At 45.5% G+C, this 495588-nt stretch overlaps 5 protein-coding genes and 2 long non-coding RNA genes across 14 annotated transcripts; 2 read left to right on the forward strand and 5 right to left on the reverse strand.

The window, feature by feature from the left end:
* Window positions 1–67098: 67098 nt before the first annotated feature.
* Window positions 67099–133166, reverse strand: GPR50 (G protein-coupled receptor 50). Of its 2 annotated transcripts, none has more exons than XM_089781808.1 (2): window positions 132210–133166; window positions 67099–69461 (listed from the first exon to the last, which is right to left on the reverse strand). In XM_089781808.1, exon 2 carries the CDS (start codon window positions 69325–69327, stop codon window positions 68596–68598), a length of 732 nt encoding a protein of 243 aa, XP_089637934.1. In that variant the 5' UTR covers window positions 69328–69461; window positions 132210–133166; the 3' UTR covers window positions 67099–68595. The 2 variants fall into 2 exon arrangements, with proteins under 2 accessions (XP_089637934.1, XP_075797217.2); XM_075941102.2 differs by lacking the exon at window positions 132210–133166 and adding an exon at window positions 131820–132145.
* A 50748-nt stretch (window positions 133167–183914) lies between these two features.
* On the reverse strand, window positions 183915–193582 carry HMGB3 (high mobility group box 3; the record flags this gene model as incomplete). The annotated part of the gene is given in 5 exon segments (NM_001286910.1): window positions 183915–184098; window positions 184695–184869; window positions 185435–185574; window positions 185988–186142; window positions 193572–193582. Coding segments are annotated over 4 exon segments (609 nt in total). The 5' UTR covers window positions 186138–186142; window positions 193572–193582.
* Window positions 187732–197892, forward strand: LOC102446267 (uncharacterized). The gene is made up of 3 exons (XR_016350610.1): window positions 187732–187870; window positions 189480–189706; window positions 197118–197892. It is a non-coding gene; the product is annotated as an uncharacterized LOC102446267 (long non-coding RNA).
* A 36513-nt stretch (window positions 197893–234405) lies between these two features.
* Window positions 234406–251658, reverse strand: LOC142831259 (uncharacterized). The gene is made up of 3 exons (XR_012906956.2): window positions 251593–251658; window positions 243660–243731; window positions 234406–236192 (listed from the first exon to the last, which is right to left on the reverse strand). It is a non-coding gene; the product is annotated as an uncharacterized LOC142831259 (long non-coding RNA).
* On the forward strand, window positions 251101–344925 carry CD99L2 (CD99 molecule like 2). 3 transcript variants are annotated; one of them, XM_075941099.2, is made up of 14 exons: window positions 251102–251254; window positions 303434–303499; window positions 307872–307910; window positions 313727–313792; window positions 315746–315784; window positions 320386–320478; window positions 321737–321820; window positions 323687–323779; window positions 325523–325564; window positions 328551–328616; window positions 331615–331647; window positions 331907–332026; window positions 339431–339496; window positions 340210–344925. In XM_075941099.2, exons 1-14 carry the CDS (start codon window positions 251191–251193, stop codon window positions 340278–340280), a joined length of 942 nt encoding a protein of 313 aa, XP_075797214.2. In that variant the 5' UTR covers window positions 251102–251190; the 3' UTR covers window positions 340281–344925. The 3 variants fall into 3 exon arrangements, with proteins under 3 accessions (XP_075797216.2, XP_075797215.2, XP_075797214.2); XM_075941101.2 differs by lacking the exon at window positions 325523–325564 and having other exon boundaries at window positions 251101–251254; XM_075941100.2 differs by lacking the exon at window positions 307872–307910 and having other exon boundaries at window positions 251101–251254.
* Window positions 343954–409789, reverse strand: MTMR1 (myotubularin related protein 1). Of its 4 annotated transcripts, XM_075941092.2 has the most exons (17): window positions 409529–409789; window positions 401470–401575; window positions 396280–396303; window positions 393985–394035; window positions 390339–390414; window positions 388723–388817; window positions 388374–388481; window positions 387862–387963; window positions 386304–386387; window positions 384758–384907; window positions 382527–382715; window positions 380824–381009; window positions 376723–376929; window positions 375605–375697; window positions 367130–367243; window positions 364382–364558; window positions 343954–349652 (listed from the first exon to the last, which is right to left on the reverse strand). In XM_075941092.2, the coding sequence occupies exons 1-17, from the start codon at window positions 409654–409656 to the stop codon at window positions 349488–349490; spliced, it is 2055 nt and encodes a 684-aa protein (XP_075797207.1). In that variant the 5' UTR covers window positions 409657–409789; the 3' UTR covers window positions 343954–349487. The 4 variants fall into 4 exon arrangements, with proteins under 4 accessions (XP_075797207.1, XP_075797208.1, XP_075797209.1 ...); XM_075941093.2 differs by lacking the exon at window positions 396280–396303; XM_075941094.2 differs by lacking the exon at window positions 393985–394035 and having other exon boundaries at window positions 409529–409787.
* A 4140-nt stretch (window positions 409790–413929) lies between these two features.
* MTM1 (myotubularin 1) lies at window positions 413930–486945 on the reverse strand. 2 transcript variants are annotated; one of them, XM_075941098.2, is made up of 15 exons: window positions 486796–486945; window positions 467368–467439; window positions 466258–466330; window positions 464206–464300; window positions 462825–462935; window positions 461131–461232; window positions 436248–436331; window positions 434446–434595; window positions 430421–430609; window positions 427606–427791; window positions 425456–425662; window positions 421372–421464; window positions 419959–420072; window positions 419466–419642; window positions 413930–415743 (listed from the first exon to the last, which is right to left on the reverse strand). In XM_075941098.2, exons 2-15 carry the CDS (start codon window positions 467428–467430, stop codon window positions 415576–415578), a joined length of 1812 nt encoding a protein of 603 aa, XP_075797213.1. In that variant the 5' UTR covers window positions 467431–467439; window positions 486796–486945; the 3' UTR covers window positions 413930–415575. The 2 variants fall into 2 exon arrangements, with proteins under 2 accessions (XP_075797213.1, XP_075797211.2); XM_075941096.2 differs by lacking the exon at window positions 486796–486945 and adding an exon at window positions 481023–485324.
* Window positions 486946–495588: the final 8643 nt, after the last annotated feature.

The following is a 495588-nucleotide window of genomic DNA, read 5'->3' on the forward strand; positions in this document are numbered from 1 at the left end:
ATACATTGCACTTTGCCTGAAATGTACAAACACTGAAACTGGTATGTAGGAGTTGGGCCGGCTTTCTTCACAGGGGGCCAATTTCACCCTAAGGAGAACCATAACTATGTAAGTACAGAGGAAAAAATGATTTTTTTTTGTGGTGGAAACAGCAGAACAGGAATCAGGGAAAATGTTCAGATTAGGGAATCCAAATCCCAAATCTCATTTCTCTGTCGGGAGAGGTCGAAGGGTGGAAGGATGGGGGACTCACATTTTCCCATTACAATTTCTCATCCATAAAAAAAAGAGAGAGAGAAAAACATACAATGACTGTGGAAAGTCAGATAGTGGTTTAGAACAAACATGTCACATTTGCACATCCCATAATGCAAGACCGTGCTTTTTTTGTGACGGTATGCCCCGGTAAGGCACACTGGCACCTATTTTCCCAGCATACCAGAAATGAACGGCATTCCCCTCTGGCGTACCAGCACTTATTATCCGAGGAGACTTCACCAGCATTTTCCTGGGTCAGGTTGGTTCCCGATGGAAGCCTGCACAGGACACGTGATTCTTAAAGGGGCTGCAACCGCATCTCGGTCCCCAACGGGCTTTTTTTTTTTTTAACTCAACAAGTTTTCCGTTTTGGTTTTTTTTGCTCAACAATTTTCCCCCAGAGTACTGGCACCTTTTTGCTTACAAAAAAAGCACTGATCCAAGATAAACTATTTCCCAAAAAACCATAGAAGTGTAATGCTTGAAAAGACCCTGCAGTGCAGTGGGACCAAGTATCTCTACACCATCTGTGACAGCTGTTTGTCTAATCTAGTCTTTAAAACCTCCGTCAATTGGGATTCCACCGCCTCCTTTGGAATCCTGCTTAACAATCTGCATAGATAGACATTTTTTCCTAGTATTTAACCAAAATCTCCTTTGTTGCAGATTAAGCCCGTGCATCTTGTGCTACAAGTGGATATAGAGAACAATTGATCACATCCTCTTGACAACAGCCTTACCATACTTGAAGATTGTTATCAGGTCTCCCACCCCACCAGTCTTCAAGATGAAACATGCCCCTTGTGAAAGCCTGATTTCTGAAGAATGGTTTTCTAAACTGGTTATTTTTGTTGGTCTCTTCTGGACTCTAATTCATCCACATCTTTCTTAGCATGTGGCACCCAAAACAGGGCACAATACTCCCGCTGAGAATTTACCAATCCAGAGTAGAGAGGGACAATTACCTTCCAGGGCTGCATGTCGTGAAGGGTGAATTGAGCAGTCACCATGGGAGCATTATCTTGGATGGACTCGCTGGCAGGTGGACTGTCCAAACAAAGCAAGAGGATGACTTCACTGCTAACAGGCAGTGGGGTAAGTGAACCCAGGCTCAACCAAATGGATGGGTTTTGAATGAGGGAATTTTTTTGAGAGGGAAAAAGAGCCTGGAGGACACACTGTCGGGAAGGCAAAGCGAGAGCTAGTGTAGTCCCAGAGCCCCTGGCAAGTGAGGCCGGTTCTGCTCCTGTAACTCGAGAGGGCGGGCCCATCTAACGGCGCTGGGAGTGAAGTGAGGATCAGAGACGACTAAACGTACATCTCGGTTGTTCTGACATTATTATTTCTAGCACTCTGTTCCCGTCTCTAGTGAGCCGATTGGTTTTTGGAAAGCTGTTGGTCACGTTATAGCACTGCTCACAAGGCATGGAGAGGGTGTGGCACCTACAGCCCACTCTGAGGAGATCTCTACCTGCAGCCAGGCGTGTGGGGCCCAGCTTGTGGAGACGTACTGGCACTCACTCGCCTCGAGTCAGCCGGCTAAGAACAGCGGAGTCACTGCAGTACACAGACCACGGCTCAGGCTAGCGGCCCACAGACATGCTCAAGGCCCAGATAGGTTTGTACTGGGAGCAGCCCTTCCTATGGCTGCCAGGGCTGTCCCCACTGGTGCAGGAGCCCTGTGCAGCCCAGCACCAGCACTTCCCCTTTCCCTCCCAGCAGCTGCTCCATATGGCGGGTGTGGGGGAGAGCTGAAGCTGTGAGGAAAGGGGTTGCCAATGCTCCTGGACCGAATGCTATTTACTCCAGTCCAGGAGAATTGGCAATGCAGGACCAGGAGCAGGCTGGAGGAGAAGCAAGTATCTGCACAGAAACGCCACTTCTCTCCAGCCACCCACTGTGCAACTCTGCCCTGCTCCGTGAGTCCTCTGGCCTTGCAAATGCTGCTTGGTGAGCTAGCCTGGGTGCTGAGCCTTGAGGGGGCAGCTGAGGGATGGGGCCGGAGGCTGCCAGAGCCCCTGAGGGAGTAGCTGGGGGCTGCTGGAGACCCAGCACTGAGCCTGTGAGGAGGGAGACTGGGGGCTGCCAGAGCCCAAGGCAGCACTCTGTTGCATAGGGCACCATGGAATTCAGGCAATTTCGTGTCTCAGATTTCATGTTGCCCTATACAGGTGCGTGTTTTGCACATGGGTAGAGACGGCTCTAACCATTGCCCATGCTACCACAGCTACACTACTAGTTTTATCCCACAGGGTAGCTCTACACAGTAGCATTATTTCAAAATAATGGACATTATTCCAAAATAACACAGCCTGGCTACGTCTACACTGGCATGATTTTCCGGAAATGCTTAAAACGGAACAGTTTTCCGTTATAAGTATTTCTGGAAAAAGTGCGTCTACATTGGCAGAATGCTTTTCCGGAAAAGCATTTTTTCCGGAAAAGCATCCCTGCCAATCTAGACGGGCTTTTCCACAAAAAAGCCCCGATCGCCATTTTCGCGATCGAGGCTTTTTTGCAGAAAACAAATCTCTGCTGTCTACACTGGACCTTTTGCGCAAAAGTTTTTTGGAAAAAGACTTTTGCCCGAACAGGAGCAGCATAGTTTTTCCAGAAAAGCACTGATGATTTTACAGTAGATCATCAGTGCTTTACTGGAAATTCAAGGGGTACGTCTAAACTACATGCCTCTGTCGGCAGAGGCATGTAGATTTGTTTTTTTGGCAAAGGCAAATGAAGCCGCGATTTAAATGATCGCGGCTTCATTTACATTTACATGGCTGCCGCGCTGAGCCGACAAACAGCTGATCAGCTGTTTGTCGGCTCGCGCGCTAGTCTGGACGTTCCCCCGTCGACATCAAAGCCCTTTGTCGGCAGCCCCGGTAAACCTCATTCCACGAGGAATAACGGGGCTGCCGACAAAGGGCTTTGATGTCGGCAGGGGAGCGTCCAGACTAGCGCGCGAGCCGACAAACAGCTGATCAGCTGTTTGTCGGCTCAGCGCGGCAGCCATGTAAATTTAAATGAAGCCGCGATCATTTAAATCGCGGCTTCATTTGCCTTTGCCTATGTGTCTAATCTACATGCCTCTGCCAACAGAGTCTAGACACAGCCTGAGAGACCAGAGAGGAGACAGGTGTAAGCAGCACCATAAACATGACAGCTCACATATTGTAAGGGGCAGGGGTAGGCAGGATGGCCTAGAAGTCATAGTGGGGCTGGTGCCCACAAGTCCAGGGCAGCCACAAGGCAGAAATAGTGAGCCGGGAATAGAGTAATCACTAGAGCTGGGATAAGAGTCAGAGACCAGAGGTAGCAAGAATCAGGCTGGGGTCAGAAACTGGCAGACAGTGGCGGGTGGTCTGCAATCACAGAAAGCCAACAGCCTGAACATGCTGCCCAATTTCCTGGTCCTTTCTCCAGGGTTAAATAGTGAGCACAGGCCAATCAGAAAGCTACAGGCTGCCGTTGTTCCAGTCCCTTTGGGCTGTACTTCCTTTGGCACCTGATATCCACAGGGATCCGTGGAGCTAGCGGGGGTCATGTAGGAACATCAGCTATTCCAGGTGCCAGAGACCCTGGTTCTAGTCTCATAGCTCCTTACACACTTTCCCTTTCCCCTCTGCTTAAAAGAGCTAGACCCTTAAGTCTGCATCGCTCCATTTGGCCCATTGTCTCAGAGATAAAGACAAGTGCCATAAATGGTGGACACATTTCAAAATACTATGATGCTGATTCCTGGATAGATACATGCAGTGACCTAGAAGATTCTTATAAGCTTTTTGAGACCTAGAAAATACGGTAAATAAACAAGATGGATGATTTTTAATGATCTGTAAGCAAATCACCATTTCTGGAGAAAAAAATATCATGACTACAAGGATTATAGATTCATGGAAACTACTAACAGATGCTGTGCAATTGTAATAATTTACAGACTTGATTGGGTGGGGGAGGGGAGCCAGCAGTGTAAAAGGGCACGGGACTCCAGGCCACGCCCACCACCACCACAGCAGGATGCTTTGAATCCCCACCAGAACCCTGTGCAGCACAGTCCGGGCAACACTGAGGGCTGGCTGCCCCTAGCCCCGCCCCTTCCAGCCAAGGACCCGCCCCCTCCACGGGGCCCTGCGGCAAGTCCCCTACACACATTGCCCAGGGTCCGGCGAAGTCGGTTGCTAGCCCCGTGTGGCTCTGAAGTTCTGATGTTTCTATACATCCTTTTAATACCCCTTTCGAACATCGCCTGCAGTCAGTGAAGAGCATAATTTTAACTGGATTTAACTCACCCCCAGGGTAAAGCCATGGTAGATAATACCATCAAATCAGCAGCATGTGTTGAAAGTTTATGCTAAACTCACTTCCTTTGAAAGGCACTTTGAGAGCGACTGATCAAAAGTACCATTCAAGAGGGAAGTATTACTGATATCACCAGGGCCGGAATAAGGTAGGGGGGGCTAGCCGGGCAGCTGCCTAGGGCGCCAATCTATGGGGGGCACCTGATTGAAGTGGTAAGGGGCACCGCGCACCCTGGCCGCACATGCGCCACGAGCCCACTTCCCAAGGCACAACTATGGCTCAGTCCGGCACTGGATATCACTTTCAGTAGACGTGATACAGAAAATTCAATCAGCCTGCTCGCCCATCGAATGTCACCGGCATGGGGCTAGCTAGGAGATGCACCACACAACCCATTCTTAGTTGGTGTCACTAGGATGAGCTGGAGCCAACAAAACACCCTTTCATTGAGTTATTTCTGTGGCAAATACAAGCAAATGCATCGATGGGAGAAAGTAAGGTGGGAATTTTGGGGGGACAAGGAGGAAATCCAACTAAATTATTTTTCTCATGACTTCTATTTCCATGACTCAGAGCAGGTGTGTTCGGATAGAGCCAGGGCTTGCTTTCCCTAACCCTGATTTTGCCTTTTTTAAGGAAATATCATGAGTCCTGCACTCAGACTTAAAAAATTAGGGGGCGGGAGGGTTGGACCTGAATCCCTTTGAGGAACATTTGGGAAGTCTGGTAACAGCTAAAGTAAAATTTATTCCCTTCACTTTTTCACGGAGTTCACATTCTTCCTTTCCTTCTCCTCTTTCTCCTGCCTCTTCTCCCCCACTGTAGTCTGGTGATGGGCGGCAGCATAAAACTCTATGGTAGGTAGTACGGCAGATAGGTGGTGGGGAACTGAGGGAAGCACTGTTTACTTTCGCCACAGAGAGGAAGGGGCACTTTTAGTAGAACTGGGGAAGCTGTGTATCTTCCACCCCCACCACAGTCTTCCTTACTGTGAAGTCAATGAGAGCTACACAACCTCAGTGCCTTGAAAAATCCAGCCTTTCATTCAGGTCTCTTTCAGCTGTTGAAAGCCCAGTTCTTCCCTCGGGTATACAGAACCATGTCTGAGTCTGAGCGCCAGACTGGACCTGTATGCCCAACCTAATCCACACTGAAAGTGAATTTAATCTCCCCAGGCATTTTAGGTCTCCAAGCACATTTGCATTTGGAGGAATGTTTTGCTCTCTCCCAGCCCAATTTTCTCCATCTACTCCATTCTGCACTAATAACGGTTACAGTTTATGACATGAGCGCCATCCCCCAGGAAAAGAGCCATATTAGCACCCCAAGGCTGAGGCATCACTGCTTACGAAGCAGTGGCTTTATCCAAACATAATAATAATGACAAACAATGAAGTGAACAGATAATTACCAGCAGCAAAATTGCTTTGTAGTTTTGGAAAGGTTCCATTAAAGTAATTGTTATCCAGTGTGACACTCGCATACATCTGGAACAGTATGTGAATTTTATTTTGATTTAAAAGGGTGCACAATGAAGTGCTAACTCATAGATTAAGTTATTAACAAGTATTAATCAGCAGTTGGATGGGACTATAATTTTTTCATAAATAATAATGATATACGTATGTACACATTAGATCCACACATATTAACAGGGCTGTTTTGTGGCTCAGGATCTGCTAATAAGAGTTACCTGCCCAAATTTTGCTCGTGAGTTTTACATCAGTGTAAAAAGAAAGAAGGACTCCAGTATTAGACCAGCACAAGTGAAATGCCAGCAGGGTGCAGTACTGATGAAGCATTCAGGTCCTGACTCATAAAAGGTGATTAAGCACATGCCTACTTTTAGCATATTTACTTGCTTAAAGTAAGGCAAGTAAGTAGCGTGCTGAACCAGAGCCTTCAGAGATCTTGGGTGAGGAGAAGACAGGCCCGTGCATTAATCATACATCAAGAGGTGTGTTATTAAAATCATTAATTTCCATGATAGCTGCTATTCAGAGATTCATCTGACTCCACATTTACTCCACATTGTTGAACCCAGAGATCAAAGTGGCGAGGCCCTTTGCCTCCACTGACTGTGGGAGCTGTTGGATGGTTAGTTTATTCCAGGGGCGTTTATAAAGACAATAGGCTAGCTCAGGAAGATGTAAGGAATCGTTTCTGAAGTGAGCTGACAGAGCAGGCTCCCCTGTCCAAGCAAATCATTCAGAAAACTTGGCAAATGCTTGCTCAGAGCCTGATCCTGCAAACGCTTCCACTTGCGAGTCGTGAGTCATTTCATTGAAGCCACATACAAATGACTCAATAGGAGCTGAGGCTGCAGAGTCCAGTGCAGGACATGGGGTGGGATGGCTCGCATGGGTCAAGTTATGGGCACAAATGACAGCAGAATGGGGTGGGGGGAGGGCCTAGCCTAACCTTTTCTGGTTTATCACTTAATGTCACAGCAAACTACAGGTTAAACCTCTAAAATTCAGGGGCTTGCGGGTGCAGCTGGCGGGATGTGCATCCCCACCCAGGTCAAAAGCAATGGGGACAGCACCTGGAAGCACAGACCCTCCCAGTTTGGACTGGCACCTCCATTGGTAAGGAGTGCAGCCTCAGCACAGCCAGGCTGGGCCAACAGCCAGAAAGGAACCCTTGATATCGCCTGGTCTAGCAGACTCTGTGGTTCAGGACCACTCAGGCCCCACATGTAGCAGAGAAGCACAAGCAGTTTTGGCCCAGGATAAATATCCTGGAGATATGCCTATCTTATAGAACTAGAAGGGACCTTGAGAGGTCATTGAGTCCAGTCCCCTACCTTCATAGCAGGACCAAGTACCATCCCTGACAGATTTGCACCAGATCCCTAAACGGCCCCCTCAAGGATTGAACTCACAACCCTGAGTTTAGCAGGCCAATGCTCAAACCACTGAGCTATCCCTCCCTGGGAGGGATTGTGCCTTAGCTATAAATGCAAAGCAACATCCTGGCCTCTGTCCCTGCTTGTGCTCCTTTGCAGCTAAACTGCCTGAGTGAAGGTTAATTCATTGCCCACAGAGCAGCCTTGGAGCCAGATTGTGGCTCCATTGGGATTAGTTCCCAGATTCCTCCTTTCCTCTAGCATGGGGGGAGAGCGGGAAGGGGAGGGTGGAATTCGGGTTCAACTTCACACCAATAGCAGATCATTTCTTCTACCACCCGGGTACAATTGTGCTGGCCAGCTCATCATAGAGAAGAGCAGACAGGATTGAGGTTCCACCAATTCCACCAACGCTGCCCCACCAAAATAGCCCCCTTTCTGTCGTGCATTGATCTTACCCGTGGGAAGCCACAGGGTCCACTGAGCTCTGTTAGTGCCCTGCGCGGATGCTCAGCAGGAGTCAACATCCGTGTCAATAACACTCAAACTATCAGATCATGTACAAAGCTGCTTTGTATCTGGGCGTGAGATTCTGCGTGACTGGTGCAACCAATCCCGCCTCCCCTTTATTTAGAGCAGAGAATCCTTGAATAAAAGTCCCTATCCAAGCATGGTTATTGCCATCACAAGTGATAACCCTGTAACAGGGATTGGCATTCACCCCACACAAGCGCCCCCCTTTGGCCAAGGGCAAGTTTGAGCTGTCCTTGGTCCTGCCAGCCAGCCAGCCCCCCACTAACCTTCTCTGTTCCAGGTCTGTGATGCAACTGAACTGCCTCTAGTCCTGCAGCTCCTTTTGTAGTTCCTCCTGGCTCCTGATTGGCTGCTTCCACCACAGCCACTCTAGCCTGCTGGGAGGACTTCTCTATGGCCCTTCTCTGGCCTCAGCACTTGGCCCACCCTATCACAAACCCTCTTGCTGAAATGTCTTCTCTTTTGTCACAGGGGAAGTTAGGAATGCCACCTTCCAGTTCCAGTTGCTTGACACCCAAATGTGGCCAAGATAACAGACTCTGAAAAACCTCCCTCAACTCCTGTGCGTCAAGCAGATTGCCCTCTTGCCATCCCCATAGAGTAATTGAGTTTGCTCCATCTTGGGGCTGAAAACAGGAACAGAGAGCCAAGAGTCTTGTATGCTCAATGATAGCCCCTAGGCATCATCAGGAAAAAGGAGGAAGCATGCTGACTTGAATGCAGAGGAGTAAGAAATGGTGGGGATTTTTTTTTTTTTACAGTAAAATCACTCCAAGAAATGAACAACCTGAAGCTTTAAGCTAAACACCCAAAACACTGGTATGCCATTTTATTTTTAATAAGAAGCATTACAAATGGCAACAAAGAACAGACGCTTGTTGGGTGAACACAGGGTTTTCAAGCCTGGTTGTGAGATGGAATTTGCTTTTGCAGAGAGAATGACAAACCAATATGACGTCTTTTGACAAAGACTATCCCTGCATTAAAGAAAACAAACCTGCATCAGCACCATGAATCTTGTCACCCTGAGTTCAAAGACTTGTATCGACCTGACAGCAATTTAAGAAAAACTAAGATACATTCCTTACTGGAAGGTTACTGTACTCAACAGGATATGTTCTGTTCACAAGTTAAAGACAGCGATGCCGTTAAAGAATCCTCCTTCAAAATGGGCTGGCACATAGTTAAATCAAAAAGACCTTTTACCGAAGGTGAATTGATGAAGCAGTGCTTCTTGGACTGCAGCGAATGGCTTTTTGCAGAATTTAAAAAACAGAGGATATAGTTAAACAAATATCAAAACTGCAAGTGTCTGGTTCAGCTGTAGTAAGATGAATTGAAAGCATTTCAGGCAATCTGTTTTCTAATTTGCTAAAAGACATTGAAAGCACTGAGTATTTCAGTCTGGCAATGGACAAATCTACTGATCATTCAGACATATTTCAGCTATAATCTGGGTGTGTTTTTTTAATGGCAAAAAGTATGTTGAAGAAATGCTTACTCTGCTACCTTTGACAGGTCAAACTAGGGGAGAGGATATTTATTCTGTGCAAATGGCATTTTTTGAAGGACCAGAAAAATGCATTGATTTGAAGAAGCTTACTTCGGTAACAGCTGCTGGCGCTCCTTCCATGATTGGAAAAGAGACAGAACTAATTTCTTTGCTGAAGAAAAATCCACAGTTTCCAGATTTCTTTTCATCCCGTTGCATTCTTCACCAAGAACAGTTATGCAGCAAACTGAAGAGAGGATTTCTCAAGAGCACAATGGATAGCGTCACAAAAATCGTCAACTTCATTGTTGCAAATGCCTTGAAACAAACAATTTTGAGCTTTCGTTGAGGAATATGAAACACAGTATGGTGACTTGGCAATGCTTGCAGAACTTAGATGGCTGAGTCGAGGCAGTGTTAAATCGGTTTACAGATTTACTGCCTGTTGTACGAGTGTTTTTGGAGACAAAGGATCGCCAGGATTTACTGTCATGTTTAGACGAAGAGACATTCATGCTAAACGTGGTTTTCTCACTGATATGACACGCCGCTTAAATGCACTCAATCTTCAACTTCAAGACAAAGAAAAAAAACCTGCCTTCTCTGATGTGCCTGCATTTGAAACAAAACTGGCCCTTTGTGCAGATCAGCTTTGTGAGAAGGACTTAACTCACTTTCTTATCCTCGACTCGCAAGTAACACAACTGAGTAAACATGCATCTTTTTTGCCGGATTTTTTTACAGAGTACATCTCAGAGCTGAAAACCAAACTTTCTTCTAATTTTCTAGAGGTCAAATCCATGAAGATAGTTCTTGAATTTACTGAACATCCATTTTCAATTGAGGTAAAGGCAGGCTCACCTTCAGCAGTGAGATATGGTATTGAGAGGGCCACATTAGAGATGATAGAACTGTAAAACAATAGCATTCTAAAAGCTAGACATAAGGAAGAGGACACTGAAACATTTTGGATGTCCTATGTAGTAGAAGACGTGTACCCTGCATTACTGAAATGTGCCAAAAAAGTGCTAACTTGCTTTGGGTATACATATGTCTATGAAAGTTCATTCTTCTCCATGGGAATCAAGTCAAAACTGTGCACTTCACATTGATTGTACTTATACTCCGGTAAATTCCAGTACTGTATTGGCAGGCTTTGTTTGATTTGTTAAAATTGTGACTCCAAAACAAAAAAGTAGTCAATATAATGGTCTTCTGTTGATAAGCATTTTAGTAGTTCCTGGACTGTCATTGCTCATTAAAAGTGCTGTCATATGGGTGGAAATCAGGCAAATATTGCATTTTATTAATATCAGAAGAATTGACTTAAATGGGGCCTGTGTGATGTGTAGTCTTGCCTTAATCTCTGTATTCATGCCTGTCAGTGTGAAAGAAGCTATTTGCATATATATGCAACCACACTTAAGTTGCGGCCCTCGGCATGTGCTGTGAATATCATTGTGGCCCCCGGGCTCCCAAAGTTGAGTAGCCCTGATCTAGATGGTGCTTGGTCCTGGACTGGCTCTGATGGCCTCTTGAGGTCCCTTCCAGTTCTGGTATTCTATGATTCTATGAAATTCATAATTTTTCTGTGCAGGGCATGGTGGACAGTGCGCAATGAATAAATCCTGGACACCACATTGAATGAGGATAATTAAGAAATACTGAAAAACTGATCACTCATTGAATGAAGCAGGAGACCTATGGAGCAAAAGTCGTTTTAAAGACTGCATCATAATAGATATGCATTAGCACACAAGCCAAATGAATTCTGGCATGTCCTCACTTTGGAGTGCTTGACTTTGCAAATTGTTTGCGTTAACCTTTTGATGTAACATATGGTAAGCTGGGTGGTATTATTCCCAACCACAGAAACACTGTAGCAAGAATCCTAGATAAGATACTTACATCGTGTCCTTCAACATAACGGGCATCCTCAAATCCCCTCCATTAGGCTTCCATTACTACATTATCAGTGCTAATTACATCCAGTCTGCCATTGCTTTAGTGAGCAGAATAATGACAATGATAATGGGGTAATAAAAATCTCTCTCTCATGCACCTCAATAATTACAGCTAATTCGTATGTTTTAGATGCATTAGTGTAGCTGCTCTCCAGAAACGACTAAAGATTCAAATCAGTACCCAAAGTAGATATGCAGAGAGTCTAGTCCTCAACTGTAAACATTAATTAAAATATCTAATGCTTCTAAATCAGTATCTCATAATAAAATTTCAAGAGCAATCTCTTTGATGAATGCTTGGAAAGCTGATGTGTCAGTAACAAAAACAACCCCCATGCATTTTTCTAGAAATATTCTGCATGATGCAATATTGAAGTCTGTATATATGTTAGCATTACAGGACAATCCTGTCCTCTTTCTGCCTCCTCTTCCTCTCACTAGCTTTTGGTTACACTGGTAGTGACAGCTTAAGACATTTACTAGGTTGCTATTCTTTGAAAATGGAGGCTCAGGAGCTTTCAGGTCAGAAGGCCTCCGTTTTGGTGGGTGTTGAACATGTTGCATGATCAGCCCTGCATTTGCTCTTATCACTAGATCTTCCTTATGCTGCTTTACAGTATGCCTGGTATCAACTGTAAAACTCAAAAGGACACATCTTTCATTATTTCCCACAAAGATTCTTCAAAAAGAATGCATTTAACACAGGTAAACTCATGCCCAGAGAATCAATGACTTCCTAAGAGCACATTTGATCTTTTACTCTAAGGATACCTTCCAGCCATTACCAGGAAGGTTAAGTATTTCTTTTGAGCAGTACAATTAATTTTGATTTAGCAAGGCAATACCTGGAAGCTAGATCAGATAGAGCAGGAACTGCCTTCAAACTTAACACAAAAAAAAGGTAGAAAAGCGATAGACCAGAAGAAGTGAGGGCCAATGGAGTGGAAGTTAAGGGATGGGTTCTGTTCATAGAGCTGTCCCTGGCCAGCTGCAAGAGCTTGGGCAAGTCCCCTCTCCCCAGCTATAACTGTTTCCCTGTCCCACCTCTTCACTATTTAAATTGTACCATCTTTGGGGCAGGGACTGTCTCTTTTGGGACTAGGTTTGTGCAGCATCTAGCACAACAAGGCCTCAATCTAAGGGTATGTCTAGACTACATGCCTCTGGCAACAGAGGCATGTAGATTAGACTACCCGGCATAGGAAAATGAAGCGGCGATTTAAATAATCGCCGCTTCATTTAAATTTAAATGCCTGCTGCGCTGAGCCAATCAGCTGTTTGTCAGCTCAGCGCGGTAGTCTGGACGCTCTGCGGTCGACATCAAAGGCATTTGTCGACCTCCCAGGGATACCTTTGATGTCGACTGCGGAGCATCCAGACTACCGCGCTGAGCCAACAAACAGCTGATCGGCTCAGCGCGGCAGCCATTTAAATTTAAATGAAGCAGCGATTATTTAAATCGCTGCTTCATTTTCCTATGCCGGGTAGTCTAATCTACATGCCTCTGTCGCCAGAGGCATGTAGTCTAGATGTACCCTAAGTTGGTATTCTCACAGCTACTAGGATACAAACAACAATCCATACTGAATTCCCCTCCTTGAACCTTGTTTCTTCTGCAAGTACATTTGCATACTGGCAAATACAGGTGTGTACCATTGGTAAATCTACTATATATTTGAGAGTTTGTCTGTCTGTCTGTTCAAAACTCCTAAACAATAAGAGCTAGGCCTACCAAATTCAATATACAGCTTCCTCTTACCACAACTTAAAGCAAGGTAAGAGTTTGGTTGTGCCAGGAAAATGGGATGTGCCCAGAATGGAATTGCTTCTCATAAAGCCACACAGAGGAGATAGAACCATCAGGCAGGTGAAAGAGGTTGGCTGGGGGTGCTCGCTACATCTGAGACTCCCTCAGCCCTGAGCCTTCCCCCCACTCACCCTTGGCAGGAGAGGGGGTCTGAAACTCCCCCCCCCCACACACACACACACAGGTTCATACAAGGACAGTTGCTGGCTGTTCTCCTTTGTCAGGGAGCCAAGGGAAAGTGCGCAGTTTGCTCCATTCCTCACTCTGGCTAAGGAGTGCAGGGAGAAGACCAAGCTGGATCTGCCCCAGCCAGGGGACATTTCTCCCCCTGCTCCCCAGCTGTACCCTTTGGAGTTGCAGCATCCAGGGAGAGGTGCATCTTACCTGGCTCCAAGCTGCTGTGGTGAGAGAGAACTGGGGTTGCCCTCACTTCCTAGGGCAGGCTACATCCTGAACGCCTTCTTCCCAGAGCAATGATTTATATGAAGAAAAATAATTGAGTTAAGAACCCAAGCAATGCTGGGTAAATCTCCTAGTAGAAATATATATTAGAGTAGCGTGATTGTCATTGGCATTTTGTCTGTACGGGCTACAGCATTAATGACATATTCCACCTATTATTATTACTGTTCTACTGCAACTTGCATTTTCAATTTCTGCCCACGAAATAAAGCCACCTGGAAATATACTACTCCTCTGCACTGATCTTCCCAGGATCTTACAGTTCTCTGCCAACATTAACAAATTTAGCTTTGTAGCTAAATGTGGAAGCGACATTAAGCATTTTGCTCATGCACAAGGAACATCTAGGGCAGTACCCAAGGATGAAATCTTGGCCTCACTGAAATCAATGGCCAATCCACTCTGACTTCAATGAGGATAGATTTTACCCCAAGGGTGTCTCCCCACTGGCTCAGGTAGATGTAAGCTTTCATCTGTGTTGACAGCAGCATGGCACTGCAGCAGAGGTGGCGGCACAGGCCAGACACTCATGTGCAGTCCACCCTTGCCACCAGGCTTACACTGCTATTTTAGTGCCTTATTGTCATAGAACACTAGGACTGGAAGGGACCTCAAGAGGTCATCAAGACCAGTCCCCTGCCCTCATGGCAGGACCCAAGGATCTTGATCAGAGCTAATGGACGGTCATCTCCCTAAGCTGGAGATTTAGGAAGGATGTTAAGAAGATAATTGATTAATCGTGTAGTCAATACAATATGCATCGACTACACGATTAGTCAATAAGGGGCCCCGCTGCAGCTTTGCAGTTTAAATGTAGTGGGAGCAGGACACACAGGCAGCCCGGCTCCGACTGTATTTAAACTGCAGAGCGGCAGCAGGAGTGGGTCTGGGGCCCAGGCTAAACCAGGACTGCTTGATCCTGGCTCAGGCCGGGTCCCGGACCGCTGCGCCGCTGCATTTTAAATGTAGTAAGAGCTGGCGACTTTTACTACATTTAAAATGCAGAGGCACAGTGGGGGTAGGTCCAGAACCCAGTGCAAGCCAGGACTGAGTAGTCCTGGCTCCCACTGGGTTCCAGACAGCTGCGCTTCTGCCTCCCCTTCTTTCCCCCCTCCCCGCACAGCAGAGACAGTGCTGGAGGGAAATAGCTTTTAAGCCGGCTCCCCCCAGCACCGGCTCCTGCTTTCTCCCCCCTTGCTGCCTCTGATACAGAGGCAGCTAGAGGGTTGGGGGAATTGAGTAGTCAAGTAGTGACTCGGGTAGGCTTACCTAGGCTTATCAGGTAGTCGACAACTTGACTAGTAGCTTACATCCCTAAGATGTACACCTCCAGTTACAGTGTAGAGCCGCCCCTGCCCCCGCCCCCATCCCACCCCACCAACCCTCTAAAGGAAGTTGCTGGAAGTTGAGCATATTTTCCTTGCTGGTTAAAAGCCACTCAGGTAAAACGATTCCATGTTTGTATATGAAACCATTCTGATATTGCATATGGACCCAATCCTGAAACAACTTCAACATGCTAGTCAGAGCCCTTGAAAGTCGCTCCCACTGACATTCAGGGGAGCCATGCGGGTGAGTAGGTGCTCGCAGGATTGGACCTTAGTTATTTCACCTTAGACAGAGTCCTTGCTGGTCCCAGGGTTTGGTAAGAGTTCGTTCAGCAGTCTCCCTACAGAAAGGCGAGAGGTTCTTTGCACCTCTGCTAGGCTGGGGAGCTCACATTAACCAGCCTTGGAGATGCTTCTTTTTTCGTCCTCTTCCTCACGCTGAGTGTGTGTAAGCTCTGGGTAGATGTGTGAACCGGTTGCTCGTGAGACACATAAAATGGGCTGAAAGCCAGACTTAGGGCAATTAGGCAGAGTGCACATATCACTCCCCTAGCTCATCAAATGTCTCCCCTAGCACTTAAGCCTGACCTGAAACGCTCTCTGCTATCCACGTTCTGGCTCTCTGAGCACAGAATGGCAATTTGGCTGAATTACAGGATGGTTTTGCGATGTGACTCCCTCGGCACCGCTGCAGGATAAACCAGCACACACATTTCTAGTGGCGATTTCGTCAGCATATGGACACGTGTCCAGAGAATAAAGGTCATCGTATTAACCCACTGTGCCACTCCGCTTGCCTCACTGCGTGGTTTAGCTTAACGAACAGCTTCTCTAGACCTCCAGAGCCAGTCCCAGGGTCAAATCAAGCAGCGGTTCCCCAGGCAAAACTCCCAGGGGAGTTAATTGTGGTTTGGAGGCTCACGGCCTGTCAACACCAACTTCTATAACGCGCATGCTTGCCAGACGGGGAAGCTGAATGAGGACTGCAGAATTCGGCCCCGATTCTACTGCCCTGACTCAGGCTGAGTAGCACTTATGCAGGCCTGCCGATGGGAGGGGGGAAATGACAAAGGAGGCCAGGGCACAGGAGCCTGGCATTTCAAAGGGGCCCGGGGCTCCTGGATGTCACTGCTGTCACCATAGCAACAGCAGTGGCTAGGACTTCTGGGCCCCTTTGTAACACTGCAGGAGCACTGCTCCACTGCTAGGCCCAGAATGGCCCAGAGAATTGGGCCAAAAGAAATCTGATGAGGTTCAACAAGGACAAGTGCAGAGTCCTGCACTTGGATAGGAAGGATCCTGCTACAGGCTGGGGACTGACTGGCTAAGCAGCAGTTTGGCAGAAAAGGACCTGGGGGTTACAGTGGATGAGAAGCTGGATAGGAGTCAACAGGGTGCCCTTGTAGCCAAGAAGGCTACTGGCATATTGGGGCACATTAGGAGGAGCATGTGGATGCATTGGAGAGGGTCCGGCGGTGGGCAACCAAAATGATTAGGGGGCTGGAACACATGACCTACAAGGAGAGGCTGAGGGATTTGGGCTTTTTCAGTCTGCAGAAGAGACGAGTGAGGGGGATTTGAGAGCAGCCTTCAACTTCCTGAAGGGAGGTTCCAAAGAGGATGGAGAGAGGCTGTTCTCAGTAGTGACAGATGGCAGAACAAGGAGCAATGGTCTCACATTGCAGTGAGGGAGGTCTAGGCTGACTTGTAAAGTAATGCACATTGGAAAAAATAACCCCAACTATACGTACAGTATGATGGGGGCTAATTTGGCTACGACAAATCAGGAAAGAGATCTTGGAGTTATCGTGGATAGTTCTCTGAAAACTTCTACACAGTGTGCAGCAGTGGTCAAAAAGGCAAATAGGATGCTAGGAATTATTAAGAAAGGGATAGAAAATAAGACAGAAAATATCTTACTGCCCCCGTATAAAACTATGGTCCTCCCACATCTTGAATACTGTGTACAGATGTGGTCTCCTCACCTCAAAAAAGATATTTTGGCCTTAGAAAGTGTTCAGAGAAGGGCAACTAAAATGATTAGGGGTTTGGAATGGGTCCCATATGAAGAGAGGTTAAAGCAACTGGGACTTTTCAGCTTAGAAAAGAGGAGACTATGGGGGGATATGATAGCAGTATGTAAAATCATGAGTGGTGTGAAGAGGGTGAATAAAGAAAAGTTATTTATTAGTTCCCTAAATAGAAGAACTAGAGGACACCAAATGAAATTAATGGGTAGCAGGTTTAAAACTAATAAAAGAAAGTTCTTCTTCACACAGCACGTAGTCAACCTGTGGAACTCCTTGCCAGAGGAGGCTGTGAAGGCTAGGACTATAACGGTATGTCTACACTACCCCGCTATTTCGAAATAGCGAGGTAATGTAGGCATACCGCAATTGCAAACGAAGCCCGGGATTTGAATTTCCCGGGCTTCATTTGCATAAGCAGGGTGCCGCCATTTTTAAATTCCCGCTGGTTCGAACCCCGTGCCACGCGGCACGAACTAGGTAGTTCGAACTAGGCTTCCTAGTTCGAACTACCAAGTTCGTGCCACGTGTAGCCGTGCGGCATGGGGTTCGAACCAGCGGGGATTTAAAAATGGCGGCGCCCCGCTTATGCAAATGAAGCCTGGGCTTCATTTGCAATTGCGGTATGCCTACATTACCCCGCTAGTTCGAACTAGCGGGGTAGTGTAGACATACCCTTATAGAGTTTAAAGAGAAGCTAGATAATTTCATGGAGGTTAGGTCCATAAAAGGCTATTAGCCAGGGGATAGAAATGGTGTCCCTGGCCTCCAGAGGCTGAAGAGGGATGGCAGGAGACAAATCGCTTGATCATTGTCTTCGGTCCACCCTCTCTGGGGCACCTGCTGCTGGCCACTGTCAGCAGACAGGATACTGGGCTAGATGGACCTTTGGTCTGACCCAGTACGGCCGTTCTTATGTTCTTATTAGGAAAAACAGTTTTACTAGGAGGGTGGGGAAGCACTGGGATGGGTTCCCTAGGGAGGTAGTAGAATCCCCACCCCTAGAGGTTTTTAAGTCTCAGCTTGACAAAGCCCTGGCTGGGATGATTGAGTTGGGGTTGGTCCTGCCTTGGGCAGGGGGCTGGACTCGGTGACTCCTGAGGTCTCTTCCAGCCCTGGGATTCTAGGATTCATTGCTCTGCAGGGCTCTGAGGGCTGGGGGCAAGAGCCCAGTGCTGTTCATTCATGGTTAAATTTGACACTTTATGTATGGGTTTAAACAAAGACTCTAATTATCTCACCCATTACAAAGATAGCTTCCCCTATTATCACCCCTAATGTCATTCCCTTACAGACACTAACCTTTCCCCCTCACTCCCACTCCGTTCTAAAATTTGATTTGTCTATTTCACATGCGTTCAGTTTTTTGATTGTATGCCTTTGGTATATATGGTTGTGCCGATTTTCTTGCACATATTGATCTGAGGAAGTGGGTCTGGCCCACAAAAGCTCATCACCTAATAAACCATCTTGTTAATCTTTAAAGCGCTACATAGTCCTGTTTTTTGTTTCAGCTAGACCAGACTAACACGGCTGCATCTCTATCACTGGTTCACCCTGGTGTAACTCCACCGAAGGCAGCAATACCCCATTCTCACCTACAGTATTCCTACCGCAATGCTCTTGACTCCTCTCAATGGACGCTATACTGGTCGGCATAGCCTGTTACCAGTCTCTGCTGAGTCCTAGCTAAGATCTAATCAACAGCAATGATTAAACAGTTCATTCAGACCCTCCACGCGTGATGAATTAAACTGTCATGAGAACAAAGGCAAAAGGGCGTGAAGCTACTATCAGAAATATCATGAAAAGCCCTAGAGAAAGTCACAATAAGCTGAGTTCAATTTCTCGCGGCATATTTATCAAGAGTGCATATTACACTTCCATCTGGCATTATAAGCTGTGGGAAGTGTAACTTTACTTGGCACTTCCAGCCTCAGGACCAATCTCCGTGCACAGAAGTTAGCATGTGTAAAGAAATCAGGATGAGGGCAAGAAGGGGTCATAGTTGTCTGTATAAAGACAAAACTCCTAATATTGGGATGTCTGGTCCGCCTCACTGACGCCAATCCAGGCCTTCGTTACTGTGAGAAATAACAGCACTAACTCAGAATATTCTCCAACTCCTCCACCCTGCCTTCTCTGAATGGGCAGGTTAAAGAATCAAGATGGCCCATTGTAAGTGTCTCCTAGCACCAGGGCTAAGAATCTACTATCTAGTTGTGGAACGGCGTAAAGAATATAATGGTCAATATGCAATGCCAAAAGTGGACAGTAGTGAAAATGACTGTGGCTCCAACACAGATTATATTATATGATAGAGTCAGCATATTATTTTTATTTCCAGATTACAACTTGCCCTCTGCTTTCAAAGCCACGTTAGCCATTGCTGACTGCCTGGCTAGTACACAGATGGTGTAACAGCCATGTGGTACCCACCCCTGCCTCACTGTAAAATATGAGTCTATGCCAAAGCCTACTGAAGTCAATGGGATGCTTTCTACAGAAAAAAAAGGCTGATCGATTGTTTAGCATACTAGCCACAGTTAGTCCCCTGGTCTGCCACCGATTTTCTATGCTCCCTTGGGCAAGTCATTTTGTCGCCGTGCCTCAGTTCCCTAGAATAATAGCACTCACTCGCTTCCCAGGAATGTTGGGAGGATAAATACATTAAACACTGTGAAGTGCTCATACTAATGGGAACCAAAATTACCTTAGCTTCCATTGATTCCAACGGGCTTTGTACAGGCCTGGTGTCTCTCGCTATTACGTTCAGTAGAGCATCTGTACTATACTTCGTGGAAGAAGAGTGTCTGTTTCCATCACTAGAGTTAACCAGATTGCACTGGAAGCAGAGGCAAATGAAGAGACCTTGAAGTACATTACACACAGATGGTGTAGCGCAGGCCATGGAAGCAGCAGAAATGGAACTTTACAGTCTAAGATGGAGGGGCAGCCTCTCCTCTGGATGCTGATGGAAACCAAGAAAGTGCCTGAAGAAGCAAATAAATTAGGAACAAATGGAATTTCCAAAAAAATCCAAGCCCAGATGGCTGTAAATCCAAGTATTCTATTTTTCATTTCAGGGGATTTGGGACTAATCTATTGGGTTGGAAAAACATGTCTCTCCGGCATTCTGAGAAGCTTCCTTTGGAAAAAATATTTGCGCAATATTGTTACACTCATTTTATTAAAAGAATTTTTCCGGGAACACTTGAAATCCAGTGGTAGCTGGGGCTCAGCCTAAAATAAAGAGAAAGAAATACATAGAGTGCTCTATATGAAAAAGAGAAGGTGTCTGTAGGCCATCTGTGCCATGGTAGAAAACCTCTCAGTGCCGTTTGGCAATCACGGTCCTCTATGAATTCCCTATTTGTTGTATATTATGGCCTGATCTATTCTAAAGGGGAAAGTCGACTTAAGACATGCAACTCCAGCTACATTAAACTCCAGCTACATTAATTATGTAGTTGGAGCTGAAATATCTTAAATCAGGTTTTCACGCCATCCACACAGCGGGAGGTCGATGGGAGCCCAATCTCCCGTCCACTTCCCTTACTCCTCATGAGGAGCAGGAGTACCGGCCCCGACCAGAGAGCCCTCTCCGTTTGAGTTAGCGGGTCTTTGCTAGATGCTGGAAGATTGACTGCAGCAACGTCAATCTTCTCTGTAGTATAGACAAGCCCTACGGTAATAACACAGTTTTTAGGGGGAAAGATCTCTGTCCTCCCCAATTGAAGCAATCATGTTTAATTTGAGTGTCACCGGATTTGGTGTTAGCAAATACTAACTATAATTGAACTATAGAATGGAAAAGGTTTTGTCATTTTATACATTCGCCATTCCAAAGACAGGCATTGGTATTAGCCACTTACTTACAGAAACATAAACGAGGTGCAATAGTAGCATTCTCTGTTTCCCCTATGCATATCCTGGGTGCCTTTTTAATCTTCGTTGCTACCGTACTGTAAAATTAACTACTCTTCACTTAACGGACATCCTGGCCCAAAAAAAAAAAAATGGACTTAGCCGACTAATGGTATTAAGCTGTGCCAAGAAATTAATTATAATGGGACTCATCCATTGTACACACATCTATTCCCAGTGCTACGAATCTGAGTGTGTTGTACGAAGTAATCCAATCCTGTCTGGGGAAAAGTCGTTATGAGGTAATTAATAAGCGCAATGACTGAGAGGACAGTTTTTTTTCTAAGTGGAGCAACATGGATATAATGATTTATTTCTCTGGAAAATAACGAATGCCTAAAAGTATCATTACATTAATTAAATGGTTATATTCACAGGATAGAGCAGCATCCTGCGAAGTGACTAGTTGAATATACACGCCATATCACTTCCCAACAAAACCATCCACAAAATAAGAAGGGACAACGCCAGGGTTATACTCATAGCCACTTCCTGGCCCAGTCAGACCTGGTATCCCTTCTTCAGCAGGGTGTCTTTTTGCCCTCCGATCACTCTGTTGCAAACTCCCAACCTGCTATATCAACCAGGGATTCAAATACAACATCCCAGTCTGCCCATGCTTCACTCAAAGGCTTGGTATCTAGATGGGTCTCTGACTTAAAGCTACAATGCTGGGAACCAGTTCAGGGGGTACTACTACAGAGCAGGGCCAACTCACCTCAAAACACATACATGCAGAAATGGAAACGCTTTGTTCAACTGGGCGTCGGAAAGAAAGATTACACCTCTGCCATCTATACTCAAATGCCTCCTACAATTGAGGCAATCTGGCCTGTCAATGAGTCCTGTCAAGGCTCACCTGGCAGCGATAACGACCTTCCACACCAACATTGATGACACTATCAAATTGACACACCAAATGACAAAGCAATTCCTCAAAGGATTGCAGGCCCTTCCCTGAGACATAACACCATCGGTTGAATCTTGGGACCTGCATCTAGAACTGAATGCCCTTATCAAACAGCCCTTTGAACCCTAGGCCACATGCTATCTGCTCCATCGATGAAGAGTGCCTTTTTGGTTACCATCACTTCAGCCCGGCGAGTAGGAGAGATGGCGGCCCTTATGACCTACCCCCCCCCCCCATATACCACCTTTTCTAAGGACAAAGCAACCCTTCATACCCACCCAAAACTCTTACCAAAAATTCGATCTTCATTTCATAGAAACCAAAAGACTCGCCTTCCTGTATTCTTCCCCAAGCCCCATGCCAATCAATCTGAGTCAACAACGCACACATTGGATGTTTGCAGGGCATTAGCCTTTTATACACACAGGACAAAATCTTTCCAATCCTCACCAAAGTTGTTTGTCTTCATAGCAGAACACAACAAGGGCAAAACCATTTCATCCCAGAGACTTTCCCACTGGATCTCGGATTGCACCCGATTATGCTCTGACTCTGCCCATCTACCTCAGTATGAGCTCACTCTACCACAGCAGGGGATGTTCTTCAGGACTCCTGGAACCCAACTGACTACAACTACACTCCCACCAGCAAAGGAAATGTGTAATTCTTTGCAGTGTAGCTGTTTGGCTCAGCCAGCATCTTGTGCCAGCATATTATGCTGGTTTACTCTTATGCTTTGCGTTTGATTCATTTTAGTGCTCACAACAGTAAAGTTTCTCAGCCTTGAATAAAGCCAGGCATAACATCAAAAAAGCTTGTACCTTCAACCATAAGGTGTTGGTCTATGACAAGTTATTATTCCCCTACTTAGTCTTTCCTACTTTCCATTTGGTGGATTTAAATATTGGGGCACCAGCATCATTTTTGGTTTTTTGGAGCAGATGCGGATGCTGTCAGGGATCAATTGATCCATCAGTCAGTGCATACACAGTCATTAATATATGCTCAACAGATGGATGATTCCATGGTCAAAGGTGTCTTGAAACAGATACCCAAGAACTAGCAGCACAAAATGCACAAAAACTACCTGCAGCCATGTGTGCGCTAGTCCCAGATGTGTCTCTTTCATAAAGAATTATTCTATTTCCCCAGCGCTGGCTGCTTGTTCAGAGCATCTCTGCATTTCCAAAGTGGTATTCCCTAGGGTAACCATACTGGTATTTGAAGCTGCTTAAGATCATGGTTCCTTGAGCTTGCAGTCTGCATGCTGAACTAGGAAGTTCATTAAGGGTTAAGTGAGGATAGCTTCAGTATAGTTAGAAGAGAGGCAGCAATACTTCTGTGTTTTCATAACTAAAGCACTTATCTGTGTGGAGGCAACACATGTGTCTGCGTGCATGAGGCTTTGGATGCACAGGCAAGCCAGTCCTGCCTGGGGACTTAATTATTTTGTGGCCACTTTGCTCAATGTTTATGTTGCTTCGATTCGGCAGTTTGCTTGGGGTGGGTAACTCACAACCTTGAATGAGTGAACAGCAGCTAGCTCCAAAGAGCAAACACAGAAAGGGAAAGTTCATAGAGTACCTGATTGGATTGAGGACCTCTGTGCTACTGGGATAGGCTCTGTACTGCTATTCATTCATATTATCTCACTTAGGAACATCTCAGACACACACCGACAGGCACAAATGAAAAATATTAACAAGGCTTACCCTGCCAACTCAACATCTCGCAGAGCTACACAGACATCAGTGAATTAAGCTTCACCACAGCCCTTTGCGCAAGGTGATAGCTGCTGTGGAGTAGGAATGTAAAGCAACGAGTTGAGTGACTACTCAACTACTCGCTCCTCCCCCGCCCCCGCTGCCTCTGTATCAGAGGCAGCAAGTGTGGGGGAAAGCAGGAGCTGGTGCTGGGGGGAGCTAGGTTAGTGCAGGGGGGAACAGGCTTTTGTCTCCTCAGTGCAGAATGGGGGTCAGGAGAGGCAGAGCTGCAACAGTCCTGGAGCTAGTGTGAACCTGTGAGATGCTGGGTTTTGGGTAAGAGCGGGGCAAACAGCCACACACCCTACATGCCTAGAGAGCTCTGGGGTGCTTTCTTCTTGAAGCACAACATCCCCGCGTGAATTGGGTCAGCATCACCCAGTGCGAAGCACCACACATCCCAGCTCTGAGTTGCATTGGGTCAAAGACAGGCCTCAGTAGCTCACTCAAGCTTCCAACGCGTGTCTGATGCAGAGGTGGGAATCAGCCCTAGATCTCTGGTCTCTTTGGATGCAAGACTACTGGCAGGTGGGACCACAACTCTCACCGGCAACACAAACCACTGGAAGACAATCCATTTGAGTTCACTGTAAGCACCCTGGCCCCCAACTCACATTTCACTAAGTCATATCTGACTCCATCCATGTGTCTCTGCCAAGAAGAGGCGTGGGAAACCCCATTTAGAGCCAAAGGCTGACAACTTTTACAGTTAGTCAGTCAGAGCTCAAATAGTACTTTGCCATTATCCAGTAAAGCAACTGATCGTGCGCTTCAGACACCCTCTGCACATCCAGCCCCTCGTGGTGAGAAGTGGCAGAAAATCAATTTGTCCAGAAAAAGTCTCAACAGAGTTTTAAACAAAGGCAAAACAAAACACCATTATGCTCATTAACCGGCCCCAGGGACATTCTTGCTAAATCACGACTGTAATTTTGTTTCTAGGGAAACAAGGGGCTCTCAATCAAATCTCAAAACAAAAGCCGTCTGAACATTTCAGAAAACCACCGCCAACGTATGGGACAAGAACAAACCCTCATACGTACCTTAGCTTAGACTGTGGTCGTAGGTCGGCGCTGTGGAATAATGCAAACAGGAATCACACTCTGACCTTTCTCGTAGGTGGAGACCTGACCCTGGTGATGGGACAAAGCATGTAGCCCGCAGGGGGTAAGACATCCTTTCTGGTCTGGCAGTCTTAATCAGTGCTCCCTGTAAGCTGTGTGCTTGGACTGCTCCCCGGGAGATATTCAAAGGCCGCCCAGCTGATTAGCAGAGCATCCACAGCTAGGTTTTGAGGAGTTTTTAACGGGTGGTGCAATTCACATACATCTCGGTGAACATAAAAACATATTCCGCAGGTGGATGGAAAAGATAAGAGGGAACATTGGTGGAGAGCCATAGCAGTAGCTGCCCCAGTCCACCCCTCTGAGACAGGCAGGCAAAACTTTCATCTGCATCAGGGCAGTGCACTTCTGTTTGAAACGGGGGAAAGCAGCATCCGTGTAAACCATGGCTTAGAGTAGGGCTACGCAACTTTGGAAGCCCTGGGGGGCCACAATGATACTCACAGCACATGCCGAGAGCTGCAACTTAAGTGTGGTTGCATAGCCATGCAAATATATGCAAATAGTTTCCTTCACACTGATGGGCATGAATACAAAGACTACGGCAAGACTACACAACATGCAGGCCCCATTTAAGTCAGTTCTGCTGATATTAATAAATTGCCGATATTTACCTGATTTCCACCCATCTGACAGCACTTTTAATGACAGTCCAGGAATTTAACTACTAAAACACATCTCAACAGAAGACCATGATATTGACTCACCGTTGTGGAGCATGTTCCCAGTGGAGGCCGTGTTCAAAGGGTCCATCTACGGGCCGTGTGTTGCGCACCCAACTGCGCAAACTGCACCGTGGGTGGCAAACGGGATGCGGGTCACACGCAGGCCGGGGGCCACATTTTGAGTAGCCCTGGCTTAGACTGTGTGTCCCAGACATTGCTGACAGCCCTGAGGAGACTCAGGAATCCTGAGTTCTATTTCACACGCTGAAGAGGAGCGTATTGAGTGGGCAGTCCATTCCCAAGCAGTGTTGCTTCTGTACTGCCACGTTCAACCTCTCTCTGTCCCTGTCCTCTTTCTGACTCTCCTTGTCTACTCAGTCCCATGATCCACTGCTCAGGCTTCTCACATCGGTCTCCGTTTCTAGTCCCACTCTCTAGGCTTGGTATCGGAATCCAATCCCCCCTCCCAGCTCCTAGTCAGAACAGCTGTTTCCTTCCCCTCCACCCCCCCCCCCACTGGTCACTACTCCTTGTCCACCCAGTCCCAAACTCACCTCCCACCCCAGGCTCCTCCTCCTTCCTTTACCAGCTTCCTGTCTCCCCTCTCCCCATGTCTCCAACTCACACTTTCCATTGCCACACGTGTAAAATAGGGATAATTAGCCTCACAACACCCATTTCATGGGTGTGTTCTGCAGTTAAGGCAATTAGCATTTGTGTAGATTCTTGGCTAAGGTATTCAAAGGGCACCTTCAAACTGAAACATGGTTCCCTCTACTCTTACTATTTACCTTTTTAAAAGTGTTATCACATAACTCGTGTATATCAGTGTCATTTGAACTTCCCTGTATTTAGTTTGTGCATGGACTGACTGGTTTCATGTGGAGCTGTGGGAAACACAATATTTCAGTTCCCACTGAAACAAGGACACCTGAAAGAGAATTTATTAAATGTGTAATGTAACACTGATGGCAAATTTTCAGCAATTTTGACCCAACAAAAAGTTTTGCAAAAAAACAAACTGTCAACAAGTTTCAAGTCTACATGAAAAAAAAACAACAACTAAAAACCAGATGTGTTATTTTTTGGTTGGCATAAGTATATTAACAAAACACCCACTTGTTTCCACTTACCCATTTTCTAATCATTTATGGTCCGAACCTTCCCTATTAGATCAACAGATTTGCTGCAGACTTCAACAGGAGCATGTTCAGCTTTTGGCATTGTTTAAGGTCAGGATGTGCCCATGAAGTAACTGCAGAGAGTGAGTACAGAGGATGGACACTCTGCATTACTGAATGAATGATGGGTTAAATGTAAGATAGTATCTCCTTCACAACGTTCTGGTTTATACTAATAATAACCATCAAAAATACCATGGAGACTCATTTCACTTTTCCCTGCCCTTGGCATAACTCTATTTTTTTATGGCCTTATCACTATTCACTGGCCCATTTCCTTCCTAAGAGTTGCAACAAAACTCACAGAGACTCAAACAAAACCTTGGTCCTGATCCAAAACACATTACACCTCAACTAAACTGGAGGTCAAGTTTTTTTGGAACAGTTGAAGATAAGGAGTAGCAGAACTGTATGACCAGGACAATAAACAGTGTGCTGAATAAGTTGGAGGGGGCAAATATTCTATTTTTTATACTTTGCACACAAAACATCTATCATGGCAGTAGGTGCGGCCAATGTTTTCAATAGCTGCCAAAAACAAATTGCAAAAGAGAGTTTGACCATTTAAAATAATGAACTGGAAATGGTTGGACAGAGCATCTTCAGAGAGGAGTAAAACCTAGGATCAAAATAAACCACTTCAAAATTTCAAGATGAACCTATTTTGGGTCTGGGATCGAGCAATTGAAAGCTTGTATTCTATTTCTGTGTTGGGTGTGATGCAAACCTCATTACAAAAATATATTAAAAGCCATCGCAAGGACTTGCCCATTCTTGCAAGATTTGAAGGAGATTTCAAATCCACCAAGGCTCCTTCTAAACCTACTCCAGAACCCAAGTAGAGTTCAAGCACCAGTGCTTCAGCAAGCCTCTGCTAATTTTCGACAATATGTATTATTACCACAGGAGGGCAAGAAGAAAACTTGCTCATTTTTCATTCATCATGTAGAAGACTAGTTCCAACTCCTTTATAATGAAAGCATAAAACACCTATCTGAAGGAGGAAACAAATCAAAGAGAGAAGGACTGGGGAGACGTTAGTATGAGTTAAATAATATTTGGAAAAGTAGGATCCATCTTATATCATAGGCACATCCCCATCCATCTCAGGAGTTCATCACTTAAACTGACTTGTTTTTAAACTTCCGTGATTGGTTATCAGAGGCTACGTGTGCCATTACCATCTTCACAATGATGATTCGCAACATTATAATTCTAGTACAGGCAGTCCCCGAGTTACACGGATCCGACCTATGTCGGATCCGCACTTACGAACTGGGCTTTTCTCGCCCTGGAGGATGCGGGCGGCGGGACCGCCCAGACGCGCCGAAGTCCCGCCGCCCTTGTCCTCCGGGGCGAGAAAAGCTGCTCCGCGTCTCCCTGGTCTGCTGGGGGGTGGGCAGCAGACCAGGGAGACGCGGAGCAAAGCCGCGGAGGACCCAGGCGGCGGGACCGCGGCACGTCTCGGTCCCGCCGCCTGCATTTCCATGGTCTGCTGGGGGGGGGGGGGCACAGCTAGTGTGCCCCCCCCCCCCCCCCAGCAGACCAAGCTTTTCTCGGGACTCCTGGGGCAGAGCAGCTGGGGCGCTGCCGGTTGGTCCCGCAAAGCCACTCCTTGGCGCTACTGGACCAACCCGGCAGCACCCCAGCTGCTCTGCCCCAGGAGTCCTGATTCAGCCGCTGCTGATCAGTTTCAGTAGCGGCTGAATCAGGACGCCTGGGGCAGAGCAGCTGGGGTGCTGCTGGGTTGGTCCAGTAGCGCCGAGGAGCGGCGCTACTGGACCAACTCAGCAGCACCCCAGCTGCTCTGCCCCAGGCGTCCCCAAGTCAGCTGCTGCTGAAACTGACCAGCGGCTGACTACAGGAAGCCTGAGGCAGAGTTGCTCTGCCCCGGGCTTCATGGAATCAGCCGCTGATCAGTTTCAGCAGCGGCTGAATCTGGACGCCAGTTCCGACTTAAGTACAAATTCGACTTAAGTACAAACCTACAGTCCCTATCTTGTACGTAACCCGGGGACTGCCTGTATTTCAGTAGTCTCTGTGGTCCCCAGAATGGATTTCAATTCAGAAAACCCTACAACAACATTTTACTTCTTACCTCAAAACTAGGCCCATTGTTTTTGCTTCACTGTCCTTAATAATTAAGACATGCTGTTAATTGCTTGTGTTGAGCAGCACTAAAATTGAACTGTGCATGTAGTACAAGAGGCAAGCATGTGTTTGGACAACTCAGTTTTGTCTCAGTGGACCCGCACAAACAGAATCTATTATTCTTTCCATCTGTTCAATGTTGGCAGCCTATAGGTCTTTATTTTGCCCAGACACAGGAAACAGACCTCCTGTGCTCCCCATTTGGTAGGTGGATTCACTGTGCTGCCAACACATGACTGTAGCAAAGGCTCAAAGAAAGGCTCTCAATCCATAGGAAGCAAAATTCAATTTGTTGAGCCAAAAAGCAGATAATAGCAGGTGTGCTTAGCATTTCTCAACTGGAAGCATCTCTCTGCAGACCTTCAAAAAATAACGAGTAGTCTTGTGGCACATTAGAGACTAACACAAATATATATAGCAGGAGCTTTCATGGGCAAGACTCGCTTCTTCAGATGAGCTGGATTTTGCCCACGAAAGCTCATGATGCTATATATATATAGATATATTTTTGTTAGTCTCTAACATGCCACAGGACCACTCATTTTTAAATTTACAGACTAACACCTCTGAGACGTCAATAAAACACGACAATAGATACTTTGGACTTCTATGGAACCTCCATCGATGCACTTCAGAAACATTCCTGCGAGATACTGTCAGCTCCCAAAACTAAACACTGTAATACAGATCAGGAAATAGCAACAAAAAAGAAAAAGGGCCTTGTCCTAAAGCTAATTTAGAGTGATAATGAAAGTCTCTTTGGGTATCGCCTGAGGGGAAAAAAGGGTGCACTTTTCAGTTGTGTTATCTTGAAAATCTCCATTAAGCTTCAGCTGTGCAAGGCTGTAGGCCAACACTTCCCCGGGGTTGAGATTATGGGCTGTGACTAGCAGTGCGTGCCCGAATGCTGCACTGTAACTTCCCCATGTGGAAACTGCAGGCATGAACTAGAAGGTTCCTAGTTGACATTCATTTAATCCTGTTTCAAAAGGATTAGCGTGCACACCCATTCACTGTGCCCTATATAGGAAGCACAGCCTGATCTAATTCGCTGTGTATCTTCACTGACATAACTGCCTCAGAAGGGTAGCCATGTTGGAATGTAGGTTAGATAGACATCTGTCAGGGATGGTGTAGGTGGAGCTTGGTCCTGCCTTGAGGGCGGGGGGCTGGACTCGATGGCCTCTTGAGGTCCCTTCCAGTCCTATTATTCTATGATTCTATGATTCTATGTAACTAAAAAAATTTAAAAAAAAACACTTTAAAAACAACAATGGTCCTATAGCACTTTGGAGACTAACAAAAGATCTATAAATAGTATCATGAGCTTTCATGGGCACAACCCACTTCTTCAGATGACAAATATGGAGTCAGAGGCACAGAGGGTGAATTATAAAGCAGAAAAAGAGGGGAGAGAGGGAGGAGAAAGAAAGGGAAAAAGCCCTGTCAATTGAAGTGTCCGTGCTAAGTGAGGCAATAGAGTAGGCTGTACATGCCTGATACTTAGCTTTTGATATCATTTGGGTGATGAATATAATGGCCCATCTAGTTTATGTTTTGTTCAGGCCATGTGAGCTAGCATTACATTTCCATATGAAAGGTAATGCCGCAGATTCTCTCTCTAGTTGATTCCTGAAATTGTTTTGTAAGAGAATAGCCACCTTTAGATCCATGAGTGAGTGCCAGGACAAGTTGAAATGTTCCCCAGAAGGTTTCTGTGTGTTACTATTTCGAATATCTGATTTGTGCCCATTCATCCTTTGTCGTAGAGACTGTCCAGTTTGGCCAATACACATGGGTGAGGGGCATTGCTGGCACATGACGACATAGATTTCATCTGTGGCTGTGTAGTTATATGAACCTCTGTTGTGGTTAGGTCCTGTGAGGATGTCGCTTGTGTAGATGTGTGGACAGAGTTGGCTCCGGAGTTTATGGCAGGGGTGGATTCCTGAGCGAGTATGTTTGAGGTGTGATTTGTGGTTGTTGGAAAGAATTTGTTTCAGGTTAGGAGGTTGTCTGTAGGCAAGGATTGGCCTGTCCCCCATGATATAACTTCGTTAGCCATGTACAAATACACTACTGCTGATCTTAAAAGCTCTGGAAGAAAATCCAGTGGAGAGATGTATGTGAATGGGGCAAATCAATACAGTTTTTACTGTGACATTCAAGGTGTATTTTATATCCATGTGGCTAGTTCCATGGCAAATTTAAAATTGTGGCCCCCTCCAATTTTTGGTGCGAGCTCTGTACTTAAACAAAAACAAACCTTCTGATCCTCTTCTACCACAGCCCACTCATCATACTGAATCATTGCCGGAGCGATTTGACATCAATAATTTTTGAAAAGCAGTTGGGTGAGGAAACCAAGCTTGGAAAATTTTAGTCCAAACAGCAAAAGCTAAGCAAAAATAATGAGCAGCTGAACTCGGAGGGACCGACTGGAAATGCTTATGCAGCCTTAACCATAGGAGTTGTCACAAGGATGCAGTACAAGAGAGATATTTTTGATATGTAGGCAGTTAATGTGCGCAGCACATTTGACAGTGAAATGAGCACATGTACTTTTTCATAAGTTAGCAGGTTCGATAAAGTTATTATGCATTACAAATGGCTTCATTTTTGCTCTTGTGCTGTGCAATATGATGCAGTCTTATTAAAGATGCTCTGACTTCAGTGCTGAGGAACTTACTCATCATTCAGGCAAAATTCTCAATGACTTTAATGAGAGTTTTGTCTGCAGGAAGCACTTCAAGGACTACATCCTGCGTGGGTGGGAAAGGGGGGGGGAAGTTGGCTAGAACAGGATTGGATTCATGTTCACACCCCCTCCATGTGCTTAGAGAGCCTGAGAAAGCCAGCTATAGTTCAGCTGCCAATCTGTGAGGGCGTGTCTACACAGCAGTGTTATTTCGGAATGACGGATGTGATTCCAAAACAACGTGAGCGTCTACACAGTAATTCCGGTATTTCAAAATAAATTTGCAAGAGCGGGCGGCTTATTCTGACTTCTGTAAGTCTCATTCTACAAGGAATAACGCCTATTCCAAAATAGCTATTTTTTGGAAATAGCTCAGGGCCATTCAGAGTAATTACTCCCCAGTACTTCCTGGGGCTCCAAATCAAGGTACAGCATCCACATTAGGGGAGCCTGCCTCGGGCTAATTTCCAGGGTTCCCTGTAGTGTAGATGTGCTATTTCCAAATAGGTTATTTTGGGGTATTTCTTCCAGAATAGCTGATTTCGAAATAAGCGTGCAGTGTAAACATACCCCGACCAAACACAAATCTAGCGCTAGAGCGAAGGCACCACGCAGGCAAACAAAAGCCCAGTTGGGAGACTGACTGATACAATCACCATCCCATTTCTGCTTAATCTCATTTTGCTACACCATCCGCCTGGTAACTTTCGCTCAGAATACAGTCGTTTCCACCTGCTTCTGTGCCAGGATTCAATAGCACTGTGCTGTAGTGCGCTCTTATTACCAGGGCTACCAAGTGTCCTATCTAGCATGACGCTTGTGCATTGAGCAGCCTTGTCTCACGCTCCTGAAGTTTCACTGAGGTATCATCCACGATGGGCTGCTACAATAGGCTGGAATTGCAGCCAGAGGACTCTGTGCAGCTTGCTTTGCCAGCCAACCAGGCAGCTTCTGTGTCATCCCTTTGACTGGATCAAGACGAAGGTGAGAAAGTTGAGGGAGGATTGTTGCTACGCTCCCCTAATGTTTTGTTCCACTCCTCAGCCAGTCGCCTCGCCTCCAGATTCACCACACACGCTGACCTCCCTCCTCTTGCGCTTTGCATCTCCTCTGGATTCTTAGAAGATCTGGAGGTTTTCCTGTGCTGGTGGCACTGGTTTGAGAGGGGCAACAAAGTTTCACTGCTCTTTGTTAACTCATTTGCCCTTCACTTTAGGGAAACATATTTATTTCCCTTCAACTCTACACGGAATAACGAGCGACCTTGAATCTTTCCATGCTTCCCTCTTTTGCTCTCCCTCTGCAAAGCTTCAATGCATTCTTTGCCTCCAGTAAAATACCATGTCCTCTGCTTTCAGCCCATCCCTTCCTTTGCCTTCTTATCTAATAGCTATGCTATTCCCTGTTGCACAGTGGGAAATAGCATTGGGGAGTATGCAGAGGAAATGTTTAGCATCTTCACAAAATAAAGCCCCTGCTCTCTGTTTCTTTACGTAGCAATTAACATATTTGCTGCCTGCAGTAGCAGAAAAGAGTGAAGTTGTTCTGAATCCCTAACATAAAGCCTAAGTCCTAAACATAAGCTTACAATAACCGAGCTTCTTTTTTAAAAAAATGCTGAAAAGTTTCAAAAAGAGAAGTGAAATGTTCTGTCCTTTTTAATGCTGGACAGAGACAGCTGCGGCCAAAACAAAAGAACAAAACTTCATCCAAAACCAAAAATGTTTTAAGAGAGTTTCATAAATTGATTTCTGATCCCAATTTTCTAGCCTGACACCAAAACAATAATTTATCCACAGCTGATTCATTTTTGTTTCATGTAATGATATTTGATAATAATCATTCAGATGCAAGATAAACTCCTATTTGTGCCTGAAGGCACTGGTGGAGTGGAATCTTAAATGACTCATGTCAGAACACAACTATTTAATAACAGGCCTGTGATCCATCATGACAATGTATCGACTGAACTCTTTAGGAATCTGGGAATTTTACAGGTTCCTCTCATCAGGTTCAGATGAAAGAGACCCTGGTTTGGTGATGTGGCTCTAGTTAACATAACTGCAACCCAGATCTCAGTAAGTAGGGAGTTTGCAGAACAGCGATGGGCCCAAAATGGAACTACAGATCCGAGCATAACTCTTAAGCAATAGACATTTTCAGAACTAAACACCCTCTCTCAGGCCTACAAGAGGTTGTGATGATTTAGTGTATCACTGTACATGTGAAAGCTGTTGTGATTGCAAACTGCTCTGTACCTTCACTGTGACCTTTTAATCTGTGTTGAAATGGGATCCCAGGAAATAGTAGCAGAGATTGTGTGATCCTAGCAGAGGTCAAAAAATGGGGAGTGAGTCACTACTATGGATGTTCTCCCATTCGAATGGATGCATTCTAGAACATGAGCTAGTTGTAGGCCAGAGGAAACGGTTCTCCAGTGTGGACTGTAAATAACAAATCATCTGACAAGAGACTTCAACTGTCTGCAGTGTCTTTGTAGCCATGTTGGTTCCAGAATAAGAGAGACACAATGGCTGTGTCTACACTGGCATGAATTTCCAGAAATGCTTAAAACAGAATAGTTTTCGTTATAAGTATTTCCAGAAAAGGAGCATCTACATTGGCAGGCTGCTTTTCCAGAAAAGCCCTTTTTCCGGAAAAGTATCTGTGGCCAATGTAGACGCGCTTTTCCGGAAAAGAGCCCCGAGCGTCATTTTCGCGATCGGGGCTTTTTTCTGGAAAAGACTACTGGGCTGTCTACACTGGCCCTTTTCCGGAACAGTGTTCCGGAATAAGGACTTATGCTCGAGCGGGAACAGAATAGTTTTTCCGGAATAGTGGCTGATTTTGTACAGTAGAGCATCGTTGCTTTTCTGGAAATTCAAAGGCCAGTGTAGACAGCTCGCAGCTTATTCTGGAAAAGCGGCTGATTTTCTGGAATAAGTGGCTCAGTGTAGACACAGCCAATGGTAATATCTTATTCTGACCTCTGTAAAGCTCAAAAGCCTGTCCCTTCCACCAACAGATGATGGTCCAATACAAAGGACCATCTCACCTCCCTTGCCTCTCTCTCTCTCTCTCTCTCTCTCTCGAGTCCCTCACAGGCATCACCTTACAGAGAAGGCAAACATGATAAAAACCGACTCTCTCCAGCAAGGCAGGAGAGACCAAAACAAAGAAACAGACTGGAGAGGAGATGAGGAGCATTCTGAGACCCTCGAAGGACTAACCAAAACTCAGGGGGCTCCTGGACCAGTGAGGACACTGGAGGAAGGGGTTTGCTTGCAGGTTTTGTTATTGTACATATAACACTTGTGCATTGACTCATATGTGACTGATGTGGAAGTTACATTGAAAACAGTCATCTGAGGAAGTGGGTTGTACCCACGAAAGCTCATGATACCAGCTATGTGTTTTGTTAGTCTTTAAGGTGCTGCTACACTATTCGTTATTGAAAACTCTGTATGTTATAAATCTAAAACCCCACCAAACATTCGGTTCGGTGCCCCACAAAACATTGGGTCCGGTCTTAGGGGTGTGCCATCACCGCATTTCGGCCTGACCTCCCAAATCCTCCCCCCAGGTTTCTCTGGTTACTCCCTAACCCTTTTTTTTTTTTTGGTCTGGTATTTTTTTTAAACTATCTGGCAACTCTACAGGCGAGCCGGGCAGTCACCTGGAGCCACCAATTGGATAGGACCGGCCCTGTCCGGTGCTAATATGTCATCATGTGTCTGGCTCTGATTCTTTTAAGTCTCATGTGTCTGACTTCAGTCCAACTATCCGCATGCCCCAGGGAATTCCTACTAGTCCCTTATCTACATTAGAAAATGAACAATTGTCACCAGCAAGCAACCCCAAGCCAGTGCCGAAAACATCTTAACTCCATAGTGTAGATGGGCCAAGAATATTTCCAAAGCCACTGAAAGAAGTATGTTTGAGCCTAGGGGTGACTGCTGTCCCATATGGCTTTTCCTATCAAAAGGGATCCCTTGTCAGAAAAGAGTCTACACACATGTATCACTACACACGTGGGCTGAAATAATATGACTTTAGGCCTTAGCAGGAATGGCACAGGGCAGTTTTCGGCGCCCATCACTGCGGAAAGCATTCTTGAAATGAGCCCCAGCGGGTGAGCCATTTTCAGCTCCAGTTCAAGGGGATCCATTGCTAGCAAGCGTTTCCAACAATGGGGGAGGGACTATTTGGGTGTATCCTTAGACAAGTGAATCAGAAAAGAGAACTGGGCAGAATTTTTTAGATGAAAACAGTTTGGTCAGAAAACACCAATTCATCCACATGTTCTCAGGGACAGGGCAGAATTTCTTGAGAAAAGTTAACGGATGCCCTCCTCTCCCCGTAGTCCATAGGCTAGCTGGCTGGGGGCACAGCTGGGATGTGAGAGACCAGCTATTCTTTGGCCCAGCCAAGGGTCTTAACCACAGGGACGGGTGTCTCTGCAGTGGCTCCTATTACAGCTGTTCCACTAAATGTTTATTGGGCCAGAAAGGGGCAGCTACTATGGGGGACTCAGCTAGGATGCAGGAGATCCCAGCAAAGTAGACCCATAAACTTAGGTTTCTCACTTCACGGCTGAAATCCCCCAATCACTGGGCAATTTGAGATGAGGGTGACTCTCCCATATACTATGAGGACAGGAAAACCCTTTCCTGAGCCTTTCTATTGGCAAGGATTTCCTGGAAATCCTAGTAAGGCTCTAAAAATATGATCTTCTAAGCAGCATCTCTGCTTCCTGACTTCTCTCACTCCAGGTTATCTCCTATCCCAAAACGCCAAGAAAAAAGTCACTCACACTCACACACACACACACACACACACACACACAAAATTTTGGGGCAATAATTCTGTGAACTCACCTCAGGAATGGGGCCGCTGAATTCACAAGAGACCTGCTGTCCAGGAGCCAGCTGATTCCTTAGACCAATCTCTCTGCTCGATGAGGTTTTCATTCTTTTCCCTTGAATGCTACATTCCAGGCAGCAAACTGATAAATGTGGGAATGTAGTCAAGGGTCACTTATGAGGGCTTAGTCGTGCTAGAAATCTCCAACTAAACACAGCCGGCAAATGACAGGCAAGTTTCTTTAACCTCAGAGTCCTGCTGTCAACTCCATCTACATCAGAGTGTGTCTGTCAGTTTGCTCAAGAACTCCTCCTAAACGGCAAGAGCGAGGGCCACCGAATTTGAAATGCAGCTTCCTCTTCTCCTCACTTAAAGCAAGATCATGGTTGGGTTGTGCCAGGACAACCAGAAGCCTCAAGATAAGGACTGTTTTCCATAACACGCCAAGGGAGGGGCTGCTGTTTGGAGGGATGTGACATGAGAGTGGCCACTGGGGCAGTGAGCCCTCAGGGGGAAAGCTACCCCGCAGTGTCCACTGGGGGCAGCCGTACTACCGAAGAAATGGCCAGCAGGACTGGGGCTCTGCCATCTTGCCTGCCAGAAAACCAGGTATCTAGCCCCCCCTGCCCCAAAACCTTTCCCCCCCATCCCAGCCCCTGGGGGGAGAGAACAGGCCCCTGGTGAGCTGGAGGGGGCCACAGAGGAAAGAACAGTTGCCTGGTTGGCTTGGGGGGCGGGCATGAGAACAGGCCCCTGACAGGCTGAAGGTGGCCTGAGGAGAGAGTAGGTCCCTAGTGGATTGGGGGGAGCCTAGGAGGGGAGAACATGCCCCTGGTGGGTGAGGGACCCCCCCGCCCTGAGCCCTTCCTCACTTCCCAACCCTCACTCTCACATGTACCATGCCCCCAGTTTCACCCCACATCCCCATGGCTCTGCCCTGAAGGACCCAGGCAACGCCGTGTAAGGGGCTAGTTAACTATATTTAAGATAACACTCAGTACCTCTCCCTTCACACGCCATCTCTTTCCCCATTTGTTTCCCTTCCCGAACAAAACGAGACCACTCCTTGCCTCTAAAGAGCCCTCCAAAATGCGGGCAAACACCCTGGTCTTTCCTGTAGGCCAACAGCTTCACACACCAACACTTCTCTACCAAAAGCTGTCCTAGGATCAAAGAGATTTCACTTTCCCCATTCGTCATACCCCATGTGACCCATCTCTGACTTTATTGAACCCTAGCTGGGGAGGCATCAAAATCTGGGGACAGCTGAGCACAATCAGAGGAAGCGTAAGGGGTATTGATGGGAATGGAGCAGGCTGAGTTGGGATTCCTACCACACACAACCTGGCTCAGAATCTACCAAGCTGCTCTCATCTCATGGCGTAACATCCCCCAAAAGCTACCCTAGCCCCTTAGAAATTAGTCCAGTCACAGACGGCATCCACCTGGAACTAATGCATCTTCCTGAGGGGTTAACGAGATCTCCATCTTCTGCTGCTATTTGCCAACTGTTCCTCCTTAGTTCTTTAATTCATCAAGTCTCATCTCCTATTGCTGCTGTAGCAAATTTTCCTGGCATGAGCAAGAGACCATGCGGAAGGTACTTATAAAGCCATTGATATGCTAATACTCATTCTAGAACAGAGAGCCATTTCCTGGCTCTTCCTGTTTCCCTAATGACTCGCACTGAAATCTCTTATCCCAAAGGGGGCTCAATTGTAGCATTACAGTGATGCTCTAGGAGACTTCTTATTAAGCCCCATCTTTTTCCATAAATAGCCATCGCTACACGTGGAGGGCTCAGTCAACTTCGCTGTCATTTCTTTTTAAACCATGGTGTGGATCTGCTTAGACAGGCGACATGGGCCAGTGTCCTGAATCCAGGACTTGGAGCCAGCAAGATTCACTCAGTAGCTATAAAACTTTCACATGTCACTTAACCTCTCTGGCCTTGCCTCTTGCAATACACGTTTCCCCGGCAATATCCCACTGTGGCTAGTACATTGGTGGGAGCCGTGTGCAGGAGTTGGTACTGAGAAACCAGAGGCAGCCTCCAGCATGTTGTTTATATCTGCTCTGAACATAGCAACTAAAACACCTGCAGCCGAATTACTCTGGTGCCCGAACCTTGATACCACTGGCAATGACATGAAATTAAGGGGAAGAACATAATGCAGATCCGATGAGTAAGGGGTGGTGGTCCAGGAGTTAGTGTGCTAACCATAGATTGTAGAGGTTTGGTAGCCATTCCTTGCTCTGCAACAGACTTCCTGCCTAACCTTTGGCAAGTCACTTAGTCTTTCCGTGCCTCAGTTCCCACATGCACAATGGGGATAATAGCACATCCTATTGCATAGGGAATAATCACATTAGAGACCATGAGGTGCTCATACAATACAAAAATGAGAGGCCATAGGATTGCCTTGGGGTAGCCCTAGCAACAGCCTCGGTTTCTTATTTCCATCTGCCCTATGAGGCTAATACCAATCTTCCTCTCAGGAGCATTGCGGAGCATCATTCATCGCTATTTTTATGTGGTAGATAAGCACTTCATGTTTAGCCAAATAGCATCATAAAACATATCATTTGGATTTGCTTTATAAGCACTGAAGAAATCTCTGTTTTGAGCCAGTTTTGCCTTATTTTTCCACATAAAACTAAAACTAAAGGCTGTAAAGCAACGGTGAACTTTTGCTAGCTGATTCTGTTCTAGACAATGCGTTAACCCCACTGTGGTCAATTGACTTAATGGTTTTTTTTTTTCCTGTAGCAGTCGCCATTTCCAGGCCCACTCTCTTCCCAGGCTAAAAGGAGCAGGGAGTCTAGTGAGATGAAACCTATGTCCTGTCCCCGGGAGAGAACGAGTATTCCATTACCCAAAGAGGCTCTGGCAAACATTGACGAGGACATATTGACGGGTCCCAAGAGGAAGAGTGGTGGCTAGAAGAGTGAGAGCAAAAGAGAGAGTTTGCGGGGGAATGGAAGAAGAGCCATTGCTAGGATGCAGTAAAGAAAGAATATAAAAACAGCATTGTGCTTAGCAATAACAGATGGTGAGGGTATCTGTACTGTATTCACCCCGTACCATGTCTTAAAAGTATATCTAGTGCAGGAGAGGGCAATAATTTTTGAAGGGGGGGGGCCAATCACACAAATTTTGGAAGTGGCCGCAGGCTGACCCGGAAGGGGCGGGACTTGGGGCAGAGTTAAGAACTACCCTACTGGGAGCTTTGCTTGGCCTGGGGGTCCCTGCCCCCTGACTTCTGGCCAATGGAAGGGACCTGGAGCAGAGGGGAGGGTGCTGGGGCTAGTCTCCTCCCAGAGCTGTCTGGGGTGGAGGCTTAGAATTCACAGAATACGGCTGGCAGCTCCTGGCCCCGCTGCTCACCCGTTGCCTGGCAGCCCCACCCTTTGAATAGAAGGAGTTGAAAAGGCTCCCATTTCCTGGGCAACGGGCCAGTGGGACCGAGAGCTGCGAGCCCTTCCAATGGCTTCTGTTTAAAGGGCTTGTAACACAGCTGCCCAGCAAGCATGAGCCCTTCCAGTAGAAGCAGTAAAAAGGGCTCATGCATCTCCAGCTCCCAGGCAATGTGCTGGGGGCGGGGCCTGGAACCACCTCACGGGCCAGATCAAAGCCATAGGTGTGCCAGATCCTAAGAGGCTTTTGCCCACCCTGATCTAGTGTACCTACAAGCTTGTCAATCCAGATGCACACTCACCGCATGCTTTGCACTACTCCAAGCTTGCCAAGGGAACTGCTTTGTCCTTCTACATTTTTTTTTTAAAATTAATGGAGATTGCCTATCTCCTAGAACTGGAAGGGACCTTGCATTGAGTCCAGTCCCCTGCCTTCACAGCAGGACCACATACCATCTCTGATGAATTTTTGCCCCAAATCACCTCCACAAGGATTGAACTCACAACCCTGGGTTTAGCAGGCCAATGCTCAAACCACTGAGCTATCCCTCCCCCCAAATGGTAAGCCCCCTCATTCCCAGGATATTGGAGAGTCATGCCAATCTAGACAATAAGCCTCGCACCCTTATTGCTCCCACTGCTGCAGATCCCCACCGCAATCCACCACTAGTCCAGCAGCTGAGTGCATTGGAAATGATGGGATTATTCTTCTGGTGCAGCTACATCAGTGGCCGACTGAAAAGAGATGCCTCAAACTTGCTGGAAATGTAACACTGTAAATGACTGGACAAAAAATGAACACCTGCATCTCTGCCTCTTAACATTAAAAAAAAAAATGCATACAGCTGAAACCTCTACTCTAGCCAGAGCTCACTGGAGACTTAGGTCTGCATTGATTCCTACAGGTTACTATTTCGCAAGCAATATTTGTTACTAGACATGCTTCACAAATGGGAACTGCAGTGAATGAATGCATGCCCTGAAAGATTGCCTGGTTTCCTCGTTTCTTCTTTGGTAGCGCCACGCCATGCTGAACTGCCATTTTGTAACTTCTCTAGGTTATACTCTTCAGCTATGTCTAGACTGCAGGCTTCTTGCGCAAGAAGCTTTTATCAGAACACATCTTCTGCAAAAGCTTCTTGCGCAAGAGCGCATCCACACTGCAAAAGTGTATCGAAAAAGCCATGCGCTTTTGCGAAAAAGAGCATCCAGACTGCATGGACGCACTCTTGAGAGTAAGCTCTGATTGCTATGCACAGAATGGCCACCAGGGCACCTGTGCTTTTTCCTCTTTTTGCACAAAAACCCCCTCTTCCCCATCCACGCACAACTTTTTGCGAAAGAGCTCTTTTGGGAAAAGGCTTCTTCCTCGTAGAATGAGGAATACCTACGCCGGAAAAATCCCTCTGTTCTTTCGATTTTTTTGTGCAAAAACGCACTTGAGGAATGGATATTCTGCCAGTTTTTCCGGAAAACGGCTGTTTTTTGGGGAAAAAAACTCTGAAGTGTAGACATAGCCTTCATGAGTAACACTGCCAAGCCTCTGCAACAATTGAAAGGCAAAAGTGGTGCTGTAGGAAATGCACCATTTTCCAAAAAATTGCATGCTATCTGCCATGGTCTACTCTCCTAGCAACAGACTCCAAGCATGGACAAATGGCTCCAAGCTAAATTCCTCAAACCCACAAGTCCTCACTCAGTTTTTATCCAGGCAAACAACGTTGGGGCGAGCTTTTCTGGAATAAACACTGCTAGGAGACCTCAACGTTATTGTTGATCCGCAGTGAGGGTTAACTCCTGCTCTCATTGAAGCCAATGAGATTGTTGCCTTTGGCTTAGTGAGAGCAGCCTTTAGTCTGAAATAATGGGAGAGCCTCATGGGGCTCAGTCATGCTTCCATGGAATTGATTAGCTACGTACCAGCTGGGTCCAATGTGGGCACGGAGCAGGCTAGCACTCACCTGTCAGAGGCTGGGTGTGTGTCTACTCCTCTCTCCGCCTGTGGTGGCCCTTGCTGATGTTCTCACATGGTTCTGGGGACTCAGACCTACAGGCAAGCGACATGCACAGTCTGTGGGCTTTCATCAGAACAAAGCCTCTTCCAACAATCAACAGTATTGTCTCAGTCTGCAGTCTTTTAATAGTCCCAGCCCTGGTATTGAGACTCTCTGGGCAATGGTTTTGTCCTCACTGGACCCTTCTAAGTGTATCAAACTCCAACACAGTCCAATCTTCAGGTCACTTCCACAGTAGCTAATAGAGAATGAGGACCCAAGACCACCCATTACTTAAGGTTCCCATCAGGGAAACTGTGAATAGAAGCCATGTACTTCTGCGCCTCTTTAACTCTTCATTATGCTACTACAATTCCCTGGACTCCTTCTTACTCGCCCAGACTGTTCTGTCTACAGCATTATAACTCCCTCAGCCAGCCAGCCAGCCAGCCAGCCAGCCACACCATCCATGCACCTCCTGCTGTAAGCAGCAACTACCTGACTCTGCCACTGCAGCTCCTTTTATATGGTCTGCAAACCTCTGATTGGTTGTGCCTTGCAGCCTTTCCCTGATTGGCTGCCTATTCCTATTGAACAGACACTCTAGGCTGCTTGGAGTTTTTAGTTCTATTGCTCCTTTCTAGGATGACAAGTAATGGACCCTGACTCCTCCAGAAAGGGTTCTGCAAGCGGGGTACACCCTCTCACATGGCAAAAGAGGGCTTTTGTGGTTTTTTCTTTCCTCTAATTGAAACTGACACCTGTTTGAATGGTAAACTGTAATTAATATTCACATTACTTTCTGCTCTGAGGCAGTTCTTTTATTTGACAAGGGGGAAAAATCTCATTCCTTAACTCAACCCTCAAAATGTAGCATGCCATCACCAAATGCAAAATTAATCTAAATAGCTTCATAAGAGATTATGAAGCTTCACACAGACATAGATGACATGATGTTTTAGACAGGCACTCAACGTTTGTTTGTTTTTTCTAACCACCTCCAAACAAGTTAGAGAATGCTTACAAAATGAAAACTGACCTTAATTTGTAGCATTAGAATAGCACTGAGGGGCCCCAGAAAATCTAGACAAATGGATGTAACCTTCTTGCAGATCAAGAATCAACCAAATCATTATGCTAAGCAGCCTTTGATAGCAGCCTTCAACTTCCTTGAAGGGAGGTTCCAAAGAGGATGGAGAGAGGCTGTTCTCAGTGGTGACAGGTGGCAGAACAAGATGCAATGGTCTCAAGTTACAGTGGGGGAGGTCTAGGTTGGATATTAAGAAAAACTATTTCCCTAGGAGGGTGGTGAAGCACTGGAATGGGTTATCTAGGGAGGTGGTGGAGTCTCCATCCCTGGAGGTTTTTAAGTCTCGGCTTGACAAAGCCCTGGCTGGGTTGATTTAGTTGGGATTGGTCCTGCCTAGAGCAGGGGGCTGGACTTGATGACCTCCTGAGGTCTCTTCCTATGATTCTATAAGCAGCATAAACATGCAGTGAAAATCCTTCTGGGCCAATCAAACTTAAAATGTTAGGAACAAGACAGAGTATTATTACTTACATTTTACAGATGGCAAGTTGAGGCACAGAGAGATGAAGGGCCAAATGTTTTTTAAAGTATTTAGGAGCCTAACTCAAATGAGCATTAGGCATTTAAGTATTCCCTTAAAAATCTGTCCCTCAGTGATTTGCCCAAGGTCACACACAAAGACTGTAGCAGAGGTGAGCTCAGATCTCCTCAGTGTTAGTTCAGTATTTAAAGCACACAAATATCGTCTCAATTGAAATATTAGTGTAACCTACACATCTAGTGTGGTTCACTGTCCCATGTAATGGCACTTAGTCCACTTACAGTGAGAGAAAAGAACAAGAGAGCTCTACAGCCTAAGCTAAGAGTCAGGTTGCTTTAGAGCTCCTGTTCTAAAGGTCTGAAGTTCAAATCCACCCAGTGTCAGTTACATTAGTTTCCCTTGATATCACACACTGAATTCCTCAGCACCAAAAAATTATCTGGTCTTAGAGATAAGAGAATGGCTTATAACAAGTATTTGCACAGCCCAAAAACAAAAATACGATACCCACCATACTTCTCAAACCCTCCAGTGCTTAGGAGCACTTACTTAGTCAAAATCTCCGCTTACAACAAATGACAAAGGCTCTATCTGCCCACTTTCCACCCTGAGCAAATTTTTTACAGACTAGTTAATAGACTCCCGGGAACAGAAGATTATAATGGAGATGCTGACAGCCTTTGATTACAGTGGTGTGAGCAACACAGCTGTAATAAATCACTGAAATCTGAGCTGAAACAGTGCCACAAATAAGAGATTTGGAAAGGGTTTCTGTTTTGTTTTAGTTTTGAAAGAGTCACTGCAGCCAGCACAGAAGATAAAATAGAGAGAATTTGTTACGGGTCTATTAAATAAAAGAGTATCAAGTAAAAGAAAGAGAGAGACTATGGGTACGTCTAGACTGCATTGCTATTTCAGGATACTAGAAGTATTCCGAAATAGCAACACCGCATCCAAGGAACATCCGAGGAAAAATTTCGAATTAACGGACATGCTCTTTTGCCATCCTTGTAAACCTCGTTCTACAAGGAATAAGGATGGCTCGAAAGAGCACTTTATTTTGAAATTTGGCACTGTGTAGATTGCCAAATTTCAAAATAGCCTCTTTTGAAATTAAATTTTAAAAAGATACACAATTTGCATCGAGCAAACTGCGTATCTTTTTTCAATTTTAGAGTGCAGTTTAGGCATAGCCTGTGTTATAGAACATAAAATGTAAGAACAACCATGCTGTGTCAAACCAATGGTCCCTCTAGCCCAGTATCCTGTATTCTGACAGCGGCCAATGCCAGGTGCCCCAGATGGAATGAACGGAACAGGGAATCATCAGGCGATTCATCCTCTGTTGCCCATTCCCAGCTTCTGACAAACAAAGCCTAGGAGCACCATTCGTGCTCATCCCAGAAAATAGTCATTGATGGACCTATCCTCCATGAATTTATTTAGTTTTTTTTTTTTAACCGTCTTAAAGTCCTGGTCTTCACAACATCCTCTGGCAAGGAGTTCCACCAGTCCACTGAGTACTGTGTAAAGAAATAATTCCTTTTGTTTGTTTAAAACTGCTTTCTATTAATTTCATTGGGTGACCCCCAGTTCTTGTGTTATGGGAACAAGTCAATAATTTTTCCTTATTTATTTTCTCCTCACCATGATCTTATAGACCTCTGGCATATCCCCCTTAGTCTCCTCTTTTCTAAACTGAAAGCTCTCGGTTTTATTAATCTCTCCTCATATGGCAGACATTCCATACCCGGTGATCATTTTTATGCCCATTTCTGAACTTTTTCCAGTGCAAAGATAACTTTTCTTGGGACAAGGCAACCACAGCTGCATGAAGTATTCAAGATGTGGGCACACCATAGATTTATATAAAGGGTCTTCCTAATTATATTTGTATACTTCATTTGACAAACTTTATGCTCCTTTCTATTTTCCTCCCTAGGATTTAACTTCCACTTTTTTAAAAAATGCCTTTTTATCTCTCACTGCTTCTTTTATTTGGTTTTCTTTTTTCTTTTCTCTTGGTGGTATGGCTGCCCCTAGTGGTCACTCTGCAGGATAGCTGTTCCCTGGTGCTCACTGCCCCCAGTGATGACTAAGTATTGTGTTCCTCCGCTCTCTGCCCCCTCCCTTTCCATATTATGGAAAACAATCAGATTCCAGGAACTTTCTATTTCCCTGGCACAACAAAAACCTGATCTTGTTTTAAGTTAGGATAAGAGACAGGTGCATACCAAATTTGGTGGTCCTAGCTCTTACCGTTTAGGAGGAATTCTTGAAATAAAATGCACTCCCAGACAGACGCACACAAATTTCTGACAGATACGTTTCTTTCAGTTTTTTGTTTAAACTCCTTTAACAATTGAATTTATGTCCCCTGCTCTCAGGAATAAGCTTGAGGAGAAAACAATTACACCGTAGCTTTCAGGGAAAAAATGAATAATAAATTCATAAATGTATTATTTGTATTACAGTAGTGCTCAATGAGAACTAGCACAAAATACATGTACATGAGCAAGGGAAATCACTCCCCTAGCTTGTAGTGTAGACATAATCTTAGATACCTGGAGCTAAACCACTCCAAAAAGCCTGAAATGGTACAAATTTAAACAACTCTTCTAAAAAAATCCAGCTCACATACAGGATACTTTAAAGGAATATTCATAGACTTTAAGATCAGAAGGGACTTGCCTGTTCACAGTACGACCTTCTGCACAACACAGTAATTCCTTCAAAAGCAGGTAACTGCTTCTAAATGCTGTCCCCACCTAAATTCATAACCGTATGCCAGCTGAATTAGTTATTTTATTCAGACCAATTTATTATTGCTGATCGAGTTAATAATATCTGTGCAGCAATTACCATTGCAATCAATTTAAGAAGAGTTATGTTATGTAATTATCTTTTGATCATTACATCACTTCCCCCTTCTCTTTTCTGTTGCTGTTAATACAACATGGAAGTCTGTAATAGTCAATTGCTCACCAATAAAACTGTATCAGTATTGGCCCCAAACCTCCTCTTACATCAGATTTATATTAGGGTACCCTTTGAGCGCCAGTGGAATTATCCTTTACGCTGCTGTGATCGAGAAGAGGGCCCCCATCAACTTTTTTTTTTATGTTCATGGTAGGATTTTAATCTAGAAATATGTATGCACGCTCACAGTTTCTTAAACACAATTACTTGCTGTCTGACAACAGGAATCCTATAACTGAACATTTAATTACTGCTTACATAAAACAAGACAGGCCTGATTCTAAATTAGGTGTAAATCGGAAGTAGCTCTCCTGAAGCAAGTGCAGTTGCATACATTAGTAGAGTGGTCTCCAACCTTTTAAAGCATGAGATCACTTTTTGAATTCAAGTGCATTTTGAGTTCTACCTCAAACCCAAATACCCTGGCCCCGCCTCCTTTGTGCCCCTTCTCTGAGGCTCCTCCCCCTGCTCACTCCATCCTCCTCCCCACCCCCATTCTCCCTCACTTTCACCAGGCAGGGCCAGCGGGTTGGGGGGCAGGCTCTGGTCTTGGATTAAGAACATAACATAAGAACATAAGAACATAAGAATTGCCGTACTGGGTCAGACCAAAGGTCCATCTAGCCCAGTGTCCTGTCTACCGACAGTGGCCAGCACCAGGTGCCCCAGAGAGGGTGGACCGAAGACAATGATCAAGCGATTTGTCTCCTGCCATCCCTCTCCAGCCTCTGACAAACAGAGGCCAAGGACACCATTTTATCCCCTGGCTAATAGCCTTTTATGGACCTAACCTCCATGAATTTATCCAGCTTCTCTTTAAACTCTATTATAGTCCTAGCCTTCACAGCCTCCTCTGGCAAGGAGTTCCACAGGTTGACTACACACTGTGTGAAGAAGAACTTTCTTTTATTAGTTTTAAACCTGCTACCCATTAATTTCATTTGGTGTCCTCTAGTTCTTCTATTATGGGAACTAATAAATAACTTTTCTTTATCAGCCCTCTCCACACCACTCATGATTTTATAGACCTCTATCATATCCCCCCTCAGTCTCCTCTTTTCTAAACTGAAAAGTCCCAGTCGCTTTAACCTCTCTTCATATGGGACCCGTTCCAAACCCCTAATCATTTTAGTTGCCCTTTTCTGAACCCTTTCCAAGGCCAAAATATCTTTTTTGAGGTGAGGAGACCACATCTGTACACAGTATTCAAGATGTGGGCGTACCATAGTTTTATACGGGGGCAGTAAGATATTCTGGGTCTTATTTTCTATCCCTTTCCTAATAATTCCTAGCATTAAGGGATTTGGAGTGTGAGAGTGGAGTTTAGAGCAGGCAGTTGGGATGCTGGAGGGGTCTAGGTTCAGGCTCTGGGAAGGCATTTGGATGCAGGGGTGCTCAAGGTTAGGGTCGGGGCTTGGCGTGCAGGAGGGAGTTCATGACTGGGGTAGGGTGTCAGGCTTTGGGCTCCAACCTGGCACTGCATACAACAAGCGGCTCTCGTGTGGGGGTGCAGTGGGGCTAAGGCAGGTTCTCCCCTGCCCTGGCCCTGCACCACTCCTTCCTAAGTCCTGTTGTGCCCCCACTCTGCTCTGTGGAAATAGTACAGAGAGGGCACTTGACATCAGCACTCCTCTTCTCCCTCCCCTATCCTGCACAGCAAGCAGGAGGCTCCCGGGGGTGAAGAGGAGGCAGCTCCAAGGCAGAGCAGCAGTTGCACAGCACTGGGAGGGAGTGGCAACTGAAGAGCCAGCACTAGATAGCCTCTTGGCCAAACCTCTCAAGATCACCTGTCAGAGGCTCCAAGATCTACCAATAGATCCTGATCTACTGCTAGGTGTGACCTCTGCATTAGTATAACGGCAGATTTAAGTCAGATCAGAACAAGGCCCAGTGAGTTCTCTGGAATTAATTCCAGCAAGTGTAATTGAGGGCATTTCTTAAGAGGTTTGACTGGACACCTTAACATTGATTACACAGGTAATGGTATGAAATTTGGAATAAAGCCTGCTAGACTCAAGCTGTCTCTTTCAAGCCACTTTTTCTTAAACAAGGTGCCTAAAAATGCTTTTAACAGCCAGAGGCAAAATATCACGCTCAGTCCTAGGGACTTAGCAGAACACAGGCGTCTGTTCAAGGAAGCTGAAATTTCCAGCCATGGGGTGTGTCTAGATTACGGGGGTTTTTTCTAAAAAAGTGGCCTTTTTTCAAAAAAAACTTCCCCTGCGTCTAGACTGCCGCTGCGTTCTTTCAAAATTAAATAGAAAGAATGTGGTGGTTTTTTCGACCACGGTAAACCTCATTTACTAGAAAGAATGCCTTTTTTTTTAAAGTGCTCTTTCAAAAAAAGGCGTTCTTGAATGCAAACAGGACTTTTTCGAAAGAGAGCATCCAGACTGCCTGGATGCTCTCTTTCGAAACAGCGGCTGGCTTTTTTCGAAAGAAGTGGTTGCCGTCTAGATGCTCTCTTTTGAAAGAGGCATGTAGTCTAAACGTACCCATGGGGTTTAACATTAAAATCGCCCTATTAAAATACCCTCTTCCTCATTATCTGTCAACATCAAAGAGCAAGTTATCCTGTATGAGACTCCAGAAATGATATCTAACCTCTGGGTGAAATACTGATATTGTACTACAGCTCCGGGGAGGCTGGCAGCCTTGCTCTGGGCTCCCAGAAGAGGTGGGGCCTCAGGCAGAAGGGGCGGGAGTAGTCGCTCCAGCAGCTATTTATAGGGCCTGGGGCTTCAGTCACAGAAGCCCCGGGGCCCTTTTAAATCACCGTGTCTTGGGGCAACTTCCCCCCTTTGGCTGTCCCTGTTGGCAGGCCTGAATGGAACACGCTTCCCTACACCAAGTAATGGGGAGTATTTGTGCACAAAGAGGTTCGAGTCAGAGAATGTTCCTTGAGCTAGTAAAATCAGTCTCTAAATTCAGCCTCCTTGTGCTTTGTTCTTTCGTTTCCATCCCTCCAGGTGTATTCCTAGCACTTTGGCCTTGAAATCCTTAGATTGAGGTGTAAGGGCAAGGTTCATTTTGCAGTGGTTGCACTTCTGTTCTGGGTTTTGCCCCCAAACTGAATCTACAAATGTCTGACACACTCATGTCACCCCGCTTAGTTCCCGTGTCAGAACTAAGCGGGGTAATGGTGGGGTTTATTGTGGAATCTAGTTCCAAGGTTGTGCTCAGGTGGGGCATAAGGGAGTAGGATTCACCTAACCTCAAAAGGCCACAACCGTAAGTGTAATTCCATTTAATCATTCCATGCCCTGTGATATCAGGAATCATCTTCCTCATTTTACAGATGGGGAAACTGAGGCATGGGCCTTAAATGGCTTGTTCAAAGCCACACATCAGATCCGTTGCAGAGCCAGCAAGAGAACCCAGTCTCTTAAATCAGCCTAATGTTCTAACCCCACGACCGTGTTTCTTTCCTTTTCAAGTTGCTATAAAAAGATACAATGTCAAAATCAATTGCAAGCACAGAGTAAAATGCAATACATATTGAAACTGGGAAAGTAAGGACTTTGCCATCAATCATCCCAGAAAAATGGAATTTAAACCAGTGTGCTTGATATGAATTAAGTTTGCTTGACAAATGGACTTGGTGTATCTTAAAGGTGCTATGCAGGATAACTTTGAAATGGCTAGAGGGACTCTAGGCTTCAGTTTTCAACACTATCTGAGCTTAGCTTTAATTTACTCTTCTTCGCTGAGCTATTTATCAACTTAATGTCCCTGTGAAGCCAAATGTAATTTCTACTAGGCCTCATTAAAATATTTAACAACGGTCAGACTAAGATAGTTAGACACACTAATATTAAAATATTCAGAAATGTTAATTGCTGAAATTCCTGTATAATTACTTGAGAATCTTAATGAAATTGGACAGTGATATGAAAATATGGACTGATTTGTAGGTTACATAGAAACAGTCCATTTAATTAACAGCTAAAATGTTTAACAGCTGATACTAATTTCACTGAAAAACCAGCTCTGATGTAACTCTAGTGAAGCTTATGGAATTACACTATAGATTAATTGAACCTCAAACAATGTTAAACCGTCAGTTCAAACACACAGAAGTCAAGGTATTCAAAGTTATATTTGCAAACCTGGACAGATGCTCTGCTCTGACAGAGCTATAGGAATTGCCATGCAAGAATAGCCTAGTTTCAACGCAGCCTATACCAGGTATGCAGCCCCAGACAATATTGGAATGCTGTCCTGTTGGGGAAATTTCCTCTCCAACTTGAGAGGCTAATTGCTGTTTCTCCTAGAGCATGAAGGCAGAAGTTCTTATGAAGGTCTACCATGGGATATCTGAATGTGCTACTCTTATTTAGATCAGTGTCTTTTTTTTAAGTCACTTGCTTGGAACGGTCTGCTCAAAATAACCAAATACTTTTGGGATGCATATGACCCTTGGTGAGCAGTGGCCATTAGATACCACTCATGCTTCCTCAGAAGCTAAGCATTTGGCAGACTGTGTATATAAACTCCAACTCACAGTAACCATTCTTCATCATCTGTCTGCATCCTCAGAAGTCCAAGGCTACGTCTACCCTGGCATGATTTTCCGAAAATGCTTTTAACGGAAAAGTTTTCCGTTAAAAGCTTTTTCCGAAAAATCGTGTCTAGATTGGCAGGATGCTTTTCCGCAAAAGCACTTTTTGTGGAAAAGCGTCCGTGGCCAATCTAGACACGGTTTTCCGCAAAAAAGCCCCGATCGCCATTTTCGCCATCGGGGCTTTTTTGCGGAAAACAGTACTGTGCTGTCTACACTGGCCCTTTTGCGCAAAAGTCTTTCGGAAAAAGACTTTTGCCCGAACGGGAGCAGCATAGTATTTCCGGAAAAGCACTGATGACTTTACATGAGATCGTCAGTGCTTTTCCGGAAATTCAAGCGGCCAGTGTAGACACCTGGCAAGTTTTTCCGCAAAATCACATGATTTTGCGGAAAAACTCGCCAGTCTAGACACAGCCTAAGAGTCTGAAGAAAAGAGAAGTAAGATGTGGAGTTTGGATTAGTGCAGGCCACAATCTAGAAAATCTAGACACAAGTAAATTCTCTTTTTTCTTCAGGTATTGCTTGGCACAGATCTCTACTTTTGCCTCTAAACTTCCCAGTGACTGAAGGGACCAGCAGCAAAGGGAGCTCATGAGAAAAGCTATTCTTGCATGACTTTCCAACCAGAAAGAACTAAGAAATGCTAAGAATTGTGTGAAAGCTGCTCCTGAGTGTTCTAGTTCACTCTCTTAATTAAAGAGGTCTTGATCTTCTTGAAGAAGCATCTACACATTCAGTACATCTCTAAGATATCCCCCTTAACTGCTCCATGAGTGCTGTTTAGATTACAGAGCAACACAAATCAGCAAGGTATCAGAAACAAAGCTAAGCAACGCTCTTCCTCCCCAATGGAAGCCTTAGCTTGCTAATTGTTTTTTGCATTTGCCTTTTGTTCTGAAGCACTTTGCTAAAAGTCGGAGCTTATGCATGGTCTTGTGCTATAATGGTATTGACTGGTATTGATGTTTTGTGGGGAAAATTCGTATACTAGCACAGTTACCCAGTATTGCTTGGGTCCTTAAGGAGAAGCTCTGAGCAGGGGATTGTGTCTGTGTTTGCATGTGTAGAAGGATAGTGGGGAGAGCAGGGAGCCAACGCCCTACCCCACCCCCTATGTTCCCCCCCTAAGATTCATGCCAGGGTTGTTTGCTCTCTCCCTTCCTATCCCTGTCAGGGAACAAGAGCAAAGTGCACAGCTCATCTGCTCCCTGCACTCCCCAACCAGAGTGAGGAATGCAGCAAACTGTGCACTTTCCCCTTACTCCCGACGAAGGGGAACAACCAGCAACTACCTCCCCCCCCCCCCCATGAATGGGGCGGGGCAGGGAAGCTTCAGCTACCCACCCTCCCTAAAGGGCGTCTGGGGGATGAGAGGCTAGTTAGCTGTTCCCCACCCCACCCTCCAATCAGGAGGCTGACAAAGTTATTAAAAAAACCACATTGTGCCTTGATTTGCCTTCAATTCTCAAGCTTGGGGAGGGGTCGCATTTTCAAATTTTCTCCTACAACCACTTGGCCTAAAATCTTACACTTTATTTTCAAGGAAAGCGGATCTGTTCAGGTAATAAAGGGACTGCGGGAATTAGGGCTTTAAGAAAAACAGTACTGTCAAACTGCTGTCTACTGCCCAGACACCCCGACTCCGGTTTCTGCAAGCAGGGAAGGCACCGGGTCATTACCTGAGCTAGCACCTACTCAGTCAGGGCTGTCGCCTACCTGCACCCAGTCGCTGCAGCTTCCAGCCCTGGTTTCACAGGTGCATCCTTCCCGGGGGGGAGGGAGAAGGAGGAAATTACCGTGACAGGAGGGAGGGGGAAAGAGGAGGGGGTGGGGGTAGGACCTTGGGGAGCTACATCTACACTGCACCGCTCTTGTGCAAAAGCCTATGCAAATGAAGCGTGGATTAGCATCTATTACCACACTTCATTTGCATAGTTACTTGGGGGCCATTTTTGCACAAGAGGCTTTTGCACAAAAAGGAGCGGTGTAGACTTCTTTTTGTGCAACAACCCCTTGCGCAAGAGCCGTTCTTACTGAAAAAAATTAGGATCTCAAAGTCACTGTGTGGTTTCAGGCCAATTCCACAAGCCACATACACAGGGAAGGGTTGGAACTTAACTTCAGTCACAAGTGTGATTCCTATCAGAGGGGAATGAGTACTGTAAAGATATCTGCTGGCTGGCACACTACCTTCCACATCCTAATTACTTAACCAAACAATGAGCATTTATAGAAGTGTCCTTATCAGCCTCTTGTAGTTGGAACGATCCAATTCATTTTTTTTCTTTTCTCCCCTCTTCCGTCTCCCCGGCCGCCTTCCCTTATTTATTCTTGGATCTGGACTTCTAATACTCCAGTCATCTGAAGAAGTGGGTAGTACCCATGAAAGTTCATGATACTATCTCCATGTTTTGTTAGTCTTTAAGGTGCTGCTAGACTATTTGGCTGTATCTATACTGGGCCACTTATTCCAGAAAATCAGCCGCTTTTCCGGAATAAGCTGCGAGCTGTCTACACTGGCCCCTTGAATTTCCGGAAAAGCACTGACGATCTACTATAAGAAATCAGCTGCTTTTCCGGAAAAACTATGCTGCTCCCGCTCGGGCATAAGTCCTTTTTCCGGAAAACTGTTCCAGAAAAGGGCCAGTGTAGACAGCACAGTAGTCTTTTCCGCAAAAAAGCCCCGATCGCGAAAATGGTGATCGGGGCTTTTTTCTGGAAAAGCGCATCTACATTGGCCACAGATGCTTTTCTGGAAAAAGGGCTTTTCCAGAAAAGCATCCTGCCAATGTAGACGCTCTTTTTCCGGAAATACTTATAACGGAAAACTGTTCCGTTTTAAGCATTTCCGGAAAATCATGCCAGTGGAGACGTAGCCTTTGGGTTTTTTTAGACCTGCTAAGTGAGGGCCATGAGTGGTACTTAAGAAACTTAATGGCCTGCTATTTGGATCAATGAGGTGGGAATAGTCTTGCCTCTCCTGGTTGGTCCTACAAAATATGTGACCAAGCTATCTGATGCTGGAAACGGTTTTTGACTCTGTACTTTTCCACTGAAGGTGAGAAAAGTTTGAACGGAACACAAAGGATTCCCACCTTGGGCAACATCTGTATCAAGGCATGACACTAATCAATAGGGGCTGCTTCCGGATGCCAGGAGATACCTGGTTACCACCTCCAACGACTACTGAAAACATCTAAGACTGAACAAGGGAAGGAACAAGATGGGAGGCTGCCTTGCTTGTGAGAAAAGGTGATTAGAACCACTGTTAGGGAAAGACATTAAATGTAAAAATTTTCTTAGCATATTTAGCTTATCTTAACAACTTGCTTTGCTCTGTCTTCTGTTACTTGTAACTACTTAAATCCTACTTTTTATATTTCATAAAATTGCTTTTGTTTATTAATAAACCCAGTGTAAATAGCTGTTACCAGGGAGGAGGGGGAGCAGAACAAGAAGGCTACGTCTACACTGGCATGATTTTCCGGAAATGCTTTTAACGGAAAAGTTTTCCGTTGTAAGCATTTTCGGAAAAAGCGCGTCTACATTGGCAGGATGCTTTTCCGGAAAAGCACTTTTTGCGGAAAAGTGTCTGTGGCCAATCTAGACGTGCTGTTCCGCAAAAAAGCCTCAATCGTCATTTTCGCGATCGGGGCTTTTTTGCAGAAAACACTACTGTGCTGTCTACACTGGCCCTTTTCTGGAACAGTTTTCCGGAAAAGGACTTTTGCCCGAACGGGAGCAGCATAGTTTTTCTAGAAAAGCACTGTGATGATCTAATGTAAAATCATGTGCTTTTCTGGAAATTCAAGGGGCCAGTGTAGACAGCTGGAAAGTTATTCCAGAAAAGCAGTTGATTTTCCAGAATAAGTGGCCAGTGTAGACACAGCCGAGCCGTGCATAGCTCTCTTTCATTGATAAAAGGACACACGTTTCGCTCTGTATAAACGTTATGCACAGTGAGGTAGATTTGTCTCAGGTTTTGGTCCCATTCGAGCTGTGCATCTGGGTGTTGTGTCAATCCCTTTGACTGAGCTGAGTGGAGCTCTGTGTCTGTGTTGCCCTGCTCTGGGCTGACCCCAACCCTGTGCCATCTCTGGAGGAGACCGGAGGGGCTGGTCCAGCAGGACAGAGAAGCGGGGTGCCCCAGCAGGTGGGTTTCGTGGTATTTCCAGCACATCAAGTGATCGTCTCTATGCGACCTCTGTGACTGAACCCGTCACAGCAGCATGGAAGGGTGACCTAGGGCAAAGGAGTCTCCCTGTTTACTCAGCTGCCTCCTGAAATAAGGATTTCCCTGTTGTCACTACAAATTCTCCATGTGGCTTTTCACAAGAGTAGACTCACTAACCTCCATGCGCTGGCCAGATCCTGTCTTGGACAATTCCATTCTCACTAAACTTTCCCCTCTCATTTCAGTTCAAGTCGGTCCCTTCCGATCCCTTTCTCAAAATGCAGAATGGTGGACAAACGCCACCTCCGGGGCAGCCGCAATGCAGAACACCATTCAGCTTCGCCAGCACCTGGGGCAGCTACATAAAGGCAGGGGACTCCCTCGTTATGATTTGGAAAACATTTTGCCGTCAGCTTCATTGCTATTTGAGATCGCTGCTGGGAAACGAAGCACCAGCGTGTCACACACGATGAAGGGCGTCCGTCTTCATTAAAAGATGAGTTATTAAATATAGCCGGTATACATACAAGAGCCTACTGCACAAAATCTGTCAGGTGGAAACCAACTACTGTGAGGAAAAGCCCAAAGAAAAGCTCTTGGCAAGGAGAACGCTATAGAGCAGCTGAAAGCAGCAGCTAATAATCGAGAAGACTGCAAGAGCAGTGTTTCTTAAACGGTGTTCCGTGGTACACCGGTGTGCCGTGAGGCAGTTAGAAGTGTGCTGTGGAGAACAACAGAGTTAAAAATGGCTTCCGTTAAAGAGGCAGGTGACCTTCTTTTTCCCCCTCAATAACTTTCCCCCAAACTCCTCCCCCCCCACCCCTTTTTTTTCTGGCTTAAAAAAAAACCTTGGTGTTCCTCTTAAAGAATATTGTTTAGTGTTCCTCGATCTTAAAAAGTTTAAGAAACACTACTGCAAGAGGCTCTTTTCTACCCTGTGCACCAACACTGGCATGAGAAGGATGCAATAAAGTAATACATTATTATGATATTATTAATACTAATACTAGACCTGGGACAGGTTTTCAATGCAAGGATTATAATGGCACTTGGTAGCTCCGCTTTATTTAAGAGGCAATTCTCAACAGCAGTGACTGCACAGCTATCATTACCCCTCTCAGACATTCACGTGTCCCAAACCCTCTAACGTTATTATTTGAATTTACAAGCTCAATTTCTGGAGGTCATGAAGAATTACATTTTGGCAACACTCCTCTTGGTTTGGATTTGAACAATTCAACAAATTGTCTGTCAGATATAGAATATGCTACTTAGAAAACATTAAAAAGAATGGCTATGATTAACGAGCATCACAAAAAGTAAGAATTATAGAAACAATATTATGGAGCTTTCATTCATAAATGTGTGATTCAAATGTTACAGATCTTACCAATTACTATTTGCATATCCCCTCTCACTGTTCTTATTAAAAAAACCCTCTCTACTACATTTATCTAGTGATAACACTGAAAAGAGCTTTCCATGATGAATATTTCATTAGGTACATTCATTAACATTTTTCCACTGAGAAACTGAATAACTCTGCAACTGCTGTTACCAGCCGGCTTCTTGTTGCAAGTTAATCCTGAGAGCGCCAGCAAATAGCAGTTTCTAACACAGTCACTGAACATGCAGTTTTGCCAGTGTTTCTGAGCTATAAGACCTGTGTCTTTTACAGTTATCGCTTTATCAGCCAGCAGCGAAACTCTGCAGCAAAAATAAAGACACTCTCTTTGTTAAAGACAATTCTATTCATTCATTTCCACTGAGCTGTAGTAACAGGCATGACGTTTCCCAGATTCTGAAGATCACCATTCTACCATATTTTAAGATAGACAGATCATATGAAAAATTGTTTTCAGCCTATTCCCAGGCATTGTTAAGTTTCAGGAAAGGCAACAGATCAAATCAAGTGCAATGCTCCATGGAGGAGGTTAGCAAAAAGACAGACCGATGGCAGTGGGTTAACCTTAACACACAGCTCTGCTCCAAAAAGCAACTGAACAAATGATACCTTCTCACTCAGATCGATTTCCCGTGAGATATTTGGCACTGTAGAACCTCAGTTACAAACATCGAGGCAATAGAGGGAACCCTGAACAAAATGTTATGGTTCTTTCAAAGGTTTGAAACTGAACAGTGACTTAATACAGCTTTGAAACTTTACTGTGTAGAAGAAAAAATGATTTTTTTAACCATCTTAATTTAAATGAAACACAGGAACAGTTTCCTTACTTGTCAAATTTTTGTAGACTTCCTCTTTTTTCTTTTTTTTAAAGTAGTTTACATTTAGCTCAGTACTGTATGGGATGTGGTTTTCTTTTTGTCTCTGCTGCAGCCTGATTGCATACTTCCAGATCCAAATGAAATGTGTACTTGACTGGTCCGTTTGTAACTCTGGTGATCACCACTCTGAAGTTTTACTATAATTTTAAATAACAAATGTTAGTTTTTGCAACCTCTTTACTCCCCTTAGCACTGCAGCAATAGCTTGTCAAAGGGAGAGCATCTGAGTCTGTGCTGGTTCCCAAAGTAGTTACCAAAGTTCCAACTGCAGGACCAAATTTGGCCTGGGTATAACTGAGGGAGAGTGACTGTCCTGATTTTAGAGAGACAGTCCCGATGTTCAGGGCTTTGACTTATAGGTGCCTATTACCTTGAGCCCCTCCTGATTTTTTACACTTGCTATCCGGTCACCCTAACCTGTGGTCAATATTCTAATACAATGGGAAAACTCAACTGTGGTGTAAGTCCACTGCAGTCAATGAAATTATGCCAGGGATTAATTTCTCCTCAGAGCGGTAGAGGTTAGCCTGCATAATGTTTATTACTGACAGTCATGCATTTACCAAAACTAGTCCATGTTGATTAAGGCTTGTATTTAAACAAAGTGGCTGTGTCTAGACTGGCAAGTTTTTCCGCAAAAGCACCTGCTTTTGCGGAAAAACTTGCCAGCTGTCTACACTGGCCGCTTGAATTTCCGCAAGAACACTGACAATCTCATGTAAGAAATCAGTGCTTCTTGCGGAAATACTATGCTGCTCCCATTCGGGCAAAAGTCCTTTTGCGCAAAAGGGCCAGTGTAGACAGCTCAGATTTGTTTTACGCAAAAAAGCCCCGATCACAAAAATGGCGATTGGGGCTTTTTTGTGCAAAAGCGCGTCTAGATTGGCACGGATGCTTTTCTGCAAAAAGTGCTTTTGCAGAAAAGCGTCCGTGCCAATCTAGACACTCTTTTCCGCAAATGCTTTTTAACGGAAAAGTTTTCCGTTAAAAGCTTTTGTGGAAAATCATGCCAGTCTAGACTTAGCCCAAAACTTCCATATACATTCAATGTAGAAACAACGAGTTTTCCTGTGGCACCTTAGAGATTAACAAAAAGATATAGTTTATACAGTCCAACTCATCTGATGACGTGGGTCTTACCCATGAAAGTTCACGATACGATACATTTTTCTTAGTCTCTAAGATTACTCCTTGTTTTAAAGTTACAGATGAACACAGCTATCCTTCTGAGACCATCGAATCTAGAGTCACTGACACCCAGTAAACATGGATTCCCAGACCCATAGCAAAACAAATAAGTTCTCTTCATTTTTTATTTACGCAGGTTGTCTGCTCAGGGAATAAAAACAAAGGCACCTGATCCATGGAACAAACCAGCTCAGCACAGACTGACATGGTGATCTACAGCATGATCTACTTGCAAGTGAGCTGCAAACCAAGAACCATCTGCTGAAGAAATTTATGAAGAACTTTCAGGAACAATTTGCAGACAGGAAAGAGTGAATTTTCTTGGATAAATTATTCATTGTGAATTATTTGCTCAGCGCTATCCAGAGTTCAGTTCTCAAAGTGCAGCTCTGCTCCATAGAAGGGACTCTAACACTTGCCTATCACATTTCACCTATTAACAACTTCCACTCACTAGCCAGAATAGTGATAGAAATGTAGCCGTGTTAGTCTGGGGTAGTTGAAGCAAAATGCAGGACAATGTAGCACTTTAAAGACTAACAAGATGGTTTATTAGATGATGAGCTTTCGTGGGCCAGACCCACTTCCTCAGATCAAATAGTGGAAGAAAGTAGTCACAACCATATATACCAAAGGATACAATTAAAAAAAATGAACAAATATGAAAAGGACAAATCACATTGCAGAACAGAAGGGGGATGCGGGGGGGTGGGAAGGGGGAGGAAGGAAGGTAAGTGTCTGTGAATTGCTGATATTAAAGGTAGGGAGAGTGGGATGTTTGTGAGTTAATGGTATTACAGGTGATAATTGGGGAAACTGTCTTGGTAATGGGTGAGAAAGTTCAAAGACTTGTTAAGTCCTTGTTGGTAAGTGTCGAATTTTAACATGAATGACAGTTCAGAGGATTCCCTTTCAAGTGCAGATGTAAAAGGTCTTTGTAGCAGAATGCAGGTGGCTAAGTCATTTAGAGAGTGTCCTTTCTGGTTAAAGTGACAAGAAACTGTTTTCTCTTTGTGATCTTGTCTGATATCTGTTTTGTGGGCATTAATCCTTTGGCGAAGTGTCTGAGATGTTTGTCCAATGTACATAGCAGACGGACACTTTCGGCACATGATAGCGTAGATTATATTTCTGGATGCGCAGGAATATGTGTTCTTGATCTTATAACTCACTTGGTTAGGTCCAATAATGGTATCAGCAGAATGAATATGTGGAGAGTCACTGTAACTTCACTTGCCTTATAACTCACATGCCACCTAGTGACTCAGCTGTGAGTTGCAACTTTATCTATTAAAATACTCTCCCGACACAACTTAATTGCGGGGCTTTCTAGGAACCAAAGACTCAGCTTAATCTGAGTGTGTGCACGGAAACTGATTTCCTCAAGGGACAACCTGAGGAAGTCCCAATACTGCTACATAAATCACAACAGCTAGACATCTGAGGCCAAATTTTCAAAGGGAAATGTAGTGGGGGTGCTTCTATACAAATGTAATGCCCCAACTACCAGACCCTCTCCTCCAATTTTAATGGCAAAGCCTTTTCTTAGACATAAAGGACTAGAGTTAAAACAGAATCTAGGTGCCTAGATCCCAGAATCAGCCCTCACTGGAAGTCTAAAAGGCCCCCTGAACACTGATTTTAGACACCTAAAAATCACTCTATGCACCTAAATGTTTACAGCAGCAATTCCTTAGGTGCCTAACCTTAGGTGCCTCTGAGCATGTGCACTGCAGCTCTGTGTCAGGTATCCAGACATCTGTCCCCCAGCATGTTCATGAACGGGGGGCAAGATAGGCATTCCTCCGGCTAACTCACCAGCCAGGCCCGATCTGGTAGGTGCGCTCAGATCTCACCTAGAAAAGCGCACACAAAATGATGGCAGTGGGGAAGACTTTTAGCTGAGTTCTCACCTGGGATGTGAGAGACTCCTCCCCCCCAACCTAACCCACCCCCCAAATCCTGTCTCCACTAGAAGGGATTTGAACTGGGAGCTGCACTCTCTCAATGAGACCACATCGTCACTATGCAGAAGAGCGACGCTGCCACAGTCGATCTTATGGAGTTCGATTTAGTCCGTTAAAACGAATTCAGAGGTCGGTGTCAGTACTCCGGGTCCTCGCAAGGAGTAAGAGAAGACAGAAGGAGCATTTGCTCCCATTGATTTCCTGCTGTGGAGACCTCTAAGGTGTCGACTCCAGCTACGTAATGAACATAGCTGATGTCACACATCTTAATCTGACCTTCTTCCATAGCGGAGACCTGGCCTGAATTGCTGAGCTATGGGATATACAAATGTCCCATAATCCTCTGTCCCTCCAGCTAAAGTTGTTCCACGCTGGCTATATAATTTAAAAAGTCATAGGAGCAGGGACACTGGATCCTGGGTTTCCCACCCAAGTGCTCTAAGGAACAGGCTACAGAGTCATTCTCCTCTCTCTGGCCCAATGAGTCTTTAAATTATTTCTCCACTGTTGAACAGCTTCAATAGGAAACACTGAGCACCCTACAGGAGCGGGTCCCAAGGCTTAGTAGTTAGAGCATGCACCTGAGTAGTGGCAGATCCTAATCCCTGGGCTAAAAGATATGAGGGAAGTCATTAGGGTTGCCAGGTGTCTGGTATTCACCCAGACCGTCTGGTATTCTCACCTCCTGTCCAGTAAAAATATTCAGAGAATACCGGATACCTAAAATGTCCGGTATTTTCTGATTTTTAACCTGGCCAGGAGGCAAAAATGCCGGGCACCTGGCAACCCTACAAACTCTCAGTGCCCAGCCTCCCCCCCCCCCACCTCCCAACACTCTCAGCCCCCTGACCCCAGCCCCCATGCTTACCTGGTTCCGCAAGGCTGCCGGCACAAAATGGCTGCCGACCAAGGGGAAGCAATGCTCAACCTCTCCCTATCCCTGCACTCACTCTTAAAGGGGACATGCTGTTTTAATGCTATTTGAATTTTTTTGTTTTGTTTTTGGCTTAATAAGTCTTGGAGTCTTATTGCTCAACAACTTTGGTCTCCCCCTCTCCCCCGCCCGCCTTTTTCTTTCCTTCAACAGAATTTTTTGCAGGTGGTTTTTTTTTTTTTTTTAGAGGGGGGTTGGTATTTTTGTTTCAACCATCTGGCAACTCTAGAAGTCATCTTCCTGCTCCTCTTTCACCCTCCCTCCTCTTCTTGTGAAAACAGCTTAGACACCTAACAGCAAGAGAGGGTTTGTAACTGAGAAGCCCAAGCAGAGCGATGCACCTCCCCTGCAGTCTGGATGTAGGTGCCTCTCTCTCTGAAAGAGGGGGAGGGGCTTAGCACATCCCCTCCCCCTTGGTTTGGCCTCTCCCCTTGGCTAGCTTAGGCAAGGAGTCATCCAGCATGCTGGGTTTTGTGAATCCTCTCTCATTTCATTCATTGTATAGGGGGCCTAAAAGCCAAATAGAGGCTTTGAGAATCCTGGTGATTTTCTAGGTGCCTAAAGGTTAGGTATGGTGAGGCTGAACATGGCCCGGCCCGAGTTTCTTTGTGAACCTAGCCCACACTTAGCCAAGTGGTATGCCCAAGGGTGAGCATGCATTTTCCCAAATAAACTACTGCGTTCAGATTTGAATGTCCGCCCCTTTTTATCACTCTCATGCCTTTCCACGTGTTTTTCAAAATCTAACTTCCCAAAGGTGCAGGTTAAAATGATAACCCCTCCCAATGCAAACACAGACACTGTCACTTGTCTCTTGCCATTCTTCTATGCGGTTTTAAGCAGTCTGTGCTTTCAGTCCATATTTCTTCCTTTTGCTTGACGAGAGATAGCTAATTCATTGGCCATCATAACCCATATCTGAGTAGTTTAACTGAGTGGTACATCAATAAGAGGCAAGTATTCCTTGATTTCATTTAGGCTTACGTGTGATTCCTTTCATGTATGTATTTTTAGGATGCACTGAAAGCTTGCCCTTTAGTTTTTATTTTACAGAAGAGAAAAACTTAGTTATCCTTAATGTTCTATTTTCAGTTTCAGAATAATGTCATTCACATTGTAGATTAAGCATCGAGAATCCATGTACACACAAAGCACAATAGCACAAACACTGAAGCTGCCACTCATAAAATCCGCCTAGTCCATACATTTCAAATGAATCAACACAGAATCATAAAAATATAGCATTGGAAGACACCTCAATAGGTCATCCAGTCCACTCCACCAAACGGAGGCAAGACTAAGGGTGTGTCTAGACTACAGAGTTGTGTCGACAAAAGTGGACTTTTGTCGACAAAACTATACCTGCGTCTACACTACCGCTGAGTTCTGTCAACATAACATCGACAGAACTCAGCAGTTTTGTCGACGCTGGTAAACCTCAGAACTGAATGTAGTCTAGACGCTCTTTGTCGACAGAAGCTTTGTCTACAGTATCTGTCGACAAAAGTTCTGTCAACAAAAGCCAGTAATCTAGACGTACCCTAAGTATTATCTAAACTATCCCTGAGAGGTGTTTAACCTGTTTTTTAAAACCTTCAATGACAAAGATTCCACAACACCCCTAAATAATTGTTCTGATGTTTATCTACCCTTACAGTTAGGAAGTTTTTCCTAATGTTTAAACTAAATCACCATTATTTCTTGTCCTGTCCTCAGTAGATAATGGGAGGTGGGGAGAATCACCTTTTATGTACTTGAAGGCCGTTATATTTCCTCCAACCCCTTCTCTTCTCCACACTAAACAAAACCCCTTTTCTGACTAACTTTTCCTTGTAGAACGTTTTCTAGACTTTTAATCATTTCTGCTGCGCTCCTCTGGACTTTCTCCAATGTGTCCACATCTTTCCCTGAAGGATGGTGCACAGAACTAGACACAGGACTCTAGCGGAGGCCTTATCAGCACTGAATAGAGTGGAAGAATTCTTTTCATGACTTGCCTACACATTCTCCTGCTTATACATTCCAGAATGATGCATAGAAAAACCATGAAATAATTTTTAATGCAACAAAAGAAACAGTATTATATTTTCAAGATTTTAAAGAACCACAGCACACTTTCAGACAGAAAGATGAGCTTACACTGATAGTTTAGTAATTTAGGCCATAATCCTGAAGTCCCTAACTATTCAGGACTCCTGTGTAAGACCTTACTGGTGATTTAATATCCTATGCTATGTCTACACAGCAGCATTATTTTGGAAAAACTGACATTATTCCAAAATAACAAAGAGCGTGGCTACACTGCAAGCCTTTATTTCAAAATAACGGCAAGCCGAAAGACTTCTTACTCCAATTCCTGTAACCCTCATTTTACAAGGAGTAAGGGAAGTCAAAGGAAGAGTGTTCTTTTGACTTCCTGTAGCGCAGAGAACGCCAAAAGCTGAGTTAAGCTATTTTGATTAAAGCTACGCAATTGACATAGCTCAAGTTGCATAGCTTAATTCAAATTTTGCCCTGCTGTGTAGACATACCCCTAGTGTAGGACTACCTGAGTTCACAAGCAAAAGGAACTTTACTGCATAGAGAACACAGTGGTCTAAATCCCAACTGTGGAAAAACCTGCAGGTAGCACAATTTATAATTTGCATCTGCTATTTTTAAAAGGGGTTCCTCTGCACCAGTGTAGCCATGTAATTGTATAGAGCATCTCTCAGGAGAGAACAAGAAATGGGTAATAAAAAGATGTGAATGGGCATCCCACAATTTGATGGCTAAGAGACAAACAAAGAGCCCTAGAGCCATTCCAATCATGACATTGGCAGCAGTTCCAAGCAAGAGGGTTCTTTTTCCAACTTATGAATGAAGAGTTTCACAATGACGCCTGTTCCCCACAATCCTCCTATATTGAACATGTATTTGGACCAAAACTGTGGCTCTGAAGACATCCCCAAATTATAGGGTGTTCCCATTTCAGATTCGAAATTCAAGTCAGGACCCATGAAGAATTCCCAGAAGAATTGAGTTCCTACTTTTAATCAGTCGTACCTGCTCATACCAATCAGAACCACAAACAAGGACTCACTTCAGATCTTTATTTCAAAAATCATATTTGCTAAAAAAAAAAACCCGAATAATGATCCAATGCTATATTACAGGTTTGATGGCTAACGAGAATAAATAGCTTTCTTAATGAATAGCAATAGATCAGCAATGAGAAGAATGCCTAGCCCAACGATGAAATGGAAACACTGGAAGGGAATATAGATTTGTATATAAATACCTTAGTTACATTCTTCTTAAATAAGATTAAACAACATTCATTGGCCTCTTTAAAACATACAACTTTGCGGCAAGGGATTCATCTCCTTTCACGGCAATCAATTCTCTCACTCGTGGCTATGGCAATTTTAAAATTATGGCCTCAATTCAGTATTCAGTGAATGCAGCGAAAATGGCTTGTCACTGGTGTAAGGAGATCCCAAGATTCCAAGGGTCAAGGCCACAGCGGATATAAATCACAGCTCCGTTTAAACTGCGGAATCTCCTTCCAAACCCTAGATTGGATTCCGATAGGGAAATATAGACTTTCCTCAGGATGCCCATCACCCTTTTTTTTTTTCTCCTATAAACAAATGTTAACAAAATAAGCTCCTGACACCCCATTAGCATCTCCTTTTAGGCTACCACAAACAGACATTAAAACAAGAAACTCCTTCGGGGGTCACTCGTAAAAGAATTTAATAGGCGAGTCAATCTATCCTTCCACGCACCCTCCGTATCACGCCACCTTGGTCTTCCGCCGAACGTGCGCTCTTCATTTTAACCTGCTTTTACGTAGCAGGTCCCAACTCCAGTGCAGGATTCCAAGCCCGGCTGCTCCCCTCACCCAGTCTATTTACGGGATGCTTTCACTTCCCCCGAGACATGCAAAGGGCTTCTGGAATGATTGTACGATAGCAACATTTACATTTTGTAGGATACAGTCAACTCAAAGGGACCCAATCCCGCTCTGGCAGGTCAGGATCAGGCCCTGTGTGCGTAAAGTGCTGCCCAGGCAGGTAAGAGACCTGCTCTTGCAGAGCAGTAGATGCTGAGCACTTCCCCCATATGGAACTCAGATCCTTCAGCTCTCCTTGGCCTCGCTATGGGCTGCAGGCACTAGGTAGCTGCAGCAAGAATCCCGCATTGCCACCAGATGTAGTTCACTTCAGCAGTAACCGGTCTGGAAGCTCAGGAGCGTGACTCTAATTTCTGCAGCACAGGCCTGAGGCACTGTTCCAGGGAGGCGGTTCGTGCTCTTGTTCCTAACGGGACTGGACCAGATCATCCCAAGAGATGGGTGCTTGGGAGGTCTTTGGTGCTACAAAGTTCTATTCAGACTTTGACTGGCGTATTTCCTATGTTTTGACTAAGAAGTAGTGCAAAATGCAAGCTTCAGGGGAAAAAGAACCACAACCTTCACTGTTAAAAAGAAAGAATCCATGAGATGAACGCTCTGTAGTGGGGAGGGAAAACATTTGGCACGTATTAAAAGATCCCATAAGATTGTCTTAGTAAACCAAATATGCTCCTTTTTAAGGATATGATTTGAAAATGTGATCCTAACAAACAACTCATCACAAACAAGTTGAAACTATAACCACGATGCAACGGATCTTGCTGCACAAGTACAGCTTGAACGACATGCCGGGCCGTTAAAAGTTCCTTCGTGCTTTTTGCAGCCAAGTTTGATTCAATGTGATTTTGTTTGCATGGAATGATATGAATTCATTCAGAGGGGTATTATTTTGGAGTGGAAAGGACCGATTCCCACATCATTTGAGAGGGGGTTTAGATACCCTTATTTGGCCATAGGCTGCACAAGCAAAGGCCAGTTTTTAAAAACATGCCTCAACTTAGCGCCTATTATGAGGTAATTGCGTCAAGCATTTCAAATACAATTATCATGTGAAGTGTCCGACATGTTTGAGTCTGAAAATTTGCAATAACAAATTTGTATTGCAACAAGCCAGGCTACATGGCAGATGTTTATACTGATTGCTTATTTAGGAGATGTGCCTTGCAAATTTGGGGGGCTTAGTCCTTGAACAGCTTCTCAATTCCTCCCCTCATCCGTCCCCCACCCACAGAATTCAATGGGAGGCACATCCAGCAACTCTCAGAAAGCACTGAGGGCCAGATTTACAATGGCAATTAGGCATCTACCTATGCAGACAGTCACCTAGTGGGATTTTCAGAAGGGCCTAAGCAAGTTAACATCAATGAGAATTAGGTGTCTAACCTGCTTAAGTGCTTTTGAAAATCCCTCTCAGCACCGATTTCCCTTAAATACCTAAATACCTTTGAAAATCTTGGGCTTGCACGTCTTGGAGAAGCTAAATCCTTTTCCTAATGACTGACATCAATGACCAAAAAAACCTACAGATTTCCCTAATGCCGAACTGAGGGTTAGTCTAGATTGTAGAGCTTTTTCAGGATACCAGCGGTATCCCAGAAAAGCTCTGCTTTGTCCAAGGAATGTGTCCACTTTTCCAAAAAAATTGTCGAAAAAGCAGAAACGTTTTGTCGGCATCCCTGTAAACCTCGTTTTATGAGGAAGAAGGGATGTTCCAAAAGAAGGTTTTTCCCCAAAATTCAGCCAAATTTCAGAAAAGCCTCTTTCAGAAGTAAATCAGAAAAAGATATGCAATTGTATCAATTCTATCTTTGACAAAACACAGGACCACACTCTGCCGTCTTTATTCATGTGACTAAATTCTGCCATAAGGAACAGACCCTGCACCCATCAATATCAAAAGTGTAGCTCCCATTGATTTCAACAGGAGCAGAGTCGTTGCTATTGTTAGACCCACGTAGAGTCAGCCTAATTGCACTGGCTTGAACTGAAGCTCATGAATATCACTAAGAGTTTTGACTATTGATTTAATGGGACTTCGAGAGCACGAGATGCCCACATTTTGTTCAGCTACCGGTTTTTTAAAAGACCCCTCAAGAGGGAACGCAATTTGGTCTAAGGGTAAAAAAAATTCCCATCTGCAAACACCCCCCGCCACCAACTGAAAAAGCCTTAACTCTGCCAACTGTGTATATATTTCGCCCATAATATGGACCTACATGATACTCCAATGCATTGACAGCAACCACAAAGGGACAGAGCTCAGGCTTTAACCAAGAATATCGTCGCTCTTTTATCAGGGAGTATAAATATTTTTACATATGCTCTCCTGTCTCATTTACATATTGCAACTCTGAGCAAGAGTAAAAAGGACAAAAACGATCCACCTCCTTTTTTCATTGCACTCATGTCATGGGCTTATGCGATGAGAGATGGTTAGGAAGAACGTTCTCTTTTCTGTCTGCCTTTGTCTGCAAGGGTAAATATTATTTTCACAGAATTCTCCTTTATATTTATTCATTAAAAGTCTGCATCTGAATTAAAAGGCTGGGATTCTGCAATGTGTCATTACATTCAAGCGATGGGGATGTTCTGAGAGATGTCTGGAAGGAATGCTGGACATTACGGGATATTGCCTAAAATTAGAACTTCTTTCTGCAGTTAGGTTAGGTCATTTGTTATATTTTTGTTCATGGCCTGGAAAAAAAAGTGCAAGTATGTTCAATATATAAAGTCAATTAAAAACAGTGCCTTTGCCTTGCCTTGCATCCAGTGCTGGCTAGTTACTAAACCTAAAGACACAGTGGAAGCCATCATGCCTATATATGTGACCAATGACTAATACTACTAACCTAAAAAGGTACAAAGTTACTCATGCAGTTTATAACTCAGATCTTGGTTAAGTATGAATTATTACTAAAAGGATGGTATTAGGGAAAAAAATGTAAAATAGAGGGCAATTTTGCCAGTTCTTAACTACAACTGTATCTATATGTGCTTTGAATACTTTGCTTCTCACAGATTGTTAATACCCATATCGCAAGGGTATTAAAGTCAACTAGGCACCTGGTGAAAAACGGCATAGGAAAAATGAAGTCAACAGGTTCCATCCTGCAAATCTTTACTCAGAGCCTCCGCTTCTTTGGGATTACTTCTGTGAGGAACATGCTAAGACGCCATGTGCAGAAAAACAGGGCACTCGGTTTTTGAATGAGTAAGGGCCAGGAGTATTGTGCCCCGTGATATTCGCTTTGAAATGTGCAGGTAGAAAAGCTTTTGCATACTATACACAACTGTATCCCAGACTAAGTAGCATGGCTCTGACTCATAAGTGTATTTCAGCTTGGTTGTTGTTCGTTACAACGGGGGAGGGCTTGCTTTTCAGTCCCTCTGTCACACCTTTCGACACGTCGACAAACAGCAGCCTCGGAGCCCATAGAGTCAGCAGTATTCGTTTGTACTCCTTCCGGAAATTCTGGTTGAGGAGCCCGTAAATCACAGCATTGAGGCAGCTGTTAAAATAAGCCATGAAGTAGCTCAAGACAAAAAGCCATTCAGGAATTTTGGGCGCCACTTCCGAGGGGTTAATGGAGACTGCAAGACCAATAAAGTTTAACGGCCCCCAGCACACAGCAAAGAGGACAAAAACCACAAACATTGTCAAAAAATTCCGAACATCAGCTGCTCTCAGCTTCTGCCTGGAGTCTTGTCGGACCCTGTGCTTGACTTGAATCACCAAAATCCAAATCCGTAGGTAACAGAATGACACTATCGAGAGGGGGACCAGAAAATGGACAACCACCACGGTTATGGTGTACGATGTACTTACAGTCTGGGCAAAGGTGCAGGAATAAATCCGGGGATCATATTTCAGGGACCCAACAAAAAAGTTTGGCACAATGGCCACCACGGTAAGGATCCAGGTCAGGCAAAGATAGCAGCAGGTGTTCTTCAGGTTGAAGAGTTTATCGTACCGGAGACTGTGGCAGATGTAGCAGTACCTGTTGATGGCTATGACTGTGATGTTAAAAATGGACCCAATGACACTTAAGCCCATGAGGAAGCCACTGACTTGGCAGTGAATGTTTCCCAGTGTCCAGCCATTATGGAAAATGGCGCTCAAGATGAGCGGATACGGGTACACCGCGACTACTAGGTCCGCTACAGACAGACTGACGACAAAGATGTTACCTACAAAAAAAGGGAGAAGAGAGATTGTGAGAAGTTAGAGTAGGTTTGTGTAGATCTACAGCCAAACTACAAACTCCAGGTAGTTTTCTGAATGCCGTTTTCATTATAAAATGGTTCTGAGCAATGTTGCCTCTAATTTTTTCCATCCTTGGCCAGACATTTTGTTCTGTGCACTGAGGCATGTGTGGATGTGCACCACCAATAGACACACATGCTGCCAGCTGGGAGTGCCCTGCTAATCAGCTGTGCAGCACCTGAATCTCTCCTGATAGGCCACCCACGCACACGGCTTACAGGAACAGTGGTTTGGAGCTTTGGCCCTGTGCCCTCCCCATCTTAAACTGAATAACTCAGGTGGCGTGAGCAGATGTTTCTGCAGTTGCTAATGTAACCCACACCCCTAGACTATGTCTACCCTGGCACGATCTTGTGCCAGAAATATGCAAATAAGGCTAAGCGTGGAATATCACCTCGCCTCATTTGCATATCTAATGAGCCACCATTTTGCAGAAGAGGCTCTTGCGCTAGAAGGATCAGTCTACACTGCCCCTTCTTGCGCAAGAAAAACCCTCTTGTGCAGTGCCGTTATTCCTGAAAATAATCAGTGTAGTGGCATTGCGCAAGAGGGTTTTTCTTCCGCAAGAAGGGGCAGTGTAAGCTCCTTCTGGCGCAGGAGCCTCTTCCGCAAAAATGGCGGTTCATTAGATATGCAAATGAGGCTCGGTGATATTCCATGCTTAGCCTCATTTGCATATCTCTGGCACAAGATCGCGCCAGTGTAGACATAGCCCTAGTGTGGTTACTGAGTAATCCAAGTGGTACCTAGACTATAGCAACAGTTAACACCAAGAGACCTCTACAGCATAGGCTGGAAGCCAGCTGGCTTTTAGCTCAGAGGGTAGAGGCTCCTATACTCTTCTTCAGAGGTCCCAAGTTCAAATCCACCTGGTGGTGGCTACACCAGCAGAGGGCTAACAAAACAAAGAGTCACTAACCTGGATGACCTTCCAATCAAACAGAAGTCCCGTAAGCACAGAAGCTAGCTACTTCCCAGAAAAACAGCTTTTCCCAGGTGGGCTTTTAACCCAGCAACAGATCACTTGATGTAGATAGGGGTGGTCCCCTGACGAAACAGTTTTCAGCATTACAAAAAGGAGTCACTCCAGCACAGAGTGGAGAGCACACTAGAGGTGTGTCTAGACTACCTAGTTTTGTCGACAAAAGTGGACTTTTGTCGACAAAACTATACCAGCGTCTACACTACCGCTGAGTTCTGTCGACATAACGTAGACAGAACTCAGCAGTTTTGTCGACGCTGGTATACCTCATTTTACGAGGCATAACACCTTCTGTCGACAGAACTCTGTCGACAGAAGGTGTTATTGCCTGTAACATTGCGTCCAGACTACGGAGTTCTGTCGACAAAGCAGCTTGCTTTGTCGACAGAACTCAATGTGTCTGGACGCTCTTTGTCGACGGAAGTTTTGTCGACAGTATCTGTCGACAAAACTTCCGTCGACAAAACGCGGTAGTCTAGACGTACCCTAGGATGGGAGGCAGACAAGGAGGAATTCTGGACCACATGCTAAAGAGTCCATGGATTAGTGAGGAAACAGACAGGGATTCGCAGGAAGGTTTTGGTGGGGGGCGGTTGGCTCTGTATATCCCTTTTGCGAAGTGGATATGGTTTGTGGGGTTTTGTTTGTTTTTAACAAATTCAGTCTGCGTCCCTGTTGCTTTCACTGCCACCCAGACCCAAAAGGGAGACACTGACCTCCAAAAGGGAGACAGAGGGTTCACAATTTAAGTGGAACTCTGGGAGAAATTCACCTTAGGGGAAATTGGGAGAACTGGAGTTTGTTTGTTTCATGGTACTTGGCAATGGGGTCGCCACGACCGAGAGGTAACAAAGGAGGTGACAGGCATGCAGTCTACATCCCAGAGCCAGAAACTAAACTCTGCCCAGCCCTAACAAACCAAAGAACCCAAGCTCTGGGGCCAAGTCATAGAATCATAGAATCATAGAATAATAGGACTGGAAGGGACCTCGAGAGGTCATCGAGTCCAGCCCCCCGCCCTCAAGGCAGGATCAAGCTCCATCTACACCATCCCTGACAGATGTCTATCTAACCTGTTCTTAAATATCTCCAGAGAGGGAGATTCCACCACCTCCCTTGGCAATTTATTCCAATATTTGACCACCCTGACAGTTAGGAATTTTTTCCTAATGTCCAATCTAAACCTCCCCTGCTGCACTTTAAGCCCATTACTCCTTGTCCTGTCCTCAGAAACCAAGAGGAACAAATTTTCGCCTTCCTCCTTGTGACACCCTTTTAGATATTTGAAAACCGCTATCATGTCCCCCCTTAATCTTCTTTTTTCCAAACTAAACAAGCCCAGTTCATGAAGCCTGGCTTCATAGGTCATGTTCTCTAAACCTTTAATCATTCTTGTCGCTCTTCTCTGTACCCTTTCCAATTTCTCCACATCTTTCTTGAAATGTGGTGCCCAGAACTGGACACAGTACTCCAGCTGAGGCCTAACTAGTGCAGAGTAGAGCGGCAGAATGACTTCACGAGTTTTGCTTACAACACACCTGTTGATACAACCTAGAATCATATTTGCTTTTTTTGCAACAGCATCACACTGTTGGCTCATATTCAACTTGTGGTCCACTATGACCCCTAGATCCCTTTCCGTCATGCTCCTTCCTAGACAGTCGCTTCCCATCTTGTATGTATGGAACTGATTGTTCCTTCCTAAGTGGAGCACTTTGCATTTCTCTTTATTAAACCTCATCCTGTTTACCTCTGACCATTTCTCTAACTTGCTAAGGTCATTTTGAATTATGTCCCTATCCTCCAAAGAAGTTGCAACCCCACCCAGTTTGGTATCATCTGCAAACTTAATAAGCGTACTCTCTATCCCAATATCTACATCGTTGATGAAGATATTGAACAGTACGGGTCCCAAAACAGACCCTTGAGGAACTCCACTTGTTATCCCTTTCCAGCAGGATTTAGAACCATTAACAACAACTCTCTGACTACGGTTATCCAGCCAATTATGCACCCACCTTATCGTGGCCCTATCGAAGTTATATTTGCCTAGTTTATCAATAAGAATATCATGCGAGACCGTATCAAATGCCTTACTAAAGTCTAGGTATATGACATCCACCGCTTCTCCCTTATCCACAAGGCTCGTTATCTTATCAAAGAAAGCTATCAGATTAGTTTGGCATGACTTGTTCTTCACAAACCCATGCTGGCTATTCCCTATCACTTTATTACCTTCCAAGTGTTTGCATATGATTTCCTTAATTACCTGCTCCGTTATCTTCCCTGGGACAGACGTTAAACTGACCGGTCTGTAGTTTCCTGGGTTGTTCTTATTCCCCTTTTTATAGATGGGCACAATATTTGCCCTTTTCCAGTCTTCTGGAATCTCCCCTGTCTGCCATGATTTTTCAAAGATCATAGCTAAAGGCTCAGATACCTCCTCTATCAGCTCCTTGAGTATCCTGGGATGCATTTCATCAGGACCTGGTGACTTGCTGACATCTAACTTTCCTAAGTGATTTTTAACTTGTTCTTTGTGTATCCTATCTTCTAAACTTACCCTCTCTCTGCTTGTATTCCCTGCGTTAGGCACACCTCCAGACTTCTCGGTGAAGTCACTAGTTTTGAAACAGTTCGCCCTAGAGAATTCTTTTGTCTTCAACAAAGGGGAGAGCAAGCACAATACAATTGTGTGCGTGTTGTGCATTCCCAAGCACCAGCTCCATTGCACACGGGGTATTTCACATCCCGCTTAATACCATCACTTAAGTATATACAGAAGTAACTGATACTAGACGCAAGGGAGAGAAAAGTCCCACTGCCAGTGATCCTGGTACAGTATTCACAGCTGATCCAGTTAATAGGCTGCCACAGCCGTTGGAATAGATATCCTCTGAGATGGCATGTCAGCAGGCTTGAGCCTGCACCCACCAGTCAACAGAAAGACTTCCACCAACACCAGCCGGCTTTGAATCAGGCACCCCGTCGTTTTGCAGCCCCCCGGGGAAATGGTGCGGCCAGGCTCTGCGTTTGGCTCATGTTTGCTCACAAAAGTGGAGGAAAGGGGCATCAAATTAGAGAGAGAATTAGATGAAGTTATGAAGTTCTCAGGAAGAGGGAGGGATGAGTCAGCTGATGGAGTTGCTTATTGGGATACACACGAATGTTGGTTATTCTGATAGCGATGTCTGTGCACCACAACACGCACCTGACTGGGGAGGAAAAGACACAGCTTTATTGAAAATAAGGTTTAAAATAAGAAAGAAATCCCGTTTATTTGTATTAAGCTCCCCAGCTTAAACCAGCCTCCCTCCTGCTTGCTTTGGCTCTCCGAAATCTCTGCTCTCATTCCTGCCAGAAAGCCCAATGCCCAGAGGATGGAGGTCAGAATCCTGAAAACAAGGTCCGGTATTTTAACCCGAGCACCAGTTCAGAAAAACAAACCCTGGATTTACTTTCAGTGGGAAACTGACTAGCTTCAATATTTCTCACTGGCCTTATGGAGGGTGTGAACCCGAAGTCCATTTCTATGGCAGCCAGTAGAAAAAGGTCTTGAAGCGTACTAAATAGCAAAGGCCATGCACTGGAAATGCCGGTAGCGCGACAGACTTTAGAATCAGACTCACATTGCCAGGGAGGTGAAGGAGTTAAAGAAAAGCAGGTTGACAGGTGCTTCACCGGGATTCTCTTTTCTGGCAATAAAAAGCCCCGGTGGAGAGCTAACGCAAGGGAGCCCTGCAGGCTGGCAGAGCAGCAGGAGACTGACGCACGGCAGCAGGGCTTCCCAGCAGAGCAGTGCACGCTAGTGGGGTTGCTCAGTCGGGGAGCAGAAGCCTGGTGCATGGATACGGTAGGGCTGCCAGGCTCTGCAGCAGAGGTTGACAGGGCAGCGGGGGCCAGTGAGGCGGGGAACTGGCCGGGAGATCAGTGATCATGCCAGAGGGGCCAGACATTCTGTCTGGGAAACAAATTAATTAGAAAATACTGGACATTTATATGTCCAGTATTTTCTAATTAAGTAAGCAAGTAAGTAAGTTTGATTATTATCAGTACGTAGTTGTGTACTGTGTGAGTGTGTCTATCAGCCAGACAGTACACAACTACACAGTAGAGAGGAGGGGGGTAGGGGCAGGGCTGGGGTGGAATGGAATCCCCAGTGTTGGATTCACCGGCGAACCCCATCAGGACCATGCACGGGACGGGCAGCACCCCAGAATCTGCATATGCCTGGGTCAACCCTGCCGGCCAGTCCCCTCCCCCCCACTTCTCTCCCCCCCCCCCACTTCTCTCCCCCCGGCCAGCCCCACTCCCCCAGATCCCCTCCCAGCCAGCCCCGCTCCCCCCAATCCCTTCCTGGCCAGGTCTGCTTCCTGCCAGCCATCCCCTCTTCCCCCCCTCAATCTCCTTCCCGGCCACCCCCCACCATCTGAGATCAAGTGTGTCTGGTATTTTTTTGAAATCATCTGGTCACCCTAGGACCAATTCATCTGCAGCACGTTAGCACATTTCAGAAATCACAGCCCCGCAGAGCGCATCACATCGTCATCTAGACGAGCCCTTATTTCGATTTAGCCTTCAAATGATTCCGCGCTGATTGTAGCCTAAGACTCTTCTAATCTAAAATAAGCGTTCCCACAGAGATTTACAACATCACAAAGAAGTGGGACTGTGCCACCAACAGGGGAAGCAGAGGGGCGATTGCCCCGGGCTCTGGAGATTCAGCGGCGTGAGCAGCTGGAGCCCCAAACTCTTTAAATCGCTGCCGGAGTGCCCTGCGACACGCTCCTGATGGCTGTGAGGTCTGCTTGTGGAGGGCCAGGGCATGACACACTCCCGGTGGTGCTAACTGCTAGCTGCCTCCAGTCCCACCCCTTTCGCCCCAGGCCCCGCCCCTTCCAGCAGCATGGCGCTGGGTCCCTTCCCACCTTGCTCAGGGGCACGATGAGGCTGTCTTCCCCTCGGAGTGTGAATTAAACCTGTTTTTTTTTCAGTGCAATTGTATTATACTGAACACCTCCTCACTCTCCCTCCACTCACATCCTTGATCATTAGACTCCCTAATTTCCTAAAGGCTTTGCGCATCAGGATTTTTTTCAGGGCTCAATCCTGCACCCCTTACTCAACCAACTTGTCCCAGCAAAGTTAAGCCTTCCACCCTCATTTCAAAAGGAGCCCTTATGGGAGTGTAATTTGGCACAACCAAAAGATTCCAGCTGGTAGAAAAAGCCATTAGCTTCATTTGTGTCAACACGGCCATGGGAGTTTGCACCACCTGAGGTAAAATGTTTACCACAAAGAGCCCTACAACACTTATGGAAGCAGTCCTATTGAGTCCAACCGGACGGCTTGCATGGATCAGAACTTCTCAGGCAAGAAAATGGGGCCTTAGCTGAAAATCCTAATTCACATGAGCAGTTTCCTTAACATCAAAGACACTGTTTGTGTGGTCAGGCACCCACTGAAGTTAATAGGCTGGATGTAAGGAAGACACTGACCCTAGAGTAAATTAGATCAGAATCTACCTCTATAGGAACTACTCAGGAAATTACAGGCTTGTAGGATGGTGCTGCCCATCTGTACAGACTTCTGGCTTATAAGGCTCCATTTAATATTAAAGGTAGCCTCGAGCTACCCATTGCTCCGTTTTCACTACAGAATCCTTGTACATTTCCCCCTTAAGCCCTTAAGAATGCTGCCAGCAAATACGTTTATACCTCCTTGGAGGAATGTCTTGTAAATCACCATGACTCGCTGTAAGTTAGCCTCAGATGTATCTTGTAAGAGCAAGTATGTCTATGCAAGTGCATGAGCAAATACAATGGCAACAGAAATGCAAGTTTTCGGGTATGCCAGGCATACCAGCAATACACAGCTAAATAATAACCCCATAATCTTTTGCAGAGTCACTGTTGTCCAGAATAGAACCCCTTATCCTGTAAGAATGACCTACATTCTTTGTGCTTTGATGCATACATTTAGCCATATTCAAAGGCGTATTATCTGCAGCTTGAAAGTTATGGTTGTGTTACCGACCAACAATTCTATTCTTTCCACACACAAACCTGGAAACAAACCTTGAAGCATCCTACTGAGCTTTTACCACGGAAGTAATACATTACTAGCAACTTGTCTGATCGAGATCGATTTCATTTGTTTATTTCATTTTTTATCATAACCAGAACTAAAGATTTCTCTCGGCCTGCATAAAAGTCTATGCCACTGAAAATGCACACTATGACACACAATGATAAAGCGACAGGTTGTAGGGAGTGATTGACTTGACAATCTGCTACTACTGTCACATAATCAAAAGCATTTGAAACAGTCAGCTTCCACACTCAGATTTTACAGAAAAATAGAAAACTGTTTGGAAGAAATATAAATCAGAATGAAAGCTAAAAGGCAAACAAACAGGTGAATCTCCGCAAACAATTTCACCAGCCATCACTGAGAAGGATCACAAGGAAACTTATTACAGCTGAAGGCATCGTTTTTAACTTACCAAAGCTTGTGTAAACTGCAAACAGGAAACAAATTACACACTTGCCCCCAAGCAAACTGTGAGGTCCTAAAAGCTTTGTCCAGCACATAACAATCTCTTCATTAGCTTTAATAATCTCCCTCCCCCTATGTTTTTAACGGCCACTTAATGCATGTTTACTTGTAAGTCACTTACCTCCATTCTACTGACAGAAGAGATCTGTTCTCTAAAGAAAAATTCATACAAATAGCTTCCAGAAAGCTACATTAGCACTCCTCTTTCATATTCTAGAGAGTACTTAGAGCACCAATACTCTGTGGTAGTAACTATCAGCTGCTATGTCTCGGGCTAGTAATGGTAGTATTATTTTGGGCCTCACCCTGCAAGGCCTTACTGTAGCGTGTAGGCCTTGCATCATTACCTCAGGCCCGGTCTACACTGAAAACGTATACTGTTATAGCTATATAGGTTGAGATGTGAAAAAAAAAAAAAAAAACCTCAACACACACATGCCCCTTCAGTGACAAAACTAAAACCACAACCTCCCCCAGAAGAGCATTTCTGTCAGCACAGACGACGTCGTTCAGGAAGATTGAGTTCCTACACTGGTAGAAAAACTAACAGCATATTGCATCTACCATAGGGGGCTCTGTCCACACACAGGGGAGCTGACAGCCGCTGCGGGCCCCTTGGGTAAGGTGGGGGAGGTGTCTCCAGGCTCCCAGAAGGAGCGGGGTTTTCGGTGGATGGGGCAGGACTGGAGCGTGCTGTGCCATGGCCCACCCCCTCCTGCAGGCAGCTCTCACTGCCTCCGGGAGCATGCCATAGCGGCGCACTGACAGCGATTTAAAGGGCCCGGGGCTTCAACCATTGCCACTGCCTTTGAATCGCCAAGCCCCAAAGCAATTGCCCCCATTTGCCCCTCCCTGTCAGCAGACCTGCCCACCTTGCTATGTCCACAGTCTCCATAGTGTAGCTAGGGCCTCACTGGGGGCTAATTATTCGTGTGACTCACAACTACATGCCTGAGTAAGGGGGTTTTAGGAACAGTCCTTCTGCCAAGGGACTATAATCAATTCCACTGTCACATGCAAAGAGAGCATTTCCAGGACACTGCTATAACATACAAGGCATGGGGACACTGAGCAAATGAAATAGAAGCAAGTGAAAATCAGGTCAATCAGGTTAATTCCCTATTCCACAAATGCTCATTCAGTTCTCTAGCTGCATATTTAAGAAGTCGGGGGGAAAAAAAAGATCAAGTCTCTGATTTACATCAGGATTTAGGTTAGGCTACAGCGTTGTTTCATGTGGTCTAACAGGCAATGTAAATGACGGGCCAAATGACCCAGAATTCTGACTGTGCCACATAAAATGATACAGAAGTAACAGACAGAAAAGAGGCGCTTTCTTAATGGTCTATGCGTCTGTGGGAGGTAAGGTTAAAGGAAGGGGAAATATCTTAATTCAAGGCCACAGTCAAGGTCCTTCCAAATACGAAAGCTTAATGCTGAGATTTGGTTAATTCAACTTTTTCCTTTCCTTCAGTGAAGGGCCTTTGAGATAGGTTGGAATTATTCAAAAGTGATTGAAGGGCTGGGGTCAGTAAAGGTTCTTCTATGGGTAGGCTTTCAGAGAGCTACTACTTCAGAGCTTTTTCCTCACTTTAATGACCATTCCTTAAGAGAACAATCAGTCCTCCTTCCTGCACTAAATGCATGTTGGCTTGGGCCCTTCTCTAACCGAGCATGCAATGTCTGGAATGAAGTCATCATACTCTGCCCTAAGAAAGCCTGCAATGCAAAGTCTGAATTTCCACCTGGGTTTTTGGGATGGTCATACATGGCATCATTTGTTGTCATTAACTATTCCCTCCAATATATCATTGGCTGCAAATTTGTTATATAATACTAAATGCAAGTGTAACCCACACACCTAGTGTGGTTACTGAGCAATGAAAGTGGTACCCAGACAACAGTTAAGATCAAGAGACCTCTCTACACCATGGGCTGGGAGTACCCAGACAACAGTTAAGATCAAGAGACCTCTCTACAGCATGGGCTGAGTATAGAGGCTCCTATACTCAGCTCCAGAGGCCCCAGATTCAAATTCGCCTGCTGGTGGTTACACAAGGATAAGGCAGATACATTTCTCATGAGCAATAAAAGCTCCCACAGTATACTTTGGAAATCTGTTAATTTCTACTAAGCACTTCTCCCTCATTAAAGTTCACCTCTTCTATCCTGTGTTCTACCCTGCCTAGCTGCTGAAGAAAACAATCTGTTACACTTCTAAATTTAGTTTCCTCTCTGATTTTAGACTTGTTGGCTGTGTCTAGACTGGCAAGTTTTTCCGCAAAATCAGAAAAACTTGCCAGCTGTCTACACTGGCCGCTTGAATTTCCGGAAAAGCACTGACGATCTCATGTAAAATCAGTGCTTTTCTGGAAAAACTATGCTGCTCCCGTTCGGGCAAAAGTCTTTTTCCGAAAGACTTTTGCGCAAAAGGGCCAGTGTAGACAGCACAGTACTGTTTTCCGCAAAAAAGCCCCGATCGTGAAAATGGCGATCGGGGCTTTTTTGCGGAAAACCACGTCTAGATTGGCCATGGACGCTTTTCCGCAAAAAGTGCTTTTGTGGAAAAGCATCCTGCCAATCTAGATGTTCTTTTCTGAAAATGCTTTTAACGGAAAACTTTTCCGTTAAAAACATTTCCGGAAAATCATGCCAGTGTAGACGTAGCCATTCTGTTAAATTCTGTCACTCTGAAACAAGATTTGGACCAGATCCTCAACTGCTATAATTCAGTATAACTCTAAAACAGAGCTGAGCATCTATTTGCAATGGGTATATTCAAAAGGTTTATTACTTTATTTTGGCTAACATGACCAAATTTAAAATGCATCTCCACATCCTATGCCTTCGAGTCTAAACTATTGGGCTAGGAAATACCGTAAGGACAAGTCTGTTCACAAAATTTCCAGTGTGTCGCATATTACATCCTATCAAGTTGGAAAGAAGTGTTTTTTTCCATGACTCTCCAATGTTTCCACTCAGTCTCAGATGCATTATGGAAATTCGGAGTCTTGCAAAAATGAAGATATATAGCTACGCTACCCAATCTTTAACTCCTCCAAAAAAGGCTCAGTTCATTCTTAATTCAAACACTGAGACAGTCTGGGTAATTTCTTATTTTCATAGGGTACGTCTACACTACAGCGCTAGTTCGAACTAACTTAGTTCGAATTAGTTAATTCGAACTAAGCTAGTTCGAACTAACGCGTCTAGAACTAAAAACTAGTTCGAACTAGCGTTTTGCTAGTTCGAACTAGCAAGTCCACATTGAGTGGACTCTGAACAGGGCTTAAGGATGGCCGGAAGCAGTGGCGGCAGGGCATAAAAGGAGGACTTAGAGCATGGAGATGCTGTCTCAGGCTAGCCGAGGGCTGCGCTTAAAGGGTCCCGACCCCCACCCCGGACACACAGTTCTAAGGGGTGCCCCGCTTGCAAAGAAGTTCTGGCTTGGAGTGCCCTGAGTGCCCACACTGGGCACATCACACCACTCGGCCATCAGCCCAGCTGCACTTGCCGTAGGCTGCCATCTGGGGAGAGGGAGTAATTGGGGGGCTGCAGGAGAACTTCCACCCCCAGAAGCCCGCAGAGCCAGCCCAGTCCTCCCCATCGGGGGCTCGTACCCCATTCCTCCCTCACCTCCTTCCACTTACCCTTCCTTAGCCCCCTTCTTATTGATGTACAAAATAAAGATAATGTTTCTTCCAACATTGACTCTGTCTTTATTGAACAAAAACTGGGGGAGACTGGGAAAAGGAGGTGGGAGAGGGGAAGAGAAAGGCTGGGAGAGGGGAGGGCAACTAACATGATCAGGGGTTGGGAACAGGTCCCAGATGAAGAGAGGCTACAGAGACTGGGACTGTTCAGCTTAGAAAAGAGGAGACGGAGGGGGGACAGGATAGAGGTCTCTAAAAGCAGGGGTTGGGTGGAGAGGGTGCATTCAGAAAAGTTCTTCCTGAGTTCCCATAAAGAAGGACTAGAGGACACCAAAGGAAAGGAATGGGTAGCAGGCTTCAAACTAGTAACAGAAAGTTGTTCTTCTTCCCAAAGCAAATAGTTAACCTGTGGAACTCCTTGCTGCAGGAGGCTGTGAAGGCTACAACTAGAACAGAGTTTAAAGGGAAGTGAGATCAAGTCATGGAGGTTGGGTCCATGGAGTCCTATTAGCCAGAGGGTAGGAGTGGTGTCCCTGCCCAAGGTTTGTGGAAGGCTGGAGAGGGATGGCACGAGACAAATGGCTTGGTCATTGTCTTCGGTCCATCCCCTCCAGGGTCCCTAGGGTTGGCCGCTGTTGGCAGACAGGCTACTGGGCTAGATGGACCTTTGGTCTGACCCAGTACGGCCATTGTAAGCTCAGGGCTCAGGGTCGGGGGTCTCAGTGGACCCCCTTGATTTTCATGCACACCTGGTCCTGGGTGGCCAGGCTGGCAGCTCTCCTGCCCTAGACGGCCACTTTCCTGTGCCTAGTGCGGAGATCGTGGACGAGGTCCACGATGTCCGCACTAGCCCAGGAAGGTGCCCGCCTCTTGCGGTCCAGGGCAAGCTCCCGGGAGCCGCCAGCCTGGTCCCGGCAAGAGAGGGTGGGCTGGGGGGCATCGGGTGGGTGGATCTGTGCCGTGCCAGGTGCAGGGTCTGCTAGCTGGGTGCTGGCAGGCTTGCACCTGGCACGGGCACCGTAGCCAGCCCGTGCCCCTTTAAGGGGTCCGGGGCCGGGAGGGGGGCATAGAGTTTCCCTGGTGTTGGCCAGAGTGGCCACCAGGGAAACCTGGGGAGGGCTAGCCTCCCACTAGTTCGAACTAAAGGGCTACACAGCCCTTAGTTCGAACTAGCTAGTTCGAACTAGGCGTTAGTCCTCGTAAAATGAGGTTTACCTAGTTCGAACTAAGCGCTCCGCTAGTTCGATTCAAATTCGAACTAGCGGAGCGCTAGTGTAGCACCTATTAAAGTTAGTTCGAACTAACGTCCGTTAGTTCGAACTAACTTTGTAGTGTAGACATACCCATAGATGTTAAGGCCAGAAGGAACCAATAGATCATGTAATCCGGCCTCCTGTATGAACGCAGAATTTCACCCAGCTATTCCTCCAGTACTGTGTCCAATGACTCATTCTGTGGTAAAGCATATCTCCCAGAAAGGCATCCCATTTAGGTCTGAAATCTCAAAAGATCAAAAATCCACCACTTTAGCTTAGAAGTTCACATTTTCATGTGAATTGGTTCATCTGTCACTAATAATTATCCTGTTTGCATATAAGGCTTTGATGTTTTTTTAATTAAAATCTGCTATTTTTCATTTCAGTTGGCCAATGTCATGGTTTTACCCTCTTTTCTCAAACTTGACTCTGACCAGTGAACTTTCCTTTCACTTGTTTTAGAATTTCTGGGCCTTAACCTCTGCCATTCCCTGCTATCCGAAAACATCCATTTAATATGCAGCAGCAATCAAAAAGCAAACAGAATTTTAAGAATCGTTTAAAAAAAGGATAGAGAATATCCAATTGCCTCTATAATAAATCCATGGTACGCCTACATCTTGAATATTGCATGAAAATTGGGTCACCTTACCTCAAAAAAAATCTTGGTATTGGAAAAGGTTCAGAAAAGGGCATTAAAAATGATTAGGGGTATGGAATGGCTGCCATATGAGGAGAGGGTAATAAAACTGGGAGTTTTCAGGTTGAAAAAGAGATGAATAAGGGGGGATATAATAGAGGTCTATAAAATCATGACTGTGTGGAGAAAGTAAACAAGGAGAAGTTACTCATTCCCATAACACAAGAACTAGGGGTCACCACATGATATTAATAGGTAGCAGGTTGAAAACAAACAAAAGGCAGTATTTCTCCATACAATGGTCAATTAAGCTGTGGAATTCCTTGCCACAAGATCTTGTGAAGACCAGGACTTCAACAAGGTTCAAAAAAGAACTACATAAATTTATGGAGGTTAAGTCCATCAATGGCTATTAGCCAGGATGGGTAGAAATGATATCCGTAGCCTCTGTTTGTCAGAGGCTGGAAATGGATGACAGGAAAGGGATCACTTGATAGTTCCTTGTTCTGTTCATGGTCTCCAGGGAACCCAGCATTGGCCACTATCGGAAGACAGGATACTGAGCTAGATGGACCATTGGTCTGACCCAGTATGACCGTTCTTATGCAATTTAACTCCATTCCTCTTACACTGCCATTTTCAAATGCCTGTGGAAAGGGGAGACAGATGTGCTTGGCAACATAACCTGAATCTGATGACCTTCAGGGCATTACAGAACCAGGATGAGAAAGAGCAAACATCTAAGCCAAGAAACCTGCATGGGGGCCCTCTAATTTGTACTTCGAGAGCTCCAAGAAGAGCAACTTTGCTGACCAACTGCAGAAGTTTGTAGTGTTTGAAAACTGAAAGGATCCACCACCCATACTGTGCCTGGGATTCCTAGCTATTATCTAGAGGAAAATATCATGGGGGATCTTAGGTCTTTATAAAAAGATCTTATGAATGTTCCTTATTTACTTTCTCTACGCTCGCCATGATTTTATAGACCTTTCATATCCCCCCTTCTCTCTTTTTCAAGCGGAGAAGTCCCATTCTTATTAATCTATAACACTTCATAGAAGCCCAGGTACCCAGCCCAGCCCTCCCCTCGGGTTTCAGCTGAATCGAGTGCTGAAAACTACTGCAGAAGAATAGGACTGTGTGCTTTTAAAACAGATATCACCTTCCACCCTAAGCCTTTCAGGGGGGAGTGAGGAAAGTGATCGTGCTTATATAGCTATATATAATCACACACAGTCAAATTGTACTTTCACGCACTCCCATGCAAATCCAAACACACTGATCTGTTTGGCTTGTAAAAGGCTTTGAAAGCCTTATCGATGAAAAGGCAGGTATATAACAACTTACACTGATACTTGGCGGCATTCATTTACAACTTGTGGAATGATGCACCACAATTTTTAAAAATCTATGCCCATTATTTTAAAACTAGCCAATTAGCCCATCATAAGACGGGATTTTCAGGTCTCTCCTCCACATCCGTCTCTCGCTCCGTCTCTCTCTCTCTCTCTCTCCTCCTCCTACTGCCTCCCCCTCTCTCTCAGCTCTCCTCCCCCTCCTGCCTCTCACTCGGGGGACCGCAGAGCCCAAATGGCTGTTTGGGCTCCACACTCCCCATGCTGCATGGGGGGTGTGGAGCCCAAACAGTCTCTTGCACCGCTTGGTCCCCCGCGGTGGCTCGGGTGAGCGGCGCAGAAGTCAGCTGAGCGCCACGGCGGGAGGCGAAGGGGGGGTAGGGCAGTGACGTTCACGGCTGGGGGCGGGGCCTGGAGCCGCTGTCAAGCCACATGTCACTGCCCCGCCCCCCTCCCCCTCCCGCCGTGGCACTCGGTTGACTTCTGTGCCGCTCTGCCAGGCCGCCGCGGGGGAGCAAGCGGCCGTTTGGGCCCCACAGTCCCCATGCACCATGGGCCGCCCAGAGGGAACAGCCAGCATTTCAGGCAACAGCGCTGCCCAGAGGGAACAGCCAGCATTTCAGCGTTACAGACTCTCAGACATTGGGCTACTATATGTATGATTCTGCATATTTCATTTGGCAAAATAACACCATAGAATCAGACCTGTTTAAATTATTTTGGTAATTTATTTCAAAATACCTGTCAGTGAGTATGTCTGTAGTAATACACACACACACACAAGTTCTCCCAGGAAGAGAGAGTTAAAGAAATCCCTATGACAACCCAATTCCTGTTTCTCTGCCCCCTACCCAGAGCCCAGCTACAGGACACTTCCCAGCCCAAACAACTCCACCCCTTGCCTCCATGAGCTCAAGGATCCAGAGGGAAAAACAGCTCGATTCTTGGGTCCAAGCTTCTGTAGTTTTCTGGACTTCATCTCCTTCCTTCAGGATATGAGAGGAACTGCAGCTTCTGGAAACCCTCCAGTTCCCTCCTCAACCCTGGCAGTGTCTATTTGGGAGCTGGGCTCTGCAAAGTCCAATAGCCTCCATGGTGGCCCGCAGCTCTGTAGCTCATTTTGGGAGAAAATTCTGCGCACACATTTTCTGTGTGTAGCTCAGTTTTAGCAATGTTCTTCCGCTATTGCTGCTGTTTGAAGTGCTTGTCTATTCATAAAAGTGGCTACGTGCTGGTGTCTGCTTCCTACTGGACAGCTCTGTCAATTCAGAGAGAGCTAAATTGGTAGCCAACTTTGGTGACAAAAATGCCTGATTTTTCACTAGCTTGCAATAAAATTGGGTTGGTATTTCCCTTCCTCTCCCCATCCAACTCTGAAAAAGAAAGCTGGCCTCTTCCCTTCTCCCCCTACAGACCCCTCAAAAAAGTCTAAAATGGTCCCAAAAAACTTTGGAGTAATTTTATGTTGACAAAACTGGAAAATAACAAAACAAAGCCTACTTTTTCATCATTTTTCCTTTTCTCCCACTCCATATATCCATGCTCTGTTCCACTTTCTCAATTGGGGAGAAACTTCCAAAAGAAGCCAGAAAATTTTTGCATTCTTTACTTATGAAATCATTGGGGAGGAGAAGACTTCAATGCTTTTTGTTAAAAAAATATTCTTCATTTTGGGACCAGCACTAACTGTAATCGTGCTTAGTCATTGACAACTGAGTAAACTAGATGCAACCCTACCATCCTAACAAACTTTTAAAGAAAAGTGACTTTAGCAGGAGAGAAGCAGCGGAAAATCAAGCCCATTAAACTAAGAGCCATAAATCATTAATTCAATTGTTATAGTAGATATTAATCTGGACCATTTGTATTGTCACTACAGCATAAAAACAAAACAAAAAAACACAGCTGAGAGAAAACAGCATAGAACAACTTGAAATAGGTCTTAAATTTTTTTACTGTTAATCAACCACAACAGAAATTTCATGATTAAAATGTTGTATAGATGATGGCTGAATTTATCATGCCAGATCCTTTCAGGGAAAGGGGAGATACAAATTAATAGGGGATATATTTAAATCCCTGGAACAAATAATTGTGAAAGTCTTTCACAACGCTAATATTTTATTAAAATTAATGAGTAAGTGTACCCTGGGTGCATAATATGCTTTATAAATGATTTCAAAGCCTGCTGCATCCATTGAAAGATCTTCTATATGCATCAACAGGCTGCCAAGGAAATGTAAATCAGAAGAAAAATGAAATACCAGATATATGACTATGTATGCTAAGAGTCATACTCCTGGGGCTTTAATTTGAAAGACATTCAAGTTAAGATTAAAAACAGCACTGTAGAGAAGAATTTAGCCTTTGAAGTAGTACCATAACCTTGTATCCCAATGTCCCCACCTCATCCCTCGGATGTTTGTAGCTGTTTCAAATCCAGAAACAATCTTTTGCTGCTGGAGTCTATACTAGTATAGACTCATTTTCTGCCGTCCACAACATTTGTTAGTCTGTCAAAGAAAGCTATTAGGTTGGTTTAACAATTTATTCTTGAAAAATTCATGTTGACTGTTACTTATCACCTTATAATCGTTAACGTTTTTGCAAGCTGATTGTTTAATTATTTGCTGCATGATCTTTCCAGGAAGTGACATTAGGCTGACTGGTCGGTAATTCCCTGGCTTGTCCTTATTGCTTTTTTTAATAGATGGACACCATATTTGCCCTTTCAGTCTTTTTGAATTCTCCCATCTCCCATGAGTTTTCAAAGATAATTGCTAGTGGCTAAGGTATCTCCTCAGTCAGCCCCTTGACTATTCTAGATTCTAGAATGTATTTCATCACATCCTGGTGACTTTAAAACATCTGATAAGTCTAAGTAATTTTTAACTTGTTCTTTTCCTATTTTAGAATCTGATCCTTTGTCATTTTCACTGGCATTCACTATGTTAGACAGCCAATCACTATTAAACTTTTCAGTGAAAATGAACAAAAAGGTCAATTAAAACTTCTGCCATTTCCACATTTTCCCTTATTGTTTTTTTCTCCCTCATTAAGTAACTATCGGTCTTCCTCTTGCTTCTAATGAGTTTGTGGAATGTTTTCTTGTTACCCTGTATGTCTCTAGCTAGTTTAATTTTGTTTTGTGCCTTGGGCCTTCTAATTTTGTCCCCACGTACTTGAGTTATTTACATTCATCCTTTGTAATTTGATCTAGTTTCCACTTTTTGTAGGTCTCTTTTTTGAGTTTCAGGGCACTGAAGATCTTAGTTAAGCCAGGTGGTCTCTTGCCATACTTACTATCTTTCCTGCACTGAGAATCGTTTGCTCTTGTACCCTTAATAAGGTCTCTGAAAAACTGCCAACTGTCTTCAGTTGTTTTTCCCTTAGACTTTCTTTCCCGGGGTCTTTCTTCCCAATTCCTCAAGTTTGCTAAAGTCTGCCTTATTGAAAGCTAACATCTTTACTGTGCTGTTTTCCCTTTCACTCTTTCCTAAAGTCACAAACTCGCACCATTTCATGATTCCTTTCATCTAAGACGCCTTCCACTTCCAAATTCTCAACCGGTTCCTCCCAATTTGTCACATCAGATCCAGAACTGTCTCCCCTTCCAATAGATGTTCTGATAGTTGAAATTAGGGGGCCGACAGAACTGCTGGGCTCATGGCAAGGTGGAGAGGAGCAGCTCTGCGCTCTCTCCCTGTCAGGAGGCCTGGTTGAAGTCCCCCATCACCACCACCAAGTCCCATGCTTTGGGATAGGAAAGGTCTATTAATCACATTTTATAGAGGGGAAGCAGAGACACAGAGGCTGAGTGGGTTTGCTCAAGATCACACGAAAGGACTGTGGCATGACACCCAAATACATGGGCAATAATGTTTGACTGGGGGCCACTGCCAAAATTTTGGACATTGGTTGAGGGCTGCACTCTTTCATGGTATTAATGGAAGAGGTGCAGGGTCTGGGATGGAAGTTGGGTTCAGAAGGGAGCTTGGGGTACGGGATTGGGGTGCAGGAGGGAGAATGGAGTCTGGGAAGGAGTTTGGGTGAAGGAGGTAGTGGTGATCTAGGGCAGGGAACTGGGGTGCAGGGTTTTGGGATGTGACCTAGAATAGGAGGGCATTGTGATCTCAGGCAGGAGATTGGGGTGTCAGACCTGGGAGAGGGTATGGGTGCATGTGGAGTAGTGGAGCAGGAGTGTGGGGCAGAGGGTTGGAGATGAGGTGCCAGAGGCAACTTCGCCAGGAGACTTACCAGCCTGCCTGCCTGCCTGCCGAGCTAAAGGCTTGCAAACCTTAAAATGTTTCTACCTGCTTGGCCATGTGCAGTGAGTGAGCAAGCAGGAGGGTTGTGTTTTGTGGCTGCCTATTATTCAAACAGGCCTCTCCCATTAGCCAGTGTTTGTCCAGAAACTGGCCAATGGGATTGTGCTGGAGGCGGGAGCAGCGTCTGAGTCTTCCCCCCTCTGGACTCAAAGAGAAAGCATCCCACAGCTGCATTTGAGCACTGTGCGGGGCTGTGGGGCAAGCAGGGGTGGGGCTCCCCACTGCCTCTGTGGGCTGGATCCGGTGGCTTGGTGGGCCGAATCTGGCTTACTGGCCACATTTTGCCCAGGTCTGTAGTAGGCTCATGACCTAAGCACTTGCCTCTCTCATGCTAAGAAAAAGAATGTTGAAAACTATACAGTAGCCCTATCTGGTAACTCCAGCCATAGTATTAACATAGGTACAGGTACTGCTGAAGAACCTAAAGAGGTAGAAGTAGCTAAGATACGATAGAGAGCTGTATCACACAACCGTGCTAATACTCACTCACAAAAAGTGCCTCGGAAAGGCGTTAACATCATAGCCGAAAATAAAAGCAATGACGTTTCAGTTCAAGAGCAAAATATAACCCTCCGACTTTCTAAAGCCTATGAAGACGGCATGCCACATTACAGAGCATGACATATTGCAAGAGCTTGCTCCCCGAGCGGGACATGAGACTATTCAAATACACACAACACAGTTCCAAAGGAGATACTGCTTAGTGGAAGCCACAATTAAATAGCGGACGCTTCTGGGAATAAGCCTTTATGTTGTCTGGTTGGAGCAACATCAAGGACCTTGAAGTGTTCTCTGACAGGAACAGACTGATTCTGCTTGTTCCCTCGGTGGGGCTCTTTATCAGCGCTTTCCAGACAATTCCTAGATTGTTTGGTCATTATGGGAGAGAAGGGCCTGCACGTTATTGCTATGGTAAATGCAAAGTGAGGCCCACACTAACAGCCTACAAGGCAGAAACATGGCCTGCATTGGCTCCTTCTGGCTGTTGGCAGCATTTTAAACCATGCTGAGCTCCAACAGGCCAATTCCTATAACGTCGCCCCCTGAGCCAGATCTCACATTGGCTTGATGCTGCAGCATCGAAGAACTATGGTGGAGCCCCCGTTTTCTGCACAGACAGGTCACAGGGCTACATTTTCAATGACTCTGTACCACTGAAATAGGTCGCTTGCAATTGCAAAGGCAGAGTCCAGGGGCTCAGATGTGGGGCACCTGCCACTGAGGGCATGGCCAAGAAAACAGGCCAACTAAAGAAATGCCAGGTGCACTGCTTTGGATAAAGCAGGATCTACAGCTCTACTGCGCCCAGTTGTGTCTTTACCAGGAGACCAGCCCACACCCGCTACCCTGCGCTGACCCAGAGCAGCCACGGACAGACGGCAACTTGTGTTTGCTTGGAATCATGTGCCCAGTGTACACTGGAAAAGCTGAAGCCTCAGGAGAAAAGGAGTGAGAGGAGGAGGAGCAGACGCACTGAGCTTGGTGATCCCAAAGAGCAAGCAGATGTCCACGTTCAGTTTTCCAGCCAGGACTGACTCTTACTCTAGTTGCCAGAGGTAAAGGTGAAATATCCTGAACCCCTGGGCTCGTCTAAGACTGCATGCCTCTCTCGAAAGAGGAATGCAAATGAAGCAGACTGAAAATTCAAATGAAACGCGGATTTACAAATCTCGCACTTCATTTGCGTAATCGCATCCGAGTGCTTTTTTGGAAAAGGGATTTTTGGAAAAAAAATGCAGTCTAGACAGGGTTGTTCTTAAAAAAAAAAGCCTTTTTCAAAAGAACCAGCACACCTCATTTTTTTCAGGAGTACGCATTCTTTCAAAAAAGGGTTTTGGTTTTTTTTGAAAGAACCCTGTCTAGACTGCAGGAGGAGGAAGGGGGGGCTGTCGAAAAATCAGACATGATATAGCCAAGGAGTCACAACTGGGGTGAGCAACCTGCCGCCCCTGAACCACATGCAGCCCATGCAGGTTCAAGACGTGGCCTGCAAGACATTTTGTTTACTGTTTGCCTGGGCACGAGGCAGCCAGATTCTCTCTTCCTACTGGTATTCAAGTGACACGTACAGCAAGGGTACATGAAGTGAGGTGCGGGCAGACTGCACACAACGTTGACTGCAGGCACACTTAAGAAAACTATTATATCCCAGGAGACTGTCTTGGTTACTACAACCTTGCGGCCCACTGAGACGAAGGCAGGGCACTCACGCGGCCCACTCACTAGCCTAGGTCGGCCATCAGTGAGTTACAAGGTCTCTGGAGAGGTAGAAACACAGGTTGTCTGCTGCACTCCTGCAGGTTTTAGTCCAGGCGAGCACAGTGACAAATGTGATTCTTCTAGCAGGGGTCGAACACATGGCTAAAGACTCTACCAGAATAAGAAGACTTCTTCAATGAAAGGACAGCTTTACCACTCTCCACTGTTGGAAGAGAAAACAGATGGGTCCAAATACAGCCCCATGGACTGAAAAGCAGAACAGGTGAAAACCTACCTAGTGATGACTGAAGGCCAGCTTTCATTCAAGGCATCCCCAAGTGTTCTGAGCCACCTAAAATAGACTGGGAAGCTAAGGGTAGCTCAGTTGGCAGGTGTCATAGTGCTCTGACGAGACCACAGCCACAGGGACAACACTGTGACTGGGCAGACCGGACTCAGGCCAGAAAAGGGCGTGGAGAAGTCCTCCAAAGAGGCTAGAGTGGCTGTGGAGGAACCAGCCAATCGGGAGTTAGCAAGGCCTATAAAAGGTGCTGCAAAGCACAGCAGCAGTCAGTTTCAGCCCAAATCTGAGGGAGGTAAGAGCAGGGGTGCCTGGCTGGCTGAGGGAGTGGCAGCACCAAGGAGAGCTCCATGGTGAAAGCTATTGTGAGACCATAAGGAGCTAAGGTAAAGCCCCTGAGCTAGAGGCAAGGAACTGTCTCTGGGAGGAACAGCCCTGAGGGTACCACTCTCCCCTCAGAGGGGAAACAAACCGAGACACAGAAGCAGAGGTACATTAACAGAGGGCACTGAAATGGGCCCTGATAGATATGTACCCCAGAAGGGATTTTGACTCTCATCAGGCTGAGAGACCAGGCTGGAGGGCTGCGAAGCCAAAAAAGGCAGAAGAACAGAGCGAGACACAAGCCCTTGGCCAAATGGAGGCGTTCTCAAGAGGTGAGTGCCACCCCATTACAGGGAAGGGGCAGAGCCTTGCATGGAAGGGGCGGGGCAGCAGACTTCTCTCTTAACCTACATGCTCTAGCTCAGTAGTCCCCAACGCGGTGCATTGATGTGCACCCTCCGAGTGACCAGGGCTGGCCCAAGCCATTCTTGCACACCGAGCCCCAGGTGCGTGGCACATGCGCAGCTCCCGCCCCCGGACGCCCGGCGCATGCGCGGCCAGGCCCCCAGAAGTCCCAAAAGTTTGAGGACCACTGTCCTAGCTGTAAGAAAGGAGGTTTTCTAAACCCTTGCATGTTAATTCTTCATTTAAAATAAAAGGCGGTGGGGGGAGGCAGGCAGAACAGGGAATCATCAAGTGACCCCTCTCCGGTCATCCATTTCCAGCCCCTGACAAACAGAGACTGGGGATGCCATTCCTACCCATCCTGGCTAGTAAGTATTGATAGACTTAAACTTCATGGATTTATCTAGTTCTTTTTGGAACCCTGCTAAAGTCCTGGTCTTTCCAACATCATAGAACAAAATGTGGAATCACAGAATCCTAGAACACTAGAACTGGAAGGGACCTCGCGAGGTCATCGAGTCCTGTCCCCTGCCCTCATGGCAGGACCTAGTACTGTCTAGACCATCCCTGATAGATGTCTATCTAACCTGCTCTTAAATATCTCCAGAGATGGAGATTCCCTAACCTCCCTGGGCAATTTATTCCAGTGTTTAACCACCCTGAAATATGAGAACAGCCAAGTTTCGTTGCCAAAAATATTAACCAAATAGCTCCATGTTGTTGGGAGCCACATTTTCCTACATTATTAGTAGTAGTAGTAGTAGTAGTGTTATAATATACAGTATGGTCACCAACTCACAGCCCTCACTAAGACAGCCCCATCTGCAGCAGGCCCCTTACGGGGCTGAAACAGCCCCCTGCTCACAGCAGGCAGGGAGATGCTCCAGCCCCTGATGGTTACCAGTTAACCAGAACCTGTAAGCTTCACAGACAAGCTGAGCATGGGCTACAAGCCTCACTGGAAAGAGCAATTTAAGAGGGTGGAAGAAGCCAGCCCATATTCGGAAGACAACCCAGTTAACAAGCGTAGTTGCAGATCTGATCTTAATTCCATGAAATGAACATTTCTTGGCCATTCCAAATGTCTGTACCAGAAAGCCTAAAAGATACAGAAAGTCTATGTCTACACTGCCGGGTTTTTTTCGGTAGAAGATATGCAAATTGCACTCTCATTTGCATATCTTCTGCCAATCCTTTTTGCGGAAGAGGTTTTGCCGCTAAAAAGACCTGTATAGATGGGGCCATTTGTCAGAAAAGAACCCTTTTTCGCAAGATCCTGTAAACCTCATTTTTTGAGGAATAAGGGATCTTGCGAAAAAGGGGTTTTTTCCAACAAATGGCCCTGCCTACACGGGCCCTTGTGAATGGAAGCAGCCTTTGCCTGCTGGTGATTTAGAGAGTGACGACTACTATTAGTTCCAGAACAGACTAAATTATAAGGCACTAACAAAGGGGATACGATCCTGGCTGCTACTGACTGGAACGGATGGATTTCTTCATGGCTTAACAGTTCCTTGCTTGTTTGGTATGCTCCTCTCATTCATGTAGTAGTGTATTGCTGGCTGGTGGCAAAAATAATCACTCTCATTGGAGACCAAAGCTCTCTGAAAGGTTTGCGTTCAGCACATGCCCAGGAATTATGCTAACCATATCCATCAGGGCTTATTGATTGCTTTCTAAACACTTAAGATAGAGGTAAGTGCATAGGCTGTTTGAAGAGGGTCCTTTTTTCACGCAAAGTGCTGCATTTAGAGGCTATCAGCGTGCCAGGCACTGTGACTTTAGGTGAACCTCTCAATGACATATCCAGCCACATCATTTTAAACTATAGTTATCGGTCCAAACCCTATTGGCCTTTCAGTTTTTACAGACATACTCCCTAATTCAGAGCTCAATTGTATCAGCATAAAATATCGCTAGAGCGAACGCAATTATTCCAGAGTAAGACCCTTGTAAGGGAGAACAGCATCAGGATCCAGGCCAGACCTACCAACAGTGGGTGGGGGGGCTGAAGAGGAAACTGCCCCGAGCCCTTTAAATCGCTGCCAAAGACCAAGGTGGCACACTCCACGTGGCGCTAAGAGCCAGCAGAGGGAAGAGAGGCACAGCATGCTCTGGATGCTGCGAAGGTCTGGCTGTCCCCAGCCACGCCCCTTCCTCCCAAGGCTCCACCCCTTCCAGGAGTGCAAGCCAGGCCCTCCACCTTGCTCAGGGGCCTGACAATTGTCAGCCCCACCAATCAGGGCCAATGTCCCTTCCCCTCCTCTGCCCAACACCTGAAAAAGGAGCTCCACATTGCCCCACTGCCTTTCGCATATTTCAACCCAACACTTGTCTCGTTTTCCCTGACCACAGAAAGTGAAATTCTCTCACTTAAGTTTACTGCAGAAGGAGTCTGAACTAGGCAAAGTGTGGTGGGAAGAGGTCTTTACAATGTTCCAGTGTACACCTCTGTCTAAAAGTGACTGCCTCCACTTTAACTACTGGCAACGCCAATCTGCAAAGAGAAACTGCTGAGCTACAGTTCATCTTCAAGTTTGACACAATCAACTCAGGATTAAACAAAGACTGTGAATGGCTTGCTAACTACAAAAGCAGCTTCTCCTCTTTTGGAATTCACACCTCCAGATCAGCTGCTAGAAGTGGGCCTCATCCTCCTTGATTGGATCCACCTCGTCATCTCCAGCCTGATTCTGGCCTGCATATTTATACCTGCCTCTGGAAATTTCCACTACATGCACCTGACTTTGCCCACGAAAGCTTATGCTCCTACACTTCAGTTAGTCTATAAGGTGCCACAGGACTCCTCGCCGCTTTTGCAGATTCAGACTAACACGGCTACCCCTCTGATACTTCAAGCCTATTTATGGTGCTCTTTCCTGGGGACTGAGGGAAAGAGACTTTTGTACCTATGTTGTTAGTGTATTTTACAGGGACCGTCCACGTTTGGTTTTTTGGATATGGAGTCATTTCTCAGAAAAAGCTCGTATTGATAATGTCTACATTGCTTCTCTCACCACATGCCTGTCAACCCACTGAAACCAGAGGATTAACATGCCTGTAAATGAGAGCAAATGTCCTCTCATGCAGGGTCCTATTCCACACACATCTGCAAGGCAACGGATTTGCATCTGAGCAAACTGCATGCGAAGTAATACCCTTCTCTGTGAGCTTTTTATTTTGTACAAGAGGAATCAGCAGCACCAGACAACTGAAAAACAGGCCAGTAGACTTAAAATAGAGATTTACGGTGTTGCATTACTTTCCCTGCCCAAGGAAATGTTCTAAACTATAATCTGGTTCAATAAATTAAATAAGTGCATAAATCCTCACGATGTGTGGACACATGCCTACAGACCGTGACAAAGTTACACTCCTAATTGTCAACACAACATGATTCACTAGCATTTGGATAGTGAAGTGTGCAAGAGACACTGAAATTCGACGTCCCCATGGACTGACACCACTCACATAAACCAGCCCATTGGCACCTTCCTGTCCCCCTGCCCAGATGACCCCCACCTGGCTGATAACTCTAACTTTTAAGGAAGCATTTGGTACAAATTATTGGGCATCCTCTAACAAAATAGGCTGTGTCTACACTGGCATGAATTTCCGGAACTGCTTAAAACGGAATACTATTCCGTTTTCAGTTTTTCCGGAAAAGGAGCATCTACATTGGCAGGCTGCTTTTCCGGAAAAGCCCTTTTTCTGGAAAAGCGTCTGTGGCCAATGTAGACGCGCTTTTCCGGAAAAGAGCCCCGATCGCCATTTTCGCTATCGGGGCTTTTTTCCGGAAAAGACTACTGGGCTGTCTACACTGGCCCTTTTCCGGAACAGTGTTCTGGAATAAGGACTTATGCCCGAGCGGGAGCAGAATAGTTTTTCCGGAATAGCGGCTGATTTTGTACAGTAGAGCATCGTTGCTTTTCCGGAAATTCAAGGGCCAGTGTAGACAGCTCACAGCTAATTCCGGAAAAGCGGCTGATTTTCCGCAATAAGTGGCCCAGTGTAGACACAGCCATAATGTTTAATGATGTTGCGACTTTTGGAAGGATTTTAAAGTTTCTGACTCACTTTTAAAAAAAAATCTATTGTGTTTATTGTGGCAGTGCTTGAGGGCCAACCAAGAATGGTGTCTGATTGTATTAAGTACTGTATTAGATACTGTACAAATGCATGAGACAGTTCCTATCCTGCAGAGCTTAGGACTAAAATAGACAGGATGGAAGACAGGGATAGAAGAACATACATTCTGCTTGCATCCCACCTTCCAGCCCTGTCCTGCTCACTTGTGCTTTCCAGCTCCAGTTCTGTCAAACACAATGCTGAGCCTGTCGCTGGACATGATAAGGGTGTCTACACTGCTCACTAAGCCCAGGGTCTGGCTGAGGTTTGAGCCCAAGTCCTGCTTCTGCCCATACACAAGTCAGTCTGACTTGGGTCAGCAAACCCTCAGGAGCCAGGTCCTAGCACTCCGCTGGGGGGAGGGAGGATCAAGGGGTAAATCAAGCCACAGAGTCGAGTCAGAAGGTCTTTGTAATGCAGTGGGGGTCATTAGCATAGCCGTGAGACCCAGATCCAGGGTTACAACGCAGCGTGGATGTTCAAGCATAGACGGTAAACACCAACCCCACCAGCCCAGGTTCCTCAGACCCAGGCGGAGAGAGCAGCACAGATATAACCCCAGGTATGACTTGGTTTTCTGGTCTCTCTTCACAAAGCTATCTGAGGCTATGTCTAGACTACAGAAACAAAAGACAGGACTACGTAGCACTTTAAAGACTAACAAGATGGTTTATTAGGTGATGAGCTTTCGTGGGCCAGACCCACTTCCTCAGATCAAATAGTGGAAGAAAATAGTCACAGGCCGTGTACTTTTAGCCCTAGATGTTATAGGGATGTGAAATCAGCTTAGGAGGGACCATATATACCATATATACCAAAGGATACAATCAAAAAAATGAACCCACATGAAAAGGACAAATCAAATTTCAGAACAGAAGGGGGATGGGGGGAGGTAAATGTCTGTGAGCTAATGATATTAGAGGTGATAATTAGGGAAGCTATCTTTGTAATGGGTAAGATAATTAATGTCTTTGTTTAGACCGAGGCATAAAGTGTCGAATTTAAGCATGAATGACAGTGCAGAGAATTCTCTTTCAAGTCTGGTGTGTTTGCTTGATTGTATCCTTTGGTACATATGGTCGTGCCAATTTTCTTCCACTATTTGATCTGAGGAAGTGGGTCTGGCCCACGAAAAAGCTCATCACCTAATAAACCATCTTGTCTTTAAAGTGCTACATAGTCCTATTTTTTGTTTCAGCTACACCAGACTAACACGGCTACATTTCTATCTCTAGACTACAGGGTTGTTGTTTTTTTTAAAAGTGGCCTTTTTTTCTAAAAAAAACTTCACCTGTGTCTAGACTGCCGCCGCGTGCTTTTGAAATTAAATAGAAAATGCAGTGGTTTTTTCAACAGCGGAAAACCTCATTTTACGAGGAAGAAAAAAGACATTCTTGAACGCATACAGAGCTTTTTCGAAAAAGAGCATCCAGACTGCCCGGGTGCTCTCTTTCGAAAAAGCGGATCCCGTTGTCAAAAAATGTTGTGGCTGTCTAGACGATCTCTTTCAAAAGACGCTTTTTCGAAAGATTTCGGAAAAGCGTCTTTTGAAAGACGTGTGTTGTCTAGACGTACCCTGAAGGGGCGTTCCAGAAAACACTGAAAGTCCATTTTTATCATTTACGTGGGGGATTTAACCAAAAAAAAAAGTACTTTCAATTTTATTGAAACCCTTTAAAGGGATTCTTGGGTGCAGTCACTGCTCACATACATGATGGATGAAGAAGATCATGTAAATCAGCTGCTGACGGGGGGGTAGAAAGGACAAAGGGGGCAGCTGCCCCAGGCCCCAGCAACTGAAAAGGGCCTAGGACTACGGTCACCATAACTACCTCAGCAACTACAGCGGCTAGAGCCCTAAAGCCTTTAAAATCACTACTGGATCCCCCTGGCAGTGCGCATTCTGAAGGCTGGGGGCAGGCTAACCCTCCAATACTGCCCCTTCTCCCTGATCCAGTCCCCCTCAAGGTCTGGTGATGCCTCTAAAGCCATAACATCCCACACCACTAACTCCGTTATTACAACAACAGTGTGGGCCACTTAAATGGATCCCTAAAGGTTTCTATAAAAAACTGAAAGGAGAAGACTAGGAGAGGAAGGAGTTTAAAGAGTGGATTTCACAGGCTGTTTAACCCTCACCATTGGCTTCACACTGCTCCCCAGGCTGGCGTTGGCTCGGTCCATACTCCCGAAAGAATGGCAGAGAACCTCTGATGGATTGGGAGGCTGGTGATGGAAGCCATCAATAAGAGGGTCTCTTACTAAATTGGTCTGCCACATAATCATGTCAAAGAGTTCCTCATCTAGGAGATGCCAGCCTGACCTCCAAGAGCGGCACATCAGCTTGAGAGGTATTAAAAGAAACATAGCCAGGCTTTGTAGGTAGAGGGTTAATCAACCAATCCTTATTTTATGACTGAAAGATTTAACAGACGAGATAATGGAAGCCAAAATTCACTCCCCTCATGCTTTGGGTGGGTGGCTGGGTAAGGAGTAAATGTTAGACTGAGAGCTAGAGATTCCTGTACAGTATTTCTAAAGGAGATGGATCCTTGTCGCATCACCCAGGCTTTTGGAAGAGTCACATGTCATTCCAAAACACCCACAAGTCCCTGTAGCCATCCTTCCCAACTGTAAAAGATAAGATGGGTTGTTAGAATGACCTTTTTTGGGGATATTTTATAATGGCCACTTAAGATGAGGGGGACAAACTCAGATTTGGTGTTAAATGGTGCAAGTCCAGGGATCTCAATTTCGTCCCCTCGCACCAGTACTGAATACAGCCTAAGGTGACCACCGAAACTGGTCCCTGGTAGAGTTTTGTTGTACTTTATATGGCTGCAATCCTGAGCCTGTTGAAATTGACAGAGTGATCCATAATGCACAAAAAAAGTCACTGGCTGCTACAAACTCTTCACACTTCAAATCAAGTAGCTGCCAGCAGAGCATGACAGAGTTTGGTGAGTACATGACCACATCTGCTAAGATAATTATTTTGCTTCCTAGAAGATGCACAATGAATATGTGGCACTAACCAGAAAATGATATAAATACTACATGTCAAGAGTTGCCTCTCTTTTTAAAAAAAAAAAAATTCTTCTCAGTGACATTCATAGTCAGTTTTGCTACATAATTACTCTGACAGAACCTGGATTTTCACTAGCAATATCAACAGCTATTTTAAAATTCATCTTAGCTGTGTACATTTTTGTTTTCTGTTTCTATACTTTTTGCGACTTAATATAGATCTATATTAATGACTGGATCAGCTGCCTGAAAATGGATCATTTACTATACAAGGATAGAACAGAGGACAGAAGAGCTTTTGAAACCAATGACTTTTATGTCTTTGTTAAGTATATTTTACAACACCTTTAAATCCTTTGCCAGGGATGTCTCACAGGTACTTTGAACTTCAGGATTGCTTCTAACATCTCAAATGCCCCCAACAGAGCCTGATAAGGATATTGTTAAATCAATGAAATAGTTAAAACATCACAGGCCTTAGGAAGACACCAAATAAATGTAGAGTCTAAAAGACTTGATCTAAAGGAATGAAATAGGCTCTTTCCAGGAAGATGCCTATTTTTGAAGTCAGAGGCTGTGTCTAGACTGGCAAGTTTTTCCACAAAAGCAGCTGCTTTTGCGGAAAAACTTGCCAGCTGTCTACACTGACCACTTGAATTTCCGCAAGAACACTGACTTCCTACTGTCTGAAATCAGTGCTTCTTGCGGAAATACTATGCTGCTCCCATTCGGGCAAAAGTCCTTTTGTGCAAAGCTTTTACGCAAAAGGGCCAGTGTAGACAGCTCAGATTTGTTTTGCGCAAAAAAGCCCCGATCGCGAAAATGGCGGAAAAAGTGCTTTTGCGGAAAAGTGTCCATGCCAATCTAGACGCTCTTTTCCGCAAATGCTTTTAACGGAAACCTTTTCCATTAAAGTATCAGAGGGGTAGCCGTGTTAGTCTGAATCTGCAAAAGCGACGAGGAGTCCTGTGGCACCTTATAGACTAACTGAAGTGTAGGAGCATAAGCTTTCGTGGGCAAAGACCCACTTCGTCAGATGCATGCATCTGACGAAGTGGGTCTTTGCCCACGAAAGCTTATGCTCCTACACTTCAGTTAGTCTATAAGGTGCCACAGGACTCCTCGTCGCTTTTCCATTAAAAGCATTTGCGGAAAATCATGCCAGTCTCGATGTAGCCAGAGAGTTCACATTTTGGCTGCCCTACCATATTTAGGTGACTCTTCTGTGTTTCAGAAGTGGCAAGTTGTTGAAGAGATGTCTGATGAATTGTAAATTACTTGGGGTTTCAAACAATGTAGGAAGAATCAAGAAAACCTATGGAATACAGCTAGACCTGCTAGAGGCAGGACAAACACAAAGAAAATAATAAGATTTGAAATGTAAGTTACAGAAACAGGGCTTGCCAGCCTATCCTCACCACGTATCCTGCCTCCCAAAGCACCCCCAAGTCAGAGTATTAAGACCCCTGTTATTAAAAGAGTTCTGCACTATCGCACATTTCTGACATATAGACACAACAGCAAACAAAGGCTGACCTTTCACTCCCTCTCTAAGGTATTAGGATCAGTCGGTCAGACTTTTTTTTTTATGATGGGCTATTATGTTTAAGTGAGTTCATTTCCTACGCATGCAAGATGCCAGCTGTGCAGTTCTGGAGAACAGAGTCCTGTTTATGCTACCCCTGCTCTGTGGATAATCAACAGCAGTGCAAATTTCTGTACGTTGCCCTGCAGCAATACACCTGTATTATCCATGAAGGCCGTAGCTAGAAACTCAGCCTATGCAGTCCCAGCAGAAGGGCAAAGGCCGACCACAGTCCCAGTCAATGTCCATTGTCAGGGTGTTTTCCTTTGGCTTCGACACCACAGACTGGAGCTAGGGGCAACACCTGTATTATTTGTCTGTAGATAAGGGGCTGGACAAGTTCTGGTCTCAGCTGTTGTTAACACTGAGGGTGTGTCTAGACTACATGCCTCCTTCGACGGAGGCATGTAGATTAGCCAGATCGGAAGAGGGAAATGAAGCCGCGATTAAAATAATCGCGGCTTCATTTAAATTTAAATGGCTGCCCCGATCTGCCGATCAGCTGTTTGTCGGCAGATCGGGGGAGTCTGGACGCGATGCCCCGACAAAGAAGCCTTTCTTCATCGACACAGGTAAGCCTCGTGAAACCAGGTTTACCTGTGTCGATGAAGAAAGGCTTCTTTGTCGGGGCATCGCGTCCAGACTCCCCCGATCTGCCGACAAACAGCTGATCGGCAGATCGGGGCAGCCATTTAAATTTAAATGAAGCCGCGATTATTTTAATCGCGGCTTCATTTCCCTCTTCCGATCTGGCTAATCTACATGCCTCCGTCGAAGGAGGCATGTAGTCTAGACACACCCTGAGAGAACACGGTCAACATCTCTCCTGTGCAGAGAGTCAACACAAGGCACAATATAGGCTAGACCCAAAAACATTCAGGCTACGTCTACGCTGCAGGCCTTTTCCAGCAGAGTATGCTAATGAAGCGCTCATTCGCATTTGTCGCACTGTCATTTGCATATTTTCTGATGCTTTTTGCGCAAGAGGTTTTTGCACAAAAACAAGCAGTGTAGGTGGGTCCGTTTGGCACAAAAAAACCCTTTTAAGATCCTTAAGCCTCTAAAAAGGAGGTATACGGGATCTTGTGCAAAAGAGGGGTTTTGCGCAAAATGGACCCATCTACGCTGCTTGTTTTTGCGCAAAAACCTCTTGTGCAAAAATCATCAGCAGAGAATATGCCAATGACAAGGCGACAAATGCTAATGAGCACTTCATTAGCATACTCTCTGCCGGCAAAAGCCTGCAGTGTAGATATAGCTTCATGGCTTAGATAGGAGACTAAGCAGCAGTGAAAACATGGTGCTAGTTAGGGCCGTCCTTAGGATGTACAGGGCCCTGCACGGTACCGGGGGAAGAGGGAGTGGGTGACGATGTTCTAGAGAAGTGAATTTATCATCTTCAGCAGCAAATCAATCAAACAGTTTGAAAGCAAATGGTAAACTCGGGTCCTGTTGACTAACACAGTGAATTCAGAAACGGAGAGGATAACGCTGGGGTTGGCAAGTGCCTGTGTAGTGGCTTCATTACCTCCCAGATGGCTCTCTCACAGGTGTAGGGTGCTGCTAACAAGTTGGGCAGGCTTTGTCACTTTACGTGAAGCAGATCCTCTCCAGAGGAAGCAGCGCCACAGAACAGGCATAGGAAGAGGCAGGTGGGTGGACATTAAGACCCTGAGGAGCCCCAGATTTTCCAGTGCCCTACACAGCTGCATATTCTGCATATGGGTAAAGGCAGCCCATACTCTTCATAACAGAAAGGCCACCACAAGGTCCATCAGTTTGGCATGCAGCACAGACACACCCCTGCAGGGGCAGAAGGAGATACAGATCTACCACGCTCACAACCCAAGCGGTCTTCAGCTTCCAGAAGAGCTGTGGGAAGCTCTCTGACTGACTTCTTCTCACCTTCTCCTGACAGAGACAAATCTCTGGGGTCCAGGCATGGTGGGGACCATACTGAAGAGGTGGAAAGCTCCCACTTTTGCTTATTCTCTCACTCCAAGCAAAAGTCACTTGCACCAAAGGGGAGAGACACACACCACCACCACCACTACCCCCGCCCTTCAAATTTGGCTTCTGGTCTTCAGAAATCACCGTAGCAAAACAAGTGGCCCTACCTGAACATCCTTAACATGCTACTGTAGACTCCATACCTCTTCTTTCAGTTGCACGGCTATTCCTCCCCCCCAACTACCCGTACCGTCATCACCATGCCGGTTATAAATTAATCATTACGGAACACAGGATGTAGTCACTCAGTAAAAGTCACAGGACAAGAATTAGTCACGTCCACAACGAGCCTTCTACCAATCATAAAGGTGAGATTGAATTTCTACTAGAGGTGTGCTCTGGCTGGAAGATGTATTCTTGACCCCATATTTCAAGATTATCCAAGCTCTCTCATCACTGGTGATGAAGGCATGGACACCACATAATTAGACTGAGCAATTTGGCTCTCCTCCCAAGATACCAGGCCCGGAAGTTTCAGAACAATGTCATCATCATTTATCATCAATTTTAGAATCACTTCTGTCCAACAACATTTCTTCTACTATTGTTACTTGCAACACTATCATTCAGAGGCAAAAACATCCATGTTTGGCACATAATTATTGTTACACTTTTTCTCCTGAACAGAAAGTTTCCAAATGGTCTTTCTATGGAGCCACAAAGGAGCAGAGAACATTAGGGTAGACAGCTATATACATTCAAAAGCACAACATTGTGGGAGACTTCAAGGCCTAAGTTTCAGGCCTGAATCTACTTTAAAAACATGTCATTTGATAGATTTCAGCTTCATGGTGTCCTGGTATTAACTCTGCAATGAATTTTCACTCCCATCTTTAACTTTTTTTTTTTTTTTGGCCACCTTAAGTACATCTCTGCAGATGTATTTGACTGCTGTAAAGTGGCTCATTTACCATCAGAGGATGGACAAAAAGCTCGAAATCAGAGATGCTTTGTGCTTCCTCCTTTCAAGACTAGCACAAGGCATCACTGAGTCATTAGAGCGGAGGCTCTCAAGTACGGTGAGATCTGAGGGCTATCTATGAGATAGGCAGTCATGCTGGCTCATTCTCTTCTCTGTTCCTTTCAGTTCTCATCACTCTCAAAGGGCCATAAGGACAGATCTCATGTGAGACACAAACCCATGCCTGCACAATACATAGCAGTCACACATTACACAGCCTTTTGATGGGCAAATGCCCATAAGAGAACGGCACCCTGTGGTCACTGGCGCCTGTATCTTCAGGCTGCTACAGTTTCCAAAGAGGAGAATGCTCAGCCGAATTCTTTGTCTTGCTCTTGTCGGTGGCATCTGATCGAGAGGGAGCAGCCCGGGGTGGCAGGGGGCTCCCCAGGAGTGGAGTTAGGAGCACACTGGCTGCCACCCCCGCCTACGGGGACTATCGAATAGTCATGTAACCGCGGTTCCAGGAGTGCTCAATTACATGCTAGCATCCCTACTTCATGCCATAAACATATTTTGATAAAGCATATGGAACGCCCCGTTACCGTATTCTTAACTGAAGTGCCCAAACAGCAATGGCGTAGTATAGATATGGCAGCATAAATTATAGTGCTGCCCTTCCGCCGGTCACTTTCCCCATGCAGATAAGCCCTTATTTGACAGTTGCAGCAGGCACCCCTCTCTGTTTACTGATCTGGCATAACAAGCTGCTCCCACAGTCCTTTACTTACTCAAGTCGCACCTTCTGTAAACCAAGGAACCCCAGCGAAGCAGATAGGACTGGTGCGTGAGTAAGTACTAATCAGATGAGGGAAGTTTCACAAGATCAGACTTAAAGACTACATCTACACCGGCAGCTTCTTGCACAAGAACTGTTTTGCGGAAGAGTTCTTGCGCAAAAAGTCTTCCACAAGAGCACGTCTACACTGGCATGTGCTTTTGTGCAAGAGCGTCTATGGCAGTGTGGATGCTCTCTTGCGCAAGAAAGCTCTGATGGCCATTTTAACCATTCAGGCTTCTTGCGCGAAAAATTCATGTTGCCTGTCTACACTGCCCTCTTGTGGAAGAGCTCTTGAGCCAGAGGGCTTATTCTTTGTGGGGAGAGGAATAACTCTTCTGGAAGAAGTTGGCTGTGTCTAGACTGGCAAGTTTTGCCAGCTGTCTACACTGGCCACTTGAATTTCCGCAAGAGCACTGATGATCTCATGTAAGAAATCAGTGCTTCTTGCGGAAATACTATGCTGCTCCCTTTTGGGCAAAAGTCCTTTTGCGCAAAAGGGCCAGTGTAGACAGCTCAGATTTGTTTTGTGCAAAAAAGCCCCGATCGCAAAAATGGCGATCAGGGCTTTTTTGCGGAAAAGCGCGTCTAGATTGGCACAGACCCTTTGCGGGAAAGCATCCCTGCCAATCTAGATGCTCTTTTCCGCAAACGCTTTTAACGGAAATCTTTTCCGTTAAAAGCATTTGCAGAAAATCATGCCAGTCTAGACGTAGCTGTCCTGTTTTACAACGCTATACTGTAAATTTACTTGTGCAAGAATGCTTGTGCAGAGTAGACAGCCGGCAAGTTTTTGCACAAGAACGACTGTTCTTGCACAAGAAGCTGCCAGGGTAGACACAGCCTAACAGAGTGGTTCTCATGCAGTCCACGGACTGGCCGCCTTCCAGGTGGTCCATGGCTCGAGCTCTGCCTCCTCCCTTCCACCCTCCTTCTCTCCCTTTGCTGGCACTCCAGCCTCACACTCCCAACCCCTGCGAGGTTGGAATGGCGGTGCTGGCTTCCCTCGGAGGACGGGGTGGGGGCTGCCCCAAACCTTCCCACCAGATCTGGCTCATGGGGAAGAAGCGGAGCCAGAAGCAGTTCCGTGCGCTGCTATTCCCCGCCCCCAGCTGGGGGAACAGCAGTGCACAGACACACTGCCTGGAGGCCTTCCCTTCTGCTCCCATTGGCCAGAGTTGTGGCCAATGGGAGCAGCGGGAGGCCATGCCTGGGACACGATGCCTGGAAGCAGCACAGGGTGCGAAAGAAAGTAAGTGACCTCTTCCCACCCCCCGCATGCATAGCCTGCTCCTGCACCACCTCCTGCTGAGACTTCACACCCCCAGCCCGCTCCTTCACCCTTCCCTTTGGTCAAACACCCTTCCCCACCCTGCTCCTGAACCCTCCCTTCTGACCACACAGTGCACCTTCCCTTCCTCTTCCCCTCCCCGAGCCAGACACCCTACTCCCAGCCTGCTCCTGCAACCCACCTCCCACCCAGACCTCGAACCCTCACCCACTCTTGCACCCACCTCCTGCCCAGATTCTACATTCCCATCCCACCACCAGCATTGTCCCACACACTGAACCCCTCATTTTTGTCCCCACCACAAAGCCGGGGGGTCCACAAAATCTGCTAACCCTGGAACCTCAGAAAAGTAAATTTGGCCCATGGGAAGCCCTGAACATCAGTCCTCCCTGTCCTTGCCCCTCGCCCCGTGGGACTGGAGCACCAGACGAGTGATGTGTCACAGTTGGGGGCCACATCAGTGGGGGCTGGGAGTTTTGGGGAGGAGTTTTTTGGTTCTCACTTGTGTGGTCAACTGATTTTTCTGTGGGTCAGTGGCCCTTCACCCTGAAAAAGTTCCCCACACCTGCCATAAATGAAGAAAACATGGGAACATTTGGACATAGTGTTTTACTTTATTTAAAATGATGTTTGACAAACTCACATGAGAAAGTTAAAGCACTTAATTTGTTTGATAATTTAACATTTCCTTTCTTACTGGTTAAATTAAACTGTTCTCCCTCACTGCAGCACTAGCAAATTGGCTCGGGTGTAATTATGTAATTAACAGCGATTTTCTATTAGTTTCCAGTTGGTGGTCCATGGAAAGGTTTGCACTGAGCCAGGTGGGCCATGGGCCAAAAAGTTTGAAAACCTTAATATATTCAATGCCATAGCAGGGTGGCTAGAAGGGCTAAGAGCCAAAGGGAGACCAGCCAGCCTTTTGATTGAAACATCATTCCAGAGCCTGGAGTTGGCTCTTGGACAGTTTTCAGGTGCCGATTCCAGACCTTGCTTATTCGGGCACTGTGACCTACAGGAAACCTTCTTTCCCCCTGCTGTACACGAGAGCAAAGCAATGGTCCTGCCACAGGCTTGTATCCCGACCGCCGGAACGAGAGCATCCGAATTACTTACCGTTTAACGTTCTGCCAATTCACATCATGCCCAATTACCTTAAAAACATTCAGCACGTGATTTAAACCATCCTTTGGGCAGGGCAGCCAAGAGGCCAGGAGTTGGAACACACTGATCCGAAGCCCATAAAACAAAAAAGGCAGCTTAGGGCTTCCAAATATAGAACATTGGGACTCTGCCAACTGTCTCCCCTCATTGGCACCTTTTCGTGGATCTGCCGAGTCAACTGCTGCTCAGCTGCATTGAGCAGCTTTGGAAATGGCATTCCCTGCCCCTTCTATCCTCCCTCGTTCCACTAACGAGTTTGTTAAGCCAATATTAATAGACAGCAAGGAAGGGCATGAAACACACGGCTTAGCAGGAACGACCTCACCTTTCTTCTCTGGGGAACAATGACAAAAACTGAGGCAACGTCCCGTCATTCATGGGAATGGAAGACAGTAACCCGCCAACAGACACGACCTAGGGATGTGAACGACTAGTCGACTATCCGATAAGCAAATGTTTGTCGGATAGCCAACACATTACTTGACTAATCACTTCCCACCCCCCGCACCTCCCACTTGCTGCCACTATCAGAAAGAGGCATCAAGGTGGGGGAGGAAAAAGAAGGAGGTGTTTCAAAGCGGCAACACCGCATGGATCCCGGGGACAGATCCTGGACTCCATACGGCGCTGCCACTTTGAAACACTGTGGGGAGCTCAGGGCTAGCGGGGGACTGCTTGAGTTCCCTGCTGGCCCCATGCTCCCCACAGCACTTTCGCCTCTGAAGTGCAACAACAGCCCTGGGGCTGTTGCTACACTTCAAAGGCAGAGGCGCCCTTATCGACTAATTGATGCAAATTGCATCGACTATTCAATTAGCCAGTTAATCTAAATTTAACATCCCTAAGATGATCCCTGCCATCAGGAAGGCTGGCTTCCACATTCTTGCAAAATGGAGTTCTTAGGTGTGCTTTCCCCACAAAGTTAACCCAAGTGCTGCACCAGTCCCTGTTCCCCTCCTATCTTCACAGAAAATGGTCTCACACCATTTTGAGGGTGCATGTCAGGTGGAGGAGCAAGAGCCCACATTATGCATCAGTGGCTAAGTAGGCAGGTTACACCCTGAGGGTGTATCTAGACTACATGTTTTTGTTGACAAAACTATACCGGCGTCTACACTACCGCCGAGTTCTGTCGACCTAACGTAGACAGAACTCGGCAGTTTTCTCGACGACAGTAAACCTCATTCTACGAGGAATAACGCCTTTTGTCGACAGAAGGTGTTATTGCATCTACACTGTCCTTTGCATCTACACTTTCATGTCAACAAAGCGGCTTGCTTTGTCAACAGAACTGAATGTAGTCTAGTCTGTTGACGCTCTTTGTCAACAGAAGCTTTGTCGACAATATCTGTAGACAAAGCCTCTGTCGACAAAAGCCTGTAGTCTAGACGCGCTTTGAGTGTAGACACAGGCTGTCGTCACTGAAGTGCTGCAAATCACTTCATCTGACCTTCTTTGTAAAATGCATAGAAATCTACTGATGGAAAATGCTACTTAAGAACTAGGTATTATTATTATTATAAGCATTATAGGAATAGCATGGGGGGAGCTGTCAAATCACCAACTAAGGGACTTCTGTTTGCTGCCCAGTTACATCAGTGCCTGGGACTTGAAGCTTTTTATGTAAAAGAAAAAAGTTGCATTTGGCCTTGATTATACAGCCGCTCCCCGAGTTACGAACAAGTTACGGGACCAACACTTGGTCCGTAACTCGAATCCCATAGAGTTACATGGCGACCACACTGTTCGTAAGCATGGATCACCATTCTTAACTCAGATCCGCATTTACGACCGCTTTGGTCGTAAGTGCGGATGGTCGTAAGTGGAGGTGGCCATAACTCGGGGAGCAGCTGTACCAACAAATTGGGCTTTCAAAGAGAAGCACTCTTGTGACCCAGTGCAAAGACACAGGTAGAATGATGTGGTGGTCGAAATGGCTACATAAGAGTCATTCATAAGATTAATGATCCACTTGAAGAATTTCATGTACTTGCAGGAGGGGAGGGGTTTCCTTGGTCTATCAAGCAACATAGAGATACAAAGAAGGAACGAGAGATTTGCTAAGCAGTAGTTCTGCAGAAAGGGAGTTAGGGATCACAGTAGATGAGAAACTGGATACGACTCAATGTTGGGATTGAAGGAGAAAAAAGAGGGGGGAGAGTTATTGGACACACGACGGTGTACAGAGTTGGACCCTCGCAAATGGGTTTGCCTCTCCCTGCCTGCCACCACAGAACCATGCAGTAGGAATACATCACTAGGCACATGTGCCTGGGATGAACTAGAAAATGTAACGTGTGTGGTATATAATGGCCAACGCGTATGTGATATACCCTGGGAAATAATATTTGGGAGGATGACAGCATTAGTCAGCCACCACTAGATGAGTCTAGATGCAATGCAAGCATCTTATACACTAAGAATCACACTTATTACCTTCCTAAGCTAGAGAAAACCCAGAGCACCGTGATTGTCCCCTTGGTCAACTTCTCCGTTTCTCTCAGTCTGGACTGGAGGGAATTAGCTGATCAATTGCTTTTAGAAGCAAAAGTTACACAGTTCTTACAAGGAACTCAGAAGAATGTGGGAAGGCGAGTTCTCCAAATAACATATGCAAATGGAAATATGATTAAAATTGCTGGTGCTGAAAAAGTACTTACTGCTTATCACTGGTATGATGTCTTTACAGGCTGCTCTCCCAAATCTAAAAGTATATTGTCATTTGTGTTTCACCCATTAATGATTGTATTGATACTGTCTTGCATTTGTCTAATTGGAATGATATTCATGTGTTGCTGGACAAAAAAAAAAGTTTGTTAAATTGAAACCACAAGCTCAGAGTGCCTCTTAATATATAGCCATGAAATAATTATATAAAATATGACCCACTCAAGAATTGTTCTTGAGCCTGATTGCCAAGAAAGGAGGGGACAATGCAGGTGAAGACAAACTGTAAAAGACAGACTGCGAAGATGTATATCGGCATCAGAGAAACCATCAGTGCGTACCCATGGTCAAGAAATAATCAGATTGGCAGATGGATGACTCTAAAGGTGAAGGCATCCCTAAAAACAACTGGATCCAGTTAACAATCCAGGACAGGATGACCCTTTTGGAGATGTTTTGGGACATCAACAAGATAACAGTAACCGGTCACAGACTGACACACAGTCCATAGAGAGGATTATAAAAGCAGGGTGCCTTGCTATGGAACTTTGGGTTCGTCTTGCCACCAACTCCAGGAGCATCAGATCAATCGACTGACAGAGCCCGGCTCCCCCTCTGTGATCAACAGGGGCAGATGACCGTTTTGCGGAGCCCCGGGCAGCATAATTCCATGGGGCCCCCCCTTTGCCACGGCGCATGCGCAGTTACGCCATGCGCATGCGCGGCGGCGCCATAGCGCATGCGCAGGGGTTTCTGAAGTGCGGGGCCCGGGGCGGCCGCCCCGTTCGCCCTGCCCTATATCCGCCCCTGGTGATCAATCTGACTGGGCACTAGATTGATCCAGACTCTGGACTGGTAACTATAACATCGTCTGGCGGGACTGTGTGTGTGTGTGTATGGTGTTTGCGTGTGAATGACTGAAAAGCATATGCAACGCTTGTATTCTCAATAAATGCAGCATACTGCCTTTTCCCCTAGAAAAGATCTAGTGTGCTTCATTTAAGCATAACATCAACAGTGTGTCATTGCTGCCAAGAAGGCTAACAGCATATTGGGCTGCATTAGGAGCATTGCCAACAGGTTGAGAGAAGTGATTCTTCCCTACCATTTGGCACTGGTGAGGCCACGTATGAAGTACTGCATCCAGTTTTGGACCCCCAATACAAAAAGGAGGTGGGCAAATTGGACAGGGGAAGGCAACAAAAATGATTAGGGGTTAGGGCACATGACTTACCAGGACGGGCTGAGGGAACTGGGCTTATTTAGTCTGCAGAGCGGAAGAGTGAGGGGGGATTTGATAGCCTTCAACTACCTGAAGGAGGGCTCCAGAGAGGATGGGGACAGTTATTCTTAGCGGTAGCAGAAGACAGAACAAGGAGCCACGGTCTCAAGTTGCAGTGGGGGAGGTCTAGCTTAGAAATTAGGAAAAAACTATTTCCCTAGGTGGTGGGGAAGCACTGGAATGGGTTGGCTAGAGAGGTGGTGGAATCTCCATCCCTAGAGGTTTTTAAGGCCCATCTTGACAATGCCCTGGCTGGATGATTAAGTTGGGGTTGGTCCTTATTTGAGCCGGGGGTTGGATTTGATGACTCTTCCAGCCATTATTTTCTATGCTTCTTTGACTGCTAGGGAAGTGAAGATATGCTCTGGGGGGATGTGGTACTTTGTAAAGGACTTGTTCATTGCTCACCCGTTCCGGCTGGCTTTATGTATCCGTTGCAAACATTTTAGAGACTATGTAAAATGACTGTATTAAGGGATGTTCTCCAGGATCTCCCCTGCATCCCTCTCTTTCACACCCCCATTAATCTCAAAGGCTTTGTCTAGCCTGGGACTTGCTCTGATCTAGGCAGCCCCATATAACATCCCACTTCCAACGAAGGCCCTGTCTCCATTAGGAAATACAAGATAGTTCACAGTTTGTAAAGTTCACAGTTTGTAAAATCCCAGTGTAGACAAGGCAAACGGGAGCTGACCACCATGTAGCTGATCAAGACGCATCTCAGCTCCTCTCTTGGCTTTTAACCCAGTTCAGCACAATCACTTTGCTTTGACTAGATTGTGACTGGGTGACCACGTCCGTCCTAGTTTAGACAGGCCCGGAGGACGCTTGTTCCCAGCAACCCTCCATCTGAGAGCACAACTCTCTCAGAAGCCTGGTAGGGCTGTTTCATCCACTGCCTTCAGAGAAGCGTATGGTGTTCTCCCCGCTTACTCTCACGCCCCCCCGGCACCTGGGGCGAGACGGCTGCTCTTTTCACTTGAGAACTGAGCAACTCTTGGCCCCTGGCAACCGATGAGGGAGGAGCTTAGAATCACACTCCCCTTAACTGGGAGCTGTGAGGATCTATGGTTGTGGAGCCTTTCACTAAACAAAGCGTAGTGGCCCATTAGCAGCCTTCCCACAGCAGGTCCATGGCCCACATGGAGAAACACTGCCCGAGAGGAGGAAGAGAGATCTGAATTACGAATGAAAACACACCCAAAATGTTAGTTCCCCTCACACACAACATCCCTCTTCATTTTCCCTCATGATGGTCACTCTGAGATCACACTGCTCATGTATTCAAGTTACGAGGTATTCCCTCTCTAAGGCTGGTGTTCAGTTGTTTTCAGCCAAACGATACTGGAGTCTGTTAACTCGAGTCTTATCTGCCCTCTAGCAAAAGGCAGAACAGTGTATGTGGCAGGGGAGGCCGACAGTCCAGACTTTCCAGCCCAGATGAAACAATACTGAATGTTTTCAGGTGATTAGGCCTCACCTTAGACCAGAACTACTCAACATGCAGCCCACGGCCTCATTGTTTGCGGCCCGCGGTGTGGTTGGGGTTTACGCAGAGCTCTCAACATATGCCCATAGGGGAGAGCCAAAACAAAAAAGTAGTCAATATAATGGTCTTCTGTTGTCATGCGTTTTAGTAGTTAAATTCCTGGACTGTCATTGCTCATTAAAAGTGCTGTCATACGGGTGGAAATCGGGAATATATTGCATTTTATTAATACCAGCAGAACTGACTTCAATGGATCCTGCATGTTATGTAGTCTTGCCTTAATCTTTGTATTCATGCCCATCAGTGTGAAAGAAGCTATTTGCATATATATTTGCATGCATATGCAACCACACTTCCACATTTATCGTGGAATGAGGAGTACAGCTAGTTCGGATTAGGAAGCCTAATCCGAACTAGCTACTCCGTGCCGCGTGTAGCCGCGCGGCACGGGGTTCGAACTGCTGGCATTTAAAAATGGCGCCGGCTAGCTTCATGCAAATGAAGCCCGGGAAATTCAAATCCCGGGCTTCATTTGCAAGTGCGGTATGCCTACATTACCTCCTAGTTCGAATTAGGAGGGTAGTGTAGACATACCCCCTCAGGGGTGAGGAACCTTTTTTGGCTTGAGGGCCACTTACCCACAGAAAAACCAGTCAAGGGCCTTGCACAAGAAAGAAGGGGAAAAAAACAACTGAAAGAAACCCCCCTCACTGACGTGGCCCTGACCGAGAAAGAGAAAGACACTCCCCACATTCCTCTCATGCACCAGAGCCTAGAGGGGCCCAGCCTACTAGATTTTGTGTGCTCCAGCCCCACATTGGATAGCAGGGGGCTGGAGTGCCAGTGCAGGCTCCCCAATGCTGGAGGGCCTTCCGCCTCAGGGGCGAGATCCAGACAAGCCGGGGGCCACATTTGGCCCCTGAGCTTGAGGTTCCCCACCCCCGATTTAGACATTAGCCACTTAGCCATTCAATTGGAAAATTGAAGATTGGATGACAGGACGCAGGGTCCTACCCACCCTCACCTACCTATATAGGCAGTGGTAGTAGGGGGCACACTGCCCTTTGGAGACTGAACCCCGGCTACTGTATGTTGGCTTCAGGGTATGTGCTTGGCTACCCCATCCAAAAATAGCTGGTGTTTTCATGGAACAACGGTGGGTTCTGAAAAAGTGGTATTTGGGGATTTGAATAATATTGTTGAAATCATACGCGTGTCTATTTTGAATGTTATCTAATCCATTTTCCTTTAAACCCGCCAAGATCAACACCAGACTTTACACAGAAAGTATTTCATCAACCAGGGGGAAGTGCCACTGCTCCGCAATCGGCCTCTCTCAACCCACAGGACCCGAGGTGCCCCCTTCCTCCTCATAAGGCCCTGCCATTGGAGCCTCCACCCCTATGTCTTCCATTGCTTTTCTCAAGAGGCTCCCTCGCCACCTTGGGAAATCTTCCTCACCAGCTCATAGTGGGCAGAGACTCCCCCACTTCTTGGCCTTCTGCCATTGGCTGGCCTTGCTGCATGGAACCACCCTTATCTCGAGGCTAGCGTCTCTCCATCCCAGGCCTCTGGTGCTAACGTATACTGCCATCTTCCCTGCTGCTTCCCAGCCTGAGACCCCACCAGAAGTGAAGGGCTGAGGGCCAGGTTGGGAGGATAAATCCTTGGAAGAGAAGTGGTGAGGGCAGAACTGGTTCAACAACTTGGGGGAAGGCTCAGCTCCTCGAGGCAAGGAGGGACTGGAAACTGCCCAGCAGAGCTGGTGGAAAAAACAGATGGGACGGTTCTCCCATCTGAAAGCGCAGCTTAGCAAAAACTGAAGCATTTTGCCAGAATATGTCAATTTTGATGACATTTAATGGAAACGTTCCAAAACAACTGGAGACGGCAAATTTCATTTTCCTTACTCATCTTACTCACAGACAGATATTTAAACTTTTAGAGCCGCATCAAAACAAAAACTGCTCAGAAGGGCCAGTTCAAAGCTTTCGGAAAAGAATCGATGGGATTCCCAACCCAGAACCTACAGCCTGTGCCTAAAGAGTATGTTCTACAGAGACTTTTAGATCTCAGGAATTACCATACTAGCTCAGACCTGAAGCCTAACCCAGTGACCAGGAGATGCTTCAGAAGAACATCCAAGAAGAGCACAGTGGCAGATGTGTTGTGATCGGATTTCCCCACCCTCCCATAACACAACCCAACTTTATCTCCAACAGCTAGAAATGGTCTTAAACCCTGAGACAGAAGCTTTACTGTTGTCCAATTTGCCTCCCTCTTCCCTTTCCCTATAGTTCCCCACCCTTTCTCCCAAAGTGCATCTCCCTCAGGCAGCAGCAAACACTCTTCAAAACACAAATTGTGCAGCTGCCTCAAGCAACATGTCCAAGTAGGGTGAATAATGTCAACAGTCAAGAGACTCTGCAACAAAGGCCCCTAACATTCAGGGGTTATTTTCGGTCTTGGAGGTTGTGCAGTAACCTCTTTGCGGTCAAGAGTTAAGTAACATTTCCAACAGCAAAGTGACTGCCATTATTTTCTCCCCCACTCTTAAGAAAAAAAATCAAGTAACAAAGAACTGAAAGTCAACATGGCAAGTTAAATATCTTCACTTTATGGTTTGTTTCCTCTCTGTTACAAGTACCTTAGCCCCAGATGACTCCACCTGGATCCGCTAGAGTTCATCGGACTGTGTGCAATGCAAACTAGATAACTGATAACTGTGAGGTCAGAATTTAGTCATCTACTCAATCCAGAGAAGCGTGTCTGCATGACGGGGTCCTAGCAAACTCACCGTCCATTATGGACAATTTCACAACCATAGGATTTGAAAATGGATACACTGCGGCTGTGTCTAGACTGGCAAGTTTTTCCACAAAATCATCTGCTTTTGTCTACACTGGCCGCTTGAATTTCCACAAAAGCACTGACGATCTCATGTAAGATTGTCAGTGCTTTTGCGGAAATACTATGCTGCTCCCATTCGGGCAAAAGTCTTTTTCCGAAAAACGTTTGCGCAAAAGGGCCGGTGTAGACAGCAGAGATTTGTTTTCCACAAAAAAGCCCCGATCGCGAAAATGGCGATCGGGGCTTTTTTGCGGAAAAGCGCATCTAGATTGGCCACGGACGCTTTTCCACAAAAAGTGCTTTTGCGGAAAAGCGTCCTGCCAATCTAGACACGCTTTTCCAAAAATGCTTTTAACAGAAAACTTTTCCGTTAAAAGCATTTCCGGAAAATCATGCCAGTGTAGACATAACCTGCATGTTTTCAGTTGTTTAAACCTGAAATTTCATGGTGCTGTAATCATGGGGCCCTGATCCAAAAGGAGATGGAGGGGGGGGGGCGTCAAACCTGTCGTAGGGGGTCAAGAGATTGCCACCCTCACTTCTGTGCTTCCTTGAGAGCTGGACTCTGAGGGTGGCAACTGCAAAGCTTCCTGCAACTGCAGGAGGTTCCAGAAAGTAGAAGTGGGTCTGATCTCTCCTGTGCTGCCGGTACATCCCAGCCGGGGCTCCTCGCTGCTAGTCCTGCCCAGGTTGGAAGGGACAATTCTTGCCCTCTCTCTGCACAGCTGCAGGAAGTCCTGCGCCACCCATCCCTCCCCCAGCTGCAGGATCTCAGGGTGCAGCCAGTCCCAGACAGCATCCCGCAGTGGGGGGAGGCACCTGGAGGTGGATCTGTCTGGTCTCTCTTCACCACCCCACCCCCACCCCGCACTGAGGAGATGGACAAGTCCTGCCCCTTTACTGCCCAGTCCGAGCTAGGAAGCCCTCTTTGATGGAGCGCTCCTCGGAACAAGGAAATAACAGATTTCACCAGGAAAGGCTTATTTCACAGTCTGTGATGCATTTTTCACAGACGTGAAATTGGTAACGCTCTATGCATGACAGAACTGAACATATATCAGTCAGTTAAGTGTAGGACACTGAGCAGATACTAGCCTATGTAACCCATTATACACGCTCCTGGCCTCTCTCAGAGCCATTTCATACAGCTTGCTGGAAACTCGATTTGTCTGATTATGTTGTATCCAAGAGCAGGTATTGGCCTGTTTTAGTAAACAAAACCATCACTCAAACAAGGATTTAGAGTGACCACTGTCCCAGTTTCCCCAAGTACTCTGCCCACTGTGTAAATACACACCAGTATCCCCACTGTTGATGCATATAATGTAACCCTGTAGCTAAGATTTTAACTTGTTCCATTAAGATTAAATTTGTCATTTTGATGACAATATCTGCAGAAATAAACTCCTCCACGAGGCCTCTGGGGACAAATACAGAGGCAGTGAGCCAGGGGATATAAATTATCCCCCAACGTGTCTCCTACGCAGATTATTAAGTCGAGACGGCACCTAGCACAAAGGTCTACAACTTAGAGTCACCAACTTTCACCATTGGATTGTGCGTTTCACAATGTGGCATTTTTCTTCTGGAATATTCACAAGATTCCCAGCTTCTATAACGTGAGTTTCTAGTCATCATAATTACAGAGAAAAACTTGAACACATGAACTCAATGGATTCTGAAACCAAAAAGCAGCTAAAACAGCCTCACTATGACATGTTTTTTTAGGCAGCCTCCTGATATTTGGAGTCAGAGATACGGATTCCATCAATGAGCTAGAAATGGAGTAGCCCCATCCTTCTTTGATATATCCATTCTTCCAGGTCGGTGTCGGAGCTACACTGCCATAAGAACCCTTCTAATCAACAGCTGTAATCAGGTCTAAAGAGAATAAGTTAAATTAAACTAACCCTAGTTCAGGATCGATTTACGCTGTATCATTGTACAGCTGCAAAATGGACACTCCACAGCTCAGACTGGGCGAAGCTGGAGGCTTTCCATGCAAAAAGTGCCAGAGTAGAATGACTTCACCTGTAATGCAGATGTTTATGGTTGCGCTGGTCTACAGACTCCTGGGGCCATTGTGCCTTATGCTTTTTTTTGGACACGTCGCAAGAATCATAGACTCCTAAGGTTGGAAGAGACCTCAGAAGGTCATTCCTCTGATAAAAGCAGAGCCAACCCCAACTAAAACAACCCAGCCAGGGCTTTGTCAAGCCGAGACTTAAAACCTCTAGGGATGGAGATGCCACTCCCTCCCTAGGTAACCCAACCCAGTGCTTCCCCATCCTCCTACTGAAATAGTTTTTGTTACTCTCCAACCTAGACCTCCTCCATCGCAACTCGAGACCATTGCTCCTCGTTCTGTCACAAGAATGCCACAAGACGTTCCAGCAAACATCATTCTCTGGGTGGCGTGCAACATCTGGGATAAAATTCCCCCAACTGAGAGGGGAGGTAGCCTGTTACATGGGTTTTCAATCTGTTCCCATGTTGGACTCCGGCAGCAGCGCAAGAACGGACCAAAATGGAACACAATCGCTACAGCTGGCTGTTCAGCTAAGCGCGGAAAAAGAGAAACTAACCATTACGCATCACCCCTAACCTCAAGCTCTCCTTTTCCACATGAAACTTCACAACTAAGCCACAACCGGCTAAGCAAAGAGCTTGTTTGCCAAAAAGGCTCTGCCTTGCGAGGGGACAGTAAATGAAGTTGACACAGCAGAGGTGTGGCTCTGGAATTCAGAAGGAAGTTCATTCAACCGACAAACAGGATTTCAGTTTGAAATGTGCAGGCCAGGCGGCCTGAGAAGGCAGTGCCCTGGTCGTTCAAATCAGAGTGTTTGTACAAGGTGAATGTACTTGCAGCCCTTGCGTTCACTTTGCACGCTCCACAGAGAAACACGCTCCTTGCGAACAAGCCGCTTAATGGAACAAAAGAGTTCATGGCTTTTCCGGGGCAGACACCAAGTACCGTAAAATCTCAAGTATAATGCGCACCGATGTATAATGCGCACCCTGACTTTTGAATCATAGCATAATGAAAAAACGGAACTCCTATATATAATGCGCACCCCATTGTACATCAAACTTACCTCAGACATTTTTCTTTAAAAAGGCCAGGAGCTGACCCACCAGCACCAAGTCCAGCCTCGCCCACTTCCCGGAGCTGGCCCCGGGCTGCAAGAGAGTGGGAGGGAAGGACGTGCTGCTCCCACCTGCAGGCTCGCCCGGAAAACGTGCGCGCAGCCCAGGGAGCCAGCAGCGGAGTTTGAGACCTGCCCCCCGCCCTCCCAGACAGCTGCCCACGCACCACGCAAAGCTTGTGCCTGCCACGGGAACCCCTAGGCGCAGCCTGAAGGAGCACAGGGCAGGCAGCGAGCCAGGGCGCTGCAGCCTGGTGGCACCACTGGCTCCTTGCCTTGTCCGGGAGCCTGGCGGGGCGGCAGCCCCCGCGCCACGCTGCAGCGGGAAAGTTTCTGTGCAGAGGGGACGGGGAGTTCCCCGGGCCGGGGCTACTTACAGGTTCGTCGGCCTTTGCCAAAATAAAACTTTAAAATATAGCTCCTGTGTATAATGCGCACCCTGACTTTGACACTAAATACCCCAGAAAAAAGTGCGCATTCTACTTGAGATTTTACGGTAATCCTTTCCTCTCCCACAGGTTTCAAGCATTTCCCAGCCCTCATTAGTAGCCCTTCATTGCCACGGGCCCTGGGAAGGGACGACCCAGCACTGACTGAATCCACAGAGAGACCAGACTGAAGAGGCTTTGCAGAACGAGGGCTCGAGTGAGACGCCCGTCAGAATCACTCCGTCTTCTCTTGACTACACTAAACAAGCCCAGTTCTACGCATCCCATCCAAACCAGCAATACCAGTACAAACGTGGAGTGTAGCCGGGCCTCGGAAGGGCAGGGCTCCAGCCACAACGCACAAGGGGAGTGGTCTTAGCGCTCCTGTTCAGACCTCGCGGAGCAAGGCAAAGAGGGCTGAGGAAAACAAGAACGAGGGTGGCCAACTTCCAACGAGGACACAGAATCCAACTCTGTGTCTGCCCCTGGTACCCCAGGAAGTTACAGGCGGCCTCGCTTAACACTGATCCACACCCAGTCAGGGAAAGGCTGAGAGAGGAGGCAATTTTTAAAGAAGCAGACGATGCAGAGGCATCGGGGACAATTTTTAAGATGGGGATGCTGAGCGGACCTTTACCCTTGTCCATGTCTCTCACCCCAGGTTGGGGATGCAGATGGGGGTGGCTGCAGAACCCTGGGACAGGACAGGCCACCAGGAACCCAGACAGCAGTGGTGGGGCCAACCAGAGCCTCTAAGTTCGGCTCCTGCAGCCAGGACCCCAGCACGGAACCACAACTACTACTTGCTGTGCCTATGAAAAATGGTAGCATAGAATCCTAGGACTGGAAGGGACCTCGAGAGGTCATCAAGTCCAGTCCCCGGCCCTCACGGCAGGAGCAAGTACTATCTAGACCATCCCTGATAGGTGTCTATCTAACCTGCTCTTAGATATCTCCAGAGATGGAGATTCCACAACCTCCCCAGGCAATTTATTCCAGTTTAACCACCCTGACAGTGAGGAAGTTTTTCCTAATGTCCAACCTAAACCTCCCTTGCTGCCGTTTAAGCCCATTGCTTCTTGCCCTATCCTTAGAGGCCAGGGAGAACAATTTTTCTCCCTCCTCCTTGTAACACCTTTTTAGATACTTGGAAACGGCTCTCATGTCCCTGTCAGTCTTCTCTTTTCTAAACTAAACAAGCCCAGTTCTTTCAGTCTTTTCTCACAGGTCATGTTTTCTAGACTTTTTATCATTTTTGTTGTTCTTCTCTGAACTGTCTCCAATTTTTCCAATCTTTCTCGAAATGTGGTCCATAATTATTGCCAATAAATATAGCTTTATGGAAAACAGGTCTTGTCAAACAAACGTGATTTTTTATGAGGTTACAAGATTGACTAATTAAGAGGAAACTGCACTGACAAATATATTTAGGCTTCTGTAAGGCATTTGACTTAATCTTGCATGACATTCTAGAATGAAAAACTAGCACTACGCCTAAGTCACCGAGGCCCGTATTAAATAGATTAACAACTGGTTGAGCTAGTTGCCTTTAAATGGAGTTACACCAATGATTATTTGACCCAGTGAGGCTTCACTGATACGGAGAGGCAGAGTCTTTTCACTGGGATGATGGCATATGAGCCAGAAAGAAGAGCTTCACTCTCAGGGTATGTCTACATTACAGTTTTGTCGGGAAAATGGCCGTATTTCCAACAAAACTTGATTTATGTCCATACTGCAATTGCATTCTTCCACAAGAAAATCGAAAGAACAAAGGGTTCTTCCAACATTAGTAATCCTCATTCTACGAAGAAGAAGCCTTTTTGTGAAAGAGCTCTTTCTCAAAAAGGCATGTGTGGACGGGGAAGAGGGAGTTCTTTCAGAAGAGGAGGAAAGAGGAAAAAGCACAGGTGCCCTCGTGGCCATTCTGTCCACAACAATCACAGCTTACATGCGAGAGTGCGTCCATTCAGTCTGGATGCTCTTTCAAAAAAGCAGAACACTTTTTTGATGCACTTTTGCAGTGTGGACACTCTCTTTTGGAAGAAGTTTTTTGGAAGATCTCTTCTGAAAAAAGCTTCTTCTGAAAAAAGCCTGTAGTCTAGATGTAGCCTCAGAGCACACGGAGTTAGAAAAAAAAACCCATCACCTTTTTTGCCACAAAGCTAAGGGTACATCTACACAGCAGGGCAAAAGTCAAATTAAGCTACACAACTTTCAGCTACATCAATTGCATAGCTTAAGTTGAAGTAGCTTAATTCAGCTTTTGGCACGGTCTATACAGCAGGAAGTCAAGGGAAGAACACTTGTCCTTTGACTTCCCTTGCTCCTCATGAAATGAGGGTTACAGGAGTCAGAGTCAGGAGTCAGAGTAAGAAGTCCTCCAGCTTGACATTATTCCGAAATATACACGTCTACTGTATAGACGTGATTTAGCCACACTGAGACACAACAGAATGGAATCTTGTTGCAACTGTGATAGTCCTTTTTCTGAGGAGATCTAGATGTTTCACACTTGTGCCATTTTTCACACTTTTATGGCTGCAGAGAGGAATGATTGTGCCGACATTACAAAGCGTACGTTCAAATACACCGTTAGCCAAACATTGTTCAGCGGTCAGTGGGAAGGCATGCACTTCTAGGGGGGTTGTTTAGGGCCAGGTACTGCATAAGCAAGGCATTCCGCTTCCCACAACACAAGGGGAAAATAAAGACGTGCAGAGAGATAGAAAACCGGGGTGAAATGGACCAGTGTGCTGTAAATCTCGACATTTCCTCTTAGACCTTCAATTCAAACAAACATTCTGTTGTGAATCACGAGGGATGCATATGAGAGGAAATCACATTTGCAGTTGACGACAGCAATAGGGAGAGCTACAAATATAAAAATCACAAGGCAAATGCACTCAGCGGGCACCTATAGCATTCTATGCACAGTCCAAAAAAGTTTCCGGGAATATTTAGGTCCCTTCTGAAAATTGGCAGGCTGTGGCAGCAGATGCAAAGGTGCAAGGAAGAATTGCTCAGGAACCATGAAATTAAGCAAGTTAAAATGCTGAATTAAAAAAACCTTCAGATTCATTGCTCTGTATCAGAGATGTTTTATAACTGTAAATACAGAAATGGGACAGGAAGAGTAAAATGTGAATTTGCCAGAATAGAGTCATAGGCTAAACTACGATAAAAGCTTTGTTACCCAGCATGAGGAGGGAGATGGATAGTGCTGGTTAATCAAATAGTCCTGTTAACCAGGAGTTACACTGACCAGTGGAATACCAATTTTCAAAGTGGTTGGTTTCTTGAAGCACTAGTTTTCTACACGGAACACTAAAACTACATTGAACAGAATTTAATCTTTCTTTGATCATTCAGAAGACACATCAGGATGTTGCACTGCCTCGGGGGCTTTAATATTAAGGGCAACGTGTGAGGGGGGACCCAGGAGCCACTGCTCATGTGACACCCCCCCCATGACTCGTGTGAGGCATGTGCAGTTGGTTCTCCCCTCACATGGCGCCGCGCTTTATTATAGGCTTTGCTCTAGTCTCGTGTACTGGAGATTTCAACCATGTATTTTGTTACCTATTAAAACCGTAACGATTAAAAGTTCACATGAGATGAAAAATGCCAATGTACATGCGTGTGTTTTGTGGAAGTAAAATGTTCCTTGTGACATATACAAATACGTTCGAAAGACGGTCGGCCATTTTACACCAAGCGCCATAACGAAGTCCGTAACGCACGCACTGCAGTGTAAAGAGAGAGAGGCTCGTGGCTTTGACCATGTCGAGTGTGTGAATGACATGACTGTGGTGGAACGTGGTTTTAGTTTTCTAGTGAACTGGGATTTGTCTTTTTTTTTCCTCCCGCGCCACCCAGTATATTTTAGGCCTCACTCCATATAGTCGCATTAGGCCTTGCAAATAACCATGCCAGCCCTGCCCCTCCCCGGCCTAGAGGAGGGCTAGGACAACTCCATTCACCCCACCCCGCTACACCTCGCCTCTTCCTTGCCCTCTGCCCCACCTCTTCTCCAACTGAGGCAGCCTGGGGGTAGGGTTGCCAGGTGTCTGGTATTGACCCGGACAATCCGGTATTTTCGCCTCCTGTCAGGTAAAAAAATTCAGAAAATACCGGACACGTGAAATTTCCCAGCCAGGAGGCGAAAATACCGGACACCTGGCAACCCTACAACACACTTGGCAACTGGGCCCAGCCCTCCCCCCACTCCCTTCCCCCTCTCCCCCCGCCTCAGGATCCCCTGCTTACCTGGTTCCGCAGGGAAGCTGCATTCTGGCTCCATCAAGAAAACAAAATGGTCACCGGCAAAAAGCCTAAAGAGCTGAAGCAAGGGGAAGCAATGCCTTCCCTGGGTCTTAGTGCTCAACCCCTCCCCTATCCTATCCTGACTGCATGCACTTAAAGCTGTTTTAATGCTGGGTTGTTTTTATTTTATTGTATTTATTTATTTATTTTTCTTAACTCGTGGGGTCCTTTTTTTTTGCTCAACAACTTTGGTCTCCCCCCTTTTTTTCCCCCTCAAAAGAATTTTTCCCCTGTGGGTTTTTTTTTGGGGGGGGGGGGAGTGGTGGTGTTTGGTATTTTTGGTTAAACCATCTGGCAACCCTACCTGGGGGATTAGCAGGGGGCTAGTGCTTCCCTTCCCCCTGCCCATTCACCAGCAGCAGTGGGGGAAAGCAGAACAAGACAATTCCAGCTCACTTTGCTTCCCTGGCCGTGTTGCGCCACTTCTCGCTGGGAAATGTGAGGAGGTCCCACCTCCTCCTTCCCCGCTTCCCCTATTGCTGCCGTTGAGTGGAGGGGGGAAAGACTCCTGCTACGGGTGCCAGGGCCCTCTTTCTGGCTGCCGGCCAGCCCCTCCTGCCTATGGCACTGAGGGGGGGCACACAATCCCTTGTTTCCCCCACACACATGCATTGCCCCAGATTATCATCAACTATCAGCGTAGGTGCAGAAGGGGTAGGAGATGGGGCTGAATGTGAAACGATCCAATGACACACCCTGGAAGCTGGTTTTCTTGAATAAATCCCTCGTCAGCTTGCTTACTTGTCTTGTGCCTCTTTCCAGAATGCGCCACTGCATAATCTCCCGGGCATCAGATTAAAGATGTCTTTTGGGAGACACCAATGCCAGCTACTAGAGCTTCCCTGTTGGCAAAGTGCCAGCGTACGCAGCTTCCACTGCATATTGCTCATTGAAATCGTGCGTGTCCCGGCGAGCAGGCACAGCGCTTGCGGTCAGCTCCTTGCGTTAGATCGCTTTCCAACACACTGGCCGAGGGCTCGACTGTCAGACCTTACTCCCCCGCATAGTGATTCAGGTCCCATTCACCGCACACATTGGGCAATCGCTGTTGGTACGAGAGCAGGAACTTCTTATCCACTGCATCCCCCTGTGAGCTAGTGATCAGGGTGGGAACAGAGGGGGCAAGCAAAGGGAAGAACCTTGGTTCTCCCTTGCCTCCCTTACTTGCTGTCCAGAACAGCTGGGCAGGGGCAGATCAGCAGGCCCCAATGGTATTCACCCAAGTGTTCTGAACCAACCCAGATACAAAGAACTATTAACTGGGCTATGTAACCTAGTGCTTAAATCAGTCACTGCATCAGATGACTGGTGGATACTTATAGTGAAGTCAATTGAAAAAAAAAAGGAGCCAGAGGTGATTATATTATACGCATGTAAATATAACTTCAGTATCAGGCACATTGGTGGAAACTACAGCAAAGAACAGAATTATCAGACACACCAATTAGCATCATCTTTTGGGGAAAAGTAAACACAACTTTTGTAAAGGGAAATCACGCCTCACTAACCTATTAGAATTCAGCAGATACATGGACAAGGGTGATCCAGTGGACATAGTGCACTTGGACTTTCAGAAAATTTTTGACAAGGTCTTTCACCAAAGGCACTTAAGCAAAGTAAGTAGTAATGGTCCCAGACAGAAAATTCCTTCATGGATCAGTCACTGGTTAAAAGCTAGAAAACAAAGGGTAGGAATAAACAGCCAGTTTTCACATGGGAGAGAGATACAGACGCCCCGAGGATCTGTACAGGGACCAGTGCTGTTCAACATATTCATAAATGTTCTGGAAAGAGGTGGCCAAAAGAGCCAATACAAAATTACCCAAGATAATTAAGTCCAGAGCAGACTGTGACAGGTTGGCTGTGTCTACACTGGGCCACTTATTCCGGAAAATCAGCCGCTTTTACGGAATAAGCTGCGAGCTGTCTACACTGGCCCTTGAATTTCCAGAAAAGCAACAACGCTCTACTGTACAAAATCAGCCGCTATTCCGGAAAAGCTACGCTGCTCCTGCTCGGGCATAAGTCCTTATTCCGGAACACTGTTCCGGAAAAGGGCCAGTGTAGACAGCCCAGTAGTCTTTTCCGGAAAAAAGCCCCGATCGCAAAAATGACGATCAGGGCTCTTTTCCGGAAAAGCGCGTCTACCTTGGCCACAGATGCTTTTCCAGAAAAAGGGCTTTTCCGGAAAAGCAGCCTGCCAATGTAGGCGCTCTTTTTCCGGAAATACTTATAACGAAAACTATTCTGTTTTAAGCATTTCCGGAAATTCATGCCAGTGTAGACACAGCCGTTATGAAAGAATCTTACAATACAAAGTCACTGGGCAACAAACTGGCAAGCGAAATTCATTGCTGGTAAATGCAAATGATGCATATTGCAAAAATCTCATCCCAACTCTACATACAAAATGATGAGGTCTAAATTAGCTCTTACGACTTGAGAAAGAGACCGAGGAGTCACCATGATATTTCCAACCCCTGCTCAATGTGCAGCCACAGTCAAAACAGCCAATCGAATATCAGGACCATTAGTTCCTAAGCTCGGATGTTACAAGGAGAAGGGAGAAAAATTGTTTTCCTTGGCCTCTGACAATAGGACAAGAAGCAATGGGCTTAAATGGGGTTGAACATTAGGAAAAACTTCCTAAATTGTCAGGGTAGTGAAACACTGGAATAAATTGCCTGGGGAGATTGTGGAATCTCCATCAATGGAGATATTTAAGAGCAGTTGAGACAGACACCTGTCAGGGATAATCTAGATGGTGGTTGGTCCTGATGAGCGGGCAGGGGACTAGACTTGATGACCTCTTGAGTTCTCGTATTCTATGATTCTATTATTAGGAAAGGGATAGATAATAAGATAGTAAATTTCTTGATGCCATCATACAGAGGACACCCACCCAGGAATACTGTGTATAATTCGGGTTGTCCTACCTCAAAGAGATGAATTAGAATTGAAAAAAAAGTATAGAGAAAGGCAACAAAAATTATTTGAAACCATGGACACAAGCCTGGGGTCACCCAATGAAATCAAGAAAAAGCAGGTTTAAAACAAACATGAGGAAACAGCTCCCACAACACAGTCAATTAGGACCATTAGTACCTAAGCAAGGGGATGTTGTGAAGGGCAAAAGGACTCCAGAAAGAACTGGGGAAGCTCATGGAAGATTGGCCCATCTATGGCTGTTAGGTAAGAGGGTCAGGGATGCAACCCCGTGCCAGGTGTCCCTAAATCTCTGACTGCGAGAAGCCGGGATTAGACGACATCTGATGAATCGCTCAATACGTTACCCTCGTCTATTTACTCCCTCCGAAGCATCTCAGCTAGAGCGACCATTGGTCTAAACCAACATGCTTGTGCTTACCAAATTCATAGTCCCAAATGCTAAAATTTACCAAATTTATAGTCCCATATGTTGCATTTACCAAACGCACTTGATAAACCTGCTACCCTGAAGCCTAGCTTCTTTGAAACCTACTCTTTCCTATACTTTAGGTATGTTCCACTTTGAACATCAATGACTATCTTTGAGGGGGAAGGCCTGATCTTCCAGCCCTTTTTTAGGGCCAGATCCTACAAAATCCCTACATAAATAGAGTTTAAATTTTTGCAGAACCAGGTTCTCAGTCCTTGCCAGGCAAAATGGCTCTTTAAATTGAGGGGAGGTTTTGAACGTAAGGAGTGAGTTAGGGCTACAGCAGGGGTCAGCAACCTTTTCAAACCAAAGAGCCAAACTACATCAAAATTCAGAACAAATGGTCAACAAAGGGCCCATATAAGAATGCCCGTTTGCATGACTGCAAATATACAATTTAGTATTATTTATAATTGACATAATGATCAATCATAGCATAAATGAAACATTGTACTCACAGACCTTATTCAATGGGACTTCTGTTGCTGCATCTTTTCACATATTTCTCTAAAGTTTACATCATAACTGGTCGAATTCAGGTTCATGCATGCATTCAAGCTACAGGAGTAATTATGCGTTTATAAACTTCTGAATTAATTTTTAATTGAATATAAACAGTTACAGTTCTTTTGTCATTCCCAAAATACGTGTATTTGGTCCCATTACTTCCCCATATTTGGCTCAAGAGCCACAGTTTGCAGACCTCTAGGCTACAGGATGGGGTAGCAAAGAAAATTGCCTATTGGCAATGAAATAGAAAAAGATACCCACTTAGAAACTAAAATGATGTGAATCTTGCATTCGTATAATTGTTGCCTTGCCAGGATCTTTAACAGGCTAACGTGAGTACAGATGTGGTCTCCTCACCACAAAAAAGATATTTTGGCATTAGAAAAGGTTCAGAAGAGAGCAATTAAAATGATTAGGGGTTTGGAACGGGTCCCATATGAGGAGAGGCTAAAGAGACTGGGACTTTTCAGTTTAGAAAAGAGGAGACTGAGGGGGGATATGATAGAGATATATAAAATCATGAGTGGTGTGGAGAGGGTGACTAAAGAAAAGTTATTTACGTGTTCCCATAATATAAGGGTGTGTCTAAACTACATGGCTCCATCGATGGAGCCATGTAGATTAGGCTGACTGGCAAAGGGAAATGAAGCCGCGATTTAAATAATCGCGGCTTCGTTTAAATTTAAATGGCTGCTGCGCTGAGCCGACAAACAGCTGATCATCTGTTTGTCAGCTCAGCGCACTAGTATGGACGCTCCCGCGCCGACCTGAAAGCCCTTTATCGACCTCCCCGTTATGCCTCGTAGGATGAGGTTTACCAGGGAGGTCGATAAAGGGCTTTCATGTCGGCAGGGGAGCGTCCAGACTGCCCCAATCTGCCGACAAACAGCTGATCGGCAGAGTGGGGCAGCCATTTAAATTTAAATGAAGCCGTGATTATTTAAATCGCGGCTTCATTTCCCTTTGCCGAACAAACAAATCTACATGGCTCCGTCGACGGAGCCATGTAGTTTAGACGTACCCTAAGAACTAGAGAACACCAAACAAAATTAATGGGTAGCAGGTTTAAAACTAATAAAAGAAAGTTCTTCTTCACACGGTCAACCTGTGGAACTCCTTGCCAGAGGAGGCTGTGAAGGCTAGGACTATAACAGAGTTTAAAAAAGAGCTAGATAAATTCATGGAGGTAGGTCCATAAAAGGCTATTAGCCAGGGGGTAAGGAATGGTGCCCCTGGCCTTTGTTTGTGAAAGGCTAGAGAAGGATGACAGGAGACAAATTGCTTGATCAATGTCTTCGGTCCACCCCCTTTGGGGCACCTGGCACTGGTCACTGTCAGCAGACAGGATACTGGGCTAGAAGGACCTTTGGTCTGACCCACTATGGCCATTCTTATGTTCTTAACCACATTTTTAAGTGTCTCTAGGAAATAAAACAAGAATAAAAGATCCATAGTGCCTAGCACAAATTCATACTTTGTTACAGGAGAGCCCAAACACTTTACACAAACCCTCAACCCACTTTTCGTCTCTCTCTCAGCATGTCACAGTACTAAAGTGGCACACATTACAGCCGGTCCCCGAGTTATGAATGCATCGATTTATGACCGTGTGTATTTACGACCAACCTTCTATACAGCCGGAACCCGAGTTATGCACGATATCTGCACTTACGAACAGCACGGCCGTAAGTAAGTGCATGTAATCCGACTTGCAAACAGATCGAGTTACAACCAAGTGGTTGGAACGTAACTCGTTCGTAAGTCGGAGACCAGCTGTATTATATTTCTTCCAGCTTCTCCTTGCTGATAAAAAATGACGGTTCAGTGATTTAGCCTTGGGCCTGATCCTGCATTCTTATACTTGCCAAACTCCTGAGGATGCCAGTGAAAGGTTTGGGTTTTCAAAGAACCCAGGATGAGTCTGTGCCCTATTATATTTCAGCACATTCAAGAGGCCTGGATAGAAGACGTGTTTTACAAGAACTTCGACTGCAAGAACATGCCCCTTGAGTGGAAGTTTCCATTCACATTCAGCTCGAGTGTTATTAAGCCCACAGACACTGCAATGAGAGAATTGTTTTACACAAACATATGCCCGGGGCTGTTGTAACCATTTGTGGTGAAGACCAGGACTTTAACAGGTTAAAAAAAGAGCTAGATAGATTCATGGAGGGTAGGCCCATCAACGGCTATTAGCCAGGATGGGCAGGGATGGTATTGCTAGACTCTTTGTCAGGGGCTGGGAATGAGTGACAGGAGAGGGATCACTTGATGGTTACTCATTTCTCTTCACTCCCTCTGGGGCATCTGGCATTGGCCGCTGTCTGCAGACAGGACACTGGGCTGGCTGTTCTGATGTCCACCATCAGAAGATGCTGCAAAACAGTAGGTGGAGAGGTCAGCCTAACGATGCTGACTCCTTCCCCGGGAATGTGACCCCGGAAGGCCTTAAAAGAGGCGAGCCTGGTCATTACAAGCCCTTTCTCCACACATCTGGCAAAGCAGCACCCAAATCCCTCCCCTTGAGGTGGCAAGTACCAGGTTTGGTTCGGACCTGCTGCGGGCACCATACTAGTCACTCCTTTGGGGACAGAATTTCTCTCTCACCGCCAGATTGGCCAAAGTGGAATGGAATTTTTTTTGGCTTAGTTAAATCCATATAAAATGTCTCCTGTTCTCCTTTCAGTACAGGCCAAGTAGGGACTGGGTTCTCCACTCACACTGTTTATATCTGTTTGACTTCCAAATTGCTCCTGATTTATACCATTCATTGTAAACAGGGGGAGGATCAGGCCCTCTGACTACAATGGTAATTGTATCCATGACAGAATTCAGAACTTGCCCCCCACAATCAGCTGTTGCTCCAAACTTACATCTGTTGATTCTATGCCTATAAAGTCAAATCGGAGCACAGCTGTTAACAAGGCGAATGAAGATTACGTTTTCATGGGGTTTCTTAACAGTTGATCCCTCTGACTTAGTTTTAAGGCAGACAATGAGCTACGGATAATCATCAAGGCTTTGGAAATAGCCCCCTTGTCACCTAGTGAAAAAAAATCTTTCTTTGTTCATATTTACAATTCTGTTTTCAGTTGTTTTTCCTGAAAAGCATCTCCTGAAAATCTGAAATGCAATCAAATGACTGAATTTCCCATCTCTATTATTCTAGTAGGCAGAATGTATAAGTCACTAGTTATCCAAGTTTTATAAAAAGCTGCTACCCATGAACACCCATCAGAAAACCTAATTTTCAGATTTTGAAGTCAAACCGATTAAGTCAACTTGAATATTTTCCCTAACTTCTGTACATTTAAACTCACATAAGCCTGGTGAAATGTTTTCATACAGAGTGCATTTCACGGGCCAGATTTTCTTTGCCACTAAATTATTTTAATTCCAGAGTAACTCAATTGCTCTCGGATGAGTTACTCCAGACGACACAGGGATAACAGAAGACAAAAGTGTCCCTGTGTTAGGAATGAATTTGTTAAATACATTGCGAGTAGCGGAGACTTGATACGCAAAACATTTTATTAGCTGTAGAGCTAGAGGTTGTTTTGCTCCCTCTGCAAAGACAGCACCATGGTTCAGCCTAATGTTCAACAAAGTTTCTCATTTTTGAAAGCCACAGCAAGGAATACCTAGAGTTACTGCAGAACAATTTCTAGCCAATTCTTTTCACCAAGCTAATGAAACCAAGGGAAAATAAATACCATGCTTTAAAATTACTAATAGGAGTGTAGATTCTGCTAGCTTTCTTGCCACTTAAAAAAAATCAAAAATTGTTTCAGCTACGTGGACGACACACGTCTGAGTTCAAAGGGAGAAATGTTTTAAATAAAGTGACTAACAGCTTTCACACTATACGTTGACTAGAAATTGGGAAAAAGAAACTTGACTCTGTGGTCATCCCCAAAAGCAACAAAGATCAAATATGCTAAAGACACATAAAACAGACTCCTACCAGCAAGTGTTTACCATTGTCATGGGAGCTCTTTGAAGAGGGGGGTTGTGCCCACGAAAGCTCAGGATACAATCTCGATATTTCGGTTAGTCGCTAAGGTGCACCAGGCCCACTCCTTGTTTTTTTAAATTACAGACTAACACGGCCGCCCCTCTGAGATTTTCTTTTTCACGATCCCTCTTGCTTTTTTGCAAGCTTTTAGATGCTCATGCTGTGGCCAGTCTTGCAGTGCTCTCATAGGCAAGACTCCCATCCAAACTGATGAGAGTTTTGCCCAAATGACAGCTGTGAGATTGGGGTCCTCTATCTGCAGCTAATCCCTGGGAGACAGAAGGTTAAGAACAGCTGAGGTTTGAAGACAAAAGGAACAGGGGGGGATAAGTTTGTCACTCCGGTGCAGCATGGTTTATTGAAAAGGGCACAGAAGAATGAGAGTCCCTGGATGTTATGTCCTCCCCCTACAAGCAGTAGGGTGGGTAATTATCTTCTCACTCTTGGAAAGGCGTTTTTCAGAGCCCCGATGAAAAAACCTAAAACCTGTGTCAAGTGTTAGTGAATATTTTAATCCCAGGTAGGATCCCATCCTGCTTCCCCTGGCTTTGCTAGAAGCAGGACCAGGTCCCTCATTTTAAAGAGAAGACACTTCCAGCTTCTCAGGCATTTGGCTGCCCCAACTTGGGACGTGCCCTGAAAGTTTGGGGCGCTTGGATCAGTGGGGCTGGAAGAGATGGCAGCGTAGGAATTGGAAGAGGGGCTCTGGACGAGTTTCCCTCCCCAATGAAAGCCCTAATCCGAGGAGGAAGTTGATCACAGCCTTCGCTGTCAAGAGTCAGGGCTGCGGTTCCACTAATTGCAGCTAATCACCCTGCGGCTGGATAACAACGGGACCCGCGGCCGCTTGGTTTGGCGCTGCGTTTTTATTTTTAAATCGCCGAGTGGCCCCCGCTGGGCGGTGCAGCAGCAACCACTGGGCGCCCCCCTCCCCATCGGCCAGGTCTGCTCCGGTTCGGGGACACGGGCAGCCCCATCGGCCTAGCGAGCCCCAAAGCGCGCACCCGGCGCGGCTGGACAGTTTGCGAAGTTGCAGGGCGCGTCTCCCCCCGCAGGCAGCTCCAGGCTCGGAGCCTCCCGGCCCCCCGCACACGGGCAGGGGAGCTCGCTCCGCGCCCTTGCAGCCTAGGCGGAGGGGTGGTGGCCGGTGGCCGGGGGGCCGCCCCGGGGCCCGGCTGGCCTAGCGCCCCCCGCCCCGGCACTCACCGGCGTTGCGGAGTTTCTTGTTCCTCAGCACGGAGAGGATCACCAGCGCGTTGCCCACCAGGTCGCCCACGATGGTGAGGATGAGCACCGCGGCCAGGGCGGCGGTGGCCCCGGCGGACGGGCGAGCCCCCGGGCTGCAGTCCGGGCAGCTCCCGTTCCCGGCCGGCTCCATGCGCCGCGCCCCCGGCCTCAGGCTGCTGCCCGGGGAGCGGCGCTGCCTCTGCCCCAGCTGCCGGAGCCGCTCTGGCCGGTCCCACCCCGCCAGCCCGCAGCCATCCCTGCCCGACCCTCCCCTGCCAGCCTCGCCGGGGGCCCCGCCGCCTCTCCAGGGCGCAGCGCCAGCCCCGCCTCGGGCACCTGCCGCGCTGCGCCGGGCGCTCGCACACCCACCTTCGCCCAGCCGAGCCCGGCTCCGGCCCGGCCCTGCCGCTCAGGGACCCTCCTGCGCCGCGTCCGCCTCGGCCGTGCCCGGAGCTGACACCTGCCCCGGTGCAGGGAGCGCTGGGCCCGGCCACTCCCCCGTGCGCCTCCTCGGGGGATGGTGCGCTCCCAGCGGTGCGCGCTGGCCACGGGCTCCCAGCCCCGCGTCCCTGCTTGGGAGTCCAGGGGAGTGACCCGGCTGGCCCCCTTCTCGCCCCACCCCCGCCTCCCGTTACCGACCCCAGCTCCGGGAGCGCGAGCGCTCGCAGGTCGGGAAAGGGTCCATCCACCTGGGAGCGAGCTCAGGGGCGCAGCGCGCAGGAGCCTCGCCAAGCGGGCAGAGCTCCCGCTGCCCGCCCGGACTCGTGGGGCGTTGTCTGTTTGAGGGAGGGGGCAGCTGGACTTCGCAACACCAGCAACCTCTGGGATCGGCCTGAGCGAGCCGCGCGGGACTCCCAGCCCCGGGGAGAAAAAAACCAGCCGCCAAACCAGAGAAGTGCCTGGAGCCGCTTGAGAGCGAGCTCTCCAAAGGGAGCCCCGCTCGCTGTTCCTGCTCCCTGCCCTGGCTTTGCTCCGGCTGCTAAGCTCACGAAAAGGCAGCGAAAAATGCGCAGCTAAGGCGAGGTTCCATAACCAGTGACCATGCTAGGGCGGGGCAGTCGGGAAGTTCTGGGCCCGCACCAGGAGGACAGATCTCGCCTTAGGTGCGTCTGGAGGGGAGCGGGTAGCCACGAGACTCGGCGTGCGCGGAAACTGGCGGTCGCGGGTGCATGACACGCGGCTGCGAGTCGGGGAAAGCTCCGGGACTCTGTGGGAACCTCCGCTAGGGGGGGGGGGGAAAGTTTGGCCAGGCGCAGGGCGTGGGAAAGCTGTCAGAGGGCGCCACCGTGCGGTCTCCTTTCGCAACTGCAGTTCCACTAGGGCGTCCTATGCAGGACTCCAGGCCAAGGGCTTTTTCAAGTTCTCGCTCAGCATTGTAAGGCTGGTTTCAGATCTGCCCTGCCTTGTGGAAGGGCCCAGTCCTGAGGGCAGCAGCGGCTCGTTGTAAGACTGGACCCTCCCGCGTGTTTACTCTGCCCTGCTCATACAGGGCCACGTTCGAGTTCACGGAATAAGCCAGAACCACCAATAAAATGACTTTCCGTTATTTCAAGAGGAAACGCTTCCTTCGTTGGGCGCTGTAACCCATCTTCCACGGAAACCTTTCCGGGGCGTTTCAGGCTCTTGGGCGTCTACAATCTTGTCCCACACACTGGCGCGTTCTCACGCCAAAACTCTTTTGCGGAAGAGTTCTTCTGCAAAAACTCTTCGGCTACGTCTACATTGGCGTGATCTTGCACAAATACTCTTTAACGCAAGAGGTTTTGCATTAGAGTATTTGCGCAAGAGAGCGTCTACACTGGCGTGTGCTTTTCCGCAAGAGCATCCATGCCAGTGTAGCTACTCTCTTGCGCAAGAAAGCTCTGATGGCCATTTTCTTGCTCAAGAAATTCATGTTACTCTGGCCTCTTGTGGAAGAGCTCTTGAGCAAGAGGGCTTATTCCTGAGCGGGAGCATCAGAGTTCTCGCGCAAGAAGCCCTAATTTTATACATTAGAACGTCAGTTTACTTGCTCAAGAACACACAGCAAGTGTAGACAGGCAGCAAGTTTTTGCTCAAGAGCGGCCGCTTTTGTATGAGATTGCGCCAGTGTAGACACAACCCAGGTGTTGGATTGACCCAGGTGGCAGAGATTCTATTGCACCCGTTCCACCTGGGGGGGAAGACACTTGACTGGGTTTGGGAGCTTTCTGGGAGGAGGGGATTTTAAAAGGGAAAAGGGCAATGAAGACTAGTTTTGCCCCAGCTGCTCTGTCCCAGGCGTCCAGATTCAGCTGCTGTTGAAACTGATCAGCAGCTGATTCCAGGAAGTCCGGGGCAGGGCAGAGCAGCTCTGCCTTGGGCTTCCTGTAGTCAGCCGCTGGTCAATTTCAACAGCGGCTGAATCTGAACGCCAGTTCCGACTTACATACAAATTCAACTTAAGAACAAACCTATAGTCCCTATCTTGTACGTAACCTGGGGACTGCCTGTAAAGAGAGGTTTGCCCTGGCATTACACAGGTGCAAAGTTATGGTCTGCTAAGTACAAAAGTTGCCATACAAAAATAAAGAAATTATGATAAAGTGTACTGGAAAGAGTTTGAAGAGTGTGTAGATTTGTTTGTGCAAAATAAAGTCATACTTCATGATTACCTACAGATACCAAATTTTGCATAAACAATCCAGCCACTTAAAGTAGCTGAATGTACTATTTTTTACACCGAAATATGCTGGATTTAAAGGTTTAAAGAATTATTTTTTGTTTTCATCAAAAAATTTATGACTATTATGATTAGAGTTCATAAAAATATTTGCTAACAAAATTAAAATCCAGTTACCTAGTCGACTGTCATTTTAGTGTAAAGAAAATTTTTACTGTTACAAATCACAAAATAATTCAAATTAGTTATGGAAAGAGTAATGGAAGCTTTACGTGATAGGAGTTACCTTTTTTGGCATTCATATTTGTTTTGTTATTTACATTTTAAGAATGTATTTGCATATTGCCAATTAATACAACAAATATAAAGAATCACAAAGGATTGCTTGATATCATTGTCGAAAGATTTTTATGCACCTGTGATTTATTTCAAATTTTTATTTTGATATTTATTCATTTTCTTCACTAATTAAGAGTTTCTGTTTCAAATTTATTGTGTAGGGTAATTATTCAATAAAATGGATAATGTTTGACATTGAAATCCTATACTTTTAAAACTCTTCTTTTACATCCCTTTTGCAAGCATGGTCATAAAAAATTCTATTACATGTATTTCAGGTCTTGAGCTTTCCTATAAATGCAATCTACACAAAATAACTTTGCCTGGTCAATGACAGGCTTCACCTGTTAGTTTTCTATAATTCAGACAGGTTTCTCCATTTCATCACTGGACCAGTTAAGACAGATCTACTAAAGCAGGAAACAAAGATGAAAAGAGAATTCAAGAGGGAGGTTTCGATCAAGCCATTTAACAACTTTAGGGTAGAGGGAGCGTCACTGTGGATTTGAATATATGTGATAGATTTTATCCCTTCTGGTTATGGGAAAAAAAGAAACAAAACCATGGGAATGTGTTCAAAGAATGTGTTGGTAGGCACGAGATGGAGAGCTTCCAAGAACTTGGGCATAGTGAGAGGCAGCTTCAGCCAGTCTTGGTCACCCGTGCTGATTGCTGACTGTTGGGAGGCCGGTCCAGAGCACCCTGTGGGTGCTGGAGTCAGTTGGATCTGGGGAGAAGAGGCTGGCGTAAAAGATACTGGCCTGTCTATGCATCTTCTCCAGATCCAGGAAGAGGTGCCATCCTCCACCAAAAAGCAAGTGATGTGCTTTTTCTCCTCCCTCCCCCCTTTTTTCCAGGGCATAGAAAAAGTGAGAGCCGCGATCTATCTCCTGAAGAAGAAGGAATTGAACAAGGCTTCCATAGCCCAGAGCTCCTCCCCCTTCTCCCGCTTCACACAGAGGGGTGGATCCTCAGGGCTGGGAGCCAGGTACTTCTCTAGCTCTAAGACTTCCCACTCCAGCTCCCCTATCAAGCTGTGCCAGGAGTCAGCATGGACTGCAATAGGCTTAAACCCCACATCGCTTCACGGAAATGTTTCACCTCCCTCCCTCACCATCCCAGAGTGAAGGCAGGGGCTGCTCTAAATTATGCTGGCTGGCAACAGTCTGCTCTTGGATTGCCCAATTACAATGCACTCCGGCCACCCCTTTGCCTGCCCTGGGCTGCCCCCTGCGCTGAGAGGGAATGCTAAGCAGGAGCGGCATAGGCTCTGGCATTTGGAGCTGCCCCAAAGCACCCGTAGGGAGGATGCTCCTAAATTAGCGCTTCCCTGAGACTCCTCTAATTTAGTCCTTTTGGACCCCAGAGCAGCCAGCAACCCCAGGGACACAAAGACAGCAGACAAGCCCCCTCCGTAGATGCTCCATATAATCCCACCAAAGCCAGAGGCACCTCGTACCAGCGCACCATTTGAAACTTGAGGCTCATGTGACTTAGCCAAAGACCACACGCAGGACCATGACGGCATCTAAGGTAGGATCGGATTTCGGGAGCTCCTGCGTCCTCAGACCATGCCTCTCAGAAGTATAATTTACAAGCCAACGTGGCTCCAAGAAGGGTAAATCCGACCTCTCTGAATGGCTACAATTCTCAGTAAGAATTAACCAAACAGTAGATCCCAGTGGCTACAATACATTTCAACAGCCAGGCCTTCGGAAGCGGCTGCTTAGGAAACGTAGGTGGAAAAAGGGTGAAAAGTTTATTGTTCAGAGAGCTGCTTCTTTTTAATCTGAGGGATAAATCCAAGCTTGGTGTCAAGTGCACATCTGGCACTAGGGACTTTATCGGGGCGACAGTCAGAAGGAAAGGTAAATACTAGGGACCAAACCCGTCATTGTTTGCTTTCTTTCTTATGTCATTGTTTACCCCAATGCCAAGGTGCACAGAATGGGTGCAAGATGCCTCTAACATGCTCAGTCTGGAGAGTTTTCCACGGTGCTACCATAACCAGGCAGATTTGAACCTGGGATCTCTGGAGCCGAGTATAGGAGCCTCTACCCTATCAGCTAAAAGCCAGCTGGCTCCCAGCCCCTCCTGTAGAGGTCTCTTGGGCTATGTCTACACTCAGGGCTTCTTGTGCAAGAACACCTTGCACAAGGGTTCTTGTGCAAGAAATCTTGCGCAAGAAAACGTCCACACTGCCACGTGTGAGCTGTGCTGTTGAGCAAGAGCGCCCATGGCAGTGTGGACGCCCTCTTGCGCAAGAAAGCACTGATGGCCATTTTAGCCTTAGGGCTTTCTTGTGCAAGAAATCCCTGCCGAGCATCCACACTGCCCTCTTGCACAAGAGCTCCTGTGCAAGAGGGCTTCTGCCTGTTAAAAAAGAGCATAGCTCTTGCACAAGAAGCCCTCTCTTACCACGCCGTACTGTAAATTTCCTTGCACAAGAGCAGGCAGGCAGTGTGGACACTCTGCGGATTCTTGTGCAAGAACGGCCGTACTTGTGCAAGAAGCCACGAGTGTAGACATGGCCTTGGTCTTAACTGTTGCTGTGGTCTAGGTGCCACTTGCATTGCTCAGTAACCACACTAGGGCTATGTCTACACTGGTGGGTTCTTGCACCAGAAATATGCAAATGAGGCTAAGAATGGAATATTGCCGCGTCTCATTTGCATATCTAATGAGCTGCCATTTTTTAGGATGAGGCTCTTGCGCCAGAAGGAGCTGTCTACACTGCCCCTTCTTGTGCAAGAAAAACCCTCTTGTGCAAGGCCGTTCTTCCTGAAAAGAATCAGCGTAGCGGCATTGCGCAAGAGGGTTTTTCTTGCCCAAGAAGGGGCGGGGTAGACAGCTCCTTCTGGCGCAAGAGCCTCTTCTGCAAAAATGGCGGCTCATTAGCTTTGCAAATGAGGCTCGGCGATATTCCACACTTAGCCTCATTTGCATACTTCTGGTGCAAGATCGCACCAGTGTAGACACAGCCTAGGTGTGTGGGTTACACTACCCCAAGAGCAAAGCGGAGGACAGCCAATCTCTACCTAGGTTGGATTTAAGGTCTGGGAAACTGCTGCTGGAACAGTTTGCACTGAAGTGAGTTCGCCCCTTCGCTGCTGCTGTGTCATGCACCTGCATCTCAGCAACAGCGTGGTACTAATTTCTCGGGGGGCTAGCTGGTTTGCTTGAAAGTTTCCCAGGTTCCCCTCCATAGCCAGCGTACCACTTAGCTCTGCAAGGGTTAAACCAGGTACATTGTAACAACTGAAATCCCTCATAATTGAAAAAAAATAGCCGAGGCATTAATCTGCCTTCTCGCTTCCCCGAGTCCTTCTTAAATGGATTATTTTGTCTTTAGAGACAGCTTTAATACTTCTTAATGAATCACTTATAATTGATGGGGAGGGGGTTTCTGTATGGAGACAGGCTGATTACATTGACTCAGTCGAGGTAGACAAGACAATTAATTTTTGTCAAGTAGACAAAGATAATGATTGCACACCACAAACACCACCATACTTAATTCATCATATTTAAAGCCAATTTATCTTTTCCCAGTAGCCAAGCCGGTTCTGTGAAAATGACAGATCTATTTCCTTTAGCCTAATCTGGGGAGCTAGTGGTGCTTGCCAAATTAATTAACGCTCGCTTAAAGGCAAGAGGAGCAGGTATTTCAGCACTTCATGATTGTGTCAGGTGGGAAATCACAGTCCAAATTGGAGTCTAGTAAAAACTTTGATTGGGATGATTGATTTCAGGGGCATGGCAGTCAGCCCATGAGACTATTCATAAACTGGAGCATCTGAGACCATTCATAAATTGGAACATCTGAGACCATTCATAAACTCGAGCACCAGGGAAGTGGGTGGGGAAACTCTCCCATCCCTTGGTCTAAAATAAGCTCTTTGATTACAGCCGAGGCCCTGTCCAGATCTCTCTGGCATTCTCATTTATATCCTAGAGGCCTGAACAAGAAACCTGTAGCTCCTTGTCAGCTCCCATTGAACTGCAGTCGGGACCCTGCTACATTATGATGCAATAAAAACTAGTCCTAGCCAATGTTCCCGCTAATCTTTTCCATTCGGGCATGTTTTTTTTTTCCATCATCCATGTGCAGAATAAATTGTATGTGCACCAAGGCATGAGTGAATACGCACCACCCACAGAAACAAAAAACTAGCTGTGGGTGCTCTGCTAATCAGCTTGGCAGCATTTGAATTTCTCCTAAGCAGCTGTACAAGGGTAGCCTTATAAGGAACACACTCCTATCCTGCAACCACATGCTCAGGTCCTCGAGCCTAACCACGGCTAAAGTCTGGGTCTCCACTGCTCACCAAAGCGGTCTCTCCAAGAAACGCCCAATCAAAACTTTGGCCATCTGCACACTACGTGGGTGTTCAAGCAAATAGAATTCCAGATCTCCCAACACAATGGGGTCGCTAGGTACCTCTATGGCAAACATCACTTTTGGTGAGCCCAGCAGGGAAATAAGTTGGAGACAGGAAGGAACTGGGGATGGACTTAGACCATAGGTAATTTCCTTCTAAAAAGGAGAAAGCAGTGGACAGAGAAACTGGGATAATAAATCATGGCAATCGACTTTATTTTACAGTGTGTACATCCTGAAGCCTACCATTTGAATGAATGACGAGGAGTCTTGTGGCACCATAAAGAGTAACAGATTTATGTGAGCCTCAGTTTTCATGGGTAAAAAACCATGTCGACAGATGCATGGAGCAGAACTCCCAGAAGTAGGGATAGGTATATGTACAAGTATATCAAAGGACAGGAGTTCCTTGTCAAGTGTAGGACTGGTGTTAATGAGGCCAGTTCAGTCCGGGTAGATGTGGCTCACTCCCAGCTGATGATGGGGAGGTGTGAAATCACCTGTGTAGTGAGAAAGCCAGTTTCAGTCCTTATTCAGTCCCAACTGGGTCATGTTACAGTTGCAGATTAATTGCAGCTGTATTTTCTCTTTGTCATCTGGTTTTGTTGGCTTTCTGTAGGAGGATGGCTACTTTTAAATCTGGCACTGAGTGTCCAGGGAGGTTTAAGTGTTCTCCTACTGCATGTGGTATGTACCTTTCTTGATGTCTGATTTGTGTCCATTCATCCTTTGGAGCACAGACTGTCTGGTTTGGCCAATATACACGACAGTGGGGCATTGCTGGCACATGATGGCATCTATCACATTAGTGGACATGCAGGTAGATGAGCCCCTAAGGGTGTGGCTGATGTGGGTAGGTCCTGTGATGGCATCTCTTGTATACATATGTGGACAGAGATGGCAATTGGCAGTGGGGTTTGTTGCAGGAATAGGTATTCAAATGCGCACCAGCAGCCACACATCACACTACAGAAACAATATCCCAGGAACCTATCTCTGCAACAAACCCCTCTGAGGCCACATCTTCACTAGATGGAAGATCGATGCTGCCATAATCGATCTTCCAGAGTTTGATTTAGCAGGTCTAGGAAAGACCCAGTAAATTGAACTCAGAGAGCACCTCCTGTCAGCGCTGGTATTCCTGTTCCTCGCAAGGAATAAGGGAATCCCACTATGGAGACAACATGGAAACTCGAATTAAAGTTCATCAATGCCAGCTACGTAATTAACATAGCCAGAGTTGTGCATCTTAATTTGACCTTCCTGCACAGTGAAGATATGGCCTGAGACATTCTGAATGGGGAGGGAAGGAGACTGCAAAAACAGCACCCATGTCTGGATCCCACTGGAATATTTAATAACCACATCTCTGGGGTCAGGTGGCCCCTAGGGAGTGTGGAACTCTTGCTGATGGGCCAAAATACTAGGGCCAACATACCTATATACTCAGCAATTCCTAGGCATCACAGCGTGACTTTGCTCCTGTTTTGTCTACATTTATTAGTGGTTTCCCCAATCAAACTGCAAGTGGATATGCTCCCCCCACATTAAACTCATCAGAGTAGCAAGTAACCCACTGTAATGTTATCTGACTAAAATCTGACCATCTAGATCACTGTTGCAACCCCTGTTATATATGTGCAACACATCTTGTACAAAGTATGCCATGTAAGGTGTCTATGAAAAGGTTGTAATTTACTGGTTGTGATTTTGCTATTTGTATGCATGCATTCTTTTTTTGTATTTAAAGTCATGGCTATTGGCTCTGTCCCTGATTTCAAATGTTTGCTCCTGGGATGACAAGGTATTTAGCAAGCCCATCTTGAAGGAGCTACTCCAGTCGAATGGCCCATCGAGAAATACTGAGATCCTAATGGACCATGGAAGACACCCCTCTGCACCTACTGGACTTTCCTGTGGACATTCAAACTAGAGTATGGGCAATGGCTTCTGCTGTGACAAAGCAAAATTGTGCATGTCCATCCATACACCATGTTTACCTGTAATTTTCCACTAGCTGTGCTGAGGGTTTTGTTTGAAACAATGGATTTCTTTCCCCTGGCAGAAGCTATTAAAGGCCCAGGAAGTACCACCATTTTACCTCTTCCCTTCTCCAGCCTCTGGACTATGGACTTACACTAACGGGAGCATTCTAACAAACAGACTGACGACCTTTTGATGATTGGGAAGCAGCCAGAAACTTAACTTAAGCCAGAAGTTTATTCCATCCCTGCTACAAGCCTGAACCAAGAACTTGGCAATTACTGTATGTATCTCATTCCTTTACCCACCTTTAACTCTCACCTTCCTTTAACCAGTTTTAACTCCCACCTGTGAGAGTGGGTCATGTGCTGTGAGAGTTATTATTCTCCAAAGAAGAAATTGGAGAGGGTCCAGAGAAGAGCAACAAGAATGATTAAAGGTCTAGAGAACATGATCTATGAGGGAAGGCTGAAAAAATTGGGTTTGTTTAGTTTAGAAAAGAGAAGAGTGAGGGGGGACATGAGAGCAGTTTTCAAGTATCTAAAAGGGTGTCATGAGGAGGAGGGAGAAAACTTGTTCATCTTGGCCTCTAAGGATAGAACAAGAAGCAATGGGATTAAACTGCAGCAAGGGAGGTTTAGGTTGGACATTAGGAAAAAGTTCCTAACTGTCAGGGTGGTCAAACACTGGAATAAATTGCCCAGGGAGGTTGTGGAATCCCCATCTCTGGAGATATTTAAGAGTAGGTTAGATAAATGTCTATCAGGGATGGTCTAGACAGTATTTGGTCCTGCCATGAGGGCAGGGGACTGGACTCAATGACCTCTCGAGGTCCCTTCCAGTCCTAGTATTCTATGATTCTATGATTCATTTTAAAATTAAACCTTTCAATTTTAGATACTATCAGACTGGAAACAGCATGATTTTTGGATAAGATCTGAGTTCTATACTGACCCCTGGGATCAGAAGAACCTTTTATTTGATGAGACTGGTTGTAGAGAACTGCTCGTCTCTGACTCTCGTGGTTTTGGTGGTGATATGAGACTGGAACGCACGCCTCAGGCAATTGCTTTCATGACTTCTTGTTAGCGAGTGTGGTGAGACGGACGTTGACTTTTGAGGCTGGTTTGATCCATCTCATGGGAGAATAATCAGCAGCATTTGGGGGTATATTTGCCCTATTTCTCAGCTGTTTGTCCTGAATTTGGTGTTCTCGGTTGTGACCCACAAAGGCACAGTTACACCCACATGAACCAAAAGACGAGATGTTTCACAAGGCCCCAGCAAACCAGGCCTGCTTGCTTTCACACAGCCCCACTGTTACGTCTCTGGCTTAGCGCCCCAACTGGCCAAACCCCAGTCTGCTGTAGTAGACCTAACATGGCTTTGTAATGAAGTTGCACTTGCCTCTCTTGAGTGTCCCCTGTCTACGTGCATGTGCCTACACACTTGGCTTCTCTGGGATGGGTCTGCTGTGACTCAGTCCTCCAGCCTCCAGACTCACAGAGTCTGTGTGTGAAATAAAAACCCCTTTGGGGGAAACAATCCAACAGTATTCCTTGGTTGGCCTTACTTTCCCCGTAGCCCTCCCTGGGCTCAGGCCTTTAATTAGACTGGCAGTCTTTAAAACAGCCTCGCCCGTGCTACCGAGTCATATCCAGACTACCCTCCTTGGAGGCAATAGCCTCACCTTCTCTAGGGTGTTCGGGCCCCGGCTTTTCTTCCAGGCCCTTCTGGGGGGCAGCAAGGTCCAGGCCACTTTCCCAGTAGCAGGCAGAAGGGACCCAGGCCTACCGTCTGCTCCAGGTCCCAGCACACATATCCTAAAGACAGCAGCCATCTGCTGTGCCCCTTTAACCAAATTGCCAGAGGTGACTAACCACCGGCCAGTTCATTCAACCCAACGTGCTAATGCAGAAATCTTTAAAAAAGAAACATCCCACCTTGTGTTTCTCAGACTTTGAATATTAAACGACTCTGTAAATATCGCCTAAGGAAGAAACATCAAGCCGCTTCCTTTGCTCAGATGCTCAGAGATGTGCATGACTTTAAAAGAACCACTTTGATGCCTCCAATCTTGGATTTTTTTCATCTCCAGCTTGGGCAAACAACAGGAATGAGATCTGAATTAACCCTATTACAAACAAACACACAGGATGACCTAGATTTAATTCACATCTTAAAAGGAAGTGACGGCAGCTCTCATACAAAGTTTACACACTGGCACTTGGGAATTTCAGCTCTGGCACATCTAGAGCAAAGTTGATTGGAATCAAATTTTTCTTTCCAAAAAAGCTTTTACTAATTGAAGGGCTTGGAGGAGGTGACTGAATTATGCATATTATTTCTATGGGCACAGCTAAAAAAATGACTTAACTCTTCATACATGGAGGGAGAGAGTCAAATTTCCTTGGGACTTAATGCCACTGACTTAATAGCCACTGTACTTGCCCCTCTCTGACAGCCCATATAGGCAAGAGAACAGTAAGCAAGTCACTCAGGGCATGTCTACACTGGGGAGTTATTTTGAAATAACTCCCCTTATTTCAAAATAACAAGGCGAGTTATTTCAAAATAATGGACTTGTTATTTGGAAATAATAACTCCTGCCTGGGAAGAGGAATAAGCTTGTTTCAAAACAGTTATTTCAGGAGTTATTATTGCGAAATAACTTATTTTGAAATAACCTAGAAGTGTAGACATAGCCACAGAATCAACCCTGCAAGCTATACACACAAATAGCATGATGAGCAGAGAAGCAATGTAATAAACAAACATTCAGACAGAATCTTAAACATCATGTAAAATCCTGATCCCAAAGAAGTCAAATGCAAAAATCATAGAATCGTAGGATTGGAAGCTGTGTCTACACAGCACCCTTACCTCAAAATAAGCGAGGCAATTTGCGCTACGCAAATTGTGTAGTTTAATTCGAGGTCATTTTGAAATAGCGTAGAAAGAGGTTTACCGCTGTCGGAAAAACCCCCTGCATTCGTTCAACTTTCTGCCGAAAGAACACAATTGCAGTGTGGACGTGAGTATAGTTTTTCTGGAAAAACAACTATTTTTCCGGAAAAACTCTGCAGCGTAGACATAACCTTTTCTTCCTGTTTCCCTGACTATCAGGGAGCGAGGGGAAAGTACTTGGATACTGTGCATGCCTCTCACTTCTGGCTGGTGAAGGGCGGGGGCAGAGGAGTAATTCACAAAATGTAAGTACTTTCCCCTCGCTCCTTGATAGTCAGGGGAATGGGAAGAAAAGCAAGCAGTGTCTCGTTATGTACAGTTGCTGCCTCCCTCCCTTCCCCCCCTCCCGTTCTCCCAAAATGGCGCTCTTGGCTATGAAGTTAAAATGCCGGCACCTTAACGCCAGGAAATATGGCATATGTATTTTTAATATGATCCTCTGATAGGATCTGTTGAGTAAACGATTTTAGAGATCTGGGTTTTGTGTGCTCACGTCAGAGCCCTAAACCCCTGTGAGGAGGGAGAAAGTGTGTGTGTGTGTGTGTGTGTGTGTGTGTGTGTGTGTGTGTGTGTGTGTAAATAAATCAGCACCATCAGTCATGTCCTGCATTGAGACAAGTGAAAACAAGTGAAACTATAAATCTCTTGCCACTGTCATGAAATACTTTTAAAACAGTCTGACCAGGAATCCCAAAGGAGAGACCCTCCCTAACCCCGTTAAAGCGCTGCACAATGGACTAGATGATTTCTTTTCCAGATTATCCATATAAAGAAGCCACGCTCACACTAAAGGAAAATGATACGAATCATCAAGCAGGTGGGCTGAGTTGCTGAGTGCCTGGAATTCCCTGCTCTGTCGGCGCTGCTCACTGAGGCAACCCTGCCATGTGACGCGGCCTTGGAAATAGCTCGCTTAGGCGTAAAAGACGAGGAAGAGGGGCAGGCCTGTTACCCGACTTCTGTACCCGCACGTGATGGCTGACAACCGAAGAAAGTGGCCGTGTTTGCAAGGAGGTTGTTCTGTCTGCTTTGAAAGGCTTGACTAGTCTGGTGACTAATACGAAGCCGGGAAAAGTTTGAAGCGGTTGAATTGTTTAGCAAAGAGGAACTTCCCGCCTCCCCCTTCCATTTCCTTACAATGGAAGAGTGACTTACGGCGCTGCTTGTTCAGCAGATGTTAGCTGCGCAATTCAGAGGCCTACCGAATAAAATAGCTGCTCACAAGACAGGCGGCCTCCTTAGGGAGGAAGGCCCTCTCTGGCTCCCAGCTCTGTTTTTAATTAGCGCAAAAGAGGAAACTTTCTCCGCTTCATCAAGCGACCTCACCAGAGACTGGGTTGGAAAGCGGAATGTGAATTAAAGGGGCTACTCACAAAGCATAAAAGCGTGAGGGCTGAGGGGACAGTCAAATGCCTGCCCCTTTAAGGCTGGACCTCCCCACGGCACAGATCTGCTACAAAAAGAAGAGCAGTTGGAGTTGTCTACACTTAAGATGCCACAGTGGCATAGGGTACACGGCTGTAGCCTATGCTAATGCATGGGATTCTCCCATTGGTGTGTAGCTAACCCACCTTCCCACACCAGCCTGTACATGGAGCATTAGTTCGGCTGCACTAGTTCACCCCAAGCCTTAATAACTTTTCCAGTGGGATTTCTAATGTAGCTCCATAGCCCTCAAAGAATACTTCCCCCTCTTCTTCAATTCTGCTGTTCACCTCACTCCTTCCACTCTGTTCCTGGTGCCTTTCCATAGATCGTCTGTGCGGGAAACCCTTTCCTGTCCCAGGGTCAGCACTCGCTCCATTTTCTAGAGCAGGGGTTCTCAAACTTTTCTTCCTCTCCCCTCCCCCCCACGGACGTCTTGAAAATCGCTTTGTATAAAAGCACGGTATTTTAAAAAAAACCTCAATAAGAAAGGCTCTCTTGTTCTCCAGATAAAAGCACACCCCTCGTATTTTAATATCTCCCCTCGACCACGGCAGCCACAGAGCGGAGACTAGGAAGGAGCCGTAGCTGGGGAAAGCCACCTCTTTCTCTGGCCACCCTGCATGTTCCAACTTCCACACACCTCCCCCTCTCACCTCCTATTTCGCCCATCTCACCCACTGCCTCCCGTTTCACGTGCATCTTCTCCAGTGTCCACACACCTGATTAATGGAACCATCCCTGCGGGTATGTCTACACTACCACCCTAGTTCGAACGAGAAGTACAGGTAGTTCAGAATAGGAAGCCTAATCCGAACTACCTAGTTCGTGCCGCGTGTAGCCGCGGGCACGGAGTCCGAACTAGTGGACATTTAAAAATGGTGGCGCCCGGCAACATGCAAATGAAGCCCGGGAAATTCAAATCCCGGGCTTCATTTGCAACTCCGGTTGCCTACATTAACCACCCTAGTTCGAACTAGGGTGGTAGTGTAGACATACCCTGCGAGTCACTGATGGACAGCCCTTCATTCTCGCCTGGGCGGTGGTCCAGGCATGTCCCACAGGGGGAACGATCCACGGGCCACCTGACTGGAGCTCGTGCATCACTGGTGGTCCACGGAGCACAGTGTGAGAACCTCTGCTCCCAGGGAAGGGGGGAGAGCGGAGGAGGCTTCGCGTGCTCCCCCGCCCCCAGGCCAATTAGGGTCTTGGGGTGGGGGAGCTGCATGAAGCTTCCTTTGCCCTGCCCCCACCCTGCGAGGAGCCTGCAGCACTTCACAGTGCCACGTGCTCCTCGTAGGGTGGGAGGAGGCTTCCCGCGCTCCTTTGCCCTCAGGCCCTGAGTAGCCTGGGGGTGGGGGAGCGTGCCAAGCCTCTTCCAGGGCATGGCTGCCTAGTGGAAAGGGGGGAAAAGAGGCTTCCCCACCCCCAGACAAATCATGGTCTGGGGTGGAGTAGCCCCACCCCCTTCCTGTTTAGGCCCTGCCCCTTCCTGGTTAGGCCCCGCCTCTTCTGGGGTGGCCCAGGGCTACTTTGAAAATTTTTGAAGTGGCCCTCAGGCAAAAATTATTGCCCACCCCGATCTAGATGGTTCTTGGTCCTGCTGTGAGGGCAGGGGACTGGACTTGATGTCCTCTCAAGGTCCCTTTCAGTTCTCGTGTTCTATGATTTCTCCTTTCTTCTCCTGTCCCCTCTCTTCCTTCCCTCACAGAACAAACACAAAACAACCAAAAAAAAAAAACCCCTTGCCTCTAGAACAACGGTTCTCAAACTTTTTGGCCTGCGGGCAACCCTGCTCAACACAAAACTTTCCGCAGGCCACAAGCAACCACCCCGATGACAATAAGCCTTTGCTTATTGTACTATGCATTCAGGACATCCAATAGTGGCAGAGCCTTAGGTGGGTTTTAACTCACTAGCACATTTTCTGACAGCTCAGCAGCTCCGGGGCTGATGTATGACTCTTTATTGCAAACTTTGAAAGCACTTGACAGCAAACATCTTGTTGCGAGCCCCCCCTTGGCTCAGACAATGCTGAAAGGACAGAGGGATTACACTCGTCTATTCAGAACATTGATCTCTTAATTACGTAGCCCCGGCCAAGCAACACCACTGCACTTGCATTAATGGAGTGCCACTAGCTAGATTACCTTTGATTTTGTTCTTATTATTGAAATAGCACGTGAGGGGCCAGTGACTACTGGAGATGTTTCGCTGTATAGAATTTATTGCTTTTGCCTGTCAATTACACTGGGAGAGCTTTACCGCCCTGAACAAATGGCTTTGTGGCAGAGTAATCAGTGTGCGGGAGAAGCGATTATGTTCCTAGTGGCAGACGTACTTAAAAACGGTGATGGAAACGGGGAGGTCAAGAGAGATAAATGGGGACAAGGGTGAGGAGGAGCATGAATAGCACAGTGCTTCTAAAACGCCGGGCAACGTGGAGTCCCTCCTGCGGTTCTGTAGCAACATTGCAAAGCTTGGTGTGGAATGGTTACAAAGAGGCTGCCACAAGTTTGCTCGTATGCTGGGGTTCTTTCCCTCCTTCTCCTCTGAACAATAGGACTGAAAGGCTGTGTGATATTGTTAACAGGCAGAAGCCCAGGAAATACTCACCCCCCTGTTGTAATGCTAACAGCACTTTCCTTTGGAAGCAACGTACGCTTAGAGGGGTCTGCTCTAGGGAGGCTAAACGGTGTTTAATCAGCTAATCGACTACTGGATGGAATCAACGAGTCGATGAGTTGATAAGGGGAAGACACTGCAGAGCCGCAGCAGGGTTAGCTCCTGGCCCTGCCAGGCTCTTAATACAGGCAGTCCCCGGGTTACGTACAAGATAGGGACTGTAGGTTTGTTCTTAAGTTGAAAATGTATGTAAGTCGGAACTGGTACATATTGTAGGGGAAACTCTAGCCAAACATTTCTCCAGAGCTTAGTTTTATTCTCCCACACCTCACTTCCCTCAGTCCTTTATTTTCAAGCTGAGGTGTCTGCTGAGAAAAGCCGCTCCGCGTCTCCCTGGTCTGCTGGGGGCGGGGGCCCAGTGGACCAGGGAGACGCGGAGCGGCTTTTCTCATCGCAGAGGACGCGGGCAGTGGGACCGCGGCGCGTCTCCCTGGTCTGCTGGGGGGAAGCAGCTAGTGAGGGGTTGCCTCACCCCGTTTGTAAGTAGGGATCCGATGTAAGTTGGATCCATGTAACCCAGGGACTGCCTGTACAGTTAAAAGGCTGAAGCGAAGTGGGGGGGACTGGGCACGAGCCGGGAATCAGCTCGCGCCTGGTCCCCCGCTGCGCCTCTGCCTCCCCTGCTCCCCCATGGAGATGGTGCTGGCTTTGAAGCCGGCTTCCCCTAGCACCGGCTCCTGCTCCCCTCCTTGCTGCCTCTCTCTGATAGAGACAGCAGGGCAGAGAGCGGCTAGTCGAGTCACTAGTCAACTAGGTGCTCACATCCTTAGTCTGCTTGCTGGCCAAGAACGCCTCGCCCCAATGTGGTGCTCCCTATGCCGGCTCTGAGAAGCGAAGTCCAAATCAAGGTCACTGCACAGACTCCCCTGCATTTATATTGGGCCCAGACTCTCTTTTTGTCGTGACGACAGCTTCACTCGGCTGGAAAGATCAAGCTGTCCAAAGCAAGGGGAAGATCTCATAGGAGACAGGACTTTCCATAGGCAGCAGAGCACATCTCTGGTCAGGTGAAATAAAAGTGACTTCAGTGCATTCATCAGCAACGCCCTCATTCAGCTAGGTCAGTGAGCATACGCCCAGCTTTGGCCATGGGAGGGTCAACTGATAATATTTTCCAAAATGCTTATGTGATTTGGGAGCATAAGTCCCAGTCTCAAAAGCTCCCTGAAAATCAAGGGGACGTAGGCTTCTTTATGACGCAGGGGCTTTTGAAAATGTTCCCCAACATGCTTAAAATGAGGCATCTGCTCAAAATAACCTCCTGATCCAGAGGCTAAATGCAAGCCCCACCTCTTCCGCGTAGCATGAGATGAATCTCTCAAACATACCGTCTTCCCAACACACACACGCTCGACTGTCACTTTAATCTTGTTCCTGATGTGAGGGCTGGAAAAGAAAATGTAGTTTTCCATGGAGGTTCTCAGACATAGTGATGGGTGACCTACTAAAAAAATCTAGATAGAGGATACAAATAATTCTTAGTTCAGGTTGAATTTCTCTAGTCCAGCACTCTCTGGTCTGGCAACATCCATGGTCCGGCGTGAGTTTAGTTAGCTAAATGTTCACTTAGCATGGGTGTGGCCAATTTTCCCACGGTCCCATAAAGTTTCCCACCAGTCCTGGCTCTCAATGTTCTGTGCAGTTCTTTAGCTCTAATTTGTCCCTCAATGTCTTCTAAGAGCCCAGTCTGCAGTGGAAGTGTCGGTAATGCTGCTGCAGAATATTGACCTCCCATGGTGCGGCAAATTCTCTGGTTTGGCACCGGTCAGGTCCCAAGAGTATCAGACTGGAAAGGTTCTACCTATAATGATACGAGTATTTAACATTAGTGTTACGAAGCTGCCTGTCAGGCTTCCGTCTGCACTGGGAGCTGTCCAAAACACAAGAGGAACCTGAGGCACTTAATGACTTTCCCAGTGGGATCCTGTGTAAGTTGCTAACAGGTCATCACTGGACCAGAAAAGCAAAACCCTGCGACGAGGCAAATGAAAGAAGCTCTTGAGTGCAGAAGTCTCTATTTCAGTTTACATTTTGTTGGGATCCCCTCTGTGCCCAACCCAGATTTCTCTGGATGTTGCCAGACCAGAGAGTGCCGGACTAGAGAAGTTCAACCTCTACTAATAATTATCTGTATCAGGTTTTATCAAGGATAATTTTCTGTCTCCAGAATTTCTGTCTCGCAGAAACTGAATCAGTGGCTCAAGCAGATTCATCAGAATCCCCATGGGAAGGTTTTTCTCCTCTATTTAGCAACATCTAGAAGAGCCTGGACAGAAGAGGAAATTTGTTATAGGAAGCAGACACCCAGAATTGGTGTTTCACATGCAGCAATTCTGGTATCTCAGCTCATTAGCCAAATGAGACAGAAAGTCAATGTCCGCTTTTCCAAATCTTCTGAGGACAATACAATCTTATGTCTCACGAAAGGTTAATTTTTACTTTACCAGAACCAAGGAAGGGATCTCAGGAACCATTACAAGATCGTCCTTTTCTCTCGTTGATTATTTTGTTATTGGAAAGATGAGCAGGTGAATTATTCAAACGTTTAGCATTTTTACACCATTGCTCCAACTTTAAGAAGGCCAGGACAATCAGAGTAGCTGAAGAGTTCTCACTTTACACTTTACATTGCGATAACTTGCATCTTTCAGGGGTGTGAAAAAGCCACTCTGCTGAAGGACACAAGTTATATTGACCTAAGCACGGTCCACACCAGTGCTAGGTAGGCAGGAGATACTCTCCCTAAAACAAGGGTGGGCAATAATTTTTAAAAGTGGGGCACTTCATAAATTTCTGAAGTAGCCCATGGCCACTTGGGGGGGGCCTACGGCGGAAGGGGTGGGGACAGGAGACTTCTTGTGCTCCCCCCACAGACCCTGATTTGCCTTGGGGGGGAGCGCATGAAGTCCCTCCGCCCCAGAGAGAATCGCCAGCTGGTTTAGAACAGCTGGCGGATCCCTTTAGGCACCACAACAGGAGATCTCGCACACTCCCCCTGCCCCCAGGCCAATCAGGGCCTGGAGGCAGGGAGAGCACACAAAGTCTTTTGCCTCTTCCCCCCTTCCCCCCCCCCCGCCAGAGGCATGTGGCAGCTAGAGAGAAACACCAAGGCTACGTCTAGACTGGCACGATTTTCCAGAAATGCTTTTAACAGAAAAGTTTTTCGTTAAAAGCATTTTCGGAACAGAGCGTCTAGATTGGCACGGATGCTTTTCCGCAAAAAAGCCCCGATCGCCATTTTTGCGATCGGGGCTTTTTTGTGGAACACAAATCTGAGCTGTCTACACTGGCCCTTTTGTGCAAAAGTTTTGCGCAAAAGGACTTTTGCCCGAACGGGAGCAGCATAGTATTTCCACAAGAACACTGACAATCTTACATGAGATTGTCAATGCTTTTGCAGAAATTCAAGCGGCCAGTGTAGACAGCTGGCAAGTTTTCCGGAAAAGTGGCTGATTTTCCGGAAAAACTGGCCAGTCTAGACACAGCCCAGCTGTTTTAAAACAGCCAACATTTCCCTCAGATGCCACCCGCCCCTGGTAGGGGGAGGAGACTTTGCACACTCTCCCGGCCCCCGGGCCAATCAGGATCTGGGGGCGGGGAGAGTGCATGAAGTCTCTAGCCGCCACATGCCTTGGCAAGGGGAGGAGACTTCACACACTCTCCTGTCCCCAGGTCTTGAGTGGCCTGGAGGTGGGAGAGCAGCAGGGTGGCCATGAGCTGGATCCACCAGCTTGATGGGTTGGATCCAGCCTGCGGAGGCCCCACCCTGCCCTAAAAGCTTTTCCTAAAACCAACTGAAGAAAACAAAAAGTGGAGCGTGTAGGCCAGTTGCTGTGTCAAGTAAATTGAAGGAAATGTTTAAAAGTGAACAGGTACGTTTTAAAACCACCATGCAGTTAAACATCCTTTTCTGATTATTACCAGGTTTCTCAGACAAACTCTACTCTGGAATGAGACGTGACATGTGACATTTCAGGGGGATCGTTCTGAAGGAGGAGAATAGCCAGGAAGTTAAAAATCAGGCTTACCATAGGAAGCAAGGTTCAAGTCTTAATTATGAAGCCATTCATTAATCCATACAGAGATAGCTGAAAGTTAAATGTAAATTCTACAGCTGTGGATCTCAACTTTTCAGTGGTCTTTTTCAGTGACTTTTTCAGTGGTCTACAGGAACATTGTCCAAAGTCACACGGCGTGGACAGGCACCAGAAATCTGTTAGTAAGAAATACATTTCAAACCAAAATGTTCGTTGTCTGCTCTTTGTTAGCATGTCTCAAAGAGGAGGTGGTCCACAAAAAATGTTTCATTGGCCTGGTGGTCCGTGGACTGAAACGAGTTGAGAACCACTGTTCTACAGTAAGAGAGTGGAAGAGTTGCTGACCATATCGAGGTACACATTTTACAGAAGTGCTAGCAATCTGTGCAGGATGTGGGCAAGCAAAGGTCACTACAAGAACCTTAACTTTGTGTTCCCTCGTTTTTTAACAAATATTAACTAGCGGACTGTAAGCTCTTTGGGGCAGGGGCGGTCTCGTTGGTATGTGTATGCGCTCTGCTTAGCACGGGGAACCTCTGAATGGTGCCTCCAGGAAGTACTGAAATAGAAAAAACTACGAATCTGGATCACATCACCATTGTTGTAGGCCTTGGATTCAATTTCCTTTTTAAAAAAACAGGGACAGAAGAAGAAACGGCCTGGGCATGTTTCGTTGACATTGGCACGTCACTGAGAGGAGTAAGGTTCTGGACAGTCGAGTTCAATGCCGGGAAATACCTGTGGTGAATGAGAAGTGAAGCCCACGGCCGGGTGAAGTGAGGCCGGGTTAACAATCCTACAGCCCATCAACAGACAGTGAGCAACAGCCACAGACAGAAGAGCCAGGCCTGACTGTCATCTCACCTTTGACAGGCGGAAATCATGGGAGACTCCACCAAAGTCCACGGCGTTGACACTGGAGTGCAGCCAGGAGGTGGGGTGGAAAGCAAGCCTGGCATTTTATTTTCATTTTCTGGAGGCTTTTGGTGCCTGTGTTGCAGTGAGGCCCTGCCCCAAGAGTCTTCCCTCCAACCAGACTGAACGTGAGAGGAAGCGTGCGTGATTATCCCCATTTTACAGGTGAGGAACTGAGGCATGAAGGGAACAGCGTTTCCCCAAGGTCACATAGGACCTCTGCCGCAGAGCTAGGACCTGAAGCTACATCCCCAGAGCCGCAAGTCCAGTGGTTTACCCACCCACCCATCCTTCCTCCAATAGCCGTAGAGCAGAGGTGGGCGGAACATGTTTCTCCAGAGCTGGCAGGGCGCCAGCACTTTGTTTATCTGCATTTCCACAGGGGCGCTGCGCGCAGTTCCTGCAGGCCACGGAGCACCACTCCTGGCCACTGGGAAATGCCACGGGCAGGGACCTCACTTCCTGTAGCTCCCATTAGCCAGTAATGGTGAACCGCAGCCAGCGGGCCCCGTGAGTGGCCGCCCTTGCGGACACACAGGTAAAAGCACCGGTGGCTCGCCAGCCCTGGCAAAACATATTCAGCCCGTGGGCCGCATATTGCCCATCCTTTTTGTAGTGTGTGACCGTGACAGGGGGTGGGTGGGACTCACAGCCGTGGCGCCTCCTGCTGGCCACTCGGGAATTAGCTCATTTCAGCCCTGGAGCAACCCTTCGGCCAGCGTTTTGCCTGCTGTTACCTTTTTTCCTCCACCATTTTGTGTTATCACCCACGTCCCTCCCAGACCACGGGGTCCTGCCCTCTGAGTACTGCCCTGCCACAGTGCCTCCACCATCTGGGGTCCTCCCCTCAGAGAACTCTCCCCACCGCTGCCATCCACCTATCCCCACCTTGCCTCAGTGACTGCCTCAGGGCCAGTCGTCATCCAGCCCCTTACCTCAGGGGCAAACTGCAGGTTGGAACGGCCACTCATCATAGGCGAGGGGATGCGGCCCTGCTGCCTCCCTGCAGCCCTGGTACCCTCAAGCCTTGCTTCAGGCTCCTGCAGCCTGGGAGCTTGCCTGGCCAGAGCTTCCCCAGCTCTGCCTGGCTTTCCCTGGCCATCCTCAGTCTCAGGAAGCCTCTAGCTTCCCTGTCAGCCAGGTCCTCCTGCTCCCCGGCTGGCAGGAAAGTGTTTTGGGACCAATTTTTGAACCCGGCTAAAAGTCCTGGCCTTCACAATATCCTCTGGCAAGGAGTTCCAGAGGTTAACTGTCCATTGTGTGAAGAATGGCTGGAGTATTCATGGGTGAGTCTCTGCCCGGCTAGGAGCCCTTATTTATACAGCCCCAGCTGGACCCTAATTGGCTGTATCTGCCTCAGCTGCTTACTTCACGCCCCAGCCCTCTCCCAGGGCTGGCTTTAACCCTTCTTTAGTCAGTGCAGGGTAGACTAACCCCATCAGAGCGACCTACTGCATAGAGTGCCGTCGCTCCGACCGACTACGGGTGTGAAACGCTCTGAGATCCGCGGAGCAGAAGTGCCATATTAGAGGGAAGTAACATTGCTCTTAGATTGGACGGGGAGCTGTTGTATCTGAAAGCACGAGTGTTCCAAAGAATACAGAGTTTAGAGAGGCCTCGGACCCAGCACTTTAATCAGCAGGACAAGGCCTTGGCCATGCTCGAGAAAGCGATGCGGCGATTAACACCCGCCGGCTCATACGCCAGAGAGCAAAGCCCCAAGAATGCAAAGGCAGCGGGAAACAAAGAGCCCTTTCTGGCTGCGGAGGAGGAGCGGAGCAGACGAGCGGGCTCAAAGCAAGGATCAATGAACACGCATTCAAACAAGGCATCTGAAACCAGCCCCTTTCCCTGTAATGGACTAGTCGGAGTTCAGCGTTCCATGTTTCCACTGCAACAGCGGGTGGCGTCACAAAGACAGAGGAAATCCCGGCAGAAAAAGTTCTGAAGTGAATAGAATCCATAGCGCAGGGGAACACACAGCTCCAGAAAGGAACATTTGAAAGACCAAGTCTCTCTCCGTTCTTAAGACGCTGTGTTCCTTGCAGCCCTGCCATTCGCTACGGCATATGCCTGCTATTACCTCTGCCTTGGAGACACAGGCTAAGGCCGGGGCTTTCAAATGATGGGTCACAGCACAGGACTGGGTGGTGGGATGTCGGGCGCTGTGTCTCGTGGCTGCAGGGGGATCCGGTGACCAGCAGGGGTTCTAAGGCAGCTCCCTGCCTGTCCTGGCACCAGCAGGCCCGGCTCCTATGGGGCTCTGTGCACTGCCTTTGCCGCAAGCATTAGCTCCGCACTCCCATTGGGTGGGAACCTGCTGCCGGCTGCTTCTGGGGCGCAGCCTGGTCTGCGGTGCCAGGAGAGGCAGAAAGCTGCCTTAGCCCCCCCGCTGCACCACTGCCCGAGAGCCGCTCAAAGTCAGCGCCTCCTGCCCCAGCCCTGACCTCCCCCAAAGCTGCCCCCTCCCGCACACCAAAGCTCCTCCTTAGCCCCACCCCGGAGCCCACAGTCCAATGATGTTGGGTCGCGGCATCAACTGTTTTCTTTCACTGGGTCATAAGAAAAAAAATTGAAAGCCGCTGGGCTAAGGGGGGTGCTCCATGGAGTGACAGACCCCAGGCGGGGGTGTTTGTGGTTTCAAGACAGACTACGACAACTCTGAGCGCCGTCCCCGACCTCGTGGGACCAATTTGTTTTCAGCGCCACCGCAGGACGGCACATTCCTAGCCTGTTCTTGAGTCCTCAAGAGAGCTGAGATGTGTCTACACAGTTGGTCCATGGCATCAGCGGGCATTTCATAAAGCTAGAGAGGGAATTTTTTCCCTTTTATTCCACCATTCACACGACACCCTTGACTTTAGACAAGGGCATCCGGTATGCTAGGCAAGGGGAGGCTTTGCCTTCCCAAACCGCCAGGCATGGCCCCGCCCGCACTCCATCCCAGAATGCCTGCTGTAGGCGTTGTGGGGGTGAAGTGTTGCTGCCCCCCGTGCCCACCCTCCCCATGCTCGGTGGACCCAGGGAAGCTGGAGCTGTGCCCCCACGCGCCCTCTCCCCTCCCCGGTGCTCCAGGGGCTGGGGAGACTGGTACATGCACACTCGCCTCCTCTCCTCTCTTCCCTTCCCCATGGAGGGGGTGGGGCCTCAGCAGAGGGGGCTGTAGGTGGGGCTGGGGGCCTGCACTGACCACTCATATGACATTAGATTTTATTTTTCATTTATTTTTTGCAAATGGATGACACTTATTACTCCAGCCTTCCCTTTGTTCATTTATGATCTCTGACCAGCAGTGGGTCTTCCTGGGCTAGTGGTTGGATGAGCAAGGTTACAGTGCCAGGGAGATAGCGCTTTTGAGCATCTCTTATGGCAGGTAAATTACTGTGCAAAGCTGGAGCTAAGTTAAGTAATATTCCCCTTCCTGGGCCATAGTGGAGGTGACTGTTTGGGGTCGTGGTGTATTTCTGAGTTCAAAAGGAAAAATGGGCCTTTTACCAATGGTCTAAATAACTGGATAGAGATTAGGCAGCTATCCCAAGTGTAAACTCCACACGAAAGCTCCGAGTTATGACTCAGTTGAGATATGAAATTGACAGACTGCACAGAGCACAAGCTGAGTTTGCTCTATTTTGACTTACACAATAGTTTGGAGAATCACGGGAGAAACCAGGTGAGTTATTGCCTTCTACGGCCTTAAACAAATGGAGACTTCAAACAAAATTGCATTGCTTAGAGATTCAGAGGGGAAAATATTTACCTCTCACAGAGAGATAAATGGTATATTTTAGGAGTCCTATAAAACCTTTTATGCTGAAAATCCCTCTCTGAATGATGAGGATGTTTTTTCCGTGTGATCTTGAGCTATCCAATTTATTTATGGGGCAATGTGATCCGTTAGTGCCCCATTTTCTAGAAAGGCCAGCGATGAAAAAATATCTTCAAATGGCCACAGCTTCGACGACTGATGGATGGATCCCGATGCGTGTTTGACCATGTGAGGAGTCCTCATCTTCATTACTCCTGAAAGCTTTCTAGAGCTAAACCACGGCTCTCAACTTTTGGAAGAGCCTACATGTCACTTATTCCAAAGCAAAGACAATATACAAATGGCTGTGGTAGCCATTTTTCCATGGCATTAATTAACAGGGGCTAGAAACTCCTTGCTGAGCTATTATCTAACTTTTTGGATGAGGTCTCTATCCTTCACCATGCTTTTTCACATCAAGATTATTTCGATGTGCAGCCCACAGGGTTCTAGTAATAGGCTGTCTTATGAGGTACCCCCCTCGATCATGGCAGGAAACAAATTTTTTGAACCCAGCTAAAGTCCTGGCCTTCACAATATCCTCTGGCAAGGAGTTCCAGAGATTAACTGTCCGTTGTGTGAAGAATGGCTGGGGTATTCATGGGTGTAGATGGCACATAATACTGATGCATAAATAGACAGGAGATACTCGTTTGGTTCTTCACAGAACATGAGAACGGACATATTGGGTCAGACTAAATGTCCACCTAGACCAGTACCCTGTCTGCCAACAGAGAGCAATGCTCTAAAGGAAATGAACAGAACAGGTAATCATCAAATGATCCATCCCCTGTCATCCATGCCCAGCACTGACAAAGAGAGGCAAGGGACACCATTCCTGCCCATCCTGGCTAATAGCCATTGATGGACCTAAGCGCCATGAATTTTCTAGCTCTTTTTTGAACCCCACTAAAGTCCTGGCCTTCACAACATCCCCTGGCAAGGAGTTCCAGAGATTAACTGTCCATTGTGTGAAGAATGGCTGTGGTATTCCTGGGTGTAGGTGGCACATAATACTGAAGCATCAGGAATGGTTTGCTCCCCAAAGCGTTTCCTTGAGAGCCTGATTCCACCACCCTTACCTGCACTGAGCAGTGCTCTCCAGCCCAAGGAATACTTAGCTCCGACACAGAGTTTTCCTTCCAGAGGTCTCAAAGCGATTTACCAAGGAGATCATTATCGTTGCCTTCTGTAGCTCTGGTCTGTAGATAAGACACTGGGCAGGGACTCAGGTGACTAGGAGTTCGTTTCCTCCATCTGCCACAGACTGCGTGTGGCCTTGGACAAGTGTCTCTCTCTGCTTCAGGCTCCTCGTCTGTAAAATGGGTCTACTGATGCTCTGCCTGTAGTGCGGATACAGGCACCGCTCTTCCTGAGGTATAGCGGTACCACTGGGATGGGCCCACAGGAGTACCTAGCTTGTGAGGCTCAGCTGTGTAAACAAAATGGTGCGCAAGTTTACACACCGTTCCAGCCTTTGGCAAAGAAGTTCTTGTGTCGGCCTCATTCCAGAGACAACAGCAGCAATTCTAGCCATTCCTTAAGGATTTGGTCAGGGAGAGGCTGCATTTGGAGCCAGTCATATCAACAGCACAGGATCGGAGTAACCCTGAAGGCTGAGAACTGCAACGAGTGCTAATGGAAGACGTCACCGGCTCCCTCGATGGAGGATTAAGCTGGGGAAGGACACACGATGGCAACCATGAATCATTTGGTTCTTAAGAAACGCACGGCTCCCTCCGATGATGCACACCCCTTGGCTGTGTCTACACTGGCATGAATTTCCGGAACTGCTTAAAACGGAATATTATTCCGTTTTAAGTTTTCCCGGAAAAGGAGCGTCTACATTGGCAGGCTGCTTTTCCGGAAAAGCCCTTTTTCCGGAAAAGCGTCCGTGGCCAATGTAGACACACTTTTCCGGAAAAGAGCCCCGAGCGTCATTTTCGCGATCGGGGCTTTTTTCCAGAAAAGACTACTGGGCTGTCTACACTGGCCCTTTTCCGGAACAGTGTTCCGGAATAAGGACTTATGCCCGAGCGGGAGCAGAATAGTTTTTCCAGAATAGCGGCTGATTTTGTACAGTAGAGCATCGTTGCTTTTCTGGAAATTCAAGGGCCAGTGTAGACAGCTCGCAGCTTATTCCGGAAAAGCGGCTGATTTTCCGGAATAAGTGGCCCAGTGTAGACACAGCCCTTGTGTTTATTTGTTTACCCAACAAATAATAGCATCTCCTTCATCTGCTTTTTTCCTGCCAAGGTCAGCTTGTATCTCTTTTCTCCACAGACTCTTCCTTTTGGGGCAGTGCCAATTGTAGAGTTGCCAGATGGTTTCAACAAAAATACCGGACACACTTGACATTATATTACAATCTACATTACATCTTATTTCAAAAATACCGGACATACTTGACATGACATCACAATCTACATCACATCTTATTTAGAAAATACCGGACATTTCTATTTTCTCAATTTGTTTCCCGAACAGAAAGCTCAACTACTGGACAGTCCGGTTCAAAACCGGACACCTGGCAACCCTAGCCAATTGTCTTCCAAGTGAGCAATGGCTACACAACTGAAAGCAGGCTATCCACACTCTGTCCAGAGTCCACTGCTGCAGCCCAGTAGAGTCACGAGTTTAAGGCCCAACAGGCATTGGACACACCATGAAATCCCTCCCGTCTATCACTCCCTCACCCACCCACTCACCCCAACAGCAGGAACAAGACCGAAGTCAATGAGACTCCCAGGAGACTATGATTATGGGCCCCTAGCGGGGAAAAGGCTCAAGTATACCAGTGCTCAAGACCCTACGAAGGCCCAGGGAGAAGTGAATGAGACAGCCCCTGGCGATGGGAGGGACCCCACCGTCCCTTCCTGCTAGACATAGAGGCTGTACCCCCCTCTCTTTCCCAGGATGACCAGGCTGTCGGGCCCCACCAGAGGAGCACTGAGCTTCACAACGTGGTTCCCTGCTGAAGCCCTTCAGGGGTAGCTCTGCCGGGCCTGGGCTCTGTGGTGAACGGGGTGAGGGCATGGAGACAGGATCGGATGGAGGCAGCAAGCAGCCACTTTCTGCAGCGGTGGCCCTCCAGACTCCCAGCAGCAGGAACTGCCCCTGGATCCCCTCGGCCATGGGCGGTGGGTAATGTAGGCAAAGGGAGGCAATTTCCTTCCCCAAACTGCCTATGCTCCCTGGCCGCCCTGTGTGGCAGCCCTGGGCCTCCAGCTGATCAGGAAGGATTGAGCTTCAGGGCTGGAGTTGGGAGGGGCTTGGCTCCATGGGGAGGTTGCCGAAGGGGTGTGGTCTTGGGCAGAAGGGCGTGGCTTGGGCGGAAGGGGCGGGGCTTGGGCGGAAGGGGCGGGGCTTGGGCGGAAGGGGCGGGGCTTGGGCAGAAGGGGCGGGGCTTGGACTTGCCTTCCCCAGCTAGCTTTTCTCGCCCCGCTCATGCCCTAGGCTGTGCACAGCAGAGATGGGAGGCAGACAACGGCTGCATGGCATGTAGGGTCTGAAGTCGAGCAAAACGGTGGGACATACCGCTCTGCCTCCTCTTCTAGCAGAGTTCCTCCTGCTCTTTGTGGCTTGGCGCTTGCCCTTAGCTCCCCCCTGCGCCCCGCCCTTCCTAGCTGGAACAGGGAGAGCTGCCCTCCTGTTGAAGTCAACTTTAACCACGGGGCACTGCCCTGCGGGGAGAAAAGCCTAGAGACACATGGGGCCTCCATGGGTGTCCAAAGAGCCACTAGCTGGGGGAGGGGATTAAAACCTCTGCCTATTCTGCAGGGGAGGGGCAGGGACCCTCCTCCTCACCCCCTCCCGAGCTGCAGTGAGGAGACGGGAACTCCCCAAGAACTGCTGCACCCATTTGAAATCACACGCTCAGCTACAGATGGGAATCCAGCCTGGGCAGGCCCAGGGTCCCAATTCATTTTAATGCATTTTTTAAGAGCCTCAATGTAAACTCCTTAAAAGGAAAAACCAATTGACCCTCAACTAGGGTATGTCTACACTACCCCGCTAGTTGGAACTAGGAGGGTAATGTAGGCATACCGCACTTGCAAATGAAGCCCGGGATTTGAATTTCCCGGGCTTCATTTGCATAAGCGGGGAGCCGCCATTTTTAAAACCCCGCTGGTTCGAACCCCGTGCCGCGCGGCTACACGGGGCTCGAACTAGGTAGTTCGAACTAGGCTTCCTAGTTCGAACTACCGTTACTCCTCGTGGAATGGCTTCATTTGCAAGTGCAGTATGCCTACATTACCCTCCTAGTTCGAACTAGGAGGGTAGTGTAGACATATCCCCTACTGGCTACAGCAGCTAGGATTGCCAGGTGTCTGGTATTTGCGGCTTCTGTCTGGTAAAAGAAAACAGAAAATACTGGATATGTAAGATGTCTGGTATTTTTTGTTTTTCTTGGACGGAAGGCCACTTGGGACATTCTTCCCCTGCTGCATCTGGGGTGGGGTGGGGAAGCATGGGGATTTAAAGGGGCCATAACTCTTTTTTTTTTCCCGCCATGTTTAGTATTTTTTGTGAAACGATCTGGCAACCCTGACAGCAGCACATCTCAGTGCTCTTCCAGCGGAGGCAGAGGAGGAGGCTGACAGCAACTAACCGAACCCCCCAACATTTCGTGTCTGCATGCCCCAGGGGAGAAGTTCAAACCCCAGTAGGCCTAATGTGTCATGCTCCACTGTGACAGAACAGATCCCTGACCCCCATGCCAGTTAATGAACCAGCGGTGACCTGCAGTACAGCCCAGCTACCTGAAGATGGCAAGAGAACACTGTGATTTATAATACATGCAAATTACGCCATCTGAAAAATAAGGTACTCCCTGCAAATAAGAGCAGGGCTATATTTCCTGAGCAGCCCGTGGAATGCCAGAGCAGAATTTAAATTGCCGTGTTTATGAACCAGGTCTGGGATTTTTTAGAACGCTGTCTGTCTCAAAGACTTTTTTTTTTGTCATATTACTGTACTGCAGCAGCCTTTGAACCCAAATGCAAAGACTGAGGAAGAAATTGCACTGCATCCAATGACACCAGGGAGCCGTAGAGCTAGCGTGTGCCTGTAATAATTTATCCTAAGCCTTCTAGTGGCATTTTATGTCTTTTTGCTGTAGAGCTATTACAGCTTTGATTACTCCATTTTTATGTTTGTCAGCACAGCATATGGGCAAGATAATTTGTATTCAAAGTATTAAACTGGTAATGTAAATTATTAAAGACCCAATTCATAAAAGCATTACACACCATATGCAGATCCCTCCCCTGAAACCCTCCCATTTTTTGCAGATGTGGCTTTATGCACTTTTTAGAGCAAACCCATCCTCCACTTTATTCTCTGTACCTACATGCATACTCCGTCACCTAGAGGTGCCAAAGAATGAAAGGGAGTTGTGTTAGATGGTGCTCTAATGTCGTCCCCCCAACTCACTCCGAATACCAGTGGTTTAACTACCATCTGTCCAAAACAGGTATCCAAACTACCAGTACACCTGTAATCTGTCAGCTCCGCTCCTGTTGAAGATTCTGTGCAGATCAAAAACGAACATTTTCCCAGTTTCCCTGCACATTTCTTGTTCATCTCCTTATCCTTCTCTGACGTCGAAATTTTTGACCGCAGCTGTAAAAGAAGGTGTTGGAACCAGAGCAGGAAGACGTCAGCAGGAGGAAGGCAAAGTGTATGGCCCTGTATTTATTGCAGCGTTTCTTTCTGGGCCTGTATTTTACTTTGCACTCACACAACGATGGCAGCTAGTTGTTAGTTTAGTGGTTATAGACGCATGGAAATTCAAGCTGGGTAAGAGCCTGGCCGAAGCCTCTACTGACAAAGGGCTGCGTGTATATTCTAATTGATAGCAACTCTGCAAAACGGAGTGTAGAGTCTGCCAATTACATAGGGAAATTTGGCTTTTCCGATATACCCCTTATAATAACGGTCAGATAATACCAGTGGGTGCTTACCAGACCATATACACTATTGTTGTGTGGAGCAGATGCTCTCTTCCGTTTTTCTCATTACCAAGATTTACTGTCTTCTAAGCTTATTATTGACTGAGGCTTTAGCCTTTCTGTAGGGGTGGAGGATAAGGAGAGCACGCAAGCTCTGCACAGCCTGTTTACAAAGGAAAGCCACATAAGGCCTTTGGAGTAATTAGATGCTCAGAGACGACACCTCCAAACTTGCATTTCATCCTCCGCAGGCGAAAGGCTTCTCAGCCCTCATCTTGAGCATGCGACACAACGCAGGGGGACGGGCAAATGGGGCTGGCGCAGGCCGGATGGGTCTTCCAGTGTCACCCGGAGCCGCCCCAGCGATGCTCCGGCTCAGGGGTGGCCAACCTGCAGCGCATCGGGGTTCTATGTGTGGCCCACGAGACATTTTGTTTCCTGTTGCCCATGCACAGGGTTGCCAGATTCCGCTGGTTTCCATTCGCGTGGGTTTTTTTCCCTGCCACTGTTACTAAAGTGACACGTAATGCAAAGCCACGCGAAGGGAGGTGCGTGCTGATTGCACCACTGACTGTAAGAGCCGCGCTCTCCTCTGCATCCGGCCAAAGCATGGCTATGGTATAATCGGCACACACACATACACACACGCGGCTCTGGCACAATCGGCACACACACACACACGGCTCTGGCACAATCGGCACACATATACACAGGCGGCTCTGGCACAATCGGCACACATATACACAGGCGGCTCTGGTACGATCGGCACACATACACACACGCGGCTCTGGCACGATCGGCGCACACACACACACGCGGCTCTGGTACAATCGGCACACATATACACACGCGGCTCTGGCACAATCGGCACACACACACACACGGCTATGGCACAATCGGCAGGCACACACACACGCACATTGTAGGTGCACAAGGGCAGTGAGCAAACCTACCCTATCCCAGGAGACCATCTTGGTTACAACACTCTTGCAGCCCACTAGGATGAAGGAGGAGCCTGTCATTGGCCTCAGTTCCCTGTCACTGCTTTAGCTTGTGCCCAAAGCCACAGCCAAGGATCATCAGTGTGTAGAGACCCTGGCAACTACACCTCTTTTCCTTCATCAGGCTTTTGTGCTGGCAGCTTGTGGGGCAGGAGGTAGTAAAGCTGGCTCTGTGCTGCTGAGTGCTTCTTAATGTTACCTCAGCCCTGAGGAAGAGCAGGGCCCTAATATTAAACGTGATTTAGTCTGCTGGACATTATTTACGTCCAGTAATCTGGACTCATTTCATGATGTCCCATAGCTGTGCTGGCTCCCTGGTTATTGAAAGTATTCTCCTGTCACACAAGGTGCATTGTAAATGGGGGCCGGCGGTTCTGCCGCGCGCCGTTCCTGCAGCCGGGGACTCTGCACAGGTCCATCCTGAAGGGGTTCATAGTGTGTTTTGAATGCTCTTCTGCTGCAGGGGGCAATTGGCTCAGGAGAGATGTGGGACGCCTTCCGAAGCCTTCCCCTTTCAGAGCCAGTGCTTGGCAGGCCCTTCTCTCTTGGCAGGCTTACGGGCGCTGGCTTGGCAAGAGCGCATCTCACACCGGGGAAGGGAAGACCTCAGCCGGTGTCCAGCCTACAGTAGGGACGCGGAGCAGCTGGTGGAGTCTTCCAGAGGCTGAGGCAGTTCACCTGAATGGACGGTAACGAACTAGAGACGTTGTGGTGGCAGAAAGGACCCGGTCTCCCAAAAGCCTCGCGCAACATACGCACCTGTGAACCTGGAGCCAGATCTGCCTTCCCCGTGCCCTCTCCAGGGATCTCTGACTCCTTCCCCGGGGCAGCATTGCTACCTACCTGGTTCCCCTTCTCCTGTTGACTTGCTAGAGGTCAGCTCCATCTCCTGGCCTTCCCAGAGATGGGGTGGGGGGAAGCTACCAGAGATCATGGTGCCTCACAAATATAAGGGAAGAGGTTGCCTTCTACTGCCACAGGGTAGCCGGGACGGGTGTCTTGGAGAAGCCAGAAGAGAAGTGGAAGAGAGTGGCAGGCAGGAAGGCGCTGGATAGTTACTGTGTTACTTTGCAAGGGAGCTCAGGAAACTAAGAGCAACACTTGCCTACATAAATCCTGATCCATTTAGAGCACTGGCTGTGGTCATCTTTGCAAAAGCTCATATATTTCACTTGCAGAGACAGCTCACCTCAGTGTTTGCTGGCAGTCATCAGACATGATGTCTTTGGGGTGCAGGACACACCTGCCTTGGTACATGCACTCACGGCACGAGCAATATAACAGCCAAAGCAGAGCAAAGGGCGCAAACCGGTACTGTTTCTGTCTTATTGTATTGTTGCCGCATGCCTTTCACACTGCATTTCTGGACAAAAAGGTCCTGGCCTTTAGCAGCGCAAGTCTGCCGTTAGAAGTACCAGTTTTGTAATGCTGGAAGATAGGCCGGGTTCTTCGCTATGCACAAGATTTCCCAAGTGGGATTTATTAACTGACTTACGTTCCAGTGCTTAAAATGTGTCCATCGTGATAGGCAAGCCCACGTACAGGCAATACGCTTATGTCTAGATTAACCCTAGCCTGACACCAAATCACCCTAAAAAATGCTTGAGTCACAATAGACACTCAACGCTACCCCCACTCCCCTTCCAGTGGTGAACAGATTCCGTGGCACCAATAAGAAAGCAAATGTCAGCATCCACTGAGAATGCCCCGTCTCCAGCCCCAAAGGGTAGGGACAGATGCTACGGGCATCCCAGCTGATCACAACTGCCAGGCAGGAGTGTGAAGAGAGGATAGTCAGACCCCAAACCATATGGGGCTTAGTAGATTAAAACCAGCACCTTGAATGCACTCTAGTGCAAGCGAAGGAACGCCAGTGTAATGCACTGTCTTTGAGAACAACCGGAAGGCAAGCACTCAGCCACAGCAGGTGATGAGCTGAAATTCTGAATGGCCTTCAAGTGCAGCCCCTCAGCCAAACATGTTGCAATAATCGGATCTGGCAGGGAGAGCTGGTAAGATTCACACCTGAGCAGAAAAAGTTCTCAAGCTTCTTGCCAAGAGAAGATTTAAACAAAAACTATAGCTGCTTCCAGGGCCTCCAAAAGTTGATAATGAGCCAATGGGAACCTGGGATTGTGCATGTTCTTAATGAAGGACTGTCAACAAAGCAGCAATCACCTTCTGTGTGGGTGACTTCAGACTTACTCCGGTTCTTTTCCTTTTAACACAAGGTGATTTTAATTTTCTCTTACGCTGACATCAGAACAGCTCCTGATTTCTTGACCTGATCAGCTGACAGCAGCAGTGTCAGGAAGCATGAAAACCACAATTGACTTTTGAAAAAAGGATGCAACTTTAAAAAAAAACACATTTGCCGAAACTTTGTTAAGAATCCAGTGTGATTTCTTACGCTCCTCCCGACTTTAATAACTTGAAGATCATATTTTCATGTAAAAAAAAAAACGTCGTAAAGGGAAACTGCACATCTCCAGCTGTATTATGGCAACTGCCCTGAGAAAATGAGCAGGACACTTTGAAAACAAATGACAACATAAAACACCACAACGGCAACTGCTATTGTTGAAGACAGGCTACTGGACTAGATGGACCTTTGCTGTGATCCAGGATGACCACATTAACATTTCTAATGATAACTAACGAGTAAAACACCAGCAACCAGGAATCTCTCCGGTGAAATCAGGGTAACAAGGGCATCTTAGAAAGATGTACTGACAGCATAAATATTAGGGATATAAAATCCCATTTGATTAGTTAACCAGTTAAACTTCATATTTGATTAGTTAACCGATTAAAGGGGGCCTGGGTGGGGATCCTGGGGGCTGGAGTGGCCCACCCCACTGCAGGCAGGAGCTGCTCCAGCCCGACTGGACTGGAGCACGACTGGAGCAGGCCTCTGACCACAGCAGTCGGGCAGCTGCTCCAGCCCCTACCGGTTAACGGTTAACCGGTAAGCAGCACCCAATCAGGGTGATGCTTACCGGATTAACCTTTCACATCCCTAATAATGAAGTCGCCCCAAAACAAACCAGGTGGAGTCAAAGGGTGATCAGCACCCTCTGAAGTTTAGGTCTCCAGAAACTGCAGCTTCCACTCCAATTACCTGTGGCTCTTCTAGCCTAGTTACGTGAATACCACCCTACCAGGAAAGCAAAGAAGCAAGACAACCTACATCAAGGAAGCCGAAGATAAAACTCAGCCACCCCCAAACAAAACGACTGAAGTTTGGTAACGATACTTATATTGCTACAGTGATAAAGGTGTGTGTGTGCTGCTTTGTGTTTGTGTGTGCCTGACTTTCTCTTCAGTCGGTGACACCCAGACAGGCTCAGAGCCAAATTAGTGATCAACATTCCCCAAAAAAGACACAGTCATGTGGATTCATTGCTTCATTTACTCTCTGGGTATGTTGTACACATTACATATATGATTCTCACAGCAAAACAACTGACTAAGTATTATTATTTTATCAGCTACTAATGCTTAACAACACAGTAAAAGCCTCCAGATTGGTTAATAATTAATAATGAAATCACACAGTGTTTTAATATTACTTGCAGTTCATGAGCCTCAGTCCAAGGATCACTGGTCTAAGTCACATTGGTAGAGAGCCCTGCCAGTCCATGAATATCTGCTATACATGTGGGTATCTGCAACCACAGAGATGGCTGTGGATATCCGCGGCTCAATTTTGCAGCTATGGATGCAAATTCTGTATCCGCACTACGGATGTAATCGTGTAATCGATTAACCGATATGCAAAAGCTTATAGGTTAATGCTATAGACGACACACATTTCCCTTCCCCCACTGCTTGCCAGTACATTTTTTAGCAGGCTGGCCAGCAGCCTGGCTCAGTCCTGGCTTGCGATAGGTTCAGGACTTACCCCCGCTGTGGCTCTGCATTTAAAGTGTATTAGGAATCTGGTGAACAGGCAAGCTGGCTCAGTCCTGGGTCACGCTGAGTCCAGGACTTACCCCTGCTACAGCTCTGCATTTAAAGTGTATTAGGAGTTAGGCAGGCAGGCAGCCCGGCTCAGTTCCAGCTTGCATCAGGTCCAGAAGTTCAGGCTGGACTGAGGCTGCTGCCACCCTTCGCTGCTGCCTCTTTATCAGAGACAACAGCAAAGGGCAACAGACAGCCGGTCCACGAGAGGAGATGGTTTTTAAACTGGGCCAGTCACCCTGCACTGCTGCCTCTGAACCAGAAGCATCAGCGTGGAGAGGCAGGGGGCTCCTCAGGAATGAAGCCGGAGCACACGAGCTGCCAGCCCCACCCCCGGGGACTATAGAATAGTCAAGTAGCCAATAAGAATTCATGAGGTTACTCGAATATTCAAGTAACCGATATTTAACATCCCTAGTCCACACACGGCTCTATGTACCAGAAATCATTGCACTCTGTATTGGAGCTGATTTTGGGGCAGCATCCATACAGACCTACATACCCCTGCATGGACTAGGCTGATTCAGAGACAGGAAACATATTCAGCCGTGCCATTATTTCTCAGTATTTCTTTACTCAGCCATACCTCCCAGAAACACAACTGGGAGTTGTGTGCACGCAGTGCCAGCCGGTAACAGTCGCCCGCACTGCTACTCACAACCATTGGAGGGTAGGGCGCTGACACCCAGATTTACAAGAGAACGCTGCTCTAGCAATTCCTGAGGAGGTGACCTCAGGGGGCGGCCCATTCATATAGGCGGACTAGGCGGTCGCCTCGGGAGCCAAGTTAAATGGGACGCCAAATGGTGGCGCAATATCACGGAGGGGTTTGGAGGTGGGGGCGCCGATTGCATGGTTCGCCTAGGGTGCCAGTTGCTGGCAGCTAGTCTAGGGCCGCTCCTGGGTGTCCCACCTGGTTCAACGGCGCAGTGGCCTTTTTTTGGCCCGCAGATTTCTATCGACTACCCTCCTCAGCCAGATTGAGTGTGTCGCGGCTTGGCACATCGCGCAGGGATCTCAGGAAGTTCTCACAGCAAGGGGGCGTCGCCCCGTGAGACACGGAAATCCGTAGCGCTCGGGGCTGTGATGGGAAGTTTGGCAGGAGAAGGAGCGAAGATCTGAACGGGCGGTGGACAGCGTGTCTCGTGTAACTGGCGTGGACGGGCCACAAGCAGTTGAGGAGAAAGCTGCAGTCTCCGGATCCAAACCTGAGGAGCAAAACGCTCTGCATTCCACTGACTCTCCCATCACCAATGGAAATAGAAACTGAGTTGTTGGGCACCTCATAGGCCCACTGAAGATGGGGCTGCTGGGGGAGGGAAGAGGAGAGTCACTTAACAACCCCACCACCATCACCACCACCCCTTTCCCACAGTAGCAGGAAGAACAGGGGAGCAGAGAACTCCCATCCAGCCCCGGGGCTCACTGGGAGAAATGGCTGGAGGCTGAGGGGTTGGGAAATGCCTCGACTCCACGGACCTCGTGACTAAACAGCCCATCCCTTGACCCACCAAGAGGCAAGCGAGGCAGAACATCAGACTGCAAGGGGCAACAGCAAGACAAAACGTTTTAGGAAGTGGAGTGAGGGGGTGAACCACGTGAGCAACGGCGCATAGAAATTATGGCAATGAAATCTGCCCACTTGAGCTCTGGTGTCTGATGTTAACGGCCCGCGAGCAGGCTCCACGTTACCCAGGCAGACAACGGAGCGATGGGGGTGGTGTAAAGGAGACAGCGAAGCCTGAGAAGGGTAGCTGATGCACGGAGCATAAATGGGGGGGGAGAGAAATCAAGTCAGGCAACAATGTTCATCCCTTACCTCGTTTTGCAGCAAAATAACCTCCCCCTCCAAAAAAAATTTTGTTTCTTTCTAAATTTTCTGGGCTTTCCAAGGGGGAAAAAAAGCAAAACCCCATTTTTGGTCTGTTTTTAAAAACTGGCAATAACTGCAAAACATCCATTTTTCTTTCTTAGACTTTCTTAATTAAAAAAAAGGAAACTTCTGTCAAGTCTTTCACAAAAATGCTGACTTTTTTGACTTACTTCCGATAGCTGGAGGTGGGGAGCTACTCAGTCTAGCAACCTTAAGTCAATGTTAACACAGGCTTTTGGGGTGGAAATTTCTCATATTTCCTACCTAATGTGTGACCAGGTGGGTGAGGTAATAACTTTTATTGGACCAACTTCTGTTAGTCCAAGCTTGCCAGCTGCACCAAGATCTTCTTCAGCACTGTGTGAATACCACAGCAGGGTCTCAAGTACAATATGTAGTATCCCCTTATGCTCCGGTTACCTCCTTTGACCCTACCCCCACTCCCATCCACACCTCTGCCCCTCCGCTAGAGCCCTCCACTGCCGCATTGCTTGGAGTATGAGTGCATCATGGGCTCCCTATTGCACACGGAAACAGCAGAACCAGGGGGAGCCGTCGATGCGTCTTGAAACACAGACTCCCCCCACCTCCACTCCAAGCCCCCTCGCCCCACCCAGTCACAGACGTCTCTTCTTTGGCTCCTCCGTGCAACAAGCCTCTTTCCCATCAGACTCTCTACAAACCCTATTCACCTCCTCCCTCTTTTCCTCTCCCCATCGTCCCACAGCTCCACTCAACTCCGCTGCAAAAATCACTTCATGTTTTACTAGAAAATGACGTCAAAAGCTCAGTTCTCCTCTGAAGAGCTGTTATGCCGCAGTCCTGCCTCTGCACAATGACGGTAATTGTACTAGCTTTCTCCCACTCTTTGTCCGCTGTATCTATTTAAACTGTACGTTACTCGAGGCCCGAATTGTCTATTATGTGTACACACAGCGCCTAGCGCAACAGGGCCCTACTGTTAGCTGAGGCATCTAGGCATCACTGGTATATAAAGAACTAACGATTGCAAAAGTATAACGAAGGGACTTCAAGCCTGCTCGCCGAGAAAATCACAACAAAACCTTAACGACTGTCACCACCCCATGCTATGGAGTATTTATCCTAGAATTAGGGTACAGTCAAAAGCACCTCAGGTACATCTACACAGCAACAAAGGCAGAGAATCCCAGAGCCTGGGGTAACAACCTGGGACTCATGCTACAGTCCTTAAACAGCTGTGTGTACGTTCTCCCTCAGGCTCTGAAACCTGGCAACAGGGGGGAATCTCAGAGCCCAGGCGGGAACATCTACACAGCTATTTTTAGCCTCACAGCGCGAGCTTGAGTCAATGGACCTAGGTTCAGACTCGCTGGCTTGGTTTCTCTCCACCCACTCCGCTCACAGGGTTTTTTTCAGTGCCTAGGGGTATGTCTACCCAGCAAGATTATTTCGAAAGAACTTAGTCCGCGTCTACACAGCCGGCAGTTATTTCGACATAACGTCAAAATACTGTCAAGCTGGAGGACTTCGTACTCTGACTCCTGTAGCCCTCATTGTACGAGGAGTGTGGGAAGTCGGAGGAAGAGTGCTCTAGTTCAAAATCAGTCCTGTGTAGACACTTCCAATTTGGAAATAAGCTATACAATTGACGCACCCTAAGTCCCATTTTCAAGAGACATAGGCACTTAGGAGCTTATGCATCAATGAAAGTCAGTGGCACTTAGATTCCTAACTGGCTAAGTTCAAGACACAGGACTTTGGCGGCTAAGTCACGGTAGGCACTCTTGAAAGTGTGATCCCCAGTTTACATGGGGAAATCAGTTGTAATAGGTTTGACTGTGATTAAAACATGTTTGTTAGCTTAAACAAAATCTTAATCACGCTGCAGCGGCTTGGGCCCTAACTTGTCTCTTGGTGGTATGAATAAATATGACCCAGGACTTTAACACATGAACATTTGTTCATTAGTAAGAGCCCGCTTACAAAGTGGCCTTATGTTTTATAACAGTGTTAGAGGATGGACATGTGGTAGCTGCATTCCACAACATTCTTGTTTGGTACCGTAGATGGGTCAGTGACTCATTAGCTAGCGATGGCCATTTTCAAAACAGTCGCATCTCCAGTTAACTCTCGCGTTGCTGAGTAACACTGCCATTCCTAACAAACGTGTATTCTACGGTCATGGGCAACAGAAACGGGCAACATACCAGCTGCTGCCTCCACAGGAAATGGGAGGGCGATGGGCAGATACAATAGTCAAGACGCTGGACAAGAAGCTAGTCCTGCAGCGTGACCAGTTACAGCGCACCGTCGCCCAGGAGAACATATCTCACAAATGGCTTTCACCTTGCACAGCCCCCATTCCCATCATTTCACAGATGGGCTCACTGGACCATATTCATACCTGGAGTAAGCAAGGGCAATTCCTTCCATGTCAGGCCTGTGTTCATTTACACCAGGTCTGAATTTGGCCCTCCATCTCCAGAGTCTATTCAGCAATCCAAATCCATCTCTCAGTGGCAAATATGCAAGCACAGCTCTATCCGGCCGGTATGCTGCCTCCAGGCCTAAATTAGAAAGAACTGGGGGCCTAAATAGGATATGTTGGTAGACCAAGAAGATAAAGTGCATTCATAATTTTTTTAAATTATGCTCCGTGGGACCGTGTTTTTAAACAGCAAATGAAGGTAAGATGCTGGAGGGAGGCACATAAGTAACTATCTAGGGTCCATCTGACCAGAAAAGCAGCACAGGTGAGGGACCATGAATTAATTGCATGCTTAAAATTATGAAAAATGACCATTCCTATTTGCATAACGCCCAGCATGAAGGTGTGTAACATTTTGCCATGAAGCCTCAAATCAAGGATTGCCGTCAGCAGCGCTCTGTGAAAACCTGCGTCGAAAAACCTGTATTTATAGGGTGGCCTTTTAACGTTTTGATTGTATTTTAATTGGGGTTTCATTGTAATACACTGAGCTTTGGCTAACAGGGTGAAAGAAGGGTACGTAATAAAAAAAACCATATTAATCGCCATTACATAAGACAGCCACCGAAAGCAATCCCATCCCAGTTGTACTGTAATTTTTGGTGAGCATAACCCATATAATGAATACAAACAACAACAAAACCCAACCGACGAGCTGACTAAACAGCAGGCTTCCAGATGTCCAGTCCGCTCTCCCATCTCAGACTCTTAATCCTCTACTTTGTCTGAGCTCTAGCTGATTTCTGATGCATTCAGATTATCCAGCTAGCATAACTGCTCACGAACATCTGAAAATGTTCACCCTCCCAGCTCACATTTCACCTTGAAGGAGCAGTACGCTGTTGGGCTCAGTGCCTTCTTTATCAAGCCAATTAGCTTAACACAAAAGCAGTGCACAGGGCTCATAGAATCATAAAGCTGGAAGAGATCTCAGGAGGTCATCAAGTCCAGCCCCCTGCCCAAGGCAGACCAATCCCAAACGCTCAACAGCCTGTAAAATCCCCAATATTTCAAAATGGTCTCAGGCCAAATACTGCTGTAAAAAAAGTAACCAGTGCTGCAAGGCAGTGTTTCTCAACCAGTGGTACGAGTACCCTTAGGGGTACTCGAGAGAAGTCTGGGGGGTTCATCAGCACAACTGAAATTTGAGGAAAACTGAATTTTTGTTTTAAGTTTTATAGTTTTTATTATTTTTGTACTTTTTACACCCAAAAATTTCATCGACCACTCGGCTACGATTAAGTTGTTTAAACAAATGTGTTGCAACGGCAGAAAAATATTTTGTGTTTGGAAACTGTCGGCCCTGGGGGTACTTACAATTTTTTTTTTTAGAGGGGGCATTTTTTTTTTTTTTAAAGGGATACTTTAAAAAAAAGGTTGAGAAACACTGCTGTAAGGAACCGAAGCATTTAGCCTTTCTGGCAGCATGTATAAACTGAATATACATACATTGGAGGGGCAGATCTGGCCACGTAACGTAAAGAAAAAGTCCATGAACAGATCACATATGATTTCTTTTCTTATATTTGAGGACCAAAGTTTGCAAGGAACAAAAGGAAATGATTAACAGGGGAAATATGCATGGTACAAAAGAGACTTTATAGTCCAAAAAGGGATGTCCATATTTAGAAACACTTGATTCCTGCCATCAGAGTTCTTTGCTTCTTCCTGAATGTGTCTCTCAGCTACGAGAGAAAGAGAAAGCCTGTGTGTGTCACACACACAAAACACAATTACCAACCACCAGTTGATTTGCATGTTGATTAAAAGCAAAATGTTAAGATTCTAGGAAATGAGCATGATGTTATTTTTTAAGAGCTCTGTTCTGCCTCACACTTCCCATCTACTCCACTACCGGGGTAGGGTGGGGAGAATCATGTTACAAAACATGAATTAGACGGTTTGAAAAAAATATGATGTAAAAGTTCTGCCTTTAGTGCGGACAAGCACAAATCACATTTAAAAACATGTTGGTTGTGGTTATATCGAGACAGGACCTGAGTATGATGACACGCAAACTAATACATTTGTAAGCACCACCTTTCCTTGTCTAGTTGCTAGTGCCTTGTCAGTTACTAACACAGGCGGTCAATCTAAATTACACAACTTCAGCTATGTAAATAATGTAGCTGAAGTTGGCATACTTAGTTCTGCTTACTGCAGTAACTTCACCGTGTTAAGGCGACCACTGATGCTCTCCCATCGATTCCACCTACTTTTTTCATTTTGGTGGAGTACCAGAGTCAAAGGGAGAGCACTCGGTAGCTGATTTATCATGTTTAAATCGGGTCGATAGCTGTGCATCGATACAGCCCATAGGGAAGATACGCCCTGGGTTCTATTTACAAGGGGCTTTTTAAGGCATTTTCTAACATAATGCCTTTTTCCCCCAGTCTAAGCCTGACCATGAAGAGAACTTGTAGGATAGGGTCCTTAGTTTGTAAGTACTGGATTTGGGATTTTTCTGGGTAAAGCAGATCTTTGCCTACTCCAAGACGTTTTTCCTAGAATTTCTCATCTTTGCTACTAACCGTTCAAGTTCACATAGTCTAGCACAGTGTTTCACAACCAGTGGTACAAGTACCCTTGAGGTACTCGAGAGAAGTCTGGGGGGAGGGGGAGTACGTCAACACAACTGAAATTTGGAGAAAACTGAATTTTTAAGTTTTACAGCGCTATTATTTTTGTACTTCCTACACCCAAAAATTCCATCGCCTGCCTGGCTACGATTAAGTTGTTTAAACAAATGTGTTGCAGTGGTAGAAAAAAAATGTGTGTCTGAAAACTGTAGGTTCTGGGAGTACTTGTAATTTTTTTAAAGGGGTATTTTATAAAAAAAAAAAAAAAAGGTTGAGAAACACTGGTCTAGCATATACAAGATGCTAGCATTTTAAGCAATTGACCCTCATCCCTGACCTTGCTCCAAGCCGTTAGACAGGATGACATGGTGTTTAAAAACCTTGTAACCACTTGTGACTCTGTCTACGCTACTGCTCTCACCATTGCTACTACCAGAGGAAACAACCATCGGAATTTTTAAAGGAAAAAAAAAGGGTAGCTCTCTCACACAGCTACTGTTCCAAAGTTTCATGTAATAAGCTTTTCTTCCATATTTTCTAAGCCAGTGATTTTCAACCTTTATTTCATTTGCAGAGGCCTAAAAAGTTTAAAGTGGAGGTGCAGAGCTCTTTGGAAATCTTAGTATGTGTAATCCCAGGGGTCTGCCAACCACAGGTTGAAAATTACTTGTTCTAAACCCATAATAAAAAATAATTTGCTCTAGGTTAAGACTGTCTTATACTAGGAACAGATTCTTAGCTGGTGTCAACTGTCGTCATCCAGCAATTTACGGTAGCTGAGGATCTGCCCCAAAGCTTTTGCCAAAGAGAAGGCAGCAACCAAAAATCACTGACATTGCCCATAATTTGAAAGAGCGTAAGTTCGTGGCTTCTGACAAGCCTTGCCCACCTAGAACCAGGACGAGTTCCGACAGGTGCCATACAATGCGAAACTAGTGGCAGCGCGAATTGCATCTCCTCTCCAAGCCACAGCCCCACCTGTTCCCTCAGCTTTGCAGAGGGTCGTTAGTACTCCTTAACAAAGTCTTGCAAAGAACTAAAGATTGAAGAGCAAAAGAACTGAGTGCAAAATGGAGGAGGAGGAGGAAAGGGAAAGTTTGGAGAACTGGATTTTAAAGTGACCTGCAACATAGGGAGGCACTGATTTATGCCCTTGTTTCTTTCTTTAAGGCATATAGAAGACTGAGCAATGTTGTTTAAGGGTTTGGGGGGGTTAACTCGCTTCCCCCAACACACACCTTCCATATATGAGAAATGTCAAGTTTCGTTTCCCCCCCGGAGAATTTCTTGGAGGTCTCCAGTGAGCACCAGGGCCGGCCTTACCATGAGGCGAACTGAAGCAACTGCCTCAGGTGCCAAATGGGGGGGTGAGGGCGGAGAAGGGAAGGGCGCCATTAGGATCCAGAGTGTAGAAAATTGTGTCTGCTGCTGGTGCATCTGTATTCTCTCTGCTCTAGATGCACAGAGATGGTGGCATGCCAGGAGAGTAGAACAGGAAGGAGGCAGAATTGAGACCTTTCAAAGTTTTGGCCCAAGAGAGGGGGCGTCATTTGAGCTCCCCGCCTCAGGTGCTAAAATGTTGTGGGCCGGTCCCGGTGAGCACTCACATTTAAATTGAAAGGGTGAGATGTTAACAAAAGTAATGGCCGCTGGCTGGCCTGCCTGAGGGTGGCACTACGGTCCAATGGAAAGAATACTTGCCCCGAGTTCTAACTTCAGCTCTGCCTGGCCTGGTGACCTTGGGCACATGATGTCTGAGAAGCAGGGATGATGATATACTGCCTGTCTTTTGCTTGAAGGCTATGAGATAGAAAGTGCTGGATATACATCAGGTAGGGCAGGTGGAGAGGTGTTAAAACTGGGCACTGGATTGGGAAGCTGCAGATATAGGTTCTAGTCCCTACTCTTCCAGAAATAAATCAAAAATCTCTCTCTCAGGAGACTCTCTGGTTCAGTCTCTCAGCCCTGGCCTACGCTAGGGGGTTATTTAAATAACCCCCCTTATTTCAAAATAACAGGCGAAGCGTCCACACTCCCAAGCCTGTTTTGAAATCTGTACTCCTGCTTTCCTCTGGGAATAACAGAGAATTTTGAGTATTTCAGTAGCGTGAATACTCCACTGCTGCTATTTCAAAATAACGACTCCCCCGAGTCATTCGAAGTAATTACTCCCCGGTGCTTCCTGAGGTTCTAAGTCGAGGTAGCACGTTCACAATAATGGAGCTGCCTCCGACTAATTCCAAGACTCCCCCATAGAGGAGACACACTATTTCAATATTATTATTGAAGGAGTTGTTTACTTATTTTGAAATCATTTCCTGGCGTAGACACACCCTCAGTTCTTACACGGGTGTATTTGCGCTATTTCTTCCGTCACTATGCATTCTCGCAGGGTAGAGAAGGCTTTTTTTTTTTTTTTTTTTTTTAAGTAAAAACAAAATTTTTTTTTTAAATTTATATAAAAAGGCCTTTACACATTCTAAAGCAGCAAGGAAACGCTCCAACGTTTCTGCAGGTCACCTCTAAGGTTTTTTAGATTAAAAATATTTGCTCTTGTTTATCGTCTTTTGCTAAGAGTATGGACTACCGAGGAGTTATCTAGGGGTGCGGCGTTACAATGGAGTAAGATATTTGAGTAATAGTGAGGAGCAAGGGATATTTAGCTAAAAATGCTTACTGCTGTTTTGTAGGGGTTTGGTAGTATACATTTTACACAAATTCCTGACAGACCTTTGAGAAAAAAAGCTTGTTCTATGGAAGATTTAAACATCTTTTGACTAAGAGCTAAGAAAGGTTCCAGCAGCCCTCAACACCCGTGAAGAACTCTATATTCCTAAGCTAAAAAGTAAATAAATGCACCCTGCACACCTTTTTCCTTTAAAACTTTCTAGCTTCCTTTGTATGTCACGAATCAAAAAAGGATGCAAATAATTTTCTCTTTCTTTGGCAAGGCAGTTTTTCCATGAATCTTTCTCAAGACATGTATACTAGGCAGGCAAACGCAATCAGATATCTTTCCTTTTATCAACTTTTACCACAAATGATCCCAAAGCATGTTACATCTCAATCTTTCATTTTTATTAATTTAGAAAATTAACAGGAAGTAAATATGACTTTACTTGCATAACATCAAAAGCACTTATAAATAGCACTCTGAAAACCTAAAGCCAAATCAAATTTGATTAAAAATAGAAGTGGGCTTACTATGATCTCATTTCAACTTATGCCAACAATATATTTGAGCTTCCCCTCCCCCCCCATCAATTGTTTGTGGGATTTTTGGTGGAGGGTCGGGGGGAACCCTGTATATTATACATGTACCTTTTTAGGCAGGATCTTGGAAATTCTTCAGTTACTGTGGGTTTGTACAGATGTACAGCACTATCATGGGAGTGCTTAAATCTATTTAAAGTCCACACCAGAATTCAGAAGTGAACATTGAAGCCTGAAATATAGTCAGAAAATGTTTCCACATAATAATGAGGTGCTAGTTCAAAGCAATGAAACTGCATGTGTTTAATATCCTAAAAAATGTCAGTGCCCGTAAAAAAAAAAAAGTCCCAGTCCCATTGCAAGGTTGAATTACTGTAGTTTTGACTGTTAGTGTTAGATTTGGTCAACCATGTGTAAAAGGCAACTCCCCACAAATGTGGTTAGAACACGTTCCACCTTGCAGTGGAGACAGGACAGGGTTTCTGGCTACTGGGCAGCAGCCTCCAAAGAGCTAAATATTGCTGTGGGACTGGGATTCTCAATCTCCTGAGTTCTTATCCTGTCCCAATGAACCCTGTGACCTTGGTCAAGTCACTTATCCTCTCCATTACACACAGACTATGCCTTCTCAGGAATGAGAAGACCAACAGGGTGGAAACAGGAGTGAAAGATACTTAACTAGCTGGAGGACTGGGAGATACAGCAAGCACCAGGGAGTTGCAAAATGACCCTGCTAGAGCTGCAACTACTTGGCTCCATCAAATATAAAGGACCAATCCCAGAAAGGTATGCTGTGAGAAAAAGTTCCTATAGGACAACCAGTTTCAAACAGTAGGAATAGGAAGCCTGCTTCGAGCCTAGCATCAGCATATTATGCACTTACAAGAATAGATGTTTGCAAAGCACTTTGATCATACCACTTAATCCTCACAGAGGGTATCATTAGCATGCAGAATGCCAATTTACAAACTCACTCGGGAAACAGGGACAAGAGTACTTCACTGGGCCTACAAACTTTCTACGGGGATGTTCATGATTTGGTTCCTTTTGCACCACATGTTGGAACGCAACGAAGGACTAACTATATCGGAACCAAGCCCCTGCTATGCTCTTACAGGACAGTTGCAATTTACAGAGTTTTTGGTGTGCCACTCTAATAGAAAGATGAACACGTGACTTGCTAACGAATGCCTGTTCAATTACTTCCATGGGGAGGTGGATTTGAGCGCTTGCTCTTATTATGTCTACACTCCATCCCATTCTGGTATACACTCAAGTGGCTTGCCCCTGCCCCCACCATGCTTCTATTTGCAGCACACTAGCTCAATTAGATCTAGCATAGGATGCCTACAAGTCAGAATTTCCACTTTCTAGCTCTAGTGCAGACATTACCCATGATTAATTAAAGTGCCAGAGGATAATTAAGAGGGGGCTTGACAGAAGTGGAACACACCAGCAGTCCCTCTCCACCCATGAGCCTGAGTCAGCAGACAAGAAAGGCTGACCTTCCATGCCCCCCGCAACAAGGTGTGTTTGGAGAGCCACAAAAATTCCTCCAGTAATAAACAGAACCTGTCACCAGGACGTGCCTAAATGAAGCCAATGCCCATTTTTAAATTTTAGATTGTTTTAAATACCATCAAGGAATTATTTGTTCAAATGCAGCAATTACAGAAAAAAGCAGCATATATTAGAGAAGCTGACATTACAACAGGATTCCCAAAGCAGGATCCCATTGTACCATGCAGATGAACCAGGGTCTGCCTGGTTTGCTCTGAATTGAGTCAATACAGATGCTGGTTATAATTGTTAAGCAGCTGAATTATGGACAATTCATGGAAGTAACTTCTCCATATGTGCATTAGTACAAATGCAATAGTGAGACTAATTTTTTTTTCTGTTGTAGGTTTATACGGAGACAGGCAAGTTAAAGAATCACATGGTCTAAATCAGCAGACTATGCTTCCACGTTTAATAGACTTTAAAAATAAGTTCATACAAAAGGAGTCATTAGGATTTTAATCAAACCTAACTAAGCCTCTGTGCTCAAGAACAGGGGGTTCATCAGTTTAAGATGCAGAATACAAGCCACATCAGCTTACCGCAGTAACTTCTCTGTGGTAGTGGGTGCTTAGCATTTTGAAAGTCAAGGCTATATTTATAGGATCCCTCCACCTCTGTGGGTCATGTTTGGATAGTTCATAGTACAACCTGAGCAGTAATGTGGTGGCGGTGGTGGTAGGGGAAATGGGGGGAGGGAGAAGGACATGTATTTTGCAGACCAGCTAGATTCAAATCTATTAAAACGCAAATAAAAATAGATTGTTAAACTACACTCACTAATAAAACCCCCCCACAAATACGTAACAGTCTTCTCTGTCAAGGAACTACTTGAGACTCTTTGCCTGAAGCATTTGAGTGGTCACATCCAAACCCTGGTCTGTAAGATCGTTCTCCATCTGTACCTTTAGACTGTAGGTCCTCTGAGAAAGGGAGCTGGTATGTCTGGTGCCAATCTTCCACTGCATAAACTATTCCCCTCTTGTTAAACATTGTGCTCCAAAGTCTGCCCTGCTGCAGTGGAATAGCATGGGTGTAAGTTAAATCAGAATTTAATTCTCTTTGATTTATAAAGTTATTTCGCCCTCTGCTCCTGCAGTGCACTTGACCTTGATTTAAGGCTTTAACCACAGGGCAGATTAGAGGGACACCAACTTGAAAGTCACAATTTTCTGTCTATTTTACAGTCACTATTATCTACGTCTAACACTCAACTTCTATAACAGAGGAGTTAATGGAAAATGCCCCCCCTCTTTCCCCCCACCTTGTTCAGTCTCGTTTTGAAGTCAATTTTAAAAGCTTCAAAGTTTTGAATGAAAAGCAACACTAGTAACTAGGAAAGCAAAAGCACCTGTTTTACTTTTAAAAAAACCAACCCTACACATTTCAAAGGGTTTTGAACATCCTAATTTTAAAAGTTAGGTACTTTTAAAAAAAATTCAGGGCAATAGCATCTAACCGTAACAAAAAGCCAAAGAGAAAACAAATGTTATGTTCCTTCACCTCATTTATCACTACAGATACATGTTGTGAGAAGTATGATTACTGTCAAAACACACCTGAAGTACAGGCATCTACTCAGCTGCAAAACTCTTATATAGGCAATTCAGTTATGTATGATCTCAAAGCAGGACATATCCTATGATTCTGTAGGATGGTACTATGGATTGGGAGTAGATATCCTACCCTGCGTACTGCAAGATTGTTACCAATGGTGGCAACGGAATAGATTTCCATGTCACTGAAGAAATGCTCAACTGTGCACTGAATTGAGACACTGCTTTTTCAAATGGCATTATTGATACTAACTCCAGGTTACTACACTAATTGGACAGCAAAGGTAGTATTATAGCTCCTAAGGGTACCACCAGCCAAATGTATGCGTGTCAGGTATAGGTTTCCATTATAAGACTTCCTTCCATCAGAAGGATGTTGGAATAGGAAGACGGGTGATGCATACATTTTCACACCAAACGAAGTTATTTGCCCAAGACAGAAGCCAAGTTAGCACCTCTTCCTCTGTACCAAGTGTCTGCATTTGAAATGCTGCATGGCACAGCTGCAGTGCTTGGCTGTAGATATTACAGTCCTACCACAGGGAGGTGCTCGTAGCAGGCTGTAAATTCCCCTTCCCCAAGAACTAGGAGTTACCTCAAAAGAATTCCATGAGCCTTGCCTAGTCTAAACTAGGGGTCAGATAAAACTAACCACAATGGGGGAGGGGAGGGGAGAAGAGGAGAGACTTCCACACCTTTGAGCAAACAAATTAGTATAGAGCAGGGTATTAGACAAGTGATCTACTGGGGGAAGAGGGGGGGAGAGAAAAAAAAGAGTGGTAAATGCTTATGAGACACCTGACCACTTCTTGTGTTTTATAAAGCATGAGAATATTTCAGTTAACAGCATTTTACTGGTAATCCTGAAGGATAATTTCCATTCACTGTTCAAATTGTAGATCTGCAATTTGGTTTGCTTTAGCAATGCAAACAGGCTGCAGCTGAGTATATTCTTGTAAACTGACCACCTATGCTGATTTTATAAGTTCCACCACAACTAGTGCAAAGATATTCTCCACTTACAACTGTGAAGTACACATTGACTCTGGTCTTTCGGGGAAGGAGAAAGGAAGGAATACAGATAACAGGTAATGAGGGTAAGCTTGTTTTATTCTTCTGAAAAAAAGTCATGCATTTGTAGTGCTCAGGGAAGAGAATGTTAGCACCACTTAAATTAAGTAACTGCTTTTCTTTTATAAAGGACATCAAAATAGCTCCACTATAGTATCATCAGTGGACACAAGGTCTCTAGGTATTCAGAGGGGTACTTAAACAACCTCAACCCACCTCTCCGGCTCCAAATCACATTTTTAACCTATCCATTTAAAGACAGACAAGCGTATTAGTTGCCTACGCCACCACTTCTAGGTCAGCAGAGAAATTAGGCGATTGTCTGGTATTTCTCTTGCCAACAATCAGAAATCTAGAAAAAACCACAAGTCTGAAACAGTTTAACACAGGACAAAAAAGGCACATTTTAATATGTACAGCAATGCATTTGGGCTATAAGTGTACCCAACACAACTGAAAAAAAAGTCCAGTTTAACGAACGCTTTTATACTTGTTCAATGGAGTCAGCCTCATTGCTAGCCACCTACCTTTCCGCATCTTTGAACGCTGCTATATACATACAGTTAGCCATGAATGTTCATTTAGGCTCCCCTGTTCAAGTAATAAAGTTCAAACTTGCATAGCATCTTATGCCACTCAGCCATAAACAGGTAAGATTGCATATTAGCTGGAGTAGCCATCTCTTTCAATTCAGCCAGTATTAGCTAGCCACCATTTTTATCTTTGAGACAGAATGTTTAAAGTTATCCCCCCTCAGGGATGCCACAAACTTCAAAAGTGAACTTTTTGCTGTCAAGGTACTTTTCAGCCAGAAATTTAGAATGGTGTCAAGAACAGTTTTAAAAATGTAATACTGTTTATTTTGCTTCAAAAAACATTTCAGCATTCTAAACATACAAAAAACCAACAGAACGTTGCAAATGTGTTTAAGTACAGAGTGTTTTTCCAACTTCAATTGCCGCACTTGCTCTTCACTTCGTTGACAATGAAGAGAGGTCTACAGTTTCAGTTTAAAAAAAACCTACCGCACTTAACTAAAAAAATCCATATACTTCTCATGCCAGCTGAACCCCCTTCCACAACTAAGAATGGCAGCAGAATGCTAATCTCACTATATACAGAAAGACAACTTTAAGCTAAATGGACGCCCACTGTAGTGTAAATAGATCTACCCTCACAGTGCATGCTTTGGGCCATGGCACCTATAGAAGGTACAGCCTTCCAAAGTAATCATCCCTCCCTAAGGCATCACAACTCTAAGCATGTACCACAAGAATTTGTCTAGTTTTTACAAACTATAGATATGTACAGTTTATAACCCAGGATTTTCTAGCCAATAACCATATAGTAACACCACCTTACAAATTAAAAAATGCTTGAAACATTTTTAAATGCTTTGTTACACCAACAGCAAAGTGCACAGAGTGAGGAGAACACTAGAGCGCCTTTTCATTTTAAAAATGTTTGGAAATATGTACAACTTTGATACAGTTTCAGGGTGCTCACTACACCCATGGCCACTTCATGTAAACCAGTTACAATTTCTAGAGCACTTTTAGAAACTACAATGCGATCAGAATCCGAATTTTGTAATTAAGCCTAATGAGGGCAACAGCACCATCTCAAGTCAGAGGTGCTTTGTTTATGGTGTTTCCCCTACTCTATGGTATTCACATCAGACAAATATTGTACAGTTTTATTCATCATCCTCATCTTCTTCATCCTCCTCTTCATCCTCCTCATCCTCTTCATCTTCTTCCTCTACCTTTTTCCGGGCAGCTTTGGCTGCTGCACCCTTTGCACCATCAAACTTTCCTTTAGACTTGTAGTCTGCAACATCCTGCAAAGTCAAGAGGATGTCTTAATTTGCTCTAAGCAATAAATGCATAGATCACTTGTACAGCAGTGGCAGGAATTTTAGAGAAGCCAGCTTTCAGCAGCCTTCTCCCAGAGGGAAAGGCTGCTGGAGCGACAGCCTACGGGCTTGTGGGTACCAAAGTATACCTGAGTATTCTAAACATTAGTTTGGCATCCTGAGTTCATGATTTAGGGTTTTTAAAGGCACATTCACTTTCAGAATGTAACAGATGTTTATGTAATTTGACTGTGCTAAAGTGATTCCTTCAGCAAAGTCAGCAGCCAAAGCTTCACTTCAGAAGGGGCTCCGAGGAGAGGGAACAAAACAAATCAAAATCTAGCAGCCAAATATCACAGGAGCGAGACACCCACATTTACCAATAAAGAGTTCAGCCATTACATGGAAGTGTATTATACAGTATAGATCCAGTATACTAGGTCTTGCTGATAACCAGTCCTTACATGTCACAGAAGCCTAAACAAAGACAGCCCCTATGTAATATGGATCTCTTCATTAAAATTAAGTGTTTATGCACACATGTTCTCATGTTACTAAGACAGGGTACAACCTAGCCTTACCTTTTCATATTTCTCCTTCAGTTTAGCTGCCTTATTATTGTAAGGCTGCTTTTCACCATCACTTAAGTTGTTCCACATTTCACCAAGTTTCTTTGCTACATCCCCAATAGATATGCCAGGATTTGTGGATTTGATCTTGGGACGGAATTCTGAACAGAACAGGAAGAAGCCAGACCTTGGAGAAAAGTTTCATATTAAAATAAGCATCTCAGAATCTGCAACTGAAGATTTGAACTGGGCAAGGCCTCCAGTTCTTTCAATCAACCCACCCAAATGATTCACAAGACTGAGGACTGTCAAAAGACAGACAGTAGAGGGAAGAGTGGTTTAAAAAAATAATTTTAAAAAGCCACACAGGATATTTGGGTTTATTTATAAACCAAGCTTGCAAGACATTAAACACCTGTTCACTATTTTAAAACTTTGCACATTTTTCCATTTGCATTGTTTGGGGCATCTAAAAATCACTGTCATTTCCTGCCTCATTACTTTAGAAAGTTAGTTTATAGAAAGTAAAAGTTTTGCATCTGTCCAGCTATTGGAGTCACATTTAGAGCTCCTTAACTTGAGAATTCAACTGTCAGAGAGTTTATAAACAGGTACTAATAAAGCTGTTCCTTGTTATCAAGATTTGATCTGATCCTGTGTTCAATTTGCATCTTCGAGAGAAAGACACATTGCAACAGCTAACTATGAACAGAACCATTCATGTGTACAGCCTTGCAAAGAAAGTTACTTACGGTGGTCGTTTTGGGGCATTAGGGTCCTTCTTCTTCTTGCCACCCTTAGCTGGTCCATAATCCTTCATTTCCCTATCATATCGTACCTTGTCGGCTTTTGCCATTTCATCAAATTTGGACTTCTCTTTGCCTGACATGGTCTGAAATAAAGAGACACAGACGAACACTCAGCGAGTTCCCCTTTTCTGTTGGAGTTATGTGCTAATGGTGTCTTCCTTGTCCTCCAAGATGGCCTTAGTCCAGTGATTCACAAACTCATTATCACAAGGGCCACCCTCAGCAAGGGCCGATAACTGAATTTGCTCAACCTCCTCCTTCTAGAGTTAAGCTATTAAAATAGCAGGTGGCCACCTCTTACTTGAGGTACATGGGGAAAAGAAAGGAAGTGTTTGGTGGTGTTTTCTCCACCCAAGTTTCCAATGCAATCTGGAAAGGGAGTATACATTTTCCTCACCCAAGGGGAAAAAGAAAAACCAAACTAAACAAAATTAAGGAAGGGGTATTGGTTGAAATGAGTCACTCCCTCATTTAAACAAGGGTCGCAAGAAGTTACCTTCCACCTTTCTGAGCACTTCTTGGAAAACTCTGCAAAGTTGACTGGAACTTCTGGGTTTTTCTTCTTATGTTCTTCACGGCACGTCTGCACAAAGAAGGCATAAGCAGACATCTTGCCCTTAGGCTTCTTCGGGTCACCTTTAGCCATCTTGACTCTGCAGGGAGGAGAAAAGATAAGTCACTGATTTAAACTATTAGATTAAGTAAACCCTCAGGTTGAGTTTGGGCAGAATTAAGTGGTTCTACTCCAAGAGCTGAGTCTTCCAAATACAAGTAGTATGGCCCCATAGCGAGATAAAAATGTATAATCATTTCTTAATGTGTAATTGTATTTTATAAATATAAATTACAAAATTTTATTTGAGTTTGGCTGCTGCATTAGAGCTTGAACAGAGTGCATAACACCAGTCTGAGTTATTCCTTCAGGACAGCTAGAGTTCACGTGTAAGTGCCTGTCACCCAAGAGAAAAGCTTCCACTGATTCTCCCCACCTTGAAAAAAAATGCAACACTGTTAAAAAAGGTGTACAAATAATGGCCAGTTTTAAACCATATTAACTGCCAGCCTCTGCATGACAAGAAGCATTTGCTTTTGCTCCATCAAGTGACATGATTCAGAGTGGACAGCACAAGGGTGTGATTAGCAAGTTACCAACAGCAAGACACTAACTTTTGGATGGTGGTTTTAAAATATATATTTTTTATTTTTCCAGCCTCCTGTAGTCGTATTTTCTATTCGAATCCTTTTAAGAGAGTTTGAAACAAAAATTATTGGACGAAGATAAATATTTAATTATGCACCCTAATCCAACATGTGCAGTAAAAGTGGGTTTCCAGAATCATTCCCACACCCCCATTCTGTAAATGGCTACAGATGTTTTCATCCCCTCACCCTGCCACACAAATATCTTTAAAAAAAATTTGGGGGGGAGGGGGAGAGAATTCCTGTTTCGGTCACATATTAAAAGGCAGCAAATCAGGTTTGCAAAGTTTCAGATTCAAGGGGCAGGATTTTGTATGTTTTTACAGCCCCCCTTTTGCTTCCCGCCATCTTCCACCACCCCCCCTTCCCAAGGTCACAGCAAAAATAGAGACAGGACCCTCTTTCTGCATATTGCCCATGGCCGGGGGCATTTGCTGCTCCAAGTGGGGCCAGTGCAGCCAGGATGTGCCCAGCTCAGCAGCGCTCCTTTGCCTGAGACTCCAGTAGAAGGAGGGGGGGAAAAAAAACGACAGGTCACCAAGACACCAATAATTCATCTTCCATTTTGTGAAATGCTTCTTCATGAAAGAAAGTGCCCCTGAAATGAGCCCCTTTGCTAGCCTGGGGGGTGGTCCCGGGCGGGGGGCACAGCCTGGCAGGGCTGGGGCAGAGTGGGGCTCTCGCCCGTGCCATAGGAGTATCTATAGCCTTGGTGCTAGGCAGGGATATAGAGAAGTGGTTGCTGTTCTCCTCGCCCATAGCCGGCTCCATTCGCTAAAATGGCTTCTCTAAGGCAGTGAGGCTGCTATGCCTAACAAAGCCGCACACCCCCTTCTGCTCAACTGACGCCTCCCCGCGGGGGCTCCCGGGCCCCCAGCCCCCCCAAAACCACCCCCTCCCCTAGAAAAACCTCCCCTCTGTCCTGCCAGCGGGGTCTGGGGGCCGTGGGGGCTGGGGCAGAGGCAGGAGAGGGAGTTAAAGCGCTCCCCCCCCCTCCCCTCCCATGTCCCTGCCTAGCGCAATACTCTGTATAACAAAGACTCCCGTGCAGCCATTACAGCCCAGGCTGCGCTCAGGCGCGCCGAGGGGGAAAAGTGCAAAAAGCCCCCCAACGACCCCCGGCCAGCCCGCCAAGCACAAGGGGAGATAGAGAAAAAGGAGCCGGGGCGAAAGCGAAAGGTTTGGCCGCTCTGCGGGGCTGGGGAGCGGAGATTTCCCCCGCCTCGTGCCCCCCTCCCGATCGCTGTGCTGCTTACACGTCTTTCTTCCTTAGCCGGGGCTCTCAAGCGCCAGCCATATTAATGCCCACAGCAGAGGGAGAGCGGCGCAAGGAAGAGGCAGCTCGGAGCTTCAGCCCGGGCACTGGGGCACGAAACCCACCTCGCCGGGCAGGGGAAGAGAGGCGGGGTGGGAAGCGAAGGGCTCGGGGGAGCGAGGCGGGCCGGGGGGCGAGGGAAAGAGACTGTGCGGCCGGGGCGCACGGGCGCAGCGCCCTGTCAGATGCTCGCGCGACAGCCATGTTAATGCAGAGTCGGCAGCGGGCAGAGCCCTGCGCACGGCCGGCGACTTGCACCGCGCCGGCAGCCCCGGAGGAGAGAGCCCCTGCCCGGGCGGGGGGGAGCCGGGGGAGCTGGCCCCGGGGCAGGCGCCGCACCAGCCCCAGCGCTGCGGGCAGCCAGGCGCGGCGCGCCCCGACGGGCGCTCCGGAGTCGGGGCACCCCTGCGGGAGATGGGGTGCAGCGCTCCGGAGAGGAGGGGACACGCGGGGGGCGGGGGGGCGCTGCGCCCCGCGCCCCGGCTTGCAGCGCCCGGCTGGAGCGGCGCCCCGCCTGCCTGTCCGCGGGAAGGGAAAAAGGGGCGAAAAAAGTTTTTTAATCCAGCCGGGGAGGGGGGAAGCCGCCGGAGGAGGGAGGGGGAGAGAAAAACCCGCGGGGGAGGAAGGGGAAAGGGGGGATCGGGCGCGGGGGGAGGGGCGAGGGCAGCCGCCCCCCGAAAAGTTGCCCGTCGGAGCGGCGGCGGAGCCGCACGTACCTGTATTGTTCGCGAGCCTGGGCAGTAGCTGGAGCGCAGGGCACGACGCTGGGCTCAGCACTGCTCGGCTCAGCCTCGCGTTGGCTGCCTCCGAGAGCGGCCTGATTGGCTGCCGGGCTCCGCCGTTTAAAACAACCTCCTCGCCCCGCCATTGGCCGGGGAGCTGATGAATATTCATCCCCGGCCGGGCGCCCATTGGCCGGCGCCGGCCCAGCTCATTCATTCAAAAAGAACGCCCGCCGGGGCCAGGCGCGAGCCGGGCCGGGGGAAAAGTTGTGCGGGGCGCGAGCCCGCGTGGCCCCGGCGCTTCCCACGGCCCCGGGCGCCGCTCCAAGCGTGCCCCGGCCCGCCAGGCCTCCCTGCTGGCCCCGCTCTCAGGGCTGGGCCAGGCAGCGCAGGACCCGGGGGATAATCCGACCCAGCGTCGAGTCCAATGCATGATCCTCCCATCGTGGGCGCAGGATCAAGGACTCCAAATCCCCCATTCTGTCAACTTCCCCCCCCCCTCACGACAGGCCCTTAAGGAGGCCTCTTCCCTCCCTGCCCACATTCAGAGATGCTAGGAGACTCAAGAGGAAGCAGATCTTTAAAAAAAAAATTGCAGAGGCAAAACTCCCTGCAAAAGGGAGAGAAAAAAAGGGACTTTTCGTTCTAGTCAGAACCCGCCACTTGGATGAGTGCAGTACAGCAACTGGTGGCTTTCACAGATGGCAGGAGCTCCTCCTTTATTTTGACACAACATACATTTAATTGACAGCCCCGGGAGCATGCATGTGAGCATCAGACTGCCCTGGAGAGAAAAGCAGAAAGGGACGAACTTAAGTGCTGAGAAAAATGAAGAACTCAAAGCAGGAGAAAGAGTCGAAAGGGAAGATGAGAGAAAAGGAAGTCGAGATGGGAGTGGACAAGGAAATACAAAAACACAATAGGGGAGAGCAGAAAAAGCGTTTCAAGGGACTGGATAGAAACAACCGGCCCAAGCAGGTAAAGGCCTGATTCTATGTCAATGAGTCTATTTGCAAAATAATTAAGTAGTTATTACCCACTGTAAATAATGGTAATAGAACTGGGTCTGAAATAAACTGATAAAAAAAAATTGTTGCTGTTTTGTTGAAATAATGTAATTCAGATAAAATTCAGAGTTCTTCTTCAGTTCCTTTCATTATTTATAATGAAAGGAACTGAAGAAGAACTCTGAATTTTATCTGAATTACATTATTTCAACAAAACAGCAACAATTTTTTTTTTAAGTCAAAATTCAACTTCCTGCTACTGCCAAACTACTGACCTGCTTCTGCAGTTTCTTCTGTATAAAATATTCTGGGATTTAGTGCTTACTATTTTATGAACTACACAAACCGCGAAGTCCAGCTATGCAATCAGCACAGCTCTCTGACTCAGCTGGGGAAAGTCCCTCCCTTTTGGCTCACCTGAAAAAGAGAGGTTTCCTGCAGAGCATCTGGCAAATGGTTAAACCGGTCCTCTGGCTTACCACAGTTAGTTGTCTGAGAAACAGATCTGTTATTTTAAGGCAGGAGTGGTGTGACTCAGAAACCACTATATAGAATGCACTCAGAGTGATTTTTTGTGAGTGACAAGGCAAAGATGGATAGATGCATGGTCTCTGGGAAGGGCCCTGTTTCCCCATGCTTCCTCCAACATGCAATAGAACCTCTGAATTATGAACCCCAGAGTTACAAACTGACAGGTTAAGCACCCTCCTCATTTGGAACTGGAAATGTGCTATAAGGCATAGGCAGAAACAAGTGGGAGGGGGGAGGAAACAAATCCAGTACTGTAATGTGTTAAACATCAAAACTATTTTTTTTTTAAAGAAAGTTTTTTAAAAGATTTGAGAATGTAAGGAAGCTGTACCTGTGTTTCATTTCAATTAAGATGGTTAAAAGCAGCATTTTTCTTCACATCCCACAACAGAAACACTAATCTAAAAACCAATCCCTGCAACAAACCCTGTTGCCAACTCTGTCTACGCATCTACCCTACTGACACCACCACAGGAACTACCCTCATCAAGCCATACCCCATTGAAGGCTTGTTCACCTGCACATCTACTAATCTGATATGTGCCTGCAATGTACCTCTGCATGTACATTGGACAAATCGGATTGTCTATATGCAAAAGAATAAATGGACACAAATCAGAAATCAAGAATGGTAACACAAAAAAAGAAAACCTGGGGGGAGAGCACTTTAACCTGCCCGGACACACAATTATTGACTTGCAAGTTGCCATTCTTAAGCGCAAAAACAAAAAACAACAAAAAAAAACCTTCAAAAACAGACTGCAACACAAAACTGCTAAGCTGAAATTTGTATGCAAATTTGACACCATCAAAAGTGGTCTAAATAGAGACAAGGAGTGGCTTTCTCATTACAAAAAGTAATTTCCCCTTCACATACTTTCATCTTCTCATCGCTGTTGGAGGTGAGCCACATCCACCCTGATTTATTTAGCACTCCCATTTCTGAATTCTTGTTTTTCCTCCTCTTCAAGCATCTGAGGAAGTGAGTTGTATCTCATATAAGCTTATGCTCTAATAAAGTGGCTAGTCATTAAGGTGCCACCACATCCCTTGTTTTTGCTAAAAAGAACTAACAAGGCTACACCTCTCTGAATGCTGTCCATATTCAGCTGCAGACTTTTGAACGGAAACTATAATGTTTTGTTCAGAGCTACAAACATTTCAGAGTTACAACCAATTTCCATTCTCTGCAGTTCTGCGGTAGTTTAACTGGTGTTATGAGCAACTTGGAGGAAGGATAATATAAATCAGAGAATTTTAGCAAAAACTACACCGAATTTCTCCCCAAACTGGCTAAACTCCATTGAAGATTTTAGCTAAAATTCTGCTTTGGTTTCTCATTCAATTTTTGACTTTAATTGATCCTTGCCCTATTTGTGTTTTAAAACCAAAGAGCATAAGACAAAGGAAAGGGAACCATTCATAAATGTGAATGAGACTACTATGGGGACCATATGTTGGAGAAACCTCACAATAAAAGGCAAACAGCATGACCACAGCAAAATCTCTTTCTAGTAGACAACATTCTGAGCAACTTTTACTTATTGTTAAGGATAGTTGTAGGTATCTCAAAACATGTTAATTGTTATGTCTTGATTATGACAACATGGAGCTGTGGGTTATGTTCTGGATTTTCATGCATCACTTTACTCCCTGTATTACTGTCAAGGAAGGCCAGTACCAGACTGGGAGCATATTGGAAGTGGGATGAGGAGGCCTTGCTTGGAGAGCATGACTAATGTCTCCCACATGACCTTTATAGCCAAGCAAGGAGCAGCACTCCAAAGAGCCTATCCCATGCCAAGGAAAGTCACCACCAGAAATCATAAAATCTTAGAACACTAGAACTGGAAAGGACCTCGAGAGGTCATCAAGTCCAGTCCCCTGCCCTCACAGCAGGACCCAGTACCGTCTAAATCATCCCTGATAGGTGTCTGTCTAACCTGCTCTTAAATATCTCCAATGATGGCGATTCTGCAACCTCCCCAGGTAATTTATTCCAGTGCTTAACCAGACACAAGAAAGTTTGTCCAAAAGACTCTCTGGGGAAACTTTGACAGCAGGTGTTGAGTGAGTTGGGGTTGCAGGGGAGAGACTTTGGCAACAGAGAGTGGTTGGACTTTAGGGCTTTGTTGTAGGGCTTGCATGAGAGTTTTGAAAATAGCAGGCTTGTCGTCAAGGATGGAAGGAGTAGGCAGAATTAGACATAAGAATGCTGAAACTGAGGGGTTGCAGCATCCTCTGGTTTGAAATGCTTTCCATTATATACAGTTGGGTTCAAGAACTTTCTGCACCCCCATTATAAAAATTGTTCCAGCACCCCTGGGATTAGAGGGGATACAGATCATTGGGGATGCAGATTACAGAAGGGTTGCTTGCTGATCCCCTGCCCTTCCTCTGCTGTTAGATATCCTGAGGCCTTTCTCAAACGAAAAGAAAAGGTAAGGGCCCAGTTGTCTGCCAGCCTCCTGAGCGAACAGGAGTCCGGGAACTGCCAGTTTCCAGCCTTTGCTAGCTAATGCAACACCAGGATTTGAGAGACCCAATTCCTCTGTCCCGTGATTAATTGGAGATGCCAGCAAGTGGTACATAGTAAAGTATGTAAAGAAAGAAGAGGGCATATGTTTCTACTGAAAATACAACAAACCCAGGACTTTTCTAATAAACAGAGGCATCTACTTGCCTTATGCAGGAGTGAGGAAATCCTGAGAGGGGAAAAATCTCACTTATCTGACAGACCATTAGTAGAGACGACTGTACTAAGAGTATTGACAACAGAAGAATTGGCATTTGGGGTATGTCTTTGCTGCACAGGTAACTAGGGGGACTGGTCTTAGCACTTGACATAGGATAACCCCGGTGAGACTGTTCTGCATCGGTCTCTGGGTGCGTATCCCATGGTTCTTTGGGGTTAAACTCTGGGGTTCTCTCTCAGCCAGTGATGTCAACTTCAGGAGAACTTGTCTGCCCTTTGGAGGGAATTGTGGGAAGGCCTTAGAGGACTATCCACATTATTATTTAGCCTTCATCCTCATCGCAAAGTGAAAAGATCCCCAAGTAAAAGCGTAGCTTGGCTCCAACCCATGCCCCTTGTGAGATAAACTAGTGTAGGTTTAACACACCTACAAACTCAAGTAAAAGGATTTTCTGTGGTGCTAGAAGGGTGGTAGGGAGGATTTGGGCTAAAACTCAATTTAACTGTGCAGTGAAAACATATATAATAGTAGGAGGTCCACAGACTCTCATCTTCTTGTGACTCTGGTCCTGTGGAGCAGAATTAGGCCAAAACTGAGCACTTTGGAAACTGCCATCTTGAACTGCTAACTTTCTGATTCCTGCGGAGTGATGCAGAAAGGTTTGAAAACAGCCTTGATAGCAGCAAATCAAGAGTTCATTAACCTTGTTCATCTCAGTAGCATGCTAACCAAGAAATTCAGTTATGGCAGCGTAGGGTGGGAATTTTCAAAAGCACTCCCCGCTGGCCTAACTGGGTTCCCATGGAAGTCAGTGACTCCTGAGTTAACATTCTAGTGTGAGCAATTGAGACAATTAACATATCTTTTGCAGCTGCTCTCTAAGGATGATTATAGGCAACTCTGTATAACTTCAGTAGGCTCGCTCTGCAACTTCAGTGCCTTAACCTTGGTTTTTAAACTAAATTCTGTAGAAAACAGAACTCCAAAGATCCATGTACAAGCCTTAATTCTTGCAATATGTGTAAATTCCACACACACACTGATTAGTTAGTGTCTGTGGTTTTGAAGCTGAATTCCAACCTATGTAACTCCAGTATCTCGGCCTGCAAGACTATTTCCATTTCAACCTACAAAACAAGAGGGCTGTGTCTACACTGGGCCACTTATTCCGGAAAATCAGCCGCTTTTCCGGAATAAGCTGCGAGCTGTCAACACTGGCCCTTGAATTTCCGGAAAAGCAACGATGCTCTACTGTACAAAATCAGCCGCTATTCCAGAAAAACTATTCTGCTCCCCCTCGGGCATAAGTCCTTATTCCGGAACACTGTTCCGGAAAAGGGCCAGTGTAGACAGCCCAGTAGTCTTTTCCGGAAAAAAGCCCCGATCGCGAAAATGGCGATCGGGGCTCTTTTCTGGAAAAGCGCGTCTACATTGGCCACAGACGCTTTTCCAGAAAAAGGGCTTTTCCGGAAAAGCAGCCTGCCAATGTAGACGCTCCTTTTCCGGAATAACTGAAAATGGAATAGTATTCCGTTTTAAGCATTTCCGGAAATTCATGCCAGTGTAGACACAGCCGAGGTATCAAATATATGCTGAAAACACTAAATGCAGTATGAAGAGGTATTTAAGAACCCTGCCTGTCCTGCATGTTAGAGAGCCAGAAGTTACTATGATCCTGATTTAGCTCAATGGGCAACTTAATGTGGCCCCAATTAAATATTAGTCCAACTAAACAGATGACCCTGAGTGCTTATTTGGATAGATTTAGCAGTGACTGCAGGCCCTAATATATATACACTTCTGCATTACCCCCATTTGTACTTCGAAGTAATTAGTGCCAAATGTATGTAACGGGGGAGGAAAATAATATAGATATATTTTTAAAATACTTAATCAACAGGCAGATTAGGCAACAGTTCAAACCTTTTCTCTAGCATAAATGTGGAGGGGAGGAAAACAAACAGAAGCTGACACTTATCTATATAGATAGGTTGTTTTCACCATCTGTTTTTCTCTGCCACTTTCTCCCTAGTCATGTCTGGTGTTTCTTTTGCTCTTTATTTAGCTCAGTTTCACACCCCCGGTTTGGATCTTTATCCATATACATTGTTCTACCCATGCCCTTCTCTCCCTCTTGGTTTGCCATCTCCCTCTTCCTCAAACAGGCCCTTCTGGGTACATCTAGACTGCGGGGTTTTGCTTTTTTTTTTTTTTTTTTTTTTTTGAGGAAGAGCAAACACGCTCTTTCAGAAGCCCTGTCTTCCTCATTCTAAGAGGAAGAAGGGATCTTCCGAAAGAGGGGGATTTTCCGAAATTTGGCCCAGTGTAGAGGGGCCAAATATCGGGAAAAGCTGCTTCTGAAAAAAAAAATTGAAAAAAGGTATGCAAAATGTGGAGCATATTTTGCGTTCCTTTTCCCGAAAACAAGGTGTAGTGTAGACCTAGCCTCTGCTGTGACTGTACTTCTTTTAGATTTCTCATCTGTCCCGCTAGCCAGTTCTGCCACTTCCAGCAGCTACTGGAAGCTTCTACTTCCAATATTCCCTTCCTTCTTTTCTTCTCTAAAACATTCTGGACCAAAATTTTATGCTGGTGGAATGGGACAAAACTCCATGCAAGTCAGCAGAGCAGTTCCCATTGACATCAGCAGAGAACTTATCTTTGTGTGCCATGTGCCAAACAATAGAGAAGAACCATGTAAGACAAATTACATAAAATTAAAAATTCACAGTTTTTACAGCCTTGATAAACATGTAGGCCCTTTAAAAATAGACGGATGTGACCAGCAGAAATAACCTTTGCAATTTCCCATAGATTTATATTATGCTAGGATCCAGTCCTAATAAAGAGAAAACTAAAATATCAAGGTTTACATACGTAATCCAGACCATATTCAATCCTAAGAACAGTCGTTATGATCCAGCTATTACATCAGAACAAGATTCATAGCTTCCCATATTGCCAGGAAATACACTGGTATCGTCTGTACCCTATCATATATTTCTTCTTTCTGTCAATTGGCTCAACAGCTCCTTTTTACTTGTGGCATAACTTGGGTGTACATCTTTTACACCATAGAGATGTACTATAATATACACAACCAGCAAGCAACAATGGGGTTATCTCAAAAGCTTTGTAGAGATTACCATGCAGAAATTCAGGAGTTCATAGGAAGTTTAGCCAGACATTTAAATTAACAGATGAAGGTTCTTATCAGAAGTGGGCCCAGAGAACAGATCCAAACCTAATGTAACTCTACTGGACATCCTATACAGCTACAACTGTCCAGCAGTCCAGATTCTGTGAGCAAATTGAAAACAATCCATAAGTTAACAGCAAATTGTAGTCTACACATAATCCACCAAACAATACTTCTCATCACTTCAGGGCCTGCCTACCCAGTAATTGATCACGATGGGAGTTGTGCAGACTGAGCTAAAGGTCAACTATCATAGATCAATGTCATTCAGCTAGAAGAAAATTCCCCAATGAAAATAAATGATAAAGGGACTTTAGCAATTAAAAAAAGAAAAGAAAGATGAGGATAAGATCAGGTTTTTCCAAGTTGTTGTATCAAACAATCCATAATATATAAAAACAACTGCGTCAATGACTCCGTGACAATAGAGTTGGTGACTCATTTGGTTACAAGACAGCTGTAGTTGGCAGTGTGGGCAGGTGTGCTCCCAAAACAGGCTAAGGTCTGGAGCATCTAGTTCTTCTTTGTCAATAACAGATCATCAATAAGCCTGTCATCGTAGCCTCCATGAATACTTCATAGGGTTTAACAACACTTCCCCCAAAGCATATGCTAATGCTCTGCAGCTTCAAGGGATCAGCCTTAAAGGCCAGAGAGGGAGAAACCAATCAGTAGGCTACATTACAGAAGATTGCCATTAGTGGAAAGCCTGGACAAACAGATAACTGGGTTCTAAGAGCTGGTTCCAATATATAGTGAAGTCAGTGGAGCTTCCCCATTGACTTCATTGAGTGTTGGATCGGTCTACCTAAATCTAACCAGGTTTAAGCATGTTTGAGAGAACTGCAAAAGAAAGGTACTGGCTACTAAGAATGGCCAGTCTGCATTGACTCTCTTGAGGTGGGCCTGACCAGCGGCAGCATGTAACTTCCACTGTCTTTGTTCTCTCTAACCAGGACATTTTGTTGGGACTTCTTCAGTAACTCACAAGAATGGACAAGAGAGTCCTTGAATGGGAGATCCCAATGGATGGTTTGGAACAATTGTTCTTCCCCCAACAATCTCTCCTTTAGGATCTGATATAATCACCTGGTCTCTCCAGCACTGATAGACAGTTAGGAGAGTTAGTGAGGAAACAGTGTGCAGTATGTTCCATATGCTAAGAATACTCCACTGCATCCGATCTGACTCATACAGAGGAACCAATAGCTCAGAATCAGAGTGTAGATGGTGCTAAGTTGGTTCCGGCTTAATTCAGATAAGACTGAAGCGGTTTCATTGAGGGAATGCACCTGCCAGTGACAGATCAAGCTCCAATTTCCGGAGTTTCAGATGATCAGACACCAGTTGTACCCAGAAAGGTTCTTTCCCCTCCTTGAACATCTGGCCAGAAGAATGTGGGCATTTTTCTTAGGTGTAGACCTGGTGAGGCTACTGTCATCCACGACTTTGGCACTTCAAGGCTGGACTGCGGCAATGCATTGCACATGGGGGATTGTGCATTAGGATCACATGGAGGTAAAAGCTAGTTCAGTGTCACAGATGTCTTATTCGATGAACTTTCTGATGTCCCTGGATGCTGCATTCTTGACTGGTTTCTGGATGGAGTTCAAGGACCTGTTCTTATCCCTGAATGGTTTACACCCCCATTAGCTGTGAGACTGCCTCTCTCGCGGGGCCATACTGACACCGTTGAGACCCCTGGGCTATGTCTACACTCGTGGCTTCTTGCATGAGAAATATGCAAATGAGGCTAAGTGTGGTATATCGCCGAACCTCATTTGCATACCTAATGAACCGCCATTTTTGCAGGAAGAGGCTCTTGCGCCAGAAGGAGCTGTCTATGCTGCCCCTTCTTGCACAAGAAAAACCCTCTTGCGCAATGCCACTATGCTGATTATTTTCAGGAATAACAGCAGTGTACAAAAGGGTTTTTCCTGCACAAGAAGGGGCAGTGTAGACAGCTCCTTCTGGCGCAAGATCCTTGTCTGCAAAAATGGCGGCTCATTAGGTATGCAAATGAGGCTCGGCAATATTCCATGCTTAGCCTCATTTGCATATTTCTCATGCAAGAAGCCGCGAGTGCAGACATAGCCTTGGAGGCCCGACAAGCTAGAGCAGATGTTCTTCATGAGGAGATTTGACCTTGGAATTCTGTCCTTTCCTGGGATTGTTACCTTTCTGACCACAAAGCTTATCTTTCCTAGCTGGTATTTTTGGGAGATTGCTTATCGATCAGTGAGGGGACTGGAGGATTATTTAGGTGGGACCTCATGATATGGTTGGGTACAGTAGCTCCAGCTATTGTGGAAGACTTCATTCGAAACTTTGTCAATGGAAAAACTAATTCATTGTCCGATTCTTGGTTTTTAATGGGGTCTTTTAAATATTGGGAGGGGCTTACAGTTTGGCATAGAAAATTGGACAAAATCAGCCTTAAATAATAAATTATACCAATAAACTTTGCATATTACTCATGGATAGCATGGGCATTAGTATATTTGCCAAGTGGGTCTGCTTCTGCCTACTTGGCCATGGGTAAGAGACAGCATTTTTGACTAAATGAGAAAATAAATTAGATCAAATCATTCATTTATTCTCCATGCTGTTACATGATGGATTTATAACACAAGTTAAATGGAGAGAGGACCCTTGTAAAACAGAGGCAGCACACTGCAGGGTAGGGAAGAGATTCAGCTGGGATGTGAAGGAAGAGGAGAAAAGGATCAAGAGGGAAAGGAAGTACTGAAAATAGAAGTCACCAGCTGTAGAGATCGGGAGTTAATCCAGATTAGAGTGTGGTGTGTAATCTAGAGGAAACAAGAGGATCTGGGATCGGGTTAGTGTCCTGGTCAACAGTTAGAATTCTATTTCTTTTCTGTAAAGGGTTTCACACATTCACCCCAGGCTACAATTATTCAGAATTTGAATAAAATTGTTGGTAGCTTTCCAAACCCTGTACATTCCACTGCAGGCCTGTGTATAGGAACAAGGTGGTGCATCCAAGTCTATCACATGCAAAAAAATCAGCAGGATGGTCAAGAAGAGATAGGGGGGCGGTGTCATAATCCAGATTGGGGCCTCAATATTTACTGATTTTTAAAAAATATATATTTCTATTATTTATTTTCATGCAAACATTAGATACAACTGATGAGAATGACAATGTACTTAACATGAAAGGCTGGCCCCAAATTCCTCCAATGTAGTTTTAGTTTTTTTATTTGGCTTTTAAAGGATGGGGTATTTAGAAGTTTGGTCATTTAGCATATAAAGAGGAAGGCTCCCCCGCCAGTGAGCCAAAATCATTAGCCAGGTTCTTTGAATACTAACCTGACCCTGAATAAGCAAAAAAGTTGCATACAGTGTAATATATTAAGATTTGCCTTATAAAAAATAGGTTTTAAAAAGCCCCTAGAGATCAACTTTCTTAAAGATGTTGCAACCTTCCCTTACTGTCTAGGTTTGCAAACCCATTTCAAGCTTGAAGGCAATTTTCCAAACCAACAACTGTTGTTTGTAGTCCCAATTCCATACTCTCAGCGTGCCCACTGAAATCAATACAGGTTTTCTTTTATCGATTCAAGATTTACATGTTGCAATGGAAGATATTTAAGAAAGTAACCCAAAACCTTTTATAGTTTGTGTCTCCACCTAAACATTGTTGCTTATCCATCAAACAACAAAACACTCAGAGGGAAGACAAAAGAAAGATAACAAAAGATAACAAATAACAACAACCCAAACAAATTTTGGCTTACTCAGCCCTTCCTCAGCCCACTAACTGCACCACACCTTCAGGTTATCTATCGACAGTAGTACGGTATATTTTTAAAAAATCCATACAACTCCCATATGTAGTGGGAAACGTTGGTGTGTTGTCCGGTATTAATACATCAGTGTCAAAATTCTGTTCACACAGCTGAGGAAACCCACCACAGACAAAGGGGTTACACAGGTGAAAATAAGAAAAGACTGACTTTATGTATTTTAGTATAATTAGCCTGTAGGATCTAGGGTTGTTGGCAGATTTTCCCACAGCTTATGCACAATGATCACAGATCAAAATTCAGCAAGGAGGAAGGGTTTTCAAAATGTTACCTCCCTGGATGGAAACGTGAAGTTATATAGAAATGACAAAATGATTTGGTCTCACTCTAAACACGGTAGGCTTGAGCCGTAGCTCATCTCCCCCTTTTCGTCTCCGCCAGCTCTTTTGTTTTCCAATGAGTTACATGCTCAACTGTCCCTGGTTGTCATATGCTGGATGTTATTGTTATGCCCTGGGATTTGCTCCCAGCCACAAAAATCAGCTGGCAAGGGGCTGAAGGAGGAAGAGACCCACTTGGAGGAACTCTCACAGTAGAACATCCACAGCTTCCCTTTCTGACTTTTGGCAGTGAAAGTGCATTTGAAAGGTGGTTTTTTACAGCGAGATAATGAAGGCACATTAGCACTGACCTTGTCAAAAGTCCTAGTGAAGACAAGGGCCTGTAGTTTTTACCACAATGTAGCTAAGCAAAGGTAAGCCGGGTTGGGACGTGTAGTGTTGACCTCCCCTCGCTACATCGCAGCAAAAACTGCCTACACCTTCCCCCCACTAGAATTTTACAGCGCGATAACTAGCACGCAGCGAAACCCATCTACCACCCCATTTTTGGCAAAGTGAAGATAGCCTCAGATTTTGTCTAGGCTAGGAAAAGTGCTCAAATTTTGGTCATCCATAGCTAGCTCGTGTAACATCTTCTAAATTCAACCTTCTTCCTTCTAAAGGCCTGTAGTGTTGTATCTTTTACAAATCCTTGGATGTCTCATTCCCAGCCTACAGGTGAGATGCAGCCCACCTACGAGGTCTTCCATCCCTAATGCCGAGCTAACACACGCTCCTCAGAAAGCAAGCTTTGCTGTTCAAGAAATTAAGCTTCCTGCTCCTCTTTTTGAGGGAGACAACGTGCCGTCTGTGGTCCTTTTCCGTGCTACCTTCCGGCTTCTTCAGCGCACCACCAGATTGCTTTTTAAAATGGTGAACTTCTTCAGTCAGCTCCATGGGTGAGAACTTGAAGCCCAAGGAGATGTACTAGTGCAGTAGACTCTGACTCAGAGCCTGTGTCAGGTCACTCTGGATGCTAAAACCCTGTGTAGGATCAGTGTAATTATTGCTCCAAATCCAATTAGCTCCCATCAAGATATTAGGAGGAAACTAGAAAGATAGAGCAGAAGAGATCCCTCAGGGGAAGCCTAAGAATGGTGACTTTTGGGGAAGCTGAGATTTATGTTGCATTATTATTTGAGTTAACAAGGGCTAATTCCTCACAGCGAGGGTAGGGGGGTGATTTTGGACAGCAGAATTTGTGTTCTCTGTGACTCAGCTCATTCACAGTGACAACACTGTAACTAAATAACTGCAGGGCCAGGCAAAAAATATAGCTCAGACTATTCCACAATCACACTTTCATTTGCTCCTGTTATATTCCTAGCTGGTGGATATCCCTTTCCATGTTTACTCTTAAAAACTACTGAGCAGTAGACCTGGGCAGAATACCCTGCAGTGTTGTATTTCTGCTTTGCTCTGTCTGTTAGAGCCAGAACTTTTTCTCATTGCCTTGCCATTGATTTCAATGGGAGCAGCAGCAGGCATCTAGTATGTTTCATATACATACTTTGTCACTCCGTTACTCATGCAGTTACCGAGCGTAAAAGCGCGCGCACACACATCTGACCTTCCAAAAGTCTGACTGGCTACAGCAATGCAGTGGCCTTTAATCTCTGGCGATGTTTTAACAACCCGTTCAAGGTCTGCGCACCTTGTGAAAACATAATTCACACAAGCCTCACCACATCTGACACAGTTGGCAGTCGTTGTTCAAACCAGTAACCATGCTAAGCACAGAATTCATCACTTAGACATAGATTTGTGCTGGAAAACAGAGGCCTAGTCAAACTCAGGATAAAGAAGATGCAGAGGCATTCACAGAGCAGACTGGAAGGCTACGTCTAGACTGGCATGATTTTCTGGAAATGCTTTTAACGGAAAAGTTTTCCATTAAAAGCATTTTCGGAAAAGCGCATCTAGATTGGCACGGACGCTTTTCCGCAAAAGCACTTTTTTTGCCATTTTCGCGATCGGGGCTTTTTTGCAGAAAACAAATCTGAGCTGTCTACACTGGCCCTTTTGCCCGAATGAGAGCAGCATAGTATTTCCGCAAAAAGCACTGATTTCTTTCAGTAGGAAGTCAGTGCTTTTGCGGAAATTCAAGCGGCCAGTGTAGACAGCTGGCAAGTTTTTCCAAAAAAGCGGCTGATTTTCCGGAAAAACTGGCCAGTCTAGACACAGCCGAAGTGAGTTTGCATGGTTTCTGCCTCAGCCTGCACTTGATCAGAGCCCTTTATTTACTCCAGCATTCTAAGACCCAGTCTCATTGAAGTAGGACTGTACCCCACTGGTACTGTGTATGTACCTAAGAATGGCGAGCTAAAATTTCATTTCTCCACAGCAGTGGTGGCCAATTTGCGGCCAGCAGGCCGCATGCAGCCCATCAGGGTTCTATGCGTGGCCCTGCCGTCGCTTATGGGCGGTGTTGCCAGATTCTGCTAGACTCCATTCACATAGTTTCTTTCCTCCTGCTATTACAAAAGTGACATGCACGTAAAGCAAGGGCACATGAAGTCAGGTGCGTGCTGACTGCACACGACTTGGGCTGTGAGAGCCGTGCGGTCCCTCTGCATCCAATCAACGTGCTGCTACGGTTGGGCACACCCCGCAAATTCTAGGTATGCAAGTGCAGTTACAGAACTATCCCATCCTATTCCGGGAGACCGTCTTGGTTACCACAATCCTGCGGCCCACTGAGATGAAGGAGGGCCACTCTCTAGCCTAGGTTGCTCCTCACTGCTCTACAGGGAGATGACAGGTTTGGGGACTACCATATATTTAAGAGCGTTTGTGTGTCTGTCTGTGTGTCTGTCCGTTCATCCGCAAGTCTGTTTGTTCAAGAACTTCTTCTAAACAGCAAGAGCTAGGACCACCAAATTTGGGATGCAGCTTCCTCTTATCATAACTTAAAGCAAAGTCAGGGTCTGGTTGTGCCAGGACAGTGGGATGTGCCTGGAATGTGATTGTTTCTCATATAATGGATAGTCTGGTAGAAGGGACAGTTATACTCCAGAATCACCACAGTGGGGCAGTAAGAGGCCAGAGATGGGGACCAGGACAGCTATAACCCCATTGGGGCAGCAGGGGGCAGGAGTGAAGAAAGGAACAGCTATCCGCTATATACTTCAGAGAGTTCATCTGTGTCTCCCTCTGTCCCCCGGCTGGTGACATGCATCCCTCCCCAGCTTTCCCAGCTGTAGCAGCCATGGATAGGCGCGTCTCACCTGGCCCCATGCTGCTGCAGTGACAGAGGGCGGGGGTTGTTCTCTCTCCCCAGGGCAGCCTGCATAGCGAACCCCTCATCTCCAGCCCCACGCCAGAGCAATGATTTAAATGAAGAAAAACTAAACTTATCTGAGATAAGGGCCTGAGCAACACTGGGTAAACCTTCCAGTTAACTATCACCATCTCACAGGAAGGCTGCAGGATATTTTTAGATAACCGTGTGGCACCAATCACTGTTCATTCCAGTGGCGAATAGGTAGGCACACAATCCCCTTTTATACAATATGGCTGTGTCTAGACTGGCAAGTTTTTCCGCAAAAGCAGCTGCTTTGCGGAAAAGCTTGCCAGCTGACTACACTGGCCGCTTGAATTTCCGCAAGAACACTGACGATCTCATGTAAGAAATCAGTGCTTCTTGCGGAAATACTATGCTGCTCCCATTCGGGCAAAAGTCCTGTCAGGGTAGACAGCTCAGATTTCTTTTGTGCAAAAAAGACCTGATCGGGAAATTTGCACAAAAGCATCCGTACCAATCTAGACACTCTTTTCCGCAAATGCTTTTCATGGAAAAGCTTTTCCGTTAAAAGCATTTGCGGAAAATCATGCCAGTCTAGATGTAGCCTAGTCTAGTGAGAAAGCCACTACCTGATGCCATTGGGGGATTCGTACAGTCTCACGCTGCACTTGCGGCTGCGAGCGCTATTCTAAAAGGGTGTGATGATTCTAAAAGGCCAAGTAGGGGTAAGCACCGCAGGCCAGCGGGACGACAGACATGCAACGCCCAGCAGTTTTGAGCAGGTGACACTGAGGGGGGTTACCTGCCAGCTAGGAAACGAGAAGGAGTGAATTAGAGTGAATGTGTCGACTAGCCTGTTCTGTATATTTTGCCTGGCTCCACAGGGATTTGGTTGCCAGTTTTGTCACGCTGAGCGAGTGTAAGTCTCTGACAGGGAACACAGACTCGTATTTCCAACTCACCACCCGTGTGGGGAAACAGCCCTTGTTGTTTCACTTACCACCACAGCATAAGCCTGAGCTGAACCCTCTTCCCCAAATGATCCCATTTTATCGTTCCTGGGTGGAAACGCTGGAGAAGGCGGATGTGGCCACTGGGTCTTCTGTGCCCCACCTCACGCCCAGCTCCAGCCCCTCACCTCGCTGGTCATAGCTCCCATGGCTCCAGCGACGCTCCCGCACAGCGGTCTCAGTGGAAGAGGAGGAGCCTACGAGCGCCTGTTCTCCAAGCTCCAGCTTCAATCCCGTGCCAGTCTCAGGCAGGGCAAGACTCGCCGAGGGAAGTACAGTTTAGTCCGCTGCTCTTCCGTGACTGCATTGTCCAGGCCAAAATGTCGGGGGCCCCCATGTGACCCTACAAGGCACCACAGGCTGGGTCGGTCAGTCTGGGAGCTAGAGAGCCAAGAGGACAACAAAGTGTTGGTTGGCTCCTACAGCCTCAGTAAATTATCACCTTCGTATTCAGCTTCGGAGTCCTGTCTCTGCCTTCCCAGAAGGAACGGGGGGAGAGGGGTGCATCAGTCCCCCTCTTCCTTTTATCCAGCCAGTAGTATCCACTCCTCGTTCCTCTCGAGGAGGGTCCAACCCCTCAGTGTCTCTTGTTTGCTTGCATGCTTTAAAAAAAAAAAAAAACTTTATTGCTGCCGCTTGTAGGCCCGGAGCTGTGGCCACTGAGAGGCACCACACAGCTTGCACATCCCACCCTGGCATTAGCTACGCTGCTGCATATTTGCTGAGGTTGTAGACAGGGAGCCGAGGTGTGGGCCACACACCGTTCATCTGAAAGGCCACCTGGCCCTGTCTGGCCTCAGGGCATCCTATGACCAACCAGTTGCTTGAAGAGTCCAAGACGTGAGGCATTCTCCTTCTGTTTGAAAAATCACACAAGGAAACCGCTCAGAAGTGCCTATTGCGGTGTATGGTCTAGGAGCCAATTCCTGCCGGAGCCTTGAAGGCAACGACAGGAAAGATCTGGCTATGCAGGCAAGTTGGGTAAGAGCGGAAGGACATTTTCAGGCACTAGTCACAGCAAACCGTATCTCCAGTGGCTGGTTACTGGCCAGGTTCGCACAGGGAAGGTGCTGAAGCAAGAGAGAGAGAAGATAAACTAATATATGCAGTCCTCGGAGACAGTCCTTAGGGACAAATTAGCGAAATGTAGTCCAGCTTGTACGGTGTGCTTTGAAATGAGAGAAGTCAGCCGAAACTGCATAGGAAGCTGATTTACAAACTTCTCTTTACCCTCACTTATTCTCAGTGTATCAATGCCTGTGGCTTGTTTCACTTGGATGGGATTTGCAAAAGCACCAAAGCGATACAGACGCCCCACAGAAAGTCAGTAGAATTTATGCTTGTAAATTACTCAGCCACTTTTTAAACTCCAACCTAGCTCCTGGATACTTCTAAATAAACTGCCACTTCTAATTGTCACACCCACCACCTCCCCTACTCCGCAGTCGTCTAGTGACAGTGCTACATGCCTCCTCCTGTTAAACAGACATCACTATTTGAACAGCCGCGGAAGAGCAAGTGTAGCACGCCACATGTAGCCTGTAATATTTCCCGTCCCCTGCAGGGCTTGTCTGCGCTGGGGATCTTTGTGCCAATGCAGTAGCAGAGATGCAAACCCCCAGTGCAGATGTGCTGCACAGATGTAACGCAGGGCCTGAAGTGAGGAGACTCGCTTTGCTAACAGACCAGAGGCTTCTCTCGTTTGCAGGGGAAACGTTCTCTTTGTGGATGATGTTTGTATTGTCCGGGTCTTTTCATTAATATAAGCACACATCAGAAGGCACGGTCGATCCAAAGTCACCTAATTCTGCTAACCCACAAGTAGCCCTGTGGCACCTTAGCCCTGGTCCACACTAGGGAGTTATTTCAAAATAACAAGCGGCACGTCCACACTACCAAGCCCATTATTTCGAAATAAGGAGCTGGTTAGTTCAAAATCTGTACTCCTTTCTTCGGAGAATGAGCTTACTTCAAAATAGTTATTTCAGGAGTTCTTATTTCAAATGTCATTATTCCGAAATAATTTCCTAGTGCAGACATGCCCTTAGAGACGAACAAAAATGTAGATAGTATCCTAAGCTTTCGTGGGCACAACCCACTTCCTCAGACGAGCTTGTGTTTTGCCCATGAAAGCTCCAGAGACAATATATACACACAGATATTTTTGTGAGTCTCTAAGGTGCTACAGGACTATGTATTGTTTTTAAAGTTACAGAGTAACCCGGCTGCCCCTCAAGACTAATTCTGCTGGTCATGGCTGTTGCTCCCAATTATCTTCCGCAGAGACCGTAGTACTGCTAGGATCACACGTGGGTCCCCTTTGCCCTTCACGAGAACCAGCTGCCTGCTCACTGGAGAAGAAGAATTAAATCAACGGAGGAGGGAAAAATAAACAGTTTTATTGGCATATTTAAGCCTAAGGCAGGGAAGGAGGCAGGGCAGAAGGACAGACCCCGACGCCGGTTTTCTCTCTTGCTTTTTCTTTCTTCTTTTCCGCGCTGACACTTCCCTGACACTCGTGCTCTTGTGTTCTTTGCTCCACTCTCTAGGAACGCTCCCCCTGCTTGTTCTCCAGCCCTCTTTTGTCCTGGGAGGCCTGCCACCGTCATCCTGCTCCCTGCCACTGCCCAATTCCAACTCCTCCAAATGCTCACGCATGCTTCCAGTTCCAAAATCTGCTCCTCCCCCCTCACCGGGAAGTCACCCCAAAGCCGTCAGCCTGAATTTCAGGGGCGCTTACTATGGCACATTGCAGCCATCAACACTGTGGGTGAAGGGCTTGATCCCCAAATTGTTATCCCCCCCAAAACTCCCCAGGACTGTGTTTGTTTTGCTAGCAGCCTCAGATGAACGGGAAGGATGCTGCCTACATTTAACCGTCTGGTAGGATGTTAGAAAAATCATCCTCTTCGAGGAAGGAAAGCGAAGTAGGATTTTCCATTGCCACAGCAAAGGAGTTGGACAATTGCTCCCTCTCCTTCAACCAAGGGAGTGACCCAAAAGCAATGCCAATGTTCTTTTTTTTTGGTCACTGCAAGAAGTTCCACCGTGCAGAATGATTTCCCTGGAATAGGTGGAGGACAAGAATTTAGCTAGTTTCAAAAAAGGAACGAAACATTTCTACAGAGAACGAGAAGACAGAATCATTCCGTTATAGATTAATGCCAACGAAAAATTAACCACAAGAATGGTCTTACATGGCCAGACCAATGGCCTACTGACCCCAGTATCCAGTCTTTCAACGGTGGCCAATGCCAGATGTTTCAGAGGGAATGAACAGAACCAGGCAATTATCAAGTGATCTTTAACCTGTGGTCTAGTCCCACTTTCTGGCAATCATAGTTTTGCGGCACCCAGGGCATGGGGTGACATTGCTGTCCATCTTAGCTAATTGCCGTTGATGGACCTGCCCTCCATTCTAGATGGGATATTAACCCCGATGCTGCAGTGTTCAGCAAGTCGCTGATCATTGGGAATTTTAAGATGTAAGGGACAGATAATCCCCCATTGGCCTACTACAGGGTTCACTTTCTGGTGCCACTCTCCAACCTGATATTGGACTAGAGGGACCGGAGATGTGATCCAGTCTGGCAACGTTTACAGCTGAGAAACCTTGTGAAAGCCTGAACCATACATCCAGCATCAAAGCAGGTGCTGCCATATCTGCGCTACATGATAGATGCTCCCGACATCCTACATTGAACAGGAGCATGCAGTGTGATTACACAGGGCTGTTGTATCAACCGCAGGCATCTGAGCAAACAGCACAGCTGATTATGAACTGTATAGAAGTTATGTAGGTGAAGTTTTATGGCCCTGCTTCATCAGGGTCACTGAATAATTGCTCCTTTCATATCAAACACTGTTTTCACAAGCTTTGATCGCATCACCAAATCAAGCATCAGAATGTAACAAGGAAGTCACAGAGGTTCTCTCTGCTATTAGAGATTATAACAAGGGCTGCCAATAGCAGATGCCACAGTTAAAAATGAAATGCCTTTTCTTTCCCCTTTTCCCACTGATCATAACTTTCTCAGATAATTTCCTTTTGGGCTGAAATGTTCCTTATTGGTCTCGGTGCAAAGGTGATTTATTTATATTGCCCTGCACAAAGTCTGAGCAGATTCAAAAGTTTGAGAAAAATATTTAAGGACAGTTGGTGTTTGAGTTTTGGGAGCATAAACAATCAGATATTTCCCCCTTACCTTCTCTGAGCTCCCATGTTCCAGGCAGAAATGTTACAATTCCACACTAGTAACTCATAAAGGGCAGCAATTAGAAGCTTCAAATGTTCTACTCAAGATGTATGAAACAAGCCCAGTTAAAAAAAACAAAAAAAAGAGATTGGTTCCGAATATTTAAAGATGAATTTTGTGAAAAGGATTTCAAACAACAGTGTCCTCCCATCACAATATGCCTTTTTGGGACACATTTTTAAAGACAGCTGAGATCAGATGGTGTATTTGTTTGCTTCAGAAGCTAAATAGGTCTGATGCCCAGAGATTAGGAGGAAGCACAGCTGGGCTGTAATTCAAGGAATTTTTGAGCTCTTCTAAACAAAATCAGAAGCCTGTAAGCTGAACAGCTCCATTTGGAGGCATTTTGGAACTGGCTGGTATGCACTGCAAATGGTATAGGTCTGAGCTTTATCCTTTCCCTCTTCTGTTACTTAAACTTAAATGCAAAAACTAATGTGAATGCAGTGAGGCGCCTGAGAAACACAGCACCCAGAAGTGGTCAAGAATGTTCTCTTCCACAAGGTTAACTCTGACAACTTGCAGATGCGCAGTGGTTTTTACTCCTGTTTTCCTTGTTAAATGCCCAGCTGGCCCTGCCGATCAGCTGCAAAACTGGAATCGCCAGTCACATTTTCTCAGAGTTCAGGGGTTCTATCTTCTGGACCTTTGGTTAGGTTCATGGTTATAGAGCAGATTGGATCCAAATCCAGACACACATATTCCTAGGCTTGGGACCATTCAGGGCACGTCTACACAGCAGGGCTAAACTCGAAATAAGCTATGCAACTTGAGCTATGCTAATTGCACACCTTAAGTCGAAATGGCTTATTTCAACTTTTGGCGCTGTCTATACAGCAGTTATTTTGAGACAGAGCCCTCTTCCCCGGATTTTCCTTACTCCTCGTACAAGGAGGGTTACAGGAGTCAGAGTAAGCAGTCCTCCAGCTCAGCATGATTCTGACATTATGCTGACATTATGCTGACACATATTCTGACATTGAAATAAGTGCTTGTGTGTAGACGCAGACTATGTTATTCCGAAATAATGTTGCTGTGGAGACAGCCTCAGATCCTGTATTTTTGTTTGGACCCTCTCTAGTAAGCCTAAATGTACTAGGTTTATACTGAATATTTGTTATAAAATACGTGGTCTGTACAACTTGGCTCAGCTAACATTGTGAATAAACATTGGACTTCTCAGATACTGGATGTTTAGTGTTAGTAAATATTACAGTTGAGAACTTCATGTTTACAATTCACTCATACATACAATATTAGGTCTGTTTCTGTTTACAGGTTATGGAGCTTCTACTGACAACTTATATATGTATTTCCAAACTTACCCTTTGACAGCTAGACACCACTAAACAAAAAATAACACAGCAGAACTGACACAAACCACCACCAGAAAAGTGTTCTAAATTAACAAGTACCAACAATTGCTTTGAATTGGGCATCCTTCAGTTAAAACCTTATTGCACCAGGAAGCTCTCACTTATGCGCTGCAAGGTTTGACATTGGGGAAGCAGGTTTGAGCCTTCAATTAAGAATGCTCTGCCCCAAAAGTAACCCAGAAGATCTCAACAGTCCCAATGGGACATAGTGGGAGACGACGTCTCTTAGATAATCAAGTCCTAGACCATTTGTGACTTGAATGATCATAACTATTACCTTGAATTACAGCCAGAAGCAAAGAGGTAGCAAATATAGAGCACTAATGTTATATACGACCACTTGCACCTTTTAGCAACACCAGTTACCCAACAGAGTAATTAGATTGACTTCCAAGGAGTTACTCAAGATGTGGAGCTGAGAGAGAGAGAATCAAGCCCTGTAACTTTACCTCATGAATTCCTGCTTTCGTCTTCCTCACAGTGCATCTGGCTTTGTCCCTGTTCAAGCTGACAGGGTTACATTGATTCTTCTTCCTAAAATGTTGGTCAATGCCTGGTTGTAATTCCCTTCATTTCCCCTAGTACCAATGGGATTTTCTCACTTTCACTAGAATGCCAACGTGTTACATGCCCTGCAGTGTTTGCAGTGGTATCAGGAGTGTTTGCTGATGGCGCCATTATTCAGTGGTATCTCAATTGTAGGAGAGATCCACAATAACTCCCCCTGCTCCAGAGAATATTGTTTTCTTTTCTCATTACTATAAAATGTTGATTTTTTTAAAATATGCAGTAAGAGAAGGGGATAAATGCAGTTGTTTCCCTAGCAACCAATTACCTTGCAAGCAATAGGATACTAGGAGAGTTAGGTGTTAGTTGTTCTCAGGGCTGTTTGTGATCATGGGTGGGAGGCAGAAGGGAGATGACGAGGAACACCTGGGTGATTAAAGACAAATGGTCCACAATAGCGAAGTGTGAAAGACAAGGCCAGAGGGAACCTCAAAGCCAGCACCCAAGGAGAAAACTAAGTGGACACACGTCCTTGGGCTTGCAAACATGCCTGTGTGGACTCTGACAAAGCTCAAAAATGCGTCTGACAGGTTTTATGAGGGACTTTTGGAATTCAGTGCCTCCAGCATCTTTAGAAGCTTTCTTACAACTTCACATTCCTTGCTTGGTTTCTCTGGGCCTCACACTTAGAGCTGGTGGCTGCCTACATGGTGTAGTTCCCCTTTGGCTGAAGTCCCACTGTACTGGCTTGAGTAGATCCTGTTGAAGACTCTTTCATTCAATGGGTGGGTCTAGAACATGGGTTCCCAAACTGGGGGGGCATGAAGAAATTCCGGGGGAGGGGGGAGCGCAAGACAACCCAGCCTCCCCCCCCATCAAGTTTTGCTGCCCTGTTCAGTTCCTTTTTTCCCCTTTTTCTTTTTTTTGCTCAAGTTTTGCTGCTATTTGGGGGGGGGGGCATGTGAGGGTTTTTCAAAAATCAAAAAGAGGGGCCTGATGCCAAAAAGTCTGGGAACAACTGGTCTAGAATGCCTGCCTTTTAGAGGTTGCCTCTACATCACTGTCCAAGTCTTCCTTCTCCAGAGGGGGGCTGGACCCCTAACAGAGGCCCTCGTGCCCATTTCTTTGACATTTACCCTCTCCCATACGTTTATGCCTTTAGGTATTAACATGTGTTACAAAACAGCCTTGTTGCCCTGCTTAGCTTCTGCAGCTTTTCAGATTATTTGCACAGCAGAGCACAAACGACTTACCCACTACTCTCCTCTCTGCATGTGGCTATTACATACAGCGCTGTCTGCTGAAAAATCTGTGCAATTAACCACCCTAAAAGGCAGCATGGATTCCACAAAGCAGCTATGTGCTGCTACCCAAACCCCAAAAGAGGCCCTAATCCTCTCCAAACTGCACTTTGGGGCCGGGAATGTGGAGCCTGAAAGCCCCGCTCCTGGAGGGCTCAAAGGAGGAAAATCGGGGATGGTTTTCTTCCATTCCTTTTTTTCTCCTTCTATTTTCCTCTACTAAAATGCTGTGTAAACAGCTGTATTCTAACAGCATTCACCATCTTCCATCAGAAAAAGCAACCCAGAAAAGTCCTGAAGGGAAGTTCCTTGTTTTCCCATTCCTTCCCCTGGTTTAAGTTTACCTGGTTCTGGTGGCTGACCGCATCTGTCAGGGTCTGCATGTGTCCAGAAAAAGGAAGCTGAACCTTGAAGCACAGTGTTCTTAAAGGGTAAGCCCCGCCCAGGGGTGGGATCATGTAAATTAGGGCTCTCTGGAGCAGCTGTAGCTCTTGGCGTCAGAGTCAGTTGCCTGAGAGGAGCTGGAGCGGCTCAGGCCATAAGCGCTGAACCTGTAGTTTCTAGACCAGGGGTGGTGCAGCCCCCGACTGATTTTTCTGTGGGTCAGTGACCCCAGACCCAAAACAGGTTCCCTGCCCTGTTCTAGACCATCAGTGGTTTGGAGAATTTTTCCTGGTGGTTTGTGGCATGAACACGTTTATGAAGCAAATATCAGGGAGGGGAAGTTATTAGGGAAGGGCAAAGCATCTTTTTCTTACAAGGTGGGCTGCAGCATGACCTTGCTGGACCCTCACTTATCTGGGCTCTTCCCCGGGGCTGTTTGAAGCCATTTACCTTTAGCTATCGTCTCCATTTCTGCATTTTTGCTGTTTCATTAGCTGGTCTATTTTTTTCCTTTGCTTTTCTTTAGTCCCACTCCATATTCGGACTTCTTCCTAAAACCATATAGCCCCAGATGTGGGGCTATAAAGCCCCGGGGGCAGTTTCATGGCACTCCGTGAAGCTGACAATCTTAATTTAAGCATTTGACTTGGCTGTTCTCCCTTCTTGCGCACAGCCATGGGCTGGTACTGGATTTCAGCCAGCGCCAAGGAATGGGGCCCTGAGGCCGAGTAGGAGCGCGGTCTGTGTCCTCTAGGGTATGTCAACACTACCCCGCTAGTTCGAACTAGCGGGGTAATGTATGCATACCGCACTTGCTAATGAAGCCCGGGATTTGAATTTCCCGGGCTTCATTAGCATAAGCGGGGAGCCGCCATTTTTAAATCCCCGCTGCTTCAAACCCCGTGCAGCGCGGCTACACGGGGCTCGAACTAGGTAGTTCGGACTAGGTTCCTATTCCGAACTACCGTTACTCCTCGTGAAATGACAGTGTACAGTGCTTAGCACAACAGGGCCCCAATCCAGATGGGTGCCTAAGATATAACTATTACAGATGAGATAATAAAATTGTAGGCTCTGCAGCGGTCACCAGGCATACAAACCACTATCAAAACTCCATACACATTGACCAGCCCATTGTCTTCCCTTACCACCTGCAGCATATAAGGAACCTATCAAGGCAAACCCCATTACATATGAGGATCGCTGAAGCTGCGTGGAAGAATGGGGCAGCAGCTAAAGCATGAATGTATGCAGGTTCTAATCCCTTGTCTGCCATGTCCTTCCTGCCGTGACCTTACCTGAATCCCTTGTCTGCACTCCCATTTGAAACACACACACACCCCACATCTCTGGGATGTCTTGAGGTTAAACTCTTTAAAGACCATGAGATGGCCCATTATGGTGTGGAAAAAGTGAATAAGGAAAAGTTATTTACTTGTTCCCATAACATAAGCACTAGGATCAGAGGGGTAGCCGTGTTAGTCTGAATCTGCATAAACAACGAGAAGTCCTGTGGCACCTTATAGACCAACAGGTTTATAGGAGCATAAGCTTTTGTGGGCAAAGACCCACTTCGTCAGATGCATCTGATGAAGTGGGTCTTTGCCCATGAAAGCTTATACTCTTATAAAGCTGTTGGCCTATAAGGTGTCACAAGACTTCTCACTGTTTATAAGAACTAGCGGTTACCAAATGAAATTAATAGGTAGCAAGTTTAAAACAAACAAAAGGAAGTTTTTACACACACACACACACACACACACACACACACACACACACACACACACAAAACTCCTTGCCAGAAGATGTGAAGACTAGGACTTTGCACGGTTCAAAAAGGAGCTATATAAGTTCATGGAGGTTAGGTCCATCAATGGCTATTAGCCAGGATGGGTAGGAATGGTGTCCCTAGCCTCTGTTTGTCTGGAGCTGGGTGTCCGGGGAGGGATCATGTGAGGATTACCTGTTGTGTTCCCTCCCTCTGGAGCATCTGGCACTGGCCACTGTTGGCAGACAGGATACTGGGCTGGATGGATCCTTGGTCTGACCCAGTATGGCCATTCCTATTACCATAGAATTTGAAGGGGGGGGGGTGTAAGACATGTAAGTAATCTACTTACATAAAGTCTTGTCTGCTTGGGGGCTAGATATAAGGGTTGTCCATGCATGCATGGTCTTGACCATTTGCTAAATCAAGAAACAGATCCTGACTCGGTTTAAACACAGGTTATTTATCCCAGTGTTGTTGTTTTTTAATCTGTTGGTCTCTGCAGAATCCAGATTGAGGACTATTAGACCCACAAAAGATCTGGCTTCAGCTCAGGAATATGTCTGAGTAAATCCATTTGCAGTGTCCAACTCTCATACATATTAAGCTACATAAATGAATACTAATGTAGTATACAGAATGGCTCCTAAAAACATGACTAAACTGCAATTAACCATGTGATTAGAAGGATAATGTACTTGTTTTTAGTTTGTGAAGTGATTGCTTTACTCCAAGTTAAACCTCTCTAGTCCAGCACCCTGGGGACGTGACCGGTGCTAAACCAGAGAATTTGCCGGACCACGGGAGGTCAATATTGTCTAGCAGCATAACCAACACTTCTGCTGTTTACTGGGCTCTTAGAAGACATTAAGGGGTAAATTAGAGCTAACCAACAGCACAGAACCCTGAGAGCTAGGACGGGTGGCTGTAAACAAACTTCATGGGATCACAGGAAACTTGGCCACATCCATGAAAACTGGACATCCAGCTAATTAACATCATGCCGGACCACAGATGTTGCCAGACTAGGGAAATTCAACCTGTACTTTTAATTAGTAAAAACCGAAAAGTAAACAAAAATTGTTTCCCAAGCATTTTAAAAGTTCAGTAAAGAATTATTTGGCTTGGTAAATAAATCAAATATAAATAAACGCTTCTTGAGAAGGAAAAGGGGACAGTTGCCCTATTCTAGGATCAAACGCCGCAGTCCTTACTCAGCAATGAGAGTCTTGCTTGAGCGATGACGAAGAAAGGTGGGATTTGGGCTCTTCATAAAATAATTGTGTGATTAAATAGAACTGGATGCCTTGTGCAAGTATTTGATCGATACAGAAAAGGAAAAAATAAAGGATTCCTTTCTTTGTGGTTTAGTGTTTGCTTGGATCATGCAGGGCCTCAATGACGCAATTCCAAGTGGTATATTTAAAAGGCCTCTTAGTTGCTGAGCAAAGCCCCAGAAGAGGGCTATTAACCGGCCAAATTAGGCTATTTATTTTTGTGAGCTTTGTAAGTCTGGAAAAAGAGAGAAGCTCATTTTTGCTTTGGAGGGTAGTATTTCAAATAGGTCACAGGAAGCTCTGGCAGGCTCAAAGCAAGGGAGAGAAGCAGTAGGAAAACATTAACCAAGAACATTTTGTAAGTGCAAGTCGACATTTAGGTTCCTAATAGCTTCTGAAGTCCACTTACACATCATTTGCAGTATATAAAATTGCGGTTTTGCATCAGAGGTGTGACTCTGTCCACACATAGGCTTGATCCTGCAAGGCCTCACATGGAGACCTCCAATGGGAATTTGGCCCAGATCCCCAAAGGCAGTTAGGCACTTAACTGCCACTGAAATCAGGAAGAGTTGAGTACCTAAGTGTCTGGAGGGCTCCATCTTGCAAACGTACAGCTAGTGGGAAACACTGGTAGGAGAGGGCCCTCGCTAGTAGCGTCAACTGGCTTGTTTTGGTTCCTTTGCTTGCATTATCCGCTAGCCAATGCTGAAAGTTCGATCCATTTTCCACAGCCCTGCATTTGGTGCTCTCAGTTTAGAGATTCACTGGGCCTGATTTTCCTGTTGCATAAGTGCATCCCGGAGTAAACCAGGAGTGATTCTACAGAAGTGCATGGGGTGTAATTAGGAGTGACTCCACTGATATGCATGGGGACACACCAGTGCACAGTAGGAGAATCAGGCCCAAACTTTTTTATACATGTATGGCTGCATCTAGACTGGCAAGTTTTTCCGCAAAAGCAGGTGCTTTTGCGCAAAAACTTGCCAGCTGTCTACACTGGCCACTTGATTTTGTGCAAAAGCACTGACATTCTACTGTCTGAAATCAGTACTTCTTGCGCAAATGCTTTGACGTTCCTGTTCGGGCAAAAGCCCTTTTCCGGAAATGTTTTTGCACAAGAGGGCCAGAGTAGACAGCTAAAAACTGTTTTGTGCACAGTTTTGATGGCAAACTGTTTTGATGGCAAAAATGGCAATCGGGGCTTTCTTGCGCAAAACCGCGTCTAGATTGGCACGGACGCTTTTGCGGAAAAGTGTCCGTGCCAATCTAGACGCTCTTTTCCAAAAATGCTTTTAACGGGAAAAACTTTTCCGCTAAAAGCATTTGCGGAAAATCATGCCAGTCTAGACGTAGCCATACGGTTGGCTTGAAAAGCGTCTCTTCTCTACACATGTTCAATAGAAATGACAATTTTTTTTTTACCTTTCCCTGTGAAAAGGAAAATAAAGATCTTCCCGATCCAGATGGGATGACTCCCCTGCGTGGGAGTGACTCAAGGGACACAACCAGGGCTGGTGACAGACTTCACCGGTAAGGCCGCCGTGTCGGGAGGGTGGTGGGGGGCAGCAGCCATGCGTACCAGGACACAGCATGCTTTTCTTCCCTCGTTCCCTTATTGCTGCCTCCTCTGCTCTCCCAAAATGGTGCCCTTCTTCACCAGGCCTTGGGCAAAGTGAAGAGGAGCTCAGCCCTGGGCCCCCTGAAGGGGCGTGGCCTTGGACAGAGGGGGTGGGACTAAAGTGCTAGCCTCCCCCACCCCGACCATGCCATGGGAGGTTCCAGCAGCAATTTAAAGAACCCGAGGCTGCTGCCGTGGTAACGGTGGTGGCAGCCCGAAGCCCTTTACAATCGCCAGGCTCCAGATCAACTATCCTTTTGCCCCCCACTGTCTGTGGCCCTGGACACGGCTCAGGGGGCTGAGCTAAGCTCTTCTGGGCAAGGATTATCATTTTGTTCTGTACTTGAACAGAGTCCAGCACCACAGAGCTCTAATCCATGACTGGGACTCCTGAGAGCTGCTGCAACACAAATAGATAAACAACAGTAAGCGTGGAAGTCAATGTAAATATGTGAGTAAGTCTGTAGTTTCCAATACAATCTTATCGATTTCAATTGCTAAATAATGAATTTGCCTCACTAAGTGCTTCCGCCTGTAAGACTATATATAGGCCCATACCAAAAATAAATAAAAATGCCAGATATATTATAGCAACGTTGGCCTCCTAAAATTGCTCTATACCAAACCCTTCAACTCTTAGGGCTACATTTTCTAGCATTCTAGGAGCTGGGATGTCCCAGAGTGTGATCCTATAAGTTCACTACTCTATGTCACACTAGTGCGTTGGATTAAGAATGATAAATCTCTGTCAAACAGCCTTTCAGAGACTGGCAGAGTGCTAGAGTTTGCATGAAGAAGGCCCATTAGCAAACAAGGACTCCTTCTGCTCCCAAGCTGGGTGGGAATTTGCACTGGTAATTGCTCTGTGCCTCACAATCACACAGAATTCCAAGTGAAAAAACAGACAAACAGGGTTTTGTTGGATCAGAACTGTACAGTATATACAAAGGGGTTGGCACTGAACTGAAAGAAGAACCGAGCACAAAGTCAAAGAGCCTGTCACTAAACAGACACGAGAGACAAGGTGATAATCCTTTTGATTGGGCCAACTTCTGGTGGTGAGAGAGACAAGCTTTCATGTTATACTAGGGATGTTAAAATGCGTGTCATTTATTAACCATGTAACCAATGTTGTCAGCAGTTACACAGGGTGGCTGCCAGCTCCTTGGGAGCTGATGCACACCCAGGAGCCGGTCCCCCACATGTACCAGCTCCCGCCCACCGCTCCACGCTGCTGCTTCTGTATCAGAGGCAGCAGCACAGCGTGTCAGGCGAGTCCCTGGGACCCGGACCGGGAGCCGTGCCTAGCCATGTAGCCGTTTGGGTAATCGATAAGCATTTATCGGTTACCCATTTAAAATGATGACACTCTTATATCCCTATGCTACAAAGAGCTCTTCTTCAAGGCCACATCTCTGGGTCATGTCTCCACCACCATCAGAAGCTGATCCAGTAAAAGATTATGTCACTTACTTGGTCTCTCAGATACACACCTACTTTGTCTCTCGATCCTTAACTCAAACTTTGTTTTTCTTCATTTAACTCATTGCTCTGGGGTGGGGAGGAAGGGTTCAGGATTCAGGCAACCCGAGGGAGAGAGGACAACTCCAGCCCTCTCACCCCACAGCAACTTGGGGTCAGGTGAGAAGTACCTCTTCATGGTCACTGTAGCAAGCACAGCCAGGCTAGGGGTACATGACCCCCAACTCAGGGACAGACACACAGCCGAACAGACACACAAACAAACTAACTATCTGAAATATATAGTAGATAGCTGTCCCTTTCTCCACCCCCATCGTCTGCTGGGGTTATATCTCTGGTCCCTTGCGGCCCCCCTATAGTCACTCTACACACATTAACTGTTCCTCCTATCAGACCCCTTCTTTTCCATTTTATGAGAAATAACCAAATTCCAGGCATATCCCATTGCCCTGGCACAACCAAATTCTGACTTTAAGTTATGGCAAGAAAAAACTGCCTCCCAAATGTGGTGGTCTTAGCTTGTTTAGGAGGAGCACAAATGGACTCACAGATGGATGGACGGACAGAGACAGATGCATCTTTTCTAAAATATATGGTAGGATATATAAGATGGGAACAAACAAAGCATATCATAAACCTTTCAAACTTTCTATTCAAACTTTGAGAATGAAGTAACTCCATGCAGCTCACACACATCAGTGGTTTCTGTAATATATACAACACTGTCAGTTAAAACAATTAAATATGGGCCTAATACTGCCAAAAAAAAATCTATTTAGCTTTAAAGACAAGTCTGCACAAGGTAATCTGTATTTTATGGCAGTCTGATTTTGTTGTTGTTGTTTTTTTAAGTCACTGTCTCCTTATGCGGTATTTGAACAAACACGGATTAGTAATTTCAAAGTGACTTTACTTCTTCTTTAAAATTAACAAGGTAATTTGGATTACAGAATGCTCCTGCAAGTGACATGGCATAGTCAGATCAATGAACGGATTGTCTGATATCAGGTAAATAGCCACTAAATGGCAACTTTGTTGTGTCCGAATGATTGTGTGTGCTTTTGAACTGGCTTATTACATAAATGTTGTTTAATCTCTCGGGTTGGTAACATATGATGCCCATATATTGACAAGTGACTTTTCCAAAAAGCCCTGTATGGGTTTTGTAACCATGGTCACTCTTTAAAAACGTGATGTAGCTAGAGAGATCAAATACACAGCAGAGTCTGCTTGCTGTGGACTATGAACTGTGTTCAGTGAGCCTGGGAAATCTTTCCACTCTTTGTAACGGGCTTTGGATCAAGATCTACAATGACATGGAATGTAAATCCTATAAATCCTGCAGCTCCTTCAGTGCAATGCAAAGGACGTTCATGGCCCTCTACCTACATGATATTTAAGTTTACTATAAGTGGGCTCCATTTTTAAGTATAATCAATACGTCAAGGTTATTAGTACCTAGCCCTGTAAAATAGCATAATTCATACTCAACACATCGATCAATCTCGTTGTTCTGCAAGACATCTGAAAGATATCTAGCCACAGAAGGTAAGATAATGTTCCAGCAGTCTAATTCTCTATCGGCGTGACTGTATTAGTCAAGCTCTTTGTTTGTCATATTCTATCAGCTGGAGTCTAGCCAGAACCAGCAAGATTCAAACACTACGTGTTCAGTGTCACCAAGTCAAATTGTTTCTTCTAAATGTATGAAAGACCAGCACGTGTTCTCCTTACAATCACAACATTGCATCTTTCTTTCCGCCTCAGCCAAGCAACAGGGTTCCAAAAGGAAGGATAGGTAGGTGGTTCCCCATTGTCTCCTGTGCCTTTGCAGGACTAAAGAGATCCTTGTCCGTTAGGCGCAGTTGAAGGAGGTTCCTTTTAGAGTCATCACAGCAGGTAAACTGGCCACTCCAGTTCTGTTTACGCAGAAGTTGTTTTGGGTTCCACCACCAAGTCACTTTCAGAAATAAAGAGTTCCATCACCTTCTTACCCTTAGCTTCTTTCGTTGCCCATCAGGTTTGTTCTGTATGAGGAAACCTATATACACTTTGTCTAGTGCAATGCCTCAGTAGTTAAGATAACCTGGCTCATATGTCACCGCATGCACATAGCAGGTACATTTAAAACTTTAACATGAAAATTTTATATTTCAAACTAAAATTCTGTGACTCACTGTTAATTCTGATTTTATACAATTAAACCTCAACTAAAGAAAGGCCCAAAACAACCCCTAAGAAATCAAAACAATTCTGAACTCTGGGGAATATCAAATTCATCGCCAGCCCACCACTCTTGTGTGTCCCTTGCTGTTGTGGGTCAGGTTCATGTCCCAAAGAGGGGAAGGTCACATAGGGTTGCCAGATGGTTTAACGAAAAATTCCGAATACTCCCTTCCTCTCTCCCCCCCTCTCCTCCAAAAGGGGAAAAATTCTGTTGAGGAAAAAAAAAAGGGGGAAGAGGAGACCAAAGTTGTTAAGAAAAAAAAGGGGGGTGCTGCACCTTTAAATGGCTCCGCACGCCTCACTCCTCCGCCAGATGTGACAGGGGAAAATTGTCCCCGCTGGGTTTCCCGTGCTCCTCACCAGGGGTGGATATAGGGCAGGGCAAGCGGGGCGGCCACCCCGGGCCCGCGCTTCAAAAAGCCCCGTGCATGTGCCGTGGCGCCACTGCACATGCGTCATGGCAAAGGGGGGCCCTGCAAAATTGTGCTGCTCTGGGCCCCGCAAAATGGTCATCTGCCCCTGCTCCTCACTCCCCCACCCCTGCCACACACAGCTAGGGAAAATTGTCCCCCCCAGGCTTCCATCCGAGGGAAACAGGAAATACCAGACATTTCACATATCCGGTATTTTCTGTTTTTTTACCGGACAGGGGACCCAAATACCGAACTGTCCAGGCGAAAACCAGACACCTGGCAATCCTAAGGTCACACAGCACAAGGGGATTAGGAAAAATACATTTGGTTTGGCAGGGTTGTTTTTTGCAGACAAATAGTTAAACGAGGCATAAAGTGCTATAAATGCAGCCGCACTCTTTAGCACTCTTGGATAAAGGCATTGCTTCGACTGGTGTGTCAGTCTCTCTTTTCTGTGTGCCATCTACTCCAGTAGTTCCGCAAAGCGTCTTTCATCACAAAGGCTTGGCAAAGTCCATAAGCATATGCCTAACAGCTGCAAAGTTAGATCTGTGCTTGAGTACCTTGGCAAATCACAGCCAAATGCTTGCTGACTAAGAGCCCATAAAGTGCTGAGTGCCCTCAATTCCTGCCGACTTCAATGGAAGCTGACAGCTCTTCGACTTCCAGCCCTGAGCCCACAGCGAGAGATTTTCAAAATAATTCAGGCCTGGGGTTTCTCTCTGGTCAGCTCAAGAGCTCGCGTAGGAGGTTGTAACAGGTTGTTTCCCCTAGGCACAACTTCAAGGGAGGCCCTTGATCAATTGGTATGCCAGATGGCTTCTGGTTTCCACCGGAGGATCATTCTGGCTTGCAAGCCACGCAGCAGTATGAATGAATGACTCTTGAACAGATCAGCTTTACTTTTGCAACATAAAAGCAAGCAGCAGCACACTGAAGGCGGCGCAGGGCATGTTTAACAGTGACACCGTATCTAAAGAACCTCCTCTTCTCTTTGGCCTGTTTTCTTTTTGTCTCTTCCCTTTCTTCTTTCAGAAGAAGCTTTTGCCACAACAGATGCTGGTTCCATTTCTATCTGGATGGCGAGAGTGCCAGACGTAACATGCCGTTTGTTGCCAAACTGGTAAAAATGATGACTTACCAGCTTGTTTGCCTGCCACTTGATTATATTTCTTTTGGAAGAGGAAGCGATTTTATTTAGAGATTGATAAGGAGGGGAATAAATACAGCAAGGTGCAAAAAGTAACACTCTGTAAGGGGAGGGAGAATCATATTCAGTAACATCTAAGAGAGCTCTGTGTTTACTTGGGGGAGGCTCTATGGCTTCTGATACTTCTCACTAGCAGCTGCCCTCTCCCGCATGCATCCCATCTACTATATATTTCAGAGAGTTTGTCTGTTCAAGAGCTTCTCCTAAATTGGTAAGAGCTTGGACCACCAAATTCGACATACAGCTTCCTCTTATCATAACTTCAAGCAAAGTAAAGGTGTGGTTGTGCCAGAAAAATGGGAAGTGCTTGGAATGGGATTGCTTCCCATAAAACCATACGGAAAAGAGAATCACCAGGCAAGTGAAAGGGGCTGGTGGAGGGCACATCCCTGCCCTCATCCAGGACTGTTCCAGCCCTGTACCTCCCACCTCCAAGGCACCCTTTAGGAAAGGATGAAGCTACCCTCTCCTCCCAGATTCCAACAGGGATGTTGTTGACTGTTCCCCTTCATCACTCTCAGGGTATGTCTACATTACAGCGTTATTCCGAAATAGCTTATTTCTAAATAACTTTTCTACATACAAAATGCATTTCGAAATAGCTTTTTGCTATTTCGAAATAGTGCATCCACACTGATTGGACGCTGAATCTCATTTAAGGCCAGCTGGAACTGGTTCCGGCAGGGCATCAGGTCAGAAGCTACCTCATGGCCAGGGCGGCCAGCAGGGCACCCTGGGAAGGGCTGGAGGCCCCCCATTTAAAAATAAGCGTCTACACAGCGCTTATTTAAAAATAGCAATTTTGAAATTGGCGCTATACCTCGTGGAATGAGGTTTACCCATTTCGAAATAAGCCCTCCGCTATTTCAAATTAATTTTGAAATAACGGAATGGCCGTGTAGACGCTAGCATAGTTATTTCGAAATAACGGCCGTTATTTCGAAATAACTTTGCTGTGTAAACATATCCTCAGAGAGCGTGGGGGAAGTCCAGTCTGCTACATTCCTGACTCTGGCTGGGGAGTAGATAAGAGTTTATAGGGAGGAAGAAAAAAAAAACTCCACACACATATTTGATGGAATTCCCATTTAAAAAAAAAACTACTAAAAAGAATGAAATGGAAATGCATTAATCTCTTTTTTTGAGAAAACCTACATAAAAATTAACTTCATAAAAAGAACACTGTATTTTTCAAAAATAATCATTTAAATAAAGCAGGTACATTTTCTCTTTATTTGAAAAAAAAAAAACCCCCCACAATAAACCTTGACTGAGTTCTGGACCTGAGCAATGCCAGGTAAATGTGCTAGTCCTTCATCAGAGTCATGATGCATTAATATGACTGGCATACTCAGCATGTGCCAGGCAGTGTCCCCTATAAACTGACACTTGGGCAGCTGCCAGAAAAAAAGATTCCAATGCCATCCAACTGATTAGCAGAGTACCCACAGCATGTGATTTTAGCGGTGGTGCACAAACACACATGCCTCGGTGCACGTAACACAATTTATTCCACACATGGATGGAAAAATTAGAGGGAGCACTGGTGTTAGGTGTCTTCCAAACCCAGAGGGAACCCAGACTCTGCCCCAGGACTGCATATTCTAAAGAGATAAGGACACATGATGGGTTAGGAAATGGGGTAGGGCATACTGAACAAGCAGACCAGTCGGGGTCTTTTGATGGACCCTTTTCTGCTCCTTTATTTTGTACTGCCCTGAATGCATTCATTCAGTATTTTTTTAAAATATCCATTAACAGTAGGCCCAATATGCAAAGATTACCTCAGCGTCTGATATAGATTTTGAAGCCACACATTTCATCTGAATTTTCATCTGGGGTTTTGGTTTAGCCCATTATACAGAGATATGAGGTGCAAAGGGCCCGATTCAGAGATGATGAATGAAGTGTTACAAGTTGGATCTCCGGGACACCCTTTAACCTTCTGCTTACCCCCGGATAAGGTGCAATGGGATTGTGACACACAAATGCTGCTAAGAGACTGATCTTTATCCCCTGGTCTCAGTTGCATGACATGGGCCAGGCTAGCAAAGGGTTAAACATCTGTCTGATGTCAGAGCTCACTAAACATCAGCTTGAATGACTCATGTCATATCAGAGAGTCAAGGTCGGTGAGGTAATAGCTTTTACTGGACCAGCTTCTGTTGTGTGAGAGACACGGGACTGACAGGGCATTAACAACACTGCATACCATAATGACCCACAGGGCAATTAGCATAAGTGATACACCAACAAACCAGCAGGAGGTATAAACTGAAGTCTGTCCACGTTAGCCATTTTCAGTGACTGGTCAATTTCCTAATGTAGATTAGGCTATTAAGACCCAAACTAGACGCAACAGCTACTTAAACTTGGTGCTAACAGTCAGGCCCACGGATGAGGTGGGAAGAAAAACGGGTAGTTGCCCCAGGTCTGGAAATTCAACTGTCCTTTAAATCACCACCAGAGCACTGTGCGGCACACTCCAGGCAGCTTTTAGGGCTACTGGGGAGGGAAGAGGGACACAGTGTGGCAGTGTGCTCTGAGCAGCTCTGAAGACCGTCTGCCTCGGCCCCACCCCTTCCCCCTGAGGCCCCGCCCCTTTAGGGAGCCCAGAGTCAGTACATCCCCCACACCTTGCAGAGAGGTCAAGTCTATTGGCCTCCCTGCTAGTAGTAATCTAGCATGCGTTGTGGACCAGGAGAGACAGGGAATATTTTTGCTTATTTTAATTATAAGCTCTTCAGCCAGGGATTATCTCTTTGTTGTTTCAGTATAGCACTTTCCACACCATTGGGCTGATTGGAGAACATAAGACCCTTATGCAATATTAACAACATATACTAATAAACAGCCAAATTAAGCTATAATCTACCCCATAGATAGTCCACAGTCTGGTTTTTAAACACAGCTCTCTACAGGCAGTAGTGCGAAAAAAATCCAGTGTCCATAATGATGAGAGGAATTGAGTTAGAATCCTCCTCCTAGCAAGCAAGGGTATGACCTATTACAGTCAGGGCCTACATGGGAAGGCAGATTTTGAAAGAGTTATCCAAGTGATTTTGAAGTTGTGATCCAAATAGCAGAATTATCAAGTCCTCAGATAAGGAAGAGGTCAAATAATTCAAAGCTATAAAGATAGTGGTAGGGACTTGTTAAGACAACTAAAGAATAATTATTGCTCCAGCATCTGGCAAGAAATGTCACTAGACTATATGGCTGTGTCTAGACTGGCAAGTTTTTCCGCAAAAGCAGCTGCTTTTGCGGAAAAACTTACCAGCTGTCTACACTGGCTGCTTGAATTTCCGCAAGAACACTGACGATCTCATGTGAGAAATCAGTGCTTCTTGTGGAAATACTATGCTGCTCCCATTCGGGCAAAAGTCCTTTTGCGCAAAAGCTTTTGTGCAAAAGGGCCAGTGTAGACAGCTCAGATTTGTTTTGCGCAAAAAAGTCCCGATCGCGAAAATGGCGATTGGGGCTTTTTTGCGCAAAAGCGCGTCTAGATTGGCATGGACGCTTTTCCGCAAAAAGTGCTTTTGCGGAAAAGCGTCCGTGCCTATCTAGACACTCTTTTCCGCAATTGCTTTTAATGGAAAACTTTTCCGTTAAAAGCATCTGCGGAAAATCATGCCAGTCTAGACGTAGCCTATGATTAGAGTAGAAGGCCTCATGAGTTCTGTCTCCTTGTTTAACAGAAAGTAACCTGTCCAAACCTATGAGGAGATCTCTTGCCAGGAGAGCTCGGTGGGAAGCTACCCTGCTTTACGCGTGGATGCTTGCTTGTACTAAGTTGCTACTGTGTAATGAAGGCTCCTGGAAAGTACAGATATTGGTGTTGGGAAACTCAATAGCAAGCAGAGTAAAGGAAATGAACCTGTTAGAGTTTGTTCACAATTGGAATGTAGGATTTTCAAGTATCAGAGGGGTGGCCATGTTAGTCTGAATCTGCATAAACAACGAGAAGTCCTGTGGCACCTTATGGACTAAAAGATTTATTGGCACATAAGCTTTTGTGCGCAAAGACCCACTTCGTCAGATGCACCTAATTTCCACAGAAAGTCAACTGGTGTTGGCTACCTAAGTGCTTTTGAAAATACAACCCATCATATCCATGTATTTGTATTCAGAAGCTGAATGCAGCCTCTTACACGAGGAAAGGGAAGAGGTGAGAGAGATCGTATGGTTTCTACTAAGGATATTAAGGACTAGTCAACTATCCAATAAGCATTTGGATAGTTAGTCAACTAGTTGATTCTCCCCCGCTTCCCCCCCCCCCCCCGCCATTGCTGCATCTATGAGATAGAGGCAGCAAAGAGGGGGGAAGGGGTACTTATTTAAATATTGCAAGCTATCTGTATTTTGTAGAAAAATTAAACCTATTGTGGGATAATTACTTTAACACACAGGAGTTCTTGCACCCTCCACAATCACATTTTCATTTACCTTGCCGGGGTGTGGAAGCTTTTTTGGGTGGGGGGCTGCTGGCCCACAGAAAAATCAGTCAGGGGCCTCACACAAGTGAGTAGCAAAAAAATAAAAATAAAAACAAAACTTTGTACCTTACACAGTGTTGCTGTTCTCTGTGGAAATTTTTCATTTTAAAAAGCAAGCCGTTAGGCACAGTTTTATTTTACTACGGTCAAAATACGCAATGCTTTTTTGGGGAAACCCCAATACAAATACTTGCCATACATTTCTTTTTCCTGGAGGTGCCTTATCCCAACTGTATCAGAGTGAATGAATCACTTGTGCAGGAGTACAGTTCATTGGACGTATGGTATTTTATCTTCATTGATTCTTGGCCAAATAAAGGCTGCAACAATTTTTTCCCCTCTGTGCTGGATTTGTTTCTTAATCTGCTTTAAGAATACAAGCTCCAAGTGTGAGAAAACATCACAGCTTGTGGCCTGATCTGCAAAGAGCTCTGTGTCAGCAGACTGGGGGGCCTGCCTTGAGCCCCAGTGCATTGGAACAGCTCATCACTGAACTCAGAGGGACTTTGTGAAAGTGCAAGAGCTCCATGGAGGATCAGGGCCCAGTTTTCAGAAGTGAGTTCATTGCTTGTGGATGGGATCAGACGGACAGCCCTGGAGGTGGAAGGGCTCCTTATCCACCAGCCAGGCACAGCATGGGAATCAGCATGCCAAATCCTGATCCCACAGGAATCACCTTGAGGAACAAAGGAGAATTCCATTCCCATCTTTGCTCAGACCAGGACTTCTCTCGCCATGCTTTCAAGAGAGGTACCAACTTAGTGCTAATGGTGAGGGTGGTGTGGCGAGATTTACTTCTGCCCTTATTTCATCTAAGCTGTTAAACAGTTGTCATATGACACAAGTTTTCACTCACTATCACTTACGGGCTCGATTTGAAGTGGCAAGTTAAGAGTTAAAAATTCCCAGCATTCATCGCCTGAGGGAATAGAGATAAGATAGAACATGAAGATTTGCATGTGTTGTGTCAGGGCTGGATGACTGGGTTCTTCTATAAGCCATCGCTCTAAACATTTTTTTTTATAATCTACCTCAGAAGACCCTTATATACAAGCATCTCTACACTGATTCAGAAAACTGATAGCTTCCGCATGGCAGATTTCCTCAGACCAATTTTTATCTCGGTTGCACTCTTTCATCGCTGAAAAGGACTTTAACATAACAACTCCTCAGTAGCCAAATACAACAGCAGAGGCAGGGTAGGTAGCTAGAAAGAGAACACACCCTTATTTTTAAGTTGACAAAATGCACTCAGAATTGTGTGGAACAGCTCAGCAAGTATTTACTCCACACAAGTCCTTTTGATCCAGATTGGTCCTCAGCATAGAATGCAACTAGATGGTCTCTTTGTTAACTCAGGACTTGTCTCTATGGGTGCATTTACACTACACCCTTAGCTCAAAATAATCCATGCAAATTATGTAGTTTGAGCGTAATTATGTAGTTTGACTACACAGAGCCAAATTTCAAAATAAATCGGTATTCCGAAATGTCCCATAATCCTCGTGGAACAAAATTTACAGGGACATCAGTATAGCATGCCCGCTATTTCAAAAGATATTTCGAGATAACAGGCGCGCTGTCAAGACGTGGAATAGCTATTTCAGGATACTGGAAGTAACCCAAAATGGCATCACAGTGTAGACATACCCTATGAGAGGTGACCCAATTCACCAGAAAGTTAAATGCTGGCTATCCACAAAAGACATGCCTAGACCAAGACACCGTGGAAAATAATAAAATGCCAAAAGACATGCACATTAACACAATGAAAACCTGTGTGCTGCCATCAACCCAGCTCTCTCATGCCTCTCTCCATAGTAGACTGTGATTACACTAAATCTTGTTCTCCCATGCTGCAAATATAATAGGAAAAACTTAAAAAACAACAAATAGTCTGGTAACACCTTAAAGACTAACAAAACATGTAGATAGTATCGTGCGCTTTCGTGGGCACAACCCACTTCTTCAGATGACCGGAGTGTTGGAAGTCCAGATCCAAGAAGGAGGGGGGGGGGGAAAGAGGGGTAAGAAGGGGAAAAAAAGAGACAGTGAGTAGATAAGCTTCAGAGGGATAGCCGAGTTAGTCTGTAACAGGAAAGACTTTAAAAACAACAAATAGTGAAGTGGGTTGGGCCCACGAAAGCTCATGATACCATCTACATGTTTCGTTAGTCTTTAAGGTGCTACTAGACTATTTTTTGCATAAGTTTTTACTGTTACAGACTAATTTGGCTACCCCTCTGAAGTAAATGTAACAGTCTAGCTGAATCTAACCCTAAATCTGAGACAAGACACGGTTTTGTAAGTCACAAATCAAGAGTTTAAAGATCAAATAATTTTGGTTGCAAAGTGTTCCCTACTACTCCCTCAGATCAGTGAATTTGGCCCATGAGTTTAAACAGCTCCTCAGTAGGGACCAACATGCTTTCTCTCTTGGTAGAGTGAACAGTCATTTACATTGACAAGCATCTTACATTATATCTGGGGCTGGTAGCACAATTTATAGTTAAGGCCATCTGATACTTTCTGTTGTAAGATCCAGTTTTCAGTTGTTTATAGCTTTGCCTGTCTTCATTTAGGCTGAAGTTGTCCATAGCAGGTGTCTGCTTTGGGCCAGTTTTTTGTCTAAGCAGAAGGGAAAGGGAGTTTCATCTCAAATGGTTCAACTGCTTCTGAGAATATGATGAGAGATAAACAAGTTTCTTGGTGCTTGTTTAAAAAAATAAGCCATTTTGTTGGGATGCTCCAACACCTCCATGCTATGGAAGAGGGACTTCACAGTTGACCCCTCGGTGGCAGGTCCCCGTGACATCAAAAGTATCCAAATATGGCCAGGTTACGTCTCTCTAACAAGTCTACTGAGCATTTGCAAACTGATTTAGTTTGGCAACTATTATCTGAAGAGTCAGTCCGTACTGCACGGGATCCAGTTCTTCTCAGCTCCTACATGTCCAAGAGACAGCGCATGCACCAGCCCTCGAGAGCCACTAAGTATGCTCCAGGGTTGCCAAAGTTTAACTGGATTTTCCTTCAGTTGCTCTTTCTGGCTACTAGGGCCTGCAGAGTTACTGGCAGGGTTGCCAGATGGTCTCCCAAAAAATACCAGACACCCGGTATTTTTTGGTCGAGAAAAAAAACAACGGGATAAGCGGTGATCACAACCTCGCCGCCGAGCTGGGATTCCCAGCTAGGAGGCGGGGCCGCAAATGCCGCTGGGAGCCTGTGATTGTACACAAGCCTGGCAGGGGCGGGGCTGCCCACGTGTCCGGTATTGTCTGATTTTTTTTCCAGGCAGAGGGCTCAAATACCGGACTGTCCAGTAGGATACCGGAAACCTGGCAACCCTAGGTACCGGTTAGAGGAATCGAGGAAGAAAACAGTTTCCACTGGGCTTTCAATGCCCCCTGCTGGAGCCAAACAGCCTGGGGTTGCCAACCCTCATGGTTTTGCTGGGAGCCCCCTGGAACGGGACTCCATCTTCCAAAAGCTACTGCAGCCATTCCAGGAAATTTTCAGTGGAACAGAGGAGCTAAGCCAGGCTCCCCTGCTTGCCCTGCCATGTGCCACTCCCAGGAGCAGCCAGCAGGTCCCTGAGACTCCTGGGGTGAGACAAGAGGGTCTCTGAATGTTGCCCCCACCCTGAGCAGCAACTCTGCAGCTCCCATTGGCCAGGAATGGGGAACTGTGGCCACTGGGATCTATGTACCTCCACCCAGGGCCACAGGGATGTGCCAGCTGCTTCCCGGAGTGCTGCACTACCAACGGGAGGCCGCCCACGGTAAGTGCTACCTGGCCAGAGCCCCCAGTCCTCACCCCCTCCTGCACCCGCCCTGAGCCCTCCCTGCACCCCAACTCCCTTCCCATATCTGTACTCCTCCTGCACGCCAACCCCTGCCATAGGCTTAGCCCTGAGACCCCTCCCACAACAAAACTCCATCCCAGAGCCTGCACCCTGCATGTTCTCCTGCATCCCAGCCCCAGGAGCCCTCTCCCACACTCCAAACCCCTGAGCCCGGAGGGTACACCACCTCCCATGCCCCAGCCCCAGCCCTGTCCAAGTGAGAGAGGGTAGGGAAAAGCACATGATGAAAGGAGGGGCCTTAGCGCAGGGTTTGTGATTAAATTAGACAGTTGGCAACCCTAAAGCAGCATGGGGGTGGGTAAGAAGCCTGACTTTAATGCAGCGCAGATAAGAGCTAGACCTAGTGTCTTCCAGGTAGAGGATATAAATGCAGCTGAGCAGTGAATGAGGCAACGAATTACCGAAGGAGATAAGAGGATCTCATGGTTGAGACAGCTGAATGTTGCCCTGGATAAATGGCTATTCCCTCAACTTCTGCCAAAACAGAGCGAGAGAGAGAGAAAGAGAGTGTTCCTACATGATGCTGGGCCAGTCACTCACACACTAATTTTGTGTTCCTCATTTTTTAGGTGCCTGACTTGTGCACTGCAAGACCCAGAGTCTCAGCACCCATTGAAGTCAAAGGGAGCTTTGAACAGGTGAAGTATAATGTGAAGTACTGTGAAAGGTCAGATGGTAGGCCTCTGAAATTTGACACCCTAAATCAGAGGACAATTTTGACTCAGTCTCTTGGTGCCTCCATTCCCCATGTATATAATGGGAAATACAGTGATCTCTCTTTTCATAGGGGTGTTGTGAAAAATAAATCAATCCATTTTAAGAGCAGGTTAGACAGACATCTATCAGGGATGGTCTAGATGGTTCTGGGTACTGCCGTGAGGGCAGGGGACTGGACTCGATGACTTCTCGAGGTTCCTTCCAGTTCTAGTGTACTATGATTGGTTCAGTACTGTACTCCAATACCATAGTGATAAGCACCATAGAAAAGCCCTCGAGGAAATTAACTCACTCTGTTTGGACCAGGGTTTGGATAAGGTACAGTAAATAAAACCTAGGGCCACACAGTGAACAAAGAACACTTTTAAAAAATGGAATAACTGTACATTCTGTGCCCTGAATGAGGCAGCGATCCTGTGGGATCACATATTTCAAGACTGTATCGTGATGTACATGCACAAGGCAGGGGACCTGAATTCTGGCATTTCGCAGCTTTTGAGGACTTGACTTGGAAATGTTAACATTCTTTCGGTGTGTTTTTTTGTGTGTAATTTTATTTAGAATGATAATGCTGAAAAAAAATCCCAATTGCCTAGAATATATGTAGGAATCCACCACCATCTTGCCAGAGAGAACAGCTTGGAACAAACTTCAGCTGAAGAATGAAGAGGTTTAAAACAAACAAAAACCAGAAGGCAATTTATTAAACGCATACTGATGCCAATGGGATTCAATAACAAAACAAAAAAAAAATTACTCCGTGCTTCTTAGGAGCTGGTTTAGAAAATTCTGACTGATCTAAAAGGACACCGAAACTAAAACACTTAAAGCCAGTTCTTACCCCCCATGTGAACACCTTTGTGAAAATGGCATACAAACACGTTAGCACTTCCATTAACGGAAGCATCATATTGTTTAAAAGGGGAAAAAAATCTTTCCTTACAAGTCCAGTTAAACTATATAAATCAACTGTATGTTGTATGGGTTTTATCTTTCAGACACTTACTACCAGGTGTAGTGCTGGCTTCTCTAGGTTAACTATTCACTGTACATGCTGCATCTGATGGGAAGGAGTTTGTAGAAACAAGGCCCATACACTCACAAGTCCTTCTAAGTCAAAATCGTTAATATGTATAAACACTCCATGCGTGGTAACACATGCTGTGGAGGGATCTGTATCAGCACAGGATTCCCGCCTGAAGTAACATAAGAGAAATCTAGATCTATGATCTCTTACTGCGCCTCCCTGTACAAAATGGGCCCGATCCTCTTCCATTGACTTGAGCGGCAGAGGATCAAGCTGCCTGATGCTAAACAGCCACACAGTCTGCAGGGCAGAGTGTAGGATCAAACCTACTCAGCCTTCCTGCATGTGAGCGACAGTTGGACTTCCACAGTGGAGAGGATGAATTCTTGAGGATTCTTTTTCCAGCAGCAATAAAAGGCAGGTCACATTGTGTCTTCTTCCCAACACATCCTCAACCACCTGGCCTATGCAAGCCAGCTCATGTACCTACCACAAGGCTGCCATTTTGCGAGCTAGTCAACTAGGGGTCACCAAATGAAATGAATAGGTAGCAGATTAAAAACACACACAATGAAGTATTTATTCACACAGTGCACAGTCAACCTGTGGAACTCCTTGCCAGAGGATGTTGTGAAGACCAGGACTTGAACAGGGTTAAAAAAACAACTAGATAAATTCATGAAGCTTAGGTCCATCAATGGCTATTAGCCAGGATGAGTAGGAATGGTGTCCCTAGCTTCTTATCTGTCAGAGGCTGGAAATGGATGACAGGAGAGGGATCACAATGAGGATTCCCTGTTCTGTTCACTCCCTCAGGGGCATCTGGCATTGGCCACTGTCAGAAGACAGGATACTGGGCTAGATGGACCTTTGGTCTGACCCAGTACGGCCATTCTTATGTCACTGCTCTCTCTGAACTCTCATCTGTGTAACAGGGATGATTGTACTTATAATTGCAAAGTGGTTTGGGACCTAGGGATGATAAGAACTATGTAAGAGCAGAGTACTATCACTATTCTGCAAGAAACACCACTGGGCCCAACCCTAGGGGACAAAGAGAGGGGGCGGGGGGCAGGGAAAGCAATCTAGAATAACGGGAATAAAAGTCTGAATACATGAAACTGAATTTACTCTGTAGAGCTGTGAGGGGAGTTTACCTTTACCGAAAAAAAAGCCTGTAGAATTGAATGGAAGAGGCTAAGTTTTCTAATCTCTTATGAACAAGACTGATTTTTATACTGAATTATTTTGGAATTCTATAGGATGGTTTAAAGAGCCTGTATATAGGAAAGCATTCGCTGTAGCAATCCATGGGCTTAAGCATGCTTGTGACAGAATAAATTATTATTTTTTTTTTTAAGATTAGCAGTAGTTTAAAGTGATACTGTTACCATTGAAGTCCACCTACTCCCACATCCCTCTGCCAATTTTTGTGGTTTTGCAGTCATATTTTCCTGTTTTCCAAAATGTTTTATTCACACAAACAGGCCTACACAAATGGCAGATGAATCAGATTAACTAAACAGACAGTGGTTTAGAGAGAGTGCCATCAAATGCACAAAGTAAATAAATTGAAGACAGAAATTTTCTGTCTCATTTTACAGTTATAACCACCATGGCTGTGTCTACACTGGGCCACTTATTCCGGAAAATCAGCCGCTTTTCCGGAATACGCTGCGAGCTGTCTACACTGGCCCTTGAATTTCCGGAAAAGCAATGATGCTCTACTGTACAAAATCAGCCACTATTCCGGAAAAACTATTCTGCTCCCAATCGGGCATAAGTCCTTTTTCCGGAACACTGTTCCGGAAAAGGGCCAGTGTAGACAGCCCAGTAGTCTTTTCCGGAAAAAAGCCCCGATCACAAAAATGGCAATCGGCTCTCTTTTCCGGAAAAGCGCGTCTACATTGGCCACAGACGCTTTTCCGGAAAAAGGGCTTTTCCGGAAAAGCAGCCTGCCAATGTAGACGCTCCTTTTCCGGAAAAACTGAAAACGGAATAGTATTCTGTTTTAAGCATTTCCGGAAATTCATGCCAGTGTAGACACAGCCCATAAGTGTTCCATGTAATAACAGCAGGTAAGAAAACAAGAGGACAGAGGTGTAACTTTGGCTATGTCTAGACTGCAGGCTTCTTTCGGAAGAAGCTGTTCCGGAAGAGATCTTCAGGAAAATCTTCTTTCAAAAGAGAGCGTCAACACAGCAAAAGCACAACGAAAAAGCGACGTGTTTTTTTCGAAAGATAGCGTCCAATGAATGTGGACGCTATCTTGCATTTAAGTTTGGATTGCTGTGCATGGAGTGGCTGCCAGGGCACCTGTGCTTTTTCCTGGAGGCCTCTTCTTTTGAAAAAAACCCTCTTCCCCACCCACACACGTCTTTTCCTAAAAGAGCTCTTTCAGAAAAAGGCTTCTTCCTCGTAGAGAGAGGTTTACCGCTGTCAGAAAAACCCCTGTGTTCTTTCGACTTTCTGTCTGCACTGTGGACGTAAATGTAGTTTTTCTGGAAAAACTACAATGCAGACATACCCTTTGTGTGTTAACGTAGATATTTCAAAATCTGACACCTTTACTCTTTTCTCAGGAAAAAAAAAATCTATAGACACAAATGGGAGTTTTGTCTAGGCAGAGACTTTAGTAGTAACACTATCACAGAATAGCAGCAATACAGTTGGATTGTAGATTCTTTAGGACAGGGACTGTCTCTCACTATGTGCATGTATAGTAACTAGTAAAGTGGAGCTCTGATCTTATTTGGAGCCTGTAGGTGCAAGCACATTGTAAATACAGTAATAAAAACTGAGGTCAAATCTCTGCAATCTCAAATAAATATCTGTGTGTGTGTATACCCACACACATGCAAGTATTCACCATCAGGGCCTATGTCAGGTTAGAGATTATGTTTCTTTTATTACCGTTTCTGTATAGTTTGTACACTGCAGCCAAATTATGGATTTTGAAGTGTGTCCTAGATTTCAGACTTATCTGTTTGGTACTGGCATATATTATTCAATTGTAGACCAGGACTGCATATGACTAGTTTGTTGAATTTAATTTCCACTCCATCTGATTTAGATTAAAATACAAACTAACGTTAGTGAGATCACTGGAACAACAGAGCAGTAAAATTAACAAAAAACAGCAAAAAATAAAGTCTGTGTAAAATTAAGTAAAAAAAAAGTAAAAACTAAAAATCACTTGAGGCACGCAGTAAAATGCCGTGTAACTGTGTCAAGTCTCTATCTATTACACAGTGTGAACATTTCCAAACACCCACAAATCTCTAGCTTTTGAGGAACACGCCAGCAGAGCTGGAGTTCCAGGCTACACAGTTCAATCCATGGGAACAATTGGATGTTTATCAGGTTGGGTAATGGTTATTTTGAACCCTGAAATATCTACTGGTATTGTTACTCCATCCCACCAGTAGGGGTCAGATTATATATTACACATTACAGAGTTACAGTCAGACTGACAGTAGAACACCCCAGAACCTTACCTTATGGACTCAATGATTAATAACAAGTGAAGCCCCCTAACGTTTAAATACAAAATTTAAACTCATATCTGTTCAGTTAGATATTTATAAATAGGCTCGACCAACCACCGAGGATATAGTTTAAGGAAAAGCTGGCCCAGGTGAACTTGTCCATCTCTAGCTTCTATTATTTCTTTTGACCTCTTTCGCCATCATGGACTAGTCCTACAAAATGGAATATAAAAATTATCACTTTTCTATTGGCCTTTTGAACCACTCTATAGAATTTAATATAACATTATATCCCTGTTGCAGGATTTCATGGCATGTTAAAAACATTAGAGAAAGATTTTCCCTATTTAACTGTACAGATAGTCCCCGAGTTACGCAGATCCGACTTACGTCGGGTCCGCAGTTACGAACGGGGATTTTCCTCACCCCGGAGGACTCGAGCGGCGGGACGCCTGGTCCTGCCGCCCGCCTCCTCCGGGGCGAGAAAAGCTGCTCCCCGTCTCCCTGGTCTGCTGCGGGAGCCAGCAGACCAGGGAGACGGGGAGCAAAGCAGCGGAGGACCCGGGGCCGGACCCACGGCCGCTTCCAGATCAGCTGGAAGCCCCGCGGGCCGGGTCCTGCGCGGCTTTGCTCAGCGTCTCCCTGGTCTGCAGACCAGGGAGACGCTGAGCAAAGCCGCGGAGGACCTGGGCCAGACCGCGGCGCTGATCTGGAAGCACCGCAGTCCGGCCCGGGTCCTCCGCTGCTTTGCTCACGTCTCCCTGGTCTGCTGGGGGGGGGGGGGGAACGCAGCTAGTGCCCCCCCCAGCAGACCAGGGAGATGTGGAGCAAAGTCCGGGGCCTGTGGTAGAGCAGGTGGGGTGCTGCCGGTTGGTCCCGCAGCACCGCTCCTTGGCGCTACTGGACCAACCCGGCAGCACCCCAGCTGCTCAGCCCCAGGAGTCCTGATTCAGCCGCTGCTGATCAGTTTCAGCAGTGGCTGAATCAGGACGCCTGGGGCAGAGCAGCTGGGGTGCTGCTGGGTTGGTCCAGTAGCGCCAAGGAGCGGCCGCGCTACTGGACCAACCCAGCAGCACCCGAGCTGCTCTACCCCAGGCGTCCCCAAGTTAGCCGCTGCTGAAACTGACCAGCGGCTGACTACAGGAAGTCCGAGGCAGAGTTGCTCTGCCCCAGGCTTCCTGGAATCAGCTGCTGATCAGTTTCAGCAGCAGCTGACTTGGGGATGCCTGGGGTTCTTAAGTTGAATCTGTATGTAAGTCAGAACTGGTGTCCAGATTCAGCGGCTGAATCTGGATGCCAGTTCCGACTTACATACAGATTCAACTTAAGAACAAACCTACAGTCCCTATCTTGTACGTAACCCGGGAACTGCCTGTATATGGTTCTTTTCAGTAAGCATCTCTACAATCATACTGGTTTAATTTCTATCTATTACATTTTACAGGACTTTGATTAATACATTGAAAAACTGGACATGAAAATTCAGAAAGGGTTAAGTTGTAAAATACAGGCCACATATTACCTAGGAGCCAATGAAATTTCTGAGGGCTGTATTTAGATCAAATTGTGGTTTCTGCAGTTTTGGCCTCAAAAGCTCCCATGAGGCATTCACAACTTAGCTGCTTTAGAACACAGATTCAAGAGCCAAAAAATTAAATTCAGCTCTGCTCTCCGGGGCTCAGAATCCAAGTTTTGGCATCTCCATCCCTGATTAGCATAGCGTATGAATCCTCAGCAGTCTTTGCCAGAGCTCACCCTCACATTGACCCAGCTAATGTTCAACAAGAACATTAACATAGGTGCATGGGGTGAGTTCAAGTCAAATATCAACAGGCCTTCAAAGAAAAACACACATGTCAACAGCTTGCCACTGCCCATTCTGCACTCTGATTTATACATGTCCCAATTCTGGATAAAGATGTTAAGGGCTGTGTGTGTTGGTACGGTGTGAAATCCCTGACATTGACAGCAAGAACCAAGATTTTTGCTTTTGAAAGCAAGCTTTGGAGGGATTTTTTTAAATTAGTAATTCTGACCTCTCCTCTAATCCCCAGTCAACCAAAAACCACACCAAGCCTTGTTTAAAAAAAGTTCTGTGGAGGCAAGTCTATTAACTGCAGGGACATACAGACCAGTTCCTTTCTAGCCATTCACTGAACCACTGATATTCACCATACATTTGTAGCCACTTACTGACGTTGTGAGTTTCTGGAGAGGGCTGAGTGGGAGAAGGAATAGCAACCCTATCAAAAGTGGGTTTCCTGGCTTTTTGGGCTCAGATCTCACGTTCTCAGTCAGCTATTTCCCTCCCTACTGACAAATGTAAGATGAAAAACACCGGTTTTTCTGCTTTTCAGGAATCTGCAGAGAGATACAAGTTCCCACTGTATTTGCAAATTGCACAAGTTTTCTCATGCAGCTCCATTGCCTTTGCTTGTTTCCACTGGAAATCACCGTTATTTTGAGAAGGGGAGATCCTGGCACCCTGAGACTATACCTTCTCCAGGTCTGTCGTGGGCGCAGCAGTCGGACAATACGTACAAAATGAACAACCCTTCCCCTGCCCCCTCAAAAAATTAAATGTTCAGATGCTGGAAAAAAAGAGAGAGAGAGAGAGAGGTCTCCCTTATCACTTCCTACGTTGATCTAATGGAACTGCAGTTCATTGACCTTCAAGACATATACTTCAAGACCTCTCTAGGTTCTTACTGAGGTCATGTTTTAAGGGAAGGTGGAAGCCAGTTTTGGGAAAAGATTGTCTAATCCTAGGGCCACGTCTACACTAGGAACCTATTTCTAAACTACTAAATTCGACTTAACTCCTGATTTAACACATTCGAACTAGCATGTCGACACTATGGGGAAGCCTTGAAATTAGTCCAAGACTCCGTTAACATGGACGTGCTACCTCAGACTTAGAGCCCCAGGAAGTGCTGGGGACTAATTATTTCAAAATAGTGGCACCAGAGGGTCCATACTACCATTATTTCAAAATAACTACTTCGGAATTAGCATTACTCCTGATGAAAAGCAGTAGAGACTTCAAATCCTGCGACCCGTTATTTTGAAATAACGGGCTTGATACTGTGGACGCTCCGCTTATAATTTCCACCTTGGGGGCTAATTTCAAAGTAAGGTCCTAATGTAGACCAAGGAATAGTGAGCATTATGGCTTGTGTATGCTGGGATTTTAGCCACTAGTCCATTCATCTCATTGGGGGTATGTCTACACTACCACCCTAGTTCGAACTAGGGTGGTAATGTAGGCAACCGGAGTTGCAAATGAAGCCCGGGATTTGAATTTCCCGGGTTTCATTTGCATCTCGCCGGGCGCCGCCATTTTTAAATGTCCGCTAGTGTGGACTCCGTGCCGCGTGTAGCCGTGCGGCACGGAGTCCGCACTAGCGGACATTTAAAAATGGCAGCGCCCGGCGAGATGCAAATGAAACCCGGGAAATTCAAATCCCGGGCTTCATTTGCAACTCCGGTTGCCTACATTACCACCCTAGTTCGAACTAGGGAGGTAGTGTAGACATACCCTTAGATAGTTGTGCTATTTACCCTGGTTTCGCATAGATGCCCATCCTGTCTGTGCAAGGGGGTAAAACAGATGTCTAAAATCCCAGGGCGACAAGGCCAGAGTCAGTTTGTTTCATTTTAATTTTAATTGCATGCAAATGCCTAGCAACCAACAGAGATATTTTAAAAGTTAAATCAAACATAGTTACTTCTGCTCTCTCTCATTCCTGTTGCCTTCTGCATGTGAATGCACTGCTTCTCTCATCCCCGTTTACATGCAAACAACTAACAAAGTCCCAGGCACACACCTGAATCCAGACTCAAATCTTCATTGACTTACAGCAAGAACAGGTAGTCTTGAAGTAATGCTTGCTAGATGCAGCCAGGATACTGACCCAATAAATACATAAATACACCCCTCCAGTTCATTTCCATCCAAGTACTGCTAACATTTCTCCTTTGCAAATACAGCTGAATCATATGAATAATGCAGAGTGCCAGAGATCTCTTTAAAAAAAAAAAAAAAAAAAAGAGAGAGAGAGAGAGAGAGAGTTTAGAGGATTTTGAAAGCTTGTCTCTCTCACCAACAGAATTTGGTCTACTAAAAGATATTACCACACAGGGCTTGTCTGTCTAATACACACCATGTGTCAGTTCAGAAATTGACTAGATTGGTGGCAGCTGGGAGATCTCCCAGGAATACTTTGATACTCCAGGAGGTAGACCTGGTGATTCAGCAGTAGAACTCTTCCCTCTGAGTCACTGCAGATGACAATGCCCAGCCTAGTGCAGAGGAACTCTGGGCTGCTGGAGAGCCCCTCACTAGATAAACCACAACACAAAGGCTCCGACTACCCACAGCATCTATTGAGTCTGTGCCCAGAGAAAGGGGGAAGGATTAAATCTGATGTCCTGGCCTAACTCCAGATGGATTAATATAACAAAAGTACTTCGCACGGCTGGGTTCCTTCCATCTGAATAGCAGAGAGTGCTTTGCAAACATTAAGACTATGTCTACTCTGCCCCCCGATTTGCACAAAAACTATGCAAATGAGGCAACGCGTAGAATATCGCTGCGCCTCATTTGCATAATTAATGAGGTTCCATTTTTGCGCAAGAGGGGCTTTTTGCACAAAAAGGAGCCATGTAGACAGCTCCTTTTTTGTGCAAAAATCCCCTCTTGCGCAAAAGCAGATCCTAATTAATTATGCAAATGGGGTGTGGCCATATTCCACATTTCAACTCATTTGCAGATTTTTTGTGCAAATCAGGGGTAGTGTAGACATAGCCTAAGCCTCATGCCCCGACCAGAGATCGTGTAATATTATTACCACTATTTTGCAGCTACAGAAGCTGAGGAACAGAGATGAACTGAACTGCCAACTGAACTGCAAATTTGCCATATTCGCCATGGAACGAATACAGACACATCTTGGATGGGCCGCTATATTCAACACTCAAATGGCATTAAAATCTAAGTATCAGGCACTTACATCCCACTCTGACTATGTCTACACTGCACAGTTATTTCAGAATAAGCTATTCTGGAATAGTTATTCCGAAATAGCTTATTTCTAAATAGCACGTCTATACTACAGGGAAGCCTCAAAATTAATCTGAGGCAGGCTTCCTTAATGTAGACATGCTATTTCGATTTAGAGCCCCAGGAGGAATAACTTAGAATGGCCGTGGTGAGGGGCTATTTCAAAATAGCAGAAGTGGAGCATCTACACATGTCTTATTTCAAAATAGCTATTTCGGAATAGGAGTTATTCTTTGTAGAATGAGCTTTACAGAAGTCGGAATAAGCCATCTGTTATTTTGAAATAATAGATTTGCTGTGTAGACGCTCGCATAGTTATTTCAGAATAACAGCCATTATTCCAAAATAACTTTGCTACACACCCTCTGTTAGCCTCTTTAGCACAGGCACTTTAATTGACAATTTTTGGTTTTCCTCCTCTCCCTACTATATATTTGTATCCCTGGACCCCTTGCTCCATATTTGTCATCTGAAAAAGTGGGTTGTGCCCACAAAAGCTCATGCATGATACATTTTTGGTTTCTTTGTTAGTCTCTACGGTGCTACAGGACCATTTGTTGTTTTTTTAAGGGTTTTTTTTTTTAGTTACAGACTAACACGGCTACCCCTCTGAGACTTTTGAATAGTCAAAGGTGCATTAGCAAGCTAGTAACAGAGCCAGCAGTAGAAACCAGAGTTCCTGAGGTTTAGTCTATGCTACAGACCATAGTTATCTGCTATGGCCAGATAACTACTTCACTCGGGTTGTGGATTTTCCATAGAGTGTTGAAAATCCACACCCCTCAGCAACACAGTTACACCACCAGAACCCCTACGTGCTTTGTCAACAAGAGGCCTCTCGGGAAGGTGGTGTACTTGTGTGGATGAGAGAAGCTCACCCGTCAGCATAGGTAGCATCTTTACAGTACTAAGTCAATCAATGCAGCTGTAGCCAAGTCTCCTTCCTTAGCACGAGCCACCGGTAGGGTTGCCAGGTAGACCCCGCTAAAAAACCAGACACGCTTCTCCGGGGGGAGGGGAGGGGCAGGAAGCAGAGCTGGAGGGGGAGGTCTGGGGGCCGCGGGGCTGGCCGACAGGAAGAGGGGGCGGGAAGCAGAGCTGGGGGGGGAAAAAATCGGGGGTCGTGGGGCTGGAGGGGAGGATGGGGGGCTGCAGCCACTGGCCACAGCCAGAGTCCTTCTGGCCACGCCCCCAGCAGGCACTCCCTTTACTTGTCCGCAGAAGCCGGGCGGGGGCGGGACTGGGAGCTGCTCCCCCCGCCCGGCTTCTGCTCTCAACCAGAGGCTCCCAGCTGGGAGGTGGGGCCGCGATTAGCGCTGGGAGTCTCTGGCCCCATGCAAAATTGTGGGCGGGGTGGGGGTGGAGGTGGCTGGGAGTCCCGGCCCCCACCCCACCCGGCTTTTGCGCGCAACCACAGGGCTCCCAAAGCCAATCATGGGCTCGCCTCCCAGTTGCTCCCCCGCCCCCGCCCCCGCCAGGCTTCCCTCGGGCGCCCAGCCGGAAATTCACAAAATACCAGACATTGCAGAAAATACCGGTATTTTCTGAATTTTTCTGCCAGAGAGACGGTGCAAATACTGGACTGTCCGGTAGAAAACTGGACACCTGGCAACCCTAGCCACTGAATGTGCCCCCACAGGAGAAGGTTGTGATCCGAGTTCTGCTTTAGCAATGACTCACTGCACAGTTGCATTGTGCCTGCTAGATGCTGCTGCCAGAGGACCCAGGGAAGTTTACTATTTTCTTTTTCCAGTGTCCCATGCTCCCAGGACAGGGAGAAAAGAACTGAGGCACATGACTCCAATGCAGGCCTTGGATGTGGCCTACGCTGATGGTTATCTACAGTGCTGCCGCAGCTCACAGTTTTAGCACAAGCCTGGCAAGAGAGAATGTTTTTCCCAAAGCCAAGCTGTTGCAGTGGTAACAGCCTAAGAATCTGTTTTTCCGGGGTGGGGGAACAATGGGTTACAATAGTTTATTATCCCTCACAGCTGTGGAGAAAAATCTTGAAAATGTGACACACCCCTCTTCAGGGTTCCAGAGGGGATGGATATATATATATATATATATATATATATATATATATATATATATATATATATATATATATATATATATATATATATTTGGTAAAGAACCAACCCTCCTCCCAAAAAACCTAGCCACGTTCAAATGTCATGAGTCAGACTCCAGAAATCATGGAATTTGGAACTTGGGGATACTGTGACTAGGGCAGGAAAAAAGTTTCTAGGGAGGAGGGGACTATCTAGTGATCCTAGGCTGTGGGTGATCCTGTCCTTTCCCATCTACTAAAAGCCATCCAGCGTTTTCTACAAATGTACTTCCCTTTCTGTTCTCAACAATGGCATAGTGAGGCTGCGCACTGTCACACAGCAGCCCATTCTCCTGCCTTCCCGTGGTAGCTGAAAGGATACATTCACACACACAGAGGTGACAGCGGGCCAGCACGGACTGGTGTGATGCACCAGTAAGCAGCAGCCGCTGGTCCTGGCAGGGCCTTCCCTACTAATGCTGGTGCCCTCACAGCCCAGTACTGGCACCCCACTCCCGACAGTGGCTGTTCCGTGGGGGGCAGAAGCTAAGGGTTGCCAACTCACCTGGACTGGACAGACTGGATGCAATTTGCTGCAATGGCGTTTGGTCCATCTGGTCTGGGAGAGCGGACAACCCTGAAGCAAGGCAGGGAGGAAGGGTCACTTGCAGCCTCAGGGAAGCAGGCTGGAGGTGTGGGGTGTGGGCAAGTGCTTTACTATCACTTCCACCTTTGCCCCCCAGCTCTGTCAGACCCTACAGCAGGGAGTAAAAGGGGGCAGCTGCCCCAGGGCCTGGTGATTTAAAAAGGCCTGAATGCCTGGCCACTGTGGCAGCCAGAAGCCTTAGCCCCTTCAAAGTACCGCTGGAACCCCGGGGCTGCCATCTGCCGCAACCTTGAGGCTTCTGGCCACTGCAGTAGTGGCTACTATGACTAGCTGGGAGAAGATGTTTGTCTGCCCCCAAATCCCACCATTTCACCGAGGCCCAGGAACTCAGAGAGTCACCCTCCAAAGATGCTGGGCCCAGTGCAGGCTGCACCAGTAAATCCCAGCATCTACATTCACCATTGTAATCACATATTCTAACCCAGGATTGTGCTGGGGTCTCAGGAACTAAAGATTAATATTTAATTAAAGATTATGCCGTGTGGTCAAAGCTCTAGGAATACCTTCAATCAAAATTGGCAGCCTTATTCATGTGACCATCACTGAACATGCTCTAGAATCCAGGATTGAAAGATTCTAAAAGTGCAACTGTTTTTATTATATTATTCTAGAAATCAGCCTCGGGAGAAAATGGAAATAGCCTGCTTGGTCTAATAGAGATGCCAAACATATCCTCAGAGATCAATATTTTCCTGATTATTTTCCAAGCAGCCAAAAATGTGATCCGCTCAGGAGTGCGGGGAGAAGAGGAAGATTCTCCAGGCACAAAGAGCATTTGGGCTCTTAACACCTCTTGAAAGTCAAATCTGTACCTTTGAAAATTTCCCCCTCATCACTGCTCAGCTCATTCCACTATTTAAAAAGTCTTATAATGTCTTTCTAGAGATACATAAAGAGAAAGTGCTGTCTTCACCTAACAGTTACTGGAAAATTGCAAAGAAATTAAAAAAAAAAAACACATAGTAGAAAAACTGAACGAGCACAGAGCCACTACACACAGGATTCATACTCGTGATGTGGGCACATCCTAAAATAGCTGCAGCCCTGAATCACTGAAAACATTTAGGCCTCAGCTTTGTGTGTCACAACTCCTCAGAGAGTGTGAGTATCCAATACTCATGCTAATTAAATCCTGTGTTACTGCTCTACTTTTCATGTCAATAAGACCTGATCCAAAGCTTACTCAATACTCCAAATCGACTTTGATGGGCTTTGGAGCAGGTGCTTACATTCCATCTTTCAGAGTTAGAACTTTCAGAGCACAACTGGAGGCTGAACTCTGTGAATTTATCCCTCACACACAACTATTTCAGATTTGGTGACAATATATATCTCCAGACCAGTGGCACTGCTATGGGCACCCGCATGGCCCCACAATACGCCAACATTTTTATGGCTGACCTGGAACAACACTTCCTCAGCTCTCGTCCACTTACGCCCCTTCTCTACCTACGCTACATCGATGACATCTTCATCATCTGGACCTATGGGAAGGAGACTCTGGAAGAATTTCATCACGATTTCAACAGCTTCCACCCTACCATCAACCTCAGCATGGACAAGTCTACACGGGAGGTCCATTTCCTGGACACCACGGTGCAAATAAGTGACGGTCTAATCAACACCACCCTATACCAAAAGCCTACCGACCGCTATGCTTACCTGCATGCCTCCAGCTTCCATCCTGGACACACCACACGATCCATTGTTTACAGCCAAGCACTGAGGTACAACCGCATATGCTCCAACCCCTCAGACAGAGACCTACACCTACAAGATCTTCAACAAGCATTCTGTAAATTACGATACGCACACGAGGAAGTGAGGAGACAGATTGACAGAGCCAGACGTGTACCCACAAGCCTCCTGCTATGGGACAAGCCAAAGAAAGAAACCAACAGAACACCACTGGCCATCACCTACAGTCCTCAGCTAAAACCTCTCCAACGCATCATTAGTGATCTACAACCCTTCCTGGACAATGATCCCTCGCTTTCACAGGCCTTGGGAGGCAGGCCAGTCCTTGCCCACAGACAACCCGCCAACCTGAAGCATATTCTCACCAGCAATTACACACCGCATCATAATAACTCTAACTCAGGAACCAATCCATGCAACAAATCTCGGTGCCAACTCTGCCCACATATATACACCAGCAACACCATCACAGGACCTAACCAGATCAGCCATACTGTCACTGGTTCATTCTCCTGCACATCTACTAACGTAATATATGCCATCATGTGCCAACAATGCCGCACTGCTATATACATCGGCCAAACTGGACAGTCCCTATGTAAAAGAATCAATGGACACAAATCAGATATTAGGAATGGCAATATACAAAAACCTGTAGGGGATCACTTCAATCTCCCTGGCAGATCTAAAGGTAGCCATCTTGCAGCAAAAATACTTCAGGACCAGACTTCAAAGAGAAACTGCTGAGCTACAGTTCATCTTCAAGTTTGACACAATCAACTCAGGATTAAACAAAGACTGAATAGCTTGCTAACTACAGAAGCAGCTTCTCCTCTCTTGGAATTCACACCTCCAGATCAGCTACTAGAAGTGGGCCTCATCCTCCCTGATTGAATCCACCTCATCATCTCTAGCCTGATTCTGGCCTGCATATTTATACCTGCCTCTGGAAATTTCCACTACATGCATCTGACGAAGTGGGTCTTTGCCCACGAAAGCTTATGCTCCTACACTTCAGTTAGTCTATAAGGTGCCACAGGACTCCTCACCACTTTTGCAGAGTTAGAACTGTGTCCACCAGAACACTACTTTTACAGTACATCTACACTGTGGAGCTATTTCGGGATACCGGAAGTATCCCAAAATAGCTATTCCACATCTACTGCAGCAGCCCATTATTTCGAAATAGATTTCAAAATAACAGGCAGCTTATTCCAACGTCCCAGTAACCCTCACTCCGCAAGAGTTAAGGGGCATTTCAGAATAGTAAGTAGGCAGTGAGTAGACAGCAAGTAGAGAGTGCCAAATTACGAAATAAGTTATTTTAAAATTCACTTGAAATAAGCTACGCAATTTGCATAGCACAAATTGCGTAGCTTATTTCGAGCTAAGGGTGCTGTGTAGTTGCACCCAAAATTCACAGTAATGACATTTTCCAGAGAGGAATATCTCTGATCCACAGAATACCGTCTTTGGGTCTGTACTAAACTGGTTATTCAAGCACTGTCCTGTCTGATTTCACAGCATTTTTTTACCTAGACCTAACACAGGTGGTTGCATTGCTTTGTTTCACTCTGGTCCCTCAATGCATCATGGCATTGCTTCTGTGCTCCCCATCAATTAAACTGCTAAATTTGTTTGTCATAATTATGAAGCAAATCATAAACAATGGTGCAAACCCCAGACTCATACAGAACTGCAAACAATATGCTGTCACGGCTCAGGTCAGCTGCTGTTGATGCTACTATTCTCTTCTCAGACTTGCAAAAGCTGATGTAACTCTAATATAATAGTCTTTTTACCCTCCACAACAATTACTGGAAGCTTGGAGGTCTATTGAAATGCAAATAGTATATAGAGAAGTTATTGGGGAACCAGACTGTGGCAATACAAATTTTGCTCTGTTAGTTTCAGTTTGTGTGAACTGAAGTGGGATTGTTGTCTTGGGAATTTTTTTTTCTTCCCATAAAAGAGAGAGATGAAAGAAAATGAGGCAGAGATTCAGGGCATAAGCCGCTCTGTGCAGCAGTTGAATTGCCTCTTCTTTACACTGGCTACTCTGTATTCTGTGGTTTCCTCCCCCCGGTTTCCTCCCCCTTTCCTTCTCGTTTATCACGTTAGCATCGCTGTGATTCTTACCAGCTCTGCTACAGCAGCAGTAGAGAAGAGTCCGCAACTGTAACAGCTGAAATGCATGTTTCACTATATTGCATTTAAAGAACAAAACATACACTTGGGTACTGCTGCTTGCGCAGCATTTCCTGTTAACGTTTTTTCCATATGAATTTAGCGCTCATAAAAAGGTGTCACTTGGACAGCCACACTGCTCAGAATCCTCTCTTCATTTCCAGGCTAAGGGCAGTAATAGAGCAAGATTCCCCATGCTGCTTCAGCAACTCCTTACCCCCAACTTGAAGAGACTGCTCTTACAGGGGGAGGAAAGCGCCTTTTCAGTGGCCTATTCCGTCCTTTGCTCTTCTACTAAAGCGCCTCATGAAGGCGATGTTTGTAATGATGAGGACACATGCACTAGGAACTTTACGAAGATCATCAACTTGATGTCATATATCACAGTACTTCCTATCAGATGGAAATAACTTTAAATGGCCATCCATCTGGGCTCCATCAGAAGAAATGAAAAGGGGAGGCAGTGGGATGTATACAACTGAAATCGCCCCTTTGTGGCTGCACTGTGCCACATGCTAAAAGTGCGCCAGAATTTTTATGTTTATAGGCATACTTCATTAGCATCCTTCTCAAATTCCAGCTGCAGCCATGTGACTGACCTTTAAAAGAGAGAGGATTCTGTGCCCAGAACAATTATTTAAATATGTTCTTGGGCTGCACATGCAAGCAAACCCCAAAGATGCAGAACATACAACAGACAGAATGCACTGACTGCAGTGCAAAGTACAGCACAGAATCATGACCAGGTTTCATTTCTGGTTTTCAGCTTTCAAATTGTGTTTATTTTGACGGTGCCAATACCTAGGACTGGTTTCACCATATATCACCAAAAATACGACATATGTGGAGAAAGTGGCAGTAATTACCCCTTGAAACAGTTGCAGAAGCCTGCAAGATAAGTATAGACATGCATGCATGTTCAAATCTTCCACTCCAGAGAAGCACCAGGAATAGGTCAGGAGCGGACTGCATGTAGCAGGCAGAGATGGGTCTGAAAGCACATGTAATCTACCCACCTTCTAGATATGGTGTTCTGTCCCATCTAGTGGCACTGAGACCACTTAGGCTATGTCTACACTGCAAGGTTTTTCTGGGATACCGGGGCATCCTGGAAAAACCCTACCACGTCCAGGGAATCCGTTTGCTCTTCTGCTTTTTTTTGCAGAAGAACAAATGCACTCTTTCAGGGAGCCCTGTGTACCTCATTCTACGGAGAATAAGGGCTCCTCTGAAAGAGGCGGCTTTTCCATCATTTGGCCCCATCTAGACGGGGCCAAATGCAGAAAAGCCCCTTCTGGAAAAGCAATAGGAAAAAGCTATGTGAATTGTGGAGTGCAATTTGCGTAGCTTAAAAAAAAAAAAAAAAAAAAAAAAAAAGCAGCAGTGTAGGAATAAGAAACCTTCCGGAAAAGGCTTTATTTTCCGGAGAATAACGTCTAGACTGGAGCTTTTCTCCGGCTTTTCCCCAAGCCAAAAAAAAGCGGCAGCCATGTTAATGCAAATGCCGTGGGGGATATTTAAATCCCCTGCGGATTTGCCTATTAAAACGTGCTACATTAGCATCCCTTTTCCGGAAGGGTTGCCAGTGTAGACGTAGCCCTTGTGTTGCAAAGGGACTAGATTTCATTCAGCTAGTTTTTGCATCACACTCCTACTGCTGGCTTTCGTTTTGATTTAAAATTAGCATGAAACCAAATTTACTGCTCTATCATTGCTATTGATATAAGCACAGCAGCCCATTCACCCATTACTTTTACTCTAACAGTGAAAGGAGAGAGAGTGCATTCTTTATTTTCTTTGGCCTGGTTATGGATCTGCTTTGATGAAGTTAGTAAAAAGTTGCATTGGACAGGAGAGTGGTGACTTCTGGATCTGTCCTTGCAGAACCTGGGCCTCAGCTAGTAGGATCATATTTTCGGATTAATGTCCAGTATATTTGGCATTTAATCTTCCACCTCCATGCAAACACCGAACCAAACAAAACTGGGTCCTATTTGTGTTTGGAGTAAAAAGCCAAATCTGGACATGTACCAGGAGAAAATGTGTGCATGTGTGTGCGTCTGCATGTGCGGGAAGTTGGACTGGGCAGGAATTTGTTCCTCATTTTCATTTCCTTGAAATGCTCTAATCCAAGGGGCTGCGTCTAGACTGGCAAGTTTTTCTGCAAAAGCAGGTGCTTTTGCGCAAAAACTTGCCAGCTGTCTACACTGGCCGCTTGATTTTGTGCAAAAGCACTGACATGCTACTGTCCAAAATCAGTGCTTCTTGCGCAAATGCTTTGACTTTCCTGTTCGGGCAAAAGCCCTTTTCCGGAAATGTTTTTGCGCAAGAGGGCCAGTGTAGACAGCTAAAAACTGTATTGAGCAAAAAAGCCCCAATGGCAAAAATGGCAAGCGGGGCTTTCTTGCGCAAAACAACGTCTAGATTGGCATAGATGCTTTTCTGCAAAAAGTGCTTTTGCGGAAAAGTGTCCGTGCCAATCTAGACACTCTTTTCCGCAAATGCTTTTAACGGAAAAACTTTTCCGTTAAAAGCATTTGCGGAATATCATGCCAGTCTAGACGTAGCCAGGGTGTGGAACCTCAGGCCTGGGGGCTGGATGGAGCCCCTCGCTTGCCTGGATCCTGCCCCCTAGCTCAGTGCTCCCCCCGCCCCAGCACTGGGGAGCCTGCATCAGTGCTCCAGCCCCTTTGCTGCCTCATTCCCGGCCTGGAGCACTAAAAAAAAAATCTACTAGGCTGGACCCCTCTAGGATCGGATGGGCAAGGGGAATGTGGGGAGTGTTTTTCTCTTCAGTTGGGGGCCATGTCAGTGAGGGGTTTTTTTTGCGTCTCACTTGTGTGTGTCCCCAACTGATTTTTCTGTGGGTCAGGGACCTCGACTCAAGAAACAAGTATCAGAGGGGGGTCGCCGTGTTAGTCTGGATCTGCAAACGCAACAAGGAGTCCTGTAGCACCTTATAGACTCACAGCTGTATTGGAGCAAAAAAGACTCCCCACCCCTGCTCTCATCTTTTCTGACTCCCCCCCCCCCCCCCCAGCCATGTGAGGAATGCATTTTGTTATGGGGATGTGCACCACCAGTAAAAACCCATCAGGGCTGTGGGTGCTCTGCTAATGGGCTGGGCAGCACTGGACTCCCTCCTGGGTGGCTACCCCGATGGGGACCACTGGGGGGGGGGGGAGCTGAGAGCTATTGAACCAAACTAAACCCTGGGTAGACTAGAAACCGCTTCCAGTCAGCGGCGCCCTGCAGCCCCCCCCCCCCCCGCTTCCAGCCCCTTGCATGTGGGGGAGGAGAGGGGGAAGCTTCTCCTGGACTCCCCAATCCGGATCCCGCCCTTTGGGACCCCCCCGCGGCTCGCCCCCCCCCCCCACTCCTGGACTCCCCTTTCTGCAGCCTGAGCCGGCCCCTCCCCCCGCATCGCGCGCCGCCGCCCCCTTGACGGCAGAGGCGGGCGGGCCAGAACCGCCTTGCAGCAGCCGCGGCAGCAGCTGCCTCGCGCGCCGGGGTCCCGCCGCCTCCCGCCCCCACCCACCCGGCCATGGCCGGCCGCGCGCCGCTGCTGCTGCTGCTGCTCGCCGCCCTCGCCGCCCTGCTCGGGAGAGGTAAGCGCGCGGCGCCCGGCCTGAGGGAGCCGCCTCAGGGCGCGCCCGGCCCGGCGCGCGGGCGGGGGGGGGGGGGGGAGCCGGTGGCGGAGCGCATGATGCAGCCCCCCCCACCCCCGTGCTGCAAACCGCGGGTCCTTCGTGGCGCCAGCTGGGGGCCACCCCGGGCCAGGCCCCCCCGCTCTTCCCGCCCCTGCTTCTGCCGGGGGGGGGGCTCTAGCCTAGCTCCAAGGGCAGCATCCCCCGCCCCGCTGCCAGATGCGCCCAGCCCCCCTTCTTTTGTTCGGAAATCTCTCTCCTCGCCCCCTCCCCCGGCCCGGCCTTTCCTTGGTGCTAACCTCCCGTCAAGCCGGTCTGGCCGCTGTGCCTTATACCCGCTTCTTGAGCGAGGGGAGAGGGACCAGCCCCGCCTCAGCCCAGCGCAGCGACCCGGCCCCCAGCGGCGCCTCTGCGTGCTCCAGCGCGAGTCACCGTTGGAAAGTCGGGTTTTTAAACCGTTACTACAACCCCCTCCCGCCTGGGAGGCTGGTGTAAACAGAGAGGTGATGCTACAGCGGGCTACGCTTCCTCGCAGCAACCGCCTCAGAGGGGTTCTCCTCTCCCCCTCCTCTTTGTTCTGAGACTGCTCTTCAACTTTTGTCCAGACCTTTACTGGGCTCTGGGGGACGGGCCTGTGTTTAGACTGAGGAACTTCTACAGACCTGACCCCCATTTCTTGAGACCATTGCATGAAAAAAGCTTTTTTTGGGTCGCTGCCGTTTCTGCTTGTCAGAATGGCCTGACCTGGGAGTCTGCTCCTAAGGAACAATGGCGGAGGTGGACTGGTGGGGGAAAAAAAAAGCTCCTCTTTAAGAGGAATCTAAGTCACCCTGTAAATTATGGCTATTTGCAACTTCAGTTGTCAAACTGAAATAGGACCATCTAGCTAGCAAACGTGTTTGTAAATGAACACAAGGAAAAAAAAAGTTAAAATGACCATTGTAATGGGGTAGTATGCACCTGCCAAGCTGAGAGAACTAATAGAATATTTAACATCACAATTCAGTGAACCAAGCTAAAAGAAGCCTTTCTTTTAATAGCACACAATGCTGTGGTGCAGGAGTCTGGGGTTTAATCTTCATTTGCCTTAGGTACCCAGCTGCCTGCTACAGCTGGCTTCAAATCATTGAAAGAGTGCAATGTGTTGTGTTAAGTTGCTGCTATTTCACTCTTTTCCATCTCTACTTTTTAAAGTGGGCAATTTTTATTTAATCTGGCAGACAGCTAACATATGTAAAGATCAAGGTTTTTGGAGAAATGACTAGTGAGGAGTACCATTTTAAAATGTCTGTTGTTTAGAACTTTGGGTTAGGGATGCTTCAGAGGCAGCAGTGGTGGGGAGGGAGCAGGAGCCAGTGTGGGTGCGGGGGAGGGAAGATGAGGGAGAGCCATCTTACAAATAGACTCCCTCCTCCCAGCACTGTCTCTGTGAGAAGTGGGGGGCAGGGGAGGCAGAGGCACAATGGTGGACCCAGCATGAGCTGGGACTCAGCAGTTCTGGCTTGCACCTGGTCCAGACCACTGCGGCTCTGCCTTTTAAATGTAGTAAGAGCCACCTGACTCTTACTACATTTAAAAGGCAGAACCACAGTAGTCCTGGAGCTGGTGCAAACTGGGACTGCTCAATCCCAGCTCATGCCGCCTGGGGATCTAAACCCACTGTGGCTCTGCAGATTAAATGTAGGAGTCAGGCACGCAGGCAGCCCGGCTCCTACTACATTTAAACTGCAGAGCTGCAACAGGGGTAGTAAGTGTCCTCCACCCCATTGACTAATCAAGTAGTCCATGAAAATTCAACTAGTTTAGTTCTTCAGTGGACTAAAATAGATGAATTGTATACTATTGGGTTATTTTCTGAGGACGGCTGAGATTAAAACCTGAGCTGCTTTCTGCTGTGCAGGGACACTGGCCCAGCAGGGGAAACCTATTCAATGTCATTGGGCAAAATTTCCTCTCTCTTCTGCTGTGCAGTTTGCCAGGTGTTTGGCTGCAGCTCTCTGCTATAGTGGCAGCTGCTTTTCAGTGGTGCTTCATATGTAAAGGATTACATTTTTCCGAAAAGTGACTTAGGAGCCTAAGACTCATGGAAAAGTCATTTGAATTAAGTGCTTTTGGGAGTTTTCCAACATTAGGTCAGAATGTTTTGGGATTCTCAAGGATGTGATACAGAAGCACAATGTACATTACTAATTATTTGTATTATTGTAGCACTCAGCAGCTCTAAGTCAGTGTTCTATTTACCTTTCTTCTGGAGGGCTACGTCTACACTGGCCCCTTTTCCGAAAGGGGCATGTTAATTTCAGAGATCGTAATAGGGAAATCCGCGGGGGATTTAAATAAAGATGTCCGCCGCTTTTTTCCGGCTTTTAGAAAAGCCGGAAAAGAGCGTCTACACTGGCCCCAATCCTCCGGAAAAAGCGCCCTTTTCCGGAGGATCTTATTCCTACTTCGAAGTAGGAATAAGATCCTCTGGAAAAGGGCGCTTTTTCCGGAGGATCGGGGCCAGTGTAGACGCTCTTTTCCGGCTTTTCTAAAAGCCGGAAAAAAGCGGCGGACATTTTTATTTAAATGCCGTGGGGGATATTTAAATCCCCCGCGGATTTCCCTGTTACGATCTCTGAAATTAACATGCCCCTTTCGGAAAAGGGGCCAATATAGATGAGCCCGAGTTGTCTAGCACCATCTTGGTTTTGAGCCTTCATTCAGAGTTTCACACAGTTCAGTAACCCAGCTACTTCCAACTTTACACTCAAAGTCATTGAGAAGAACACAAGAATGTAGGAAAACTCAAAATTAAATTGGGACTTGAAAAGTGACTTTACTTCAGCTACTTATATAGTTCTACAGCAGAAAGAACTGAGTGTTTTTGTAGGATTCCCCCAACAGTAAGTACTTTTCCTGCAAATAAATGCACAGGCATATACCTTTCTTTGAATAAGATGCGTTTGTTTATTTACTAGTGTACTCTGGCCTATGGATAATTGATATCTAACTTTATTCTGTCCTCAACTACTTAAACACTATGGCTATGTCTACACTGTTGGGTTCTTGCGCAAGAATTCACAGAGTGTCCACACTGCCCACCTGCTCTTGCACAAGATGATTTACAGTATGGTGTTGTAAGAGAGGGCTTCTTGCGCAAGAGCTATGCTCTTGAACAGGTGTAAGCCCTCTTGTGCAGGGGTTCTTGCGCAAGAGGGCAGTGTGGATGCTCAGCAGGGGCTTCTTGAGCAAGGAAGCTCTATGGCTAAAATGGCCATTGGAGCTTTCTTGCACAAGAGAGCATCCACACTGCCATTGATGCTCTTGCGCAAAAGCACAGCTCACACATGGCAGTGTGGACGCTTGCTTGCACAAGACTTCGTGCACAAGAATACTTGCGCGAGAAGCTGCCAGTGTAGACATAGCCTACCGGTTGAGCCTTTCTAGTCTGGCACCCTAGGGACCTGACTGGTGTCAAACCACAGAATTTTAGAGTAATTAGAGCTAAATAACAGCACAGAACACTTAAAGCCAGGATTGGTGGCTGTAAACAAACTTTATAGGACAATGGGAAACTTAGCCATACCCGTGGTAAGTGGACATCCAGCTAATTAAAATCATGCTGGACCATGGATGGTGCCAGATCAGAGAAGTTCAACCTGTAGAAGTAAAATGTCCTTCTTAAAGAGATGCTGTCAGGTTAATTCTTTTTTAAAAAAGTTTCATGCCTGGACTATTAAGGATATATTGCTATTCAAATGAGAAGAATTCTGACTGATTTACTTGACTTATTTTACCAGTACTCATGTAGTTTGTTTGCACTCTGCTTTCTCTCCTAAATGAGCAAATTAGACCAATTTCAGTTCTTGGCTCTCATGCCCTAACACAGTGCTGCAGTAGTTGGATTACAGTGTGGCATGAGACTATTTATATCATAACACCTTTCAGTTAGCAGTGGTTTTAACAACATTTAACTTAGGGTCTAATTCACCCAATGTCATCTTGAGTTGTCTTTAAGTAGCAAGTATATAAATTAAGTAATATTAAGAAGGCTTGGAAGTTTTCAGTTTAAGCAGATAATAAAGCTTATCTAATATCAGTTTATATTTATGGGAAATTATAAGGTGAGAAAACAACAAAGGAGGCCAGCGATTATTTAATGGAAGATGTTGATAAAATTAAAGCTCTATAACTTAATACAATCAACATTCCATGTTAAAAATCTATAAACTAAACATCCTTAAACCAAACTTAGTTTTCAAGCAGCTTTTTCTTATGTTTGCTTATCTGTTTATTTTGGTAATCATGAATGGAAGTGTTTTTTGGGGTGTGTGTGTGAGAAAGCAACATTTAACAATAAATCTGAGCCTTGCAAACCTAATTATTAAGCCTGATCTTGCACATATCTCCACACAAAGCCCAAATGACTTCAAACCCCTGCAGAGCTAGTTGCAGGGTCATGGTCAAGAGTTTTTCCCCATATAGTCTCATTCCTTTTGATGCATCACTCAAAATGTAAGACGTTTTGAAATCAGTAAAGAGACTCCTTGTGCAGTACAGCCTTTCAAGAGACTTGGTCTCTTTCCTAACACTTGAGAAAGCAGGGTGAGTGTGCATGGAGTAGGGGGGTATCATCTTTATCTATAGCTTGCAAGTATAGAGAGAGCCTTTGCAGGGTAAATTAGAGAGTATCTTCCCCAGCTAAGGCCAGACTCAGGATGAGAACCCTTCTCTCCCACTCATGGTTATATTACTTGTAAGTAATAAACACTAGCATGTTTAGGGAAGAGCTGTTTTGGGGAAAATCTGACCTATATAATACAGGCTGTAGAATAGATGATCACTATGGTCCCTTCTGGCCTTGGGAGTTTGTGGTTCTTTAAACACAAAACAAATGATAGATAATGCTTTAATGGGTCTCTCTCCATCCACTCACTCCTGTATCTAATTTTCCTTTCTCCTCACATTTCCCCCCCTTCTGCATCTCACTTTTTCCCCTTGGTCTGTCCTTCCTGGCTTCTCTCCCAGGCTTCTGCCCCACATTGCAGGGGTGCTGCTTAACCTTGCTTAAGACAGTGGCTTTGTAAAACTTCTAAATCCAGCATTAGAATCCATTCTTAAAAAAATAAGAGCAAGAGAAACTTCACCATGTGCACAGTTCAAGTTTGTGGGGGGCAGGAAGACAGGTTGTCAATGTATTAAATAAAATTTAAGCCACAATTCAAAGCATTGAGAGAAGTGCTTCATGGAGAAATGCTGTAGTCACTTAGGTCTGGTATATGCTTGCCATTGGAATATTCATCTGTATCTATAGGGTGCTTATTGGAGCATCCTAGTACAGTATTTTGATCTTTTAGATCCATTTCCTATGATACAGTGATAAACACAACACCTCAACTTCCCTAGGTTCACAGCACTATGGGAAAAAATCATATCCACCAATCTGAAGTTAGGCAACTCCGTGATGTAATTAGACATATTTTGTTTTTTTTTTTAAAAAGCAATAGTTTGTGAGGATGAGGTCTGAGCCTCCTCCTTGTCATAGGAAATTTCACCCTGTACAACACAGAATAGGAGAATAACAAAAACATAGCTTTATCATAGGGCTCACTCTTCGGAGTTATGTAACAGCTGCAGTCACTGGTATCTCAGTACAGTATTGGCAACCCCAGCTATTCAAAAAGCATGAATGTGACCCACCCTTCTGTCATGATTGACTAATTATTTTTAAAGGGGGAATCTTTATTTCCCTTAAGTCACATTGAGTTTTTCTGCAGCTATAAAAAGAGTAGAAACTTTTTTTTTTAAAGAAAGCGGTGAGTCTCAATCACATGACTCTAGAAGCTGGGGGCAGTGTAAAAATCAGCTCAGTGGTACAGGTATCTACCACCTCACATTGTAAAAATACACACTCCAGCCTACAGGATTGCAAGTGAAGCAGAATTCATAGTTTTGGACCCAAGGAAGCCACATTAATACCACTCCCACATATCCACAGGATTTAACTGCAGCCTTCACTGTGCATTACATAACTTTGTCCCAGGTCAGTTGTATTGGCTTGTTAGCACACCCATGATTGTAATTTGCTGTTTTTTAGATACTTGACATTTCATTCACCTGGGGCAAGCACAGAATTTGTCCTGGGTTTCTGGTTAATAAGGAATTCTGAATGTTCCCTCAGGTAGGGTCAGACATACCGTCCGTACTCTGACCCCTCCATTTAGTTCTATGTAGTTGTAAATGAACAGATGTGTGTTACACCCCACCCCCCTGTTGGATTATGTGAAGACCCAGCATTGAGTGTGTCTTAGTGAACTTTTAAAAATGGATCCCTGCTAGGCAAATGAAGTCTATGCTTTGGGTTTTATAGCAAGAGGTGTTTTTATTTTGTTAACTAACCTTAGTAAGAGCAGAAGCTGCTTAGTTGATTTTTTTTTTTTAAAAAGGGACCAGGAATTATTTAAAGCTTGCCCAAATTCAGCATCAACACCTTAGATTAGGTACACATAGGATAGCTTTCAGAGGGCAGAGCTGCCCCATAGCACCTCCAGCAGGTCAACTGTGGTGCTGCCAGCATCCCCTGCCTTAGTTCCCTTTCCCCAAGATGGATATCCACAGACTTCTCCGAGCTAGAGATGGGGCTTAGCCCTCTGCCCAAGTCAAACCAATTTAATGACTTCCAGGTTAGGGAAAAATACAGCTAGGATGTCCCACCTCACAGAGGTTCTTTGCTTTAAGGGCTTCTCTTTATTCCACCCTCTGGCCCTTGTTTCCAGTTACTTTCTGATCTACCTTGAAGAGTGTTCCTGGCCCTGGGATCAAGCATAGGACTGGTTTCCTCTGGAGTTTCAGCTTCTGCTAGGCTCCCCTCCTCACATTCTTCCCTGCTCCAGTATGCTCTTTACCTCTCTCAAGTTGCTGCATCTGGCATGCCTGGTCTCTTGTCTCAGGATCTTCTCCTTTCCTGTGGTTTTATTGTCAGTCTGAGTCCACTCAGCACTTTTATACGTCCATGAAGCTATCACCTGACCATCCTTAGTCAGATCCCCTCAGCCTGGGAAGGAGCTAATTAATTATGGTACAGGTGGGGCTAGACCCACCTCCCCTTAAAAGTGCCATTCAGTGTTCCCTGAAAGCTGTGTTGGGTGGCCATCCAGGAGAAATTCAAGTACCTGCCTGGTTGATTAGCAAAGCACCCACAGTTGCTAGCCTGGTTCTACAGGTGGTGCACATCCACATAGACCCATATTCCATGCATGGATGGAGGGAACACTGGTGCCATTCACCCTGTGATAGGGGCCTGTGCCTTACTGGATGATGTTTCCTGGACTGCCTCTCTTCCCAAGTATGAACATAATATCCCAGTAGCAATTACAATAATGCTACCATAGGAAAGTTATATTAGAGAGGTATCTAGCTAGTTATAACTTTTGCACCAATGGTTCCCATCACCCCTAGCAGCAACTCTTTATGCTCTCTTATACCGCATTGGCTTCTCAGGAAGCCCATAAAGAAGAGAGGAGGTAGCTAATTTCCAGATGTTTTTACATGTCTCCAAACTCTTTTTGCCCTGGACAGATGTAGATGCAGCTGCAAGCAAGGCTGGAGCTGGCACTACATGACCTGGCAGAGTCACATGGATTACCTTAATGATTCAGATTAGGATCACCTCAGCTGACCTTCCATAGAACTTTTCCCAAACTTATTCCTAGAGATGAGCTTCTACAAAAACTTAATCTTGCTTTCAAAATGGTCAGTGATGAAGAACCTACCACAACCCTTGAGAAGCTATTCCACTGAGTATTCACTGCAGGCTAATCTCTTGCCTCCGAACCAGGAAACAAAACAGACTAGAAGAGGAAAGCAAAACTATCGCTTTCGGTTTCATTGTCAGAGCTGAGTGAAATGCAACAATTAATTTTCACAATACAGTTTAATTAACATCTGATTAAAGTCTATCAGTTTTAATAAATGTTAATATTAAATTATTAACCATGTAATTGGTTAGTGTCATTAGTGATTAAAGATCTTTTAGATTTTTTTTACCTTGACAGTGGCTCTAATTCATATGAAAGGGGGAGTGGGAGAAACAAAAGCAAATTCTCTTTCAGCTGTCTTATCTCTGGATAAATGCACACTAGTCTGTACTGCAGCAAAATACTCATGAGAAGGTGAAAAGGACTGAAATTGACAATTATGAACAATCACTTCTTATGCTCCTCCAGCTGCTAATATTGACACTTAGAATGGCACTGAAACTGATTTTGTGGCAGACATGGTACTGAGGGTAGTTATTCTACATCTGTTGCAACAGATTTTGCCCCTGAAGCATGTTAAACAAAAACAAGCTATGATCTCCAATGCTGTCTAAAATAAAGTTTTAGCGTGACTAGGTTTAAAATAGAAATGTTTCTCCTTAGAAAATATGTCCTTAAGGTATGACTGAATAGAAATAATGGGTTTGATTATGTACTGCTTCTGAAGCCACTCTAATAACAAACTACATGTTTGATAAACTAGCTAATAACTTTGCAGGTTTTCCTTTGCCATTCATTTTGTCAACTGGTGTAACTCAAAAAACAGTGAAAAAGTTTGACTAGAACAAAGTTAGAGAAGATAAATGTTACATATCAAAAAGCAAACATGACAGGGCTTCTCTCCAAAGAGAATTTTGAAATTGGGGAGCCAGACATTTGGCTTCAATTGTGGTGCAAGAATGTGTATATGCTGAGTGCTTTTCTGCACTGCTCTTGGAAGCAAATGTGTTGACCAAAAGGTAGCCAAATTAATCTTTTATATGTCTGCACTGAAATCACTGGCATTACAGCAGGGTCAGATTTGATCCAGACCTCATGTCACTGTGCGGACTGTCCCTGCCTGTTGGATAAACCTTTCAGTAATGCTCTCTTGTATATGGTCACTTCCCCAAGAGACTTTGAAATGTGCAAAGGAAATTCATGGAAGTAAGTGGAAATAGATTGCCCAGTTTAGAGGCAGTGCTGCATGTTGCTGTGCAGGCCATCAAGTCTCATCTTGCTTCTTTACTTCCAGAACGGCAAGATCAAGTAGTTCAGTAAATGCAGTGTTTTCTTCCTTTGGGCAATAGGGAATTGCACCACCAAAGCTACTGCCTCATCTTACTCTGAGGGAGTCCTTGGTCTCTTCATAAAGACATGGAGTCTCATGGGTTTAGATGACAGGGAATAAAAGGAAGCTGTAAGGTACTGAAAAACTCAGAGGACCTAGAGAAGACGGAAAAATGGAGGCACTGTTGTCAAACCTCAGCACACAAGGTGGAGCATGCAGCTGGAACTGAGAATTGGCTTAGGGAATGTTTGTTGGCTAGTTTAAAAAAAATACTGCTCAGCATTTTTCAAGCTCTTTGAGCATAAGCAAAAAAACATTTCAAAGAAATCTGGATGCATGTGTCCAAGCTAGGAGCTCTTATTGGAAAACTGCTTCAAAAAGATACACGCTCAGTGACAACTGTTCAATGCTAATTGCAGCCCTGACTATGGGAAAGTGGGAGAACAAAAAAGTTACCAAGCTAAGCTATAGCTGGGTAAGAGGATACTAAGGCTTCTGGTATCGCTTTGTAAGTATCAGGCTTGACAGAATTGGATTTTTTTAAAGGGGTAATTTTGATGGATAATATCAGTGTTTCTTTAAGCTTTTTTTGGTTATTGATTTAAATCTTCACAGTTGCTCAGAATTATGGGGAAGGGTCAGGTAATTATTTAACGACAGGCATTAAGATTAAAAAATGAAAGCTCTATAATCATTAACACATTGTCAATATCACACAGCAGCATATAGAGTAAATACCTTTAGTCATCAATTTAAGTTTTGTTGGTATTTGCGTGTATAGTGAAATAGATGTTGATCTGACATTTACCGATACAGTTCTAATTCTTCCAAGCCTAATTATTGCTCTACTAGGGGCATGTAGGCTGGACAAAGCTAAGGACCAGATTCTGGAGTTCTCAGGATCAGCAGGGAGAGGGGGAGCTGTGGGTGTGTCTAAACTGAGCCTGGTAGTGAGTTTGTCCACTCAGGATGGAAAGTTCTAGTTGCAGGGGTGGCCAACCCATTTAACAAAGAGAGCTGAAACAGTGGCAGAAAAGATGCAAAGAGCCGCACCAGAATTGTCAAGGAAAAACAAGGAAAGCCCCCACAAAATTGGGGGGGAAGGAGGCTGCCCCTTTAAGAAACAAGCTTAGGCTTTTTGGCCATATCAGGCTCCTGTCAACAGCCGCCATTTTGAATCCCCCTTCCCCCGGTGAGTACAGGAGAACCGGGGTCTGTTTGGGGGAGGGGGCGCGCAGGAGTGGCTTCACGAGCTGCACTTTTGGGGGAGAAGAGCCACATGCAGCTTGCAAGCTGCGAGTTGGCCTCCCCTGTTCTAGTGTGTTTCAAGTGGCAGTGTGGATGTTGCGGCTCCACAAACACTGGGGCTGTCCAGCCCATCCCATCCCATCCCTGGAGCTTAGGTCAGGTGACTAGCCAGAGGCTCCACTGGAGCCATTAACATTGTATTAATACAATAGTCAACTCATAACCCATGGTAGCTACAAATTCTCTCCATTTTAGGGATCGAGAAGCTAAGGCAGAGACCAAGGACATTGTTTTAAAGTAGCCTCTAGCTATGGGTGGCCATCTTTAGCTCTTCCCAGAGCCTAAGGCAGTGTTTCCCGATTGGTGCTCCGGGGAACCCTGGGGATCCGCGAAGCGAAAGCAAGGGTTCCGCGAAGAGCCGGCACTCCCCCGCTCCCTGTTAGAGACAGAGCCATGGCAAGGGCTTTTTTTTTTTTTTGCTCATCAAAACGCGGCAGGGGCCTTTTATTTATTTTTTTAAGGCAACTCTAGGGGTTCCGTGGCCAAATAAAATTGGGAAACACTGGCCTAAGGTGTCTAATAGAGGAAAAATTGACACCATCATGGGGAGGATGGTTTACTTTAGTTCCATAACTCTCATCCCAGATCTTACATGCTGTGCAAGCACATAGCAAGAGACAGTCCCCACCGCAAGGTGTTTGCGATCTCAAACACTGATCCCAAAAAAGGAGGGGAAGTAGGGTGCATGAGACAAGCAAAGGGACCTCCATTTGCTGGCCAATTTCTTATAGGCATCCAGCCCTTTGTACTTGTGTTTGTATTTTAGCCACATGCCCCTGGGGTATGCCTGCTGAATGGCAAAGTGATGCTTTCCCAAAAATGCATCTTGGAAGATTTTAAGCATTTCTGATCCACCAGTTGCTGAATGAACAGGCTTGAACAAATAATCAGATTTGACACATTCTTAGTTAAAAAGATTCCTCCACCCCCCATCATTTACTTTTGATGAAGCCACAACAGCCACATGATTAACAATTGTCTCTGGAGAAGAAACTGCTTTGGTAGATAGCAGGGCTACTCAACTTTGGAAGCCCGGGAGGCCACAATGATACTCACAGCACATGCCAAAGGCCGCAACTTAAGTGTGGTTGTATATACATGGAAATATATGCAAATAGCTTCTTTCACACTGACGGGCATGAATACAAAGATTAAGGCAGGGACTACACAACACTCAGGCCCTATTGAAGTCAGTTCTCCTGATATTAATAAATAGGGCGTGACAAACAGCAGCGAAAGCCGCTCGCCAGCCCTGCACTGTGCATGCACAAGAGCTGTATTGTGCATGTACGCGCCGCTGGGAAACGGGGCACACGGCAGAAATCTACTCACCACAGGCGAGTAGATTCTATAGTTTGTCGAGCCCTGTTAATAAAATGCAGTATTTACCTTATTTCCACCCATATGACAGCACTTTGAATGAGCAATAACAGTCCAGGAATTAAAGTACTAAAACATATCAACAGAAGACCATTATATTAACTCGCCGTTGTGGAGCGTGTTTCCAGTGGAGGCCACGTTCAAAGGGTCCCACCTGCAAGCCACGTGTTGAGCCCTGCGTAACCCCAAACCACACCGCGGGCTGCAAGCAAATGGGCCGCTTGTTGAGTAGTCCTGGTATATAGTATGCTATCTATCAGAAGGGAGTTGCTGGGATACAAAGCATAGTCAGCACCATAGAGCTTCTTTGAAGAAGCTATTGGTTTTTACTGTACTAACCAATTTCTTGAAGTGCTTGGGTTGCTGAGATTTGATTTAACAGTTTCCTGTATTGTGCAGGCTGCTGAAGATCAGACTAGGTATGGGTTGTTCCTATTATGAGAGAATGATCAGATATCTGCCCCTTTCAGATGCAACTCCCAAGTAAAGCAGGTCTGCTCTTCTTACAGGAGCCGGGCTTTCACACCTCCCTAGCCCTGCATGTTTACAAGAAGGTCATTGCCAGTAGAAATCTCAGCTCAGGTGACTTTGGTTAAGTGTTGATCTCCATAATAACCAGCCATCTTCCCTCTCTGTTTAGATATCCCAGTTAGCTCTGAATTGACATCTTCTATTCGGACAATGCAAGTTGTTGTGAGGGACGCTACATCAGACCCAGTTTACCTTGTTGGGGATAGAAGAAACCCTTCTAGGGTCTCATTCTTTCATCAGTTACACACAGTGTTGATCATCGTGGTTTATACTGCCAAAGCACATTACGCACCTATGGGGCAGTGTATATGAAAACAGCACTTTGTCCTTCACAAAATGCAATGCATCTTGGAGGATTGGCAGTTTTGTAAGTGGAACATGCATTACACAAGGCAGGTGACATGGGCCAAAAGGGATGCATCTGGCTAACTAGAGACATTTACAGATAATCTCCCAAAAGGGTCAGGGGCGGGAGGGGAAAATCAAGGATGCTAGCTGACATCGCTTCCTATTTATAGCCTCACAGTCACTGCAGGCTAGATTGTTCATTCACACGGCCACCATTGTGTAGTCATAGTGATTAAAACACCACATTGTGTAGTGCCTATAGTTTGGCCCTATGTGTATATATAATAGATTTCCACAGCTTGGAGAATTATGTGCCAGGGTCATCTTGTTACTCAGTCTGACCTACACGGCAAGGTTAAAAAACTGGACAGGTTCAGCCTTAAGAAAAGAAAGCTGAAGGAGATCTTTTAAGTCTTTCAAATATATTAAGGGCTATTATGAAGAAGAATGATCAGTTGTTCTCAGTGTCCCCTAAACCTAGGGTAGAAAGTAACGGGCTTAGTCTGGAGCAAGGAAGGTTTAAGATAGATATTAGGACTCACTGAGGGCAGTTAAGCTCTGTACTAGGCTTCCAAGGGAATCCCCATCATTTGAGGTTTAAAAAAAACCAAACAAACAGGTTGGGCAAACATATAGCAGGAATGGTCTAAGTCAATGGTTTTTAAACTTTACCAACTCGAGAATCTCCATTTTTTTCATGGACCCCCAAGAGTCACCCACCACTTAGCCCCAGGACCACTGCAACTCCATCCCTTCTCCCAGAGCCCCAACCCATCCCAGTTCTTCCTGCCTCTGCTCCAGCCACCCCTTCCTCACCATTCCCACGTGCTGCTGAACAGCTGTTCATGGCATGCAGAAAGCACTGGAAGGGCAGAGGAAGAGTTGATCAGCAAGGCCAACAGACTTCCTGGATTCCTCTCACAGAGTCCCATTTGAAAAATGCTGGTTTAGGTCTAGATTTGTTTGGTCTTCCCACAGTACAGGGTGTGGACTTCATGACTTCATTGTGATGCCTCAGCCCTACTTTTCTATGATTCGTAGCCTGTATATCTATGCAGGATTATTTCGTATTTTAAGTGACAGGGTGAGTTTCAGACTAGAAACCTTCAGGGTGGTACGTGGTATACATAGTACTTCGGAAAACCAATGTTTGTGTAGCTTCACTTAATGTGGTCTGAGCTGGAAAACCAAGCAGGCTGTATAAGAAGGGGCCAAGTGGCGGAAAAGCCTCTTCCGGGGAAAAAAAACGGAAGAAGGTATGCAAATGCGAGCACTATTTGCATACCTCTTCTGAATCAGCCCCTTCCCCCCTGCCTGCTGTGTAGCTGTACCCTGGATGACATTCAGACTGCCAACTTAAAGCAATCAGACTGCCAACTTAAAGTAAGAGCCCACACCATGAAAACAAGCCTGTATCTAGTCTGGACTTTCTGGGCTGGTATAACCCTGTGTTAGGCTAATAGGCTAAACCCTGTTTTCCGAAGGATGAACAAATCTGTCTGACCCAAGTACTCAGGCCAAATTAACTCTTTCAAAGCTAGGGCAAGCTTTATACTCCCCACTAAACTCCGGCCAAGCGGCTTTTGTTCTCATGTAAGGAATATTCCACCTCACCCATTGTCAAGAGATCCCACATTTTTGTTCATCATTTGGATAATCATTTTTAATAAGCTTGACCAGGATTATCCCCCTGAAATATATGGGAAGGACAGACACAAACTTTGTATGTTTAATCTACCTTCACATTTAATCATTTATTTGGTCTTAGAAAAATGCACTTTGAAATTGGTTTAAACTGAACACATTTAAAGAGGCAAGAGCTCCTTTTTTGGAACATATGAAGTTAATTTAGAGAATAAATTGTGTCATTGCACAAGAGGAAAGCACACAGAGCAATGATTCATTATTTGTTGGAATTTTCATCTAGAGATTTTTGTGAGGTAGAGGGCAATTAGCTTTGTGCCTATTGCCTTCTGGCTGGCTCAGAAAGTAGATAAAGGACCTACTACTAATAGCAACTAATGGAGTTCCCCTTGAGTTCAAATGGTAGAGAGCTGTGTTCCATCATTCTACCCCTGTCTTTCTGCATGTGTCATTTGTGTATTGGGAATTCTGTTGGATGTCAGAAGAACATGAATTGGTAACATTTGTGCTGAACAGGTTTGTAAAGACAACTACTATATGAAAGTCAAGGAACACACTGCAGTGCTCTCTCAAATTGTGAGGCACTGTGGACTCCAGAGTTAACAACCATAGACAATAACACTGCCAGAAGTGTTTGACCCAAATGTGAAGAAATATTGTTTAAAAGCAAAATCTTGTCCTCGTATGCAAAATCTGCGACAGGAAAGTCAGCCAGAAGTGGGGTGGCTTTGAGGCTGTGGCGTTTCTCCTGAATCATGTTTGTTGGCAGAGAGGTGAGCCTGCCAAATCAGCAGATAGCCATGACCCGTGGAGAGGGCATGTATGTGGATTCTATCAGTGTCTCATATTCCAGAAGCTTGGTACAGTTGCACAGTAACTTGAACCTTATGCAGTTCCCACTGACTTCCTTGGAGCTGCTATGTGCCCAGCCCTTGTAAAAAATCAGCTCACTTATACCGGACCCTGAATCAAGATTTAGAAGCCTAACTGTAGGTTCTTATTTCTGAAAGTGTTAGCATTAAACTGGAGTATTGTTTATAAATAACTGGTTAAAAAAAATAGCCGCCGCAATCTGCATGCAGTGTGTTCTCAACCCACAGTACTATAAGTTGAAAATAAGATTTGATGTTGTACTTTGCATATACAAAATGTTGTATCAGTCAGGAGAAATAACAGCTCTAGCAGCAGCATTTCTTCTACATACAGCCTCTCTTCGAGTTACGAACGAGTTACGGACCAAACACTTGGTCGTAACTCGACCTGTTCATAACTCAGACCCCATTGAGTTACACGTGACCGCGCTGTTCGTAAGTGCGGGTCGCGTTCGTAACTCGGGGACCACCTTTACGACCGCTCCACAAGAGCTTTGGTAGTAAGTGCCAACGGTCATAATTCAACCATTGGCAACTCAGGGAGCGGCTGTAGTTTAAAATTAACTAGATAGGTTAAGAGATAAAATGCCCCACTTTTCAGAGATACCAGCCCCTCTCTTGGGCTAGGTCTACAGTATAGCTTTTTCTGATCGCTTTTCTGGAAGAGGATTTTCCACCATTTGGCCCAGTCTAATGGTGGAAAAGCCTCCTCTTTCGGCGGAGCCCTTATCCCTTGTAGAATGAGGTATACAGGGTTCCCCGAAAGAGCACGTTTGCTCTTCTGCATAAAAAAGCAGAAGAGCAAACACATTCCTTGGACACAGTGGAGTTTTTCCACAGTGGAGTTTTTCTGGTATCCCGAAAATCTCCCACAGTGTAGGCGTACCCTTAGCTCATTCGTTTCCCTGCCTAAGTCCCAACCAACAAAGTTTTTGCAGCGTGTCCTGGAGGCCAGCAGATCTGGGCTATTTCAGACCAATGAGGAGAGAAACCTAGAGTCACAAAGAAGTCCCATCAGCTGCTGCTTTCCCTCTAAATGGGAACATCCAACATCCTCCACAGCTTCAGCAGTATCACATGAGGAAAAGAAAGGCGCTGTCAGTTAGGTGTTTAGTGCTTTATATTTCAAAGCCAGTACTACAACCACCACTTGTAGCCAGCAGATCAGATCCTGGCATGTTAGTACAATGTACCTACAATAATGGGGTACTCTGTCCAGTGAGAGGATGCACGGAGGACTAGTTTCAGTAATCAGATAACTTTGGGGGTGGGAAGGGATAGCTCAGTGGTTTGAGCATTGGCCTGCTAAACCCAGGGTTGTGAGATCAATCCTTGCAGAGGCCATTTAGAGATTTGGGGCAACAACTTGTCAGGGATGGTACTTGGTCCTGCTGTGAAGGCAGGGGACTGGACTCAATGACTTTTCAAGGTCCCTTCCAGTTCTAGGAGATAGGCAATCTCCATTAATTAATTTATTAAGATACCACCTGCAGTTTCCATTGCACCAGTCTGTTCTTAATGGGGGGGGGATGGACAATGGCAGCAAAGTCTGACTTCAGATGAATTAGTCACAAACCTTGGCTAGGCACAGATGCACAGATGGGGGAGGAGGGAAGGAGAAAGCCATTCTGGGGACTGCATTCAACAGTTGCCAGGGAATCACAGCAGACGCTTGCATTGCAAACTTGAGGAACAGACCACTGATACCACTGATACATACCATCAACCATACAAGTAGATAAAACCCCTTCTGTGCCTTCTGAGATTCAACCCTCCCTCCCCAACTCCATCAACTTCATCTAGGGCCTTAACTGGATTGGATCTCAGTACTGGCTGATAGCCTGTCTGAAATCATGCAGGGAGATAGGAACCCTGCATTCCAAATGACAAACCAGCCTTTTCTCTGTGTGTCTAGCTCCCTTGATCTGCTAAGCTAAATCTCTTTGTTGGGAATCTGGTGATAATCATTTAAGCACAGGGTCCACTCACCACCAGAACATTTCCTCCTGGCTATTCAGGGATTAGCTTCTCCTCAGTCCAGTGCTCCCTTTGACACCCCTCGTGCTCTTTCTTCATGGTTTGACCCCCTGCAGTGAGATAACTGGGCCATTTCTCCTTCAGGGGTTATCAAATATCTCCATCCAGAGATGTCCGTCTTCTCCCCAGATGTTGACTGTGCTTTCCTACTGGCTGGGAGGGGGGAACCCAGGTCCATCCTTCAGGTTCTGGCTCAGGGACCCTCTAATCAGCAACCAAACTCTTAACATCACTGCCATTTCCTATACCTTCTCCATCTAGGCTTTCTTCCTGTACTCATGTCCAGAGAGTATCTCCCTGACCACAGCCTCTTTTCTCCTGTCGACTTCCTGGCTTTATACTAGCGCCACCTGTTCTTTCCCAGCTGGGCTCCATTTCCACCTAATTCTCCTCAGGGTGGCCTTTCCAGTTAATTGGCCCCTATTCAGCATCTGGGGAAGTGTGGGGTGGACACCCCATAGCACTCCTGGGCTGTATAGCACTTCAGGCTATTCTGAGCTAGCCGAAAGAAGTGTATTTGTGCCACAACTTGTCATCTGGCTTGTAAAGTATGTAACACCAACAGACCTCAGTCACCTGTGGGCAGAATCAAACCTGGGACCTCTGGAGCCTAGAGCATGAGCCTCTACCCCATGAGTTTAAAAGCCAGCTGGTTGTTAGCTAAGACTGTAGAGCAGTCTGGGTTAGAAGTGTTCTCACTGGTTGGAGTATGTGACTCACCAAACAATGCAGTGCAGACCTGATGGGGTGAGACTTTATAGGCTACTTGTAGCGCCCCCTGCTGACAACTGTCCTAGCTGTGCTATGGTCTGCCTTTTGCTATTCTACCTGGGTCACACATAATGCCACCTCTTTTGGGGTAGATCCAACAAATAGTCCATCAGCTTCCCAGTGGACACTCAGTCCGAATCTGAATTCGCTAGTCCTTACCCACAATATCAGGGATTTTCCACTACTTTTAACTTCTTGTTAAAGGTATTCCCCCACAGGCCTCAGTAGTCCTGGACCCTTTAAACTGCATGCTCTGGGCTGCACTAAGGGCTGGACGGGCCGTGGGGGAGGTGGTGTGCTTCTGGCATAGTGCTGGCTGCCCTGACCCCACCCCTTCTGCCAGAGGCCCCGCCCTTTCTGGGAGCACAGAGCCAGGCTCCCCACACACACCTGGCCTAGAGAGGCCTGTGGAGGGTGTGACACCTTTGTTAGGGATTCTTGACTAGACAGTCAGATCTGGTCTACAGGCACCTCCTTCTGGCTTCTTTGGCCACTCCCTACCTTTCCTGCATTGGGCCTTTGCTGCGCCGCCTTCCCAACCTCCTATCAGTGGGCTCCACTCTTTGTAAGCCTCTTCCATTGGATCCCAGCAGAACTTTTTAGCACTTTCTGGTATTCAACTGGTTCTGCTGCAGGAGAGTTCTCTCCATTCCCTGCTTGGACAGCCCCCACTCAACAGGAGTTTTCCTGTTCCCTGCAGGCCCCTCCACCAGCACACACACAACCCCTAGGTGGACTCACTTCCCACTTGCTTTCCTTCCCAGCTTCCTTGGGCTCTCAGGTGCATATGTACCTTCCATCAGACAACACAGTTTCCTAGCCCCAGCCAGGTCTCTCTGAGTGAGAACTGGCCATCTGCAGTCCTTCCTGCTCAGCTCTGCCTGACCCAAGGTCGGCCCTTTCATCTCCTCCCTCCAGACTTGATACCAAGGAGCAAGGCTGATTGCAACCATAGGCTCTCATTGATCCCTTCAGACCCAGTGAACCCCATCATATAGAGAACACCCCATGTTGGTACACCCCATCATATAGGGAAATTGAGTTGTTATTTATTGCACACCCTGTTCTGATTATGAGTCATTATATAAGCCTGGAAAGTGTGTGCAAAATATGCTCAAATGCCCACATTTTCAGTGTTGCCAATGGAGTCATGGCACAAATATCTATCTGCGCTTACTAGCACTCTCTATATCTCAAACTCTCTTCCCTGACATGCAAGTATTCCCATTTCCATTTTAAAGATGGGTAAATTACAGCTGCTAGTATTTGTGTGTTGCCAATAGTGCTTTACAAACAGATCCCTGCCTGAGTTTACAGTCTGTGGCTGTGCCAGAAATAAATCTAGATTTCCTGTTTCCTCATTCTCTGCTTTAACTAGCAGACTGTTTCCTAAAAGAAAAACCAGGGCCTTGTGAGACCATCAGAATTCTCTATTATCTAGAGGAAGCATGGTCTAGTGAGTAGGGCCAAGGCTGGGCACATTCACATGTCTTCAGTTGATTTGAGCAAGTTGCTTAACCTCCCTATACCTCTTGCTTTGATCTGTCAAAATGGGACTGATTTTAATTACCCACCTTTGCAGAGTGCTTTGAAAGCTATGGATGAAAAGTACATCAAATGCAACCTGTAATTATTTGTTTTCTCTTTAAAAAAAAAAAAAAAAGGGCAAGTAGCCCAAAATACAAGAATGCTTTCTTTTCCACCTGTGCCACGTTAGCATTGGTGGGAGTTTCTCCTTGTCAATCTCACAAGCCTTCAGAGTGGGTCTTCAGTCCCACATCCCTCTAAAGATGAGGAACCTTAAAAATGTGCTGAGAATGATCCTTCTCTCTTCCTGATCTAGTCACTTTAATTGGAAGCAGTTATCAGAGTAGATGAAATACTGGGGCAAAGATGTCTTTTTGACATTAATAAGATAATGGTTCTTTCAGATTTAAGTTGCTTAGAAATTTGTCACCCACTTTTAGTCTGGAGACATAAGAGTGTCTGAGAAATCCTGAAAGATTTGAATGTTGATACAGAAGAAAATCATTTTGACTGGGATTTTGTTTTATTTGAACATCACTGGGTAATTTTGTACAAGTGCAGACAGAGACATAAGGAGCCTGATTCTCCTGTTAGATCAGCGTGAATCAGAAACTTTACCAAGTGGAGTCAAGATGAGTGAAGAGAACCAGACCCCAGGGAGTTTATTTTCAGAGCACAGTGTGGGAAATCCTTGCACATCCTTGTTGTTTATTAATATTCCAGCTGATACATTCTGCCCCTTATATTTCCCAATAACAATTCTTTGCTTTCTGTCCTGAGCTTTTTGTGCAGCATTATTATGCACCATGGACAACAGTGCCATCTTCCACACCAGGCAGCTGCTTTTCAGTGGTGGGCAAAGCAAGTGCACCAATTTCTAACATTTGTCTAGAGTTTCTGATTATGACAATGCTAGCAGTTGTGAATTTGTTATAGATTCATAGATTCAAAATAAAAAGTTGTGAATTTGTTATGGATTCATAGATTCAAAATTAAAAAAAAGCCCTGCAGGGCTAATAATGATCCTCCAGTCTGATTTCCTGCATGACACAGGCTGCAGAATTTCACCCAGTACTTCCTGTATCAAGCTCGTACCTTCGGGTTAAGCTAGAATATACCCTTATGCATAGCATTCAGTTTCAGTGCATCCCTGATTCACCCCAGGGTCCTCCCACATATTCCAGACCAGTATTTGCATAGGTGGTCAACAGGGATTCTTGTAAGTCCCTAAATACCAGGGCTATCATACAACTTGCCTGCCTGCCTGCAGGGGGAAGCTATCTTTGCCAATCTCTGATGCATTAAGATGCTTCCGTTGCATCACTGCTGTTTGCTCATTGTTCTGTCACATCAAGTGGCCTAAGCCAACGTGAAGGGACATATGAATCTGGCTTCTCTCCCCTTCTACCTTATGAGTGGCATCGGGTTGGGTACCCACAAGAAACAGATGTTCTGTGCTTGCCCACGATCTCTAAGGATGTCACCTCTTGCGTTAGACTGTATTTATTAGAGGAGCACGTCACGGTATTTAAGAGCCACCTGGTATTTTTATTCTAAACTCTCTCACTTTTGAGGTATGCTGACATGTTGAAATCGACACTGGGAAGGATACAGACTCTGTCTAAATGCATCTTCCCCTTGAAGCAGAACACTTTGGTTCAGTGTAAGTTCTGAAGAGTAAAAATTGTTTACTGAGATTGGAACTGGTTTTAGCCAAGCTCTGGGTGGGGGAAAAAAGCATGCTGGCTTTAAAAAATATATGAATTGGACACATCATCTGTCACTAGAGTTATTAAAGCCATTCGCATAACTGCCTCATTGTACTACAGGCAGTCCCCGGGTTACGTACATGATAGGGACTATAGGTTTGTTCTTAAGTTGAATTTGTATGTAAGTCGGAACTGGTACATATTGTAGGGGAAACTCTAGCCAAACATTTCTCCAGAGCTCAGTTTTATTCTCCCACACCTCACTTCCCTCAGTCCTTTATTCTCAAGTTGAGGTGTCTGCTGAGAAAAGCCGCTCCGCGTCTCCCTGGTCTGCTGGGGGGGTGCTAGCTTCGCGTCTCCCTGGTCTGCTGGGGGAAAGCAGCTAGTGCGGGGTTGCCTCACCCCGTTTGTAAGTAGGGATCCGATGTAAGTCAGATCCATGTAACCCGGGGACTGCCTGTAGTTGTTTTCAAAGATAAAAACCTAGTGAATTGAATATCAGTTGTTTTCAAGAAGCAAATATTTTGCCTTTTTTCCATGTCTTAAAGCAGATAGAATAGAGATATATGAGAGAGGTGGTAGAGAAAGGAGAGCTCAACAAACCACGTCTGTTAGTTTCAATGTAGGCTTCTGTCTTAGGCCTTGACTACACTAGGGCTATGTCTACCCTCGCAGCTTCTTGCACAAGAACATCTTGCACAAGAAAACGTCCACACTGCCATGTGTGAGCTGTGCTTTTGCGCAAGAGCGCCCATGGCAGTGTGGATGCTTTCTTGTGCAAGAAAGCTCTGATGGCCATTTTAGCCATAGGGCTTTCTTGCGCAAGAAATCCCTGCTGAGCGTTCACACTGCCCTCTTGCGCAAGAGCTCTTGCACAAGAGGGCTTACACCTGTCAAAAAAGAGCATAGCTCTTGCGCAAGGAGCCCCCTCTTACCACACCGTACTGTAAATTTTTTCCATGTCTTAAAAAAAATGAGGTCTACAGGATCTTTTGAAAAAGGGTTTATTTTTTGACAGATCTGCATCTAGACTGCCGTTTTTTTTCCTGAAAAAGCTCAGTTTAAAAAAAGAAGAAGCAGCAGCCATGTTTATGCAAATGAAGCATGGGATATTTAAATCCCGGCTTCATTTGCACTTTCGATGTGCCTAATCTACATCTCTCTGTCGACAGAGAGGTGTAGTCTAGACACACCCTAGGAGACCTTTACCAGTGTAGGAATCTGAAAGCCTGCACTGGCAAAGTGCTCCTAATATGAATGCAGCTATACTGGCAAAGCTACGCTTGTATTGGTATAGTTTATTCCACCACCCACTAGTGAAACATGTTACACTGATAAAAGCCCAGTTTGGCTGAGTTTGGCTTTTGCCAGAGCTGTGGTGTCAATCAGGGATCACAACCTACCTCTTCATACCCCCTCCTGGCAGAAGTCTGCAGTGTTGATGTAGCTTTAAGCTAATCATTAGCAGTAAGTTGGCTCTTTCATTTTCCTAGTGGGTGTTATGATGTTGGGGTTTTCCTTTTCCTGCTGTCTGAGCAGGATTGCTTTGCTGGTTGTGAGGGTAGAATGGAACTGTAGTTAATTAGTCATTTAGTTTTGAGGTAGAGTGTAGGGAAGGACAGAGCAGTAACTGACCCAAATTCAGACTGTGGTCCAGAACGGTTTATCTTATTGTGTGCCCATGTGACAAGGCAAAGTTCAGGAGGGGAGTGCTGGCATCTCCACCATTCAGTTGAGCTTTTTATATTTTGCCATGTGAAGTCGTGCGAGTTTTGGTAAGACCTGTGGGCATCGTTGCAGACTGTTGGCTGCAGATGTGCTCAGTTCTGTACACAGAGAGATGGGAGCTTTTACCGTCAAGGAGCTTGGCACTTCTGTGAACAAGGCGTGCTGTGTGAGAGGGAAAAAGAAGGACAGTGAATTGTAAATGAAATTCCCCATGCTGCATTTGGGGGTTTATTAGAGGAGCCTGATTAGCCATTGACCTGCATATAGTTCCTGTCCTCCCTCTGTGGCTTCTGTTTCTGAGCAGGAAGAGGCCCTTGGGTCTGGATGTAGTTTAGGGCTTGGAAATGAGGCAAGTACATTTGATTTTTTTAGTTATCAACACCTGTGATATGATTGGGAGCATCACACCACCATGCCTTGGGTGAGAGAGGAGGAGCCGTTGGAATATTTCCATTTGGCAGGATGGGCTCATTCTGTGGACAGCTGTTTTGAGGGAATCTGAAAGGATCAGTAGCTGTTTCAGATTTCCCGGGAGGAAATGAAAATATTTTCAGGAGGGTGGAACAGTGACTTTGGTGGGAAACAGAGGACCACCTGCTGATGTCTCACAACATTAAAGACAGATACAGTATAGACTGGTATCTGGAAGGTCTCATCTGCCAGTTTGCTGGAGTATTTAAACACTTTCTGGGGAGAATTCCTATGGATAATTTGCCTCCATCTGTTCTCATTGGGTGACGGTTTATGTGGATAGTTTCCCATCAGTGCTCATGGGATCCTCTGAGGGAGAAACTCAAACTAACTGACAGGCAGGTTCATGTGCAGTATTGTCTGCCGACATATGGCTTTGCTGTACTGATTTTCCCCTTTTCAATGGGTCCTGAGCCATCGTCTCAAATCGTGCATTGTTCAGTCCATCAGTGTCATGTGCTGCCTTAGCTCAGTCTTTAAGCGAACTGCAACTTGGGACTAGATGTGACTCTCTATTACAAGGAGGTCCCACTCAGCAGCCTCCAGCCATAATATCAGGTGTATTTCTGAATCATGACTAGGGCTGAGCTAGTCTTCCAGGCTTCTGTCACAGAGCCATCCCTTGAGGCTCGTTGCAGGTTTGGGCTTTATAATACCCAAATATTTTGCTATTGGCTCTCCTCACAGCTTTACTGTTATTGCATTTGCTGTCTTGTTAACAGGGACAGAAAAGTCTGGCAGCCTCAATCCTGTTCCTGGCCAGAGTGCAGCATCCTCTCCCTGAAGTGATCTGACACTTCAGGGATCTGACAACCACTGACAGGCTGTGTGTCTGTCTGTCTCTCCCCGACCCTTCCCATATCTACAGGAGTTGGAAGGCAGCTGGTTGCCCTTTGCAGAGGCAGTGTGGGGAGAAGAAGACACTCTAGGCCAAGCCATTGCCAGATAAGCAGCCTATGAGCCCTTGTGCTGCACCTTATTGGATCTGCCCGTCATACTAGCTGAGGCTAGCAACAGGGAGGAAAGGCCCCGGTCTCAAAGTCTAATGGCTCCTTTAAGCTGCTTTGGTAGCAGAGTGACCATAAAGAAAGTGGATCTAAATAACCATTGCAACCAGGCTTGTATGGGGCTCCATCTACAATATGAGCTAGGGGGACAAGTCCCCCTCCTCATACCCTGAGTGTTTCCCCTCTCTTGCTGCCTACAGAACAGGTGATTTTGGCAAGAGGCATCTGGGCTCTCCAGGTCCCCCACCTCCCTCGCTGGGAAGATGGAGGAACAGCCAACTACCTCCTCAAAAACTCCCCGGTGTGGGGTCCCCACAATAATAAGCAAGGCAAGGTCAGGCCATCATCCACCCTTGTCCTAGGGGCAGCAAAGGTTAGGCTGCTCGTCCTTCCGGGGAAGTGAATGGAGTCAAACCTTAATGGGCCTGTGTCCATGTTCACATGCTTAGCTAGAACCTGCCTTTGCCCTGACTGGAGGCAGGATTCCAGCCAGATATTTTGCTGCCACCTAGCTCTGGCTTCCACCGCATAGAGCATTAGGTGGGTCTATAAGCAAAGGCCCTTAATGTAAATACTGTGCATCAAGCATTGTTGTAACAGCACAATGACCCGTCACGCTTATTAGGGATCGGGAAGAAGCTTCGTTTAAAAATGTACTCCTGGCAAGCATTGGATGGTATTGTAGTGGAGATCTCCTTTCAGTCCACTTACCCACATTCACAAAAGTCTACCAGGGCGTAGTGAATTAAACACAAAGGACATGTGTGCATGGTTATACAACAACACAGAAAAGGTCACTTGCATATGGGGGCTTGCCTGCTTGTACTTGCCAAAGGTTTTCTGTAGATGTGAGCAATAGTTTGGGTTAGTCTGTGTAATCATGTCTCCCTCTAGTGGCGAGCCCCAGCGAATGTAACAGCCTGCCAGATAGCTGAAGGAGCTCTTCCGTATCTCAGATGGGCGAGGTTTGTGATGCTGCAAAGCCTATAGTTCAGTCACTGCTGGTGATTGTCGCATGTGTATTTTCAGAGCCACGATTCATTAAACATGGCTTAGCAATTCAAAACCAGGCTGTGCTCTTTAGCTGGTAGACTGGAGGAGAATCCATAGGTCATGGGGACTGTCTAGGTCACTGCCTCTCGTCAGTTTGCTGAGTTTAGCACAGGCTTTTAAGCATTGCTGTTAATGGGCTTGAAACAGAACCACCATTAGCCTATCCAGGAAGAAAAAGTCTTCATTATGCAAATTTTGATCTTAAAGCTTTATTCATGTGTTTCCTGGCAGGCTTTTCCGTTAATCTCAAGAGCAAGATTGCTTGGAATTACCATACAGCCTCGTTAATTGCATAAAAAATTATAGCAAAGGTTGTTTTTGCCATAATCAAGAGTGATTTTGATTAATACTTCTGAAGTCAAATGTTCCTCTGGCAGTGGGAAGGAGTACAACTATGGCAGCCAGCCCCCCAAAAGGCCAGGAGTTGGATTAGCCTTCCCGGAGTGGGAAAGGAGGGGTGGCTGTCCAGGATCCAACTAGGATGCCCTGTCTACACACCTCCCCGCTTCACCACAGATCAAAGCTGCTGCTCAACTGCATTAATTTACACCACAGGTGCCAAATCCTTCTGTAACCTTATGCCAGCAGTGGATAGTGTGTAGAGGAGATTTAACTGCTGCATCATGTTTTCTCCGCAGCATGCCCCTTTCCCCTTCAAGAAACAGGAGGTGGGAAGCTTTGCAGTCTCCTCTATCTTTCCACCAAGAGAGGGGCATTTTCTGCTGTCCCGTTCTGGCCAGTCTCTCTGCTTCGTTTCACTTGAGCAGCACAGAGTAAATTCAGTGGTTTGGAATAGTTGGCCCTATCCATTCAGAGCCTCCTAAACCACATAAATTAATCTGACTTTAAAAAGTTTTTAAAATTAATCTCTTTCTGGAGAAGTATCAAATTCCCCTGGGAACTGCCTGAGCCAGAGTCTCCTTTCGCTTCCATAGGTGTAAATCTGGAGTTACTGTCTTGATTAGTCTGGGTTTACAGCAGTGTAGGTAAGAAGCATTGGGTCCTTGTGTTCTCCAGCATCCTAAGGGTTCTACCCCAAATAGTTTGAAGAGGAAGGAGCAAAGAGAGGGGTGTATAAGTTTTCATCGTTACATCCTCACAATATGACATGATTTGGGGGGCAGAGGGCGTGTCTTTTCTCACTAATGCCACCTTAAATTACTCATTTAACAGGCATAAACTCCTCACCATCCCCCTTCTTAAGTGACAACCTCAAAAGCATCATAAGGTTGCCAGTACAATTGTGCTTATCCTCCAGTTAAAGACCCAGCTACGTTGGACAATCAGATTTTGGGGTTTTTTTGGTTCCATGGAAGCATGGAAACTTGCTTTATCGTGACTGCTTGTTGTGGCATTTCTACTTATCCGAGTTTGCTGCGTGAATCTGAAACTTAGCTCACAGACGTTCTATCTAGCATGTAACATTCCATAGACAATGGGTTCCTCCTGCTCTCTATTTATGTCAATTGTTAAAACCTTCAGTGATTTTTATAGGGAGCAGAATCAGGGCCCGATCTACCTCATTGATGAATTGGTTGCATCCCTCTCCATCAGGTCAGTGTATTCATAAGGGGGAAAGGGCAAAAATTAATTCCTCTGCCAGCTATTGATTTATATTTGAATGGAAAATGCTGCCGACTCCAACACTGCATTGCTAGAAAAGGTTACAAGAGCTTGTAGTTTATAATGAAGGGGCTGCATTTCCTCGTCAGCCCTTTGAAATTAGGTTGTTCCATCAGAATTCAGACACAAAAGCAGATTGTTTATTTCTGGCTTTTAAAGTGGAGACACATTTCACATCTCCATTTTGAAAACTCAAGTGACGTGAAGACCATAAAAATGTTTTGAAAAGTTTGACTCCTTCGGTGCTTTTCTGCATAGCAGTGTCCATGCTGCACGCTGTCTGTGTTACTGTGTTGAAAGACAGTCCTTAATAATATAGAATGGCCATATTATTATAGGACTGAGTTCCCCGATGTGTAAAAGACTGTGCCCTAGCGTGTGGGAGAAGATTCCAAAGGCCAAGATAGAACCTGTTAAATGTTGCCAACCTGTGATGTGCTTCTCTGTGTCTGGCCCAGTATCAGCTTGTCAGTGCTGAGCTATACAGAGAAGATGGCTGGGACTACTATTTGCAGTAAATCTCAGAGGGGTAGCTGTGTTAGTCTGTATCTGCAAAAACAACAGGAGAGACTAGATTTATTAGGGCATAAGCTTTCATGGGTGGGTTTTATCCGCAAAATCTTATGCCATAATAAATCTGTTAGTCTCTAAAGCCATGTCTTCACTCATCAGAAGATCAATGCTGCTGCAATCAATCTTCCAGAGTTTTATTTATGGGGTCTAGTTAAGACTTGCTAAAGCAAACTCAGAGGGCACACCTGTTGATGGCTGGTACTCTTGCTTCTCTGAGGAGTATAGAAGTCGATGGGAGCATTTGCTTCCGTTGGCCTCCCTCTGTAGGGACAGCAAAGAAACTTGAATCAAGGTACGTTGACTCCAGTTATATAATTAACATAGCTAGAGTTGCGTATCTTGATTCAACCTTCCCCTTTGTAGAAATGGCCTAAAGTGCTACAGGACTCCTCATTGTATTTGCCATAAGGCTTTCTGGAATAATTATTCTCCTTTGTAGCGCACTAATTGTTGCAGGATGTAGAGATTTTTACTCTGTATGAGTCTCCCAGTGTCGACAAGCTCTCAACTTCACCACACCAATGCACTGCAAAGTGTGCTTTGTCCTACAATGTGATACATCCTCCCCTCCCAGTGGCCAGGAGGGAGTTAACAAATTGCCATGTCCCCCTCACAGTCCTCTGCAATAGGTGTCAGGCTTGAAGGGGGAGGTTAGAGGAGAGAGTGCAGCTCAGGTAAAGGTGGACTGGAAGGACAGCAGACCCACCTGCTCTATGCAAGGGATTTGGCTGAGACTAGGTGCTGCTTGAGAGACTGCTGCTAGTTAGCACCTATCTGAGGCAGGAACTATGTCTGCAGGCTTGAGAGCCTGCTGCCTGCAGGAGCCTCCCTGAAAGTAGGTGTGATGCAAGTAAGACCATTGTTTGCTACCTGTGCTTTGCTTGCTGCTCTGGGGTGGGGTAGGCAGTGTCCTCACTGGAAAGGGGTTAGTTAGGGTTGCTATCCTGCATAGAGATGACTTGCAAGGCAAGAGATTAGCTATCCCACCAGTAGTTTCTTCCACACGTTACCTTCTGCACAGAAGAGCCATGTGTTGAACTCCGTTGTAGTCTGTCATGTTACAGCCTCGCTCACAATCAGAGCTCAGACACAGCACAAGCTCACAGTTAGAAACGGTGTGGTAGGTTGTTACTCCACAGGCAACGTGGCTGTGTCGGCAGCGCTGTAATCAGATCTCTCTGGCCTGTGTGCTCACGCAGCGGCTCACGCAGAGGCCCATTGAAGTCACAGGGCTCTGTGCCGGTGCTGGGATTCATTTAAACACATCCGATTGCAGGACTGAGACCATGTGGGAACTCAGCTATGTTACAGGCTCTGTAAAACTAGATGGGCCTAGGGAATATGAAACACATTGCTTAGACGCGATGGAACAAAGAGATCCTGGGAAAGGAATGTCCCCCTCAATGTTCTCTCTAATCCAGTGGTGGGCAGCTTGCGGCCCAAGGGCCTCATGTTGCCCATCGGGGTTCTACATGCGGCCCGTGAGATGTTTTGTTTATTGTTGCCCATGTGCAGGGTTGCCAGATTCTGCTGCTTTTTGTTCGTGTTGTTCTCTTCCTACTAGTATTACTAAAGTGACTTGCACATAAAGCAAGGGCATTGGAAGGGAGGTGCGGGCTAATTGCACGCAGCATTGGTGGTGAGAGCTGCGTGCTCCCTCTGCATCTAACCCAAGCGCTGCGACGGTTCAGTTGGCACACCCTGCAAATTCTAGGTACACAAGCGAAGTTAGCAAAACTGTCCTACTCTAGAGACCATCTTGGTCACGACAATCTTACACCCCACTGAGACGAAGGAGGGCTACTCGTGTGGCCCACACACTAGTCTAATTTGCCCGTCACTGCTGTAATCTTTTCCATCCATGTGCGGATTTTTAAAACCTCACTGTCGGCACTCTTCTAATCAGCTGGGTGGCATTTGACTCTCTCCTGAGTGGTCGTCCGAGCACACAGCTTACAGGAAACACTGGTTTCCATAGGTCACAGGCCAAATAAAGAGACCCTCATCACATCAGAGTCAGTACAGAGCACAGGAATATAAAAATTAGCAAAAGTTATTTACCGGTGAAAGGAAGCAAACATACACGCACCTGAGTTACCATCTCCAGTTTCTAAAGGGGGCAGAGATGTAGTGATCTGTCCATTCAAAATGTCTTTCCGTGCGAACCCAGGCTGAACGTCTGTTTTTCTGCTTCAGTTTAGTGTCTCTGGCCTTGTGAGAGTTCAAACACCAAAAAATGAAAACAATGTTTTTCTGATCCTGGCAGCATTCTGTGATACTGGAACAATTCTTAGGGTGAGGATGCTGAGGAGCACCCACCCCTTACTGCTCTCTGTGCCCCACATCACCCCAGGCTGGAGCCGCAGTTGGCCAGGATTCTGGGCAGCTGCAGGGCTGGTGGCTGGGAGCAGAGCCACCCAGTGCAGGGCTGATACCCAGGACCCCAGGTGACAGCAAGGCACAGGTGGCAGCTAGGACCCCAGCTTGGGGCCAGCGGTGGAGATTCTGGGTGTAAAAACTTGGAGTGCTACAGCACCCCTGGGCCCTACTTCCCACTCCTGTGGTAGTATTTTCAGGATGTGATTAGTGAATGGCCTTGTCTTTTGTATAGCAATGGTCCTTAGTGGCCAGTTTGATCTTGGTAGGCTTTCTTAATGGGGTGTGGGGGACAATACCTGTGCCTGGGTTCACAGGTTCAGAGCAAGCATTTTCAGAAGTTATAAAAGAAAACTTATATATTTCCTTTTAATGTGGAATACAAGTGAGATTAGTGCAGGCAGCAGCTTACAAGCATTTCATAGAGTCTAAACAATGAATACCTTCTTAGAAGATTAATCCGTTTGAATAAAACTAACATACCGGTGAGCTGGTTTGGTTTCCATTTATGAGTTTGTCAGTTCTTAGCTAATGCCTATGGCCTTGGCTAGAGCTGGTGCTTGTTTTACCTGCATCACAGCAATATCTTAGTAAATGTTTTGAACCCCACTCTGGGAAAGGAATGATATTTTGGCAGAACCGTCCTGTCCATTGGAAGGTTCGGGGCAGCTGCCCCAGGCCCCATGCTTTGGGGGTCCTGTGGGGACGTGGGCAGTCTGTGGGACTAGCAAGAAACCTGATGCCGGAAGCAAAGGTTGGGCCTGCACTCTCCAGTGGTGGCAGGAGCCACAGAAAGTGGAGTCCCCCAGCTCCAGCCCGCTTAGCTCCCTCTGAGTGATACAGCTGGGAACCGGGGAAGCAGAGAAGCCTGGAGCAGGGTGGGCTCCCAGTCATCTCTCAGGTCACGTTGCTCGGGGAGAGGGTTTAGCGGAAGGGATGCAATGGGAGTGGGGCGGTAAGATGTAGGGTGGGGACGGGGCCTGGGGCAGAGGCAGGGATTGTCCTGCGCAGCTCTAGGATGGCGCTGTGTTTTGGTAATGGGTAGTCCCTTGCTAGGGAGGTTGGAGAACCTAGAGTAAGCCAGAGAGAAAGGCGGAGTTTAGTACCTTTCTGCTGTAAACGGTGGCTTGGCAGCTTCCTGTAACATTGGTAATACAATATAGAGTTGTAGACTCGTAGAGTTTCATGGTAAGATCGCCCGTTCAGAGCTGTACCAGGTCTGGAGGTTGTTACCTTCTCAGATGACTGTCTTATCACCAGGACTTTTCTCCCAAGCCCGATCGCTACTTGGAGAAACCACAACTGGCAATGGGGGCTACCAATGGGGTGAGGAACCACATAGTGTAAGCCCCCATTGTCAGTTGGCTCCCTCCCTGTCTGAGGATGTTACATTGCAGTTATCTGGCTCATCGTGTAGTTGATATTTATATCGACTACACGATTAATTGATAAGGGCCACTCTGCAGAGCCGCAGTCAGGGTAGCTCCTGAAGCCAGTTCAAGCCGGGCTCTGGGAGCCACTTGCGCTGTATTTTAAATGTAAGAGCAAGCTGGGCTCTTACTACATTTAAAATGCAGAAGCAAAGCATCTGGACCAGCGTGAGTTGGGACTGCTTCGTTCCGGCTCACGCCGAATCCAGCAGCCCGTTCACAGCGGCCAGGGTTGGCTGTGGCCAGGGGCTGCTGCTGGAGCAGCCTCTGCCTGCAGCCAGCCTGGGCAAACAGGAGCTGCTTGGCCTGCCGCGGGCAAAGGCTGCTTCGCAGTAGCCTTCCCCCTCCCCCTTCCCCCCGCCCTGTCTCTGATAGAGCAAGTGGAAGGGGAAGTGAGTACATGATTGCTTATGCTTATTGCTTAGTTGAGTAGTCGACTACTAGCTAACATCCTTAGTGGTGTCAGCAGAGACGCTAACCGTGCAGAAAAATATAGGCCATGGTGGAAACAGATGGGCCAGTTGGACTTCTGAATCTGTGCATCTGTACACTTATTACAGAGGTCTGTGCTGATGCATTTATTCGCAGGAGCAGCACCAAAGAGAGAACACTGAACTACTTTCATCCCATCCCTGAGAGGGCTGAGATGTGGGCAAGGCAAGGCAGCTTGTACTTACGCTGCTTTTTCTGTACCTGTTCAGCAGACACTTCAGTCTCCAGGGCCATCAATTTAGTACCTTCACAAGCATTACATTCCAAAGTCCTTGAAAAGAAGCTGTGTGTGTGTGTGTGTATATATATTGCATTCAGAAACACTAGGGTCTGGGCTGCTGCAGAATACAGTTCATGCCTAGTGGCATAGATGACCTAACAATATGCTAGATGTGAAATATGATGTTATAATTCAAACCTTGTCAAATAGTAGTGCTTAATTAGAATATATATAATTGTGGGGGGAAAAAGCTGACTAGTACAATTGGTTGTTTGAGGCCTCCTGCTACTGAAAATAATGAGGACAGAAAGCATTAAGCTACAAAATAGCTTCCACCTTTAAAGAGCATTGGAGTCTGATTAAAAATATCCTAGCAAAACAAGGGAGATCAAAGACCACACTGAAAGCCACAAGCAGTGGTTCTCAGCCTTTCTGTACTTTTAGGAGCCTGATTTGTCTTGCGTACCCCAAGTTTCATTTCATTAAAACACTTGCTTACAAAATCAGCAATAAAAGATGCAAGTGTCACAGTACACTGTTACTGAAAAATTGCTTACTTGTTCATTTTCCCATATAATTATTTAAGAAACTGATTAGAATGTAAATATTGTACTTACGTTTCAATATATAGTATATTGAGCATTATACACAAGTCATATGAAATTTTAGTTTGGACAGATTTCACTAGTGTGTTTCTTGCAGCCTATTGTAAAATTAGGCAAATATCTAGATGAGTTGATGTACCGCCTTGGAAAACTTCTGCGTACTCGCAGTGTACATAGCCCTCTGGTAGAGAACCATTGTTTGACAAATCAGCCTTAACTCACATCTTTTGTTTGTTTGTTTGTTTTTTAACTGTAAGATGCATCTCCAGGCTTGGCTTCAATTTGCTCCCTTAAATCTAAATGTCCTTTGCAATGTTGTGTTCCTCCCAAGTTTTTGCTGGACCAATTTCTGTTGGTAAAAGAGAGGCTTTCAAGCTACACAGTGCTCTGTGGTTCAGAAGTTTGCCTCTTTCTTCAACAGAAGTTGGTCCATTAAAAGATTCTACCTCACCCTCTTTCTTCTCTCTAGAGATGCATCTACACTGCACCATTATTTCGAGATAACTAGCATTATGTCAAAACTAGTCAATTAGCCCGTCATAAGACGGGATTTTCAGGTCTCTCCTCCACGTCGGTTTTCTCTCCTGAGCCTCCAGTCTCTCGCTCCATGTCTCTCTCTCCTCCTCCTCCTACTGCCTCCCCCCCCTCTCAGCTCTCCTCTGCCTCCTGCCTCTCTCTCTGTCTCTCTCTTTCTCTTCTCCTCCCTCTCCTGCCTCTCACTCGGGGGACCACAGAGCCCAAACGGCAGTTTGGGCTCCGTACTCCCCATGCTGCACGGGGAGCACGGGAGCCCAAATGGTCGCTTGCGCCACTTGTTCCCATGTGGCAGCCTGGCTGAGCGGCGCAGAAGTTATCCGAGCGCCACAGTGGGAGGTGAAGGGGGGCGGTGACGTTCACAGCCAGGGGGCAGGGCCTGGAGCCGCTGTCACGCCGCACGTTACCGCCCCGCCCCCCTTCGCCTCCCGCCATGGCGCTTGGCTGACTTCTGCGCTGCTCAGCCGGGCCACTGTGGGAGAGCAAGCGGCCATTTGGGTTTCCCCATGGCGGCCTGGCTGAGCGGCGCCGAAGTCAGCCGAGCACCATGGTGGGAGGCGAAGGGGGGTGGGGCGGTGACATACATGGCTAGGCTCCACGCCCAGAGGGAACAGCCAGCATTTCAGGCAACAGCGCTGCCCAGAGGGAACAGCCAGCATTTCAGCGTTATAGACTCTCAAACATTCGGCTACTATATATATGATAACAATGCGAGCGTCTACACAGCCATTCCATTCGTTCGAAATAATTTCAAAATAATGGACGGCTTATTCCGAAATCTGTAAACCTCATTCTATGAGGAATAACGCCTATTCTGAAATAGCTATTTCGAAATAAGACGTGTAGACGCTTCACTGCTGCTATTTTGAAATAGCCCTTCACCAGGGCCGTTCTAAGTTATTCTTCCCCAGTGCCTGCTGAGGCTCTAAATCGAGATAGCACATCTACATTAGGGAAGCCTCCCTCGGACTCATTTTGAGGCTTCCCTGCAATGTAGACGTGGTATTTCAAAATAAGCTATTTTGAAATAACCATTCCGGAATAGCTTATTTTGAAATAAGCGTGCAGTGCAGACATACCCTAAATGTCCTGGCATTTTTAGAGTTAATGTTGCAGTTCAGCATCTTTTGATTTAGTAATTGTTATAGCAGTGTACAAAATGCGTCTTTCATTTTGCCTATTTGTTGAACTGGAAGAAGTCATTACAAATTACTGGCGAAATGCCCGTTCACACTCTTCTTAAAATGCTTTTTATTCAGCCAGTCGGGTCACTCTGGAACAAGGGAGACACTAAAATGCAGACTCTCTTGGTCATGCGTCCTCAATGGCATAGTTCCCATTTAAGCCCTGCACACGGGCTAAGGGCTGCAGCAGGGAGAGCTGTCTCTCCCCAAGCCCAAAAGCTGACAGGGCTGATGGGGAGGAGCCAGTCCCTGCCAGCCCCATCAGGGAGCAGCTACATCTGGTGGAGGGAAGCCCCTCCCCACTGGACCCAGCAGGGAACAATTGCACGCTTGGGAAAGGAGCCCTTCCCCACTGGCCCTAGCACAGAGCTGGCCAGGTAAACCTGAGCCTCAACCCGCTGCCCCACCTTGAGCCTCACCAGGCCTGAGCATCCTCCTGCACACTGAAGCCCTCATCCCTGGCCCTACCCCAAAGCCCATGCTTTCAGGCCAGAGCCTGTACCCCAACCCTAAGCTCTTCCCCAGACCTGGAGCCTCCATCCTGTATTCCAAAGTCCTCATGCCCAGCCCCACCCCTGAGCTTGCACCCGTCCCCCCCCCGCCAGAGCCCTTGCATTCTGGCCCTCTGAGCCCCTCAACCCCACCCCACCTTAGAGCCCTCACACTTCTGCACCCCAGCCCTCTGCCCCAGCCCTGAGTCCCCTCCCACACGTAACCCCTTAGCCCCACTCCTGCCACAAGAATTTGTCATCAATGTGGAGGTGATGTGTCAGATATCGCCTGCACATTGGTGCACTTAAGAAAATTCATTCTGCTCAGGGGGTGGAAAAAATTAGAGGGAACACTGCTTAATGGTCCATTTCCGGGGGAGAATTTTTTTGATTCAGTATGGAATTTTAATTTGACTGACCACAGTGGCTTTAGAGCAGCTGTTCTGCTCTGTGGTGTTACTGCATGCACGCAGATGGATGAGTATCTAACAACTTCTGTGGCAGTCTGTCCTGTCAGCCTGCTTAGAGAGCACTGAGGTCAGAAGTTATTGAGCAGAAAAGTGGGAGGTGTCGACTCTGCTGCTGGTTTATTAGTAGTAGTATTATGGAAGTGCCTAGGAAGACCCAATCATGGACCTTATTATACTAAGTGCTGTACATTTATTAGGTGCATTATGATATCATGGCTTCCAAATAGCAGAACAAGCCATTCCATATAATGGCCACCAACACTTTAAGGTTCTGTTTGATGGGTCTCCTTGATGGAATAAGTTAGGGTATGTCTACACTACAGCACTAATTCGAACTAACTTAGTTCAAATTAGTTAATGCAAAGTGCTCCACTTAGGAAGGAACAATCAGTTCCATACATACAAGATGGGAAGCGACTGTCTAGGAAGGAGCATGGTGGAAAGGGATCTGGGGGTCATAGTGGACCACAAGTTGAATGAGTCAACAGTGTGACGCTGCTGCAAAAAAAGCAAATATGATTCTAGGTTGTATCAACAGGTGTGTTGTAAGCAAAACTCGTGAAGTCATTCTGCCGCTCTACTCTGCACTAGTTAGGCCTCAGCTGGAGTACTGTGTCCAGTTCTGGGCGCCACATATCAAGAAAGATGTGGAGAAATTGGAAAGGGTACAGAGAAGAGCGACAAGAATGATTAAAGGTCTAGAGAACATGACCTATGAAGCCAGGCTTCATGAACTGGGCTTGTTTAGTTTGGAAAAAAGAAGATTAAGGGGGGACATGATAGCGGTTTTCAAATATCTAAAAGGGTGTCACAAGGAGGAAGGAGAAAATTTGTTCCTCTTGGTTTCTGAGGACAGGACAAGGAGTAATGGGCTTAAAGTGCAGCAAGGGAGGTTTAGATTGGACATTAGGAAAAAATTCCTAACTGTCAGGGTGGTCAAATATTGGAATAAATTGCCAAGGGAGTTGGTGGAATCTTCCTCTCTGGAGATATTTAAGAACAGGTTAGATAGACATCTGTCAGGGATGGTGTAGACGGAGCTTGGTCCTGCCTTGAGGGTGGGGGGCTGGACTCGATGACCTCTCGAGGTCCCTTCCAGTCCTATGATTCTATGAACTAACGCATCCAGACTAAAAAACTAGTTTGAATTAGCGTTTTGCTAATTCGAACTAGCATGTCCACACAGAGTGGACCCTGAACTGAGGTTAAGGATGGCCGGAAGCAGTGCCGGCAGGGCATCAGATGAGGACTTAGAGCGTGGAGCTGCTGTCTCAGGCTAGCCGAGGGCTGTGCTTAAAGGGACCCAACCCCCACCCCGGACAGACAGTTCTCAGGGGTGCCCCGCTTGTAAAGCAGTCCTGGCTTTGATTGCCCGGAGTACCCACACTGGGCACATCACAGCACTCGGCCATCAGACCAGCTGCACTTGCCACAAGCTGCCATCTGGGAAGAGGGGGCAATCGGGGGGCTGCAGGAGAGGTTCCACCCCCAGAAGCCCGCAGAGCCAGCCCAGTCCTCCCCATCGGGGGCTTGTACCCCATTCCTCCCTCACCTCCTTCCACTTACCCCTCCCTAGCCACCCTTCCTGATGTACAAAGTAAAGGACAATTGTGTTCAAAAATAGAATCTCTCTTTATTGAACAAAACTGGGGGAGACTGGGAAAAAGAGGTGGGAGAGGGTGGGAGAGGGGAGGGCAACTACAATGATGAGGGGTTTGGAACAGGTCCCATATGAAGAGAGGCTAAAGAGACTGGGACTTTTCAGCTTAGAAAAGAGGAGACGGAGGGGGGATATGATAGAGGTCTATAAAAGCATGAGTGGTGTGGAGAGGGTGCATACAGAAAAGTTCTTCATTAGTTCCCATAATAGAAGGACTAGAGGACACCAAAGGAAAGGAATGGGTAGCAGGCTTCAAACTAATAAGTGAAAGTTCTTCTTCACAAAGCAAATAGTCAACCTGTGGAACTCCTTGCTGCAGGAGGCTGTGAAGGCTACAACTAGAACAGAGTTTAAAGAGAAGTGAGATCAATTCATGGAGGTTGGGTCCATGGAGTGGTATTAGCCAGGGGGTAGGAGTGTGGTGTCCCTGCCCGAAGTTTGTGGAAGGCTGGAGAGGGATGGCATGAGACAAATGGCTTGGTCACTGTCTTTGGTCCATCCCCTCCAGGGTCCCTAGGGTTGGCCGCTGTCGGCAGACAGGCTACTGGGCTAGATGGACCTTTGGTCTGACCCAGGACGGCCATTGTAAGCTCAGGGTCGGGGGTCTCAGTGGACCACCTTGATTTTCATGCAAACCTGCTCCTGGGTGGCCAGGCTGGCAGCTCTCCTGCCCTAGATGGCCGCTTTCCTGTGCCTAGTGCGGAGATCGTGGACGAGATCCACGATGTCTGCACTAGCCCAGGCGGGTGCCCGCCTTTTGCGGTCCTGGGCAAGCTCCCGGGAGCCGCCAGCCTGGTCCCGGGAAGAGGTGGAGGGCTGGGGGGCATCGGGTGGCTGGCTCGAGCCGTGCCAGGAGCAGGGTCTTCTGGCTGGGTGCTGGCAGGCTTGCACCTGGCCCGGGCACCGTAGCCAGCCCGTGCCCCTTTAAGGGGTCCGGGGCCGGGTGGGGAGCAATAGAGTTTCCCTGGTGTTGGCCAGAGTGGCCACCAGGGAAAGCTGGGGAGGGCTAGCCTCCCACTAGTTCGAATTAAGGGGTTACACACCCCTTAATTCGAACTAGTAAGTTCAAACTAGGCTTAGTCCTCGTAGAATGAGGTTTACCTAGTTCGAATTAAGCGCTCCGTTAGTTCGAATTAAGTTCGAACTAGCAGAGTGCTAGTGTAGCACCTATCAAAGTTAATTCGAACTAACAACTGTTAGTTCGAATTAACTTTGTAGTGTAGACATACCCTTAGTAACCAAGACACATACTAGAACTGGGACAGTGGAGGAAGGGAAGGGGGAGGACCCTTCCCCCCAAAAAAACCCAAAAAACAAACAGTGGAGACTAGGTTTTATAAAACTATTAAAAATTGTCCCCAAATCCTAATGGACTGTACCCTTTCTATCAGCCCTTGAACGAACATCAGTGGAGGAGATAGCTGTAACTGTTTTCTGTAACTGCTCTACCACTCTGCAAAACCGTGCCTGTTTGTCTTGTTCCGTGCCAGTACTTCAGGCCACAAAGTGTCTGTGAAAACTAACAAGCCCACTTTTCCCTCCCTTGACTTCAGTGTGAGTATTCCCGTTGATGCAGGGAGAGGACAGGATGAGGACCAGCAGCCAGCCTTCTTTTCCTGGCACGAGGCAAATGATAGAACTGTGCCCAAAGGGGCAAGGCATTGGGCATTACTTCAGTCTGCTGTGAGCAGGAACAAATTAGCAGTGAACATCATTCTAAGATCTGGATGTTTTGCTGGGTCTTCTGGCAGAACAACTGTCCGAATAATGAGCATCAGGAATCCTGCACAGAGCTCTGTTAATGGCCAGGAAGGAGCAAGAAAAGAAAACCATTTTTTAGACCAACAAAATTCAGGAAACCTGGGTATATTTAAAGGAAAAAAGCTTAAATATATTTATATTTCTGTGTTCAGCAGAAGCATTTCTAAGACTCGTGAATACTACAAATTAGGGATATTAAAATTAGATGAATCAACTAATCAAATAGTCAATGGAATTTCCATCGACTATTCGATTAGTCGATAAGAGCGCTTCCTCTTTGAAATGTAGCAAGAGCTGCCTGGCTGTTGCTACATTTCAAAAGCGGAAGTGCGGAGGCATTCCACCTTTGAAATGTACAAGAGCCCCAGCAGGCCAGGGCCAGTGCTGGCCCCAGATTCCATGCAGCCTTGCAGTCTTTGAAATGCAGGGGCTCTTGTACATTTCAAAGTTGGAGCACCACTGCTGCGTGCCTTCCATGGAGCTAGAGATGGGGGGAAACCGGCTTTTAAGCCAGCTCCTCCCAACATGCCCCCCCCCAATTCTGCCTCTTTCTGTTAGAGGCAGCAAGTGGGGGGAAGCAACTAGTTGACTAGTGTGTTGACTATATGATGATAGTCGATTAGTCGCTTACATCCCTACTACAAATCATAAGCTTTCTTGAAAAGTAGAAACAAACTGTAATATACTAATACTTTGTGTCCTCTACGCTTATGTTTAACAGAGGCTTGGAAGTGCTATTGCAGTTGAATGGGGAAACTGAGGCACACAGCAGTGACTGTGTTAGAGTCAGGAATAGAACAGATTCTTCTGAATACAAGTTCCCCACTATAAATACCAGGCAATGCTTCCTCTCATAAAAAGGTAAAAAATATTCCTATTGAGTTTGTTGGCTGGATTTTGAGCATCTGGCTGGAAAGTGCCAAATTGCTGTCTTATAACAGAATAAGAAGAATTTTTTTTTTTTTGTAATTTGTCCAGGTGAGCACACAAGTATGTGCATTGTATTGATAAGGTGCTTGAGTATTGATCCATAAAGCTTTACTATGTCTGTTATCCTTGTGTGAAACAAAGATGTTGTCGTCTTTAATTAACTGGAAGTGTATTATTAATCTTAGCCAACGCCCAGGGAATTCCTCTGCTTAAGTGGCCCTGGAAAGTGATCTTTGTTGACGTGCATTAGGTAACAGTAGGAAAGTATTATGAAATGGATGGTGCCAAATACAATAATTCATAGGTAAGAGCTCAGTGGATAAAGACATTCAGTATATCAGTTCTTCCCAAAGCCTTATGGAAACTTGGAGAAAAAATAGCTTGACCCAAAAAAGTGTTCTGATTTCATTTTCTTTATGGGTGAAAGTCACTTCAGTGCAAGGTCTGATGCTGGGTCCATGTACCACTTATGCCCATAACATAGCCCTCTTCCTGGGATGAATTTCACCCAACATGGAGAGACGCTCCTTTCACTAGACTCCAGAGCCATAAAATTGACAAGGCTGCCCAGCTCTGGGTGGGCTGGGGGGTAAAAGCCCCTGGTGGCTTCCTCGGCTTCTGGTAGGGAATGGGGAAGTGAGGGAGAGGACAGCCTGCCAGGAGCTTTTGAGGTAATTGGGCTCCTGGCAGGGAGCTGCCCACAGAGCTGAGAGACTGGGCACTTGGTGGAAGTCCTCCAGGTGAGGACATGTACTACAGACCCAAGAGGGGTAGTGTGAATATCAGCCAGTGTGGTAATTAATGCAGTAGGTGTGAGTTGGCCTAACTTATCCGTGTAGCGTAGACATCAGCCCTGGTTACCAGGTGCTTTGGAGACTGCAGCACTAGCCCCTAGCTTCCCTGCTGTCTTGTACAAACTCCCATATCTGATTAGATTAACCGCATGTTTAAAGGGCTAGAGAACCTTCCTGAATTGAAGCCTATTGGTGATGGTGGATGGGGGCAGAGCATTTTAGGAAAAGCTGTTTCTTCCGTGTCCAGGTCACCGTCTCTAGTTGTTGTATTTTATGCATCTGGGAGTTTAGGATTTGAGTTTTGTGAAGATGGGATTGCCTGTTACTACTGCATGGGACTAAGAAGTGGGGGCTATGTTGCTAATACAGTATTATTGCGTTAGGATAGCTGCCAAGAAGAATGCAGCAGCAGATCTATAGTTAAACTTGAGTAGGTGTATGAACATTATTCAACTGACAGCTTTTGTCAGTCAGAGTTTATATCCACAGTCCCACAGTCTGTCCTTTGATCTCCAGATAGATCAGTGGGGTTGGGGAAGCTGACCCCTCCCTTTTGAGGCAGCATGTTAAAAACTTTCACAGTCTTTTAAATGCTTGGCCTTGATTTCACTGACTTTATCGCTCCTTTCATTCCAGTACGCAATGACGAAAAACCTGGCAGTGGGAATGAAGTGTGTGGCGTGTGTCCAAACAGTCACAATAGCCAGAACATTTGGTCACTTTTAACAGGAAACTGATACTTGAGCAGAGAGGAGGCTAATAAAACTCTCATGGCTAGAACACATGGAACTGTGACTTGGCTGCAACCGACATTTAACGCTCCCTTAGGCCTCTTTGAAAATCCCTGATGAAATGAACAAGAGGACGAAGAAAATATAAAGGTGTTATTTTTTAAAAAGACATTATCCAGGTGCTTTGAGCAGGGTTGGGGGCTTTTACCCAGGCCCGGCTTGGGTTTAAACTCAGCAAACCATTTCCAGCTGTGGAAGAAGCTGAAAAAGCTTCCTAAAGAACCCTTCTCCCCCTCCCCCCATGACATTTCAGAGACAGGGAAATTCTTCATAGTTATGTGCAGTTTCCCTTGGCCCCTGCACCTCTGAACTTTGTGAATGGCTTTGTGAGGGAGTGCTCCATCCAGCCAGATGCTGAGACAGCCCCCAATGCTACCAGTACCCAGGAATGTGGATTGGTGTCTATCACAATCACTTTGCTACAACACAGGAATAAAATAAGGGCACACTCTGGTGCTGGAGTTTGTGCTTCTGGCCTTCGATTTAGCTTGTCTAGTTAAGACTTACAAATCGATTGCTGAGGGCAGTTCCGGATGGCACATGTACTCCTCAAAGTCGCCAGAAGTAAGGGAAGCAAATGTCGGCCTCCCTCTGTGAAGACAGCACCAACCTCGGCTTAAGGTAAGCCGGCCCCAGCTATGAATGTTACGTAGCTGGAGTTGCTTGCCTTAAGGAGAGCTGCCGGATTTAGTGTAGACCTGGCCTAAGGAGCGGTAAAGGAAGAGGCAGAGATTAATCTGCACTTGACTAAAATTTGGACATTTGAAAAACCAACATGTTTTGGCTGAGCTGAGACTGCAAGCCCTTCTGGCCCTCACCTAGGGATGTACGTTTCTGTTTATAAAGGTGGGGGCGGGAGGCCCCTGTCCACCATTGGCCCCATGTGGCGCTGGAGCAGCCGCCCTCCCCCGTTAATCAGTTAACCTTTCACATCCCTACCCTCAACCTGTTTTTGCAAAGGCCCCCAAAAATCATTTTAAAAGCATTTGCTAGCCCAGCTGCATCATGGATAAAAGAGGCACAAGATTTGCGGGGACATGTCACCTTTCTCTGCTAGGGAATTTCTCTTAGTCACAGACAAAGGCAGTTGTTAAAAAATTATGAGTCAGGCTCACCAGAAATTGAGAGAGGCTTTAAAATAATGAGATTCTGTAAAAATAATAGATTTTGTCTCCAGGGTGCTGCCTGTCTCTCCCCCCGCCCCGCCCCCGCCTCTATCAGAGGCAGCAGAGTGGGATAGGGGTCGCTGCTGCAAAGCAGACCCTGTCCACAGGGGTCCCAGCGGGGAGCTGGTCCCTCCTCCCCACGGACAGGGGCTGTTGCTGACAAGCAACCCCTGTTTGCGGTGGCCAGGGCTGGCCGTGGGGCAGAAGCTACTCAGGAAGTACACCACGAACAGCGGCTGCTGGACTCAGCATGAGCTGGGACCGAGCAATCCTAACTTGCACTGATTACTGTGCCTCTGCATTTTGGGTGGCTCCGAGGCATGGGTGGCTTCGGAGCCGACACGAGCCAGGACTGCTCAGTCCTGGCTCGAGTTGGCTCCTCAGGAGCCACTCCTGCTGTGGCTCTGCAGAGGTGCTTATCAACTAATCATATAGTCAATACAAAGTGTATTAACTGTACGATTAGCCAGATAATTGCATTTTAACATCTTAGAACAAGAGGCATTTTCATTGCCTTGCACAGGAGTGGAGATACACATTTTTCTTCTAGTTCTCAGCACCCAAAGGTGAATTGTACAAATTGAACGTCTCTAGTTTGGCACTCTCTAGCAACGTCTGTGGTCCAGCATGATTTTAGCTAGCTGGATGTCCACTTATTATGGGTGTGGCCAGGTTTCCCTTTGTTCTATAAAGTTTGTTTATAGCCGCCAGTCCTGTCTCTCAGTGCTGTTATTTAGCCCGGACTTCCCCTAAATGTTTTCTAAGAGCCCAGTAAGCCGTGGAATAGTTGTTAATGCTGCTAGACCATATTGACCTCCTGTGGTTCAACAAATTCTCTGGTTCGGCACCAGTTAGGTCCCAAGGGTGCCAGACTAGAGAGTTTCAACCGTTAGCTGTTTTTCTTCCGATTGAAGTTTGGCTACTCTCCTCATTCCTGGGGTAGCTGAGCATATTGCGTGGAAGGGGGCCCCCTTTATGTTCTGTAAAAGAAAAGGAAGCTGTAACTGAACACATCTGGCATTGAGTTTCCACATGTTTCTAACTGCTTGATAGAGGAGGTGCAGTCCGCCTCTGACGGCACATTTCACCAGCTGCATTATCATATGTAAAAAGCAAAAGATTCTTCTGGGACCTGTTAATTACCCAGCACTGATGTACAGAGAATCGGTGCCCCTAACATTTATTTAATCACTGAGAACAGAAAAAAGAAAAAAAGAGGGGGAGGGGAAGGAAAGGCTTTTGGAATACCAATGTGATTGTTAGTATTGCTACAATATTCCAGCCTTCATTTAGTTTTGTACCTACTACAAACTGCTGCATTAGAAGGGAATTCAAATTGTGACTATACATGGTGCAGTCCCATTGTGTGAGATTTGTAGCATTTCTGTCTTTTGTCCCTTGTCAGTCTGGAGATTTTTATGATTTCTCTTTCATCTTGGTTGTATGAGCACATAGAAAAAAAGGCTTACATAGCAACAATGGGAAGAAATGACCCTCTTCGGACTGAATGAAGGCTAGAGAAAAGAATACAACGTAGGGAAGGCAAGCTCATACAATACTAATAGATACAAAAGGACAAGGTGGCTATGGTCTCTGCTTTAAGCTACAGTGCTAGCTTTCTGGAGCAGGCATACTGTTCTTTGTACAGCATCTAGCACATCAGAGCTTCGATCAGCGTAGAGTAGTGGTGTAGTCGATTAACCGATAAGTAAAAGCTCATAGGTTAATGCTATAGACTACAGGCATTTCACACACACACCTTTGCCAGTACATTTTTTAGCAGCTGGCCAGCAGCCTCGGTCAGTCCTGGCTTGCACTGGGTCCTGGACCTACCCCCATTGCGGCTCTGCATTTAAAGTGTATTAGGAGCCAGGCAGGCAGGCAGTCCGGCTCAGTTCCAACTCACGCAGGTCTGGGGGCTCAGACCTGTACGGCCAGGGGCTCCGCAGTATCAGAGGCAGCAGCACAGGGTGATAGGCAGCCGGTCTGCGAGGGGAGCTGGTTTTTAAACTGGCTCCCTTCACGGACCAGCTCCTGCCTCGCACTCCTCGTGCTGCTGCCTCTGATACTGAGGTAGCAGCGCAGAGTGGCAGGGGGCTCCTTGGGAGCGGTGCCAGAGTGCACTGGCTGCCAGCTCCACCTCCAGGGACCATAGAATAGTCAAATAACCAGTAAGAATTCATGAAGTTAATAGACTATTCAAGTAATTGATATTTAACATCCTTAGATCAGGGCCCCTACAGGCTACTATATTAAAAATAAGGTGGATGCGGTAATATTTATTGGACCAACTTCTGTTAGTGAAATAGCCAAGCTTTCAGGCCACACAAAGCACTTATGGAGGTCCAGGAAAGATATGCAGAGTCACAGCTAAATGCAAGGTGGAATAGATTGCTTAGCATAAGTAGTTAGCACATATTCTAAGGAACCATTCACGGTGAAGTGGCTTCTTAACAACCCCGTGGTCATGGTGGGGGAAGTTGTAGATTAGTATCCAGCAAAGTTGTGAGCTCGCAGGCTCATCTTCTGAAGATACTGTGCAGGTTTCCTTTGAGGACGAGGTTGACAGGGCAGATACAGAGTGATCGTTTTATGAAAAGCATGCACTCATGGATGAAAACTTTGCTAGACGCTAAAAATCGCAGTCGTCTGAGTGCTTGTCTACACTAGAAACGTAGCTGCATCTGTGCTGCTGTAGCACTTCAGTCTAGGCATGACTTCGCCTATCAGCCCAGGTAATCCACCTCTTTGAGAAGAAGTCTTCTGACATGGTGCTGTCTACACCAGGGTTTAGGTTGGCTTAACTACATTGCTCAGAGATGTGGCTTTTTCACACCCCTGAGGAATGTGGCTGGGTTGATTTAACTTTTGAGTGTAGAAACCTGTGGCTGGCCTGTGCTAGCCAGCTCAGGTTCATGGGGCTCCAGCTAAGGGGCCATTTAATAGGGATGTAGATCGGGCTCGGGCAGCAGCCGGGCTCTGGAACACAATGTTCTCTCTATCCATGTTCTATCCATGTGCAGAGTGAATTTTATCTGCACCAATATGGAGCTGATGTGTGGTGGGGTTGGAACTTCGGAGTGTGGAAAGGGGGGCTCGGCGCTGGGGTAGTGGGTTGGGGCACGCGGGAGAGGGGATGAGGGTTCTAGCTGGGTATGCAGGCGCTGGGGTTTGGGATGTGAGAGGAGGCTGAGGGCTAGGGCAGGGGGTTGGGCTTGGGGTGCAGGCTCTGGTTCGGGGTGTGTCCTCTGGGGTGGAGTTGGGGATGAGGGGTTTGCCCTGGAGTTGGGGCCAGAGCATTCCTTCCAGCCCTCTCCCTACAGGCAACAGCCTCAAGTTTGGGGCTAGAAGACTGTTCCCCTCTCCCCGCCTGCAGCCACTCTGGGATCAAAGGAGAGGCCTACAGCAGCCCTGCACACCCCAACTTGCTCCTCTCCCTGCCTCTCCCCTCTCTAGGCTACTCTCCCTGGGTATGTCTACACTACAAAGTTAATTCGAACTAACCGACGTTAGTTCGAATTAACTTTGATAGGCGCTACACAAGCGCTCCGCTAGTTCGAACTTAATTCGAACTAGCGGAGCGCTTAGTTCGAACTAGGAAAACCTCATTCTACGAGGACTAAGCCTAATTCGAACTTACTAGTTCGAATTAAGGGCTGTGTTGCCCCTTAATTCGAACTAGTGGGAGGCTAGCCCTCCCCAGCTTTCCCTGGTGGCCACTCTGGCCAACACCAGGGAAACTCTACTGCCCCCTCCCGGCCCTGGACCCCTTAAAGGGGCACGGGCTGGCTACGGTGCCCGGGCCAGGTGCAAGCCTGCCAGCACCCAGCCAGAAGACCCTGCACCTGACACGGCTTGAGTCAGCCACCCGATGCCCCCCAGCCCTCCCCCTCTTCCCGGGACCAGGCTGGCGGCTCCCGGGAGCTTGCCCAGGACCGCAAGAGGCGGGCACCCGCCTGGTCTAGTGCGGACATCGTGGACCTCGTCCCCGACCTCTGCACTAGGCACAGGAAAGTTGCCGTCTAAGGCAGGAGAGCTGCCAGCCTGGCCACCCAGGAGCAGGTTTGCATGAAAATCAAGGTGGTCCACTGAGCCCCCCGACCCTGAGCCCTGAGCTTACAATGGCCGTACTGGGTCAGACCAAAGGTCCATCTAGCCCAGTGGCCTGTCTGCCGACAGCGGCCAACCCTAGGGACCCTGGAGGGGATGGATCGAAGACAGTGACCAAGCCATTTGTCTCGTGCCATCCCTCTCCAGCCTGCCACAAACTTTGGGCAGGGACACCACTCCTACCCCCTGGCTAATAGCACTCCATGGACCCAATCTCCATGAATTGATCTCACTTCTCTTTAAACTCTGTTCTAGTTGTAGCCTTCACAGCCTCCTGCAGCAAGGAGTTCCACAGGTTGACTATTTGCTTTGTGAAGAAGAACTTTTGCTTATTAGTTTGAAGCCTGCTATGCATTCATTTCATTTGGTGTCCTCTAGTCCTGCTATTATGGGAACTAAGGAAGAACTTTTCTTTATTCACCCTCTCCACACCGCTCATGCTTTTATAGACCTCTATCATATCCCCCCTCCGTCTCCTCTTTTCTAAGCTGAAAAGTCCCAGTCTCTTTAGCCTCTCTTCATATGCGACCTGTTCCAAACCCCTCATCATTGTAGTTGTCCTCCCCTCTCCCACCTCCTTTTCCCAGTCTCCCCCAGTTTTGTTCAATAAAGAGAGATTCTATTTTTGAACACAATTGTCCTTTATTTTGTACATCAGGAAGGGGGGCTAGGGAAGGGTAAGTGGAAGGAGGTGAGGGAGGAATGGGGTACGAGCCCCCGATGGGGAGAACTGGGCTGGCTCTGAGGGCTTCTGCGGGTGGAAGCTCTCCTGCAGCCCCCCAATTGCCCCCTCTTCCCAGATGGCAGCCTGCGGCAAGTGCAGCCGGTCTGATGGCCGAGTGCTGTGATGTGCCCATTGTGGGTACTCCGGGCAATCCAAGCCAGGACTGCTTTGCAAGCGAGGCACCCCTGAGAACTGTCTGTCCGGGGTGGGGGTCGGGTCCCTTTAAGCACAGCCCTCGGCTAGCCTGAGACAGCAGCTCCACTCTCTAAGTCCTCCTCTGATGCCCTGCCGGCACTGCTTCCGGCCATCCTTAACCCCGGTTCAGGGTCCACTTAATGTGGACATGCTAGTTCGAGTTAGCAAAACGCTAATTCGAACTAGTTTTTTAGTCTGGATCTGTTAGTTCGAATTAGCTTAGTTCGAATTAACTAATTCGAACTAAGTCAGTTCGAACTAGCGCTGTAGTGTAGACATACCCCCTGTGACTGTGTGCCTGAGCAGCTCTTCAGAGTTGCTGTGCGGCCTGGCCCACCTCTAGAGCTTGGGCGCCAGCCTGAGTATCTACACTGCAATTAAAACTGCCCCTTAGCATGGGCGTCTGGTAGCCTAGGCGGGGGAAGGATTTGCCTTCCCAAACCGCCAGGCATGGCCCCTCCCACACTCCGCCCCCAGAACGCCTGCTGTAGGGCTATAGGTGTTCTGGGGGTGGAATGTTGCTGCCCCCAGTGCCTGCCATCCCCACTGCTCCAAGGCAGGGAAGCTGGGGCTGAGTGCTACCCACCTCCCCCGGGGGCTGGGTAGACTCAGGCCGCATGGCCTCCTCCCTCCCCAGTGCTCTGGAGGCTGGGAGGCTTGGGCCGTGCTGCCTGCTTAGGGATGTGAAAGGTTAACCAGTAATCCTCTCTCTTAATGGGTGAGGCTTTACCAGTTCCGATTTACTGGTGGGGGCCGGAGCAGCACCTCTAGGGCCCACTGCCGATAGGGGCTGCTATGGCCACCCCACCAGGGGAAGAGGCTCCAGCCTGCCCACCACTCTTTAATTAGTTAACAGATTAAACTTAAAGTCTAACTGGTTAACCAATTGAATGAGATTTTACATCCCTGCTCCCTCTGAGGAGGCTGTGGCATGTGTGCTCGGCATGCTGCCCCACATTCTCCCCTCCCCATGGTGGGGCGGGGCATCAGTGGAGGGGGCAGGGCTGTAAATTGGGCTGGAAGCCTGCCTCCTCCCTGCACCAATCACCCATGTCTCTTAGCCTGAGCTCGAGTCAGATGGCACTAGCCAGCTGTGGGTTTTTAACTGCAGCGTAGACATACCCTGGGAATACCTCTCCCAGACCCGAGAGGGAGTTTTGTGGAGGCCAAAAGCTTGTCTCTTTCATCAAGTGAAGTTAGTGCAGTAAAATAAATAAAGAAATAAATAATAATAATTCGACCTCACCCATTCTCTCTGAAATCCTGGGAACAATGTGGCTACAAGACTGCTATCTGTCCTCATATTGTCAATAGTAACACAGTCTGTGTCCCATGATGGCAGGTCAGTTCTGAAGGCCGGTTATTCTGTCTGACATTCTGGAGTTAAAGGCCCTGTGCCCAAAGTTCTCCAGTTTGTGTCTGTTTTATACGCCACTCCTGGAACTTCAGTTGAGCTCCCTAGGGTTGTTGTCTTTCCTGATCAGACCCAATTCCTGTCTCTCACCGCAGGGACTTCACTGCTTATCGGACACAGGAGGCACAGATTTAGGTAGGAGTGGAGAGAAAAGCACATTAAGCAGGAGCACTATACGCTGATGATGCCAAGGGTGTGGGTTTTGAGTTTGAGTTGTATTCCATGCCTCCAGAGAGAAGTGAGCAAATACCAGTCCACGGGCTGGATCCTCTGGTGGGCTCCCACTGCTATATTTCCCTGCGCCTCCATAGCTGCAGGCAATCACAGATCCCATTGGCTGCGGTTCACCATTCCTGGCCAATAGAAGCTGCAGGAAGTGGTGTCCCAGTCCACGCTGCATCCTACCACTCCCATTGGCCAGGAAAGGTGATCCATGGCCAGTGGCAGTTGTGATCACCCGTATCTGTGGAGGCGCAGGTTAATATGGTGGCGGCGGCCCGCCAGGGGCTAAGCCTAACAAACCACTGCCATTTTATTGCCCACCCCCGCTGCAGAGAAATGGGCCCTGGTAACCAGTTTTCTAAACAAATTTTCTAAACAAATGTCGACAAAGCTTCTGTCGACAAAGAGCATCTAGACTACATCCAGTTCTGTCGACAAAGCAAGCCGCTTTGTCGACATGACAGTGTAGACGCAAAGGACAGTGTAGATGCAATAATGCCTTCTGTTGACAGAACTCTTATCGACAAAAGGCGTTATTCCTCGTAGAATGAGGTTTACAGCCATTGACAAAACTACTGAGTTCTGTCAACATTATGTCGACAGAACTCAGCGGCAGTGTGGACGCAGGTATAGTTTTGTCGACAAAAGTCCACTTTTGTCAACAATACCCTGTAGTCTAGACACATCCTGACTGTATGACACAGTTTGCTTTTCCACCATAGACATTTCTATTTTGATACAGTGAGGAATTAGGGATGTAATCATAAAGTCATTAACTGATAAGCAAAAGCTTATCGGTTAATGCTATAGACCAGTGGTCCCCAACGTGGTGCCCACGGGCGCCATGGCGCCTGCCGGGCCATTTCTGTGTGCCCACTGAGTGAGTGGGGCCAGCCCTGGGCGCGCGGCACATGGGTGGACTCGCCCCCAGGTGCGTGGTGCATGGGCTGTGCTGGCCCCGGGCACGCAACGTTTGGGCATCCCCGCCCCTGGGCACGCGGCACAGGAGTGGCACCGGCCCCAGGTGCGCGGCGTATGGGCATTCCCGCCCCTGGGCGCGCGGCACAGAAGAACTGGTTTTTAAACTGATACAGCAGCATGTAGTGGCAGAGGGCTCCTCAGGACTGAGGCTGGAGCACACTGGCTGACAGCCTCCTTCCCCCCTCCTCCCCGGGACTATAGGTTAGTTGACTAACCAATGAGATTTCTTGAGGTTGCTCAACTATTCAGTTAACCGATACTTAACATCCCCATGAGGAAGCACGTAAACCAGCGATGCTCAACTTAGGCTAGTGAGCAGGCTTCATGAGTGGCCCGTCTTCATCCCAGTGGGACACAAGATTGTCACAATCGATACTGTTTCCTAGGATATGGTAGATTTGATATCTGCACTTGTGTACCTAGAACGAGCGTGATGTGCTGACTGAATTGTAGCAGCACTTTGGGTGGATGCAGAAGGGGTGTATTGCTCTCTGTCAGTGTTAGGTGTAGTCAGCATGCATCTCACTTCATGAACGTGCCGTTTTAGTAATACCAGTAGGAAAAAAGTTATGCAGATAGAAATCAGGAGCATCTGGCAGCCTTGTGCATGGGTAACGGTAGTCAAAATGTCTCTCTGGCCACACATAGATCCCCGATGAGCCGCATGCAACTTGAATGCTGCCAGTTGCCCAATGCTGATGTAAACCATTCTAAGGACAAATTCCTCTGTGGACTGATGCAAGAACAAATAATTGTGCAAGCAGCAGAGTAATGCTCTTGCGTGCTTCCTTGTAAGACACAGAAATGCACAGAAACTTAAATAAAAGGTAGACCCTACATTTAACTTGTTCCCTTGTTTGCTAGTTTTACATGGTAAGTGAAACAAGATGGGATGTATGAGTAACTGAAGCCAGAGCTGAATGGGTTGTAATACTTAGTGACAGCAGGTGTAAAAGTTTTTCTCTGAAATTCTGATATCTGCTTTCTGATGGACTAGTGCCTTTTCATTGTTACTGTCCTTGTCACTAAAGCTTTAAATTTATTCATGAAACAAGCTGGAGCTCAGGTGGCAACAGCTAAATCCATTTAGCAGTAGGAATAAGAGGAAAGCCATTTTAATGTTCTCTTGCAGTGCTGTAGTACTTAGCAAACCCAAAGGATATTAATTACTCAGCATGCTCTGAGATGTAAAAGCATGAATTTATCAAGACAAATGCATTCAGAACTAGGCTAAGTCAACAGTAATTAATGTGATGCAAAAAGACAGAGAAAGGAAGGATTAGTGGACCTACCACATTAGAATAGCATATAGTTTAGGGACATCATTGGGATATTAAATTATAGGAGAGAGCTAAAATGTTGAGAGATCCTTAATAAATATACATTCTGTTTGTCAGGTACGCTCTTTGAATATGGGTATGTTCAGAATTTATATTGCCTGGTCAGAGTGAATATTAAGTTGTATGTTTAGCAGGCATGACAGCAAATTTTATCTTTAATATAAAAATCTGTGCTATTTGAATGTACCTTTGAAGCGGAGCGGAGCCAGTGAGTGAGTGTGTTTTGCACAAACGTTATCTAAGCCACTCCAGTATTTTTATGGTGTTTAGCAAATGTATAATCGTGAGTACATCCACAGATGAGTGGCAGCTACAGTGATGCATTGGTAGGCTCCACTTGACAAATGTAAGTGTAGCATGTGTATTTATACCAAATCCATTAGAGCAGACAAATGGAAAATCCAGAGATGACTGCTCTGCAATTTAACAGTCACAGAGTTCTGAGAAAGGCTGATGTCTTCTTCATTGTTCATAGTGGGTCAGATTTAAAAATCTCTAAAACTAAAGCAATTGAAGTGAACAAGTTCCAGCCATGCTGTATTCAAAGTTGTTTGCCAGTGAATAATGAGTAAAGCCAATGCCTATTCTTTTGTCTCTAGGATATGGTGATGGTTTTGACGACTTAAGTTTAGCGGATGCCTTGGATGACCATCCAACCAAGCGACGTAAGTACAGTTTATGGGAAAAAGCAAATAGTAATTGTGTGTGTGACTCCCTGTGTGGATTAGACCCAAATCAAAGATGAGGGGCGTACATGACCCAGTCATCTTTTCCTGGTCAGATCCAGTTTCCATAATTGTCAACCGCTAAAATAAATATGCGTCCTGTAACGTTTGTTTGTATCCTAGTGTTTCATTGTGTTATGATTCTGGATAGCAAGTTGCATTGATTTAGCATTGTGACAGCCTATTGGTATTGAACACCTGCTTTTGTGCTCCTAATTACTTGTGTTGTCATTCATCCATTCCCATGTTTGCCTGGAATGCTTGTGCAGGGCTTCACTCATCCAGCCCATTCCAGTGAGGAATGATTCTGAGCTTCTAACTCTTACTTTTCTCCTTTCCTTGCTTGCCCTCCATAGACATGTGTACACTGCAATCAGACACCTGCAGCTGGCCTGTGCCAGATGATTCAGGTCTGTTAAATTGCAGTGCAGACGTGCAGGACCCTCATAGGATCCTAGAGCTCCAGCTGCAGCCGGAATGTCTACACTTGCATTAGATAACCCCACGAGCCTGAGTCCCCATGGGCCAGCTGCAGTGTTTTAATTAGCGTGTAGACACACTGCATGGCTCAGCCTGTCACAGGACTCTCCCTCTTGCCTATATTATTTTGCTTCCACAGTTGCTTCCAGGATCATTTCAATGGCTGAATACCCCATTTGCCGCCACAAAGTAAGCTCCTAGCTACCCCTTTCCCATAATAATCAGGGATTAGGATATCCTCCCACTTATCCACTAAGCCAGGGTCAGGCAATAATTTATAATGGGGGGCCACTCCAAGATTTTGGTAGGTGGTCAAGGGCTGCACTTCTATAGAGGCGGTGCAGGGTCTGGGACAGAGCTTTGGTGCAGAAGGGAGCTTGGGGTAGGGGGACTAAACTGCAGGATGGGGTGTAGGGTCTGAAAAGGATTTTGGGTGAAGGAGGGGGTTGTGACCTGGGGCAGAGGCTTGCGGTGCAGGGTCCAGGAGGGGGCATGGTTGCAGGAGAGGAGTCTGATCTCAGGGAGGGGCTCCAGGTGGGGGTGCGGGATTTGGGAGGGAATTTTGACCTGGGAAAAGAGGGGAAAGGGATACAGAGGGTTTGGGTGGTAGACTGGGGTAGGTAATTGGAGGGGAAAGAGGAGGTGGGATGCCAGAGGCAGGTTGTGGCCTGGAGGTGCTTACCTAGGTGGCTTCAGCCAGCAGCCCTGCAGGAACCTGAGGCAGGCTATCTGTTGCAGTCCCAGGCTCGTGGGCTGTCTGCACCACGTGGTTCTGCTCTGGCCATGGGGGAGAAGGAGGGAGGCTTCATACGCTGTCCCTGCTCCCAGCAAAATTTCTCATCTCCTTTTGGCCAGAACAGTATGTAGCTATGTGTATAATAAAGACTTTCTGAATGGCTTGGTGGTTTAATATGATTCATGGCTAGGCGACATTGCAGGAGCACAGCTGTTTGACACAGCCTATCCTCAAATATTCTCTTACACAGTACAGGTCTGGGGCCAAATTTTGGTCATCTCCCTCTGTCCCCATGAATACTATGTGGCTTCATTTGTTGTATAGGTTGAACTTCTCTAGTCCAGCATCCTCAGGACCTGCCCAGTACCAAGCCAGAGAATTTGCTGAACTACGGGAGGTCAATATTCTCCAGCAGCATTACCAGCACTTCCACTGCTTACTTCTCTTAGAAAACATGTAGGGGTAAATTAGAGCTAAATAACAACACAGAACATTGAGAGCCGGGACTGGTGGCTGTAAACAAACTTTATGGGACCACAGGAAACTTGGCTACACTCATGATAAATGAACATTCGGTTAACTAAAACCTTGCTGGACCATAGATGTTGCTGGTCCAGAAAATGCTGGACTAGACAGGTTTAACCTGTAGAAAATGTATGAATGGGTGAAAGAAGTGTTTTGAGCACACACAATATACTGTTTTCCTTTCCGATTCTATTTGTGCACAAGCTGGCGGAGTTCAGACATATTCGTACTGTGTTCAATGTCAGGCCTTCCTCTGTACCTGGCTGATTATTTCTAAGCCAGCCTAAGTCCTCACGTAGACAATGCTAGATCAAAGGAAGCATTCTTCCATTGATCCAGTCACTGCCTCTTATAGAGGTGGATTACCTACTCCAATAGGAAAGTCTGTCCCATTGGCATAGGTAGTGCCTACCCTGAAGCACTCCAGAAGCACAGCTGTGCTGCTGTAGCATTTCAAGTGTAGACAAGCCCTGAGTAGAGGACTAGTGTTACTCTTAAAATTGAAAGGGGAGGGGTCCATTTGCTTGTGAATGAGACACAGTGGGTGTGTCTACACAGCACCCTTACATCGAAATAAGGCGCTATTCCGAAAATCCCTTATCCCTCGTGTAGTGAGGCTTACAGGGATGTCGGAATAGTGAGCCCGTTATATTTCGATATAACAGGCTTCCTTCTAAGACGCGGAATAGCTATTTTTGGATACCGGAGGTGCCCCGAAATAACTCCGCTGTGTAGATGTAGCCAGTGTGCCCTGCAGACATCCCATTAAAAATGTGATCCAGGTTATGGAAAGACTTGAAATCCCTTGCTTTACAGCATATGCACAGATTTTAGGCTCTAGCCGGTCTTACTTTAGCTTCTGCTCTCTTGTACTGGAATTCACGTGGGAAACTAAAAATGCACATAAATCTGAATGGGGCAGTTTACAAATGGGATATCTTGTAATCTGGTAGGGCTAGAAATGAATACTTCATCCCACTAGAAAGATGATAGATAATGAGGTATTAGACCAGTGACCACTGGGTAGGCTCACGTACGGATCGAGGACTGAATGTAGCAAGCCCTGGACCTCTTTTCTGTGTGATTTTTTTTTCTATCCTTGCAGAATTACAGTGACCCTTTATGTTGCTACAAGGGGTGTTACTTTCACACCCATGAGCAGTATATGATACATTGACAAAACTGCTAGCATAGTCGTCGTCTGACACCTTGTGTGTGGGGACGTGCGCTCCGTTTCTTTGAATGTTTCCCTTTCTGAGGCTGGAGCCCCCCCACACCTGCTGCACAAGAATACTGGTCCAGACTAAATGCTAAGCCCTGGAGTGCTGTGGTCCAGGTACAAGGGAAACATCCCCCAAGTCCCTGCCCTGAAGAAAGCCAGCTGATGTAAATCGTGGCTCCCCCACTGGAAATATTCTCAGACCAGGCATTCTAATATTCAGAGCCACAGGCAGAAATTAAAAGGAACAGGCCCCCACATCTGTTGTTCATATTTTATTCATACTCCAGGTAATATAGCACATTACTACTAACAGATATTAGTGGCGTACAGTTCTTTTAAAAACTCCCCTACTTTGGCCTCTTGCCACATTGTTAACAGTATCAGGAGTTGCAATATTTTCTCGTTTCTAGAAAGCTCTCATTGACCAGAAATCAATGTAAGGTAAATCGAGCTCTTAAAACATGACCCTCTGTTACTTGCTGTGTTGTGGGGCACCATAGATCTTTTAGTGTAATAGATTTGGGAGACCCAAGCAGATGAGAATAAAACATATGGCACTTCCATGTTCTCAGGAGCATTGTTTACTTTATGCACTGGACAAGTCCTGTTGTGTTAGCAGTTGGTTTGCTGAGTCTCTGAAGTGCATAGTTTGACATGGAGTCATATTCTACTCTCTGCTACATTGGAGAGCAGTGTTCATTGAGATAATTGAGGACAGAATTTGGCTCTGTCTATGCAATGCCATCACTGGCATGAATAGCATGTAGGCCCTGATCTTGCACAGGTACTTAACTTTACATAGCCCAGTTGATTTGAGTGGGATTATGCATGTGCTAAAACTTAAGCACCAGCATGAATTTTTGCAGGATCAAAAATTTTTAGGGATGTAAAATCCTGGTTAATCAGTTTACTGGTTAAACGTTAGTTTGACCTAATATTTAACCAGTTAACAAATTAAAGTGGGATCTGGGCTGGGGAGCCTCCAGTCTGCGGGGTTCCCACTTGGGTTCCCCACAGACAGAGGCTGCTCTGAAGGAGAGCAACCCCTGTCTGTGGCAGGTCTTCTGCAGGGCTGGGGCAGCTCCAGCCCCCCCCGTCGGTAACGAGTTAACCTTTCACATCCCCCTAGGAAGGTCTGCAAATGAAGTACCAAAGACAGCTCGCAATGGTTTCCAAAGTATGCTTCAATGTTGAAAAGCATGTGGTTTAAGCAACCGTACCACTTTGCACATCACATATGGGCTGTAAGGATTTGGTGATGAATAAGCATTTATAGTTTATTTCTGAGTCACAGTTGGCACATTTCCAAGTGACACGAGTAAACTAAGTTTTTCCTCTTTTAACCACAGCTACTCCCAAGCTGCCCAGAAAACCATCAGGTGGAACAGGTGAGGATCCTGATTCATTTATCATTCAAAAAAAGTAGTGGGGCTGTTTCTGTTGAAAACATTGATAGTGAGTCATGGGTTATTCTCTCACTGTGAAGAATCTGAAAATATGTAGTTGATTGCTAGGAAAGAATGTGACTTAGTTTCTCCATATCTCATACTGGTACTTGCACCCACCCACCCTAGGAATGAAAGCATTAATTTTCTCCTTGAAACAAGATAAGCAATGGAGTTAAGGTAGACAAGTCACCTAAAGCATGAATGAACAGTCAGAAACTAAAATTACTATGGGGTAATTAATGCAGCTCTGTAGACAGTTAAACATATATGCAGGAGAATTGCTCCCTGGGGAAATTGTATATACAGGTTGGACCACCCTGGTCTGGCGCCCTCGAGACCTGCGCTTTCCTGAACCAGGGGGTTTGCCAGACCAGGGGAGGTCAGTGCTCCCCTACTGGCTACTCCTCTCCCTGGAGCTCCCTGCCCTGCTGCTAGTTCCTCTAACACTGGACCGGCACAGCTCCCCACTCAGCTGCCCATCTGTTGCCCTAGGTTCTCCTGGTTTTCCCAGTGGGCCCACTTGGCCGCTGCCAGCCCTGCTGCTGCCAGGGGTTCCCCAGCTGGGGTGTCTGGCGGCACCACCACTCTGCTGCTGGGGAGGCCACCTGCCTCCTCTAGCCCCATTTCAACAAGGGAAGTTCCCTGGTAGAATCTGCCCAGTCACTCTGGTCCCATTGGGGTTTGCTGGGATTCCAGGCTGGGACCACCCAGCCGCAGGCAGCCCCACTGCAGTTCCCCAGCTGGGGCTGGGACTCCTCGGTCACCTGGTCCTACTTGGCTGGGCCCGGAGTGGGGGCTCTCCAAATACTTCCTGGGCCCACTAATGCCGGGAATTCACAGGGCAGGTGCTGCCTGGCCCAGCCCAGGCTCCCCAACCCCTGTGTTGCTCCCGCCTCCTCTGGGGCTGTTTGGTCCAGCAACATCTGTGGCCCTGCAGGACGGACTGGAGAGTCCCAGATTTGGGAGGTTCAGCCTGTACTGCTTTTGTCTTGGATCAAGAGGCCCAACAAGCAAGAATTGAGAGTGGTATGAAGTGGCCTGTCTGACTGAGAGCAGAGTTACTCTCATCCAAGGCTGGAGCTGTCAAGATCCAGTAACTGAAAGGGACAGACCCTCCTGAAAGAGTTTGAAGGACTTTGAAACCTAGCAGGAGTTCCGTGAGGAAGACGGGAAGGCCGGCGCACACACATGCTGTTTATGGTTTTCCAGATAGAGACAAAAGCATCCCAGAGAAAACCTGGTCACTGGCGAGCTGCATTGTACTTTCTGGGAAAGAACAGGGTGGCAGCTGCTAAGCTAAATTCTGACTTGCCAAGGTGCACACAGTGGGTGTTAGGAGGAAATTGTAGTGTACAGTCTGTGTCTGGAGAGAGAGGAATGCCTGATCCCCGTCCAAGAGAGGTGATGGGCTAAAAGTTTGAGACATGAGTGGGGTACACATGGTGTTCCCTGTAATTTGAGAGCTTGTGTGGCCACCTAGAAGAGTCACATGCCACCTAGCTGATTAGCAGAGTGTCCACAGCTAGGTTTTGTGTTTCCACTGGTGGTGCACATTCACAAATACCGCCTTGCACGTAATTCTCTCCCCCCCCACCCCCACAAATGGATGGAAATAATTGCACACAAATGAAAAAGATTAGGGACATTGATTCGCAGTACAGTTCCTTTGGGATCTGTGACATATTTGATAGTGGAGGTGGGATCTAGGACAGTGGTGAATTAAGTGCCAACAGCCCAGACAGCAAGTACTGTTGATGGAAAAAGCACAGAGTGTACAATAACCTATTTAGGGCAGGAATAGGGAGAGACAAACAGGAAAGGCTAGGTATGAACAGTTGAAGAATAGTTGATACATGCAGAGAAGGACAACTAAACATGCAGGAGCTAACATGGTACTGTAGTACGTCAACTAGCAATGCCTCAGAGTACCAGAAAAGTAGTTATGACCCAGGACTCTGAGGAATATTCAGATCACTGGCAGAGTCCAGCCGGCTGCTTGAAGACGCCTCCCTAGACAGAATAAGGGAAGAGCACAACGGAGACAACTACCCATGTACAAGCAGAGAAGAAGAGATTGCAGTTGGAGCGAGACAAATTGGGCTTTGAAGTCCAATAGTTTGTAGATAGCAAAAAGCCAGGAGAGCATGAAGAGAAACAGGGCTAGCCTGCACGAGAAGAGAAAGACAAGCAGGAGCAGAAAGGAAAAAGTGGAGAAGAATGGGCCAGCAAACCCCTGATCCCATGTGTTTGATCCTGCGGGTGGCAGACTTTGAGGGTTGCATACGTCAATGGTATAGAATAAATTGCCTAGGGGGGTTGCGGAATCTTTATTCCAGGTTATGACTGGAGTTATTTAAGAGCAGGTGTCAGGGCTGTTCCCCACTCTGGCCCACTCCGAGTGCAGAAGATGGGGCCCCGCAAAGCTCAAAAGGGGGTGGAAAAACCCCACTGTTGCCTCTACAGACACTGGTCACAAAAAAGGTCCCTCCAGAATCACAGTACACAAATTTTGGCGACTCGCTGCCACCCTCAAGTGATTTTTATTCCTAAAAATCCCGGGGTGAACACTTGATCCCACCCTCAGGAGTACCCCAAGATCTTTTGTCCCAAAAGAGCTTGAAAAAAGAAAAGAGCAAAACAAGCTGCAGTCTCTGGTAGCTGACCTCTCAGTCTAGGCATGCAGATACAGACAGACAAACAGATTTTCCAGGACACGAGTCAAATCATCACCTTAAAAAAAGTGATTTTTATTACAAAACAAAAGATAAACTTGAGAAAGTGTACTTGCTTACTAGATGTTACAGAGCAACCAAGGGAAACACATTCTCTGGAAGCACAGTCTCTGGGCACAATGCTAGATGGTAAATGGAGAGGGGAGGCAGAGATTCACACAGAGTAGTTCGAACCAAACCACAAAATATAGAAAAAAATACCCTGAATGCGACTAGATTCACTTTCCCCTTTACTTATTTCCAGTCTTCTCTTTGTTCAGTCCATTTCCCTGCCCTGAATTTCTTAGAGGCATGGTAGTCCTGCCTGTATTTACATTATTCTGTGTCTCTCAACTCCTGTTTTTTCTCTCCCACACAAAGAAAGCAGGCAAGGAATCTTATACAATTCACTGTCAACACCGTATGCCCATTGGTTCTCTGGCTCCCTGCCAGTCCCTTTACTAGCTACCTGAGTTTAACCCTTTAGTCACCAGGTGCTGGTCAGCACTCCTCCTATCCATTACAGCAAGTTAGACAGACACTTGTCAGGGATGATCTAGACAGTGCTTGGTCCTGGCGTGAGGGCAGGGGACTGGACTTGATGACCTCCTGAGGTCCCTTCCAGTCCCAGGATTCTGTGATTCTATATCTGTATGGAACTTTTCATCCCCACAGTTTAAGCCAGAATCACCGGACCTGAGCTATGCCCCAGGTCTTTTACTGCAGTAAAAGTATTCCACTGAGTACCTTAGTTCAGAGGAGAAGCGGACATGGACTTATTTTTAAATGCTCTTGAAATTGGGCATACGGAGTGTTGTGCAGAAGGAAGTTTGGGGAATTCAGAAAAAAGGGGATATGAACTACGCTGATACTGCAGCCCAAATTAGAATGTAACAAAAGAAAATGAGGAACTAGTTGGGAAATTAAAACAGCTGATGAAGCTTATGAGTTTGGAATAGTTCTGCTCCCCTGACTTAAAAGCACACTCGGTAGATGACAATCCTTGGGGAACATGTGTAGGTGAGAAACAGGCTGACCATGTGACTAGATGATAGAGGTTTCATTTAAAAAAATCCAACAGGGAAGGAAAAGGAACAGGGAAAAGGGATCAGGTTCAAGCAGCGACCCAACCCCAGCTGGGAGACTTCCTCCAGTGTGAGGGAGGTCACCTTAGAAGGAAGCCAAGGTTAATTGGGTCACCTCCTCCAGGGTTGCCCAGCCCACCCAGTGTGGTCCTGGAAAAGCCACCTGTCGCTAAAGCTTGCAGATAACTGTGTTAGAGAGGGCTTGTCTACATAGCCATGCAGTGTGGCTTGCAAGGGTATGAACTGCAGCCTTATGCTGTCACTGCCCAGCATAGACAATGCTAGCATGAAGGCAAGGTACAGAGTTGATGGTAACATAATCCTGTTCCAGACAAGCCCCAAAGCTCTGGAGGGAGCAAGTCTCACAGGGTACGTCTAGACTACATGCCTCCGCCGACAGAGGCATGTAAAATAGGCTACCCGACATAGTCAATGAAACGGGGATTTAAATATTCACGGCTTCATTCAAATAAAAATGGCCACTGCACTGTGCTGGCTCAGCTGATCGTCAGCTCAGCGCATGAGTCAAGACGCGGATCGGTTGACAGGTAACTCCTTTGTCGACCGCTCCCTTATGCCTCGTGAAATGAAGTTTACCAGAGCGGTCGACAAAGGTGTTGCTTGTCAACCGAACAGCGTCTTGACTCATGGGCTGTGCCGGCGATCAGCTGAGCCGGCACAGCGTGGCGGTCATTTTTATTTGAATGAAGCTGGGGATATTTAAATCCCCGCTTCATTGACTATGTCGGGTAGCCTATTTTACATGCCTCCGTCGGCAGAGGCATGTAATCTAGACGTACCCACAGAGTCCCATTCTTCTGGGCATAGATTCATTGGGTTTCCAGTGGAGTCATAGTCAATGAAGAGACACTGATGGGAGGGAGAGATTCTGCAACAGACAGCACGGTGGTTAAACAGACTGAAGGGGTGACCCAGGGGCTTGGCCCTGCCTCATGTGAAGCCCTTTGCACTGCCTGGAGCCCAGGTTTCAGCGCAGGGGCAGAAGGGCTCTTGGTTTGGATCCTGAATGAATCACCTTTCAGCATGCTCCTTGGAAATTGGGTTATGACATTAGAATCCATACAGCAGGACAGGACTATGTTACCATACATTTGCATGCTGGCTGGTTGCGTCATACACATGCTTGCTCTGTGTCTGAAGCAATCATCCAGAATGCAAATGGAGTAGCCAACAGCGAGAAGGGCGGGCAGGGGTCGGGGTCGGTTACCGCCAAGGCACCACCAGGGCAGCCAACCCTTTGAGGAACAAAGGGCTGCCATCCTGAGTCCATAGATGCCAGATAAGAGGTGGGCAGTGGCACTGGAACTATTTGCAGGGTGGGGGTGCTGAGCTGCATCTCTCTCTCTCAAACACACACACTGTTCGCACCCTCACCGCCCCAGGCTGGGGTCACACATAAGGTTGCTAATTTTCCTGGACTGGATGTCATTGCCAAACTGGCAGAGTTGGCAACCTAGCCACACTAGAGGAAGCTACAGAGCCCCCAGCCAGCAGCAGGACCCTGAATGGCAGCAGAGCCTACAGGGCCGATGGCCTGGACCCCTGGGAACAGTGAGCTGCAGATCCTGTGGGGCTGGCGGGCTGTGGGACCTTGGGGGTGTCAGGGCTGGTGGGACCATGGAGGGGCTGCCTGGAGTCTAAGGACTAATGGGTTGGCAGAGGGGGCAGCCCCTGGGTGCAGGGGAACCGGGTGCAAAACCTGGGTTGCTGCAGCACCTCCTGCATCCCTACATCCTCTGCCTATGGAGGTGAGAGTGGAAGTTTACCTCCAAAAGCTTTGGGATGACTGGTAAGCAGGGGCAGATGAAAGCCCCCCCTGGAAATGCGCCTACTAGATTCTAAAGGGGAAAAATAGAAGGGTTGTATGTCAAATGGCTCTGCCCTGCTTGATGACTGATCTGTCAGGCGTATGAGTAAAGCCAATGCCAATTCTTTGTAGGCTATGGGGATAGTTCGGACGATTTCAGCTTGGCAGATGCCCTGGACGACTTTCCCACCAAGCGACGTAAGTAACAATTTTACAGGAGACGCGTGGTGAGAAGGTGACTTGACAAAATATCAGTTACCATGAATCTTCTTTTTGTCCAGGACTTGTGTGTCCAAGATTTAATAAACTCAGCTGCAGTGCCCGTCCCACAAGGCTGGACCCACTTCCCACTCTAGGCACCATGACTTGGCACATGGGGTCACACTCAGGAGTGGCCCAGCTGCCCTTCGGTCGTTAGGATGGAGGGTGGCCAGGCCACATTTGAGTGTTGCTGAGAGCCCCTATCTCACTTGGGTATGGCCTGGCACCTCCTCTTCCCTTCACATGCCATGATGGTGGTCAAGCCAGACCTCAGTGGCACCACAACCTCACAAAGATTCAGGTCCAGAGCTGTGGGATAGGAGCTGCCTCCTCAGGGTAAGTGCAGGGTGGGCTCTCTGTGCAACCTGCTCTTGGGGGCAGGACCCGGTTTCCTACTTCTGTCTTCTAAGACCTCCCATACCCGGGAGCAGGACCAAACATCCCCACCCTGCATGCCTGCTCTACTTTAAATGGTGCTGCCATGACTTTACCCACCACTTTGCCCGTGACCTTTCCTAAATTTACTGTGGCTGCTTCTTGATAAAAAATGCCCTGGCAACCTGTGTCCCTACAGATGGCACACCACTGGAAAAATCACCAGCTTAATGGTGTTCCAAGATCCAGAGACACAGGCAGGAATTAGAGGAAAAAGGCAGCCACAACTGATGCTCATATTTTATTCATATTCTTCGTAATGCAGCCCATTATTCACAGACATCAGTTGTGCGGAGTATTTAAAACAAAATACACTTGGGACACTTACAATACTGACAGAGCCAGGAGTTGCAAATTTTGCTGTTGATCAGCAATCAATGATAAATCCTTCCCGTAGAACTTCACCCACTGTGGCTGTGTCTACACTGGCATCCCTTCCGGAAAAGGGATGCTAATGTAGCACTTTGGAATAGGCAAATCCGCGGGGGATATTTAAATATCCCCCGCGGTATTTGCATTAACATGGCTGCCGCTTTTTTCCGGCTTGGAGATAAGCCGGAGAAAAGCGCCAGTCTAGACGTGATTCTCCGGAAAATAAAGCCTTTTCCGGAGGATCTCTTATTCCTACTTGAAAGGCTTTATTTTCCGGAGAATCACGTCTAGACTGGCGCTTTTCTTCGGCTTATCTCCAAGCCGGAAAAAAGCGGCAGCCATGTTAATGCAAATACCGCGGGGGATATTTAAATCCCCCACGGATTTACCTATTCCAAAGTGCTACATTAGCATCCCTTTTCCGGAAGGGATGCCAGTGTAGACACAGCCACTGTTAGCTTGGAGTGGGTGGGGTGCTATCGATCTTTTATTGTCACTGATATGGGAGACCAAGCCGGTGGAAATAAAACTTGATGGCACCTCCACCATGTCCACAGATATGATATTTGCTTCATGCCACAGACAAGTCCTGTTGTGTTAGCAGTTGGTTTGTTGAATCTCTAAGAACATTGTCAGGGGGTCAGATTCTGCTCTATGCTACACTGAACAGCAGTGTGCATTAGGACACTTGAGGGCAGAATTTGGCTCTGTGTATGCAATGCCATCATTGGTGTGAGTAGTATGCAAGGCCTGATCTTGCACGGGTGCTTAACTTTACAGAGACCCATTGATTTGAGTGAGATTATGCATGTACTTAAATTTAAGAATCTGCAATTTTTGCAGGATCAGGGCATCAGTGAGGTCTGCAAATGAAGTATCAATGGTTTTCAATGTATGCCATGATTTACTTAATGTAAAATAAAAGCATGAGAACAGCATGTGGTTTAAGCACTATGGAACCTTACACATCACATATGGAGGGGAGGGTGTTGAATAAAACACTCATAGTTAATATCTAAAACACAGTTGATACATTTCCAAGTGATACTAGTAACTACGTTTTTTCTTTGCTTTTGATCACAGCTACCCCCAAGCTGCCCAGAAAGCCATCCAGCGGAACAGGTAAGGTGTCCTTATTCATTCATCATTCAAACAATATACTGGGCTGTGCTTCTTGAAGACCTTCATGTTGAGCAAGGGGTTAGTCCCCATGCTATGGAGAACTGTGAAATGTCAGATTTATTTTTTATGAAAGAGTGTGTGACTCAGTTTCCCTATGCCTTGTATCACTTTCTGGATGAAATTTTGCATATACTGGTCTTGAGTGGATTCAAGGGGCACACCAAAGAAAGACCTGAGAATGGTAGGAGGTGGTTAGTCTTATACAGGGGAGGGTCACATCAGGGAGAGACATGACACAAATACGAGAGACTGAAAGGGTTTGAAGGACTTTGAAAGCTACCACCAGCTCCAGGTGGAAGAGGGGGATCATTTAGCAAGCCACGTGAATAAGTTGTTTTCTAAGATGCGTTTTTCTCTGTACTGCTGTTCGTTCTGAGTAAGTCCTTTGCTTGGTGAAGGCTGGCTGGACCCTGGTAACCCCGTCCTACCCCCAGCAAGAGAACAGGAGTGGAGGTGCTGCACTAAGTTCACGCTTGCTAAGATGAGCAGCAGGAGGAATTGTAGACAAAATGGTCAGCCTGGAGGGAGGGAGAGAGACTGTTCCTGTCTCACTGGCCTGAGATCTGAGTGGGATACCCCTCCAGCAAGCCAGGAAGGGCTCCGAGGTGCAGTAATTGTAGGAACTGGGCACCTGCAAGAGGTGTGCCCCAGAGCCTTGTGCACATGACAGGAACTGCCACATTCAGAGGTTTCTATGACCTGTTCCAAAAAACACACAAGATTCCTGACTAGCGTTTGGAAAAGCGGTGCTGGCAGGATGTTGTTGTGTTATTTGTGGTCTCTTGGGACCTACACGCAATCATCCTGGCCTAGGATCCATCGGTGCGTGATGATGCCCAAATACAGACCATAGACAGTCCCTGCCCAAAGAGCAGGTAGCATACAATGCAGTAGAGCCCAAGTCTCAAAGCTGTTCCAAGCTTTTTGGAAATCCACTTCCATAGCACAGGATGGATGTGAGGGCAAGGCTCCGGGTTGGGATTCAGGAATTCTAGTTCCATTTCCAGCTCTTCCAGTCACTCCTTTGTGACCTTGGGCAAGTTCCTTATCTGTTCTGTGCCTTAGTTTCCCCGGTAATAATGCCCTATTGCTTCACAGGCTTCCTGCTCGAAGAATAGCAGCCCTTCGCTTTTCTTCTGTATGTAAATGTAAAAAATGTTCTCTGTTTCATTTTCCTCCGACATGTTTCTGATCATTCCTGACACAGGAAATCTCTGTTGAAACAGTGCAGTTCTAACGAGCTGGGAGAGAGAGACACTTCCCCCCACTCACTCTGCCTTTTCAAATGCCTTTGCTGATTAGCTCCAGGCACGTTTGAGCGTCTGCTCAGGCTGCAGCTGAGGAAACTTGCTTGGTTTCATACTGAAGTGAAAGTTGCACCAGCTGCAATTTCTCCATCTCCATTCCAGCCAAACAATAGCTGAAATGTAGCCAAGTCAGTTGAGTAACAGCTCGGCCCCCCCTTCAACTCGAAATAAATGCAGCGACCAAGAGGGCTTCAGAAACTAACGCACTAGCCAAAGCTAACCCAACCTAAGCCTGTGGCCAATCTGGCTTTCATTAGGGATGCCAGGAAGACTCAGGTTACATGAACGCTGAGTTGTTCTGAGTTTCAAGAATAACCAAGCAGAATAAAGAAATTAAATTTTGTGACGGGGGATATCAAAATGGTCAGAATTTAAAATTGTGAGACAGATCCTTTGCTCCAGTCTGACGGTGCACAGGGCCAGGGAAGCTGGCATAGGTGGCCACAGGGGTGGGGAGGGCATTCCGAGATTTTGGTAAGTGGTCATGGTCTGTACATTTCTATGGAGGGGGTGCAGGGTCTGTGGCCCTGGGAGGGGGTATGGCTGCAGGAGAAGATTCTAACTGGGGAGAGGGTTGGAGACGTGGGTACAGAGGGTTGGGGAATGGCCTGGGATTGAGGAGCAGCTAGCAGTGCAGGGTTGGGGAGAGGATGTGGGTGCAGGAGAGTATTCTGACCTGGGGCAGAGGTGGAGGGGTGCAGGATCTGGGAGGGAGTTGTGACCTGGGACGGGGTGGTGCAGAGGGTATGGGTGGTGACGTGGAAGAGGGAGTTGTGGTACTGAAGGGGCTGAGGTGCCAGACACAGGCTCTGGCTAAGAGGCGTTTATCTAGGCGGCTTCCGGCCAGCAGCTCAGCGGGACTCCCAGGCAGGCTCCCTGCCTGCTGTAGCACCAGGCCGCTCTGAGCATCGGGCTGCTGGGGCCATGTGCCTCTCTGTGCCGTGTGCCTAGGGAGGGAGACTTGTGTTGTTTGCAGCTGATGGGAGCTGAGAAGCTTGTGCTGGGGCTGGAGACAGCATGCAATCTTCCTCCCCCAAGTGAAGCACGGCACCTAGAGAATACACAGCCTGCGCAGCTGTCCACTTCCCTGCAGTCTGCGGCTGCAGCAGGCAAGAAGCCTGCATGAGGGCTTTGGTGGTCTGCAAACCAAAGCCTTGGCGGGCTGGATCCAGCTCATGGATCCAGGGTTCCTCCGGGATGAAGGAATCCCTGGAAAGTGCTGTACTGGCTCCTGTGTCCCCTAGTGGAGACGTATGGTGGGGTGTAGCCAGAGCTCTGGCGAGCCTCCTAGGTCCATACAGACTTCCTGCAGCCATAGCCCCCGGGGCTGCTCTAAGATGTATTGGGGTCAGAGCTAGCACAGAGCTAGTGGAGGATCAGGGAACAAGGACCCATTGCTCCTGCTCAGTGTCACTCTTCTTTAGTCAAAATAAAGGAGGAACAAAAAGGCGGATGAGAAGTACCCCAGGAGCTAGCTGCTTAAACCAGTATCCCATCAAAGCCAGCACTGCACAGAGGGGAACCGTGCCGCTACATTTAACTGTGGGTGAGCAAACAGATTCAAGCAGAGAGAAGGCAAATATTCCTGGGAAATGGGAGACGGATGAGAAGCTCACTGTACCTCAGATACCATGGTGATTGGCACCTTACGCTTCCCTACGTAGATAGTTGACACTGGTCCCTGCCTATGATCCAGCACCTCTCCTGGTATGCACAGCAAATACATTCACGATCCAGAAACCTCCTACCATGTTCCATTTTTTTCAAAGTTTCCAAATTAGAAAAAGACACCATGGTGTAAAATCCTGGCCTCATCGACGTCAATGGCAACGTGGCCAGTAAATTGAGTATGGTTAGGATTTGGCCCCATAAATCCACAATTTTGGTCAATGGGTGGAAGTGTGGGGTTGGTAGCGAGGAACATCCTGCTAGCTTCATTTCCATGTGCGGTGGGGTTTGTGCTTTGCAGACTGGCTTGGCTCTAGCTTGGGCTAGAGTTCACATCTGCTTTTCCCAGACAGTTTACTTCTGTGACACGCAAATAGCCCTGTAGATAAGAACTAATAACACTGGGATTTAGCCAGCTGGGGTTCTCAACATGCCTTGAACATGTGGATATGGGGCACCTGCTCTGGATTCAGGCCCTGGTAAGAAAAGTCATTTGATTTAAGATGCTTTGCTGAGAACTTCAGCTTGTACCCTTTGCCCCGGTACTTTATTCTTATCCAATTGCTGTCGTTCCTTGTTCTGACCTGAGTCTCTCTAGCTCCCACATACGTTTTCCTGCCGTGAAGTTGTTCACACAGCAAAGATTCTTAGGCCTGTTCCAGAAGCAAGATGGGCCTGTACGGCCAATTCCCTTTCATGAGTTCTGAGCTTTCTCTAGTTGGTTAGATTCCGAAATCCTTTTGTCCTCATTCTGCTTGGATAATCTGTAACGTGCTCAACCCTAGGTGTAGGGTGCACCTGTGTGACTAGGGTGTGTGGGGGGGCATAACAGCTCTCCTCCCCCCATTTCTGGCCCTAATGAGCAGGATCGGTCTTTTCTAAAGAAATCCTTTTTCTGGGAAAGCACGCAATGAAATTATTCCTTGCCTTGCCTTGCCTTGCCTTGCCTTGCCTTGCCTTGCCTTGCCTTGCCTTGCCAACTGCAAGCATTTTCCTTGGCACTTCTAACAGCACCTTGTGTCCATTATAAGAGACTGTCAGTGGGAGGAAAGAGAGAACCCTGCCCCCATTCCAGTACAAAGGGTCTAGGACACACAATAGGTCCGGATCTAGGAGATAAGGTCACAGTCACTTTAATCTGAAAGTTTTGCAGTGGGATTCTGTTCTAAGAAGTGAGCTCTGGAGTCTCTAGAAACCTTTTCTCAGCTGACCTATTCGTACTGATTAAGCCACACTGGTGTTTATGTACAACAATTTTTCTGTGAGAGAAATAACCAGGCTGCCACGAACCCGTGTTCCCCAGCAGGCACAACAGGCAAAATATTCTAATGCTGCCTTTAAGAAACAGAATGAAGGCTGCAGAGCTCCCAGCAGGGGGACACAGGGCCATTGAGAAGTTTCTGCAGATAATACACCTGCCCAGTGCAGGCTCTTCGCACAGATGTGGAATGGTTTGCATCACCTGCCTGGCACAGGCACAGAGAGCCTGGCACAACAACAGAGTCATGCTGACAGAATCGTGCTGTTTACACAATAGTGGGATTTATTTTTTCCTTTTAACAATAGGGGACTTCGATTTATCTGACTTCTTTGACACTCCACCGGAAACGACAACAAAACCGGGAAAGGCAACTACTAAACCCTATCCCAAGAAGCCAGGTAATATCGCGTTCCCTGAGGCTCTGTGTAGGAATGCATCCATGCCATCCCATTGTCCAGGATTCCTCACTAGGCTCTGAATGAAGGACCTGCTTGTCAGTGTAACCATGAGAAGTCTTGCCTAATGGTTTGAGCACAGGATAGGGTGCCAGGAGACCTGGCTCGCACAAACAGCTTCTGTGTTATTGCTTAATTTGTAAAATGCTGCCATTAGAGCTCTATCTAGAAGGACTAGACCAGAGCTACTCAATGTTGGAAGCCTTGGCGGCCACAGTGATACTCACAGCACATGCTGAGGGCTGCAACTGAAGTGTGGTTGCATATATCAGGCACAGATGGGCATGAATACAAAAATTAAGGCAAACCTACACAACACGCAGGCCCCATTTAAGTCCATCCTGCTGATATTAATAAAATGCAATAGTTACCCGATTTCCATCCATATGACAGCACTTTTACTGAGCAATGACAGTCCAGGAATTTATCTACTAAAACACATCTCAACAGAAGACCGTTATATTGACTACTTGTTTGTTTTGGTTTCCCACCTGTGAGCTGCAAACAAACAAGCCGTGGGCTGCGTGTTGAGTAGTCCTGAGCTAGAGAGACTTGTTTTAGTGTCTTTACAGTGCGTGATTGAGAGCTTCCCGCCTATTGAAACATCCTCACAAGAGAAACTTAGTAATGCACGGTATTAACCGTTGGATCATCTTTTTAATTAAGTGTGGTATTCCCTCCTCATTCTGCGGAAAGTAATGGATACTCCAGCACTGAATGCAGCTTGCATTAGAAACTGATCTCTACAGCTGGAGCTCCCAGCGGCTGGGCAGTTGCTCACACACCATAGAATCATTGTGCTCTGGGTGACAAAAGTGCACAGAACCCTCCTCTGGAGTTTAAAATGAGCCTTCCTTACCCCTTCCTAGCATTCATGGAAGAAGTGATGTGTGATACTCCGCAGTGTCCTCAAGCCTTAGCAATTTCAGCCACTGCAGATGGTGCTCTAATTGAGAGAGATATGCCAGCGTGTTCTGCCTCTGCGGGTATTGGAATGTAGCTCCGGAGAACAATTTGCAGGGAGAAGTGTGTGCAAACATCAGAGCACTAGAAGGGAGGGACCTGGTTTCCTAGCACAGGGCCATGCCTTGTTCTAAAACTCTTGGGGGAGATTTTGCCCACTCCTGCGGTCTGGTTGGGTTTCTTATAATGGCCCGTTAGACTTCTGTAATGTAACTTTGTTGTGGTCTTGTTCCTTCAGATGATATTAGCTTATGGGATGTGATCCACACCACCACCACCAAGAAGCCAAGAACCACCAAGGCCCCGCCCAAAAAGAATCCAGGTAAGTGCTTGTACTTGAGTGGCAATTAGGGCATCAAGAACCAGCTTAAAAGGAAGAGAAGCTAGCAGTGCACACACTGGAGAAGTGGGGCAAACCACAACCTCTTCCAGCACTCACCTTCTGCCTCCCCTATCCCAACCCCTTTTATTTTCATCCGTTTTTATTTTGTTCACTCAGGAGTCTTGGAAAGTAGGGGGTCCGGTGTATCCATCTTTACCCTCTGGACAGACTGAGGTGGGCCTGGCTGGTAGCCTAAATGTCTTTTCTCTGGTAGCACTTGCTACTCGGGAAGAGTTTTACTTTTCATTTAAAAACAAAACCAGCAAATTGCGGACAGCGTGTGCAGCTGTGACGAAAACATTCCAAATGTGAAGCGGTCTGAGGAGCTGTCTCCAGTGCACCACTGAAGTCAGTGGAGATGTGCAAGTGATGCGATACCTGATTATGGCCGTAGTGAATTTAGTCCAGGATTCTAGACAGATAACCTGAAACATTATTGTTGCTGAGATTTGTGCCCATGTGTTTCAATGGTGTGTTGACTGTGATACCTAATGCAGCCCTCACTGTTTCACAGCTGATCATTTTTCCAGCTGTGGTGGGCAGAGTTTTGGTGATGTTGAATCTTGTTCTGCTTTGAGAGAGGAGTTTTACTTTCCGCCCGTGAAAGAGTCAATAAATTCAATTGGCTCGATTACATATCTGCAGTAATCATTTAATAAACATAGTAGGAGGCTGTTCTCTGTTTAAACTTAAATTCTCAGAATACACAGCTGTGTGTTTTACTTTATCCTTTTGATTTTTCCCCATTACTATTTCAGTCAGAAATGAAGAATCTCAGGAAAAATATTTCCTTTTCCTTTAAGGTGTCCTCCCCCGCGCGGCACACACACACACTTTATTTCCACACACTGAACACAGAGAATTGTCTCTTTCGTTCTGCCCTTTTCTCTCCTGCTTGATTTATAAGATTTCTTGGCATTTGATCCACTATGCAAGACAATTTCTGCAAGAAGAACATGACATTTATCACAACACCAGCAGGAGAGCACAAAACCAAATGAATTGCAAATATCTCCCATGATATTATATGTTTAAACTGAAGGGTGGGGGAGAGTCAGTTACTTCATCTTTCCCGTTGACACTGTCTGACAGGGTTGAGGATTTTCTTATGTAAGAAACTTTGTTAGATCTGAGGACACATCTATACTTACCGCATTGGAGATCAATCTTCTGGCGTTTGATTTAGCAGGTCTAGTAAGGACCTGCTAAATCAAACGCTGAGGGTGTGCCTCGATTTGTGAGGAGTGAGGGAAATTGACAGGAATGTTTGCTCCTATTGATCTCTCCCACCGTGGAGACAGCGCTAAGCGTGCCTTAAGGTATGTCAACTCCAGCTACGTTATTTACGTAGCTACAGTTGCATACGTGAAGCCGACCTTCCAAGTGTAGTATAGCCCTGGCCTAAGGGGTTGGTTTTCAGTCTGTGTGTCAGGAACCCAAAATGGGTTACGACCCTGTTTTAATGGGTTACCAAGGCTTCTTAGACTTTCTGAGGCTAAAGTTGAAGCCTGAGACCCTAAGGGGTGTGGCTTAGGTTACAGGCTCCTTGCCTCGGATTGAAATCTTTGGGTTTCAGTTATGGCCCCCCTTTCTGCCCAGGGGCTCAGGCTTTGGCTCCCACTTCTGGGGCAGTGGGGCACGAGTGGGCTCAGGATTTGGTCATCTGTCCTTCGCCGTCATTGTGTAGTAATTTCTGTTGTCAGAAGGGGGTCATGTCACCATGAAGTTGGAGAACCCCTGGATTAGATTAATGAGTGTTGAATAAGAGCCAGGGAATGCTTGGTTAACCAGTTTGGTATTTTATAGCAAAGGATCCTATGGACTTTGACTTAGCCGATGCCTTAGATGATCAGAATGAAGGAAAAGGCGGTGGGAAGCCAAATGTAAAACCTGATAATGGTACGTACATGAACTTTCTTACTCTGCTCTAGATCCTGCAGCATCAGACTGTCTCTTTCCTTATGACTCAGGGGAATGATAAACAGTGGGAAACAATAGCTGAGGCCCCTGGGATAGCACTTCCCTTTCAGACTTTTTCAGAGCGTAAGCTCTTCCTCTAACCCAGGGGTCTCAGACTCACGCCCATGAGCCATCTACAGCTCGGAGCATATTTGCAATCTGGCCTGGAGGACCAGGCAGCCTGGGAGTGGAAGGTGTGCCCATCCTCCAAGACCTGCCTCTTCTCATCACAACTCCATCCTCTCCCCCCATTACATGACCTCCTTTAAGGGATGCAGCCCCGGGGATTACTGGGGGGGAGGGGCTGGCATGGGAGTCTGGGGGGAGTGAAGTGGAGTGAGTGCACGCGCCGGATCACCCAGGCTGGATTGCAAATATGCTCAGGCCCATAGATGGCCTACGGGGCTGTGAGTCTGAGACCCCTGTTCTAGCCAAATTTACAGCATTGCCCTGTCTTTCCTTTACACATGACAGGCCAAATTCTGCCCTGGGCCAGAGCATACAGCTCTCCCTGCTAGGGATGTAAAAGAATAGTCGATCAGTCGAGTTGACTACTCACATTACCCCCTCCCCTGCACTCCCTTTATATCAGGTGGCTCTTATTATATTTAAAAGGCAGAGCTGCAGCTGCAGTGGTCCAGACCCAGCGCGAGTCGGGACTGCTCCAACCCTGGCTCATGCCGGGTCCCAGACCTCCTCCTGCTGCTGCTCTGCAGTTTAAATATAGTAGTAGCCGGGCTGCCTGCATGCCCAGCTCCTAATACATTTAAACTGCAGAGCCGCAGTGGCCTCTTATCGACTAATCGTGTACTCGATACAAATTGTACTCCCCCAATACGATTAATCATTTACTCACTACTTAACATCCTTACTCCCTGCAGCTTCCCCCCATCTTTAGAGTGGCAGACACATAGGCCAGATAGGACTCTGCACATTTAGGGCTTTCTCCACTGAAATCAATGGATCAAGCCCATAAAGAGGAATGAGGAGGAAACATCTGTTATTGCAAGATTAAAGGGATACAATATATTTTGTATTGAAGGCCTGACCTAGTGTCTCCCTGGTTATTTACACATTGACGTACGTGTCCCCTAGTTGTACTTCTCATTATCCCTCTGACTAATAAGCTACTGGCAGTTCTGCTAGGTTCTCCGTACACAATAGCTTAGGGTATATGCTCTTTGGCCTCCTGGTCATTACCAAGACAGAGAAATGTAGAGTGGTCCTAATTCCCAGCCTAGTATGGGCTGGGAGGTCTTTTTCCATTCCCAAAATATTACAGGTGGGAACTCGTTTGTATGGAATTATTTTTCCTTGAGCACAGATCTAGAAAAGACTTGCACAACTTTTGCATGGAATACACTGCTCTACAGCTTGTATAATTAATAATCAGATGTTACATTCGATGTTATTAGCTAGGTGACTTGCAAGTACTTTGCTGTCATGGTTTGTTGAAATCTATTAGACTTGTTCGGGAAAATCTAAAGAGTCAGCGTGTCGGTACCAAGTACCAAAACCTAGCTTCTCTCATAGTAATTTATACCCAATCTTGATGCGTTTTGTTCCAATTTACATTTTGGTCTCCATACAGTTTGCTAGTTTTGTTTTTAATCTAATTGCAAATCCTAAATCCATAAATGCTGTTTTCTGTGATCAGTTAATGAATAAAGAATCCTGTTCCAGGCTCGAAAGGTAAAGGTAACCCTTCAAGAGGTGGAAAAAAGGGTAAGGAGTCCTGTACTGGCTCTTTGCTTTTGTCAATCTTAGCTTTCTGGACCTGCTTTACTAAGCACTGAAAACTTCTTTTATTCTTCTTCTATTTGAAAAATAAATTGGGAATGTAATGGCTTGAATATCCACACTAGTTTTCCTATTAATTGAGGACTCTCTTGATATTTCTCTATTTCAATATTGCATGTATTAAACTTACTTTCTCAGAGATTCTCTCTTAGATACTTGTGCTAGAAATGTGTCCATGCACAGTGCTTCTGCTGGAGATCCTCCAATAATATGTATTTAAAAAAAAAAAGTCAAATGCAGTAGCATCTCCCTTTCAAAAAGACATGAAGCCAGATGTCCTTTTCTAACCCGTATCTTCTCAGTACAACAGAGGGGTGGGACTAGCAGGGAACTGGTTATGCTCTGCCCTGCACATGTGGTTAGAATAGCCATGGGGTTGCTCTAATCTATGTCACTTGACAGTGGTTTCAGCTGAGAACAGCAGCATTCCGTTAGTACTAGAATTGGGAGAGTGAAGCTCCCGCTTGCCAAAATAATGACTCCACCCCTTAGTCCTTAAATAAATGCCTAGAGCCTGTTGTAAGCTGTGGTGTTTTAAATGCTGCCCTTGTACACGCAGTACAGAACTCGTGACCACTTAAAAAGGCCCCATGCTTTTTCCATTAAACATTGTCTCATGATCTCCTTTTAAGCGACAGAGCGCAAACAAGCACGGAAGCTACGGCCTGCTTGAGGGAGAAAAAGGGTTTTTTGAACACTGCTGTGCCTGTGGATTGCAGTTTGGATGCTCAGTATGTGCTTGTAGTTTGCATAGTATGTCCTTAACAATTTGTGGAAACCAGCTGTTTTCCAGTTCCCATCTTGTCCTTGTCAGGCCTGGATTCACCAGGGGGATTTAGGCATTGTCATGCCGAACATTGCAGTGCTTAACTTGTAGGAACCCGGCCACCTAGTGGAAATCACAGCCGGTCTTCCCTGTGAGCTGAGCGCTTGGGCAGCTGTGCAGGAGAGATTTAAATGCCTCCCAGGTGATTAGCAGAGCATCCACAGTGCTCACAGCTGGCAGCATGTGTTTCTACTGGTGGTGCACATAAAATCATTCCTTGGTGCACATGAAAAAATTTATTCCATGCAGATGGAAAAAAATTAGAAGGAAAATTGATCACAACCCCAAATTAAGTACTATTGAAAGAATTCAAAGAAGCCAGCATGCTGAATGGGAGCTGCCTAAGGTAGCCAATAGGAAATGCTGGGGAGACGGCCTAATGTTAAATGCTTAATGCGGGATTCACAGCCATGAACCCTCTCCTGGAGTCAGGCACCTGTCCACCAATGTCTTTTCACACAAACATGATGGCACCTCCCTTGTATTCCATAGTCCAGTGATCTAGCGCACTTCATTTGGGTCCACTGGATTCATGTCTTGTCTCTGTCTGGTTTGGAACAACAGGGATTTAAACGTTAACGTCGCATATCTCCTGGGCGTACTCTCTCTCTCACACACACACACACACACACACACACACACACACACACACACACACACACACACACACACACACACACACACACACACACACACACACACACACACACACACACACACACACACACACACACACACCCACCCACCCCCCGGCTGGATGAGGAAGCCGTTTCAGAGACAAACTTACAACTGATTTTTGAGAGTTTATGCGCCTCTCCTATGAGCACGATGCAGACTGAGTAAACCTGAAAGTGGGTTCCTTATTGCTCCATGGGGAACTTTTTCAATAGGCAATCAGGGGTTGCACAAGCCAGAATGGGGCTTGTGCGTCCGCTCAGGAGAGATTCCAGTGCTATCCAGCTGATTAGCAGAGCACCCACAGCTAAGGTTTTGTATTTCTACTGGTGGTGCACATTCACACATGCATTGATGCACATCACAACATTTATTTCACACAAAGGATGGAAAAAATATGCACGTGGATGGAAAAGATTAGAGGGAAGGTTGGTCCAGAGCCCATTGTGTGCCAGCTGACCTGAGTGCAATGAGGACGATGCCAATTGCTAAATGGAGAACTTCCTGAAGAGACAAGGGTCTGACTTTTCTAGGAGCCGAGCATCGGCCTTGCCCACAAACAGCCGGTGCTCAAGACTTCTGCTAGGGCCTGAATCTAAAGTCCATTAAAATCAGTGCCATTGACGTCAGTAGGCTTTGGATTAGCCCCAAAATAAGGCCCTAGTGCTTAATTTGGATAAAGCCAATGAAAGGCACCAGGGAACAGATAGAGACATTGCTGAACTAATTCTTTTGGCAGACCAGCCTCTCTCTCCTTGCATGCTTTCCTCCCCCCCATGTCTTGTGGTTTCATACTAACCAGTATTAATATTTGCAGTTACTAGTTAAATGAGAAAATCAGCCCGTCTGAATACAGTGACGTACCAAACCCGAACCAGTACTGCATGACCCACCAATAGACCAACGGGCCTCTCTTAATCTGTGCCACTCCCGAACTTGGAGCACAGTAAGATGACAAGATGCTCACACAGATGGGTGCTCCTGTTGAATTCAGGATACTTGCAAGGTTCCATTCAGAAGACAGACTGTATTCAAATTGCATTGTCTGCACAGCTCAAATATGGCACTGAGTGACTAGCTGTGTGGTAGACGGTAGATTGGTAAGCAAGAGATACTCCTTTTTGTATGTCTCAGCAGATCCATCATTCCCAAAGCACCATGTGGGCACTGTCAGGGAAACAACATGACAGTGAGATACCCAATTGCTGATGCTCATCAGCTTCTCACCCTCTCCTACTCCATGTAAATCCAGCAGTGCCACTTGCAACCTTCTGGATGCTTTAGCAGAGAGTTTTCTGCCTGCCAGGGTTAGTAGAGGTCACTGAACAATCTGGTGAAAGGCCTTGAATATGCAACATATAGCAATGTCTGACTTACAGGAAGCCAGCTCATTTTCTTTGGTTGCTTTAGCATTTTCAGATGAGGACCTGGTCGGTGTTTTGGATGATGGGGACTACCATCCTGATAAGAAGAAAGGTAGGTCTTCACACTGTGCTGACCACGTCCACTGTTGTTGGGTTCTACCCCAAGCCAGAGAGCGCATGCTACTGGTTCTGGATCCTTGGCTCCCAGAAGAGCCAGTGTGAAACTAAGAAATGTCCCCCAGGAGAAGAGTATTATGGACATGGGGAAAGGCCCTGGCTAGCTCTGGTGAAGGGGGACATTAGCTGTATCCCAGCAAAGCCGAGGAGAGAGGAACGCAGGGTGTCTGCAGCCTTCATGGCCCCCGAGACCGGGGAAGTTGTAGGAATGCGAAGAGCAGACACCTATGCAGATGAATTTGTTCCCTTATTAGCACTACATCCCATATGGATTGCAGTACAGGAAGAAGAGCAGCTGTTCTGATCACAAAGCATCCTACCCTAAGCTTGTCCACACCTTTCTGGCATGATTCAAGAGTCTCTTTCTTCACATGAATCTCAGAATTACACACTGAGGCCTGGGAGGAGGAGTGTGGTAAGGAACAAACGTAAATTCCACTGGCAGGAGGGAGAAGACTTTTGGACGATTGGTTTCTTTAACTCCAAAACCAGGAGCAATTATTTTATGTTAATGGATAGTAAGCAAGCGTCTAAAAGTTGCATTTTACAAGATAGGGTGGTCGTTACTTGGGATTTTACTGTCAGGACCTGCTCTTGCTCCTATTGAAGTCAACATTCCTTAACGGCAGTGGGCGCTGGGTGAGGACTTACTTCATCAGTTAGGAAGTTCTAGGTTTTGGGCTTCACCTATGGGGAGGAAAGTCCTCTGAGGAATGAGCCAACTCCTAGTGTAGTCAAGGGCATGAGCCCCACTGCATTGGGAACTGGCTCAGGGAATTACCTTTCGTGATTAATATTTTGAAAATACGGACATTTTGCCTCTCATGGCAGAAAAGATAAAAGCTTTCCTTCACTACTGGTTCTTGAGGGTTATGATGAATGCATTAGGCTTCATAGTTATTGAGATCCATAGTATTAATATTCAAAAAATGAACACCCCCAGCCCAATCAGTATTTCCCTGTGCTAAAGACAAGCGGCACTGGAGTAATTAATACTATGCTGACCCACTTCTGTAAATGCAAGTTTTATTTACAGTGCTTTGTTAACTGTAGATTTTGGAGGGAACTGTTTTACTCCTGATCCTCTTTCTCCCAGGAAAGCAGTTTTAAAAAATGTTTCAGGCTAAATAAAGATTCCTTGGCATTATGGAGCTTAGCTGCACATTTTTCTATTGACAATGCAAGTAGGTTGTGTGATTCTGTATAGCTTGTCAGTTATCGTTCCTTTATAGTCAGTGCTCAAAACATTGCTTAGCACAGGAATAGGGTATCGAGAGCTCCTCTGCCATACAGAAAGGGCTACCCACTTAAGACGGCTCCTCTGATAATATGTATGATGTCTTCACAACAAAAGCAAATAGAAAGGAGAGGCAGAGTCATCAAATCCCTGGAACAGATCCCACCTTATGGTGAAAGAATGAATAGGTCTGGCAAGCCAAGTTCTGGTTCTGAATACAGCTTGGGTACTTTTGTACAAAGTGCGTCTTGAATAAAGGTCACTGTATCACAGTTTGTAAAAGATGAAATAAAATAATAAGGAACATCCCCGTTGGGATTCTCTGCTGGAGTGAGTGAGAATTCTCCCCGGGATTCCTTCCTGGGCACTGAGTCTCGTCTCTGCTGTGGCTCTGATTGGAATAAGCGAATGTGAGAGTCGACTCGTTTGGGGCATGAGTGCTTCCTGCTAAAACACAGCTTGTCAAATCTCTGAGCAGCTGTTATGGGCTTAATTCTGCAAGGTGCTGAGCTCCCATTGGAAGCAGTGGGGCTGTAGGGTACTCAGACTTGTAGGACTAGATTCTGCTGAACGCCTCTGTGAGGGTATGTCTACACTACAGAGTATTTTCAGAAAAACGACCGTTATATTCCGTCCACGCTGCAATCGCGTTCTTCCAAAAGAAAATCGAAAGAACAGAGGGGTTTTTCCGACATTGGTAATCCTCATTCTGTGGGGAAGAAGCCCTTTTCTGAAAAAGCTTTTTCAGAAGAAGGTGTGTGTGGACGGGGAAGAGGGAGTTCTTTTGAGAGAAGAGGCCTCCTGGAAAAAGCACAAGTGCCCTGGTGGCCACTCCGTCCATAGTAATCACAGCCGAAATGCGAGAGAGCGTCCATTCAGTGGGGATGCTCTTTCGAAAAAGCAGATCGCTTTTTCGATGCGCTTTTGCAGTTTTTCCGAAAGATCTCTTGTGGCTGCATAGCTGCTGCCAGCTACTGTCAGCCTAATTTCTCTTTCTCGCTCATTCTTGGTCCTCCCCCCGCTTTTCCATTTTGTCTTTCTGTCCCAGTTTCTATTGCCTGCATATTTCGGGGGTTAGACTCCCCGGGAGACAGGGGGACCTTAAAGTGCTGGCCACTAAGGGCAGTCTGCACCACTAAAGTCACCCTAATTCACTTCCGTGTGCAGTTACCATGGTGATTGGATCACTTGTGTGTCTCCACACTTTGCTGCTTGTGTAGGCGGTGTGTCCCCTCACCAGGAGCGCTTGTACTGACAGCCCAGCCCACGTGGGGCATTGGGGGGTGGCTTCTGAAAGCCAGCGACAGTTGGTGTTGTTGCTGCATGGACATCGCTGTGTAGCCGCTCTGTGGAGGTGGAGTGAGTGAGACACATTCGCAGGATCGAAAGTCTATTGTAGACGCTTACGGCGCTCAGTTGGCATAAGCTGTTTGTGACATTGTCGCAGAGCCCGGGGCATTGTCTGTTCCTCACAGCCGGCCACCCCGGAAGCAGGGGAGTTTTCAGCTCTAGGAGGTATTTGCAGTGCTGGTGGGGCTGCAGGGGCAGGCTGGAGGAGTCAGTCAGGGGATGGGGAGCAGAGCTGAGGCTTGGCGTGATGGACAGCATCACCGTTAGTTTGATCCCCCCCCCCCCCCCGACACCAACGAATGCAAATCGTCCGCCTCAGCCCTAACACCCCTCGTCTCTCTTCCAGGTGGCGGCGGCGGCGGCAGTGACTATGATGCAGGTAGGTGGTGATGTTCAGAAGCCCAGCTCTGCTCAGCCCTAGGCCGACCCTGCTACCGCGGCACCTCTGAGTGACAGACGTGTGCGAATACCAGCCCCTGCCAGCCACACATCCCAGACCACAAGTCCTGGCCAACCCTGGAGTCTGCAGAAGAGCCTAGGTGGCCTGGGGGGAGGGAAGAGAACAGCTGGATCCCTGGAATAACTGTTCCAGACCTTGATCTGCGTGGAAGCATGACATGCATCCCTGCGTTTTGTAGGCACCACCGCCGAGACGGGGACAATCGCGGGGATAGCCAGCGCCCTCGCCATGGCGTTGATCGGCGCCGTGACCAGCTACATCTCCTACCAGCAAAAGAAGTTTTGCTTTAGCATACAACGTAAGTGGGTCACGCGTGCCGAGCAGAGCACACCGCCTGCTGGGGAAAGAGGAGGCGAGCCCCTCCGGGCACGGTCCTGAGCACCTCTCCCGAGGGTCCACGCAGGGGGCAGCAACCTCCCCCATGTTGTGCAAGAGGAGTGGGCAGCAGCCCCTGGGGAGCGCCCCCCCAGGGATTTGTGGGGGGGACGACTCCCCCCATGGAATCCTCAGAGAAATGAATCCCCCTTGGGGCTGCAGCAACCATGCTGTGGTACCCACCTCGCAGCTCCAGCCGCATCAGCTCATAGGAGCAGTGCTGCATGGCTGCGTCCCTAGCCGGGGGGGCCCAAATGTTTTCCAGCCGTGGGCTAAGTAGCTGAAAGAGCAAGGATTGCAGGGGAGGGCAACAGGCAGCATGAGAAGGTCTAGGCTGGAAGCAAACCTTTGGTGTGCGTAGTTGGCGGGATACAGCCTGGCCTCCACCACAATCTCTCTGTGGCAGGGCATGAGGAGCTGAGCTGCACCTTGGGAAGTGCAGGAACAAGAAGAAAGTCGGGGGACACCGGACTGGGATTTATTATTGTCTGAAATTAACCCTGTGGGGGCGGGGGAGAGGGAGACGCTTCCCTGCCCCATCAGCCTCCACCTGGCAGAGGAATATTGTCAGGATAAAGTATTCATTGGAACTTGAAAGAACTTGCGGGTGTCAGCTCTGGCCCTTGCAAGGGGCAGCTTTGTTCCGTCTCCCGCAGGAATTCTGGGTCTAAGGGGTTGTTTTTTTTCTTACAACAAACTGTTCAGATCTGCCATTTGATAAGGGGAAAAGCTCCTCCAGCAGCTACCCCCATCTGCAGTGCAGTGAGGGGACTCTGCTGCCCCTTGCCTCTGCACATGGAATTGTTGACTGACAACACACACTCACGCGCACACGCACCATGGACTGAGGAATAAGAAAGAGGAAATATAACTGGAGTTGAAAACTTAGGCCAAGAGAGGAGATACAGCAAGCAGCAGCTGATTCCAAAATGGCTCCTCTATATTCTGTCACATTTAAAGGACTTACCCCAGAAAGGCATGCTGGGAAAAAGTGCCAGCAAGAGGCCTGCAGTGGGGGTCCTACAGGATGTGGCTTTAACAATGTTGCATACTACACAATTACATTTAGTAGCCCCAGGGTCTTCCCCGCCCCAGGCATCTGTCTGTCAAGCTTAGCTGGAAAGATTGCCTTCTAAAATAAAAGATTCCACTGTTCCCATTGGTAAAATAACAAATGCAGCCGTCCTGCCTGTATGAGCGACCCTACAACAACCAAGCAACGAGGAAGGAGCAGATTTAGGGGTTTACAGTTCAGCCACGTCTGTTTTCTGTAAAGCACCTTTGATAGTGAGCACTTCACCGCAGGAGACCCTGAACCTGTTCAGTCACCTGGACAGACTCCTTTGATTGTGCACCTTCGCTAACACGGTGGTAGAGTTGTCATCACAGCAGCGAGGGACACAGTGAGGTGCAGCCGATGGGGGAGGGCAGAGGAGTAAGACGAACTCGGAGATGAGGTTTGGCAAGAAGCTCTTGCTGTCCAGAGGGCAGGTGCTGCATAGCGAATGGCTGTTGTGCCAAGCTCAGCCAGCTTGTGGGGAGGGGCTCGCATTGCACAGGTGGAGGAAGGAGGGGAGACAAGGCTGTTGAGAGCCTGGGGAGGTCCATGGGGGACAGTGAAACACAAAGAGGAGGATTCTGAAAGGGAAGCAGCGGTCACAGGCAGGGCAGGCGAGCTCCGTTGCATGAGAGATGGAGGAATGGGAGCTGGTAAAGGAAGAAGTTGCAGAATCCGTGGCAAGGCAGCTGTTCTCAAACCCTTCCATCATGTGGGTCATGAGAGTGGGCGTCTTATGGACACCTCCGGCCCCTGGTCCACTCTCTCTCCCACTCCCTGGCGTGTAACATCCCTGCGGCAGCCACAGCAGGTGCGTCTGTGTGGGATGTGCAGGGGAAAATGCTGGTTGTAGTTTTCGTAGCTGTCTTTAATGCTGTGTAGCAACTGGACAAAGACGAGCTAATTCAGGGCTGACATTTGAACACCGGTGGTCTGGAAAGCACAGGACGGGATGCTCTGGTGCAGGGTTTCCAAGGAGTTGTTATAAACAGCTAGAAAAGCTAATTTAAAATTAATCACTAAAAATCCCTTGAGCGTCTCCCTCACTATTGGGGCAGAAACTTACACTGAAACGCTGCAATTTTGCTGGCTGCGGCTGCGACAAGCAGGTAAGAGTTTTGGTAAATTAGATCAGCAGGAAAAGTCGAATGAATGTGATAGACTAAAATGCCCTTGTATGTTCCCCCCCATTTAAATGATATTTTGGAAAGAATAAATAATTTAAAAAAAGGCTTTGATAAAAGGGAAGCCGAAAGAAGCAAAGCCCAGAAAGGCAGCAGGAAATTAAAGTTAATTATAAAGGAGGATTAATTTAAGCCATCAGACATGGCATGCTGGGATAATGTCAGGCCTTAGCTGCATTGCATTGCATGACAGAAATCCGAGAGCAGTCAGCAGCCGCAGAACTGGCTTTTTATTGAAAAACATAAATTGTGTTTGGTGTTATCCCAGCAAAACACATGTGGTGGGGGAGGCTGCTGTGTTACGGAATGACCGTGCGCTGGTAGCACAAAGGCACACTTGGCTCTTTCTGTGTCTCTCTCCCAGTCCGTCCAAAGGCGAAGATATAGGGCTCAGTTTGCATTTTGGAGCTCACTTGGGGTGTCTACACAGCACAGTTATTTCGAAATAACAATGCGAGCGCCTACACAGCAATTCTGTTATTTCCAAATAATTCAAAATAACAGACGGCTCATTTTGACTTTTGTAACCTCATTCTGCGAGGAATAACACCTCTTCCGACATAGCTATTTCAAAATAGCTCATCCCCAGAGCCATTCAGCTCGTTATTCTCCAGTGCCTCCTGGCGCTCTAATTCGAGGCAGCACATCCACATTAGGGAAGTCTACCTTGGACTAATTTTGAGGCTTCCCTGTAGTGCAGACATGCTATTTCGAAATAAGCCATTTTGGAAAAAAAATCTGAAATAGCTTATTTTGAAATAAGCGTGCTGGGTAGACGTAACATACCCTTAGACTGAATATTCATGCACTCTTCCCAGTTTTCTCCGTATCCTTTATGCCTCTGGGCATGTCTACACAGGGGAGCTATTTCAAAATGACAAGGCGAGGTCCACACTATCAAGCCTGTTATTTCAAAAGAAAGGGCTCGTTATTTCAATATAGTAACTGCCGCTTCTGAAGAGGAGTAAGCTTATTTTGAAATAGTTACTTTGGGAGTTATTTCAAAATAACTTATTGCAAAATAACCTTGTAGTGTAGACATGGCCTCTCTGTCCTGAAATAGTCATCACCTTGGTATCATGGAGCATCAAGATGACCTAGTGGGGTTCTGACAGGACCTAGTCAAGCAGAACCAAGTCAGTACGTCTGTGCCTGAGCAGTTACAGGGGAGAATGCCAGACGTGCTGGCTACACTTACGGAAAGGAGACTTAAGCGTAAGGCTGGGAATTTCAAAGCAGCCTAAGGGAATTAGGTGCCATACTGCCAGTGGGAGCTGGGCACCCGTCTCCATTAGAAAGTGCCCCTGCATTGTTAGCATCGCCCTCACCATTTGGAGCAAGGCCTTTCTTTTGCCAGCCAGCATGTTGCACTTGTGTACGGCGACTGGGCCTGAAGCAGAGAGAACCGGCAACACCCATTGAAGCAAATAAGGGGAGAGAAAGATGCTCTGCACTTTCAGACTCTCATGTCCCTGCCCCAGCTCCTGTGTGAATTGGTTTTCTAGCGAGTTGCACTAAGAGCAGGAAATACATTACACGCCTGGTCAGAGGGGCTCAGAATGTGTCCCATGCCTTGTGCCTCCCAAGACGCCCTGTCAGTCAGTGGCTGCTACTTGCCAAGTACACCAGGGCATACAGGTTTATTAATTGGCCCAAGGGCAGCCTGCAAGCTCGTGGTAGGTAGATCAAGGAAGAGAAGCGTGCAGGAGGCCTGTTTCCCAAACCTCTGCTGTGAGCAGCAAGCGAATGCCCACTGCTCTCCCACAGGAGCTGTTAGGTGGCTGTTTGGGTGGGTCGTGGCTTTCGCTGTATCTCACCTCACCATTGTGTTACTCGGAAGCCCTCCTGCACCAGCAGAGGAGAAAATTTCGGCTTTGCGGGCAGCTGTTGGGCCCCTTTCCTACAACTTGTATCTCGCACCCTGCCTCCCAACAGCATTAATAGACCCACCCCACAGATGTAACAGGGCCAGCGTGCCTTAGGGGCCTGTCATCATGTGACAAGTAAATCACACAAGTGACCAGCCATGCGGTTTGGCTGTATCTTCCTTAGTGCCAGGCCAGGCAGCAGGGCCCATCTTACGCGTCACTGTAGTGCATTTTGGCCTTCTCATCCCTTCAGCTTTTTAGCCATATGGCCTTTCACCTCCTTTGAACAGGCTGTAGCTTAACAGGTGCAGGGGATAATCATGGGTCTCCTGGTGCATTTGTCCATGCAGCCTGCTCAGTGAGTGAGCAAAGTAAGAGCCCCATTTTGTACATGGAGAATTGAGGCAGAGAGAGATTTGGGCACATGAGTTCAGTGTGCTGCAGGTGCCTTCCCCCTCACATAGAGAGAGCTCATCCTCAAACCCAGCTCCACTTGGACCAGGCCTGCGCCTTTACCATAAAACCACCCAGCCCTCAGCTGGGACAAAAGCCTAACTCAGAGGTACTTGCCAGGCAGCCTCTGACGTCTGCCCTGCACTGGGGCAGAACAGGGCAGTGTGGGCTTGAACCATTAACCCTGCTCTGCCTGTGCCGCCGGGAGTGTTTAACTTGATCGCTAACAGCAGACACGGAAACGGTTTTGTGGAGCCCGTCCCCTGCAGCGATTGCTTTCTGCCTAGATCGCCTGCTGCCTCAAGCTGGTCTTAGCTATTTGATTGGGCCGGGCATGCGGCCTGGGAATAGAAGTAGGCCAATACAGCTTCATCTTCCCCATGCAGTGTCCCACGGGCCCCCAGAATCTGCTTTTCCCAAAATGCCAACGCTCTGTGCTCTGCTGGCCTTGGCTGGCAGGGTTGCTAACCCTGGTGTGGATTGAGCCATTGTTAAACAGTAGCCCGGGCCTGCCGTTCACTTTCAACACAGCTGCTCTTTGCTTTGAAATGCCTCAGGCCAAGTCTACAATGACACACCAGAGAGCGATCGGTGGGCATTGGATATAGCCAGTGGGGCTCGTTAAGCCCCGCTAAATCAAATGCTGAGGGCGGCTCTGGTTGAGGCCAGTCCTCCTCACAGTCGCAAGGAGTAAGGGAGCACTCCCGGTGGCGTCCCAGTGGGAAGCTGGCGCCATGCTCAAGTGGCACTCTGTAAGCCAACCTGATGTGTCTCGTGTAGACCTGGTCTCAGCCACGGCTAGCAGGCCCCGTTGAATTATTTTCCTACGGAGCATCGCAGGGGCGTTAGCCAGTGTCAGTGACATGGGCCATGTTGTACCACAGCGTGACAGGCGTAGATCCCGTTTAAGTGAACAGTGCGGAGTGGCAGCCCCAAGCACCTTGTTTTTACAACACCCCCATTTCCAGCCAGGTGGGCTCCATCAGCCCCCTGCTGCCTTCCGGGAGCAGATGGCTTGCTGGCCTGTGCTGCCTAGTGGCCATACCACTGGCGCGCTGCCACCGCGTACTGGGAGGAAGGCTGGCCAACTTGTCAGCATACCTATGGGTCGCGGGTTCTGCCTACTGTTCAGAAGCAGCATTACAGGCTGCTCCCAGCCTAAGTCAGGCCGTGCCCATGTGGTGCACGGACACAGGCGGCAGCAGGGCGGGTTACACGCCGGGTGCGAGTGCCAGGCGCGGTGCCGTGGGGAGTTCTTTTCCGGAGAGGCGGTGCCCTGTGGTAAGACTCGTGTGTTTGTTGTTCAAAGCTGCAGAGGGGCAAGGTAACGTTGGCCTTGCATTTCCGCCCACTTTGCTTTCCCGCTTAAGCCGTGAAACCCTTGTTCTACTGCCTGTTCCTCTCCCTTCCTTCCTGCCCAGCACTCCCCCAGGGAGCATGTTTGGTGGCGTGTCCTCCATGGCAGCTCTGCTCCCAGTGCAAGCCCCGCAGCGGGACTCACTGTTCAGCTGCAGTGGGGCTGTTGCAGCACTCTTCTGGCCTGTGCCTGCCCTGAGCTTGTGTAGAGCAGAAAAGTAAATCAACTGCCTGAGTGCAACAGATGAGGGGGTGAGGGGAAGGCCCACAAGAGGCCTGACTGAAAGCATAGGCATGCCCCGTGGCCCAGAGATGAGCAGCACGAGGTGGGCGGCTGAGCACTGATAGCAGCTCGCCCCTTGCAAGGGACAAGTACAACGTGTGCAGGTACCCACGTGCGTGCTGAAGACCCAGCCCTGTGCCGCAGAATGACAACGCCTAAGAAAACTCGCTGGTAAACGTTTGGACGCCGGGGGTAGTTCTGTGCTGGTATTTGAAGGGGCTGGGTTAGTGGAGCCCTAAGACACTGCAGGTAGGTGCTGCAGCGCTGATGCCCTCAAGCACTGTGTATAGCGGCAAAGGTTCTGACGGGCCTGGTGGGGGTGGCTGGCGGCCCTGCTCTGTACCGCTAGCCAGTGGAAATCAGGAGATCCTGGGCCAGATGGGTGCAGCTGAACCCAGCTCCACAGACGCCAAGGCCAGTTCAGTGCTTGCGGCCAATGGTCTGTTTATTCGCAACCCTGATTGGCTTCACCCTAGCTCAGCTCCCAGCCTGGCATGAGGTGCTACTAAAAGGAGGAGCTGAATCAGGCCTGCATTTGCCTTACTAATTGCTGCACACTTTGGAGGCTTCTTTTTTTGCATTTAAAGCTCTAACTAGTACACGTTTGGGGACCTCTGTGTGATGTTTTTGCCGCAAACAGGCTTGCTCAAAACTGCTTTTCCCCACACCTCGGTAAGATACCGCTGCATAAGTTAGTATTTGGTGAGAAATAGACTGTATATGGCTGTTGAGAAGGTGCCCTTGCTGTATGGAAACTGTTTAATGATCACACCTTTTTCGTGCAGTTTTATTTAGCTCTCGCCCTGTTAGTGTGGAGGGTGGTCTCATGTAGTTGTTGCATGTCTTTACCTTGCACATAGTCAGAGAAAAGGAATAGTGTTAGAAGTTACACCTTCTGAACAAGGATATATGGTATCTTGCAAAGCCTGTCAATCTTTGCAAGGTACAGTGTTCTCTGATGTTTTCCGATAGTCATCTGTTGTGCCACTAGCCCATTGGAGGCTGGGAAGAGGGCGTTTTTAGTTACGCAGCTGACACACTTCATTACTGACAATTCTGCAAAAGTCTTCATAAAAATCTTCACGGTCTCCTTCCCTATCTGACTCGCTTTATCATCACTTCACAGAGGGGCTTAATGCGGAATATGTGAAAGGAGAAAACACAGAAGCTGTTGTAACTGAAGAGCCTCAAGGTGAGTGGTTTTTTGGCACCCCTGGGTTTTTTTTCACAACTTCTGCTAAACATCAGTACGTGCGTCCCATTGTTAAGTGTCACACGCGGCTTCCAGGCCTGCCTCTCTCGAGTAAGCAAGTCATAGCATTGATGTATCTCAGGGGTGGCCAACCCACGGCTTGCTTAGCCTCCCCCGCAGCTCATGAAGCCACCCCATGCGCCCCTACAAATGGCCCCAGTTCCCTGAACCCGGTGAGCACAGCTGGCGGGAGCCTGAAGGGGAGGCCTTTTTTGGGGGAGGAGGTTCTAGGGGTGCGGCGGCTCAATTCTGGTGCGGCTCTTTGTATTTTTTCCACCACTGTTTCGGCTCTCTTCATATAATGGGTTGGCCACCCTGATATAACTGATGGCATTGCCACTTTTCATACCACAGCCACAGCGGCACTGGCTCACTTACTGCACACACAAAAGAGACTTGTAATCCAGAGGCCTTGGAGCTGGATCTTGCAAAAAACGGGCTGTAATACTTTGCCATAAGACTTGTCAGCAATGGCTCTTAAATTACTTCCTGAAAGGAGGTCATCAGCTGTGTTTTAGAGATGGGAAAACATAGGTGCAGAGATGAAAGGATTTTCCCAAGGCCACTGAGCACCTCCCACCATCATGCCCCACTTGACTAGTATTTTAGGACTTTTAATTCTTTTTTGTATTCTTTTTCCTCTCCCTCCCCAGTTAAATATTCGGTCTTAGAAACACAGTCAGCCGAGCCGCCGCAGCCACCACAAGACAATGCGAAGGTCTAGTGCATGGCCTTGGACTGGAAGAGCGCTAGCAGCAGACACACACAAACCATTTCACATGCTTGTAATTCAGCTTTTAATTTAATTTGGATCCAAGCTATTTAATGTGTATTTAGACTAGACGTGGCTTCTTGTTGATACAAGCTGTAGGGCTAGAATGTCAGTGTCTTTTTTTGTTTTTGTAAAGAGTTGTATGTTTACATGGAATTTAATAATGTAGGATTGATATCAAGTTGTATACAAAACCACAAGAGGTGCTTCAATAGCCTTCCAAGCTACATGTAGGATTTTCACTTGCGGGACAAGCAGCTGGGATAATGTCTTTTTCAAAGAGTGCCAGAGCATGCAGGTGTGAGGATGACAAAGTGCCTGTAAAATAACGCTCCAAAGCAAACCATGCGAGAACCTTTGTAAATCACTTCCAGCCAATTTCTGCCATCAGCTATGAGCCTGCACAGGCCAGTGTCAGCAGTGAAAATTGTGTGTGCAGCCAGCTGATTGTGGATTTTGCTCTTTAGAGTAACAGACATAAGAAGTGCGTGCCTCTGGCTAGGTCCTGGGAGATGACAAATGCCTTTGCTCATTGGAGGCTTTGAGTTGAGGATGCACGTCATGCACGACTTCTACTCACAGGCAAGGGCCTGATTTTGATACCAGATAATGATACCGCTAATTGCAGTCCATGCCCTGTGGGATTTTGGCAGGTAAAGCTGTCATACGTGGCTGCATCTGATACCGGCCCTTGAGCCTTGACTTCCAGCATTTGGCTGTGACAACACAAACGTCTACCTTGTCAGTGAGATTAACTGAAAACTGTGGACATCTGCATGGAACTAGGGACATGTTCAGATTTCAGAGTCGCTTGAATTCAGAGAGAAGTTAAAACTGAGCGAGTTTGGGAAGTGACTTGCATGGGGCCGTGCCTGTAGGTATGTCTATAAGCCTAGGTATGTTTTTGTGTAACTGACTATACATGTTTTGCAGCAGCTGTACAATTCCTTATGCTCTGTTGGTTTTTGACACATGCATTTAAAAGCCTTATAATAGCTTTAAAGGCAGAAATACATTTGTTTTATGAATGTATTTGGATTACAAAACAAAACGTAATAAGCTATTTCCAAAGTTCTCGTGTAACCATTGGCTTCTGTGGAACCGGAGCAGGGAAAATAGACCAGGAATACAGTATTCATACTTGCTTAGGGCTTGTCTTCACTACATTGATGCTGCAGGGACATACACTGACAGGCGATTTAGCACGTCTGTTTAGATGCAATAAATAGGTGGGAGAGCAGCTTCCCTGCCAACCTTACTGTGCGGAAGACACTGGGAGAAGAGCAGCGACGTAGATTAGATAGAACAGGAATGTGGGAGTAATATAGACCAGGGCTCAGATATCCTAGACTTTTTATGAAGGTGGAAGTGTGGTGGTTTGCAGAATTTTGAAGAGCACATAAAGAAACCAACATGCTAGCGAAGCCACAAAGTTGAATTCATGTGACTGTATATTTCCAAACAAACACCGTAGTTTGTTTCTTAGCCGACCATGTGTAGTGTAAAATCATTTTTAGATAAATATTGGAGATCAAGGTTAGCATATGGCCCCGGTACAGCACTAGGAGCCATTTCTTGGGTAGATCAAGTGAACGTAATTCCATATTTCATTGTTGCCGATGAAAGAAAGTGTTCAAGTGGGTATAGATTGTCAATTTTTGTTGCATTTCTGTTACTGCACTGTGACAAGATTCAGAGGGGTAGTTGGGTTAGTCTGTTTCAGCAAAAACTACAAAGAGCCCTGCAGTACCTAAGGGTATATCTACACTAGCTCTCGAGTTCGAACTAGGGTGGCTAATGTAGTCATTCGAACTTGCAAATGAAGCCCAGGATTAAAATATCCCGGGCGCCGCCATTTTTAAATGCCCGGTAGTTCGAACTCCTTGCCCACGGCTACACGCGGCACGGGCCAGGTAGTTCGAACTAAAGCTCCTAATTTGGACTACCATTACTCCTCATTGCAGGAGGAGTAACGGTAGTCCGAATTAGGGGCTTTAGTTCGAACTACCTAGCCCTATCTGCGGGCAGGGAGTTCGAACTACCGGGCATTTAAAAATGGCTGTGCCTGGGAACATGCAAATAAAGCCAGGGATATTTTAATCCCGGGCTTCATTTGCAAGTTCGAATGACTACATTAGCCACCCTAGTTCGAACTAGAGAGTTAGTGTAGACATACCCTTAAAGACTAACACGTTTATTTGGGCATGAGCATTTGTGGGTTTATGCCCAAATAAATGTCTTAGTCTCTAACATGCCATAGGACTCATTATTATTGCACTGTACAGTCACTGTGGCTACTGTCCAGTGGATTGGCATGTTCAAGATTTGCTTACTTTAGCACAGATCACTTAACCCTTGCAGGGAGTGTTGAAAACTAGAACATTTGAGACATGTGAATCACTAACAGATATTGCCATTTTTTATTGCAAAATCATTTAGCTGAGAATACCAGATTTTAGAACTGAGAATACCAGATTTTAGCCCAGAAGCTATTTCTGCCTCCCTCCCCCCAGTCTTTTCTACGATTCTGGTAACCAATTATGCCTTACTTAATGTATAGTTACAATATTAAGAAAAGTACAGATATACTCAGCAGAAATCCTGTTCCAAGTTTACAATAGCATAATGTGGAGTGCAGGAGAAGCAACTACTGAGTGTATTGCATTAAAAAAAAAAAAAAAAGTGAGATTTATCCACAGACTTACCTTCAAAAAGGTTAGTAAATTGGACAGAAAAATCCAAACAAATCTAGGACTATGACAATGTATTAAATATTAAACTAAAGTACAATTACTCTGGTTTTTGTGGCATTTTTTTGTCTCCCCATTCTTCGTCATTTGAGTGTCTGTGCAATCTCAGGAGGGACATACACCTTTTTTTGTCTTCTTGTACGGTATCTAGACTAATTCTTAGTTGTAACTTCTCAGTAGCAGCGCAAGTTGGCTGTGTCTAGACTGGCCAGTTTTTCCGGAAAATCAGCCGCTTTTCCAGAAAAACTTGCCGTCTACTCTGGCCACTTGAATTTCCGCAAAAGCACTGACTTCCTACTGTAAGAAATCAGCGCTTTTTGTGGAAATACTATGCTGCTCCCATTTGGGCAAAAGTCCCTTTTGTGCAAAACTTTTGCGCAAAAGGGCCAGTGTAGACAGCTGAGATTTCTTTTGCGCAAAAAAGCCCCGATCGCGAAAATGGCGATCGGGGCTTTTTTGCACAAAAGCGCGTCTAGATTGGCCATGGACGCTTTTCCACAAAAAGGGCTTTTGCGGAAAAGTGTCTGTGCCAATCTAGACGCTCTTTTCTGAAAATGCTTTTAACGGAAAAACTTTTCAGTTAAAAGCATTTCCGGAAAATCATGCCAGTCTAGATGTAGCTGTTATGTTTTACTCTGTGCTCCAAGGGAATTTGATAGGGCTGTTGCTTCTCTCCTAAAGACCCTCATATTTAGAAATAGGTGACAAAAAAAGAAGCCCTGTATTGAAACTGCGTACATTATATCAGATAGTCCCCTTTAAAGTATCCGGGGGGTGGGGTGCGATAGCTGCAAGTCAAAAGTGGTAGGATACAGGACAAATGACACACAATCCAATGCTAAGTGAAATGAATGAAAGTCGCAGAGGGGTGGCCGTGTTAGTCTGTAACTGGAAAAAAACAAAAAACAATGAATGGGCCTGCAGCATCTTAGAGACTAACAAAAAAGTAGGAGCTTTCATGGGCACAAGCCGCTTCTTCAGATGAATGGAGTAAGGGGTCCAAAGGCACAAATAAATAGCAGAAAAAGAGGAGGGGATGGGGAGGGAAAGGAGGAAAAAATATTTTCAGTTAGCGTGCCTGTGCCTAACGCTACCTGTTTTGTTAGTCTCTAAGGAGCTGAAATTAATTAACTTAGTCCAAAATATAGACAAGCCCCTGCTACAAGCTTTATATACCCCTGTGCTGTGGACATGCACTCAGCCTACCCATATTTTGTAAGTTAGTTGAGATCACTTATAATAACAGAAAAATCAAATCGTTTTCTGTACATACATGAAATAGATCCTTGATAAGAAATCGTCACAAGTCAAAGTTTTAGCTTGTTACTATATTTTAGTGACTTGTGGGGTTTTTTGGTAAAGCTGTAGCTGTCTTTTCAAACCAGAAAATTGTCACATTGTTTTTCACTTGACACTTTTTACTGCACCATCGGAAGGTCTATTAAATAACATTTTCATATAACGCAGTATAATTAGTGACTTATTTGTTGTAGTAAAAGTAGAATTAGTCCATGAAAAGAACCATTTAAAATGAAGAAAAATGCTAAGATCTGAAGTGGAAAGACAGCATTAGTTGCTAAAAATTGCTCTGAGACAAATGTTCAAAAACAGCATGGATGAAATTAGATAGAGTAAACAATTTATTTGAATGAAATCTTCATTTAAAAGCAGGGCATACAGTTTACAAGGCAGAATTGATCTGTACCAAATTTAATTTGTGTATTACACTGTGAAAAAGTGGACTCATTTTGCTAATGTGCATATAAGGATTATAGGGAAAATCGGAATTTGATAGCTGAACTACCATTGGAAAATCATGAATAAAAACAGACTGACTCATACAGTGACATTTGGTATTGTGTGTTTTCTTTGCGTGTGTTTGACAAAGGGTGGAGGAATATTTTTAAATGTATCTGCGTGCACGCGCACACACACACACACACACACACACACACACACACACACACACATAAAAAGCCCTACTAAAGTTACCTCAACTATTTTTAATCACATTAAGAGAAGAGAATTGGCTTGCTGAGAATTTTTCTTGAAAATTTGCAAGTAAGGATATTGCCAAGAATGGAAAAGTTTATAACAGAACTAATAACCTTAACTCTGTCCCATCCCAAACCACTGATCAACTCAGTGTAGCCAATTTGGAATCCAAGGTATGTCTACACTTGCACCCTCTTTCGAGAGACGGATGCAAATGCAGCTGAGTGAAATGGTAAATGAAGCGCCGATTTGAATTTCCTGTGCTTCATTTGCGTAAGTGCGGACCACCGCTATTTCGAAATAAACACTGTGTAGACATGGTTATTTCAGGAGAAAACCCTTCTTCTGAAATAATCCTTGTTCCTCATACAAGGTTTACCGGTTATTTCGGAAGACGGGATTTCTCCCGAAATAACCATGTCTACACAGCATTTGTTATTTCGAAATAGGGCATTTCTAAATAGCGGCAGTACGTGATTATGTAAATGAAGTGCAAGAAATTCAAATCTGCGCTTCATTTACAATTTCACTCAGCTGCATTTGCATCCCTCTTTCGAAAGAGGGTGCAAGTGTAGACCTACCCCCCGAGTTTTCTAGTAATCCAAAGAATTCTGAAATATATTACTCTGGATTTGTTCCTCCGTGGGTGAAATTCCCCTGCAATGGTGATTTATAAACTTAAGATTTTGGCCCCAGATGTTGTGACTCAGCATGTTGCCCATTTTAAAATTGATACTACTTGTTGCTGACTAGTTTTTGAGGTAGAACAGTAAAAATCTCATTCTCCCTGACAAATGCAGGTGATTAGATAAGCAGGAGAATTTTGGTATTTTAGTTTTAAGGTTATGCATATAAAAAATAGAGTGTACCCTTTTCTGCTTTTTAACACTTTTTATACAAAAGTTTGTGAGTACACACATAATTTTCACAGTGTGCCTTACCTGTTCTTCTGGATACCTTTCTAGAATTCAACTGTGGACTGGGAGATTTCTTAGGTCTTATTTTCACCTGGCAGTGTCACTCATTTTGATTAAATATAGCATGCCAAAGTCTAGTTTTATTAAAAAAATTAAGAGTAAACATAAACATGTCTCATATCAGCCTTAATTCCTTGACAAGGGGATAGGGTTTAACAATGGGGAGGAGTGCTCTGGGAACAGTTGGACACAATTATATTTACCAGTTTAGTAAAAATGAAGTGTGGTTTTGGGCTTTGTTTTTTTAAACTGAATTACATTTAACCAATCAGAGGGAAATAGATTTCATTTGAAATGTTGTTCAGCTCTGAAATGTGACTTCTGTGTTTTGTTCCGGCACCTTAAAACAGTTGGTGAGTTTAGGTTTAACTACCAATGCTTCAGACCCAGGCTGGGATCTCTGACACGTTGTCAAATCTGCCTCAGTTTGTACATGCTTCCTTTGTCTGCAGGAGATTTGTCCAGGTAGAACAGAGGACAGATTCTGAACGTCCAGCTACTGGAACATAGTTAACAATTCCACTGAAGATGCATCAGTCAGAACAGAACTTTGCTCCCGCTCACAGAATGGCGTTGCCACTGCTGTTTTTACAGGAGTAAAGAGTAATAATTTTTTCACTGAATAGGATAAGATGCTGAATACTCACAGGGAGCAGAGCTGAGAGATCATTTTACTTCACATTCCAGAGTAAAAAACCAAAAAAGTATCTTTGTCAATATCTATTGAGTGCGCGTCAGTTTTGCTTATTACTCCCCATTATATCAGGATGATCCCTCAGATGCTATTCTTGAAATGACAGGGTCACTTGGGCATGTTGAGACCTGTGGCACGTATAGACTATTTCTAGGGACGAGTGACACTTTTCTGTATAATAATGAATCCATGCATTGTAGCTGAGCATAGAGAGTTTAATAGCTGAAAGTGCTACACTTATTCCAACTATCCCTTTTACAGTTACTGTGGCGCACAATCACTAGTGCTAATAAAGAACAAATTTCAAATTACTTTCTCTAGGTTTCATTTAAAAAACAGCCTGCTCTATTTCAGTAGATGGATAAAATGCCATGCTAAATTTGAAGCACTAAGGAGTTTAATTCACAACTCAACATATTTTGCCTGTATAAAATTCACTGCTGGTATACTTAGTGTTGTTTTTATATAAAAACCATCTTAGTTATCTCTTACGAAAGAGATTTACATTAACAAATATGGCATCTTGGTCCTCAAACTATTCTGCTTCAGGTGTACAGACCCTTATAGAAATATGTTTTACTATCAGAAATAAAAAGGACATGGGAAGGCATAGTGCACTGTGTATAAGACGATACAGAATTTGTATCAACACAGTTCACACTTGCAAAAGAAGCAGTCACCAGTTTGGTGTTAAGCACAACAGCTTTGCGATAGAAGCCGGGAAAGGGACTTTGGCACAGTGACATACAACAATGGCCTCACGGCACAGCCAAGATGATTGTGGTGCCTCCTTGGGACAGATGTTCAGTGCAGATACTCCGGAGAGAAGGGATCCCATGATCAAACAGACTGCTAAAGGATTTAAAGGAGTAGAAGGCGGAAGGTAGAGAGGCTAAGATGCCGATAGCTAGTACAGGAAGGAGTTTACCCCCTGCTCCTGTATTGCCCCTCCTCCCAAATGCATGTGAGGCAGGGGTGCGGATAGCCCAACTGCAGATCGGCTGGGGACCTGATGGGTAAAGGGGGAGGGCTGACAGCAGCCCTTTCCCTACCTCCTGGCTACATGTAAACGAGTATGGCATTACCTATGCTCTACAACTCTATTTGCCGGGTACTCCCAGACATTTAGGAATAAATTGCAGCCTAATTACAGACATCCAGGGTCTCCTGACCTCCATCTAGCTTAGCAGGACAATGGCTATCCACATACAGTAAGAATGACAACTAGTGTACAGAACAAATTAATTCTTAAGAAGCAGGGTTAATTCCTCCTTCTGGCAGCACCTGACTCATACAACTCAAGGCCAGCAAGTGGAGTTACAGTCTCTTCAATGCTCAAAGGAGGAGACTGGGATTCTTGTGAAAGGTTGGTCATGCAGGAAGGAAAAAATAAAGGGAAATTTCAAGCACATTTCACTTCCACGCCTGCTGAGAAAACTACAGAATTGTTTTTAAAAAAACTAGGTGTCACTATGACATGGATCAAATAGTTCTGAAATAAAAATGGAATAAAATGAGAAATAAGATTTTATGTAAAAAATGTGGATAAATGATTGGAAATATTTAGAGAGAAAATGTTGGCATTTAAAAAACAAAAAACAAAAGGCTTTATTACTGCAAGGAAACCAATTAAGATCCTATTTAAAAACATCAAAGTTGTAACAGTTAATATCTTCCAAAACATTTGGAGAGGCAGCATCAATTTTCTGACCCCATAACTGGAAAATGAAGAGTATGCATGTTTAACATCACATACGCATGTACATAAATACATAAAGAATTGGAGAGAGAGAGAGAGAGAGAGAGAGAGTGTGTGTGTGTGTGTGTATATATATATATATATATAACAGGACACATTTAAAATTCGTGGAACTATACAGACTATACAATTTACATAGTTCACTGTTAGTCTAATCCAAACTGTAACCATTTGCTAGAAAACAAGTTACTGAGTACAAGACAGACATGATTAAGTTTGTCTCCTATTCATGAGGGTGAATTGGGACAACAAACAGTCAAAAGATTTATTTAAACTTGTAAAAAAAGGCATTTAAAAAAACTAAAATCCATGCTTCACCAAATATATTACATCATACAAGTACGAGTAGGTGTGTATTAATTGGCAAATCCTGTTTACTTTCATTACCATTCATTCTTAATGGCATATTTACTCAAAGTGTAAAACTGGCTGCACTGGAAAATATTTAATTTAAAATCTGTTTCAAAGTGCATCAATTACTTAAATATGTCCCCAAGAATAATAGCAGTTGCTCTAGATAAAAATAATGTACTGCATTAAATAAAGAGCTTTCATTCAGAAGATCTCTCACAATGTTCTGATTAAGCACAAACATTACATGGCATTTCATTTGGGTTTCTCAACCAGCCTCTGTACCCAAGGCAGCAAAAAGCCTCACACATTATCTGTCTGACAGATGGGTTCCTTTTTAAGATGGTTAAATTGTTGGTTGCTCAAAATAAAGTTAATTTTACAATTGATGATTTAGCGAGGGATGTCAAAACACATACAGGAACTGCCAACTTCAGAAAATATCATCACAACTATTGAAGCTCTTTTTGGCCTCATCATAACAGAAACAGACACAAAAGAATAAGGCATGTAGATTCATAGCAATTATGTCACTCACAATCCTTGGGAGACAGGAAAAATATTCCACCAGTCTCTAGGCAGATAAATGCAGATCACCTGACATGAACAGTTTTACATGGCTTTTGCTGCACATCAGACAGAAGTGCGCACTGGTGTGGCTGAGTGAGAAGGAGAGGACCCTCTATCCGATGATGAAGAAATGGATCGTGTAGCAGCTTCACGCTGCAAATCCTCCACTTTCTTCTGGAGCTCAGCTCTGATGGCAAGTAGTTCCTTCAGATTCTGATGAATTGGCATCTGGGGGTGTAACAAGAGAAGTATTTGTATTATAATAATTAGTCAACTTCTCCATTATTAATACACCTGCTATTTTCTTCTGTTGTGACATGAGAAACCCCAAGCTTCTAGTGAATTTCATTACATCTCAATATTTGGAGTGATTATTTCCTTATTAACATTTTCAAATAATTCATTCTAGTCAGCTTCCTCATCTCCTTAGTCAAACATGACTAAGTTGGTAGGGGCCCTATTTAGGAGGCTGTACAAACGTATTAAAGAGATGCCCAAAGACAAGAGTATGGGGGAAGGAAAAGCCATAAAGTTGTCCCATGCTACTTTGCACAGAAAAGTGACTGGATGCAGTTTTGTGCAATCTGAGAAGGTCCTGACTTTTTCAGGGCTTCCAAAATTCAGGGAAGTTGATCACAAAGTCTTCTCTTGACTTTTCTAACTTAGTGCTTTCCATGGCTCCATTCAAAACTGGATCCTTTGTAAATGGAACATATTTCTATGGTTTTGTACAGTGCGTATATAAGCATTCTAGCCCCCTCAGCCTGGGGTTCACGATCAGTCATTGCCACAGAAGTAGAAAAATGGCTTTTGCCTGCATAGGCCTCCCAGATGAATGCACTGATGCACCTTTGGCAGAAGCAGGTTTGGGAGTGGTGTCTTTTGCTCTTTCTGTGGCCTCTGAAGAAGCCCTGGAAACATCATCACTGTTTCTTGTCTATCCGAAGCCGGGCACAAGGAACACTCCATGAATCCCTTTCCCCTCCCCCACATATCTGCTGTCCTGGACAAAGCTCACGGTGATCCTCCAAAGTGCAACAGTGGTAATGAAACAGCCAGAAAATGGCAAAACTTCAGACTGAGTCTATGTTACCCTTTACCAAGCCGTGAATTATTGGCAACCCTCTGGAGAAAGGCAGACGGATATTCTGTAAGAGCTGTTGGAAGACCAGACGGGAACTAGGGCGTGTCGAAGTGACTAGGCTGCCTAGACCTCTCGAGACAAACGTTCCAGAGAACGACAATCCTCCCTGACTGCTAGTTACTGCTCAAAAAGGATTCCAGAGCCACCTGGGTAATCATGGAACTCCGAGAGCTGGGCTGTGTAGAGGAAATACCATGCAAGAGGTGGTTTGCTCATGCCATTTCTGATGCACAGCTAGTCACTGTGTCAGCACCCTCCAGTCATGTGCATGGTGACACCAACCAGAACATAAGGAGGGCATCCATACAAACCTGCCACAAGGCAGACAGACACTGCACTCCAGCAGGTTCTTGACAGGGAGTATTAGAAATACATAGGCAACAACTAACTTCCACAACCAAGTAACACTGAGATGCTGTACCACAGCACAGAGACAGGAACTCAGGTGAACAGACAGCAAGACTTTTCTCGCAGTGGACACTAAGGCTTTCAAGAAGAAAAAGCCTGCTGTGCTATTAGAGTTAATCTTCGTGAACACTTTTCCTACACTATATTCAGGTCTATAAGGGAATGGTGTAGCTGTTGTGTTGCACAGGGCACTGGCCACAGTGGCTTTGCACATCTGATTTCTGAACAGCATGATCATGGGTCATTGTAATATGCCCCATCTCCCTATTACAGACTTGAACACCTTGTCACATATACCTCAGAGGTGTCCCACTGCACAAGCCAGAATCATGAAACCAACCAGAGACTTAGTAGAAACCTGCTACAGATCCTTGCCGGACACAACGCGTGAGCACTGCTGTGTATATACTATGTACAGTGTTTAAAAGGGAGGATGCTATTACTTGCGTGTCCTCCCTAACATCTAACGCAGCAAAGAGCACATTACAATCTCCCACACCGTCTGCTGTCCCTCCTGGGCTTCAGTCTGAAAGGATGGCACATTCCTAGGTTATGTACAAGTCACAATCATGACAGCTACCAAATGTAACATACAACTTAATGCATCCTATATTCAAATAATACACAAAAACATGGCCAAAGAACATTATGGTGGCAAAGTCCAGCATTCCAAAGTTAGTAAATGCCAGAATTAAAATCAGCTCTACGGTTTTAATGTGGCCTCACATATGCATTGTGCTATAGACTTTGATCATATTTCCCCGTTCTGATTCTTCCACGCTGTACTGCCTCATTCAGTGCATGGAATGGCTGGTGCTCCATTAGTAGGCAGAAGAGGTTACTCGCGGTGTGTGTGTCCCTCCGCGTACTCCATCTCCAGTGTGTGCCCCTCTCAAGCCCTTGATGGGTCATTTTCAGTTAGCAGCGTCCATTCAACCCATGCAAGTATCCCAGGAGAGAAATACCCTCTAAGAGAGGGGAAGCCCTCCCAGGGGGACACGTCTCCGAGAACTGCAGTCGCTGCGCTAAGTGACTCCCACTTCTCTAAGCAGTAAGCCTATGGACCCCCACTGCAGGTGACTTCTGAGTAGGACCCACAGATGCAGGCGGGAGTTTTGGCAGGGAGACCAGAACGGAGCTGCCCCTGGAGGAACAAGCGCTGCCCTGGATCTGGCAGCACGGAACACATGGATTGAAGGCCCTGTACCAGCCACACACTGCTCAAACGCTGGCCCACTGCCAAGGCGTGCTGTAGAAGTTGCCTGTGATTGGTCAAACGTCCCATCACGCCGGGGAGTGGGAAGGATGGAGACTTGCACCCACACAAGTAATAAGATGGATATCCAATCTCAATGGTCTGTGAGCAGAAACTGAGGACACCCTGGATCTACTCGTAAAGGAAATGAAGAGCTTAGCCAGGGGTGGGCAACAATTTTTGACCGGGGGCCACTTCAAAAATGTTTGAAGTAGCCCCTGTCTGCCCCGGAAGGGGCAGGGGCAGGGGCAGGGGCAGGACACATCCATGCTTCTCCACCCACAGACCCTGATTGGATTGGGGGTGGGGAAGCGTGCAAAGTCTTTGCCCCCCGCCCCAGACAGAACCGCCAGTTCCCCTGAACAGGTACCCATGCCCCGGTGGTGGGAGACTTCACGTGCTTCCCCTCTGTTGCCCCCAGGTCAGTCGGCCTGGAGAGGGGGAGCACGTGACATCTCTTGCTCCCTGTCCCTGTCCTGGAAGGAAGCGCCATGCTTAGAGACAACCGTCAGCTGAGCAGCAGCTGGCAGTTGACTAAGTGCGAAGCCTCTCACAGGGCAGGAGGAGACTTTGCACGCTTCTTCCTGCCCCCAGACCTTGATTGGCCTGGTGGTGGCGGGAGTGGCAGGGCCTCAGCGAGCCAGATCAACTCACTTGGTGGGCTGGATCCATCCCGCGGAGGCCCTTTCGCTTCCCCTCCCCCTCCGATTTTAGGTGACATTCTAAATTGCTTGGTTCTGTCTAAGCAGAGATCCAGCCCTCCTCTAACATACAGGGCATGTAAACGGGATTCTTGCAGAGATACGCAGCTTTGGGGAAATGACTGGCAAATGAATGCATGGGGGGGGGGGGAATGAAGGTGAAACACCAACAGAACCTTAGGTAAGAAATTACTGTGTGGACATGAAGACACGGTCCTTGAAGAATGCCATCAAGGGGAGACGTGCCATCAAGGCAACCTCTTCCTCAACCCTACGAGCCAACGTGATGGCTACAAAATTGAATGTCTTCGTACATGATTGGAACAGAAAACTGGCTGCCATTGGTTCAAACGGAGGTCACGTCAGGAAACTGAGTGCTAACACTGAGGTGCCAGATGGAGGTGGGGTCTAATCTGGAAAGCAGAGATTCCCCAAACCTTTAATAAATCCAGACAATACCAAGCGAGCAAACAATGTGCGCAGCAACTCCTCTCCTACCTCTCAAAGCTTCCCAAGCGCTGCAAATGGATCATTTGTGGCATTCAAGCTCACAGGCTTGACTTCAAGCTTTGCAGCATTGGGATCAAGGAGGATGAAAGGCTGATACCGCAGCCAAAAGGAGCTTAAGTGAACTGACCAATAACCTGATGTCTTCAGAAGTAACCAATAGTCCAAGGCAATTAAAAGTGGCACCAAATCAGGCAGGAGGCAGCGACACCACCACCGAATGGGAGACTCTCTTCAATTTCTGCAGGTACTGGTTGATCTCTCTCTGCTGTGCAGGAACACCCATCCCTTTGCTCTTCCACAGAGCAGGAGGATTCGAAGCGCAGGAGGAATCAAGGCGCCACATCCGGAGATGGAGTCGCACTAGGATGGACAAGGCACATAACCCACATCCTGTGACAGGAGATTGGACTGTTCAGGCAATTGAACGACTCTTCAGAGAACGTTGGCCATGCTGGTCCGATTTTACTCCTCGCCTCAGTATCTGTGTCACTGGGGGAACCACAAAGAACAGACCCTTCTTCCAAGGCAGAAGAAAGATCTCTCCCACAGACGAGGGTCCCAGACCTCCTCTTAAGCAGAAAACAGGGCACTTCCTATTTCTGCAAGCTAAGCTACAAATACAGGTTGAAACGCTGAAATGTGGACTTCCCTAGTCCGGCAACATCCCTGGTCTGGCATCTTTGGGATGACCCCGCGGGCCAGAGTGGAGCCCGGGGTGGCAGTGGAGCCACCCGGTGAAGCGCGGCGCTCTGGGCAGTGGCAGGGTCATGGAGGACAGGCCCTGGTGGCAGCAGAGCCGCTGGGCAGAGCATGGAGCCCTGGTAGGCTGCAGAAGCTCCTGGGGAGAATGCAGAGCCTCGCCTCGCCTCGCCTCCCCGCCCCGGGTGGCAGCAAAGCTTTGAGGCTAAAGCAGAACCCCTGTCATCCCATGGGGAGAGCAGAGCCCTGGGTGGTAGTGGGGCGGCCAAGGAGGAGAAGTGGAGTCCCCCGGAGCATTGACCTCCCCAGGTCTGGGGAAAGTCTCAAATGTGCCAGACCAGGGAGGATCAACTTGTATATTAAATGCCACGAGTCCCAATAAATACCCCATGTCATTAAACCAATGGTAAATCACTCTCAACTTCCATGATGTGTCTAGGAGAGAAATGAACAGATACCAAGTTTCCCTTATTACTCACTCACATATTTCAAAGTGTGACGCTGTTCTAACCTCTTTGGAAAGTACATTACAAACTGATACACTGCCAAAAAAAAAAAATCAAACCCTTTAGAAGCGCAAAAGACAAGCTCAGCGGAGCAATGTGAAGGGGTTGGCAAGCAGCTCTACATCATGAAGATTTAGGGCCAGATCCTTGGCTGGTGTTTGTTGACACCTCGCGTCATCGACTACTGGCCACTGAGCCTTACTTGAGCTGATGGCCTTCACAAAGGTTGGTCCAGGCAACCTCCTGAAGCTTCATTCCAATCACACAGAGCAGTCATGAGGCTCGTTATCTATCTGTAATAATGTGGCATCAACAAATGAGTGGCAGCTGCCTTCATCATAAATCTATGTGTTGTTCCTTCCCTAGCTCCCACTCCTCCTCTTCCACCCACTCGTATCTCTTAGGTGTTACCTATATCACTTAAGTGTCGTGACCGATTTGCTCTGTCCTTCCACGTCTCTAGGACGCTGCTTTTGGTCCTGCCATGTTCTGCATTCTCTGCCTGTTCCATTTCTCTTTCACATTCTCCACTGAGGTTTGGGGAAGAGGGGAGAAGATGAGGAGAGTGTCAACTTTCTCCTGCAAGTGTGCAGTGGCTTTGTAATGTCAGCATTAAACACGTTGCTATCGATAAGAACTACAAGCGCTGCACAGACAGACTATTCAAAGGGGAAGGCAAAGAACGTCCTTGCAATGCTGAAGATGTAGGAGAAAAGGAAACTTGACTTATGCTATCGAGGAGAGGCTTGCTTAAGCCAGGAGCTCCCAACTATTTCATAGCATGAATTAGCTCTTCAGAGAGACTGTCTGGTGGCCCACTTCTCTTCCCACTTCCTAAGCCCAGTCCCACTTCTAGCTGTGCACATTTCCACGGCTGTATTTCTGTTTTTTATGTCTGTCCTTTTAAAAAAATCACTACACATTCTCCAGTAGAATCTACTGTCCTGAAGACAAAATAACTCAAAGAAAGACACTTCACAGTTAGCATAAACTCTCCCCCAAAGTACATATGTAAAAGAGAACACTGCTTCTTAAACGTCAAATTTGGGTCTCCTGAAGTTATTTCCTCCATTTTCTTTATAAGCTTTTCATTTTTTTCATTCCAATGTAATCCTTCAGTATTTTGAAGTACTGTTGGATAACAGTATTTGCAAGGCTTTGTATAAACTAAGTCATAATAGCTATTCACTTACAGTACCACCAGTTCTTAATTGGATGGATATCTAGTTTGTATTGTTGTACGAGCTCAAGGACAGTCATTCACTTGAAAATTGTTCAGCTGTGAATGCACTTCTTCTTGTTCCATGAGCATACTTTATCTATTTTAGTGACAGGGACGAAAGGCTGCAGAGGAAAATGACTATTTTAAATTCATTGCTTGATTCAGACTATATCAGTCAGTTTTTCAAAAACGTACTCTCTCTTTGTGCTGCAAGATGACAATGTTTTTCAGTTCCTTTTTTTCTTCATCACAAAAGAACAGGAAGTCTGATAGAGCTGCTTTTAAAATCCTAGCCAACTACATACTTACATGTAAAGTCCAACTACCACGATGAGAGCGGTATTTTTCAATAGTAACCAAGACTTAAACAGCGTCTAATGACATTTATAAAGTTGTGTCAACGACACAAAGCCAAAATGAAAAGTAGTCACTAGAGAATGCGAAACGTATTGTTGTAAACTGACTTGTGGATCTTGGAAGTTATTGTACAGGTTTAAAAGCTGGGGCTGAGCGTTTGAGGAGTGGTTGGAAAGAAAAGAAGAAATGGAAACGAAGGCAGGATCAAGTGACAAAAGTTGTTAACGCATTAGTCTTTTACCTCTGCAGCTAGGTAGGTCGCAGTTTTATGGGCACAGATTCACACCCAATTACAAAGCTATTCAGAACGGACATGTCTGCTCAACTGAGCATGGGGCTGGAGGGTGGACGGCTGCAGTTCACAGGGTCTCTCTGTGAACTGGCAGCCCTGGGTAAAGACGATGGCACGCCATTAACTCAATGCCATGTCTGGCTGTTACTCTACAACAGTGGTCCCCAACCTTTTGGGGTTGCCGGGCGCCAGGGGGCATGGCCGTTCGCCCGCCGGGCGCCGGGGGGGGGGGGGGAGGCGGGGGCGGGGCCCCCCCATAGCCGGGGGCGGGGCCCCCCCATAGCCGCATTCCGGGGGCCGGCGCTCTCCCATCAAGCGCCGCGCGCCCGGGGCCGGCGCTGGCGCTCTCTCCCCCCTTCCCCCCTCCCCCAAGCGCCGGCGCTCTTTACCCCCTCCCTCCTCCCAAGCGCCGCGCGCCCGGAGCCGGTGCTAGCGCTTCCTCCCCCCGCAAGCGCCGCGCGCCCGGGGCCGGCGCTCACCATGCGCCACGCGCCCGGGGCGGCTCCGGCACCGCGCATGCGCCACGTGCCCGGGGCCAGGCCAGCCCTGAGCACTTGGTGGGCGCAGAGAAATGCCCCTACAAGCTATAGTCTGTTTAGAGCTGTGGTCAGCAACCAGTCGCTCGGGATCTACCGGTAGGTCTGGAGCTCCTGACTGGTGATCTTGACTGGTTGGGCCAAGAGGCGATCACGTGCCGGCACTTCAGCTGCATCTCCCCGCACTGCTGCACATTTCCTGCCCTTTGCCTAAGAGACTGTCCCCACCCCCAGGAGCCTCCCGCTTGGTGTGCAGAGCAGGGAAGGGAGAGGTGGTACCGATGTCAGGATGCCCCCCTCCCACCTTGTATTCTGTCTCCACAGAACAGAGGGAGGGCACAGGGCTTTGGATGGAGAGTTTGCTAGCTGCTTTTGAGAGTGGGCCAGGGCCAGCCTGCGTTAAGCACACTGCACCCAGGAACACCCTGAGGTAAGCAGTTCCCAGCTAGAGCCAGCTCTGAACCCCTACCCCAGTCATGAACCCCCTACTACACCCAGAGCCCTAGCCCTGAGCCCCCTGGACCCAAACTCCCTTACGAGCCTGTACTCTAAACCCCCACATCTATTTCAACCCCCTGACCCAGGCTTAGCTCAGAGCCCCTCTCACACTCCAAGACCAGAGCCTGTGCCCAACCCTCTGCCCCGGCCTAGTGAAAGGAAGGGAGGATGGAGTGAGCAGGGGCAAGGGTATTTGGGTTGAAGTAGATACTGGATTGCACTTACATTAAAACAGTGATCTTGTGTTTAAAAAGGTTGGAGATCACTGGTTTAGAGTTACACCTAGAAGACTGTGATAAAATAACAGTAGGATTGCAAAGTCAAGCATTCCAAAGTTGGAAGATGGCAGCTAGTAACTATAGACATTAGGACAGCCTGGAATTATATGATCACATACTGGTTTTTTCACAAGACCCATGCCTTATTCAGTGCACAATAAGTGCCACCATATGTGGCCCTTGGTCTTATTTATTGTACACTACTGTAACCCTACTCTGGAGGCAGAATTGTTCACTTTCTCGTGGACTTCTCTCTAGTGCTCACCACTATTGTACCTACAGGCTTCACAAAAATCAATACATTTATTTTCACAGCACCCTGGTGAGGTGAGGTAGTAGAACTATCCCTGTTTCACAGATGGGAAACTGAGGCACTATGTGATTAAGGCTGAATGTGTCCACTAATTTTGGATGCCCAATTTGAGATTTTGAGCACCTGATTTTTCATAGCAATTAGCATCCCACGGCACTTTTGTGTTGTGTTCACACTGCTCCCTCTGATTTCAGTTGCAGATGTAAATGCTTAACTCTTCTGCAAATCACAATCCAGAGTAGTAAACCTCCCCGCCCCACACACACACACAACAAGCACATAATTCGTGGCCTGGCCACCTTTGATGCTGAGTGCCCTGCCCAGCGTCACATGGGAAGTCTGCTTCAGAGGCCAGGACAGATTCAGATTTTCCAGGGCCACAACATTCAGATGCTTCTACCATGAGACCACCTTTTCTCATACTCTTTCCAACTTCTGCAAGGAATGAGGCAGCCGTCCTACAAACAAACAGCTTCTCACTATCCAACAGCATTTGCAGAGCAGATCCAGCCTAGGCACTCAATAAGGTATGGTGCTGTGGAAAAAAATAGTATTTAATATGATCAGACATCATACATGCCCACAAAGTGCCAAATGAAGGCTACCAGATGCAGAGGTCGCACTGGAAAAATTCCGTCTGGGATAGATATAGAGTATCAAAAATTCCAGCAAAGTTGTAAGAGACTAAATACAGGTTCCCACAGTGGGAAGTGTCAAGCAACCCTAACTATCGGCAGCACCACCAACTGTGCCTACACTACAAGCGCTCTCTGTCAGCGAGAGTGCTATCTTTTGAGTTTTGTACAAAATCAAGTACATTGACAGCTCTCACTGAAAACATAGTGCTAGGAACAAATGAGTTGTCATACTGGATTGGCTCTGTTCTAGCTGATGCAACTCTGAAGTGCTATGGGGAAAAAAATCATCTAATTTGATACTTTTGTTTACAAACAGTGTCACTTGTGTATTTTGGACCAAGAGCTTCAGCAAAGAAAAAGACGAACAAACTTGCAAAATTAATTATTTGGCAAATAATAACTTAGAGTTCTCAAGATGTCTGTTTTATTCATAACAGCCTCACATCCAAAAGAAAAGAGCCAGTAGAAAAGTCATCGGGAAAAATGAAGTTGACAAGCATTAACAATTAAGAAAGTTTTTAAGTTCCCAGAGGGAGGGATAAGGTGTCTCTAGTAGAAGGCATAAAAAAAAAAAAAAGCTCACCTTTGAGCAAAAACCATGCTTTTGGCAGAAAAGATATAGTCACAACCTAAAAACAAATGAATAATACTAGCTAGCTACAAAATGAAACTATAATATATGTCCTAATAGATGATTAGAGCTGGAATTTTCATGACCAAAATAAATCCTTCACACAGTAACATAGGGCTTGTAATTTAAAGGTTACAAGGCTTTAATCATGACCTGGGGATAGAGTCGACAAAAGTTCATGTCTTGAAATACTACACCTGTAGAAGCTGTACTCTGGGAAGAAACACCTTTTTGAAGAATTTGCCTCATCTTCTGAAACAAAAACCTAGCCATGAGGGGTCCGAGAAAAGGATACTTACCAATGCTAGACAGCCGAAAATAAAAAATGTAACAGAGTCGAATGTGAAAAATGCTATAAAAACAGGAAGAAAAATGGGAGGGACCTGACCTCTATTGGCGAATTTTGAGAGCACTGTCCAAGAGGCTGCATTATCCGACATACTGTGGATCCTATTCAACTTACTTATAAATGATCTGGAGAAGGGGGTAAACGGTGAGGTGGCAAAATCTGCAGATGATACTAAACTGCTCAAGATAGTTAAGACCAAAGCAGAGTGTGAAGAGCTTCAAAAAGATCTCCCCAAACTGAGTGATTGGGCAACAAAATGGCAAATGAAATGTAATGGTGATAAATGTAAAGTAATGCACACTGGAAAAAATAACCCCAACTATACCTACAATATGATGGGGACTAATTTAGCTACAACTACTCAAGAGAGAGATCTTGGAGTCATTGTGGATAGTTCTATGAAAACATCAACTCAGTGTACAATGGTAGTCAAAAAACTAAACAATGTCAGGAATCATTAAAAAAGGGATAGAGAATAAGACAGAGAATATCTTATTGCCTCTCTATAAAACCATGGTATGCCCACATCTTGAATACTGCAAACAGATGAGGTCACCTCATCTCAAAAAAATATATATTGGCATTGAAAAAGGTTCAGAGAAGGGCATAAAAATGATTACGGGGTTTGGAACAGGTCCCATATGATGAGAGATTAAAAAGACTTGGACTTTTCAGCTTAGAAAAGAGGAAACTAAGGGGGGGGTATGATAGAGGTCTATAAAATCATGACTGGTGTGAAAAAAAAGTGAATAAGGAAAAATTATTTACTTGTTGCCATAATATAAAAACTAGGGGTCAAACAACGACATTAATAGGCAGCAGATTTAAAACAAACAAAAGGAAGTTTTTCTTCACTCAGTGCACAGTCAGCCTGAGGAATTCCTTGCCAAAAGATGTTGTGAAGACCAGTTCAAAAAAGAACTGATGAATTCATGGAGGTTAGGTCCATCAATGGCTATTAGCCAGGATAGGTAGGAATGCTGTCCCTAGCTTTTGTTTGTCAGGGCTGGAAATGGATGACGGGAGGGATAATGTGAGGATTATCTGTCGTGTTCCCTCCCGCTGGGGCACTTGGCATTGGCCACTGTCAGCAGACAGGACACTGGGGAAGACGGACCTTTGCTCTGACCCAGTCTGGCCGTTCTTATGGATTGGTAGCGAAGCATTTGGAAGCGAAAGGCAGAAGAGAAGCCTAGAGCACAGAATACCTAACATGCAAGAGCAGGTCTCCCACCAGTTGAGTACAAATGTTTCTTTCACATTCAAGGAAGAAAGAACAGAAAGAATAATTCTGAAACACTCTTCATCAACAGATTCAATTTATTCTGGGATCAAGTAGGATGGGCCACCTGATTTTGTTTTGATAAGGAAGTATCCGTTGCTTTTAGTATTGACAGTGGCTCATTTTAATTTGGAGTTACAGGGGTCTGCTCAAGAACAAAGAAGTGGCAGTCCTTCTGCAGCACAATTTAGTGAGAAGGTTCCCAGCAAAAGATGTCCCCATTTGTCCTTTCCATCCCCCTATTGCAGCCGTACACATCATCTATGAGCACACCATGGCTGGAGTGGTCTGCCATCCGACTGCACAGAGCCTGACACAATGGGCTCATACGCCTATGACTGAAGTTGTTGCTACTACAAGTTGGATCTCCCTGGTCCGGCACCTTTGGCACTTGACCATCCCAAATGAGAGAATTTACTGGACCTGGGGAGGTCTGCGGCCCCTCGCCCCCAAACCCATCGCCTAGTGCTGGCTGGCTGCCCCAGCATGCACCCTGCCTCCCCCGCCCCCAACCTGCCTGGGCTGCTTGCCCAGCTGCTGCCGGCTCCCTGGGCAGCACAGACTCCAGCTCCTGCTGCAGGGCTTCAGTCCCACGCATCCAGGGGCATGGGGCTCTACCCCAGCTCTCCTGGGGGCTTCTATGGGGCTCCAGTCCCATGCTCCAGCATACTGCTGGAGGCTGCTGCAGGGCTCCAGCCCCGGTCTTGCACGGTCCCCAGCTGGGCCACCAAACCTGTTGCCCCAGCCAGCCCTCCTGCCCCTAGACTCCCACGCTCTCTGGTCCAGAAACATCCATAGTCTGGTTGGACAAAGGATGCTGCTGGAGCAGAGACTGCCAGTTTTTGGAGGTACAACCTGTACTACAATACCAAATTAGTGTTACCAATCCTTGGTGCACTCAGCCTGCACTTATAACTTGCCATAAGTAGTCCCTTCCTTCGCTGAACACAATAATATCTATAAACTCTAAATACTCTGGCTGGTGGTTATTTTTAAACAAGCCCGGTCTTCCAATATGTGCAGACTTTACTTGGAATCCTATAGCTCCAAAACAGAGAACAGCTTAAAATTAACAGATATTCAGAGATAGTCAAGCATGGAGTAAGAACAACATGCTTGAAGAAAGTCTATCGCGCAAAAAAAAAAAAAAAAAAAAAGCACACCGCAGCTCACTCTGGAATTGTCAAATAAGAGCCCAAGGGAATTGGATGCCCAATTCCAGTAAAAGACTATGGAAGTTAGGTGCCTAACACCCTTGGGCCCTTCTGAAAATCCAAGGCTAATTCAGAAAAACTAAAGATACAGAAACTGACAAACTGGTTCAAAAACTGCTCTTTAATTTTTATGAGTTGCTCTTCTTACTAAAAAGATTAATTAGGCTGCAAGTTTGTCATGGAGGTCAAAGAAGTCCTGGATTCTGTGATTTCCTGGGACGTCCATGACTTCTGAAGTGGCCAGGGTGGCTGGCCCAAAAGCCATCAGAGCAGCTAGGGTAGCTCCACAGCATGTGGGCGTGGGAGGGGGCTCAGGGCTGGGGTGTGGAAGGGAGTGAGGATGCCAGGCAGTGCTTACCTTGGGGAGGTTCCCCCAAAGCGCTGACGTTGCTCCCTCAGCTCCTAGGTGGAGGCATGGCCAGGCAGCTCCACGTGCTGCATCTGCCCACAGCTGCTTGCAGATCTCACTGGACACAGAGAGGGCACTTGGGGAGGAGGCAGTGCACGGAGCCCCTAGCCATGTCTTCACCTAGGAGCTATGGGATGTTGCCACCCTCTGGGGTGCTGCACGAAGCCCGGCAGGGAGCTGGCCCGTCCAACCAAACCCTCTTCCCCCCCAAGCATCCATGGGGTCCCAGGCTCCCCCCCACCCAGAACTCCCATGATTTAGGCAGGGGTATATAGTACAAGTCATGGACAGGTCACAGACCATTAATTTTTGTTTGCTGTCTGTGACCCATTATGAATTTTACTAACAACACTTGTGACTAAACATAGCCTTGATTATGGATTCAAATAGTCCTTTTCACATGTGCAAAAGGGGTGCCCTAAATCCTCACTTACACTGATGTGTGGGATCATTCCCTTTTAAGCAGACTTCTAAACCACAACAAACCAAACCCTCTTGCTTAAATTAGTTTTTTTTTGGGGGGGGGGGTTAATTACAGTTTGATAAAGAACTTATGAAGTTGCTTTGTTCAACTGACCTGTCACTTGGCTCCCTGTTAATGTGAAATATTTTATGATTCCTTTTTCTAGCATAAAACAGGACAAAGGACCATATGAAGAGACACTAAACAGAAGAACATAGGAATGAACATTCTGGGTCAGACCAAAGGTCTATCTAGCCCAGTATCCAGCTGCCCCAGAGGGAATGAACAGAACAGGGAATCATCAAGTGATCCATCCCCTGTCCCCCATTCCCAGCTTCTGGCAAACAGAGGGTAGGGACACAGTCCCTGCTCATCCTCCATGAGCAAAACCAATTTAACAGTAGCTGGAAAGGTCCATGCTTTTACGATCCTCAGCGATCCCTTAAGAACATCACATTGTATTTTTTATCCTCTGAAGAAGACATCAGATCCATTAAAGAAAAATAGGGATGATCTTTTCTACTGACAGGCCAGCAGAACCTGAAGCTAGACAGACTAAACGTAGAAAAGGTGAACTTAGTAAACTGATTACAAGGTCCATTGCATTTATTAACGTGAGAAGCTGTTGCATGTGTTTGGGCTTTGATGATTACATTGGAAACCATAAGCCAGTTTTATTTATTTATTTAGTCATTCATTCATTTGTTCATTCATTCATTGAAATCCTGAGCATCATTGAAATACGTGGAACACTCAGATATTGATCACAGAAAACAGGCCAGGAGCAATAGAAAAAGCAGCAATCTTTAGTGAAAGACAACTATTCTCCTCTCCCACAATACATTTCACTTGTGATTTTGATGAAGACGTGTGACAAAGGCTTTATAACATCACTACCTCATGTTTTAGAACGCCACTCTACCAGAAAGTTCCTAACTGTCAGGGTAGTTAAACACTGGAATAAATTGCCCAGGGAGGTTGTGGAATCCCCATCTCTGGAGATATGTAAGAGTAGGTTAGATAAATGTCTATCAGGGATGGTCTAGACAGTATTTGGTCCTGCCATGGGGGCAGAGGACTGGACTCGATGACCTCTCGAGGTCCCTTCCAGTCCTAGTATTCTATGATTCTTTCAGATAGGAGAACATTCAAAATAAAAAACTTACTTCAAAACTTTAATAAACATTTCAAAGTGTGTTTGCTCAGTTCATTTTGTACTACAAGGCAAAGTAACTAACTTAAGAACACCTACCTGTGGCCTCATCCTCGGATTCCATCTGACGTAGTAATTTACCCACAGTTCCAAATGGTTCAGACTGGCAACTGGATACAGGACATGGTTTTCATAGTTTACATAGAAAGGATTAGTAAATTCATCTAGTTGACTGTTAATATAGGACCATAGAGATACAGTCTTTGTACTTATCTCCTGAATAAATAAAAAGAATGGTATTTTAGTACAAAGTAGATACAGTAGAATCTTAGAGGGTATGTCTACACTACCCCCCTAGTTCAAACTAGGGGGGGTTAATGTAGTCGTACGGAGTTGCAAATGAAGCCTGGGATTTGAATTTCCCGGGCTTCATTTGCATGATCCCGGCCGGCGCCATTTTTAAATGCCGGCTAGTTCGGACTGCGTGCCGCGCGACTATACGCGGCACGAACTAGCTAGTTCAGATTAGGCTTCCTAATCCAAACTAGCCGTACGCCTCATGGAACAGCTAGTTCGGATTAGGAAGCCTAATCCGAACTAGCTAGTTCGTGCCGCGTGTAGCCGTGCGGCACGCAGTCCGAACTAGCCGGCATTTAAAAATGGCGCCGGCCGGGATCATGCAAATGAAGCCCGGGAAATTCAAATTCCGGGCTTCATTTGCAACGCCGTATGACTACATTAACCCCCCTAGTTCGAACTAGGGGGGTAGTGTAGACATACCCAGAGTTACGAACATTGTGGGAATAAAGGTTGTTCATAATTCCGAATTGTTCGTAACTCTGAACAAAACAATTATTTTTTCAAAAGCGGACAATGGAACATTGACTTAATATAGCTTAGAAACTGTACTATGCAGAAGAAAAATGCTACTTTCATTTTTTTTTTTTAGTAATTTACACTGAACACAGTTCTGTGCTATATTTGGTTTTTTTTTCTTTGTCTCTGCTGCTACCTGATTGTGTACTTCCTGTTCCAAATGAGGTGTCTGGTTGACTTGTCAGATTGCAACTCTGAGGTTTTAATATATGTTATTCAAAGTCTTTACATTTTAGCATAGTAACGGTCATTCGCTCCAAGAACAATTTGATACGCAATATTTATGCAGACACATTGGTTTAATTAGTTGAGATTTAACAACCCTAAAACACCATTTCCTTCTTATCCTTGGGGGAACCTTTTCCCAAAAAGCCAGACCAGTTATTCTGGTAACTGGGCAGGGGAGCTAGTGACCACTTTATTTGCACAAGAGCTCAGAACATTTTCAATATCCATAGCACTAAACAGATGCAAGACTTAAACATAGTTACTAGATTGTCATTTTCCCACAAGACTGTTCAGGGGCAGAATGGAGATTCTAGTATAGTTGAGGGCTATGTTGCTTTTTGTGCAGATTAATGTTACACTGCTTATAACCTTGCAATGGTAATCCTAGCTGTTAGATCCATACAAACACAATGACCAAACCAAAATGTGACCATATTAAATTAGCTAAAAATAAGTTAAGTGAAGAATGTATTATTTGGAATAACCAAAACAGTATTTGAGGAAAATGAGTGCCCTCTATTTTTTCCACTGTCTGCTTACAGCCACCTAAATATTACACTTTTAATTAAGTGTCCAGTTTTAGCTTCATCTGCACTTTTAAAATATTATAATAAAAAAATCACAATAGAACCATTAAATCAAGAATTCAAATGCTGATATCTTATCAGCTTTATCTTGCAATTGTATACTCCTTCAGTACTATAAAGCATCTGTTTCTACTACAGCTGTGTGTTAAATTGCTCTTTTCTTTTCTTCTTTTTTAAAGGGAGCTGCATCCAATTATCCATTTGTGAAAGAGTTATCTGGTAATCACGTACTTACTGAGAATGTATTAAATAGCTCCATCTTGTGGTGCATGCATGTCATTTGTTGTATTAGATAAGTCAACCAAGCCAGAAAATACCAAAGCTAAACACAAACACTAAGGGACAGTTAATTATTTTACTGAAAGTATGAAGTAGTCATGAAGAGAAGGCCAATCATAAAGACACATTTTAAGCATATTACTAACACTCTGAGATTGAAGGAAGAATGCTTTAGAAGGTGCTTAGTGCTAACTTCACTAATACTGAAATATTTTAAGTCCTCTCTCATCCTTCAACCACATTTTCTGTCATCAATTATTAAATCCTGGCTCAAAGGATGTGCCATTCTGCAGTGCGCTGGTAATGTCACACCAACCACAGAACTCCTCTAGAGATGGCCAGGGGAATTTTGGTACGAAGTTTTTGAGAGATTTGTGTGGGGCTGAGACATCATCTGGAAGCAGTTCATGAGCTACAGAAAGGTAGAAGATGTAGAGCCGATCATAATTAGAAAAATTCTTTAATTCAATCACATTGTGGAGTGGCCCCTCCTCTGGTTATGAGGGTATTTGGAACATATTTCTTATACAGCTATAACATTACATTGACCTCCAGGTTAGCTCTGGAGACAGAGGCTTTGTCTACACTTAAACGTTTAAAGCACAGACATGGCAAACCACCTATGCGCAGAGAGTAGCTAACAGCCTGGTTCACACTGGCACTTTACAGCACTATAACTGATGCGCTTGGAGGCGGGGGAAGAGTAGGCTGTTTTTTCATACCCTCGAGCCAGAAAGTTACAGCAATATAAAATGCCAGTGTAAACTTAGCCCTAGATGACAACAAATTCCACTAAAAAAGAGGTTCAAAAGTTCTTTTCATACTCTAAGCACGTCTCCATAAACCAATATGTCAAACAAGCAAGTATAGAACTTACCTCTTTCAATCGCTCTTGTTCACAGTTGTTTAAAAAAGTCCCAAAGAGACAACTATAAAGGTGATCCAAAATGGTGATCAAAAAGAGTTCATTGAATTCAAAGGCGGCAGGAAACTTGAAATAAACAGATTTTATGTATTAATGCTATTTTAAACTTTTGGGATCCATAGCAAAGAGAAGCAATCTTATAAATAGGTAGCAACCAAGAAATTAACAAGGGTGATTTTTTTAAAAAGTGGTTTTTACATCCATTGACAATCCTAAGAAATGCTAAACAATGTTGATCATTTATATTGTATTTAGAAAGTGCTTTTAACTGGAAGATCTGATGACACTATTAAAATTCCTCAGTGAGCAAGTATTATATCCATTGTTTTAACAGGTAAACTGTGACACCAGCCTGGAGAGACCTGCTAACATTAATAGTGACATGCAGCAACAGGCCCAAGTAGCCCTGACTGGCAGTGTCCTGCAAACATTGCATCAACTGGTTTATTTTATTGTAGAATGGTATCTTAAGATTATTGCATGTACAGTGTGTTTAATAGTAAATATAGACATAAACACTTCCTTCTCATTCCACCAAGTTAACATTCCCCCAAGTTTATCTTCATCAACATAGAATAATCCATCTTCCTTTGTGTATTAGAATGTAAATCCCTCATATTTGGAATGAAAGTAAAACCTCTAGTATCTACTACTGCTAACACACACACAAAAACTACAAAGGCTGCTACTTATTCGAATGGGAAAGGATTCTTTCAATAACCAGATTAAGTACTCCATGACTATTCACACCTGCCCTGCCCATGGGACAAAATAATTCTGTCCCCAGATAGAATGATGACAGACTCAAATAGTTACAGAGATAGGAAAATACTTTCTAAACAGGAGAATAAATTTTTTTAAAAGAGTGGCTTATTCTACCAAAAAATCCAGCACCTCAATAATGAGAATTTTTAGCAGAGTTTCAGATGGTAGCTTTCTAGATTCACTCTGTGCAGGAAGCTGAAGTGAATATTTAAGACATGGAGCAAGAAACATTCCAAGTTGCTGGGTTTTTTTTATTTCAGAGAAAAACATTTTAAAAGGAACAACTATAAACAATCATGTGACAAAGGAAAGATAGGAAGAATAGTAAAAGGCAAAAAATACGGTTCCATAAGGAGCTCCTGCAATGACCTGAAAATCAAAAAGGAATCCTACAAAAAGTGGAAAACTAGGCAAATTGCTAAGGGCTACAAAAGAACAGCACAAGCATGTAGGGACAAAATCAAAAAGACTAGTGCACAAAATGAATTACACCTAACAAAGACTGTCAAAGGCAATAAGAAGATGATCTATAAATACATTAGGCGCAAAAGAAAGAAAGAGAAGTGTAGGGTCTCTACTTAGCAGGGGAGGAGCGCTAACCCATTTAATGTCTATTTTGCTTCAGTCTTTACTGCAAAGGTGGTGACCAAATACTCAACTTAATTAATATTAACCACAAGGGGAAACAACACAAGCCAAAACAGGGAAAAATCAAGTTAAAGAACATTTAAATAAGTTAGATGTATTTGGCTCAGCAGGCCTTGATGACAATCATCCTAGGATATCTAAGGAACTAACTGAAACAATTTCATAACTGTTAGCAACTACCTTCAAGAATGTATGAAAGATGGATGACTTCCCAGAGGACTAGAGAGGGCAAATGTAGTACCTATTGTGACAAAGCTCCTATGAAAACTCTGTGGTCCGGCGCTTCCTGGCAGATTTACTTGCCTCAGAGGCTTACAGCAGCCCACAGTTTTAGGCACCATGCCTGAGGCTTTAGTTTACTGTTGGCTGAGCTCTTTTCATCATCAGCCAGCATACAGTAAAACAGAGAATAAACTACAGTCCTTTTCCTCGGAGAGGGAATGGGGAGGTAGGTGTTGGGGAGAGAACTGGGCACACCTTCTACTCCAGGTTCCAGCCCAGAGCCCTGTGATAGCAGCTGCCTGTGTGAATCCCTGACACCTGCTAAAAGACAGCTCCACGACCCCTGAGCTACTTCCCCACACCTTGCCCAGCACCTGCCTTCTCTCTAGTCTTCAGTTGTTGTCTCCTTTCCTCCCAGTGGCGCCCTTACATCCTCTCAGCTACACGTGAGCCCTAACGGTAGGCAAAGCTTCTTCTATAGCCAGTCTGACCTGGCTTTCTTAATTAACCCCAGGTGTCCTAACTGGACTAGGCTGGCCTGATATTGCAAGCCTGCTCAATTAGCCCCAGGTGTTCCACTGCCCCGATTGCCTCAGCTGGTTCTAAACCAGCCCCTCCCTGTTACTCTGGGAACAGAGATCTCCTCATCTGAGGCTTATATAACTCCCCTCCACTACTTTTTTATAGCCTTCTGTTCAGACTCTTCAGGGGGTAGACAAGTTAGTCTGTACAGGATAAACTTAAAAAACAACACATGGTTTGGTAGCACTTTATAAACTAACAAAACATGTAGATGGGATCACGAGCTTTCGTGGGCACCGCCCACTGTCACACTATCTTTTTAAAAAGTAATTCTAGACCAGTCAGCCTAAGTTTAGTATGTGGAAAGACACTGGAACAAATTATTAAACAATCAGTTTGTAAGCATTTAGAGGTTAATAGGATTATAGGAATATCCAAAAAGGATTTGTCAACCATCAATCATGACAAATTAACCTGATTTTCTTCTTTGACAGGGTTGGTGGCCTAGTGGTTAGGGAGAAGAAGAGGCGATATATCTTGATTTTAGTAAGGCCTTTGACAGAGTCCCACAACAGTCTCATAAGTAAACTAGAAAAATGGAGCCCAGATTAAATTACTATCAAATGGGTGCAAAAATGATTGAAAGACCACACTCAAGGAGTGGTTTTCAAAAGGTTCAGTGTCAAACAGGGGTCTCACAGGGACAGCCCTGGGTACTGTTCAATATTTTCTTAGAGAATGGGGTGATGAATATGCTTACAAAATTTATGGGGATACCAAATTGTAAGGGGTTAGAAACACTTTGGAGAACAGAATTAGAATTCAAAATGACCTTGACAAATTAAGAGACTTCTTCTGAGATCAACAAGATGAAATTCAGCAAAAGACAAATGTTAAGTACTACAGTGAGGAAGAAAAAAACATCAAAAACATGTGGGTAGTTGTGCTGCAAAGAATCTGGGTGTTAGAGTGGATCACAAATTGAATACGAATCAACAGGAGGCAGTTGCAAATAAAACTAATATCATTGGGGATCTGTATTAGTAGGCACATTGTGTGTAAGATACATGAAATAACTGTACAGCACTATACAGCACTGGACTCCAATGGCACAGAATAGTATCTGCAATTTGGGAGCAGAGGAGGTGTCACACTGTAGGACAGATGTGGATAAACTGGTCCAAAGGAAAGCAACCCAACTGATAAAAGGGCTCAGAAAACCTGACCTATTGGGAAAGGTTAAAAAAACTAGACATGTTTGATCTCAACAAAAGACCACGGTGAGGACCTGATAACAGGCTTCAAATATGTTAAGGGCTTTTACAAAGAGGACAATGATCAGCTGTTCACCATGTCTCCTGAACACAGGACAAGTAGTAATGAGCTTAATTTGTAGCAAGGGAGATTTAGGTTAGATATTAGAAAAAGCTCTCTAACTAGAAAGGTAATTAAGCTTTGGAAGCAGCTTCCAAAAGAGGCTGTAGAATCATCATCACTACAGGTTTTTAAAAATAGGTTGGACAAACACCTCTCAGAGATGCTCTAGGTCAGTGTTTCTTAAACTTTTTAAGACCGAGGAACATCAAACAATTTTTTTTTTAAATGGGGACCATCAAGGATTTTTTTGTTGAGGAGAAAAAAAAGGTCAGTCGGGGGGAAGGAGAGGGGGATTGAGAAAAAAAGGTCACCTGCCCCCTTTAAAGGTGGCCATTTTGAATTCTGTTATTCTCCGAAGCACACCTCCGACTGCCTCGCAGCACACTGGTGTGCCACGGAACACTGTTTAAGAAACACTGCTCTAGGTTTCCTTCTCCTGCTCCTGCACACAGGGCTGGACTGGATGACCACTTAAGGTCCCTTTCAGCCCTACCTTACCAAGATTCTGTGATTTAATACCTCTTCAGAGTGTACAGTTTACCTACGAAGTCTGTTACCCACTTAAATTTAGCATAGAGGACTAACCTGGCAATTGAGATTGGGAATGAATTAAATATTCCCAAAAGACTCTCCCAGCCTTCTCTATGATTTATGAAGGAAATATTGTATTTATTCTGAAAGTGAGGAGTTAGATGACATGGACTATTTAGGTTTATAAAATGTCAGAAGGCTCTGAATATGAAGAAATGATTTGCCTTAAAACAAATGGAATTAAGATCCCAGTTCCATACCACATAAATAATAGGGCTATGTTATGAAGAAAATATTAATATAAATTTTTAAGAGTTCAAGTAAACTGGTCTGGAGAAACATGGATGAATAAAATCCATAGGTTCCCTGAACTCACCCTGTTGCCACCTTCCCATGCCAGCAGTGAGAGAGAAATTATGATAGGGTTCAAAGTGAGACACAGAAACAGTTTTCAGGCATTCCCCTGGCAGGATTCTCTTTAACTGAAAGCATTTAATGAGCCTGGTCACATACGGGTTCTAAGATGTGATGGGGCCATACTAATCATACTAATACCAACAGGACTGCTAGTAAGATCCAGTGAGGCATATTCAAAATTCCACACGCCACAGATGGTACTGTGACTAGATTCTTTATAAAGTGATAGTACAGTAAACTTCCGATAATCCGGCACCTTTAGGACCCGGGGGTGCTGGATTATCAGATATGCCAGACTATCGGAAGGGGGGCTATGAGCGGTCTGGGGTGGAGTGGGGGGAGGGATGTGCCCCTCGGCGCTGCGGAACCAATCCGGCAGCACCCCAGCTGCTCTGCCCCAGACTTCCCCAAGTCAGCCGCTTTTGAAACTGACCAGCAGCTGACTCCGGGAAGTCTGGGGCAGAGCAGCTCCAATTGCCCGGCTGCCTGGAGCACTTCCGGGTTCCAGATGGTGCCAGACCATCAGGAGTGCTGGACCATTGGATGCCGGACCACTGGAGTTTTACTGTACTACTGAAACCCCATCTTTGGGCAGAACTCCATATCTATCAGGAAGCTGATGTACCTACACTGTAAAGCTTCTACTGTTGTTGCTGAAAAATCACTGACCTAAAAATTCTTTCCTCTCAATTTCCAAGCTCGTTAGTGTCTACTTGAAGATTCATATAGAAAAATTCCCCAAGTGAAAATTTCATTTTCCACCAATCCACTAATTCTGAGAAAGTATCCACTCCATTGGAATCTGTCATCAGGTGCTGTTGGATTTCATTATTTATTTCAGTTACTGAAGTATTTGAAGAAAGCTACAGAACATTTCTCAATTGAAGGAGACTGATGATGCTGAATTGAAGTTGATCCTGAAGCACACCAAAGCTTGCTGTTAAATGTTGTGATTAATAGGTCTGCCCTGGACTACAGTAATATTTTAAGCTGGAACACTAACTGATGTAGTTCGCGTGTGCCTGGAAATGGATGGAGACAATCTACTTGAGCACTGTACATCCCAAGAGAAAACATTGTTAAGATTAATGAAAAGTGCATCCTTGGCTAGAGACAAGTGCGGGTTGTTACCACACAGAGGAACGTGAACTTCATGCCCACTTGAATGTATTTTGCTTATATCTGGGCTGCTGCATATTAGATGTGGCAAGATGCTACTGGATTCCAAGCAGATTTACAGGCTACTTCATGTTATTAGCTGTGTCATCTCCCTTGAACTGCTACAGACTAGTATAGGAGGACTTTCCAACTTAAGGTTTGTGTCAGTCATGATTATCAGAATCATGTAAAGCCGCAGCTCTTCACTGTGAATAGATCAGTGGTGCTGGAACAATTTTTATAGTGGCGGTGCTGAGAGCCACTGAACCAAACTGTAAATCCTGTATTTAATGGAAACCACATCAAGTGAGGGGGAGCTGCAGCACCCTCTGCACCCCTAGTTCCAGCACCTATGTTTCAGGGGTTTCGACAAGCAGAGGTGGCATCAGACTTGCTGGAGCCCGGGGCTAAAGCCCTGGAACCCCGCAGAGGCTAGAGTCTAGGAGCTCCACTGACCTATGGCAGCTGAAGCTATCGTTTCTCTCGAGAAATGCGACATTACTCTATTTCAGTGTCACCAAAGCTAGAAAACCCTGGGAAAATATATAGCTGCTAAGGACTGAGGTTCATTCTTCTAGAGCTATTCAGGAATTCATATCTTATTTGACAATTACAAATTATCTCATTTCACCAAAAGTGCAAGTTTCAAAAATGTACATGTGCTGCTGGTCACTAGAAAGGAAAAAATATGTAAGATCAAATTATGAATGTGTTTGGTTTGCCTATTACAGCCTTAATAGTTTTTCAATGCTTTGGCTGTTCAGGAACTTCAGAACTCAGTCTAGATTCAGATTTTGCACAGATGTAAATTTGCAAACTATTATATGGGGATCTTTTACTAAAGGGGAACTAAACAGTCTATAGCAAAAATTAGGAGGCAGCAAGGGAGAACACAAAAATAGAGAAGACTGTTCTGAATTATCTGTTCCCCTAAAGGGATTTTGTTCCTTCCAGATGTTTAGAACTGAGGTTTTTTTTTACTGTTGGGTAGTTGCTCTTGGCTTTCCACAGAGGCAGAAATGAAGTTGTAAATATTTTCCCAAATATACTGTGATAGCATATTAATACCAAAATATACATGTATACAAAGAGTGGGAAATTCTCTAGCAGGAAGTTTTAATAAAATATTTTATGAAACTCTGATGCCAATGAACTTACAAGAAGCCTTTTCAGAAAGATAAACAGGGCTGGAATGGAGGATTTGGGGGACAAAGGACAGAAGAAGAGGATTCCGGGGATAAAAAGCTCTTAATTTTACCTGACTCTCCCCTCCAAAAAAAAAATCATACATTGCAGAAGGTAGTCTTGCAGGAAAAGTTTCTTTGCAGAGTATTTTTACAAGAGGATGGAGAGGCAGATATCTACTATGCTTCAGGGATCGAACATTTCAGATTAAAGCCTTGCTTTCAAGTCAGTTTGGATAACTCAATTTAGCAGTCCTAGTCAAGCACAGTGGTATAGAAAAATGGAAGATCCTACACAAGATTCCATACTGAAGTTTATTTCCCAGGAAAGTGTAGATAAGAGGAAACTTAAGCATTTGATGGGTCTTCAAGATAATGCACTTGTAAAATCTTGTGAGAACAGTAACATTTTGATATCCTAAATACTACCATCAATAAAGAGGACTTTCTCCCAACTGTGATGTAAGGCTAGTGATATAAGGAGAAAAGCATATTTGACGAGTAAGTATTGGAATATATGTAAATTAGGAAATAGTCTTAACTTTAATTTTGCCAGCATGTCTTTGAAACAACTAGAAAAGTAGGTCCTCCCTCATTCACAAATAATATTTGTGCCATTCCTAAAATACAGTCTCTTATGTATACATACTGACTGCATTGGTGAAACAGCAACAAAGGTATTTTGCCCAATATATCTCACTCATATAATCTAAGAATTCTGAGAAAGAGTCTAGAAGAAAATCGCTCTACTTTCCCTGAACTGTCAGGTTAGCCACTGTTCATGTTCATTTATTTTAAGAAAACCTATCTTTGGAAAATGCTCTCACTGCTTATTTTAGTCTCAGGGAGGTAGCCATGTTAGTCTGTATCTACAAATAAACGAAGAGTCCAGTGGCACCTTACAGACTAACAGATATATTTGGGCATAAGATTTCAGAGGTAAAAACCCAGACTACCAGATTTATATGGACTTAAACTTTTGTGGATAAAAATGTAAGAGGTTTTTCCTCACAAAAGCTTATACCCACATAAATCTGTTAGTCTATAAAGTGCCACAAGATTGTTTTTGCTTGTTTTAGTTAGGTTAAAAACAGCTGGGTAAAAGCCATTTTACTCTACATTAGTTTTCATTTTAACCACAATTTACAGAATTACATCTCTGTTTACTAATAAACTGAATGCTCAGCTTGCAAGACCTCATATATTAGAGCGATCACATCTGTTTCTAACCACTGGGAAAACTAAACTTTAAGCAGGATAGGTTCAAAAAAGCTAATCTTATTCATTTTTCAATTTAAAATGCTTTGAGATAATTTAGTGCCTCCATCTGCAGAAATGCACCATAAACAGTCTACTCAGAACACAAAGAAATGCCTGACCATTGGCTTCACATCAGTATTTCTACAACAGCCCATTTCATATCACTTCTAGATGAAAAAGTAGTACTAATTGTGCATGCAATAATGGATTTACTTCTCATCTAGTGTATGCAGTAGACTACCCAGAAGTCCTTAACAAAAATGTATGATTATGCACGTTTAAAGAAGAGTTTCAATAAAAAGGCTGAAGACATTAACATGAACATCTTATTACATATTTTTACCTGCTTTGTCATTTGCCAAACACAATCAAGGAACTGAAGGAAAATGGGAGACCGGTCTGCATCAGCATGGTGATCATATCCATGACCTACTCGCTGAAAAACAGAATGGGTGATGACTGCATTTCAATCAAGACAATTTAAAGCAGTAACCAATAACACAAGTTCTACAAATATCTTAGGCAGATTATTAAAAAAGAAAAGGAATGTGATCAGCCTTAGCTTTTCTCAAGCTAAATTCTACCCTTCCTATTACCAAAAAAACCCCACCAGAATACATTTGCAAATATAGTCCTGTAATCTGGCAGAATAGGAAAAGCACCCAGACCCAGTTCAGAAAATTCACACATTTTCCAATGATCAGAGTGACATTAAACTTATTACTAAAGGGTACATCCCACTAAATCCCCAAATGCAGTTGCTGATTTCAAGATTTAACAAAGATATCTGCTTCTTCCCAAAGAATAAATAGTTCAGAACGTTAGGAGATATATCCTCTACTTCATTTCCATAGGAGAATAGATTCAGTGAACCTGGTGTATTATTTTGCTGGATAAACTAATTTCAGCTGAAAGGTAGTTAGTATGACCGTGCAGAAATCACCTAGCAAAACCACGTTACTACAGCTACATCTCCAGTTCAGATGCCCATATAGAGCACTGCAATCTTTTAATATTCTAGCTCAAGCTATTTTTTTTAAAACTCCTTAAACACTGTGGCTGTGAAGTGAGATGATGATATTGGGATTTTAACCTACATGATGATTACAGCTTTCTCCTTTTCATTTTCCCCCAAGTAAGATCTCTTCATATAAGTTTTTCCACTATGCTCTGCAATCTTCTCCTCCTTCAGAAACGTCTCAATATTTGTCTTGTTCTATTGCTTCAAACTCTGTTCCTCTTGTAAACTTTATATTAGACAATTGTTGTGTATTAATATTTCACACATAGCATTTCCACATCAACAGAAATCTGAACTGGTCGTATTTCTCTTTCTGTGCAAACTTCAGGAACATTATTCTAAAAATTGCAAAACATGGTGACAAGCTGCGTGTAGCTTCACCCCGTACCCCCCAAAAGAGCTTTGCGAGAGATTAGTTTGTATTCATTCTTTCAACTTACCATTGCAAACCTATGTCCAAAGCTTATCCACTCTTTCTCTATAAGAACTTCAAACCCTTTGATAGTCCTGTAGTAGCTATCCAACATGAGCATGGCTAAAGACGTAAGCTGGGCAGTGCGATCCCAACCATCACTGCAGTGTACAACAACTGATGTTTTACCAGATTCAATTTTATCAGCAATTCTGACTGCTCCAGCAAGAAGCATCTTTTTAAAAAAGAAAGTAGAATGTTAAAATGTCTCATCAAGCCAACACTTTGCAATAAAGACTTGTTATTCTAGTCAGTCTTTAAATGATATATTTTAACATTAGAATTCAAACATGATGTCATTAAAATACTCTAATCTTTTTACTGAATGGTCTAGTCTACACCGTATATCTATTTTCTTTATTATACCGATTTCAGGAGAGTCTAATGTTAATTTACTCAGAAGACTACAGAATAAGATCAATCCTGTAAACAAATTCAGCTATTGCACCAACGATTACCTTTCTTTGTTAGCATTCAGTTTTCAACCAGTAAGTACAGGAGAATGCAGCTCAAACAACCTATAGCAGGAGGTTTATAGTGTGACGGTACGTTGGGGTTTCCCCGTCACCTGCACCCCCGTAGTGGCACAAACAGACTCCGCCAGCCAGTAGGATTGGGGGAGTTTATTGTTTCTCCAAGATACACCACAGCATGTATGTAATCAGGTTACAGGAACTGGGGCCAGGAGGCCTCGAGATGGGGGTTAGCTGGGGCCCTACAATCCCAGCCCCCTCCCTATCCCCTTCTCCCGTGCTTCCCAGACAGTAACTGCCTCCCTTCCAGCCCTGCCCCCCAGCCAGGGGTTGGACCCTGCCTTCCTCCCTTTTGTCTCTCTCCCTGGGAGGCAACTGGTCAGACAGGTTGGGAGACCCTTGCCTGCGTGACTCATCCGCTGTCCTGCTGGGCCATGCTACAAATAGCCGCCAGTGGATGTCACCCACAGCCCACTGCCCAAGCCTAGCAACCAGCAAGGTACCACCACCACACCACCCTGAGTTACAGAGCAGACAGCCCCCGCACTACGCCACAGCAGGTTACTGGGCAGTCTAGACAACAAAAGGGGTGCTTTTGCTTGCTGCTCACTCACCCCAATTTGTTGGTGTATGAAATATTTATGATGTTCATACAGGAAACAGGCCTTTATTTCTTCTAGCAATAACTTGATTCAGAAGTCAGATGGCACAAGACGATGGCAACTTACATGAACATTACACTAATTTTCTTCCAGTGAAAGCCCTTTTATTGATTTCTTCAGTCATAGCTGGTGGCTCTTCAGTTGTTTAAGATAGAGTATCCTCTCTATCACAGATTTGTCTCCATCACATGATTCCGGATGGCACTGACAACTATGGGTATGTCTACACTACATAGTTTTATTGGAAAAACTGCCATTTTCCCGACAAAACTTGAGGACTGTCCACACTGCAATTGGGTTCTTTCACAAGAAAATCAAAAGAACAGAGGGTTTTTTCTGACATTGGTAATCCTCATTATACGAGGAAGAAACCTTTTTGCGAAAAAAGCTCTTTCGCAAAAAGGCACATGTGGACGGGGAAGAGGGAGTTCTTTCGAAAAAAAAATTAAATAACTAATTTTTTCTTTGAAATACTTTTTATGTTAACATCTCGATCAGGTATTTTTAACTTACTTATTATTGTGGTAATCAAACACCAGAAAGGGCCAGTCTACTCTGAAAACTTACATTGGCACAGCGAAGTCTGCAGGTGTGAAAAATCCATGCCACCCAGTGTAGACAGTACTGGGTTGACTGAAGAATTCTTCCATTGGCCTAGCTACTGCTTCTTGGGGAGGTAGATTAACTTTCCCATTCCTATAGTGCATGTGTTCCCAAACTGGGGGGGATGCCCCCTTGGGGGAGGCGTGAAGAAATTCCAGGGGGGGGGGCACGAGGCGACCCAGCCCCCCCATAAATTCCACCCTCCCCCCCCGCCAAGAAAGAACCCGGTCCGCCCGTCTGATCGGGCTGGCTGGGGCAGACTTCAAATGGCCACTGCCTTAAAAGGGCACTGTCTGCTCCACTCTTAAAAGGTCCTTTTTGGGGGGGAGGAGGTGTCACAAGTTTTGCCGCTATTATTTGGGGGGGGGAAGGGGGAAGGGTTTCTCAAAAATCAAAAAGGGGCATGATGCTGAAAAGTTTGGGAACCACTGCTATAGTGAGTCCAGGTCTAGACCAGCGCTTTTTTTGTGTGACGGTACACAATGGTATGGCATACCGTCACCTTCTTTTGGGAGCACTCTCCACTTTCCCCTGGCACATCCCCCAGCTGGCCCTGGAGCACTGGTGCTGCACTGAACAGAAGTCCACTCAGGACATGCGGCAATTAAAGGGGCCGCAACCACATTTCGGCCCCAGTTGTTTTGGGGGTTTTTTTTTGGCTCAACAAATTTTTAACTCGACATCTGGCAACCCTAGTACCGGCACTTAAAAAAAAAAAAAAAAAAAGAAAGCACTGGTCTAGACTACAAACTTACACTGGTATATCTTCATTGCTCAGGGGCATGAAAATCCACACCCTTGAGCAAGGTAGTTATACTGACCGAAATCCCAGCATAGCACCATGTTGAACGGGGAGCTTCTCCAGTCGAAATAGCTACCACATCATGCAGAGGTGGATTAACTTCGCCAATAGAAGCTCTCCCATGAGCACAGCGGCATCTTTACTAAAGCAGTCCAGTGGTGCAGCTGAACTGTTGCACCTTCACCACTGCAGTGCTGTATGTATAGACACAAAGGGTTTGTCTACACTGAACTGCTGCAACTGTGCCACTAAAGCATTTATTTTAAGTGTAGATCTAATCAAAGTCTTTTGCAATAAAGCTGCAGTTTGAGCTGGCAGCACCAAATAAGTTGAAAAAATTGTGAGCATCGTCCATAGCTGTATTCAGACATAATTTTTTTTAATGGAGCTAAACATATGACAACCACCACGATCATCTTCATCAGTATGAAAATTCTCAGGGTACTATTTTAAACTTAACTATGAAATTGAAATCTCAAGGTCCAACCCTGCCTTCCTACTCAAGCAGAGAGCTCCCTCTGAAGTTAATGGGAGTGATATAATTTATCCGGTCCACTACAAGTTCATTTTTAAATGGACAGTCAAGCTTAAGCCTCAAATTCATAAATCTGGATTGAAAAAGGCTTTTGGATTGTGAATATTTAGTGGTTTGATAGGAATGGAAGATTTTAACTAAGTAAGAAAGTTAAGCTCTCCCCAGAATAGCAAACATTAATTTTACATTTTTGCTCCCTCTGCTGCTTCTGTAGCAGTTAAGCTGAATTACCAGAGCTAAACAGACATGAACAATTTGGTGCACAAGCCAAAGAAGCTTTACAGGAGTCACTTGAAGTTGTGTAAAGCAAATTTCACATTAAATGCCATTCCATCAATATTTACCATCAAAAAAGAGGGAAAATAGCAGAGAAGTCATCCATTCTAAAGCTTCATAGAGGTTAATACACAAATAGTAAAATTAAACAGGATGGTGGCTACTTATTTTAATGCAGTGTTAAATAATAAAAGCAGACTGTAATGCATACGGTAACAGGAATCTCAATCTCAATTGATGTCAGGCCCACTGAAATACGCATGCCCACAAATGATTCACTAATGGCAAAGAAGGCTGAGGAAGCCTGCCACGTTTAAAAATGAGTTCCTTCTGGTAGTTGTCCAAGGGGAATTTGAATTTCCCATGGCAGTTTTCCAAAAAGGATAATTCTAGTAGCCTGCCCAACATTCACATGCTTGAGAAAATTAAGTGCTGTCCAACGTGACCTTACACTACCAGGATTTAACTGATTACTGCCCAAAAGCTACAGTAAGAAACATACAATATGCAGTGTGGCCTAAATATATCTTCTATCTAACCTGAAATATTGTGTTCTAAATAAAAACTTGTTAAAAGGGTTCCTTTTTAGGATTATCCTGACCAAAGACATAATAAACACAGAGAAAGGATTTCTAGTATGGTCTACTGACATTCAAGTGAATAGATGGCTTTAAAAAGCAAAAAACGTGTAATGTCTTGAACATTTGTAGTCTCTTACCCTTATGTATTCCAACCAGTGTGTTGAATCCACATTGGACAACCACCGTGCCTCATCAATTGTAGGATAAACAATTTCTTTCAGCTTCCTCAATGATTCTCTCATCACATGTATGTTATGTATTTCCAAAAAGACCTGCTCAGCATTTGGGTAGGCACTTTCATTTTCAAATCCTCCACCTTTTGCCTGTCATTTAAAATGTTAAAGAATACAGGAGTTTTTTTATAAGGTTTTGGAGGTTAATTTTGTCTTTCTAGAGAGTTCTAGAGACAGTTATGTTAGAACAAATGAAAACACATTCTAAGAAAAATAGAAACTGGGAGTAGTTAAACATCAGAAGCTGGGACTGGATAATCAGGGATGGATCACTTGATGACTGCCTGTTCTGTCCATCCCTCTGAAGCACGTGATTAAGGTTAATTTGGACAAACAGTCTCCTTTCCCTCCCCCTATTTATTTTTATGTACACTATTTCAGTGCACAGTTACTTTAGTAACTGGTGCCATACACATAAATAGATCTGGGGACTCCTTTTAGCCCCTCTCCCATTTCTCCCACCACAATCATTACCAACACATTCTACTTCCTACAGCTTTCTTCTATTTGCAAAACTGACTAAAAACTGTACCTCAAAACTGTAATAAACTCAACTGGTCTAAGTCCAGGGCCACGACAGTGCTTCTTCAATAAGTTACTATCTTGACAGAAGGATTCTCTGATAAAACACGACAAGGAGCTAGGAACCAGTAAGTTCAAAAGTTGGCTCTGACAGTGCTTACAACTACAAGCAAGTCGATCTCTCTGTCTCAGCCTCCACCCAATTTGAAACTAGGGATAGCAATTACAGTAATTGCGCATGCGCGCGCCACTGGGCAACAGGGCGTGCGGCTGAAATCTACCCGCCACGGGCGAGTAGATTCTATAGTTTGTCGAGCCCTGCTCATTTAACACAGCAGATATGTTTCAGAAAATGATTGTACTAAGTGAAAACGTGTTTTGCAGGGTCAATTTTCCCATTGAAAATAATGGAAAAGGTGGGGGTTGGGTTTCAAGCGCACGTGCGCTTGCGGCTCCAGCCTGCATTTGTTAGCAGCTGGGACCGGGACACAAGGTTGGGGGAGAAAGGGGACTGGGTTATAGCAGGGAGGAAAGGTGTTTGGCTCTGGGGAGGGGAGGGGAGGGGAGGGGAAGGGAAGAACAGAGGAGGGGGCTTGCAGCCGGTGGCTGGGTTTCCTCAGCTGGCCAGTCACCGGCAGCTGTGCGGGGCTTACTCTGCCTCCAGAGGTTCACCGCTCGCCATGCTGTTACCCGGTGACCCCCTCTGGCCGGATGCCTCGTTCCCTCTCCTCTGCCCCCCGCTTGCAGCTGGCGGCTGGGTTTCCCCAGCTTGCTGGTCACTGGCAGCTGCGCGGGGCTTCGTCTGCCTCCTTACAAAGCGGCGTAGGTTCTCCGCTCACCGCGCAGTTCCCCGGTGACCCCCTTCTGGCCAGACGCAAGGCACTTGTTAAGCGAGGAATTACTGTACTCACAGGGCTGTTGCAAGAATTAGTTAACACTTACAGAATGCTTTGATGCTATCTGAGGAAGCACTCTGATATTACTTCATTGTGAGAAGTGAAGTTTTATGAAAAATACAAGGATAACGTTTTATTTCTCAGTACATGGGCAGAGTAATTTATATTTTAATAATTACGGCAACCTGCCTTGTTTGCATCAGCAACAGTGTTCTGTCTGGCATCAAAGATGATAAGTTTGTGCGACTGAGCATTGGCATCCATTATTGTCTGTAAGTATTTTTCATCTTCTTTGCACCGTTTGTCATTCGGGCCTACCAATGGCTGGCTGCAGCGTGTTATAGTTGCCTGACTTTCGGGGTGAATCCAGGATAATACCTGCATTTTAAAGAAAGTTAGTTTCAGGATAGTGCACCAGCATGACAATGACATATCTTAGATCAGCGCTACTCAACACACGGCCCGTGGGCTGCATGCGGCCCGCGGCCTGTTTGTTTGCGGCCCACGGTGCGGTTTGGGTTTACATGGGGTTCAACACACGGCCCGCGGGTGGGATCCTTTGAACATGACCTCCACTGTGAACACGCTCCACAACGGCAAGGCGTCACCTAAGAGGGGTGAGCACTGAAAGACGCAAGAGGATAGGCTGGCTGGAACAGATGGGTACAGGGTGTTGGCATTTCTAGCCCCTGGGGAGGAGGTGCAGGTAGCGCTGGGGTATTGTGTGAAAGAAGCTATTTGAATATATATTTGCATATATATGCAACCACACTTAAGTTGCGGCCTTTGGCATGTGTGATGAGTATCATTGTGGGCCCCGGGGCTTCCAAAGTTGAGTAGCCCTGCCTTAGAGCAACTGGTCAGTCACACTATCCCCAAAACTTCCCAGGGGGAATGAAAATTTAAATAAGAATAATTCATACCACATATATTCAAAAGCAGGATGATGGTATCGCAGTATACAAGTTTAGTCAGATTGAAACACAAAGAAGCTCTAAATGATTACGATTTTATTCTGGGCAGCATTCAGAAATAACCTACATTTTACTTTCTGCATACTTTCTATGGATTTAAGTACAGCAAGAGGGTTTTCTGGAAGGGAGAAGGGGAAGCTACTTTCATATGGAGGTCCATGCAGCCAAACATGGAAATATCTCATTCCTTCCTGCCCCAGGCAGAACTACTGCAAGATGACTCATACCTTATGGCCATCATGTTAAAATTCCTCATTTTCTTTCCCCTTTCCCAGAGTTGCCATTTCTTCTTTAAGTTTACCTTCCCCAGGTACAGAACAGCTCTTTATATAAGCATCTGAGTAGGATAATCTCTACAAACAACACACTGCTCTTCTCAGGTGTAGTGTTAAGAGTGATACAGCACACATTCCACATCACCTCCAAACCTCAGCCATCATGGGAGAAAGGAGAAGCATAACTTGACACTTTCAGTCCCCGCTAGTGTCAAACACGGTCTTGAAATAATATTTATTATGCAGCAGTAAGCCACCGGGCAATTATACTAACCCTGGAATAAACCATCTTCATTAATGTTTTAAAAATTTCCTTCAGCTCGAAAACCAGTAACTGTATTTCTATAGAATAGTAATAGAGATGTAGCCATGTTAGTCTGGTCTAGCTGAAACAAAAGACAGGACTATGTAGCACTTTAAAGACTAACAAGATGGTTTATTAGGTGATGAGCTTTCGTGGGCCAGACCCACTTCCTCACAGAGGTGGATATAGGGCAGGGTGAGCGGGGCGGCCACCCCAGGCCCCACACTTCAAGAAGCCCCGCGCATGCGTCGTGGCAAAGGGGGGCCCCCGCGAAATGGTCATCTGCCCCTGCTTCTTCAGATCAAATAGTGGAAGAAAATTGGCATGACCATATATACCAAAGAATACAATAAAAAAATGAACACATATGAAAAGGACAAATCAAATTTCAGAACAGAAGGGGGATGAAGGGGGGAGGTAAATGTCTGTAGGCTAATGATATTAGAGGTGATAATTGGGGAAGCTATCTTTGTAATGGGTAAGGTAATTAGTGTCTTTGTTAAGGCCTAGGTGTAAAGTGTCAAATTTAAGCATGAATGAACTGTCAGTCTTTAAAGTGCTACATAGTCCTGTTTTTTGTATTTCTATACAATTTATACTTTCTCTCTTATAGAAGAGAGCTGGATAGCTATCAGAAGCCTTTAAAAACCCTGAAGGCATTTTGGATCATGCCTTCTAAGATACATTGCAAATACATGACTACTACTTCTTCTATTTAAGCAACGAGGAGTCCTGTGGCACCTTATAGACTAACTGAAGTGTAGGAGCATAAGCTTTCGTGGGCAAAGACCCACTTCGTCAGACTTCTTCTATTTGAAGCTACAAATACAGAGAGAATTTATAATGAATTCTGGAAGCCTTACTTACTGGAATTCTGCCTTTTGCTCTAAATGCTGCCACTTTTGAAAGGTCATCATCGTTCACGCTGGTTGGCACAACAAGAATAGTAGGATATGTATCACAAAGTTCATAGCTGCTGTTAATTTTTGATATTTTCCAACTCTCATTGGGCAAACCCTGTGCAGAGGCAAAACAAATATCCATTTTTTTAAAGTCAGATTTTTACATGTCTGTGGTGTACAATGACAAAAAAAATCCATTACATGTTGTTAAAGAAAACCTTACTGACACTGTTCTGTGCAGTGTTTTAAAGGTTATGTAAGAAGCAGCATTTCTCAATATTTTGGTTAAAGACAAGGGGCAGTATGAAGCCCAAAGCTTATATAAGCTAGAAGATTTACCTAGCGTTGTTCAGGTCCTTAACTCAATTAATTTTTGGTTTTGTTCCATTTAAATCATTGCTGTGGGGTGGGGCTGGAGATGAGGGGTTCAGTATGTAGGCTGCTCCAGGGAGAGAGGACTACCCCAGCCCTTTCTTACCACAGCAGCTTGGAGCCAGGTGAGAAGTGTCTGCATGGCTGTTGCAGCTCCAGCGGACACAATCCTGGGTGGGGCAGGTTCAGATTCTATTGCCCCCTATATTCCCCAGCCAGAATGGGAATGGAGCAAACTGTGCACTTTCCCACTGCTCTCTGATGAAGGGGAACAGCCAGCAATGTTCCCATATGAATGAGGGGAGGGGAGCTGCAGCCCCCTCACCTCCCTAAAAGGTGCCGGGCGGGGGGAGAGGAGGAGGGAAGGCTCAGGGCTGGGGCAGTCATGGATGGGAGAGGGTGCCCCAGCCAGCCCCCTTCACCTGCCGAATAATTCTGTCTCTTTTCTGTATGATTTTATGCATCCCAGTACAAATCTGGAGGAGATGGGGAGCTTCAGCCCAGACCACAGCACAATCAAACCCTGACCTTGCTTTAAGTTATGATAAAAGGAAACTGTACTCCAAATTTGGTGGTCCTAGCTCTTACCGTTTAGGAGGAGTTCTTGAACAGACAGACAGACTTTTCTGCTCACAGACAAACAAACCCTCTCAAATATAGAGTAGATTTAAAAAGCAACAGCCCTTTGGGTGGGTTTGCACTAAAGTAAAAAATGGGCCTGTAAGTGAAATCCAAAGAAATGATTTTACACGAGGAAACTGATGGATTAAAGTGACCAAACTAAAATATTCCTCTGTGTAACTGATGTGCATATTTGTTTTTAAAGGAGCAGACTAAATATTTTAGAACTGGGTGCTTAAAATTAAGGCTCCAAATGAGAATTTAGGTCCCTATGTACATGCAGAGAGACTTGCTCAAATACTGAGCACCTGTAATCCCAATTGATTTCAAGGGGATTTGTGGGGAGTTTAACAGAGCTGAAAATCAGGTGATCTGCATATAGATGTCTAAATATGGATTTAAGAGAGTAAGTTTAGGTATTCAGGTTTGAAAATTGTCAGCGAATATTTCTAAAGAGTTAAATTAGGTTCAGAAGACTATCAAAATGAAATAAAAATGTGATTGCTTGTATAACCTACCTGTCGCTTATATTCTGCCATTGGATCATAAACTTTCCAGCCATTAACAGGAAATTTTTCTTTATAGCTGAATGCAAAAAGTGGCTGAAAGCAGGAATGTAAAAACACAAATTATTATGTAGGATTCAGCCATATAACACACTAGAGTTCCTGTAAGCATGGTGAACTCTGAAAATGAAAGTCACAAATGCCAATTCACGTAGTTTCCAAAAGACAAAATATTATATCCATATTTATTTTACAGTAGTGCCTAGAGGCCCCAGTCAAGATTGGGCCTCACTGTGGTACATATTGTTCAAATACAAAAGAAGAGATTGTTCCTTCCCTGAAGAGATTGCTGACAGCAATCAGTCACACAAAGGAAACAGAGATAAAATGATTAGCCCATGGTCACATAGGAAAGCTGCAGGGCCAAGAATAGAATTTAAGTTCCCTGACTCAGTCTAGTACCCCACCCTAGAATTGTATTCTATTCTGTTAACAAGGCAACTCAAAAGTAACTATGTGCAAATTATCTGGACAGTAAATTCAGGAAAGGCCTATGTCTTGGATGCACAAGAGGAGCTAGGCATTGTGATGATGAGCATCACAGCACCACACTTCTAGGCCCCTAGAAAATGAGGCCCTTCACAAAGCCTGAATAAGCTACCTAACCACCCCCTTAACAACGAATGAGGAGAGAGATGCACCTGAAAATATATTTACAATAAAAGTCAACAACAACTAATTATTACCTAGAGTACAACGGGAGAGACTGAAAACAACCCACAACCCAATGGTTAGACAGAGGGGGGACTTGAACCGAGAGTCTCCCACGTCCCTTGGATAAAAGTTAGAGGGAGTTCTCTTAACTCCTCACCTCCAGCTGTTTTGTCTGAACTCATATAATCAGAGAGGCATCCTCAGAGGGTACCAACTAGGTGTGATCAAAGGGTACTTAATAGACCAGGTCCCACAAAAGACTTAGATGGCTAAACAACCATCTTTCCAGTTTGTGAACACCTGAGGTTTAAGCAAGAGAGAAGCCACCTGCTGTCCAGAGGGAGACAGCAGTGTGCATGCCCAGAGGCAGAAACATAGAAGCCTAGGGACTGAGCAAGATCAGGTACCTACAAAGTTCAGTGAGAGTTTTGCGCAACACAATGGTCCCGAAACTAGGACTTCAACACCTAATTCCTTTATCCTTCATTCTGAAATTCCCCAATTATCTATTAAAGACAAATGAAAGTCAACAAACCCTGACCTCCATCAGCACTAACAGACTCAACTAACAATGTCAGGGCTATGTAAGTGCAACACAAAATAAATCTCTTTGAAATAACAAGTGTTTTCTTCCCTTTCTAAGGAAAGGCCTTATTCTGAAGCCAATCAAGTCACTGTTTTCATTGGTAGTGGCATCTCGTTCTAAAGACATCTAGCCAGAGTAATCAGAAAGTTCCATGATATCTAGAATCAACAATTGAATATATTTGTTAAGATGTATTTGCTTGTTTCCCTACACTTCCAAGAAGGAGAAACAAACAGAGGCAAGCAGTCCTCTCCTCATTTTAGTACTTACCAACCCATTAGAAAGAGGAAATGCCTGAGTTACGAGGTTTTCAAATATCTCCAGTCTGCTCTGTTCTTCCTGTTTATAGGCTAGCCGCACATTTCTCATATCCTGTCAGAAGATAAGTCAAAGTCTCTTACACTTTTATAAATTAAGAAAAAACAGATGCAGTTACAAAGCTGACGAAACCAAACACTGGCTACTGACGTTAAGGCAAGTCACGTTTTCTAACCCTCATAGTCATTAACAAAATTCTGTTCTAAAATGAGACTAATGGGAGCATCAGAAGGTCTCAATATGCCACAGAAGTAGGCATTATATCCTAGAATTCACCAATAGGGTGAAACATTTGTTTTAGGTTTACTATCTAAATTCCAACCAAATTCAGTGTGCTTATGGGATCAGATAGGACAATAGCACAATGTGTTGTGGTTGCAGGCTCCCCTCCAGGTAAAAAAAGAAATTAACACAAACAGTAATAGATAGGCATCTACTGTATTTCCTAGGAACTAATTCTGTACCTTGCAAACAATTTCTATACCACAGGAATTGCCGCCAAGGCTCTGCACTCCAATCTTTTCAACTCTGCTTATTACTGCAAGGGGAACATCCAGAACAAAATGTGGATCCTGGAATTTGGAGAAAAAAAAATAAGATGAAAACATTTTTAATTAGAGTGGAAAGCATATGTAATCCAGTACCATACATGTCAAATTGTGTGCACTACTAGTCTTTTATTGTTCCTTTTGAATTGGCTACTGTGGAACTTTACATTTAATTTAAACCAAGTTTGTCATCTTCTGAAAACCTACTTTAGAAAAGAAGAGATTCTACCTGGAAGAAATATGCACATAGATCTTAAAGTCTCACCCTCTCAACGTTTTTGAAATACATTTTGAAGTCTGTCACTGTCAGTGTACCACTGATTGCTCCCATAAATGGACAGATATACATGACATCTTTAGCTGGAAAAAGACACAAATGAAAGTTTCATTTCATTACTGTAGAAATTTGTGGTATAAGAAGCTCTTTATAGAAAATCAAACAAAAAAATAATACAAGAAACCTTACTTCCAACTTACTGGAGATCTTTGAGACTTCTATATGACATTATTTCAAAGCCACTATAACTGACCTTTTACTCATCAATCTTTGATTTGAAAGAAAAAGTCCTCTGCATTTTTAAAATGGTACTTTACAAGAATGATTCAATTCCTCAGTTCTAAGTAATATGTACTAAATCCCCACCATGAACCAGACTACGAGAATGGTGATGTTACATCAAGCACTGCTTCTTATTGCAGCTATGCTATACAGAAAGTTTTTGTGGGAACTGCATGAAATGGCATACAAATATTTTATGTAACATAAGAAATTGCCTTTTGCCTCTCTAATTTATTTTCTCATATTTAAGAAAACCAGAGTGGCTTGGAATAATAGCAATTTGTCCAGTAATCCTTCATATATGAATTCTGTCCCACTTCAAATCAAAATTCGAGGCACCTCAAAGCCTTCATATTGCTAAAATACCATGCTGCTCATATTTATCTCCCTTTTTCTGATACAACAGTGAACAGCATTCTCTTCCCTTGCTGCACCTTACATTGGTCAGATAGGAAAGCTCACATGGCAAGCAACAGTCATCCTGAAACTAAAGTTCAAAAGAGCTGACCAAGTAATGGGACTGAGCAAAGATTGTCTCCAAATCTGGGTTATCCATGCCTTTTTAAAATAATTTCTACTTCTCAGTAGAATAAACATTGACCATTTAGTGACCTGGTTTCACGTAACTGCATCACTTGTACCAAAGAAAATACCCCAAGATCAAACTATCTTACTTCACAGAAACTAAACCTAATGCCTTCTATTTTGCACATACTGTACTCAAACAGTAGGTTTATGTAAAATTATCAGATTTCCACAGACAATTCCAGGTTTGGGAGCAGTTTGAAAAATCGGGCATTATGACTGTTTCCAATCAGAGACCTTGTCAGTAGAATAAGTGATTGTTTCTTTTACCATTATACAATCTCCATTCTGTTAGTAATCTATATGTGGTCCCTACAGAACATTTACCCACATACTAATTCAACCACACAACTTTTCATAGCAGACCATTTGACTGAAAAAGATCTAATTCAAGTGGGACAGTAAACACCACATTTTCATTTTCTTTCCTGACTAAATCCTGAAGAGCTTGAATTTATGACCGATGAGCAAATTTTGAGCACAGATGCATCCTCCCCGCCCCAAACTTGTTCATTTGTCTATGGCGATCAGCTGCTTGTTGAAATAAAACATCACACAGATCTGTTTGTGCTATGTTGAACTGATTTACTTTCATCACAGCATTTGGGCTTGAATAATTAAGAATATCTACAGCAAATTTTCAAAGTACAATTATAAAATACCAGAACAAAACCAACAAGGAAATGGTTTATTCATAATGTAAGGATTTAATACTATGAATTTAATACTACACGTACCAATCGCTTTGATTGATTCTCCGGGAAAAAGTGGCGCCTCTTCCATCTGTGCCAGCTTGTTCCCGTCCCTCAGTGCCTGGCAGAAACCCAAAATCATCAGTAAATCTCACATTCCATCTGCATACCACCGGTACATTTTGCTGCAAAGTGCTTTTGCTGAGAGGTTACAGGAGCAGGAGATTGCATATCCTTTTTCCAAAGCACAACTGTGTTGCAAAATGCTACCTTAGCAAACAGGGCTTGATAGAGGTAACAGAGTACTTAATATGCAGACAGTTAAATATTAGTAACAAGGCACTTACTTACACAATGATTAGTTTGACATGCTAGCTACACATATAGCACACAAAAATATGAGCCATACCAATCAGCCCAAAATTAGGCCAAAAATTAGTCTACTCTTTTATAGATAAAATTTGTGGTATTGGGTTATCATCTACTCAAGATTGTTTTAAAGTATTTTATTTAAAAACTTTTATATTCTTTATTTCTGAACACCTTAATTAAATCTTAGATATTTTAATATCAGAATTGTATGAAAATGTTTATTTTACTTAGCAATGAAATATCAAACCATATACACACACACACACACACACACACACACACACACACACACACACACAAATTAGACATACATTCTATTATACCCTACTTGAAAAGGTATCATTGTTTTAAATACTACTTGGTCTGACAGTTATTTTATGAAAATGATAGAACTAAAAATTCAGATGATAGTTTGATGCCACATTATTTTCTAGATAGTCTCAAAAAGTCGGTCAACATAAAATTAAGGACTTCATTTAAAAGTTAATGCTCAGGTGAATGGCCTCCTCCTTAAATAGTGCAACGAAGGGGCTTTAGTTTTCTGCTCATGTTTACCATTTTTTGAAGATTTTAGTGGAGAATCTAAGGGTTGACAAGATTTTCAGTGATCATACAGGGAACGGAAAACACTCAGGAAGTTTAGTGAGAGTTTAAGATTTCCATTTTAAGTGTTTGGTATAAAAGTTAGACTCTCCTATATATTTGAGAGAGTTTGTGTATCTGTCTGTGTGTCCATCTGTCCGTGAGTCCGTTTGTTCAAGAACTCCTCCTAAATCAGGGGTGGGCAAAAGGGCCTCCACAGGCCACAATTAGATCCTGGGGGCGGGTGAAAGCCAGAAGCCTTCTCTGCTCTGCCCCTGCCCTGCGCGCAGTGCATGGCAGGGAGAAAGCTGAGAAGGCTTCGCGTGCTCCCCTGCTTCCAGGCCTTAACTGGCCTGGGGCAGGGGAGCAGGTGAAGCCTCCTCCTGCCCTGCCAGGAGCACGTGGCACTTTGAAGCGCTGTGCGTTGCTCTCAGGGCGGCGGTGGGGGGGCAGAGAAGCGGAGGCTTCACGCCAATCAGGGTCTGGGGCGGGAGAACTGCGTGAAGCTTCCTTCGCCTTGCCCCAGCCCTTCAAAGTGCCACGTGCTCCTCGCAGGGCGGGAGGAGACTTCCTGCACTCCCCTGCCGCAATTGGCCTGAGGGTGGGGGAGCATGCCAAGCCTCTTCCAGGGCATGGGTGCCTAGTGGGAAGGGGGGGCAAAGGGGATTCCCCACCCCCAAACCAATCATGGTCTGGGGGTGGGCTAGCCCCACCCCTTCTCGTTTAGGCCCCACCCCTTCCTGGGTGGCCCGTGACTACTTCACAAAATTTTTAAGTGGCCCCTGGGCAAAAATTATTGCCCACCCTTGTCCTGAATGGTAAGAGCTAGGACCACCAAATTAGATATGCTGATCATATATTAAAGCAAGATAAGGGCTTGCTTGTGCCAGGACAACAGGATGTGCTCAAAATAGGATTGTTTCTCATAAAACGGAAAGGGAGGGGTATGCTAATAGAGACAGTTATACTGTCCACGGGGTGGGGGGTGAGAGGTAGCAAGGGGCCAGAGATGGGGGCCAGAACAGCAGGCAGCAGTGGTGGAGAAAGGAACAGCTGTATTTGTTTGCCTGTCTGTCTATCTTTCAGCCTGAGGACAAGCACACCTCCCTCAGCTGCAGCATCCATGGACAGGAACTTTTCACTTGTCTCAAAGCTACTGCAGTGACAGAGGGCTGGTGCTGTCCTCTCTCTCTGGGGCAGCTTGCTTACTGAACCCCTCATCCCCAGACCCATCCCAGAGCAATGATTTAAATGAAAAAAAATTATTTAAGTTAAGGACCCAAGTAATACTGGGTAAATTCTCTAGTATAAAATAAAGTAGGAACAATATTTATATTTCCAGGTAACCAAGCATTTTTGGACATACTAATACGTACAATTTTTCTGTATAGTGCACAGAATATCCATAAATGCCTTTTGAATGAAAGCAGTAAGAATCTAATAATTTATTATGAAGCCACTTCATCTGCTCAGTCTCACATGGAAGAGCACTTTTCTCTTCAAGGGCACACACTTTGCAGAAAAGCTTAATGAATAAGGCAGAATTTTACACTATGAATGGCATACAGGTACATTTTTAACCAAATCTTTATAAGAACTTCAACATTATTTCATACACAATCAGACATGACAAAAACTAGAAATTAATTACTGTATTTTGCTTTTTATTTATCAGAAGTTCTAACTTTTAAGAAGGTATTTCTTTTAAATTCTGTTTTAAGTAAGAGTTTTCAACTACATTAACTGTCCAAGTAGTTTTCTAACAGCTGATTTTATAGAAACATTTAGAATCACAGTTTATTTTCAGGAGAAGTGTCTCCCCTCCTCCCAAGAAAAAAATCTATTCCTATCTGAACTTTTTTGGAGTTAATATTACCAACATTTTAGATTCTTATGCATGTTTTTCGTTTGGTGCCTTAAAAACGTAGTACAGGTTGAACCTCTCTAGTCCGGTACCCTCAGGACCTGACCGGTTCTAAACCTGAGAATTTTCCAAACCATGGGAGGTCAATATTGTTTAGCAGCATTACCAACACTTCCACTGCTTACTGGGCTGTTTAGAAGACATTTAGGGATAAATTAGAGCTAAATAATAGTAAAGAAAACGGAGAGATAGGACTGATGGCTGAAAACAAACTTTGTGGGACTGCAGGAAACTTGGCCACACCCATGAAAAGTGGACATCCAGCTAAATAAAATCATTCTGGACGATGGTATGTTTCTGGACCAGAGAGTTCTGGACTAGAGAGGTTCAACCTGTATTAGAAAACGCCGGGGAGCGAGGGGGGGGGGGTGTTAGCGTTACAAATTATTATTATTATATTCACTTGCAATAAACTTTTAATAAACACTGAATTCAAAGAAAGATCTTCAGAAGCAATGCATACATTTATATATAACATCTTAAAATGTTATGTTCTCACTCATCACCGCACTATCTGAGCACCTTCCATACAAAATCAATAACAATTACGAAATCTACAGTGGTCTTCATGCTGTCTTTGATACTTCTCCCTTTTTGGGGTTAAATACTCTGCTTGAGGTAGAAGGCTGTTTTTAGGTTTTTGGGGGTAGTTTGCTTGTTTGTTTTTAATTATAGGAGTTTATAAGTAATATTCTGAAATTCTCTACTGCTTCCCAGAACCTAACAACGGATGATTTCTACATGATGTAGATGGGCTATAATACAGTAATTCACTATGAAGTTAATGAACAAAAGAGGAGTAAAACTTGGCACCTGATCAGCTTCTGCTTCAGAATGATAGCCATTGTGTCCATCCTGAATCTCCTGCATTGCATGAGACAGCAGTAGGGCAAAAGAGAGGTAACAGGAAAAAAACATGCAGACAACAGGTGAAAGGACAGAATCATACTTTTTAAAGAGACAGTAGATACTTCAACATCAACCTATCTATTCAATACCCTCCACTCTGTGCATAAACTATTCAGAGCTATAGGCCCAACTATTTGGCACAATATGAACTGGAATATTTGCCATCTTATAAAAAGAGCTTATGCAGGTATTCAAGAACACAAAGTATTTACTGTCTTTTTAAAACAAGCAATTTTATAGCAGAGAAAATGCAGAATATAAATTATGTATGCACATGCTTACAATCAGAAGTAATTGAGTATTGCTGTTGTGGTAGCATAAAGGGAAAATTCATGCAGTCTTTTGAAGAAAAAGTATTTTCCATGTCCATTAGTATTCAGATAACCTAAAGAATTCCTATATTGTGTAGAGCTCATTTTAAATGGTTTGAGTAGGTCTCATTTTTATGATTTTATACATTTATCCAGCAACTCCAATGTTGTTGTCAAAAACATCTATTAAAAATGTACCCAAACTACACCTAATAGCATAATAGCCAAAAAGTTCACACCTCTATGTGCCAAAAAGTTCACATCTCTATGTACTTACAATTGTTGTATCATATTGGGAACTCTCTTGTTTATATAAATTAAAACCTTTCAATAACCATAAATATATCCCTGTTTACTACAGGTAAGAACACAAAAGGTCTTTGGATCATGTACATTTTTTTTTTTTTACTATTTTCAACCAAAATTATTCTTCAATCTTCTTCCAAAATTGACTGAAATTAAATCACCATAATCCTTCAGAGTTGAATTACATTCCAGATCAGTCCCAATTCACTAATTTAAAAACTTATTCAACAGATAACACTTGTCATTCTGTGTTTGAAAGAAAGGCAGCTTAAGTTTATATCTGTTTTGATAAATAAAAATGTAATCACCTTTATGAAACCCCAAAAGAAAACAAATTAACAGAAGGGCTATACTTTTAAAAAAATATAGGTTCCGTTGGTTTTACATGCTTTTAAAAAAGTTACAATATAAGCCAACACTTTCAAATGACAGGATTCTCAACATTTAGACCTTATTAAAGAGAAGGTGCTAGTTATTTAAAGCTTAGGTCACAAAAATGGCTGATGACGATTTCTATATTTAATGTCCAAATAAAGATGGATGCTGGAATCCCAGAGAAAGGAAAAACTGAAAGAAAGGCAACTGGGTTCTAAACCAACAGATTACAGATGACAGAAAGTATTCAGAGAGACTGCAGATGGTTTCTTATGCTTGAACTTTTTCTGATAAAAGGTGAAAAAAATCAAGTTTTATTGTTTTAACATATTTTCTTGTGTTATTTCATTCCAGTTACTGCTAGAGTAGCCCTTGAAAAATACTGAACTTTGTGTATTACAATTATACAAATCTACATAGCTTTTGGATGTGGAAATAATAGATTACTTTTAAACGAGGGGATCAGGCCTAACTGAGTCCCTTAAATAAATGACAAAGCTTTGTCTGAATGATCAGGTTAAAATATTTAGAGAATAAAATTAGACTATTAACCCCCTCTTTTTTCAATCAATCAACGTTCCAGAATGAGAAGAAAGAAAGAAAAAGCTATGCAGACACTTTTCATATAATTAAATACTAGATAAGACCGGGCCTCTAAAATTATAATAAAAAAGATGTAGGTCATTGCAGCAGTGTTTAACTTCAATACAAACTTTGTTTTGCTATAAGGCTGTAGCAATTAAGGTAAAACATGTTCAAATGCAAGCATGAAATGAAACTTTATTTAAATAGAATAAACAAAGATTTCCCATTTTTCCATGAACCACTACTGAAATACTTTATCAAAGATAAGACATTAAACTCGCTAACACAGTGCTCTGTAGCGCAAACCATGTAAGCATCACTCATGAGCACCTATTTTGTCAGAATTAATGTAATAAAACTGAAATTTGTACTGCAGTTTTGCAACATAACTTAAATATATGGCTCTCACACACTTTGGCTTTTACTGCTCATGAAAAGACTGCAATGTATTAAAGCATTTCTATGGCAAACAAGCTGCTGAGCTGCATAGCAAAATGCTCCGACTGGTTCATAAAAACCATTAATAACGTGAAAAAGAACACCAGACACACTAAGCTCTCGACACAGCACAAAAGACAAACAGGTAGGAGGCCGTTTTGCCAATAGCCAAATGAATTCTTACCCGTATTTCAGGCCTCCTGTACACCTGTTAGTTAAAATACAAAATGTTATCCAACAAAACGTACACTCAAATTGCTTTGTGATAGACACTAGGTAGAATATCAGATTTTCAGAAGAGCTCAACTCCCATTAAGATACTTAAATTAGTAGCAAGATTTCAAAACCGCAGAACACACAGCTGCTTCCACTGTATTTAACAGAGCATGCTGAGCACTTTTAAAAATCTGGCCACTTCATTTTAGTGTCTAAATGGGAACCGTGCTCTTAAAATTAGCTCCTAAGCGTATTTTTATTCAGTGACAACATATTAGTGAATAATGGAACAGTTTAGCAATCCTTTAGGGTAGTATAAAGTAGGGATGTAGACTCCCATTTAATTGGCCAACCAGTTAAACATACTGTTTAACTGATTAACCGATTAAAGGGGGTGAGTGGGGTGAACGGGGGTAAGGGGTGCTCCAGCCACAGGTAAGTAGGAAAAGCAAGTAGACAAAAAGATCCAGATTCAATCAAAAGTGAGAACTCATTCTTCAGTTGTCCCTACTGACTGCGCACCTACATGTTGGGCAGAGGGAATGACAGAAGAGCGCCTTGGTATTGAGACCCTTGATGCAAGAGCCCTTAGGAAGAGTGAGAATTATAAGACACTGGACTCTACCTTTAAGGTCTCAACATAAACAGTGTAAGGCTAATGCATTCACTTCCACAAATGACTCAACAGCAATTCATAATCAATTAAGTCTAGCAATCACTTGCTTTTGGAATGAAGAGAAGTTGTATTCTGAGCAATCCTCATCCATGGCTCCAAACTGTATATATTTAAACTAAATCTCCATCTGAAAGCTTCTTCTGAACTTCCACTAGCCAAGATGAATGAAATTCAGAAAGGAGTATGTTTGTTCTCTCTTGCTTACAGTTTTATTCAGCCTTGAAGACAAAAGTTCTACCCACAGTGCATTGCAACTCAGGATTATATTCCTGCTTTAAGTGTCAGTTTTTGTACTAGCCATTTAAAGCAAAAAACTTAGGGGCACATTTCAAAAAACTGACTTTAAATGTGCATGATCAAAAATCTGCCCAAACAAATTGGGGAAACACAGTAAATATCCAATCTGCATAAGCAAACAACTCTGAACACAAATTTAGAATTCAGCCATCTATATTGTTTCTTTGATGTGCTACTTTCTTTAAAGGTGAATCAAGATTTAAAAAGGCACACAATGCAGTGTGGTCCAGCAGAGAGCGTGCCATTCTCCACCTCAGCTTCCTCCTCCTCTGTAAGAGGATAATATTGAGGCTCACCCACCTTCTGAAGGCACTGTAATACCTATAGATGGAAAGCTTTATAGGCACTATTATATTTTAATCGCATGGATTCTCTTTTGTCTTCCATTTACCCATCTAGGCCAACTTTTTTATTTAATATGTTGAACAGCTTACATACACATTCTAGCTGACCACCTTAAATCATTACTTCAAAGCCAATACATCCTATTGTGTAAGTATTATAACTTAAATGTATTAGATAAATGCACAATGGTAAATATATATTCTACTGCCTAAACTTAATTAGCTTTGCATTACTTATAAGACACTGTGTCCATTTTCAAAATGAGAAATGCTAATGTATTATATAAAAATGGATATAAAAATGTGACAAAAAGGGTTAGGTTTCCCTGATATTTTTCTTGGATCAGAGGAGAAAGCAAGCACAATAGCCTCATCTTCAAAGAAACTATACAAAAATTAATGCTATATGGCATTGTTTGCCCAAGACCAGAAGAGAAAGGTTGCAATTAATGACCTGGATGCTTTTATAACTGTGGAGAAGTTTGCTCAGCATCTGCTCATGCTGGACTTGATTTTAGTTGGTGCAATAAAAAGTTTTTCACTTACACGTACAATAAGTTCACCCATTTTCTTTTTAAAAACTGTGACATTTAAAAGTCAACTGATTTTCTGAATATATGTAAAACCTTACATTTTCCATGGCAATCAGGAAGCAGTATGTCAGTAGAACTGAACATCTGAAGAAAAGGTTTTAATGCAAAGGAGACCCTTTCCCAAAGCAGCACTAGAAAACACCCTACAAAAGTCTCTTAGATTTTAAAAATCAACTATGCATTATTAGTCTTGTGTATAAATAAAATTTTAATATTAGAAACTTTGCAACGCGATTTGCAAATGTGGGAGTTTAGATCATTCCATTTCATAGACATGAAATGTTAAATGCAATCCTAGTTGTTTATAAATTGCGAGTGCAGATTTAACTTGTTTTTATTTGTAAAAGACAAAGAATGAGCTGGAGTGAAATGCTGCTCCTTAGGCTTCAAAACTTTCCCACTCTTAAGTAATGTGCAAGAACAGTCTAAAATAGAGAACACAGCTATTTAAAATAAAAATCTAGTTCTGCTCTGTAGGAATGCATAATAACTCAAATGGTGAACTGAACACTAAACTTGCAGACTTGGATTCTGCTAATATGAAGTCCTTGATCTACAGGGCAAATACAACAGACAGCTGTAGTGCAAGGTTTACCACAATGCTTTATCAAAGACATCAGCCTTGACCAAGAGCAAGCATTTGCAATTCAGCTGCCAGACTACAGAAGAGCTAAGCTTTTTCCAAGTACAAGTTGCTGACTGTGCCAATACAGTGACAAACTCTGTGAGGTGAAGTTTTAAATAGACTCAGATCAAATACATTTAGTGGATTCATCTTCAAGATCAGGCCGAATTTGACCCGCAGTCAAAGAAGTTAGGGAAATATGCTGTCTGCAGAAAACATTCAAACCCTTTTAAACCCAGAAAGCATTGGCAGATTTAACTATAGTTTAAAGGAAAAAGATACAATATTTATTTGAACACTGCATTTGTTTTAGCTCTAGGGAGGAAAGAGAATATCAAGCACATGGAAGACTCAGGCTTACCAGAGACTCTAGACTTTAAGCACAGGTAACACTTGTGTCAGTTTGCAGTACAAGAGAGATTTAATATACACTATTCTTAATAATAGTTTGTTCTATCATGAGTGCAGGGGACTGGACTAGATTATCTTGTGAGTCTCTTCCAGTCCTACAGTTCTATGTAGGGGAAACAGAAGAGCTCATGAACGGGAAGTAAGGAAGAGAAAAATCCCAAAGATTCTAATCAAAGCTAAGACATTACACAATCTTTGTCTCAATGACATTTATGTTGTTTGAAGAGAAAACAAGCAAGAGAAAGTCTGTTTTGATTTGTAAGGGACCATACCATAGATTGTGAAACTGTCACACAAAACAAACAAAGAAAAGTAAAAACAGATAAATGTTCTTTTCACACTGGTGAAGATATACTCCTTTAAGATTAACTAAAGTTACTACAGGCAGTCCCCGAGTTACGCGGATCCGACTTACGTCGGATCCGCAGTTACGAACGGGGCACTTCCTCTCCCTGGTCTCGAGCAGACCAGGGAGAGGAAGCAAAGCGGCGGCGGAACGCGCGGCCAGCTGACAGCCCAGACGCGTCTGGGCTGTCAGCTGGCCGCGCACTCCGCTCTGCTCCCCCCCTCCCCCCCCCCGTCTGCAGACCAGGGGGAGGGGGAGGGGGAGGGGGAGCAGAGCGGAGCAGAGCGGCGGAACGCGCAGCCAGCTGACAGCCCAGACGCGTCTGGGCTGTCAGCTGGCCGCGCGTTCCGCCGTTCTGCTGTGCTCCGCTCTGCTCCCCCTCCCCCTGATCTGCAGGGGGGGGGGAGCAGAGCGGAGCACGCGACCAGCTGACAGCCCAGACGCGTCTGGGCTGTCAGCTGGCCGCGCGTTCCGCCGCTCTGCTGTGCTCCGCTCTGCTCCCCCTCCCCCTGATCTGCAGGGGGGGGGGAGCAGAGCGGAGCACGCGGCCAGCTGACAGCCCAGATGCTTCTGGGCTGTCAGCTGGCCGCGCGTTCTGCCGCTCTGCTCTGCTCCGCTCTGCTCCCTCTCCCCCTGGTCTGCAAACCATGGGGGGGGGGGGGGAGCAGAGCGGAGCACGCGGCCAGCTGACAGCCCAGATGCGTCTGGGCTGTCAGCTGGCCGCGCGTTCTGCCGCTCTGCTCTGCTCCGCTCTGCTCCCCCTCCCCCTGGTCTGCAGACCTGGGGGACGGGGAGCAGAGCAGAGCAGAGCAAAGCCACGGAGCCCGAGGGCAGCAGGATAGCCACGGCGCGTCTGGGCTGTCCCGCTGCCCGCGTGTTCCGCCGCTTTGCTCCCCGTCCCCCTGGTCTGCAGACCAGGGGGACGGGGAGCAAAGCAGAGCAAAGCCACGGAGCCCGAGGGCAGCAGGATAGCCACGGCGCGTCTGGGCTGTCCCGCTGCCCCCGTGCTCCGCGGCTTTGCTCCGGACGCCTGTGGTACAGCAGCTGGGGCGCTGCCGGTTGGTCCCGTAGCGCCGCTCTGGGTGCCACTGGACCAACCCAGCAGCACCCCAGCTGCTCTGCTCCAGGTGTCCCCTAGTCAGCAGCTGCTGAAAATGACCAGTGGCTGACTACAGGAAGCCCCTGCCCCGGGCTTCCTGGAATCAGCCGCTGATCAGTTTCAGCAGCAGCTGACTTGGGGATGCCTGGGGTTCTTAAGTTGAATCTGTATGTAAGTCAGAACTGGCGTCCAGATTCAGCCACTGTTGAAACTGATCAGTTTCAGCAGCGGCTGAATCTGGACGCCAGTTCCGACTTACATACAGATTCAACTTAAGAACAAACCTACAGTCCCTATCTTGTACGTAACCCGGGGACTGCCTGTATATTGAATTTCTGTAAAGTCCACATAGCTTAATTATTTCTCCTGAGCGCATGGTGCATAGACAAGATTCCAAACCAAGAAAAAAAATGTTTGATTCCTATAATTAAAAAATAACCTAATTTTCCAGAAAATTTCTACATAAACATCAAAACGAAAGAAAAAAAACCTCACACTACCTTCAAATACACCACCTTCAAAGTTTTCTTTCTTTTCTCTATCTACTTTTGTTCCTTAGAACTGAGTGATGTTACTCTAAATGACAGATAAAATACAAAGAAAATATTTGCACCACTGTATTCACTATGAACTGACATTAGACTCTCAAGGAGCCACTCAAGTGTTTGCCATGCAGATAAATCAAAATAGAAAGACATTTCCTATGCAGCCATTTCAACAGGCTGAAAAATGATGTCTGTATTCCAAAAATGATAAATGCCACTTACCCTGTAGTCTCTGGATACACTGTCTGTTGGCACAGAACCTGAAATCTGACTAGAAATGGTTGCAGCTATGAGCTGTTTACACCATTCAACATGGGATCCTGTAGGGCTACAAGAACAAAATAAGTATTTCAGAGTGTTTAGCAATGATTACTACCTTACGTTGAGGAAGTGATGAGAACATGTAATTACACACAAACACAACCAATAAACAAGTGTACCAACACTAGTGACATTACCAAAAACTCTTCAAGAACACGGTACAATCGTTTTCCGATCAGATTACACGGAAGAATTCAATTCTGTGGGAATTTACCATTAATTTTGATTCAGATGTGCAACTGTTAATCTACAAAAATGCTCAGAGACTTGAGGACATGAAGATCTTTATTCTTTCATCAGATAGTTTTAAGAATATTCATATTAGGGATATGAAAGTGTAACTGTGTACACAGTCAACTGATGAGCCTGGGCAGGCTCCAAGAATGTGCAAGGAGCTGGCTTAAAAGCTGAGTCGCCTGTCTCCCTCTCACTCCTGCTTCTGCCTCTGATACAGAGGCATCAGCGCGGGGGGGGGGGGGGGGGGAGAGGCAACAGGCAGGAGCCAGCCCGTGCAGGGAGCCAACTGCCGCCCTGTGTGTAACTGTGTACACGATTACTTAATTAAATGCATTTTAACATCCCCAATTCATATATTTCTCCTTAAGGCCATGAAAATAATTTATTTTGGGGAAGTGTTTTCAGGACCTAAGTGATTTCAAGAATTTCATATATGTGACACTATTATTTAGATAAAGCCCATCTAAGAGATAGATGCCATTCTAAGACGGTCATTTAAAAGGAAATCAAATATTCTCTAAGGAAACACCTCTAAAATAATAAGAAAAAATATATAACTCTTCTTCAAGGGAATTTTCTACCTACCTATATCTCCTTTTTTGCATTTGCTAATGGCTGGGAGATCCATTTCGCATTCCTGAACTTTGTGGTTTAGCAAGGACACAAGACTCCAGTATCTCCTGCAAGATACTGCATCAGGCAAGTCTGTAGCAGAATGTCACTAATCTGGACTAATACAACATGTGAATGGGACAGGGACAGTAAATACTGGCGAAGTTCACAGACTAATAAATATTGAGACTGGGGAAGAGATACTGTAATTTGACACCAGCCAATTTTAAGTGTCCTAGGTCTATTTTAGTATGTTTCTGAGTGCCAGGTGATGGCATGGAGGAGTGAGGCCTTGTCTATACTTCCTCAGACCATTGACCTAAGTTAAGCGACTTCAGCTACATGAATAATGCACCACAGTAAGTCGATAGATGATGCTCGCCCATCAATTCGACTTACTATGAAGGATGTTAAGAAGTGGGTAACTGAATAATCATGTAGTTAATACAATTTGTATCAACTACACAATTAGTCGTTAAGGGAGGCAGGGTCTAAGAGCTACGCCCGCTGAGGTTCTGCAGTTTAAATGTAGTAGGAGCCAGGTGCACAGACAGCCCAGCTCCTCATAAGAACATAAGATCAGCCATACTGGGTCAGACCAAAGGTCCATCTAGCCCAGTATCCTGTCTGCTGACAGTGGCCAATACCAGGTGCCCCAGAGGGAGGGAACACAACAGGTAATCATCACGTGATCCCTCTCCTGTCATCCATTTCCAGGCAAACAGAACATTTTTCTCCTGAATTTAAACTGTAGAGCTGCAGCAGGGATAGGTCCCAGACCTGACGGGAGCCAGGACTGAGCAGACCTGGCTTGCACCAAGTCCTGGACCGCTGCATGTCTGCATTTTAAATGTAGTAAGAGCCGCCTGATTCTTACTACATTTAAAATTCAGAGCCACAGCGGGGATAGGTCAGCCTCGGTTTGCGTCGGTTCTCAGACAACCGCGCCTCTGCCTCCCCACACCCTGTGAAGATGATGCTGATGGGAACCAGCTTTTAAGACAGCACCCTCCAGCACTGGCTCCTGCTCCACCCTCTTGCTGCCTCTGAAAAGATCCTGAAAACACTTGCTCAAAATAAATTATTTTCATGGCCTTAAAGAGAAATATATGAATTAGGGATGTTAAAATACAGAGGCAGCAAGGGAGGGGAGAAGCGAGTAGTCAAGTAGAGAATTGACTAGTCGCTTACATCCCTACTTACTCTTCTCGTTTTGGTGAAGTACTGGAGTTAACTGGAGAGCGTTTGATAAATCGACCCCGTCAATCCAGCGGGTACTGAATCATGTCTTAAATAATAGGATGCGCCACACTGTTCTATTGTCCGTGCTCCAAGCACGGCAATACAATCACAGATTGTGTTGCAATAAGTTAATTTTAAAATAGTATATATTGATCAAACATAAGCTAATTCTGAATTTGGGGATACTCCCATAATGCTCAAGTGAATGACTAATAAGTCACAAATGTAGATGGCACAAACAGGTATAACTGGGATTTGAGGGGGTGTGACAAATTGTTTATCAAGAGCACAAGATACCACTTAAGCCTTTCACTCATTAATTGCACTGTGCCATAGTAAGAAACAGCATATGGGTTTCAAGAGGTGCTGGGTGAAAATAAGCATGCTACGTATCTGAAGTGGAAGACCACTGACTAATTTTTAGTCCTGCATTCTATTAATTCTCCCTCTTGATGCCTAAACTTTAAACAGCACCACTTCATAAAATATGGTTTCATTATTAAAAATCAATTAGATTCCTGCTTCAGAGAAGTCTCTTTTACCGTACTTAGTCTTGAACTGGATTTTAGTTTCATTTGTGTCCTTTGTAGAGACCTTTATCCACATTTTTGGGAACAGAGAAAGTTTATGAATTTTTAGCTACAAGTCCACTTAATGGTAATATTCCTCTCTCCTTTGCTCAACTGTCTCTTTGATCTCATCCACTGGCCCTCTCTCTTTAACCTGTGAAATTTCTGATGTTTCTCCTCACAATCTCTGGTTTTCAGGCATCTATCAGAGGCAGCAAGGAGGGGAGTAGAAGCTGGTGCTAGGGGGAGCCGGCTTAAAAGCCAGTTTCCCCAAGCACCATTTCTGCGAGGGGCAGGACAGGCGGGGGGGGGAGGCGAGGGGGTAGTGGGGACCGAACACAAACCAGGAATCAGCTGATTCCCAGCTCACACCAAGTTCCAGATGTTGCACCTCTGCTTTTTAAAAAGTAGAAGCATGGGGGGGGGGGGGCTGGCACAAGCTGGGACAGCTGATTCCTGGCTGACGTCGGGTCCCCTCCACTGCACACTGGCCTTTTAAATATATTAAGAGTGGCAGGCTCTTAATACATTTAAAAATCAGTGGTGCAGCATCTGGGACTGAGCACGAGCCGGGAATCAGCTGACCCAGCTCATGCCAGGTCCGTCTCCCCCCACTGAACTTCTGCTTTTTAAATGTATTAAGAGCTAAACCCGCTGCACCTCCCTGCTTATCGACTAGTCAATGGAAATTCCATTGACTAATCGATTAGTTGATTAAACTAAAGTTAACATCCCTTAAGGATTGTGTAAAAAATGGATTGTAGGTGATAATTTGTGCAAAACAGCAGCCAATGCACAAACTTTGTTCTGGGGAAGTAAGTGACTAGTCAAGTAGGGGCATGTCTAGACTTGCTTTCACTTTCAAAAGAAGATCTGCAAATTCGCACCACATTTGCATATCTTCTTCCAATCGCTTTTTCGAAAGAGGTTCTTTCGAAAAAGAAAGTAGTCTAGACGCGGTTCTTTCAAGAAAAGAAACCCTTTTTTGAAAGAACCATGTAAACCTCATTTTTTTAAGAACGGTTCTTTCAAAAAAAGGGCTTTTTTTCTCGGAAGAACCGTGCCTAGACTACTTTCTTTTTCAAAAGAACCTCTTTCGAAAAAGAGATCGGAAGAAGATATGCAAATTCAATGCGAATTTGCATATCTTCTTTCGAAAGTGAAAGCAAGTCTAGACGTGCCTTAGCTGATTTTACTAGTCGTTTCACCCCGCATTGCTGCCTCTCCTTGCTGCCTCTGTCAGAGAGATCTTGCTACATTTCAAAGGTGGAGGTACCCTTATCGACTAATCGAATAGTTGATGCAAATCCCATACCAGGAGCCTGCAAGTAACCATGAAGGTTAACTGTTGAGCCCAGGCTCAATGGTTAAACGTGTACACGGTCACACTTTCACATCTCTGATCAGCAGCTAAATGTATACCCACTGCACAGGTTCCCTTCTTCAACTCTGACACAGAAACAAACCCACACTTAACCATTAAAAAAAAAAGGAAATTAATCTATAAAAACTAAGGATGTGAAAGTTTAACCAGTAAGCGTCACCCTTGATGGGTGATGTAACCCGTTAAGGTTAACCAGTGGGGCTGTAGCAGCTCCCTGTCCAAGGAGCTGGAGCAGCCGCTGTCTGAGGTTTACCAGGGCACTCCGCAGGCAGGGGCCGCTTTAACTGGGATGCTAAAGCAGCCCCTACTGGCAGGACTCCCTGGCCTGCCGCTCCACCGGCCCCCTCACTTGCCCTGCTTTAATCGATTAACTGGGTAGCCTATTAAATGGGATTTTACATTCACAATGAAGACGTGAATTAATGTTAACCACTTCACCACATACCTGACTCAAATACAAAAATCAAGGAAAAGTTATGCCACATAACAGCACATGCCATCTTTTCCTTCACCAACGGGGGGGGGGGGCACACCCTACTATTACAACTACTGTACACTGTGAACACAAATTATAACAATAACCCTGCCCTCACAGATGTCCCTGAAAATCCTTCCTTTTCATCATCCCTGTTACTAAATTATCTACTCCCAGCAAAACTCTTCACTACACCCAATATCCACAACTATTCTGTTAGGAAATGGTAGTTCAGCACAGGGGAGCGTACAGAAAAGAAAATGAATGAGGTCACAGTTATTGTTGGCATGCATGGTCTGTGATGTGTAGTACCTGTGGTAATTATTATAGTGTCAGTCCTACACACATTCTTTTGACTCAGAAAAATGGAGCGAGGGAAATTTTATTGCTCTGAGTTTTTGTACTCCCCAAGACCATGTTCCTGCAATGACATTTGCCTGCACGACACCCATTACAGAATCAAGGTCTAATTTTTTAGCACCCTTAGATACCATGCCATGGGTTCTATATTTAAAAAAATCCTGAAAATGTAAACAGGTTGTAGACACTCAGTGTTCATCAGGATCAGGGCCTGTAAAAATATACTGGAATTTGCAAAGGTACAGAAAAGCGCCTAATTATTAGGGGTATGACACAGCTTCCATACCAGGAGAGATTAATAAGGTTGGGATGTTTCAGCTTGGAAAGAGACAACTAATGGGGATATGGCAGAGGTCTATAAAATCATGACTGGAATAAAATAAATAAATAAATAAAGTGTTATTTACTCTTCATAATTTAAGAACTGGGGTCACCAAATAAATTAATGGGCAGACAGCACATTTAAAACAAACAAAAGGAAATATTTCTTTACACAACACACAGTCAACCTGTGAAACTCTTTGTCAGAAGATGTTGTAAAGGCCAAAACTAGAAGAGGGTTTAAAAAAAAACAAAAAAAACCCCACAAACCTTAGATAGGTTCAAAGAAGATAGATCCATCGATAGCTATTACCCAGGATGGGCATGACTGTAAAAGCATGCTGAAGCTGGGAATGGGTGGCACAGGATAAATTACTTGATGATTAACTGTTCTGTTCATTCCCTCAGACGTATCTGGCATTGGCTACTAGCAGAGAACAGGATACTGAGCTAGACAAACCACTCGTCTGACCAGTATGGCCGTTCTTATACTCTTATGAATCATAGCAATGCTGAATGTTGCTATGACAGGAGGGAGGAGACGCTCTACAAGCACAGTCAAGGCTTGCTTTGATATTCAAGCAGTTGTACATAAAAGCCTCCCCTCTTAATGCCAGGAACTGCAAGGTTCACTATTGGTACCACGATACTGTTCTTCACATATGCATAACATGCCTTCTCCCAGCCTCACTCTAGTATCAAAGGAATATAATTATCTTTGTATTTCTAAACAAAATTACTTTGAACACTATAGGTAAATATTTTTAAATAACCAACTTTTGAATTATCTAAATCCCAAATTGCCATCCTAAACAGTTAAAAGATAATTTCCTCACATGTTCTGATAATGCTAACTGATAAAGGAAATGTTACATTTGCAAGAAAATTCTTCTTTGGTAAGATAGAAGCGGGAGGAACTTCAACCCAAAAACATATTGGGAAGAAATGTATAAGTGCCTGAAAAAAAAGAAGATGCTTCTCACTTCCCCTATGTAAATAAAACACTGCTAATTTAACACAAACAACATGCACTTCACAAAACAGTCTGATCTCAAGCAATCCACTACTGTATTTTATCCAGAAATCAGTCTTGCCTGCAATTCCAAGCCCATCAAGCATGTGTCAAGGTGGAAGGAGAAGAAAAAGAGAGACAACCATTACCACAGCGTAAAACCAACACAAAGCAATTATTGGTTTGGGGGGCTTTTTTTTTTTTTTTTTTTTTTTGCTTGATTCCAGCTACTCACACGGCTCCCATAAGGTTACCTATCAGTTTGTGCATACTAGATTTGTTCATATTGATGTAGCATGCATATGTATTAGAGCTTTTAAAAGCTCTCTCAGATATCACTTACCTAAGGTAAGTTATGTAATAATTTTCCCCCATTTTTTAAGGCATGAAGTACATCACTCAAATTGGATAGTTTTCCATTTGTTTGAGGTTACAATTCCAATCTCCACATTTATGTCACAAATGCAACCTGCTGCACGGAGCACTGCATAAAGCTACAGTGGTGTAAAACAACAGTTTCAATCATTTGGCAAAAACAACAAAATGTCCTGTGGCACCTTAAAAATGAACAGATTTATTTGAGCATGAGCTTTCGTGGGCGAAAACCCACTTCTTCACATGCATCTGCTAAAGTGGATTTTACCCACTAAAGCTTTGCCAATGGTGGACAACCAGTGGCCCACAGGCTGTATGCAGCCCATCAGGGTTCTACGTGCGGCCCATGAGACATTTTGTTTATCACTGATCATGCACAAGGTTGTCAGATTCCATTGGTTTCTATCCATGTAGGTTTTTCCTACATGTATTACTAAAGCTACAAGCCCGTAAAGCAAGGGCACATGAAGTCAGGCGTGTGCTGATTGCACACAACATAGTCTGTGAGAGCTGTGTGTTCCCTCTGTATCCAATCAAAGCGCTGCTATGGTTCAATCGGCACATCCTGTACATTCTAGGTAGGCAAGCGCCATTAGCAAAATGACCCTGTCCCGGAAGTAGGGATGTAACAGTGTAGTCGATTAACTGATAAACAAAACCTTATCGGTTAATGCTATAGACTACATGCATTTTCCCCCTCCCCCATCAGTACATTTTTCAGCAGGCTGGTCAGCAGTCTGGCTTAGTCTTGGCTCAAGCTGGGTCCCAGACCTACCCCCGCTGCGGCTCTGCATTTAAAGTATATTAGGAGCCAGGTGGGCAGGCAACCGGAGTCAGTTCCGGCACACGCCAGATCCAGGAGTTCAGCTCTCCCCTCCCGATGGACAGAGATTGCTACCACCCTGCGCTGCTGCCGCTGCATCCGAGGCAGGGACAGGCAGCCGGTCCCGGAGGGGAGCTGGTTTTTGAACCGGCTCCCCGCTGGGACCAGCTCCCGCCTGGCACCTCCATCAGCACGACGGGGGGCCCCTCCGGAGCGGGGCCAGAGCCCGCGGGCTCTACCGCCGGAACAGTGGGGTAACCGATAAGAATTCATGAGGGTCGCCTACTCTCGCCTCACCGATATCGAGCGCCCCTGCGGGAAGGGGGTCCCCACAGTCAGGGGGGGGGGTGACGCCGGGCCCCTCGCTCGCCCCACAGAAAGCCCCCCCCATGAGGAGACCCCACCACCTCTGCACTGACTGGCGGGGGGGGTTTCGTCTCTAGGCGCTACCCCGCCCGGGCCGCTAAGGGGAAGGAGCCGCCCCAGGAGCCCAGCGCGGGGGAGGAGCCGGGGGAGCTGCGGGCGGGTCGCGGGGGGGCTGCTCACCCACCTGTCCAAGGTCTCCACGCTGGGCTGGCGGGGGCCCGCGGCGGCGCCCCCCGGCCCTGCCGGCCGCACGGACCTGCGGGCCGCCCCGCCGAGGCCCTCCAGGGCCGGCCCCGCCGCCGGCCGCTCCATCGCCCCGCCGCGATCCGCCGGGCCCAGGAACTGTCACCTGGCGGCGGCGCTTACCCACAGGCCTCCGCGGCGCCCAGAGGGCGGGGAGCGGCCCGGACGCCCCCCCCTCCCCTCACACGGGGCCGCCGGAGCCTGGCCTCGCAGGGGGGAGCCCCCCCCCCCGTGTCCAACGCCCCCCCCCGCGAGCTGAGGGCGCGCAGCCGGGCAGGCCTGGGGCGGGGGCTTAGCCTCGCCGAGCCGGACTGGGCCCCCCACGGGGCAGGGAGGCGGTACGCCCCGCCTGAGGGGGGAGAACGTGGGGTTCCAAAGGGGGGGGTCAAGAAACTCCAGGGGGGCGCCAGGCGACCCAGCCCGCCCCCATCCAGCTTTGCTGTCCCCCCCTTTTTTTGCTCAACAAGTGTTGCTGCTATTTTGGGGGGGGGTTCAGAAATCAAAAAGGGGCGGTGATGCCAAAAAGTGTGGGAAGCACTGGGCTAGGAGCACAGCAGCACTGCCCTCAGGCCGGGTACCCACCAGAGAGGGCTTCAGCACTTCCCTTGGAATGCAGGGATCGGATTAGGAAAGGAAACAGGCTCCTTTGTGTTTGGAGAGAAACCCCTCTCCGCTTGGTCATGTATCTCACTTTCAGAAGAGGATTTATTTTGTAATGTAACTAACCTCCCCCTGGAAGGGATAGTCCACCGGCTTTTTATTATTTCTACTGTAGCCTCCTCCCAACATGTCAGCGAGTTTTAACTATAGGGAGTTTGAGGAATGTGGTACAGCTGGATGACAACCCAAAAGATGTTTTTTTTTACTTTGATCCTTTCGCTATTGTGGAGGGGAAGTATACCACGCTTTAGATCAGTATATTGATCTCCTAGTCTGTAACTCATGGGTTCCCAAACTGGGGGGGCGTGAAGAAAGTCCAGGAGGGCGCAAGGCAACCCAGCCTCCCTCCTCCCCCCCAATCACGTTTTGCTGCCCTGGTCAGTTAGAATCATAGAACCATAGAGCTGGAAGAGACCTCAGAAGGTCACCAAGTCCAGCCCCCTGCTCTAGGCAGGACCAATTCCAACTAAATCAACCGGGCCAGGGCTTTGTCAAGCCGAGACTTAAACACCTCTAGGGATGGAGACTCCACTACTTCCCTAGGGAACCCATTCCAGTGCTTCACCACCCTCCTAGTGAAATAGTTTTTCCTAATATCCAACCTGGACTTTTCCCACCACAACTTTGAGACCATTGCTCCTTGTTCTGCCATCTGTCACTACTGAGAACAGCCTTTCTCCATCCTCTTTGGAACCTCCCTTCAGGAAGTTGAAGGCTATCAAATTCCCCCTCTCAGTTCCTTTTTTTTTTTTTTTTTTTGGCTGCTGTTTGGGGGGGTATAAGGGTTTTTCAGAAATCAAAAAGGAGGGTGTGATGCCAAAAAGTTTGGGAACCACTGAACTGGTGGCATGGTTTTGATTATCAAGCAGATTACAATAAAAGAACGGGTACAGCCAGTTCTTCCTGTAAAGAAGAATTAGGACTGATAAAAAGATGTTCACTAATGGCAGCAGTACATTTCATTTAGCAAGTATTCTAAGGAATCTGTTTAAAAAGTTTGAGTGCATAACATTTTCTCCAAGTAGCCTCCCAATGTCAATAAAAAAGAATAAGGCTTATAAACTTTATCAACTGGAGTTTGAGATGCTCTCAAATTTTACATCTATTTTTAAGGAGCACACACTTTTACCAGTGTTTCTCAACCTTTTTTTTTTTATTATAAAATATCTCTTACAAAAAATTCTAAGTACCCCAAGTACCTAAAGTTTTCAAACACTTTTTTTTTCTACCATTGCAATACATTTGTTTAAACAACTTAATTGTAGCTGGGTGGGCGATGACATTTTTGGGTGTAAAAAGTACAAAAATAATAAAGCTTAAAATTCAGTTCCCAATATCAGTGGTGTTGACATACCCCCGCCCCCCCAGGCTTCTCGCAAGTACTTCTAAGGGTACTTGTACCACTAGTTGAGAAACACTGCTTTAAACAATAGCATCTTTAGTAATTAGCAAATCTGAGTTACTATGCCAATTATGTGAAAGATAAATTGATTTAATAACCAAATTGGCTGAAAAGTATAAAATCTCTCTAGCAAGATAGATGCATAAAAATCCAGACATCAACATGAAACCTTTTTCTTTCACTCATACATGCAGTTGTATTATTTGATTACAAAGAATTACAAATGTGCTAGAGACCGCATCTGCTATGTCTGAACTGTTACAATGTTTTGCTACGTACCATACAGCTTAAAAACCCCACATTTTTAGAATGCTGGTTATTTGTAAATAATGTTTTGTTGATCAATGACAATGTGCTCTGCCGTGCTGTACAAAAGCAAGAGTCTGCCTTGAAGAGTTAACTGTCCTAAAAGACAGGTTTCATAGAACAATAAGGGAGTTTTATAATCAGTATACCTGTATCATGATGTTACAAGAATGTGCAACAAGGGCAAAAAGTGAATTTTTAGAAGAGCTATGAATAAGGAGAAGTTGGGACTTGACATAACGGAACTGGGTGCTCATTCTAGGCCCGGGCTGGGCAATGTGTGGTCCACCTAACACTTTGATCCGACCAGCAGATTGCATCTGGCCACTTTCTATTTATATCTTGCAGCCCACGTCATCAAATTTACAAGCAGTGGCTCAGGCAGCAGAATCCTATTTATATGGCTCCTGGCAGGGGACAGAGCCACAGCAACCCATGGCAGCTGCCAGGCAACACCCTAGTGGAGGAGGCACATGCCCTTTGTGTGTTTTTAATTCAAAGCCTCTGGCCTAGACAACTCTGGGGAAGAATAGTCCCCAGCCACACCCCCTTCCACCTCAAGTCCTGCCCCTTCCTGGGTGGAGCAGGCCCATAACCACATACCAAAATTCATTAAGTCACCTCCCCTATGAAACGTATTGCCCACACTCCTTTGAAATAGCATGCAAATAGGAATGGGAGAAGGAAACTAACATTTTGGAGCTGGCATGGGTGATCACGGTAGTAACACAGGATACGTATGTGCAGCTTGTTCATCTTTTATATCTAAACCCTGTCTGATGTAAAAGAAAAGAATTTTTCTGAGGTGAGGAAGTAGGGGATTTCCTCACAATGGAGATTTGCTGAAGTCATTTTGGCAGGCACCATGGTGCAGAAACACACAACAATAAAAGACTGTCCAACATTGTTCTTAAAAATGCCTAAAAACTTTCATCTCATTCACCCTCCCTAAACTAAGAGTTTGGCTGGTCTCTCCTAACTACCTTGGCTAAGAAACTGAACCAATTGCTGTGTAGGACCCAATTCTACAATCCACTGCTGTGTCCAGGCAGAGCTCCAGTGTTCACCAGCATGCAGTGAACCACAAAATCAGGAGCTAAACATGCAGTTTAAAACAAACAGAAAAAGCTATGTATTAATATCAATCATAGGTTTCATTCCTATATCCAGAGTCATGTTAAGATTAAAAGGTGCACATCTGCTAGAATGAATAGAAGCTTCAAAAAATCAGAAAGGTTCAGTTTTGTATTTAAGATTGCTATTTTAATAGAATTAAAAACAAGTGTTTTATTCTAAATTACTGTCTTCACAAAGAATCCAAGGGAACATATAGCTAACTTACAGGTTTTCAATGAATTTCAGCTCTAGCCATATAAAAATATGCAGTATAAACTGTATTGGCAATATAAATGAATTGTATATATGAAATGAAAACAAATGCCTTTAATACTTTTCATTGTATTGAACAATAGGCTTATCATGTAGTATTTACAAAGTAAAACTAGATTTTCTTAAATCTTCCACACTGTTGAAAGAGATTCTACACCTGTTTGATCCAATCTGTACAATTGTCAAACTGTCAGAAAACCTATTTTTTTTATAAACCATACACAAACAGAAGGCAGTTACACCATAATCTGCATAGTTTTTAAATTATGTTATACTCTGCCATACAGATAAGTGGCAGAGATTAATTTGAGCTTCCTTGTTCATTATATGTTCTGCACCCAATTTATCTTAACATGTCAAGATTTTTAGGAAGAGAGGGGGAGCGGAGAGAGGACGGGAAACGGACCTCAAAGCTGCTGCTCCAGATACATATGCAGAATAATGTACAAGACAGATATGGGGAAGAATGAAATTGACAGGACAAAAATAAGTGGAGATCAGCAACATGTCCTTAGAACACACACAATACAAGCAATATTCTGTATTTCCCTGAAAAAAAAATAGTGCAATTTTCTTAGCATAATATTTACTGTTTCAAATTAAGAGGCGCTTTATTGTTATGCAAAATACTATTTCTAAAATATTCCAATGTTCTCTCAACTATCTGATTTTTATCCAGCTATATGCTTTAAGTTTAGCTTTTGTACCCAAATATTTACACTTTACAAAAACTGCACAATTTCTAATAAACTATATTTTATATACTTACATAAACTTAATTTACACATATCCTATTGTATTTTGCTGTTACATTTTGTAAATCAAAACTTACATGTACAATAATTTACAAAGGTTGAAGTCTCAAGTGTCAAATATTCCCTTTAAAATAACTATTAGCTACAGTCCTTTACAAATCCTATATTGCAAAATATACCAAACTGCCTGAAAAATGTTAAAATTACCAAGTATATGCAAATATGAATTAAAACATCAAGTAGCAAGGTTTGTGCTGTTTTAAGTGCTTGTAACTCTAATGAAAAAAAAATTACCCCAAAGGAGCAAATTATAAATGTAACAAGAGGAGCATCTGAAATTAAATTTTCAAACCGGTCTTCACTGAAAGACTGAGTTTCAATGCGCAATCTATTATCTGAAAATCTTGTATACTGAAATTCCCTTAAATACTGGATAATAAATTTGTTAAAAGAATAGATTAAATGCACTAACTACAAATTTAACAGGTTCCCAACTCATTACTCATAATCTGGAGAATTTTAAACTATTTTGGTATAAAAGCTGCTCTGAATAGGCACATCTTTGAAAACATATACACAAGCTAAGTTATTGCTACTGTTGGACATTTAAGTAATGTCCTTGTGGATCTCATTTTTTAGATTTAAGAATGTCTTCTTGAGAATAGTTTTTTTTTTATTTTACGTAAATTAATGAAAGCAAAAATCCAGAAAATACTGCTGACAGAACCAAGAATCAAAAATATAGGTAGTGTTCCTCAACTAACTTAAAAAAAAAAGTTTGTAATTTTTCCTCACATCCTCATCCATTTAGTTTAAAATTTTCTTCAACAATATAAAATTAGTCTTTTTTTTACACTACTTTTTGGCTACATACTAAGCAAATTGAATTGCTAAGTAAGTTTCTTGTCATTTAAATTCCTCTCAGATTTGCAGTTTTTCTAAACTGGAATAATTTTCAGTTTACTAGAGAAAAAAATCTATTTCTGATCACTTGCTTCTGAAAGCTCAAGAAGATAATACAAAACTTATTTTTTACCGCAAACAGTATAACTTTATATCCTGTGAATAGTCACACTGAACTTAATGGCACTATTCACAGTGTATAAGATTAAGAACATGGTTATGTCTTTGCAGGATCGGGATCTAACGATGCAATAAATTAATGCATAATACTAATGAAAAAATCAAATCAAATTACTTTCTAGTTGTATCATATTTCTACAAAATAGTCTTCTAAAGCATCCCATATAAGTCTCCCATGGTGGATAATATGTTCCTAGTCCACAGGATCTGAAAGGCACAAAATGTACTGAAGAGACTGCTCTTTCAATGTTCCAATTATGGAGACAATCCAAAACAATTCATGTTAAAAAGAGGTCCAAATATAAGGCATTCAAATATTCTTTTGTACTACAGATCTACATTAAGCACCACTTATGGTTACAATGTTCAGAGAAAAAATTAAACATTTTTCCTTCAAAAATGAGTTTGCACATGGGACATCATCTGTGAGGGAGATGCTGATGAGGCTGATGAATTGGTCATCTTAGAATTATTTGTGATCTGTAGTTCTTCAAGTCTTCTCATGTAGTCATCACGCAATGCTAGGAGTTCCATGTAACGCTGCTCCACTGGATTTGGCTGCTAGAAAAAAAAATCCAAAGCCAACGTTTACAATGTTATTTTGACCATGTTACCTCTACAACTCCACCCAACAATCCAACAGCACCCAGCATCTGCACTCTGCAGCATCCCAGTGAGGCTCTCTCAAAAGGGTTTCCTCATTTCTGCATCTGGGAAGACACCCTTCCTTATAACGAGATCTATATCCAGCTTTCTACAAAACCAATTCATATTTCATTTCAAAATCAGCCAAAAAAGCCCGCTTCTGGGTGATAAGAGGGTTATTTGTTCCCTGTTCCCCATTTTTACTCTTATGCACCTCATGAGCACCCCGAGCTTTTCAACTCCTGGGCTGTGAAGAGCTAACTCCAGATTTAAAATTCTGTCGCCTTGCTTGGAAGTGCTACAAAATCACCAGGCTAGACCAATAATATATCGGCAACTTTATCATTAAACAGGTTTCTTAGTTTGTTTTTGCTTTTTGAGAGGAAGTGTTAAATATAACTTTTGTACTAAACTTTCCGAGTTCCTCCAAAAATTCCAGTGCATTTTCTATTCGTAATTTCTCTAATGAAACACTGGACATAGGTGTTATGAAGTTTCATGAGAGTCAAGAACACAAGCTATTCATATAAATAGCAGTTCTTTAAAAGAGGGTGGGGAAATAAGCATTTCTCTTTTGAGCATGATTCCATAATACTTCAAATAATTTCAGCCTTTGGGGAGCAGATAATAAATTAAATAGAAAAGATGTACTGCACATGATAAACTTAGACACACAGGCTTTAATTATGCCTAGTTCCACAAGTGTGAAGGGGTCAGCTGCTGCTTTTTAAGTATCTCTAATTTCAGAAGTGATCCATCAGAGGCACGGTTTCAGCAACAAATTCCAGATCTCTACAGGACCACATAAAATGCCACACACCTTTAAGGATAAATTAATTGCTTTACTCCCCCTTTACACTTCATCTAATATGATGCAGTATGTTCGGTTCTGGTCCACAGGAACAGCATAAACCAAACACAGAAGTTCTGGGGTTCAGTTATCTAGAGCAGAGCTGGGGAACATTTTTGGATTAGAGGCCACTGACCCACAGAAAAAAATTAGTCGGGGGCTGCACACAAGTGAAAAACAAACTCTCACTGACATAGCCCCCAACTGAGAAGGAGGAAGATACTTCCTACATTCCCCTTGCACACTAGAGCCTCAGGGGGCCTAGCCTAGTAGATTTTGTGTGCTTCAGCCCTCCTCCCAGACCCCCCCCCCCGCAAGAGTGCCAGCATGGGCTCTCCAGTGCTGGGGAGGAGGGCCCTCCTGAGCCTCGGCAGCCCCATCTAGGGAACCCAGGGGCCACATCCTGCCCCTGGACCTGAGGTTCCCCACCCCTGATCTACAGAGTCAGCAGGAAAATAGCAAAACTGTTGAACACTACATCGAACTCTAAAGGAATATTGTGCGACGAAACTAATCCGTTGCTGGCACAGACGTCTCAATCGCACTTTTCATAATGGTGTTGAAAAATGTTCAAACTACACTAACAGTTCATAGTCAAAACTGGTTCAAGGGAACATGTCAACAGAGAATCAATTTCCTAGTGAAGATTGGGCTTTAACATACCATATTAGCCTCCCCCTCCCCCAGCAATTTAAGACTATCTTTCCTCCAAAAAAGGTAAAAAAAAAATATCACTGCTCATTCAGGCAACGTTTTTCATCATTTGACAGCAGTTAGGGAGAATCCCCATTTGCTTTTCCACCTATGCTATCGTGCTCCAGGGCCAAAATCTTTGTTTAGTAATAGCAGTTGGCACCTCAGTGCAGAACTTTATTAGACAAGTGGCCATTGTCACAAACGAGAATCCTTAGCTTTCTAAAATAAATCTCTAGTTCCACCTTTTGCAACACACACTAGCCTTTCAGCAGAAGGAACAGCAGCTTTGAAATGGAAATGCCAAATTCAAACTGGGAGCATACTTATAAAAATACAATATATTGGCCAGCTTTTTTCCAGCCTCCAGAATGCTGTAAATAATCTAAAATATCAACTATAGAAGAGAAACTGTGCTGCCTGAGAACTCCTGGTCATTCCCAGTGGCAGGATGAAGAAAAAAAAAAAAAAAGACTGCTTTTGTCAGATAGAGACCACAATTCCACCACTTCTTAAGGACGCTATGATGCGCTCTCTCTTTTCAACTGATCAGAATTTTACAAGATTTTTAAACTAATTACTTACAATTCTGAGGCTCTGTATTAGGGTTGTTAGCAAATGTTTATTTTTATAAACATGCAACTGCTGAATGTTTCAGCAGTTACAAGCTTACAGGCAGGGGGCACGCAGCTCAATGGGAGCCAGTGCTCGGGGTGGGGTGGGGGAGGGCGGAAAGCCAGCAAGTAGTAGTTAGGATTAACCGATAAGACCAGACTTCTGTATATCAAATATAAAGAGCCTCAGTTATCTTGCAGGCATGGAACTGTGAACAAAACATTATGGTTCAAAAGTTTATGACTGAACATTGACTTAATACAGGTTTGAAACTTCACTATTCAGAAGAAAAATGTTGCTTTTAACCATTGTAATTTAAAAGAAACAAGCATAGTAACAGTTCCCTTACTCCGTTAAAAAAATCATCAAAGCTCTGGTGTTCGTAACTTATACATTCTACTATACTAAAACTCTTCAAGGACTAAAGCACTTATAGGATTCAGTAATGAGCATTATATCTGTTTCTGGGTTGAACTCTTGACCCAGATGGGTAGTGATCCAAATAGTTATCATCTACTGGCTACTTAACGTAAAGTCATGTTGGTGGTCTTAATAAACAAAAATCCCATAAAAAAATCACCAGTATTCACACCTTGTTTAATGAGGCAAGTTAATCCCTAAAATGGATTCTCTCTAGACTGGGATAAATGCACAGTGACAAGGTGGTATGTGAGCAGCTTCCTTCTGGTGTCTGTGCTTTTTAGATTTCTTTTTTCTCTCTTTTATGGATAGAAAACATTATACTCCAGGGCTACATCTAGATTGCATCCCTTTTTCATAAAAGGGATGCAAATTAGACGTATCGCAATTGCTAATGAAGCGGGGATTTAAATCTCCCCCACTTCATTCGCATAAAAATGGCTGCCGCTTTTTTTCGGCATGGAGCTTTGCCAGAAAAAAGTGCCAGTCTAGACACGGATCTTTTGGAAAATAAAGCCTTTTCCAAAAGATCCCTTATCCTCTTATAAGGGATCTTTCGGAAAAGGCTTTATTTTCTGAAAGATCCGCGTCTAGACTGGCACTTTTTTCCGGCAAAGTTCCATGCCGAAAAAAAGCAGCAGCCATTTTTATGCTAATGAAGCGGGGGAGATTTAAATCCCCGCTTCATTAGCAATTGCGATACGTCTAATTTACATCCCTTTTACGAAAAAGGGATGCAATCTAGACGTAGCCCAGGTTCATCAGTCACCATTTTTCACAAACATCAACTCCTCTTAAAAACAAAAAAAGGATAGGAATTTTTAAATAAAATTAAGTTTTGGGAGGCATTTTGATGCACACCCATAAAATAATCGTAACATCCACACAAAAAAGTCAGAGGTTAAGAAGAACATAGCCAATTTTTTTTTCTTTCTTTCTGACAAACATTAATTTAAAGGGCTAAACAGAGAGCACAAATTATATTCTATATAATAAGTCGCAATTAAAGTATATCTGTATGCTAAGAAATATTTTATGCAAGTTAGAGGAGTTGACTTACTTGCTGCCGAATTCTTGGATTCCATCTAATGTAATAATTGACCCAAAGTTCTAAGTGACGCATACTGGCTACTGGATAGAGTGCTCGATTCAGTTCTTTGGTATAAAAAGGATTGGTATACTTTGCTTTTTCACTATTTATTAATGACCACAATGACAATGTTCTCTCAGTCACTTTCTGCAAAGAAAACAAAATGGTAAGGATCTTGAGTATTTGTACAGTATAAGAGTGCATGCACTACTACATGTTTTTATACAGCATATTTCCATTCTAACAAAGTATCACATATATAATCACTACATGAATATTCCACAAGCAGTGACAAACTCAGAGTATCCTAATGTCTGCACACTGTCTTTTAGATACATGAAAACAAGTTTGCAGTCTTCCAACTGCTCCCCAAATAGTGTCTTCGCTATACATTAGCTTAATTTTTTTAATTAATATTATACGTCTCTCGTGCCACACACAAACAATCATCAGATTTACCTACCTCTTTGTCTCTAACAGATTCACAGCTATACAAGAACGTACCAAATCGACAGCTATACAAATGATCCAGAATGGTAATCAAAAATTGTTCATTGAATTCAAAAGCTGTTGGAAACTAAGCAAAATGAAATGATTATTAACTTTACCTAAAAATTAGGTTTCCTACCACAAAACTACCAGCATATGATAAATTAAATGCTCTAACAGGTAAGATGCCAACACACCTACTTTTTTTAAAAATCAATGAATACATGTACTTATCAACAATGCTGCTTTACAGGGAAGAATACAAACCTAGCTCAGCATCTCCAAAGAGAGTGGAAGTCTCATTTTGCCTTACAAGAGGTTAGTTTCCATATTAAATCGGGAACATTTTCACTTGTCTCACAACAAGATTAAGACTAAACTATATGCAGGAATTAGGAGTTGATAAAGGTAAGGGACCACTGCAATTAAGCAAAAAGCAGATTGTGTGTCAAACACAATTCTTCAAAGGCAGTGAAATAAAGTTCTTCATGAATGATGCCATGAAAAACTGTTAACTCAACTACATCAACATTAGATGTCCAAAATTATTGTTTAAACTAGTAAAACAGTCATAGGCCTAAACTAATGGCTTGGCTTTACACTGACACATAGGGAACAAATATTTGATTTCAAGTTCTTGACTCATTTTTAGACTTACATAGGCTAGGTATACTATAAAGATAATACGCATAGTTTTGTTATTTAATACCAACAGTCTTATGAGGTAAGCCCTAAGCATTCTTTTGGAGTGTCAATAGGAAGGACAGGAGCCATGTCACAACATCTTCAGGGCAAGATGTTAGAATAGAATTAAAAGGGGGGAAGGAACTATGAAATAACCAATAGTGAGTGGTTTGATAGACCTAGTTTGACACACAAAGACTTAAAAGTTTGTTTTTCCTTGTATGAAGGAACTGTGTTTCCAGGAACAGTTTTTAGAAACAGTTTAGTGAAATAACGACATAAAAAGAAAATTGATCATAATATATTAATTCTAGTTCCTGTAATTATATGCAACAGTATTACACCATTACAAACATTCATAAAAGTGTCTATTCAAGTTATGTTGTAGAATAAATCCCTTTAGACATGAAACATTGGGTAATGAGCAAAAGGACTGGACATAAAGCCAGCACATTTTCTATTGAGCTACAGTGAGACTTCCAGCTGGGGAGGGAGAAAACAAATAAGAGATATGTTCTATCTGGTCAGAGCATAAAACTTAGGTATACAGGAGTGGTTTGTTTGGTTTATTGATGTTGGGATTTTTTTTGGAATGGGGTGGGGAGTTTGACTTATTTTTTTTTAGGCTCCAGACTCTTAATTCAAGGATAATTCTAAAATATTTGCAGGATAGCACCGTCTTTTGAATATGGATATAGCTTACCTGTTTAGACATTTGCCACACACAATCAATGAACTGGAGAAAGATAGGTGATCTGTCAGTATCAGCATGGTTTTTATCACCATGGCCTATTCTCTGAAATGATACAAAGCAAGTTGGACATTACTCACAACTAGTGATGATATATATCTGATATCTATTTTGGTGTGTGATGTGCATCATAAATGAAGAAGAGGCATGAAAATACACATTTGATACACAATATTACAGTAGGGGTTAATACACTATTGTCCACCTTCCTGACTTCAGCAATACCATTTTACACATTACCATTCTTTTAAAACACTTGATTTAAAAGATGCTGAAGTGCAAATACCTTCTGTTAGAATCAACAGGAGTTTCTTGCTTATGGGTTGCAAGATTGACCATTGAAATCTACCCTCCAAACCATGGCCATCTTCAGCACCCTTAGTCCTATATATAATGAACTATGCAAAACATGACAGAGGTGGCAAGGATGCCATCAACTTGTACTAGTTCTTGATCTTCATTTAAGTTTGGAACTATACATCTTTCCTGCCTAATACTTACCCAACTCAGAATTATTTATGCTAGTTCATGCCACTGTTGCGGTTTCAAGTCCTGCATTTCTCATGAACATACTGTACATTTATGGAATCAATGTTCACCAACATTTCATTAAAGATGGAAATCAAATTTATATTCCTTTGTCCACTCAGCTGTCGTATAGTTTGCCATATTCAATAATCTTCCTTTCCCAAAATCGAGAAGTGTATTTTTTTCTAACTTTCTAAAAATCCTAGCTAAAGCAATGTTGGTCCACTGTCAGAGGATACCTCAAAAAAGGCAATTCACTTGCGTTACTGTTTTACTACAACTGATGAACTAAACATTTACAGCATACCTTTAGCCTTGCTGATAAGAGATTCTAAAGAAGGTAATTTCACACACAGGGCAACTTTGGTAACAGACTGGGCAAACATAACTGTGAGATACCTACATGAAGATAGATAAATCTAAGGTTAGACTGCTTCAGCACTCTTGGTGACTAAGCATGCCGTAACTGGTAGCGTATCAATCTGTTCCCCAATTCTTTATATTAAACATTTTCTCTTTCTTTACTAGAAGAATTGTTTCTTAGGCTATGTCTGCACTTGGAAATGGGGATGTAATTCCTAATTTACACAGATATACTTCTGTTAGTACACCTAGCTAGGTGGAAGTTAAGGACAGTTAGTGCTATGACTAGGACCCTAGCAAACTCACGGCCATGAAAAACACAACATTGACCAGGAACTCTGGTCTTCAGTGTGCTTGTACCCTATACCAATGTTTAGCAACTTTTTTTTGTTTTTTTAATAAAGTACCCCTTTAAAAAAAATTATAAGTACCCCCAGTAGCTACAGTTTTCAGAGAGACAATTTTTTTCTACCATATTTGTTTAAACAACTTAATTGTAGCTGGGCAGGCAATTAAATTTTTGGGTGTAAAATGTACAAAAATAATAAAAGCACTGTAAAACTTAACACAAAAATTCAGTTTTCTCCAAATTTGATGTGTTGATGTGCCCTCCCGCCCCTCCCCCCCCCCCCGACTTCTCTTGAGTACCCCTAAGGGTACTCGTACCACTGGCTGAGAAACACTGCCCTATACTGCACAGATTTCAGAGAGTAGACCAGCATTTCTCAAATTATGAGTCCCTTCCCCAAAAGTGAGTTGCAAGGGTGGGGATGGGTGACAAAGTTATTTTAGCGTGGCTGTGGTATTACCACCCTTACTTCTGTGCTGCCTTCAGACCTAGGTATTCAGAGAGTGGCGGCTAGTGGCCGGGAGACAAACTCTGAGAGCAGCACCCCACCAGCAGCAGCTCAGAACTAAAGGTGGCAATACCAGGTCACTCCAACTCCTATGCTCCCGCCTTCAGAGCTGGGCAGCTGAAGAGTGGCATTTGCTGACTGAGGGCCCAGTTCTGCAGGCACCACACAGAACGGTAGCAATACTATAACTCCCCGCTATACAATAACTTCTCCCCCGTTCCCACAACAATCCCTTTTTTGGTCAGGACCCCCATAATTACAATACCATGACATTTCAGGTTTAAATACCTGAAATCATGAAATATAAGCTTTTTAAAAGCCTATGACCATGAAATTGATGAAAATGGACCATGAATTTGGTAGGGCTCTAGCTATGATACTAACTACTAAATAAGCAGGAGTTAAAGATAGTGACAACTAGGTCAGTAAAGTTTGACTCCAACTTTTGGTTTTTAGACCAAAAAGGCAGAAATCCCAGAGGAAAGAGAAACAGGATGACAAGAGTAATGCACACAGAACAGGATTTAAACTCCTTTAACATAGACGTTTTTCTTGTTGAGTGTCTCCCACTTCTGTGCTGCTAGCAGGATGTGAAAACAGCTAGCAGAAGAAACCAGTAGTATCCACAATAAGATGGGATTACCTAAGAGTTCGCTCATTTCACATTCAAAGTTTGTCTCTGTGGAGAAAGTTAGGTTCATTTTGAAGGTTTGAAGTGAATTGAAGAGTAAATAGTAGTCACACATCAAAGGAAGTGGTCTCTCTCTCACTCACTCACTCACAGCAGAGCACCTTTTCACTGGGAGAGAAGGGTGTTTACCCCACTGTCAATACAGGATTTCAGGCAGCCTTAGAGGTTGGCTGTCCTTGTCTTTTTGAACATCACTCCTGTGCAAATTATTACATCCTGCAAGGAGTATATCAAACAGATATACTCCTAAACCAAATGAAAAAATTAACAATTTGATGGAAAGAAATGGGAGGTAGTAAAAATTAGTAACAAAGCTTAATTCTTCAAAACAATAAGCTGAAGAAAGGGCAATTAAAAAGTCAATTTTCATTAAATCATGAGGCACAGCACACAGGGATTTAGAGAAACAATGGCAAAACTTGGGATGATAAAAGGCAGGTCTTACTAAGAGATAATGGCTTTGAAAATAAGGGAAAAGCCCTTGAAAAGCTTTGAAGTGGTTTTAGGGATTCCTGCTCACCTCAAAGACCAATAAGGAGAGAGCTGGGTTTGATACTATGGCAGAGCAGTGCTTCAAGCCTTATGTTGAAACCTGTTATGACAAATTCTAGGACATGCTGGAAGATGGAGCTTTCTTTCAGCATATCAGCCAGAAAACACTGTCGAGAACTCTCCATCTAGATATCTCGTTATGATCAGTCAAAGAAAAGCCAAAAACATGGCTGGAGTGAGAAACCTGAATTTATGCTCCACATTTCCAGTTATGCTTGAGGCATATGGAAAGTAGGAATGGAGTGACCCAACTTGTCACTCCCCCCCGCTTACTGCCTCTACCAGAGAGAGGCAGCAAGGGGGGGGAGGAGGGAGAGGGAAGAGAGCAGGAGCCGGTGCTGGGGGGAGCCAGCCTAAAAGCCAGTTCCTCCCAGCACCGTCCCCATGGGGGTACAGGGGCAGGGGAGTCAGAGGCATGGGGGGGGGGACCAGATGCAAGCTAGGAATCAGCTATCCTGGCTCACACCAAGTTCCTCCCCCCCTCGCTGCACCTCTGCCTTTTAAATGTATTAAAAGCCGGGCAGCTCTTAATACATTTAAAAGGCAGAGCCACAGAGGGGTTAGTTAGCTCCCAGGGCTAGGAGCTAATCCCGCTGCGGCTCTGCAGTTTCTCCCCTCTGCAGTTTCCATAAACTACTCGATTAGCTGATTAAACACAATTTAACATCACTAGTGGAAAGCTTTCACTATTCTTTGCCTCCTTTTTGATGGCTGCTAAATAGCACCATAACATTACCAATTCTGCATTTCCAGCACAATGCATGGAGAGACAAAGAAAATGGATTTTTCAAAATGAAATAAATGCTTGGAAAGACTAACCATTCTGCTCAGATTTATTTTTCGTCGTTTTAGACTGACCAATTAAAGAACGGGTGAAAACTTGACATGTTGATAAACTGAAAAGTTGAACACATTTATTAGAACTTTCACATGGCATGTAAGTTTTAATACAACCATCTTTCTAAAGATTTTTCTTGTTTTACAGTTTACAATGTACATAAAAGCTTTCAAACAGATCCTTTTAATTATTTTATCTAATTCTTACCGATGCAAATTTGTGTCCAAAGCTTATCCACTCCTTTTGTACCAGAACTTCAAAACCCATAATTGTTCTGTAGTAGCTGTCTAACATCAACATGGCTAGAGAAGTTAATTGTGCTGTTCGGTCCCAACCATCACTGCAGTGTACCAACACAGAGCTCTTCCCTGAAGACACCTTGTCTGCCACTTGAATAGCTCCTGTCAAGACAAGCTGACAAAGAGGTACAGATACCAGACAATTCAGAAGGTTAGTGTTATCATTCCAGCAAAAAATGATTTTCTTACACTTTAACTTAAATGACTTGGGGAAAAAAACCTGCGAGTTAAATTGATCAGATTTTTCTGGGAGTACAGAAAGCAATTTGTAATTTCTACTGTAAAAAAATTAAGAATAAAATAATACAAGATATGGTTTGCTAAGGGAAAAGAGAACTAAACTCATCTCACAGAAATGTCTCAAAAATGGGATAGAAAATACAGTCTTTACTGAACAGCCTAAAAGCTTTTAAAAAACAGGATTACCACAAGAAATACCTGTGCTAAAAATTACACATTTCATGAATTCATTTTTAGTTGAAAAGTTGAGACAGATGTTATTGCTAAGAGTAAAGGCTATTTCATCTTTTTTCACATGTTTATTTTTGCAACCATCCATTTAAAATGGAAATTCTAAGTAAACAGTAGTTACTACACTAAGGCATACATTAAGTATGAAAATGCACAACCAGAAGGCAAAAGGCCAACTGACAAAACATACTGCTAAAAAAATTCATATGATCATTAATGCATACATTAGAATATTATATTTCCATTACAAGGTAGAGTATGCACACTTCATTTGCAAAGAAAATGAAGTTAAAAAATTAATAGGGGGCTGTGCCACTTGCCACTCTCTCTGGGGGTAGGTGTCTGGTCAGGGAGGAGGGGGCAGGAGCAGGCCAGGGGTGCAAGGTCTCAGCAAAGGAGGGGGTTGGGGGTGCAAGATTTCAGCAGCGTAGTGAGTGAGGGTCTCATCCAAGGGTGTTGGTGATGGGGCTGGTGGTACGGGGAGGAGGGAGGCCACGTGATTCCTACCCCCCTGCTCCCGAAGCACTGGGGGATGGGGAGAGGCTGCATGGCTCCCAGTCGGTCGTGGTGAGACAGCATGGCTCCTGCACACACCCCCATGAGGGGAGAGGCAGCTTGGCTCCCAGCTTCCTCACAAGGAGGAAGGACAGTAGAGCGCACAGCTCCCAGCCCTCTGAAGGGCGTGTGATGAGGAGGGGAGGGTGCGCAGCTCCCAACCTGCCAGGGTGCGGGGAAGGGAGAGGCTTCACATTCCCTGGCCCCCCAGAGAGGGGGCAGGTTGCACGGCTCCCAACCCACGGCACCAGGGAAGGGGGGGGAGGGGAGGAAGCAGGTTGGCTGAGGGCAGAGGAGGCGTCAGACAGAGTGCTGCGATGACATCACTCTGTCGTCCCTTGGGGAAAAAATGTTATAAATACAGAGAGATGTAATAAACTTTGCTAGACTAAAATGTGTATGTTTTGAAATTTCAGTTTACTTAAAAATGCAGTAAAAGTTTAATTTTCTGTGTTCGTGTGCTATTGCAATTCACATTTTGTTTTACAGAGTTCATTAATTTAATGTTAATCTTACATTGTCTTGTACTTAATTATTAACTATACATCTGCTCCCCCAAAAAGTGAGGCATGTCAATATTTAAAATGATAAATGTCACTTACTGTTGCTAAATAGGGATATTAACATGATATATTCTTAAGACCAGTACAATACAGACAGAGTTATTAGATATCAGCCCTTCTATAACTTAGTAATTTTACAACCTGACTAATCAAAATTATACCACTTTGTGTGGAGTACATAAATGCTGCCTCTTTTTTGGAAAATAGCATCTGTAATAAAGACTACAAGTCTGATATTTGCAGGAGTCCTAAGGCCAACTATTAACTGCATGTAGTTTCCAAAAAGCAACACAGTACATTTTCAAGGCCATCCAATTCCAGACCTGCAATAAACTAGGATTCTTCAGTAATTATGCAAATTAAAAACAAAATTAATGTAGTTATTTTATAAAAAGCAAAAAAAGTGAAAAAGTATTAGGTAAAATAATTGAAAATCTGATCCCTACAGAATACTGTGCTAGAAACTCACCTTGATATGTTCTAACCAGTGAGTTGATTCCAAACTAGATAGCCAGTGAGATTCTTCTACATTAGGATAAACAATGTCCTTCAACTTTTTTAAAGATTCTCTCATGACATGAATATTATGAATATCTAGGAAGACGAGTTCTGCATTGGGATATGCATCTTCACTTTCATATCCTCCTCCTGTGGCCTAAAAACCAAAAACAGATTTGAAATCTACTTTTAGTTTTCATTTATACTCTGCTGAAATACTTCATTTTTTCAGTCTTCCATCATAGGTCATGTTTTCTAGATGTTTAATAATTTCTGTTGCTCTTCTGTGAACTTTTTCCAATTTGTCTTCCTGAAATGTGACACCCAGAACTGGACACAATACTGCAGCTGAGGCCTAATCAGCACAGACTAGAGCGGAAGAATTACTTCTTGCTTACAATGTTTCTGCTAATTCATCCCAGAATCATGTTTGGTTTTTTTGCAACAGTGATAAGACTGTTGACTCTCATTTAGCTTGTGATTCACTATGACCCTTTCTGCAGTACTCCTTTTTAAGCAGTCATTTCCCAGTATGTATGTCTGCAATTGATCAAGCCTTCCTAAGTGGAATACTTTACATTTGTCCTTATTGAATGTCACCCTATTTGCCACAAATCATTTCTCCAATCTGTACAAATTATTTTCAATTTTAATCCTATCCTCTAATAACACTTGCAACCAGTGTTTCCTGTAAGCTGTGCACTTCTGCAGCCACTCAGGAGAGGTTTTGTCTTTACCAGTGGTGTACAGTCACACATGCCTCAGTGCATATAAAATTTATTCTGCACATGGATGGAAAAAATCCACACATGGATGGAAAAGAGTAGAGGAAGCATTGCTTGCAACTCCACCCAGGTTGCAAACTTCATCAGTACTCTCTATGCTATTATCTAAATCATTAAGTTGGTGAACAGACTTGGATCCACAACTGATCTTTGTGGAACCCCATTTGATGTGTCCTTCTAGCATGACTGTGAGCTACTGCAGATTACTCTTTGGGAAAGTTTCCAACCAGTTATGCACCAACCTTGTAGTAGCTCCATCTTGTACTATATTCAGAAGGGCAAGTGGGGGAGCCCATCGGGGTTCCATGTGCGGCCCGCGTCCGTTCTTTATGCCCCATTCCCCCATGCCTCTCATACTGATCTACTCCTCCCTGCACTTCCAGAGTGCCATGAATGAGCCGATTCTCACCATGTCCCCACTCTTCCCTCTCCCTTCCAGAGCTAGAATGCTGAAAAGCAGGAGGAGTGGGAATGGGGCATGAATAAGCCAATCCATGGTGCTCTGAAAGTGCTGAGAGGGAGGAGCTGGAGCAGGGACAGAACACGGGTGGGAGAGGAGGAAGGGAAGAGGCCAGTCAGAGATTTGATACTGTAAAATAAATGTAATTTTTTTTATTATTTGAAGTTGATAACTGTTCTATTTATATATGAATGATCAAAGCATTTGTACTTGTTTTGAAATATTAAGCCTGCCATATATTAAAGTATTTAATCTTATTGTTGGGGTCATGGTTAGTGCACCTGACTGATTTCAATCTTGCGACCCACTGAGACGTAGGAGGGCCTCTCATGCGGCCCACTCACTAGCCTTTAGTTGCCCATCGCTGTTCCAGGTTCACTCCCAGTTTCCTTCCCAGGAATTATTTTCCTTTCCCTCATCTGATTCATTACCCCGGACCTCCCAAAGCCTTTGCACTGTTTTTGAGGAGTGCAGGAAATAAGTTTCTGTATAGTAGTTTAAATTAATTATTCTTCAAAATTAGGTATCAATACGCTTAATAAGAAATCTATTTATCAAAAAAACTCTCAATGTTTTTTGTTATCTATATTGTTACCAATACTGTAACTGACATGATTATATTGTGTTATTTTGACAACCAAAATATGCAGCAAAACTTTAAAATATTGTGTACAGATTTTTTTTTTTTTCATTTATTTTTGGGGCAGACTTCCCAAAGGATTTGTATTGATCAGTCCCCTAACAAAAATGTTTTTAAAGAAATAGTCAGAGAATAAAATATTTATAATATTTTCCCAAAAAGCTGAAAAGTTGTGCAGGAAAATAAAAATAAAAATATGCATTTAAGGTTTGGCATAATCCATCTTTGAATTTAGTCCAAAAAATTTAAATCACTTTTGTAAGAAATGGCATTCCTTCCGCAAGGCAAACCACAAAAGGATTACATGACTGTAACAAAGAGATAATGTTTTGGTCACCCACTAAAATTAAGTGTGCAGTATAAAATGTAATTTGTGGACTTAAATGCAGCCAGTTGAACCAAAGCTTTAAAACACAACTGGATTAAAATCTAGCTAAATTATTTGTGGTAAAGTATATTCCATATACTTGAGAAAAATAAAGCTGTATTTCCTTTTTAACGAGCTATTTCCATATTACCAGCAAATGGACTGCAAAGTTTTTGTTTTAAGTTTTTGAGTTACTGTGGTGCAAAAACATTTTACATAGTTTTTATTCCACTTTTTGGATGCTGAACAAGCCCAACAAATTTATTACACATATTACATAGTTTTTATTCCACTTTTTGGATGCTGAACAAGCCCAACAAATTTATTACACATATTTGCTATTGGCTTCTAAGTTCCTCCACTTCTCTGAGGACTGAACCATGGTATGGTACTACTAGTATTTTGATGACACTGTGTTTAGAAATACCAACATTAAAATACCACCTTTCTACCTGTAAAGAGGTTTTTAGAAACAGCAAATTCATGACAATTGCTTTCACTTTCAGGAACACAATTGTTAAAACATCTACTTACCTTGTTAGCTACTGCATTTACACTGGGTCTTGCATCATAGATAGTCAGTTTTGAGTTCTGTCCATTAGCATCCCTGATAATATCAAGATACCTTTCATCATCTTTATTCCTTTTCCCACTCATACCAACAAGAGGCTGACTGGAACGCATAACAACAGCTTGGCTCTCTGGATGAATCCATGACAGCACCTAGTCACAGGCCATAAAACGTAAGCCAGCAATACATTCTGAGCATGACAATTTAAAGCGTCAAAGTTACTTGGGGGCTGTGCCCCCTGCTCCCTATGCTCAACCCCCCCTCAAACTGGGGAGGGCCTGGAGCCAACGCCGCCCTATCCCCAACTCTTCCCCCTCAGCTACTGGGGAGGGTCAGAGGCCATTCCGACTCCAGCTCTTCCACCCCCCACAGGGAGGGGCCAAGGCTGCCCTGGCATGGGCTTTTCCACCCTCCCCCAGCCACCAGGGAGGGCCGGGGGAGGACAGTTTCTCCCCTCCCCCCGACAGAGCTGCCAGGGAGGGTCCAAGTCCGCCCAGGCTGTGGCTCTTCCCCCACCCCCAAGAGGCCAAGTCTGCCTCAGCCCTTGCTTCCACCAGACCTGGCTCTTTCCCTGCCCCATCAGCCAGCCCCAGCTCTTGTGGCCAGAGCGAGTTCATGCCTGGCTTTCCCCCCAGCCACAAGGGGGGGGGTCTGAGGACACCCAGGCTCTTCCCCACGCTCCCCTCCCCCGTGCCTCCCCGAAAGGCTGAGGCTGCCCAACCCTTCCACCCTGACTAGGGTTGCCAGACGGTCTCCCAAAAAATACCGAACACACAGGCTAAAAATTTGTTGAGGGGAAAAAAAAAAAGCCACCAAAGGGGGAGGCAGCAGAGCCTGCTCTGCAAAGCAGCCACCTGCTACCCAAAGCAGAAAGAGGGAGACAACCCCAGGGAAACACAAGGGCAGGGAGGAGAGGGGGGCAACCATGGGTAGGAAGGTGACTCCCCCATAGGGAAGAAGCAGTAATTCCACCCCAGTCAGTTTTGGCTGAGAGCCCATGGAAGGCGCCTAAACGCAACGACACAGCACCTGCGGGCTTCTCTCTTGGACTATGGCGGCTGCGCGCTTGACTAGCGCTCAGGAGCAGGGACGGGGCTTCTCTCCCCCCCCCCCCCCCCCAAGGCGTCACTCCTCCTCAGATGCAATCCTCAGCACTGATTGCGCCCTGCCTCCCAGCCACTCCCCCCACCCCTGCCAGGCACACAACCAGAGTCTCCCAGTGCCGATCGCGAGCTGCCTCCCCAGCCTGGGACACTCTCTGGTTGCATGCAGAAGCCCGGGTGACTTCCAGCCACTTCCCCTGCCCGGCTTCTGCATGTAACCACAGGCTCCCAGCTGGCAGGCGGGGCCGCAATTGGCGCTGGGAGCCTGTGGCTGCGTGCAGAAGCCGGGCGAGGGCAGTAGTTGGGACTCCCCCCGCCAGGCTTCTGTCCGCGCTCAGCGGGAAAAACAGAAAATACTTGACATTCATTGCCCATGTCCAGTATTTTCTGAAATTTTTTTCCAGACAGAGGGCGCAAAAGACGGACTGTCCGATAGAATACCTGGCAACCCGGGGCCTGACCTTAGCTGCCGGGGCGAAACTGCCCGGGCCCAGCTCACTCCCCAGCCGCCAGGGGGAGCAGGGAGGCTGAGGCCACGCCAGCCCTGGCTCTCCTCACCCTTCCCCTGGCTGCCAGGCAAGGCCAAGGCCAGGCCAGCTCCAGCCCTCCCTCCCTGCCCTTGGCCGCTCGGAGGGACCGGCTGCAGCTCTCTCCCCAGCTGCCAGGGGGAGAAGGAGAGAGGCCGAGGCCAGGGCTAAGAACAGGCCAGCCCCGTCTCCCCTCACCCCAGCTGCCGGGCAGGGCCAAGACCACATTAGCCCTGGCTCTCCCTCCTTTCCCTCCTAGCCTTGGCTCTTTCAGCCCAGCTGCTGGAGGGGCCAGGCTGAGGCCTTTCCAGGCCTGGCTTTCTCTACCCTGCCAGCCCTGGCTCTACTCCTTCCCCTCCATTCCTTCCCCAGCAACCCCAGTTCTCTCCCCTGGCCCAGCCCTGGCCCTACCTCCTCTCCACCAGCCTCGGCTCTCCCCCAACACCAGCCGATGGAGGGTTGGGCTGGGCCTGGTGGAGGCTGCGTGGCTCCCCTTTCGCCCCCCCCAGCCCGAGCACAGGGAACGAGTATGGGGGAGGCCACACGGTTGAGGGCAGAGGGAGGGTCTGCAGGACGCAGTGTCACTATCATCCTTCAGGAGACGTTTTGGTTTTTTTTAATAGAGATGTTCTTTTTAAACAGTTAATGGGAGGGTTACAAAATTTAGATTTCACTCAACTGGAAGAAATTATAAAGTTAAGTGCGTATTTTGTCTTAAGCGAGGAGTTATCAGTTACTATTTCTAGTAAAAATGTCATTACAAGAACTAGTGGCATGTAAAAATGTTATTCCCCCTTGTGTACATAACTCCTGTGTAGGTCTCCTGAAGTTATATACACATATGCAAGGCCACGTGTATTCTGTAACTGCAGAAGACGTCTTTAATCTCACCTTTTGTTAAATTCTTATGGTTAGGTAAACAATTTTGAAAATGAAAACTAAGCAGACACCAATGCAGCAGTGCCTGCCTGAATTATCCAAGAGCCAAAACAACAATTCAGAGGTGTGAAAAGATCCCATACACTTCAGTTATAGTCCCCACGATTCTGCAACTGCACAATCTGGCATTTTCCCCTCATGTCACTTAATTTAGCATTTTCACTCCATCTAGATTCCTGAAATTGCATTTTCCTTCCCTGCTGCTGCGTTTTTCCAGATTTTCCTACAATGGGGAGCTGATTTGAGTACAGTACATGCTCCTTGCACTGTTCCATTAAACCAGAGAATGGAAGAAGGTGGGAAGTCAGCCCAGCTTGACAGTCTATTAGAACAAAGTCAGAGGACCAAGGGATGAGCCTCTGAAACTGACTACAATGTATCCATTTTCTCTCCTACACAAAATAGGAAGAAGATGCTGAACCACCTTGATAACACTGCAAGAACCTGTCTAGTGAAACCAGGCCCCCTGGGATGAGCATCCTCAAAAATAACCACAGCTGAAAATAATTCTCAACGAAGATTACATCCATGAGCCATAGCTGTCAGTGTTTGTGTGAGGACTGGAAAGAATGACTATTTCATGGTGGTAGGATAAGTTAATTCTACAGAAGAATTGGATCCCATTGTGCAGGCATATATGGGACCGCTCAAGATTTAGATAAGTTTAGCCTGGTTACAAAAAAAAAAGCACTAAGAGTAAATCTATTCAGTAACCGTAAGCATGGCACGAGATTTGATCTAGTACTTTTTGTTGTACCTGATCATATGAGTATGTCTTCAGCAGAGTGAAAATAAAAACTAAAAAACAAACAAATCAGACAAAATGGTTTATAATGACCTAGAATGTGGTTTATATATGGTTGTAATTTGTTACTCTTTGGTTTCTATTCTAAAATTAGAGACGTTCTTTTAGGGCTAAATAAAACTTATTTTAATTGTCTAAGTTAAAATATTTCTTCCAAGCTCTTTAAAAAAAAAAAAAAAAGCTGGCAACTCTGTAAGGATACTATGTAGGAGGTCTGGCTCTATGAATAACCTTCAGATTTGTGTTTGCCTGCCAGGTGGTTTGCATGCCTACGAGAGGGATAACATTTGTTATCAATTCTTAAGTGCATCCAACAAGAGTCAGCTCACAAAGTAGTACAGATGGTGGCCTGAGGCTCATGATCTGTCGACAAAAGGGAATGTACAACAGTGGCTGCCATTACTAGGAAAAGGAAATGATAATAGCAAACTAGGGATGGAGGGATATTTTCGTAGAGAAACCAGGAACAGGGCTTGGCAGTCACAGTAATTTAAAGCAAATTTAAGTTATTAGACTGAGACATAAAAAAGCCCCCTCATTCCTCAGGCCACAAGGATCAGACATTTGATGTAAACTTCACATTAATTACTCTTTCAGGCACATACAGTACTTACTGGAATTCTATTTCGGGACCTAAAAGCAGCAACTTTCTTGAGATCATCATCTGTGGCATTATATGGGACTACCAAAAGTGATGGATATGTATCACACAGTCCATAATGTTCATTGATAAAAGTTACTCTCCACTGTTCACTGGGCAGTCTCTTAAAAATGAAATAGAAACAAGTCATATTTTATTTGGTATTTTATATCTTCACACATTCTTCTTTGTACCTATTCTTTTACATGCTCTTATGGCCACATGGTGGCAACAACCTACCAATTTCCCATGAGTAACTATAATAACGGTGAACCAGAACAAATGGAATCTCAGAAGTTTACAGGATCACACAAGACAGGATGCTGCCTATGAGTTCACAGCCTTTAGCAACTACAGTAGATAAACGTGCTTGCCAGTATATGTAGTACTTTTCACAAATCATATTTTAACTAGGTCTTCATGTAGAAATAGCTAAGAAAAAATAGTTCAAAAGGAAGTGAACTATTCAGGGGTCGACTGAAAGAAAAGATTTTTCATACTATAGAGAAACCGTCCTTCCATCCTACCTATGAAAAAAAGGTTCTAAAAAGGGATAATTTGAAGAGAGAAGTAGAGGAAAGCCTTCCCTGTTAATTTTTCTCCTTCTCAAACCATAACAGCTTGAGTCTCATATTTGGTTGAAGTTTGTTGAGGTTGAAGGCGGACTCCTGATTAGATTAGGAAATATAATTGCCTCTTAGCTAAACAGACTACTGATGTAACAGGATGTTACTCAGGAGACTATTCCCCAACAACCCATCAGGGAATTCAGACGGGCTAACAAGCTCCCCATACACTCACATATACACACACAGAGAGGGGTTTGTGTGCGTGTTTGAATTTTTACCTTTTCTTTAGGCCTGGGCCTCTAACCCTCGGACCAAACAGATGCTGCGTGAGTCTGGATACTCCTTAGCCCATCAGAAAATTACAAGGAGAAAATCCAAGAGAGTTGTTACGGAATGTTGTATAAACATGAATTTAAAATTTTTAATGTACTAAGAATTTATGCAACATGTCACCATGAAAGTAGTTATGGTGCTAGTCTTAGATATATTCACCTAATTAATAAGCATGCCGTTTTAATTAAGTATATCATGCCCTTTCATTTGTTGCCATTACATTTTTCATATCAATTCAAAATATGAAGTGAAGTTCATATAAATAACCACTGTAAAAGAACGTGCAGTTTTCACAAATAATTTTCGACACTATCAGAATGGATTGAATTTGTCTACTGTAAGTCTTCTAAATGCCTGTCACATCCTCATCCTCTCTACTTTTGAAGCAGTGTTCAAAATACCCAAAATTAATAAGGAAGATTTTCAGAGTTAAAACCTCTAGATTTTTTAATATTGTATATAAACCCAGTGCATGAAGAAAATTTCAGATAAAAAAACTGCAACAGTTGGTTTATAAAATTCTCAAATGCAGGATTTACAATGAGGAAAAAAAACCCCTTTGTGTTGGCCTATAATTAAATTTACATGCAATATAGACAATTCAGAACCATTATAACTCTTCAATATGTTTACCAAATGATTACAATAGCATGCTATAATTACATTTACCAACCTCAAAGGGGCCTTACTGAGGTTTTTAAAACAATCTTGGAAGTTCCCCCATATTTTGTTTTTATTCTGATTTTTTGTCAGATCTGCCAACTTTTCTCTACCTCTCAAATTTTGTACAAATGTTGACAAACGACCTTGCTATTTTCTGAAATGTCCATACAAAAAAGTCTCTCTACATTTCCAGGTAAAGATATTAACTCACTTGTCTCCTGTATTCAGACATTGGATTATAAACCATCCAACCATTGACAGTAAACTTTTCTTCATTTACAAATGCAAAAAAAGGCTGTAAGGGAGAAAAGACAAAGAAATTTAACACGCAGAATTCCAATTGAAGGCAAGTATGCAAGAAATACCCTCTTGCTCCAAATGATTGGATCAATTTTCTGGTGTTCCTCCTCCCCTTGTATGTTCTATTCTAAGTTGAGGTGCGACAGATGAAGGTAAAACAGAACTTTTTCCTTATTCACAAAATCTCAACTGAAACAATATTAAGTTTGACAATTAAAAGAGTTTTAACATTTTTAAACAAAATGCTTTAAAAAAAAGTAATACAAAGCCTGAAAATTAGAGGGTGGAAACAGTAAGAGAACATTTAAAAAAAATTAAACCAAGCAGGTGACAGTTATTTTAAAATTTTGTACATTCCAGGTAGCTTCATATTCTACTCAAAGCAAACAACTGCTTTACCAATGACTGTCAATGCTATAATTCCTCAAGACTATACATTTACTTGAAGTTGTATAGCAACTTCAGGACAAAGCTTTTAATACTGAGTTGGAAAAGACTTGCTAACTTTTATAAAACCAGGCTTTCGGTAGATTATTCAGCACAATAATTCACTGTGGTTTGGTTCACCTGTTTTAAGAAACATTCATAATTGTTTAGAATCCTCTTACCTAAGTTTCCTAACTGCAATGTCATAGTACCCATTTACTTCCTTGTTTTTGGCCACCTTAAAGTTGGTAACATACTACATAATGCATTGCTTTTAATAATCATGGCAATGATGGTGTAGACTCAAACCACCTCTGTCAATCTAAAAAGTAATGAATCTGTGGTGGAACAGCTACTGTTAGGCCAGCTGGAGCAAGAAGCAAAGAAAATTATGTGATGGACCGAGGACAGGTGATATGAGAAGAAGTGTCAGGATGTTGCCTTGAGATAGCTGTACAACAGCTGTAATGGGAGAAGCGGGCCAGGGCTCCCTCACAGCTGATGTCTAACAATAAGGCAAGAAATCACCTTTCTATTTGTATGAAAACATTGAGACAATAAACTTGATGCTGCAGCATCAAGTCTGTAAGATCTATGCCATTCACCACCTCCTGACACATAGTAACGGGAACAGGTGGAAGGAGGCGGGGCATCCTGATAAGAAAGAATCAAGATCCGGAAAACAGATTATTGCATCTCAGGAGGCTAAGGAACTCTTCATAGATATGACATGGGCACAAATGTGTATAGGCTTCTTCAGTAGGCAACTCCTTTCCTGGTACAGGCTGTGTAGTAATGAAGCATAGGACCTACAGTCTTCTGTAGCATAAGGCAAACAAGTATTTTTGCATAGCTCAGGTCTGACGTGTTGCAGATGTTTAAATCAAACTGTCACTTATGAGTAAAATATTTAAAATGGAACCCTGCAACAAGAAGAGTGGTTTTCACTTCCTACACACACATTCTGCCTCAGAATGATAAACTTTAAAAATTAGTTATTGCACTTATATTATAATTGTGTGCACTATTTAAAAATATTGCATCCACTCCATTAGAACTGGAAATAACTGCTTAAATGCAACCAAATTACTATTTAGACTGGTATTCTATTACAAATTAATTCACAAGAGACTTGGTAAAGAAGAGAGTTACAGTTTCCCCCTTTATACATTGCAGCCTTCAATACGAGTAAAGCTTTAAATAAACTTTGACAGACGTTCAATGTACTAATTAAGAGGTCTGTGTCTCTTAAGAAAGAGTCCTACTAAAAACAGAAGTGAATATTTGAAGGTAGGAAGAACTGCAAAAATAATTGAATGCAACAAAAACAGCAGCTCTCAAATCACAGAAGTGATTTATATACACTGAATTCATAGAAAATGGTCATTTTTAAGTATCAATTTATTATATACAAAATTTGATACATCTTTCTTAAAAATTCATCCAAAGGCCTACATAACATCATGGAAAAGGATCATTTTAAACTCATGGCTGAACAAAAATAATACTGGAAATATTCAATATCACCTTAAAGTGATCTCTTAAAACATGAGTTTGTTGCTTATTCGAAATGACGCTTCAAACATTTCCCAGTTCAATCACTGAGAAATTAAAGAAGAATGCGCTGTCTCTGGTAGGAATATGAACAACGAGTCGACTGTTCAATAAGCAAAACACACAAGTCGACTAATCACTCCCCCTCCCTCCCTTGCTGGGGCCAAACCCTGGGCTCCACGCAGCACTGCCGTATTGAAATGCCGCATGCAGCCCGAGGCCAGCTGGTCTGGGCTGCACACGGTGTTTCGAAGTGGCAGCGCTGTGTGGAACCCGGGATCAACTGAGGAGTCCCCCACTAACCCAGGGCTCCATGTGGCGATGCCACTTCGAATGCCATGTGCAGCCTGACGCCAGGCTCTACGCAGTTTTTCAAAATGGTAGTGCCACATGGAGCCAGGGGTTAGCAGGGGAATTCCCAGCTGACTCTGGGCTCCACACAGCACTGCTACGTGGAAACACTGCTTGCAGCCTGGCAAATTGCATCAACTAATCGATTAGCCATCCCTAGTCTCTGGTACTCTATACCTGCAATTAAATATTCCTAAAGCTGATAAGATTCCAGTTAAAATGAAATAATTCATGAAAGTGGTGATTCAATCTAAAAGTAAACAAACGGCTGCCATATTGTATGTTTCACCATTTGAATATTGGAAAAAAATATTTTTAAAGCAGGTTCTGTGCTCCCAAGCATAGTATGTGTCATCCAGGTTTTAGATATACAAATTCTAGTCCTTTCTCCTGTTAGAAAAGGATGATTGGCCCAAAATATTGGTATACAAGGGTACAAGCTTGCTCACGATGATAGAAAAGGGAAAAAGGAGGTGGTTTTGCCTTATATATTAAAAATGTGTAGCCCCAGGTCCAGTGTGTTTCAGCAGCAGCCTTGGGAACTACAAGTTGTGGACTACAAACTGCGGCATCTTGGGAGAACTTCCTGGTTCCTGCCAGGATGTGCCCTCTGCCCCCAGCAGGGTCTCAGCAAGGACTGTCTAGAAGCAGTACACAGGCTGCATGCTGAGAGAAGGGGCTGCTGAACTGTTTTCCTCTTTATGTTTTTTACAGGTAGGACCAGAAAGGGCTATAGAGCACCCTGAGAGGAGTTTAAGTGACACAAAGGGAGAACCTGGATTGGTTATTTGGGGTTTAGTTACTGTGGGAGTTGGATCATGTGTTCCAAGGGGGCTGTGTTGTGTGCTGTAAGCTCTGCCCCCAGGAGGGTCTCAGCAACAACAGTGCTAGAAGCAGCACACAGCAAGGACGGTGCTAGAAGCAGCACACAGGCTGAGAAAAGGGGCTGCTGAACTGTTTTCCTCTTCTATATTTTTTACCAAATAAATCGTGTTCCTGGTGGTTTGTCGGAGTGGGTCTGATCTGAGGTGCACTCACACATACACAACGCAGAGCACACCAAGCAACCTCAGGCCTAGGTCCCCCCCCCACACACACACACACACACACACAGTGGTGTAAGAAGTCACAAGCTTCCCCTGTGCTGAATAACCTCACACTGGGCTAGCCAACAGGAGGGGTTACAAATGTATACACATGGACTGAGGTTGTAATAGAGGAGACAGACTTGGTAAAAGTCATTGATAAAAACTAATGGGTTAAAAAACAAGGGTCATATCACAGTAGGGATCAAATACAAACCACCAAAACAGGAAAAGGGGGTGGATGAGGCTTTAAAAAAACCCAGCTAACAAAATAATCCAATGCACAGGCCTTGGTGGTGATGGGGAATTTCAACTACTTGGGTATTTGCTGGAAAAATAACACAGCAGGGCACAGATTATCTAACTAGTACTTAGAATTTATTGGTGATTTTTTTTTTCAAAACACAGAGAAAGATAGTGGGGGCTGTCCTAAATTTGATTTGACGAATCAGGAGGAACTGCTTGAGAACTTGAAAGTAGAAGGTAGTCTGGGTGAAAATGATCAGAAATTCTAAGGAATGATAAGGAGGAAGAACAGAAAAATAAAAACAACGGATTTCAAAAAGGCAGACTTTAGCAAACTGTGGGAGTGGTGGGTAAGATCCCATGGAATGCAAGACTAAGAGGAAAAACAACTGAAGACAGCTGGCAATTTTTCAGAGACACAAGAGCAAACTATACTACAGTAGGAAAGAATGGCAACTGATCACCCTGGCTTTATCAGATCTCGAATGATCTAATAATCAAAAAAAGTCTTTAAAAAAGTGGAAACAAGGTCAAAAGATAAATAAAAACAAATAAAACAAAGGATAACAAGAAAATATTCTACAAATACGCTAGAAGCAAGAATATGACCAAGGACAGGGTAGGACCATTACTCAGTGAGAGAAAAGTAGAAAACGTAGAAGAGGCAGAGGTGCTTAATGACTTCTTTGTTTCAGTTTTCACCAAGAAGGTGGGTGGCGATTGGACATCTAACATAGTGAATGCCAGGGAAAATAAGGTAGAATCAGAGGCTAAAAAACGGCAAAGAGCAAGTCAAAAATTAGAATAGTGATAGAAATGTAGCCGTGTTAGTCTGGGGTAGTTGAAGCAAAATGCAGGACAATGTAGCACTTTAAAGACTAACAAGATGGTTTATTAGATGATGAGCTTTCGTGGGCCAGACCCACTTCCTCAGATCAAATAGTGGAAGAAAGTAGTCACAACCATATATACCAAAGGATACAATTTAAAAAAATGAACAAATATGAAAAGGACAAATCACATTGCAGAACAGAAGGAGGATGCGGGGGGGTGGGAAGGGGGAGGAAGGAAGGTAAGTGTCTGTGAATTGCTGATATTAAAGGTAGGGAGAGTGGGATGTTTGTGAGTTAATGGTATTACAGGTGATAATTGGGGAAACTGTCTTGATAATGGGTGAGAAAGTTCAAAGACTTGTTAAGTCCTTGTTGGTAAGTGTCGAATTTTAACATGAATGACAGTTCAGAGGATTCCCTTTCAAGTGCAGATGTAAAAGGTCTTTGTAGCAGAATGCAGGTGGCTAAGTCATTTAGAGAGTGTCCTTTCTGGTTAAAGTGGCAAGAAACTGTTTTCTCTTTGTGATCTTGTCTAATATCTGTTTTGTGGGCATTAATCCTTTGGCGAAGTGTCTGAGATGTTTGTCCAATGTACATAGCAGACGGACACTTTCGGCACATGATAGCGTAGATTATATTTCTGGATGCGCAGGAATATGTGTTCTTGATCTTATAACTCACTTGGTTAGGTCCAATAATGGTATCAGCAGAATGAATATGTGGACAAAGCTGGCAACGGGGTTTGTTGCAAGGGAAGGTACCAGGGTTGGTATTAGTGTGGTATGTCCTGTGGTGGTTGGTAAGAATCATCTTGAGGTTAGGTGGTTGTCTATAGGAGACTATGGGTCTGTCTCCCAGAGCCTCTTTGAGTATGGTATCCTGTTCCAATATAGGCTGTAGTTTCTTGATAATGTGTTGGACAGGTTTAAGTTGGGGGTTGTAGGTGATGACAAGTGGTGTTCTATTGTTGGTTTTCTTGGGTCTGTCTTGAAGTAGATGGTTTCTAGGTATTCGTCTGGCTCTTTCAATTTGCTTTTTTGTTTCTCTGGGTGGGTAGTTGAGATTTATAAATGCTTGGTAGAGATCCTGAAGCTTCTGGTCTCTGTCAGTGGGGTTAGAGCAGATGCGGTTGTATCGAAGGGCTTGGCTGTAGACGATGGATCGTGTGGTGTGTTCTGGATGGGAGCTGGATGCATGTAGGTAACTGTATGAGTCAGTGGGTTTTCTGTAGAGAGTGGTGTCTAATTTTCCATTGTTGATTTGTACGGTGGTGTCCAGGAAGTGGATCTCTCGTGTAGAATGGTCCAGGCTGAGGTTGATGGTGGGGTGTAGGTTGTTGAAATCTCTGTGGAATATCTCCAGTGTTTCTTGGCCATGTGTCCAGATCATAAAGATGTCATCGATGTACCGTAGGTAGAGGAGGGGTGAAAGGGGACGGGAGTTGAGGAAACGTTGTTCTAGGTCAGCCATAAAGATGTTAGCATACTGTGGGGCCATGCGTGTACCCATGGCTGTGCCGCTGATCTGGAGGTATAAGTTGTTCTCAAACCGGAAATAATTGTGGGTGAGAACAAAGTTACATAGGTCTGCTATCAGGTTGGCAGTAGTGTCCTCTGGGATAGTGTTTCTAATTGCTTGTAATCCGTCTTCATGTGGGATGTTGGTATATAGAGCTTCTACATCCATGGTGGCAAGGATGGTATTATTGGGGAGGTTATCGATGTTTTGTAATTTCCTTAGGAAGTCAGTAGTGTCTCGGAGATAGCTGGGGGTATTGGTTACGAAGGGTTTGAGAAGAGTGTCTACATAGCTGGATAGACCAGTCCAACACATTATCAAGAAACTACAGCCTATATTGGAACAGGATACCATACTCAAAGAGGCTCTGGGAGACAGACCCATAGTCTCCTATAGACAACCACCTAACCTCAAGATGATTCTTACCAACCACCACAGGACATACCACACTAATACCAACCCTGGTACCTTCCCTTGCAACAAACCCCGTTGCCAGCTTTGTCCACATATTCATTCTGCTGATACCATTATTGGACCTAACCAAGTGAGTTATAAGATCAAGAACACATATTCCTGCGCATCCAGAAATATAATCTACGCTATCATGTGCCGAAAGTGTCCGTCTGCTATGTACATTGGACAAACATCTCAGACACTTCGCCAAAGGATTAATGCCCACAAAACAGATATTAGACAAGATCACAAAGAGAAAACAGTTTCTTGCCACTTTAACCAGAAAGGACACTCTCTAAATGACTTAGCCACCTGCATTCTGCTACAAAGACCTTTTACATCTGCACTTGAAAGGGAATCCTCTGAACTGTCATTCATGTTAAAATTCGACACTTACCAACAAGGACTTAACAAGTCTTTGAACTTTCTCACCCATTATCAAGACAGTTTCCCCAATTATCACCTGTAATACCATTAACTCACAAACATCCCACTCTCCCTACCTTTAATATCAGCAATTCACAGACACTTACCTTCCTTCCTCCCCCTTCCCACCCCCCCGCATCCTCCTTCTGTTCTGCAATGTGATTTGTCCTTTTCATATTTGTTCATTTTTTTAAATTGTATCCTTTGGTATATATGGTTGTGACTACTTTCTTCCACTATTTGATCTGAGGAAGTGGGTCTGGCCCACGAAAGCTCATCATCTAATAAACCATCTTGTTAGTCTTTAAAGTGCTACATTGTCAAAAATTAGAGGTCTTCAAGCCATCAACTCCTGATGAAATGCATCCTAGAATCTCCTCAGTTAGCTCCTTGAGTATAACTAAGCCATTAGCGATTATCTTTGAAAAGTCACAGAATTTAGAAGAAATCCCAGAATACTGGAAAACCGTAAATATAGTGTCAATCTATAAAACGGAACAACCCGGGGAATTACAGACCAGTCAGTTTAACTTTTGTACCTGGAAACATAATGAAGCAAATAATTAAGTAATCAGTTTGTAAAATCTAAAGGATAATATGATGATAAATAACAGCATGGATTTGTCAAGAACAAATCACCTCAAACCAGCCTGATAGCTTTCTCTGAAAGGGAAACAAACCTTGTGGATCGGGGGGAAGTGGTACACATTGTATATCTTGACTTTAGTAAAGATGTTGATACTGGGTACGGCTACACTGAGGGGGAAGAAGGTTTCAAAGAAGGTATGCAAATTGTACTCGCTTTTGCGTATCTTCTTCTGATTCTTTTTCCGGAAGAGGCTTTTTCTGATATGTGGCCTGTCTACACGGGGCCAAATGTTGGAAAAAAACCCTCTTTCGGAAACCCCTTATTCCTCGTACAAGCACTGGTTACAAAAACTTCCCCCCGGAATCCTAATACACCGATTTTGGGGAATTTGCTGTCACCATCAAGTGCTTTGATCCCAAAAAAACAGGGGTGAACACTTGAAACCACCCACAGGGGTACCCCAAGCTCTTTTGCCCCAAAAGAGCTTGAAAAAGAAAAGAGAAAACCAACTGCAGTCTGATAGCTGAGCCCTCAGCCAGAGGCATGCAGATAGACCTTCCAGGACACAAGAATCAAATCATCATCTTAAAAGAAGTGATTTTTATTACAAAACAAAAGATAAACTTGATAAAGCGTACTTGATTGCTAGATGCTACAGAGCAACTGAGGAAATAGAATTAAAACAGAGGAAAAAAAACCTCTGGCACAATGCTTAGATGGTAAGGTGGGAGAGCAAGCATAAAATCACACAGAGCAGTTCAAACCAAACCACAATATAATGAAAATTTACCCCGAACATGACTAGACTCACATTTCCCTGGTACTCCAAATTTTCTCTTTGTTTAGTCCATTGCAATGTCCTGAATTCCATGTGGGATGGAATGGTAGTCCTGCCTGGGTTTAAATCATTCTGTCTCTCTCAACTCCTGGTGTAACTCTCCCACCCAAAGAAAGCAGGGAGGGGACCTATATCTAATTCAAATTTCAACCCTCTATCTCGGCTGCAGATGAAGCCGGCTGCTCGTGGCGGCACTGGGGGCCCAGGCTGGAATATACCCTGGCTCTCTGAGTGCTAGCCCTAACCCCTAAAGCCTCCCACCCCTCCACTACCCCCCAGAGCCCGCCACTGACCTCAGAGTCCCCTGCACCCAACCCTCCCCAGTGCCAACCCCCCATCCCTAAAACATCAGTGCCAGTCCCCTGCCCCTTAGAGTCCCCCACCACAAGACTCCCTCCAGTGCAAGTCTCCTGTTTCCAGAGGCCCACTGCACTCAACCCCCAACCCGAACTTCCCCAGTGCCAGCCCCAGGCCCCAATATTAGCCCCATCCCCAGAGTCCCCCAGTGCCAGTCCTGCCCCCGCAGTCCCCCACTACTAGCCACACCCCTAGTGGCCCCCTGTGTCAGCTCTCAATCCCAGATGTCCCCGTTCTCCAGTGTCAGCCCCCCGCTTCTTAGAGCCCCTCACGCTCAGAGCCCCCCAGCACTAGCCCCGCCCCTGGAATCCCCAGGGCCTGCCCCACTCCCCTCACCTAACCCTCCACTGCCTCTTAGCTGCCAGCTGAGAGCTGCTGCCCAGGTCATGGCTGCTCTAAGGCTGCCATGTGGGGCTCCGCATGGCCCTCCCACTGTGCAGCAAACTGCTCTTCCATGTCCGGAAAGAGACACCCGCCCCTGTCCAGCGCTGGTTGGCTGAGATGTGGGGTAGGACATACCCCTCTCGGCAGCAGGAGGGGAGGAGCTGGGTGCTGTACCGCTGTCCCCAGAGCCATGCCAGCCTGGCAGCCAGCGGGTCGCAGTCCAGCACCAGTTCATGGATCGGAGATTGGGAACCGCTGGTCTAGATAATTCTTAGTCCTGTCATGAGTTCAGGGGACTGGACTGGACAAGCTCTCGAGGTCCCTTCCAGTTCTACTATCTAAACTTTAGGAAATCAATCACAGAAGCTCTTCTACATTTCAAAAGCAGAATCGCAACAGAAGCGGCGCGAGCAGAGACTGCTTCAGTTGCCACTCACGCCACTGCCTGCTATGCTTCCCCTGCTCCCCGCGGAGACGGTGCTGAGGGGAACTGGCTTTTAAGGTGGCACCAGCTCCTGCTCCCTGCCTTGCTGCCTCTCTCTGATAAGCTTATGTTTCTCGGATAGTCAACTAGTGGCTTGCATCCCTACTGTAGATCTAACTGGGTGATCTTAGAAAATCTAGAGCAGAAGTGAGCAATAATCAGCCCGTGGACTGGATGCAGTTCACCTAGGTTAGTCTCTGGTGGGCCACTAGTGCTTTATTTACCTGCACATTTGCAGGTACAGCCACTTGCAGCAGTGCAGACTGGGACACTGCTTTCCGTAGTTCCCATTCACCGGGAATGGCAACCCATGGCTAATAGGAGCTGCAAGTGACCAGACCTGCGGATGTGCAGGTAAATAAAGCATCAGCAGCCTGCCAGGGGCTAACCTGGTGAACCACATCCAGCCTATTATGTGCCCACTCTTGATCTAGACTACAAGCAGTCAATTGAACGGTGCCAAAATCTGCTGTATCTTATTAAAACACAGAACAGCACAACACTTGTGAATAACAATGAAGACACGAAGCGCTGGAAGAGTAGGGAATGAAGGAAGCATTTTGGGCTTTTCAATATATTTATCTGAATTATCCTCTAGGAGGAGAATCTCAGCACACAATACGGTTTCAAAATTAATTTTACGTCTACTATAATATTTTTTATAAAATATGACAGGGTTTCAAAAAAAATGGAGGCTTACTGGGCTTCTGTATTCTTACAATGAAGTTGACTTAGTTATTGCTAAAAGCATATATTGTACATATATCATCCAAATTAAAGGTCTGGTAACTATCACTGCTCTCACTCAGAGAAGAAAAATGTGGCAGAGATTTCTTCAATAAGCTGAACATTCCCCCTTCTGCCTTCCACTTAAGCTTTTTGTTTTTAAAAGACTAGACACTAAGACGACAAAAGAAATTAATTGCTAGTGTTTAATACTGAATAGAATTCATTCTCCACCATCACCTCCACTCCTATCCTAGGCCCTTTTTTCAAAGCAAAATACATAAATATCCAAAGCAGCAGAACAGTTCCAAAAGGTTGAAATCAGTTTCTTTCCTAATCTCTAACAAACAGAGGCATGACTGTTTCATAGCAGTAAACATATTTAAGCCTTTTCTCCATTAATCTAAATTATTTGTATTCATCCCGATAGAAAGACCTTCATTAACTAAGTTAAAGAGTCTTGACTACATATTCCACCAATGCATACCATTAAAAGCAAGGCAAAAAACATTTAACTCATCCCTTCTACACTTGTCATTATACTACTCTCAATGAGAACTGGGCAAAAATGTTCATTAAAATTTTATTCAGCTAAACACACAGTTTCAGCCAACAAGAAACTCTTTGTCAATGTGTGACACTACTGAAACATTCTGATTTTGAGGGATTGGACTCAAAGTGGCCACAGTTGTCACAAGTATCATCCTTATAACTTTTTAGCTCAAGGGTTAGGACACTCATCGGGAATGTGAGAAACCTGAGTTCAATTCCCCTCTTCTTGCCCCCCTCTTCTCCCCCTCCCCCCACTAACACTAACATGGAGCAAGAATTTGAACCTGAATCTTCATAGCCAGTGGTCTAGGGGATGCACCCTGTGATTTCTCCTGGAATTTCACAGTCACTGGGGGTTAGAGCAGTCACCTACGATGGGGAAGACCCAAGTTCAAAGTCCATGATCCAATGGATGGTTTATTTATGCAAAGTGAAACGTTCACCATAAAGATTCTGAAACCAACACAACATTTTGTAAGAAGTCTAAGATTTTTTGCAGTCTGACTCAAGAGTTTTCCGTGTTTGGCTCTGGCAATACAAAGACAGTCAGTTTCTTCTCCAAAGAGCTTAAAACCTAAATAAATAAATCCACTAAGACTACCAAATAAGCAGATGAAAATATTTTCACCGGTTAGAGCTAAAGTAATAAGGGTGTGTCCATCACCATGCAATATGTGGGTAAGGGCAGGAGTAGGAGAAATAGCATTTCATGAAAAAGCTTTCAACTTTTGACGTTAGTAAATTTTTTACACTTACTACATGAATAATTCTGTTCACTTCTGTAGACATTCCAACTCAAATTCCCACTATACATTAGCCTCTTTCTCTTCAGAGCCCTCACCGACATACATTCAACTTTACCATCTAACTTCACCATCATAATTTCATATATAAAAATGAACTATCTATACACAGTATGACAGCATCAGCAAAAGATTTTTGGAACACTACAGGAGAAGAAAATTTTGACTCTAGAGACAGTCGTAGGTTTAATCATTTTTAGTAAATGTTTTACTGATCATTTACAGTGAATATAGAACAACAGCTGCTATGGAAAACACAAAGGAGCATTGGAAAAACTACCATGGGCAAACAATTCCAGTTCCTGCTCACAGGTTTTTCTGTTTCTAACTCACTGGATTCACTCCTATACATCACTACTCTGTTATTCAATGAGAAGATATAAACATTTAAAACAAAGTTGTCATTATCCTTAGCTATAGGATTCTGCCTAAAAATGAAGATCAACTTTGTATTTGCATAGTAATTAAAACCTGATTATTTCTTAAATGCAATAACGTCACACTGTTGTTCCAAAATTGCTGCGAAGTATCTGAGTGAAGCTTCAAGTCAAAATGTTATGCAAAACCATGCCATGGGGACACAGCACTACTGCTACCAATCTTATATATATACATTTTTTAAATTATGTTCCTTTAAACCAATGGTAACTGACAATTTTTACCCTAGTCTACTAATATGCTAGGAATAAAAGTGGTCTATACTTTTCAGTTCCACCAAAACTGCAACCTTACTGTTCTAAAAGTGTAATTGATTTGTTTATTGCTAGATATGGGAAACGGCAAGGAAATTCTTCATTCTTAAATCTCAGTGTCAGAAATATAATAGTCCCCTATCTCCAGCCAATGTTTCTCAGCAATTAAAGGTTACTAGTTTATATATATAAGTTGAAAACTCAGGGTGAAAGTGAGTTTTTCAGTCAGGTGAAACCATGGGCATGGTAGCATAGGCAGAGGGAGGCTTTGCGTTCCTAAACCACCAGGCATGGCCCCACCCACACTCCACCCCCAGAACGCCTGCTGTAGGCGTTGTGTGGGGGCGGTGGAGTGTTGCTGCCCTCAGCACCCACCCTCCCAGTGCTCCTGGCTGGGGAGGACTGGAGCCGCACAGCCTCCTCCCTCCCTGGTGTACATGTGACCCCTCCTGTGTCTTCTGCTTTCTGTGGTGGAAGGGGGGCACACTGCCTCGCATCCTCCCCTCTCTGTGGTGGTAGATGGGGCCTCAACAGAGGGAGCGGGGCTGTAGGTGGGGCTGGGGAACTGCCTCCTCCAACCCTAACTGCACAGACTGCCCACGGGTAAAAATGAAAATGTTCTCCATGAAGTACAGAAACCTTAGCAGATATTATGAGGAGGAAATATCCACCTGTCTCTGTTTTGGAGCACAGTGAATGGTTAATAATATGACTGAACTCAAGTAACTTGTCACTTTTCTAAATTAGATGAAGTCTAACTATTGTCAAGTCGTCAGAATGTTATCTGGGCTTGAGAGCTGCAGCTTCAATTACTACACCACCACAAACCTCGTGAGACACCCTGGGTAAATATCTGTACTCTGTATCTCAATTCCCCCTCTGTAAAGTGGGCATCACAGCTTTTCACGATTTCACAGGCATACTGTGAAGATAAATATAATAAGAATTACATATACACAGCTACTATGATGAGAGACCCCACACAACAACCTTTTGTTAGTATAGATATGGGAAATAAATCTGTTTTATAAAATTGTGCAAAAAAGTTATTTTAGAACAACATGGATAGTTACAGCAATTCTCTACAAAGCCCCTGGCTTCTAAGATGTCTGTTCTACACACCACAACATTACTGAGAAGCTGGCCACTGGTTGAGATAAGTTGATCAACAGAAGGGACTTGACACAGGGTAAGTATGATGCTGTAGTATACGTCAGGAAAGGACTCTCAGCAAGACCCCTGTAACCTGACCAAAATCAAACAGGACCCAACTGTAAGTGTTGAGTCTGGGTCACGTGGGAAAACAAAGAGACCCCTTTCAGACTCGGGCTGGGTTGGCTCTATTCCTCCTGCCTCTGGGGTAGGCAGTCAGATGCACCATCTGTGCCAGTTGCTGCTATGCGATGAGGAATCACGACACAGCAGTGGGTGACAGATGGTATAAGTAGACAGGCAGCACCACTGCACCAACTCCACGGGCATGTTTGCGGGAGGGTGGGAAGGCCAGGATGGAAAACAACTGGAGCCTCTCCGGTCTGGGTCAGCCCTAAAAATTAGCCCCAAACAGTTCCCTAAGTTTGGGACATCACAGCTTTAAAAGCAGCAGGAACAAAAACCATACCTGAAATGCTGCTACCTTGTGTGCAAAATGAGCTTACTGGATACAAAACTAAGACAGGGAGGCAGAGAGAAAAACTATGTTCTATAAGAAAAAAACGCTTCTAAGCACTATGAGTCCTAAAGAATGTGCTCAGCAATGGTCTGTCTGAGCAAGGTTGACATTTTTGTAAGTTCATGTGAGGGTCAGAAAAAGCCCTGCCCACACAAGCTTTAAGGTGTATTAGGTACAATCATCTGCTCCAAAAACAATGCCCTATTGAATATGCCGTTAGTGGGAGTCTACAACAGGGTTTCCCTTCTTCTAAAAGACCCCATTGTTGCAGATCTAGTGGAAATGCTTGTGTAGTTTGGTTGTCAACGTTTTCAACAGCACAATAACGAACTCTGCTCATGGTAGGCCCAGAAAACAGGGTTACTTTAACACCAGTTGGTGTCTTATCTATATTAGCTCTCCCCACTTTGGTACCACTGCTGCAGCTGAATCAGTGTTGTTTTTTGCTCCCCTCCCCCACCTTTTTTTTTTTTTTTTTTTTTTTTTAAAAGGACCAGAAAGGATAGACAAGGCCCAAAGAATGAACCATAATCTGATTAGTCCAATGTTCATTTTTATCTGTTGACTGACAAACAAATTATATACATAAAGAGAGAGTCCAACACTTATGACGTGCAGTTAAAAAATATATTTTGCAACAAGCTGCACTCTATATCAAAAAACAGAATTTGGAGTTCACTTCATTCATTTACTTGCAAAATAATAATCTATATTAAAAAATGGCAACAAAATATTATTCCAGAGATTACTGATTATATTGTGCATTACCTTTCATTGTTACTTTGAAAGTTTATCTACCAAAAGGTAAGTGCGCCCAAAACACAAAAATGTTACTGTATAAATAGCAATGTCTGGTAATGTGCATTTCCTACATCAGCTTTTTCCCCCTATTATGGATAGCAGCTGCTTTCAGGGGCAGCAATTGAGAAATCAAACAATTTAGCCCACTCTTATTTGGTTCATAGATCAAGTGACCTCAGTATTTTAGGAACTTTTTTAAAATCTAAATAAAATTAAACAAATTGTCCCTCCTTATTGAACACAATAAAGTTAACGAACCAATCCAGCTAACTTGTACAGCATCAAATATAACAACTCAAGACGACTTATCTATGAAGAAATCTTTTAATCAGCCAGCTTTTAATAAGTTTACATACACTAAGCAATTTTTCATTGCTATAATTCAACAATTTCCTGAGCATTAAAGTCCACTACTTGACCGAGGGTGCATAAACATCCATGAAAATGTTATTTCAGCATGTACACATAGGACAATTTTTCTGCCTGACAGCATGACAGAGTGAATTAAGGACATAATCTTACTTAATATTATTTGTATCTTTTTCTAGTTTATAGACAGACAGCCAGCCAGCCAGCCAGCCAGCCAGCCAGAGTATCTAGTACAGGCCTGGGCAAAATACGGCCCACGGGCCGAATCTGGCCCACCAAGCCACCGGATCTGGCCCACAGAGGCAGCGGGGAGCCCCAGACAGGCTCCTGGGCTCCATTTCTGTTTTAAAACTGGAGGGGAGCGGGGGATGTTTCAGGAGGCACCCCATCCCCAGCACAATCACATTGGCTGGTTTCTGGCCGCTGCCTGTTTGAATAACAGACAGCCAAGAAGAACCACAGCCCGTATCCTCGGCTCAATTATTCAGTGAAGCAAACGGCCAGGCAAGCAGGCAGGCTAGGAAACGTTTTAAATTCTGCAAGCTTTAGCTCTGCAGGCAGGCTGGTTTGGCTGCTGGCTGGTAAGTCTCCTGGCCACAGCCTGCTTCTGGCACCCCATCCCTTCCCTGCCCTAACCTTCTGCAACCCCCCCCCCCACACACACACACACAGACACACACTCAACATACCCAAACCCTCTGTCCCACTCTTGCATCCATACCTTCTCACAAATCTGATACCCCAATCTCCTGCCCCAGATCACAATCCCCTTCTCCCCTAGGTCACATCCCAAACCTCTGCACTCCAGTCCCCTGCCCTAGATCACAATCGCCTCCGTCACCCAAACTCCCTCCCAGACTCCAGCTTCCTTCCTGAAGCCCAACCTCCATCCCAGACCCACATCTCCATTAATATCATGGAAGAGTGTGGCCCTTGACCACTTTCCAAAATCTTGAAGTGGCCCTTTGTCAAAAATTATTGCTCACACCTGGTCTAATATATAAAGAGTTTGTCTGTCTGCCCACCTGTTTTTGTTCAAGATCTCCTCCTAAATGGTAAGACCTGGGATCACCAAATTCGGAACACACTTCCTCTTATCATAACTTAAACCAAGATAAGGGTTTGGTTGTGCCAGGAAAATGGGACGTGCCCAGAATGGGACTGCGTCTCTCAAAACCATACAGAAAAGAGATAGAATTGGCAGGCAGGTGAAAGGGGCTGGCTGGGGGCGCATCTCCTTCCCTCTCCCCTCCCAGACTGCTCCAGTCCCAAGTCTTCCACCGCTCAGGCACCTTAGGAACGGCGGGGGAGGGAGGCTGAAGCTCTCCTCCTCCCTCCGATTCATACAGGAGCATTGCTGTCTGTTCCTCAGTCACAGAGCAAGGGGAAATTGCACAGTTTGCTGCATTTCTCACTCTGGCTGGGGAGCACAGTGGGCAGATGATCCTATACCTGCCCCCCCCCCCAGGGGACATGCACCCCCTCCCCAGCTGTGCCTGTTGGAGCTGCAGCAGCCATGGAGAAACATGTCTCACTTCTCCCCAAGCTGCTATGGTGAGGGAGGGCTAAGGCTGTCCTCTCTCCCGGGGGCAGACTGCATCCTGAACCCCTCATCTCCCACCCCACCCCAAAGCAATTATTTAAATGAAGAAAAACAAAAAATAATTGAGTTAAGGACTGAATCAATGCCGGATAAATCTTCTAGTGTATGTGTATATTATGCACACAAATCCACACTAGCAGACTTAGTCTGGCATTGCTCAGGTCCATCACTGCAGGGCAAGGGGGGTGCGAGAGTGAGGTTTGGGGGGTGAGGAAAGATTCAGGTAGGGGCCTGTTCTCTCCCCCCAGCCCAGCAGGGGCCTTTTTCCTCACTTCCTCCCATTCCTCCCCCCTCTCCCCTTCCCCTGGGTACTATGGCCAAGTGCTGGGAGGGGGAGAAAGTAGCCCCCCTGCTTAAATCCTTATTCATTGTGTCTGCAGGTGAGATGGTGGAGCTGGGCCCGGCCCTGCTGGCCACTCCCTTGGTGGTACGGCTGCCCCAGGTAGCCACTCTGCAGGATAGCTCTCCCCTCTGGGCTTGCTGCTCCAATGGATACTCTCATATTGCATCCTCCCAACAGCAACCTCTCCCTTTGCAGGTTATGGAAAACTGTCCTTCGTCCTGGCACAACCCAACCCTGACCCTGATTTAAGTTAGGAAAAGATGAAGCTGCATTTCAAATTGCTTGGCCCTAGAACTTACCATTTAGGAGTTCTTGAACAAATGGACTCGCAAAAATCAATCAATCTCTCTCACACACACACACGCGCACACACTATGCCTTTATAGAACAGTAATTTGCTTTTCCTTGCACCGATTCATAAAAGACTGTCACAAAGGAAATTCTGGAACAATTTTTTTGACAAATGACAATACAGTTCACATCTACAAGTGCATATTCACCTGTGCAAATAAAAACATGGTCACATGGTGTCATGATTATGAGGGTTAGCCAGCAGCCTGGGGATTAAGGGGTTAACTACACCTAGCCAGGTGGAGTGACCAGTAGGAATGTAAGTGGGACTTTCAACCTGGGACAAAGGAATTTGGGTTTTTTCCTCTCTCCCTTTTGGCTCTTGGGTGTTCTCTGCAGCTACAGAGAGGGACAAGCATGTCTCTCTCTCTCTCCAAGACACCATTCTTCATTTTCTGTAAGTAGGGTAAAGTTTAAGTAGTTTCGTTAGGATTTATTGTTTTAAGGGTTGGGTATGGGATCTGATGTCTGGCACTGTTTAAAAGATGTTTTGGCTTTTCTTTGTAACTAAGTTCTAGGCCCATGGAGTTTCTCCATGAGTATATTTTACCACCTTCCCATCTAGTCATTATGCTTGCAACAGGAATATTATTGTAATAATAAAGTTTTCTCTTTTCTTTTTATTAACCTGGCATTGGTTACTTGTGTGTCCTGACTTTTATAATAGGGGTGAGATTTCCCAAATGATCTTTCCCCTGATTTCTTTATCAATATTTGGGTGGTGGCAGCGGAAGTTTTATTCCCAAAATCTAGGTTTTTAAGATTTGGGGGGGAAGTTTTATACCAAAACCTGCTAGATAAGGCTTTGGGGTACACTTGCTGGCCCCCACTTCTGCATTTATCATGCCAGAGTGGGGAAGGAGCCATGACACATGGTCACAGAGTGTTTTCTCAAATTTTTTAAAACTCCCTGGAAATTTTTAAACAAATAAGCATTTTTGTGCCAAGGCCCTAACAGTGAAACTAACTTCTTATTTTCAGCACACAAAAAATGAAAAAAATAGCCCCAACAATGAAAAGTGAAATGGATATTAAAATCTGTTATCATATATAAAAACATTTTAATAATGTATTAATTATAGGCCAGTGTGCTTTCCATTATAGGAGATATAATTCTAATAGTCTGACATGGAGTAAATTTAGAATTTTATAAATTTTGTATGCATGCCAAGAGTTGCTAACTAGATGCCTTTTATAAACTGAAGATGAAATGCTGTTGCATATGGTGAGTTTTCCTAATAGAGATTCCCACAGATTCCTGGAGGTTTCCTGTACATAATAGATCAAGTTGAGGTTTAAAAAGATTTGTTTTAGTTGGCCAAATAGATATCATTTAGCATAATACAGACATTTAATGGTAACCTTTATATTTTGCTTGAGTGATCAAGCTGATATTTTTCATCCGTCACTCAAATAAAAAAGAGAGTCACTATTTAACTGTCACCAAACAACATACCTGATTACGGTATGAAAATGCAATTCCTCTAAATCCAAGGAGTGAACTGTACATGCAGCCTTTAACTACTGTGTTTATAGTTTAGCTCACTCTCCTACCCTCAAAAAGGAAAACGTGGTATTAGCGGCAAAATGCAGCTTTAACACAAGATATACAAATAATAAGTGTACAGAGCAACCTACAAAAATAATTTACCCCTAATGAGGATGTTTGGCTAATTGTGTGGTTGAAACAATTTGTATCGACTACACGATTAGTCGATAAGGGGGCCTCTCTACAGATCTGCAGCATGGATGGCTCTCGGAGACTTTCACTACATTTAAAATGCAGAGGCACAGCGGTCCCAGACGGGCATGAGTCAGGACTGTTTGGTCCCAGCTTGCACCGGGTCCGGCAGCCTGTGTTTGCAGCAGCCCCTATTCATGGCCAGCCCCGACCACCACAAACAGAGGCTGCTTGATGGCAGCCCCTGCCCGCGGGGGGTGGGAGGACCCCTAGGAGGGCAGAAGCTGCTTCACAGAAGCCTCCACTATCCTCACCCTACTGCCTCTGATAGAGGTAGCAGGAGGAGGGGGGGACGCAGGCAGTGCCGGTGCTGGGGGGAACTGGCTTTTAATATGGCTCCCCCCAGCACCAGCTTCTGTTTTTCCCACCTTGCTGCTTCTCATACAAAGTTTACTTCCATATTTACTGCTTCACATTTTGTAATAAAAGCCCAGTTTAGTATTTCTGAATCTTGTTCAGTTAATAATGTGTCCATCATGCACACTCCCGAATGTAGAGCAGCATGCATACAGATTTAACTGTAGCAGTCTTTTGTGCCCCGGTCTTGCAAAAACTTGTGCTTGACTTTTCTCACATAAAATGTTGCACTGAGGTCAAAATGACTGCTCTCACACATGGAAGTTCAGTGTTTTGCTAGATTGAAACCTAAATCTGCTTCCATATGCTGAAAATAAGGAGACCTTGGCAATGCTTCCCTAACCGGATCTGTTCCCAGTATCAAGGAGCAGTGTTCCCTCTAAGCTGCAAGGCAGCACAGCCTCACAGGCGATGAATCAGCTCCGCCCAATCAGAGGCTCAAGGCTCCAAGGGTGGAGCTGATGACTGAGGGGCTGATTAATCACCTGTGAAGCTGTGCTGCCTTGCAGCTTAGAGGGAAGGCTGTCAAGGAGTACAAAAATATCCTCAGAGCTGGATAATCTGGTGTGTTTTTTGAAACGTGATAATGTAGCTACAATGGACACAAGTCAGGACTCATGTTCCGAGGTGAACAGCGGGTAGGTGGACGTGAGTGGGGAAGGTTCCCAGTTCTTACAGGCTGGCTAAATGCTCCAAAATCAGCGGTGGGCAATAATTTTTGAGGGGGAGCCACTCCAAGATGTTGTAAGTGATTAAGGGTCACACATTTCTATGGAGGGACATGGCGTCTGGGACAGAGGTTGGGTGTAGAAGGGAACTTGGGGTAGGGGACTGGGGTTCAGGAGAGGGTCTGAGGGCACATTTGGGTGACGTAGGGGGTTATGATCTGTGGCAGTGGCTTTGGAGGGCAGGGCCTGGGAGGAGGTATGGGTGCAGGAGAGGATCCTGGCCTGGAGGAGGGGCATAAGAGGGGGTTCAGGGTCCAGGAGGAAGTTGCGACTAGGAGAAGGAGGGCAGGGGGATGGCAAAGGGTTTGGATGGTGACCTGGGGCAGGAAGTTGGGGGGAGGCAGGGGCGGGGAGGTGCTTACCTAGGTGGCTCTCACCCAGCAGCACTGCAGGATCCTGCCTGTCGCAGCCCCGGGCTGCTCAAAATGGCTGGCTCTCTGCTCCAGATGCTGAGGGGAGAGGGAGGCTTTGGGTGCTGCCCTCTGTCCCTAACAAAATCTCTCAGCTCCTATTGGCTGCTTCCCGCAAAGCCTCACCCCCAGCACCGAGAGCCACAGGGGCTGCTCCGAAGTGGCTGGATGCTCTGTGGCTGAGGGGCCCGGTGGGGAGGCATGTGGGCTGAGCCAGGTTTTTCTGAGAAGTTGGCTATAAAAGCGATTCAGCAATAGCTCTCAAAGTGTATCTATGAAGACATGATGCTTAGTGGAGCCAAATATACTCAACAGCTTATTTTAACTGCTACCTATAAAACCTTAATGCATAACAGAAGTGAAAACACCTAGTTTGCTAATATTATTACAGTACAGACTGGACCTCCTCGGTCTGGCACCCTTCAGACCTGACCGGTCCCAGATGAGGGATTTTGCCGGACTAAGGGAGGTCACATCTGGCCCCCTGCTACCGCCCCACCCCAGCCCTGGACGGGCCACCAGCTGGCTCCCCCCTGCACTGGTCCCAACCCCACCTTGGATGCTCCACCAGGAAACCCTACTGGGACGCACCAGGCTCCCAGCTCTACCAGGCAACCCCACTGGGGCACACCTAGCAACATTACACCAGGGAGCCCAGCTGCGGGGACCCAGGCTCCCAGCCCCAGTGGCAGCTCACTGCTGGCAGCCAGCTGGTCTCTTAGACATCAGCCCTCCACCGGAACTCTTCTGGTCTTGGAACATGTTCCTGGACCAGAGAGTCCCAGTTTACAGAGGTTCAACCTGTACTTCAAAAATATGGCAGCAGACTTAAAATCTAAGGTACTTGCTTAAACAACTCAAAAACATCTGCAATGGGCAACAATACTTATGACTGAGCATTGAGGCATTAAAACAAAATTGAGCTGTAAAACATAATTGTGTGAACACCAAGGTCCCCTAAAGTCACAAATGACCAACATACTAATATGTTAAATATTTAGTTCTAAAAATTTCTAATACAGCAGACTGCCGATAATCCAGCACCTTTGGGACCCAGGAGGTGCCGGATTATCGGATGTGCCGGAGTATCAGGAGGTACTCTGGCAGGGGGGCTGTGACGGGTGTGGGGCTAGGAGGGGTCGGGCAGGGAATGGCGTAGTGTGGGGAAAAGTGGGTGACGGTGAGGGGCGGAACTGCAGGACCAACCCAGCAGCACCCCAGCTGCTCAGCTCTGTGCCGCTTCCCCAAGTCCGCAGCTGATCAGTTTCAGCAGTGGCAGCAGTGGACTTGGGGAAGCCACGCAGAGCAGCTGCAATTGTCCGGCTGGCTGGAGCACTTCCGGGTTCCAGTTGATGCCGGACTATCGGGAGTGCCGGACCACTGGATGCCGGACAATTGGAGTTTTACTGTACATATAATAATTTTCATTTTCAAAATAAAAATTGAGTCACTCGTTATAGTTGAGCATATCATCTAAATTAAACCAAAGAAAAAAAGGAAGCTGCATTTCCTGCTCAGTAGTGCAGGTTATTGAAGTTGTTTCACCAACAACAACTTACAAGCACAGAATCCCAGATATAAAACTTCTCACTTCACTGTTTAAAATAAACATACACTCACATTTTAAAACTCTTCAGTGTTCCAAGAAAACAGGTAGCAAACAATTACTGTTCACATTATGATTCACATTTGATTCACTAACTTTTTAATACAGTTCTCTTAAATTTGTTTTTTTTCCCCTTACAAGTATTAAAGCAGATGATATTTGTTTGGATTTGACAATTAAATGGGTAAATTTTTAATTAACCATCTGACAAGACAGACATGTTGGGAAACAAATGGGTCAGGAGACTGAAATGGCCTTAACATCTTCCAGCAGGCTTTAAAAAACACCATACAAAGATTCAACATTCAACTCTAAATTAGCCACTGATGATTCTCTTCTGAAACACTGTGGATGCAAAAAAAAAAAAAAAAAAAAAAAAAAAGCTTGAAGGACAAGGGCTCCTATAAAGACTGGGAGATTGGAAATATTTGTACATGAAGATAAGATGTAAGTACTGTATATGGAGACCCATGTGACAGCAACTAACAGCTAGAATATTCTGAACATTTGTTTTTGAAACTGGAAAATTATCTATAGCTATAATATAATTTACAACATTAATCCCTACTTCTTACCCTCTGAGGGTATGTCTACACAGCAGCATTATTTGGGAACGCATCTACACAGCAAGCCATTATTTCGAAATAATGTCGAGCTGGAGGACTTTTCTCCAATTCCTGTAACCCTCTTTTCATAAGGAATAAGGGAAGTCGAAGAAAGAGTATTCTTCCTTCGACTTCCTGCTGTGTAGAACGTGCCAAAAGCCAAATTAAACTATTTCAACTTCAACTACACAATTGACATAGCTGAAGTTGGGTATCTTAATTCGACTTTTGCCCTGTTGTGTAGATGTACCCTGAGTAATTAAGCACTGTGGGAAAAGTGTCTGGGGAAGAATTAATCACATCAGACTATTAAGTGTCAACTCTGATTTATGACCCTCTACACAATTTATGGCACCATCTACACCACAAAAATAATCATGTTTAATGGTGGTTGTGGACAAACCTTGTTGTATCTTTTACCATGGATATTACTGTAGTGTAGACATGTCCTAAGCAGAATGGTAACTAAGCAATTGCTTCAGTACACATGCCATGGTAATAAGGCTTTACCAAATAGATCTTTAGAACTACTGTCTCAAAAAAAAAAATCTTCTAAAATAATACAGTAATTTACCTGTAACTTGAAAGACTCAAAGGCTGGTTGTACTTTACACTTTATGAGAAGTAAAGACTGTTAATCAGCGAGGAGACAGAACAGGAGAGGTGAATTTTAAGAGAATAGCCTTAAGTTTGCTTTTGCAGTATGAAAGCAACTTTCATAAGCTTAAACCTGCAGTGCTAATTATTTTAAACATTTTCCAAGTAGGGATGTAAAATCCCATTTAATCATTAAGTTTAACCAGTTAACTGATTACTTGGTACCCCCTGGGCACAGCCAGAGCACCCCCCAGCACAGGCAGGTGACTGCTTGGGCCAGGCCTGCCATGGGCAGAGGGCTGCTCGGCTCAGGCTGGGCTTAACACATAGGCAGGGAGCTGCTCCAGCCTGATTAAGCTGAAGCACTTGCGGCACAATGGGCCCAGCTGAGCTGGAGCACACCCAGCCCGTGGGAGTCGCCGCTGGACCCACTTTGGGAGGGATGGGGGGTGTGCCAGCCCAGCCAGGCCACTGGTTAACCAGTAACCATCATCCGATAAGGGTGATGCTTACCACTCAACCGGTGACATCCCTATTTCCAAGTAGAAGTTATATAATCTTTGTCCCTCACAGGGCTTCTTTCAGTTTTTTCCATTATACAAATTTTCATTCATTCAAATATTTTATTCCAAAATGTTTACAAGGCGGCCACGTTATGGAGTACTTGCCCACAAATTTCACTTTTATGCTAAGAAACCATATTTTCAATTATACCAAAGAACTAAGGCAAACATATTCAGTGAACTTCTTCCATAATACTTTATCTACAATAAATCTGTGCAAATCCAGAACACTATTAACTGATATTATTTGCTATTAATTGCCAATAAAATATGGGCTAGATTATTACCACTATGTCTTGTCCTCAATGTCAATTGCTTTGGAGACTGCCCAAGAATTCAATGTTTGGGAGAAGGGGGGGAGAAATTAGACAGCTTAAGTAGTATTAATGTGACCAGGAAAAATGAAACTTCTGTGTTTTCTGATGAGTAATGATAACAGCTGTATAGGTCATAGGGGATTTAAAAGATACAAGTATTTAATGATAGTAGATATACTTGGATGTTTTTAAAGAGAAAAGATAAGATGTTAGTATAAATTAATTTCAAGATTAGACAAGGGATGGAAGTTTTTTTTAATTAGCCATGCTGTGGAATGGATTAGGTGACCTATGAAGGTCTTTTCTAGTCTTATGATTCTATGGTGAGTTTCACCAGGTACAGTAATTGAGAATGGCAAGGAAATAATTCTCCATTTGAAAAGTGGATGAAACAGTACAACAGAGCTAACTTACCAAATTATGTGACTGGGGAAAAGCATGTTTTGTAAGGACGTCAAAAATATCTCTTCTGCTGTGACCTTCCTGTTTCAGTGCAAACCGTAAATTTCTCATATCCTAAAATGAAGATAAGTACCAAATTACAGTAATACAATCTCTTTATTTTGTTTATAATTACTGAATTATATGACAAACATGATGTAGAATGTACTCAACATAACAAAAAGAAATATGAATATTCATTTTAAGCCCTCTCCTACTTTATTTTTAGACAAAGAATATTACAACTTCATTTGCATGGTGGAAACAGAGTTTTACCTTACTGTGCAATATTAGTGTTCTTCCCCTTCTTTGGCTTTAAACAGTCAGAAGCAGTAATATTTGATTCACTAGCAAGTCTCAAGGGCTACTGAATGTTTGTTGTCAAAGTATCCATGTCGTAAACATAAAATAATTCAATCTACAATCTGTCTAAACTACACTGTTCTCAGACACTTCCTGATGACGGATGTTAAGAAGCACGTAATTCATTAATCGTGTAGTCAACAACGATCAATCGATAAGGGAGGCACTGCAAGCACTCAGTCCAGGCTCGCGCTGGGTCCCAGGAGTTACCCCCGCTGCAACTCTGCATGCAAAATAAGTCATGAACTGGCCAGCAAGCAGGCTGGCTCAGTCCTAGGAGCTACATTCATGTTATTGCAGAGCCACAGTGGGGGTAGCTCCTGGTCCTGGCATGAGCCAGGATTGAGCCAGGCTGCTTGACAGTCAGCTCCTAAATTACTTTGCATGCAGAACTGCAACGGAGCGAGTGGGGGAGGAAAGGGGTAGCTCCTGGACCTGGCTCAAGCCAGGACTGAGCCAGACTGTCGGCCTGCCCACTAAAAAATTTACTGGGCAGAACTGGGGGGAGAGGGGAAGGGAGAAAGGAGAAGAGAGGGGGAAGCTTGCCTGTAGCCAGTAGCATTAATCAATAAGCATCCACAACCGGCTACACTATTACAACCCTATTCTTGGCTCACTTTAAAATGAAGAAATGTGCACGTTATTCTTGAGAACAGTCTGTGGTTTACATATTCCATTCAAGAGTTATATAAAGGACTCCTGAATTATCAAAAAAGAATCCTCTCATGGCAATATACACGGACATAAATCTTGTGAGACTTTAGAAAAGGGAGGCATTGTTTAACAAGTATGTCTGTGCATTTGGGTTAAGGTCCTTTTTCTGGCAATGAAACCCAATACAACTATTTGACCCCTCTTCCAAGGCAATGGCTGGATCTTTGAAGAAGTTATACGATAATATAAAAATGATCTTTAGGGTCCATAAAATAAAGAACTATAGGTGCATGAATTATACCTGTGTTTCATAAATGTGATTAAAATCCCACTGATGGGCAAAACTGAGTATTACAGTCTACTATTACAAAATACCACCATTCTTCCCCATTATTGTTGACAACAGCAGTTACACCTTATAAATTATTCCTCTAGATAATTCTGGAAAGCTCTTTCTTTAGATTAGGTGTAGGATGGGGGAAGGGAAACCATTTTGGATAAAAGTAAATTTAGCGTATGTATTCCAGATAGTTGGATGAACAAAATACTTGGGTTTTTTTTTTGTTTGTTTCTTTCTGCAAAAGATGTATTCAATGAAAATATTGACATCCTTGAATTCTCTCTAGTTACTAAACTGTTGCAAGTCTTACTTTACAAGTAATATCTAGCCCATAGGAATTTTCTCCTCTACTTGAAGCTCCTCCCATTTTCTCAATCCTTGAAATTACGCCCAGAGGAACATCCAATATCACATTTGGATCCTGAAAGGGAAGAATAAGTAAATACACTGTTACTGCCTTTAAGCTTCATATAAAACTTCTTCAATAGCACAAGATACATAGTGTGTATCATAAAATACACATAGCAGGTGTCATATATTCTATAAAAGAGTTTGTTTCTTGCTTTAACTTTACAATGCAAAACTGAAAATTCCCTTCTGCCCCTGCAATACAAATTGAAAATTGTAAAGTCACAATCCCTTCCTATCTGATTTCAAGAACTGTTAATTTGTGTATTACTCAACAAGATACTGATGAAGCAGGAAAAAATGTAAAAGCATAGATGCCACCTTGTAGTGACACTGAATTAATTCTAACTGTAGATAGAAGAGAAATCAGTGAATTGAGAAGAATATAGCTAGTTATTATTAAGAGCTACAATTCTGGTACAAACATTGGCAGGGTTCTGTCTGACAAACAGGGTCAAGACCAGGTAACTCATTAAATCTGAGGGAAGAAACTAGATACAATCTCAAAAGTGTTAACAATATTCCTATAATTAAGAGAAAACACAGCTTTAAAACAAGTTGAGCTGATTTGTAATCTTCTGTTAATATTTGAAATGCTGACTGCACATATCTGAGAAAAATAACGAACAGTTTTCATCTTTCAAAGGCAACACCCCACTCTTGCCTGCATTCGTTCATAATAGCACAAACTAAGCTAAGTCAATTAAGCCTGAAAAACTATATACTTTAAGATTAAATATTTCTGCAACGAAATTAATATCATATTGATTATAAAAACATAACATTTCTGCTACTGTCTGTTTTAACCGATTACCACCTTCCTTTTCCTAACAATGTAAATCTTTTTTGAGACAATTTAAACTATCTTTCTTCACATGAATTCTGCTGCAGGAATAAATTACTCTTGTATTTGCAATGCAAAATTATTGTCACAGTAGTGAACTTTAGCACCAAAGAGGAAAATTGCTCCTTTTTGTGTCTAAGTATTGCCAACTTTTTGCATCCAAGTAATAAAAGCTGTTTGAGACCAGTGATCTCAGTTCAAGGGTTCTAAAACCTTGAGTCTGATCACAACAAAGCAGTCCATGATTAATTTTATTCTGTCTTACACCTGTAACTTCAACAGATATTTCTGTTCCACCACTGGTGCTGTTCTATAGGCAGAGGTTCACAGATTTCAAAGCCAAATTTCGAGGGACCAAAACAGGAAGAGAACAACATCTCATTCCTGGTCTTCGATCATACAGTTTTGCATTGTGAAAATGTTTATACATACTACTCACTATTTCCACACTTCTTAAGTAAAGTCTGTAGTTCGTGAGGTACAGTCTTCCTTTAACAGCACCATTAAATGGGCATACATAGATAACCTCCTTGTCTGTAAATGAAACACAGAATTTACCTTTAAAATATTATGAAAAAAAATAATAATTTAGAAGTTAAGGACAACACAAATAATTAGTAATAAAAAGTTGTATTCATAATATAAATTTTATTAAAAAAAGGATTTTCATAAGGGAAACACTTTTACATGTTAATTTAAGAAGTGCCTAATCAATTTAGGAAAAAAAAGTTGAAAGTTTCAGATTCTACATCTGCCCTTAGTTTGATTTCTGACTATCTGTATTTCCCTCTCTTCCTCGCTGCTATGTGAAAGAATTACACAAACAAGAGGAAGCAACTGGGATTTAAAGTTTCTCTTTTGTAACAGATAGAGTGTTCTTTTAAGATTCCACAGTGAACATTCTTATGTTGATATTGCTTTATCTTTTGATGCTCTGTAAATAGTTCTTTTGCATCAGTGTATACAGTTTTCTTTGTAAGATATGTGGAGGGCTCACCGTTAACAGTTCACCCTGGAGAGAACCACTCAATTTCACTTTGACCAGAACGAAAGAACAGTTTATAAGACAGCCGATAATGCAAGTAGCAAAGCCCTGGAGGCACCCTAAATGCATTATACCACTACTACCAAATCACTGAGCACATCTACAGTGAAAGGAAATACTATCACATATACAAATAACTGCTCTTAAGAGCTACAATAAGCTTTGTGAGGAAATTTTATAGTAGATATTACTACTCATTAAACAGAGTTTTCATTGTGCAGTATCATCCATTTTATTCCCCACTTATTCCCTGGCCCACTTTCCCCACCCATCCTCACATCAAGAATTCCCGCTCTCTCCATAGACCCCATTCTTGCTCTCCCATTCCCTCCTTCATTTGCCCGATTAAAAAAAATCTAGAAAATTCCCATCAAAAATATCTAAAACCAGATAAGGTTTCTTAAGTGTGATCTCTCTCTAAAAGAAACCATTAGATACAAAGAGTATGTCTACACAGCAAAGAAAAACTCACTGCTGGCCTGTGTCAGTCAACGCAGGCTCACAGGGTTCAATCTGCAGGGCTGTTTAATGCTGCGAAGACTTCCAGGTTTGGCCTGAAGCCTGGGCCCAGGGATCCAGAGAACTGGAAGGGACTCTGAGCCTAGAAGTCCACATACAGTAATTAAGCAGATCCGCAGCCCAAGCCCCCAAGTTAGCTAGCAGGAGCCAGAAGTATCTAGTTGCTGTGTAGACATACCAGCAACTAGATAAGAAAACACAGAATCATAGACCCATAGAGCTGGAAGAGATCTCAGAAGGTCATCAAGTCCAGCCCCCCTGCTCTAGGCAGGACCAATCCCAACTAAATCAACCCGGCCAGGGCTTTATCAAAACATCCAGCTAAAGGCCTCCTTTTAATTGGACCCCAACACCCACACACAGCAGATTTCCACAGAGGGTGGTAGACTCCACACCTTCACAAGAAGCATCCTTCTGTCTCCCACACATAAGGAAACAATGCACAGTCTTCTGCACACTATAATGCGAAAACCTTCAATACAATATCATATTTCAATAACACAACACGCCAACACTTGGCTGGCACACACAAGTCAACTCTGACATGCTAATGTTGTTCAAGTTGTAGTTGCATATGATTGTGCGAGGGAGACTGATGTGCTGTGTGCAGCATTTCTTTACCCACTGGAGGCATAAGAGAGCTGGGGGAGTCCATGCACATGCACTGCAAACTTGCTGCATGGACAGTAAGTTACAGCTAAGAGGCATCCATTACTTTTGTATTTCCTTGCTTTTAAGGGTTTGCATTGGGTGGATGCCACGCTTCAACAACCTTCATGGTTTTAAAACTTATTTTTTGTTTACGGGAGTTCAGTAAAAGTTATCCCACTAAAAAGTCACAATAGCAGCAAGATAAAAGCTTATTAATCCTGGCTTATTAATCCTTTGATATCCACTATATTAGACTGTTCAATTATAATTTTTTACCTGTAACTCTAGTTTCTCCTGGTAGACAAGGTATTTCCTCATGTTGTTCCCATTTAATTCCATCTTTTGGGGTCTAAAGAGAAATGGTAGTATAAAGACAAACTCATAGTTGGTACAACTTCTTCAAAAATTGTAGATATAAACTGTTTTAAAAAATTAAGTACATGAATGAACAGGAACTTCAGTACAGGAAGTGAGATAGCAAAGCAAAGCAAAACAAAAAAGGAACCCCTGAAATAATAATTCAACTCTGTGCTTAATATTTGCAAAAGAAATTTTCAAAAATAATCTTTTTGTTTAATTGGAATAAAACGCCTACACCTGTGTCTCAAAACATTTTGTAGCTTCCAATTTTGTGGGAAAAGAGCTAAAAGTGTTGATTAGTTTTCAAATAGCTTATATAACTAAAGTCTTAGAGGGGTATATAGTGAAAATATTCACTTCACTATTAGAAACAACTTTGCACATTTGGGAGTTTACATCTTATAATAAAGATTTTGAGAGAATAGTGAGAAATTTTTAAACAGCAAATAAGCAAACTTCTATAATGATACTTAAGTGCAGGGATAAACAGTCCACCAACAATGCAGAAGCAGCAGCATCAGAATAAATCAAGGTAAAATAAATTACTTAAAAATACTCCCCCTTCTAATATTTGTAACTAAAAAGTGGAGTTTAGCAAAGACTACTTATGTTTTAGGTAACTATATTTAATTTCAGATTTGGCCTGCTATAGCATGTGGCTAGATACAATTTGTTAATTGTGCTACAGAATTTTTCTAGAGACAAAAAGAGCTGAATATTAGATAATTACAACATTCAGCAATACTAGAAAAAGCGCATAGCAATTTGAAAATTCAAAAAAGACTGTTTTCAAACAGGAAAATTTGGGATAAGAAGTGTCTGTTTTCACAGGTTAGTACCTCAATTGTAGGGTTCATTGTTGTTCCAAGTTGCATTTGAAATTTGGAAATAGAAATGATTTACGCAGTTAAGAATAATGAAAGTTATTCAATAAATATTCAGTTTTGTGCTAATGACCTCTGGGATAATTGACTTAAAGTGGAAAACAATACATAGCCACAATAATACAGAAGCAGCTCCACTCACCCTTTTAATTGAGGAGCTCTCCAAGGAGTTTGAATTATATTTAGGTGTTGATGATGAGGCCATACTGAGAATCTGATGAGAAAGCAGATATTGGAGACTTCAGTTAGACTGTATACATTATACAGAAGTGACATGTAAGAACAGGAGAGAACAAGATTTGAATATTTGCAAATACAATAAATTATTACAAATTTCAGATGCACAGATTTATTCTAATACCTTGCAACCTAGTGTTTTACTTGTTCAATTAATTACAACATTTTAAAGCCTTCAAATATAATAAATATACTCATTTTATAATTCTTTCCTTTTGCCCCAAACAAAACTTGTAATTGGGGACGATACATTACATATTTTAGGTATTTAAAATGTGATTAATCGAGAAAATAAATTAGCATACTTAGCTATTGTGTTCTGCCACACAGCAGAAATATTTACCCTAGTAATCTGTTACCTGAATGTTTATATTATGAGCTTTCATTTAGAAATATAGGAAACAAAATTAAATTAACTAGTATTTATCACACAGACCTTAAAATTTATGCTTATAAATTTATTCAGAAGGGGAAAACTTCAAGGAATTACCCACTATTTTTTTTATAGTCAGAAAATATAATCCCAATTTCTTAAATTAAATACCACTGAACCTCCAGGAGGGGGAGTCTGCTGTGTTTTTCCTAACCAGAGTAGCCTTGATGCATTTAAAAGAAAATGCTGCTTTTTTCGTTTTAATTCAAATTTTAAAAACTGATTTTGATTAAAGACAAAAGAGTACCATTTCAGCATTTATCAATAAAACAAGCTTCACTTTTTTCTGATTTTGCAAAAGGGGAACCTATCTGCTTTAACCTCTGATGGGTAGAGGTGCAAGTCTATTTTTGAGTAACATTTTTCTTTTACAATGACACCATTCATTAACTAACTGAAAGCAGTCTTTTGAAAGATTTTGGTTTTTATTACCTAGAAGCCATGAGACTGCTCTTATTTTAGCCTTAATCAATTATGTTGTGTCCATGGATAAACACACCATGGCTCCCTGCGCCCCTCATCCCCCAGACGATTATTGTCACTTGTTTTAATCTACATCTGCTTCTGCACAACAGCATGTACCCAATGACAGTGCAGCAGTGAGAAACATGCAGAAGTGATCCTACTTGTCTGAAATTGCTATGACTGTACAGGAAAAGAAGTTGAACGCAGGAGGAGCATGAGGTTAAAACAAAGATATCTGTGAACTTTACAGGCTCGTCTGTATTCCACGTGAATAAGAGCACAGGCAAATATAGGAATCCTAATATTCAGCTTATTTGCAAGCTTATTGACAAATATCTAAAACACATTAATATTCTAAATGAAAAGATGAAGAAAAAAGATTCTGTGATTCATACTGATAAATAGCTTGTTTAAAATGGTCATATTAAGGCATCACTTCCTTCTTAGATCTCTTTCACTTTCAGTTATTTTGTTTGTGACCAAGAAATTATTTTGGATTTTTATTCAATTTAAACATTTTAGCCAGTTGAGCTCAACAACCACCTCATCTTTGGACTCGTGAAACTTATTCTGTTTGTTTTATAACTTCCAATTTGGAACATACCAAGTGCTGAGTGAGTTCTAATGCCGTTGCCATGTTTCAAAGGAAGATAAAATGAGTGTACTGTTCTAAAACTTCAGTGATATACATCTATTTGTGCCACCTTCAGAGTCAACTGTTCCTAGTATTCAGCAGACAATACCACAAAAGTCACATTTTTATTGATTTCATAATCAGAAATGGCAATTAGGAGAGAAAAGAAGGTAGTTTGGAATTAGCAACTTTTCAGACAAAGCATAAAAAATACTGAACACGGGTTTGCAACTATATCATAATATTAGTGTGATCGGTGTATATTTGAATACTTAACCGTCAAATGGCTGAAATTATTTTCTTTTAACTAAAACTGGTTCTTAGCCGATTTTTGTACTTATTCTTGATTCAAGTTTATTTTCATTAAAATAAGACTGTCCATTAACCCGTTTCACACACAGATGTTCACAAAGATACATGAACATTTACTTACTGTAAGTCCCCATTAAAAACATATTCAATTACAAGTTTATCTTTTTAAAGGGTGAGAAGTTAAATACAACACTGAGACAGTTTTACAGAGTTTACTAAAATCATACAGAAATTCAGAACTCGGAGTCTTTATTTCTTCTTAGGAAGAACAATAATATGCATTTATTTAGCATCTTATATTAGAATCTATACAAAAAGTCAGTTACCTCATTAGGGTAGTATAAGATTTAAGTAGGCAGTATAAAAAAAATGAATGCACAAAGGCACAAAATGGGACTTATCCAAGATCACAGCAAATCAGTGGTGGAGATGCAACAGAATGAAGGCATTCTAAAACCCATAGGCTATGTCTATACTGGCAGCTTCTTTCACAAGAACAGCCGTTCTTGTGCAAAAATTTGCCTGCTGTCTACACTGCACACATGTTCTTGTGCAAGTAAATTTACAGTACAGCGTTGTAAAACAGGGCTTCTTCCAGAAGAGTTATTCCTCTCCCCGCAAGGAATAAGCCCTCTTGTGCAAGAGCTCTTCCACAAGAGGGCAGTGTAGACAGGCAACATGAATTTTTCGCGCAAAAAGCCTGAATGGTTAAAATGGCCATCAGAGCTTTCTTGCGCAAGAGAGCATCCACACTGCCATGGATGCTCTTGCGCAAAAGCACATGCCAATGTAGACACGCTCTTGTGGAAGACTTTTTGCCCAAGAACTCTTCCGCAAAACAGTTCTTGCGCAAGAAGCTGCCAGTGTAGACGTAGCCATAAATGTTATTGTGTGACCACTAGAGAACATTTACTCTTATATTACAGGCACACTGAGCTGATTTGGGCTGTAGCTATACATGTTGAATTGCATAGCTAAAACCCAATCATCAAATTCATGAGAGGCCTTCTTTATACACAGGTTTACTGAATAGAAAAAATATTCTAGATACTTATTGACTTCTGGTTATAAAACCAGACACACATCAATACAAAACCCCACATTTTTCATCCCAAGCCACCTGAAACAAATTCAAGTTTTCTAGAACACCTTGCGATGGAGTAAAAAAGCATGTTTGCTGTACAAAGTAGTACATATGGCATAACAACTTTTAGAAAATTAGTTTTCAATACTTCATAAGCCTTGTTATCTTAGTAATGATATGAACAAAATATTTTGCTGACTTTCATCTATTCCAAAAAATAAAGTGAAACATGTACATATACAGTCACACAACAGTAGTCAAATGTCTAATTCAGTTTCATTTCCAATCACCAGAAACAGCAAATATCTGACATTAATAGCTTTGAAGACATTAGTTAAGATGTAGTTTTTCATTTCCCTTACTTTATATGTAAACTATAGTCAAGTAACTTTTGCTTGAGACTTTATGAAGAACTAAGGCAATGAATTCTAAATTAAGATATACTTGAAAAGATCATGTTCTCATTTATAGTACCTGCCAATCCAAGTACCACCCAATTTTTTCTTCACACTACAACTTTTTTTCAGAAAAGGTTTTTAAACCTCACATTAAACATTTCCCTTTAAAACATTGATTTTTTTTCTTCTGTGGAATGGATTAAAAGAGTTGTTTCTGGCAAACTGCCAAAGTGATATTGCTACAGAGGCATACTCCATCATAATCCTAAAGTAGTTTCAGCTTTCTAATTATTATGCAGCAACAGCAGTCACTTGGTAGTAAGAAATTTGCAAGTGAACCAGTTTTGATCCCCTCCCCCCAGTCTCTCACAAATACACAGCACAACAGAAACCCATAAAAAAAGCCTACATTGGTAGGCTAGACATTGGGCGCACACAAAATTTTTCTACAAAAAAAAGTGAATCATATAAAGAAGTGCTGAATTAAGACATTCTAAATACACAGTGTATTAAATAGTTTGAACATTCTCTGCCCAGCCACCATGTAAGCGAGTGAAAAAAGGAGATACAAAGAGTACTGTTACTTAACTTGCTTGACAGCAAGCAACCAGATTTGAAATTTAGTTGTTTAAAGCCTTATTATAAATGTTACTAAAATATGATACAGTAACATTGTTAGAAAAAGAAAGCTCAGATGACTTCAAATTATTTGGACCTAAGTTTTCTTAAACAAAATACAAGTTGAACCTCTAAAAACTGGGACACACTGGTCTGGAAACATCCATGGTATGGCAGGAACACAGATATTGCCGGACCAGAGCCCTGACTGGCCAGGTACAGGAGAGCAGCCTGGGACCAGCTGGTGGTGGGGAGCACAGCCCACGCAGGGCTGATGCAGTCAGGAGCACAGCCAGGGCAGATGGCCACTTAACTCTAGCTCTCCATAGTGTTCATAAGGCTGGGCCTTCACCAAGCTCCCTCACAGCTTGAAAGAATAGGCACCAAGGGACAGATTTTACGAGGTATTTAAGCATCTAAATAGGCAGGTTAGTACCCAGTGGAATTTTCAAAAATCACCTAAGTTCTGATCCTCCGCTGATTTCAATAGGCATTCGGTATCACAGGATTTTCAAAAGCACCTAGAGGTAGCCTGCCTACACCTTTAGGACCTAAACACCTCTAAAAATTTTAAGAAGAGAGCAAAAATCTCAACTTGACTTTAATCATCTCATACTCTCCCTAAAGAACCTGGGAGACCTGTTGGAGTTAGGGCCAAGCAGGAGATACTCACACTTTTCCTGAATACATTATCACCTACTTATAAAGTCTGGCAACTTCTCTTGAGACTTTACAAAGCTCACTAGGACTCTTAAAAGGTTTGGAAACCACCACCTACTCTCTTATTAGGACCTAAGGCCCTGAGAGTCAAATTTGAATTGATGTGTCCTGACAAGTGTGCTTTCGCTGATTTGGGATCCAGAAACCAATTTAAGGATCATTTGACAATGACGCTCATTCTAAGGCCTTGTCTGTATAAGAATTACACGGTTTAAATAAAATATGTGTTTAAATAAATATTGTATAGTGTAAATCCTTATGTCGACACATTTGAAGTCACTTTATACTCAACATATCAATTTAACTTAATTCAAATTACACAGTCAAGCATACTTACTACAAATGTTCTGTAATTAGTGTAAGTTATAGATAATAGCATTTGCTCTTTTACAGATACTTATTCTTAAGCCATCATCATTGATTACAACAGAAAAACAATTGCTTTTAAAAGGTTATATCACCTTATTAGCAGCTACATTACCATGAAGCACTTCATAGACATTGCTTCTTTGCTACTTAATCTCAGAAAGTAACTCGATTTCTCATGCATTTATAGTAATCTCTTACTAGCGTTAGTTTAAGAATAAGCAAATAGAATAAATGAATTAAATCTTATTTAGTAAAATATTTACTTTATATAGCTATAGTTTTTGGGACGAAGAAAAAAGAATACACCCATATGACAGTTAGTAGATAAAACAATTGTTTGGTGTGGAGAGAGATTTTCTTTTTGAATACTAAAAGGAGAAGTACAGGTTGAACCTCTCTAGTCTGGAACCCTGGGGACCTGATTGTGCTGAATCAGAGAATTTGGCAAACCGCAGGTGAATATTATAGTGGGAGGGTCTCTCTCTATTTTTATTAGGCTGAGGCGAATAAATGGAATAACGCTTGCAATGCTACTTAATAACATATGACTGTCCTGATATACTCTATATAAGCCTGCGCCTAGCCAGGGCTTATCAGCTCTCTTCATAACAAAGTGATAGTGTTTGTACACAATTTTATTGTATTGGCACAAGGAAATAAACGGAGATGTTCAACAGTTAATTGGTTAAACTGTAAGTGATAAGATGATGCTCACTGGTTAAATTCAGTTAGCTATCAGGGATGCGGCTTAGCTTTATACTGCAGAGCCCACAGTGCATGTAACCCCTACGATTTTTAGCAGTTACACGGTTACCGTATTAAAAGATTTTTAACATCTCTAGAAATAAGCAGATGAAGCATAAAACCATGCTTGCCCTTAATGGCATTACCAAGATTTCTACTGTGTGCTGGACTCTTAGAAGACATTTGGGGTTAATTTGAGCATAACAGTACAAAACACTGAGACACAGGACTGGAGGCTTTAAACAAACTTTACGGGACCATTGGAAACTTGCCAAAACCTATGAGAAGCAGACATCCAGCTAACTAAAATCATGCTGGACGTCAGATGTTGCCATCCAGACCAGAAATTGCCAGACCAGAGATGTTTAACCTGTATTTTGTAGACCATGTGTTATACATAGGTGCACATTATACTCACGATTTTACAGTACTTAAAGCATTATCAGACTTTTAGTGATAAGGTGAAAAAAGAGAAAGTCTGATAGAATTAGAAGTTCTACAAATCTTTTAGTTTACTTTATTATGATATATTCAGTACATATCCATCAGGGATAATGGATGATGATACCTAATATTTGCACTCCATTATACACACTGTCAAAATCATCCTTTAAGATAAAAGTATCTGAAGACCTGTCATATTTCCAGTATGAAAAACATATGACTTGTCTGCTTGTATTTCCAGAAAACAACTGAAAGTTTCCCCATCAGATATGTAGGCACATAACACCAGACTAACACAGTATTCAAGAAAAATATTTCCTATGTTATTAAGTTACTTATGTAAGATTTACAGTAGTTCTGTATCTTTGTCTATATGAATAAAGATGATGGTACTGAAATGTTTGAATATGATTTTAAATGAGAAAGCATAGCAAACAATGAGGAAGAATGAAGCCAGACAGAATTAAATAATTTGCCACCTTGCATATAATAAGCAGCAAATACAGAACAGTACAGATATATGTAAGTATGGATGCAAAGAATATAAAACAGGAAAGTATAAGTGGAAAAACAGTTGCACATAAGAAGATTTTAGAGTCACTATATGACATAAAAGTCTGCACAATTTCTATAACAACCAGCAGATAGAGTAAGAAAAAGATGCCATGCTGTCTTCAATAATAAAATATAAAGGACAAACAATAAAGTCAGTGTCTCTCGGCAGGGTTGAATTTTTGTATACAATACTAGTCTCTACAACTGTGCAAAAGACAGAGATATACAGGTAGGTTAGAGCAGAAATCTATGGACATGGAAGAATGTAGTTGAAATTAATCTATGAGAGAAATGAGGAAAGTGAATTACAATGTTATGAATTTCATTTTTAACAACAAAAATAACTGCAAAAAAATGATGTTAGGGCTAGAAAGCAGAATACAAAACTGAATAAATCAAGATAAACAAACAATTTTATCCATTATCTTAAAATGATCAATTAAATCCACAAGTTTCCCTCAACACAGAGAGGGATATGATCAACCATACCAAATTAAGACAGCAATAAGGGAGCTCAATTTTGAGTATGTCCCAAAAAGTTTAAAGCAAACTGCAGAAAAATAATCTGAGTATGAAAACACATAGAAGAGTTCCAGCATTCTTGCAATGCAGTACAGGATGAAGTATCAAAATATCTGAAAACTGCCAATAGAAAGTTTAACTCATTCTGTTTATGCATATTTCAAAATAATGATTCTCTTATGAGGCTGAATTGTCAAGGCATATTTTATCTGCAAATTAAACCTTGAGGGAAGTTTAACGAGAGTGATGAGAGAAGCAAGACACTAAAAGTTGTAGTATTCAGTTTCAAGGAATTAAAAATGATTTCCAAATTTAGATGCCAATCATACAACAGTCACAATGGACTATACTGGTGTGAACAAAATATGCCCTGTGGGCTGATTTCAGCCTTCAAAGCTTCCAGATCCAGTCCGTGGCCCAGTACGTGCCACTCAGTGGCCAGCTGTGGGTACCCTGAGGGGAGGGGGACTTTGTGCACTACCCCCACACTCAGCACAATTTCACAGCTCCCATTGGCCAGAAACCAGCCAATGGGAGCTGCCTGAGCCATGCCTGCTGTACTGACAGCATGTAGAAGGCCCGTTCCCCCTGAAGGGGTGTATGGTGCAAAAAGAACACATGGAACCCACAGTAAGGATGTTAAGAGGTGGGTAATTAGCTAATCGTGTAGTCGATACCAGTGTTCCCTCTAGGCTGATTAATCAGCCCTGCCCAGTCAGTCAGCTCCATGCACACAGCCCTGAGCTACTGACTAGGTATGGCTGATTTAATCACCTGTGAAGCTGTGCTGCCTTGCAGCTTAGAGGGAACACTGGTGGATACAATTTGTATCAACTACACAATTAGTCTATGAGGGAAGGTACTCAGTCCCGGCTCCTGTCAGTTCCAGGAGCTACCCACACTGTGGCTCTGCAGTTTAAATGTAGTAGGAGCCGGGCACACAGGCAGCCTGGCTCCTACTGCATTTAAACTGCAGAGCCGCAGCGTAGGTAGGTCCCTGACCCAGCACAAGCAAGCCTGGCTAAGTCCTGGCTCATGCCCAGTCCAGCAGCCCCTGTCCATGGGGGATCCCTGTCCACGGGAGGCGGGGAGTCCCTGCTCCCCACTGGGACCCCCACCCCCCATGGACAGGAGCTGCTGGACCCACTGCAAGCTGGAACTAAGCAAATTTGGCTCAATCCTGGCTCACAGAGGGTGTGGAACCACTGCGGCTCTGCATTTTAAATGTAGTTGACTACTCACTTATATCCCTACCCCACAGCCAGCCACTGTGAGTGGTATGCAGGGTTCAGCATGCAGGGAGACTGTCTGAGGAACCCGCTGTGCTGCTGGCTGGAGCAGCCTATGGTAAGCACCTCGCAGCCAGAGCCTGCACCTGATCACCACAACCCCTTCTCCTCAACCCTCTGCCCCCTCTCCTGCTCCCCTGCCCAGGTCAGAACCCAAACCCTCCACATCCCCACTCCTGTACCTATACCCCCCCAGATGCTGCACCCCAATTGCCTGTTCCAGCTCCTGCATCCCCTTCTACAGGTCAGAATCCTATCCTGGACCATGGACCCACTCCTGCACCCCAATCCCCTGTTCCAGGTCACAACCCCCTCCTTCACCCAAATTCCCTCCCAGACCTTCTCCTGCACCCAATCCCCTACCTCGAGCTCTCTTCCACATCCACCCTCCATCCCAGACCCTGCACCTCCTCCATTAATACCATGGAAGAGTGCAGCCTTTGACCGTTTACAAATTCTTGGAGTGGCTCCCTCATCAAAAATTGTCTGCCCCTAGACTATACATACAATGAAGACAATTCAAGTATCGTTCATATACACACACTACCGTAGGCCACCAGTCATTACTGGTTAGTCATACCAGAAGAAAAAGAAGAAAAATCCCTAATAGGGTAAACAAAATGAACAAATCTGAAAGTATAGTGCTTCAACAACAGATTCTAAACAGAAGAGGAAATATTAAACCAATTTCCAAAACTGGGTAATAAATCTGACATTCCCTTTTGTCATGGTTCACTGGGAAGATGGAACTGTAATCTTTGTGAAATCTCTGTAAATAACAGACCTCTACCCATACTTATCCCAGAGTGAACCTCCACTGATCACCCCACTTTATATTGGATTACCAGGTTATTAAACCCCCTTTCTAAATGTTCTGCCATGGTTACAGGTTCCTTAGACTTGCATTGCAGTCCCCCTCTAGCGCACTACAGTGACAAATGTTGTTACCTTCATCTCTCCATGTGGAGCCTCTCAATTCAACCACTCAGGCCAGATCCTGGGGTGGCAGTTCCCCCTTTGCAACTGTGTTAACACAACTTACCCAACTGAATCTCTGGAAGCTTTGGATCTGTAATTGAGTAAAGTGACTAAAACCCAGCTTACTTGAAACAAATGTGTATCAGTTATTCAGGCAAAGATACATAACCACGCTGAGAGAAAGATTAAAACATTCTGTACACATCTGATTCAAACTCATCTCAGTCCTGTCCTTGCACATAACCAAGCTACCACCATTTCTGCTTGAAGAGAAAGACTGTTCCCCTGCCATTCTCTTTGTCGTCATCTCCCTGATGTGTCTCCAGCAGCAGGAACTGCCCGCCCACACCCAGATCTAATGGGTTAGTGACCCTCTGTCTGCAGGCACTGGCTTGAGAAAATTAACCTGCTAGACTAATTGTAGCCATGCATTTTCCTATTAATAGCTCTTTATTTTTTTTCTTGAAGACCCTGGGAATTCTCTCTGGCAGTACTTTACCTTTGTCATTAATTCCTGATTGTTCCCCTTAACAGTCTCCTTTGATTTAAAATTCCATTAAGTAAGCAGTTTACCAAGCAGGTAAACTCAAATGCAGATTATATTCATAAAAAATACAGATAAAACCTTCTCTCTCCACATCTTTAAATCCTAAAATTAAGGCTATCCAAATATTTTCAATCTAAAAGTCAAATGTCCTACATTTTGAACTTCTTTAATCCATCACTCTCTGGTCCAGCAACATTCGTGCTCCCCAAGTTTCCAATGGTCCCATAAAGTTTGTTTACAGACACTGGTCTCTGGCTCTCAAGTGTTTTGTGCTGTTATTTAGATCTAATTTAGCCCTAAATGTTTTCTAACACCCCAGTAAACAGTGGAAGTGTTGGTAATGCTACTAGACAAAACTGACGTCCCGTGGTCCATCAAATTCTCTGGTTCAGAACTGGCAAGGTCCTGGGGGTGCTGTACTACAGAGGTTCAACTTGTATTTCAAAATATTAAGGTGAGATAAGGTAGTTTAAACTTACAATAGTTTCCCCTCTCCAACACCTTCCTGTCTTCTCTCAAGAAATGCACTGAAAGTCTAAAAGCAGCTCCAGATCTGGGTGCCTAAAACTACATTTTAGGTTGCTTAGATCAGTGCTCACCAACCAGTAGATCAGTATCTACCAGTAGATCTTGGAGCCTCTGACAGGTGATCCTGACTGGTTTGGCCAGGAAGCTAACAAGTGCTGGCCCCACCCCCTGTCATTCTGCTCCTGCCCTCTGCCTTGAAGCTCCCACCTTGGGAACCTCCTGCTTGCTGTGCAGGGTGTGTGTGTGTGTGCGGGGGGGGTTTCTGATATCAAGGTGTCCCTCCTCCTCCCACTTCTGTACCCACACTGTATCTCCACACAGAGAGATGGGGATGGAGGGAGCTTGACAATGCAAATTTCTGTCAAACACATACACTGTGTGTGTGTCTGACATTCTCACAAACACACACTGTCCCTCATTCATCTCCCAACCTAACACATATGTGGCGGGTTTTGTTGTTACTTCCTTTACAGCTTGCAAAGTGTGTTTGGTTTTTGGCTGGTCTGTGCATTTCATAATTTTCATTTCTCTCTTATGCTTAAATTTAATTCTTTGAGTAGTGAATTCTAAAATAACTAACCTGTCATGTCTGTATTAATTATCCCTATGGTCAGGGCTTGACAAACCTACTCGCCAGCCCCGCACTTTGCATGTGCAAGACCCGCATTGCACATGCGCGCACCGCTGGCGAATGGGTCGACCAGCTGAAATCTACTTGCCATGGGCGAGTAGATTCAGTGATTTGTCGAGCCCTGCCTATGGTAATGGTTGCTCCTGGAAGTGACTCATGTCCCTGCAGCCCCTGAGAAAGGCAGAGCGGAGAGTTTCCACATGCTGTGCTTGCCTACAGACACCGCTCCTGCAGCTCCCACTGATCAATAACAGGAAACCGTGGCTAGTAGAAGCTGTGCTCAGTGCCTGTAGGTGAGGGGGTAGCACATGGCATCATGGAGCCATTGGTGTACATGCCAGCTGCTTTCAGGAGTGGTGCAAGGCCAGGGCAGGAGTAAGCCTGTCTTACCTCCACTGCTCCACCCCCTAGAAGCCATCTCATTTAAATGATGCCCAGCCAGAACCTGCTTCCTGAACCCCCGTCCCAGCCCTGAACTTCCTCCTGAATCCAACCTCCTGCCCAGTCGTGAGTCCCACTGCACACAAACTCCTTTCCAGAGCTTACACCTTGAACCCCCTCCTGGACTCCAATCTCCCACCCTGGGTTAAGCCCGGAGCCTCTCCCATACTCCAAACACCTTGTTCCAAGACCAGAGCCTGCATCCTAAACCCCTACCCCAGCCTGGTGAAAGCAAATGAGGCTCGGGGAGGGGGATGGAGTGAGTAGGGTGAGGCCTCCAAGGAGTGGAGCAAGGGCAGGGCCTCAGAGAAGGTGTGGGAAGGAAGGGGGGCAAGGGTATTTGGGTTTGAGGTAGATCTTACATTGCACTTAAATTGAAAAATTGAACTTGTGGTTAAAAAGGCTGGAGACCACTGGCTGAGATGCTTCTTTGGATACCCAGGTGGGCTTAAAGAGGAAACTGATGGCTTCCTTTTTGCAACACATCTGCTGCTCCTCTTCCTAGTTCTCTTTCTCCTATGAGCCCCATTCCTACACAATTGCTTTGCAGCTTGCTTGTTCTCCCTCCCTTTCCACTCTTGCAATGACAACATTACTCCAACGTTCTGTTCCCTCTTCCCCATCCCGTCAAAGGAGCTACACCTCAGAGGCTGCTTACTCTTTACTCTTCTTCTGAAAAAGAAAGCCACCAGAGAGCACATTCTAAGTTTGTAAATAAATACAAACTTTTCTTCAAAGTCACTCTCAAGATACCCAGTTAAGAACCTTAAGGCAAACAGGCTAGATTGATACCACTATCTTAAAAACCAGCAGCGCCACTATGCTTTCATTTTTTTGCTTGCATATCCAGATCTCTCTCTCATTTAGATTCTTTTCAGTTGCTGCTGTCAGCCCTTCCCCAGAACACATGGGGGGGGGGGGAGAAGAGGCATGAACCCCTGCCTCCCAGGACATGCCGGGGAGGTGGGGGGGAATGCTACAAACCGTGGCCCAGCAACCCCATCCACCCCATGACAAGCTGTGGGGTCACAAATTGTGACCTGGCAGCTCCCACCCCACCCTGGGATAAACTGGGGACCATGAACCATGGCCTGACAGCCTCAAAAATCTCCAAGAGACACTAGGGAGGTATGCAGCAGGCCCCTCCCATCACCAGGAGATGGGGGGGGGGGTCGATCCATAATCACAGCTCACTACCTCTGTGCCCCAGGACACACCAGGGAGGACCAGAAACCACCAACCCCAGAGGAGACATTGGGGATGGGGGGGTGGGGACAGAAACCACCATCCACCCCCTCCCTTGGAGGAGATGCCAGTGGGGTCCAGAAACTGTTCTCCTCAGAGCAGCACCACTTTTGCTACCACAGGCAGCCCTGGTAAGCTGCCTCAGACCTTCCAGCCCCCTGCCCTTAACCCTCCACCCTATGCCCTGATTCCTACATTCCCTCTGCACTAAGCTCCACCACATACCCAACCCCCTACTCTGAACTCCCCAAACCTCCCAGCCCTCTACTCACTCCCATACCCTCATCCCCTGCCATGAGCCCCTCCATCCCCTACCCTAGCCTCCCAAGTCCTGTCCTGACTCCTGAAGCCCCCCGCGCTCTGAGCCCACCCACACATCCAACCCCCTGCCCCAAGCCTCCCATCCTCTGACCCAACTCCAGCAGTGCCCCCCCCCCCGACCCAATCTTCTGCACTGTCTCTTGTATTCTTATATGGCTCTTTGTTGACTATGTAATAATGACTCTGATATCACCAATTCTGAGACTACAAATGAGAAGCTCGATCATGAGCAGTACAATATTAAGGAGACGGACCCACTTCCAGTAGTTGTCTCATACTCACCATGCATACACATAACAAGATGACGACCCCTGTCACAAAGAGTTCACAACAGGAGGATGGAATACAGCCCATAAGATAACAGTGAGATAGTTATGATTAATGCAATAAGCAGCAGTCTTAGCATTCCAACTCCCAGCAAACAGCAACAGACATCATAGCATTGCTGGGTTTTAAAGAAATTCTAAAGGAAGAGAATGTGGTGGTATTGCACATTTTTACAGGGAGTCACCCTTGCATAAGAGGCAGCATGAGGGAAAGAGTGAAAGTACTTGGAAAATTTAACAAGATACTTTCACAATGCCTTCCAAACCCAGGAGACAACACATTTATGTATCTATGGCTTTAAATAGAATAATAAAAATAAAAATGAAATAAAAACACCATGTTCTTCCACAGCAGGTACTGAATGAAAAAAAGTTCTGGGAAATCCAACTCTTATTTGGAGAGGATTATTTTCCCATCCTAAACTTTGTTTCAGAGTTTTCCACTGTAGTCTGAACTCTAACTTCCACCCATATTTCCAAAGGACTACATTTGAAGAGTACATTAGCCCTTACCTAAGGTTACTGAAGCTGCAGACTACATATTCCTGTCATTGGTCTCCAACGGTACTTTCTCTAATTGCTCTCTCAACTGTGTCTGTCCTTCAAATTATGTTGAAAAAACTGCTTTGATAGATTGATATGGAGGAGCCAACAATGTCTTTTAGCATTAGTATTAGAAGCCGTATCTCACAAGGCAGATTAAGGAATTAGCAGATGTGTGCCATGACAGATTGACATAAATTTACTGTCGTGCTATTTCTTGTGTTTTCAAAGCACCAAGGAAGACAGCATGCACTTCAGTGATTCCCAATGATTTTTAGGGGGAAAAAAAATCCCAGTGATTTTTTTTGGTGGTGCCTCTCCTCCTCTATTGGGGAGGGACTGGCATATGTCCCCAATGCCACATCCTGATAAGAGAAAAATGGCACTGTTGCCTCTCCCTTGTATTCTTTTTCTGTTTTCTCCTCTGCACTGTGAGCTTCTGCTGCAGTTAGCTACAGAAAGACACACAAGAGGAGCAAATTAAAAAGGAACCACAGACTAAGCAGCACATTTGCAATGTGTGCACATATAATTCAGAACGGTCTGGAGTTTTCCAAGCCAGACAGACCCTTTTCTCTACTTTGCATCGCAGAAGTAGCCTGTATCGCCCACTCCACCATACTCATGTTGTGAAACACCAATGCAGTTCATGAGAATATTTGTAGGGCAACAGATGCTATATCAAAGTTTCTTTTTAAAGAAAGCCCCCAGTCTCTCTTTCTGCTTGTTCTTTTTGAAAGGTATCCCCTCAGGTCACAATAGCTCTATTGCTAAAGATTTAATGGATGATTTTACCTACGAAAGGAAAGCTATTTCTACTTTACATTGCTGTATCTTCGTCCTGATGGTAGGCATGATGTCCTATGTCCAGCTTTTTCCCATTTCACCATTGATAATATTCTCAAGTAATGGATATATCGGGGCACATTCTCTTTCATGTGTGCTTTTTATTCACATTAGTTCATTTTTCAGTGCTATATTGGATTTATCCCCAGTAGCCACAGGGTGGGGAGAGGCAGAGAAGAAGGATGTGAATCTTGCTCTCCATCAAACGTGTGGTCATCTAGAAGAAGCAATTCTTGAGGAGAATTATGATTTTGAACACCCTCTTAGCCACAATACCTCCGCTCTATAGGGGCAACTGATCCTTTAATCTGGCTAAAACAGCAATCTTACTGGGAGGAGCAGGTCAAGTACTGTCACCTTTGGGGGGACCCTAACTCCACCTGCTGCTCCGCCTTACACTCTGTCAAATCATTTTAGTTGCAAAAGCATGAAACATCCAGTTCAGTGCACCACTGAACGACAATGCTAAACTACGCAATTCTACTGCAAATGGGGTTTATTTGGCTTATGTGCTATAACTTGGTCTCTGTCAGGAATGTAACAGGTGATGAAAGGCATCTTTGTCATAGTTGCCCCCAATGGTCTAATGGGTATTCAATTAAAAATGCCAAACGAGGAAGCAAAGACATCCTTCCCTCTTGGATAATGAGACACTGAAATAAAGATAAAAGCATTTCTAATTTGATCTGCTAAAAGGAAGAACTGAACTAAATCCACCCAATTGCCCTAACTGGATGCAAAATTTCAGGTGGGGAGGTAAAGGGCTTTCTCCTCACGACCCCTCAAGAACGAAAGTTCTGAACTGGCCTCTAGTACCTATTTTTCCATTATCTTCTATGTAGGTTCTCTTCACTACAGCACTCATCACTGTAGTGTGTGAGCAGTTTCCAGTAGCATAATAAGCAATGTAACTAACATCAGTCATGTGTTTGCTCTCTGATCCTCTCCCCAAGGGAGACACATGTGCAGTAGTGTTTTGTTTTGATGTACTATTTTAACACACACACACATATATACAGCTGTACATTTACATTGAGAAAGCAGTACCTATGTAGCGGAAGTGGGCAGTACTGGGGCTGAAAGTTAAATTTATATAATTCTAATTCTATAATAAAGCAATGTATGCCTTCTCACACACAACATTTTAAAGAAGACTGTTACATAGTTTGCAAGATGCATTGTGTGAAAGAGTTTTAAGGGAATGTTATAATATAAAGCAATTACACATAGGGATATTAAAACAGTTAATGAGAAATGTACTTTTTTTTGTCTACTATAGAATAGTTTGATCAAACTGGATGATGCAGAACCTAATCCTCTCTTCAGGAAGTGTTTCTATTACCAGTTTCCTTCTACGCAAACAAAGTATGATGCATGGAAAATAAAAAAGCTCAGCATTTCACATGGGTCTCTTTTAGCTTAACTCTCTACTTTTGTCATTCGCATACTGACAACACTAATCACATTACAGCTTTCTGCACCTTCCAGCTTTGATATCTTTAACCGGAAACCTAATTTGTTTTTACCACCAAACCATGGATTAACACCAAATATGCAGCAGTGTGTAGTATGTATGCTTTGTTTTTGTCCACTGATACAGTACTCCGCCACAAAGATTTTGTCCTTCAGACTGGCTAATGACAAAGACCACTAATGACCATAACCAGGCAACTAACGCTATTTCCTTCTGGGCAAGTAAAGGGTTCTGGACAGTAGACAGTTATACCACAGCTACAGTAGAGCCAGACCATAAGAACCTGTATTGACATTTTCTGCCAGTCTGTTTTTAACATAATCTTGTTTATTAAATACATCAGCAATCTTCAGACCAGATACAAATAAAGAGAAAAATCTATTCAACTGTTTAATATTAAGTAACTACTAATTTGGAGTCAAAATTTAATCTAGTCATGAATGTCTTCCAGAATCTCTAGAAATATTTTTGAGGGCTACCAAGAACAAATGTGAGCCTCTCTCCTTCTCCTTAAAGGAAGCTCTTCTCCCAGCATAATTTCAGAATGTTTGTTACATTTAGAAGGTCTTGCAATATGGTCATTTGAAAAAACAACGATGCAGATGTTTAAAGTGATTCACTTTCCTGATTTTATCCTAGCACTAACTCAAAGGAAGAGTCTGTAGACATCACTACTATTTTCCCTATATCACTTAGAAAAGACTGCAAAACAAGAAAGACTAAAAGCAAATGAGGACATCACTTGTAAGAATTAGTGATGTTAACATGTAGTCCACTACACAATTAACAAATAAACCTGGGTTTATTGGTTAATCCTGTCAACTACATGCACTCCCCCACCCTTGTTGCCTCTGTATCAGAGGCAGCAGCAGGGAGGAGGTGGGAACCAGTGCCTGTGGGGAGTCAGCTTTTAAGCCAGCTCCCCACAACCACCAGATCCCATGGAGCTACCTGCCCCTCACCCTCCACGCTGATGCCTCTCTATCAAATAAGCTGATTCTCCAAGCATATCAGCTCCCACATGCCCCCTTCTGTGCTGCTGGGTCTAATACGGAGGCAGCAGTGCGAAGGCCGAGGGGAGCAGGTGGGAGCCAGTTCACGGGGGAAGCCAGATTTCAAGCTAGCTGCCTGCGCATATTGGCTCCCACTGAGCTGCTTCCCCTCCCACTTACGCTGCTGCCTCTTTATCTGAGGCAGCAGCATCAGAAGAGCACACAGGAGCTGATACATGCAGGGAATAATCTTTTAAGAGGCAATAGCACAGGGGAAGCTGCCATGGATCAACCTCTGTCTGCAGCGGGCCCTGACTCACCGCAGACAGAGGCTGCTCCATGGGATACCAGCACAGCCTCTGTGCATGAGAAGCTCAGGCCCCTGCAGACAGGTGCTACTGTCACAGATACAGCAGTAGCAGCACAGGGTGGCAGGGGCTCCCCGGGCATAGGACCAGGAGTGCACTGGCTGCTGTCCCCACCCCTGCAGAGTATCAAATAATCATGTAACCACTCCATTTTGATGGGGTTACATGATTATTCAATTAATTGTTATCTAACACCACTAGCAAGAACTATTCTCATTAAAAATTAAATAAAACTATTTCCTCTGAAATAAAAAGACAACCCACGCTTCAATGTCATTAGGAAGGGAAACTTTTTTTTGGAGGGGAATTAATCTACATAATTATCTCTCTGTTTGAAGAATGTTATCATGTCATGTATTCCAATGATACATTTAACATTTTAAGTTACAAACATTTAGGCCACGATAGCAGCTATAAACAGAAGAGTCCAGAGGGGAAGAACAGCAACAGACTGCAAGAGAGTCCAATGAATCAGCACCTCTGTCTGAAGCCAAAGAAAATTTACACAGCACCCAAACTGAGAGCAACACACACACAAGGGGAAGGGAAATCTCTTCATAGCCTGATATCCTTCTCCAACACAACTTCCAGCTTTTAAAAAGGTTTAAAAATGGCAGGCAGGCATGAGCCTAGAAAGTGACTTGGGAAACAAGGTGAGATGTGATGAGAGAGAGAAAATGGCCTGAGAGTTAATAATGACACTGAAGTTTAGGGAGTGAAGTGCTGTTCTGTGGGATGAGGCTGATCTGGAGAGAGGGGCACTAGAAGAATAGGGGCGGGGGAGCATAGCAAGTGCTGGAGGCGCATGACTGCATAGCAGTGACCTGGGGGTAAAGACCCTGTGGTGCGTGGGCGACCCTGAGGGAATGACAGATGGGGCAAGAAGCTGGGGGAAGGGCAAAGGGCAGGCGAGTGTGACCAAGGTAGGAGAGGGCCTGTGAGTCTGGGAGCTAGTGTGAAGGAAGGGATGCTGGTATGGGGGTTGGTGTGGGGCTCAGGATGGAGCCCTGCGATATGTCCATAGGGACGAAGGTGGGGGTGGTGTGGGGGGAGGGGTCCGGAGCTGTGTTTATGGGGTGCAGGTTGGGGTGGCGGGGGCTCTGGAGCAGGGGTTGGAGTGGGGCCCGGGGTAGCAGTGGGGCCTGGAGATGTGTCTGTAGGGGTGGAGGTGGGGTTGGTGCGCAGCTCAGGGTGGGACCCTGGGGTGTGTCCACTGGAGCGCAGGCCGGGGGGGAGGGGCCCTGAGGCGAGTCCACGGGGGGCGCAGGCCGGGGGGGGAGGGGCCCTGAGGCGAGTCCACGGGGGGCGCAGGCCGGGGGGGGAGGGGCCCTGAGGCGAGTCCACGGGGGGCGCAGGCCGGGGGGGGGGAGGGGCCCTGAGGCGAGTCCACGGGGGGCGCAGGTCGGGGGGGGGGCGAGGGGCAGGGCGGGAGGTCTCCGCGCGGGGGCCCTGGCGGGCCGGGCCGGGCTCCTGTTCCGCAGCTGCGTGGGAGGCCGGGACACTCACCGCGCTGGAGTCGCCGTCGCCCCCCTGCCCTGGGCTCGAGTCCCGCTTCCGCGCCGAGCGCGCCCCTCACAGCCCGGCCAACTTCGGCCTCTCACGTGACAGGGCCGCCACGGCGCCCCCCGTCTAAGGGTTTGGCTGAAGATGCTGGGCCGCGGGGCCTGCCGGGAGTTGTAGTAGGTTTGGGCAGGGACGGGCCGCGGGGCCTGCCGGGAGTTGTAGTTGGTTTGGGCAGGGACGGGCCGCGGGGCCTGCCGGGAGTTGTAGTTGGTTTGGGCAGGGACGGGCCGCGGGGCCTGCCGGGAGTTGTAGTAGGTGTGGGCAGGGACGGGCCGCGGGGCCTGCCGGGATGGGCCGTGGGGCTGCTGGGAGATGTAGTCTTTGTGGGCTGAACAAGCAGCTGCCTCCAGGGAGGGGACAGGCTTGCAGAAGTTTTGGTGGCACCCGGAACGCCCCAGGCCCGCCCCCTCCCTAAGGCTCCGCAAGGGGGCTGGGTGCGGGAGGGGGGCCGGCTCTGCGATAGGGATGTTAAAAAAAATTAACCGGTTAAATGATCACGCTTAACGGGTTAATGGTTTTGACTTAGGTCCTGCCACCCCGCCCTGCCCCGCTGCAGCCGTGGGGTCCTGCCACCCGCCCTGACCCGCTGCAGCCGTGGGGTCCTGCCACCCCGCCCTGCCACCCCGCCCTGCCCCGCTGCAGCCGTGGGGTCCTGCCACCCGGCCCTGCCCCGCTGCGGCCGTGGGGTCCTGCCACCCGGCCCTGCCCCGCTGCGGCCGTGGGGTCCTGCCACCCCGCCCTGCCCCGCTGCGGCCGTGGGGTCCTGCCACCCCGCCCTGCCCCGCTGCGGCCGTGGGGTCCTGCCACCAGGCCCTGCCCCGCTGCGGCCGTGGGGTCCTGCCACCCCGCCCTGCCCCGCTGCGGCCGTGGGGTCCTGCCACCCCGCCCTGCCACCCCGCCCTGCCCCGCTGCAGCCGTGGGGTCCTGCCACCCGGCCCTGCCCCGCTGCGGCCGTGGGGTCCTGCCACCCCGCCCTGCCCCGCTGCGGCCGTGGGGTCCTGCCACCAGGCCCTGCCCCGCTGCGGCCGTGGGGTCCTGCCACCAGGCCCTGCCCCGCTGCGGCCGTGGGGTCCTGCCACCCCGCCCTGCCCCGCTGCAGCCGTGGGGTCCTGCCACCCCGCCCTGCCCCGCTGCAGCCGTGGGGTCCTGCCACCCCGCCCTGCCCCGCTGCGGCCGTGGGGTCCTGCCACCCCGCCCTGCCCCGCTGCGGCCGTGGGGTCCTGCCACCCGCCCTGACCCGCTGCAGCCGTGGGGTCCTGCCACCCCGGCCCTGCCCCGCTGCGGCCGTGGGGTCCTGCCACCCCGGCCCTGCCCCGCTGCGGCCGTGGGGTCCTGCCACCCGGCCCTGCCCTGCTGCGGCCGTGGGGTCCTGCCACCCCGGCCCTGCCCCGCTGCGGCCGTGGGGTCCTGCCACCCCGCCCTGCCCCGCTGCGGCCGTGGGGTCCTGCCACCCGCCCTGCCCCGCTGCGGCCGTGGGGTCCTGCCACCCCGCCCTGCCCCGCTGCGGCCGTGGGGTCCTGCCACCCCGCCCTGCCCCGCTGCGGCCGTGGGGTCCTGCCACCCGGCCCTGCCCCGCTGCGGCCGTGGGGTCCTGCCACCCGGCCCTGCCCCGCTGCGGCCGTGGGGTCCTGCTACCCCGCCCTGCCCCGCTGCGGCCGTGGGGTCCTGCCACCCCGGCCCTGCCCCGCTGCGGCCGTGGGGTCCTGCCACCCCGGCCCTGCCCCGCTGCGGCCGTGGGGTCCTGCCACCCCGGCCCTGCCCCGCTGCGGCCGTGGGGTCCTGCCACCCGGCCCTGCCCCGCTGCGGCCGTGGGGTCCTGCCACCCGGCCCTGCCCTGCTGCGGCCGTGGGGTCCTGCCACCCGGCCCTGCCCCGCTGCGGCCGTGGGGTCCTGCCACCCGGCCCTGCCCCGCTGCAGCCGTGGGGTCCTGCCACCCGGCCCTGCCCTGCTGCGGCCGTGGGGTCCTGCCACCCCGGCCCTGCCCCGCTGCGGCCGTGGGGTCCTGCCACCCCGCCCTGCCCCGCTGCGGCCGTGGGGTCCTGCCACCCGCCCTGCCCCGCTGCGGCCGTGGGGTCCTGCCACCCCGCCCTGCCCCGCTGCGGCCGTGGGGTCCTGCCACCCCGCCCTGCCCCGCTGCGGCCGTGGGGTCCTGCCACCCGGCCCTGCCCCGCTGCGGCCGTGGGGTCCTGCCACCCGGCCCTGCCCCGCTGCGGCCGTGGGGTCCTGCTACCCCGCCCTGCCCCGCTGCGGCCGTGGGGTCCTGCCACCCCGGCCCTGCCCCGCTGCGGCCGTGGGGTCCTGCCACCCCGGCCCTGCCCCGCTGCGGCCGTGGGGTCCTGCCACCCGGCCCTGCCCCGCTGCGGCCGTGGGGTCCTGCCACCCTGGCCCTGCCCCGCTGCGGCCGTGGGGTCCTGCCACCCCGCCCTGCCCCGCTGCGGCCGTGGGGTCCTGCCACCCGCCCTGCCCCGCTGCAGCCGTGGGGTCCTGCCACCCCGCCCTGCCCCGCTGCGGCCGTGGGGTCCTGCCACCCCGCCCTGCCCCGCTGCGGCCGTGGGGTCCTGCCACCCGGCCCTGCCCCGCTGCAGCCGTGGGGTCCTGCCACCTGGTCCGCCAGCCCCCCACAGCCAGGGCTGGTCCAGGCCATTCAAAGTCTGGGCAGCGCACACTGGGGCTCCGGCAGGCTCCCTACCTGCCCTGATTCCGCGTAGCTCCTGGGAAGTGGCCGTCAGGCCCCCGAGGCAAAGGGAGGCGCAGGGGCACTGCCTGTGGGTGCGAATAGTACGCAGAGCCTCCCTGGGCTCTTGCCTATGAACAACCCACACATCCACCCTCTGCCCCACCCCAGTGCCCCCACACAACCCACACATCCACCCTCGGCCCCACCCCAGTGCCCCCACACAACCCACACATCCACCCTCTGCCCCACCCCAGTGCCCCCACACAACCCACACATCAACCCTCTGCCCCACCCCAGTGCCCCCACACAACCAACACATCAACCCTCTGCCCCACCCCAGTGCCCCCACACAACCCACACATCCACCCTCGGCCCCACCCCAGTGCCCCCACACAACCCACACATCCACCCTCGGCCCCACCCCAGTGCCCCCACACAACCCACACATCCACCCTCTGCCCCACCCCAGTGCCCCCACACAACCCACACATCCACCCTCTGCCCCACCCCAGTGCCCCCACACAACCCACACATCCACCCTCGGCCCCACCCCAGTGCCCCCACACAACCCACACATCAACCCTCGGCCCCACCCCAGTGCCCCCACACAACCCACACATCCACCCTCGGCCCCACCCCAGTGCCCCCACACAACCCACACATCCACCCTCGGCCCCACCCCAGTGCCCCCACACAACCCACACATCAACCCTCGGCCCCACCCCAGTGCCCCCACACAACCCACACATCCACCCTCTGCCCCACCCCAGTGCCCCCACACAACCCACACATCCACCCTCTGCCCCACCCCAGTGCCCCCACACAACCCACACATCAACCCTCGGCCCCACCCCAGTGCCCCCACACAACCCACACATCAACCCTCTGCCCCACCCCAGTGCCCCCACACAACCCACACATCAACCCTCGGCCCCACCCCAGTGCCCCCACACAACCCACACATCAACCCTCTGCCCCACCCCAGTGCCCCCACACAACCCACACATCAACCCTCGGCCCCACCCCAGTGCCCCCACACAACCCACACATCAACCCTCGGCCCCACCCCAGTGCCCCCACACAACCCACACATCAACCTTTGGCCCCACCCCAGTGCCCCCACACAACCCACACATCAACCCTCGGCCCCACCCCAGTGCCCCCACACAACCCACACATCAACCCTCGGCCCCACCCCAGTGCCCCCACACAACCCACACATCAACCCTCGGCCCCACCCCAGTGCCCCCACACAACCCACCCATCAACCCTCGGCCCCACCCCAGTGCCCCACACAACCCACACATCAACCCTCGGCCCCACCCCAGTGCCCCCACACAACCCACACATCAACCTTTGGCCCCACCCCAGTGCCCCCACACAACCCACACATCAACCCTCGGCCCCACCCCAGTGCCCACACACAACCCACACATCAACCTTTGGCCCCACCGCAGTGCCCCCACACAACCCACACATCAACCTTTGGCCCCACCCCAGTGCCCACACACAACCCACACATCAACCTTTGGCCCCACCCCAGTGCCCACACACAACCCACACATCAACCCTCGGCCCCAACCCAGTGCCCCCACACAACCCACACATCAACCTTTGGCCCCACCCCAGTGCCCCCACACAACCCACACATCAACCCTCGGCCCCACCCCAGTGCCCCCACACAACCCACACATCAACCTTTGGCCCCACCCCAGTGCCCCCACACAACCCACACATCAACCCTCGGCCCCACCCCAGTGCCCTCACACAACCCACACATCAACCTTTGGCCCCACCCCAGTGCCCCCACACAACCCACACATCAACCCTCTGCCCCACCCCAGTGCCCCCACACAACCCACACATCAACCTTTGGCCCCACCCCACTGCCCCCACACAACCCACACATCAACCCTTGGCCCCACCCCAGTGCCCTCACACAACCCACACATCAACCTTTGGCCCCACCGCAGTGCCCCCACACAACCCACACATCAACCCTCTGCCCCACCCCAGTGCCCTCACACAACCCACACATCAACCTTTGGCCCCACCCCAGTGCCCCCACACAACCCACACATCAACCTTTGGCCCCACCCCAGTGCCCCCACACATCCACCCTCTGCCCCACCCCCAGAGGCCCTTTCTGCACCCAAACTCCCTCCCAGAACCCACTCCCCATTTTGTACTTTGAACCCCTCAGCCCTGAGCTCCTTTCTGCACCTCATCCTTGGGCCCACCCCAGAGCCCATATCCCCCCTCCCACACCTCAACCCTCTGCCTCAGTCTGGTGAATGTAGTAAGAGGGGGCAGGAAAGCTGTGGAGTGGGGGTGGGACAAAGATGTTCAGTTTTGTACCATGAGAAAGTTGGCAGTTCCAGATCCTGCCCTTTTTTACGTTTTGGCACGACTTGTTAATGCCACTCCGATATTTTCAAAATGTTTTTGAAGAGGGGGCAAAGAAGGAAAGAGGGTATGTCTACACTACAAAGTTAGTTCGAACTAACAGACGTTAGTTCGAACTAACTTTAATAGGTGCTACACTAGCGCTCCGCTAGTTCGAATTTGAATCGAACTAGCGGAGCGCTTAGTTCGAACTAGGAAAACCTCATTTTACGAGGACTAACGCCTAGTTCGAACTAGCTAGTTCGAACTAAGGGCTGTGTAGCCCTTTAGTTCGAACTAGTGGGAGGCTAGCCCTCCCCAGGTTTCCCTGGTGGCCACTCTGGCCAACACCAGGGAAACTCTATGCCCCCCTCCCGGCCCCGGACCCCTTAAAGGGGCACGGGCTGGCTACGGTGCCCGTGCCAGGTGCAAGCCTGCCAGCACCCAGCCAGCAGACCCTGTACCTGGCACAGATTGAGCCACCCACCCGATGCCCCCCAGCCCACCCCCTCTTGCCGGGACCAGGCTGGCGGCTCCCGGGAGCTTGCCCTGGACCGCAAGAGGCGGGCACCTTCCTGGGCTAGTGCGGACATCGTGGACCTCGTCCACGATCTCCGCACTAGGCACAGGAAAGTGACCGTCTAGGGCAGGAGAGCTGCCAGCCTGGCCACCCAGGACCAGGTGTGCATGAAAATCAAGGGGGTCCACTGAGACCCCCGACACTGAGCCCTGAGCTTACAATGGCCGTACTGGGTCAGACCAAAGGTCCATCTAGCCCAGTAGCCTGTCTGCCAACAGCGGCCAACCCTAGGGACCCTGGAGGGGATGGACCGAAGACAATGACCAAGCCATTTGTCTCGTGCCATCCCTCTCCAGCCTTCCACAAACTTTGGGCAGGGACACCACTCCTACCCTCTGGCTAATAGGACTCCATGGACCCAACCTCCATCACTTGATCTCACTTCCCTTTAAACTCTGTTCTAGTTCTAGCCTTCACAGCCTCCTGCAGCAAGGAGTTCCACAGGTTAACTATTTGCTTTGGGAAGAAGAACAACTTTCTCTTACTAGTTTGAAGCCTGCTACCCATTCCTTTCCTTTGGTGTCCTCTAGTCCTTCTTTATGGGAACTAATTAAGAACTTTTCTGTATGCACCCTCTCCACCCGACTCCTGCTTTTAGAGACTTCTATCCTGTCCCCCTTCCGTCTCCTCTTCTCTAAGCTGAAAAGTCCCAGTCTCTTTAGCCTCTCTTCATATGGGACCTGTTCCCAACCCCTCATCATTGTAGTTGCCCTCCCCTCTCCCAGCCTCTCTCTTTCCCTCTCCCACCTCCTTTTCCCAGTCTCCCCCAGTTTTGTTCAATAAAGACAGATTCCATTTTGGAAGATACGTTATCTTTATTTTGTACATCAAGAAGAGGGGCTAGGGAAGGGTAAGTGGAAGGAGGTGAGGGAGGAATGGGGCACGAGCCCCCGATGGGGAGGACTGGGCTGGCTCTGCGGGCTTCAGGGGATGGAAGCTCTCCTGCAGCCCCCCAATTACTCCCTCTCCCCAGATGGCAGCCTGCGGCAAGTGCAGCCGGGCTGATGGCCGAGTGGTGTGATGTGCCCAGTGTGGGCACTCAGGGCACTCCAATCCAGAACTTCTTTGCAAGCGGGGCACCCCTGAGAACTGTGTGTCCGGGGTGGGGGTCGGGACCCTTTAAGCGCAGCCCTCGGCTAGCCTGAGACAGCATCTCCATGCTCTAAGTCCTCCTTTTATGCCTTGCCGGCACTGCTTCCAGCCATCCTTAAGCCCTGTTCAGAGTCCACTCAATGTGGACTTGCTAGTTCGAACTAGTTTTTAGTTCTAGATGCGTTAGTTCGAACTAGCTTAGTTCGAATTAACTAATTCGAACTAAGTTAGTTCGAACTAGCGCTGTAGTGTAGACGTACCCAGAGAGACTTGGAGGAAACAGAGGAAGACATAAAAGGAGAGGGAAACAGGCAAAGGAAAGAGGGGGAGGAATCAGAAAAAGACCAGGAAATAGTAAAGGAGAGTGGGGGTATGTCTACACTACAACGTTAATTCAAACTAACTTAGTTCGAATTAGTTAATTCAAACTAAGCTAATTCGAACTAATGGATCCAGAATAAAAAACTAGTTCGAATTAGCGTTTTGCTAATTCGAACTAGCATGTCCACATTAAGTGGACCCTGAACCGGGCTTAAGGATGGCCGGAAGCAGTGCCGGCAGGGCATCAGAGAAGAACTTAGAGCGTGGAGATGCTTTCTCAGGCTAGCCGAGGGCTGTGCTTAAAGGGTCCCGACCCCCACCCCGGACAGACAGTTCTCAGGGGTGCCCCGCTTGCAAAGCAGTCCTGTCTTGAATTGCCCAGACTACCCACACTGGGCACATCACACCACTCGGCCATCAGCCCGGCTGCACTTGCCGCAGGCTGCCATCTGGGGAGAGGGGGCAATTGGGGGGCTGCAGGAGAGCTTCCACCCCCAGAAGCCCGCAGAGCCAGCCCAGTCCTCCCCATCGGGGGCTCGTGCCCCATTCCTCCCTCACCTCCTTCCACTTACCCTTCCCTAGCCCCTCTTCTTGATGTACAAAATAAAGATAACGTATCTTCCAAAATGGAATCTGTCTTTATTGAACAAAACTGGGGGAGACTGGGAAAAGGAGGTGGGAGAGGGGAAGAGAGAGGCTGGGAGAGGGGAGGGCAACTACAATGATGAGGGGTTGGGAACAGGTCCCATATGAAGAGAGGCTAAAGAGACTGGGACTTTTCAGCTTAGAGAAGAGGAGACGGAAGGGGGACAGGATAGAAGTCTCTAAAAGCAGGAGTCGGGTGGAGAGGGTGCGTACAGAAAAGTTCTTAATTAGTTCCCATAAAGAAGGACTAGAGGACACCAAAGGAAAGGAATGGGTAGCAGGTTTCAAACTAGTAACAGAAAGTTGTTCTTCACAAAGCAAAGAGTCAACCCGTGGAACTCCTTGCTGCAGGAGGCTGTGAAGGCTAGAACTAGAACAGAGTTTAAAGGGAAGTGAGATCAAGTCATGGAGGCTTGGTCCCTGGAGTGGTATTAGCCAGGGGGTAGGAATGGTGTCCCTGCCCAAAGTTTGTGGAAGGCTGGAGAGGGATGGCACGAGACAAATGGCTTGGTCACTGTCTTCGGTCCATCCCCTCCAGGGTCCCTAGGGTTGGCCGCTGTCGGCAGACAGGCTACTGGGCTAGATGGACCTTTGGTCTGACCCAGTACGGCCATTGTAAGCTCAGGGCTCAGGGTAGGGGGTCTCACTGGACCCCCTTGATTCTCTTGCACACCTGGTCCTGGGTGGCCAGGCTGGCAGCTCTCCTGCCCTAGACGGCCACTTTCCTGTGCCTAGTGCGGAGATCGTGGACAAGGTCCACGATGTCTGCACTAGCCCAGGCGGGTGCCCGCCTCTTGTGGTCCCGGGCAAGCTCCCGGGAGCTGCCAGCCTGGTCCCAGGAAGAGGGGGAGGGCTGGGGGCATCGGGTGGCTGGCTCGATCCGTGCCAGGTGCAGGGTCTGCTGGCTGGGTGCTGGCAGGCTTTCATCTGGCACGGGCACCGTAGCCAGCCCGTGCCCCTTTAAGGGGTCCGGGGCCGGGAGGGGGGCAGAAGAGTTTCCCTGGTGTTGGCCAGAGTGGCCACCAGGGAAACCTGG

Source organism: Pelodiscus sinensis, chromosome 13 (assembly GCF_052426305.1).
Source record: "Pelodiscus sinensis isolate ZL-2025 chromosome 13, ASM5242630v1, whole genome shotgun sequence".
NCBI lineage: Eukaryota > Metazoa > Chordata > Testudines > Trionychidae > Pelodiscus > Pelodiscus sinensis.

Coding starts and splice junctions, on each gene's coding strand:
- GPR50 (XM_075941102.2), bottom strand. CDS start 131,991: ATGGAGCCGGCCGGGAACGGGAGCTGCCCGGACTGCAGCCCGGGGGCT. Junction 69,462..131,819: donor CAAGAAACTCCGCAACGCCG/GTGAGTGCCGGG, acceptor CTTTTTTTGTAG/GTAACATCTTTGTCGTCAGT.
- MTM1 (XM_075941096.2), bottom strand. CDS start 481,094: ATGGGCTGTATTCCATCCTCCTGTTGTGAACTCTTTGTGACAGGGGTC. Junction 466,331..467,367: donor AGAGCTCCTCAATTAAAAGG/GTGAGTGGAGCT, acceptor ATTTCTCTTTAG/ACCCCAAAAGATGGAATTAA. Junction 464,301..466,257: donor AGGAGAAACTAGAGTTACAG/GTAAAAAATTAT, acceptor TTTCATTTACAG/ACAAGGAGGTTATCTATGTA.
- MTMR1 (XM_075941092.2), bottom strand. CDS start 409,656: ATGGAGCGGCCGGCGGCGGGGCCGGCCCTGGAGGGCCTCGGCGGGGCG. Junction 394,036..396,279: donor ACAGGAGGCCTGAAATACGG/GTAAGAATTCAT, acceptor CATGCAATGCAG/GAGATTCAGGATGGACACAA. Junction 349,653..364,381: donor ATCCGAGGATGAGGCCACAG/GTAGGTGTTCTT, acceptor TTACACCCCCAG/ATGCCAATTCATCAGAATCT.
- CD99L2 (XM_075941099.2), top strand. CDS start 251,191: ATGGCCGGCCGCGCGCCGCTGCTGCTGCTGCTGCTCGCCGCCCTCGCC. Junction 313,793..315,745: donor CGACTTTCCCACCAAGCGAC/GTAAGTAACAAT, acceptor TTTTGATCACAG/CTACCCCCAAGCTGCCCAGA. Junction 315,785..320,385: donor AAAGCCATCCAGCGGAACAG/GTAAGGTGTCCT, acceptor TTTTAACAATAG/GGGACTTCGATTTATCTGAC.